The sequence below is a fragment of the Acomys minous genome (assembly GCF_964271855.1).
Source record: "Acomys minous genome assembly, chromosome: 9".
Classification (NCBI taxonomy): Eukaryota; Metazoa; Chordata; class Mammalia; order Rodentia; family Muridae; genus Acomys; species Acomys minous.
Genome location: NC_140490.1, coordinates 106,451,462 through 107,028,177, shown reverse-complemented (window position 1 = coordinate 107,028,177; position 576,716 = coordinate 106,451,462). Strand labels below are relative to the sequence as shown.

Sequence of the window (576,716 nt, the reverse complement as noted above, 5' to 3'; positions counted from 1 at the left end):
GAAAATCCTAGGCAGAAGCATGTCTGCTCAGGCACCTGCCTAGCCTGTCACAGATTGCTGGGCAGCCCGTACACACTCGTTTTAGTCCTTCCCTGTCCTCGAGATGCCTGGGCTCAGGCCTGTGACTGACTTCTCTCCTCATCCATGGGAATGGTGTCCTCATGTGGCCCGCAAGGTCCCTGTTGGGATGCTTTTTAGAAAACTTCAGACCTCTATTTCTAGCTTGGGGGAGCATAAAAAAGCTCTCCTTTCTTTATTCCTTTTTCCTTGCTTCAACCGGTTTCTTTCTCTCGTCTTTCTACCCACACTGCTTAAATGTCTTGTCTGTTAAGTTGTGACAGGTCAGGGCTGGTGAGACCAGGGACGACAAGACACTTTCCACCGCAAGCAGCTGTTGTTGGAAGCTTGCAGACCATTTGCCTGTTAATTTGGTTTCAGTTTCTACTTAGAGTCTGATTCCTCCCTGTGGCCCTGACTCTCAGCCTCTCTCTGCATGTGGCTCCCCTCACCCCTGTCCCCTCCTGCACTGGCCAGCAGGAGCCCTAAGTGCCAGCTCTTCCCCTCCATCCCTTCAGTGGGCCCATTCAAAGGCCAAACATTGGCACACCAAATCTCCAAATTCTCATCACTACAGACAAATGACTCCCAAATAGCTAAACTCTGTGCTCCCCAATCCTCTCATCTAAGACTCTACTTCCCAACTCTTTTTTTTAAAGATTTATTTTATTTATTTTATATATGTGGGTGTTCTATCTGCATGTACACCTGCATGTCAGAAGAGGGCATCAGATCATATTGTAGATGGTTGTGAGCCACTATGTGGTTGCTGGGAATTGAACTCAGGACCTCTGGAAGAGCAGACACTGATCTTAACCTCTGAGCCATCTCTCCAGCCACCCTCCCCCCACACACACACAACACTTAAATATCTTTCATCTGATTTCTTTACACTCTGCTCTCAAAAGAAAAAAGTATATTTTGAACTCTTATCTAAGAATTTATGATTTGCTCACTGGATATGATGTTTAAAATCTAAGTTCCATTCTTCTTTAGGACATATATGTATGGGTGCATTTGTGTGTGTAACTCTAATTCGATTCCATATGTGTATGTATCCATATAACTTGGGTACAAATCTCATTTAAAGATAATTTTTATCTTCTTTTAGACTAAGAAAGCAACAAGTCTCATTTTTAAATTCATAAGGATTTTTATAAATTCAAAGCTATATTTTTACAACATACTGTATTCTGTAGTTGAATCCTTGTTTAAAATATTCTTTATATTATTGTGAACTTTCAAAGTTATAAAGGTCTATTCAAATTAACAAAAGCTAATTTAAGGTGTATGTCTGATTACTTATGTCTTTGCTAGTTCTTGAATGCATGAATAAATGCTGTTTCTTTCTCCAGCTGCCTGTGCTCAGTATTCACCTCCAGGCATTTTGGTCAATGGATTGGCCATAACATAAATTCAAATATATTTTGGGATTTGTCTTATAATGTTCTACTGCATTGCCAGCTGTCAAAATGGGTTGTTGTTCATCCTTTCTCAAACCCAGACATGTTTTTAAAGTCTAGGGTCAAAAACAGGTTAAAACTCATAACTTGAGGTTAATAGTTAAAAGTTTTTGCTTAGACAGTCTTAAACCATGTGACATGCTTCCAACGATACATTTAAGTTGGGATATATTAATTTCAGAGACATCCAGTTGTTTACAGTGTTATTATGCTCGATCATCACTCTTATAAAGGTTAAAAAAAATCACTACCTCAAAAATATGTTTTCCCTTGGTTTTGCTGTTACTAATTTATAATATGGCTTTACATTTTATAAGCTCTAGACTTTTTAAAATTATTTTATTTTTGTACATATACATTTATATTATTGCACATATATACAATAGATTACCTATGGCAAGAAGAACCATGACACAATCAGGAATTATACAGATGTTACATTCTTAGTGTTTTGGCTATTTGTATTTGACAGCCTTGAAGTAGACATCTTTCCTATCTTGGTGCATCTAAATTTCTGAATGTAAATCAATCTCCATCACATATTGTCATTATCAACTTAGATCACCTATCTAGACCTAAAAACATCTTAACCCCTAAACAAGCTTCATTGTAAAACTAAGCTACCTGGTCTTCAGCTCCCTCAAAGAAGATGATGAAGCTCTAGACTTTTTATAAAATAAATCATACAGGAAATATTATGCTCTATTATACCTTCCTCACACTGCAACCCTTAATACAGCTACTCAAATGTGGTGACCCAGCCATAACAGTATTTTTGTTGCTATTTCATAATTATAATTTTGCTATTGTTTATGACTCATAATGTAAATATCTGATATTCAGGATATCTGATATGCAACCCCTGTGTAAGGGCCATATGACCCCCAAAGGAGTCAAGACCCACAGATTGAAACTGATATTTTTTTTAAAAGCAAAGAAAAATAAAACAAAAAATACATTTAGATTACTTACTATTCTTACTATGGAGCAAATACTTTTATTTTGTTCTTAGGCATGCATTGTTTATATTTGCCTGAGCACTGAACATATTGTTTTGTTTATATTCTTAGTCTTTAAATTTTTTGGTTTATTATTATCTGGAGGGACCGTCCCTCGCTGAGAGGGCAACCTTTTTTAGTTGGTTCTCTTCTTTCACTTTTTTCAGTGCTCCAGGAATCAAACTCAAGTCATCAGACTTATATCTTCCGGGTGGGTGGGATGGCTCTGTGCATCTTCGGAAGTCATTGGTGGTTGAAAACAAGATCCAAACCCTTAATAGCCTCCTGACTAGTTATTTGTACATAAAATATAGGGAACATAAAGAACAAATATATTAATGGTTTAAGAAGCAATCAATTTAGATATCTAAAGTCTTCTACATAAATGTTCCTGGGAAGTCATTTCAAATATGTTCCATGGATGCACAAATGATCACTCACTGGGTGTGTGTGTGTTGCTTTCTGTGTGACCCATCTAACTAAAAGAAAGCCCATAACAATGTATTGTAAACTGTCTTTTCATCCCAAAGAAACCACTTCTGAGCTAGAATATGCAAAAAGTATACAGTTCAACTAAAATTCTGAATGACCCAGAAGCATAATTTAAACAGCTAGCATAATAAAGATTTACTTTACTCACTTGTATATACTAATAGATGTCAAAATGGTCATCTTGACTGCAATAGAAAAATGTGTCCACTTTAGTTACAGATTTCCCAGAGCCCCTCAGAATTTCCATTTAATGGCTTCATATACAGCGCTGAGGTGTTATATAAGCCCTTCCTGGCAAGCAAGAACATGTCATTTTTTTTGACAGTTTGGAAAGTCTTTTATTCTAACTGATGTTTGCCATCCCAGTCACCATAGAAGCATATTATATGTTAACATAATCCCATAAGCAACTCTCTTTTAAGCAATCTTCTCGAATGAGCCAAGCGGTCTAAAGAATTTTAGAGGTGACTGTAATTGTAGATTTTTGTTACATACATGCATACCATTCATACACAGTGTCCTTGGCAACAACTCAATATTTAAAAGCTTTTGAATGTTCATAATGGCGTGGTGAGTTATAAGAATAGTGCCAACTACGTATTTATTGGGTGTCTCCTCTGTGATAGGTACCACTCAAAGCACTCACATTTTTTAACTTTTATGATTCTTAAAACAATTCTAAGAGGCAAAGATTATGTTATTTCTATTGTTTTTCTGAAGAGGTGGTTGAGATACACAGATGTCAAATGACTTGCTCCAAATAAATAAAGGCAGAGAAAGCTATAAAATTTTTTTTTAAATTGTGTCAACATCAAGCTTTCTCATGTGAAAAGTCTAACTATTTAACTCTTAGAGGCGTTCTCTCACTTCTTAGTTACTTGAATGCTTTCTGTGCTCTCCTTCCAACCTTTGCAATTTTCCTTGAGAAAAGTTTCCTTTGAGAGAAGTTTCACTGGACGCACAGCCCTATAGATCAAAAACAATGAATGATGGCCTTGTCTTTTATCTCTAAATAAATACAACTCATAATTTTCTAATGAGATAGAACTGCTTTTGTAGGTGAGTAGAGTATTTGATTTTATTTTTTATGCAAACCATTAAAACATCTCACTAAAAATAAAAATAAAAAGGAAGAGATACATACAACTAAAGTCACACTGTACTGGCTGGTATTATATCAACTTGACACATGCTAGAGTCACCAGAGAGGAAGGAGTCTCAGTTGAGGAAATGCCTCCATAACATTCAGAGATAAGGCATTTTAGTGATCAGCAGTTGGGAGAGGCGTTAGCCCATTGTGGGTGATTCCAGGGCTGGTGGGCCTGGGTCCTATAAGAAAGCAGACTGAGCAAGGCAGTAAGCAGCACTCCTTCATGTCCTCTGCATCAGCTCCTGCCTCCAGGTTCTTGCCCTGTTTGAGTTTCTGTCCTGACTTTCTTTGATGATGAACAGCAATGTGGCAGTGTAACCTGAATAAACCCTTTCCTCCCCAACTTGCTTTTTGGTCATGGTTATTCATTGCAGTAACAGAGACCTTAGCTAAGACACATATGTAAATGCATTTTGAATTTCTGGCATGATAAATTTTTGCTTTAATTTCAAAAAGGCTCCTAAGTGAGCTAATTGATAAAAACAGAAAATCCATTCTCATTCTCTCCTTTTATTAGCAGGATGGATTGCTACTTCTAATCTGAAAGTGCTCTCACCCGACTGCCAATCTTCCTGGTGATGGGATTTATAGATTAGGATTAAGTTTTGGATCTTCTCAGGTTCTTCATAACATCTTCAGAAGAGGATATTTTAACTTTGAATATTCCTATTACCATGTACATGCCCAAGTCCTGTGAGAAGGTCCCACAAATTCCACTTTATAGGATCAACTTCTAGTTTCTCTGCATTAAGTTTTTTCTAGCCTTCAGAAGGTAAGGAAGTCTAATGCAAACCATTGCTATGCTTCTAGTGTTCTTTGTTTGATGAGCTGTGTGTGCATCTAGTTTATTTGATGTAAAGTCATTCTAAGGCTCACTAAAAAGCAGTATTTGAAGGAGGGGACCTTCCGATAATAATTTGAATATGCTGAATTTAGCAAACTGTCTAGATATTTGAATATACTAGTCGGGAAGGATCATAGCGCGCGCACACACACACACACACACACACACACACACACACATGATAATTCCTTTCAGATTTACACACATGATAATTCCTTTCAGATTTAAAATTTATTAACATGGAAATAGAAATTGAACCAATCCATGAAGATCACTTACCCATAGGAAGTTTGAAAAAGAAGAATGAGAAAACAAGTCCTGACTGCTAAAGAACTCCAGCAGAAGAACCTACAGCGAAGGGCAAATAACAAAGAAGGCTGAGGAAGCACAAGCAGAAGGGAAGCACAAAGCCCCGCCTGTGTCATCACAGAAGACGGAAAAGACACCACTCCAAGGCCTGGGAAGTGACCAACTGGTTGAAATATCTGAGAAACCAGAACAACGGGGAAAAACATCCCTTTGAAGCTCACCACTGATACTTTTTCTTGTACTTGCAGAAGCCAGAGGAAGTGGATGAGGAGTTAAGTGTGAAAAGGAACCAGAACCATCTAGAGGGGACAGGGTAAATGTTCCGTAAGTAAAGATTAAAGCAACAGTTTCAAGAGTGAAGCTGATATATCTTGAATTCTAATTTGGTTTCTTATTAGACATGTGCTATTACTCAGGTTTCTTAACTCGATTATACCTATTTCACACCTACCAACTAGTATGAAAGGGAGAGATCTATCATTAAAAGTTCTTGCATATACAAATCTCTAAATATTACAAAAGTAAACACTAGAAGTAACCACTATATAATCATGAAACAGCGTGGCAGCAACATGGGTTTGGAAGTTTACTAATCCAGATGCTTACCGTGGCGATGAAACCAGAGAGGTTACTAAGTTCTAGAGAATAAGGCTCTTTAATGTCCTTGCTAAAGGGAGGGTTGCTTCAGGAAGTAGAGGACTAGAGTTCTAAGGCAAGCATGTTTAAGGTGGAACATTCCTGTCAATCCTACCCTCCTTCTCTTCCTCCTGTGAAAGGACATTTCCTCCCAACACAAAAATCTTTCTAGAATTCTCCCATCAAACATTAAATCAGATTCATTTTGTTTGATTCATTTCTCTTGACTGCTACTCGGTCCTAATCCCATGCTGTGTCTAAATGCAGGCGACCCCAACTACTCTTTAATGGGTTTTGGCAGCTGACTCTTAGTACTGCCTATCTACAGACATCCCACTTCCTCACATGGAAACCCCAAGGGTGCTTTTAAAATGTTAGCGTACAAAACCATTGGTTTAATTACGACATTTCTATTCTTACATAATCACTGTGATTTTCTCCCACTGATTATTCCTCCCTAAAATAGAAAACCTCCTTCATTTTGCGTTTGCATCACACACTGTGTGTGCATACATGTGTATGTGTGTTTAGATTACATAGGAGAAAGCATGACATGCTGTATCTCTTCCTTTCTCTTTCTTTTAGGTTGCATTCAGCCTCCCTCATAGTTTGTTAAACACATAAAGGAATGAAGTATACTGTGAGCATTCTGTTGCTTCAGAAAATACAAATTAACTAAGCAGTACATGCAACATAAAATTACCATCTTCACAATTATCTAAATATGGCCATGTCTGCACTCTTTTTATTTCAAAGTGAAACTTGTTAACTATAGTCCCTTCACCGGACAACATATATATCTAGTATTTCAAAATTTCGAACTGTAGAAACGTTGTGTACAAAACCATGTTTCCTCCCTAAAATGACGTAGAGGAAAAATTTGAAATTTTATCTATGAAATTATTTTGTTTCTACATAATTATCTTAAAAGAGACTGTAACTATATATCTCTGTAGAAATTCTTTCCTTTTTAACAAATACTCAAGACCTGCCTGATGTCATAAACACATCTTCCTTTCTGGATTTTTTTCCCTCTTATCTACTTGACTTTCGCAAACTCAGTACCCCTTGAGAAATGTAAGTATTTACATTTGGAGGGTTTTTATCTTTGCAGATTCTGCCTTCTGTTCTCAGGCGTTTGTTTTAACCTCTCCTGTTAACGTGCCTTTTTCCTTCCTCTTCCAGACCCTTTCCTCCCCAATAAAGTTCCACTTATGCTTTCATATCATACACATGAACAAATGGATGGGTACATAGAGAATAGATAGGTGCATGGATGGATGGATGGATAGATAGATAGATAGATAGATAGATAGATAGATAGATAGATAGACAAACAGACAGATGACCTATGATTTAAATATACTTTCTTCATATGAGAAAAATATGTGAAAGCCTTAAGTGTGACATTCATATTCCCTACAGTGTTTCCCCTGGCTACCCCACCAGCATAATCCTGCTGCCTTCTATCTAACAAGAATTTTTTTTTAACTATGCAGAAAATTTTAATCATTGCTACCTCCATCTGGATACTGTTTCCTAGTTTCTGTTCCAAAAAGGCTGACTTCCCCTTCTCTTGCTGTCAACACTTTCCCATGCTGTCCTCAGTATTTATTGTTCTGCCTCCACATTTGGATCACTTTGTTTTTATTACATCTCCACAATACTTTCCACAATGCACTTTAGTGCACTTAACTTAAAAACCTTTGCGTTAGACCCAGAAGGGCATAAAATATGTGATGTTATCTGTCCTCTGCCTAGTAGTGAAAGCATTCCAAAAGTGCTAGTGAGAAAGGGAGGGCATGAACACACTTGACACTTAGTGAAAATGAAAACTTAGCTTGTCCTCTGAAATAGAAGAATGGCAGGTAAGTTACATCATGACGTTTTATGTAAGTTTCTATTTTATTTAAATTTTAATACCCCTCGAGCCTTCTCACTGGGTATAGAAAAGGAAACATCCTGTTCCTCAGAAGCTATAATGTTCTGTCCACAGTTAGAAGCAGAAACACAAATGCAAGCTACTGGTTTGTTGTTGTTTGGTTTTTGGCTGGTTTTGGTTTTGTTTTGTTTTTTTCAGGACACCTAAGCAAAGGCTCCATGTCCTGAACTAAATAGAGACATCCTCAGCTGGGAAGACTTCCAGTCACATTCATATAAATCACACAGCGCTGGGAAATGGTCCACTAGGATTTGTTCTATTGAGACGAAGGAAAGTGGCCCTGTCACAGAGGTATGATCCCAGGTACTGCAGCAGACAGGAAGCAGAGAAGGCTGTCACAGCTTTTAACAGAGCTCAGGAGTCAAGTAGTCCTTAATTAGCTTAGGACACACCGTAGTGAGAGTTTGGGCTTCTTTAAAAACCTTATGTTTTGTCTTAATCCCGGCTGTGAGATAAGAGGCTGCTTCACAGCAGGTGAATATTTCAGTTAAGCAGGTCCATGCTCCGGCTTCTGCATCCTGAGGATTTTTTTCCTCCAGTGTGCTTTAGAGGAGGTAGGTAAAGCAATGTACCATTTCTATTTTGCCTGGGTTGATGACCCAATCCCTCCACCTGGTTGGGTCTTGCCTGGTTGTAGAAGATGGTCAGTTCAGGCTCGCTGTGCCCCATTACAAGTTTTGCTGTGGTTACTCTCATGGAATCTGCAGTTTCCATTGCACTGGGTAGCTTGGTGTTCTTTTGAGATTCCTAACAGCGAAATCCCAACCTCTTTTGCCTTCATATGGGACCCTTCTTCTCCTACTAGATTGTCTTATCAAGCCTTGATCTGATGATAAGTGCCTGGTCTTATTGTAGCTTGTTATTACATACTTGGCTGATGTCCCTGGGACACCTGCTCTTTTGTGAAGGGAGGCAGAGTAGGGGAGCGGTGGTCTTGGAGGAGAGGAGAGTTAGGGGGAGAGACTGTGGAAAGAAGAGGGAGGGGAACCTGAAGTTGGGACGCAATATGTGAGGGAAGAACTTTTTTAATTTAAAGTATGATTACATAAAAGATTCCCACTTTGATCGTTCTTTGCCCCAGTGCTTCAGGCAGGGAGTTGTTCAATGCATCCATGACTCCTCTGTGTGAAGCAGTCTTTACTTAATACCATCATAGTCTCCAGCCTAATAGACCTCAAGTCCTGTGAAAAGCCTTTCCTGATGTCCTGCTCTCACACCAACCACTCCTGAGGAGTAAGAACACCATCTATCACATTCCATGGTAGGATGGGGGTTGACTGTGGTTCACAGGTTCAAGTACCCACTATGATTGTGTCAGCAGGTGGCTGAGCCTTTAAGAAGTATAAAGTATAAAGTCTTTGGATAACTTGGAGTGTGCCCTTGCAGGATCATGGAACCCTGGTCACTGTTCATGCGTTTTGCTCTCTGGACATGCCTTGTAACTCCAAAACTGTGAGCCAAAATAACCCTTTTATCTGGATCTGTACCTTGCTTTGGTATTTTGTTCTAGCAATGAAAGCTAGTACATTTCTATATACTCATAGGCTCACATAAACAGTGACCTGTCAAGGCTCACTTTCATATCATGTTTACAACTCCAGATTCAGGCAAGGACCCTTATCCAGTTTTACACATTCATTTAACACGTATTGAGCTAAACTAAGATTAAAATAAAGCAAAACCACTTTAATTATTAAAATCACTTTAATGTATTTCCCAGAGTGGAGAACAAGCAAGGCAATTGATCTGGCACATGGGTATGCTTATGCATAGAAATACACTGTTCCTGTGCTGTGGACTTTTAAGCATATATCTGTCTTTGTACCTCTTCTCAAGCAATGTTTTACAGAATTGTGTTATATTAAATGGAAACTAAAATGTATCTAGAAGAAAATGCAAGAGAAAAAACTGAAAGCAGCTGGACATGGTGGTAAACACCTTTAATCTCAGCACTGGAAAGACAGAGGCAAGTAGAGTTTAAGGCTAAAAAGGTCTACACAGTGAGTTCAAGGCCAACCAGGGCCACATAGTGAGAACCTGTCCACACCTCCCCTCAAAAAATTAAAAATTAAAAAAACCATCGAACTTGTCTTCTCTTAAGACAAAAAAAAAAAAAAAGAAAGAAATAGGCCACAGCTTACTTTTTAAAAATAATACAGTGTGGGGCTGTTAAGATGGCTCAGTGGCTAAGAGCACTTATTACTCTTAAAGAAGACCCAGTTAAGTTCCTAACACCCACATGTTGGTTCACAACCATCTGTTACTCCAGTTCCAGGGGATCTGATGCCCTTTTCTGTCCTGTCATCATGCACATGGTACAATGCATATATGCAGGCAAAACATTCATACACAAAATAAATGAATCCAAAAAATTTAAATATTGCAAAGCACACGTGTGAGAAATTATAAGTAATATTTTGTCTCTACCCACAAAATTACTCTACCCACAAATCACCCTCAGGATTGGCTTCCCCAACCCAAATAAAAGATGTTCATATACAGTCTAAATACAGAAGGAACAGATGCACTGGCTCACTGTCTTCCAGGATTTGTGTGCTATTTAGAAATTGGATTGCTTTGAGGAGTTACTTGTTAGCCAGCAAAGGCATTAAGAGATTATTTGTCCACCGTGATTTTCAATTTCCCTAATGATAAACTCATTTTGAAATCAGAAGGCAGCCAAAGTAGTTTTATGTAGAGAGATATTATTTCATCCATGTCAGAAACACCAAAAGCATGTAAAGTGAGTACACTCCAGCTTTCAGTTTTGTTATTTAAGACTTAGGAATAACAGAACCAAACTATTTTAATCCTAAATAGTACATATTTCAGAATTCCCTTGAAATGCCTGTCATTTTAAAGACTTGCAGCCCCCTAGGGGTGTGGCTGCTGTAAGCCTCACTCTGCAGTTTGAATCTTCACTTCCCATTACAGTCTGATGCCTGCTTCAGTACTGTTTGAGAATGTTGCCAAATGGTGCTGCCCTGACTGCTGGTTTGTGTGCCCATATTTCCCAGTGCACTACGACACACTTTATTCTAAGGGGCCACTATATTATCTCAAAAGTAGATATCTTTGCAAGTAAGTGGTGTTTTCTTCAAAAATACTATGAAAGGCTTAAATCTTCAGGTAACTTTTTCATTTGTCAACAGAACCGGTGTTTATTTTCAATGAGTTTTTATGTAACTAGCAAACTGAATGAATTAACTTTTGCTTTTACAGATTTTCAAACTATTGGCATTATAATGGTTTCCATGAACTGAGGAATTTAATTAATACATATATATGCATGTGTATGTATATAGTTAAATATGTAATAAATCCATATTGCCCTAAAGACCAATAAAATGAATGTATTAGCACATAATTTTCTATTTCTCTTGGTTATATATCATTAATTACTGTTTCTTCATGGGGGTGTTCAATTGTTTATTTTGAACTCCTGATGTCCAAACATTCATTGCTGCCCATATGAGAGTATTTAAATCAATTATATTACTTAACATAGAAAATGCAGTAGCTCAGACACACTAGATAAAGCTCCTGGGCTGAGTGTCCATACAGTTCGTAGCTGTTGTGACTCTCAGCACAGATTTCAGGTTCGGGGAGAGTGCTAATGGTGTAGATTAAAGTCAAAAAACGTTTCTCGACGGACTTGATGATAATAATTAGAGTTTATAGTCCAACAGGCGAAACTGGGCCTATTACAGGATACATTTATTTCCATCTCAAAAAGAGACCCATCCAAAGATGGAAAGGCCACTGTAAGCTCGAAGCCTATGAGCAGACAGCTGACTGAGTTGGAGCTCTAGTTTGAGTAGCCCTTACATCATCCCATCATTTGTGTTCAGTGTGTCTTTACTAAGAATGACTGCCTTCCAAATGTTGCCGTAATTATTCTTTAGAGTTCCCAAGAAGAAATCATAGTCTAGTCCTCCTGAAGTTAAAAACTGAACAGAAAAGACAAGACGAAAGTTAGACCATGAAGCAACTGTAATTTCACGCATGCAGTGAGGAACTGTGCTAAGTGCTGTGAAATAGAGGTAGGAAACCTAAACTCATTTAAAAGGGGATTTGATGCTAAATATAATTTCCAACTCCCATTGCTTGAATATGTGGCCATTTCAACTTATTATTATTATTTGTAGCTGACCTATGTTTTAAAAAAACTATAAAATTTAGCATGTAGATAATGTTTCTAAGTGTGTTCATGTTCAAATACATGATTTTCTCATAAGCCATCTCAGTATTATTTATCAATAAATGTATAACTAACACTATGATTAACTAAAAATGTTCATTGATATTTTCTCATTTTCCTTTCCCTATAGGCTTTTGTAAAATATATATGTAAATTAGTTTGTAACCAGAAAAACTTGCCACCAATTATTGCTAAAATAACCCCAATTTCCTGTACAATTGCTTATGTCAAACTCCACATTCAGTAAATATTATAAATATAAACACAACTACTTAACTGACATATTCTTTTTTTAAGCCATGGCTTTTTTGTTTAATTATTATCTCAGTAGGCATAATCAGCATGGCCAAACAAAATAAAAGTGTGCCCTAATTTTTTTTTATATACGGGCAATGTACCTCAAGATTCTATTTTCTTTTCCTTTTAAAAAAAATTACTTTTAGGTGCATTGGTGTTTGGCCTGCATGTTTGTGTGAGGAAATCAGATCCACTGAACCTTGAGTTACAGACAGTTGTGAATTGTCAAATGGGTTCTGGGAATTGAACCCAGATCCTTTTCAAGAGCAGCCAGTGCTCTTAACCACTGAGCCATCTCTTCAGCCAGCTTTAATTTATTCTAAGACCTATCTTGCATGTTGCATTCATTTTACTTGTTTTTCTTCTTCTTTTTCTTCTTCTTCTTCTTCTTCTTCTTCTTCTTCTTCTTCTCCTCCTCCTCCTCCTCCTCCTCCTCCTCCTCCTCCTCCTTCTTCTTCTCCTTCTTCTTCTCCTCCTCCTCCTCCTCCTTCTTCTTCTTTTTCTTCTTCTTCTTCTTCTTCTTCTCCTCCTCCTCCTCCTCCTCCTCCTCCTTCTTCTTCTCCTTCTTCTCCTCCTCCTCCTCCTCCTCCTTCTTCTTTTTCTTCTTCTCCTTCTTCTTTTTCTTCTTCTTCTTCTTCTTCTTCTTCTTCTTCTTCTTCTTCTTCTTCTCCTCCTCCTCCTCCTCCTCCTCCTCCTTCTTCTTCTTCTTCTTCTTCTCCTTCTCCTTCTCCTTCTCCTCCTCCTCCTCCTCCTCCTCCTCCTCCTCCTCCTCCTACTACTACTACTAATACTACTACTGGTTCCAAATTTAAATAAATCTAAATGCTTGAACACCGGTCTTGTGAGATCTCACATCAGGTGACAGGTCACCAGATTGCAGCTCTTCAATGACTGTCTCATAGATCATACATCTGCTTATTCTGATAAACCCAAATTGCTTAAAATGGCTGATTATACCTTGGGATGAAGCTAGGGTAGAGAGGATGAAATGTTCCCCAAGGTCTTGACATTGGGTGTTGATACTTTAGTTTCACTAACATTGCTCCTGCTGACTCTGGCTCACTTTGCTCTTTATGATGACAAATTAAGTGTACCACGAAATTAGAATCTGACGTGCCTTTCATGGCTTCTCTGAACAATGAATCCTGGAACAGTGCCAAGAGCATGGGAGTTTAAAACCCAAGAGAGAAAAATGATGACTGATATCCCATTTCTGTGCCCCTGGTCACAGCGTTGGCTTTCTTCTCATCTGCAGAATTCACAGCCCACAGCCAGTACTGTTCGTTAATGCAGTGTTTCCTGTATACGTTAAATTTTCTGGAACCTTCGAGGCAAATGACCTCTGTTCATTTTAGTAGAGAACAGTAAAAAGTTACACTTGCCTAGTTCTGAACATTTCCTCCATAGTTAGAAGTTCTTCATGTCTCTGGAGTGGTGTTGTGAAGGATACCGGTAGCTGTGTACACTTGCCTTGTGGACCCAGGACATCTAAGCACCCAGTGTAGATCTGTGGGTGAGCTCATCCCGGGCTTCCTCCACATGACGATCCTTTCCATCCCCAGGAAGGAGTTTGTTTCTGCCATGTTCACGCAATGCCATCACCCCCTTTCTAAAAGTTTCCTGTTGTGAGAACTGGCCTTAGACATTCACACTGATGTCAAGGTAGAATGTGGACATGTCTGCTCCTGGGGTTGAGGCATTGGAGGTGCCTCAGAAATATAAATGGACATTTAAATACTGCAAAAACATACAAGAACTTAAGTTCTAAATTTTCTACTTATAACTAAGGAAATACTTGTCTTCTTAAATATAGTGTTAAGGAGAAGAATATGCATATATATAATATATTTATATATAACATGCATCATATATTCTATGTATATTTGTATAATATATTATGTACAACATATATTGCATATATAAAATATAGTTTAATATATGTAATATACCACATGTGTATTCCATACATATACACATACATATACAATAGTTATATGCTTATTATATTATATTCATTACATGTGTGTTAGATATTACATATACATTTATATTACATATACATTACAAACATGTAATATATATTTTTTGTTTTTTGTTTTGCTTGTCACAGCTTCTCATGGAGCCCAGGATGGTCTTACACTTGTTATGTACCTGAGGCTAGCCTTGATCTCTTGATCATACAACCTCAGGTTTCTGGGATCGTGGGTGAGTGCTACTGCACTGACTGAAGCTCTAAATGCTTTAAACAGAATGTTTAAATACTTGAGAACATTTAAGGACAGTCCTGCTATGGTGCAGTGTGGGCTGACCTCAGACTCACTATGCTCTTGCTCACCTTCTGAGTGCTGGAGTCACAGGCATGTATGCCTGGTTGCAAACTCATATGCCACACTTGCTTTTGTCCTTTTACATTCTGAGTGCACGGTTACCAATTGAAGAGAACATTTAGAGAAGTAAACCACATTCATACCCATAGGAGAAAAGGCACTTAATGACACGTTCACTTTAGGAGCTGGCCCTCCTGTGTTGGATGCCTTACAGGCACACATTAGGTTAAAAACATACCATCAGTGGAGGGATGGTTTTAGACTTAAGGAAAAGTTGCACAAGTTGAGCTCCCACATGTGTCTTATCTCTTTTCCTCTTACACGTCGCATTCCTTGGATGCCTTTGTCAATGCCAAGAAAGCTGCACTGGAATATTAATGTCAACTTAGCTCAAAACTTTGGTTTTCTTTCACTAGTTTCCCAATAATGTCGCTGTGTCACAGCCTAATCGAGAATCCCATGTTGTAAACAGTGTTGCAGTTTTTGAAATTTTAATTCACAGTCCTCTTTCCGCTTCCATCTGAGCATGGACTGCAGCAGTGTTCTCTGGGGAATTGCTTCTGAGTGCCAATGTGCCGTGCTCTTCACACTGCCGACTCCCAGGCTGATCTCTAAAGGCAACTTGTTCCTTATTTATGACACTATACATTAAAGAACGGAAAATATTCAATACAATGCCTACTCTGTGCAGAGTCCATGAGCCCCAACCAGAGCACATAAATGTCAAGCCTGAGTAATAAAAGTGGAATTGATTGAAAATTTCCACCCAACGTCCTAGTTTTATAAATAGATGTTCATGGGAAATATAAAATACTGTTTTTTAAAAATGCTTTTTATGAAATCTGAAATTTCTTTAGTTTTAGTTTCAAGAAGAAGCCTAAACAACTTAAATGCATTTTTAGATTGTCAGAATGATCAATTTTTTAAGAAATATTTTATTATAGTGATTTATCACTCAGGATTCCTGTCTAAACATTGTATTTTATACTTCAAATAAACAAGTGGCATTTTTCTGTTTTGTGTTTTGTTTGTTTGTTTGTTTTGGGGGTTTTTTGTTTGTTTCATTTGTTTGGTTTGGTGTGTGTATGTCTTCTGCTGTAAAATGTTTTCAAACTTTAAAAAGGTGTTTTATTCTGGGGCCACTAGTAAATGTGCATGAGCCATTATATTCAATCAACAATAATTATATGATTGAAGATCAAATAAGAAAATTGATTATAGTTCCATTAAAGACATGAAAATATTCCTGGAAAAGCTATGAAAATACGCTTTTAAGTTAAGAGAAAGCACTTATCGATGCCGGGGGTCCCAGCAAGACTGTCTGCAATAATAGAAAGCAGGTGTATTTTATAGCAAACACGAGGAGGGCATTAACCTTGGTGATACCCTAACTGTCTTCCAGGTGAGACGACTTCTAGAAGTAAATTTAGAGCTCTTGTCAACTAAGGATGATTGCAAAGCTTGGCATCAGTGATTCTGACCAAAGGTCTCCAACTGGTGAGCCATAGTAAAGGCTTGAAGTCAAGATGACTTCACCTAGAAATAAAGATACTGCAGCTCAGATTGTACCCTGGTGGCCTGTATAGTCTTTAGATGTTCTGCCAAGATAGTGAGGTTTCTTTAGTGTGTGTGTGTGTGTGTGTGTGTGTGTGTGTGTGTGTGTGTGTGTGTGTGTGTAATATTTGAATTAACTGATGAGCTCATAAGTATTTGGAGATCATACTACAAAAACAAAAATTACTTTATTTATACATGTCAATCTAAGTAGAGATGAGTCCTGCAACACCCAGTGTGCCCTGACAACCCAACCCCAGATACTCAGCATTCATTATGCAACTCCTTTCTCAGATAAAGAAGCACCATGTCCATACTCCTGTCAAAAGTAGGAAAAAAAGAGGTGGAGAGGACGGCTCAGCAAGTACAGGTGCTTACTGAAAAGCATGGCACTTCCTGATTTGATGTCAGGGTAGAAGGAAAGGATTTCTTTTTAAGTCATCTTCACAACTACCCAGCTCTGTGTCATGAATAGCAGGTTTTAGGGATTATCATCATTTGGGAATTTCTGATGAACAATGAAATGACATGGGCTCTACTGAGTACCTTGAGTGAAAATCTCTTGGGAGGAAGGGCAGTGGAATCTGTAAGTGAAATCACACGTGTACTTTCTTGGTGTGTTTCTAGGGACCACACTTTGAGAAAGACAAGAAGACCTTCAAATGTATGAGCACTTTCTGTCTCTTTTGACCGATCTAGAGGAAATGACTTATGTAGGTTAAGTAGGGTAAGCCCCAAAGTGCAAAAGTGAATTGGAGCAATTTTAACATAAATAACTTCCCTTTGATTTACACTGTCCTTTGTTGTTATCACCAAGGCTTCCTGTCCGTACAGGTCATTCATTTCTTCTCGTCTCTTGGGAGGATATGGTAGTGGTCTGAAATTACCCTAGTAGTTAAGCACTGAAGAAATCTCATCTTAAGATTTTGTAAATGTAGTAACATATCCATGTTAATTGGCATATTCTTTTTGATAATCAAAAAATTATAATAAAAGGCTGAAGCAGCTTCAGGGAATGCATCTTTACCTAAGCAACGATGCTTCTCTTGAAATACAGTGCTTGTGTGTGAACAGTGAGTGTGAGCTACAGTCCTGAGCTGGAAGGGAACTAGGCGAAGCTGACAGCAATAACAACAAAAGCAAATGCAGATTGATAGGTGTAATTGTTTTTTTTAATGGGCTGGAGACATGGCTGTTCATTTAAGAGCATTGGCTACACTTCCAAGGGACCCAAGTTCAAGTCCCAGCCCCCTCATAGTAGCATACAACTATCTACTAGTGCCAGTCCCCGGGATTCACATCTCATTCTGCCAGTTCCAGCAGTAGGCACACACATGGCTGCACACACACATACATGTAGGCAAAACTTCCATACACACAGAATGAGTAAATTAAAAATAACAACTTTAGAAAAAAGCACATGGATAATATTCATTATTTCCGAAAAGGGTGAATATGGGAGAAGAGATGATCTTTTAAAATATATTTTATTAATTTATTCATATTACATCTCAATGGTTATCCCATCCCTTGTATCCTCCCATTCCTCCCTCCCTCCCATTTCCCCCTTACTCCCCTCCCCTATGACTGTGACTGAAGAGGACTTCCTCCCCCTGTATGTGCTCATAGGGTATCAAGTCTTGAGAAGAGATGATTTAACTTTCTCTTTAAATGTATCCTCACTCTTATAGTGTGTTTGTGTGTGTCTGTGTCTGTCTGTGTCCTTTTCTGTCTTAGCTTCCATGGCTTTCAGACTCAAGAAACAGAGAGATATAACATTTTAAAGATTTTTTTTTTGCATTTAATTTATAATTATAATCCTGCTTTAAAATAACATAATAAGCATCATGTGTCTTTCCCAGCTCACATCAGCAATTCAGGAGTCTGAAGGAGAATTGCATTTCTAGAAATTGCATGTAAAGTTAGGTACAACCTTGACTGTGAACCAGGCCCTGCTTTAACAACATAAGCCAGTAAGAACTCCTTTATATGTCTGGCCCTGATTTTCAACATGAAGAGTATAATTTTAACAGGCGGGCCACTGTTTGTTTCATTACAGAAAGTTTCTGGGAAATGTAATCCATTTAAATAATTGCTAATTACACAGTTTCTGTTAGACTTCCACTTTGGCCTGCTTTTTTTTTTTTCAGCAACAGATTTTAAAAAGAATTATAGGGAATACTATTATCAAGTCTTGTCTAAATAATTCTGTCTCATTTGGGCCCAACTGTCCTTCCCATGTAATTACATTTGAACACTGGAGAACTAAATAAGAGAGAAAAATAGAATAGTCTAATAAATGCATGAAATAATCCAAAATTAGATACACTCAAGTACAAAGTGAACATTTCAAGACAAAAAGGGACTGCATTCTGCAATTGCAATTTATCCCTTTGTTCACATATCATTTATCATTTACTGTGTCAAGACCCGTGCTGGTTAATTTACATGCATAATCCCCAGTGACAGTCACCCTCTTTTTACTCACTAGAATAAGCAAGCTTCGAAAAACCATCTAACATGTATGTAGTCACTTCCTTATATCACACGAGCAATAAACTTGGGTCTAGTCAACAAATGCAATAGCCCATGAAGGTCATGAAGGTGAGGTCCTAATAATGTAAGATTAGTATTCTTATAACAAGTAATTAATAGTGTCAGGAGATGCCTCTCTTCCATGGAGTGCGTCTCAAATTGGACCAAGCCATTAGTCAGCCATTCCCTCAATCTCTGCTCCATCTTTATCCCTACACTTTTTGTAAGCAGGACAAATTTGGGGTTGAAGGTTTTATGAGTGAATTGGTATTCCCTCCCTCCACTGGAAGTCCCACCTGGCTGTAGGAGGTGGCCTTTTCAGGCACCATATCCCTGCAGGTAGAAGTCTCAGCTAGGGTCACTCCCATAGACTCCTGGAAACCTCCCACGCCCCAAAGATGCCCCCCATTAATTTTCATTCTCTCTCCCAGCCTTCCCCTTCACCACTCCCGATCTCCCTTCCCCTCTTTATCCCTTTTTTATCCTGGTCCCTCTTTCCTTCTACTTCAGATGACTATTCTATTTCCCCTTCTGAGTGATATTCAAGCATCCTCCCTTGGGCCCTCCTTGTTACTTATCTTCTTTGGATCTGTGGATTGTAGCATGATTATCCTGTACTTTATGACTAATATCCACTTATAAGTGAGTACATAACGTGCGTATTTCTGGGTCTGGGTTACCTCACTCAGGATAATATTTTCTAGTTCAATTTACCTGACAATTTCATGATGTCCTTGTTTTTAATAGCTGAGTAGTATTCCATTGTGTAAATGTATCACAGTTTTTTTATCCATTCTTTGGTTGCGGAACATCTAAGTTGTTTCCAGATTCTAGCTATTACAAATAAAGCTGCTATGAACACATTTGAGCAAATGTCCTTGTACTACTAAAGAGCATCTTTTGTATATATGCCCAAGAGTGGTATAGCTGGGTCTTGAGGTAGAACTATTCCCAATTTTCTGATAAACTACCACATAGTTATTCTTGCAGACAGGAACCTAGGATAACTGTCTTCTGAGAGGCTTCATCCTGTAGCTGATGGAAACAGAACAGAGTTACACAACCAAACCACAAATGGATACCAGGGAGTCTTGTGGAAGGGTGAGGGGAAGTATTGAGGGAGCAGGAGGGACCAAGGACACCACAAGAAGACCTAGAAAGTACATTAACCTAGGCCCATGTGGGCTCCCAGAGACTGAACCACCAACCAAACAGCATGCAGGGTTAGACCTAGGCCTCCTACGCATATGTAGCAGTTGTACAGATTTTTCTTCATGTGGGTTCCCTAACAATTAGAGTGAGGGCTGTCTCTGACTCTGTTGCCTGCCTTTGGAGCTCTTTCACATAGCTAGGATGCCTCATCTGGACTCAATGGGAAAGGATGTGGGTAGGCTTGCTGAAACTTGATGTACCAGGATGGCTTGGTACTCATGTTGGGGGCCTCCCTATCTCTGAAGATAGGGGGTGGGGTGTGGGGGAGGGGTGTGAGGGTGGGAGAGAAAGGAGAGGAAGGGGGGCCTCAATCAGACTGTAAAGTGAATCAAAAAAGTAATTAATAAAAAGAAGTCACATAGCCTGCAGAATGTTCAATCACAATTGATTTAGCACTCTCATGCGCCCTTTCCTTCAAGGCTCAGAGAATGCTGTAAAAGAGGGGATAGAAAATGGGGGGAAAAGAGGGGACATAATGTTATAAGAGCCAGAAGTTAGAAAGAATCAGACCAAAATGTTGTCTTCTGCACATGACAAGACCAGTGCATTCATGAACTCACAGTAGCCATGGTTGCCTGCATAACACCTACACAAGATCAAACTAGCCAACAAAGCAGTATGAAGTTGGGAGAGGTTACAGAGTTCCTGTCTGTAGTTTAGGAGTTGTTGTCCTTTGATGATATCTGGGGTAGGGAAAGTCAGTGTGTTGAAGGCCATATTCCCTGGTGGGTCAGTCAACACACTCCAGTGAATGGCCCCATTCTCATGAGTAAATAAATGAGTAGCACACATTAGACTTTACAGGCTATTTTTTAAAAACACATACTTGCAAGGAGGTAGAGAGTAAATCTGGGAGGAGTTAAGGGGAAAAGTAAAGAATATGATGACAATACATTGTATGCATATATGAAACACAAAAGTAATAAAATTATTGTGTTTATGAAAACATTTAAAAAAAAAGAAGTGGCATGCCACAGATCTCTTATTTGTTCTCTTTCACCCTTAAACACTGTAAGACCATGTAAGGGTCTTGTGAGTGAGATGGCAGCTATCTGCAAGCTAGGAGGCCTCAGGATGAAATCTAATGCCAGGTTGTTACTAAGTTTGTTGACCTCTTTGAGGTCAGACACTTATCCCTGAACTAATTACCATGGTCAAAGCAATGACTAATGGGGAAGCCTGCTTATCTACCCAAGGCCACAACCTGTGATCAGTCCCTGCTGAATTTGGAGGAGAGGTTGTCTGTCAAAAGAAAAATAGAACAGCACGGGGGAAAAGGGAAAGTACATCAGGCATGTACAACTAGAGGATCTGCCGTGACTCCTATGCAAGTTTTCCATGAGTTCACCACCAGTTCCAGTTGCAAGTTATGCTAGAGGAGTTTGTAAAAGTTACAAACGTCAGAGACATACTGTCAGACATGTAGTGGATGTAAACATTTTTTTTTTAATTCTAAGTGTGGGATGTGAAACAGACTTGTGAGAGAGCACGTGGTGTTTGTCTGCTAGAAGAGAAACTGCCTCATGTGAAGGGCATGGTCTTTCACAGATGATAAACTACCTATATGGACTCTGAGAGGAGATATATATGAGCCCAAAGCCAGAGACTTGCCTTTTGGTTTTTTCATTGCTTCACAACGCTTGGCTGTTATATGAGATACTCCAGAGAACTGTTTTTTTTTTAATTTTGTAATTATATTTATGTACAGAAAACTTAGCAGTGTACATTTAACCCAGTTTAATAGCAAGTTCTTTAACCTTTGCCTTTTCCAGCTTGACAATGCAAGCCACAGATTTTGGACTGGATATTGCCTCCCCAGTGGCCACGGATCTCACTGTATCTGTTGCTATAATTGGTCCTTACTAGCTTCCACCAGCTTAGCCAGAGCACCTTTGTCTTCTGAGTTAACCTGTGTGAAGGCAACAGTAGTGCAAGTCTTCCCGTGAACCAGCTGTCCCAGCCTGGCCTTTCGCTTGATGATGCAATAGGGAACCCCCGTCTTTCGACACAGGGCAGGTAGGAAGACCACCAACTCAATGGGGTCTATGTCATGGGCAATCATCACCAGCTGAGCCTTCTTGTTCTCCACCAAGGTGGTGGCTGTATTGACCCCTGCTCAAAGGACAGTTGATCTCTTAGTTGGGATGCCCCCTTTGCCAGCAGCTTTCTTCTCAGCACGGGCCAGCAGCCTTTGCTTCTTCTCCGGCTTTGTCTCTGGCCTGTACTTGTGCGCGAGCTTAAGCAACTGGGTAACTGTTTGCCGATCCAGGGCCTGGGTGAACTGGTTAATGGCAGGAGGTACTTTGAGCTGCTTATCGAGGATGGCCCTTTGCCACTGCAGCCTGATGTAGTGAGGCCATTTAAATTAAGCAAGTGAGGTCTCTTTGGGGATGGATGTCCTGCCCAGTGCTGAAGTTCTTGGGCCTTTTCTCAAACAAAGGATTGAGCACTTTCTGGCCTCCTGTTTCTTCATGATGGCAGGGGCTGGGGCCGCCTTCTTCCCCTTGGCCCTCTTACCTTTGGGCATCTTGCTGGGCTGGAGGAGAGAGAAAGAAAAGAGAACTGGATTTGTGGCTGCTACCATTGCAGTTGCTTTTGCTTAATTACTGGCTTGCTGTTTAATGATCAGGTGTGCTATAATCCTGATGGCAAAGAATGGAATCCATACAAGGAACTGAGTCTAAAAAGGTCTACTTCTCCTGTCCTCATTAACCCCTTTTCTCTCCTATGGAAGGTAGGTGGGTTGGAAGGGAAGTAGAGGCATTTAAAAACCCCAAATAAAGTAGGTTCGTAAAAGTTCAAAGCCTACACAGACACTTGGGTTGGTGTGTCTTCTTAGAACTCTTCCTAGGATACAGGAACTGGGAACTCTAATTTTAGATCCTTTTTTGTATTTGTTAAATTAATACTGGCATTCAGTCTTTATAGGAATAGGTTATGGAAATGCTAAGAGATTCCTGGTTCAATTTTCACATTTATTTATTCACTTATGGGGCCAGGCCTGGCACAGTGACTGAGTAGAGATCAGAGTACAGCTTGCAGGAGTTGGTTCTCTTCTGCTATACGGGTCCTGGGAATCCAAATCAGCTCCTAAGGCTTGGCAGTAGGTGCCTTTACTCACTGTCACTTTAACCAACTGCTGTTGAACTACTTTTTTTATATTTATAAAATGATCCTACTAAAATATATCTGTATTCCCAAAAAAATACACAATCCTTTTCTTAGAAAAAAAAAACCTCACTAGTAAGAGAAATAATGCTCTCCCCAGAGAAGCAAATGATACGCCCTGCAATCAATGGCTTAGAATAGAAACAAGCAAAGCAAATAAAAGGAACTGGGCTGCCACTCAAGGCCAACAGGACCACAAGCCTACAATGCTTACCTACTGGTTTATTTTTGTGAGTTATTGTGTATGCATTAACAGTCTTTGGTGACTTTGACTGTGTGGTTTACATGAGTTTGAAGATTGCCTCCAAGTCCTGATCACTGCTAGACAGTCAAAGAAAAGAGAGTTGCATGACAGTCCTATGAGACAATCGTCATCAGCTTGCAGGAATGCAGAAATGTCTATGAATATAGGTGTTAACAGGGTTGTGAAATCTTGCTCTGAAAGTGTTAGGGCAGAAAATAGAAATTGCAAATTAAATAGCACTAGGAAAATAGTTGTGATATTTCCCGTAAGCAACAGGGAAAGGGGGAGGCTTTGAATTTGAACAAAATGGAGTCCAATAGAAGAGTAAAAGTTAATAGGAGAAGCACCATGGGACAGGACAAGTGAACTTAGAATGGGGGTACACTTACCACACCATTCTTGCTACTAGGGGAATCTGGACCTGAGATTTGTACTTCACCCCTACAAACTGTGCCCCATTCTACATGGCTTTCTTTTGATATTCTCTGGGTAAACAGTGACTTTCAGAATAGCAACACCTTGATCTTAATTGTCACCAGAGCACTTACTTTTAACTTGTTTTTTAAAATATTCAACTTATCAATGTCTAGTACTAATGAGCCTGTTCCTGATCTCCCCCAGTTATCTCACCTGGGATGCATGCCCTGGAGATACCTCAGGATACTCAAGGACCTACATAGCCAGAGATAGCCACTGAAGAACATTCCTATTCCATCCTTTCATCTGTAGATGAAGCAAAGACTACATGTAAGAATAAAACAAACAAACAAACAAACAAACCACTAAAGTCCAGCGATAGAATACAAGACAAGGTAGCTGTCAAACATCCATCTTTCTGAATAAAAAGAGAGACTCCAAGTATGTCCAAAAGGCTTGACCCCTGGGGCAAAATGAGCAGACTAGTGTCTAATGTGTTATATTTTCTTCAGTATTTTTGGGCCCCCATCAAAAAAGCACAGGATAGAAGCGAGCTGGCTTCTGCATGGATTTCCTATGAAAATCACTGGAGGATTTGAGCTGACCACAAACTTAATAGGCATCCTACATGACAGCAGAATGAACTCTGCTCCTACATTATATCTGGGCCTGGTGTTCAGAGAAAAGAAGACGTAACTGTCTTCTACCATTAAGGGAGGAGGGAAAAAAATCTTAAAAGCATGGAATTCCGGCTAAGCATGAGCTATATTCCTCTAGGAGATAAAACATGAGCAAGTGGCTAGAAACCCCATGAATATGGATTTTGTTTAAGTTTGAGAGCTTTCTGACATCTGTAGGTTTCCAATAGTTTAATGAGCCAGTGAGTTACTGCTGGAAGTAATCAAAAAGAAACTGACAGCTTTCCTGTTACTTGCTATTGGGTGAGAGATTTTTAAATAGCTTACCATCTTCTTGATGTTCCTTTGCATTTTAAATTTTTATTTCTCTAATAAGAAAATAGACCTGAGAGTGAAGAAAGAATACTAATAGCATTGAGACCATAATATATTCAAGGTTCTTTAACTGACCTTAGTCGGAAGCCATGGGAAATGGGGGAACAGAATAGCCCCACTGAGCAGTACGAAGCGGGAAAGAGAGAGACAAAGGCAAGGTTATTTTAAAATTATATCCCTTCCTGTGTAAGTACAGGATGAAGTAGATCTGACATGAGAGGATATTTCCTATGAAAATAACTTGAGGGTTTCAGTTAATGACGAACCCAATCTGCCTGTTCTAGAATATCATGCATTATACAAAATTATTATAAAAATTACCTTATTCCTGCCTCTTCCTTCAATGCTGCTCAGTGGGGTTATCCCTTTCCTTTTTGGATGAAACTTGGCCCAACCTGTGGCTTGAACTCTGAACACTTCCATGATAGTCTATAATCACTTTAAATCGCGGTGTTATCTCATATTCACAGAAGCATCTGCTCTGTTGTTTTGGTTTGATTTTGTTGTTATTTTGGGTTTTTTACAGTGAAAAGTCTAAGCCTGGTCGAAAATGAAAATGCTTCCTGCTTCCTATTGTCTAGCTCCTGTCTTTGGACAGAGAAGGGAAACAGTAATAGAAAAACCCCAAAGCTAGAGCAGTAAGTGTAGAGATAAGGTTTTCTCCCGTGTGCTCTTCTCTAAGTTGGCAGCGGCTTCTGTGGAAGAAAGTGGGGGTCGAGTGGGTAACATTGATGGCTGTCCAATGTGAACCTTCTGACTATTGGAAACTCCTAGTTGTGAGCAAGGTCTCAGCTTTAGCTGTCCTCTTTCTGAGTTGACAATACATCTTCTCACCCACTTAGGCAGTTCTGGAGATTGAACTCAGAACCTTCCACATGCTAGGCACTCACTCTACCATGGACCCACGTCCTCCCTCCAGCCGCCAGAAGCTCGGGTTTTCTGTTTTCCTCTGGCAGGCCATGGGCTTGCACAGGATCCCTTTAGCAAACAATCCCAACTCTGGTGTGACGGTACCTGCAATTCCAACTTGGGAGGTTGAGGCAGGAGTATAAAAAGATCACACTCAACCTTGCCTGTATAGAAAGTTCATAGCCAGCCACGGCTACATAAGATTCTAACTCTGAGAGGGAGAGGAAGAGACAGACAGACAGACAGGCTGACAGAGAGAACGGAGAGAGACAAACAATAACAATAATAAACAGTTTGATGGTTGACATGACAGTAAGATTTCATGTGCATGGAGCCCTGGGACCTAGGCACCCTGACCGTGCCTATGGACAAAAAAGTAGTGGTCCCTTTCCAGGTGTGGATAGGCTCTACGGTCCTCAGCTGCCTTTTCTTTCTTAGGCATGTTTAGAGCAATCGCCCAAACCTAGGAACACCTGGCCTACCCTGAATGGTCTCAATCTCTTTTCCCCAGTCACTTCATCTAGCATGGGGGGACAGCACCTCCATATTCTCACCTCAGAGGACAGCAAGAGGGCAGCTGTCACCTGAGAGTCCTTACACACTTTTCTCATTAAGTTTTTATAACCAGTCACCAGTCTCCGGCCACGCTAACCCTATCCCTTAGATTTGCGTTTGGGGCCACACCAAACATGCGGGAAGCTGAAGCAGGGGGATTGCTGCAAGTTTGATGCCAACTTGGGGTACAGAGTGAGACCCTGTCTCCAAAAATGAAGAAGCTGCAGCTAGAAGAGTTTCTCAGTAGTTAAGTGCACTTACTGCTTTTGTAGAGGAAACCGATTCAGTTACCAGCACCCAAGAGTAGGGAAGCTCAAAACTGCCTGTAACTCTAGCTCCAGGAGAATGAACTTCCTCTTCTGTCCAAGGGCAGCCTCACCCTTTGCACATACCCTCTCACAAACACATCATTAAAATTATTAATCTGTAAACCTTCAAAGGTATACTTTGGAGCATACTATATCTTACATGTGTCTTATCTTGATGCATTGGTCAAAAATTCCAACTTAACCATCTCTGTTATACTCATTTGCCCCCTCCCCCAAAGGGACCCAGGGTGGTAGCCCATAATAGTCACATTGTATAGATGAGGAAACAGAGCCACAGGTAATTAAATAAGTTGCCCAAACTCTATCTGTGATGGCTAATCTTTGTTTTCACCTTGACGCATCTGGAAGAGGAAACCACTATTGAGGAATTGCCTCCATCATTTTGTCCTGTGGCCATGTCTGCGGAAGCATTTTCTCCATTTCTAACTGACGCAGGAGGGCCCAGCCCACTGTGGGTGGTACCATCCCTAAGCCAAGCGAGTCTGCGCTGTTTAAGAAAGTGGCTGAATGGGAGCCTGGAAGCAAGCCAGTAAGCAGACATGAGTCCAGCATGGCTCCTGCCTCTTCTATAGCTTCAGTTTCCTGCTCTGACTTCTCTCAACAATGGGCTGAAACAGGACATGTAAGTCAAATAAACCCTTTTCTTCTCGGGTTGCTTTTGGCTATAGTGTTTATCATAGCAACAGGAAAGCAAACTAAACCGATGCTCTTATAATGTGTGATCTGGGATATGATTTTGGGTCTGTTCTTTGTGCTGTCTTTGCCTTCTCTGATGTCAACATATAGCAGATTCAAATGATATATTTTCATTGGAAACCAGCAGTTGATGCATGGGTAGCATTGCTGCTGCTGTGCAGCTGAAACTGGGTGTGAAATTCCCAACATTGCAATTGGCCAATGGCTACTTTGTAGGTAATTGTCACATCTCAGGTGAGTGGAAACACAATTGCAGTGTTCTTGTGCTATTCTGTTCATTAGCTGTCACAAAACTGAAGATTACAGTTAACATGTGTTGAGCACATACTATGTCCCATATACTCTTCTGAGCACTTTACCCAGATGCTCTCGTGCTGGCCAGTCCCTGCTTTCCTGATGAAGAAAAAGAAGCCTGGGCCAAAACATCGGGAGAAATCACACTCCCCACGCCCTCAGCACACATGCACCACAAAACAAAAACAAAAAAACACAAATGCCCAGCTTGCTCTGCCATTTGCTACTGCCCAGAGTACTAATGCAGTCACATTATCCTTACAGCCATGTTTTGTTCTCTTCTATAACATGGTAAGAGCAGCAATACTAACTATCTGCTTTGCAAGACCTTTGTGAGAGTGAAATAGAAGAGCAGATGGGTAACAACTTTCAAGATTCACAAAGCACTCTCCAGAGTCAAACAATCATGGTGTCTGTGCTATTTCTGAAATGACCAATGAAGTAAAGGAGTCTGTAAGTTAATACAGCTGTAAGTTTATCCTTAGCTGAGAGACGGGATAAAGACTCGGAACAGACTGTGCAGCAGAGAACTGCTAACATGCTCTGCAGAGGGAGACATTTCCTGAAAAATCTTTAGGCAGAAGGAAAGCAGGCCTTGATTTTTTTTTTTTTTAAGAAACTAAAAAATAGTGTTGCACTGCTGACTCAGGACCAAGCTGGGAGTCCTTGGAGAAAGTTTGTTGCTCTTGAGAGCTATTAGGCTTGAAAATGAGAGCCAGGTGGAAAGAAAAGTCTATGTCCACAATAACAGGGCAGAGCGAGTGAAGAGACACAAACACGTATCCAGGGAAAGCTAGCATCCTGACCGAGGAAAGTATTTTAAAATCTACCTCAAACTGACAAGAGATGTTTAAGATGCTACATGTTTGCAAGACGTAACTACTTCAATCCACAGTCCAGGAGAGAAAGAGAAACTTTCTTTTCTCTAATGAGACATAACAAAAGTAGAGCTGATGTAATTAATGAAAAGAAGATGGTCATTTGAAATAGTGAAGGTTCTGAACAACAAAATGGAATGGCAACGAAGTTCATTCGGAGACAACTCATTGCTCTATTGTACTTTCTATGCACGCTGTACTCTGCTAATATTTCCTTCTCCGGGGAGAATATCAGGCTTGTTGGTAAGGAATACAAGCAGGAGCAGTAAGATATAAGTAAGCATGGGGCTCCTAGATTCAGTCCTTGAATATCAATTAGCATAGACCATCCAACATGAAGACTGCTACAATTGAATACTTCACCTTAATGGATCTGTTTTCAAATTCCCTTTAATGGCCCTTCTGTGACCATAAGATCTACTTTTCCAGACATCCTAAGTAGAAACCATTATGGGCAACGTATATAGAATCCCCTAAGGATGGCATATGGAGGGGAGAGTGTGGGTTGCCAAATTTAGCAGCTTGGGAGAGAGTGTTTTTGAATTAAACTTGAAATCTGTGGGGACTGTAGTCCATTTATGACTGGCAAAACACATCTTCCCAGTTCTGAAAGATAAATCCCACTGATATATATATATATATATATATATATATATATATATATATATATATATATATATATATATATATTTGAATTCCACAAGGTTTTTCTCAAAAACTATGAGAAAAACAATCTTCAGCAAAATGTGCAGTTCTGTAACATTTACAGGAAGTCATGTTATTCTGCCAATGTTCTTGCTATTAGATGGGAAATATTCTAAGGACTGTACCGGTTCAAACTTGAGGAGTCTCAGCCATGAGACATTAGGGTAAGTCTTTGAAAGAAGTGAGAAAGTAGAGATTAGGCAGAACGTGCCCACAGGCTTGAAGATTTTAGAAATAGGCAAGTTTCCTTTTTTAATATATATTTTATTAATTTATTCATATTACATCTCAATTGTTATACCATCCCTTGTATCCTCCCATTACTCCCTCCCTCCCATTTTCTCCCTACTCCCCTCCCCTATGACTGTGACTGAGGGGGACCTCCTCCTCCTGTATATGCTCATAGGGTATCAAGTCTCTTCTTGGTAGCCTGCTATCCTTCCTCTGAGTGCTACCAGGCCTCCCCATCCAGGGGATGTGATCAAATATGGGGCACTAGAGTTTGTATGAAAGTCAGTCCCCACTCTCCACTCAGCTGTGGAGAATGTCCTCTCCATTGGCTAGATCTGGGTAGGGGTTTGAAGTTTACTGCACGTATTGTCCTTGGCTGGTGCCATAGTTTGAGCAGGACCCCTGGGCCCAGATCTGCCCATCATAATATTCTTCTTGTAGGTTTCTAGGACCCTTGGGATCCTTCTATTTCTCCATTCTCCCTTGCTCCTTTCACCTAAAGTCCAATAGGAAGTCTTCCCCTCTGTCCCACTTTCCTGGTAAGTGAAGACTTTCATGGGACATGCCCCTTGGGCTAGTGTGCAGATATAAGTGAGTATATGCCATTTGACTCTTTCTGCTTCTGGATTAACTCACTCATTATGATCATTTCTAGTTCAGTCCATTTGTCCACAAATTTTAGGAATTCCTTGTTTTTAATAGCTAAGTAGTATTCCATAGTGTAAATGTACCACAGTTTCTTTATCCATTCTTCTACTGAGGGATGCTTAAGCTGTTTCCATGTTCTGGCTATTATGAATAAGGCTGCTATGAACATGGTTGAGCAAATGTTCTTATTGTGTGCTGGAGTATCTTCTGGGTATATTCCAAGGAGTGGAATAGCTAGGTCTTGAGGAAGCCTTATTCCCAGTTTTTTGAGATAGTGCCAGATAGATTTCCAAAGTAGCTGTACTAGTTTGCATTCCCACCAGCAATGAAGGAGTATTCCCCTCTCTCCACATCCCCACCAGCATGTGGTGTCGCTTGAGTGTTTGATCTTAGCCATTCTGAGGGGTGTAAGGTGGAATCTCAGAGTTGTTTTGATTTGTATTTCCCTGGTGACTAAGGAGATTGAGCATTTCTTTAAGTGTTTTTCAGCCTTTTGATATTCCTTTGTTGAGAATTCTCTTGTTTAGTCTGAGCCCCATTTCTCAATTGGATTATTTGGTTTGGTGATGTTTAATTTCTTGAGTTCTTTATATATTTTGGATATTAGACCTTTGTCAGATGTAGTATTGGTAAAGATCTTTTCCCAGTCTGTAGGCTGTTGCTTTGTTCTGTTGACAGTGTCTCCTGCCTTACAGAAGCTTCTCAGCCTCATGAGGTCCCATTTATTAATTGTTGAGCTTAAGGCCTGGGCTGTTGGTGTTCTGTTCAGGAAGTTGTCTCCTGCACCAATGTGCTCTGCTTGTCCATGGTTCCTGGTAGCATTTCAGGACCCAGACTGCTCACAGAGTCCAGGTTAGTGTCATGGGGCCCAAACTGCACACACACACTGAGTCCAGTGTTGAGTCCAGTTCGCGTCTCTGAAACCAAACGGGTCTCAGGGCCTAATCCACGCACTTAGTCCAGTTAGCACTGAGTCTAAACAGGGTCCCGGGCCCAAACCACACACTGAGCTCACTGAGTTCAGCTAGAATCTCAGGGCCCGAACTGCACGCCATACTCAACTAGAGTCTCTGGACTCAAACTGCCTGCCAAGTACAGCTAGGTTCTCTGAACCCAAACCACGTACTGAATTCAGCTACAGTCTCTGGGCCTGGACCGAGCTCAGCTAGAGTCTCAGGGGCTAAACCATGCACTGAGCTCAACCAGGGTCTCTGGGCCCAAACTGCATGCTGAATTCAGCTAGTAACTCTGGGCCCAAACTGCGCACTGCGCTCAGCTAGTGTCAGGGGCCGAAACATGCACCGAGTCCAGTTTGGGTCTCAGGACACAAGCTGTGCACTGAGCTGAGCTTGAGTCACAGGCCCCAAACCGCGCGCAGAGTTCAGCTAGGGTCGCAGGGCCCAAATCTTGCAGAGCCCCCTCTCCCGCAGCGATTCCCACTGGTTACCATGCCAAACGCCTCTGCCCGAGGGTTCCCAGCTGCAAACCTCAGCCGCCGCCGCTGCTGACGCTCTGGTCTGAGAACGTCTGCATTCCTCCCGTGTGCATGGGTACACAGGTTTTCTATATTTTGGTCCTTTCGAACTGTGGAGTACTCCCGCTGTAGTGGGGTGAGGAACTTGGTGTTCCTGGTTCCTGGAATTCCATGCAATTCCCTGAATTGTTTACTGGAGCTTCTAAACACGGTCCAAACTGCTCACCACCAGCTTGGAGCCCTCCCTAGGCAAGTTTTCAAAAGTAAAGGAAAATGGAACTTGAATGTCAGGCTTTTCTTTGGTTAAATAAGAATTGATTGAATTCTAATGTTAAAATCAACTTTAAGTCTATTTTCATTTAAATATTTTTGTTTGGCTGCACATCTGTGTGTGTGTGTATGTGTGTGTTATACATGTTTGTGCATATGTGTGTGCATCCATGCCTGTGACTTCATGTGCATGTGTGGGTATGATGAGGCCAAAGGTTGAAATCAATTACCTTCTATCTCTTGCCAGCTTAGTTTTTGCCACAGGGGTTCTCACTGAGAGCTGGCTTTTGACTAGACTGGCTGGCCAGCAAACCTTAGGGTCAGCCAGCTTAACCTTCATCTCCCAAGCTTTGGAGTTATAAAGGTGTCCCAGCATGGCCAGGATGGAATTGTGAAAGTGCACTGCCATGCCCAGAGTGGAGTTATAAAATGGCACTGTCATGTCTAGCATTTGTATAAGTGCTGGGGGTCCTAACTCTAATTCTCATGCTTATAGAGCAATTGGTTTGCAGAGTGAGCCATCTCCATAGCCCCTGTAATTGACTGTACAAACAGTATAAATTACAGGTACTTAGCTTCATAAAATAATATCTTCATTTATCTTAGTATTCTAATTACACTGTAGAGTAGTACAAATAACTCGACAAACCAGACTTTGTCTATAGAAATCATTGGCTTGCCTTGTGCTGTTCATATGAACTGTTCCTTCGCCCTGACCAACTATTAAAATTAATTTTAAAATTTTCACTCTCTAACTAGAAAGCCTTGTAACCTGAGACAAAATACATTTTTCGTGAATATTTACTTCAAAGTGGTATTTCATTCTGTGCTGAACCAATAAAATTATTTGGAATAAACATTTTTCAACCTACCTTCAAGGACTTAATAAGGCTGGAATTTTATTTGTCTCTTAACAGTTTTGTCATAAGCATCTTGAAATATTATTGAAGCTTCTAATTTGCATATTCAGATTTCCAGCTATCCAATTCTCTTCTTAAAATTTTCATACAATAGCTCCCTTATGACAAAGATGCATTTTAGCAAGTTAAATCATGCAATAAACTCCACTGACGTTCCAGGGGTCCTTGTTTTGACTGTCATCTCCTTCTGATAAATACCTATTAATCAGAGAGATGTGAGTGGAAACTGAAGAATTTTTGTAATTTAGGAATTTTAGTATTTTTTAAAGGCATATAGCCTATGGTAGAAAAATAACATATTTAAGATGGTTACATGGTTTTGCAATGAAAGACATGTCAGAAGGCATCTTTTTTTTTTTTTAAACAGGGTTTCTCTGTGTAGCCTTGACTGTCTTGGACTCTTTTTGTAGACCAAGCTAGTCTTGAACTCATAGAGATTTGCCTGCCTCTGCTAGGATTACAGGCATGCGCCAATGGGCCCAACTTGAAAGACATGTAAAAAGTCAAAGTTTTTCTATCTGCTAATTTAAAAACCTGTACTTGGGGTACCTGCATTCAGCTACACTTTGTTCTTTTCTCTGTCCATCTGGACATTTGTATTAGCTGCTGCAACACCTTTAAAAAATTCTCTAAGCTCATCAGCATGATGGCTCACACCTGTAATCTCAGTGTTAGGAAGACTGAAGCAGGAGGTTTGCCATGAGTTCAAGGCCATCCTGGGCCACAGAGTCTTGTCTGAACAAAGTAAAGCAAAACATGGACTGCTTAAGTATTGGCCTTGGCAGGAGTAGCAGACAACCTTCTAAAACATGCAGTTCTTTAAAGGAACGGAAAAAGTGTATTTCTATTTACTTAATGAATATTTTTGCTCCTTGTCTTTTTACTTTTAAATTTAATATGTGCTTACATTCTATCCACCTGAACAGAACCTAAAATCTCAAACCAAGCTATCACAACCAGGTCTGTTGGCCAATGCACCTATTCCCAGGTACTCTGCACACTGTGGCAAGAGAATCAGAGTTCAAGGCCTGGACTTGAGTGATGGTTCAGTTAGAAAAACACCAGCCTGGCAAGCCTGAGAACCTTGCTTCAATCCCTAGAATGCACACTACACTGCCAGCAGGTAATGCCCATGTGTGGTAGATGGGCCTCTACACACACACACACACACACACACACACACACACACACACACACACACACACATCTACCTAGGTGACTACAGAAGAAAGAGGGCTTGAGTATATAGCTCAGTGGACTGCTTGCCTAGTTTTCATAGGAGCCTTGGTTTAATCCCCAATACTGAAAAAAAAATTGTTTTCTTTCATTTTATGGTAAATCCGTCTTAATCCTAAAAATGTAGACTAGAGGATATGTTGGAGAGGCTTGACCTTTACTGCTTACTTATGGAGTGTTTGGTTTTTTATTTACAAGCCATCACTTTTGCAGTAAGTAAAAGTCTATCAAGCCTGACTTTCTAAGGTAAAGATACTTGTGGTGAGACCTACCTTTGTTCGGATTTGAAGGGAAGAACGTCCCTCCATCACTCTAGGCATGAGTTATGCAGAAATGCTCAAGAGCTCACTCATCTTGCAAAATTGCCGCTCCAAGTATTGCTTTTACAATTCGAAATATGTGTTTTATGAAATATTCTATAACAAATATGCATTTTATCCTCCAAAAAAAAAAAAAAAACATAAAAACAAAACCCAAAACCTAAACTAAATAAACACAAATGGGGCTAAGACCCAAAATGCATTTCTTGAACTAAAGGAATTATTTGAGCGTACAACTTAAGGCTGCATGAAAGCCAAGAAGGTTAGTTCTCTTGGGCATTTACTTCTCAGTTTTTGCTCTACAGGACAGAAAAAGCTGCTGCTTCAAATCGCCTTTGCTATACCTCTTAAGACCAGTAGAGGTCGTCATCTGCCACAGTCTAGCATTTCACAGGGGGAAAAAAAACAAGCCAAAAAGACACTGTACCTTTGATTGGCTAATAAAAATGCACAAAGGGGTCAGAAGTTTTCAATATGAAGCTTTCCTCTTGGAAGCTTTGCATAATTGAACCAATATTCAAGTCATAGAAAAAAGCATAAATAAAAATAATGAATACAAGATGTTGGTGTAATAGAACTTCAAAAACCAGAATTTCTTAGAAATTGCATAAAAATTCTTCTAGTTGACTTAGTTAATACAAATCCTTCTTTATGTCAAGATGTTGGAAACAAAACCTCAGAAATGTTATCAAGCCCCAACACAGTAACATTTGTGTATTTGTTAAATGGCTTTGTGGTCTCTTCCTACCACTACATGTTTGGATCTCTTTTAAAAAAAAAAAAGTCTCAAGTGTTTGTTTTTGTCCTGATTTATTCCAAGATTTTTGCTCTGTATTTTACTGTTTTATTTTTTTTTTAACTGCATTAGCTTTTTAACTGCACAGTGAGAGTTTAGCCAGCATAGGGCAATGTGGTTCGTAGCCACCACAGTTTACAAAGCACATTGGAGCTTTGATGCAGAGTGATTGCTGTCCACTTTCCCGAAAGGAAGTTTAAAGTTTAATTTATTTTCTCTAAAATGTGATTTAACTATGAAGAGAGAAACATAACTATATTTTGGTGGTAGAATCTCCACATTTAAAAAAAAATAGTGAAAGATGTGGTCTTTGTAAGAGGGAATAAGTTTATGCTTGGGAATTCTTGAAAGACCACTTTTAATTCTTAGGTTTTAAATTTTTGAATTGATGATATTGCTATTATCAACATGGTATTTCATTGGTGTGGTGCTTTCTAATGTGTTAAATACAAAAATAAAGAAATCTTGGGGAGGAGGGGGTAGGGTCTCTCTGTGTAGCCCAGGCTGGTCTCAAACTCATGTTTTTCCTGCCTACGCCTCCTGACTGCTGAGATTGCTGGTATGTGTTTTACCCGGATAAAGTTATTAGTGTTTTGACAAAAGTGCATTTCAAGCTCACATACTGTTCACAAGCATCATAAAGGGCTGGCAGGTAACTCTCTGTGCGGCTTCAGCGACCCAGTTTCTCCTTAGCTTATGGCACTAACATCTCCTCTGCTGATGCTCTTTGCCCCACCCAACAGGAGAAAGGTAGAAAAGAGAACGCACCTTCCCTTGAACTGTCTTTTCCTGGAAATGGTTCCTTTGTTTATCCATATACACCAGAGAGAAACCTGCCATGGCATCTCATAAATTCTGGCAGAAAAAGAGACAAACTTGGAAGCATGGCTAGCCATCTTTTGCACCATCCTGACAACAAAATATTTGTCTATATCCTTCTAATTGCATATTAAATAGACACGTTGTTTCTAGAAGGGCAAATTCATTCACCTGCAACTCCACAATCTCTTCATGATGTCCAATGCTGATATTTCCTCTGTCCTTCATCCCAAATCTTCACCATGTCTTCTCACATCCTGTGCTGTGTATCCATTCGCCAAGAAAATAAAAGTGTTGCTCTCCCAGCCTTTGACCCCAGGCTTGGCCATGTGGCTTGCTTTCACCACGGATAACGCTAGCATGTACAGTATAAACAGAAACTCATTCTGCATCCTTAACATGAGAACACGCTCATAGAGTGTCTACAGGAAGATAGGAGAGACATAGCAGAGCCAGTTGTTTCAGCCAAGGCATCTCAGATTAGCTGACAGCTAGCCAATCTCAAGATACATGAGTAAACTAAGCCAAGACAGGCTCCTGGCTAGCCCCCAGCTGATTCAAGACACATGAGCAATAAAATGCTTAATGTCCTATGACACTCTGGTTTTGTAATTGTTTATTATACAGCCTTATCAGGGTTGTAGACAACTGAAATCGGTACCAAACAAAACCATGGACTCTTAGCAGAATCTTCCTTGGTTTTGTTTTGTCTAAAGTTAGTATTCTATCTAATTCTTTACATTCCCAAATTGGAACTTTCTATATATTAGGCTAAAATATACAAACTGTATCTAGAAGAGAATTCTTTAAATACTGTAAAATATAAACATGAATTTTGGTGCTGAGGAGAAGGTTCAGTGGTTTAGAGCACAGGGCTGTTCTTCCAGAAGTCCTAGGTTCGCTTCCCAGCACCTACTTGGTAGATCACAACCACCTGTAACAAGCATACACATGGTGTACATACTTACTTGCAGGCAAAACACTCACAAATATAAAATACATTTTAAATATTTAAAAAAGAGTGGTATCTTTAAAAGATTTTTATGATGACTTTATCTTCCAGATCACATCACATACAATTTTATTCAATTTTTATAACAGGCTGAACAGATATAAAATATTGGGTTTTTTTTTTCTGATTACCAAGTCTCAATAACTGAATCATTTACTGCAACTATGAATGCCTCCTAACAGAAAAATAAGCACACTATAATCAACAATACTGACCCACGATATATTCCCATTGCTGACGAGGCCCTTGGAGAGCTCAGAACACAACCAGTCCCCATACTGTGACAAATATGGCAACAACAGTCTTCCTCATTCCTGGTTATTTTCAAGCATACATTTTAACAGAAATCCCTGATGCCAGCTTATGAATAGCCTCTTTAGAGAAGTGGTTATTTTTATACTAAAACGGGCTTTGAACTGACCTAGAAACAAAAGGTGAAGCATAATAGGTACTTTGACCTATAGCAGCATTTCGTTTTTATTTTTCTTTCTTTTTTTTAAGATTTATTTCTTGATTTTATGTAGCTGAGTGCTCTATATGCATGTGCCCCTGCAGGCCAGAAGAGGGCATCAGATCCCAGTATAGATGGTTGTGAGCCACCATATGGTTGCTGGGAATTGAATTCAGGACCTCTGCAAAAACAGATAGTGCTCTTAACCACTGAGCCATCATCTTTCCAGCGTCCTATTTTTATTTCTTAATTAAATAGAAGTCTATCCTTTTTCTCCCTCTCCTTTTCTCTCTCCGGCCTCTCCCATGTTCCCCCACCACTAACTACCTCACAGTCCCAGGGCCTCATTCTTTGTTACTGTTACATACATATAAATACATAGTTATGCAAATACAACTTGATGAGTCCAGCTAACAGTGGTCATAGGTCCGTGTTTTCAGGGCTGACCACCTGGTACTGGATAATCCATTACTGGTCTCATCACTGGGGAAGGCAGTTTCTCTTCCTTTTCTTCCTTCCACATTTCTCAGTCCCCAACCTCTACCTACCCCGACTTCCCACCCCATCAGAGTTCCGTCTTCCACATTAGCATATCTATTGGTGTTGTCACTGCTCAGGCCTTGTTTACAGAAACATATTATTTCTTTCTTTTTTTTTTTTTTCATTGTTTTAGGCTTGTTCATTTTATCTTTCATAATTTATTTACGTTACCTCCCATCCCTCCTCTCCTCTCAGTTCCCCCCCCCCCTTCCCATTTGCTACCCTCCCTTTCTCCTCAGAGAAGGGGAGAACTCCCGTGGATATCAACCTGCCCTGGCATATCAAATAGGATTGGGTGCATCTCCTTTTACTGACGCTAGACAACGGGAAAAGGAACCACAGGCATGCAAAAGACTCAGAGACAGCCCCTGTTCTTGCTGTGAGAAGTTCCACGTGAGGACCAAGTTGTACATATGTGCAAGGGGCCTAAGTCTGTTTGGTGGTTCAGACTCTGTGATCCCCTACGGGTCCAGGTTAGTTGATTCTGTAGTTTTTCCTGTGGTGTCCTTGACCTCTCTGGCTTATTCAATCCTTCCTCCCCCTGTTCCAGAAGATTCCCCTAGCTCTGCCTAATGTTTGGCTGTGGGTCTCTTCATCTGTTTTCATCAGCTGCTGAGTGAAGCCACTCAGATGACAGTTAACTAGCCTCCTGTCTGTAAGAACAGGAGGTTATTCTTAATAGTGTCAGGGGTGGGCTCTCTCTCATGGCATGGGACTCAAGTTGGGCCAGTCATTGGTTGGCCATCCTGTGACTTTCTCCTCCATCTTTACCGCTGCACCTCTTATAGTCAAGAAAAAATTGTGGGTTGAAAGTTTTGTGACTGGGTTGGCGTCCCCGTCTCTCTCTCTCTCCAATAGAAGTCTTGCCTGGTGACAGGAAATGGCCGTTAATCTATTTTATACATATGAATGTTTTGCCTGTGTGTACATATGTGTACACATGCAAGGCTGGTGCCTGTGAAGGTCAAAAGAGGGTGTCGGATCCCCTGGAACTGGAGTTTCAGATGGTTGTGATCTGCCACATGAGAGCTGGGAAACAAACCCGGCTCCTCTACAAGAATATCAACAATGACATCATTGGAGGCTCTTTGACTTACCTTATTTTTATTTTATTTTTGTTGAGAGACATCCAGGAGGAAGAGCAAAACAGCTTTAGAACGCATGGGATGAGGCCCACCTGTTAGCACAACCCACAGTGGGACTACGTGTCCTGAGGACTTTGTGCTGTTATGTAGCATTCCTCTGTTTGCTGCCCTTGTGGTCACCACATCCTTCCTAATTATGAACTGTATAAAAAACTCTAATGGTACTTCCAGCCCCTCACTGGGCAGTATCATTGCCTCTTACAATAGTAGTGCTTGCCTAATCCTTTTCAGGCATTGCTGCTGAGGAAAATTAATGATTCAATCCCTACCCTTGGAAAGAAATTAGAAATGTAGATTGCTAGCAATGACCACTACCCTTAGAAGGAATTTAGAAAAATAGATTATTTAGTAAGGTTAGGTTAAGATGTTTTTGTTAGTAACTCTGATGTAGAAGATTGTAGGCAACAATTTGAAGTTCACAAAAGTACATTCTTAATAGTTGAGCTGGGGACTTTTTGAGGTTACAGAGCAAGAACAGTACCCAATTAGCACCGGCTGACGTGATTCTCTCGCTGAAACTGGGCTGGTGATCAAGGCGGTTAATTTCTTGTACCCACTTTTGCCCTCAGCTTCCTGATAAGATTTAATAAAAATTGTTAATGAGTAAGTGTGCACCTTGAGGGTTTAAAGTAGAAAAGTGGCTGATTGTTTTCTATATAAAAGTTTAGATTTGCAATTCTTTTTAGATTTCCATAAGATTACTTTTTAAGATAATTGATTCTTTCTTTGTAACCACAAATTGTACCCTGCCAGTGAGGAGAAAGCGGCTGAGAAAATTACCTGGCTTGCTTACACTGTGTTAATATATGGGAAGCTGCTTAGTTACAAATGTGTGTGGGTTCTTGGGAAGAATTTGTTTTCCATACCTGTTTCTCACCCATAATATGTAAAACATTTGATCATGTGAGGGTACTGGGGAACATGTTTTTCTTACATATACTCATGGTAATGGTTCACTTAAGGAAAAATAGAATGTAACCACACTGTGATTTTTGCACTGCTTGAAAGAGTTTGATAAGCTATGAGAGAGAAAAAATTGTTGAGGCTCGCATTTGAAGTTTGTTCCATCCACTCAGTAAACTGCTGAAGCTGCTTGGAACTTGCCTGTTGGAGCTTGTCCTTCTTCATCCAGAGAGAGAGAGAGAGAGAGAGAGAGAGAGAGAGAGGGAGAGAGAGAGAGAGTCTATCTGTCTGTCTGTCTGTGTATATGATCTTTATTCTCCTTCTTTCCTTTCCTCTAGCTGCCAGCTACCATCAGTGTTGGCCTGTACCAGCTATTGTCAGTGGCAACCCACACCAGTTACAATCTGTCCTAGCCCAGAAAATCAAGTTTTTACCATCATAGAAAAATATGCTGGATGATCAGTCACTGACTCTGTGCCCTGCCTCAGTTCACCTTGTGGTGTTGAAGCTGGCCTTCATATCTCTCTCTCTCTCTCTCTCTCTCTCTCTCTCTCTCTCTCTCTCTCTCACACACACACACACACACACACACACACACACAAACACACACACACACACACACACACACACACCTTTGTGTCCTTGTGTACATATTATGGATTTCCATTTAGTGATTTTATGGGATTTCTGAGCATATGAATGAATGGGTCTCTGCATCTGTATCTGTTTCATGTGCCTTTTCCTGGGCTTTTTTCCTTCTGTTTGTTTTGTCCTGTTTTGAAGTGTTATTTTTGTTTTTTCTTATTATATTTTATTATTATCTCTTAAAACTTGTTTGTTTTCTAATGAGAGACAAAAAGGTATGGGTACAATGGGAGGAGCGGTAGAGAGAAACTAGGAGGAATAGAGGGAGGGGAATGTGTCATCAGGATAGATTATGTGAGGAAAAAAATCTATTTTCAATCAAAGGGGGAAAAGGAGAAATTGCTCTCCATGACCGGCCCATCTCTCCCACTTCCATCTCAATATGACAGGCATGGCCCACTAAAAACTCTTGTTATGGTGGCCTACCCTGCTCATTGGAGCCCTCTTAGCACCTCCTTGCTGCATACCCACTAAATTTCAGGAATATTGCCCTAGCTATGACAACCCCCCCCCCCTTAAAATATCTCCAGGTATTGTCATATATTACCTCTGGTGTGCTATTTTGTACACGTTACGAGCTACCAGGATTTTCTGTAAGTGTCTGATTTTTACAATACAAGAACTATAGCCTAAGGGATGAGTTTTTATAATCATTGCCTTTATTAAGAAAATAAACTGGGCTCGTACTGGCCTTCAGCCAGACTTGCACAGACTCTTCAGCAATGACACCTTCCCGGAAGTTCTTCGTTGGGGGGAGGAGCAACTGGAAGATGAACTGGAGGAAGAAGTATTTGGGTACTTGGGAGAACTCATCTGCACCCTAAATGCGGCCAAGTTACCAGCAGAAACCGAGGTGGCTTGTGCACTCAAATACACACACACACACCGCCTACATCGACTTCGCCTGGCATCAGTTAGATCCCCAAATTGCTGTGGCTGCACAAATCTGCTACAAGTGACCGATGGGGCCTTCACTGAGGAGATCAGCCCTTAGGAGCCACACGGGTAGTACTGGGGCACTCGGGAGAGAAGACACATATGTCTTCAGGGAGTCAGGTGAGTTGATTGGGCAGAAAGCGGCCCTTGCCCTAGCAGACTTGGAGTGATGGCCTGCACCTGCATCAGGGAGAAGTTGGATGAGAGGGAAGCTGGCGTCACTGAGAAGGTTGTTTTCGAGCAAACCAAGGTCATCACAGACAATGTGATGGGCGGGAACAAAGTCGTCCTGGCGTATGAGCCTATGTGGGCCATTGGCACTGGCAAGAGTGCGACAGCTCAACAGGTCCAGGAAGTACGTGAGAAGCGCAGGGGATAGCTGAAATCCAATGTCTCTGACGTGGTGCCTCAAAGCACCCGCATCATTTGTGGAGGTTCTGTGACTGGAGCAACCTGCAAAGAGCTGCCAAGCAAGCCGGGTGGACGTGGATGGCTTTCTCGTCGATGGTACTTCTCTCAAGCCTGAATTCGCAGACATCATCGTTGCCAAACACTAAGCACTGCCCATACCCCCCACCTGCCTGCTAAACCAGGACTAGGTTGCCACGAAGTGTGGTAACTGCTCCCACCAGTCAAAAGCTTCTGATGATGTCTTCAGCCCCATCTTGTGGCCTAATCCACACTGTACCTTCTTGAACCTTTCACACCTCCTTATGGTTGAGACCAGGCCATTCCCTTTACCACTTACGATGATTAGATGAAATATGTCACCCAGGTCTCTTCCTGGCTGAGGGTATAAGGGGTGGAACTGACTTAAGTCCCTTCAGTCCCCAGCAAGGGCAGGAGATTGAAATCACCTTCCTTTCTGTCCCTTTTCAGTGTACATTAAGGCCAAGATCCTCTTACCCAAGAGGCAAGTATGCTCGGCTGGCCACAGTGCCGAAGCCCTACTACTGTGTTTATGATCCATCCTACATGTAAGGGAACAAACACCTGACCAGAGAGAGGGGGGGAGGAGAGGGAGACGGAGAGGGAGAGGGAGAGGGAGAGGGAGAGGGAGAGGGAGAGAGAGAGAGAGAGAGAGAGAGAGAGAGAGAGAGAGAGAGAGAGAGAGAGAAGAAAAAAATTGTATGCAAAGAATTGTGAAGGCCATGGAACAAATGTTATTTCCCTCATAACATTTTGTTTTCTTTCTATAGGCTCCCCTTCACTCTGCAAGTGCAGTTACAGGATTTAGGCTAGAGCATGCAGCCTTGGTTCTTATTCTCCGTCCCAGAAATGACTTATGACCCTGAGCTCTGCATGACTACAGAACCCTGATCCTACCTAGACAGTGTGTCAGAGATTTTCTCCACTGGCTTCTCTTCCTGGCCTCTATAACTTGCCCATAACACTGTCAATGTTTGCCAGTATGCCTTAGGCCAGCCCCTAGGGACAGCCTTTTTTCTGCATCTGTCTGGTCTACGTATTTAACTTCAACTTTCAATTGGTACCAAGGCTGGTTTTGTTGACTTAGTCTACATTTTATCTTCTCCTTGCCCTTTTCTTATTTTAGGCTTTCTTTAAAGCATGCTCTGCCAGTCCTCAGTTTAGTGCTTTCAGCATCCACTGTCCTGAGGCAACACCTTTTCGGTACAAGATTTCTTTTCCTCCCCCAGCAGAGATATCTCATTATTTTTATGACTACCCACCCAAATCCCTCTTCAGGCATTCATGAGTCTAACCTTAAAACACAAGTAAACAAGTTTTTCCTTGGGAGTTCCCATTGCTGCTTTTAAAGTAAATAAATATGCCTCAGCACTCTGACCTCTTACCCATTCTCCACGCCAGTTTCACTAAGGTTTCTTTTGTAACCACTATTCCTCTTTGAAATATGTAAGTGAACAAAGGAAAATAGCCATTATCAAAACATGGATTAATAACGTCAGTTCTTTTGGATGGCTATTTTATGAATCTAATAAAGAATAATTATTTGATAAAAATGCTAAAGTACAATGAAAAGCTCATAATCAAAAAGCTTTCTATCATTGTGTTCAAAGGGAAAATGTTACCTATTTATATTCAGGAAATTGACTTCTTTCATTATAGCCTATCAAGAATATAATCTGTTTTAAGATGCTTATGTATGAACCTATTATAAAATTTTAATGCACTTTAGGATAAAGAGAGTAATGGAAAAAAAGAAATCCACAATATACTGAAAACATTATTTTTTTCATGAAGAGTGGTTATCCAATTGCTTGTAAATTACTTTCTAGCTCAGTGGAAGTCCACTTGCCTAAGTGCAAAGCCCAAAGTTTTAAACCGAGCATGGTGCTAAAAATTACTTTGTATTTAGAAAAGGACTAAAGTAGAAACATATAGGAAAGGAAAAGACTCCACATACCTGTTGATACAAATAAAACCATCAAAGAATAACAAATGAGAATGTAATTTGATCTTGCCATAATTACAGGTGTGCAACTTCTCTGAAGAGCTTCAAAAGAAGGGCAATTCAAGATCTATGAAAATGTGCTAGGCATGGACCAGATATTTGTAATCTCAGCACTCAGGACACAGAGACAAGAGGATGACCACAACGTCAAGAACATATTGGTCTACATAGCAAGTTCCAGGCCAGCCAGGAAAAAAGAAAACACAACTGAGAACATCTAATCCCTGAAAACGAGGCATAGCTACATAAATGTGAAGCTCTAAGTGGTCTATTTTCATCCAATATAATTATTAAGTATCACGTGAAACAATTAAAGTATGAATTCTCAGCATAGATTTCAAGTTATTTCTTTCATATATTTACTAATTTCTGTAATTTACATGACTGAGAAAATATTTGAGGGAAATCCATGCTAAAGGTAGAGCCCTGACAAGACTAGAATTCACATCAACTTCCCTGCTTCTGCCTCTCTAGGACCAGGATTACTGGTACAGGCACCACTGTACCGGATACTGAAGGCATTTTTAAAAAGACTTATATTGGTATTATCGAACATGTTCCTCTGAGCAAAACAGCTACCATCTACATGAGATCAGCTGTGTCCACTTGCAAGAATCTATCATGACTGGGCTTGTCAGGTGTTGCACATTCATTTACAGATGGGTTGAATAGACAGGACCGTTAGAAGCTCATCTGAGTTTTCAATCACTCTTTCCAGCCATTTGTATGCAGTGTTGCTCAAATTGCATGAGGGTCTCTAGGAATGCAGAGTATACAAACTGAAGCATTTAAGGAGGACCACCTCTGTATAGCTATGCAACTTGCATAATCCATGCTCAATGAAGGCTTTCCAGTGTGACTGCCTTGTGGTCATCCATACTCCTGCCAGGGATTATAAAGTAAGCCGAAAACACTGATTGGTTCCCCCAGAGTAAACTTTGGTGGAATTGTACTTTGGCTTGTTGTTGGAATCTGATGATGAGGGTGTAGTTGTCATTTATACGTCCTGTTGTTGTCTACCCAGTTCTAGACTGTATTATTGAGATAGGTATACTTAGAAGTTGCCAAGATTCCTATTTTAATTTCCTGACCTGAGAACATGGTCAGGAAGGATGGGGCTGCCTTTACCAGCAGAAATGGTGAATCAAAACCAATGTCAGATCCCTGAAGGAATCACAGAAATTAGTGCCTCCATCAAAGACTTGAAAGATGCAGGGGTGATGGTTATCATCACTTCACCTTTTAACTCTCCAATTTGGCCTATTCAGAAGACTGATGGATCTTGGAGAATGACAGTTGCCTCTCACACAAACTTGATCAAGCAGTTACTAACTCTGAGGGCAGCTATTCTTCTAGAACCTGCTATTGTTCTCAGTACCTGTCCATGAGGACCGTCAGAAGCAATTTGCTTTTATTTGGCAAGGCCCACTGTATATATACCTTTACAGTTTTGCCTCCAGGGTATATTAACTCTCTATCCCTGTGTTATAACTTAGTTTTGAGCAAACTGGTCACATACATACATACATACATACATATATACATACATACATACATACATACATACATACATACATACATACATACTTGGTTTCTCTGTGTGGCTGTCCTGGAATTTACTCTGTAGACTAGGCAGGTCTTGAGATAAAATAGCTACCTTCATCTGGCCCTGAATGCTGGGATTAAAGATGTGAGCCACCACACTCCACTTGATCCACTACACTGGTGGCATTATGATGATCTGACCAAGTGAGCAGGTGGTAGCAAGCGCTTTGAACCATTTTGCGGGGTTGACCGGCCAGTAACCTGTTGTCAGGTTGAATAAGGTGGACCAATTCCTTCCAGAGAAGAACAGTGCTTTGTACTTACTGGAATAGATGCCTATTTCAGATTTGGATTTGCTTTTCTGCATGTAGTGTTTCTGCCAAAACAACCATCTGCGAGCTTACAGGATATTGTATCCACTGTTACAATATTCTATGTAGCCTGCTTCTGACCTCAGTTCACTTACACTCATGGAATCTACTTGTCTTACCATGTTCCCCATTATCCTGAAGCAGCTTCCCTGGGAGAATGATGCTATCGCTTTCTGAAGACATAAGTACAGAGTCAATAATATGGCAGTACCCTGGAGGGCTGGAGCAGGGTTCTCCAGAACAGAGTATAGCCTTTGAATCAACATCCAATATATGGTACAATTTCTCCCAAAGCCAGGATATATGGGTCCAGGAATCAAGGGCTAGAAATGGAAATGGTTCCATTCACTCTCACTCCTAATGATCCACTAGGGAACGTTTTGCTTCCCATGTCTACAACCTTAAGTTCTGATGGCCTCAGAATTTTGCTTCCAGATGGAAGAACGCTTCCAAGTATTCCATTGAAATGGAAGCTCAGGCTTCCCCCTAGCCACTTTGGGCTTCAGATGCTGTTAAAACAACAGGCAAAAAACAATATCAGTTTTAGGAGGGGTAATTTATCCCACTAATAAGGGGAAATTAGATTGCTTCTTCACAATGGCAGCAAAGAAGATTATGTCTGGAGTGTAGGAGATTCTTTAGAGCATCTCTTGGTGTTACCATGTCCTATGACTAAAGTCAATGAAAACTACAACAACCAAATCCAAGTAGGATGTCAAAAGATCCACAAATAAAGGTATAAGTTGTTTCTTCAGGAAGATAACAAAGCCCTGCTGAGGTACTTTCTGAGAGTAAGAAATATAGAATGGGCAGTGAATGAAGGTAGTTATAAATATCAGCTAAAGCCATGTGGCCAGTTGCAGAAATATGGATTGTAGTTGACATGCGTTCTTCTGTCTTGTTTTGTTAATAATGTGTTTGTGCGTATATCGATGTTACTTAAGTGATGTTTATGTCTTCCCATTTATTTATTTATTATTCAATATAACATCAACTGTAGTAATATCAATGTTTAATCATATTTAAGCTATGGCTACTAAAATGATGTCTCTCAAAGAACATTGCCACCTATTCTGAAACCTATGGTGCATTTGTGATTTTTACATGGAGTAGTGATATCATATTGGGAGTAATTATGGCCTGGTTATTGTTTTAATTTATCAATTAACTATAGCTTGAGCAGATGTGTAGGCCCAGTGCAGGCAGACACAGGCATTTTGAAGTCATGGCTGTGTTGCCTATGCCTATGAAATGCCATGTGCAGAAGATAGCATTTCAGTCCTTCTCCATGCCCTCTAGCCTTTACACTCTTTCTGCCCCCTCTCCTGCAATAATGTTCTATTTAGGTCCAGGCACTCAACCATCACTTGTTCTCAACACCTTGGGCAGTCATGCATTGCATTCCCTGCTGCTCATTTGCAAAGAGCTTTCTCTGATTAAAGCCCAGGGTAACACTTGTCTATGAGTACAAACATAAGTATCTAGAAAGCAGTTTGGCACCATGACAATTTAGCTAAGCAACAGGAATTAAGTACCCCCCCCTCCAGGCTCTACAACATCCTCAGCCATCAGTTTAGGAATTTCTTTCTGTGCAGGAGAATAAGTTATCCCCACAACTATAATCCTGTAGTTGTACCAGCAGATGCATCTTGTCAGGCAGACTAGTGTTATAGATTGTAAGGCTCTACAATCTGGATAAGACTGTTGATGTCTTCTGACTGCAGTAGCCTATGTAGCTCTATGAAAGCTAGCCAACAGGGAAAAGCTTCCACCTCAGTTCCAACTTGACCTATCTGTATCTTGCAAACAAAGGATGCTGTGCCTTCAGGAACAGGGTTTTCTCCTCTTGTTCTGGTTAGTAACACAGTAGAGTGTCAAGAACCTGTATTGTTTTGGGGTACAATTGGAGAGTACTGTAGAACATAAAAACACCAACAACAAAAGCCAAAATAATATGACACCTCCAGAACCCAGCTATCCCAAAGCAATCAGCTCTGGAAACTCAAACACAACTGAAGCACAAGCAAATGACCTCAAATCTTCGTAATGAAGATGATAATGGAGGGAGCAAATAAAATCTATAAACAAATGCAGAAAAACACAGCCAAACAGATTGAGGACCTAAGAGAAGTCATGTCAGAGGCTTATAGAGAGGAAATGAAGAAATCACTGGAAGAAATTCAGGAAAGTGCAGTCAGGTAGGTGAAGGAACTACAGAGGTAGGCATCGCCAACATTTCTTCAGGTGTTTCTCAAGCATTTGATATTCCTCTGCTGAGAATTCTGCTTAGCTCTGAACCCCATTTCTTAATTGGGTTATTCGGTTTGGTGGTGTTTAGTTTCTTGAGTTCCTTATGTATTTTGGATACTAGCCCTCTGTCAGATGTAGGGTTGGTAAAGATGTTTTCTCAGTCTGTAGGCTGTTGTTTTGTTATGTTGACAGCGTCCTTTGCCTTACAGAAGCTTTTCAGTTTTATGAGGTCCCATTTATTAATTGTTAGAGACTGGACTGTTGGTGTTCTGTTCAGCAAGTTGTCCCCTGTGCCAATGAGTTCAAGGCTCTTCCCCCACTTTTTCTTCTAACAGATTCAGTGTCTCTGGTTTTATGTTGAGGTCTTTAATCCACTTGGACTTGAGTTTTGTGCATAATGATATATATGGATCTATTTGAATTTTTCTAAATTTAGAAATCCAGTTTAGACCAGCGCCATTTGTTGAAGATGCTATCTTTTATCCATTGTATGGATTTTGTTTTTACACGAGCCTTTAGTCATCTTGCTGTTTCTGACATTGTATGGTAGTTTCTGGTGTCTTTCACTGGGCTGTTGAGAGCAATTTGTAGGTGACCCTTTCACCTGTGGGGATCAGGAAACCCTTCCCTGGTTCAGGCAGGTGACCTGGGTTCAGCTCCATGGACTTTGCTCCACACCCTGGCCTCCCCACTGGGTGAGCAGACTCGGAAGCTGGTGCTCTGCAGCCCACTGTTCAGTCCATGAGAGTGCCAGTACAACTATTGTGCCTGTTTCTTAAGTATCCCAAAAATATCCACGATGTGAAACTGATGTAAAAGCACAAAGAATCTTTATTATGACTCAAGTGTTTCAATGCTATTCATGGAAAATACAGACTAGAAAGAATATAAAGATATGAGTAAGAAACAATAGACAATATTTAAAGGAGAAAAGGGAGAATGTTTGATAAATCATGGTGGTTTTCACAATCCACTTTGTTTTTTGTTTGTGCTTAGGTAAATTATGATGGAGTATTGTTTAAACTAATTTGATCATGGTCTCAGAATGAACTTGTGTAATGTTAGTCTTAATGAGATTACTTATGTCCATCTAGAGAATGGTAGAGCAAGAAACCATCTTGAAATAACATTGAAATCAATTTATAAGCAATACCAGAGGCTTCTTTTCTCATTTTCATATCTTAAACATATAGTCTCACCTACACAAATAAATTTCTGCATAAAGATATCTCATATCAATATTTAGAGCACACATTCTAAATATTCATTGGTGTCAAAAGTTAAATAAGTTATGATACAGTTAAATTGTGGGTTAATATAATTCTATGAAAAAGTGATGTTAATATCTACTGACATGAAGAACTCTCCCCCCCCCCCCCGCCGGGAAGGGGGTTGAAGACAGCTTTTCTTGGTGTAGTCTTGACTGTCCAGGACTCCTTTTGTAGGCCAGGCTGGCCTCAAACTCACAGAGATCTCCCTTCCTCTGTCTTCCTGAGTGCTGGGATTACAGGCATGCACCACCATGCCCGGCCATGAAGAATTCTAAGATATTACTGTGTGACAAAATAAACATAAAAAATAATATATGTTTCTATTTCTGTTTAAAGTCATCGGTAGCCTTTGGTAATGACTTCTGTTCTAAAGCCCTGCCAGGTCTATGGTAGGGCAATATTGTTGACCTTTTTGTTCAAACAGGGCCAGTTTACTAGTTCTTATAACTACATGACTAGTAATAAAAGAGTTATTTCCAAATCTTAGCAGGTAATTGTTAACCGAAGTTCCTATGTATCCCCCCTTTCCTTTGTCAGGACTCGATAATCCAGATGGCAGACAAGGCCTCAGAATAAATAAACAAACAAACAAACAAGCGAATTGAGTCCAGTTAAAGCACAATAGAGACCTACATGAGAAAAAGAAATCCTGTTTGAGCTACTGAGATTTGGGGGGTTTTATTTGCAGTGGTGTAATGAGGCTACTATCCTGACTGATATAGTCAGATTTGGGGGTACTGCAATTATTAAAACATGAGCAGTGTTGATGTATGAGTGGGCTGCTAGTCCTAAAGAGACCTTTGTATTTCCAGGAGGATGCAGAGTCACATGACAATGTTAAAGTGGTCCACAGAAAGAAAGTAGGAGGCACTCGTGCACCTTTAGGGGGAGCATTAAAGGGGCGCTGTTCATAGTAAGTGCAGGCTCTACGCCTTGTGCTTAACAAAACAAAGCAGTGCGAGAGTTTCAGACAGAATTAGCTCTTTCATTAGCAAGAATGTAGTGTGCTCCTCCAACATGGAGTCCCTTCAAGCTCTCCTGAGAGGTTCTTGTGACATGTGGGCTGCAGTTTTTGTTGTAGCCCATTACTTCAATTTTTGTCCTTAAGATGACCTAATGTTGAGTAGCATGTAAAGCAGGCTCTGTGACTTGATAATTTTTAATGCTTTATATTTTTTCTTAAATCTCTCTTAAGGCTTTCATCAATTCTCCCTGTTCATTAACTCCCTCTTTTGTCTTTCCCGGTATAGGAATTCAGAAATTATTTTCGTGACCCATTTTTTATGTTTTGTGAATTCAGATTTCAAATCTTCCTGTTATTTTCTTTCTCCTTTATTTATAGTTTGTTTGTCATTTGTTTGTAATTATCGATCATGTTGTTAAGACATTATCATAGGGCTAGAGAGATGGCTCAGAGGTTAGGAGCACCGCCTGCTCTTCCAAAGGTCCTGAGTTCAGTTCCCAGCAACCACACAGGGGCTCACAACCATCTATAATGTGGTCTGATGCCCTCTTCTGGCATGCAGGTGTACATGGAGGCAGAGCACTATATAATAAATAAATAAATCTTTTAAAAAAACATTATCATAAATCTTATTCTCTCTCTCCTTTTTTTCTTTTGTTTTTGAGATTGTGATTTAAATACAACGTACCTTTCCCTTTACTCCTTCAAAACCTTCCTGCATGTTCTTTCCCACTTTCCTTCAAGCTTGTGACCTCTTTTTCTATTAATTGTTATTACATGCATATATGCATTTGCATATATAAATACATATATTCATTCTTGAATATAACCTGTTGAATCCATAATATTACTTGAATATATCTTTTGGGGGTTAACAGTTTAGCAGTAGACAACCAATTGGTGTGCTCTTCCCTGGGGAATACCATCTCTCCTGTTCCCCTCTTTCCTCAGTTGCCTATAGTTCTGTATGTAGGGTTGAGGCCACATGGGCTTCACCCTGTGTAATTTGGCATGCTCGTTAATGTCATCCTTCTTCAGTGTATGTTTAGGCAGTTGTGTTGGTGAGCCTTTCTAGCTTCTGGTGTTACTATGAGACATAATCTCACAGAAAACTCTGTCTCTTATTAACTTTCTGGCCCCTCTTCAGCAATGACACCTGAGCCTTAGGTGTGGGAGTGTTTTGTAGATGTATCCATTAATATTGGGTTCCATAATTCTGCATTTTGTTGGGCTGTGGTTTTCTGTAGTGCTCTCCGTCTGTTGCAAAGTTCCCTTAATGATAGGTGAAGACTACAATTATCTACGGTGTAAGAGCAAATGTTTATAGATTGTTGTTAGGAATTATGCTGGTTTAGTAAATTAGTGGTTGTAGAATCTCCTCCGATAAGGGCAGTTTCCCTAATGCTGAATAGTTAGTAGGATTTGAATACCAAGCATGGTATTCCACTTCGTCAGCCAGCTTTAAGTTCAATTATAGAGCTGTTGGTCACAATTAAGCTATGTGAGCCACTACTGCACCCACAGGGTTATTGTGCCTTGCTGGTTGTTGATACGGTCTGTAGGCTTCATACCCTGTTGGTTGCTTACCTCCTTTGGAAGCTTGTATGGTATCTTCTGGTATCATTAAAGCTAGTCCTCAGGGAAAGAGCATTCAGGTCAACTCTAGCTCAGGGGTCTCTGAGTCCTGGTTCCAATGTGCATGTTGTCTTTTGCAATATCTTTTTATCTCTCCTTTTAAAAAAATGGTTACAACATTCCTTACTTTGTAGGCAACTATTATCTCAGCATACTTTTTGATAATGTTTGGTGGACATGTTAATTAGATCCTTTGATCCTTTTATTCTTTTTCATTATAAAATGTTGATTGGATTTGATCGATACCCTTTTCTGATTATAAAAATAGAATGATTTTTTCTATTGTGATAATTTGTGGAGATGATGTTTCCTATAATGATAATTATTGTGGTTGTTTTTTATTGTTGTTGTTGTTGTTTTGTTTTGTTTTGTTTTGAGACAGAATCTCACTAATTTGCCAGGCTGGTATCAAACTTCTGGTGATCCTCCTGTCTCAACATTCCGTGTTCTGGAACTACAGGTATGTACCACTATACCTAATTGATATTCTTATCTTATATTCCATTGTGTGATTGAAATAGGGGTAAAACATGATCTTTTAGAACTTTGTGGATCTATACCCCCTTCTTACTATATCTAAATCCCCTTCATCGTATATCTAGATCTCCGTTTTCTGTTATTTTCCATGTATTCAAATTCCAAGCTGGCATCTTCCTGACCTAATAACTCTCAGTTCTTCTTCCCAACATCTCTCTAGTCCAGACCTTTATTTTCCTCTGTTCATAAGTTAGACTTGTAGTATTCTGTATGCAATACAAGATTTAGTACTGAGAGGAAATTTCAGCTGGTTAATAACTAGAGATCATAATACAGTCTTTTCCTGAACAAACATGCTTCCCAACACCCCTTAACATGTCCTTTTTCAGTTCTCAGTTGCTTTGTTGCAAAGATGCTATTTATTTACAAAAGAATTTTAATATAGATGTTAAACACTAAGTGAGGGGGAGGTGTAAGGTAAAACAAGAAGAGTAGTGTATGTAAAGTAAATGTGATCTTTTCAGTAGACTCTCAGCTAAGTGTCTTAATGTGATTTGGAGTAGCTTTTAAAGCTATGTTGTTGAGTATATGTAAAAGATTGTATGTACATATGTATATATAGACATGTTTGTGTGTGTACATGTGACTGTATATTTACATGTGTTATGCATGAAAAGACCACAAGTTGAAACCAGATATCTCCCTCCACCTTCTATTTTGCAACAGCGTCTCTCACTGAACCAGGGTCTCAATCATGTAGCTAGGCTGGATGGCTATGAAGCTCCGGAAATGTATGTGTCTGTCTGCCTAGCACTGAAAATGCAGATTCATGCTACACCACCCCAGATCTAAGCAGATGACAGGAATCCAGATGAAGACCCTAATGCTTGCTTGGCAAGCACTTTACAGACTTAACCCTCTCCCCAGGTCCTAAATATACAAATCCTGAGCAAGTAACAATGTATCGTCAAGGTTGTTGGGCACTTATACACAGAATCCCACTTTAATACCAGCAACAGTTACACTTCATGCTGCAGCTATTAGGCTTGAATGTCCTCACAAGTTTACCTGTGGATACCTGCAGGTGGTGGGAATATTTGTTAACACTTCAGAAAACATCAGCATTTTTTTCTTTCAGATTATTGCCAATGCCTTGTGATTTTTAACTGGTGTCAGTATTTCATCCTTATCTGCTTGTGTATTGGGTTTGCAACTATCCTGTTATTTCAGCAGTCTATGTTGTCCGTGTGCTTTGGGCTTTGCTAGCCTCATTGCTGCCGCCATTTTCCTGCCGTTCTCTGTGGCTGAACGTTTTATATTCTACTTCTTTGACTTGTTACTTTCACATCATATTCTTACTTATATACATGGCTCATCATACATGGTCATACATTCATATAAAAGTGTGGGTGTTGAAACAGGTATCTGGCATGCTCAATGGGAGGAAATATACATTCACATCATGGATCCTAACCTTACAAATATTTTTAAGTGACTAAAATCTCACTAAGTCTTCTAGTACCTGTGTTTTCATCTCCAATCTAGACATAAGAACATATACACAAATGCACAAACACATATGCTCACATTCCCTTGTATAGACGGACAATGAATACTTGTTAAATGGTAGATAAGTTCCAATGGCAGATGGCAGAAAAAGTCAATATGGAACTGGACTATCTATTTACTACTACTTCTATTCTAGATGAAGAAGTTGAAGTACAACTTGAAAATAAGCACAAGAATGTCTTTACAAAGTGCGAGATTTTTAAAGGGAATGACTGAGGCCCATATTAGATAGATATATAAGTCATATATGAATATTAAAATGCATGATGATTATGTGACATGTACACTATTTAATTTACATATAGGTTGAACCTAAAAAAATTAAATTTTCTAATTACTTTCAAATAGGAAAAGTTTATGTGCTTACGGGGAAGAGTATATACAAAGAGTGTGCTTAATATTTTTCTGATTTGAAGATGTAAGAAATGTTTAAAAGGCATTAATTAAATCTTTCCATAAAGTTTAGGTATGCCCCTTCCTTAATCACTACAGAGACATAAGGAGGCCAAGTTATCCCAGCAAAAGTTAGCATCAGTAGAAAGAAATGGAAAGTCCAATCAGCACATCTAATTAATCAGATTCCGAGGGTGTCTACAGCTAATCCGCTTCACTGGTCACACACACTAACCAAGTAAAATGAATGTTCACAGACTGTCCTACAATGACAAATGAACCAACTCTACAAAAGAGTGGAGCTGACTATGCAGACACCATCCCTCATCTCCTAGGAGTTGGCAATTCTTGAAGGTCCATCTAATTAAAACAAAATACTAATAAGAAATATATAAGATTTTAATAGTGCCAACAAACCACGCTAATACATCAAAATGACAAGGGAACAGATAGGTAAATCTTCAAAGAATCCCTGATACCTTGGAAAGCTTCCAAGTCTCAAAAAATTAAAGACTTTATAAAGAAAAGAGTTAAAAGTTCCATTATGTAAATGATTAGAATTTTAATGTGAAACATAATTAGGTAGTCTAGAAATTATTTTAGAGGACTCAGCCAGGATCTTGTTCTGACAAAGGATTTAACTCTTTGTAACCCATATTCCAAATGTACGTAGTCAGAAATTGTTACAGCCTTAATGACTGAAGATTGATAAAGCGTCAGGCAAAGGTTTTAATGAAAATCTAGGAGAAAAAAAAAAAGAGAAACTAGAAAATAACAAAATGACATTAGGCATTTTCAAGCAAAAGCATTCCTCAGTTTTATAATCTTTGTAACAGTTAATATCTTGTCTTTTTAAAATGTGTTTAAGCACTGAGAAAAAACATAAAACACATGAATAGAAGAGGGTTTTGGGTAAGTAATATTCAAATGTTTGGAGAATTTTACTTTGCTTGTTTAATAAATCTTATATAAATGATATTAAGAACAACTTTTAAATCTTACTGTATAGTGAAATATAAGAGCAATGAATCATATCCCAATAAAGTTGAATTGTAAATTATCTCCTTGCTAAAAGCCCACCACACACTGAAAAGCTATTAATAAAAATCTAATATAGGGACAGACATATTAAAAAGAGGCAAATAAGAAAGGGAATTTCATGGCATTTGTGGAAAGCAGAGTTATGCATTAGAGCTTGGAAGATGTGCTAATTTAGATTAGTTCAGGCACAGCTTTGCTGACACCATGATGTTTGGAGTAAGACACAAAGATAAAGAGAGCATTGGTCATGCAATTTAGGAACAGGGGTCTGGCCCATAAACAAAAGAAAAGGACGAAGCTTATGCTGCGTCTTAGAAAAATAACAGCCCAATTCCAGAATGGTAGAAGAAAAGACCTATCCTGTGCAGCTTTATAAGTCACAGCAAGAGCAGGGATTTTATTCTAGATACAGAGAGCCACCAGAGGTTTGGAATCTGAGGTATCTTGAACCATTTTAATGTTTAGTAGCCACTGTACCTATTTGAGGATCAGTTATGTAGGAACCAAACATGGGAGACGGGAAGCCATCTCTCTGCCTATGTCCTGCCTCTACCTTGTCCCATGAAGCCGTCTCTCTTCCCATGGTTGGATATAATTTCCCTTATCTGCATACCTTGGTGATAATACTGTTTTGCTACTTTCTTAAGATAGTCATTGCATTTAGGCTTAGGCTTTAGAAGCCTATTGTGTTTTATTATCTTTGAGAAATCTTCTATTTGGGTATCCTACAGGTCAAGGATTGTGATATATATGATTATATATATGTATATAGATATATACATACACACACACACACACACATATGTGTTATTTTAGCTCAGCTTAATTCATTGGCTCATGCGAAATGAGTATTACCTGAAGATGTGGGACTAACAACTTATTTTTCTTTGTTACAATAGTTAGAATTTATTCAGCTTCTGCTTACATGAGTATTGAATAAATTAAGGAATAAGTGGTGATGTTATTTAATAAAATGTGAGCAAATAGGGGATAAAAAGAATCTTGAATTTTTAAGATCTAATATAATATCTCTGGGTGCAATAGACAAAACCATTGCAGAAAGGTTTTAAGATGTTAGGTAAGCTGGGCAGGAGGGGGCTATAACTGTCTGCTTGACTGACAGAGTTCCTCATGAAAACAGCAAGTAGAAGAAAGAAGCAATTAGATTCTATATATTTTGTGTATATATGTATGTTTCTCTGTGTGTCTCTTGTGTCTGTCTCTCTCTGGTGTGTGTGTGTGTGTGTGTGTGAGAGAGAGAGAGAGAGAGAGAGAGAGAGAGAGAGAGAGAGAGAGAGAGAGAGAAAGAGACAGAGACAGAGACACAGAGACACAGAGACACAGGGAGAGACAGAGGGAGACAGAGGGAGACAGACAGACAGACAGACAGACAGACAGACAGAGAGGCAGAGAGAGACAAAGAGACAGAGAAAGAGACAGAGAGAAAGACCACAGGTAACCATTGAGTGTCTTCCCTAATTTGCTCCTCACTGTTTGTTAAAACAAGGTCTTCCATGGAACGTAGAACTCACTGTTTAGACTGGCATGCCTGCGAGCCCCTGGTATCCGAGTGTCTCCCCGTCCTTAGCTCTGCTGTTACAAATAGCTGAAGACAAGGGAGCAACTCTGGTCCTTCTGTTTGAGCAGCAAGTACTTAACTGACCAATCTATCTCCATAATTTTGCTTTCATATTCCTTGTTGCAGAGAGAGAGAGAGAGAGAGAGAGAGAGAGAGGGAGAGGGAGAGGGAGAGGGAGAGGGAGAGGGAGAGGGAGAGGGAGAGGGAGAGGGAGAGGGAGAGGGAGAGAGAGAGAGAAATTTAAAAAGCACATCCCATACAGAATGTCTCTTTAAAATGTCAGTGGGAGAAAAAGGAAATGTTCCCATTCAGAAGAGAATGAACTGAATAAAGGAAGGCGATATATAAGAGTCAGTGGAGGATGGTGAACAGGGGTGAGAACATAGAACACTGCAAAGACGATCAATACCACAACTGCTGATAATTAAAAAAAATGCTTCAAAATAATTTTTTAAAAAATCTCATCATCTGTAAAATCATTAAGGTAAACATTTGTTGGTTTGGATTCAAGCTAAGAAGAATTTCCTAAAATTGGAAAGCACCATTTTGTGTAAAATCATTAAGGTAAACATTTCTTGGTTTGGATTCTAGCTAAGCAGAACTTCCTAAAGTTGGAAAGCACTATTTTGTGGAAGGAACATGCACAGAGAGGGAGGAAGGGAGGGAGGGGAGGAGGGAGGGAGGGAGAGAGGGAGGAAGAGAGGGAGGGAGAGAGGGAGAGAGGGAGGGAGGGAAAGAGGAGAGAGAGAGAGATATCACTTCCCATTCAAGCTTCTAATTTTGCGGCTGAGGAAGTTCCCATATAATAACTAAGGGAGCTCTTGCTGCAGCCGTACAGCTACATAATGAAAGACGTGAAACTTGAACCCAGCTTCTTAATCCCAGTGCGTTGCCCTTGCCAACATTCACTGCAAATTGGGTGATTATGAGCAATTTCCCCTTACTTTTGACATGGCACTCTACATGCTAGGGAAGGAATTCATCCTTGCCAATTGTCTGCTCTCCCGGGGGACCACGGTCAGGGTTTCCCCAGTGAGAAGTCCAGGATATGACAAATCGTATTCAAGTGCTAGACAAATCAGATTCACTCTCTGGGACTTTGAGTCCCCAACACATTGATTCTGGGACAGAAAAACGAATGGGACTGAACCATCCCAGTGACAGCACGCTGACAAGCCTGTCACTTAGGCTCGACTACTGGGATCCCTGGAGTCACCTCATTCTTGTGGCTGGCGAATCCTCTTCCTTCACTTTCCCTCCTGTTCTGGAATCATTCCACACTATTCACATTTAATTTTTCAAAGTTTTTCTGAGCACAGCAAAATTGATTTCATATCATCTACACCAAGTCAACCAAATTGCTGCTATGCTTCTAGGGACACAAACACATTAGGACACGAGATGGGACATTTTAAATTTAAAAATAATAATAATAATAATAAGAATAAAAGGGGACAGGAAATGGAAGAACTGAAGTTACATGGACAAGATTGAGGGGAAATTCCAGGCCGTGGGTAATCTGTCCATCGTGGATTGCTTTAATATATTTTCAATAGCTATCTCTTCTATGGGAGGTAGCAGTCAATGGGCCTAAGTAGCTAGAAGTGAGGCAATGTAGCAACAGCACATGTCAGGCATCTCAGAGGCTGGAAAGCCACAAACAGAGAAAGTGGGACTCAAGGATAAAGAATGTTAAAAAGTCATTGGGAAGGGAGAAAATGGCCCAGGAAATGTGACTGGGATTCCTGGTGTGATTTGGTGTTTAGTACCCCAAGCTAGTAAGTCGGTCTCCCCGTACAATGAAGAAACAGCTAGCTCGCTTAGCTTACCCCTGGAGTCTCGAGAAAGATTACAATAGCTTGGCGAGTTGAGAAAAAAGATCAAGGGAGAAATACTGCTTTCTCTTTGGCTTCATTTCTAGGCTCTGTTATGAACAGGCATTTTTCACCCAGGGCAGACAGAGCGCTTTGGTTTTTGCTTTGTGTTTTGTTAAACATACTAATGAAAAGGAGCTCCTGACAGCTGTTTTATGCTATGCAGTTCCCAGAAATAAGAGTAAAACAGAGGTTCTGGGAAGGATTTTGACAAAAATCATAGCACAAGAAGTGTCTACTCTGAGAATTTACCAGAATATTTGCCCATAAATATATCTGACCACTGGGACTATCCCATTTAGGTCATATTTTCACTGTTACTTCTGAATTCCATATGTCTAGCATAGGTTTATCATAGACATATGTCTTAGTTAGGGTTACTATTGCTGTGATGAAACACCATGACCAAAAGCAACTTAGGGGGGTAAAGGGTTTATTTCACGCACAGTTCCACACAACAGCTTATTATTAAGAACAGTCAGGGCAGGAACTCAAACAGGGCAGGAACCTGGAGGCAAGGACTGATTCAGAGGCCATGGAGGGGTGCTGCTGACTGCCTTGCTTTTCATGGCTTTCTCAGCCTACTGCTTGCTTGCTTGCTTTTTTTTTTCCTTCCTTCCTTCCTTTCAGTACATTTTATTCAAATTTTCTTAAAAACATTGAATTAATTTTGCCTTCTTTTCTTCTTCTTTTTTATTGATAATATTTTTCCCTCACATCACCCTGATTAAGGTTTCCCCACCCGCTCCACTCCCCCCCAATGTCTCCCCAGCTCCCTTCCCTTTCAGACTCATCTCTTTTTTGTCTCTCGTTAGAAAACAAACAGGCCTCTCACGGATAATAGTAAAATAAAATAATACAAAACAAAACTAACACATTGGAATAGGGCAAAACAAGCAAACAGAAAGAAAAGGGCCCCTCCCTTAAAGGCACATAAAATAGATGCAGAGACCCACACACTGGTACACTCAGGATTCCTACTAAAACGCTAAACCGAAAGCCATAATATATATGCAAAGGACGTGGAGAGAAATATATAATAAAATAAAAATAAAGAATAAGAGAAAAGTTCTTTAAAAAAAAGCTTGCCACAGTATTAAGAAACAAGCAACCAACAGAGATGTGGTGCTTGCTTTCCGTTGGCTGTCTACTGCTGGGCATGCAGCCTACCCCTTAAGAGTAGTTTGTTTCCCCAGTGAGACTCCTTGCAGAAAACGAAATTTTCATTTGCAAGTGTTTATCAGTTGGAGATTGCTTCTGAGTTGGCGATCAGGGCATGTGTCCACTTCTGCTTTCAGCACTAGGACCCCATCTGGTGCAGAGAGATACAGGCCCTGTGCATGCTGCTTCAGTTTCTGTGAGTTCATATGTGCATAGATCCTGTTGATTTGAAGGTTTTTGGCATCCTCCATCCCCTCCGGCTCTTGCACTCTTCAGCCTCCTCTTCTGCAGGGCTCTGTGGACTTTGAAGATAGAATCCAAGGCCACCTGCCCAGGGGCTGCCCCACCCACAATGGGCTGGACACTTCTACATCAATTACTAATTAAGAAAAGGCCCTACTGGCTTACTTACAGCCCATTCTTCTTAGCTGAGGCTTGCTTCTTCCTCATTAGCGTCTCTAGCTTGTGTCAGATTGACATAAACCTAGCCAGCATGAATAAATGAGCAAATAAGAACTCTTCTTACATTGGGCCAATTGTATTCTACTTGTGTCATCGTTTGATACAAGGACTCACTGTATATCTTAGACTGGCCTGGTACTTCCTGTGTGTGTAGTTCAGGCTGGCCCACAAACTCTTCCCAATTGCTAAGACTGAAGACAGAGACATCCTGGTTTATATTTTAATGCTAGTGTAGTGAGATGTGTAAGTCTTCGAAAGAAGCAACACTGTCATTCTGCTAGCTACCAAAGTTTGCCTATGATCGATTTAGACAGCTGTGTTTATATTTAGATGCCTTACATTGCAGAACTAAAACTATAGGACTAAGGAGCAGCTTTTTACTTAACTTATATAACTGGTTTCTTGCCTGTAAGGACGTCTTCAGAGATCCCACATGAATGACTCTACACACACACACACACACACACACACACACACACACACACACACACACACAACACACCACACACACCACATACACACCACACACACACACACACACACTACACACCACACACCACACACACACACACCACACACCACACACACACACACACACACACACACAAATACAGTAATGGAGAAACTGAGAATTATTCTGTTACTTTCCTCATGGTCTATGTCTCCCATTGTGAAGGCTGTTACACCTCATAGCACTGCTAGGTTGTCTTACACATTGCCTACCTCTTGAGGTGGTTCTAGAATTCTTGTAGGCCACAGCTGCAGCAGACACATGGCTCTATGGCCATAAGAATAAATATTTACCACTGCTAAAGCTGCAGTTAATATGATGCCAGGGAAACTGAGGCACACAGGGAAGCAGGAGTCAGTGTATAGATGGTCATAACTGTAGAAAGTGTCCCACTAAAACCTTGTTCTTTAGAAAATTACTTTAGCCGAGCAAAAGAAGAAAACAATGTGGGACAAAGGGAACAGAAAAGCCAAACAGGATCACTGAAGGCAAGAATGGCAGCTGTGCATCTAGATAGAGAGCAAGCGGTACATAATAATAGAGATGGATGGGCAGGCAAATGGTACATAATAAAGATGGACGACGGGGACTTCTATACAGATCGTTTTCATCAAAGTATAAGCACATTGACATAGATGTTAACATATGATAAAGTTACTCCAGAAAAAACAAAGGCAATTAAAACTCTAGAGAAAAAAAACAGTGAATTGAAACAAAACTGCACTGAGAAAGTTAAGGCAACATATATAAAGCAAATTAGTTATAAATAATCTTGAGTGATATGTAGGTAATGTAACAGGATACGTTCAATAAAGCAGGATAAGTTCAACTTTGAATCTAACAGTATTCTAATTTGATCAACTCAGGGAAAGTCATGGTATTGAAACTACAAATTGAACCCAATTAAAACACATTTATATAGCTATTTTAATCTATGTTGGCTAGGAATTTCATGGTTTCTCATAGATTTGTAGTGAACCTGTGAATAAAGAAAATATCTGGGTTGTACAGTGAATTATACATAGAAATAATGTGAAAAACCTGAAAGCAAAACTGTTAGGAATAGGTTGAAGATTTGTTCCAATTTTAGTGTATATGCTGCTTGATGAGAGCACAGAATAAAGATTTGAATAACGAAAAGCTCCACACAGCCGTATCTTGTGTTACTGTAGATAAAAAATGATGAGACAAATGTACACTGAGAATAAAATAGTTATCTTAAATACTTTCAAATGTAATTTTTACATTAGTATCAATTTATCCCAAGAACAAAGGGAAAACAATGAAATCACTAAATAGCAGCTTATAATGACATTTTATAATCTTAATACTGTTTTACTAAAACTAGTAAGTATGTGATATCATAGAATAAATCAAATACTGTCTTTAAGAACTAAAAGTAATAACAGATGAATATAAAATAAATGAAGTTAAGTAAATGACATAATTTCTTTGGAAAACCAACATAGTTTATAAATTCATTTTGATAAAAATACCAATTTGCTTCCTGGAGTTTACTGTCATCAGCAAACAAGCCTATCGCCCATATTTTGGTTTTTAATCGTTGCAGGATATTTGGTCCCATTGTGAAACTCTAGAATGTGAGCTGTAAAAGCCCCTTTCTAGTTGTGGAGTGTCTTAGCCCTAACACACACCTTTAATCCAAAAACTTTCTGTTTTTGTAAACAGGTGGCTATGGTGTGGCGCAGCTCTAGTACCCACCTTTAATCTAAGAGCTTTCTGTACACAGGATTTAATAAAGTTAACCCTAGGTCGAGAGGCGGAGCAAGAAATAAGCTGACAGGGAGTGAACAGAAAGGAGGGGCCTTGAGTGAAGGGTATTTAAGACAGCATGGAGAAGAAGGAGGGACTTATGGCTTTTAGCTTTTGGCTTTTGGCTCTTTCCTCTGGGGTGTAAGCTGAGTGAGAAGGTCAGCTGGGTACTTTCTCTGCATCTCTGAGCCAGCAAGTTTTCTTCCCTCCATCTGGCTCCTGAATCTTTACTGGTAATATTGAATGAATGAATGGGACTTTTTAAAATTTATAATAACATTTAATCTTTAGTATTTTCAATTAAAAAGCTCCAAGGATCCCCCTAATACTGAGTTTAGACCTGAAAAGGCAACTATACCATGGGATCCTGGGATATCTCTTTGGGCTAAGGATAAAGAAGCTATCTGAAATACTGAGTCTATGCCAAAAGACCTTAGCAGCCAACTTTTAAAAATTACATAAATGGAAAATTTGAGAGCCAAAGGAAATGACTGCACTGTACAAAGCAGATCAGATACAAAGAAAACCATAAATCCCTCCTAAAACTGGAAAAAAAATAATAGTTTTAATGGTTTGCCAAGGTACATTTTTGCTCTAAAAATTGACAAATAAGGGAAATAAATAGAACATTTACCCTATCTCTCTTATTCCAGCTGCAACTGGTAATAAATAGCTGAACCACTCAAATCCCTCTGGGGTAGTAGATCATTTGAAGACATGGTTGCATTGGGAAAGTCAGCATTTTACAATCTTCAGCAAAATGACAGATCTGGCCAATGATCTCAATGACTTCTCAACCGATTAGGTAAAATGCTGGTGAGAAACTTCCTAGAAGACAGATTGGACGAGAGTTGCATTGGATGAGAGTTATTGATTGATCTTCAAACGGCTAACAGTAAAGCAATCAGACCTGTGTCCTTTACCAAACTGATGCAATTGTAAGTACACTGCCCTATTTCATGGCATATTTATGCAACAACAAATTCTGGGTTTTCTAGAATGAATTTAAGCCTCTGAAGCTAAGTTTTTTTTAAAAGAAAAAAATTTTAAATCACACATGACACATCCAATTTAGCTCTTCTAAGGGTTCTATTTTTCCATTTCTGTGTGTGAAGAAAACCCATGTGCTTAAACTGTCAGTGAAACAACTATCCCAAAGATGGCGCATTCTGTCTTTGAAGTCCAAAACGATTTCAGAAAGAGTGTCTGGCATTCATTTGTTTATGTGCATACTTCAGCAAGGTTTTCAGCCATCCACTGTCAGTGGGTCACAGCCGTAAGTGCTCAGAATATGGAAATAAGGTATTAGGACACTGTACTGGATTTGATTACTGTTCTCATGAAGCTAGCCTCGGATCTTTAGACACTTTGGGAAGTAGTAAGAGTTGCCTGAATATCTCATAGCAGAATGAGTGGCTAGTAGGGGTAGCCTGGAGCCATAGTAACATAAATGTAATCATGTTGATGCTATAAATGAAGAGGGAAGGTGCTGAATTACATAACACGATCTATCTTCTGCTTGCCCGTGTTTTCTCTGCTCTGAAACTAAAGAATAATAGCATCGTTGGGATGTAAAGAAAACTCAGCAAACTCCTGTTCAGAGGTAAGGTTTCAGGAAACAAGAGAAATATCGGTTCGTAGATCTGTTTATAACTGTGTTTAGACAAAAAGCCAAGCAGAAGGGTGCATAATCATTCACCCATAGATTTCTAGGAAAGCCGGCCAGTTCTTAAAATGTACAAGTTTCTCTCTAAAAAGGCAGAGGACGGAAGCTCTGCTGCTTTGTTCTGTCAGAGCAGAACCCAGTGGGAATAAGGTTGCTTTATTCTTATCAACAATGTGTGCACACAGCCAGGTTTGTCATGTAATTGGAATAATACATCACCTTTGTCGAAGGAATTTAGCTGCATCGTTCTGTACTGTAAGCATTTTTCTATCATCTTGCCTGGGAAGAAAGCTCAGGAGAGTCCTTAGTTTTCATAATAATTCTGAAAAGGAACATTTCCTACTTTATAAAATGCATTTTTCAAAAAATTAACAGGAGTTATGAGAATTTGGGAAAATAGTTCTGTTAAACTTCTTGGGGTTATCAAGAGTTTAGCTTGCATTGAAGAACTATCTGTTTTAAAATATAATCTTTTCTTTTTTTCTTTTCTTTTGTTTTTTTGTTTTGTTTTTTTGTTATTCTGTTTTCTCTGGAAAGCAAAAAAAAAAAAAAAACAAAAAAAAAAAAACCTTCTACAGTTAAATCTCATTTTCAGAGGGAGAGACCAAGCTAGCCATATAAGCCTGGCAAAGAAAACTTGACTTCAAATGCATATAGTAGCTAGAAGCTAGAACAAATGGACCCCTAAATACACCCAGAAGGAAACTGATTGAGATGTCCCACACCTCTTCAGAGTATAATCTTTCATGGGAAAGCTCTGGAGAGAGGTGATTCTGGCAAATAATAGGTACTGTTGGGATTATATGAAGCTTCCGTGTCCTAGAAGTCTCCTCCTACTTCAGTCTGTTATGTCTTCCAATACAGAAGTAAACTTACTAATACTGTACTTGAGTGCCTTGATTATAAATTGTTTTTCTTAAAACTCTCAATGTCTGTGATTCGAGCTACACTTATTTTTTTTTTCCTTTTACTAAAAATATTTGTTTCTGACATTGTAACTCCCCGTTTTGATTTCCCTCCTGCTCCTCTCAGCTCCTCCTCACCTCTCTTCCATCTGGATGCAGCCACTAGAAAACAAAAAGGCTTTAAAGTACAATAATAAAATTAAAGATAAGATAAAAATAAACATAATCTGGGAAAATAGGTCAAAACAAGTAACCAGAAGGAAAAGAGCCCAAGAAAAAGCCACAAGAAACATAAAGACTCCTCTTGTTCACACATACACTTGACCTCTTGTTCACATACTCAAGAATCCCTTTAAAACACTGAACTGGAAGCCATAATATATATGCAAAGGACATGTAGGCTAAAAGGAGGGGAAAAATCAGATAAATAAAATAAAAAGTAAAAATAAAACAGAGCAACCACAACAAAATTTAAAAAAGAAAAAAGAAAAACTATGACATGACATTAAGAGACACGAAATGTCCAAAGAAGCGATTGGGCTCATTTTCTGTTGAGCATCTTTCTACTCCTGGCCATGCAACCTACCCTTAAGAATAGCTTGTTTTCCCAGTGAGACTCCCTTGGAGGAAATGAAAAATTTTACTTGCAAGTGGTTACCAGTTGGAGGTTGCTTCTGGGTTAGGGATGGGGGCCACATGTCCACTTCTCCTTTCAGCTCTAGGAACCAGATGGCACATGCTACTTCATTCTCTGAGAGTTCATGTGTGTATTGATCCACTGGATTTAGAGGCCTTTTCTCCCTGATGTCTTCTGTCCCCTTGGGCTCTTACACTCTTTCCGCCGCCTCTACCACAGGATTCCTTAAGGTTCTCCTGAGAGAAAAGATTCATGGAGAAACCCAACTCAGGACTGAATGTTCACTCACTGTCTGCACAGTGTCGGCTTGTGGGTCTCCTTACTTATTCTCATCTCCTGCAGGAGGAAACTTCTTTGATAATGGCTGAGCAAGCTACTGATTTACAAGTATAGCACCATGCCATTAGAAGATGTTTTATTGCTTTTGTTTTGTTTTATTTTTGTTTTGTTTTGTTTTAGAGCACTGCATTTTACCTTAGGTGTGTGGGTTATCTAGCCTCAGGCTCTTGGCCACCCAACTGGTGTTGGGTATGGGTTCCATCTCGCGGAGTGTACCTTAAGTTAAACCAGATATTGGTACTTTACTCCCACAAGGTTCGTGCCATCATTTCCCTAGCATAAAGGGTTTGGAGCTGTGTTGGTGTTTACATTTTTCCTTTTGTAGTATGTAGAGTATCTTCCTGTAACAAGGAAGCTAAAATGTAGGAGTGAAGGCTCTATGGAGCCACCAGCTTGACTTTTTCATGTTCAGTGAGTTGTGTAGCTGTTGTCTTCAGCATTCGGGACTTGCTGTCACTTGTTTTATTAATCTTGACCATTCTGATAGGTGTAAATTGAAATCTCACAGTAATTTCAATTTGCATTTACCTAATGACTAAGGGTGTTGAACATTTCAAGTGTTTCTCAGCCATTTGAGCTTCCCTTTTGAAAATTCACAGTTTAGTTCTGTACTCCATTTTAAAATTGTGTTATTTAGTTTCTTGATGTCAAGTTTTTGAGTTCTTTATATATTATGGATGCTAACCCTCTGTCAGATGTGTAGCTGATAAGTCTTTTTCCCCATTTTTTCCTGAACGATGGTGTCCTTTGCAATACAGATGCTTTGTAGTTTCATGAGTGTCCCTTATTACTTGGCCATTTCATTTACATTACCTTTATATGTGTACATTGTTGGTTTTAATGCCTATGCTAATGATGTTCTGTTCTGAAAGACTTTTCCCCGTTGCACTTACAAAAATAATAATAATAACAACAACGAAAAAAACATCACTCAGTGTTAGGAGTACTGAAACAGAGTGATAAAAAAAAATAGAAGGAATACAAGAATAGTAGGTAGAGTCCTGAGTAATGGTATGCTGGAAAATTTTCAAGAAATAGTTTCCTCATATCTTAGTTTTGTGTCCTGTTGCTGCGACAAAAGACGTGGAAATAAAGCAGCTTCAGTGAGAAAGGGTTTATATGGGTCATGACTCCAGAGTTCAGTCCACCATTGTGGGAAAATCAAGGCAGCAGCAGAACCTTGATCACATTGTAAGATTCTAGGAGGCCTGAACTCAGCAGTAACATTATTAGCTAAGGAAATGTAAGACTCTACGTGGCTTGGACTTAGCCATCATAACACTAGCGTTGTTAGCTGAGCAGAGCAAGTTAAGAATTGCAAGCCGATAATAAGGGCAAACAAAGTAACAGTGAACTGAGAAGAACAAGTTAAAAAAATTCTCCACTAACCTCCATCTCAACCCTGGCCCTGAAATTTAGTGCCCCTATCTCACCCTACTTAGAATTTGCTACCTTAGACCCCCTATTGTTAGCCTAGCACACAGTAACTAACTACTGTCACCAAGTTCTGCTTCTGTATATGGTACACTAATCCCCAACTCTGGCAGAACAGGGTCTTCCATCTCTTCAGAGATTGGTGGACTCCGGCACATTGGCTCAATAAAATTCCTCTGCTTTCGCATCCGACTCTGGACTCTGACTCTCAGTTGGGCTTCCAGGAATAGACTCTCATGATCTGAGTCTAGCAATGGTTGGCACATGGTTGCCAATGCACAGCTCACCATCTCCGTTTTTGTAAAATCCCAGATCCCTTGTCTAGGGAATGGGTGCATCTTCTCGCTGCAATTAACATAATGCATACAACCCCCATAGGCGTGACTTCAGGCCAGCCTTGACTTATACAGTCTCCCCCATTGTCTCAGTGAGGGATTTCCTTCTGAGATGCCCTTCTCCAGGGGTTCCAGATTGTGTCAAGTTGACCAAACGAACCATTACACTTTTCTTAAGCTTTATCATGTGTTTTGCAGATTCCTAAGGCATGAATTCTTCTACCATGGCTGATTTCAGCCTATTAACATAATGTCATTGTATAAGAATTGAGAAGTCTCTATTACCAGGGGCCTGTGACAGAAGTCAGAGTCACATAGCTTCTTACCAGCCAATCCCAGTTAGAGTCAGGAAGCTGCTGCAGATGGGATTTCCCTGGAAGCCTTTAAATGCAAAAGATCCTGTGAGCTCCAACACCCAGTGTCAAAGCATTTTGTGTAGATGGCCAACATCTGCATGCAGGGTGTTTCTGTAGAATAGATGCTCTTTGTTTTTGTATACTATTTGAGTCTGGGGTCTTTCTTCAGCAGTTACATCAGCACACAGTTGCTAATATCTCCAACATGTTAATTGAAGAAATATAGATAACTTAAAATATATACAGTGATGGTGTTAATTGCCAACTTGACACAATCTAGAGTCACATGGGAGATGGGTCCTGGGTATGTCTATGGTGGCTAATCTTGATTATATTAATTGATGTGGGAAGTTACATCTTAATTGTGGGAGAGATCACGCCCTAATTGGGAGATCCTGAACTGTAGAAAATGAAGAAAGTGAAATCATTGTTAGCTTTTCTTTATCCCTCTCTCCTGATCATGGATTTCATGTGACAAACTCCTTCAAGCTTCTGGTGCCTTGACTTTCCTACTGTGGTGGACTATACCTTCAAGTTTGAGCTGCAGTAAACCCTTTTCTCCCATAAATTGGTTGTGTTAGAATAGTTTATCACAGCAAGAGGAAAGAAAATGAAAACATACATAGCAGTAAAGTGTAAAGTAGCAAGTATGCAGGTAAACAACACAAAATAGTAATTGTGAGATCTGATTATTTAGTAACAAATGCTATTTTTATAAGGTTGTATTTTTAATAATTACGGTTTTACAACTGCTCACTAAATTCCTGAGTTTAACAACTGACTCAGCTTCTGGCCAGCCACTAATCCTGCTGTGTCATTTCCTGAGAAGCCATGAAAATTATCTCCCTTCCTGTTCCTCTCTCTCTCTTTCTCCTCCTCCTCCCCTTCTCTTTATGTTGTAAATAAACTTGAATACATGTTGGACTTTAATCATTTGTAATAGCTTTTTAAAAAACAATGTATTGGTTCTCATTACTTACTAGAGCCAAAAAATTTTAAATTTGTAAATATGTAAATTTGGTGCTTAATGTTTTGATATCAACTAACTTGTTTCTTTTCTGTGTGATTACAATTTATCTCCTAGAATCCAGTCAGCCACAGCAGCTTTGCATAAGAATGCCTTCAAGGCCAGAAAGCAAACAAAGAATCAATGTTGCTTATCTTCTGAGTTCAAATAAATGCGGTCCTGTAGTTTGTAGTGTAAGAAGTAGTCTTAAAAGCTCACTGTGGAAGCCAAGCATTTTTGAGTGATAAAAGAATGGATAGTCTACAGCTTGTGAGGTCTCACAGACCACAATGTTTATTCATAAATTAGAATGCGAGGAACAGTGTGTTGTGATGTAAAAGCAAAACCTCGAAAAGAAAAAGGATTTTAATAGCTGTGTTAATGAGAGAACATTATTAAGGGCATAGCTAGATCTAAGGTCCGTGTGACCAGCATGCCACAATACAGGAATGGTGTCAGAAATGCAGCATGAATTTGGGAATCTTCCTATATATATATATAAAAGCTTCTGAAAACTATTACTATAGCTTTACTGATGATCAATGAACACTAAGTCAGGATTTATAAAAGAGATGGGACCAGTGCCAGGAACTGAGGGTAACCTGAACCTTAAGTACATGACTTGTATTCTTACTAGCCAGAGGATATTACAGTGCTGTGATCTGGCTAGAAACACAGATGAGGGCGACCTCTGTTGCCAGATTCACCAACCGATTGCACAGTGGACTGCCCTGTTGTCTGTCCACTTGCCCAGGTGTCTTCTCTAATCTCACTTTGGATCTCCAAAGTCACCACCCTCTGTGTCTCTTCCAGAGGCCTGAAAGATGAGAGAGACAGTATAATCCATCCTGTAAAGACGTTGAGCTGGGCTGCCGGACCTGTAGGTATTAGGCATTGGGAATTTAGATGCTCTGGCTCTTTGCCAGATAGCTGAAATGTGCAAAGACAAGAGCGTGCAAATTATCAACCCAGCTCAGAACTTCTTAAGAAATGAGATAAGGAACTGACAAGGAAAATAAATGTCTCTTTGATTCAGAGCAATACTGAAAATATTTTGATAGTTTCCGTGATAAGATAAATCAATATTTACAATAGAACCCTTTTTATTTTCTAAGTCGATGATGCATTATAAAATGCTACATAATAGTAGCCTATAATATAAGCCATTCTTCAGATAATTCAAACAATTTTCCATTTTGATTTTATAAGGTGTTGATAAAACCACAGAGCTGTAAATAGACACATAATACTCATTTCTAAAACATGATCTTGCAATTCCACTATCTCTTTGGCTTCTCCTCTAGAAGTATTTTCATTGTGTAATGAGTAATGTGTAGAAAATAGTCCCTGAATATCCACAACTTGCTCCATGGTGCTGTTCATTCAGAAAATGCTTTTGTTGAAACTACAGACAATGTGTTGTTTTGCCTTTTGCTTTCCAAGTGCTTTTCTCAAGGCAAGGTCTCTCGGTATAGCTGAGGCTGCGCTGCAGTTCGCTACATAACCCAAGCTGTCTTTGAATCTTTGAAAATCCTCCACCACAGCTTGTCAAGTGCTTGGATCACACATCAGCAAACTGTATTCATTTTAATTGTTTAAATACTGTCAAAAACAATTAAACAATCCATATCAAAATATAAATTGATACATAACTCAGTATTAAAATCGAGTCCCTTTATAAATTTCATATGAAACATATATTCAGTATTTCTATTATCAAGTCACAAGTTTGTATATCTGTGTGTATGTGTGTGTGTGTTTGTGTATCTATGTGTTGATGTGTGCTCAGTGCACCTCAGAGGTCATTCCACAAGTGCTGTCCTTGCTATTTTTACGATTCACATATTTTACTTTATAGGTGTAAGTGTTTTGTCTCCGTGTATATATGTGCATTGTGTGGTGCCTGCTGTCTTCCGAGGCATGACAACGATTTCACAGTGGTGAGTGAGTGAGGAGGATGGATAAAAGCACTAGGCTGAAAAACACCTGAGATCCCAGAACTGCAGGTACAAGCAGGACGGTAGGGAATTGTAGGCTAAAGGAAGCTGCACAGGGCAAACTTCCACACTACCTGGCCTACATAGGGAAAGCCTGCCTTAGTAAAAGAGAAAAAGAGAGGAAAGAACCAGGGAAGGAAGAAAGAGAAGAAGGAAGGAAGGAAGGAAAAAGAAAAGAAAAAAAATCTGGAAATTTTTTCATGTGCTTTCTGTCATCAAAATTGTTTTTCCTCAGTGATTGGACTAAAACTGGAAGTGTTGTTTGGCATGCTCTCTTTCTACAGCTACAAGATCAGCAAACGCACTAAACAAAGCCCTAACTCATAAACTCCGTAATTTAAGTCAATTACTAAAACACTTTATGTGAAATAGCGTGAAGCTTCATTAACAATTTCAAATTGTTGAAATTTTATTATCCTGAAATGTGTTCTCTGAAAAATTTTTATCTCATTTCTGCAGATAAATGTCTTACACCCCAAAGAACCATAAATCTAGATTATAAACTATGCTCATTTTAAAAGTATTTTTTTCTTGAAGTTCTGTTAAGTAATTTATATTGAAAAAAATTCTTCTCTGTGTTTTAACCCCACAATTGACTGTGCCATATAGCACTTTCTAAGATAATTTTTAGCTGATAGAACATCCTTTGCAAAATATTATATACATTTTCAATTTTTAGGTTTTTTTTTTTTTGTGGAGTTGTTTTAAATTTCAATGTTATTTCATCGGTGCTAGCAAACATCCTCTATTTTATGAACCTTTAGTAAACCTGGGTGGCAATTGAAATGAAGCAAGGAAAATTTTGATGAGAATAGTGTGACTTTTGGCACCATTTCAAAAAGCATCCATACCCCTTACAACCCATCAAAAAAAAAAAAAGACTTTTTTCAATCACGCATATTCAGTATTTGTTTAATCTTGTATTATTTCTCATCTACCACTGAAGACACTTCATGATGTTCTGAATTTTGTGGCTATTGATTCTGGTTTAGAATTAAAAATCATCTTGATTTTGCTCAGATTTCGGGGAATTTACCTTATGAAAAGTCCAAAAACGTTGCAACAATGCCCCTTTCTCCCACTGAATGCCACACTTAGACCAGTTTCTCTGCTGAGTCACTGGCGTTACTGAACTGCTTGTGGACTGTGTGCCGGAGCAAGCTTCCTTCGAGGCACTTGGCAAGCTCACAAGAAGATGAGCTCCGGACACTCATTCCAGACCGTTCCACTCATCAGTTACGTCTCGCTGTGGAAATCTGAGCAACAGAGCGGAGAGCGCCCATATAGACTGTACTAGTAGATGTTCCTCCTCTTAGATGATGAGTACGTGAGGCCAGACACAAGGAGCATTTTCCTTACACTGTTACTCAAATCCTTTTTTTTTTTTTTTTTTTTTCCGGCCAGGAGGTGTGTTTCATTTTCATCAATCATACAAATAATTTTCTATACTATCCCAGGTCAAATCGACTAAATTTGGCAGTCCGATGGGAGGGTGGGATGGGTGGGGGGCTGCGACATCTGTAGGGACTGCGGGATCTCACAGCGCCCCTGGCTCTTGCAGGTGGCTCTTCCTCAGCATCATGAGGCGGGTTTTGGAGATGACCGGTGGGGTGGGGGTGGGGAAATCCTCCTAGACTTTTAGGAAATTTCAGTCTTCTTTTGCTGTTCAATGGTCTCTTTGATCGGCAGGGTGTTCTCCTGCGTCTCGGGTTTTCTTCAGCTTGGCCTTATCAAAGCTTGCAATTTCCCCCCATGTCTGGCTTGTCTACCATTTTCCTAACACCCGTGGTAGCGTCTCATTCCGAGCTTGCGCTGTAGGTGCTCCTACTCACGTTGCTGCCACAAGAAACCAGAATTTTATTTCTTAAACACACTTGCCTCTAACCTGCAACACACCAGAGGTTTGGCCGTTTCTCTCAGGGCAAGAATTGACTCTGTATTTCCTTCTCTTTAGCTCAAATGACCATGGTTTCACAAGCACCATTGCCTGGCAGTGCTGGTGGCTGGGGTTCACTTGGCCATTTGATGCTCTCATTTGTCTGAACAAGGAATTAAATCACTAACCTCAAGATCCTTTTCAGAGATGGAAATTCTTTTTTAACTCAATAGTCTACTCCAAATTATGTAAAACTGTGTTTTCTAACCAACTAGTCAAAGATTTGACAGAGAAATAAAAACACAGCATAGAATAAAATAGCTAATAACACAGAATTACCTGAATTTCAATATAAATCTCTCATGAGTTTTCATGGGGAGGAAATTAAATTTTAAATATTAAATCATGCTGAAAGTTATAATCTAAAAAAAAATGAGAACTCAAATTGCCTGCCCTTGTTAGCTAAATTGCCAAAATATAGAAGTTATAGAATCTACAAGTTTAAGTCCAAAGGAATTAAAATTTAAAATCAAATTTACTTGTCGTCATGACCTAAATTACAAATAGGATCCAGAATTTATCATTCACAACTTGTTTTTCTATCCTGAGACTGTCAGAGTTTTGCCTGGTGGTCACAAGAAGCTCATGCTAAGACCAGGAAGTTTGTTTAGTTTCCAGGGGAGGGTGTCCCCAAAATCAACAAGACACAAAATAGTCCAATAATTTCAGACTGTCCTTCAAAATTTAGAAAATGAGCCTAAGGCTATGTTTCCTGGAGCTCTGTAGTCCTAGTCTTACGTGTTATGAAAAAAAAAAAAAACTTAGCGGAAACCCACTCACTCCCAGAGGAAGGAGAAGAGACAGACAACACCCAGATGCTGAAGTGGTGGAGTACCCTGTCAGGCTGTCGGCATCTATCCAGATCTGTGACTCAGATTCTCAAGTTTTATTTGGGGAAAATTCTTAACAAAAGGTTACTTTTGGTCTTGTGGTGGATTGTTCCATAATTGTCAGGCAGATTCATCAGACTGCATGACTTTTTCTCCAGTAGTGCCATTTTTATGACATCACTGTCCTTTGCAGCATTTAGAAATGTCAGGTGGATGGTGGTGCTGGCCATCAGGTTGTGGCTTGGGGCGTACTTTCTGTTTACTGAGTACGTCTCACTCTACAATTCTCTGTTGCTCACTGTGTTCTTGTACTCCAATGTTGCATCAAGTACAGTTGTGCCTAGTGCCAGACACTCTACCATTTGTTATGGCTCAGCGTTTTCAGATGCCTACCGTAATCCCTCCTCTTTGGAATTTCTTAATTCGTAGACTCTGCCATTATTTCCACATTTGTTTCATCAGAAAACCCTCCTATGATAGTGTTAGCCTCTCTTCACGCTGCCTCAGTTTGCACCTGAGGGACCATGAGTGGAGAGTCATGTCTCTGCTCTGATCTTACACCAGAGTTGTCTTCCATTTTCGATGTCCAAGCCACAGACACCAGCCTTCTCATTCTACCTTTCTGACGCAACCATGTCTCAGTTCTTTCTGGAAAGTTGAGTCTTACATGGAATCATATTAAACCTGGGGCCATTTTACAAGGTCTCAAAATTCCACTCTACTCTTACTTTTGCTTTAGAGACAAACATCTAAGTACGTATGCTGTGCATGGTGGTGCACCCCTTTAGTCCCAGCACTTGGGAGGCAGAGGCAGATGGATCTCTGTGAGTTTGGGGCTAACCTGGTCTACAAAGCAAGTTCCAGGACAGCCAGGGCTGTCACACAGAGAAACCCTATCTCCAAACAAACAAAGACCACCCTCCCAAGAAACAAACAAACAAAAGCAACAACAAAAATCTATTTACTTAAAACTTTTAAAGCATTTGGCCTATTTAAGATCTTCCATGGTAAAAAGTGGGAGAAAAGTGATCTCTGAGCCAAAAACTGAAAATAAAACAACCTCCCCCCAAAAAACAAAAAACCAATCATTATAAATTGAATGTTTTATTGAGGAAGAATTTTCCCACCAAGACAGTATCAGGCTAAGACTAAATGTTGGTGGATTGCTCTCCCACCCAGGTTTCCTTTAGCTAATTGATTACAGCTCCTCTGGGAATCTGAGTTTTCTAGAGTTTGCAATCAAGTTTCAAGACGTAGGCAATTTCATTTTCTTCTCTTCACAGGAAGAGTTTCGTCTCATTCGATCCTCAGTAACGCTGTGCATATTTTGTGATTATCCCGTAGTTTTCCTCTTGGAGACCGATCCAATTTATTCAAAGATCTTTGAACAGTCTCATGATCATTAAGGGGTGATTTCGAGAACAGTCTTCCATGCATGCTGCTGAGGCAATTTCCATCTGTAATGTATTTTTCAGAGATAGCTCTAGCTCTGCTTTGAAGGGTTATCCCAGAAAGTATTCTGAGATTTACCTTCTATTTTTCTGCTACATTTCACAAGCAACTATCAGAGTCTTTATTCTGACAAGTAAAATCTTTCAGACACATTTCCAGAGCATTAACAGCTAGATCTTTCTTTAGGGTAGCATCATCTCCCTCTCGCAAGGCCTCAAAGATTATATCTTTTCAGTCTACTCCAGCTTAGGTTTTTTTGTTCCTGTTTTTCTGTTGACCCTCTGATAGACAGACTGAGAGATAGTTCTCGAACAGCTCTGGCTTCTCCTTGATTTTTCTAAGAAAAAATAAATTCCTAGAACCAAAAAAGGCCTTGACCAAGGTTGACTTTAGTCATTCCATTGAACTACTTTTGCTTTTACACAAGAAGAGGATATGACTCCCAGGGAAGTCTCAGTTCCTATTTGTTTGTTTGTTTATCTTACATTCATTCACTCAGAGACAATGAGTAACTTTGAGTCATCAAAATCTAAAGGTATAGGCAGAGGAATCCTGATCCACCGGTCCAGTGTCAACTTTACCTTGACACCTCATAAGTGATGAAATAGCTAAGAGATTGTGTGAAGAAAACAATTCAGTGTCTTGACTATAAGGAAACAGCATGTCAATTAATCTGGAGCACATACGATTTTATAGTTTTGAAGTTTTATAAGATTTTAGGAGGATCCTTTTTTTAAGAAAAATAATCCAAATTTTGGCTAGAAAATAAAGACACGTATGTAGTCAGGTAAAATGAGAAAACAAATACTAAATTAAAAGCAAAATATTGAAAATCTTGAAAAATAATACATTTTATTAACTAATTATTTGAAATATCTTTGTAAGAGTACACAATGGTCTACATATATAATCCTACCACTTGGGGAGTGAGGTGCTGAGGAAGAAAAATTGCTCTGGGAATGAGGCATTATAGTGAGTTCAGGGCTAACAAGGCAACAAAGCAAGATTTTATCTCAAAAGCACACTCTCAGTGTGACTACTTTTCTCTTCATTTCTTAGACTTCAATGTAATCTTCATGTGATAATAATGACCTAATAGGGATATATACACATATGTGTATATACATATGCTTGTCTGTGTATACTTTAATATTTCAATGCTAAATGAACTTTTGACATTCTTAGGACTCTCATGGCATGTGGTGGTTTCTACATGTAAAAATTTGAATATCATAATATTCAGGTTCTAAAAATAAAACTCTCTTTTTAATAAATCATGTGGAAAATTCTGAGTCTTCACTACAAACAGAGAGCATACAGATGCACACACATAATGACTCCAAATACTTAATATTCCTAAATGATAACAATATAACTTTATACAAGTCACTTTTAGCTATTAGGATTTTACTTTATAATTAAAGAAAGGTAATGAATACAAAAAACTTTATTTATTTATTTATTAGTTACTATCTATCTATGTCTTATTTATTTACATATCGTGAATGTGTGCATGTCACAGTGTGCATATTAAAATCAGCCAACAACATTCAGAAATCAATTCCACTCTTCTACCAGGTGGGTCCCAACCAGGAATCAAACACAGGTTGTCAGCCTCTACAGGCAAGCATCTTCACCTATTAAGAAGCCTTACCAGCCTAAGGTACATTTTTGAAGATGTTTTTATCTATTAAGAATCATTTAAAGCTTAATTATATAATAAGATTTTATACCTCTCTTGCAATGGAAAGAAAATAAAATCAAAGTTTTACAGTAACTTAGCTATCTCTAAGCAGGATATATGTTTGTTTGTCTTCAAATTTTTCATCCTATAAGAAGTCTGGCAATTGATGTTATTAAATAAAAGCAATTACATTTAAGAGTTTTAAAAGTTAAAGGGAATTGACTTTATTTTTTAATAAAGAAAAAGGTTGTTTTTAATTTATATTGTTAAGAGGGAGGTAAGAAAGCAAATTAATGTGACAACAGCCTAAGTAAAAAAGGTCCTTAGATGAACTTTTTAAAAAGTAAGTTAGAAATAAGTCCAAACTCATTATTGAAATTTGTCCCATTAAGAAGAGAAAAGTAACAGTTTATCCAATGCTGTGTCTCCAACTTCACTTCTCTGACCTGGGAACAAGCAGTCAGTCACCCAGGGACCCACATGACAAACGGTAACTAATTAAGATGTAGCTGAAGCCTCTGACCTTCTAGTTCCTTCCAGAACCCACACTTTAGCTTCCTTCTGCAAAAGGCATACAGGTTGACTAATGCCAAAGACAATCTAAGACCAATGAGGCCCTGGTCACACCTACATGTTCAGGTCCCATCATGCATTATTCCTAACATTAAAATACAGCCACATCCCATAAAGCTGACCAATATTTGCTACATCTTTGGATCCTTCCTTGACAGATGCAGTCAGAATATTTCTTACCTATATAATTGTCATGACCCCCTTTCAGGGTGACTCCAATGATTATTCACATATTCACTCATAATGAGAAAATGTTCCTAAATAGCAAACATCAGAACCAAGGCTTAAATCCAGGGCAGCACTACACAGGCACCATGAACTTACTACTCTGCTATATGAACAGGGCTGTTTTCTGTAGCCAGATATTTACTTACGTTAACTTTGTGGTTGAATTTTCATAGTTTGGAGCCTATATTATTTTCCAAGAATCGAAAAATTTTCCCATAGGCACCTCTGCAAAGGATATAGTCCCTTTGTTCTGTTCCCACAATGCCTAGCAATTTCCCAACATGTTAAATAATTTCATGTCGTACATAGAAAGACACTCAAACACTTAATGCCAGTATGAAACATAACAATAGTAAGGAGGAAAGACTTTCATTGACTTGTTTGCTAAGGCCTCTGGTGCAGTTTATCTGATGTGACTACCAGCGCTTGCTATTTGAAGGAGGAAAGTGCACGAGGGAAATGGCCAATTAGCTAATTATTCAAGGGAAGGAATGGGGTTACAGAGGTGATGACAAAAATATCATGCTTCAATATCAGATGTGCACATTCAAAGAAAGGTAGCATTTACTATTTCCCTACACAACATGTATAAAGGGAACTGGTAATCTCAAAGGATTACCAGTAAGTAAGAAGATGATTATAATGTGTCATTCAAAGGATCACTTCTCTCTAATGTATCATTGCCATGTCCTTTGAAAGTCATAGTATTTATGAAATTTTAGACTACAATTTTATTATCTCAACTCTCGGTCTTGCTAATTTCACAAAATTTAATAATAACAGCCTATTGTCTTCTCGTGCACTTCAAGCCATTTCCTATATCCGTTGAACTCAAAGGTAATGCTGGAAATAATTTGATTTCTTTGGCTCAGTAAGCAGGTCAACTCAATATACTTACTAACCCTTAACTATGTGATTACCACTCCCACCGAGACTGGGAAATTATCTCTTCCTGTTTCAGTGAGTGAAAATGTATTTATGCCACTTAGGAAAACAATGATCGTACACGATGTGCTGTCACTTCTTGTGAGAATGATTCCAAAAAAAATGCATGTCATAAAGGACTGAAGACTGGTAGAGACTAAAAGGAGCAAAGCTTTTCCTTGATGGGACGGTAGAAATTTGTGAAGCATATGAGTGTAAGTTTTTGAAACTCAACCCCAAAATTCATACCAACACCTGTCACTTACTTGCCTTTGTCACTGAAGAGTTATTTACTATCTAATGTCTTAATCTCTTCACCTAAGAAACAGAAACAATGGTCGTTAATTGAGATGTGGTGAAGAATTCAAGGAGGGAATTATGGCACAGTGCTCAGGTACAGGGCGAGGCTCACCCTAATGAGTCCATTTGTCAACCCTGTTTGCTGATGGAAGAGTATAATTCACAGTTGTGGGTGTGATCCCCACCTCCATAGTAGATTACTGATTACTCTTGGCAGTCATCTTCTTAGCTGAGGTATGAGTACCAGCAAAGAGTAAAGGAGAAATCAGTGTAGCAACACAGCACACAGAGACCAGGAAAAGATGAGGAATGTCCTACACTTAGATCAGTAAGGTGACCTAATTAAAACATGGGAAGACTGGAGAATAATGGAAAGTAAAACTGCATGAAAGGGTCCGTAATGTTTTCCTTTGCTTGTGACCAGATTAGGCAAAAAGCCAGTAAATAACGCAAATAATTTTCCATTTTCATTGTAACCTCCTTTCATGAGGCAGAGAGTAAGATATGATCTTGAACTGAAGAAATATTTGGGTATATTTTTGTTCTCTGTCACTGGTAGTCATGGGAATAAGAAATAACCTACAAAGATTGAGGATGCAGGAACACTCTCAGCCACTTGGAAGGACATTGTCAGGTATCGCCTACTTTTTTGTGTTTATCTGCCAGCCTCTTGATAATAAAGGTCTATGAAGAAAAAAATAATACATAGAAAAAATATTAATAAGAAGCTTCAACATCAGCCAGCACTGTTTGCCATGATACCAAAAGTATTTACACTTTGTGAGGTATTTGGTGCCAATGTTTTGTATCCTAGTGGAGTTAGTAGTCACTGCCCAGGGCAATGGACTGAGTCACCAAGTCCACAGGTGTTTGATCTATGAAGTTACTAGTGGCTAGGGAAAGCCCCATAGGGGGAATTTCCAGTATATAAATGCTGTTGATATAGAAGGGAAAGTAAAGGAGGCTAATGTCTTAGTTAGGGTTTTATTGCTATCAAGAGACAGCATGACCAGGGCAACTTATATAAAGGAAAGCATTTTTGTTTGGTTGTTTTAGGGATGTTGTTAAGTGAGGCTGGCTTACAGCGCAGAGGTTTAGTCCGTTACTGTCATGATGGGAAACATGACAGCACACAGGCAGACATGATACTGGAGAGGTCGCTGAGAATTCTATATCTAGATTGGCAGGCAGCAGGAAGTGTGTGAAACACACTGGGCCTGGCTTAAGCATCTGAAACCTCAAGGTCCACCCCCAGTGACACACTTCCTCCAACAAGACCACAACTACTCCAACAAGGCCACACCTCCTAACAGTGCCACTCCCTATGAGACTAAGGGGGGCATTTTCATTCAAACCACCACAGCTGGTAAGAAGGCAAGCTAGTGAGGTAACCACCGTCACTATTTGTCTGGGGCCAAGGAGTTTCCGGCAAGTGCTACTTTTCATTTTAAAATAATAACAACAGTGAACAGACTAGAGGAGCTGGTGCCACCAGTACAAACCCAGCCTTATCTGTGTAGATAATACATGGTACTGAACGCAGATGCATGATCACAGGATAGGCCCAATTGATATGCCAATGTGATGTTTAAATTGTGGTACCCCCAATGTGTAAGGTCCTCAGCAGAATTTCCTAAATCCCTTATTGCTTTCTTCAAATGAATGGAGAGATATGGAATATTTTTAAATTATAAATATTGAAGCATAATAATGAACCAAGGACATTTTTTAAAAATTTTTTATTAATTTATTCTTGTTATAACTCAGTGGTTATCCCAGCCCTTGTATCAAACAATTGTTTCTAAGTCTTGACAAAATTGCCCTCGATTACAGTCTCCCTGGTTACTGAAGGTCAGTTTTCCTTTTTCAGCTGGAGAAACTAATTTCATTAGGATAATAAAGTCAGAATGCTATCTGCTAAATTGGGAAACTGCTTTATCTGTCTGTTTGGTCCAGATCAAGCCACTGCACACATGATTCATTCATATAAGGCATCCTACTGGCAGCCTGCTTCTCCCCTCATAGAATACATGTCTAGTCTAAAGTTGTGCATGGAAGCATCTAGTTGGTATCAGGAACTCTGACCACAAGGAAGTTTAAGAAATGTGCATGCACAATTAACCCTTCAGAGACCCAAAGAATTTCCACTGAGGAAACCTCCCATGCCCACCAGCACCCTTACTTCTGTTTTCCATCGATGTACACATATGCACAAGACTGTCTGTGCTCACGTGGAATTGGAATACTCATGTTAGACTGTGCAGTCCTTAGACCACCTCAGTTCTTACGTGAAGACTCTGATGTAATCAGTCTTTTGCTCTGGGCTAGGGTGTTCCCATGAGGTGCGAGTGGTTTTAAGATTGAAGTGGTTGTAGGTTGAAATTCTTCTGTGTTATGGGTTGAGTAATTTCAATTACGATTTTCGTCCTCTACTTTTGTTTGAACTTTGTGTGCTGTTTAAGTGTAGGAACAGATCACGGAATTCTGTGAAAGTTACACATCTCCAATAACTATTTACCAAAAGTAAATGAAATGCTCGAAAAAGAGAACGTAATTATCCGTGGTTGAATTAGAAGCTACCACATCATCAAGAAAACCTTGCTACTCTTTGACCAGATAGGCCATATGTGTTTTGTATGAGTTACTTTTCTCATTAATACAATAGAATTCAAGCCATTTAGGAGAGAACGTATTTATTTTGGTTCCTGGACTAAGGATGTATCAGTCCCCATCATACTGAGGAAATCATGGAAGCTGGGGCATCTCCATCTGTGACAGTGGGAATCTATAGCATGGTTTGTTCACATGTCAGTGGCTCTAGAAGAATGCAATTGTAATCAGGCCTGGACAATACCCGTCAAGGCCCACATCAAGGTCCTTTATCCACCATCTAGGTCTTATGCTATTAACATCCCATAACCTTCTTCACCTCAAACAATGCCACCACGTAGAAACCAAATGTTCTACCACATATTTCAGATTTAAGGCACAACACCCTATAGAACATAAAAACAGAGCACATGGCATCTCCCTTTGCAGAAAAAGAAACATTAAGATCACCATGAAGAAAAGTACATTGTGATGGACAGTTTTCAGTTTGAGCAGCAGCATATGTTGAATGACATCCTAAATCATGAGTAGCTACAATAATGAAGAGGGTTAATTAAGTATCACCCATCATAGCACGCAGATTTTGAAAGTATTTTAAAGCTGTGTGTATCTTCCAGTTACTAGTCCTAAATGTAGCATTATCTATTTAACTGAGTACAAAAGCATTTTTTTTAAGTTCAAAGGACTGCAACATTTAGAAATAATGATCACAATGCAATGACTCCTGACTACATGTAAATGATATGTGATTGCTACATAAAATCTCATACCAGGTGCAAATAACAGACACAACAGGCCTGATGACGGAGAGATCTTATAAATAGTAAAAGGCAGGGGGTAATTTATTAAGCATGCCACCATCCACAGCTGTCTCCCTTCAGCTGATGTGGCTCAATTGCTTTGTTAAAAGACATCATAATACCTTCCCTGATTGTGTTACTCTGTTTCTCTGCTGCATATTTTTTGAGTATCAGGTTGATAAAGCACTGAAAAGGGACTTTAAAAGAGTCTGATGAAACCCAGAAATATGTCAAATTCACCAGCATTTGCTAGGAGCTGCGCTTTTCGCTTATGGTTGCTTTAATCTAAATAACTCTGCCTGGTGAACAGAAAAGATTCTCACATGTTCTTTCTATTTTTTACTATGGAATAGTTACATTTAAAAAAAAACCCAAGACCTACAAAGCATAGCCTTTGATTGAATTTATCAGTGGTACAGCCTTTGTTCGGGGATTTGAGTCAAATCCTTTTCATGAGACTCATTGTCTGATTTTATGACTGAAATTTATTTGGTCCATTCCCGCTTCACTATTTGATCCCATGCATGCTGATGTGTTCACCAGGAGGGTTATTCTATAGCCATAGAAACCTGGGTCAACACTAACAATAGCTGACCTCTCTGTGCATGCCTGACTGTACCAATACCGGCTGGTGCAGGCTCTTCAAGGAACTAGGGCAGCATTCAGAATAGTATGAAATGATGAATCAACTTTAGTGTTTAAAAATGGCATATATTGTCAGACATTTAGTAATAAAAACATGTAATAGAAAATGTGGACTAAAGAGAGATACAGTGAGACCTGGTGGATTCCAGTGACCATTGACTGGTGATGTGTTCTTTCTTCACTAGTTCTGTGACCACAATGCAGCCTACTATGATTAGGTCTTTGTGAGGATAAACGAAAGGGGAAAGGTCCATATAAGATGACCCCCCAACTATAGCTTTAACTTTTCAAGTTAAAAATATAGAGTTTGGAATATACTCGTGTATAAGACTACCCCTCTTCCAATGCACACTCTGTGTAGCAGACTTGGAAAGTTAACTAAAGTTAAAGTTGGGGGTCATCCTATACACTGGACACACACACACACACACACACACACACACACACACACACACACACACACACACATTCACTCCTTCCCAATAGTTATCTCAATTAATGAGATACTCAAGAAGCAAAACTTAGAACCTGGATTTCTGAAAGTGGATCCTATTTCTTCATGGCTCTCTGCTATTGTTAGAAGGCTGGCCAGGCCTGTTCTGTTCTGTTCTTTCTAGCTGATATGTGAAAGACTTTTTTTTTTTAATTCCATAATGTTGGTAGCTGGAATCACACTGACTGAAACTATGCTTATGTTGTTACCAATTTCCATATCCAAGTATGTATCAAATGTTTTTAGAATTGTGAGAAACTTTGTACCACTGGCTTGCACTAAAGCCAAGAAAGATTGACTTAGAATTAATGGTATAAGCTTAGAAACTATTTGACACTAGAGACATGGATTCCTTATAGCTATTTTCTTTAAGAAATCTATAAATGTATGACTGTTCCAGGTCAGGCTTGCTCTTAGGCGATCTACCTGCTTCAGGAACTCAACCTATTAAAGCCAAATTTATTGTCCTCCTCCCAAAAAGGCGTTCATATTCTGAGTTTTCTGGCCTAGTGAAAGCTGTCTAAATTGGAAGTCTGAATGTTATCTCCAACCTGCTTCTCAAACTCTTCCCCATTTACCAATCACCACAACATTTGTCAGTTCAACCTTTTAATGAGATTTTTTTTTTCAATGAATCAGTTTTTTGTCATCGCTCTTCAACTCAATCCTCTAAGTCTTTGCCGTCTCCATATGCTAGGCCTGAGTCATGCCTATTTAACTGATCTCTCTTTCCAAGGTAATTTTAGCCATTTCAATTTTCATAATGAAAACAGAAAAAGAAGTGTTTTAAAATTAACACGTGCTGCTGTTCTGCTTAAACCTCTTCACCACCTCCCTGTCCTCCTCAGGAGGGACTTGAATTACTATGAAATTGAAGCCTCCACCATACCCTGTTCTGCCGTGTCTTCCACTTGCCTGATGACGGCAAACTTCCACCTCCAGATTTTTGGTGCAGAGTTCTTTCTGTGCAGAGAAGTCTTCTTCCTTAGGGTAGATTCCTACTGTTCCCTCTGGGTCCTGAAGCATCTCCTTTCTTCGTTTAGGAATTCATCCCTCAAGCCCCAAGCCCGAGACAGGATGTGTGCTACCACTGTGTATATATAGCGCTCTCTGCTCCCAAGACACTTACCACACTGCGTAAGGACTGCCTGCTTTAGCTGCAGGTCTTTGGACATTTGTAATCTCTGCGAGCATAAGTCTTAGTCCTTTCTTTGTGAAACTTCAAGCCATACACCTATTTGTACATATAAGGTGTTCAGTCAGCATTTATGGAATGAATTGATGGTTTAAACACTGAGAAAGTAATATGCTGAATGAAGTGACTTTTTTCCTATTTCATAACAGATTTCACAAAATAACAAAGATAAACATGTTAATAGAAATTACAGGAGTCAAAACAGAAAGACAGTGACAATGGAGTCGACGAGAGCCTGGCTTGGAATCTTATGACTTCATTTGCTTCACGGTGCTTAAGTGAACACAGTAGCCTTGGTTGTGCCATTTTGTTCTCTACAGGGCTTTATCAGTGCTTTAATTAAATGATAAAGAGACCATTAGAAGCACTCGATTGAATAAACCTTTTGAAAACTGTCTCAGAAAAAATTATTCATATAAAATCTATTGAATATAATTTTAGTATAATGAATGCTGCAAAGAGAATAAAGGATTCAAATGCTTGGCAGCAAGAGCTCCCTTGCATTGTGCCTATAAATTCTTTTCTATTTGATAAATTATTTTACAAAGGAAGTCCACATTCATTGTAGATTGACTTATGTTGTACCTACTCCATCAGTGCTTCCGACGACCCTTCTCTTGAACGGATTCTGTTTGGACACAAAAGGTGAAGGACTTGGGCTTAGAGTCTCTTTTCCCAGGACGGATCATGTCTGTATTAAGGGACCTTCATTCTCTTAATTTATACAGAGTGACTTAATGTTCAGGACAATGAGACTGCTTCTTTGCTGCCAGATATAGTTAAAATGTGTGACCCAGGAGGAGAAGATAAAATCTTGACATTTAGGATATTCCAAGAAACTACAATGAGAGTAGAGATGCAGCACAATCTCTAAATTAAATCCTTTTAGCAAAAAAATATCTAATGCCCATATAACTTATTATGATGACATTGTGCCTACACCATCATAATTGGTGTGTGTGTGAGGGGGTAATCACTTGTCCAAAATTTCCTTCACTCAAGATCTACCCAATCAGAAAATGGAAATCGTACTTCTTGTCCTCTCATTTTAAAAAACAGAGGTTCGCCAAGTCTGTAGGAAAGTTTTAGTCTTTTCTCTTTGCCATGGCCTGCGTGCTTATGTCTGCATGTTGAAACTTAATATCTAATGTGATATGTTAAGAAAGTGGTGAGGATTGCTTCAGAAGGTGACTGATCATCAAGAAACTTGATCATCAAGCTTTAAAAGGAAAAGAACTTCATTTGCCCTCCAGCCTATGTCCTTCTGCCTCTCTATGAGGACACAGTGTTCAAGGCATCATCTTGGAAGAAGAGACCCACTCCTTATCCAGTACTGAAACCTGCTGCTCTCTTGATCATAGATTTCTCACTCTCTATTATTGCCAGATATAAATTTCTATTACCAATAAATTGTGTAATCCAGGATATTTTGTTATAGCAGCACAAACAAAACCGATACTCCATCTTGGGCCCACTGAAATGATGTGTTTCCAAATGGTTAAAGAAATCTTAGTTTTGGCTGGAGAGATGGCTCAGTGGTTGAGAGCACTGCCTGCTCTTCCAAAGGTCCTGAGCTCAATTCCCAGCAACCCACAAGGTGGCTCACAACCATTTTTAATGAGATCTGGTGCCCTCTTCTGGCCTATAGTTGTACATGCAGGTAGAACATTGTATACATAATAAATAAATCTTTAAAAAAAGAAAGAAAGAAATGTTATCCTTAAACCCATTCCTTTAAGTTTGGGTGCCAAATGCCAGAGAAACAACATGACCATGGCAACTCTTATAGAGGGAAGCATTTAATTGGGGCCGGATTATAGTTTAGAGGTATTATCTTTGTGCTGGAAAATATGGCAGCATGCAGACAGACATGGTGCTTGAGAAGGAGCTGAGAGTTCTACATCTGGATCCATAGGCAACAGGAAAAGCATGTTACATTAGGCCTTCTTGAGCATTTCAGACGTCAAGGCCTGCCCCCTTGTGACGCACTTCTTCCAAGAGAGCCACACTTCCTAACAGCCCCACTCCCTATGGAGCAATGGGGGCCATTCTTATTCAGCCAACACACTGACCCAGTTCTTCTGGGGAGCTGCCCTCTCTTCTTCCACCTTAAGGCTCTACACCTTCTGTATTTTCAAGAGAGTCTTGATATGCGATACTTCTGTGTCCCCAAATCCCAGGTGACACCCTCTAACCACTAAGGATTTGTGCCTTCTTCCAGTGCCTGTGTTACTGGCCTCCATCCAGCTGTGCTTAATTACACCAAGTGAATCTTTAAAGGACTTTAGTTCCTTTCTTTGTCTTTTTTTTTTTTTTTTACTTTTAAAGAAAGTAGCTTTTTCCCTCGAATAATATACCCAGATTGCAGTTTCCCCTTCTTCTATGCCTCCCTTCCTCCTCTTCCATCTGGATCCACCCAGTTTCTGTCACATTAGAAAAGAGACAATCTTCTAAGGAATAAGAATAAAATAAGGAAAATATATAATAAAATAAAACAAAAGCTAATACATTGGAATAGGACAAAGCAAACAGGAGGATGAGTCCAAGAAAAGCACACAAAACCAATACCCACTCATATGCAAGCTCAATAATTCCATAAAAACACTGAACTGGAATATACAAAGGACCTGTTATGTAAAAAGAGAGAAATACATTTTAAAAATGAAAAATAAGATAAAAATTGAAAGGAGAAAAAGCCCTGGCACGACATTATGAGATAAGGAACCTCCAAAGACACCACTGGGTTCATTTTCCCCTTACGATTAGTTTCTTTCCCTAGGGAGACTCCTTTGGAGAAAACTTACTTTTCATTTGCAGATGGTTATCAATTGGAGAATGTTTCTAGATTAAGGATGGGGACAGGTGTCCTTTCACCTCCAGGTCTCCATCTGGTACAGACCCACGCAGGCCCTGTACATTCTGTCTCAGCCTCTGTGAGTTCACGTGTGCATTGATCCCGTTGAGTTAGAAGGCTTGTTTTCTTGGTGCCTTCCATCCCCTCTGGCTCTTAACTCTTTCTTCCTCCTTTTATTACCGGGCTCCTTGAGGCCTGAAGGGAAGGATTTGATGAAGACTTCCCCTTTAGCCTGAGCGTTCTGACTCTACAAAATGTCTGACTTTGGGGTCTCTGTGATTGTTTTCATCTGGTGCAGGAGGAAGCCTCTCTGATGATGGCTAAACAAAGCACTGATCTATGAGTACAACACAGCGTCATTTGGAGTCATTGTAGCTAATTTTTGTTCATTTTGCTCTTAAGACCGGTCACGTTTGGTTTTTCCCCAGTTCCCTGGGCTCTATCTAGTTTCAGGATCTTTGTGGGCTTATGAATTCCGTTTTGTGGACTGGGGCCCTAAGTCAAACCAGATATCGGTTTGTTACTCGCCACGCTTCGTGCCGTTTCTCTAGCATATCTCGCAGGCAGAACACCACTGTAGATCAAAGGGCTTGTGGCTGAGATGATGTTTGTGTTTCTCCCTTAGCAGTGTGCAGAGTACCTTTCTGTACCAAATATACTAGCAAACGAGGATAAAGGCTCTCTGTGGGCACCAGCTCAATCTTTCTATGTTGAATGAGTTGCGTTAGGTGTTGCCTTCAGCCACGAAGCCTTGCTGTCAGTTTGTGAAGAGCAACTTACAGTTTTGGCAACAGCCCGGGTTGTTTAGTGGTTCCCAGGGGACCCCTCTGGCCAACAAGCCAATTAGATGTAACCCACTCCCTGTCCTGGAAACTTCATTTGGTAATAAGATGTCCAGTGTGGTCTATTTTCCCCATTACTCGGTGATTTCGTTTAAATCTTTCTCTCATATGTATATATGTTAGGAAGCTTCTCTTGTATTAGTTTTTTTAAATTTATTGTAATTTATTCAGATTACATTCCAATTGTTACCTCCTTGCTTGTATCTTCCTGTTCCCACCCTCCCTCCCTCTTCTGCCCTGTTTTCCTCCCCTAGACCTCTGACAAATGTGGACCTCCTCCCCCACCATATGACCACAGCCTATCAGGTCTCATCCATATAGCCTGCTTCCCCGTCCTTTGTGTGCCCACTGGACCTCACCACCAAGGGGAAGTGATCAAATCGGGGACAGAAGAGGTCATGCCAGAGGCCGTTCCTGCTCCCCCGCCCCCACCACAACCTTGGAGAATGAGTTGTCCATTGGCTAGATCTGAAGGGGGGGGGGTCTTGGTTCTCTGCATGCATTGTCCTCGATTGATGCAACAGTTTGTGCAGGGCCCCCTGGGTCCAGATCTTCTGTCCATGATGGTCTCGGTGTGGAGCTCCTGAACCTTCTGGGTTCCCCCCCCCCCATCCCCTATTTTTCCATACAACTCTCAGAACTCTGCCCAGAGGCCAGGAATGAGTCCCAGTATCTGTCCCAATCACCTGCTGGGTGGAGTCTCTCAGAAGACATCCATGTTGAGTTAATATGCACTTATAAGTGAGTATATACCGTGAGTGTCTTTCTGGGTCTGGGTTACCTCACTCAGGATGATCATTTCCAGTTCCATCTGTTTACTTGCAGCTTTCAAGTTTTCCTTGTTTTTAATAGCTGAGTAGTATTCCACTGTGTAAATATACCACAGGTCCTTTATCATTCTTTGGTTCAGGGACATCTAGGTTGTTTCCAGATTCTGGCTATTACAAAAAAAAGTTGCTATGAATATAGATGAGCAAATGTACTTGTATGGTGGAGCATCTTTCTGATATATATGCGCCCAGGAGTGGTATTGGTGTGTCTTGAGGTAGCACTATTCCCAATTTTCTGAGAAAGTGCCAGATTGTTTTCAAAGTGATTGTACAAGTTTGTACTCCCACCAAGCAATGGAGTGGTGTTGTCCTTTCTCCACATCCTCACCAGCAGGTGATGTCATTTGGGTTTTTGTTCTTAGCCATTCTGATGGGTGTAAGATGGAATCTCAGAGTCATTTTTTATGCTACCCTTCAAATGGCCTTTAATTTGGCTGTCTCTCTCTATACCCTCCTTTCCTTCCCATCTTGCCTTTCCTTACCCATTTGATCTCATTACAGCTCCCGCCCCCATCCATCCATAACTATCTCTTCCATTTCCCCTCCCTATGGAGAGCCATATATTTCCTTTTCCTTTATTAACAAAGGCTTTCTATTCCTCTTCTGCAGTGAATCTGCTTCAGCCTCACTTAAGTAATCACTCTCTCTCCTTGCTGCCTCCTCTCTCTTTTCATTTGGATTCTTTGGTGAACTCTCCAAAGGCAAAGACCTGACTGTTTCAGATCATGGTTGACAATCTATGTCAAGATACACAGGGAAAACATGAATGAGGGGTTTTTTTATTGCTTGTTTTCTTCCTTTAATCACCCTTATGATAAGAATAATTTTTCTATATTAATGACAAAAACATTGAAGAATATTTTATGATGCCTAGGGATGTAGTTCAGTTGCACCCTGTCTGCCTAGCATGTGTGGGGGCTTCAGTTCCATTTCCAGCACAGAAAAATAAATTTAAATATAAATTGTGACATGGAAGAAGCATAAAAATCAATTTTAAGTAACCATAGCATCTGTTAAGGTCAGCTATACTTGTTTGCGTATGTGTGATCTTTGGTTATTTTTATGCTGCAATGAGAGTTGGGGAGCAAAGGTCATATGGCTAGTAACACCTGCTATATTTACTATCCGGCTTTCTAAGGAAAATATCGTAGAATACCACTGGAAAAACCAATCTTATAATCCCATCAGAAAAACTTCACTAAATCATAGTTGATATGTTCTAAAGTCATGGTCTTATCTATAACCTGACCTTATTAATATCTACTTAAAGTCTGAAGACATATTGTTAGAATTAATATTAATAATAGATTTCAGTGATCCTTGTAGAGTAAATAACTTTGCCCACTGTAAAAATTAACTGAAGCAAGCCAGGCGTGGTGGCGCACGCCTTTAATCCCAGCACTTGGGAGGCAGAGGCAGTCGGATCGCTGTGAGTTTGAGGCCAGCCTGGTCTACAAAGTGAGTCTAGGACAGCCAAGGCTACCCAGAGAGATCCTGTCTCGAAAAACCAAAAACAAACAAACAAAAATTAACCGAAGCAGCCCTGTCTGTTTCTAGATTTTTCATAGATTTTCCAAGAAGTTAAACTTAACTGTTCCTCAAAATTGTCTTTTTCATTGTTACACCAGCTGTAACTTTTCTTATTTTTCCCATTTGACTGCCATATTTCCATTTATCTTTAAGAACCAACTTCTATCTTATACATTTTATTATTTCATTTATTATTACCTACAGGCCGTTCTTGTGGTATTAGCATCCTGTTTTGTTTTGGCCAAGCTCCTTGACATCTGTGCCAGAATGCCAGCTTCAGGCTAACCATCTGTGTTCTACTTCCTCACCCAATAACTGCTTCATGGCCAAGTATCCCCAACCAGGCAAGCATATCCAAAAAAGCAAATTCTAGAATGTTGCCCTTCTGTGGCATTAAACACTTTTGCTGAATATCTCTTCTTTAAAACAAATGTAAGCCGAAAACAGCTAAGAATGCAGGTAACTGATTGTCTTGTGATGTTATTTGAGTCTCAAATCAGGTCATGTCAGAAACCAGTGGCCTTTGAACATCTCAAATATTTCAAATAAGATTTGAGCCCCATCTCTTTTCTATGAACTGTTCGGGGTCAGGTATTCAATCACTTGTCACAGTTGGTATCTGAAATGACAACTCTCTTTCCACACAACAGTTATCACTTCATTCCTGAACATTCCTCTCTTCTGACACATGAGATGTACTAAATGACGGTTCTGAAAATAAATTAATTTTCTTCTTCTTATATTCCTTAGGAGTTAGGAGACAGACATAAATGTTCTATCCCTTGAATACCTCTCTCTCTTTGTCTCTCCATCCATGTCTACATTTTTGCTTCGAATTGAGTAACTGTCAACTCCTGGTGCTTGTTGTTAAGAGTTAGCTTAACCTAAATGACATAAGCACAAGACTATAGATTGTCAAATTCTCAAACATTGTTCTTAACTTATGACCTCACCGCTGTATCCATAACCAAACTACCAGACACTTTATGCTAATGCGTGGACTCCGGAACTTGACAACCCTAGACTGCAGCTTGATATTCATGATGCTCCTGATTTTCTTTGGAAGTGGAAGAAACTGTATTTCATAATGTACAGAGAAGCATATATGAGCATAGAGTTAGAATTATTGGTATCAAAGAAGAACTCAAGCATGTATCTTACCATAGAGAAAGCTTTCCTTCTTTATATTATAGATGCAAAAACTTTATATTGCACATTTTGGTTTTTATAAATAATGGAAACTTCTTACGAGGAAGTGAGTATTTTAATTATTAAGAATGATTCTTAAAAAGGAAAATATCACCTATGTCAATTGCTTCACATCCATTCTTTCTGGGTCATTTTGACACAGAACCCGATTGGTATGCCTATACGTGTAAATTGATTTTCAGGTACTGATAAATTTGTATAATATCAAAATCAAAATGAGTTATCAAAATACAAATATCCCAAACAGAAATAAAATTATACAGATCTGTATATAATTGATACTTATGAAACCTAAAGTTCATTGCATCAGAGACAACCACACATACTCCTCTTTTATTCCCACCTCATCCCTTACTTCTTCCTTCCTTCCTACTGAAGATTTGATGAGTCATTCCCAGAACATAGAAGATAAAGTAAACAGTAGTTAAGTCACTTATAAATAAGTATAAGAAATGGCAAGTAGGTTTACAAACAGTTAAGAAGGACTTTATAGGGCAGATTACAACAAAAGTTGACTCTCAGAAATAATTACCCAGTGGCAAGTTTACTACCGGTTTTGATGAAAAGTATGTCTTCTACTGTGGGATTTTAGAAGACCTAATCAGACACTCCACCTGTTAATAACTAGAAATTTCCATGACAGATATAGAGTTAGTAGTGTCTTACACCCATATTCAGATAGATGTAAAAGACTAACATATAAATAATTCCAGAGCAGATAATGTCTTTCATAGACATTTTATTTTAATTCTATACATATTTATTTACTGTATGTATGTATATGTATGTATATATACATATATATACATATACACACATATATACATATGGATGGATAAATGAATGCATGAGGAGATTTTCAGCAATGTATGAGAATTGCTTCTCTCCTTCCATTCCACAGGTCCCAGGGATTGAACTCAGGATTGACAGCAAATAACTTTGCCTACTGAGCCATTTTGCCTGCCCATAGACACTATTTTAAAGGAGAATGGAGACACTTGCTGTTGAGAGTAACACATTTTTTAAGCTTACCAATCTCTTAACATACACTACTGGAATATTAATTCAGTTTTTATGCAATACTCCTGCAATGTCTTTATTTGAAAACTAGATTCCTACCAGTCATTATAAGAAAGATATTTGTACAGGGCATATGCTTGTCATGGACAAAGAACTGTATAGGGACGTGGTGGCCGAGATTAGCGAAGGGGCTGCAGTGCTCTATCAGAAAGGGATCTGAGGCTGTGCACAAGGCTTCCTTCCGAACCAGACAGAAACCAGTGAAAATGAAATCGAGTTAAGGTTTAGGGTTTGAGTAATCAATAGTCACCTTGCAGTATGGAAACGCCAGTGTTGACTAAAGTCAAAGCTGAGTGCAGTGTTCCACGAGGCCGGCTGTGAAGATGATTTAGGAAACTGTGCAAATTACAGTTTGAACCCTTCATTAATCTGCACTCCTAGTTGTGTAGCATCCCAAGGCCAAATCGCATTTCTTTTCCTATTGGGCTGGTTGATGTCTAGACTCTCAATTAAGCACTGGCTTTAAAAGCCCAAATTTTAGCTTTTCAAGATAAAGGCAAAGAGATTATAGAATGCCCTCACTGTCAGGCATCCTCCAGAGTCCCTGGCAATTTTGAATCCTCCTTTATCTCAGTGATTGAATGGCCTTTTACTTTAAAATATATATATATATATATGAAATATAGATGGTTTTGGTTTTAGATGAGTCCTTGTAAATGTTCTTCTTCATGTTCAGTTGTCTTAATCCCTATTTATATTCAATGTATCCAGAGTATAAAGAATTATCAAATAAAGGAAATAGGAAGCTTAGGAAATCGACTTTGGATGCTCAGAAGATTCTGGCCTGCCCAGTTTTACTTTGGACTATACTACAGAAATCAGCGTCAGAATGACCTAAATGTTAGAATCCAGATAACCTTCATAGTGTCTGATCTCAAGTCCTTCAGTCTCTTCAAACAAACAAACAAACTTATAGTCAATTCCTTAAAAACCTCAGACTATGCAAAAAGTAAACCAACTTTCTCAGGAAACCAGAAGTGTAGAGGCTTTGGGAAAGTAAAGGCTCTGAGGACCTCACCATGATCCTGTCCCTGCCTTTTTCTTTGACACCCAGATAGATATTTCCTTCTTATCCAGCGATCTTTCTCTCACGAGCTCCCTTCCAGTGCAGGCCTTTATGCCAGCTTTGTTTCAGGAGGTTTTTCAGTGAGTACAAAAGCAAAAGTGTCTCACAGACAACCTACATTCAGGGCTGTGGTATTCTTTTTATTTTTTTTTCCCACTTTACAGCCTGATTGCAACCCCGTCTCTCCCCATCCTGTATCCCCTTGTCCTCAGAGAAAGGGAGCCCCCCCATGGGTACCCACCAACTTTAGTACATCAAGTAGCAGCGGGACAAGGTGTACCCTCTCCCACTGAGGTCAGACAAGGCAGCCCAACTATGTGAAAGGGATCCAAAGGCAGGCAACAGAGTCAGAGACAGCCCTCACTCTAATTGTCAGGGCATCCACATGAAGACCACGCTGCTGATCTGCTACATATGTGTAGAGGGCCTCGGTCCGGCCCATGCAAGCTCTTCGCTTGGCGGTTCAGTCTGTGTGAGCTCCCGTGGGCCCAGGTTAGTTTACTCTGTGGGTCTTCCTTTGGTGTCCTTGATCCCTCTGGTTCCTTCAGTCTTTCCCTCTGACTGGTCCACAAGTCTCCCCAAGCTTTGCCTGTTGTTTGGCTGTGAGTCTCTGCATCTGTTTCCATCATGTGTCGGAGGAAGTCTCTCAGAACACATTCATGCTGGGGCTCCTGTCTGCAAGCATAGCAGAGTATCATTAATAGTGACAGGGCTTGGCTCTCTCTTCCATGGGGTGGGTCTCAAGTTGGGCTAGTCACTGGTTTGCCATTATTTCAATCTCTGCTCCATCTTTATCCCTATACTACTAATAGGCAGGAAAATTTTGGGGTCAAAGGGTTTATGGGTAGGTCGGTGTCCCTCTCCCTCTACTGGAAGTCCTGCCTGGCTACAGGAGATGGCCTCTTTAGGCTTCATATCCCCTACTGGTAGAAGTCTCAGGTGAGGTCACCCCCATAGACTCCCAAAGCGCTCTCCTGTCCCAAAGACGCCTCCGTACTGATTATTGTTCTCCCAGTCTTCTCCATCCCGACTCCTGATCTCCTCTGTCCTCTCCTCCCTATCCCTCTCTAATCCAGTCCCTTCCTTCCATCTACTCCAGACATTTGTTTTATTTTTTTTTTTTTTGAGGCAGGGTGTCTCTGTGTAGCCTTGGCTGTCACTTAGCTACTCATTTTGTAGACAAGGCTGGCCTTGAACTCAGAGATATCTGCTTGCCTTTGCCTCCCTGAGTGCTGGGATTACAGGTACATCACTGTGCCAGCTCAGAAGTCTATTTTATATCCCCTTCGGAGTGAGACTTAAACATCCTCCCTTGGGCCCTCCTTGTTACTTGGCATCTTTGGGTCTTTGGATTTTTGCCTGGTTATCCTGTACTTTATGACTAATATCCATTCATAAGTGAGTATATACCATGTGTTTCTTTCTGGCTCTGGGTCACCTCATTGAGTATATTTTCTAGTTCCATCCATTTACTTGCAAATTTCATGACATCCTCTTTTTCATCTGAGTGGTATTCCATTGTGGAAATGTACCACATTTTCTTTATTCATTCTTCAGTTGAGGGACACCTATGTTGATTCCAGTTTCCAGTTATTATAAATAAAGCTGCTATGAACATAGTTAAGCAAAAGTCCTTGGGGTATGGTGGAGCAGAATTGAATCAAAGACCCAGAAATAAACCCACACACATATAGACACTTTATTTTTGACAAAGAAGCCAAAACCATACAATGGAACAAAGGAAGCATCTTCAACAAAGGGTGCTGGTCTAACTGGATGTCTACATGTAGAAAATTGCAAATAGATCCACATTTATCACCCTGTACAAAAACTCAAGTCTAAGTAGATCAAAGACCTCAACATAAAACCAGATACATTAAATCTAATAGAAGAGAAAGTGGGAAATAGCCTTGAATGCTTCCTGGTACAACTTCCTGAATGGAACACCGACAGCTCAGACACTAAGATCAACAATTAATAAATGGGAAATTGTGAAACTGAAAAGCTTCTTAAGACAAAGGACATTGACAATATAACAAAACACAGTCTACAGATTGGGAAAAGATCTCCACCAACACGACATATGACAGAGGGTTAATATCCAAAGTACATAAAGAACTCAAGAAATTAAATGCCAATAAACAAAATAATCCAATTAAAAAATGAGGTACAGACCTAAACAGAGGGTTTTCAACAAAGAATCTGTTGGATTATTATTAATATTTAATATTTAATTATTATTTTAGTAAAACCAATGGTCATTCCTTATCCAGGTATATGTCCAAATAACCAGACAGAGACTAAGATTCATTTAAGCATTAGTCTATAGCACAATGCTGTGCAATAATTACTCCATCCTAAATCTCCAAGCTAGTATAGCTTCCTTCCATTCAGATTTCCTACATTGTACTTGCGTTTTACTCATTTCCTAGGTCCTCTCCTTTCTCTTGATGATTCCTGGTCTTCTCATGGCTTCATCCTTTCCTTCCTGCTCTTTTTCCTCCCATCCCTGGACCAGGATGTCCCACCCTATTCTCTGTTATTGTTCAGCATTGGCTAGTTGGCTTTTATTGGCAATACAAAGAACAAATGGTGACATGTTTCCACAAACTTGGGACAGGAGATATTTAGAATAAACATCACAGTGCAATGTCTGGATTGAGACTAGATATTGGGGTAGAGAAATCAGCATTTGAATGAACAAGGGTAAACTGTACACAGTCCACAAGAACATTATACCAACGGGAATCTTGAATGGCTGAGAAGCCATTCTTAGTCATCAGGGAAATGCAAATCAAAAAGACTGAGTGTCCATGTTACACCCATCAAAATGGCTAAGAGCATGTGGAGCTGTGGAGGATGTGGAGAAGGGGAAACACTCCTCCATTGTTGTGGAAGTGCAAACTTGTACAACCACTGTGGAAATCAATCTGGCTCTTTCTCAGAAAACTGAGAATAGTTCTACCTCAAGACCCAGCTATACCATTCCTGGGTATATACCCAAAAGATATTCCTTTTTAAATTGAAATTACATTGTATGTGTAGTATGTATGTGAATCTCTGTGTGTGCATGTGTGAGTGTGTGAGTGTGTGAGTGTGTGTGTGTGTGTGTGTGTGTGTGTGTGTGTGTGTGTGTGTGTGTGAGAGAGAGAGAGAGAGAGAGAGAGAGAGAGAGAGAGAGAGAGAGAGAGAGAGAGAGAGAGATCTGGATAACCCCACCCATATGTAGAAGTCAATATATATATATATTCTAGGGGTTAGGTCTCTCATTCTAAACCTTTGGGATTTCCTAGATTTTGTGAATTAAACTCGGGTTGTATGGATTGTACGACAAATGCTCTTTCTAGCCTAATCATCTCCAACAGAAAAGTTTCAGAATCAAACTTGATTTTCACTGTGGGGTGTGGGGTCATTGCCCATAGGAGTCACACTCATTCCTGGTACCAGATGTGGTGGGACATGCCTATAATCCCAGCTCTCAGGAAACAGAAACAGGAGGGCGGTGTGTTCAAATGAGCCTGACTGCACAGGGAGACCCTGTCTCAGGGAAACAAGGGCTTCAGTGTAGCTCAGTGATGTAATGCTGGCTTGGCAAGCACAAGGCCCAGGTTCTGTCTATAGCGCTATATAATAAAATGTACCCACAAGACACTAAGTCCTATCTGGCGTCCAGATTTGAGAGAATCAACTATTGTGTGCCAAAAGAGACTCCAAAGATGTTTGCTCTCTCCGTCAGCAACAGCTCCAGCAATTTTATTGACAGCATTCTTTATAGTCCTAGAGCAAGCGGAGAACTTTGCTCCTTGAACAGAATAGTAAGTAAAGGATGAAGTCAGCAAGCTGTGAACCTGATATGCTCATCACCCATTCTACTATGACTCACGTGCCACAAATATTTATTGAGAAACATGCTTCTGCATATTTTCATTCATGTCATGAAACCCACACACTAAAACACAAACACTCCCTAAAGCCCCCAGGAGAATTGATTTTGATTTGGGGGCTCTTAGGTAATCTTTTTTAAAATTAGAATTTCAAAACAAAATAGGTCAGCACCAGATAGAGAAAGGAAGGACCGCAGCCGACCTGTAACTCTCTCTCTTGTCATGGTAAGCAGTAATCTCGGGATAATTTGCTTGCGTGCATGTGTGCAACCAATAAACAGAGACATGTTATGGGCATTTGTGCTCAAAATCTAGATCAGAGCTAGGGACCTGAAACGGGTATTTGTCAGCATCAGTGACAAAAAAATGTCAATGGTATTTGCTTAAACTATCTATCCAAGTTTAGACATTTCCTAGTAGATAGATGGTGTTTTTCTTTTCTTGTATAAGTTACTGTTTTCATGAGAGGAAATATATTAAAGATAGAAGAAAACGATAGAAAAGAGTGAAGCTCTCTGGGCATGGTCGTGCACACCTTTAATCCCAGCACTAGGAAGGCAGAGGCAGGCAGATCTCTATGAATTCAAGGCAGCCTGGTCCACAAAGTGAATCCAGGACAGCCACGGCTACACAGAGAAAGCCTGCCTGAAAAAAAAAAGAAAAAAAAAAGAGCGGTGCTCATTATTCTTCCAAGCTGAGCACAACCAAACACAGACTTTCCAATAATTTTAGAGTCCTTTAAATTTATATTTACATTTTATTTATGGTGTTACACTTGGTTTTTTTTTCCTTTCTACAGTTATCAGGAAATTTCATCTTATTTATGGTTTTCATCAGTTTTTATGGCTCCATAATGCTGTGTTTACTTGAGATATTACAAATCGCTCAACTATTCTCCTACTATTAATCATTTAGATTGTTCGTAGTTTTTCCACCATCAAACAAAGCTTAAATAGATATCTTTGCATGTACACATTATTTCAGATTAGGACTATTTCTTTACAGTTGTTTACCAAAGTAGAAATTATTGATTTAAAATGTGGGACCATTTGGAAACTCTTGAGTTGTATAAACAAACAAGTCTAAAAAACAAGCGAATAACAATGACAAGATAACATAACTGTCTTTGTCAGTGTTTTTCTTGCTGTAAAGAGGCACAATGACCAGGGCAACTCTTATAAAAGAAAGCATTTATTTGGAGGCTGGCTTACAGTTTCAGAGGTTTAGTTTATTATCATCATGGCGGGGAGCATGGTGGTATGTATGGGGATATACAAGCAGAGAGAGGGAGGGAGGGAGGGAGAGAGGGGGAGAGAGAGGGAGGGAGGGAGGGAGGGAAGGAGGGGGAGAGGGTGAGAGGGAGGGAGGGAGGGAAGGAGGGGGGAGAGGGAGAGAGAGGGGGGAGAGAGAGAGAGGGAGGGAAGGAGGAGAGGGAGAGAGAGAGGGAGGGAGGGAGGGGGAGAGGGAGAGAGAGGGAGGGAGGGAGGAGAGGGAGAGAGAGAGAGAGGGAGGGAGGGAGGGAGGGGGAGAGGGAGAGAGAGGGAGAGAGAGAGGGAGAGAGAGAGGGAGGAAGGGGGAAGAGAGGGGGAGAGGGGGAGGGAGGGAGGGAGGGAGAGGGAGAGAGGGAGGCATATAACTGGCAAACAATTTCTCCTACTCTGTAGTGTGTCTCTTCACTTCGTTGATGCCTTCTTCCCGGATGCTTTTGAAAACATTACAATTCCATTGGCCACTCCTTAGTATAATTTCATGAGTTCTTAGAGTCCTAGTCAGAAAGCCCTTGCCTACATCTATATCATGAAGTGTTTTCCCTATTTCTTCCTCAACTGGGTTCAGAGTTCTCGCTCTTAAGTTGAAGTCTTTGGTTCATTCTGAGTTTATATACACAGGGTAAAGGCGAGCTCTGGTTTGAATCTTTACAGGGATGTCCAGGAAAAACTTCAAATTTAACAAGTTAAAGTAACACATCATTATCTTGAATGTTTATGATCATCTGTCCAGTCTGGACCCTGTTCTTTTGAACGTTGTCTCTTTAGGTTCATTCACTATAATTCAATTATCTTATTAATTTTAATATTTTGTTAACTTTATTCATCATAGTTCCCAAAAGTATGTTCATATTTTACCTTTAACTTTAGTCTATTAACTTGCAAATTATTAGCTTATTTGTATTAACACATTATTTTCCTTATTGCCTCTTCTATTCTTTATAGTTTAGAAAAGCATTGCATTCCATACCAAGACTTGTATATACATCAATTTAAAAATAGTGAAAGAAGCTGGAAAGGTAGCTTAGTAATTAAGACCACTTGTTTCTGCTATAGAAGACCTGGGTTTGCTTCTCAGAGCTCACATGGTGGCTCACACCCATCTGATGACCTCTTCTGACCTCTGTGGTCCTGAGAAACAGGCATGTTGCACATACATACACTCAGACACAACTCATAACCATAGAGTAAAACAAGTAAGCCTAAATAGCCCACAACCCTCAAAGAAAAGAGAGCAGATGGTGATTAGAAACAAGACACACTGTGTACATATATGAAAAATTTAAAGAACAAATTCAATATATCATTTAAAAATAACAATAGAACCACCATATGACTTATTAACCTCACTATCGGGATGTGTTCAAAGGAAATAAGATTGGTGTGTCAAGTTGAGACATTTGCGCTTTATTTTAATCATACTAATACTTAAAGAGGTAAGAAATGGAAACAACATAAGTACCCATCTGATGAAGAAATAAAGAAAACATGAGGCAAAGGCACAGTGGGATACTATTCAACTATGCAGCTCACCTTTTAGATTGTTCGATCACAACTGACTGCCCCAGATTCGTATATCTCACATGTTCAGCTGTAAAAGAAAGGATTCCTACCATTTGTAAAAGCAGAGATGGAGCTGGAGATGTTAGTGAGATGAGTTAGACGTAGGGGGAAAGGCTACATGGTCTCGCATATATGTGGCTGTCAGAGAAGTTGATGGGTACTAACGGCTGTGCAGGGCAGGGGTAGGGAAAGATACAGGAAGAGTGATTCCTGGGAACATATAATTACTTCTCTCATTTCTGTGATAAAATACCAGGCAAGAGGCAGCTTGATGGAACTTGTTTTTGTCTCACAGTTTGAGGATCACAAGGCATCCTGAGGCTGCCACGGTCAGGAAGCAGAACCCTGTAAAGGCTGCTGCTCAACTTGCTCATTCCTTTCTGTTCAGTCCAAGACTCCTGTAGCATACCCATATGTAGGGTGGGGCTTCCCTCTTCAGCTAAACCTGACTGGACACCCCCTCTTAGCTGCACCTAGAAATACATTTTCACGGAGATTCTAAACTCCACAATGTTGACAGTCAAGGTTAACTCTCACAGGTCTGTTTAGTGATAGTTGGATAAAAGCAGAGTTCTCATGTGTTGTTGCAGAAGGGTGGCTCTACATAAGGTACTATATATTTCAAAAACCCGAACAACAGGAATTAGAGAATTTAAACTATGGTAAATTATAAAATTTTCATATGTACACTTAACCCTATCTTAGAATCATGCAATAGTCATATGTATTGAAATGTCATGTTATCCCATTAATGCATATAATTGAATTTTTTAGGTTGGCTAAAAACTGATAGAGTTTTTAGAATGAGTCAATTCTTGTCTCTCTCCTTTCTACCTGCCTAGTGTCTCCCTTCCACCACCACCTCACAGAAGGGAATACAAATCATTTTGGTGAGTTCTGAGACCCACAGCTGAGCTTTCAAACCTCCCAAGAGCTGCCTGCATTTCACCCAGAGACATTAGATGACTGAGTAACTCTTCTAAGTGTATAACAAATGGCTCGTTCACCCCAGCTGCAGCTCTCCTCTTAGATTGTTCGATCACAACTGACTGCCCCAGATTCGTATATCTCACATGTTCTTGTGTGTAAAATGTGCCATTAGCTTTACTCTTACTTTATCATATTTAAGATATTATAGAGGAATTTGGACATTCTTTCAATATGAGCTTTCTTATTACATTATGGTTATAAAGTGTTATCAGTTAACAGAAGCCTCCTGTCATCAGACCATTTAAATGTGATGCCCAAGGCTTTTCACTTTGTTGATTGGCGTCTTCTGATTCTTTTGTCAGTACAGTGTACCATTGGGAGCATCTTGATAATTATTCAGGACCATATCCCATTTCTACAAACAGACTAAGTGTGTAAAACTTCACTGATTTTGGACCCTTTCACATCAGGGTTAAAATTGTCGGAAAAGATGACCTGCAAGTTCAGTTCTGGGGTGGGGAATATAGAGAGCCTCAAGTGCTAAGTCTGACCTTCTATATGGACTTGTCTCTTGTCTTCTCTAACATCGTAATCATAAGATCATAACAAACATGCAAGATCCTGAACACAACCTCATGAATCAAAGTCTCTAGGGTCAAAGCTTGCCGATCTGCAGTTTTTTTTTAAATCTTTCCTTTCTTTTCTTTTCTTTTCTTCTTCTTCTTCTTCTTCTTCTTCTTCTTCTTCTTCTTCTTCTTCTTCTTCTTCTTCTTTTTGTTGTTGTTGTTTTGTTTTGTTTTGTTTTGTTTTTCGAGACAAGGTTTCTCTGTGTAGCCTTGACTGTCCTGGACTCACTTTGTAGGCCAGGCTGTCCTTGAACTCACAGCAACCCGCCTACCTCTATTTCCTGAGTGCTGGGATTAAAGGGGTGCGCCACCACACCTTGCTAAAATCTTCTAATGACACTTATGAACACAAACATTTTTTTTAAATCAATGGTAATGAATTATGAACTTAGTCTTTTAAATTTTCTTTTTTTTTTTTTAATTAATTTATTCATATTACATCTTGATTGTTAGCCCTTCCCCTGTTTCCTCCCATTCCTCCCTCCCTCCCACTTCCCCCCTTCTCCCCTCCCCTATGTCTGTGATTGAGGGAGACTTCTTCCCCCTATGTATGCTCTAAGATTATTGAGTCTCTTCTTGGTAACTTGCTATCCTTCTTCTGAGTGCCACCAGGCCTCCCCATCCAGGGGACATGGTCAGAAAAGGGGCACCAGAGTTCACGTGAGAATCAGATCTCACTCTCCACTCAACAGTGGAGAATATCGTGTTCGTCGGCTAGGTCTTGGTAGGGGTTCGAAGTTTACTGCCTATTTCTCCTTGGCTGGTGCCTTAGTTTGAGGAGGACCCCAGGACCCAGATCTGCCTGTCATAAAGTTCTTCTTGTAGGTTTCCAGGACCCTGTGGGTCCTGTTATTTCCCCATTCTTCCATGCTACTCTCGCCTAAAGTCTCAATAGGATGTCCTCTCCTCTGACCCACTTTAAATTTTCTTAATAGCTTGTGAAACAGCTTTTGGATCAAAGACGTTTGCAAATGCAAATGGCTTTATACTCAATTCATCATTAACTCATTTATTATTTTATTAATATAAAAGGCAAGAAATAATGCCATTTAACTGATATTTAGACTGATACAAAGATACAAAACATATCTTTGTATACCAAAAGGAGAAAAACTATACTATATTTCCTTCTCAGTTATGCTTTCATATATGTGATCTCATCTGGACCTCAGGCATCTTGGTGATCTATTTATCAGGAATCAAGAAGATGCCCTGTATGTTCTCCACAGTTGCTTCTGCAAACTGTTTCTACTGTGACCAGCCATATTTTGTCACACGCCTAGCTGTCTGCAAAGTCATCAATTGTGTTTTCACCTTTTTGCCTGCCTACATTAATATTTCTCCATATTTTTGTCACTTCTATACTTGTGTACATGAAAATGAAACATCTTTTTCCTTCTTTTAAGACTATTCTTTCCTGAACCCTACACTGTAAGGCCTTACTGACTTAAGAGGGAGAAGAAATGAACAAAAAAGAAGAACAGTTCTTGCTCCCATAAGGAGAGGAAGGCAGGGGGAAGATGCGGAGGAGTTTGGGGCATAACTGTAGGGTTGACTTACTGAAATGGGGGCTAGCAAATGAACAGCTGTCGGTGACACATTACCTAAAGACAAGAAAGAACCATAGGATCCATCGAATTGTAATCGGGAGACACCGAACCTGAATATGCGAGATGCTAGCAAAGTTGATGAAACTGAATTTATAGGAAAAGGGAAAGAGGTTAAAGTCAAAGATATGAACTGTTAAAAGCTTTCTCTTAAGTTTGTCATCATCACTTCAAGGATGCTGCTCTACCCTTTTGGTGTGAGTACACAGCTCTTGTTCTTCACTGGCTAAAGACTTATCTTACAAGAGCTATCCAAGTACTCTCATTCTCCTGCTATGTCCAGGACGCTACACCATAAGAACTATGGAAAATACCCTTCTATAGAGCCTGTCTTAAGTTTGCTTTTGGGGGGGCATTTCCTTCTCCCTTTCTTTTGTGAAATTTCAGACGCTTGCTGAGTGATTTGAACAAAGCTGACTTCAGTTCCCAGCTTTCAAGATGAGAGTGTAACTCAAGTCTAGGCAAAGCACCGTATCTCCTGATTTAGGGATTAATTAGGTCAGTGATGGTACACTGCTCACATTTTGACCGCTAGAGGTCATAAGGTTCTGTCTCAGGAATTGACTGAGGTTAATACAATGAAAGTAGAACTGACTTACGGAGGAGAGACACAGAGAAAGGGATGATCCAAATGGCAAGGTTTGTGCCCTGCTTCTGCATGACAACTGGCCCTGACTTTTCTGTCGCATAAGCTAATAAATTAATAAATTTGTTCCCTTCTGTTAGCATATTTTAGTTAGGTTCATTTACCATGCAACGAACTACAATCTGACTAATAGAAATAAAATGTAGCATAAAACTATCAAATAATCAGCTGTGTTTAAAGAATGACAAGAAAGAAAGATAGAAAGAAAGAAAAGCTGGCATGGTGGCGCACACCTGCACACCTTTAATCCCAGCACTCAGGAGGCAGAGGCAGGCAGATTGCTGTGAGTTCGAGGCCAGCTTGGTTTACAATGTGAGTCCAGGACAGCCAAGGCTAACCCAGAGAAACCCTGTCTCAAAAAAACAAAAAGAAAAAAAAACAGAAAGAAAGAAAGAAAAGAAAAGAAAGAAAGAAGGAAAGAAAAAAAGAGGAGTTACAACTTCATTTGGGAGTGTGGGATTTTTAAAAAATGTTCAGTGCCTCCTTGTTGAATTATTCAATTCTTATTTTTTTGTTAACTTTGAGTGGTACGCCTATGCTCCAGACTCTAGCTTTGCAGGGTATAAGTCCAGATCAGTCCAATCAGAATGTTATCTGGACTTTTGCTAGAAGTTTGTTGTTTTATTTTGTTTGTGTTTTTTGTTTTTTAAAAGGAGATCATTTCATCTTCTGGGATTTCTTTTTTTTTTTTTTAACTAATTAACTTATTCACTTTACATCCCGATCATGGCCCCCTCCCTCCTTTCCTCCTGGTCCCCTCTCCCTCCTCTTATCCCCTCCCCCGTCCCGTTTCTCAGAGAAGAGGAGTATCCCTCTACCAACCCACCCCAGCTCATCCAGTCATATCAGGACTGAGGATATCCTCTTCTCCTGTGGCCTGGCGAGGCAGCTCCACCATCGGGAAGCAATCAAAGAGCAGGCACCAGGTCCATGTCAGAGACAGGCCCCTCTCCCCTTACTAGGGGGACCCACATAAAGACCAATTTGTCCATTGCCTACATGTGAGTAGGTCCAGTCTATACATGGTTCTTGGTAGGTACTTCAGTCTCCGTAAGCCCCACTGGGTCCTGGTTAGTTGGCTCTGTTGGTCTTCTTGTGGGGTTCCTGTCCCCTCCAGATCCTTCTATGCTGTCCCCCCTCATCTCCCCCCCCCACGCAGACACACACACACACACACACACACACACACACACACACACACACGCACACACACTTTCCCACAAGACTCTCTACATAGCAGAGTATCGTTAAAAGTGTCAGGGGTTGGCTCTCTCCCATAGGGTGAGTCTCAGTTTGGGCCAAGCATTGGTTGGACATTCCCTCAATCTCTGATCCATCTTTATCCCTCCACATTTTGTAGGCATGGTAAATTTTGGGTTGAAGTTTTTGTGGGTGGGTTATTGTTCCCCTCCCTCTACCAGGAGTCCTGTCTACTGGGATTTCTAATTATGATTAAGACCAAATCCAAGGTTGCCAGTAGATATTTGGAAGACAGAGTTCAGTGCCTATGTGAGATTGAGGTCATCAAAGAAAAAAGTAAGAAGGACAAAAGCATAACCGTTTTATACATATATTGGCATGAGTCTACCAACAAAGCCATTTTCACCCCTCAGATTGTACTCATGGAAGCCACCATATTTTTTTCTCCTTGCCTTAAATTGGTGTAGATTGGGTTTTGACACACGGAACCAAACTTAGACTAAATATACCCTGGCAGTGTTCATGGGTTGTGTCAGATGTCAGTGCTTCCAAATTCCCATCTCTCAGAATTAGCTGAGAAGATATTGGTGATTGGCTGGTTTTTCTGAAAATACCTTTGGTTGCCATGGTGATGGGAAGCTGCAGATACTAGATGAGGATTTTGATGTATTTTCGTGTAAAAAAAAAACTGGCCAAGGTAGGAACCGTATTTAACCCAACTCTGAGAATGCTGCACCTGCATAAATCACCGAGGCTTTTGGGGACACAGAACCCTTAGACTGTCCATGCTGATCAAGGAATTCAGAGGGACACTGCTATTTAAAGGGAGATTTAAGTGCCGATACTCCCTCAAACCCTAAAAACCCAGTGCACTATATCTCAGACTCTTGGCACACATATACTTCAGCATACTTTATAGTCATAAAAGAAAATGCTACCTAAACAATAAGGTTAGTCTTGGCTGTGCCTGGTAGTACATACCTGCATCCCAGGATGCAGGAGGTCAAAGAAGAATTTGGAGTTCAACCCTAACCTAAGGTATGTACTAAGACCCTGCCTCAAATAGTAATGACAATGGTAAAACAACTACTAGGTGTTTTACAAAGAGATTTAACTTTTACAAAGCTAACATAAAAGATCAATGGATGAGATTTAGACTTCTCACTAGTTTCTTAAGAATTCCCAACAATAACCCTTGAAATGAACATGAAGTATGATTTGTAAAACTGGATTTCTATAGAACTTAGGTGTTGGTAACCTTGTACCAAGCCAGCAAGTCCTCTTTTGTCTCAGGTCATATTTAAAGTGTGCTTTGTGGCCATCTATCCACATCGTGGCTGGAATCTCTAATGATCAGCTCTAAAATGCCTCATATTTAAGAATAAGTCTTATACGGTTAAGATTTTGGATATTTTAACATTAACCTTTTTGACAGTGTTTTTAAAATACCACTCCACGGTGAACTGAATGATAAAGGGCCCCCTAGACTCATATGTTTGACAACTCGGTTATCAGGTGGTAGAACTCCTTGGACAGGATTGGGAGGTGTGGCCTTCCTGGAGGAAGTGTGTCACTACAGATAAGCTTTGAGGTTTCTAAATTCCACTTTATTCCTAGTTAGTTTATTCTGCCTTGCAGTTGTTTCTCCCAAAGTGAGCTCCCAGCTACTGCTCCAGCTCCATGCCCGACTGCCTACTGCCATGTTACTTACAATGATGGTCAGGAATCAATCCTCCACAACCATAAGCCCCAAATAAACTTTTTATTCTAGAAGTTGCCTTGGGTATGGTATTTTATCATAGGGATAAAAAATAACCAGGAAATACTTTATGATTTACAATACATCAGTTATACTAGGATTGAGGGTCAGGGTCTTGCTCTCATTGGGGCACAAGATAAGCTTTGTTTTGTTTTGTTTTTTTTTTTATTAATTTATTCTTGTTACATCTCAATGGTTATCCCCTCCCTTGTATCCTCCTGTTCTTCCCTCCCTCCCATTTTCCCCTTACTGCCCTCCCCTATGACTGTTCCTGAGGGGGATTACCTCCCCCTCTATATGTTCATAGGGTATCAAGTCTCCTCTTGGTAACCTGCTGTCCTTCCTCTGAGTGCCATCAGGTCTCCCCCTCCAGGGGACATGGTCAAAGGTGAGGCACCAGAGTATGTGAGAAAGTAATATCCCACTCTCCACTCTACTGTGGAGAGTGTTCCGTCCATTGGCTAGATCTGGGTAGGGGTTTAAGGTTTACCGCCTGTATTGTCCTTGGCTGGTGCCTTAGTTTGAGCGGGACCCCTGTGCCCAAATCTGCCTATCATAATGTTTTACTTGTAGGAAGATAAGCTTTGAAGAGTCACTTTACCTTTGTAAGCTGATGCTTTCATATATAAGGCATAGAAAATATCCATTAAGAGCTGCTGGGCTGGGCAGTGGTGGCGCACGCCTTTAAGCCCAGCACTCGGGAGACAGAAGCAGGTGGATTGCTCTGAGTTTGAGGCCAGCCTGGTCTACAAAGGGTGTCCAGGACAGCCAAGGCTACACAGAGAAACCTTGTCTCAAAAAAAAAAAAAAGCTGCTGGGTTTTTCCTGTTTGCAAGTATTGCTTATGTTACAGGAATTAGCAAGTGATTAAAAATCCCCCATATTCTGAAGCAAGGCAATCAAGTTACCAAATCACTTCTTTTTAGGTAATGAAAAGACATCATGCCACATAGTCTGGTCGAGGTTTTTATTCCAGGATTTTTCTTTCTGGCCATATTCTGCAAGCACAGGCATGCACGTGTGCGTGTACACACACACACACACACACACACACACACACACACACACACACACTCCAAGGCTGTCATGGATGCCTGAGCATCATCAGCAACCATGGAGAGGAGCCATGTAGTTCTCTTTCAAGAAGCAACTTGCTGCTAGACTAAGGAATTACAGCCAGTAGCCAATTTGAGGCTGCCACTCCTGTGAGGAGAACCACAGAGGCATGGAGACTCCTTGCCCATGTCACACACCTTCTATGGGAAGCTTGCATCATGTCACCAAATGGGAGCATAAAGGCCCAGGCAGCAGCATCCAAATCAGTCCCAGGGCTTCCTAACAGGTTGCTCAGGATCTTCTCTGGGTCGGCATCAAGATTGCCACCCCCCTCTGCTCAGAAATACTCTTCCCATGTCTCTTCAAATGTACTCACTCTTTTTAAATACCATCCACCCCAAACACCATCTGCTTCCAGGGACCCCAGGCTTGCGCGTATGGAATTAATTTAGAGATAATAAATTCATCTATTCGTCTCTCTGTACCACACATAAGGATACAGGAACTAATGTGCATTTCAATATTATTATTAGTTCTTTCTGGGGAGCAGAAGCTTCGTCAAATGTTGTGAAGGCTGAGGGTTGCAGCTCACTGTTAGAGTGCCTGCCTGGCATCCCCTAGGCCATTGATTCAACTCTAAGAATTGCCAGACTAACAGAAGACCTCTCCTGAAGTTTTCTGTGTGGCTTCAGTGTTTTAAAAAATTCTTAGATGTATATACTTTTCTGTCAAAAATCTCAATAACAAACAAATAAATAATGGTACTGATAATATAATGAGGGAGAGGGTAACACGGAACATTGATTTCAAAAGAGAATCGGCGGAAGGTTTTAAATCAGAGCCAGGTTACAATTTTTAGATATATTATTTATTTTAGTGCATTTGTATGGGCATTTGGGTTGCATGTATTTATGTGCACCTTGTGTGCCTGGTACCTGTGGAGGTCAGAGGAGGCCATAAGAGTCCCTGGAGCTGGAGTTACAGGTGGTTGTGAGCCACCATGAGAACTGAATCCAGGTCCTTTGCAAGCCCAACAAATGCTCTTACCTGCCGAGTCAGCCCTTCCGCCCCACATGTGCATCCTCCTCACACTCTAACAATAACTAGAAGTTATTTAAGACTGTCATGAGTTGTTTGTGACAAATTATTTTTTCCCATTGTGTTACTAAGACTGAAAGTGCTTTGAAAAATTACATATTATGGAGAGAGAGGAGACTGCTGTGGGTTTTAAAGTTTTCAAGTTTGACAAAGCACATTTTTTTCTTCCCTCTCTGTTCACAAAACAAATTTTGCCCAGGCTTTGAGAGGGCTCAGATCGGTAGCGAGGCATAGCCTACCCCACGTGCCTGTGTATGACCATTATTTTGAAGAGGAATGATTTGCACAAGAGTTGTATTTATTCCTTTGTTTTGTGGGAAATGCTTAACAAAAAATAGGTACACATATGATGCAAGAATATGTGAACACCTCACTCAGTCAAATCTCGTGTGTGAAAACTAACGGAGAGCAGGACCTGAGCCGTGATCAAAACGTCGCAACAGCCTTTTGGCAAAATTTTGCCAGATTGCTCTGGGCTCTGTGACATGACGACCCATGCTCCTCGTGATAATTTTTGCATGTCATTTGTTAAGCTAAACACTGCGAGTAGCAAATAAAATACTTGGGGTAAATAAGAGTAAGAATTAAAATGTCTCCTCAATTCTCTCCCATTTTCTGCCTCTAGTCCTCGCTGTTATATAGAAAAATATACATATATATTTATTTTCCAGGCACAATTGTAGCGATTGAAATGAAAATGGTCCCAGGTGTTTGAACACTTGATCCCAAGTTGGAAGTGCTATTTGGATAGGTTTAGGAGGCGTGGGCTTAAAGATTTCAAAGCTGTGTTCGAGTCCCGGTTCACTCTCTCTGATTTGTGGAGTTTTGTGTGAGATGTGAGCTCCAGCTGCCACATTTGCTTCTTTGCTGTGATGGCCATGGAGCCCGATCCCTCATCTAAAGTCATCTAAAGAAAAACTTCTCCAATAATGAAAACATTGGTCTAAATAAGCAACAAGAAAGCACAATGTTTGTCGTAAATAACATTTCCTAGATGGCCTATTCCCACTACAAGTAAAGAACATAAATCATTTCTCGGGTTCGTTTTTATGGGCTATTATTTTAAGATAAAAAACAGACCCAGAAAGAGAGTAAGGACGAAACTGGAGCTCGCTAATTGAAATGGATGGGCCCAGAGCAAGCATCCGTAGTCACAAACATGGTCAGTGTCTGTTCTCCCCAAGGCATCATTTGTTAATGTCCCACCGTAGCCGTGGTTACGCGCTTGCAGCATACATGGAATGGCTTCCCAAGTCAGAGCAGAGATGTGCCTGTGGGAAGAATAACAATAGCTTTGGAAAGCGGCATTCCAGAGCTCTGGAGTGCATTTGAGATTTCAATTAAAAGCCCCTACCCACAGGTGGACTCCTTCCAAGTACTGCCCTTTGGGTCCTTACTTTTCCATGAGCCAGAAAAACGACCGGCCATCCATGGGGCTTTGTTTTCTAGGAGCTGTGAGACAATAGAAAAATGAGCAGCAAAGTCAGCTGGTGCCAGCTCTCTGTCACAGGGCCTGGCATCTGGGAATCCATCCGGTCTATTTACTCAGAGCAGCTGGGGACGTTTGGAATGACATTCCAGTTCAGAAATCCATTAACCCCTAAGGGGGAGGCCACATTTTAACGTGGACGTTTCTTTTCTTTTCTTTCTTTCTTTTTTTTTTTTCACAGCACCAGTAAGTGTTGAGTCCTACTGAGCCCATGCCCAGACTGTGGTAAAGATAAAGTCCCACTAAGTAATCTTCAAAATCTCACACACTGACGTGCTTTGGGGTTCATATTTTGAGAGGTGTTGACAGCTATTATGATAATGTAGTCAGAATGCTTTCTAACTCTGCGCTTTGTCCTTTGAGATGACTGGGGACACTTGAATCATGCCCTTCATTTAGGAGGTGTCCACAGCTGACTTAAAGGAGTGGGCAGTTTTGTGGTTACTGTGCCCTATAATAGGAAGACCGTATCTTGTTGACTGTCGCACAAACACTTAACAAAGCACAAGCTGTGCCAAGCACATAATTAGGTGTGTCTGACAGAGCAGTGTCCCTGCTATCATAAAGAAGCACAAGCACCTGAAATCTTATTTTTAATTATAAGCTATAGGTGTGTGGAAAATAGGAACCGTGGCTCTAAAATATCATCTGAACTACTCAGATTTTTTTTTAAACACAATTTACTACTCAGGGTTTTTTCTTTTCTTTCAGTGTTCCAGTCAAACTACAGATTTTTTTTTTTTGAGACATGCTTTCTGTCTGTAGCTGGACTGTCCTGGACTCACTTTGTAGACCAGGCTGGCCTTGACCTTACAGAGATTTGTCTGCCTCTGCTTCCTGTAGTGCTAGGATTAAAGGCATGTGCCACTGCACCTGAGTATCTGATTTCTTTTTGTTTTTGTTTTGTTTTTTGGTTTTGGTTGTTGTTGTTGTTGTTGTTGGTTTGAGACAGGGTTTCTCTGTGTAGCCCTCACTGTCTTAGACTCACTTTGTAGACCAGGCTGGCTTTGAACTCACAGTGATCTACCTACCTCTGCCTCCCGAGTGCTGACATTAAAGGCATGCGCCACCACGCCCGGCCTGATTTCTTATAAGAAGTAAATTTCTCCTCTTCATCTCTGCCAAATACTTCTCCTTTTTACTTTTGGAATGTCATTATTCCATCTTTAAACATTCACAGTTTCATCCAGGTGTGGTGCTGCACATCTTTAATCCCAGCACTCTGGGAGGCAGAGACAGGTGAATCTCTGTGAGTTCAAGGCCAGCCTGGTCTACAAAATGCATCCAGTGTAACCACAACTATACAGAGAAACCCTGTCTCGAAAAACTAAACCAATCCAACCCAACCCAAGCCAACCAAACAAATAAAACAAAACCCCAAAACAAACAAAACGACCCCCCAAAAAAACCCATCCCAAACCAAAAACATCTCACAGTCTCATCATCCGTCAAACTCCTATTAAAAACTCCTTACTCTGTGTGTGTCACCTAGCCTCTGAGCTGAAATGCTTTCTCTTCCTCTCAGACCTTAGAGAAACGTGTTTCGCTTCATCACAGGTAACTTATCCCCATACGGTCTTACATTTGGTCTTTTACCTCATCTGCCTTTCTCAAACATCTCTACAACCTCACATGTGCATGATCAACTGCACTAATGGTTGCTCTGGGTTTGATCACCAGAGTCTTTATGCGTCACTTTGGACTCTACACTAACTAATCACATTTTAGCTAGATTAAACATTTGGTGCCATGTTTGAGCGGGAATTGGGGCTGCCCCTGATGTGTTCTTCATGGTTTTCAGGGTGGATCAGGAAGGCAGAGTCCATGTTAGACGGTTTAACAGTAGTTGTTGGAAGAGTAGAATTTCTACCGGAAATTGTGAAGCTCTTAGAAAGCAGTAGGAGCAACAAGCCCAAGAGAAGAAACACACAGTTAACAAGGACCAGGAGCCAATGCATTTGTGTGGGAACTATTACTGCAAAGAAGCGAGAATTAGGGACTGAGCCGCACTCTTGGCAGCAGGTGCCTTTAATTCCAGGGGAGCAGAGCCAGGCAGGCCTCTGTGAGTTTCAGGTCAGCTTGGTCTATGTAGTACCATCCTATCTAAAATACCAAAACAAACCCCCCCCCAAAAAAAAAACGCAAGCATGAAGGTTGCAGCTGTTGCTGAGATTGGTACTTGAAATGGGATGGAAATGAAGTGGGCTGTAGCATTAGAAACCCTCTCTCAGGAAGGCTATGACGAGATGATCTATGTATACAGTAAAACCTGTCTGAGGAAAGGAAAGAAAAAAAAAGAGAGGAGAGAGGGGAGGAAGTGGGGGAGAGAAGAGAAGGGAAGGGCGTTAGGAAACTGTGCACTCACTATGAATCCTAGGCAGCCCCTCATTCACAGTCCCCCTGCCTGAGCTTCACAGCTACTGAGTTTTCAGGCATGTGTCACCATGGGCAGCTCAACACTGTAGTCCTTCTCCCAACCAGCTTCAAACTTGGCAGGGCTTTTAAATTGATTTTTATTTTTTATCTCACATTTGAGAAAAATTGGTATCCAAGCTTTAGCCAAGATGCTCAATTTTCCGCAGCTTATAAACAGCTGATCTTGGATCCAAACCTATGTCTTCCGATCCAGTCTTTATTTTAAGTGATGGAGATTTATTTGTATATCGATATAGCAAGATGAAGACTTAGCATGAGTTGACCCTCATCACTGAGCATGTGTGTGCCTGGATGGGCCACACTTGCAGGGAAAGGAAGGAAAGAAAGCTGGTGGCTATCGTGATTTCTTCATTTTCCCCCACTCTAGTGTCCAGCCAATAACTCTAATGGGTTGAAAGCAAGGGGGCAGTAAGCCTGGGAGCCTGAGAAGTGTATTTGGCAAAGTGTTCTTACCTAAAATACAGAGCAAAGCAGTGGAAGGGTAGATGATGGGCCCGCACAGCCTCTTAATCAATAATTGATTGTACACGCCATTCAACTTTGAGCTAATTGTTTAACTTGCAAATATATTATCTTCAACAAGAATCTCGATTAGCTGGAACATCCTTGTATATCCTTGAGCTGTGTGTGAGCTAACCTATTCACCCTAACATAACGCGTATAATAGGCATGTCCTATTTGCTGCATTTTTGCTTCCTAGGTCTTCTATTGTTTTGTTTACCCTTTCCTGTGGGTTTCTTGTCCTGGGATCATCCCATACTGCAACTATCCTGCATATATCCAGGTCTGTCTTGTTTTGAGCAGATCTCATAGAACTGCCTTGTCGTTCCCCTACGAGATACTTCTCAATAAGCTAATTCGTAGGAAACTGTCGGTAGCTAAACACGCCAGCCAGTCTTCTGGATGCGCTTTAGTGATTCTCAGCTTTTGAAACTCACTCTTGGGTAGTGTCTTCTGTTTGGAGTAAAGCTCCAAAATCAAAGCGATGACCCTTCATCCCCAAAGCTAAGTTGTAGATATCAACCCAAGTTCCCCATGTTCTCTTGGAGGGGTTGCTCTGTAGGATGCTCTTGTTCTCTGAGGATACACAAGGAATTCCATGGGCCACATCTGAGTTCTGGCCCCATTGCCAAAGGCCACCATCAACTTTCTAATGTTGAGGACAAATTTGACAGGAAGTCAGCATCCCAAGTCAAGACTCAGGATTAGTGATCCTCAAGTGAAACTGGATAGCAACCAGGAGAAATCACAAAGTTACCTACAGTGGTTAATTTCTGATGTGGCTGCTGTTCTCATGACATTTTTCAAAAGGGAGTTTGTGAAGCTGATGCTTAGCAGTGAAGGTACCTCCATCTCATAGTGCTCTGCATGTTGTGCAATAAATGTCTCCAAGAACACCGCAGATGGGGGAGGGACAGAGTTCCGAGACAGGATCTTGCTATGTAGCACAAGATGGCCTGGAATTGACATTGAATCCCTGGTTGACCTCTAACCTAGAGACCTCCCATCTCAGCCTCACAACTACTTGGATCACAGGCATAGTGACATCACAACCAGTTCAGCATTGGGTTCCTTCTTCCTATAAACTTGAGAAGTGACACGGCAGGACTTTTCAATTCATTTATCTCACATTTGAGGGAATTGATATTGAGAGTTTAACCAAGATGCCTATCCTTTTCCTCAGCTGGTAAGCAGATCCCGGATCCAAACCTAGGTTTTCAATTCAATCTCTCCTATTGTAATCACTGAGGATGTTGTTTATCAATTCAGAAGTCAAGGCTGGCGCCATGGGATCATGCCTTGCCTTTGCTCCTCAGCACCTAGCATGCATGTGCCTGGGTAAAATGTGACACGCTGCTATGGAGCTGAACAACCATATATAAAGGGATGAGCCGTGCCTCTTTCGAACAGCGTACGGCACACAACTGTTCTTGTTTGTTCCTCTGTCTGGTAATACTTTCCAGATCTCTAATCTAAGCATCTTGAAAATCTAGCTGTAGTGGTTTTCTCTCTCTCTCTCTCTCTCTCTCTCTCTCTCTCTCTTTCTCTTTTTTTCTTTTACTTCCCAAGGATTTGCTCAAGATCACAGACACATGTGCTCGGAACGTCCTGGTTCTGTATTATAACGTGTTTCTCATTTGTGATTTCTCTGAAAACTTCTATTATCTAGAACAATCCTACAGACTCCAAGACACTAAAAAACAAGTCGTGTTTGATAACGTACACATTCCTAGTCTCTGACAGATGAAAACAAATGTGTACACCAAAGATTCCTTGCTAATAACTTGCAAAAAGGACAATTTTCAATCACTTTTCTGTCTTCTATTTATTCCTACCATTACATAGATAATGTCCTGATTTTTTTTCCAAACTGACCATATGGCTCAGAACTAGTTCTCCTACTATTATGGTATCCATCCCTATATCTTATTTCCTATTTTTTTTTCCTTTGTTTAACAAGCCCTGGTTGGCCTCAAACTCACAGAGATCTACCTGTCCCTGCCTCCGAAGTGCTGGGATTAAAGGTGTAAGCCACCACACCACACCTGGCCCTACTTTCTTTTCATACAAAACTCTCGACCATTTATGCACCAGGAAATCTGAGTCAGATAAACAGAAAGTGGTACTGGTCAGAAAGAAGTTATGACATGATCTTTCCAATGGGCTTTTTTTCTGGCAGCACTTTGCCGCAGGAGAATCAAGCTCCTTTCTTTGCCCCAATGTTTAAGCATCCCGCCCCTATACCAGGCTCAGACACAGACACTTTCAAGCTTCACCCAATGCCCAAAACCTTATTTCAGAGCAATAACATTAATTCAGAATTTATAAAAGGAAGTTCAGCCTTTAACATTTTCAGCACATCCCCAGATAATTCTAAGGCGATGGCTCCATAGAGATGACTTATTTTTGTCTCTCTTCTGATGCTGTGATAAAATACTCTGACTGAAGGCAACTTAGAGCAAAGGTTCATTTTAGTTTACAATTCTCTGTTACAACCCATCACTGAGTGAAATCAAGGCAGTCATGCAAAGGCAGACTTGTTTGCTATTCCTCCCATTATTATCTCCAACTTAGAAACTCCCCTCACAGCTAAAGAAATGTAGTCAAGAACTGTGGAAGAGATGGCTGGCTGGCTCCTGGCCATCCTAATGCCCAGCTACCTTTTACAGTACATTCAAGACCCTCCACCTGCCTAAGGAATGGTGTCTCCCACAATGGGATATGCTGTTCAAGATCAGCTAACAATCAAGACATTCCCTCACAGGCATGCTCACGGGCCAGCCAACTTGATCTATGCAATGTCACAATTGAGGCTGTCCTGTCAGATGACTCTAGCTGTGTCAAGTTGAGAGGAAAAACTAACCAGGCTAGCTCTTATCTAGGGTGTGCTTTCCTACTTGCTTGAAGATGACACAATCTTTTCCTTTTCTTCAGCCAACTTGCTTTTAGTCATGCTGTGCCTCTGGTAGAAACATTCGCCCCAGTACCTCATGGTAGGGCCAGTATTCAGCAAGATACTCAGGGTTTATGCTTTCCACGGAGCTCCAAGGAGGCTTTATCTTAAATATCAAATCACTCCAGATTTACTGACTTTATTTGTCTTCATCCACCTCAGCACTTGAGGGTATAATTACCCAGAGGTCACAGTATATCCTATTTAACAGGCTCAGGGCAATGACAACAGGCCTAGGCTGTGTTACTTGTAGCCACATTTTAGAGTAATTGTGTTTAATGCTGGCCCGTGTTTTAATAATAGGCAGGATATCATTGTAAATGAAGTTCATTGTTGCCCTTAAATGGCTCCCATGTGCATGCTCTTGCCCTATCCCACTTAGTTAATTCTGCCAGACACTTATATGCCCATATAGATCACTTTCGCAAGAAACTCCATGTTCTCATAAACTAGGTTCTCCTGAGAGAAAAGCTTTAGGGCCTTTTTCCTAAGCATCACATATGTCATCAAAGGGTTCGCTGATATGTCATCATCCCCTTTGAATTTAAGCTCTTGAAAATAGCGATCTGTTTTTCATAACTCTGCATTCAAGTGACTATTACAATAATCTGCTCATAATGGAAGTTTTACAGGTACATAAAATAAATGCATGCAAATGCTCTTGGCTTAATGTCGTGCTATATAAAAGCGTAGGGTTGTTTTGGTTGGTTGGGTTTTTTTTTTTTTCTTCTTCCTACACTGGAAAAAGTAAAACCTAGTTTATAGAATGTCAAGACTATGCACCAGATTCCTTTCTGCATTGTGTCGTTTCCAGAATTTAGAAGTAACGCATAGCATAAATCTTTTCACATTAAAATTACATACGCTTCAGTTTCTAAATAAGCCCCAACCCTGAGAGTGACAGAACCTGAAATATGACTGCTTTGGGAGCACTCTATTTAAATGGTGAGGAGAGTTAGTTAACCTCAGTTTGAACACCAGATTCCTTGGGCTAATTTACTATCTGTGAGTGCTGAGCCTCAGTTTGTTTTTCAACTCACAAACACTGCAGACAAAGTAAAATCAGAAATTCAGATTGGAAATAGTATTAAAGATGCATTCTTTCTTTTTTTCAAAATTACTTCTAATTTTTTTTTTCACATTCTTACTCACCCGCAAGGTTTGAAATGTTTGAGATAAATAGAAGTACAGATAAGGTCAGTGGTGATTTACTCTCTTGTTTGTGGTTTCTGTTTAATATGTTAATTGAACACTTCAGTAAACAGTACCAATTACTTTATTTACCATCCCCACGACAATCTCAGGCTAACAATTTAACAAACATAATAGAAGATAGATTTCTCAATTTTTATGAAAAATAAAGATTCATAAAAGCTAAATGCAAGCTAAACATTTTGAATGATCAGATGTGACTTGGGATCAACACTGAAAAAAAAAAAAGAACTATTGTGTATAAAGTGCTACATCTCAGTCACAGCATCACTCGATTCAATTGTGTCTTAGCATTAATTATACCATTTTAGGCTTACAATCCCAACTACAAGAAAACAACAGTAGAAAAGATGAGGGTATTTGTTCTGCCTCTTTATATGATTATTTTTCTTGACAATTATCCACTTAAAAATTTTTTGTACGGAAAAACACACATATTAAAAATGTGTCTGTGTGGAGTTTTTGTTTTCCAAAAACTGATAGAAAGAGGGCAAGCCCCTCCCCCCAATTTCTTATAATTGTATAAAATGGTAGGGGAAGGGGAGAGAGCTCAGCTATAGGAGAACACACTGCTCCTGCAGAGGACTGACCGTAGTTCATTTCCCAGTACCCATGCTTGGCAGATCGATTTCATGTAAGTTCAGCTCCAGGAGATCTGATGCTCAACTACGCCCTCCATGGGTACCTGTATTCATATGTACACACACACACACATACACACACACACTTAAAATATAATAAAAATACAGAAATGAATAGCTTTTTTTAAAACCTGGGTTATAAAAACATAGGTTATTTTTTGTTTTAAAAAGCTATATCCTCTTCTTGCTGTATGTAGTTTATTTTATATATGTGTAATAGTATAAATGTATATGTAAAGAAAGAAAGAAAGAAAAGAAACTGAAAAAAGATATCTCCTAATTTTTAATATTAATTTACTTAATTTATTCACAGAAATGTCTAGAGTCCTTACTGAACCAGAGGTTAACAACAGTCTAAATAAGTAAGGTCCTCATTCTTATACATATGTGTTCTATCTAAAGAAAACAGAAAATGGACAAGCAATTTATCAGTGAGATAATTTTGTACAACGGTAGGAATTCAAACTGAAGTGAAAACACAGCATGGCAGGGAAGAGATGGCTGTTTCAGGTGCTCTGAAATGTGCTGACACAGAAGGGCCGCATGGAAAAGAACCAGAATATTGGCACTGAGCTGGCGTGTAAAACACGAAGCAGAAGAAACTCGCTGTAAGCAAAGGGACAGCTTATATTGAGTTCCAGAAGAGAGCTGGCCAGTTCAGAGCACCAACCATTGTTCATGACGTCTCTCTAAATTCTACTTTGAGTTGAAGAGAAAATGACTGCTGTCAGCCTCAAAGCATGACTTATAGATTGAGTCAGTCAGTACCTTGCCTAGTGACCGTTGGCAATCTGCATTTATCTGCCCGCTTTAATTTTTATCATTTTAATTCCACAGACAATTTGCAATTTTGTATCCAACAACAAAAAGATCTCCCTATTAAAGGCAATATAATACACAGAGAAGGGCCACTTCTGGTTCACCGTTCAAGTCATTCTGGACCCAAATCACTAGGCTTTATTTTTTTTATTTATTTCTTTGTTTCCCAATAAAATAATATGACCAATTCACCACACTGGCTGAGGGCTTTTCAGGACCCAGTCCATCTTACAATTGCCCATTTCAACAAGATTTGGCTGCCCACCATCTGCAGTTCTAATTTTGTCATGAAAGCAATGCCAATTCCACACATCAAATAACACAACCATGACAGTCACGGAAGGGAGACCAGACCCCAACAGTCACTAACAGACCCTTTGCGACACTGTCAGAATTTTTCCTAAGAAGATCACTTTCTAACATTAGACTAAGAGACCATAATTCATTAACAAGAATAAAACCTCATTTGGTTTTGGTTAAAAATGAGATGAGATTGTGTGTGTGTGTGTGTGTGTGTGTGTGTGTGTGTGTGTGTGTGTGGTTTTTTTTTTTTTTTTTAGAGAGATATAAGTCCAAATTAGAAAAAGGAAATGCACATAGCAGCTGAAACCTGCCTTTAGGAATTTCAGGCAGGCTGTCTCTGCAGGAAAACAGAGAGGAGCAAAAACAAAAACAAACAAATAAAAAAAAAACCAAAAACAAAAAACATAAGAATCAGAAGTTTGAGTGATGTTTATGCTGTCAATTTTCCATTATCTGGACTTCTTTTTTGATGGTATTATGATTGTATTATGGCTAAAAACGTAACTATATAGGTCAGGGTCCTAAAACTAAAACATATGGTTGTGGCCAGTATATATTTTGGAATTTTAAATAAAGATTTGTTTATTTGTGTGTGTGTGTGTGTGTGTGTGTGTGTGTGTGAGAGAGAGAGAGAGAGAGAGAGAGAGAGAGAGAGAGAGAGAGAGAGAGAGAGAGAGAGAGAGAGCATGCATTGGTGCAGGTATATATGCCTGTTTGCAAGTATGGAAGCCAGAGAACCTCGGGGCCATTGGAATGCTGTTCATTTCCTACATCGTAGCAGTGTTGTGAGGCATAAATAGTGCATGATGAAATATGTCTGAGACCCTTTCCAAAGCAGGACACCTCAACAATTCAGAACAACGTTTCTGTTAATAAAGAATAACTAAAGGCTGTCTATACAGACTTTCTAATGCACTTTCTCACCTAGTGTAATGAATAACGAACTTCTGAGCAGAGGCCAAGGGACAGTTTATAATTTAGAAGTGTTTGTAATGAAGATGTTGCTTTTATTTAAAGCCTGGTAGAATATAAACACTTAACCTTCTTAAAGGCATTTAGTATGTCCCAGATCATCTTTAAACAAATTTGACTTAGCATTGGGAGATATTTACCATAGTGCATGCTCACTTCCATGAGAGTGTTAAACACCAGCAAGTAGAGAAGCCATATTTACAGAACTACAATTAGCACAAATGCAAGAGGCACAGGCACAGATTTTAGAGTTTTGGGGAGGACTTTAAACATAACTTTTTTTTTTTTTTGCTTACAGATAATTTTATTAAACACTAAAAATTGAATAATACAATAAAATAGTGTGCAAAGACATGAGCAAGCTATTTTTAATATATTTTATTAATTTATTCATATTACATCTCAATCGTTATCCCATCCCTTCTATCCTCCCATTCCTCCCTCCCTCCCATTTTCCCCTTATTCTCCTCCCCTGTGACTGTTCCTGAGGGGGATTACCTCCCCCTGTATATGCTCATAGGGTATCAAGTCTCTTCTTCATAGCCTGCTATCCTTCCTCTGAGTGCCACTAGGCCTCCCCATCTAGGAAACATGGTCAAATATGGGTCACCAGAGTTGTGTGAAAGTCAGACCCCATTCTCCACTCAATTGTGATACATTTACACTGTAGAATACTACTCAGCTATTAAAAACAAAGAATTTCCGAAATTTGTAGACAAATGGGTTGAACTAGAAATGATCATAATGAGTGAGTTAACCCAGAAGCAGAAAGAGTCAAGTGGTATATACTCACTTATATCTGGGCACTAGCCCAAGGGGCATGTCCCATGAAAGTCTTCACTTATTAGGAAAGTAGGACAGAGGTGAGGGCATCCTATTGGGACTCTACGTGAGAGAAACATGGGAGAATGGGGAAATAGAAGGATCCAGAGGGTCCTAGAAACCTACAACATAACTTTTAAGGAGAGCAGTTTTAACTTTTAAACAGGATTGCCAAGTCTCAGTACATAGGATGGACAGATGGCTCAGTGGGTAAGGATGCTCGCTGTGCCATTAAGAGGACTAGATCTTGGATCCCAGAACTCATATAACAAGCCAGTCATCCTATAAACACCTAAAATTCCATATCCAATGGCTGTGAGGCCCTGTGGCTGTCATGCATGCATAGGCAAAGTCACACAATACATACATACATACATACATACATACATACATACATACATACATACATTTTTTTTTTAATGCAAAGACACGGGACTGGTGAGATGGCTCAGAAGTTAAGAGCACTGGCTGCTCTTCCGAAGGTCCTGAGTTCAATTCCCAGCAACCCACATGGTGGCTCTCAACCATCAATAATGAGATCTGGTATCCTCTTCTGGCTTGCAGGTGTACATGCAGGCAGAACACTGTATACATAATAAACAAATCTTTAAAAAAAAGAAAAAAATTCAAAGACATATAATGACCACAGTCATATATTTTAGTTTTAGGGATTTGGCCTGTATGTCAAGGGTTTAGTGAAATCAGTGTGCCCTGTCCTAAGCTCATCTCTGCGTGGTGGCCCATGCCTTTAATCGCAGTACTGAAGAGGCAGAGGCAGGTGGATGCTGTGAGTTTGAGGCCAGCCTGGTCAACAAAGCAAGTCTAGGACAGCCAGGGCTACACAGAAAAATCCTGTCTCGAAAAAACAAAGCTCATCTCTCTATATATGCTTGATTCTTCTTAACGACAGCCTTCTGTCCTAGCTTCATCTGCCAAGTTTTCTTCACCTTCTCTCTTCAGCTGTGTGTTTGCATGTTTGTGTGTGTGTGTGTGTGTGTGCATGTATCTGTGTGTCTCTGTATGTGTATGTGTGTCTGTGTGTGTGTACATGTGTCTGTATGTCTCTGTATGTGTCTCTGTGCATGTGTCTGTGTGTGTCTCTGTGTGTGTGTGTGTGTGTGTGTGTGTGTGTGTGTGTATGTGTGTGTGTGTGTGTGTGTGTGTGTGAAAGCTTGTTTATGGAAGTAAACATGTATATACAGCTTTGTGTGCATAGGTGTGAATGTGTGTGTGGAAGCCAGGGAACAACTTCACGTTGCTATGTACCTTTTGTTTTGAGACAGGGTCTCTCACTGGACTGCATCTTGCCAGATAGACCAGGCTGTCTGGTCAATGAGCCTTCTCATCCTGCCTGGTCCTGGGTGGATAAGTAGTCTGCATCAGGCCCCAATTGCTTTGTTTTTGTTTTGTTTTAAACACATAGGTTCCGGGACTAGAATTCAGGCTATCTTGCTTCCAATATAAGTATTTTACTGCCTGAGCTCTCTCCTCAGCCCAATTTCCTTCATACTTTAAATCCCAATTTAACTAGTCCCAATTTCTGTATGTGAAAACAATATCCCACCTATCAAAGTATGACTAGGTGCAGGGTACTGAGCTAAGCAGCTTCCAGAGGTCTCTTATTTGTTATTTGTAATAATTTCTTTGCATTTTCTAGATAGAGAAACTCAAGGAGTGAATACACTGAGAAGTGGTGGTGCACGTCTTTAATCCCAACACTCGGGAGGCAGAGGCAGGCGATCTCTGTGCATTTGAGGTCAGCCTTGTCTACACAGTGAGTTCCAGTACTGTTATATAGTGAAACAGTATCTTGAAAAACAAAACAAACAACCAAAAAAAGTTAATGCAAATGCTCTATGTGATTTAAAAAAATAAAAAGACCAGTTTGTTTCTAGTTCATTATTTAGCAAAAACTTCCTAGATTTTTTAAAAAGCCAGAAACATGAAATGGAAAAAAAAACTATAAAAAATTACTCTCTTCAATTCATTTACTGTTAGATATAAAATCAGCAGTTGGCTTTAAGGGTTACACTGCTGTGCTTCTCATGGCTGACTCAGCATATGCCCACCAGGCCAGCTCTAATGGGTGGACTGTATTCTGAGATCACTGTCCCCCAACTCCTTACTAAGCAGCCAGTCAAAAGCCTTCCAATCACAATGTTTTGTTCTGAACTCAACTCTTCAACAGAGGGCGTTTCAGGCTCCAGGACACTTGCCCAAATTGCCAAAAGGCCCAAGAGAGAAATACTTTTTTTTTTTCCTCACACCACTTACTTCACATAAAGGCTTACCTCATTTCCTGTCCCGAGTCTAACCTTTCTCTGGATGACTGACAGTGGAAACGTTAATTAAGAAGCCATTACCCAAATTCTTCCCAGTAGACACGGTTCAATGGCTCAGCAGAACAAACAAGTTCAAGGTGCTCGAAGTCAAGTTATCCCATCTCAGATCATGGGGCAAATGGCTCTCTTGGCTTTCAGCAAGTTCACTCCAGAGTGAGTTTTCTGCCTGCCAGTTTTCCCAATATTCCCCATCTCAGTTTTAGAATTCCTGTAGGCAGATGCCTGAAGGACAACGCCTACTCTATGAATAAGCAATGATCTAGACCACCGGGTGGCTTTTTGAAAATTAACATTTCTCTCTGAGACCCACAAACCCACTGTGGCCAAGTTTAGCTGAAATATGTTTCCAAGCAGATCACAGACCTGAAATATCTGCAGATAAGCATTTCCCTATCTTTTTCTGGGATACTGTGGGGACTCTATCTTCATAATTCCATCCCCAGAAGACTAATTGTGGTAGTGGGGAAGCCCAAGAAAATAAATGGGTGGTTTGTCTGTGTTAGAGTAAGTAAAATTCTCATAAAATTGGATGACCAAAAATGATATGTATCTTTTTCAAATTCAGAGTCAATAAGAGTTTAATGTATCTTAAAAGTCTTGATTCACTCATTAATTATAATTTAGAATTTGATAGTGGGCTTATTTCATAGTTTAATAACTTTCTATAAATAACAAGTACTTCTTTCCATTGAAACAATCAAACCTAAAGCAAACAACAGAATGTATTTCTAATGCATTTAACAATGGCGCAAATGTTATATACTGAATACTATCAAAGGAGAAAAGGTGATTAGGTGCCCCGGAACTTGATGAGAGTCAGATGGTCTTTTGAGTCCTGAATACAAATACTTTCTCACCTGCACAGTTGTGCCTTTGAGCGTTCAGGTCTACATTTTCACCTAAGTTCATCAGTGGACTCTAACCTCCCAGCTCATAGCACCAGTGCGAGGAGAAGCTAAAGGCAACTACAGAACCTCCACACGGCCTCATGCCGGCCACAGACCCTCATGCTGGTGGTCTCTACGAGTAATACGTTTAATGTGGCAGCGTTTTGACTTTGGCCACCAACGAGAAAAGTTGAGATGTTATAGAATAATCTTCATTGTTGTTAGTTTAATTATATATTCCTCTGCCTAATTGTGCCCAAATGTTAGCACAGACTTCTGTTTTTCTTTCTTTTTCTCTAGACTGCTGCCTTGGAAAACTTGAATAATTCACTCCATTCATAAGGGGGCGTTCCTATGGGATCGGCTTTCCAGTAAGTAAATTATCTTTTCTTTTTATTTTTCTAGTTTGCTTTGTGTCATTGGCCGTTTTAGTAATGTTTGAGGAAACCTAGTGAGAAGTGAGGGAGGCAGAGCCTGAAATCTGTTCTTCCACATATTACAAACTCTTATAAAAATGACAGTTAAACCAACAGCTAGAGGAAGATTTCTCTTTCTCATGCTTTCCATATTATTAACCTAGAGAAGCAGGGGTTATCTCAATACTAACACACGCAACCAGCAGCTTAGGATTGTCCTGAGGCAAATCCTAATTTTCTGGTTCCTTTCTTTAGAAGTAACCCTCTTCTCAGTCGATCTGCTTCCTGAGTTGTTTGTCCTGCATTTTTTTCCTTCTTTGGGTGGAAAGAAGATGTTTGTCTTCTGTCACAAAGAATTTAAAAAAAAAATACTTCTTTGAAACATATATCAAGGCCCAGATATTACATGCATATTGCATTAGTTTGGACATTTAGTTTGGACAACTTGAGGTAGGTAGTTAAGGTATAAAGTAAGTTACCTGGAAGGAAACCAAAGAAATAGTTTCCCAAGATGGAAACGACCTAAAACCAACAGGGCTGCAACACGCGGTCTCTTGGTACCTCTCCCATCTTGCTTTTTCCTGGAAACTAGCCTTGCTCCTCCAGGCTTCCTCCCTAGCGAATGCTCAACATTGAAGAAATTCCGCGTCACATCTTTATTGTTCCATGACCAGAAAAAAGAAACCTTTTCTACACAGCCCATTTGAAAGCCCTTCAGAGGGACAGCTTTCTGGGTGAGGCTGGCTGAGGAATGCATTCTCAGTCCGTTACTGAAAACATCATAGTCTACTGAACAGTTTTTCCTCATGATTATTAATTAGTTGCTTTTTATTTCCCCAACATTTCTTTTTATCTTGATTGCCAATTTTGTACCTTCTCCACCCTACCTTAAATAATGGCCATGCAGTCAGGCGTGGTGGCACATGCCTTTAATTCCAGCACTTGGGAGACAGAGGCAGGTGGATTGCTGTGAGTTCGAGGCCAGTCTAGGACTGCCAAGGCTACACAGAGAAACCTTATCTGAAGAAACCAAAAAAAAAAAAAAGGTCATGTAAGTGTCACAGCAATTTTAATCATGCATTACAGTGTAGTATCAACTGTGCCAAGCGCAACAACCAGAGCATATACAGCCACTTATAATTATCACACTGCTATGTGGTGGGTCCTGGAATAAGACTAGAAACAAGCGGTGTACCTTGGTAATCTACTGTCCAACAATGGCCTCCCTGCACAATACTAGAAAGAAACTTAAACTAATCATTGAGAGATTCTTAGGGTTGATCCAAATGTACACGGAAGCAGGTTTCCCAATCGTTGTGTTAGGTATGCAGTGCAAAACTCTTGACGGTCTCCAAATTTACTTCTCTCTTCTTTGTGGGTTTGGAGGCAGCTAGACTGCATTTTCCGAGAATTTTTGTCTCGAAGAGCCGCTGTGTGAATTTGATTGAGTTTTAATTCATAAGATATACCTGTGCCTTCCAAACTTGCTCACACACCTTCTCACATGCTACTCCAAATGCTTCCATCTTTCATTGGGAAAGTGCGGACAAGCCAGAGGAGCTAGGGGGCCAAAGATGGGCAGTGTTTCAGGACGATGACTCTTTGTGACTACTTATTTTTAGTGATTTCCCTTAGAATCTCTATTAAAATAGCTTCTAGTAATAAAGAAACTTTCTTGCTTTGGCATAGGGGTAAAAGGAATCCTTATAGCCTAATACAGTAAGAAAATATTTTTAGACAGCTTTTTCTGCAAGTATCATTAAAGTGACTAGTATCAGGCAAAACAGAACACACCGATCCATCCTATCTTGCAATGGCATCTTTAGCCGTTTCTGTCACTCTAGTCCAACCTGCCCTCACTAATGACCATGCTAGGGATTTACTTTATGTTTAATATGAAATTTTATAAGAAACAAATGAACAGTTAAGTTAATCTTTGACATAATATCTTACCTAACTAATGGAACTCCAGAAATCATGTTCCATAAGCAGTGGAAAAAAATATTTTTTAACTGACATCCTTGTAATTCAGTTGGTTAGCTAGTTAGAGAAGGCGTCCACACTAGAGCTAAGGTATATTAGGCTCAATGAGTAACGCCTGGAACTCATGTATGAGAGGAAAAAACTAGTTCTTAGAAATTGTCCTCTGACTTCTGACTACATGCTCTCCCCCCACCCCTCCTCAGTCCTGTGTCTCCCTTTCCCTCTCCCTCTCACACTCTCCCCCTCTCTGAAATGTAGTTTTTTTTTTAAAAAAAATAGAATTGGTGCTTAATAATTAGTTTCCCCTGTGACCAGACTCACTCACATCTTCAGTGAGGATGATGTTGGGTAACTCAATCATATTTTCAATCCTAAGATTTTTGTCTCCATCTTACTCATAAGGAGACTGCATGTATTTTCTGTTGCTGGTGTGAAAATATTGTGCCAGGTTTAGTGGCTTAACTGATAGGCACTTAATGGTTTAGAATCAGAACAGTTCTGTCAAAGGCCAGGAATCTGATTCGGTTTCGCTGGGCTGAGTCTCACTGCCTCTGGGTTTCAGTTCTTGCCCAGGTCAGAGTATGTTACCTTTGCCTCCAGCTTCTGGAGCGTGTCCACAATCCTTGATTTGTGAAACCCTTTTATTGAGCAGCTGCAAGGTCCTTATGCGACCTCATTCGGGCCTCTCTTTCTGCCTCTCTCTTCTACTTTCAAGGACCCTTATGATTAGATTAAATGGCCTTTCTTTAGAAGGAGGTTTGATTAACAAATCCAATCCACCTGCCAGCTGAATTCCCTTTTGTCAACACCCTAGTTCATTCATAGGTGCTAGCCTATGAATTCAGACCTCTCTGCAGGACTGGCATTGTTCTGTCACAGACGATCACAGATGTCAAGTCTCTATTACCCCTGTTGCTAGTAATTCCACAACGCTGTGTTTTTGCCATCTGCTCTTGAGTTCTTCGTTGATTACCTCGATCTATTCCCCCAGCCCTCAAGAATCTTCTTCACTTAAAAGAATTTGAAGCTGCACATGGGTGACTCAGTGGTTGAGCATTTGCTTAAAGTGGGACCGTTTTCAGCTTTTACCCTCAGTACAACACAATTCAAATTGCTCTTGGTGCTTTGCCTGTGTAACTAGCCCTGCTTTTCGCTGTCGTTATTGTTGTTTTGTTTTGTTAAAGTTTTTTTTTTTTGAAAAGGACAGGTTTCCCATTGCCCAAACTGGCCATCCACTTGTAATCTAGTTGAGGCTGGCCTTGAATTCCCTTGATCCCCCTGCCTCTACTTTCCAAATGCTGGGATTACCAGAGTGTGCCATCATCACGCCTGGCTTTCAGCCCATCTTTGTAACAGAGATTTGCTTAGTATAAGGATATTATCAACCACGTTTCTCTAGGACTTCAGAGTTGTTGACACTTTACATTCCTTGCTCAGTAGTGAAGCAAAAGTGTCCATAAATGGAGATGCTTTCTCTCACGGAATAAATAGAAAAGCCATGGCTGTGTCCTCCCTTGTCTGCAGACTCATTCTCTGCCCTCATCTGTCATGCAGTGTTTGCACAGCTCGCTCTTGTGCGTTACATATTTCAGGCTCGCTCACCAGCTGCATCTAATTGGACGCAGCCAATGGGAGAAAAGGGTACAAGATAAGAGTTGGGAAGGAAAAAGCATAGCCTGTTTCTCCCTTGAACCCTGCCTACTCACATCATATTTACGTCAATCCAATTCCACAATCTTCCTCAACCATGACGTCTACGGATGACCCCTGTTCCATAGCTGAAGCTACTAAGCGCCTCCCCGACCCTTTTGGTCCTGCATAACCCTTACTCTTTTTCCTTCACTTGCCTATAGAAGCCTACAGAAGACTTTCCAGTCTTTCCATTCGGGATGAATCCTTTTTCCTGATGGAACTCTGACATAATACCCAGAAAAGTTCTTCCAGAAGGGCAGTTTTATTTTTTTTTGCTTTTTTTTTTTTTCCTTTGATTACTGGCGAAACCAGCAGATCTGGAGCACAGCAGAGCTCGGTTCTGTTTTGATGACACACGAGAATGACCGTGAAGATCAGGTGGCAGGGAGGCAATGAAGGGCCTTCTCCGTGCAGTATTGTTTCATGGCCTTTTCCTTCTTGCTCAGTCTCTCTCATGTTCTGTCGTTCCCTCACATCTATTAGAACTAGCTGCTTATTCATTCTCTGTTCAGTGTCTTTGGAATGAAGTAGGCTCTGTATGGCTGTGCAAACAGAAAAGACCGGAGATTCAAATAAACAGAAGGTTGTAGGAGACAGTGCCCAATCGTAACAATTGCGATTGCAAACAATATCAAAGTCAAGACAACTGTGAGGGTGGAAAGGAGTGGCCAGCTCACCTGAAGGGAATGTCCACAAAAGGTCCTCAGAAGGTTTGGAAAGGAGCAGCAGTTGATGGTGAGGGCAGAGCACTGAGTGCACCATACAGAACTTAGTAGATCCGAGATATCTAGAAGCCATTGTAGAATAACCATGTACTATGTTAAGTAAGAAGGTTGGTCATCCTTTTGACAGCCATTGAATGACTGAAAGTTTAATTGGAGGCCAGCCTTGGCCGAGTAATGACACCCTACCCCCAGAATAAATGCATACATGCAAACACATAGTTTAAAAGTGTCAGAACAGTGGGAGGGAACTGAACATAAATAAGAGGGTATTGAGAAGAATGGGCTCTGGAGCCTATGTCTTGGTATGCCCTCATATTGCTAGGGCAGGAAAAGTGAATGCAAGAAGAAATAGAGTTCAAAGCTAGCCAGCCATGCTGCCCTGGAAAGACTTGATTCAAAGCAGAAAGCAAAAAGGAAAATATAGATTTAAACTATCCAGCTTGGGTAACTAGATGCAGCCTTCATTGTAACCACCCTGTCTGGCAGGAATGGATGGTGTTCTAGAGGCACCTACACTCCCGTGTTAGCTGGCACACTAGTCAAAGATGTACCCCCAAGAAATTTGAATTTTCCCAGGACTTTCCTGCTTGGAGAAGAAAATCTGCAACCCCATGGGCTAATCAGAAGAGAAACTTGTCTCCTGGACAAAAATTTACAACTTGTCTGATGACCTTACAGGAGAGGGCTGGAGCTGACACAGAGGTGAATAGAGGGGGCATGCCTTGGCAAGACTGTTCACATTGGAAAAAAATATATGCTTCCACTACTTTTCACTCTTAATTTGGCTCTGTTAATTGGCTCATTGAGGATAAAGAGTCAGGTCTGGTTTGTTGGTGCATCAGTGGTGACCCAAGGTTTAGTAACATAATAGGACCTGGATCACAGACAGTCCAGGTTTTGAAGTCCACGCCTTACCCTAGGTGAATACGTGCAAAGGGCTTTAGACTAGACACGCATGTGTATCCAGCAGGAAGGGATGCCAAGTTTCTGGCTGACCATCAGAGTAAGAAGGTTGCAGATTAGGAAAACAGCAGACTGTTGTTAAGAAATGTAGGGATTGGCAGAAGCAGGCATTATGGTGCATCCAGAGTGTATGAGTGGGTGACACGTGTCAAGCCTTCACATCCATTCACTAAAGCTCAAGGCTCCTTGACTTTCTGCTCCCTTCTCCTCTGCCTAAGCGGTTACATCACCGTTTCCTAAAAGCAGGCATTCTCTCCCTTTCCTCCTGAAACAAATTAAGCTAAAACATCTTCCCTCCCGCCCGTATTTCAAATAAAATGAATGTTCCCATTTTCAAGTAACTAATTTTGTCGTAAAAGTACAAATTTCTATTTTAAAAAAAAATTGAAATGGGGAGGAATTCTTTGTCATGGGTCTAAAGCTTGATGACTTGGGCCGTCGAGAATTCATGTCTCAGAAGAGAGTCTATACACTAACACTTAAAGTTTGCGATGAAACTCGGGAGGTTCAGGGACACACATGCACCCCCTCCCCACAACAAACATTTATCATCTCTACACAGATTCCCAAAAGATGGATTATTAAGTTCTCTTTCTTAAAGGAGCACAGAGAGGGTGTGTTTGCCATTTTTCTCTTAAGTTTAATGATATGACAGACTGCTTTGATTTGGGCTACATTAGGTACTGTTTTAAGTCTTGAATTACTGATATTTTGCACATGTTGTGTTTTAGAGCTCGTGGCTTTTAACAGTTGTGTGTTTTTCCTGATGCTGAGCTTCTCCACACATGACGTGAGAACAGATCAAAGAAATTCTGTGCCAGAACAAAGAAAACCTTAATTTCACAAAAACTGTATCTCCAGAGAGGAACTTCCAACCTGATAAATTGTTCTTTTGGCCACCAAATTATTTTTCCTTGTGCACAAACATATTTATTTGATTTTTTTCCTCCCTTTTTCTCCCTGGAGGAGTTCAGCGAAACTAAGCTGAATACAAAGTAGGAGTACTCTTTTTTTAGACTTTTATCTAAAACATAACACATAGTAAACACAGTAATGTATGACATGCAAAATTAATGTCTATGCTTTTTCCATAATTTTTAATAGCTATGATTCTTGCTTCTGACAGTCCCTTATGAAGCTTGCATAGCCACTCATTTTTAATGTGGGTTTTAGTGTTTGGCATCCATCTTATAGCGACATATTGAATATATGCTTACTTTCCAGCCACAATGTTGCTAGAACTACAGAAGATAAGATACACATACATGCAGTCCAACTTGTCTTATTCAGGAAAAGTCCCCTGCTGGCTTTGGCCACTGGTCCTGGGTTCCTCAACAAGAATACAATCACCACAACCTATATAGAGCCTTCCAGATAGCAGGCTATCCCTAAGTAAATGCTGCCACTACACAAGCGACCTACAACACTGTGATGGGATAAAAATCTAACTTAGATCTCAGCAGCAGCCTGAATTTCACCCAGTAGAAAGGCAGCACTTGGAGAAGCATCGAGTTGGTGAGAGACTGGCTTGTAAACATTTCCTTGGAGAAATAGAGGCTTGTATTTGAAATGGAAATGCAAAGGGCACTCTTTCCATGCTATAGCTACAAAGAAAACGGAGAGGAGGGACCATGGCAGGCCTGCCAAGCAGAAAAAGATAACCCCAGCAGAGGTTATAGTTCAAAGGGTGAAAGACAGAACATAGCAAACAAAACACAGTGCTCTTGACCCATGTCACACATGTACCACATTTTACATTTTTTTTTAACTGAATTTGATAATCCGTTAAAAAGGAAAGGGCAGAAGGTTGTAATACAGGTTCGTGTTTCATTTTTCTTAAAGTCTGTAAGTATGGGGACAATTTAAAAGGAACACAGGGTTGCCTTGTTTTCAATAAGCCTCTGGACTCATTCTCAAGCCCCTGTGCCTTCACACAAAGAGCTGTGACAAGAATCAAGTGCAGATTCCATGACACTTCTCTCTGTAGTTAGCTCTAAGGGGTAACACACGGTGGCCTCTGAGAATCTGGATACTGGAGAGGTATTTTTAGAGGAGCACAAAGCAGACGAAAACAAATAAGCCAAGACACCGAAAGTAGACTGCTGCTCCAGCTAATGTGACTGCGGGATGGATGGGCTACCCCTAATGGGAAAATTGACTTTAATTATTTATAAGACCAGAGAAAGACCAACCTCGGATAGATGAGCAACAGCCTGCTGCTTCTAAAGAGAAGATGATGGGAGGCCATGCTAGACAAGAGGGATGCAATGTTGAGAAGGCTGTGGCTGGAGGAAGTATGGGGGACCGGAGAGACGGAAACACCAAGTAGTTGAAGCAGTTCAGGTGCAGGGATATGGAGGAAGAAGACGTTAGAGACGGCCCCTTAGACTCTTAAACCACAGGAAACCTCAAATTGCATTTATGAGAACAGGATTCTTTTTTCCCTTTTAAAATATATTTTATTAATTTATTCATATTACATCTCAATTGTTATCCCATCCTTGTATCCTCCCATTCCTCTCTCCCTCCCATTTTCCCCCTTACTCCCCTCCCCTATGACTGTGACTGAGGGGGATCTCTTCCCTCGGTATATACTCATAGGGTATCAAGTCTCTTCTTGGTAGCCTGCTATCCTTCCTCTGAGTGCCACCAGGTCTCCCCATCCAGGCGACGTGGTCAAATATGGGGCACCAGAGTACGTGTGAAAGTCAGACCCCACTCTCCACTCAACTGTGAAGAATGTCCTGTCCATTGGGTAGATCTGGGTAGGGGTTCAAAGTTTACTGCATATATTGTCCTTGGCTGGTGCCATAGTTTGAGCAGGACCCCTGGGCCCAGATCCGCCCATCATAATGTTCTTCTTGTAGTTTTCTAGGACCCTCTGGATCCTTCTATTTCCTCATTCTCCCATGCTTCTCTCATCTAAAGTCCCAATAGGATGTCCTCCCCTCTGTCCCACTTTCCTGATACGTGAAGACATTCATGGGACATGCCCCTTGGGCTAGTGTCCAGATATAAGTGAGTATATACCATTTGACTCTTTCTGCTTCTGGGTTAACTCACTCATTATGATCATTTCTAGTTCAATCTATTTGTCCACAAATTTTGGGAATTCCTTGTTTGTAATTGCTGAGCAGTATTCTATGGTGTAAATGTACCACAGTTTCTTTATCCATTCTTCTACTGAGGGACAGTTAGGCTTTTTCCATGTTCTGGCTATTATGAATAAGGCTGCGATGAATATGGTTGAGCAAATGGAGAACAGGATTCTTTTAGCCTACCCATACTGGGAAATTGTGGGAGGTCAGGTCTGAGCATAGTTTTAATACACTAGTAAGTTTACCATATGAAGAAGAAATTAGAGAATAGAAATATAGAGATAGTTAGTGGGCCATATAGTTAGCCAGATGCAAGATGCTGGTCAGAGTTTAGAAAAAAGCAGTTGAGGGTGATAAGAGAGAAGATATAATAATAATAATAAAAATGCCTCTGGGGATTCTATCTTTTTTAGTCAGAGGAATGTGGTACCATATGAAATAAGAGACCTGGCATTGAGGAAAAGGCTGATGCATTGGTTTGTGCAGTGTCTTTCTCCTGAGATGCCTTTGCAAGATCCAAATGGAACTGTCGAGTAAGCAGGTAGATGTGTTCTCTGAAAGTCAAAGGGGAGGATAAGAGGGGAAACACATTTGTGAGTTCATCTGCTTGTATTCAATGATAAAGTTACAGTGTGAGAAAGAGGACCAGCAGGGGAAGGTTCAACATCTCCCCCTCTCCCCACCCCCCCCCACCTATTTTCTGCTTTCCAAGTAGCCTTAAATGCTCCTAGGGTGTCCTGATGACAAATCAGAAGAAGCGTACATACTGGGATATCGTTTGTCTTCGTCCTTATGTTAGCTGTTTTGCATCACAGATTCAAACATAAATTCAGACAACAGCATAGATTCTCCTGATCAGCTGCACATGAGAAGGAGTGTCAAGATTGTGTGAACGAGACAATTATATCCTGTGATGTAAGTGTCTATGTTGGCATTCTGTTTCTATCTTCTTTCATGAGTATTGGGTGTGGTAAATCTGTATCTCAGAACCTCGGGGACAATCTCAAGTCTTTGTCATTTCCAAAAGACTGCGTCCAGCCCAATGACCTCCTACAGGAAAATCCCTGACAGCCCTCATGCCAATCACTTGGGCTTTTTGTTTGGTTGGCTTGGGTTTGGTTTTTTGCGACAGGATTTTGCTGTGTAGCCTTAGCTGTAGACCAGGCTGACCTTGAACTCACAGAGATCCGCCTGTCTCTGCCTTTGACTCCAGTCACTGCGACCAGCCAAACACTTGTTTTTATATTCCAACTTTTAGTCTCCATGGAACTGAAAACAAATTTGTGCTACCTACAGACTCTGGAGACACTCACACCTCAAGAAATAGACAAATGGTTTGCAATAGGCTTTTTATGAAAGTCTAGGAAATCAACATCGTAGTGTGAGACAGCTGTGTGGCAGTAAAAACCCAATGAAGGGTAGAAATTTCCAGTCTGTAGAAAACCTTTTTAGTCTGTAGAAAACCTGGACTTTGCACTTACTTCCTTAAAGGGAGGCAGACACGCTTTGTTTTCTTATCATTTACTCCAGGTGCTCCTTTATTTTTTTTTAAAGAGAGAAGCATTTCATAAACATTTAACTGTGGTTAATGTTTACAGCAGTGAGACAGATTGAGAGAACCTATTGTATTTTGTTTTACACTTTCATCATCAAAGGCCTTTTGTTTAAAATGCTTCTTCCCCAATTTCGGTTGTTAGTAAGTGAACGCGTGTTCACATCTCCATAATTATGTTCACATTTGACATATTTTCCTCCTCAGACCTTTTGTTTTGCTGTCACATAATCAAATTACGTGTTACAAGTAAAAGTATAAATAAAAGGAAATTTAGACAAGTTGCTTAGCCTCTTTCTCATCTCTCGAACAATTATATCTTCAGACGGGGTAAACAATCCTCTCAAAGCAACACACTTGTGCCTCATAATAGAAACTGCTCCCTCTTAGGAAACGGAATAAAGTGTTCTCTTTGGCTTTCTCTCCCCTCTGCCTCTGTGTTTTTCTTTCTGCCTGTCTGTCTCTGTCACTCTGTGCTCCCCATCCCTCCCCCCGCCCCAGGCCATCCTAAATATCGTTCTCATTTATTTCACTGCACGGAATGAGAACTAGTTTATGCACTTGGTGAAAAGAAGAGGTCTCGCATTCAGCAGCACTCACTTTAATCCATGCTTCTCTATTGGGCAGATGTGGTAAGCTTAGGGTTTACATAGACTATGTCAATCTTCCTCCTCTGCTTCAGTTGGAAAAGGCTAGCTGTAATCAGTACTGTTAGGTATCTGCAACGCATGATGGCTCAGTTACAATCAAGTTTCCTCCCCCCCCCCCCGCACCCCCTTGGTCATATACTACTTGAACGCAGGCATTTCTACTTGTTGGGTACATTTTCTCCAAGTGGTAATCCAGAGACACATCATCTGTCCTTCTGAAGGTCCCTGTCCTTAGAGGTACCTGCATTCCACGGTCACTGCAGAGGGACCAAACCCCTCCTCTAAATCTTGGTCCAGGAAGGCATATTTCAGGAATTATTAGTGAATAGTCAATCATTTCTCAGGTGGTTAACCTTTTCTTTACTTCATATTAGGTGGTAGTTGAGATAGACAGTGGTTTTCTGAGATTTGCTTTTAAGGCCAAGTTCACCATGTGTGGGTCCATCTGAGCCAGTGAATTCAGAGGCATATTCTGGCTTCAAGGTTAAGTGTGCTCTCCAGTGTGCCTCGGAGTATACTGGCTAAAAGCTACACTCCTTGACTTGACTTACTGCTCTGCCACTTATTGTGTGTCTTTGTTTCGTTCAGTTATCATCTAATTGCCCCTCTTTGTCCATTAGTGAAATGAATATAGTTGTAGAATTATTGCGACGCTGGTATACTACGCCTCTGAAAAGCACTTAGCGAATGCACAGTAAAAATGAACACGTCTCATTACTAACTAAAAAATGGTCTTGCTTCAGTGTCTCTCTAGCTACTGTCTGCAGTTTCTCAACTGGGCTGAAATTTAACGAAAATAGAAGCATATTTATGACTACCCTAGGACTCCAATACTTTCTCTGCCCCAGGTATATGCTGGAAATATGATTAAAAAGGAAATACTGTAGTTTACCTATTATTATCCTCACCTTGGAGCCTGACTTGGGGTTTGTATTCTGTACTGTCTGTAGTTAGAGCACAGAGTGCTGCGCTCTTCTCATTGGTAGTCTACAACTGGCTCCACCAAGATGCTTAGGTTTTTAAATCTGAATTTAATGTGCATTGATTCTTCATAGATGACTCTCTACTCAGCCTCTGTGCATTTCTAATTGATATTCAGCCATGCCTACAGATTTCCTTTTGTCTCTTTTAATAGTCTGTGAGCACAGGGCATCAATTTAGTGCTTTGCTCACTCTGTTAAGAGCCTCAGCATCCTTATTTGTTCCAGGGAAATCGGTTACTTTCTTCTTTTGCCTCCACCATTCTGATGCTCTGAACCACTTCTCCACTTTCACTCTTCTGACTGGACACTCTCTTTTGCTAATTTTCCAAGGGCAATTTAAGCATTTCATTTCCTTAAGTAATGACCAATAAATAATATCCATGTCAGATGTGTGATTTGTGAAGGCAAGCATGGCCATCAGGCTTATTTACCAAGCGATCCCACTTTCACAAAATAGCTCATCGTTCATCATATCATTTAATATCCCAAAGCTCTGTCAGCAAGTAGCTTTATTTCTGCACAAGCAAAAGTAGAGGTTGCGCAACTCCATCAAAGCCGTTGTGGGATCTAGGATGGTAACAGATTCCATACCGAACAATCTCTCACTTAACTATAAGCTCCTTGGAAAATTAAGCCAAAAGAACTTCAAGTCTGTGCTACAATACTTTAATTTCTTTGTCTGCTTTCTAGTTTCCTCAAGTCTTAAGTGATATTAATGACATTGACCTCTCCGAATCGCTATGAGGCTGACTCCTAGTGAGAATTAAATTATTATATTAACAGAAACAAAAAATAGACTAGAAAAAGCAGTGGGTTAAGTCCTCAGAGAGAAGAGAGGGGGAGGTGTATAGAAATGATTAGGAGATAGTATCTTGTGTTTTCTTTTTGGTAATTTTCCATCTTCCCTTAGATCACGCTGAGGAGTTTGCAAGGCAGCTGGTCTCTTTGGTCTTAGGAGTTTGTGGGAGTCCTGAACACAACTCCGAGATGAAAATGTGTTTGATATCTTAAAGATGTTAAATATAAACTGTGCCTGTTCTCAAACGTTTTCAGCTAACTGTCTAATAGAACCTAGAGAAAGTGGTATGATATTAGGAGAGGCTCGACAGGCTTTGGCCAGTTCAGCATTGCATTCGGTGCTTTGCGGACTCAGGAGATCCTCTGCCCCCATCGGGACAGTAGGGCTGCCAAATTGCAGAGGTTCAGAAGCGCTGGCAGAGTGACCATCACACACATGACACGCCTCCTTTTGTTTTAGTAAGCCCGTTAGACACTTGAATGGGTTAGTTTTCATTACTATAATGCAGTAACTAATAAATGACAGGATGTGAGAGAGAGAGAGAGAGAGAGAGAGAGAGAGAGAGAGAGAGAGAGAGAGAAACTCAGACAGAGATAAAGAGACTTAATGAAGCTCCCACTTTTGGATGCTGAGTGTTCAAAGGGTGATGTACAGTCTCTGTTGGGGAGGGGGTCCTCCTGATGCCTTGTCATGACAGAAGCACATGGAAAAGAAAGGGATCATGTGAATAGGAAGACAGAGAGAAATAATCAAGGGGTTCAAACTTAGGCTCTCATAAAAACTCATCCTCATAAAGTTTGTCAGGGTCCATGAGAATACTGAAACATTTACAAAGGCACACATGAGGCCTCACCTCTCATAGATCTATGCCACCCATACACAACCCTATCGAGGGCCAAGTCGATAATTCAAACCTGGCAGAAAAGCTACACTCAAATCAAAGAAATACTATATACCTAAGCAGCCTAGAGAAAGAAAGAAGCTATTTGGTAAATTATTAAATTTTTGTCTCTAAATGTCCCAGTGTGAGGGAAAAACTCCAGCTAGAGTTCCTTTAATTTACTAAAAACATTGTTTTCCACATGTTTTACTTGCACAGTCAAGATGCACATTCATCATGACAGCATTAGAAAGGCAGGCATGGGAGCACATGCCTGTCACCCCAGGACTTGGGAAGTGGACGAAGTGGAGATCACTTAGCTTGACAGTTCAAAACCACCTTACAATGAGTTCCTGTCTTGGAAAGGAAAAAAGAAAAGAGAAAGATGAAACAGGGAGCGGGGAAGTTAAAGACCTGGGAGAGGGGATCATAGCACTGTTAAAATTATTAGAAAAGGAGTGAGATGTGCTGGTGGAGGAAGTAGAGGGTGCCGCGATGCTTCCTGAGAGTAGGACGTCCAAGCATTTAAATGCCATAGGAGATGCCCTGGGAACTCACGGGCCACACCTGCCAGGGAAGCAAGTAACCTAACTACAGGTCTAGGCCTCTCCCTCTCCCAGTCTCACCCCCAGATCTACAGCAGGCAACCCGCTGCAGCCTCCCCCTCCTCTCCGCCTACATCTCCAGGGGATCAGGCAGATCTTCTCTCACCTTCCTCCCCACTCATCCTGTTATCCACACCCCCAACTCTGGCAGACTTCTCTGGGAACCCACCAGCCAAGACTGCCAGAGAAGCAAGTAGCCATCGAGACAAGCAGGCAAGCTTCAGGTCTTTACTCTCTCTCCTCTTCTCCATAGCCAACAACCCCCACCCCCCCAACCACACCCACACCCACCTCCCCACCCACCCCCCCACCCCGATTTACACCACAGACTACCTGCTGTGGCCTCCTTCCTGTTCCCAGGGCACTAAGCAGATCCTGGTTGAACACCCTCCTTTCTTACCTCCTGTGGATCCCATGTGCAGCCTCCTACTAGCCCGTATCCATTCCTAAGCATTGGCTCCCAGTACCTAAAAACACATTTTATTGGAAACCCCAGTGGCCACACCCAACAGGATCCCAAAAAAATTTCCTACCTAGCAACACTCAGCTACCACCTCCTCCCAAGTATCAGAGAAGGCAACAGAAACCAAGAAACAGAGTACCCAATCAAAAAAGACAAGACCAGATATCAACTCCTGGAATTCCAATCCTCTCAAATTCTCCCAGATTTGTAAGAACACAATCAAAAACAGTCAGGAAAATGTCTCCAGTAGAGCTCAGCAACCCTACCACAATAAGCACTGAGTATTGCAACACAGCCCAAACACAAGACAAAGATCTTAAAAGAGCATTTGTAAATGTGATAGAACTCCTTAAAGGAGAAATTAATAAAGCCCCAAAAGAAATCTATAAAGGCACAGTGTAAGGGGGAAGGAATCAGAAGTTAAAGATCTGAAAGTGGAAATAGAATCAATAAAGAAATCCCACACTGAGGGAAATCTGGAAATGGAAATTTTAAAAAGTGTAACAGGAGCGTCAGAGGTAAGCCTCCCCAACAGAATACAACACCTGGGAGAAAGAATCTCAGGCATTGAAAACACTCAACGAAGTGGTTACTTCAGTCAAAGAAAATGTTAAAACTACTGGCACAAAACATTCAGGAAATCTGGGGCACAATGAAAGATGAAATAAAAAAATAATAGAAATAGAAGACGTAGGAGAGACCCAGATCGAAAATACAAAAATATTTTCAATAAAAATCATAGAAGAAAATGTCCCTAACCAAAGGGAGATGATTCTCAAGGTACAAGAAACATACAGAACACCAAATAGACTCGACCAGAAAAGAAATTCCCCTTGGCACATAGTAGTCAAAACACTAAATATACAGAGCAACAACAACGAAAAGAATACTAAAAGCTGTAAGGGAAAAGGTCAAGGAATATATAAAGGCAGACTTAATAGAATTGCACCTTAGTTTTCAATGGAGACTAAAAGCCATAAGAGTCTGGACAGATGTTCTACAGATAAGAGACAACAGATGCCAGCCCAGACTATACACAGAAAAACTTTCAATCACAAGATGCAAAAATAAGACATTCCCTGACAAAACCCAAATTTAACAATATCCATTTACAAATCCATCCCTATAGAAGGCATGTGGAGGTTTGAATAGGTATGGCTCCCATAGACTTGGTGTGCTTGAAGGGTTGGCATTATTAGGAGGTATGTCCTTGCTGGGGTGGGCGTGGAATTGCTGGAGGAAGTGTGTCACACTGAGGGTGGGCTTTGAGGTCTCCGGTATTCAAGCTATACCAAATGTGACACACAGTCTACTTCTGCTGCTTCCATCTCCTCTAGCACCATGTCTGCCTGAATGATCCCATGCTTCCTGTCACGGTGATAGTAGACCAAACCTCTGAAACTGTAATTCAGCCCCAATTAAACATTTCCTTTATAAGAATTGATGTGGTCATGTTGTCTCTTCATAGCAATAAAACCTTAACTAAGATAACGCTGCCAACAACATCATGAGCAACAACTAACAAAAATCAACTAACACGGCTCATTGACAGCTTTCAATTCTCCAATAAAAAGACACAGGCTAACAGAATGAATAGAATAAAAAAAGGAAGCTCCAGCTCCATCCTTCTACATCCAAGAAACATACCTTAAAATCAAGGAAAGACATTACTTCAGGTTAAAAGAAAGGAAAAAGATATTCCAAGCAAAAAGAGACAGACTGTTATAACCATTTCAATATCTGAAAAACTGTAATTCAAACCAAAATTAATAGATAGAGATAGTGGAAGACACTACATACACATCAAAGAAAAAGCAAAACAAAACACTGAGCACATTCCACATCTACACCCCAACACATAGGAGCACCCAAGTTCATGATGGGTACAGCTTAAAGCACATATTGACCCCTACACTCTCACCAACAGACAGGCCATCCAAACAAAAACCCAACAGAGAAATGTTGGAGCTAACTGAAGTTATAAACCAAATGGACTTAACAGATGTTTATAGAACATTTTCACCCAAACACAAAAGAACATTCCTTCTTCTCAGCATCTCATTAAACTTTCTTTAAAACTGACCACATACTTAGACACAAAACAAACCTTAACAGATACTAGAAAATTAAAATAGCGTCTTGAATCCTATCAGACTATCATGGATTGAAGCTGGTTTATCAACAACAGAAACAACAACAACACAAAGCTTATAAACTCATGTAAACTGAAAAACAAACTCACTATTAAATTAAAAGTGGGTCAAGACATAAATTTAAAAAGAAATTAAAGACTTTTTAGAATTAAACAATAATGAATACACATATACCCAAACAATGAAAACTGTTCTAAGAGGAAGGCATATAGCACTAAATGCCTACATTTAAAAAAAAGGGGGGGGGTAATAGTGGCACATGTCTTTAATCCCAACACTCAGGAGGCAGAGGCAGACAGATCTTTGTGAGTTCAAGGCCAGCCTGGTCTACACAGTGAGTCCAGGACAGCCAAGGCTACATAGAGAAACCCTGTCTCGAAAAACCAAAATCCAAGCCAAAACAAAAACAAAAAACAAAAACTGGGGAGATCTCATACTAACAAAATAACAGCATATCTGGAAGTTGAGGTGGTGCCTACATAAAGCCTTCACCCCTATGTGTTAGTGCCTTATGGTACAGGAAGCTACTCTTCCCAGCACCAAAGGAGAAACATAAACACCAGTCTAGCGTCAGCGTCTTGATCTACAGTGGTGTCTGCCTGCATGATATGCTAGTGCCAAGGTAGCTCACAACCATCTATAATGTGATCTGATGCCCTCTTCTGGCATGCAGGAGCACGTGCAGGCAAAACCACTGTATACGTAATAAATAAACGAATCTTTAAAAACATTTATTTATTAATTAATTAAAGGAAAACAATGGGGAAATGTTTTAAGGGACAAAATGACAAATCTTCCTGACCCTTGTTGCTATGGATTGAATATTTTTCAGCCAACCCATGTTGAAATCTACAACCTAAGTTGATAGCACTAGGTAATAGAACTTTATTAGAAATAATACTCAGAAAAAAGTAATGATGTGTTGAGAATTAAGCCCCTGTAAGTCTGAGAAGTGGTAAGGCACTATCTGTGCATCAAATGGAACACCCTCACTCTGCTGGATCCATCTGCCTGGACTTCCTAGCTTCTAGAACTGTGAGAGAGCACTTTCTGTTATTTATGAACCGCCTAGCCAACAACATTGTGTTATAGCAGCATTTTTCAATCCCCCTAAAGACAATCATTGCATCTCCCCATGTAGTGTCCACCCATTAAAACACTGTTGATCAAGCACCCTTTTTTTTTTTAAGACTCTTAGTTTAAGCTGTGCCACCACAGGGTCATGCTTGTCACCTCACTTCTATGTTCCCTTAAGCATGAGGTTGATGGTATTTCTTGTTTACTTTTTATGCATGATGTGTCTTACTTGTTGCTACACAAGACACCCAACAGAAACAATGTAAGGGAGAGTGGGGGCTCTTCTGACATATGCCAGGGAGGACAGCCCATCATGTCAGGGACTGCAGGACAGCAGGAGCAGGAGACAGCTAGCCATATTGCATTTGCAGAGAAACAGAAAATGATGGGTTCTTGTGCTAAGCGAGCTTTTTTATTTTCATTACTTCTGCGGTTATAGCTTGTGGTGAGGTACCACCCATATGTAGGGCAGGTTGTCCCACCTCAGTGTACGTACTCTACGTAATTCCTCACGTACATTCCGAGGGATTTGTTTCCATGTTGATTCTGAATCTCATCACAGCGACGATGGAGATTAGCCATTACGTACACCCAGTAACAGTATTCAACACAGTTTTCTGAATATAAAGTAGACTAAGTAGTTGAGTTGATTTCACCTTACACAATACCTCTGGGATGTTTATTGACAGGCATCTCCCTATACACTGTATTAGGATTGTTGTTTCCATGAAAATTTGTTTGCGAGGATGAAATGAAACCAATCTCCAAAAGTCACTTTGTGTCTGTGAGAACCAGGTCCCTGAAGCTGTGTCACACTTGTTCTGAGTCATTACTGTTTATTAATCAAAACATAAAGAAGCAAGTGCACTTTTACTTGTTTTAAAGCAGTCAGCGGGACGTGGAGCACATGGGCGCCTTCCATCTGCTTCTTGATCTCCTATGAAATTCCGAGCGTCCTCCCTGCGAGAGAGGGTTCCATTCGAGCATCTGGCGGTAGAGAAAAGGAACGCATCGCTCTCTGGTTTATGTTTCCATTTTAGTTACTAAAAACAGAAAAGATAAAAATAGGAAGATTGTGTGTATAAATAAAGAACTAGTATATTTTTCTCCGCTGTTGGTACTCACGACTTCCTAATAGAGTTAATGATGTAACATATGCTGCTAGGTTCAAGTTTATCATCGGAGCCAAGTTTTTCTTTTCTTTTAAAGTCAGCGTTTAAATTGACAGTTTCATTTAAACTACCTCCTGTGGCAGTAAGCACCATTATTTAATACAGCAAACACCCATGATGCACCTCGTGTGTGCCAACACTACTTGTGGAATTAACCCCTGAGTGCAGCAAACATGCTTTATTCTTCTTCAGTCTGTTTGAGTATCTCCAGACTTGTTTGCGTTCTAAACAATCTTTGTATTCAGCGTGGAACTGGAGAAAACTTCCAGCAGTATGTGCAGTTCATCTCTAGGCAAAACAAGCATTCTTGTTTCTTCTCTGTCTGGCTATGAAAAAAATAGATAATAGATGGAAATAAAAAAGTCAAGTTTCGTCTGTGATCTGCATGCACGCTGGGATGCAAGAGCTTTTGGTATTCCTCTGCAAGGAGCTGTGTTTTAGGCAAAAATCTCTTTGCACTGACAAAAAAAAAAAAGGAAAAAAAAAAGGTTCAATGTGTACTGTTCTTATGCAGATAAAGAAGTAACAAAAGCAACTGGTCTTTTTGTGTTATCACCAAGAGGAGTGGATGTGGAATGTGTGAGAAATCTTAATCAGGCTGGCTCCTTCACATTCCTGGCTGAGCTGGAGCAGACGACTGATGGAGTATGTTAACGGAGAGTCGGAGCAGGTGGGGGAATCCTTCTGAGTGATGTCATTTGCTTATTTGCTGTGCGCTGAGCTTTTACTTTGGTGATGAATAGAAAAGTCACCTTGCTTTTCCTGACTGAAACCTCTGGGTACAGGCTGTCTTAAAGGGCTCATCAACACAATTGCTCCTGACAGGAAGTGTTAGGACAATGACTGTAATTGAATGGAGCAGGGTGAGGGGGGCAGGGTACCATCCTGCAACTTGGAATATGGCCAGGATACTGCAGCTCACACTTCTTTACAAAGAAAGGAATGTATCACTTCGCAATGATGCTTCTTCTTACCTGGAGGCTCCTTCTCCCCAGTCGTCATCCTCCGATTCTCCTCACAAACATCACCATGTTTTCAGTTTATTTCAGAAATCTACAGCTGGATATAAGAATGCCAATTTTTGAAAAAATGTTTTCTATAAAAGAATTTTCATTGTCCATACAACTAGATTTATATAGAATACATAAAGAGCAGACAGACGAGATAGCGGAGTTATTATATGATAAGGGGATTAAAGGGTTTTTATTTTACAGCTTAAAATTTTCAAGCAGACCTCTTGAGGACTGGAGAGCTGACAGTCCCACTTGAACAGTGTGCATATATAGAGCAGGTGTTGTGCGAAGGACTGGTTCATGAAATAAATGAAGTTGTCTTTCAGTGTTTTTTTTTTTTTATCTCAACGGAATCTTAGGGAGCCAACAGCAAAGTAACCACTTTGCCAACGGATGACAAGAGGACTTGTTTCCCGCCCACCCCCACTTCTGGAAAATATGATGATTAAAAACAGATTTCAGCTGGGTTTTCTTTTTTTTCTTTCTTTCTTTCTTTTTTTGAGTTTTTTTCTCTCTCTGGACAACAAGGCTGCCAGGAAATGTGGGTTCACAGTTTGGGGTACACATCAGCTCCCCACCTGTATCATCCCCTGCTTCACATGCAGAAGGCCGAGCCTCAAAGGCAAAGCATCTCCTCGTGCGAAATATTATATCCTACAGAAGAATGGAGAAGATGAGGGATTATTTTTGCGACCCCCTTTAGCTCTCAGCTCGAGATACCTGTTGACATCAGTGATCAGAAGCTCACATAAATATTAGCGTAGACAACAACAACAAAAAAATCCCACTTTCAAGTGAAACCAACATGGAATGTGACAAAGATTAACAGTGGCAACCCAAAACTAAGAACAAAATAGGCGTTAACTTGTCATTTTGGATATGCCTCATTTTTTTCAGCCTTTGTAATATAAAATGGAGAGTAGGCCTGGCCTCTGGCTATATTAGTGAGCTAAAGACCTGAATAGGTGTTTACATCTAAAATATAAATGTGAGCTTCCTTAGTATCTTTTCTTCCTTCCACCCTTCCCTTTTCTTACTCTCTGTCTCTCTCTCTCTGTCTCTCAGTCTTTGTCTGTCTCTCTCTGTCTCTCAGTCTCTCTCTCAGTCTCTCTCTCTGTCTCTCAGTCTCTGTCTCTGTCTCTCTGTCTCTCTGTTTCTCTCTCTCTCTCTCTCTCTCTCTCTCTCTCTCTCTCTCTCTCTCCTTCATTTCTTAGGATCTCGTGTAACCCAGGCTGGCTTGGAACTTATTATATAGTACTGAAGGAGAGCCTGGAAGATCTGGTCCTCCTGCCTCCACCTTCTGACTGCTAGGAGTACAGACTGACAGGCATGTGTCATTCTGCCCTGTTTATGCGGTGCTGAGGAACTAATTCAGGGCCTCATTTGTGCTAGGTGGGCACCATACCAACTGAAATATAGCTTCCTGAAACTCAAAATTTGAATTTATTCTCATACAAAAGTATGTAAAAGTTTAAACACTTAAATTATTTTTTAAAGCACAGTTGTATTTTTTTATTTAGGAAATAAATAATCTAAGCAATAATAAAGATAGTTACTTAACATCAAGTAAATATTATTAAATAATTTTATAACAGTAAGACAATGTAAAGAATAAGAAACTCACACTTTATTACTAGATCTTCAAGTGAAAAATTAAAAAAAAAACTTCGATTGCTGTGTATAGCAGTTGAGAAGACTATACTGAATTTGTGAATACCAACAGACGCATAAAAGGGAACATTATAAAGGGGCAAGGCTCATGGAGACCTCAGCAACATAATATTGCTGAAGATACTGAAAAAGCAGTTACCATGGAAGGAAAAACTACCTCAGCTGTTGGGTGACTTCACGAAGAGAATTTCTTGTAGTCTTACAGCATCCAAAGATTTGCAACGAACTTGGGCTCGCTTCCAGTAGTTACAGCAATCCAAGCAAATTCAATCTGCTGCGTGGGACCAGGGCCAGAGATGTCCGTAGGCATCAGGCCACACTAAAGTCAAGAGACTGGGAGAACTGTGGGTTGAAATTATATACAGCAGAACCTCTTCAAGCAGTGAGCCGTCCAGGTAACAGAGCTCAGCTGCCACAGAAAAGCCTGTCAAAACTCTGTGAGCTGTGCTGTGAAGCATCCAGGCAAGTGGGCTTGGGGGCAGAGTAAAGCTCTCTGCCCATGTGGCCATTGAATGGAGAAAGCAAAGCAGATGCCTGCCTATGTACACACACCCAGCAAATCCAGCTGGTGTGAGAGGCATGTCAGCAGGCGACACAGGAGTGACAAGAGCTTGTACACCCTGATGCTCTCTACTTGTTGATTGCCTAGCCGTGTTTACAGCACAATCAAAATTATTTCTAGTTTGTGTTAGTGGTTAATCTTTGTATGTTGCAAGGGCATTGAAGATTATAGGGGACTAGCATTCAGAGAGACACATGGCTGAACAATATTATAGCAGTGTTATGTTAGGGCAAATATTTTAAATGCCCATATGGATTTCTGGAGAAATGACTTTTTTTTCCGATCCATATATATTAAATATATGGATGAAGTTTAATTTAACTTTTACTGGGATGACATTTTGACCTGATATTTATGGGAAATTTTCACATGAAATCATTATATAAGTTTTTGTTGTGGATTTCAACTCGAAGGATATATAAGGTTAAGTTTAGATAAATGACACGTCTTCCTGTCCTTGAAACTGTGGTGCACAACGCTTCTTTCAGGTGACATGATTATTAACCAGAAACCTCAGTACCAGGAATGAGACACCGTTCTATGACTGACAGGTTAAGAATGCCCCAGAGATTCCTATGACAACACCGGGCCTTGCTGTTGCTGGTGGATGCCCGCTTCACTAGACAGTAAGATCTAAGGTCTTAAGGGAAAAGGGCTCACGAGAGGCCACACTGGGCGGAAGAGCTTTGACAGGGGTAGCTCCTGATCTGCTGCCCTTGTTCTTATATGTTCTTCCTGCGACTTCTTCTTGTTGTTTTGAATGTTTGGCCTGAATGCAGATAAGGGGTCCTTATTGTGACATTTTAATATCTATACATCGTTAGCCTTTGTTCTTCTTCACGCCTGCCCATCACAGTGCTAGCTTCACAGGCCTGTGCTTGTGATCATAGTCACCCTTCTTATCTCACTGCTTCTCTCTGACTTTTCTGGGGTGTGTGTGTGTGTGTGTGTGTGTGTGTGTGTGTGTGTGTGTGTGTGTGTGTGTGCTTGCGTATGTGTGTGTGTTTGTGCCTGTGTGAATGTAACTGTATGTGCATGTATAAGCCAAGATTCTTTCAGGTGTCCTCCCTCCCACTCTCCACTGCTAGGGTTCATTGACCGCAACATCATACCAGGCTTTTTTTTTTAAGATTTATTTATTTTATTTATTGCATAGGAGTGCTTTATCTGCAGAAGAGGGTATCAGATTACATTATAGATGGTTGTGAGCCACCATGTGGTTTCTGAGAATTGAACTCAGGACCGCTGGAAAAGGAGGCGGCGCTCTTAACCACTGAGCCATCTCTCCAGGCCCCCATACCAGGCTTAAAAAAAAAAACTATTTATTTATTTATTTATTATGTACATAATGCTCTGCCTGCATGTGTGCCTGCCTACCAGAAGAGGGCATCAGATCTCATTATAGATGGCTATGAACCACTATGTAGTTTCTGGGAATTAAACTCAGTACCTCTGGACTTTAACTTTAACTCTGGAATTAAACTTTGTACCAATGGGCACTCCTGGCCTGGCAAGTTGATATGGCAGCATGTAGGGTCCACAACTGGATGAGCGTTGGTGCCCTTTCTCTGCAGTAGCCTGCATAGCATAGCTTTATAAAGCTAAGACTATACAGCAGGAAGAAGGTTCCACCTCACTTTCAGTGTGATTTCTCTATTTTCTGCTCCCAAAGCATAGAATGTCTTTGGCAATAGGGTCTTATCATCTAGCTGTGGTAGATAAGCAATAGTACAGCAGTTCTCTAGAATTTTTGTATCTTTCCAGACTAAAATAGTATACTCATTGGACATCAGCTTCCGTTTCCTGTAATCTGAGTCTCTGGCTCCATTTCCTGTAATCTGGCAACCACTTACAATATCACATTCAGCAATAATCCTTTATTTAATATTACACCCTTTTAGAATTCTTCAAAAATTTGTATTCATTCCTCTGTGTAGTGATGCAAGCCCATAATCCCAGATATTTAGAAAGCGGAGGTAGGAATAGCTCAAGCTCAAGGTTTATCTGGGTTATAAAGTTCCAGGTTAATCTTTTTTAAATTGTATTTTTCAAATTGATCACTTTACATCTTGATTGTAGACCCCTCCCTCTTGCCTCCTGGTCCCCCGTCCCCCTTCCCCCTCCTTCCCCCTCTCCTAGTTCTCAGAAAGGGGGAGCCCTCCTCCTCTATCATCTGACCCCAGCTTATCAAGTATCATTGGGATGGCCTGTATCCTCTTCCTCTGATGCCTGGCAAGGCTACCCCACCAGGGGGAGGTGCTCCTTGTGTAGGGGCCAGATTCCATGTCTGAAGTGGTTCCTACTCCCGATATTATGGGACTCACAAGGAGACTGTGCTGCCCATGTACTACATCTAAGCAGAGGGTCTAGGTCTTCACCATGTATGGTCCTTGGTTGGTGCATCAGTCTCTGCCAGCACCCCTGCCCCCTGCCCAGATTTGTTGGCTCCATTGGTCTCCTTGTGGAGCTCCAGTTCCCTCCAGGCCCTTTTACGCTTCAACTCTTCCATAAGACTCCCTGCACTCCATCCTGAAGTTTGGCTGTGAGTCTCAGCATCTGCTTCGATCCCCAGCTGGGTGGAGCCTTTCAGAGGACCTCTATGGTAGGCTCCATCCTGTTCTCTCTCTTCAACCACTCCAGGTGTCTGTTCTAGTTGACCTTCTGAATGAGCATTAAGCATCCTCCCTAGGGTCCTCCCCATTATCCAGCTTCTTTGGGTCCCTGGATTGTAATGTGGTTATCCTGTATTATGTGGATAATTCCAGGCCAATCTTAATTGTCAACTTGTAAAAATCTAGGATTGCCTGGAAGATGGGCCTCTCAGCATGCCTGTGGGCATAGTCTTTGTTTGTTTGTTTTGTTTTGTTTTTTGTTTTTTTGAGGAAGGGTTTCTCTGTGTAGCCTTGGCTGTCCTGGACTCACTTTGCAGACCAGGCTGGCCTCCAACTACATTGATCTGCCTTCCTCTGCCTCTGGAGAACAGGGATTAAAGGCGTATGCCACTATGCCTGGCTTGGAGATATTCTTGGTTATTTTAACTAAAGTTAAAAAAAAAAAGTGCCTACTGTGGGTACAATCCTTTCCATGTTGGGATCATGGATTGTATAAACAGAGAAGATATTCATTGTTCTTTTCTTCCTTATTGCAGATATAATATGACCAATTGCTTCAAGGTCCTGCTACTTTGGCTTTCCTTCCCTGGTGAACTGCACCTTGAACTAGGGGCTAAAATAATTCTTTCCTTCCTGGAGCTACTTCTTTCCAGTTATATATATTTTTAAATCACATCAACAACAAAGAAAGAGCCCAAGACACTGAGTTGCTTTCTTCTAAAACCTAAAACCACAGAAGCTTATTTGACTAGTGCTGAGGGCTACACAAAGCTGCAGGTATAAGGATACGTATTTAGAAGGCAGTTAGAAATTACACTGGTGTAAGAAAATGGTAATAATAAGCATTGCTTTAGGGCTCATGACCTCATCAATTAGAGGCAGCTGGCTAGGTTTCAGTACCCCTATGAGCCTTAAGTCCAATCAGACAGCTACTGGTAACCGCTAGGACATAAGTGTCACTATTGCACCTTTGAGGATATCTTGCCATATTGATTATTCTTGTGGTTTATAGCTTTATAGCTTTTAGGACTTTTGAATGCTTTTATCCCTTGGCAACTTGCATAGCATCTTTGGATACCATGAGTGCCAGTACTCAGAGAGGGAGGGTCCACTTTAGTTGCATTTCAGTTTCTCTAAGTCCTGAGTATGTGCCGTCAGCAATACTCTTACCTTCAAGTTCTAGGAGGCAAGGAAGGGCAACTTCAATGTTTTCTATTATTTTTGGCAGTCTCTTTGACTCCTGTCACCCACAACTCAATGGGGGTTGTCTGGCATTGGGGCTTTCGTTAGGTAGTCTACAGCTCATGGGACGGGACCATTATTTTCCTCAGTGGCATAATTTTATTCGAGCTATGCACACATACATATGTAATATGTATTTCTAAGGAAACATTAAACATGTTTTCTTGGGGCTGGAGAGATGGCTCAGTGGTTAAAAGCAGTGACTGCTCTTCCAGAGGTCCTGAGTTCAATTCCCAGCTACCACATGGTGGCTTACAACCATCTATAATGTGACCAGATGCATACTGTATACATAATAAATAAATCTTTTTTTAAAAAAAAAACATGTTTTTTTTTTTAGGGCTTTGCAAATATCCTTACTGCCACTTACCTCTCCTTTACCCTCTGTAGTGATTGGCCTGTCTTCCCTGTTAAATATCTATCTCCCATTTTTCCTACTTTCCTTGTGCCCTACTATTCCCCTACCTAGAACCACCTCCCTAGTTCCTTCTTACTTTCCTGATTCTGCAGTTCCTCCAGGTTTTACACTCATTTCTAAAGATTTAAATCTAGGCTCTGAAATAAGAGGGAACATACAGCATTTGTCTTTCTGGGTCTTGGTTGCCTCAATTAGCACACTATTTTCTATCTCTGTATGCTTACCTGTGGATTTCATGATCTCTACAGTTCAATAGAGGGATCCCAGCGTGTATATGCACCATGCTGTCTATTCACCAATTAAAAGATCGTTACAGAAACCCACTAGTTAACAACATGGGAAACAACTGACTGTAGGGTGGCTAAACTCAGTGGATATGTCTGCAATGCAAACCCTACCCCCAAAACTGAAGGGACATCGGGGGACATAGAACAGAAATATTGTAAGAACCAGAAGACCAGAACATCTGCCATAAGGTAGTCTTCTATATATGAAAGTGAGCTGTGCACCCATAAAAATCTGAGAAATATGATCACCTAACCAAGACTTGTACAATGACAACATCGGTTACCTTGTCAATGTGGTTGTGGTAAATCTCACAAAAGCCTATCCTGGACGGAGAGGCAATTAATGGCTGCTCAGAGGGAGAGTCAGTTGTCTCTAGGGACAAGCTCCCTGATAGGCTGCCTGGTCTCACCAGCCAGTCCTACACACACACACACACACACACACACACACACACACACACACACACACCATTAAATGGACTTGGCAGGCTGTATTTGTGTGGGGAGAGGAGGAAGGGAGGGAGGGACAGAGAGAAAGAGAGAGAGCATGACAATAATTGAAGAAGAGGTCGTGGGTTTGAGAAGCAGTGGTGGGCTACACTGGAAGAGTTGGAGGGGGAAAGGGATGCAAAGGATGTAAATATGTATGCATAAAATTCTCAAATATGTATTTTTAAAACAAAAACAAAAAGTCATAAAACAAGGAGTGGAGATACAGGTCAGTGATGAAGCGTTTTTCTAACTCGTCCAAAGCCAGGTTCAATCCCCAGTTCTGGCAGCAGCAGCAGCAACAACAACCAAACTACCCCCCAGAATTAAGATTGTTGTGTTAATGTTTTGAATTAATATTACTGAGTAATTGTTTCCAGAACCTTGGCAAGCCTCCCAGGCATAGATAACCAATTTTTTGTTTCTTTGTTATCTGGTGTAACTGTTATAAAGCATATTTTAAGAGACAACCTGAATCAGGCAAACAGATAAGAAATGTAAGTGATATATCTTCATGTATACTTTTATAGTCTTTAATCTCGGTATCTGGTCTGAAGAAAAATGGCTAATTTTTCTCAATGTAACTTGGCCCATGAGGTATCCCTTGATGCTGGTCAGTGGCTAATGGCACCATCCCAGCTTGCCTCTTCATCCTAGATTGGAATAAAACTTTTTCAGCAGTGGTAGTTCATGTGCTAGCTGGATAAGAGACTCTTCATTGTCTGTGTGAATTTACTACCATTCTAGTGTCTCTGTCCTCTGAAAAAAAAATTTTAAGGTTTACACAACCCAAAGTTAACATGTCAATAATTTCTCAATTCAAAGTTTTAAATTTTTCAAGCATTTGTACATGAGTCCTGTACTTATACCATTTCCACCCTTCAGATCTCTTCTTTATTTATTGTAAAACACACACACACACACACACACATGCACGCGCGCACACACATACACATCTACATGTAACCTTGGCTCCATTTAAAGTTCTTTGTGTGTACTTATTTTTAAGGTTTGCCACTTGGGATTGAATCACCTGTCAGGGAGCTTTTGCCTGTAGAAAACTGATTCTCCACTTCTCAGCTCAGCAGCATTGCATGCCTACAGCAATTCATAAAGGTGGGATCTTGTGAAATCCCCCTATCCACCTTGTGATGTCAACTTGCGGTGTCATTATGAAGGTCTTGCTTAGACAAGATTTTATGGGCTTGGCTCCCACGATGTGTCAGGAGGATACTACCTAGCAGCAGGCTTCCTGGGATCTCGGGTTCTTTTGTTTGTTGTGTTGTGTTTTGAGACAAGGTTTCTCTGTGCCACCCTGGCTGTCCTAGACTCACTTTGTAGACCAGGCTGGCCTCAAACTCATAGCGATCTGCCTGTCTCTGCTTCTGTGTCCCACTTATCTCACCCACCTCTTCCTACCATGAGTTTTAGGTACAGGGTTTGCCTCATTGTTGTAGCACCTGGAGCTGATTACCCATACTCACTTAGCCTCTGCATTTCTACCAGCTGTTGATCTCCGAAATAGTCTCCTGTTGCCTGAATAATTAATAAGAATTAGAGACGGAAGCCACACTTATCTGTGGATATAAGAATAAACATTTAGAGCCCAGTTAGAAATTATACTGATTTAGGAAAATGTCAGTAGTGGATGTTAGCGTACAGACAATTCTACTGCCCTGTCCTCAGGTACCTAGCAACATCTTACATCATCACCTGCCACTGCCAGGTGCCACCAGGTGTGGGCTAATGGATAAAAGGGTCCCTGCTACCCCCAGCTCTCTTTCTGTTATCTTCTCCATTTTCTCCCCGCCTCTCTCTGTTCTCAGTGGCCCCTTTCTCTCCCTCTCTGCTCCCCCCCTCTACCCTCAGGGGTCTCTTACTCCCTCTTCCCTTTCTCCAAGCCCTCCTCTCCATTCCCTCAATAGAAACCTCCTTAGATCAGATCTGTTGTGTGTGGTAATTCCTCCAGGGCATACCTGGTCATGGGCCAGCATTATCATATTTCATAACAGTAGATTTTCATCTAAATTTTATGACCTCATCAGTAATAGTCTATTTATTTATAAAAAAATCAGATTATGTTATGTCAAAATTTAGCAGCTCTCTGCATTTTGCTTCCACTCATTCGAGAAGAATCTAAACAAGGCTGCATGTGTATGGTCCACAAATCTATCCTTGTCCGGCTCATTGTCTCATAAGAAAGCTCACCAGAGGCAAGAATCCAAGAAAAGGCCACGTGGTGTTGTCATAACCTGTTTCCTTGCCATACAACAAGCTTAAATAAAGAGAAAGATGCCATTGGAATCTAAAGAAGGAATTGGTCTTGTTAGAAAACGGTCCTCAGCCGGGTGCGGTGGCCCACACCTTTAATCCCAGCACTCCGGAGGCAGAGGCAGGTAGATTGCTATGAGTTTCAGGCCAGCCTAGTCTACAAAGTGAGTCCAGGAGAGCTAAGGCTACACAGAGAAACCCTGTCTATAAACAAACAAACAAACAAACAAACAAACAAAAAAGAAAACCGTCCTCAACACATTTAATAAGATGGACATTGTATAAGAATTTACACTTCAGCCGGGCGTGGTGGTGCACGCCTTTAATCCCAGCACTTGGGAGGCAGAAGCAGATGGATAGCTGTGAGTTCGAGGCCAACCTGGTCTACAAAGTGGGTCCAGGACAGCCAAGGCTACACAGAGAAACCCTGTCTCGAAAAACCAAAACCAACCAACCAACCAAACAAAACGAATTTACATTTCAGAGAAGACTTTTGAATCAAAGTATAGAACAATCATAACTTATCAACTATCTGATCTAGAAGAAGTTGCATAATATCTTTAAAATTTTTAGGAGAGTGTCTTACTATATGTATTTGAGGCATATACTTTAATATACTTAAATCCTGCAGTAATTAAGATCCCTGACCTAGGTAGGTGGCGCATACCTGCAGTACCAGTGCTATGGATTATGAGTTCATTGACAGCCTAGCTTATACAGTGAGGCTTTGTCTCAAAAATAATAACTAAAAAGATACCTTTACATTAATTTGGAAATAATTAAAATGATCACCTGGCATATTATAGGCATATGTGTGTGTGTGTGTGTGTGTGTGTGTGTGTGTGTGTGTGTGTGTGTGAATCAACAAAGATACCAAGGCAAGGCAGCTGAGAAACAGACTATTCAGCAAATTGTGCTGTAATAATTAAATATCTATACTTAAATTTTTTTTTATAAATAACATCCCATACTTTTACAAAAATGAAGTCAAAGTAGATCAAGATCTAGCTAGAAAAATTTCAAACCTCAAACTGTAAAACATCTAGAAGAAAATCCATGTGAGTTTGGATTGGCTAAATTTTCTTCCATATAATACAAGAAGCATGCTCTAAATAAAAACTACGATCACTGGAATTGATTAAACTTAGTAACGTCTGATTTTTGGAAGACTGCTACAAGAGTGAAAAGTTTGTGGGCTGAGAAAAATACTTGCAAATTATGCATATAATAAAGGCATATGTAGAATAAAGAACTCTCAAAAGTCAATATTAGGAAATCACCCAGCTCTTGAGGATGGATGCAGGATGATCAGAAGTTTACAAGCATCCTTGGCTAAATACGGATTTTGAAGCCAGTGTATACTGTATGAACAGAAAACCAAACTGTCAGAGAACTTCAAAGAATACCAAAGTATGAAAAAGCACCATCATTAAGTCCCGTACTCACAGACAGATCTCTGGATTTTGAGGCTAGCATGGTCTACATAGTGACAGCCAGGCCTATGTAGGGAGACTTGTCTCAACAAACAAAGAAACACACACACACACACACACACACACACAAATAAACAAAGGGCAACAACAATAAGAAGCAGCCGGTCACCATCATGATGACTAACAAATTAAATAAAGCATTCTTCAGTGGGTGGAGGGAATTTTGGGTATCAGTACTCTTTTGGTTTGTTTTATTATTCATTTTCTCACTATTTTATAATGTATACTATACTGTGATTTTATTCGCCTTTGTTGATCTTCTCTTATTGTTCTCCCACTCCTATATCAAAACCCTTATTTTTCACAAGTCCCCTGCTTAATGCTCTCCCACTCCTAAATCAAATCCCCTGTTTTTCACAAGCCTCCTGGTTGGTCTCATGCCTTTTCTTTGTGTGTATGCGACTCACTGAATTACATTAGGCTGGCTTGCATGGACATAGTTGAGTTATTGACTAGAGTAAGGGTAACTTACCAATGGATATATGAGAAAACATTAGCAACCATTAAATACTTAGAGTTCCTGAGGGAAGGACAGGGCCTTATGAACTCCTCTTCTCTCTTTTTTGAAAGGAATATTGATGGAACCAGTTTTGAGTAGATTATCACTACTTTTGCAAAATGTGGCATGCAACAACCATGTTATGCTCAGAAAACAGTGTTTCACAGCATTCCCCCCTCACCACTGGTGAGGTCAAAACCTTCTTTTTGCCCTGTCGTTTATGATGTTTCCTGGGCTTCGGAGGCCAGTGACACAGGTGTCCGTTTCTAGGCTAGCACTCAACAATTACTCATGCTCAGTTCTTTGGCCCATTATGAGTTACCGCCTTTACTGCCGCTTGCAACAGAAAGACGCTTCCCTACCCAAGGTTGGTAGCAACACTACTCTATGGACAAGATGTTCCTGGCTAGTTATAGCTTAAGGACCCCATCTGTCATGGCACATTTCATATGGGAATGGTCATGTGAGGACGGAGGGATGTGGGCAGCCATTAGGATCTGAGAAGCAAGGAGATGGAGCCGGCGGCCCTCCGATAACGAAAACTGAATTATGCCATCAAACCGAATGAGTTTAGAAGTGCGTTCCTCGCTAGATCTTGAGCATAGAAGCTAGGCCATCGAAACACTAACTCGAATTTAGTGAGACCTCGAGCTAAAAGCCCCGGTGAACCATGGTGTCTTTCTGATTTGGGATCAGGGAACTAATTAGTCTGGGCTGCTGTAAACAGGTGACAGAGAAACAGGAGAAAGAAGCAAATGATCTGAGTGGACATGTTGTCGAAGACTGTGTTCGGACTGACACAAGATCCCAAGCATCCTAACTATCAGGAACTGAAAACTGAAGCTATAATACAATGCCACTGCACACTTCCTAGAAAGTCTAAAATGAAATTACAGATGCTTGTGAGAAGGTAAAAATGGTCTACATAGGAAAACAGTTCAGCAGTTTCTGAAAACGTTAAACACACATTGACCGGCCATCTCACGCCTACATATTAAGAGATAAGAAACCATACGTGTGTACAAAGACTTCTATGAACATCATGGCATTTGCTGTTTATAGTAGGAGAAAGCTAGAAATTATAACGTTCAGCAGTTGGCTACATAATAGGATGCTTTTCAGAAATAAAAAGATACAGAATCCAGTGGATTCCAATTCAGAACGCTACACATGAGAATTCACTCACACACACACACACACACACACACACACACACACACACACACACAAACACACCCATAATATAGCCTTTGCTGTCTGTCTGTGGCTAATGGCATCACCTCTGTTTGCCTCTACACACTAGATTGGGAGAAAAATCATTCAACTGTGGTAATCCATGTGCTGGCTGGATCAGAGAGTCTTCATATTGTTTGAATGAACTTATTACTGTTTTTCAAGCATTTCTATCCTTGGATCTCAAAATAATTACGTAAACTGAAATAAGCCAAATGAGGGAAAAATGCATTTTGTGTTATTTTTATCTGTATACATTTCTAGAAAATGCCGTGTACTAGTTATCTTTCTATTGCTGTGACAAAACGCCATGTTTACAATATAAACCGGAGGTGACACTTGACCCAGTCTTCACTGTCAGTTGGGCTCTAAGCATCATGGCCAGCACTGGCAGGCATGAATACAGGCCATAGAAGCAAGCAAGCTCCTGGTCCCTGGCTCTGCCGTGGGGCTTAGCTTCCAAGTGACAAACTCAGCATCTTCAGAACTTGTTCCCTTCGACCCAAGGCCTGATTCTCTGCAACCCAGCTCCAAGAAAATTAAGATCGTAGCTGCGCATCTTTCATTGTACATAATTTATCTCATTAGCTTGTCTATTTTGAAATACGTCTTTATAACGTACATGAAGGTGATTTTATTTTGTAGGCTGAGTTTTAAATACTTCCAGAGTTTCAGCCGTGTGTCTGTGTGTCTGTCCGGTTAGCGCCAGTCTGGTCGGCTGCTCTATTGTGCTGTTGCTATGTTCTCAGGCAGGTCTCAGTTTGGCGCCTCCCGGAAGCCTCTCCTTGCGCATGTGTCTGCCACGATTGTGGCATGTCAGGGCAAGCCTGCTGCAGCTAAGGAGGCGTGACCCCCCTGAACGAATGAGAGGCTGAGCAACATGACTATATTGTACTGAAGATAAAAACAGAGACTGTGTGATTTACAAATGTTAGTGTCGCTACTAAATCCGTGTACGCCTTGATTTCCTTCCGTAGCTTTCTTGGATCAGTGAAATAGACATAAGCTTCTCCGGACAATGTCTAATGACCAAAATACACAGGTCCTGGATGCTATTTTATAAATAAAAGCAGGTTATGCCGGAGCCCTGCAGGTCAGAGGAAATGACGCATGAGGAAGCTTTGACCCGTGGGGGAAGGCTGGCAACTGGCTTTCATGTGAGACTCCTGGTAAGGCATGCCGACGAAGGGAAATCTACAACCTGCAGTTCCTCAGAGGTGCAGTTTTAACACTCACAGCCTACGCTGATTTGTCTATGAGTAGCTATTAGTCACTTGCTACTAAGAAGAAATACAAGAAAACTATAAATGGTAGAAGACTGGGTAGTGGCGTAAGACCACTTGTAAGTTTAAAAAATAATTCAAACTAAAAATTTAATCCCATAGTTTGTGCTATCCATGTCTTAACTGCTCCATAGCTGCAAGTAGTTGACAGTCAAATACTGTACACCACAAATGTAAACTTTCTTTGTACGAAGTGGTCTTCAAAAGCCTTCTTTTAAAAGGCCCGTAGTTGACTCACGATTACCTTTAATTTAAAATTTCTCATTCAAAAGGATTTTTCCATGTCATCTTTGTTTTTTATTTTACTGAGACCAAGACTGAAACTGCCCGCCAAGATTCTAAGCAATTTTCAAGCTGTTATTGTATTATTTATCACTGTTCATAGCAGTGCATGTGAATGCACTTGGGGAGTTTCTAGGAAGGATGTTGTGTGTCCTTGCTTTTCTTGATAAGCTTCTGAATTCTATCAGTAGCTTTAACATCTCTGTAATTTTTTCTGATCTGGGTATTAACATGTATTATACTCTTCTCCTCGCCTTCCTCCCCACTTCCACTTGCTCTGAATTGAGGCTGGGGAAAGGGTGAAATTCTTACAGTAACCATTATTTTAGGAGCAGCTGGTTCATTGGTTGGTTGGTTTTTGGAGACAGGGTTTCTCTGTGTAGCCTTGGCTGTCCTAGACTCACTTTGTAGACCAGGCTGGCCTCGAACTCACTGCCACCCTGCCCGGCTTAGCAGCTGGTTCTTAACAGCTTTGGTTTGGTGAAGGGGAGACAAGATCTGTTTCTGTGGTGGCATTGCCCTAATTATATTCCTAACAGAACACAAGTCTGAGGCTAAAGCTGGGTAGCATGCTGTCAGGTCTGCAGGACAGGGCCTTAGGATATGCTGGGAAAACATTGTACAGTAACACGTGCAGCCAGTGCCTGTACTGTTGTTAGTTACCCACCCAACCCACGGGCCTCCTTGTATTCCCTGACCCACATTTCATCCACGCTCTGCTGTTTTTCTCCTGCAGTGTTATTTCCTGGGCAAAACCCAGAGCTTCCTAGTGCCCCAGCAGAGAGCTCTCTGTTCTCACCTCCCTGAGTAGGCAGTTTCACGTGCTGGGCTAGTGTTTTTCTGCTACCTGGTCAATCTGTTAAGATTTTAGCAGGAGATTCCTGGATACCTTTGCAGAAAGCACATGGGGGTTTGTAATTACTTTGGCCTGCTGCAATTTTGAACTGAGGGAGTGAGGAAGAGGTGCAAATCGTCTGTTCATAAATAACGAAATCTGCGAGCATTTTACAAAGCATTCTCTGTAGTGCAAAGAGAATTTATGTGCCATGTTTCACCCTTGGCACACTTTCCAAATGAATTGTTCAAAGAGAAGTTATATTAGGACAAATAGAAATGACGACTAACACCAGATGTGGATTTTTAGTTAATATTTATGCAACACCCAAAGGGAAGATGGGATTGCACAATAAACTAAAAATGTCTTAGGCAAATAAGGAAATCTGTACCCCGAGGAACTGGCATCACAAAGGTATGAATTATACAACAAAGGACCGGGAATGCAGAACAAATGTAGGCTAGGTCTGGTCGGCTATAAAATGGAATTCATTGAGGAAGTGGTGAGGTAGCAGATGTGTGGGACCTACTCAGGAAAATAAGGGCTTAGCACTTTTTCAGCCAATCTTGTGTCTAAGGTAGAAAGCTTAAGCCAAACAACCTAATTTCCTTCAACAGTGGAGAGCTACAGTAGCTTTAAATAAATGATATATAAATTTAGAGCCAAGGCAGTATCCCTCATACTGGATAAATGCACCTTAGTAAACTAAAAAAAAAAAAAAAAAAAAAAAAAAAGCTATGGGATATTAAATGATTTCCTGGGGTAGTGGCGACATGTTGAATCTGTTTTTTTCCTCTGTAGTTGTTTGAGGAAGGTAGAAAATGCAAGTGCTGGGTGCTTCTCAGCCTTGGAGAGCAATCCACAGGAGCCCATGGCTTAATGCACTGAAAGGGTATACAGACCCATGTTAAAGTAAAATAGAATTGTTGTTACAAGCAACTGCATCTTTTTCAAACACAGCAAGATGTTTGACTTTCCATCTATTAGCAATTTCGGCGATGTACTATTTAATGGCGTATATCAGTTCCCGAGGCTTTCGATTCAGAGGGGTTGGGATGGTGATAGAGGAAGACACATATTTCTAAAACTACTGGAGCTTTGGAGAAATGCTCACAGGATTTTAGCACTCTGACTTGATAGACAGCCTATGACCATATAGTGGGGAAGGAGGTTCACCTCGGTCATAGACCTAGGGAAGGGGAATAGGGTGAAAGCGGGAGGGAGGGAGGATTGGGTGGATACAAGTGAGGTGAAAACAATTGGGATGTAATCTGAATAAATTAATTAAGTAATCATTTTTTTTTAATTAAGATTTTAGCACTCTGAACCCAAAGCTCTCCAGTATTTTTATGCCAATAGGCATTAGGAAAGGAGCTGTCATTGCCTGTCCTCTACCATGGGCCTTTCTGAGGAAGCGATGTACTCATAAGTATCAGCCTACTTCCACCCCTCCCCCTTGCTTTTGTGAAGCTTTTGTGGCTTCTTTAACACAGACAAGAGATTAGATTCCTCTTCCTGATGAATATTTATGGATTTTCAGTTCTTCTGTAATGTCACTTAAATACTCTTATTGTCCATTTGTTTAACATTCTATTTTGTTTGTTTGTTTGTTTTTGAGACACGGTCTCTCTGTGTAGCCTTGGCTGTCCTGGACTCACTTTGTAGACCAGGCTGGCCTTGAACTCACAGTGATCCACCTGCCTCTGCCTCCTGAGTGCTGGGTTTAAAGGCATGCGCCACCACGCCTGGCTCTTCTTGTTTAACATTCTTTAAAAATTCCTTTTATATGTTCAGATCTATAGGCTCTGGCAACCATGTGGATAAGGTTACTGGCTTCATTGAGCCCCAATTCAAGTGGTAAGCTAATAAACTTATGTGTGCTTATCACCAGGCAGTGGTGGCACACACCCTTAATCCCAGCACCATGGAGGCAGAGGCAGGTAGATCTTTGAATTGGAGCCAGTCTGGTTTACAGAGCAGTTTGAGGACAGCCAGGGCCACACAGAGAAACCCTGTCTCAATACCACCCCCCAAAACAAAACAAAAAGGGGGTACTAATGTGTACTAAGAAGGGAATTACAGGGTGATGGGAAAGAGACATGTGTACTTTATAAAATATATGAAGGAATTATTCAAGCAATTTGAAAGATACCTTATAGGAGAAAGTAGCCAAAGAATATCTGGGGAGAACACATTTCCAGGAAGGAGAGAAAAGAAAGTTCTAGAGAAGACGTATGTGTGGTACACAGACGAACACATTGTAAAGAGGGAGAGGGCCACATGAGCTAGAATTAGAATTTTAATCTGTGTGCAACAGGAAGTCACGGCACATGCTTAAGTGGAGTGACTGAATTCAAAACTGCTTGTCTGGTGCCTCAAGTAAAAAGCTTGGAGCAGGTGGTGCAGGTGTAGAAGTGAGACCTTTTACAAGACCATTAGATTAGTCCATGCAGGAGATAAGAGCTTGGGCTAGCGTTAGAGCACCACGACTGTGGTGCTACGTAGTTCAGAGGGACAATGTACAGGAAATCATAACAGTTAACTCATTACACTTTCTAGATGCTTTACATGGTAACTCATCTAACCAAAGTTGTATTTACAAAAACGAGGCATGAAGAATGTGACTGGGCCCAGCTCACTCAAATAATGAGAATCTGAGTTCACCCTCCAACATAGGTATCTGACTCAAGTATGCACGGTCCTCCTCCTGTGGAATGCAAGATCGTTGTATAAGCAGGAGAGAGACAGAGATCAGAATGGGCCAGTTAATATGATTTTAAAACTTCTCAAAAATATAGTATATAGGGGAACATGCAAAACAGGAATCACCATCTTTAATATATTGAGACTCTCCTACATGTATATAATATTTTGTTCAAATCAAAATTTTCCTGTTGTTCATAGAACACATCTTTGTCAGTGTCCGAAAGGTTTCCTTGCAAAGTGAAGAATCTTTGTCCCCCCAGACGCTCAAACTTTTCTGGTCGTTGCCACCACCCCAGGGAATCCGTTTTCCTTAGTGTCTTTGAAAAGCTTTCTGGTTAGGTGCTGCTCTTCCAGTGGTGACAAGTCAGCCCCGCAAGGACTTGTTTTCCATGCCCTGTAACTTTCCCACAGCAGGGGGCGCTGCAGTAGTGTTCATCGTGGTCCAAGTGAGCCACCAATCCTGTCAGAAAAGGGGAAGCAGGCAGGAAGGGGGTGTGGCAGACAGCCCTCGGACCTCTTTGGTCTTGCAACTTTAGTAGCCAGGAGCTCCTTCTGCCCAGACTATTCTTCTACACCGTATTTCATCATGTTGGATGCCTTCCATCCAGCTTTGCATCCGGGCGGAAAGGAAAGGGCATTAGCTTTCCGCTTTGCTGGGTTTAAGGATGGTGCTGTAGAGGGCTTCACTAGCGTGGTCTCTTCTGTGTTCTCAGCATCAGCCTGACAGTCCTGACCCACAAAGGACACCCACTCCACGCGATCTCTGAGGGGCACATGCGTGTTTCTGATCTTCTAGCTTCTCCTCTTTCATTTTCTGGATTCCCTTTCATAATCTCAACTGCGGGACGCACGCCTTTTCACTGACATTAATGTCGACGGTGGTGGCGTGGCCCGCCCCAGAGTCGAACTCTTTCTTTCTAAACGCTCCCCCCAGCTCTTCCACGGGCCCTCCCATCCCAATTCAACTCACGCAACGTGCACGCGGGCAATAGATCACTAGTGGCAACCGAGACTGCCAGCGCTCGCCAAACCTGTTTTTTTACCTCTCCATGTCCCCAGAAGTCTCTCCAGTGGACCAGACCTTTGCCTGACAGCTCTTGGCACCAAACGCTTGGCTTGCGATCTAGAGGGTGCAAGGCGCCTCCAGGCACCACTGGGCAAGCCATTGACTCCTCCTGTCGCCTTTCTCCTCCGTCTAGAATACACTCTAGCTATCGTTTTGGGCAGTCTTCCAAAAGTCATTCTTGTCCTAGGGTGCTTTCCAGAGTCAAAAACGAAGGTGAAAGAAGAGGAAGACAGGAGTTAGGCTGGAGGGGGGGAGGCTGGAGCAGCTGGGAGAGTGGGCGGGGCCTCCAGCCTGTGGGGGTAAGACGAGGTGGAGCTTGCGAGGAGGATCTGGGTGGAGAAAGGGGCCGGGCTAGTTTAGGATGGAGGGCTGGCCACGCAGGCGCGTGGGGCCGCGGCGAGAACCCCACGCGGGAGCTTTTGGAGTCCCCAGTCGCCGCTTCTCACTTCACTGGAGAGGGGGCCGGGAGGGAACCAATAAAGAGTGAATGTGCTATAGCCGCCGTGGCGGCCGAGTTGGTGCGAACGACCCCGGAGTCGTGCGCACGGAGGCTGCGAGGGGAGGCGGTTTGCCTTGTCCCTCCCACCCGCCCCTTTCTCTGTCTCTCTCTCTCTCTCTCTCTCCTTTCCTCCCGCTGGTCCCTGATCTCGTCTCGGTCCGGCCCCTTTGCCACCCCCATCTCGCACTCTTCTACCTCCTCAGACCTTTTACCTAGGGCGTCCCAAAGTGCCATGGGTTAGGGTGGGGACCGCGAGCCGCGGGAAAGGACTAGCCCCGATTCTCCGCCGGGGGGCGTGAAGCAGGATTGCCGCTTGCCTTTAGCCGGTGTCGGGCATGGGGAGCGCGGTGTGAGCCCGCAACCCCGGGAGCACGCAGGAGCAGCGGAACCCGGCGCTTGGAGGAGGCGGCGGAGAGGAGCCGGGGATCGGAAGAAGGAGCGGAGGGAGGGCGTGGAGGCGGGCGGGGAAGCCGGGGAAAAGTGCAGCCAGGAGGAGAAGGCGGCGGAAGGTGGGGATTGATGCTTCTGTTTTTTGTTGCCGCCGCTGCTGCGCTCGCGCTGGGAGCCAAGCCGGAGGGAAGGCGGTGGAGAGATGATTGCAGAGTTGGTGAGCAGCGCTCTGGGGCTCGCCTTGTATCTCAACACCCTGAGTGCGGATTTCTGCTATGATGACAGGTAAGTGAGTGAGAGAAACGGGCAATGGCTGCGGCGCGAGGGGGGTGGGGTGGGGGGCTCCTGGGTGGCTCTGGGACTGCCCGCTGTCGGGCTGAAGCGCGTCTTGTGGGGACAGGTATCTGCACCTGAAGGTCTAGGCGACGCGGAAACCGTAACACTTAAAGCAAACAGCCGGGACGCCGGCGCGCTGGGCGGGCCAAGCGAGTTTCCGCTTCTACTTTGCAGCAGGTTCTTGCTTGCTTCATGCCGGTTGGCAGACGCTTAAGTTTCTTAGCGGAAATTCAGGCAATTTGGAAAACTGTTTAATGAACCTACGTTAAACAAAACCCCAAAACAATCCTAGGTGTACCTTGCTGCAAAAAAAGCATATTAAGTGATTTTATGTGTGGGTTGGAAGGAAGCAACTCCTCACCCCTTAGCTGATCTTCCCCGCGTCGTTTCCTTTTATTGATGGGACACTGGTTTCCCGAAGTTAAACGCAGGTTTGACAGTTGCCAAAATAGTGGAAAGAGCGCGCGTACTCTGCCTCAACTTTCTCCTTGACGTGTATGGTAGTAAACTTTGAGCCAACACCATGCTTCTGACTGTCTCTCCCGCTCCCCCAGCCTCGCTCACTCATCATAGGGCAGTCCTTTAAAAAAAAAACAAAAAACAAAAAAACATGGGCTTTCAGTTCGGTTTGGCAGTTTTACATTAGACATTAGCGATTCAGTAGTGCTAATTGGGGAGAAGACGTCCCTGAAGACTGAAGTTGTCTTCTGTATTTGGGTTAGTTTAGGTGGCTAATGAGACCCGGATTGTGTTGTCAAAGACGCTGCATTGATTCCTGGAAACTATCATCCTTGTGCTAGTGACTCTACCTATTTTTAAAACGTTGTTAGTGTTTAGAAACTGATGAAAAGCTCCAATAGCCATTAGGGAAAATAACAATTGGTGCCTTTCCGGTGACTTAATCTGAGTGCAATTAAAATAGATGCATAATTAAAATATATTAGGGAGAACAGCATGCCTGGCTAAACTTATTAACCGTCCTGGGGTGTCTCATGCTCCATTGAAATTAAACCATCCAAAAAGTGAACACAGATTTACTCTGACAGCCTTTCAGCAGCCTCTCTGGGCTTAGGGGAGTGAATGGGTCCCCAGGGTTAGGGTGAGGCAGGAGTGAATTTGAGCAAAGTGGTTGGCAACAGTGAGGAAGGCAAGGATATACTCTTTTTGCAAATCAGCCATATTCTGTATTCTCTGATGGGTCCACTCTCCTGCTAAGAGTGTTTGTGGTTTTGTGTCTTAAATCAGGGTATCTTGGTCCACACCCTGATGTCTGCTATGAAATTTTCTGATAATGCTTGAAAAACTGTCTCACATACCCCTGATGTGCTTTGTACTGTGCCTGTCCGAGGCCAGCAGATAGTCTCTGGCAGACAAACTTTTACTCAACTTTTAAACAGTGTGCTGACTTCAGCAGCGACCTCGGTTGTTCTAAGAAATGGTCTAAGAGTGAGGTAAGCTGTGCTGCTTGCTTTTTTTTCTCCCTCCAGATTTCTGTGATGATGCACCTGCTATTTTAAGAGTGCTGGTGGAGAAAGCTTTGTTCTTTAAAATTAATCACTTTTCACTAAAATGAGTTCAGGGATGAGTCAGGGCAGTGGCTGGCTCTTTTGGGGGTGATCTGGAAGAGGAAGCATTGAAACCAAGAATACAGAGCTTATGAAAGAAGGAAATACCAAAATATTATCATTGGACATCATGGTAAACCAGTACTCCTCTTTAATACTATTCAAAACTGCTGTCCAGCTTTTAAAAGAGAATATACAAAAGAGGCCACTCTCTTTAAAAAAACGGAGACTAAAACTTATTTAGACAAGCATGCACCTCTTTCTGAAAGGCCTCTGCTTACCCTGAAGTGTTTGGACTCTGTGGGTCTGGGAGGTAGTTGTGGCTGTGATGATAAACGAGTTGTCCTTGATGGCTGGAGTTTGCTCTGAGTTCCTGCCCCGGCTCCAGGTCACACTGAGAGTTCCAACCCTCTCTTCTATTTTCCGTCTCTATAGGTGAATTTCATGTGATCGTTTTCCCATGTCATTGATAGCAGGTCCAATATGACATCTAGCCATGTGTTTATAGAATGCTGAGGGCCTAAAGTATGAATTATGGTTCACTGCACTGTAAAAAGTATCCTCTGTTGATTTCTCGCAAAACCTTCCAATGCAGCCACATAACGGTTGTAAGTGTGAAATCCTAAGGATGGCAGACTTCATTCCTGTGATTCATAGAAACCATAAAGTGCATATTTATGCAGAGCTGGACTTACTTGTCATGTAAGTCATGCACTGTACAGTATGGCTTTGCAAATACACTCTCTGTGTAAGCACTGTACCTCATTGCTGTGTGAAGAGGGAACGGAACAGGGGGAGCGAAGTGGAAACGGCAGGAAAAGGTTAATACGTTCGTTTCCACTACTCCATTTCAGGTTGCAAAGACTCGTGTTTAAAACATTGTGTAAATTACATATGTGCATATGATGACTCCCCCCCTCCCCCAGGAACTTCTGTGAACTACAGCTCTGGAACTGAGACCACTGCTAGTAGACACACACACACACACACACACACACACACACACACACACACACACTTATGCATGACTTGCTTAACTAAGTTAGGACCTTGCATTGCAGCCTAAAGAATCTACATTTCTTATTGCTGTAGTACTTCTCAGAGTTATGATCAGTTTACTCATCAGCTAATATATAATATACATATATAATTACTTTTTATTATGTCTTATATAGCTGGTAGGAAGTTAAGTGATAACATGAAGCTTTCTTAAAGCAAAACAGTCAATTCCCTATGGTAAAAACTTAATGTCTTGCAAGCATTTCAGTACTAAATTTAAGGAATGCGTCTATGTTGTCTTGAAGTAATCAGTGTAAGGGCAGAATTCATAGTATCTGATGAGAAAATACATGTGCTTTCAGCTTTATTCTCAACCTTTCACCTTTAGTATAATGTAATGAGTAGTTTGATCTCAAGTTGTGATATGAATGGGAAACGCTTGCCAAATTTTAGGTTCCTTGCATGCGACTCCTTGAAGAATCCTCTTCATTTTCTGGAAAAGGCGTGATGTTAATGAGAGTGCAAAATACAAATACACAAACATCTTTCGTGACCCCCCAAGCTTTTTGCTCCCTTCTGCACTTGTGGAGGCTGACCTTGCCTCATTACACACTGTCTGCTTTATAAAATATTGCCACAGGTTTCTCTCAGAGGTCACACTGAGAGGCGTCTGCTCGGTGCAGAGGCAAAGTGTAAATGTTTTGGAGTCTGATTTGATTGTGCACATACCATTTAGTGGGTGATATGCCCTTTAATGACAGACAGACAGGGGCGTCAGAAAATATTACATCTTTTTAATTTTCATTAGAGTAAAATAATTCATTGCTTTGGGGGAAAAAAACCCACGGCACCTTGAGATTTTGATATTGGAACATTTATGTGTCACTATTTGGCAGATTTATGTCCCTGATGCTTGTTTTGCATTCTCTCTGTCTCTCTGTCTCTCTCTCTCTCTCTCTCTCTGTCTCTCTCTCTGTGTGTGTGTGTGTGTGTGTGTGTGTGTGTGTGTTGGGCATACATGTGAAGACCTGAAGTGATGTCAGGTATCTTGGTATCCTTCCTCCTCTTTCTCTACACTATATTTTGAGGCAGGGTCTCTCACTGAACCTGGAGGTAACTGCGTCTCACCAGGTCCAGTAGCTAGCTTGCCTTAGGGAATCTCCCGTCTTTACTTCTCCAGTGCTATTACAAGCATGGCCACACCTCTTTGGTTTTCACATGTGCTCTGGAGGTATGCCCTCTGGGCCTTGTGCTTGTGTGCCTAGTGCTTTATCCGCCCAGATGTTGCTGCTGCCCCACAATTTGCTATCCTAAACATTATTTATCCATCTCTTAGTTATTTTATTGAGCATTTTGAGATATAGTCACTCCTTTCTTCTGCTCCTACCCTCTTGGGTCTTACCCTCACGGTCTTACTTTGTATTAGCCCAGGCTAGCCTTGCCCTTCCGATCATCCTGGCTCAGCCTCCTGAGTGCTGGAGAGCACAGTCCTGTGTGACTGCATCTGGCCGTCATCTAGCCAGAGCTCTATCGCATCCCTTGTTGCGCTTTTCATATGACTATAAATGTAAAAACACTAGTGAGGTTTTTGTTTGTAATGATTTTGATTGACAGTTTTCAAATGAAGGGGAAGATCTGCTGCTGTTCAGTGCACTGAAAGCGATTGTTCAAGACACTTGTGAGCACAGAGCAGCTGTTTACCATAGGCCAAGTGTGTTATCTTTCAAACAGGCATCTTCATAATGCTAGGAGAGGGCAGGCTAACAGTTTGTCAGCAGGTTGCCTTCGCGTCTGCTGCGGTTCAAGTATTCCTTCTGTTTGAGTTGTAAGTTTATTGTAAGTGTGACCTTTGATATGGTGTGACAGGAGTCCTGTGGGAGCTGATTGATCACGCCTTTAACTTCTCCCTAAAGAATGACTTCAGTAGATTTCCTCTGGATCAGTCCGAACTGATTATGTTTTAAATTCCAGTGTGCTTATTCTCTGATATGATGTGTGTGGTGGTGCAATGCCTTTATTTCCAGAACTCAAGAGGCAGAGGCAGGAAGGTTTCTGTGAGGTCCGGGGCAGCCTAGTCTACCAGTGAGGTACACATAAGCCAGAGCTACATAGTGAGAACCTATCTCAGAACAGAGCGAATGGTACAGGTATATACATTGAAAATGTCATCATGAAACGTATCATTTTGTATGTTGACTTAAAATAAAGGAATACATGCATATGACAAAAACAATGAACAAGGGAAATCCTTGGTGCGTGTAAGTCACTGGTTTTTCTCATCAGGTCATTATCACCAAAAATCAAACACACGAGTACTGTTTTATGTTTTATTTCCCTTCACAGTATAATTATAATACCCTGATAAAATGCAATTGGAAACAGTTTATAGTTTATGAACTATTTTATATAACGTTTTATTTTCTTGCTAAGCTTTGGTTGTTCTGTCAAATCTATTTGGAAATGGCTCATTCTGTTCTTATGAACAAGTACATTTCCTCCTGGCAAATTAAAGTTACAACTAGGTAAAGCCAGCATAGATTGCTTTCCTTCACCTCCATTGAGCATGTCACATGGCGTTTATCACAGCACATGACCCCAATACGAGGACTCAGAGGACATACACAAATGCCGAAGGAGACATTGCTTGCCAGCCATCTGTCTCTTAGTCTTTTTCAGACACACACATAAATGTGTACACACATATACTGACACAGACACAATTACGAATTTACATGGTTGTCTTATCTGACCTTAGTTTTTCAAAAGTAATGTGCCTTTGTGGTAACACTGAGCTCTCTGCTGCTGTAATTAATTCTGAAACAGATACAACCTTTGGGTTCCAGCGTGTGTTAGGAGCACACTTGTTTTCCCGATGTATGTTGCTCCTCAGTGTAGTAAAAACACTTGTTCAAGATCCAGCTGTTTATACCATAGGCCAAGAGGGCATTATCTGTAAAACAGGCACCTTCATAATATTAGGACGGGAGACAGTTTACCCTTAAGGCATTTTGAAAAATCCCTGGCTGACAAAACTGTATCTATAACCTTTATATTCTTACATGAATTAACATTAATGTTTAAAGCTTTTGGGGATTTTTTGGGGGAAGGTAAGTAACTTTGGTAAGTAACATTAGATCTTTACTTTAATGGATTCTCAAAAGTGTTGAAGCCTTGAAGAAAAGGCCACGTGGGTAACTAACTGACTGTAAAGACCTCTCCTCTATGAATAGTTGTGCTTGTTTAGCAGTTTAGCTATAACAATAATAAACCAACCAACAAACCAACAATTGAGATAGGGATGACACCATCAAAATTGCTTACCTGATACAGACGTAATATTTGGGGTCAGTGTTGGAATGGCTCCTCTGAAGATTTGGTTTGCATGTGCTTTTAAGCATAGACTGTGACATTCAGTGAGTCAGTAGTGATAAATATGTCTAGACAGCAGCTGCTTTTATTTGAGGTATATACACGAAGCATCTACCACAGCTGCTCCTCCTGGCAAGCACTGGAGCAGGTAAAAGTTCTTTGAATTTGGGGATTCCGTCTACTGTTGAAATGTTGCTACGGTGCCCTTTAATAGGTAGGATTAACTCAGATTTACTTCTTTCTAAACATTTAATGCCATGTCCATGTTTTTCAAATTTTACTACCATTAGTTAGTTAGTTAATTAATTAATTAGTTAATAGGCAGTGGCCTTGTTTTGTAGCCCAGGATGGCCTCAAAGTTGTTGACTGACTACTGTGCCCAGCAAAAAATTTTAACATCCTCTGTGTTGGTGGTGAGACATGTGGTGTTGCATTGCACTCTTCATGTTAACCAGAATTGCCTCATCTGGTCATTGGCCCAACAGACTTTTGCCTCAGAAACTTGAGGATGGCTTTTCCAGGCTATTAGTGTAAGTAATAAAAAGTATACAACACTCATATTCATCACGCCTCCTCCTGTCGACCTTTCTAGTCACTTCTGTATTTCTGTGGTACGCAAAGTTTCTAGAATAAAAGGCTTAAATACATGCCAGGGGGTGGGGCATGGGGTGTGCACTGCTAATCCCAGCACAAAACAAAAACAAAACAAAAACCGTTTTAGCCTTTTTTTTTTTAGAGAAAAAAATTGTAAAAGATTTGTTTATTCTTATATTTTTATTTTATGTGCATTGGTGTTTGGGCTGTATGCATATCTGTATGAGGGTGTCATATCTGCTGGAACTGGGGGCTATAGACAGTTGTGAGTTGCCATGTGGGTTGCTGGGAATTGAACTCGGGTCCTCTGGAAGAGCAGCCAGTGCTCTTAACCACGGAGCCATCTCTCCAGTCCCCTAAAAAAAAAGACATTTCAGGATTGTTTTTTGATATTTAACACTATGATACTATGACATTTTATATATTTACAAATAAATGGGAAACAAGGGAACCTGGCTCTACAGGCGTAGTGTGAAAGAGACAGGTACAGTGAGACAATTTGTGAAATTCAACAGTTAAGTTGCTGTCATGCGTTTAGAGAACCTTGCTTTATTTCATGATATTTTAGACATGTAATTCATTGGCACAGCTAGAAATTGTTACCTCAAAGATGAGATGTCCAGAAAATTAGGGTGGGACAGGGATGAGAACGGAAACTTCTAATTTTGGCTTTCGCTTCCATTTTTGTGGCATCACATCTGATCATATGCATGCTTGCTTGCTTCTTTGGTGGTGGAGTAGGTACCACTTTGGGTGAGGACAGAGCCTCTCAGTGCTTGGCAGAGGAAGTGCTGTCTGCCTATGATTTGCCATCGGCCTTTCTGTCTGGATTTCTCTGCTAGGACAATTTGTGGTACGGGTGTGAGATTGAGTACGAGGCATGGAATAGACCGTTGTCACAGTTGAGGCTGAAGTAACGGTTTGCTGAACGAAACACAGCTTGTATACTAGCACCTCAGGGCTAGGTGACGTGATAAGTTATTCTTCTCAGATCTCTGCTCTTGATGACTAATCTCCCTTTCTGTGGAAATTAATATGGTATATTTGCACTCTCCACAGTAGAGTGGAGAGTGGGATATTACTTTCTCATGTACTCTGGTGCTTCATCTTTGACCATGTCCCCTGGACGGGGAGACCTGGTGGCAATCAGAGGAAGGACAGCAGGTTACCAAGAAGAGACTTGATACCCTATGAGCATATATAGGGGGAGGTAATCCCCCTCAGGAACAGTCATAGGGGAGGGGAATAAGGGGAAAATGGGAGGGAGGGAAGAATGGGAGGATACAAGGGATGGGATAACCATTGAGATGTAACAAGAATAAATTAATAAAGAAAAAAAGAAGAAGCATTAAATTTTAGAAACAAAACAAACAAACAAACAAAAAACCAAAAAAACAGGATCAATATAGGTGCCTGTCGTAATTCGCTTACTCTTGCTATGATAAAACATTCTGACCAAAAGCAACTTGAAGTGGAAAGGGTTTATTTGACTTATACTTCCGTGTCACAATCCATCTTTGATGAAAAAAAGAGTCAGGGCAAGAACTCAAGGCAGGAACCTGGAGGCAGGAACTTAGGCAGGAGCTGTGGAAGGATGCTGCTCACTGGCTTACTCTTGATGGCTTGCTTAACCTGCTTTTTTACAGCACCCAGGACTATCAGCCTATGGGTAGCAGCACCTACAGTGGGCTGGACCTTCCCACATCAATTTTTAATCAAGAAACGCCTCCTACAGACTTATTTACAGGCCAGTCTGATGGGGGCATTTTTTCAGCAGAGGTTTTCTCTTCTCACATACTTTTAGCTTGTGGCTAGTTGACAAAAATAAATGAAATAAAATAAAGTAAAATAAAATCAGCCTAGTGTTCAGTCCTGCTGTATGTAGTTAGGAAACATTTTTCTTTGGGGCTGGAGAGAGGGACGGTTCAGTGCATAAAAGCACTCGGCACCGGAGCCTGAGGACCTAAATTTGAATCTTTCATAAAAACCAGATCCATACCATAACCTGAGTGTCTGTAATCCTCAAGAAGACCACTTCTCTGAGGAGATGGGAGGCAGAAACAGCAAAATCCTCGGCAGTTTGAAGGCCATCACATGTGACGGAATGACAGCAAAGAGGCCTGCTTCAAACAAGGCGGGAAGCCAAGGAGTGCCAGGAGAGAGAGGGCACAGTTCACACCTATACATAGACAGTTGTGCAGTACACACACACACACACACACACACACACACACACACACACACACACACACACGATCTTTGACTAAAGAGACGATGAAGGTTTGGAACTCCAAAATTCCAAAGTTGGCTTGGTAAACGTACTTTTCTCCTACTTGTAATTCCAGAGATAATTTCTGGTCGATTTCTTTGGAAGAAGATAAGTTTGACCGCTCCGGGTGGGGATTCTCTTGGTGTCATTTATGAGCATTTTAACTTCAAAGGATATGTTATTTGCTGAAGAGTGGCCACTGGGGCGCAATGTGACTCTTGACATTTTGAACAGTGCTAAATGATGGGACTGTAGTATTTCAAATAGCCTGTTTTCCAGCACTGTTTAAAAATCCAGTGGGAAAAATGGCAGCCCATAGAATCCCGCATACTTGAAATTCTTTAGGTATTAATTTTAAATGCACTTCACAAGTTTATTTCTTACATTTTTTCCCCCTTTAAAGATGAATAAGGCAAGGGAGACTTACAGCTGTGTCTCTAGAAATGTTTTCTTTTTGTGTTTGCTCCTCCTAAGCATTTTATAAAGAAGCCGAAGGGATACAAACCACAGCCCTGAGTTTGTTTTTCCTCCATCATGATATATGTCTCGTAAAGGACCTTGTCGTAAAGCATGCTGTTACCGCGATTATAAATGTAGTGATGGAGAGAGGCAGAGACGCGAGGAGGAGACGTTGAGTACTGTCAGCATCTTGCTTTTGTTAATTTCCAATTTGTTCCACAATGAAAGCATGCCTACTTGGCCTTTTCTGCTGTCAGTGGCAGCTCCCCGAGTTAAATACACAGTCAGAAGTTAAAGGCTTTATAGTAAGGCTCCTCTGGAGGAACAAGGCCCTGCTGATGGCAGTGCCTCAGGAAGTGACAGCCCTTGCAAATTGTACCCTCTGCAGGGGGTACCTTAGGAGGTGGCCCTGGAGGTTCCTTTCACAGGCCTGGCTGGTTCTCTCCATCTGGGGAGGTCATTGTCATTAGAGAGCCACCTGGGAGAAGGGCTTCTACAGGTAGTGCTGGCAGTGGCTGCAGGAGCGTGTATTGGCTCCTTTGGGACATTTCTGATTGTTCTGTAAACTGCTTTTTGGCTATGTGTGTCTTCCTGTCTTCAGGCTTTCACAAATAAATACTGAGCCTGCTGCTGCTTTTGATTGCAAGAGATATCTGAAGGCAAAATTCCTGGGCCCAAATGTCCTTGCATATTTGTTCCTTTTGGCGCTGGTTGCTCCTTCTCCCCCCTGGGTAATTACCTATAGGACTGCTTTCCCAAAGCCTCTGAAGAGGACTCCTTTTGACAAAGCAGGCTTCTAGAGGCAAATTTTTCAGCTACAAATTTTCAGAAGAAAAGTTCTCAGATGATGAAGAAGTTTAATCAGGAAAAAAGACATTTTTATTTGCAGAATCAGGCCCTTCAGGCGGAGGTGATTATTTATAGTGGACGTGAAAATCTGCTATACCTTGATTTATTTGGTAAACTGCATTTAAAATAGGAAGGGGCTCTTGTTACTGTATTGGAAGAAAAAACATAACACTGAATTGTTGCTGAATTTATATTAATGCAATAAGGTTTTGCATATATTTTAACCCATTCTTTTAGGGGTGTGTCTGTCCATGGTGTGTGTGTTTAATGGAAATACATGAATATGAGATTTGACACCATGTGCTAAAATGTACTTTTCTATGCTTGAGAATTTTCTTTCTTTTGAAGTAACAGTCTTCATGGATTTTATTTTCTGTTGAAGTTGCTATGTCACTGTTTTACAATGTCTTATGTGTCATCTATGAAAACAACGCCAACTCCTTCTATGAACCAGCTTTTGGTGGCTCCTTTTAAATGCACTTGCAGGATGATGCTGAAAATGCCTGTGCAGTAAGTAGGCTTTAGATCTAGTTCTCTGAAGCTTGCGTCTCCTTATTTATGGAGGCAGGTGCCTCTGTGCTAGTCGTTGTTTGGGAGATCCAGTCTCCTATGTAACCCAATCAGGGGACAACTTAAAATCCTCCTGTTTCCAACTCCCCAGTGCTGTAAATAACAGGCATGAGCCATTGTCACCAGTTAGTCAAGTCACTTGAAAAACCAAAAAAAAAAAAAAAAAAAAAAAAAAAAAAAAATCCCCTTTTCTAAGTCAACAAGGGTCTTCAGTTTCTTGTAATTAGATGGATCTCTTTGTGCCTGTCCTGCGGAGACACTGAGATGGACACTTGCTGTATGTTTCTAGACCAGCATTTCCTGAGGGTCAGTTCACCTGGGAGTCCCCTTGAGCTTTTACAGTGAGGATTCTGCCTGGTGAGGACCTGGGACTCTGCATGTCTTTGGTTTCAGCTACAGCAGGTACTATAGGCTCTGAGACCACGCTCTGGGGAATCTCATTTAAATATGTTTACAGGTTGTTATGATTAATACAGAGAAAATAAGATGATAAGAAAATAAAGTGCCAGGCAGCAGATATTATGTTGTAGAGGAGTTTATTAAATGAGCATTTGGGGAGGTGGGGGGGGGGAAGGAAATGGGGAAGGGATACCCCAGAGAGAGACAGAGACAGGAAGAGTGAGAAGAGAGAGGAAGAGGAAGAGGGGTAAGAGAGAGGGACATATGGATGGTTTGTCCTTTTATATGGCCCCGGGCAGGGCCACGCCCCCGTGGCAGGTAAGCAATGACATCACAAGTATGCGAACTGAAGCAGAATGCTAACACAGGTAAGGTCAGTATCTTTAAAGATGTTTGGGAAATCTGCCTAAATTCGTGCATGAGACCGGGCTGAGGTTAGGTATACCTAGTGTCTGTAAGCGATTAACCAATTTATTTAGTTATGTTCTGCCTCCTTCCTGCTTGTTTGTTCAATCAAGACATCTTTAATCTGATGGTATGAGTTTGGGTTCCTCTTTGGAATGTGAAAAGGTAGAGCCTGGTGAAGCGCAGGAGATGATCTCCGTGGAAACATCTGTCACCACCCGCTTATCAAACTAGTTCTTTGTAACATAACTCTAGAATCGGATATCAAATTCTAATTTTGAGAGGTACACACAGTTGTGTTGATGGAATAGGTCTGGTCCTCAATTCTTCTCAGTAAAGTCAGGGAGTCTAAGTAGAGTTTTGAGGCAAGATAGAGTAATAATCTGGTAAGTTAGCATCATGGTGTTTTTTGTTTTTTTGTTTTTGTTTTTTTATCCTAAAAGCAACATTTCTTTCTTAAGAACTGTAGATACAGGTTTCCATAGAAACCTGGCGAGGGCCTTTCTCATTTTCAGACAGATGTGTTTGGACATCAGGGTGGTCAAGAGGCTCGTTTTCTGATGGCTACTGCGGTGTCTGAAAGGGATCTGATGACGTCAGTTCTGGAATGGCCAAGAAAAGCCAAGAAGAACTCAGCTCGTACTATCCAGACAGGGAAGGAGGGCAAAGGTAACGCTGGCCAGACAACGATCTTCGCAAGGGTTAATCTGAGCTGTCAAATACAGTGGAGCTGGTGGGAAACTAACAGCAGTCAGTATCCTCTCCAAAATGAAGGTGTTTTATAGGCAGATAAAGCAAAAGATGGCGCGGGGGGTGGGTGGGTGGGTGGGGTGGGTGGTTAATGTTGATTTTCCCTCAATTACTTTGAGCTCATGACTTGAAGAGGTCTTGGTACCCAAACTGAGTCTCTAGAGCCAAAATACATTTGAGGAAAATGTAGCTTTCACTGGATGGAAACTTTATAGACTTTGCTGATGCAGCAGCAGAAGGCACAAGTAGGTAGCGGAGAGTATGAAGCGTAGAACTGTGTTTGTCATTAGCGATATTCAGGCATTAGGTGATGATGTCAGGCGCAGAGACCTACAGTGAGTTTGAAAAATTTCCATCTGGGATCCAGACAGGGCTCTGCGGTGTGGTCCTTGTGTACTATTCACCATGCAAATAGAAATAAAATGAATCGGGACTTTGGGCTTAAATGATTATATTTAATTTGGTCACTTTGGCTTTCAGGCATCTTAAAAGATTTTGGAGTGGGTCAAACAGAATTGTATAAAAGAACCCATTCTAAAGTGAGCTGGATTCCCCCCCCCCCCCCCCCCCCCCGGTTTCGTGTTATTATATAATATTTTACAATCCTGGGAACAAATATTGGATGAAGGGGGAAAAAAGAGCTTTAGACTTGCAAATACCATTTTACCACTTAAGGACTTGAGCCCCTTAGCTCTCGTGAAGTCAGTACTTTCATTGGCCAGGAAGCGAAAATAAGAACCGTTCGCTTACAACGGGGGATGGAAAGAAGCAGTATGAGGGATGTTCCGTGTGGTTTTGAAAAACTGCATCATTATGTGCTTAGATGGGGAGTGTGCTGAAGCAGGCCGTGGGATGACTCAGTTGATCACGGTCCGTGGTGTTTCTTGTTCTCATCTCTCTGAGAACACCACTAAGACTTTTCCCTGCCGTGGCGGAGGTTTGTGCTTGGCATCCTATAGTTGCACTCTGGCAGTCCAAACTTTAATGGCACGCCCTTCCCTGCACTCCTGAATCTCACTCCTCGGATCCACTCTCGAGGCCCAAGTCCCCAGGATCCTCACATCGGCAGTTCTGGCAACTTCTGTTTCTTGTCCCTGGCTTGTCCAGTGTTTCTGGTCTCTACTGAAGCAAGAGATTATTTTTCAATAGACGCCTGACCAGTCTGTGGAGTTCTTTGCTTCTGGAGGGTGAAGTGATTCATTATAGTGCCTTTTAGCTACAAAGACTCTTTCACATTTCAGTTCTTCTTGGCAGGGATTGTTGTCCCCGGGGAACTAATGGGCTTCTCCTTGACTGACACCTCTTTCACTTTTGGAGTACATGTGTGTTTGCAGGAGTTCTGGTAAGCTGGTGAGGAGAAACGCTGTACGGTTTGTATGTCAAGTAAGGTGACATGTTCTGTGCTGATGTGTTTGTGTTCTTCAGTTGGTGGGGAATGTCGGGTGAGTGTGTTGAACACATGTGCTGTATGGCACCGTATCATAGCCACGCTAGGAAGTGTATGTGTAGTATCCGTGACGTATGTCTGTGTCAGAGCTCCTAAAGCTTGGGACAGAGGAGTAAAGACTTTAAGATCTTTCAGATCAGGAAATCTAAACTTCTGATCCCAGAGCTATCGTTGTTTAAAGTTGTAATTTCAACTATGTAACAAAACTCCTGATTCTTTACACTAACATTAATATCTACCACATGGAGTTCTTGGGTGAATATAATAACGTATTATGAAAAGAGCGCTGTACAAAGCATGGCTTGAGTTACTTATGAGATATTTGTCAATCAAAATTACTCATTAATTACATTACTGATAGCTTAAAAGCACTGTATAAGAATAACTGAATGAGCTGTGTAATATTTAGAGATTCTTTTTGGAACCGTTATGTAGCTACTTGTGGTGCACAAATGTAGATTAGGAATTCAGCACCAGCCCGTGTTACCCAGCAAGAAAACTGCAGACTCAAATTTATTTCTAATTGATATTTAACTTCATGTCTCCAGTAGACGTATGGTAATTGATAAAGTCAACAAAACATAAATTTGACTTTATAAAGATGTTTTTAAGATATGTATTTTTAATCACTTGTACGTGAATATGTGCATTTGAGTGTAGGTGTCCATGGAGGAGAGGCCAGATGCACGCACACTCCTGGAGGAGTTATAGGCAGTTGTGATCTGTTGGAAGTGGTTGTTAGCAGCCAAACTCAGGGTCTCTGCAATACCACTGTGTGCCTTAACCACAGGGCATCCATCTAAGCTCGTGAAATGTAATCTTGCTTTTAAATTGGAGGAAGTGATGTAGAAACTACACCGTCAGAGACACTAGTACTCCTTTATGTGTGCAACTAACTGGCTCTCTCTTCAGTTACATCACAGGGTCTGTAAGAAGTTACGGAAAATTGATGTTCCTTTAGCATCTTACAGGAATGATTATGGTCCATGCTGTATGGTTTACCTAGTTAATGAAAATACAGACTTATTTTCAGTTTTGTTGGAAATGATGGTAAACAAAGCGTTCCCCTTTGCCCCAATGGTAGTTTTCTATGCCCTTCGGCTTTCAGTGAGCAGAACTGAATACGAAGCTTTGTCTCAAACTCTTTTTCACTAGTTTTCACCCTCATTGATATTACTCTTATATTAATTTACCTGAAAATAGTTTCTGCATCTAAGAAATGATCTATCTCTCTCCCAATCAAAACACATCCTGAACCCATTTGCGTAACCTCTTGCTAAAGTATCTCATTTGAAAGAGAGTATGCTACCATCAAACAGGAACACTTCTTGCCTTCTTTTCTTCTTCCTACTTATCTGATCCACAAAAGACACCGTCCCAAGTTTAGGAATGTTAGGAATGTTGAAAATGACAGCTTGACTCTGCTGTCTTGGAGTAGCCTTTCTCTTTAAATCTGGGGTGTGGCTTTCATACTCTGGCTTCCTTGTGAGCCTGAAATAAGTCACATTTCGGCATAATGGCTTTGAGCTCTCACTTGTCTGAGAAATATTTATTTATTTGTAATTGCCTTGGGACGTTTAATGTTTTGAGTTGAAATTGCACACATATGGTGTGTGCCTTATTGTATACTTATAATACTAAATAAAGCACTTTAATTTATTTTTAATTAGTTATCCTTTTTATGTTTAATATACAGTGATAAGATACAAGGTACCAGATGCCAGATATTATATTATATGAGGTTTATTAAGTGAACATGGGAGAGAAAGAAAGGGGGAGGGGTACCCCAGAGAGAGAGAGAGAGAGAGAGAGAGAGAGAGAGAGAGAGAGAGAGACTGAGGAAGAGTAAGAGGGAGGGGTGTCCTTATATATAGCCCTGAGCAAGGCCACGCCTCTGTGGCAGGTAGGCAGTGATATCTCTGGTAGGCTGACTGAAGCAGAATCCAGTCCTCCTCTCGCCCCTCCCCCATCTCCTCTCTCAGTCTCTGTGTCATGCTCCAGCTCTCCTTTCTTCTCTTTCTCAGTCTGTGATGCTCTCTCTCCCCTCTGTCTCTGTGTTGATGCTCTCTTCTCTTTATCTCCTTTCTCTTCTTTCTCAGTCTCTCTGTGGCACTCATATGTATGTGCCCTCCTTTTCACCTCTCTCTCTCTCTCTCTCTCTCTCTCTCTCTCTCTCCCCACTCCCTCTCCCTCCCTCCCCCTCTCAGCCTCTCTCTGTGTCTCTCTCCCTCTCTCTCTCCTCCCTCTCCCATCCCTCTCTCCTCTCAGTGTCTCTGGGTGTGCTGCTTTTTTTCTCTCTCCTTCCTCCTCTTTCTCAGTCTCTCCATCTGTGGCTCTTTCTCTCTTTTGTTCTCTGTGTGGTGTGCATGTGTGTGTGTGTCTGTGGGCACACATGGCCCATGGTATGTGTGTGGCAGTCGGGGGACAGCCTGTGGGAGTTGGTTCTCTCCACCATGTAGTTCCCAGGGGTTGAATTCAAGTCCTTTCGGCTTGGCAGCAAGTGCCCCACCCACTGAGCAGTCTTACTAACTCTAAAGAGGCACTTTTGTACCACAGTCCACATCAACAGTGAATGCTTTGCGTCAGTGTAATCTCATTCACATTTTGGGTGTTACGTTATTCTCAGTTGGAATGTTTGCTTTGTTCTTGTTGATAACTAAATTGTAACAGCAAGTGGCAAGCTTCTAGAAATGAGAGCAGTTTGGGTTCTTGTTGGCCAGCAGCCTAGTTCTCTCGAGCGCACATCTGTTCTTTGGCACACTGAAAGAATGTTCAGGTGAAAATTTACCTAGTATTTTAATAAGCCAGATTCTGATGGTTTTAAAATTTTAGTCATACTGTTTTTAAGTTGTTAAGGCAAAACTTCAGCGGTTTGTAAAATGACTTTCAATTCTGTGGAACTAGTTTAAATTGATGCATCAAACCAGCAATTCAAGACCTTAGTAAACACGTGTCTACAGTTGATTTTGAGAACTAAACAAAGACTGATGGTGTATTTCTCCAGGAGTTGAGTAGGATGGGAGAGTATGGTTATTTACAGTGAGAAGGAGTTCAAAAAAAAATGGCATCTCCACGAGTGAACTTTACCAGAATGGAGTGTAGCTGGCTTGTGGACTCCGTCTTTGCTCAGGATACCCTGCTTGCCATTTTTGACACAGAGGAGGAACAAGGCTGTGAAATTGGGGTAAATTTTTCCTGTGTGGGATTCAGGGTAGGCAGTGCGATGGAAGATACGGAGTTTGGATTGATACCACTGTGAATTGGAACCAGACAGTAAATAAGCATCAAGAGTCTTTGTCAGGGCGGAAACCCACTGAATTCAGCTGTTTGTGGAGTCACCTCTTTGCTGTGTTACAAAAGAGCTCTGGTGCATTTTGAGCACATTCTGGATTGTCGGATAGCATCGGTAGAAAATGATACTGTGTATTTTCTCTCCAGGAGTATATTATATATATATTTTAATTCAAATAAAACAACAGGTTTCCTGATGGTGTTTTTATGCACGTTAACTTCGTTGATCCGTTCTACCTTCATCTTCCTCTAGGCTTGTTCTCTTCCTTTGTCCCCTTATACTCACTCCCTGTTCATATTTTATGTTTCTATTGTCATCCACCCCTTTCCTCCTTTTTAAAGAAAAAAATGTTCAATTTTATTTTGTGTGTGTGTATGTGTATGGTTGCCTGCACATATGTATGTGTGTCCTGCATGTGCTCTGTGCCCAGAGGACCATATACCTGGACCTGGAGTTACAGATTGTTATGAGCCTCTATGTGGGTGCTAAGGACGAAACCTGGATCCTTTGTGTGAACAACAACTGCTCTTAGCTGTTCAACCATCTCTCAGATCTCCACATTGCTCCCTTAGAGACTTATTTTTCTCTCTCGTGGACCCCTTTCTGGTTTCCAGATCCCGTCCCATGCATGATTATTGTTTTAAAGGATAGCACCATAAACATCCATTTGTTCGCCCTTGTTTACTTGGAATTTGAGTTCTGAGAATGAATGAATTAATTTCACGTGTGAGGGAGGGAAGTTTATTTCTCCAATAGTAGCTCAAGACTGAATGTTAAATCAAACAATTCTTCACCGCACATTTTGGATAGTATTTAAAAGTTTAAAAATATTTTAACATAGCCTTAAATTTACATTTCAGTTTCTATTTTTCTGTTGGCATTTATAAAAACTGGTTGAAACACTTTGAAAGTATATATGAAAATAGAATAAATACTTTACACACAAGTTACCTATTTGGAGAAAGATACTGCTCATGCTTCTATGTTATTTGTGTCTGTGTTCCTAAGGAGTTTGTTAGAGAAAGTGGATGTGGTGGCAAACACCAGCATCTTAATCTTCTGTAGGTAGATGCTGGAGTTCAAGGTCAGCTTTATAGTGAGTTTAAGGCTGGTTTGCAATAGTTAAGAGTGCTACAAAACTTTTTTTGAGAATAGAGTGAAGTTGGTAGAAATTGTTAGACTATCATTGTAATTTTTTGGGGGGGAGGAGGGCAGACAGTCTATGGCTATTGCAATGGTAGTTCGTCCAAATCTTTAGTAAATGGAAATGAATCAATGCTTTTTGTTGTTGTTATTTTTTTTGGTAAAAGATTATTGGTTTCCTTGACCTGAAGAAAATATATGATTCTTAAAGATTTTTTACCACAGAAATTGTGCTAATTGTAGGTAGTTCACTGGGACTCCTCAACAGATGTCTACCCTCTGTCAATACTGGTATCAGAAAATGATAAATCAAAATTAAGAGTGCTACTAAAATGATAAGAAGGTAGCCACCTGTATATAAGCTACGACCAGAAGACTTAGTGATTTGCTCCGTGAGTGTTTCCTTCTGTAGTGTGAGCACTTGGGTTAGGGCCAAATGAGGCTCTTGTTACTAGCAATTGATGGAGCAGAAAGGATGTGTTTATCACTTTAAATAGTTGGATTTCGCAGATGATAATGTAAAAATATGATAATTCTATTCAATGTTTGGGAGAGAGGTTTGATTTTTTTTTTTTTAGTTTAATTGTAATTCAAGAAATCAGCTCAAGTAGGCATTGGCCTTTGATTTCTGTGTTTTAAATCATTCTTATCTAAAACCCTCTTGGTACCCAAGAAAGCAGCCAGATGGGATGTTTTCTACTCATGTCACTCCTTTTTCCTGTAACAAGAGACCATGTTAAGTGTGGGGCCCAGGCCCAGAGGAAGGTGTAGTGACAGCATAATCTATGTCTGGTGGGAAGAGAACACAGTAAAAGTCTAAAATGGCCATGCATATGATTCTTATTGAGCGCATGTCCGAAAGCACTTGACCCCCCCCCCCCCACCCTGAGGGAGAGGTCACGTGTGACAGGATTCTCTTGAACTGGTTCTTGAAGAAGTAAGAATAAACGTAATAAGGATGAGAGTAAAGAAAGACTATTTTGAAGGTGCTCTTCTAGAGCGAGGCACGCATCTGGCAGAGAGGATGATACTGGGGGACAGAAGGGGTCTCTTGGTAGATTCCCATGAGCAAGGTCACCTAGGATCTTGTATTCCATGGTGAAATTTGAAGATCTGGTACTCAGTAAGATTAAATAAATCTGAAACAAACAGACCAGAAAATTGCCTATTAGGGGATTATATTGACTATTCTATGGCAGCTTTGTATGCCCCGGTGGTGGTGAGCCTTAAAACAAGGTGGGAACAAGGATGAAAAAGGAAGTCAGCTGTACAGGAAATAGACAGTTGGGAGAAAATCCAACTTCACTTAGCTCTCCATCTTGGGCAACTGGACAGAACAGGAAACTCACAGGGCAAGCTGTTTTGGTCAAGGGAGATGGAAGCATACACCTCCTTTCCTTATTAAGGGGGGAGATGGGATGGGCCATAATGATGTCAGACATCAGTATTCCACACGTGCTTTGGAGCTTAGCATGCCTGGATTGAGACGATGCTTTCTCGGTATACCTTTATTTTGGCAAGCGTGCTAGTTCTGAAGGCTGAGAAGTCCAAGATCATGGCCCATGCTTTGTTTCCACTGTGTATCAGAAGGCACGAGGCAGCACTTAGAAGTGTTTGTTTTGTGTTTGTAGATAAAGTCTTTGTGCATGGCACAGGCTGGCGTCAACCCACTGATCTCAAACTCCCAGGTGTCTTGCTTCTTCCTTTGGGGTGCTGGAATTATAGGTGTTCACCGTCATGCCCTGCCATTCTTTAACTCGTGCCCTCCATCACCCCCCCCCCCTTAACTGCTGGGTATTGCAAATGCTGGGCAAGTGCTCTACTGCTGAACTACTTTCTGAGGCTTCTTATAAGCTCACTGATTGCATTAGGGAGGGCTCCGTCTCCTGATCTTATCATTTATCTTGAGCCCTGAGAGTCTTTGTTCCAGCCATCACCTTGGACTTTAGGATTTAACGTTAATTGGATGGGAACAGGGGATGTAACCATTCATTCTGCAGTCATAAGTCCAGTTCAGGACGCTTGGTGCCTCTTATTTCTCTGAACAGAGGCCTCTCTAACCAGCCATGAGGAGTTCATTGTTCATTCCCTTTTGGATTTAAAAAAAAAATATTTTTATTGAATTTATGTGCAATGGTGTGAGGGTGTCAGATCTTGGAGTTACAGACAGTTGTGAGCTTCCATGTGGATGCTGGGAATTGAACCCCGGTCCTTTGGAAGAGCAGGCAGTGCTCTTAACCACTGAACCATCTCTCCAGCCCCTCCCTTTTGGATCTTAATCTAGTCACTATAGTCACTGTGGTGACAACTGGAACTTTATCCCCAGTTCCCACAGATATTTCTGACTTAGGCCATCATCCATGAAACACGGTTGGCGGGGAGCTCTGTCTAATCTTAGTCACTGTGCATGTACCTCTCTGTAGTCCAGCATAAGAACGGAGGGTTGAGGCCAGTTGCCCTATCTGACACCATATTGAAAAGACTTGTCACAGGCAATAGTGGCTTTGACAGAAAGAAGGGCTAAGTATTCTTGGGAGAAGACCACGCAAGCTCAGGAAAGCTCTTGAAGTCTACTTCCTTCTATTCTCCTTATCAGTGACGTCATTAGTAACCCTTTTGGAGCCGGCTAGGACAGCAACATCATTTTCAGAATCCTGGAGCCAGACTCAGGTGTGAGGCGGTTACCCATATGAAGTAGAGGATGTGTGCATTTTAAATTATAATCTAAATTGAGGTAAGTGCCTCTCGGACCAGATCTACCTTGCAGTCATTCCCCTCAGCACAGCCTTTTGCATTCTTCACTTGTGTATTGGCTGTGTCTACTCTCTGTAATGGCAGAGTTTAGCAGTTGGGGCTTATGCAATGTAAAATATCTACTGTCTACCCATCGATGGGAAAAGTTTGCCAGTCCCTGCTTTTAACAGAAATACTCAGGATTTCAGAAGAGTCTGAAAACTCTTCTGGCAGATGTTCTGGTCCAAAGCCCATCTGGTCCCTTTAACCTTCCCTGACTAGCTGAGAAAACAGGTCTGTGATAATTCTTAGGAATGGAAGTTCAAAGACTTACAGTATTTTACGAACTTCTCTTCCCCTCCCTCTCCGGAAACTGCTATAGAGTTTATTCGAACATGCTAAGAGACCAGGATAGCACTGAATGAGGGCAGCTGCAAAGGCCCCCATGCACACACTACTATGGTCATGGCATGTTTTGTCCCTGTGAATGCTTTGATGTAGTGCATTTGTGAATGCGGTTTTCGTGCAATTGTAGGTCTCTGTATATTGGTTTCGTCAGCTTCCCGGTGGTCCTGGCCCCCTTAGTCTGGGCCTGCAGGAAGTGCCCCCTGTTGCCTCCAGCAGGGACCGCATGGCCTCTAGGATGCTTGAATGACTGTTGGTTAACCTGCTCCCTCTTTCCCCAGCAAGCCATGTTGGCAAGCAGTTGCTTCTCAGCTGTCTGCTGCTTTGTTAAATTGTTCTGGGCTGCCTTTCACTGTGCTCTCCAAGTGTCCTGCTTGACCTCCCCTCGGGCATCTCCTTGCCTTGCTTGTGCTCTGCTCTAAGCAGCTCTTTGATAGTCCTCTGGTATCCACTTTCTCATGTGCTCAGTCCCCTGGCCCGGTTTGTGTGTGTGTGTGTGTGTGTGTGTGTGTGTGTGTGTGTGTGTGTGTGTGTGTGTGTGTCTGTGTGTGATTGAGGTTTTGACACCTACAAAGTGACTCTGAGTCATTGCTTAGTTGACAGCCTCCTCTTGATGCTTTTTGTTCTTTGAGTTACTTGAGAGGCACCTTTGAAAAAACTCAATAATGTGATATGATGACAACCCCCCTCCCCCATTAGCAGGGGAAAAAGCCATGTGGTTTTGTTCTGATCTGGACTGAACTTTCATAACCATTTGTCACATGGTTACAGTTTGCATTTGATTGTCCTCAAGTACAAAAGTCATTGTCAGGCAAGACTTATATCTGATTCTTGTGCTTTTCCACGAATGCTGTTAGCTTACATAGCTAGAAATAGAAGGTCTGAGAAACAGCAGCAGCTGGCCTTGTAAAATCTGTAGCTCAAATGTAGGTTTGTGGCAATACATGGATTAACACTTACTGACTGGAAAATGCTGCCAGAGATAGGATTTTCTTTTTTTCTTTCTTTCTTTTTTAAAATATATTTTATTAATTTATTCATATTACATCTCAAGTGTTATCCCATCCCTTGTATCCTCCCATTCCTCTCTCCCTCATGTGACATGCCCACTTTCTCCATATCCCCTCCCCTATGACTGTGACTGAGGGGGACCTCCTCCCCCTGTATATGTTCATAGGGTATCAAGTCTCTTCTTGGTAGCCTGCTATCCTTCCTCTGAGTGCCACCAGGCCTCCCCATCCAGGAGACGTGGTCAAATATGGGGCACCAGAGTTCGTGTGAAAGTCAGACCCCACTCTCCACTCAACTGTGGAGAATGTCCTGTCCATTGGGTAGATCTGGGTAGGGGTTCGAAGTTTACTGTACATATTGTTCTTGGCTGGTGCCATAGTTTGAGCAGACCCAGATCCGCCCGTCATAATATTCTTCTTATAGGTTTCTAGGACCCTCTGGATCCTTCTATTTCCTCATTCTCCCATGCTTCTCTCACCTAAATTCCCAATAGGATGTCCTCCCCTCTCTCCCACTTTCCTGGTAAGTGAATACTTTCATGTGACATGCCCCTTGGGCTAGTGTCCATATGTAAGTGAGTATATACCATTTGACTCTTTCTGCTTCTGGGTTAATTCACTCATTATGATCATTTCTAGTTCAGTCCCAGAGATAGGATTTCACTGGTGGGTTTCAAAAATAAATGATTTTTTTTTTTTTTTTGGTTTTTTGAGACAGGGTTTCTCTGTGTAGCCTTGGCTGTGCTAGACTCACTTTGTAGACCAGGCTGGCCTCGAACTCACATCAATCCGCCTGCCTCTGCCTCCCGAGTGCTGGGATTAAAGGCATGTGCCACCATGCCCAGCTATGATTCTTAAGTATATAGACATTCAGTTTATATATAAGACCTAATGAGGAAATGCAACACATTTACCTAACAACTACCTGTATTGCTTAAGAATAAAACAAAACAAAACAAAAAACTCATTAGCTTAATTTTTAATAAGTCTATTAAAATCTTGATTTATAAGAAATAGCAAGTGATTTTTATAAAAGCGTCCTGTTAAGCAGGGAAGCTTTTGATTTAGAGGTAGTGAGTTCAATTTAAAATATTAAGCTAGAGGAGACACACTGCAAACCAACATATATCGTGCTATTTATTTAAAGGGTGCCATAATATTCTCAGTTTGTGATAGTTCAACCTTGGCATTAAATTTTATGAGCAGATACATAATATTTACATGCGTTTATAAGCAATTCTGTACTTGCCACAGCCAAAGGAGAAAAGTCATTGCTCGAATCCCACAGAGGCTGTAAAACTTGGTTCTGGTGTTTTGAGGCCTGTTGTAATTCTCTGGTTACTCACTCAGTTTGCCAGGGGTGAAGTGCTGATGTTGCTGGAAGCCAGTGATGCGAATGTCTCCAGGAGGCACTTATATTGCGGAAGGCTTGGGGGGGTACTTTGATATCAGCAAACTAGTTTATGGGAGCAGTCGGAAGGTATGCACTGTTGAAATCATATCCACAAACTCCGTGTTTATATTGAAGTCATGCTCCCAGTTTATAGGTGTTGCTTGGTACTCTTGGTTTTATGTGATAAGTTGAGACAGAGTTCTCTTCTTGCGGGAATTCATGTCTGCTCTAAAAAAAATTCTGTGAGCTTTCTGATCATAGTGACCCATTTGAGCTACTGTTGGAAATGCATGCCTTCCAACACAGGTTTAGGCTCCCTGGCCTTGCTCCCTGCTTCTGTTTGGACCTGGCTATCGCAGTGTATCTCTCCAGCTCAGTTCAGGATGCGTGGGTTGCTTCCTCTTGGAGGGCGTTGGCTCCTCATCTAGGTGGCTCAGTGTGTCTGTCTGTAGTCAGTTCCAGTTTATAGTTTATGCCTGAATCAGGATCTGAGTGAACTATAGTAACTGTGAGCATGATATGTAAAAACTGCATTAAAAAGAAAAGAAAAAGAGTAGTGTGTTGTAATTGTATAATAAAATGAGGAAAAAAATAGGTCAAATAAGGACAAAATTGATGGCTTTTGTCTCCTGGCCTCTGATGTTCGAGGGTTATGATTTTTCTAAGGATAAGTAGGTTCAGACTTTTGAGTATCATGTGAACAAGTTTAGACTGACAGAAGTTTAAGAGATTGATAAAGTTTTATGGAAATACAAGTTTAATCTTATAAAGTTCTATAAAAATATTTACATGCAAGCTGGGCTAGTACATCTTACTATGTATAGAAAATATAATTTTCAGATGTTTTCATATTTTATTTTCTATTAGTTCTCTTAACCTAATATGGTAATCATTATTCATCATTATGATTAAGAAAAGAAAATTCTAAGCTGGGCGGTGGTGGCGCATGCCATTAATCCCAGCACTTGTGAGACAGAGGCAGGCGGATTGCTATGAGTTCGAGGCCAGTCTGGTCTACAAAGTGAGTCTAGGACAGCCAAGGCTACATAGAGAAACTGTGTTTCAAAAAACCAAAAACCAAAAAAACAAAAAACAATAAAACCCAAAAAAAGAAAAGAAAAGAAAAAAAGAAAGAAAGAAAGAAAAGAAAAGAACACCACCAGACCAAGATGAATCAGACATGGACCGTGGACCAGGCCTGTCAGTTTCCGAAGCTAAAGCTTTCAGCATCACTCTATCACAGCATAAGATGGAAGTGCTTTTAGGGTATCTCAGTGGTAATGCTCTTTCCTTCCATCAAGTAACAACACGAACGCGTGTGCATTTACTCAAGCAAGTACTCATTTAGTATTGCCCAGCTTATTTTTGCAGGGTGAGCAGAAAGGAATCTGAGTGAATTCTTGCTTTCAAAGCAGCTTTTTTTGTGTCACAGATCCCTTTGGCCATCTGTTGAAATCTGAGCTTCTGCTCTAAGAAAAATGTTTTAAATGCACGAAACAAAACACATACTGAAATATTGAAATACATTTATCAAATGATTAGAACTCAGATGCACTCCCTAGTACTCTGTCTTCATTAAGCTGTGCAATAGCAGAATAAAGTGGCAGGTCCCTTAGAAGCCATCATTTTGAAGTATTCATAAGCATAAATTTTTTTTTCCGCTAGCACTATAGCACCTGTCTTGTGATGGAAGGACGTCTGTGGTTTTTAACTGGTGGTGGAATCTTTGCCATGGTTTGTTACCATCATTTTTCATTGGAAGACTGTTGGTAGAGACTAACAAAAAGAAGATACGCCTTCTTTTTTATCCAAGTGCAAAAATTCCTTGAGTTCTAGTGGAATCCAGGATGAGGACCCCTGGGAAGACCAAGAATGCATTTATTAAAAAGGCAATACCAAACACTAGGCTGTTAGGAACGTACAAGCAGATTTCTTGGGCATTCACTGTTGTAACATTGAAAAGTTTGATTGAGGGCAGTAAATATCTGAGAAAGGTACAAAAAGGTCAGCAACTATTGTCAACTTTATTAGAACCCCAAAGCTTAGAGTCACGTGGTCCACGATTACCCAGGTTGGATGCTGAGATTTTGTTGGTTTTTCTTGGATTTTGTAACTGTTTGTGTTAGCTCGTGAGTTTTGGCATTGGGGTGTATTGCATAGGTCAGAAAATATCACAGCTAGCTTTGATTTTGGTGAGTGTGAAAAACACTGTGGGGAAAAACCAGTTTGTCCAAGAAACTGTTTGAAAGCCTGGTCTTGGCTTGTGTGGCGTTTCGAGTAAATATTCTTAATGAGTCCATGGAGAAAATGTTGGAAACTGCTGATTTGGATAATCTGTAATTTCTCTTTTCACCTTGATTCTTTCGATGAAATAGCTATGATATTTAGAGCACACTGAAGTTAGTATAGTTTTCCATGTGTTTTAAAGAAGTACAAGGGGGGAAAAAAAAGAAAATAGATCAAAAACGAAAATAGATGGAAAACGTTCTAAAAAGGAATTGATGCCTTGTCTCCAGCAGATGATAGTGTGAAATTTTTACTCCGTTGTAGCCCTAGAATTACTGCGTGGTACTGCTTTGGGATCAAAAGAATAGAATTAAACATTTTTGAGGGCCAGGGATGTTGCTCAGTGGTACAGCTCATGGCTGGCCTGCCCAGTGCCCTAGGGTTAATTCTTAGCATCACAAAAAGAAAACAAAGAGATAAACACCCTGTGGCTGTCACCAAGGAAGTGAAAGAAAGGGCTCACAGTTTATTAAAACCTAATCCCAGAAGAAAGCCTCCTGTAGTCAATGGAATCCAGTTTTCTGGGTCCTGTCATCGTTTGTCCTCAACCAGACCTCTGTCTCCTCCTCTTCCTTTTCTTGTTTTCATTTCTTTCCTTTCTGCTCAACTCTTTCTCCTTCTTCCAATTTTCTCTTTGTACCTTTCTTCCCTTCCTCACCCTCTACTGACAGCTGATGCCAAACTTGGGATTGGGGATGGTGAGGGTGGCAGCCACCTCACTGTTGATGGCACTATAAGTGACGTTTTTGTAAATTATCTCAATTCTGCATAGTTAGGGATGCCCACCTTAGGTGTGCCGCCGGGACATTTGATGAATAGAGTGACTCTTGTGCTAAGACCTCGGAAGGATTAAGGCAGACTTATCCCGCTTGGCAAGAAGATTGGCGAAATTGCAAGTTACTGAGGATGACCAGAGAGAAGGGCACGTTTTAGGGAGTAGATGGTGGTAGAAATACACAGAAGCAGGCAGAAATCAGTTTGTGGTGGGCTCCTGGCGAGCCAAGGGGCTAAACTGAACGCTGTAAGGAACTCTTCAAGAAGAGGTGGATGACGGGACGTAAGTTTTCACTTTTATACTTATTTAAGTGTAAGACTGTTTACCCTTCATGTCATGTGCATACAGTACCCGAGGAGGACAGAAAGGGTATCAGATCCCTTGGAAGTGGATTTATAGATGGTTGTGAGCTGCCATGTAGGTGCTGAGAGTTGAACCTTTGCAAGAACATCTGGTACTCTTAACTGCTGAGCCATCTCTTCAGCTCCTCAGGACAAGTTTTAAGAGTCCTCAGACAGAAACAGAATAGATGGGGAAGACTGTGCTGGAGGTGAGGTGGGCAGGCAGGATGCTTTTCTGTTATATCCAGAGTTGGAACTCTAGCTGAGGAAAGACGAGAAGGGAGTTTGCCAGAGGGAGCGAAGAGGTTGACTGCCAAGTTTGCTGACTGGACCTGGGAAACGGTAGGAAAGCACTTAATGATTTGACCTAGTTTCACAATAACCTTCTAGTGGTCTGTGCTGTCTTCTTGGTGCAGACACAGTCGGGGAGTGTTGTAGAGGGGACAGATGCCTAGCTCATCTTGGGATGTGTTGGATTAGAAACTCCAATGACGCAAAACCCATAGCAGGGTTACGAACAAACGGGCAGGCAGACACGTGTGCCACATGCCTGGCCTTCCCACTGCATTTCAGCAGAGCGCGTCTGTGAGTCTGTGATAGTTCCGTTGTTGCCTTGCTTCTAACTTACACCATCCTTATTGTGTTGCTTGAGTTCTGCACTGGGAGGAGACGGAGGAGAATAGAGAGGAGGTAACGCTCTCTAGCCATATAGAACAGGCGTGAAACTTCGCCTTCATAGCATCCCAAAGGACGGAAGCTGAGAGGCTGACTGAGTCTGCCTGGGATGTTTGCTGCAAAGTAGAGTTTCTCACCTCTGCCCTGTGTGCCCATCTGCTGAAGTTCACGCAGCTGCTCAGCAGTGAGATTCTTCATCGTGCTGTGAACCTGCTCCCCAGACAGGTGTATTATGTGTTCGCTGATATTACTTAGGGGAGTAACAGGTGAAGGATAATTTATATATTGTGTACTTCGAGAGGCTTATCTTAAACATCTAAATTGAACAAAGTGTGAAAAGAGGCTCTCTGAAACGCTGGAAGCCTTCAGAGAATGCAGAACAGGAAATGAACTGCGCAGAGTGCTTGAGAAGTCTTCCAAGTACCCCTATTAATTATCTAGAGGGCATTCACCTAGGAGATTGTTTAGCACTGACAACATGTCAGGCCTTGTGATGGGTTTCTAATCATAAATTGTCATCACAGTTTTTTAACTTATCTAAAATTGAATATTATTAAGAAAAAAAAAAGAAAAGAAAAACCAAACAGAACAACAAAAATAATCTGTTATACCCAAAAAATTATTAGTAGAACTTCCTAAACATTAAGACAGCTCATTACATGATTTGTACTCCATATTTACTTCATTTTCTCCCAGTCCATGTGCGTGCCTGCTCATGTGTGGCATATGCATATGTGTGCACATTTGTGAGACTGGTAAACCATGACATGAGTATGGAGACCTGAGGTTGGCTTTTTTCTCTACCCCTCACCACCTTATTTGTTGATACCTTTTTTGTTCAGTGAGTCTGGAGCTCTTGCTTTTGGCAGGATGACTGAAGCAAGTCCAGTGTGTCTCTTCTCTGCTCAACTTGGTGCTGTGTTATAGGCATGCACTGCCACTCCTGGCTACAGGCATGCACTGCCACGCCTGGCCTTCATACGAATTCTATAGATCCACACTCAAGTACTTATGTCTGTAAGGCAAACGCATTAGGCCCTGAGCCATCTCCTCAGATCCTCTATCTTTCTTAATAAAGGGGAAAAAATTTTTTTTGTAGGAGTCTTACATGGGGGCCACTTACCAGGAGCAAAAGTAGTTGTCATTTCATTACCAGTTTTATATATGAGGCATCTTAAGGAAACAGAAATTAGTTGGCATTCCCCAAGGATGCATGCAGTTATTGTGGGATTTGATTTCCTGTTTTGTTTAATCCAATATAAAAACAAACAAATAAAATAAACAACAACAACAACAACAACAAAACCAATTTAAGCAATGGCTTTCGTGTTGTTCTATCCTGCATGGTGTTAAGTACATTGTAAAACTAAGCCAGACAGAAACTGATGATGCCTAGATGTGGAAGTACTTGAACTCTATGAAACCCAAAGCATGCTAGTAAGTGCGAACAGCATTCTTGTGATGCTAGGCCTGGGTTTTAATCCCTAGATTTCACCCAGCGAGCTACAGAAGCTTCAAATAGTTACTGATGGCCCCATCTCTATAAAATGATGTCCTTGGCCCTGGCAGAGGAACTTCCATAATATTGAGAAGCTCAAGAGCTGGCTTGCTTGTCAGTGAATTTCTGAATTCAGAAAATGTGGGTTTCCTCTGTGTAGGATGGACCTTATGACCAGTCCTTATGACCAGTGTATAGTTGGTTTGTGAGGACTGGGTAAAGAACAGCAAATAATAGGATTCACTGAGTAATTCTAAGGATGCCCGCCCCTTCTTTTTCTACATACCCACCTATTATTAGCTTTTCTGGAGAATTTAATTTTCACAGAAAAATGTAAGCTTCAATTAGCCTATGGAATTTCTGGAGTTTGGAGAAAGTTTATTATGCTCAACATAGTAACTATATCTCCAAATAAGCAGAATTGGCACATAGTCTTAGCAAGTAAAGCGGCAAGTGCTGCATCCACATCTACTGTGGCTTCTGGAGTTCAGTCCTGTTGACTATACTTAGGGAGAAGGGCTTTCTTCTTTTAGCAAGTGTATTCATGACCTTGATTGTGACTATTCTGAGATTAATCCATTTCTATAGATCTTAACTCGTTATAGTAGTAAGCTGGAGTCATAAAATGTAGGAACAGATAACGAAGGAAGATGGAGAACACCTTCATTTTACAGATCATAAAGTCTTGGGAAATAATCTGTAGTGGATGAGGGCAAACATGTCTTCCTCTTTATACTTGAGTCCCTCAAGCTTTCTATACAAATTTACCTGCAGGGCAGTTTCCTTTGGTTCTGCGCCAGATAGCGAAGGGGGGGTTCCACAGCAGTCTTCCCTTACAGCATGATGTCCTAATTCCCAGGGAAACAACTTTGGCCTGGGCTCCTCCATTAACAACCACTCATTGTTATGGAGGTGTTGCTCCACGCTGCTGCTAAAAGCCGGAGGGTCCTTGCCTTTGCCACAGAAAGGAGTTTCAGGGTCAGTCAGGGTGAAAAAGAGGTGGAGTTTATTAAAAGGCATTTTTTTTTTTTTTTTGACATAGTGGAACTAACGGAGAGCTACTCAAGGAAAGATTAGGACTTACCTATGTGTGGTCAGGAGCTTCTGAAAGGGGTCCAAGGACTGTCTTTCTGGTAGGTAGCCATAGCTGTTGTCTTTGTTGGCTTCTTAAGTTACATCTTAAATGGTTGCTAAGCAGCCTTTTTTGTTTGTTTTTTGTTTTGTTTTGTAAATGAGATCATAGGATGGTTCCTGGTGTGCTTAGGATGGGACTGCAGTTGATAATGCAAAGCCCTAGGTCAGTAGGGTTGTTTGTTTTTAGTATAAATAGAAGTTTAGTCTTGTTTTTTGTTACTCTCTGATACTATCAAGGATGACGAGGCCGTGTTTGACTGTAATATGTAAATGCAAATGAGGGCAGGACCATTCCTAGGTGTGGTTGAGGAGAAAGTTTTCTTGTAGATATGAGAGAGAGAGAACAGCCCGAGGCATTTAGAAGGCCCTTGACTGAACCCTGCAAGGAGAGGAGAAAAGAGGGGGGCAGGACTGAAAGAGGAAGTGAAGAGGGAGCGGATAAGATAGAAGATGGGCTGGAGTGGTGGCCACGCCTTTTATCCCAGCACTCTTGAGGCAGAGGCAGGTAGAGCACTGTGAGTTCGAGGCCAGCCTGGTCTACAAAGTGAATTCCAGAACAGCCAAGGCTGCACAGAGAAACCCTGTCTCGAATACAAAAAACAAAACAAAACAAAACAACAACAACAACAACAACAACAACAACCCCCCCCACCCCCCCACCCCCCGAGCTGGAAAGATGGCTCGGAGGTTAGGAGCACAGGCTGCTCTTCCAAAGGTGCTGAGTTCAATTCCCAGCAACCACATGGTGGCTCACAACCATCTATAATGTAATCTGATGCCCTCTTCTGGCCTGCAGGTGCAACACTGTATACACCCCCCCCCCAAAAAAAAAACAAAAAGAGAGAAGATGGTATGGAAACTTAGAGCCCAAGAGGGCACAGAGCCAGAAGAGCAGAGTTATATAGGGATCAGAGGCTGCAGGGAAGGCGAACTCAGCCCCTGGGTGCAGAAGTTTAGGGTAGGGCATAGGGTAAAAAGTTCTAGCAGGAGCCACAGGTACAGAGTGAGACTCGCCCTGGGTTTCTCTGAGCCCTCAGTGTGTGCTTAGACCTTGAGCACCGTTCATAGCTCTTTTTAACATTCTTCTTTATACGGAAGAGATATGGCCTCTATGTCAGTGACTTTCACAGAACATGTTAATTGTGATGGAATTCTTCTTGTTTTAGGACTTACTAGTTTTCATTGTGTGTATGTGTATGGGTCAGTGTGTGGGCATGTACACACGAGAGCAGGTGCCTATCATGTGCCCACTGAGGCCAGAGTTATATGATCCCCCAGGTAGCCGAGTTTAAGGTGGTTGTACATGGCTCTGAATGGGTGCTGGGAATCCAACTCAGGGTCTCTGGAAGAGCAGCACACATCTTAAACACTGAGCCTTTCCTGTATCCCCTGCGACAGCATTTTTGACTCTCAGCTGGGTACTGGCTGCACCTAGACTCCTTCCCTCTTTGTATATTCCCTTAGCTTTTCTTTTCTACCCTGCCTTATTTCTGTATCCTCATTCCTGCATCACTGCCAGCCCTTGTCATTTTGGACTTTTTTTTTTTTTTAAGTAGAAGTATTTATTGTGTGGTCTTTCCTGATTGTCTTTTTTTCCACATAGGAAAAATGTTTTCAGTGTGTGTACAGTAGGCATCCATCCTTCATTTCTCCTTGCGATCATATAGAATCTGTTTGTGTGCCAGATGTGGTGGCACACGCCTTTAATCTCAGTACTCAGGAGGCAGAGGCAGGTGGATTGATGTGAGTTCGAGGCCAGCCTGGTCTACAAAGTGAGTCCAGGACAGCCAATGCTACACAGAGAAACCGTCTTGAAACAAACAAACAAACAAAATCCCTTTGTGTAGACTTTCCACATCTTTATCTATTGTTAGTGACAGGCATTTAGACTGAATAAAATTGCTTAGGCTTTTGTGAACAGGGCCTTGAGAGTATTGGTGCAAACTATTTTTGAACTATTTTCAGGTTTTGGAGGGTATATGCCAAACAGTGGAATTTCTCATCATTTGGCGACTGTTTAGGCAGCTAAGACATGTTCTCCAAATTAGTCTAGGCCAGGGGACAAACACTGGGGCATCCCATGAAATTAATTTCAGGGAACCTCGTCTCTAAAACCAAACAGAAAATATACTCAATGAAAGCATCAATGAAAGCGTGAGGTTTTCCATTTTGGCTTATGTGTTGCATCTAGCTACAGTGGCTAGGCAGAAGTCGGGGGCACCAAGATTTGTTTGGGTGTAGGAAGCTCATAACAAGATGATTTAATACAATGTCTCACCTCGGCTGTGTTTTGGCTGAAAGTATATCCGGGAAGGAAGCAAGAATAGAACTAATTGCTCATCAGGAGAAGAGGAACAAATATAAGTGGTTTGGAAACGCGTTTAAATTAGATTACATTTACCGAGAGGTTTTCTAAATGAAGTTAATTTGAAAGGACACACAAGTCATTGGGTTTAATCTGTACCTTCTCAATAGCTTTAATCCTTCCTCCTCCAGTTTCTGGTAAATAAAAGTCATTCTTGAAGAGAACATTTTATCTCCTTCTTCCCAACCTGGACTGCGATGGCTGCTGCTGTGTGAGTTGGAAAGCATAGGCTATAGGCTACCCACTCCCAAGTAAGAAAGAAGAACAATTCTTAAGCATCTTTTTCCCTGATGAGCCATTCCCTAGCCTAGCTTGTCCTGAAACTGTGTAACAAGGGATGACCTTGAACTTCTCATCTTCCTGCTTTCATTTCTCAAGTACCTGGTTTATTTGCCCTCTTTGCAATCAAACCCAGGACTTCGTGCATGCTGGTATACACTCTCCCAACCGAAGTGTATCCCAGTCTGAACCTTTTCTTTCTTTTTTTTTTTTTTTAATACATCAGACAGCATGAGCATTTGTACTAAAAAGAGTGGAAAAATTGAAAAGATGTACATTTTCTCTTGCTTTCAGAAAAGTTTAAACTCGGTTTTTAAACATTTCTGTTGGTTCCTCTGAATTCATCACGTTACATTTTGATCACTTTCAACATTAACATGTATGAGGTCTTTTCTTGTGGCTTCCTGTTGAATACATTATGGGAGTAAGCCCTGGACTACCCCTCAGTATTTGAGAGGTAAGCGTTGTTAGGACAGAGTCGGGTTTGTAAAAGGGGCAGAACTTTAGAAGGCGGATCTGAACCCTAAAGCTTTATCAAGGGCACAAAGGCCTCTTTTAGAGAGAGAAAAGAAAGGGGAATATTTGGGGAACTTGCTGTGAAGTGACTTTCATCTAGGGATGAGTGTCTGTTATCTGACTAGAACACGGTACTGAACCTTAACCTCCAGAACGTGGTTCCTGCTTTAAAACTTCCTTTCACTGAGACGGGCTGCTAAATATCCCATACTAGCCAAGGCAGCCAACAATGACCTTGAGCCTCTCTCTTGCCTCTCGCCCCGGTTGAGGATCGCAGCTGTACACCTAGGGCTACCTCTCATATTTTCTTGAACTGCTTTTTTTGTGACTATAACTTTACAGTAACGGTGACTGTGTATTTATTTTGGGATGGGATCTCTCTGTCTAGACGCAGGCCAGTGCCAGACTTGCAGTCTTCTTGCCTCAGCCTCCGGACTGCTGAGATTTTTAAAGAATATTATGTCCCATTTAAGACGGGGGCTCCCCTTTAGCATTTAGAATGTTGGCTAAAGGGAGGGAGGGGCCTTAAGACTCTCGGAAGGGTCAGGGATGGAGGGACAATCTAGAGGAGGAGGAGGGAAGGAAGGAGAGGACAGCAGAGCAGTGGCCTGTGGCAGAGCGGGGCAGTGCCTACTGTCATGAAACAGGCCCGTTGTCAGCAAAAGATCCTTTGTGTCAAAGTTCCTGCGATGCAGTCCCCCAAAACAGTGGAGTAAAGGGACAACTGGGTGATTTTAGCAAACTCCTTCAAAACTATTCCCAGTGGATTCTGGGAAAAGAAGATGGAAATAAGGATTAAAGTGGGCACACTGTTTAAGCGTTTAAAGAGAAGTTCCTAAGACTTCTGTGTTCCTTTATATGAGATGTCACCTTTCTTCCCTAGTGTGTTAGCCTCCAGGCTTGGCCTTGCCTCATCACACCTATGCAGTATAAATAAGCCAAGTGGTGCCCTCCTGGGAACAAAGACATGGAAGGCCTGAGATGCCAGTGACCCACCCAGATCTGCCTTTCAGTTATTGAGAGTCTGAGATGAGACTGTGACTTCCTGATGTCCTTAGTGCCTTTTCTGATCTACTCTGTGGCCCTTCGTCTTCTGCTGGGCTGCTTCTAGAATAACCGGGGGGACTTTTTCTTTTGTGTATTTTTCAAATTGTTTGGCAACTCCCCCACTCCTGCCATGACAGAGACTCTCTTGATGAATTATGCAGCAGCATTTGACTTAAAACAGAAAAATCAAAGGCTTGGACTTAAGTAGTCATCTCACACGGAAACATACTACTACCTTCATGCTTGTCTTTTCCCCTGAAGTTGTTCGGGGAGAATGATTTAAATACCGGTGCGGCAGCTCATATAATTCTGCTGTTTAAAGAACACATGGCTCACTAAGCTGTGGACTAGAAATAGTTTTAAGGGGAAAAAAAAAATAGCTTCAAAGGGATCCAAATATGCCAGTCCCTACCACATTTCTATCGGGTGTCAGTTAAGACCATTATTAAAAACTCAGTGGATTTTGACCATCAGCCTGCTACATCGTGTGACTGTCCTTGAGTGCGTTCCACCGTAACTCATTGTAAGGCTGGAGGAGTTTTTCATGGCAAATGCTGTCTCATCGCTTCTTCCTAGGACCTACTATAGAGGTCTACACATAGTAGGTGCCCACTAAACATTCTGGATGAATAACCGAATTTTGGCGAATGGAAGTTGCGTCGTTCATCATCTGAATGATGCGAAAAAGGAACATAGCCACAGAATTGAAGAGAGAGAGAGAGAGAGAGAGAGAGAGAGAGAGAGAGAGAGAGAGAGAGAGAGAGAGAAGCGATGGTTATTATACCTTGGCTCATATAACTTGGTGCTGGTGAGGTTTGAGGCCGAGGGTAATTAGCATTGTCTGCCTGTGTTACTACCAGCGCTGTTCTACCACCAGCTTTGCAGAATAGCATTCCTATTTCTGTCAGTTCAGGACTCCAGTGTTCTCTGAGGGGCCCTCCTAGCATTGCCTATGGAAAACTTTTGGTGGCTGAATTGTTAAACGGCTACTCCTGCATAACCAGACCAAAGCACAGACAGGAGGCCGTTGCTTAGCTTCTCACGGCTTCTGACAACTTACCTGGTCTGTGGTGCACTGTAGGGCAGCTGTTTTGATGGTTGAGTGTGCCTTCCCGGCTTCATAACCCTATTAGGTCAGTTATGTGTTTTCATGTACGACTGGGTGGCCCTGGAAAAATGACTTAATCACTCCGAGGTTTGGTTTTCTATCAATGACATGAGACTTGAAGGAGCACCCGCACTTATTGTAAGAATTCAGAATGATGCTATGAAAAAAAAAATGCTTCGGGTGTAGAAAGTCTTGTTTAGCTTCAGTTTGAGCATAGGACACCGAGATGAAGCAAGCCAACTGGAATCTCAGAAATGATTATTTATTAATTTGGGGTTCTTAGGTCTGTGTGTCCCAGCGTGTATCAGGATTCCATTATTTGTACTATAGAGATGACTGCAAGGTTCAGAGCACTTGCCTCTATTGCGGAACCTGGATTCTTTTCTCAACGCCCACATGGTGGCTCACAACCATATATCATTTTTTTCCTCTTTCTGCTCCTCCTTCTACCATGGGATCTGACATAGTTTTCTGTCTTCTGTGGACACAGGTGGTTCTACATTCATGTGGACAAATACTCATATACATAAAGAATTTTAAAAATGTAAAAGAGTCCTCATATGAGGAAAAAAGGGAGAGTTTGTCTGGCCAAAGACTCATCTGTCACTTTTAAAATAGAAGGAATATAACAATTATGCTACTTGTTGTAACTGAGGAAAATAAAATTGTTGTGTGGAAAACTTGAAGAAGAGGGATAATCAATAGTCTATCCTCAATCCTTTGATATTTCACTGGTTGGACTGATAACAGGTAGCTGTTGTTGAATGATATTTTTCCTATTTTGTTTCTTGCAGGAAGCAGTATCAGTTTATAGTTTTCTTGGAAAGATAAGGAGTGACTTCATGACCCTTTCACAGTCTGTCTGAGTACAGTGAACATATCTCTGCTCCCAATGAGGTGGAGTTGAAGTATGCAAACCAGAGGCCATCAGGAAGTCATGGGATAGACAGATGGTTCTTGGCATATCTTGAGTTTTTGAGAGCTTTTCCTATTCATTATTCAAAACTTAAGAGTCCTCTTTTCCCACCATAAAAGAGCCATACATTCTAAGTTTGAATTAGAGTAAGAGGATTTTCTTTTAGCAATGTTAATAAAATTTTTTAAAATGTTCAACTATCGATAGAGAATAGTTTTGGATATTTTTTTAGGTACCCAGATTTTGATAAATCATTAGTCGTTGGGTACCACTTGTAGGCTCAATTTTCTTAACCAATATATTTTATTACAACTTATTAACTGAGTACACGTCACTTCTAACCCGACTAGCCAAAACAATAGGAAAAGAGGATTACAGCACACAGGAACAAAATCATAAGGATATCAGTTCCAAGGAGTGATTCTCCTGGCGGAATCAGCAGGATTTCTTCTGCTGGAACCTGGAGTAACCAGAACCCAGAACCTCAGCCGGAGCCAGAGCCCTAAAGCTCTCGAGTGGTTCTCTCTAGGAGCGTCTTGAAGTGCAGTGATGACCACCCAAAACTATCCGAAGTCTTCAAAAAGCCCCGCCTCCAGTTCCAGTTTTGGGCTCATTTATATATCTCCTCCCAGAGTCTGTTCATGGGATCTTTTCAGCTGATAACAATCAAGCTCCCATACGAGGTGGTTAGTCTTCTAGTGGATTAACATCACCTGTTCTCTCACAAGATTGTTCTGATCCCACATTTGGGATCCTAAAAAATAGACTTATCTCTCCTTCAATTAGTAGATGTGTGTGTGTGTGTGTGTGTGTGTGTGTGTGTGTGTATCTCTACCTGCCTATCATATCTACTTCTATCTATATTGATCTATTATACATCTCTGTCTATCAATTTATCATCTATTTCCATCTATCATCTATCTATATCTATCACGTGTTTGCCATCTGTCAACCTATCGTTTATCTATGTATCTATATATCATCTATCAGTCAATCAACCAATCTTTATATCTATCTATCATGTGCCTATTTATCTTTCTATCTATCGAGATATAGCTATGGGCATATATGTTTCTATTCTAAAGGCTTACTAATTAATATACATAATTGAATCAAACATTGTTTGCTACTCACTTTCTAGTCTTTTTATTTTTTGTTTGTTTTTTTTGTTTTGTTTTGTTTTTTTGTTTTTTGAGACAAGGTTTCTCTGTGTACCCTTGGCTGGCCTGGACTCACTTTGTAGACCAGGCTGGCCTCAAACTCACAGAGATCCTCCTGCCTCTGCCTCCCGAGTGCTGGGATTAACAGCGTGCGCCACCATCTAGTGTTAATTTTTGTGTGTTGTTTTTAGTACCTGAACTAGTATCTAGTAAATACAAATGTGCATTGTGGATGTGTGTGTGTGTGTGTGTGTGTGTGTGTGTGTGTGTGTGTGTGTACACGTGTATAAATGTGGGTACCATGACACATTTGGAGATTAGAAGACAACTTACAGGAATGGGTTCTCTCCTTCCATTGTGTGTGTTCTGGGCGTGGCATTTAGACAGTGAAGGGTCTTAACCTGTCATTTCAGAATGCCCACCGGCTCCAAAGGACACTTTATCGTGAATTACATGGTGCCTTTGAAAAGCCTCTTTTCTTTCCTAAGCCCTAGTTCCTTGGCCTTTTAAATAAGAAACACCAGACATTTTGTTTTGTTTTGTTTTTGTTCATTCCTTACCTCAGATCTTCTATATTGACTTTTGAAAAAAAAACATTTAAAAAGCAGTTTAAGAAAGGAAAACAGACCTGGAACATTGATTCTTTCCTCCTCCATGGTAGGATTCATATCAAACTATAGAAAAATAGAAGAAGTGAACAACAATTCTAACACTTTTATATATCATATCGTAACTGTGTTGTTTTTCTTAGAATCTTTTTTCTTTTCGATATTGATTTACGTCTTTATTTTTGATGTAGGTTTCTGTGTAGCATGTGTGTGCTTGTAGAGGTCACAAGGGTTTTTTTTTGTTTTGTTTTGTTTTTGTTTTTCCTTTTTTCCTGCCTTTTTGAGACAGTGTTTCTCTGTATAACATCCCTGGCTGTCCTAGACTTGCTCTATAGTAGACCAGACTGACCTTGAACTCACAGCAATCCACTTGCCTCTGTCTCTGCAATGCTGGGATTAAAGGCGTGCGCCACCACTCCCGGCTGAGGTCACAAGTTGGCTCGTTCTACCTTATATTTTGAGACAGGGTCTCCAACTAAACCCGGAACATGCCATTTGGCTATACTGGCTGGCTAGTGAGCCCCAGTGATCCTCCAGTCTCTGCCTCCTGGATGCTAGGATTATAGGTGTGGCTTTTTATGTGTGTGAGTCTTAGGACTCAAACTGTCCGCATGGTTGCTCAGCAAGCATTTCCTGGTTCAGCCACCATCCGGGCCCAGCCCTGTTAGAGTCCTCTCACTGAAGTAGAGGAATTCCTCCTAACAACTTGCTTTCCTCTTGCTGTACTTGGGATTTTCTGTGTGATCTGTTATTAGTGTGCCCGAATCTTTACCAAATGTTTTTTTTGGGGGGGCAAAAGAAAGGAAGAAAGAAAAAGAGCTGGGATCATTCCCAAGACCAGAGAACTCGTAACTGAAAACAAAACCTTTTTGTGAGTCATGCCTTTACTTCAGAACTGTAGGAGGAGAGGAAGAGATGAGTGAAGTAGACAGCTCCACGTGCAGTTGTACCACGAGTGGGGTGGGTAGTCAAGAAAGAGGAGGGCTGGGTGGGGGTGGGGGTGGGGAACCAGGGGGTGGTGGTGTTGAAGTGTAAAGCCAAGGACCCAAGAACCTTTATGTCATTTCTGTTTTCTCCCTCTTCCTTCTTCCATTTGTATGGGGGGTTTGGGGGGAGTGTAATGCTTAGTATGTATAGTTTTGAGAAGCTAAATCAAGTCCGTGAAGTCCCTCACACAGTGACAGACGCCATCATCAAGGTTACTGCCTTCCTCTCCTTGGCTGTATTGGTGGCAGCTATCTCCAGCGTTTGCAGTGCACCCATAGGATAGCTGCGAGTGCCAGACCCCACCGCTGTTCCCCTGGCTAGCCCCACCTTTTCCGGCTACATGCCTAGCTCTCTTCTGACCCTCGAGTTGTAAGAACTTTGGTAAGAGAGAAGAGATCCTGTCAGTAACAGTGAGGAGGAGGAGGCAGAGAAATAGACTTACATATGTCTGCTGCAGGATGAGCTCTTTTCGGACACCTCCATTCAGGTGAAGCTGGCATTCTTGGCTTCACCACAGAATTTCATAATGAAGGGGTGTGAAGTGGAGCCGGACAGAGTGCACTAAAAAGAAGTCTTAGTGTATATTTAAGCATGAGGTTAATAGAAAGCACAGCCCTTAGGAAAAAGATATTATGCACTCAGGTATGGGTGTAGACTTTTCAAAACACTGTTACATCTGAGTGTCTTTACCATAGCTATGTGTACACGGTTTTGGTTGCTTCTGAAGTTACATATCAGAGCATTGCTGAGGAACTTAAATAGGTAAATATTGGATAGGAGTATAGTTGAAAAGGTAAAATGACATGGCTCACAAGGGTTGCACAAGGGAGCTAAGACTGTTCTGTTGTTGTTTTGTTTTTCCAAGACAGGGTTTCTCTGTGTAGCATTAGCTTTCCTGGACTCACTTTGTAGACCAGGCTGGCCTCGAACTCATAGAGATCTGCCTGCTTCTGTCTTTTGCTTGCTTCTGCCTCCCTTAGTACTGGGATCACAAGTGTGCTGCTCCCCTGAGCCTGGCTCTAAGATTTTTTTAAAATACTTATTTATTTATTTATTTATTTATTTATTGGTTTTTTTGACATATGGTTTTTTTATGTAGCCTTGGCTGTCCTAGACTCACTTTGTAGACCAGGCTGGCCTCGAACCCACATCGCTATGCCTATATCTGCCTCCTGAGTGCTAGGATTAAAGGCGTGTGCCATCACATGCTGCTTCTAAAACTGGTTTTTAATGTAACCAAAGCTTATAGCCCTTTTTGTGAGAGTCCTAGGAAGTTACGGTTCATATCTAGGAAAAGAAGCCACAGTTGAAGGCCATGTGCAGTCAGGCCATAAGCATGGCTCATTTCTACTTTAATATTCATATTCAAAAATACTTCCACATAAAAGGAACACTGCCCCTCTTTAGGCAATCCTTACAGCAGTGGTGTTTATTGTGCTGGCTTTTTATTTTTCAATGTGTGTTTATTTTTGAGACAATGTCTCATGTAGCCCAGGCTGGTCTTATCTCAGTGTAATAGAGGGTGCCCTTGAATTTCTCATCTTCCTATCTTCTTGGCAAGTACAGAAATTACAGATCCTAGGGACTGAACCCAGAACCTTTTGAAGACTAGACAGGCCCTCTGCCAACTGAACTGTATCCACCTGACTGTGTGCTGGGGAGAAGCCTCAATCGCACACTCCCTTTCCATGTGCCCCTAAGTTTTTTTTTTTTTTTCTATCCTGCCTGCCTTAATCCTATTTTATTGTTTGTACCTCCAAAGCTTGATGAACAATAGCAATTTTATTACCTCAGATTGGCTTGGTATTATTTGGGCTTTACTTTCCTAAGGATTTTTAAGAGAGTTTTGTTTTTATCATGCCAGTCTTCCTAATTGGAAAAGTCAAAAGTACTAGAGTTGAAAGCCAGCAGACGTTCTTTAGGGCTGTCTTCTCCCTGGGCTTTTCCTCTGCTGTGGGTATCTGTACTGGTGGCCTTGGGGATACCTAGCCTTGAGCCGCTGGCTCTGCCACTTATCAGTTAATGTGTCCTTAGACAAGAAAGAGAGACATGTACAAGTCTACTTGTGTCTACATTGAAACGCACTGACTTTAACAGGGACGGATTTGGGTGGTTTGTGACCAGCAAGCATCCTCTGTAAGTGACAACTTGAGCATTTCGTTTTGTACACTCACATGTTGCCTGCGTCTTCTTTAGTAAAGGCACTGGTTTGAGAGAAAAATGGGGAAGTCATCTCAGCAGTGCACAGGGGGACATGAGGAAATAGGTTTGATGGAGCCATCATGAAAAGGAAGTGCATGGTACTTTTAGCTTATTTTTGCCTCCCTTTCTTAGGATTCTAATTTGACAGTTGTCAAGAGGTGTCTACTTAGAAAATCTGCGATAAATTTTTCTACAGAGGTAAAGTGAAAAAGTAGTGAGATGCAGATATCAAATACACCTCTTTGAATTGTACTGATTAATGTGTTTACACATGGAAAATGGTTGCTTGCATTCAGAGTGCCTAGCAGCTATTTCTAATAGCTTCTGGAGAAGCAGACATCTTCAATAAGGTAATCACTTTAAGTGTATCTGTAGGTCTGCAATGTGCACACATGTTTGTAATTACAGTTGGAGAATTTAGAATCACGTGCCAGATTCATGGGTGTTTATACATTCAACAAATGAAAAAAAGATCTAATATTGACTGCTGCCCTCACAAAGGTGCATTGTCTCAGAGTGCAAAGCGCACTATTTGATAGTTGTCACAACCTAACTTTGTGGTGTAGATGGAGCACGCAACCTTGGGCAGGGAAAACATCACAGGCTTATCACTGAACTGAGCGAATGTTGCCACGTAGGTTGCCAACATGGGGCTCCAGAGTGTCTGGCTGTGTGGTGGTAGAGTTTGGCATGTATGAGTTCAGGGTTTGTTCTTAACGTTTAAAGAAAGAAAATTATATGTTATTGAGTGCAGCAATATTTTCAGCGCACAGAAATAACATGCTGTCATGATATAATTTATGAGAAGTATTTAGTCGGCCATGTACAAATTTTAGAACGGTGGGATGGTTTTGGCGAGAATCTTAACAAAACCGAAGGCCTCAGATGCTCAACTCTAAGGATGTGCTGTTTCTCAGTTTCTTATCAATTTAGTCAAAGTTTTAGGTTTTCACTAAAGCCTTATTTCACTCAAAGAAGATCAGTGTGTGTGTGTGTGTGTGTGTGTGTGTGTGTGTGTGTGTGTCTGTGTGTAACAAGAGCTCTGCCTTACATACTCTGCCATGTTTGTCCTCTGCAATTAGATGGCTATGCAGTTATGAACTGGTAAAGCCAAGTCACTGTGCAGCTGACAGGGTTCTATTTTACCGGGAAAGGTCGGCATAATGAGCCACCACATGGCTCAGCCTTCAGTTCTTTGGTCATGCTAATATATGCAAAAACAAGATACCGCCAATTCTGATGACTAGGAAGTGTACCTAATTTGTAAGTCATGAGGACTTTCCTTTCTCTTCTTTTTTATTGACTCCCTTCCTAGCCCTGCTCATTCTCATGTCAAATGGGAGTGAAGCTTAGGTTGGGAGAGAGATGGGAGTTTATTGGCTTGATATTTTTGGAACTTAAAAAAGATCAAATATTTTACTGGTGTTAAATTTCAGAATTAGGTACTTAGGCATTTAAACATTATTCTGCATATTTTACTGAGCGTAATTTCAAGTTGTGACTGTGTAAGTTCTGAGAGTTTTGGGATTCTAGGTCTTGTGTTACTATCGGTTTTTGTACAGATTCTTCCTAGAGTATGTGTGTCAGTGGGGTTATTTCCTCCACATCATCTTTAAGTCTCAGTGAATAACTTAGGCGCAGTAGCTGTGGGCAGACAGATGAGAGTTCATTTAGATTATGATTCTGTGGAAATATTCTTTGGTCCATATAGTTTCAGCCCACACGCTTAAGTCATGTTGTAGCTGTAACTTGGGGTATTCTAGCGTCTACCTTCAGCCCTTTGAGACTGACAGACTGTGTTCTCTCCCAGTCTATCCTAGCTTTCTCTGGGCTGTCATCCAGATAGGGTTAATTGCTTTAAAAGTACCTTGCTTTAAAGAGGTGCTAAAACATGAATACTAACACCCGATATCATTGTCCGTATCTGAGAGGGTTAAACTTACATAATTGCAACAATTACAGGCACTGACGAACATGTGAGATATCTTTAAAAAGGGTTTTGATTTTAATTGTTCTTAGACAGCATCTCTTTATCTTCTCCAAAATGCATTTAATTTGTGCAGTGCTTTCTCTATTCAGTGTGTATTTGGAAATACAGACGAGAAAGCAGGTTGAATAACAGGGATGGTGCAATTAAGAAAGGATAAATATTGGAAAAAAATCAGGGATTTTAAACAAGATGAAGCATAAATAATGAACTCATTGCTCTGAGGTCAGGGTAGAGTACATGTTTAAAGAAAACAAAAATAGCGCCATATTTTAATGTATAACAACATCCATTGACTTCCTACTAAAGAACCAAGGATTGTGATTATTGTTTAGGATTCAAGGATTAATATAATCATATTAGTGCTTTTGACTTGTAGAGTTAAGGGTTATAGGGAAAGTCCATACTAAGAAACTACTTTCTATTCAGTGATTTTAAGTGTGTGTGTGTGTGTGTGTGTGTGTGTGTGTGTGTGTGTGTGTGTGTCTTTGGTCTTTGTGGGAATACATATATACCATATTCTCTCTCTCTCTCTCTCTCTCTCTCTCTCTCTCTCTCTCTCTCTCTCTCTCTCTCGTGTCTTGTGTGTGTGTTTCTCTGTGTGTGTAACTGATATGCCCTGAAGTAAATGGGATGTTTTTGGAAGGTTACTTAATTTGCTTGTTGAGATAGAGTCTCCCACTGTAACCCTGGCTTGCCTTACACTTGTAGTCTTGCCTCAGACTCTGGTATGTTTCTCCACATCAGCTTTAAGTGAAAATGTTGCATTTCTACTTTTGAGTGGAGGGGTTCTTTTGTTTTATTTATTTTGTTTAATTTTTATAAGTTATGCTTTTAATTGTTATAGAGGAATGGGGATAGGAACTTGTTGATGTTGGAGATAATTTGTCTGTTGTTTTGTGAAAGATTTGGTACTTAAGTTCGTATCATTATTTTTAAAATGAGATTAGGTATATATTTTCTTTCTTATTGATTGATTGATTGATTGATTGATTGTATATGGATGCTTTGTCTGAACTGATGCCAGAGGAGGGTATCAGATCTCACTGTAGATACTTGTGAGCCGTCCTGTGGGTACTGGGAATTGAGCTCAGGATCTCTGAGAGAACAGCCAGTGCTCTAAATCTCTGAACCATCTCCCTAGCTCCCAAGATTAACTATCTTTTATTTACATAGTGTCAGATTGGTTTTTGAAATGTGTTCCTTCAAATGTGTACCAGAATATAGAAAGAAAAAATAAAAAAAGATGGGCTAAAGAGATGGCTCAGTGGTTAAAGGTGGTTGCTGCTCTTCTTAGAGGACCAGAGTTTGTTTTCCAGAACCCAAGTGAGGTGGCTTACCGCTGCCTTTAGCTCGGTTCTGGCAGATCCAACACCCTCTTCTGGCCTCCAAGGGCACTGACATACATAGGACACACACACACACAGATACCCAAATAAAGTAAATCTAAAAACATGAAAGCATCATGCAGGCCCACAAATATAAACTGAGGCCCGTGTTGGTTTCAAGACACTTCTGTTTCATTATTGCTGTCAGGAATCTAAGGCTTTGCTCAGGGACTGATGTCTGAATTCATTCACACCAGGCTATGTGGGCAAATCCCAGAGCTGTGATGATGACATCATATGAATGTGTGTTTGTCATCTCATGATAGACTGAGATGTTGGTGTTCCCTTCCTGCTGCTATTTTAAGGAGTCCTGTGAGTCAAAGCAAGGTCCCCTCGGTTCTTGTTGGACCAAATACTTTGATGTTGTTGGTCATATCCAGTTACCTGTGATTGTGGGTCTGACATCCTGTTATGAAAGGGGGCTGTGAATCCTTTTGCTAAAATCCCACGGGTAGTACCAGAGGGTGAAGATCACAGGGTAGTGTTAAAATCCTACCTACCACAGGTGCTAGTGCGGGCAGAGGGTAGGTAAGGACTGAAGTCTTGATTCAAACATTTACAAACGGCTTCCAAGTGGAGGCAGCTCCTGAGACGCTGGGATAAAGCCTTGCGGTCTACTTGTTCTCTGTCACTAGTGTCCACCCAGTAACTAACAAGGACCTGAGTTGGTTGCAGTCTTGTTGCTACACTGTTGGAGACTCAGCCTCCTTAGTTACAGAACAGAGCTAGTCATATCTTATTTAAAGGTCCAGAGTTAGAGTTCGATATGATAAAAATAATCAAATTGATAAAGAGGGTCTTGGTGGAGCAATCCAGAGATAGCTTGCGGTATAAAGAAAGCAAATCTGACTTTAGTTTCAGGATGGATCTTGGAAAAAGGTTGGTTTGGTTTAACATATGCATTCTTTCTCTTCAACAGGTATTTGTTGACACACAGCTGTGCTGGGGCTAGAGTAGGAGGAGGGGAAACTTGTCTTCAGTTCAAAAGTTTTGGGGGGTAAGGGCTCCCAGAACATCAGTGATAAAGTCATGTAATACATGCTATTATAATTTAAAAAGGAAGTTAGTACAAACACCTACAGCAACCCAAATTATGTAATCGCATCTTAGTATCTTCCATTGAGGCACAGTAGTTGCTTGGCAAAGGGAAAAGTCAGTAACAGAGACCTTGATTTTAGTCAGTGCTTTGTCTTAGTTTTGGTTTTTAAAAATACCAATTCATTACTTTGCTGTCTGACTTTTAAATTTCACGTCCAAAGTATCTGTCTCCCTGACCTTATCCTAGGTGGGCCTTGGTCATCTGCATAAAACTTCTTCAGAGTTCAAATGTAGGAACTCTGAGCACTAGGGTGTAAGTGTGCAGAAAAGTGCTGGGTGTGATGGCACATGCCTTTAATCCTAGCACTCAGGAGGCAGAGACAGGCAGATCTCTGTGAGTTCGAGGCCAGCCTGGTCTACAGGCGAGTTCCAGGACAGCAGAGGCTATTGTGCAGAGAAACCCTGTCTCCAGAAAAACAAGAAACAAACAGACAAATGTGTGTGATCAAGGTTGGATTTCACTTGGGTAATTTTATTTAATATAAGTATGATTTCAGTTTTACATCCTGGCATTCTTTTAGTTTGTCTGCCTTTTTGTTTGTTTATTTATTTATTGTATATACAGTGCTCTGCCTGCATGTACTCCTGCAGGCCAGAAGAGAGTGTCTAATCACATTGTAGATGGCTGTGAGCCATCATGTGGTTGCTGGGAATTGAACCCAGAACCTATAGAATGCCGGTCAGTGCTCTTAACCTCTGAGCCATCTCTCCAGCCCTTAGCTTTTAATTTTCCTGTTTATTAAAATGATTTTCAACAATTGTCTAGATGATTATCTTATAAAACCATCTTGTTTAAGGAATAACCTCCTTTTTATTTTGAAGTTGCCTTCAACATCTTCCAGTCTTAATAAAGTCCTGTTACAGTGTTGTATAATAATCATTCTGTAGGCTTTGCCTATAATTCCTTTTTGATTTCAGTGGTTTCATAACAGTTTATTTCCCTAGCTATTGGCTTCTATTATGCAGGCTTTTCAGTAAGTGGTTAGGGTAATTGCAACATAATATCAGAATGACTTTTTTTTTTTTCATTTCAAATCTTTACTATATTATGTTTTCCCTCCACAGCCTTGTCAGAAAAAAGCTAGAAATTTCTATGGTCCGGGCAGCATTCCTGTGATGTGTATTTAGCAGCATGATTGCTGTATTATTGCTGGCATTTGAGCATTTCTGAGAAGTACCAATCTAGACTGCTACTTGCTATTGTGAATGTATTCCAAACAATAGATTTGACCTAAGAATAGACAGCTGGAAAAGGAAAATATTGGAAGTTTCTTTCTTGTTCGCCTGAAGTGAAATGAAGCCACCAACTCTAATAAGTGTCCTCTTTATAAAGCTTTTAGGAGGTAGGAGATGGTTCTTCTTCTTCTTCTTCTTCTTCTTCTTCTTCTTCTTCTTCTTCTTCTTCTTCTTCTTCTTCTTCTTCTTCTTCCTTTTCTTTCTTCTTTCTTCTTTCTTCTTCCAAACTGCTAAATTCCCCACATTTATAAGCTAATATACCCATGATATCAGTTATACTGTCATATAAGATACAAACAACTAAATTCTAGGTAGAATTTATAAATCTTTAAAGTAAAACATCCATGAAGGTGCTAATATTAATTGACAGGAGCCAATGCAAGTTCTATGTAGAAATTGTACTTAATGAGCATAAGCATTGAATAACAAATGGTGTTAGTGATTTTCTTAATAAAATTTTAGCCAGAATGATAAAATGACGTTTATTCTCTATTCTTTTGAGAAACTCACAGCACACTGATGTATCAATGTATTCAGAAAAATAGTTAATCATGACAGTAAAATAGTGTCCAAATAGTGACATTACCGGGTGAGTAATGGTAATAATTAAAACTATAATGTGTGGTTCTGATTAGAAAAGACTTTGAGCATATACTATAAGCTTTCCCACTATGAGACTCAACAGTTTTGTTTACTGCTTTACAGCAGCAACTCTGTAGGGAACTTTTTAATAGCCACCCATTATTAATATATTTATTCAGAATGGCAAGCAGCTCTGTCTACCTTGGGAAATGAGCAGAAATTAGATGCTACTCAAAGCAACATAATAGGCTTGTAGTTTGGTTTTATTTATATACATAATGCAAATAACACAGGAAATATGAATGACACTCTCCACCTACAGGTTTGACTGTTTACATAGACATTTGAGACCCAGTTAAGTCCATGAAGCTCAAGTTTATATATACTAAGCCACAACACCCTATTGGATTTTTTTAAATATGCTTTCTGAAAGGAGAATATTTTCTCTTTCTAAGGCCTAAATCCCAGTCCCCAAAGGTAGACATTTCCTTGATTTTCCTCTAAGGACCGGGTTTGGAAGAAAACATCTCGGGCATTGATGTGGCAGAGTAAGACGGCATGAGGAGAAGGCAGGAAACCCATTGCTGTAGAAAACAAACTTGATACTCTCACAGTCCCTGTAACTCGTTTTCTGGGTGACACTAGGTTGCTATGGTATTTTTATTTTTAATCTGCCTTAGAAATTTCTAATAGTTCAAGTTGAACAAATGAGTGCAAGTTATTTTGTCTAGGATAATTTGTCAGCGAATCGCTTTTATTCGGTTTATTTGCAGATTTGGAAAGGACAAATTACAGGGATTATTGGAAATCAGCCTTTATTACCTTATATTGTCTTAGAACAGAATAACATTAGTATTCAATACAAGCATAGTTTTTGTTTTGTTTTGTTTGTTTGTTTGTTCTGTTTTGTTTTGAGAAAGGGTGTCCTGTAGCCCAGGCTGGCCTATAGTTTCTTGAACTTGGAGCTAAGAATTTTTGAACTTCCCGCTTCCACCTTTGAGTACTGGGATTCCAGGTTCACTGCTCTATGCCTGGTTTTACATGCTGGGCCTTCAGCCCAAGCTTTGTGCATCATGGGCAGGTCCTCTAACCACTGAGCTGTGTATCTGAAGCCACAGATGCAGTTTCTGCCAAAGCTGTCCGTGGTTCTGTCTGTAATCCCAACGAATCAGAGGCTGAGGTCCGACGATCAGCTTGAGGTTCAGACCAGTCTCAGCAAAAGAGGCTATCGTGAGCTGTAAGGTGAGAACCTTGCTCAACAAAACAAAACCCAGAGTCCCTACAAACAGTGCCCTCCGCCAAGTAAATAAATAACAAGAAGAATAACAACAACAACAATGACAAACTTGTATTTGTACTGATGATGTCAGAGTGATGTCATAGGGACTAATTTGCATTCTTCATTGTTAGCTACTTGTTTATCTTTCACTTCCTTCACCTTAGTTTCTTAGGACATTTCTTGGGCTTTTGTTTTTATAGGAAGAGTGAACTGGGCTGGTGAGATGACTTAGCAAGTAACGGTTGCCAAGGCTGAAGACCTGAGTTGTGGTCACTGAGACCTAGATAGTGGAAGATCACCTCACAAGCTATCCACTGACATCCACAAGTCTGTCTGTCTGTCTGTCTGTCTGTCTTCTCTCTCCTCTCTCTTTCTTACACACACACACACACACACACACACACACACACACACACACAGAGAGAGAGAGAGAGAGAGAGAGAGAGAGAGAGAGAGAGAGAGAGAGAGAGAATGTACAAGATAAATACATGTAATAAAAAAAACCAGCACTATGTTGCCATTTATATTTTGTGGTCTCTTATTGAATGATAGACACATGTGTGCAATGTGGATGATTTGAATCTTAGTTGTCCGGTAAGTCCCCTGAGGCACAGGCTGGTGGAAGAACCTTTCTGAGGCAGGGCTTTGTTGGGGAGGGATCCTTCAGATAACAGTGTATGAAGGGGAAAGGGTCTTTCTATCTTTTGTTTCCTGTCCAGGATACTGTCCGTCTGTTTTGTTCTGGAATGTACTTTCCGTGGACTGGTGGGGCCACCTTGCTGAAGGCATAGATGCTTTCGAGCACGTAGATTACTGGTTCTGAACCTTCCTAATGCTTCATACAGTTCTTCATGTTGCGGTGACCTCCAACCAGAAAATTGGTTTTGTTGCTATTTCATAATTATAATTTTGCTGCTATTATGAATTGCCATGTAAATATCTGGTATGTATGATATTTGATATGTGACCCCTACAAGAGGGTCAACTAGAGGGGGTTGAGACACCCGCTGTCATAGACCAGGGATGAGACTCCAAACTTAAGAATTGTTAACATTTGTTTCCTCTCTCCTCTTCTTCCCGTTTCCCCCTTTACTCCCTGCTCCCACTTTCCCCTATTTTTTATTTTTCTTTTATTGATCTGGTTATATGTATTTACCAATCTTTCTTCTCAGCCTCTGGGGTGAATAATTTTCTTTCTTAAGAAGACACAGGGTAGGGTTGGGGAAATAGCTCAGACTATAACGTGCCTACCCCACAAGCATAGAGTCCTCCAAACCTGCTTAAAAGTTGGGTTCATGTCTATAACAGGAGCTGAGCAGTAGAGACAGGTGTGTTGCTGATGCTCAGAGGCCAGCTTGCCTAGCCAAATTGATGAGCCCCAGGTTCATGAGGAGAGCCTGTGTCACCACCACCACCACCACCACCAGGTGGAACACTTTTGAAGAAGATACCCTCTGTTGACCTCTGGCTTTCATTTGAATGTACTGAGAATTCCAAATTAAATACCCATTATGTGAGCATTTTAAGGCTCTATTGTATCAAGTCAAGGCCAATTATTATTAGTTGATGTTGTGATGGCTATTTTTATTAGTGATGAAAAATATCAAAGCAACAAAATAATTGTTCTAATTAATTAAAAAAAAAAAGACACATACATTGATGTTAAGTTAGGTAAATGGCCACTGCATGAATAAATAGGAGAGTGACAGTGTTGGAATGCCTAGTGTTGTAAGCAAGCCTAAATACATATTGTGCAGGAAGTTGATTGGGAAGGGCCTGTTTCTTCTTTCAAAGACCTCAGGTTCCCAAGACTCTTTGTCAGTCTGAGACCGTATGATCTTTTGGAGGGAAATGAGTCATTGACCAATGTGACGTCTTTCGTCTTTCTCTGCTTTCTGCTGCCTGGAATAGCAGTTCCCTATCTGGACCAGGTGGGACAGAGGGCAGATGTCCTGAGTTAGACAAGAGTAGAGCAGTAACCAGGTCAGAGGTCAGGCTTCCTCTTATCATGACCTGCCTTTTCCAGCACTGGCTCTGTGGTTAGGTAATAGGATAAATAGCCCACTTGTTTAAGTCCCTATTAGTCTTAGATTATTCATTTTTGTTGTTGTTGAACTTAATCCTATTCTAAAAGACGATGAGAGATTTTTATCAAGGTTGGTCAGGAAGCCAGGAAGGAGAAATGACTGAATAATACATGAAAGAGCTGTCTGGTAGGAGCCGATGGGATGGCATTATGGCCAAGGTTATCTGCCTTCATCTAGGTAGAAAACGCAGCAGACACGGATACTGGAAGAGTGACTCAGAAACATCCCTTAAAGGAAAACAAAGAGGTGGTTTTTTAGCTGCCACTTTATAAAACCAGCAGAACCAGTGTTGCTGTTTACTGCCAAAGGGGCCCTAGCTTCTTACACTGCACAAGTGTAATTGATTGTCATAAAGAAATAGTGGAAATAGTGCAGTGGCTTTGTAAGCTGTATTTCGGGAACCAACACACAGGAACACTTAAGAGATTGTGGCTGAAATCACAGTACAAATGTGTTCTGTGCTTCACCTCTCTTATGTATTCAGCAGGGAAAGCTTGTCGTCTATTAGTGAAGATTCTAGCAGTCTTTAAAATTTCTGATCCTAGCAAGGCGTCCAGTGCCTTAATGTTGAGCATCTGCCGTGTAGCAATCATAGGTAGCCACTTAGTCACAGACAGGGATCCCCGCATGTTGCAGACTGCTGTCTGAGGACTGCTGTTTTTCTCGCTAGTCCTTGGTACCCTCTCTCCTAGTTAGTAATTCGGACCACAGACTCTTTGTAAGAATATGTGCAAGGCCCATGTGGAAGGTCCGTCTTTTTGTTTTGTCCTATAGATAGAATCTGGCTTTGCATACTTAAGACCTAGTGATGGGTTATCTCCTCCAAGGAAATAAGCCAATCAAAGACAGATTAAAAGCCAGATTAAAAATATAAAAAGCAAGTTTACTTGGGAACTGAAGATCCTGGGCCAATTCAGCAGCTTCTGGCGGAGGATTTTTAAGGACTGCAGGTGCTGAGTGGCTTGGGGGGCGTGGCGTAGGGGGGGGAGGTTGGGGCGTTGTAATGTTAGTTTTGACCTTTTTGCCATCTCTCTAATCGGATTTTGCTTCAGGCTCTTGCTTTGTGGTGTTTTTTTTTTTTGTTGTTGTAGTTTTTTTTAATATGAGTCTCATCCTGTCAGTCAAGGAGATAATGTTACTTTTTTTCCCATTTTTTTATTTAAAGACTTATTTATTATTATGTATCCAGTGCCCTTTCTGGATGTCCAGATCTTATTATAGATGATTATGAGCCACCATGTGGTTGCTGGGAATTGAACTCAGGACCTCTGGGAGAGCTGCCAGTGCTCTTAACCTCTGAGCCATCTCACCAGCCCAAGATAATGTTACTTTCCTAAACATTTCATGTCCACTTTTGATCTTGATTTTCAAACTGGGCTTTTATGCTCTATTTTTTGAGTAGCCTTCCTTTCCTTTGTCAAGTTTTTTTTTTTTCAACTAAATTAATGAATTTATCTTTACTTTTGAAACAGACCATACTCTGCGGCCAGGCTAACCTAGAGCTTTGGTGTTTATTCCAAGATGCCTTCAAATTCAGGGGAGTTTTTCTGCTTCTTCCTTCATAGTGCTGGAATTACTTGGGTGAACCAACATAGCCAGCTCCTTTGCTAGAGCTTATAATTTAAATATTGTTTCGAACCCAGCGTGAACTCAGACTGTTTAACAGGTCCCATCGAATCGCATATTTTCTCCCTAGTTTGCCCTTTCTTTTAACTTCCTAGCTAAAGAGACATGGACACCCTAGACCCCAACCATTGTCATAGTGTCTTATCAACTTCAGGCGTATATGTATATTTTCCTACTTTTCTATTTTCTGTACTGCCTTCGACCACATAATATGCTCATGAATGTGTTGCAGTCCCTCTTTTTTATGTTGGACCAGTTGTTATTCAAATATGGAACTTAACTGCTGCTGACCTGTGATAGCTCTTAGAAACCCGTGCCTTTCCTAAAGCAGTGGACACCAAGTGTACTTAGTATTTATATGCTTGAAATGTTAGCATGCTTCATGGAAACCTTTTGGGGGATTTAAACCTCTAACCCCTTCCTTAAAAAGAATATGCATGAGGTGTTGTTTGAATTTGAAATACTTTAGCCTGTGAGTAACAGGAAACCTGAGTCTAGAGACTTAACAAATAAGGTCTTATTTTCCTCACATAATGAGAAGTCTGGTGGCTAGCAGTCTGGCCCTGCTCAGGCCGCACAAGAAACCAGGGCCTCTTTTGTCCCCCAGTGTCCAAAGCATATTGATTTGTGTCCTCATGCATCTTGTGTCATATTTGTATGATGAACGGCCAGGCCCGCATTCTGGATGGAAGGAAACAAACAGGCGATGCAAAGAGTAAGAAGGAAAGCTTATTAGTTATTTATCTGGTTTGTGTGTGTGTGTGTGTGTGTGTGTGTGTGTGTGTGTGTGTGTGCGCGCGCGCGCGTGCGCGCGCATGTATCTCCCCCTCTCCTTTGATAACACCGAGTCCCAGGTGTTGAACTCAGGTAGCCTGGCTTGGGAGCAGGTGCCTTTACCTGCTGAGTCAGCCGCAGGCCCCAAAACCATACTTATATTTATAGGAGCAGCACAAACTGTTTCAGAACTCAGACTAGCACCTTTCCCTCTTAACATTTTTCTTACATGGAGCAAGGTCTGGATGGTGGCTTGGCTACCTGAGGGCTGTTGTACACTACCAAAGGCAACCTCCACAAACACCAAACATAGGTTAGGTTGCTAATTTTCCTATAGAATCCCCACTTTGGAAATGCCCTCTGCCATAAACCTGCCAGAAAAGTATCTGCTTAGGCTAATGGCACTCCTAGCATAACTTCTAGGAGAAACTTGTAGACTCTGAACTTGATTCCAAAGCGTTTTGGCCTCCCTTTGTGGTCAAAAGCTATATAGAAAAGATACCCCGTGTTAAGTGTGCATCCAAGGGCTGTTCAGAGTGTAGTCCCTTGTTTCACTGCAGGAAGAAAAGAAAGAAAGAAACAACAGGCCACTGGTTAGCACCCTGAAAGACACAGCAGGATTTTTTTTTTTTTTTTTTTTCCTACGTGCTCTTTAATTCTTTTCCTTCCTTAGGCATGCATAGTCCAGGCAGCCGGAAAGTGAAGTAGTTCATACTATGAGCCTCAGGCTTCCTCTTGCCTGGCTGTTTTGGAGATGGACAGACAGCAGTTCTGGTTTCTTTTTTTAAAAATTTAATTAATTTATTCAGATTACATCTCAATTGTTATCCCATCACTTGTGTCTTCCCGTTTCTCCCTGCCACTTTCACCCAATTCCCCTCACCTAGGTCTATGACCAAGGGGGACCTCCTCCCCCTCTATGTGGTCGGAGGCTATCAAGTCTCCCCAACTATATGGTCATAGGCTGTCAAGTCTCATCTTGGTAGCCTGCCTATTCGTTCTCTGAGTGCCACCAAGCCTCTTCACCAAGAGGAAGTGGTCCAATATGGGCCGCCAGCGTTCATGTCAGAATCAGTCCCCGCTCTCCACACAGCTGTGGAGAATGTCCTGCCCATTGGCTAAATCAGAGTAGGGGTTCGATGTTTACTGCTTGTATTGTCCTTGGTTGGTGGAGAACTTTGAGCAGAGGCCCCCTGGGCCCAGATCCACCTGGCATGAAAAGCCAACCCTCTGTGATGGCTGAAAAGACACTTGTCACATGGAATGCTGTAGTTCCAGGCGGGAGGTCAACGGGAGCCGCTGAAGTCCTACACGGGCAGCGATTCTTTTAACGGCGTTTGAAATTTGTGACCTGAGAAGACTTGGAACGCCCTAGGTGAAGTCCCATTACCCACGGGAGCCTGCTGTAAATACCAGTGTTGTTGTCGCGCACGTGTAGCCCATTTCAAGTCCTCTTGAAACTGCTCCTCAAAAGCCTCAGTTGCTGATTACCAATAAACACTGTGTGGTAGAAGACCCGGGCCTAGAGAGACCATCACTTACCCTTTGGTAATGGACAACTGGATAATAGTGGAAGAAGAGAATTAATTATCTTTATGCAGATGTAACACCACTCTGCAATAGAGCCGGGTTATTTATGCTTTGGGAAAGATAACCAATTTGGTTTTATGATGCCGCAGAGCCGGCAAATAGCTGTTAAAGAAAAAGTTGTTTGAATTGCTATTAATTTGGCGACTTATTTGGAGCACATAGGATTATAGTACACATTTGTAACATATTTCTCTCCCTTTTTTGAATTAAAAAAAAAATACTACTGCAAAATGCTTGAGCCTTCTGGGCCAAGAAGTGAGGCAGAAAGAATTGCTTCTTTTGTCATGTTCTTCACGAGGGGTCTGTTTGCTGTTGATACTATTCAAGGTATAGATCCTAAATCATAACAACCTATTGATTGGCCATGGCTGGAGAAAGAGCTGTCTGCGTGTCTTACTATATAAATGAAAACATTGTGGAGTGTACTTAAGAACTCTTATGTAGGAGCCGTTGTTTGTATTAGAGGTGTGTATGTGTGTGTGGAGGGGAGGGCGGGGGTCAGGAGCTTTATATAGCTCTGAGCAAAAAGTAATAACTGAGAATTGTATATATACTTAGAAAATTCTTGCCAGGCAGTGCACACCTTTGATTCCAGCATTTGGGAGATAGATACAGTCGGATCTTTGGAGACAGCCTTATCTTGTCTGCAGAGCTTGTTCCAGGACAGCCAGGGCTACGCTAAGAAACCCTGCCTCGAAAAACAAACAAACACACAAACAAAATTCTTTCCCCTCCTTCTTTGCTTAATTAAATTTTGATTTGTACCAGGTGTGTTTTTATATTGAAATTTATCTATCAGACTAATAAACCATGTGCTTTTAAAAAAGTCTTTTATTCTTTGTTTTCCTTTTTTTGTTTTTTTTTTGTTTTTTGTTTTTTGTTTTTTCAAGACAGGGTTTCTCTGTGTAGCCTTGGTTGTCCTGGAACTCACTCTGGAGACCAGGCTGACTTTGAACTCAGAGATCCATCTGCTCCTGGCTCCCAAGTGCTGAAATTAAAGGCATGCGCCACCACCACCCGGCAAAGCATGTGCTTTGAGATGAGTGTGTTCATTTTTATCCCCTTTGAGTGGCGAGCCTCCATCAATAGTAGGAACCATGCCGTGTTTTTATCAGCTCAATAGTACTTTGTTGAATTAAACATATATTTCTGGGTACATCGTACTTCATCACATATGTGCATAAAAAGGTTACAAAATAACTTTGCCTTTGAGTTTTGTGAAGGAGCATATACTACATACTCACATGCACATATTTATTATTCAGAATATGAAGAGTGAATATGAAGAGGAAAGCACTAGCAGTGCCTTCCTCCCCAAGGATCTTGCTGTTATTCAGTCAAACAGAAACCTAAGCACAAAAAAAAAAAAAAAGATTTTGCAGATGTGATTCAAGCTCCAAGTCATTTGGCTTTAAGTCATGAATATTATCCAAATGGGCCTCCCCTTATTACTGATAGGTGAGTCTTTTAGCGCCTCCTTCACAGTGGAAGGAGAGCGAGTCAGTTTGTCAGTTTGACGCAACAAAGCCTGAGAGACACTCTGCTCACCTTGACATGTGTAAGAGAGCAGGGTTCATGTGTGTGTGTGTGGGGGGGGGACCTATGGCTTCTCAAGCCTGAGAAGGGATGCTTTTCATAACCAGCAAGGAAATGGGGACATCAGTCTTAGAGGAGCAAAAAAATGAATCTTCTTCTGTAACGTAAGCAAGCATGGAGGTGGATTTTCCCCCAGAGCCTCCAGGCATGAGCCCCGTTCAGCCATTCATTTTATGATTCCGCTAATGATAACCTAATGCTGTGTCTAATCAGAGGCGCTGTGGGCTAACCACTCAGTTATTTGCCCTGTTTTCTCTATGGCTATTTGCTGCATCCCAATAGGAAACTAATAAACATATACAGAGTGGTTGTGTTTCCGCTAAACCAGCAAATGTGGCAGACGTTGACATTTACTTTTTTTGCGAACCGAAAGAGAATACTAGGTAAAATTAAATACCATAACTGTGGATTTTCTACAGTATCTTCACGGTATGCATGAGAACACTGAAATCAAGAGAGGTGCAAGTTCCACTCAAGATCTTGGATTGCGAGGTTGTCTCCTGATGTCAGGGTTAATGTGTTCTCAGTTGGGTCTCACCACGGTGCATAATGAATGATAACTTTATGTTGGGGAAGTGTAGACTAGCTAAGTATGACTGTGTCCTAATGGCCACAAGGAAAGGAACAAGAGAAAAGGTGTGTTTCCAAGGTGCGTTTAAGTTTTTCCTTAAAGACTTTGAAGCATGAGATGTGTATTGTGTGCTACTATAAGCTGTTGGACTGTTTAAACATTAGAATACTCTGGAGTTCCCATTCGTGTTGACCCATTACCTAAATCTACTAATATCTTCTGCTGTGGTGGATTGAACCCAGGACTTCATGTATAATTGTCAAGTGCTCTACTACTGAGCTACATGCTCATGCATGGCTGATACACTAAGTAGGTGTGTGGGAGTGTGTGTGTGTGTGTGTGTGTGTGTGTGTGTGTGTGTTTTATAGATGTGTATGTCTATGTGGAGACACACACATATATATATATATTTTTAATGTCCTTAGTCTTAGCAACTATTTGATCCCTGAAGATGCACTTGCTACTGTTTGAAAGTAGCCTTAGTATAATTCTGATATCACAAATAATAAGTCAGATTTGGTGGGCTGTCTAAATAGTTTAGTAAAATTCAGTTTGTGTTATATACAAGAAAGTTGGTCTGCTTATTATAATTAAAAAAGTACTATTATCAAATATTATAAGTTTCAGTCTAATTGACCATAATGTTTTAAAAAGTTCAAAAGTCAGCCAGCCTTGGTGATGCATGCATTTAATCCCAGTATTCGGGAGGCAGAGGCAGATGGATGGTCTGAGTTCGAGGCCAGCCTGGTCTACAAAGTGAGTTCAGAACAGCCAAAGCTACACAGAGAAACCCTGTCTTGAAAAACAAAACAAAAAGTTCAAAATAAGTTGAAAATAAAATAGCATGATTGGAAAATTGGTAAAATACAACATAGATCTTTCTGCTGGGTATTTAAATGCATGAGATTTGAAGGGGACTAATATCAGATTTGACAGATTATTTATATAATCCTGAGCCAGCTGCACTAAATATAGAGACTAACAGCATTCATTTTATTTATGTTACAAGGAATTAGTGAATAAATGAACTTTGTGAATTGTTGCTGTTAATTGAAAGGTATCACCTAATAATAAACACTATTATTATTATAATTATTACAGCGATATTATCTAACTCACAGTGAATAAACACACAGACACCTGATAGACTTTAGGATAGCCTCATTTCACCCAGGCATGGCAGATATTACCTCCTAAATCCTCTTTACTTCCCAAGCCCCCATATCATGGTATCTACTCTAATAATTTCTACTTGGGTTACATCCCATGCATAATTCCAAAATGCATGCTTATTCTGGGCTGTTCTCCTCCATCCATGCTGATCCGACCATGTGTTTTTCTCCCTGTTAACCCATTGGAGCTTTCTCCTTCCTTCCTCCTCAAATACCTGTCTGCTTCCTCTTTCCCAAAGATCTTTTTCTTTCCCAAAGTCCTCGAATCTTTGCCACACCCACCTTCCTCCAGCCCTGCCCAGGTGCGGGCTTTTTGTTGGTTAAGCAGGAATAATTTCTTCTTCTTCTTTTTTTTTTTTAATTTATTTATTATGTGTATGGTGATCTGCCTGCATGTACACCTGTATGCCAGAAGAGGGCATCAGATCACATTATAGATGGTTGTGGGCCACCATGTGATTGCTGGGAACTGAATTCAGCAACTGACCTCTGGATGAGCAGCCAGTGCTCTTAAACACTGAGCCAACTTTCCAGCCCCCAGGAATAGTTTCTTAGGCAAAGTTTACACATCAAGGACAGATATATGTGAGAATGTTCTCAATTAGATGTTGGGAGCTAGACTAACCCCCAACAAATGAATTAAAAAAAAAAAAAAGACATGGTAGTGTAAGTCTCCTGTTTCCTCAAGTCCAGTGTAGTTTGTATAAAGCCTAGTTTTGTTTTTGTTTTTTAAATATAAGATGTTTTATGTAGCTAGGCAGTGGTGGCTCATTCCTTTACTCCCACCCAGCACTTGGGAGGCAGAGGCAGGCAGACCTCTTTGAATTCAAGGCCATCCTGGCCTACAGAGGGAGTTCTAGGACAGCCAGGGTTACACAGAGAAACCCTGTCTCAAAAAACTAATAGGTAAGTAAGTAAGTACATAAATAAATAAGTTTTACTTAGTGTTAGTTAAGTGTTATATTCAGATTTGATGAGTAAGGATAGTTTCTTAATTTATTTGAGCCCAGAATTTGAATTCCTCAGTTTTCATAGTGAATCTCTGTGGAGCCCGGGATGGTGGCCCAGGGTGTGTTTGCCAACAAGTGGAGGAGGTGGAGTGGGTGGCTGCACCTCTCTGTTCTTAGCTTTGTTTTCCTCCCTTGGCGACTCCTGTCACCACGGCATTACTCTGGCTTCTCTTGAATGTTTGAGCCTCTTTTAATTTGGGCTGCTTCTGCTTTAGAAAGGAACATGCAGGCATTTGTATTCACGCGGTGAGAAAACAAAATCTGTGTCTGCCGGGACTTACACTCTACAGGGGCACATGGGCAGCGACTTCTCTTTTTCCTCTTAGAGTTATTATAATGTAGTTGCATAGCCACTCTTATGTCTAAACCCTTGACCAAGTCCCACCTTACATATTTCATGTTTCAGTTTATATAGAGCTGATGTCTTGCCTGTGGGGTCCAGGTTCCAGCTCAAAGCTCAAGTGTCTCTTTGTTTCTATTGTTCCTCGTTGAGCAGATAGAAACAGTAGCAGGCCCCGTGTTTCCAGAAAGAGGCTTAGGGCTGTGCTCATAGATATAAACTGATTTGGGGGACAGTTCATACAGAAAAAAACCATGTTAGAGTCAGTTCATACATCTGTGTGATGGTTTATTGTTCCCCACTTTCCATTCCTTATTCATATTCAGTTTAAGAAGTTACAGAGTTCCTCTTTGTTTTTAAAAGAGGAAAACCATGCAAGTTAAAAACTATTGTTTTAAACAAGGAATAGCTGACTTGCAATACTTTTTAGAATGCTTACAATGGCCCCTGACATCTTTTCTTAATGTGCTTGAAAGGTGGCCTGAAGCAGCCTAGGACCTGCCATTTTCTAAAAGCAAAAATTTTCACTCTGTTCTTCCCACCCATCACCTGCAGCAAAAAAGAGATTAGAGAAATAATCAGGATGTTAATTATATTTTAATAATAGCTGATAGATACAAGGTTTTTTTTTTTTAACCTAAGGCTAAGTGCTTTGTATGAGCTAGCTTATTGAATTTTAGAATGCTGTGAGATAATAATAACTATCGTCAGTCCTACGAGATAAAAATAACTTATCAATCCTGTGACTTGGTGGCTATTGTCTACGTTTGTTTCAAACACTGCACAAAGTGTTTTATATGTGTGATTTTTTTTTCTGTTCCTCAATTCATCATCAAAATAATGTTTCAAATATAATTGCTATGTGGATTGTGAATCTGATATTTCTTTTGGGCTGAAACTTAGGGTGGCAGCTTGTGAAGCACTTTGGGGGCAGGAGAGATGGCTTAGGGTTAAGACCCCTTGTGCGTTGTATGGTCTACAGCGTCCTGTAACAGCAGCTACAGGTAATCTGGTACCCTCTCCTGGTCCTCATGGATGCTTGTGCCTATATTTGAGCAGGTGGACACATTGGCATAATATAAAAAAGATGTAGTGCTTAGTGGATAGCAGATACGCAGTGGATCATTACTAAATGAACAAATTGTTGGTATTCTTTTCTAATGGGAAAAGTGCTAAACAAAGAAAAGTACAGTAATTAGAAGTCAGGAAACTAGAGCTGGCAACCAAGCAAATATGGCCTCAGAGCCTGTTGCAATCCGTATGTGCTCTGAGAGCTAATTTTCAATAAGAAATTTATAAGACAGTGTTAACCTCTGAGGCAGACTATATACACTTTGAAAACAAAACCCAATGTAAAGTTGTCTTAGAAAATTCAGGTTTTTGGAACATGTGTGTGCGTGTGCGTGTGTGTTGGTGTTTATGTGTGTATTGGTGCTCACGGTGGCCAAAAAAAAAAAAAAAAAAAAAAAAGCGTTGGATTCCCTGGAGGTAAAATTGGAAGAGGATATGACTCGTTCTATATGGATGCTGATAATTGAACTCATATCTTCTGTGATTGGTCAAGTGCCTTAATCACTGAGCCATCTCTCCTTCCCTTGGTTCTTAAATTTTTTCTTTTTTTAAAGATCGCATCTATGTGTGCATATCTGTGTAGTTCTAGATGCTCATGAGTATAGGTCCTCAGGGTTCTGAGGCATCTGGGACTCCTGGAGCGGGTATCACAGGAAATTCTGAGTCCTTGATGTTGGCATTGGGAACTGAACTCAGGTCCCCTACAGGAGTAGTGTGAACTCTTAACCATTGTGCCATCTCTGCAACCGAGCAGCCCTTAGCTTTTTAAAGAAGGGAGAGAAAATTATTGTAGCTTTGGTAAAGATAGTCATTTGCACTATTTCACAAACTGTAATGCATAACTAAATAAGGATTTTAAGTTTATTGGCAATAGTGCTTATTACTAATTTCTGCCTTTTATTCCGTTTTAGAAAAAAATATCTGAAATTATTAATGTGTATGATCATGGGATTTTAAGTATGATTGTTTTATGGCTACTATTTCTGGTTTATCTTTTGCCCATTTTTACCTTCATTCCAGTTTGGCAATGGCGTGTTGAATGAGCTGAATGATAATAATGTTTCGCCAAAACTAGAAAGAACAGCACGTGAATTCAGCTTCTACTGTCTCTGGAACACTGAAAATATGAGCTTAGGCTAGACCAATATTACTATGTGCTTTTTTTTTCCTTCCAACCGTAACATCCATAAGGAAAAATGCTATTTCTTTGAAATTTTGGGTGAAGTCAAACATTTACCAAATGGCCATTAACTAGATATGTCTACTCCTGAGGACGTTTTGTTTTCCAGGATTGGAAGTATTTTGTTTCTTAGCTTCCTGAGTTGCTTACTAGAATTTCCCATCTGGAGGTTTCTTAGGCACTTAGAGGTAAGCTGTATTCCGCCTAGCACTCAGTGGCTTACTTACTTAGAGTGGGGGTGTATATATATTTTGTCAGAGGACAACGCGAGGGAGTCATTCTTGCCCTCCACTATATGGGTTTGAGGAGTGAGCTCAGGTTGTCAGGCTTGACAGCAAGCATCCTTATCTGCTTAGCCATCTTGCTGACCCCTCGAAAATTAATGTTAGTTTTGAGATATAAACTCCATACCATCATACAGATTTGTGGATGTTTGAAGGTATCTTGTATCTAAAACTCTGAAGACAAATCAATGTTATGAGTGTTTAGCTTTAAAATGGAGCAATGGGCTTCATAAATCATACTCTGAGATGTTTTGAAGGGATTTCGGCAATCTACCGAGGCTTTCCCATCTTCTGTTTGCCCCTGCCTGCAGCTGGGCCGCAGATTGACACTGCTCCTACAGGGACACCTACCTGCTTGCATTAGGCACTTGCATTTCTAAGATGGGCTGTTCCTTCTGTCCTGAATGACTGCTGTAGGAAGGACTGCTCGCTCCCTTCCTCCCTCCCTTCCTCCTTCCCTCCCTCCCTCCCTTCTTTCCTCCCTCCCTCCCTTCTTTCCTCCCTCCCTCCCTTCTTCCCCCCCCCCCCCTTGCTTTCATCATAATTTTGAGTCAGAGTACTGCTTTCTTGAGCCAGCTAGATTCTTCCTCCACCTTGCCCAGTAAGGCTGCTTTTGTTTGTGGTAAAGAAGCATTCAGGTAGATGCACCCTGGTGTGTGAATGGCTAGGCTACTTCTCTCTCTGTTTACCAGTCTTGCCTTCTTCCCCTCAAAGATTAATGGCATGAAATTTACTTTACAACAATGTTCAAGGACAAAGTGACTTATTCTGCAGTTCTAACATTGTCTTGCCAGTGTACTTGTTGAAAATAAAATGACATCAGTTTAAAGTTTATTTTAGGTATGTTTTGCCCGAATGCACAGTATGTGTACCATGTATGTGCAGCATCCTCAGAGGCCAGAAAAAGACATTGGAACCTCTCGAATTGGATGGTTTTGGGACTCTATGTGACTGCTGGGAACTGAACTTGGGTCCTCTCCAAGAGCGGTCAGTGCTCTTCAAGGCTTAGCCATCTCTCCATCCTCAAATGACATTTAGAAAGAAAAAGACTAATGACATATAAACATTCCGTAAATGCTTTCTTCATTGGTATTTTTAGTGTGTGGAGAGCCGGAGTTTGAAAGTACTCGTGGTGTTGTCCTAACAAGGTCTTATTGACAAATGTTTTTCTTATCTTGCCAATATTTGATATATTAGATGGTTTAATAATTTTAACTGAGGAACATAGAAGTGATTCTACCTCTATTTACCAAGTTAGGAAGAATCCATAAAAAACTAAAATTATACAAGCCCATTTCTTTTGAAGAAGGCATGAAAACTTCATAGGTAACTTGTGAACTTTAGGTCTTTCCCATGAGATAGCCAGAGGCCTCATATCTTTTGGGGGGTGGGGCGCTCAGTTGATTAATGCATAAAGTCATTTAAAGTTTCAAAGATCTGAAATGCTTTTGAGTTTCTTTTTTGTTTTGTTTTAATGGAAGAGTTAATTGATTTTAAATGGCAGCCTTTGTCTTTGGTGATAAAAGTGGGTGGGTAACCCTCCTCAGGCTATCTAGGTGGAAGGACTTGTACTGTGTTAATAGGAAATATTGATGAGAGAAGACATTGAGTGATTTCTCTAGAGAGCAGGGGTGGGTCATGTTTTGTCAAGCCTTGGGACACTCTGGGCTCTTACAGCAATGGGAACAAATGGAGATGTCACCAGAATGAAGGGACTGAGGTTTATGCCTACATGCTCACCTGCTTTTCTGGGAGATACCACAAACGCCTGGCATCTGCTTGCATTTCCATTACTTTGCCTTTTGTTTGTCAGAAATATATTGGCAGACAGATGAGAAATACATTCTTCTACAACAATCAGAGCAATGCATTTCCTTCTTTATGTCTTCTAGAGCAAATATTCCATTATTGATTTTTTTCTTTTTTTGCAGTTTAATTCAGTAAGAAAACACACACACACATACACACACACACACACACACACACACACACACACACAAAGGAGGGAAAAAGACACAAATAAGGACCCAGGTTTTTTTTGTTTTGTTCTTTTCTTATCTTTTTTTTTTTTTAACAGCGTAGACACTTGTGTTAATAAGAAGTTAACAGCCCTTAGTTAAAATAATAGAGGTGCTATGCTAGTTTATTTATAGGATAGAACTCCACAAGTTAAACATTTTGATTGTGCTAGAGGCACTTGCTTTGGACCATGCCACAGCCGGCACGTTCACTGGAAGCTCTCCCGCCTTGACATGGCCTGGAAGTTGGCTCTCTGACGTTTGATTTATCTGAAAAGCAGGCTGGAACTGCACTCACTTTCTTGTGAACAGCAATGTTTGACATCAGCTAAATGAGATATAGAGAGCATCTCAGAAAAAGGCATCGTGAGCGGCATCATTCCTTTCCAAGCGTCTATGAACAGCTTTCCCCAGTCAGATCTCTTTGGAGTAGAACTATCATCAGAGGTCATCTGGATATCACTATACTTGTGGTGCCTTCCACGAATTCTAACTGCAGCCACTGTGCAGGAGAGACCGCTTCAAATTCATCAGTGTCTTAAGCAAATGTCTTCCGAGTTGTGGTTATTGGGAACCTTGCTCAACAGGAGATGAGCAGGTACCTGGAGCCCTTAGTATATGTTTTATTGCTTAGTTGTTTGACTGTTGAATCCTTAAGCATGGAGAACAGCAACTGGCTGTGATGGATGTCTTGTTACTTGGGCCTCTCCAGCACCCATTCTCCTTGGGTTTTGTTTTATCGTTTTGCTTGTTTGTTTGTTTTTCTGGATAGTTTTTGGAAGACTTCCCCTTGGGGATTTCTTTGCTCATTGTAAATGAGGCAGCCTGGGGTGGATGGTAGCCGGCATAGTCTCATCACCGGTAAGATGAAGGCTTTGCTGCACAAGCCATTCTGAGTACCCGATGAGCTGTGCAAACTGATGAGTTCTGTCTTATGTGTGAGTTGGCCTTCTACCCCTTGGGACTGAACTAAGCTTAAATGACACGCCTAATAGGTTGGTGTTAGATTTTGCTCCAGCCAGAAAGCATCACTGCTTTCCAGCATGTGGACCACAACTAAAGACAGGAGGGCACTTTGCTGGTAGAGCAATCCGGGCTGTTTGGAGTGGATGGCGAAGAGTTGAAGCCAACGCATGCGTTTTCTTTACATGGGAAGGAACTGGAAGAGCTCACAAGCGGTTGTCTTGCCAGGAACTCAGCAGCTTGTGGGTCTCACCTTACTGATGGCGACCTTGCGGCTTTGGCAGGGACTCCTGCTTCCAGATTTGGTCACAGCGTGAGACAAAGGAGTACACAGGCCTCCTGTCTGCTTTTGAATAATTAGTGTCAGCACAGGGTCCTGAACAGTGAAGGGATGTAAACAAAGCCAGCACACAGAGACCCCTGAGGGACGGAGGACACTTGGCTTTGTGGGAGTTATGAGCGCTGATGGCGGACTCTGTTGGATGTGAGAGCGTCTGCGCCTCTGGATAGCATTTCCTGTGGCCTAGCAGCATCCTCTCACTCTGGAGGGTGCTTTCTACATAGCAGATGTATTAGCCGGGCTGGCTGTATAAACAGATGGGCAACTTACCCATCCCAACAGCTCACAGAGTTCACGCAAGTGGCTCTAACCGAGCCCTGTCCCTCCAGGCTACTTCCTTCTTGCAGGAGAAAATTTTAGCCAGTGTCCCAGGGGTAATAATAAAAATACCACTATTTCAGAAGGGCTTTAAACCTCATGTGTATTTTAGTTCAGGTTGTTTTCCTAGAAGGAAACCTTGATTTTTTTTTCAGGGATAACAAGAAAAATAACCCAACCTAAATATTTTTCAGATCCGATGTGTTTCTCAGCGCTCAGGCGGCCCTGGCTTTCTTTAACGGATACACTCTTGTGGAGTTGTAAATAAGTGAATCCCGCTTTAAATGGAATTGTAGGACTTCCACTGGGAATGCGCTAGGAGCAAATGAGAGCCTCCTGCCGTGTCCTGGGGTCATGCTCAGTGAAGCATTGCTCTCTGTCTCTCATTGTTATGCTTTGTTAAACAAGTTCAAAGTCAAAGTAAGCATTGCATTGTTTGTACAGTCAGTTTTCTTTCGTAATTTTCTTTGGAATAAAAACACCTATTTTTTAAGCGTGCTAACATTTGATTAAACATATTTGAATGTCTACTAACAGCCTCTCTCTTCCCTTCTCTCTCTTTTCCTCGCTTCTTTGTTTCTTTTCTTTTCTTTTTTTCCCCTTCATCTAGACTTACAGCAGTTTCCCCCTCCTCAGCTTTCTATATGCTGCACTGTAGACCTGAGCCCCTGTGTTGTTGTTGTTTTGTTTTATTTTTGTTTTCTCATGTAAAACCCTTGCTTGTTTCTGCAGCAACATTAGAGCAGTAATATTGTTACTTTTCTTGGCTCTGCGGATGCTGGGAAATATGCTTCATATACTTTAATACTCCAGCTTGTACAGCATTTATTGTCATCATTCACTAGTTAGGAGTTTTTCTTTGAAAATAGGAGCATATTGGCTCTTCTGATGGCTCCTTCTTTCCACTCTTCCTGTCTTTCTATTAAGTGGCACCGGTGACTCGTCACTGTGACATCTAATGTTCCTAATTCCTTTGATATTTTCTGGGAACAGCTCAAAGCCATAGTAAGACAAAAAAAAACAAAAAAACAAAAAACAACGCACGCTTTTTCTATCTCAGAAGAGACATCAAGAAGAAGTCAGTGCAAGTGGCTCCAGGAAAACTTAGTCGGCACCAAAGCTGCAGACAAAGTGCAAGTGTGACAGGAGTGGACTGTCTGGCTAGGACGATGACCAGTGACAGCTGAAGCCTCTGGAATTAGTATGACCAAAGTCTCCAAGAGTGACACCACTGTTTCTCCAAGTCATGTACCACAACTATATTGGCAGAAGTGGTGGCGCTGAGGCATTTATTCTATGTAAAGATGGGAACTAAGATGCACACAGTCCTTTAAAAATCACTGAAAAACAAAATCATCCTCTTGTGCTCTATAGCTGTCAGGTCAATGTCGCTAATGTTCTCTCAGTGCCTTCCTTCAGCTGGTACCAGGCCTCGGCTGCCTCAGCCATCCTTTGGGAGTCTAGAAAGTAGTAGTTCCTGCCCTTTGGGACTGAGTACAGTTTCCAAGTGCCCAGCATCCACACAGCCCAGGTAGCTAGGTATGTCCACGTCCTACACCCACGTCATGTCCCCAGGCTCTTGGGGACTTTGGTCGCTGCAGTGGTGGAGTCAAACTGGATCTTTGAGGCTGCTGGTGGGGAGGGAGAAGATCATACAAGCTCTCAGTGAACACCTGGCCAGTGAGTGACCTTGGCAAGTCTACTGGAACTGGCCAGTGCGGAGCTGGACGTGAAGATGTGTAACATGTGCCCGTGGTTCCAGCCCAGGCCCCTCCTGCAGCTACGGCCACTTCTACAGCACATCAAGGATTTGTGTGACAAGAGTCCACTGGGAATTCCAGGATTGTTCTGCCTGCACATGACTTCTGAAACAAGCTTGAGATGGGCGCAGGTCCTGCATTTTATTGTGGAGGCTGACATTAGCAGCTCGAGCCGACTGCTGGAGGAGTGGACTCTGATGGTACTTGCCCGGAGATGCTGAGTGAGGATGGAGAGAGCTGCTCTCCTACCTGGAGAAGGAGGAAACCCATACCCCAGTGGGTGGTTTGGTTAGCAATAGAGGTAGATTCAGCTCTGGCATTGACCTAGCCATGATCCCAAGTGACATGAGAAGCCAATGTGAGCCTACGGCGAGAAGGACAGGAAGAGTGCTCCTGTGGTTCACCACCCTGTCTGAGAAAACTCTGACCGTGCCCGGAAGCTCCAGAAGAGCAGCTTGGAGGTCAGATTCATGAGCTCTGCTTGGGGTCTTGAACTCAAGTTACAGTTGTAGCTCACATGGAAAGCTGCCCTGGAAAGACACACTGACACAGACAGAGAACAAGACTCATCAGGATAGAGCCCAGCAGGTGCTCATGGACCATGTGACTGAGCACTACCAAGGCCCAGCTGACACCGCATGGTGGACCTAGGAAGGAGTACCAGCAGCTTGCTTGTGGACATGAAGCTGGGGGCTGAGGCAGGAGATTGCCACTTGCTGCTGCCTGCTTGAGGGTGTGGACTCACCCTACAACAATCTGCCCATCCCCAAGGTTGTCTGAGTTGACAGGGTCCTGGCTCCTGTATTCCTACAGTGAAACTCCCCTGGAAGTGGTGAGCCTCAGGGAAGGACCCTTGTGCCTGGCTCTTTCTCAGATTTACCATTAAGGTTTTATCACCAAAGGTGAGAAGTTATGTCTTCCCTGCTATCACAGGCCTATAATTAAAGATATTTGAGAAACTGAGGCAGGGGGATGGGAACCCAGTGCTATAGAGTTGGATTCAAGACTAGTCCTGACAACTTCATAAACCTTGTGTCAAAAAGAAAGAAAGAAACAAACAAAAGAACCCAACCAGACAAAAATGACAGGTCTGGGTGTTTGCCTTAGGGGTAGAGGTCGTGCCCAGCATGTGTGGAGCCCTGGGTTGAATCTCTAGTACTGCCATGGGGGAAAAACACAAACAGGCAAAAATCCAGAAATAGAATTTTATGCTGTTTAAGGATATATGTAACATTAATATCTGTTACATAGATCCCACAGAACATCCTGGAGTTTTATGTTTATCTTTCTTGTCTTTTCAAATGGTACTTTTTTTTTTTTTTACCATATATGCATGTATATTTTTAGATTTATGTAGTTTTAAGCTTTGTAGGAATGAAGCTGATCTCTCAAAAATCTTCTGCCGTTTACTTAAAAAAAAAGTCAATATAGTGTTTCAAATATTCATTCTCCCCATATTACATAGCTTTGCCTTGTTTATTCTGTTATTCCATTTTATGCAATAATACATTCAGTATATTATGTAAGGACATAGATCCTTAGGGAGTCTGGTGTGAATGAGCATTGGGCTAAATTGTTGAAAGCCAACCTGGCTTTAACCAGTAGATATGTTTATGCAGTGGGCCAAGGATGAAAACATGAATTATAAATCATAAAACTGGTCACAGCAATGCACATTTCATAAATGTAAGATTTTATAGATGGTGTCTTAGTTACTGTCAGTTGCTGTGAAGAGATAGTATGGCCCAGGCAATGTACAGAAGGTAACATTTAACTGGGGGATTCTTACAGTTTCAGAGGGTTAGTCCATGACCATCATGGTGGGGAGATTGGTGGCAGGCAGACAATCATGGTGCTGAAGTGATAGCTGAGAGCTCATATCTGTGCATAAGTTACATGCAAATGGATGGATGGATGGATGGATGGATGGATGGATGGCTGGCTGGCTAGATAGATAGGTAGACAGGCAGACAGACAGACAGACAGATAGATAGACAGATACATGGATAGATACACTGACTTAGCTTGTTTGGGTCCGTGGAACCTCAATGCCCACCCACATTGACACCTACTCTAGCAGACACTGCTTAATTCTTCTTAAATAATCTTCCCAATGGGAACCAAATATTCTAACATACGAGCCTACAGGGGTCGGTCGGTGGTGAAGGTTGGGAGGGTGTTTTCATCCAAACCATACAAGTGGTTCGTAACTGTCCTCTGCTGCTCTGCAGATGAAGTTGTGGGGTCATTTGTCTCTGTTCAAATAAACAGCAAATTAAACTCAAACGATCTAATGCATCATGGTACAAAATCTCTCTCTTTTTCTCTGTCTCTCTGTCTGTCTGTCTGTCTGTCTCTCTCTCTCTCTCTGTGGTAGGATTTTATGCCATCTTGGCTGGCTTTGAATTACTGCCCCTCCACCCACCTCCCAGGTGCTGGGATTACAGATGGATGCCATCACACCTGGCTAGAATAAGACCCTAACAATAATTAAAATCTCAGTGCTATCATAAACTAATCTAAGTTGGTTTATTTATTTTTTTGGATGTCAGTATTCAGCCATTCGCTGAGTGTTTAAGGTGGCTTGAGAATTTCAAAGCAGGGTGTCAATACTCAGTTCCCCCGTAGGAAGCAACATAGCTGTGTAGACAGCAGGTAGGTTGGGTGTCAAGAGCTGGGCTCTGTACAGTGAGCGCTCCACCTCTTAAGCATCTTGCAGCTTGACCCCCGTTACACCACTTCATGGTAAAATAGAGACGCCAATATCAAATTTGCTTCCATATGTGCATGCAACAAATTAAGGGAAATAGGACATAGGGAAATTATTTTCAATTCTATAGCACTGTGCCAGAGGCTTGTTCTTATTTGACATACCCTACTTGAGTAAATCCACCTGCAGATCAACCTTTTAAATGCCTTAGGTTAGGAGAATGTGTCTTGGTGCCCTGGTACATATTGAAACATCCTTATTAAAAATGCTTGAATTATGTAAAATGATCAAAACAATAAAATTTACCCCTTTACATCTTTTGTATTAATTTTATCTTTAAGTAGATTATCTAATGTCAATTCAACATTGTTCCTTTTGTTATTTTTAAAAACAAACATTGTAGGCTTATTATTTTATGTGTATAAGTGTTTTGCTTCCACATAATTAACTGCCTGGTGCCCGTGGAGGTCAGAAGTCTGCTGTTGTATTCTCTGTGATTGAGTTGCAGACAGGTGTGAGCTGGTACACAGGCGCTGTGAATTGAACCTGGGTCCTCTGCAAGAGCAATGAGCAGTCTTAACTGACAACTTGCCAGCCCTTCTTTGGCTCTTGATTGACACATTCCCAAGAACAATGATAGTTTATTTGTGAAGAGGATACACTGTATCATTGAGGTCTTAGGTTTAGCAGATCTCATACTAAATCATTGCATAATTGTATAGTTCCATCCTTCTGTGAAATGCTTACCCTTGTTTTATGTATTGTGAACTCCAAAAAATAGTAATTTCAGTTTCCAGTTAGCCCTTTCTTTATGAAAATCTGATTATGGAAAAAGTTAAAAATAATTGACATTCCTCCCCCCCCCCCCACTTACCTCACTTACAGTTAATAGGCAGTGCACCTTTATAGATGGCAGCTCAAAAGCTAGGATGTAAACAGTAAATACTTTGCAAACATCCATTGAGTTTGCAGTTTGAATGGAGGCAGAGGTGGGTAGATCTCTGTCAATTTGAGGCCAGCCTGGCCTACAAAGTAAGCTCAAGATGGCCAGGGCTACGCAGAGAAATCCTGTACCCAAAAACAAAAAACAAAACAAAACAAAACAAAACAAAAAGATGTAAAGTGACCATGTTGTGTCAAATTGAATTACATGGTTATGTAACTAATACTGATGCTTTTGTCAGTCAGCTATAGGATTAGAATAATTAAGCATATAATTTGTGTGTAACTAATAATTTACATATGGAAAATGACTAGCCTTGCTTTCAGTGTTTAATTTTCAATTGTTTTGTCAGAATGTTGAAGGAGCTTTGTTTGTATCTAGGCATACCTTCACACCCAGCTTCCTCCTGGCAAGGCCAGCCAGTTGACCATGTCTTTGTAGATAGAGTGGCTCTTTGATACCTAGCTTAGGACAGGAAGAGCATTCATGCTGTGAAAGCCGCACTTCAGCTGGAGGCTGCAGTGGGGCGAACAGTGAAGAGGTTAGCCCATCCTGTTCTTTTTCTTGCCCTTTACCAGCTGTGTCATCCCAATCAAGTCAGGTAATATCTGAGTCTGGTTCCTTTCAATTCCAGAAGAAGAGAGGACCTTTCTGGTTGCAACGATGTATTATAGTAAACGTTAAAGTTGACGCTGACGTCAGCTGCTTATGGTTCTTCCTGTTCTGTCTAGTAGGTAGGTGTGCTAGGTAATTGTCATTATGAGGCTCAAGGATGGGCAGATGGCAGAAGTTGAGCAGCTGTGAGGGTTGGAATAGAGATTGTTCATAGGAGGACACACGTCATACGAAGCCACGGCCGCCATCCAAGTCTTCAGACTCAAGGCAGCATTAGCTCGCATGCCTGTCCACAAAGCGTGACATCCTGTGAGCCTTTCCCACCCATGTGGATTCACAGAAAGCTCACATTTTTCTTATCCACAGCTGACGAGAGATGATAAATGCGTGCCTTTCGCTCAGGTCCTGATCCTTATTACACGTTGTGTTTCCTGCTTGCGATCTTTCTCTTCCTTCCCCTGGGACTCTGCTTGCCTGAACTGACCTCTTTATTGGTAAGAGTCCCACTGATGGTAGTGCTGTTTACGCAGACGTAATGAAGCTCTGATGTCAGCTAGTGGTTAGCAGTGCAATGCGCTAACAACTTAAAGCTGACCTGCAGCCATTTTAGCTCTGCACTCAGGTAGCCGCCCTCTGCCACAAGGTTGGCCATTCTGTGTCGCCAGCTTGACTCAAAAATCCACCCCTTATTCCTTTTACTGCAAGGCTGTTCCGGCGTTTATTACCCAGCCTCCTGGGCTCCTCATGCACAACACAGGTTTTTTTTTTTTTTAACCCGCAGACAGTTCTTTGTGAGGAGTGCTGTGGCCGCTCAGACTATAACTTGAGGCATTATTTCCTTGGATGATGGTGCAGACACTTGTGCTGAGCACAGATGGCACACTCCTATTCTCCAAGCCACTTTCAACCTTGAGGCAAGAGGAGTACTCAGCAAGAGGATTCCAATGGCCAGGCCTGCTAGGCAGTTGGTCTTCAAGGTCAGATTAGGTCAACTTCCCTGGACCTGTCTCAAAAAAAAAAAAAAAAGGATTCTGGGAATGTGTGAGAGTGCTTGCCTAGCTTATGCAAAGCACTGGGTTTGTTCTCCCATACTGGAGAGATAAATAAGTAAAATACAGAAAGAGGACACATTCTAGAATCTCTACATTTGGGAACCACAAGAATAGTAGGCGCTAGATGGCAAGTGGGCTTTTTAGACTATTTTGTCATTTTTTGAGATTATCCCATAATTACATCATTTCCCCCGTCAAAGACAATTGACCTGGTGATAAGGGGGCAAAGATGTATGTATTCTGGTTCTCTGAATATTCGACCTTTTATCAGGCTAGATTTAGAATGACCATCATCCTAAGGCATGGACTGGAATGATGCAGCGGTGGGAAGTTAGATACCTGCATCCCTGTGATGTTGTGAATCCTGGTTCCTCCAAGGAGGAGGAAAGGAAGTGAGTCACTGGGCAGAAGCCAGCTCTTCCTGCCTCCTGGAAGGGTCATCTCAGGAAGAGGATTTAGTCAGCACCATCTTCTGTTGATGAAAAAAACAGGAAGCTGGAAGAAGCCGGGAAGCCTCACTGATGAGTGTGTGTCGTCGCAGATAAGAGACTGTGTATTGTGGTGTGCACCCCGAAGGGAGGAGCAGAGAGCCAGCAGTGTTTTACTCTCCGCGGGTGATACTAGAAGCAGGCAGCGTTTTAAGTATCAGCATGGAAAACCTAGCTAGAAAGAAACGGCTATGCTTTTTTTTTTTTTTTTTTTTTTTTTTTTTTTTACCCAAAGCTGTGATGGTCTTAATTCTAAATTAGTCACAGGATAGGCCAACTGAGCTGGGACAGGAACTGAAAAGTCTTTTGTTGTGTGATTGTTGTTCCTCTTTTTGTTTTGTTTTTTAACACGGACTCAAAATGGTTGTAATATTTTCTAAATCACCCTGGGGAAACTTTATATGGTGAGAGCTGAGTGACACTAAGACCCACTGTGTTCTTGAACATTTTTCTTTGTCATCATTGTCATTGTGTGTGTGTGTGTGTGTGTGTGTGTGTGTGTGTTTGTGTGTATGCGTGTGTGTACAAATGCCACAGCATGCATGTGGAGATAAGAGGACAACTTTGTGGTGTCTGTTCTTTGCTTCTATCTAACATAGGTTTCAGGGATTGAACTCTGGTCCCCGGACTGGCAAAGCAAACACCTTTACCTGCTGAGCCATCTTGCTGGCCCTTGAATACTTTTAGCTATGTTAAAAATCTTTATAAAAAAAACCCCAAAAGATAGGAAAGTGGGTGGGGACTCGGTGGGTGGATGGAAGATTGGTAGGGATAAGAGGGGGTTTAGAGAGGGTGGGGTGATATGACAAGAAGGTGTCACAGGCTGACTTCCAACTGGCTACATAGATGAGCTTGGCCTTGACTTTGTGCAGTGCTGGGATTATAGCTCTGTGCTACTAAAGTTCTGAATGCTACGTAAGCAAATCTACCAACTGAGCCACAACCTCAGCACCCTTTCTCTAGCTCTCTCCCTTCTCTGTCTCTGTCTCTCTCTGTCTCTCTGTCTCTCTCTGTCTGTCTCTGTGTCTCTGTCTCTCTCTGTCTCTCTGTCTCTCTCTGTCTGTCTCTGTGTCTCTGTCTCTCTCTGTCTCTGTTTCTCTCTGTCTCTCTGTCTCTGTCTCTGTCTCTGTCTCTCTCTCTCTCCCTCCTCTCTGTCACTCCCTTCTCTCTAGCTCTCTGTCTCTCTCCTATCCCTCTAAGACAGCATCTTTCTATGTAATCCTGTCTGTCCTGGAGCTGGCCTGTAACGTTTATCCCCTTGCCTCTGCCTCCAGAGCGCTGGGATTAAAGTATTGCACCGCTACAAAGGTGTGTGCTCTCTCTTACTAAGTAGATTTTTCTGTTTTGTTTCTTTTGTTCCAGTTTCTGCAGGGTTTTGTTTTGTTTTTTGTTTGTTTGTTCGGTGTGAATGTGTTTGTGGAAAGGGAGTGTCTGAGGAGGGGAGGTGCTGTGCAGGGATGAGACAGCCATGACCGCTATGACAAGGACTCTCTGTTTTAGGAGCAAATAATGTACTAGGAGAAAAGAGGAATTCGCAACAACCAACATGCTGTGTGATACAGACTAAATATTTGAGGTACATGTATTGAATGGCTCTAGCACTAGAAAGCTCAGTTTACTAGAAGGTACAATGAGTGCCCAGAGTTTGGGCTTTAAACCAAGTTTAATTACTTGAGCTCTTTAAAAGAATATTTTTTTTTCCTTGAATGGATTATGTGGTACACAGGAGAGATAGGAGTTGAAGGCTGATCTGGCTTGCCAGAAAAGGAGTGAATCCAGGTAAGCCAGGAGTAAGTAGTAAGTCCTTGTCTCGAGAACAAAACAAAAGTAGACAAACAGACAAAAAGCCAGCCCATCATTAATTCAGTCAGATTTTGTGGGAGAGAAGGGATAAATCTGTGCATGTACTCTTCGGCTTTCTTTTCTTTTCTTTTTTTCTTTTTTTTTTAAATTTTTTTTTTTTACTCTTCGGCTTTCTTTTCTTTCTTTCTTTCTTTGTTTTTACTCTTCTGCTTTTTTTCTTTTTCTTTCTTTTTTTTTTTTTTAACTCTTCGGCTTTCTTTTCTTTTCTTTTTTTTTTTAATTTTTTTTTTTTTTTTACTCTTCGGCTTTCTGACAACCCCACTTCTACGAAATGTGTGAAATTCATTTCGTAGCTAGCTACGAAATCTAGCTACCTATGTGCTTTTCTTCTTTCACACATTTAATGTCAAGAATTATGCTAATGATTTTCCTGTACCTCAGTGAATATTACACAAGAAAATACAACTAACATAAATACAGAATGATGTATTAACACCTTGTGGAATTTTTTTTTATGAGATTTTGGTATTTCTGTAGCTGAATTCATGAATGAAATTAGGTCTTGGTTTTCTTTTTGCCGGCTATGTTTTCTGAATTATGTTAGCATCATAAAATGATTTGGGATGCTTTTATGTTGTCTGAAACACTTTATGTGACAGAATATCTGTCCCTTGGGTTTGCATGAATTTATCTATGTATCCATGTTGGCCCACTTCTCTTCAGAAAGAGTTTCATTGACAGCGGTTTATTGCTTTTGTGGGAGTCGATCTGTTCGTTGTTATTTTATTTTTTTCCTCTAACTCATTAACTTCTTTATCTTTTTTAAAGACTCATTAATGTCTGTTGTGTTGATAATTTGTTAAGATCTAACAGTGGGTAATGTTTTATTACTTCAAAAATCTTTGTCATTTTGTTTGTTTATGTCCCTATTTGTGCTTGGTAGACCTGAGCTGAGTAAAAAACAGTATTTTCTCAAATTCCCAAACATTTATTTTTAGAGCAGATACTTGAATCACTGGCGTTGCTGGCTTTCAATGCACAGTCCTTACACTCTACCAGTGTCACGTCAGCCATTATGCCTTTATTGTCTAACCTTAGCATCCGGACCCCCACCCCCATGTGTGTGTGTGTGTGTGTGTGTGTGTGTGTGTGTGTGTGTGTGTACATTTGTGTATTTGTGTGTGTGTGTGCATTTGTGTCTGTATGTGTGTGTGTGTATACGTGTACGGGTACATTTACGTGTACATGTGGAGGTTAGAGCTCAACTTTGCAGAGTTCTAGCATTTGAGACCAGGGGATGGAACTCAGGTCATCATCAGGTGTGATGGTTAGCACCTTTACCTACTGAACCATATTTCCTGTCTATAGTGGATGGAAACATGGTTTTCTTGGGATCCCAAGTGTGGGATGGGGAACAGACTTGTGAGAGAACAGGTGATGCTTATCCACTAAAAGAGGAACCATCGCTTGCGGGGGGTGGGGGCGGGGCTTGGTCTTTGCCAGCTGAAAAACATCTTAGTACAGACGCTGAAAGTGTGTGTGTGTGTGTGTGTGTGTGTGTGTGTGTGTGTGTGTGTGTGTGTATACACACCCCAAACAAGAGGCTGGGCCTTTTGGTCTTGTTTCCTGTTGTTTGCCTGTTCATCACTCCACTTCGAGAGCTCCTAAAGAGAACCACTCCAGAGAACACGTCAAGGTTCTGGGTTCTGGCTGCTGATCCAGATTCTAGCTGCTACTGAGTTCTGGCTACAGTAGTTGCAGTTCCCTTGGTTGAATTGCTGGCTTGCTGCTTGAAGGGTCTGCTGGAATCCTGCCAACCAAGCCAGTGGAATAGCTCCCAGGAGCTGTGAGTCTAAGGATGTCGATTTCTCTTGTTATCATTAACCTCTTTTCTCTCCTGTGTAGAATAGGTGAGTTGGAAGGGAGGTATAAGCATTAAAGATGCCCAAATAAAGAAGGTTTGAAAAAGTTCAAAGCTTGTAAGTGGCCCCCAACGTGCCTCGGGCATAATGGGTAACAACTTCTTATGTTGTAGAGGAAACTACAGGTTATGAAGGTCTAAAGATACTGTTTCAGAGTGTTAGAAAATGGCAGCTTCTGCTGTAGATTTCTTTGCTACCTTATACCCAGAGATAATTTTCTGGCTTTGTTGTCTTATTTCTATATTCCGTTTTTTTGTTTGTTTGCTTTTTTTGTTTTTGTTTTTGTTTTTTTGAGACAGGATTTCTCTGTGTAGCCTTTGCTGTCCTAGACTTGCTTTGTAGACCAGGCTGGCCTCGAACTCAGTGATCCCCCTGCCTCTACTTCCCGAGTGCTGGGATTAAAGCACCACGCCTGGCTATATTCCATTTTTAAAAAGATTGGGCCAGGCGTGGTGGCACATGCCTTTAATCCCAAGCACTCAGCAGGTAGAGGCGGGGGGATCACTGTGAGTTTGAGGCCAGCTTGGACTACAAAGTGAGGGCAACACAGAAAAACTGTCTGGGAAAAAAAAATTGGAAGAAAGACTGATGAGATATGAAAATTGGAAGTGTCAGTAAATTTTATAGATCTGGAAAGGATTGCAGAGTTGTCTGTACAACTAGAGAATTGGCGAGTGGAGGCTGAAGCATTTGGAAAACAAAAAGTGCCCGTTGGTAAAGGGAAAACACCTGGTGACTGAGAGCCAGAGTTTCGCAAAATTGCCGCCCCGCCCTGCTCTCTGCACTAGGTATTCAGAGCACCAGCATTAGCAAGGGTGCAGGGGAGAAAGGAGGGCTGGCCAGGCTAAAAGGGCTTCGGAGGCAGGTGGGCTGCCAGAGGAATTCCCTAGAGCTACACAGACAACATCAGCTTTTCCAGCCTTTGTGCAACATTTCCCTGCTGCTCCTGGTTGCTGTTGATGCGGTGAGGTGAGAAGTCAGAGGTATCCTGAAACCAGGATTGGACTGGCCCCAAGAGCCTGAAGACCCTAAACAGCAGGAAACAGCTAAGGAAAACTATGCCCCCTCCTCTCTTCACTAACCTTCTTTGTCCTCTGCCTGGTGCTGAGGTGTCGGAAGGGATTGGTGGTGCTTTTGATGGAGTTCCAATATTATTTCTGGATTACTAGTTTAAAGTCAAGAGGCATGTTAAAAAAAAAACTTCTATTAATATCCACCTTGAATTTAAACAGAAAACAAGCATTTATTACCTCATTCAGGATTTGATTACTGTAAGAGCATTGATATCTTCTTTTATTACTTTTTTTTTTCAGTTTTACTTATTCTTTTTCTGTTTCTTTTTGCTATGGTATTTTAAAATTTTCATATATAAATTATATTTTAGGAATTACTTGTTCCATTTATGTTCTTCTTTCCAAAAGGACTTATAACTGTTTCTCTCTCTCTCTCTCTCTCTCTCTCTCTCTCTCTCTCTCTCTCTCTCTCTCACACACACACACACACACACACACACACACACACACACACACTCAAACTCAGTGGTCTACACAGTGAATTCCAGCCCAGTCAGACCTACATCGTGAGACCTTGCCTCAAAAAACAAAACAAAACAAAACACCAAAACAAAACAAAACAAAAACACTAAAACTAAAACAAAAAACCCAAAAGCAGAATTCCCCAAAGAACGAGCGAACATAAATGAGTTTAGGGGATTTGAACCCCGATCCTCATACTTACAGGGCAACTGTTTTTTTCATTCAATTTTCCCAAGCTCCTGCTTCTTTTCCCTTTAATCTTGACGTGGGTTCTGTACGTGTGAGGATGGATGCTGGTTTACTGTTTTTATAATTTTTCTTTGTTGAGAACATCATCCACAGGTACGACGAGATACAGCTATACCTGCCACCACTTCCACGTCTCCCCTTCAGCTCCCCCTTAGCCCACCAGCATGTCCTTTTCTCCACTTTATGACTCATTCCTTTATTTATGTTTCGAAAACTCACTAGATCCCAATAGTACTGCCAATATGTACAAGGGGGTAAGAGCCATTCCCTGGAACACGAGAAATCTACCAGCGGCCACATCCCTGGAACACGAGAAATCTACCAGCGGCTACATCCTTAAAAAAAAAAAAAGAATGGTTTTCCTTTTCATAACAGGTATCAAAGGTATTACCTCCTCACTAGTGGGTGGGGCCCGGAGAGCACCCCACCCATCTATGCTGGGATTTGGCCTTGTTTGATGTTGAGCAGGTTCTTGCGTGGATCAACACAGCTGTTGTGAGTTTGACTCCGGTAGCTTGTCACCTCCAGAAGCCGGGATTTTATAGCACCCCTCCCCACTGTTAGGCTCTTAAACTCCTTCAGACTCCTGATGGGGTCATGAGAGGCAAGTATCGCTTGATATAGATGTCTTGTTTAGGGCTGAGCAGCCTAATAGAAATGTTATTTTGCGAGGGTCTTGGCACACCTGTCCCTGGTTTCCGTTGTTGACCCCATATGAACAACGTGTGTGGTTTTGTTGTCCTTGCATTACGGTATTGCTGCTTTGATTTCTGGCAAGTCTGAAGCCGGATTAATATTTCTGAGCTCTGTAGCTTTTTAAAAGTTTTATATCCTTCCCTTAATGCTTTTAGCAGACTTAAGAATTCTTACACTTGAAAGACAAGCTGCTTTGGCCTGTCCCTGGGTGTTGTCTTTACTGCCCTCGAATCAGCAGCGGGCAAGTCCTCAGCCTGCCAAAGTGTCCTCCTCACCGAGGCTTTTTCCATGGTTTTTCTTCTGTACCTTTCTAAACGATCTGTAACCTGGCTTCTACTTAAATATCCCCCTACCCTGGTTTCACCTGTTGGTCTTGTCTGTCTTCCATACGGAGGTTTATTTCCGAGTGATCGGTTCTGTTAGGTCTCCTTACGAGCCTTACGTCCTGCTGTTGAATTTTCAGTCTCTGCATCCTAAGAGAACTCCGTTCCCAGCAGTACTTCAGATACCATGCTTCGGCTGGCGCTCTCTGTGCTGCTCTGCAAAAACCTCATTTATTCTTCCGTGCTTGTACTTGAAAATACAAAAGCGAGATTAAGCTTTTTCTTATGTAATTTCCCTTTATGTTGTCTAGGCTGCTCATGCAGTCCTTCTCCATAAGGTCTTAAGAAGCTGGACTTCTGGAAGGTTCCACCATGCCCAGCTCAGTCTTTTTAAAAAGCAGATTGTTCTTGGGCGAGTGAGCGTGTGTGTCTGTGTGTCCGTGTTTGTATATGTATGTCTGTTTATGTGTATGTCTGTGTGTATCTGTTTATGTATGTATGTGTGTGTATGTTTATGTGTGTCTGTGTGTGTTTGTACGTTTACATATATGTGTCTGTGAGCGTGTGCTGTACAGGCTTACCATTTCTTTTCCTTCACGCTTACATGGGTAGAGATCTCTTCAGATCTGAAGGTCGCTGTCTTGGGAATCTCCATGGTCGTCTCTTCGCAGAGCTGGACTTAAAGCACTAATTGACAGAAACATACTAGGTAGAAAATTCTGAAAGCAAAAGAGGAGGCAGAGTTGTGCAAGACGCAGTTGTGCAAAGTGCAGCAGGGAGATTTTTGAGCCTGCCTTTTCCCCCCATGTGTCTGTGTTGCCTGACTTCATACCCAGCATCTGTGTTTTTGCTCTGACCCTAACACCTGGTCTCTGCTGACGCAGTATTTAACTCAGGAAAAAGGCCCTAGAACACTTGATTTTCAGTGTGTGGACAGAGGTGTGTTAATAGTGAGACTTTCAGCACAGCTGTTCCGAGTTATGCTAAATTGTGTGTGTCCCATCTCCCCTGGCTTGTCCTCACTCCCAGCTCTCAATCCTGCAAACCAAGCTATATTAGTGGAATTGTGCCAAACACCCTTTATTTACTTCTCAGAATGTTGGATAGTTTTCTGATGGTGGTCCTGTGTTTTGAGGGCCTTAATGTCCCTTTTAATTAGGTTCCACATGTAATATGTCCATGAGATATTTGTCAGTTTCGGCATGTTGGTATGCATCTGTAGAACGTTTAGTGTTGGTAAAGGCTGTCCCATGCCTCTCTATTTATTGGTCATTGAAGCTGGCATTCTGAGATGCTATTGTCAAGTGAGAGATATATTTCAAATGAGAAAAAAAAAATACAAGAATGTAGGGAATCACACACTGATTTATGACAACACTATTTTGATCACAGTGTAGATCTGGTCCTTTGAGAGTCCCAGAGGGCAAGAAGGAACTGAGATATTATGCTCAGGTCAATTTCAGCAAGCTGGCTTCTCCTTTTCTAGCAGCTAGTAGGCTTCCCTTTTCCACAAAGGGCCAATTGCCGGGTCAGGAGAGCCCTGTAGTATTCCTTTCATAGTAGCCTGACATGAAGCTTAAGTCCAGTTACTGAACTGCTGTGAAATTGATAGCGACCTAGGAGTTGACTGTGCTCAAGGTAGCATCTTCCCTAAATGTATTTAGGGCATAAAAGGCAGAAGGAATGTAGAACCTCTTGTGGTTTTTTTGTTTTTGTTTTTGTTTTTGTTTTATGACTAAGTTTTGCATCTTTCTTTTTAATGTAGCAGTTTTCAAGATCTGTAGATTCAGCACATCTCTACAATATAATACATGACAACCGGGGCTTAGTTTACATGAGGACGTGAATCACATTAGGATTTAAGTACCCTTGAGTAATTTATCATTATACCCTTAATAAAATGCATAACTGCAAGTTAAACTGTGACTTTTCCTTGAGTTTGCCTAGGAAATCATAAACCCTCCAGTCTGTGAAATTTAGTATCCCATTTAATAGTCTTATGACGGCAATAAATACTTAGGCAATTAAATTTCTTAAACATATGTATTTGATGAATTGACATTCTTCTGGTGGCTCTTGGCCTATTGTTTATAAGAATGTCTCATAGGCTTTAGAGTTTTCAGATGTTTTACTCGATTTCAGAAAATTACAACTCCGTGTCTATTCAGTAGGATTTTGCCATTTGCACGGAGGGTCTGTAAACGTTTTTTTTTTTTTTTTCAGTAGCTTTGTGCTAATCCATAAAGCCTTCGTCAGCACAGCCACTAACTTCACCATTGCCACCCTGAGGTAATTTAATTTTCATTTCTAAAAGAAAAGGCATGGGAAAGATTGATTTGTCTTTAGTACTTAATGCAAGTTAGCACACTCTTAAACTTCTTTCCCTTAGTCACAAGCTTCTCGACTGTATCTTGTCACATGTTTACTGAAGAGCTATACAGTTACCATTTTATTATCATCATTATATTATTGCGCTGCGTTAGCAAGAATAACAAATGCCTTGATCACCAAATGTGAATAATTGGGTTTACTGGAGTACCGGTAAATCCACACACTGGAGCAGACCTCAGAAACTAGTGGTTTGACGTCACTGAGATGTCTCAACAGGTAAGGGTGCTTCCAGCCCAGACTGCTGACCTGAGTTCTGTATAATGTAAGGACACGACTGCTTATTATTTTATTGTAGATATGAGCGGGAGAGTATAGTTAGAGGCATTTGGAAGAGTATAGTGTAGGGAGGGAAAACAGTAGACAGAAGGAGGCCAGGAGAGGAAGAGATGAACAAAGAGGGAACAGAGGAGAGAAAAACAGACAGGGGGTGGGGCAGAACGCTAAGAGGCTCTAGACAGCAAAGAGGATCAAGAAGGCTCCTGGCTGCCATGCTAGGGCTGTATAGGAAGGAGACCCTCGGGAAGGGAAGCCCAGGAGCTCGATAAGTTCAAGGTAGGGGTTGGGTTGGGCTGAGAAGGGTGAGAGAGAAGCCAAGATGCCATCATGGACTCTGTAACAGGTACTAGCAATTCGGAGAGAGCTTGGAGGCCAGCATGCGCTTTTGGATCCTAACAGGCACTGTAGTCGGCTGTTTGTCCTGGGTTACTACTTTGGCAGAACCTGAAAACTTCAATCACTTGGCTGCCTGTTGTGGATTGGGTAATTTGTGGGGTTTTGCTTACGTCATGGTCCTCACAAAAAGACTCGCAAGTGCGTTTGGTGTGTCATTGCACAACAGTGATTTTTGTTTTGTTTTTCAAGACAGGGTTTCTCCGTGTAATAAGCTCTGGCTGTTCTGGATTGTTATGTAGAGCAGGCTGGCCTCGAACTCACAGAGATCTTCCTGCCTCTGCCTCCCAAGTGCTGGGATTAAAGGTGTAATTTGTTTTCAACCTGAGAGAAAAATTGGCCAACTTTAGAGTTACTACTTTTTATTTTAAAGAATTTCCTAGAATGATTTTGACTAGACTATCCATGTAATGTGCTGCTTCAGCCCTGCCCATCCCAACTTCTCTTATCTGCTTAAAGTGCCGCCGCAAACTAGGCTAGTGGCATTAACTCCTTGACTGAGGGAAGGGGGCCTGCTTTATAGATCGACACCCTTGAGAGGAGAGATTCCCGTAACTACGAAGTGTTGTTTGATCTAGTGTGTTAACTGTGAGTTTCCAGTGTTAATCCAACTTAGAATCAATAAAATAAGAAGTGCAGACCTCACAGTAAACAAATGTAGAGAGCTCAGTAGCTGCTCTTAGCTAGTATTTACCCTGTCAGGATACAAAGCATTCTCGTCATTGGAGAAAGTCTGGTTGTACTGTAGACAGAGGGAGTATCTCACTTCATTGCCAGAGGAAGGAAAATTCTGACTTCTGTGAGGTGAGCACTGTGTAGTTAACTTGCCATTTGCCCCATTGTGCTCTTTAAAAAGATTTTTATTTTTGTTTCTGTTTTTTCGAGACAGGGTTTCTCTGTGTAGCCTTGGCCATCCTGGACTCACTTTTTAGACCAGGCTGGTCTCGAACTCACAGCGATCTGCCTGCCTCTGCCTCCCAAGTGATGGGATCAAAGGCGTGCGCCACCACGCCCGGCGCTCTTTAAGAGTAAATGCAACTAATATTCCTATTTGAACCAAAAGTTAAACCAAAGAATGCACGCTCTCCAGAGTAGTCTAGGATTTTATGGTCTTTGCCCAGTGTTAGTGAGCTCTCTCTACCTGTTGATGCAAACTGAAAAAAGAGAGATAGCTATGAAGTATAAAGAGAAGAACAGGCTCTTTAGGAATTAGATTAAAATTCACTCCATATTTATTTGCTCTCCCTCCCCTCTTTCCCTCCTTACCTCTTTCCCTCCCTCCCTCACCCCACTCTCCCTCTGAGACAAGATCTCATATATACAAAATGACTTTGAATTTAGGAATTCCTGCCTAAATTCCTCCTGTGTCCACCTTCCATATGTTGAGGGTTCGGGCAAGTTCTTCCATCCAGGTTTTATGTGCGCTCTGCAAACCCTCTTGCCAATTGAGCTGTGGCCCTAGTAACTTACTTTTTAATTTAGGAATTCGAGGCAGGTGGGGGAAGGGGGAGGCACACAGGCAGGTGGATCTCTGAGCAGCCAGCCTGATCTACAAAGCAAATCCAGGACAGCCAGGGCTACATAGAGAAACCCTGTCTCCGAAAAACAACATCAACAACAACAATCACCAAACAAAAATTCGACGGGGGAGGATTCTGAGTGTTGATGTGTGTGTGTGTAGTCTCTAGTTTTCCTTTCCATAATTTATGCATTGTATTGTTGTTTCAGTGGGAAAATTGAGCCCAAGTGGAAATTTATGTGCTGCTTGGCAGCCTCTGAACTTTCTTCTGCCAGTCTTCTCCTCACAGTTATCCCTGAGTTAGTTATGTTGGTTGTCACCAGGGACGACCAGCTTCTATGTCTTTCTGGCAGTTTTAGAGTCTTGTTTCAAATTCTATATAGGCAGGAGCTTGACAGTGATTTGTTACTGTTCAACCCAATGTTATTTTGATTATATTGCAGTTCGTGATAAAATATCTGCTGATTTGTGATAAATAATTAATATCTTTAGGACCGTTGGAGTTTCCTAGGTAGTGGCTTTATGTCTTGAGAACTAAAGCACAGTTGTCTAGCCTGTAATTTATCCTCAGCAAAATGAGAAAGGATATTTCTTTAGCTAGGATATTAATGCTTAAGCCCTAAAGTGGCCCTAAGGGACCCCCCACTTTTTAAAAGCAGAGGTAATTTTTCTCCCCTGGCACTTTCAGAGATGAAAATTTTAGGGAAATATTTTCTGGGTCCAGATGTGAAGTGCCCATCCCCTTTTGTGTTATAAAATTTATAAATGTATATTTTAAAATATCAAATGCGGGTTAAAATTGCTGTTGCCCTGCCAAGTCTTATGTATAGTCTTCTCAACTAAGATATTTTCACTTTTCTTATTCTTTGAGGGGTGAAGGGCAATGAAGAGCTATGGAGAAAGGAAAATGTAGTCCTGTCAGTTTAGATGGCATTGGTTAAAAAGAAACAAACAAAACCCCAAACGTATAACACAGTTGGGCTGCGGCATGCTGGACGAGAGTTTCTCATGAGTGAGTCCTGGCCTGGGCTCTGAGTGCTCCCAAGGCCAGGTGTTCATCTTTCCTCTTGGATGGCTGTCCTGCCTGATGATTTCAGCTGGAAGCCTGGCCAGGGAGGGAGGGCTGACCCTAATTTTCCTTCAAAGGCAGGACCCCGGAAAGCATGTTTACTGCTTCTAAACCCTCTCACTGGCTAGATTGTGGTCATGTGGCGCTCTTGCTGGAAAAACAGCCTAGGAATAAAGGGGGGGGGGGGGAGGGTGGGCTTGCAGGGAGGGGTTTGGTTCTGCTGTGTCAAGTACTGGCTCTCCATTCAGCGCACAGAGCATGCTGAATCTCTCTACCAGTCACAGTGGCGTAAGGCAATATTACTGGGCTGGAGAGATGGCTCAGTGGTTAAGAGTACCGCCTGCTCTTCCAAAGGACCCAGGTTTGATTCCCAGCAACCACATGGCAGCTCACTACTGTCTTGTACCTCCAAGATCTGACACCCTCACACCAATGCACATAAATTAAAATTAAATAAAATATTTTTTTAAAAAAGATGATATTAGTAGACCAGAACTTATTTTCCTATTAATAGAAACAAAAGCGAACCATAAACAAAACAAGAAAGCTGGAGCTCTTTTGTGAAATAAATGAAACTAGAATTTCCATTGTCAGGAACCCACAGTAAAGGCTAATGCAGAGGACGCTGTGTGGGACCAGTGCATGGAGCAAGTGTTCAAAGAAGACGTGGAAACCAGTTCCAACTGCTTTGGGGCCTCCTGAGGTGCATGGGGGGTCTAAAGAACTAACCACCACTGACCTTTTTCATAATTTCAAAAAGAAAAAAAAATTCTTCCTAGAGAATAGAAATGCTCCACACCAAATTGGCTTTTGTGTTAAGCAGCAGTAGACTAGACGCTGGCCATCCGAAATGATGCTCACGTTTCTCCTACTTGCAGCAGCAATGCAGTCGGTCGGAGAGGAAGTGTACCAGCTTGGATTTAGCGGAAGAGAGTCAAAGTTCAGCCCGTTTTCCAGTTATCCTTGTTTTGATTTTTTTTTTTTTTTCCTGTTGCATTTAGAATCTTTCAGTTTCTTCGGTCTCTGGTTGAGAGTTTGGCAGATTTTCTCCTTTCTTTTCTTTTTTTCTTTTCTTTCTTTTTTATTTTTTTGGAGGGGTTCGTCTTTCGAGACAGGGGTTCACTATGTTATCTTGGCTGCACTCCCTTTGTAGACCAGGCTGGCCTCGAATTCACAGTGATCCAGCTGCCTCTGCCTCCCCAGTGCTGGGATTAAAGGCGTGCGTCACCACGCCCCGCGTTCTCCTTCTTTTCTTTTCTTTTTCTTCGAGAGGACTGTGTTCTTTGCTTTGGAGAGGAAACATAGTTGAGGGGTTAAAATGGGAACTGGGTTGTCTGTGTGCAGGCATAGCCCTGGATTTCTGATTTTCAATAGCAGCGCTGCCAGCGTGCAGGGCGTTCATTGCTTCTGGTGCTACCGGTATAAATGCAGGTATTGAAGAGCATGTCTTGGCCTTTTCCTGTTGGCATTTTTTTTTTTTTTTTGTTTGAGACAGGTCTTCAGACTGTAGCTTGGGTGGTCAGAGCTTCCTGCCAATTCTCCTGCTTTAGTCCCTGGTGGGTGGTGGCGGCGGGAAGGATGTTGGGATACCAGGTGCGAGCCAGTGACATCCAGCTGGCCCACATCGCCTTTTGAATGGTACCTGCTTTTAGCTCAGGTTGCTTTTGTGGGTGAAGAGAGGAGGGGCTAACTTGTGAGCTTTCCTGTCGGGGTCTTGGCTTGACCAGATCAGATATGGTGACGTAACTCTTCTCCAGGGAACGGTAGCTAAGTAAATATCTTGCCTCCTCTCGGGGTGTTGGCTGGGTTTCAGGCCACCTGTATACTCTTTGGTTTTGCATCCTGTAGGAAATTTAGTTTGGAGAATGAAACTGGATGCATAAACATTTGTTAAGTTAAGTAAGATTTAGTACCTTCCGTCGTTCCCATAGAGGGGCCCGCAAATCCACTGTGACAGCATCTTGCCCCTTACAGAAAATGCCACATTGATAGGATTTATTTGGCTTGGTGCCAGTTGGACTTGTATCAAATGAAGTCCCTGGTCATGGCTTTGAAAATCTATGTAAGTCATATTGTTTAATTAAGATGACTTTATTATTTGTCGTTGAATATGGGCCGTTTGATGGCAGGAGCGGATGTAATAACCACGTCACAACAGCATGACTGGATCTGCCTGCCTTGGGAATGTGGGCACCATGGTTCTAACATTGAAATCGGTAGGAAACCTGGTTGGCTATTGGAATCGGCTGTATACGTTTTCCTCTTTTAACTTTCCTTCGGATATTATTGGCAAGGCACTGAAACAAAGATGAAAATGAGATATGCTGAGACCCAATGCTTCTTTCCATTGTTTGTACTTTCTAAAATAAATCTTTACTAGAGGGTGCATTTTGTCTTGGTGAGACGTCTTTACGGAAGACTGGAAATGGCCCACTCTTGTTTTATTTTGCTTTTTGATTGAGAGTTTTACTGCGTAGCCCAGGCTGGCCTTGAACTGGTGGGTTATCTTGCTTCGTTTAGCTACTTGAGTGTTAAGATTTGTTCACTCTTATGTTTGTGCGTTCTGTCATGCCTTCTTGTTTTGAGTGGCCCAAGCCTGCTGCATTCACCCCGCCCAGTTTTACTGTCTCAGCCTCTCAAGTGCTGAGATCATCTGTGTGAGACTGTGTACTAGTGAGGTTGTCCCAGTGACCTGTCTGAAATATGATATAAAATTTTTTCTAGAAAATTCTTTCAATTTGTCTTGTCGTACTTGCAGACTTATCATAGCAAACTTTGATTTTCTCTTACTCCAGACGGCTCTTTGTGGCTTTCTCCTCCCTGTGCAGTGGCTTCCTCTCCCAGACTCATGCTGAGGTTTTGCCTTTGTGGGTCCACACCTTCAGTGGCTGGCGCAATGCTTTTGTTGTCCCCTCAGCATGCTGGCCTGTCCCCCTGTTCTGCCCTGCCCACCCTGATGCTCCCTTGCCTCTAAGCTTCTGACAATACCCTTTCCTTTGCTGTGTTCTCTGCCTCAGAGAAAGTGAGTTGAGACCACCTATGTATGGGACCCACCGTTAGCGCCAGTCATGTAAACATGGGATTTAATTCTGTTTTGGGGAAATGGGGGAAAAATCATTTCCCTCTCAGCATACAAGGATTGCATTTGATGATGGAGATTACTTTTTTTTTTGTTGTAAAGTAATATGCAGTTTTATCATCATGTCTCTTACTTTTGATCAGCTTTTATGTTGTTGTTGGGTTTTATTTATTTATTTATTTGTTGTTGTTGTTGTTTTGTTTTTGTTTTGAGACAGGGTCTCTTTGTGTGTAGCCTTGGCTGTCCTAGACTTACTTTGTAGACCAGGCTGGCCTCAAACTCACAGCAATCCGCCTGCCTCAGCCTCCTGAGTGCTGGGATTAAAGGCGTACGCCACCACACCCGGCTTTGATCAGGTTTTACTAGACTTTTCTGGTAATATGCAACAATAGCCTTCCTTCAATATTCCACATAACTTAATGACAGCTATTTTGTTATGTATCTTTATTCCCCAGCTTTGCAGTGATCTGAGATGGACTCTTAAGTAAATCTAAATCTAAATCCTGAGCATTTTGTTTCTCTCAGCATCTTTTCCCTTCTTCATCGTGCTAAAGGTCATTCTGGATGGTTTCTTTTTTCTGGTTGTCTGTCAATTAAAATTCGACACTCACTGACACGTAATGGTTGAGTTGTTTTCTGATCAAGCAATACAGAAAAGAAGGCCATTCTAACCAGAGTCTCAGTATGCAAAGCCGACGAATCCCAGCCTCCTGGCAGAATAGAAAGTATAAATAGGTTTACATTGATTACAGTGCTGGACAGTGATGTGCTGATAATGGGAGGCGCCAAGGAGGGAAAAGTTGAGAAGGCCAGATACCCATGCGATAGATGATGGAGAGATACTGAAGTGTTAAGGCAACTGATGCCAGTTATTCTTTTTTTTTTATTAATTTATTCTTGTTACATCTCAATGGTTATCCCATCCCTTGTATCCTCCCATTCTTCCCTCCCTCCCATTTTCCCCTTACTCCCCTCCCCTATGACTGTCCCTGAGGGGGATTACCTCCCCCTGTATATGCTCATAGGGTATCAAGTCTCTTCTTGGTAACCTGCTGTCCTTCCTCTGAGTATTCAATAGAATCATTTAAGTACCTAATGCTCATGTAGTTACTTATGTAAGGTAGCATGAGAAAGTTTTATATGGCAAGACTTTCAATGTAATGAATTTCCATTTACTGTGAAAATTTTGATATTCCAGGAACAGCTGTATAGTATAAAACCTATCACTATACATTCATAATTAATATCTATGCTTTTTCTTTTCAAAATTAAGAATTAGTGCATATAGGTTGACCTGAAGATGGGACAATAAATAGATGGGGTGCTTCAGCAAGGTTGTTCATGGTGGTTGTCTTGTTGCATGTCATAGCTGAGGCACTGAGGGGACCCCTTAGTTACATACTACTTTATTTAAGAGTTAGGCCAAGCCTTTAAGGATGACTATTTTTGTAGATTCTTTTCTGAACCATTTATTGGTAAATATTTAGATTATAGGGACAATTTTTTAAAATATATTTTGTTAATTTATTCATATTACATCTCAATTGTTATCCCATTCCTTGTATCCTCCCATTCCTCCCTCTCTCCCATTTTCCCCTTACTCCCTTCCCCTATGACTGTGACTGAGGGGGACCTCTTCCCCCTGTATATGCTCATAGGGTATCAACAATTTTTTAAGTTATATGTTCTTAATCTTTTCTCTGACTTTTCACGTCTCCCTGCCCACTACATGATTGAGTTTAATTTACACTTCATGTAGGATCTGCTTGGAATACCTTTCCATTTACCATTTAATACACAACTGCTGATTGATGGCTTCTTTGGGCAGCCTTAACTAACTCGTTTGTCTTATTTCTTCTCATTATTAAGCAAGTTTAATTGAATATTGCAACATCTAAAAATCTAGCTTTAAATGCATAATGATAAAGTCTTCTCTCTCTCTCTCTCTCTCTTCCTTCTTCTGTGTACTTTCTGTGAGAAATGTGGCGTACATAGTATTGTGTTAATTTCTGTGGAATAACTTGTGTTGCTGTTTCACAGCAGTAAGGCCCTCTTTTGTGCAGGCTACATTGTACAGAAATTCCATATCCATATGAGTGGTGTATCAAGTGAATGCCTTGTACTATGATATCCAAAGCTTAACATCATATAAGAGAAGAGTCAGCTTTTATATTTCAGACAGAGTGACAGAGAATGATTAGGAAATATGTGTAAGTTATTTTTTTGTTTTGAAGTTTAAGTGGAAAATATATTGTTCACCTCTGGGCTAACACTTTCAGTTTGTGATAAAAATGAATTCATATTCCCAGAGGCAGGTTGTAAAGACAATTTAGATCATAAATGGAACCGAGCATTTAAATAAAAGTGTTCTGTCTTCCCTTTTTACAATTTACTACAAGATTTTTAGATTTTAAAGGTAGAGTTACTAGGATTCCCAGGTGCAAACGTTGCTGGTCTCAGGTTGCAGTCCACAGAGTGGAGAACTTAATTGGCTCGTATCTTGGATTTTTGCTACAAAGACAGTTTCTCTTTTAGAAAGTAAAACTAGGATAATGAATGTGAGATTCCACTTTCGAGTACTTTAATCTGCTTTTTCTTTTTGAGTTATCTCCGAAAAGTATTGCCTTTGCAGCTTTAAGTATTTTTGACTTAAATAACTTGACTGTAAGTACAACATCATCTTTTCATCTTCAGAAAATATGAAATTTCCCAATTTGGACATGAACAAATGTGATAATATTATAAACAAATAGCAAGAACAGGACAAGGAGTTAGGTTGATGATCACATCAAAGTTAATAACTATTAAAACTCTGAAATTACTCAAATCTTTTTCCAAATCAAATTTCTGCAATTATCTTGCTGGGTGATGAAGGCAGGATTTTTATTGCTGGGAGAAAAGGAAAAACCCAACAGTCCTCGAGCCCGGTTTGAGAAAAGAGCTCTTTGTCACATTTGAATGGAGTATGTGTGTGCAGTTTGCTCTTTTATTATTTTTCTCAATGGAAAAAAATTAACAAGTTGGCAGTTGGGTGTACAGATTTCTCTTTGTGGTAGAAATACTGGGATCTGGTGGGAGAAAACCGCTGCCTATCCTAAAACAGATGCTAATTGTATTCTCTAATTCTTGTTGGTTGCCATTGCGATGTTCTTTGCTGCCTTTTGTTTGTTGCTTCCCTAGGACAAAAGTAATTACTAATTGCATATCATGGTGCACTGAAGAAGTGAGCCATTTAGTTTTCCTTTCTGCCTTTTCTTTCTTTCTCTTCTCTCTCTCTCTCTCTCTCTCTCTCTCTCTCTCTCTCTCTCTCTCTCTCTCTCTCTTTTAAGAGGGGAAAATAAATGCAAGAGAGATTGAGGGGCTTAGCCCTGCAGCCCATACCTACAAGCCTAGACTGCTTCTCTAATTTGCATGGGTACCTAGGGCATTGTACTTGTGGGCTCTGGCGGCTTGACCCCCTCCTTAGTGTGGTGACCCTTGTCATCTTGCTGTTTATTCCTGGGGCCTGTTTAATGCTAATTAGCCCTTCAACCAGTTGCTATTTACAACTGTGTGCTTTAGAAAGCAGGGCTCTCCCCAACGACCACATTGGTGGTCTTAAACTGAACTGGTATGATGGAAGACCTCCGGGGCCCTAGAGAAAAGCTTCTTAACATTTCGTTTTGTATTTAGAAATATGTAATAATCACATCATTAACATAAATAAATAAACAATGAAGGACTGAGTGTTTGACCCGGATGCTGTTCAGAGGATGCTTGAATGCGCTTGGGGATTGCTTTAGATCTTCACTTTGGAGTCCAAGAGAAACAGGTGATCTCAGGCATCCTTCCCACTGTGAATAAAGGTAATGGATGCTAAAAATAGATGGGGCGGGTCAAATGGCTCCAAGTTTAGATATAATTCATGTGGCCTTTGTTTTCTGTTTGAGTGAACTAATTGAACAATAACAGCAGTGCTATTCGGTGGTCCTCATACATAATGACCTTGGATTTTCTACCCTCTTTAATCTCCATGGAATTTTATCAACATTTTGGATGAAAGCCTTGCTGGCCTTCCTTGTTCTGGGGTAATACTGGATCAGGAGTATTTTACAGATCCTCTTACCTCCCACCATCCTAATTTGATGTTGGCCAAAGCTAGGGCAAGACTTTATTTATGACCATTCCAGAGAAGTGCTCGGGGTCGTTGCATTTAAAAAATAACAGCTCTAGGGAGTCAGTGCAGAGCGCAGTCACTGTGCCCCACAGTCTCTCTAAGGGGGCCACTGGAACGTCATCCTGCTGTTGACCTTGATCTTTATTCTTCGTAAACAAGTATAGTGTAGAGGGCTACTTGGTTGGCTAGCATGCTGATCATCACACAGTTTTCAGTCCCGAGTTATTTCTAAGCCACCTCATTTCTAATTTTGACATGTGTCACATTTATTGCAGAGAAATTAACAAAAATATTAAACTTTTTTTTTTTACATCACAGTTTATGGAGTTTATGGAGGCGGGAAATGCCTTCGTTTTGTTTTTCATGGGCATAATAAATCTTGTGGTGATAGGCTACTTTGCTTGAAACTTGTTTACGGAGTCTCTCTAACAATGAAAATGGAGTACATTAGAATTTTTGATTAGAAGTGTTTCAATTAAGATCAAATGGGCTTGAGAGCTGAACTCATTTAAATGACTTCCTGCTCTTGGGGATGAGATTAATAGATATCAGAAAACAAGTAAGGCTGGCTATTTTATAAAAGTCCTTACTTTTATAAAGTAAGCAATGCACAGTATTAGAAGATTAGCATGCATTCATTTATTTACTTATTTATTTATTTGGTTTTTTTGAGACAGGGTTTCTCTGTGTAGCCTTGGCTGTCCTGGACTCTCTTTGTAGACCAGGCTGGCCTCGAACTCACAGAGCTCTGCTGGCCTCTGCCTCCCGGAGTGTGGGATTACAGGCGTGTGCCACCACACCAGGCTTAGATGAACTATTTTTATGTTTCGGTGTTCAATTCTTTTTGTAGCTCTTCCTACAAGAAGTTTGTTGTGTTGATGTGTGTAGGCCTGTGCATGCTGAGTGTGTGGAGAGAGAGACAGAGACTGACAGATGGAGATGGACAGATTGGCTCTTAGTGATTTGAATGGTTCTCCCTTGTTTTTCTCTTGTCTCTCCCTTCCCCTCATTGTTTTCCTTTCAAACATAAACATGAAAGAGATGGATGGCGGTAACTTTCCTGTAACTATCGGAAAACTGTGTCTAGTGTATATAGCTCTGACTGACTTTAGTGGGCTACTGATTTTTCTTCACGGCTGATTGCCTGTCCCTTCAAAACAGGGGCTTTGAGGTTTTTATCTATGCTTTTGATCTGTCAGAAGAATTGCTACTGGAAATGTTAAGGGATGGAGCTCACTACCAAGTTGCCATTAACTATAGAATTTATCTTTTGCCCCCACCCCCTACTTGCAGCTACCTCAAGGGTACAGCTTGGCTTTTGTTCCACGGCCTTGCTGATACTCTTAAGTGTGCACGAGTTTAGTAAAGAGTGTTGCAGAACGCAGGGGTGATTTTTGTTTTCAGGTTTAAGATTATTCTGGAAAGGAAAGTAGAGGAGAACTGGCACAGACTAAGGGAGCTGCTAGCCTCAGGCCTTCCGCACTAGGAGTATACCTCAGCCCTTCTGCTGTGTCACCAGACTGTGACAACTGCTGCTAGCAGTGTTCTATGGTTTACGGAACAGGATGCACAAGGATGATGCAAGTTATGGTGGTGGGCAAACCGTAGTAGTCTTTTTTTTTTTTTTTTTACTACACAAAATGGAATGAAACACACAATGCTATATATACCACATAAAAGCTGTACCTCAATTGATTAACCTTGCATCAACTTTTTCTCTTTCGGGCATGAAAACTTCCTGTGAAAGGGACTCCCTAGCAACTGTAGCCTGGAGAGCTTGGACTGTGTCACAGGAGACCCTGTGCTGTTATAAGTGGTTAGGGGTACGTGAAGCTGGCACAGTTCACAAGTGGAGTGCGGTGCTAGGCGTCACGTGCCCGCTCGCTTCCCAGGGCTTGCTAGCGTTGATTCCCAACGCTGTAGGAAGCTAATAGAGGGATGCCATTCTGCACCACGGCCTCCTGTTTTATCGCTTGGAGGCTCACAGAAACAGGAGGCTCCTGCTCTCTCTTTGTCATTTAACATAAGGCTACCTCTAGCTGCCGGCCAGGGGCTGGATTGTCTTAGTAGCTTCTGTCTAGAAGTCAGAAAGTGGAGAGGAAATGTGCAGAGGTGGTTAGTGTTTGATCACAGTAATTCTGTGCTTCAGCTTTTCCTGCTTTGGTTTTTAATTTTTCCAGCCTATATTCAGTGAGAGTTAACAGCATATTAATTTCCTCAGTGGAGAATCTGCCTTGTTGCTCGAGTCTGCCCCGAGGCTTCCTGGGCATCATTGATTTTTCTTCGTTGGTTTTTTATTTTTTTATTCACTGTTCCAGCTGTTTGGAGAGTGCATTCAGAAAATAGCCTAGGTTGTAATTTTTATGTATGTAATTCTTTTTTTCCTCTTGAACATCCAGTTGGGAATACTAGTAAGAGTGCACAATTGTGGGCTATTACTTGGCACCAAGGGGAAGAAGTTTGTCCTATCTTTTTGTAGTTTTTGCTTCTTTTATGATGCAGCAATTTGGGGCGGTTTATAGGGTTTCACATCAATAGAGAGAACTGAGTTTTGTTTTTGAGGCTGTTTTTAGGGCCTGGGAGGATTTTTCAAAACATTAGCTGAGGCAGATTTTACAAAGAAAATTCCAGTTTGCTTTGATTTCATCAGAGTTGCAGAATGCTACAGAAAGGAATTTTTCCATCATCTATTTCGTCCTGAGTGTTCTTATTTCCCTTGGGATGAGCTACTTTATTTAACTTGTCTTATTGGTGGCAGTTGACTTCTCTGTTCTGAAACAGGAAAATACATAGTATCTACTTGACAGTAGGACAAGACGTTAGTATGAATTAAAGGAACCTTCTAAATAATTTTGAATTGTATTTTAGAAACCTCTTAAGAAAAAAAAAGAAAGATATCTTCCGTCTTTATTGGTATCATTTTATACATGTTTTTGCCTTCATGGAAACTGTGGAACGCTCATTGTTAACATTCGCAACAAACCTAAAGCTGTTGAAAACTTAGTACTGTTTGTTTGACAGAGACAACTGTTTATTCCGATAGGTAAGAGTTCACTCTCAGATCCTCTAAAGTTTTTATAAAGCAGTACTTGCAGCTTTGCATATAAGTGCATATGCATGTGATATACACATACATGTTACATGTATGGCCATGCATTTCTGACTGTCATACTGCAAAAGTGAAGCAGACATTTTACAACAGGGCAGTACTATAAGGCTCTGACTCACCAGTTGGGCCCACAAAATAACTAAACCTGGGATTAAAAACCTTCACTTTCCTCCTTTGTCTGCCTCGTTCTCTTGGGTCACTTGTTAACATCTGCAAGGGCACATGCTGATCTATGTGTCTGACCTATGTAATCCCTCTCCAAGGCTGAAGGCACAAAGATAATTTTCCTGTACCTTGCACTCCGCTTGGATTGTAGTAAGAACAAACGCTGAGAGGAGGCGTCGTGTCTCAGATGAGGGTGAGGCTGCCCCAGAGCATAGAGCCAGGGAATCTGGGTCCTTTTATTGTAGCCACTTTATTCATGTTCACATAGGGATGGGGTGGTATACGAATTTCCTTCAATTTCTACTTGGAAATTCTGATATTCTTTATAGGGAAAGGGAGCTTCTCTTTGTTTTGTTTTGAAATAGTTCCGGTAAGTTAGTGTTATATGTATACGTGAACTCCGCTTTCCCGGGAATTTAATTCATGGTATCACTCACTGCATCTTTTTGTCTCCAGCAAAGTCTAGGGTTGGAGGTTTTGAGCAGAGCCTCAAGCCCCTGAGAACTGCTCATGAGCATTTTTTTTTCTCCCTTAGATTCTTTCTAACAATACCTTGCAATGGAAACAGCTCCAACAGTAAGGGATATTGTTAGGGAAGCTGTTTTATTTTTCTTTGCAAGAGCATTCTTGCTCATCATTTTTGCTGTGTATGGTTTATGCATAACATTTCAACAGGAGTCTCTCCTGCATACCTGTTTTCTTACTGTGAGGTAGAGGGAATGAAACGTGTGTGTAATGTGCTGTATTTGTCCCCATCGCACTGCAGAAGATGGCGTAGCAGTGCGCTTTGCATAGCACTCCCATTGTAGTGTTTGCTCAATGAGCTTAATTAGGAAGTTTCTTCTAACAAATGGCATGTTTGCTTCGAGTGTTGGGCCTGAATGTTTTAGTTATTGTTCCCAGTAGCCACTGGTAAAACTGTTTTCATGTTTTTATATTGACTTTGTGCTCAGGTGGTTTCTGCTGTTTTCTGTAGTTTGGGCTTTTTGTTTTGTTTTGTTTTGTTTTTTTTCCCATGAGTTCATTTTGGGTGCCGTGGGTAGGGTGAAATGGGCGAGGAATCTTCTTTATGAAAGGTTATTAGACATATTTCCTGAATTGTATTTCATTCTGTGTATGAGAATGTATTTCCTGTTTTAACTGCTTCTGATTTGGAAAAGGGGGAGTTAAGGATTTGTGGGTGATAGTGCTTAGGCTTCCTTCTTCCAGGCTTTGAATACCAGAGAACCCATTTATATGGAAATGAACCCATAGGATCGCCTGTAGTGTTAATACTTGGGAAACTTTCTCAGACTGTGGTTTCACATAGATTTTAAAAAATCATCCTTTACAATTATCTCTGACCCAATTCATTTGATCACATCAGCATGGATTTGTGTTCTGTGGTTCTTCTAACTGCTTAGGAATGTTTATCACGCAGTTCAATAGCCTTAGTGTAACAGTGGGCCAAGTATTATTATTTCGTTTTTTTCTTGCTCCTTTCTGACAGTGCTCTCCCTATCCTAGTGCTAATCTGGCATCCAAAAGTGTCATTTGACAAGAAGTGGGTGCACATTCTCTCTCTAAGGATTTAAAAAAAAATTATTTAATGTGCATTGGTGTTTTACCTACTTGTATGCCTGTGCGAGGGTGTCAGATCCTCTGGAAGTGGAGTGACAGACAGCTGTGAGCTGTCATGTGGGTGCTGAGAATCGAACCCAGGTCTTTTGGAAGGGCAGCCCGGGCTCTTAACCACTTGAGTCATGAGCCATCTCTCCAGCCCAGAAGCAGACTTTTAAGTTTCTAATGTATGAATTATTATTATTATTATTTTTTTACAAAAGGTCTGTCATGAGTTTCTTTAAAGAAAGTTAGAGTTATTCTGTCTTCAATGTGCAGTGATGCAGATATTCTGCAATGTAACATTTTTGGATGTGTCTTTTGAGTAGTTGGCTCCTATTGGAGGTAGGTGGTTTTATTATAGCAACATTCTTTGAATCCAAGAATGGCAAGACAGCACTTCCGATTTTATTATTATTATTATTATTATTATTATTATTATTATTATTATTATTATTATTATATTATTTATTGCTATTGTCATTAAATAAAGGAAATAAGTATTGTTTTGTAAATTCTACGGAAGTATTTAAAAATCATATACCCTTGAATCTATATATAACTGTAAGTAAAACTGATGCTAAGTTTCATGAATTGGTTGGGTATTTATGTATGCATGGCTTAAAACTTTTACTGCCACGGTTGGTAGCCTAGGAGATTTAGTAGGCAAAGTAGGTTTGTTTGACAGGTGTGTTAATAGCTTTAGGATCGTAACTGTGTTCCTCCCAGACTCCTCTCTTTCCTGAACTATTTTGCCTATGTTGGCTTGTGACCTGTTTGGCTGTGCCCCACCGCTCCCTTTGATCTCTTCAGCTACAATCCACCCTTGTTATAATTTGCGTAGTTGCATTCTGGCTAAGCCGAGGAGAAAAATAATCACTGGCTAGCTTGCTTCCCTTTCCCTCCCAGTCTTCTCAAGCCCTGTTCATGTTCAGGAACTAATGTCCCATCCTCTCTGCTGGTGCTTCTGCGTCACTGGAGACTGTGTGTTATAATTATATCCTCACCATCTTATTGGAGCCCCTAGAAGCACTCTCCGGCTCTTAAGGTCTCAGGCTGTTCTGTGTCACTTTCCGAAGTGCTGAAACTCTCAGCTGGTTTTCTTCACTTGTGGAACCAAGAAGTTCCCAATGACTTTCAGGGAAAGCCTGCCCCAGATTTCTGTCGGCAGCTGTACCTCACTCATGTTAGCATGCTCTTTCGAGGTGTGAAAGCGTCTCTTTCTGCCAAATGGTTGAGTCTCCAGATTAAATCCTTTGCTTTTATTTAAACCCGCTAAGAAATGGAGTACGAGCAAAGCTCAGTGAGTTTTCTAGCCTTGTGACCGCCAGATGTAGGGGTGTGGCTCTGCCAAAGCAACGAGGATCATCTCGCAGAGCAAAGCTGCAAAGGGATTGTGAGCACAGATGCAGCGTCTGCTGAATTCTAGGGATCCTCATAAAGAGGGAAGAGCAAATAAGTATGAACATATAACAGTGGTCAGGAAGCTATTTCAAATGGAAAATAAGCAGACCCAGGGCCAGCGAGGATTTAGTGTGATGCATTGGCTACACGAACACTGAACAGATCTGTTTGGTAAAGTTTCCTCTTCGTGGTGTATGGGAAACATTCGCTTGAGGTGAAATGTCATGCCTGATAGGTAGCTGCTTACTAGGATAAGAAATAACATAGGCTCTTGGCCATCTGGACACTTGAGAAACATGATCTGTTAGTAGCATCCAGAGAATGCTGATGAGTGGACGTGTGGTTCCTTATTCTCTCCTTGAATGTAATTTTGAGTCTGCTGTGAGGTGTGATGGGAAGAGAGAGAAGGAATTTGTTAAGGCTGGGGAGATGGTTCAGCAGTCACGAGTTCCCACTGCTCTTCCAGATCACCCGAGTTACGTTGCCGCTAAGCAGCTTGGATGGCTTAAGAGCGAATTGTAACTCCCAAGTTCAGGAGATCCCAAACACTCTCCTCTCCCTTGCATGGCTTTTGGCACACACATGCAAGTGCGAGCATGCACACACATATACACGCGCGCGTGCGCTAAAATAATAAATCTTTTAAAAAAGTTAGTTGGCAGAAGGCAGGGTTTAGCCTAAAAGATTTGGTTTTGGTTCTCTCGTTTCCCCTGTCTTAGAATCTGAATTTGGAATTTCTCTAGTGCCAGTTGTTTGTTTTCATTTGGTGTGGGAATGTTGTTTGATTGCACTTTTAGTTTGCTTATTTGTGTTTTGTTTTTGTTTTTGTTTTTTTTTCCAGTTGGAAATTCCCTTTAAAAGAAGGGGATGGTGATTTTCCTTGTAAGAAATAAATTGCTGAACTAGCTTCTCTGTGGTTGAAAAAAAAAAGTCTCTGTCTTTTGGCTCCTTCCCCTCCTTCTAGTATATTTGGACATAGTGTAGTAATTGCTGGGTTGTAGGACTCCACATGACCAGAGTTTTCGAGAGATGGTTGAATGAGCCTCTTTCTAGCGCTGAATGGCAGGAGTGGGGTTGCGTGACCTCTGTGAGGTTGAGGGGAGGGTCAGGGACTGAGCTCTCAAGACACTCCTTGTAACTGGTAGCAGAGTTCAGGCAATGCTCTACTCCTGGTGGAGGAAGGATGCTTCAGGAAATAAGCTTCAAATACCAGTCCTTTGGCACTGGAAGCATCTGGCTCCCACCTAAGGGCTTTGGAGTCTGCCGCCTTCTACAGGCTGTAGCAGAGTTAGCAAGTCCCTTCCCTTCTGAGGTGGCATTTAACGGAAAAAAGGCTTTGGTGTCACTTTTAGTTAAAATTTTTTTTTCTTTAATGGTAAATAGCACAATGCCTACTTGGTGTTGTAGGTTGTAGGTCTGGGTTTTCATCGCGAGAGGATGTGTTGTTAACTTTTCATCCTTTGACTATGCTTTCTCTATGACTTCGTTTGATGAGTAGCTAACTAGTCACCTTTTGCAACTGTCTGTTTCCATACTATACATTTCCAGCTCTTGAGGTGTGGAATCACATTTCCAGGAGTGTTTCGTTCGCTTACTTTTCTTCTGGCCTGCAACCTGTGATCCTGCTTCCCTAGTCTCTTAAAATCCTGCGGTTACCGCTGTGTACCACCATGGCCAGCCCCAACTGTTTTCCCTGTATACTTTTTTTCTATTTCATACATCAATATTTTATAAGCTAGAATTTCTTTCTCTTCTCTTTTAAACAAGGTGTCTTGTAGCTTGTCCTGGCCTCATACTTACAATATGCTTGTTGATGGCCTTGAACTCCTGATCCTGCGGTGTCTTGGCTCTGGGTTTGCATCAGTGGGCCACAATATCCTAATTTGGAGGGCCCTGAATTACCACCGTCATCATCCCTGGCAGTTGTTGGTGATGTAGATGTTCAGGTGTTTCCTTAGACCAAATAAATAAGCTATCTGCATCAAATGAAGCCTGATTGTTAATTTGAATTTTGTGTGGGTGTGGGTGTGGGTGTGTGGACGTATATAATGGGATTGGTCTTGAACTCACAAGACCTCACAGTGTATTTAACATTTATAAAGTACTTCATGTTTTCAACATTTCTATTTACACCTCATTCTCTGTTTATCCTAGGATAAGAAAATAATTGACTCAGACTTTTAATTAAAAAGTATTATTGGTTGTACGTTTTGGTGCAGTTTTACTTTGAAACTAACAAGTTCTCCAAAGCACTATTAAATTAGTGCTGATTAAATTTCCCAATGACACAATGCAAGTGCAATTTATCCCTAATATTTTATGTGTGGAAGAATGTGCCTCCCTTCTAAATGACTCAATTAGTGTTGCTATCTCAGATGACACTTGACTTAACTTTAAAAGTATTGGTTGTAAGAAGAAATTAATAAGAGCATTTGAAAAATTTTTCCAATGTCTTCTTGCTGCGCCAGTTAGAGAAGACTTAGGGGTTAGTAATACAGTGTGGGAGTGGGAGGCGGGGCTCATGTTGGACCACTGGAGCTCATTAGCATCTTTCAAACCCTAATGCTCTTTATTTCAGATAGATTTATTACAGTGTCTTTCTCTACAATTCACTACAGTGTTTGAAGGCTCAGTTGGAACAAACAAAAGAGACCTATAACCCTTGAACCAATTAGCATAGCTTACAGTGTTCTTAATAGGCTTATCTACTGTATATGAGACTTGGGAAAATGACTTGACTTTTATGCTGCTTTGATCCCCAGGGAGGTTTTTCAATGTCAGGTCCTTTGTATCCACAAAGTAAACCTCACATATTTGATTTTCAGCTTTGAGCTAGAAAACCTTCTTTACTGTCTGATGGCTTCAGGGTCTGCTGTCATTCTTGAGGTTGTTTGTGTATTTGCATGGGGTTTTGTGGATGTGTGAGAAGAGACACATGTGATTTGGTCCTGGGGTCCTGCACTGCCTCAGCTGGTGTGTGGGACCGAACACAGGCTTACAGTGTGTTCAGCTAGTGTGTAGATTCCTGGCACATGCTCCTTTTTTTTCTAGGAACACCCCCCCCCACCCCCTACTCCCTGCCTTTGTCTTTGATTCTCTTTTTCCTACGTGCCATTGAAATTTGGTTCATCTTTTGTTCTTGAAAAGTATAAGTTGATGCTCACTTCTCAAGTCACTTAGAGAAAAGCAGCAAAATTGTTTGTGTTGGGGAAAATAAACTGAGATATATTGTTAGTGACATTCCGTACAGCCGGCAAGCCCTGCCTTGTATATGCATAGAGTGTTCATTTCACAAGTAAGTGGAGTGTACATCCTGACAGTTTAGCTGTTTTTATATCTTACGATTTTATTCCATGTCAGGTCAAAAGAGGCACTCATCATGTTAGTGTCTCTGAGGTCCTGGGTTGGGGGCGGGGCTTCCAGTCACATGTTCAAGCGATGATCTTTACCCCACTTATGCTTACTTACTTTTCCTTTTTGCCTACATTTAACTTATATGTTTTTATTCCAGTTTGTGAGGTTGGATTCAACCTAAAGAGAATTTAACCAGTTTGTTTTGAGGATGAGATTAGTATGTGAAGTCGGAATGCTATCCCCAGGGTGATTCATTTCAGAATGCTGCTCAATCACTCCGAATCTTTGCCACCTACAGAAAAGAGGCGTGGGGTCCTACCTACACAAAGCCCCATGGTAATGGTTTCTGCTTTGTAGGAAGCACTCAAGTAAAGCTTGGACAGATACTAATAAAACTTTTTGAGAGAGAAAAAAAAAATAAGCCCAGGATCCCCAGAAATAAAAAAGCATCATGGAATCATAATTTATTCATGACTCACTTGAGTCACAGAGGCTAAGGGAATTTTATGGTGTGGCAGCCTATTTAATGTACGGTGCCTACCTTCCACACACCTCCCACGCAACCCTCAGCAACATCGTAGTAGTTTTGCCTTTATTCAGGCTAGTGTTTGTTTCTGAGGGTAGAGATTGGTTCGCTGTAATTGAAGATGGTTGCTGAGGATGCCGTGCTTTGCATGCATCTCCTCAAAACTCAGGTGTCCTTTGTATAATGATATTAAGACAGTCAGGCAAGGCGGCTTCTGTGTGTATCGATACTTTGTTCTGTTCTTGGCTTGCTGACTGTTGCTTTGGATCCTTGGCTTTTCACACTCTAGAACTGTGATGAAATATTTCTATCTTCTTTATAAATCACAACGCAGAGAAAGACAACAGTTTATAGCTAGAGATTACGATAAAGTGATTTTTTTTCCTGCTTTGCTTTTTTTTTTTATGCTGTAGATTTATAGGTTATCAGCAGTCTTCCCCTTTTAGCAGTAGTGTGTGACTAAAAACACTAGAATTGATCTGGGCAGTAGACTCAGATCGGTACCAGCCACTTTGCAGGCAGTAGTGTGTGTACCAGGGATGGGTATGAGAGGCCGGCTATGGGCCTTATGAGAGGCTGGATTTTAGTGACATGAAATTCAGGAGCATTATTGGGAACAGGCTGTGTGCAATCAAAGACCTGGCCAGATCAATTCAGCCCTGTATTTCAGCAGAAGTGTTGAGAACTCTGGGGGGTGAGGGGTGGGGGGTGGCGGGAGTGAGGGTAGAGGTTGGGAGACAGAGCTGGTTACTAAGGCATCTGGAAACAAGTCTGAAGAATGATTTTATTTGCTGTAAGAGAAAAAAAAAAGTTTTATAACAGAGCCAGACACCAGCTGAAGGCTCTCATGGTAAAGTTGTGCCCTTTTGCTTCTGTTTTCAGTGATGAGAAAGTTTCAGGAGAAGCTAATGGCATTCCTCCAATATGTGTGATGGGCAGTTATTTGTCTTTTACGTATACTTTAACTAATTCAACAGCTTTCTTTACTTCTGAGGGAAAGAAAAATGCTACCCTATTCCATAGTTTACTTAAGAAGTTGCTCTAAAAAATCACCTTTTGGGGTGGTTGGTTTATGGAAAAAATATAATAGAGTCTTGATAGTGTATCTAATACAGTTGCTCTCCATGAGTGAGCTATTCAGTTCAGCATGTCGTTTTCAATATGGAATTAGGAGGGATCCTGTTTATCCTAAGGGAAAAGTAGTATTTCAAAGAAGTGATCCTTGCAAGCATTGGAGAGTGGCTTTATAAATACATGGTAAATAATTTTAGAAAACACTTCAGTACACACAGCTGATAAGGAAAACAATTTCTTTTCTTTTTTCTTTCTTTCTTTTTTTTTGGTTTTTCGAGACAAGGTTTCTCTGTGTAGCCTTGACTGTCCTGGACTTACTTTGTAGACCAGGCTGGCCTTGAACTCACAGCGATTTCCCCACCTCTGCCTCCCGAGTGCTGGGATTAAAGACGTGCGCCACCACGCCCGACTCAATTTTTTTTTTTCCTTGAGGGAGAAGTTATGCTGTTTTTTCCCTAGCATATGCTAACTCTATTTTAGCCTTGTTGCTTCTCCTTGTTTTGTTAATCCAGTACAGTTTACTAATACAGCTTCGAAAATGTGGCCTTGTCATGCGTGATGGTCCTGCTGAAGGCGACGGCTCAGCCTGAGACTTCCGGAGCCTGTTCACATCCTGGCTATTATTCCAGTCCCTTGATTGGTCAGTGTTTTAAGACAGTCAAGTGGAGCTGTGTTCAGGTCCTGCTGTGTGCTTAGCAAGTTTGTGATCTCAGGGAATTTTTTTTTTAAGTCTATTTTAAAGATTTATTTATTTATTATTATGTATACAGTGCTCTGCCTGCGTGTACACTTGTAGGCCAGAAGAGGGCATCAGATCACGTTACAGATGGCTGTGAGCCCCCATGTAGTTGGTGGGAATTGAACTCAGGACCTCTAGAAGAGCAATCAGTGCTCTTAACCTCTGAGCCATCTCTCCAGCTCTCGATCTCAGGGAATTTAAATTTACTTTGACATTGCTATTTGTAAACTGTTGAACACAACCGGCAATGAAGAACTCACTGGAAGCTATAGCCTTCCATTGGATAGTGTGCTTTAAAGCCCTGAGCACAAAAGTCAGCTTTTGGTTGGTATTTAATACATGTGTATGCATAGATGTAGTTGAATTCATTTAATCTCATAACTTTATTACCTCTTACTATCCCTGGTACAGCTAAATGCCTGTATCAATAATATTTATGCCACTTGATTTCTTAGACCACTCATGATCAGGTTTAGAATTCCTTTTAGAGAGCATTTACCTGGTGAGTGAGTGCCTTCCTTAGCAGTCCCGTGGAATCTGAGCTGAAGCCTCTCAGTCAGGTCTGTGCAGATGTAGCAAGAGTTGGATGTGTCCTGAGGTTGTCTAGGACCTAAGAGCACGTTATAACTGGCCAGGTTCAGATGGCTGACGTGGGAGTGTCATTCATCAGTAAGTCCCGGTGTCCTCAGCTGTAAAATCAGGACAAGACAGTTTCCATTTTAGGACTAATGGAAATGTACTGAAATCATCTTGAGGATCAAGGTAATTAAACCAAAAGGTAGTGTTTTAAGAAGGACACCAAGGTGCTAGGATTGTTCGGCAGGGAAAACCCTCGCTGCATAACTCTTGACTTCCTGACCTCCATCTCCAGAACCCAGGTAAAGGAGGAAGGAGTGAACCAACTTCACAAAGTTGTCTCCCAACTCTATACATATGCCCCATGTTATGCTCATATAAACACATCACACACATATCAATAAATAAAACAATTTAAAGAATGAAGACAGGTCTGTTTTTGAAGTGAGGTCTAATGATGGTCCGTGCTGTAATTTATGCCAGGATTGGAAACAATCACTCTTAGTTTTTTTCTTTAATGCAAACAATCCATTCATATATATTTAGTATTTATAATCCGTTGTTTATATTGTATACAGCATCACATTTCCATATGTTACTCATTTTTTATAGCACTGTGGCATTCTGTGAATGATCAGGGGTTTTATTTATGCCCTGGGAAACAATTTGATGAAATATTTCCCACTCAGCCTAGACACTAATGTGGAGCAGTGTGCTATTCCCAATAGCCCTACCATGCTTGTTGTCAAGTGATTTGAACTGAATTCCTCAGGAAAATGACTTCTTTGCAACCTCTTCTGTAGTGTCATGATATAATAGGTGGAATTTTTAGAAGCACCATCTTCAAGTGCCATAATAGATCTTGGTTTCTGTGTGAAATAAGTTTAAGGCAGACAAAAGAAACAGAAGCCATTTAAAAAGCATCTCTTAAAATGTTCCCTAGTATCTCCATTTTCCACATTCTGTGCTTTCTGTAGTAAATCAATTCGTAAAATAATATACTGTACTTATCCACCTTTGCATTGTCTCAAAGAGCTTTCTCGGCTCAATCATAATTTCATTCAATATTTTTGAAGTGGTTTATGTAGAAAGAACCATGGCATTATGGTGGAAGATTTGATTGTGTAATTTATGTATAGTACTATAGAACTTGTAATTGTTCGGTATCGTAGATGTCCCTAACACGTTACTGAGAGTGTCGTATGTTTTATGTTTTAGAGTCCTTGCTTTTAATGTGACTGATCCAGTTTTTCCTTCAAAGAAAGAATATCTAATGGACAGGCAGAGGAAGTAGAAAATGTACGTTTCCAAACAGGTCCAAATGATGACAACATTTGCTGGGACAGTTTTACATCATTTGAGCTGTGGCGGATACACTCAGCAAGACCTATGTTACACTCGAAACCCTGGCAAAAAGTGCTGCCTGCTTTAGAGTGTGTAATGCCGCCTCCGACCAACCCCCCCCCCCCTACTCTGCGCAGTCCGTCATCTGCCTGGTATCCTTATGGTAAAGTATTTTCATGGGAGAATCATCACAGAGAATTAAAGACACATTTTCATGTATTGTTGATTGATTGTTTTTTGTAAAGGGAATTACAGGTGAATTCCTCAGAGAGCCTCTTGGTGATACTTTCATCAGCCTGCCTGCTGGCTGCTATTCTTAATGTATTAGTCAAGAGTCCCAAGCCCCACTTGGTTTCTCTGGCCTTTTGTTACCCGTATTAGAATAACTAAGATGAATAGTAGTTAAGCATGATTTACGTGCAGGCCAACATAAAGCACGCAATTTGGAGATTTGAACTCTGACGTCTGACTTGGTTTTAAGCCTTGTCTCTAGTAACCTCATGACCCCCGCCGAGGCACTCAGATCTAAGCTCTATCTTCTTCGTTGGTCAGCCATAATACTGCCTTCTGTAGAGAACTGCTGGCGAGATAAATGAGATAATACTCTCAAAGCCTTAAAGACAGTATCTGCCCTTTTTGTCTGAGTCGCTAAATGAGTTAACAAGACAGTAAACCAAAAGATATGCTGCCCATGCCATGCTGGGAGGCAAGCATTTATCAGCGTCTCTGGGCCCATCTGGCTCCTTACCTTACAAAGCATTCTTTCATTAATGTCTGCTACAACTATGGATGGCTCTGCAATGCGCCCCTAGCCCCCACCCCTGCCCCGCCCCCTCACACTACTTGGCTTTTTTTTTTTTTTGGTCTGAGCAGTTGGTCTCAGTACTTGGCACTCAGCTGGACATCAGCAGACGGCTTTCTTCTCTCATTCAAGCTGTTTTCATTATTGCGCTTTCAGAAGACAAACTCATTTTTATCATCAAAGTAGATTATTTGAGGAAAGGGGGTGGGTAAATGTACGAATTCTTTCAGGCTCCCAAAATAATAAAAGCTAGCTAACAACCTCCAATCAAGAGAATTTGACCAGTTTTAGGGTTTTCAGACATGTGAACTTGGAAATGTATAATTTAATCTCATTGATGAAATAAATAAAAATATCCTAGGCACAGCTTGCTTGCTTGCCTGCCTGCCTTCCTTTCTTTCTTCCTTCTTTCCTTTCTTCCTTCCTTCTTTTCTTTATTCCTTTCTTTCTTTCTTTTCCCTTCAGGATGCAGAGTGAAAAAAGGGCTTTTTTTTATATCGTTTCCTAACTGGTAGAGTTGAGTCCTGTACAAACACATTTTTGTTATTGTTGTTAACATTTACTTGGGAATGTGGTATGTATTTGTGCATGCCTTAGAGCTTTCCCTGTTGGCTGTAGATCATTATTAAACAACAGAAACAGGGATAAATTAAAAACACACCCTGGCATATTCAGAAGACATGTTAGCACAAGTTTGGATACAAGGCTGTATTTCTACAACTTTTATATATTTGTTTGTCAACTATATTAAAGTTCTCTTAAAAGGTTACCAGTGTTTTTGACAGTTTAAAAATGTTAGCACCATGGTTTATTAACGATCCCTAAGTATGCCATTGTGTATTAGAGGTCCCCATGAGAGACAGAAGAAGGGTTTAGTGAAGTGAGGCATGAGGTAGTGGGCTACAGGCATTTGAAAGAAAATTCATTCTCAATTGGGAGATTCAAGGAAAATGATGATGATGATGGTGATGATGATGATGATGATGATGGTGATGATGATAAATCATCCTTCTTAATGGCTGAAACTTATTTTGACAATAGGATGGCATATCCCCAAATGAATTGCCTGGTTTGTGAGAACCAGTTGTATGAGCTACGGGGTTGCGTCCTGTGATGGAACACTAGGAGCAACTGCACTGTGCTGTAAGATCAGTCTGGGAGTTCGAAGTACCTAGGGCAAGTGATGCGGGGAGCTGGAGAACCTTTAAGGAGCTTCCTGGCATACAATCACCGGAGCCTGAGTGTTGTTATTGAAGAGTGGAATGCAGGGGTAATGGTGGGATGTTCGAGTCACAGTAAAACAGAACTCAGTGCGTACTAGCCTGTGAGAGGAAGTTAAAGGCCACCCTAGGGTCTTCACCCAGGACCTCTGCAAAGACTGGACACAGCAAATCCAAGAGTGCCGGGAGATGTTACATTTACACATGTTGATTTGGGATGGTCATTGTGGCATCATGGATATCCGTGAAGATGCAGGAGAGCCTTGGTGAGAAACATCAACATTAGGCCCTTGCTTTTTGACAGGACGCTGGCAAGACAAATGAGCTCTGTGGGGTGGATGCTATTGGGTGAAAACAATAGGTTTAGAAGCCCACTCTGAGAAGAGGAAGCAGAAGAGAGAAAGAAGCTATAGTGCATAGCATGTAGAGCGTAGCACATGCAGCCTCACAGAGCAGTAGAGGAGAGAGGACTAATGACACATGGCAGTAGTGTGCACTTCCTGTTTTCATAAGACTTAAGGCTCTGGTCACATTCAGAAGAGGTTTTCTATAGCAATCTAGTGCAAAAGCGCTTCACCGACTTTCTTTTCTTTTTCTTTCTGGCTTTGAGCATTTTGTTGGAATTTCTTAAATGGAGAAATCATGATGCGTTCTGTTTGTTACTTGAACTATTTCTGAAAGATGCCTAGACGTTTGCAACGCGATGTATGAGCTGAAATTCCCTGAAAACAACAAAAACAAACAAACAAACAAAAAACCCAACACCTCTAAGCAAGCAAGCAAACAGATAAACAACAACAACAATAAAAGAAATACTAAATTATAAGCTAAAGATAAGTCAAAAAAGCCTCATTAGTGGCCATAGTCTGATTGTCGTCATTCATTGCTTTTTCGGTGTGTTAACCAGTAGCTTCTGCTAACCTTGGATTGACTAATGTAGTCCAGTAACATCTCAGCCCATAGTAGAATTTTTCCAGCTTTGCTGGGATTTCCACCAAGGCATGTGGAAAATGCCTTGATACCTGATTTCTTTTTTCTTTTAGTTCTCTTCTCATAAAATAGCATGTGGCCACTTCCACATTGGAACGTGCCATTCTGAGCAATGTGTTTTTTTTTTTTTCTGTGCACTCATGTTAGGTTCAGCATAAACTCTCTTATTTCCTTTGAGATGAAAGCTATGTTTTGTGTCCACTGAAGGTTTCCTTTCAACTGTCCCAGGCAACTTGATGAAACAATGATGATTAAATTTTTGGTTCTAATAACAAACAACAGACTTTTGTATGGGATCCAAATGGTATTGACATATGGTAAAGCAGTGCTATCTTTTCATAAACAAGATGAAGTAACAGCTCAATATATGTTTTTTGATCAACTGATGTCAATTTAAAATTAATGTCCATTTTTTAGGAGGAGTGATTTATTCCATCAATGTATAATGCAGTGTAGGTATATTTGATATTCTAGGAATATCAAGGTAAATGATACAGTTTTTAATCCTTGAACATACACTGTGCAATGGGGAAACAGGGGTGTAAGCATGTAAAATTGAAATCCAGCCACCGCTTCAACCACCGTGCTCTGAAGTCCTGTAGAGGGAGGGTACTGGGGGTGGGGCTGCAGGGAAGCCAGGATTTCAGAGTCCCCTTTTAAGCTGCATCAGATGGCAACAATCAGAGTGGCTCAAACTGTTCCTTACTCTTTTCCCTGGCTTCTGACACACCTTGGTGTTTAAGACCCAAACAGCTCAGTCAATTATATATGTCACACTTAAGATGACATAAGTATTAAAGAATTCTGACTGCAGTTACAGTACAATTCCTTTTCAGCGTGCCCACAGGGAACAGCTAAGCAGTGAAATGCTAGCTTTTGGCATTTCAATTCATTTTGGGTCCAAGTAGCGGAATAGTGGGCCATGGCTTTAGGGACACTCTCCTTTAGAGCTTGGATCATGTGTATGTTTTATTTATTCTTAAAAAATAAAAATAAAAATAAAAACCTCATATTTCATTTCTCCTGCTACAGAATAGTGTTCAGTTCAAGAGGCCTCCTGGATACAGGCTTGTTGAATTTGGAGGGATTGCTATGCAGGTCTTCAAATTCTATATAACTGATGGAAATTCCCGGAATATTCTAGACACAATTGTGCCGCACCTCACTCATGTGATGGTTAAGTCTGTGGGGTTGACACATTGGGAAGTTTGTGTTCACTGTCAGATGAATTTTCCCTTAATAAAAGGATTCACTCAGGGTTCCTTTAATTAGGTAGCTTACCCAGGGTGCTTAAGTGTTTGTTTCTAGACCATTAACTCGTTGACAGAAGACTGGAGAGGCATAGAGCTTATTAAAACCACAGTGTTAGAAACAAGCCTCTCAATTTTATTGTTCATAATGGAGCAAAGAGAAAGGCAGCTAGTTCACTTTTTTTTTTTTTTCTCTTTTTTGGTTCTACCACTCGTTGTTGGGAAACTGCTATTTGATTTTCCTGTCAGGTGAGAATACTACCTCTATGGGAAAGTAAAATCACTAAGTTTCAGTTACATATTGGATGAATAGATGCATCCAAGGGGGAAATCCGTTGTGGAATGGCCGCGCCTGTGATTGACATGAAGAACAATTCATGAATCTGTTTCTGAATTCTAGGAAATTATGTCTCTGAATGTGTGGCAAGATTAAGTGTGAAACTGAATTTCAATCATAGAAATTATTAATAAGCATAACACGTTAGTTTAGGACAGCATAAATCAGTGGGTCTCAAGCTCTGAGTCACAAACCCTTTGGGGGCCACATTTCAGATATGTACACTATGATTCATAACGGTAGCAAAATTATAGTTATGAAGTAGCAATAACTATAATTTTATGGCTGGGGGTTGCTACAACCTGTGGAACTGTATCAAGGGGGTTGAGAACCATTGATATAATATTCTGTCGCTAACAAGTTACAGAGTATTAGTGCCTTGTAGATGACGGTGTCTCCTAGCAGAGCAATTTAAATTGAGATTGAGAATGGAAAAATAGACTATGTGAAAGAATAAGTACAAGTAAATGAAAATAAGCTGAATCTTAAATAAACTGGATGGATAATTAAGAGCAGAATTATCCAGTTCATATTTATAGCTACCTGCAAATTATTTGGCTTTTTATAGAGTACCCTTTTGAAATCTTCAAGTCTTATTTGAGGCTGTGTTCTAATGGCTTGTATGGACTTTAATTGGTTGCAGAAATTGGCATCTCTAGATTTAGGTTTTGAAAAAAATGTTTATAGTTACTTCTCTGGGGAATAAAAAGCAATAGCGAATACTCATAAAAGTTGAGCCAAAATTTCATTAAGACTCCAGATACTTCCCAGTAGAATTTATTAACTAGATTATCTAAAAACAACAGGAACTTCTTGGAAAAGTTTCAGAAGTGGAAAATATATGGTGATATTGTTAGTGCACAATACATCATTTTAAAAACTGTTTTTCTGAAAATTGTTAGGTTTGCTTGAAAAAAAAAAAAAGCCTGACAGTATAATTTTATTTCTCTATATGAGGAGACATGTTACTGGCAAATAACTTGCTTGCTTAGTGCTTTGTAGTAAAAAAAAATATCCTTTTATGTTTATAATCTTAATCTTTAAAATAACCATTTAGTAAAAATAATTATTGCTGTCAGTTTGTAGATGGGGAAGTGAAATGGAGCATTTAAAAAGTTAATCATTAAGGATCAAAGACCCTCACTTCTTCATTTTGCTCATTTATTTTTCAGACACTTATTGATCTCCTTTAGAAGCTGGAAGGCCCTCTATTGATAATGAAGCCCAAACCTATATTTATATCTTTTAATTTTTGTCTCAGGATGTTTCACCCACTATTTGTTACTCTTAAACATAGTTCAACATTTTCAGATGTATTACAGTAAGCCCATAAAAAAAGCTTAACATTAGTTTTTAGTTTATAACGGGTAAATTTAATTTTTTTTTGTCTACTAACACACAGTGTAAGTGTATCTCCCTTGCTTGTGAGTTCATTAGTTGCTCCTTATCAACCGTGTTGAGCATTGCATGGAAAATGCTAGAAGTCAATGATAAATGAGTTTTACAATCTATGCCATTCTGAGTGGTATAATGAAATGTTATTGCCATCCAAGTCTCCCAGCCCATATGTAGATCATCCATCGGTCCCACTTATTCACGGTGTCTGTGCTTTATGTCATTTTGGGGGCAGTTTTGTTTTGTTGTTCAGGTCCACTGTGGTCATGTGCAGTTCTTATGGCCATGTCACCCGACGTTGCTTAGTAACAGTCTTAGGGCACCAAAAGTAGCATTCACAAGGGTATGCATATGAAAAGTATTAAAACAGTTCTCAACCTTCCTCTAGCTGTACCCCTTTAATGCAGTCCCTCATGTTGTGGTGACCCCAACTATAAAATTACTTTTGTTGCTACTTCATGACTGTAATTTTTTCTTCTGTTATGAATCATAAGGTAAATATCTGTGCTTTCCAGGGACCTCAGATGGGTTGCCATCCACAGGGCGAGAACTGCTGTGTTAAAGCATTCCATTTAACCGAATTCACATGCATGCATAGAGCAGAACCTATATCATGCGGTGCAGCCCGTGGTTTTGGGTGTCCTGTGTGGGTTGTAGAACACGTGTGTGGATAATACAGGCTAAGGCATAGAGGTCTTTTGTAACCAGCTTATTGTTTAAAGTGCAAATTTGAATAAGCTAAGATTTTTTTCTTTGCTATATCAAATTGAAATTAGATCATTTTTACATGAGGAAGGTGTGGGGGTAAGGGAGAAGAAAATCAAAGTTTGAAAGAAATTTCAAAGTTATTTTGTAAAACTTGCTCTTGCTGATCTTATTTATGTGTATGCATGTGGTGCTGTGATGTGTGTGCATGCTGTGGTGTGATGTATGTGCATGTGGTGGTGTGATGTGTGTGCATGCGGTGGTGTGATGTGTGTGCATGCCTTTGCTGTTGTGATGTGTATGCATGCGGTGGTGTGATGTGTGTGCATGTGGTGGTGTGATGTGTGTGCATGTGGTGGTGTGATGTGTGTGCATGCCTTTGCTGCTGTGATGTGTGTACATGTGGTGCTGTGATGTGTTTGCATGTGGTGCTGTGATGTGTGTGCATGCCTTTGCTGCTGTGATGTGTGTGCATGCCTTTGCTGCTGTGATGTGTGTGCATGCCTTTGCCTGCAGGGGCCTCACGAACTAGAATCACAAGCGGCCATGAGCCCCCTGATGCAGGTGCTGGGACTCGAACTCCGTTTCTTTGGAAGAACAACACATGTGCTTTACTACTGAGCCATCCTCTGGCTTTCAAGAAAATCTTTACAAATGTGCATGTGTTTGGTACCAGTGTGTGAGTCCAGTCCATTGGTTGTAAGGAAATAAGGACATCACAACTGGTCACAGTAATTTGTACTGTGGATGCAAAGGATAAATTTCAAACCTTGATTCAGTGAGTTTCTAAGTGTTGACTTCATACTCAGTGTGGGGTTTTAGAAGCAAGAAAACTGGGGGCCTGGAGAGATGGCTCAGAGGTTAAGAGCACTGTCTACTCTTCCAGAGGTCCTGAGTTCAATTCCCAGCAACCACATGGTGGCTCACAACCATCTATAATGAGATCCGGTGCCATCTTGCGGCTTTCAGGCTTACATACAGGCAGAAAATTTTTACATAAACAAACAAACAAACAAACAAGGAAACTGACCGAAGCACATATCTGATTTTCCCTATGAATTTAACCTGCTTTGGGAAAGATGAGCACATCTGCATTATCAGGGGGATAAAAGTGAGTGAGATGGGCTTCCCATCCTTTGTGTGTAGATTTGGTAAATTAAAGGGAGACCTCCCTCTAGAGCAGTGGTTCTTCCTCTTCCTAATGCTGCTCCTCTTTAACATAGTTCCACCTGCCTTGGAGACACGCAGGACCGGAAAACCATTATTGTTGCTACTTTGTAACTATAATTTTGTTACTGTTACAAATCTCAATTTGAATATTTGTGTTTGCTGATGGTCTTAGGTGATTCCTTTGAAAAAGTTGGCCAATTTCCCATCCCACCAGAAAGGGGTCACGAACCCAGGTTGAGAATCCCTCATGTTAGAGATCTAGAAGTTTCTAAGGGAGATGCTCGTTCTCAGATGATGTGGCAAATTTTTTAAGAGAAGCGTAGAAAAATGGGGCTGTAAATATAGTTCCCAGTAGATTAAGGAACTTTTACTGCTTTGAGATATTCTCATAAATGACTAATCAGTAACTGTAGTTTGTATTAACTGTTTTTGTATTAACTGTTTTGTCTTTACTCAATCTGTGTAGAAACTACACTGGCAGGTAGCTTCACTATTAAGAATTTATGGTGCTGAGTTCCAAACACAAGAGGTTTGAAGTCCATTCTATGAGGCCCTGAGGATTATGGCTTCATGCTATCAAAGTCAAGTGGCTTATTGCACATGGATTGTGATTCTCTCTAAATCTTCTCATCTTCACTTGTGTACAGCTTCTGGTTCTACCTTCCACAGAGCTTGCATTTGCATTAGTCGTAAGAGTTAGACAAACACCAATCACAAAACTCTTGTTGGGTCCTGGAAGGGGAAAAGGATAGCTTTAGAGTGGACGGGGGTCTTCAAAGGTTCACTAAGCCCGGCCTGCTGGGAGGAACCTGTAATTTAGCTATCAGGAGTTGGAAGCAGCTGTAACTTGAGGTACAGAATCATGTCAGGACCAGCCTGAGTAAGGTTTTGGAGACCCCTCGTTTTAGATTTTGAGAGGAGATGCTGATAATCAAAGTCTGTGTGTAGTTAAGGAGGAGGAAGACTGATTTATGATCACTTGGTTATAGACATTTTCACTGACGTCGATGCTTTTCCCTCTGCTTCAGCCAACGAGGCTTACACTGATTACTGTCAAATGTTAGGTTTTTATATTGTATATTTTTAAAGTATAGTGGGTGATATTTTCACTCATCTTTCATGCAAAAACAGTGGTCCCATGAGTTCATCTTGCATTCTTTTTTTTTGTAAACATGGAAACTAATTATAATTTACATTAATGGGACGATTACAAAGGAAAACCAACATTTCACAAACAAGATATTGATTCCCAAATTGAATCTGTAGTATCTGCTTTAGCCAGAAACTTTTGTTGTTTTTAGCAGGATTTTTAATGAAATGGAAATCAATTGCTCTTCATGTATTTCATAGGAAAATTTTGTTGACCATTTATTTTGTATTAGGTATTCATTTGGGCATTATGGGTAAGGATGATGTGTGTCTTGTTCCCAGAAAGAATTATACTCATTTGAATTAGTGTTACTTTCAGCAATGTATCTTATACTTAATAAGAATCCACTGATTTTATTGTTCCCTAGACATATGTGTCATTTTGTGTAAACTATAATCCATGTTATTACAAAAGTGGAAATGTAAAATCGTACACTGTTATGAGGAATTTTCTAAGGAAAGTACGTCAAGGTTTTATTACTTTCAACAAAATGACATATTAAGCTTCATATATTGTACATTATTTTAGAAAATAAAAATATAGTTCTTTACAAGCACTTAGAGTAAAATGCGGTAAGAGCCTATGAATCAATGTACTTCTTATGATATAAAGTGAGCTTCCAGAAATAGGTGAAATGACTGTGCTTTTGACGCTCACTGGCACTTTCTCTATTACACTGTGCTTCCGGCAACATCTTACCATGAACTTCAAGAAAGACATGGAAAATGTTAGTGCTTTAGTTTTTCTTCCTCTGTTTTTACTACATTTTACTTATTGAACACTGGCAAAATCATAGCTGTCTAAGCCTAGCTGTCATTGCATGTTATTTTAACTGCTTCTCTCTGTAATAGTGATTATGTAGAGAAATTGATTCATGAATCATTAAGTTCCTTGGGAGTTAGGAAAGCTCGTATAGGAAGTAAGAATTTATTTTAATGTAACAGTCAAATTGGGACTTGGTAGGTAGTACATAGAACCCTTTCTGTTAATGCGCGGCTTTGACAGACAACTGCTTCCTGAGTAGAACAGGTATTTAAGGTGACATAGAATCAATTCGAAACATAGATTGAGCTACAACGAAATGGAATTTTATTAATGTAATCTATTGAACATTTCCTGAACCCGTGGAATAGAGATGTCAAAGACAGGTAAGACAGAATTCTTTTCTTCTTTTATATATGATAAAAGGTTGTCTTGTAGATTGATTGAAATACAAGTCAAGTAAGATGAGATATTAATTTCTGACTGGCTTGCTCTGTCCCTTGACTTTTTTTTTTCTTATCTTGGTTTCCTTTTTTATCTTCCTTATTTCTTTTCTGAAGTTCTTGAAAGCCTAAGGAAAATTATTAAGAATTACCTTTCCTTAAGCAAGTAATGTGGCAGATCTAAAGCATGGCTTATTTTGAAGAATTAAAGACACACTTCAAAAGTAGTGAGATGACTTACACCTTTTATTTCTACAATGAGCTGGTTTGATTCTCTCTCTCAGGTTTCTTCTTCTTCTTCTTCTTCTTCTTCTTCTTCTTCTTCTTCTTCTTCTTCTTCTTCTTCCTCTTCCTCTTCCTCTTCCTCTTCCTCTTCCTCCTCCTCCTCTTCCTCCTCCTCCTCCTCCCCTTCTTCTTCTTCTCCTCCTCCTCCTCCTCCTTCTTCTTCTTCTTGATACAGGGTTTCTCTTTGTAGACTTGGCTGTACTGGAACTCACTTTGTAGACCAGGCTATCCTTGAACTCAGAGATCCTCCTGCCTCTGCCTTCCAAGTTCTGAGATTAAAGCTGGTTTGATTCTTTTACTAGACTTAGTTCATGTATAAGTTTATTTGCTAGAATATTGTTGAGTCCAGATTTTAATCATTGTTTTGTGACTTTGATTTAATGTAAAAAATGTGAGGTTAATGGATTCACATATTCCCAAGTCTTGATATAATAGTATTTACAGCAAGTTGTTATTGTTTTTTTCTCTTCATATATATATATATATAATCTTAGCAATGTAATACTTGTGACATGGTGTATATTTACATTTTTCCTTACATTTCTGACCAGTGTGATCTAGTTTCTGCTTGAATGCTTATGTTTGTGGTGATTCAGCACTGTGTAGAGGTAGCCTGTATCCCCAGACTTCTTTAGGGGTCATTTTGTTGTGTTTAGTCACGGTCTCCTTCTCCTTCCTACCTTTCCTTGTGACTCCCCAGGAAAGTCAACTACTCTCTCTACACAGTGAGAGCCTCTCAGGTGTTAGGTAGCGGTCTTCCTTGCCTTAACATTAAAATGTTTCCCTTTTGGACAAATGCTCTATTTTTCTTGTTCACCTGTTTATTTGTTTCTCTAGTCTCTAGCCATCCTAGCCACGCTTATGTTGAGGCATTCCATTTCATCAGTGCCTTAAATATCTAAAACATGTCCATAACTGAGTACCAATGTGAGATTGTCCCACCACCTTTGATGCGTAAACTGCATTTCATACCTTCATAAGGCATTCTGGCAACCAGTTTACATTGCTGGGCATGGTAAACTTCTTCCTATCCTCTGTTTAAAATTTTTGTTTCTGTTATCATTTATATATACAGTCATAAGTTTTACTATAGTTTTTTTGTTTGTTTTGTTTGTTTTTTTGAGACAGGGTCTCTCTGTGTTAGCCTTGGCTGTCCTGGACTCGCTTTGTAGACCAGGCTGGCCTCGAACTCACAGTGACCCGTCTGCCTCTGGGATTAAAAGCGTGTGCCACCACGCCCAACTTTTTTACCGTAGTTTTAAGATTTGCTTTAATTTAAATCTGTTCATTGATATCATGTCAATGGAAAAATTAGCTCATAGTTTCCTTAAAGATTTACTGAGCTCTTGTTTGCCCATACCTACATCTTAGTAAGTATGGGTTAATACTCATCCGTGTGCCATACCAAAGCTTGCATTTCATGTGCTGTCATGTGACATCAATGACGCTTTCAGAGGATATGAAAAGGAAGAAAATTAGGGAGAACACTGCTGCCAGTTTTAGGGCATTGTGGCGTGCTGGCCTTTAGGCTCTCATGGTGATATGTAAGGAACTGCCACTCGCATTTACTGAGATCTTACTTAGTTTGCAGAGATAAAGTAACTTGTTCACGGGGACTGGAGCACAAACATTGTAAACTGGCTGATGTGTTCTCAAAGGCTGTTTTGTTTTGAACTTCGTTATGGCAGAGGAGGACAGGTAATATAAAGTGGGGGGGAAGAAGTTTGCTTTCTCAGCAGAGAAGAAAGGGGCATTTGACGAAGATCTTTCTACAAGGGAAATCGCCACTGTCTAGCGACTGAGGTAAAAGTCTGCAGACTGAAAACCGTTGTGTCGTTTGTCTACACAAGCCTATAGAGGAATATAAGAACAAATGCAGGCTGGAGGGATGCTGTGTTAAGTGCCATCACAGATGAGCAGGTATAATTGGCAGGTCATGTAAAATCAGGAGTGGCCTTTTGAGTAGATAGACATCACCTGTAGCTGCCTCATGTCTCACTATCATCTTGCTGTGATACTTAGGGAAGATTCTGAGAAAGGAAGGTAGGAAGCAGAGGAGGAAATGCGTTATTGGGCGAATGCTTCAAATAATCAAAGCGAAAACCACAAGAAGCAGAATCACTAGGTATTAGAATGGGGGTACAGGACAGATACAAAAGACAGCACGATGCGAATTGTTAGCCTATAAAATCAAATGAATATTGGAGCAAGTAAGAGTTGTAATTGAAAAAAAAAACTTGCTGCTTATGGAAATAGGTGCCCGTCATCTTTGGAAGATAGAGCGTTGGGGTACAGTGTGTTGTACTTGAAATGCTGTGCCTTAGAGCTCTGCAGGAAGTTGTGGACAGAGGCATAGATTTGAGTATTAGTTACAGAGATGAAAGTTCTGAAGTATGTGCTATCAAGAAGAGTCTTTTTTAAAAAAATATTTATTTATTTATTATGTATACAGTGTTCTGCCTCATGTACACCTGCAGGCCAGAGGGTACCAGATCTCATAGTTGGTTGTGAGCCACCATGTGGTTGCTGGGAATTGAACTAAGGACCTCTGGAAGAGCAGCCAGTGCTCTTAACCTCTGAGCCATCTCTCCAGCCCCAAGAAGAGTCTTGATACCCTACGATCATATAGAGGGGGAGGAGGTCCCACTCAGTCACAGACATAAAGGAGTGGAATAGGGTGAAAGCAGGAGGGAGGGAGGAATGGGAGGATACAAGGGATGGGATAACAATTGAGATGTAATATGAATAAATTAATAAAAAAGTAAAAAAAAATATTATAAAGTACACGTGGAGGCAAGCATTAGCGGCTAGAGGGGAGAGGGCAGAGTGAGTGAGGGCACAGAGGAGAGACCGGCCAGTGACTGGCGTTGCAGCTTCAGGGCTGGGTGACCACTAGGGCATTTTCTGAAGGTGCTGCATGACAGAACTTGGCTTGACTGTTCTCTGAAGAATGTGGAAGTAGTTTTAATTTAAGCTCTCTGTGCCTTTTCTGAGTGTTTAAACTATACTACACTCGTCCTGCGGGTCAACGTCAAACATTGTATTACTTAGACCAGATTCGGATTTGATTCTCTCCACCTAGGCTTTAGGTTTGCTTTCCACTGATTGATCGGTCACACTCCTGACTGTCGTGTCCGTTCCATTTAGCTTAAAATCCTCCCAGTCATTCCTCTGACCACCGCCATTTATGACCTACAGTTCCCCTGTATGCTTGAAAAGGCCCTGTTTAGTTATTTTATTTAGTTTTGCCCAGGCTTACATATGCTTCAACTAGCTGGTTCGGATACTCCCCAATTCTTGCTTTAAAGCAGTTTAAAATTGAATTTATTGGTGATTATAAGATATAGCTCAACTTAATGTACTTTGTAGTGATTTCTTTAGGAGTCTTATGTGGTCTTTACAGTCTCCAAAACCCGGGACCAAAATGCCTTTGGCATCGTATCAGGATTATTAGTGTTTGGCTTATTAGTGGCTTATTACATTTGAAGGTACTCACACACAGTCTGCTTTTAAATGCCACATTTTTAATTTTGAAAATTTTAGAGAAACAAATAAGAACTCCCGCGGGCCTTGATCTGACCTTACATTTAACATTTACAGAGTAAACACAGCTCTTCTGACATTTGGGGTCAAGAATTGAATTCTCTATTATCTTTGAATTTTAATGGGATCATAGCAGTCAGTCCCATTGTGGTTTATTCATGAAAATCTCCACTCCACGTTTTATTGATGTTGGCACCTGCTCGGCTCAAGATAAATACATTTTTGCTTACTCTGTCCCTGGAAGAAGCAGGAGTGGACATTTGTAGGCCAAAACATTTAATTAACTGCGCAGTGAAGATGTGACCCAGCAAATCTGAAGTGTCTAGACTCCTTGAGATTGACACGTGGAATCAATCTATAGGATAATACTGTTCATCCCCGGGAGAGAGCAGCAGCGTTAGCATCCCTTTCTGAGCAAGCCTGTAGGCTGAGGTGGTTGTACGAGAGATTCAGTCTTGTCTGCCCTCTTCTTATGGAGAATCACAAATCTACTTAAGCTTAACATTTTTCCCCTCCGCGAGCCTATGGTGGTCTTCTGTGTACTTGCCTAAGCTAGCACAGAACTAATAGGCGAAAAACAATTCAGATCGCTAGATATAAAACCGTAAGCAAGCATACTTATTTATTTATTTTTCCTAAAAGGAAGTTGTTCATTTATACTTTCTTGTTGAGTTAAACATGCTATTTTTCCTTGTCCTTTGTATATAAGATGTTCATAACCCAGGTCGTCAGTCGAAATTGTTCGGCGTGACCAAATATAATGGTAGCTAAACTTCATTCAGCAAAGTTAAGCTCCGGCAGTCCAGACTTCATTTAAAAAATCAAAGGTATGCATTTGATATGCGTATGCAATGCCGAGTATGGATCAGGATACTGTACATTTATGCTCATCCTTTGAGAACCTCAAGGATTTTGGATGACCTCCAGGAAATGCCCTCCAAGACACATAGATGGTGCCCTTGTAGTGTTGTTTATTTATGTTTATGCCATGTCCTCTGAATTACAGCATGAATCTGCATTAAGCTATAGCATGTGTCCAGGATCTTCTTGAGTGTGTAAGCAAGTAGATCACTATATGGAACCCCGAAGATTATGCTATTTTTGTTGCAGGAGGAGGAAAGGACTTATTTTGCTTGTACTGTCATTTAAAAATAGGAAGGGTAAGCCTGTCAGGCAGTGCTGTGCTTCCTAAGTGCTATGCTTCTAACTCGAATATTTAGTACATTTGGGGAGAATTCTAGAAGATCCTCCACTGGGAAGAAGGTGGGATCATTGTGTTTAGGAAAGGTCAGACTTCTCTTATCCTTATTCCAACCCAGAGTTTAAAAATCGCCCAGGTGGACCTGTTGAACTAGATATACCACTGTCAATAAACATAAGAACAACAACAACAACAAAATCAACAGAATCGATGTGCTTTTTATTTTGATTTCTTAACATCAACTGTTAAAGGATGCTTATCCTTGCAAGTTGTGATTATGGATTGGGCCATAAAATGATTTCAACAAGTGTATCCTGCAGACTGTTTTCTGGCCACAAAACACATTAGAAAAACCATATGTTTGTTTTGCTAATATTTTTGTAATGATCTCACATTTGCCAAGAGAAAGAGGGAAGATTAGGAGTCAATAGTGTTGATGAGACGGCTCAGAGACATCTAGAAGGATGAGTGCCCATTGCTAAAGAATCCTTAAGTCCTCTAGCAGATACTGCTTGGTGCTGTAGTGTTCCAGGATTTGATATTCCAAATCTCCCCATTATGGAAGATTATGTCATTCTAGCATCTCCTTCCTCCCCAACTTAAATATCCTGAAATACAAGCTAGTACCTTTTCTGTAGTGCATGGAAAAGTCGGCTCTAACCAAAGCCACTATCTTCCACTTGCATACTCAAAGTGCCTAACGGAAAGGAAAAGGACGATAAATCAAAGGCTTTAATTGCCACTCAATTATCTGATATGGAGGTATCAGATTTTGTGCCAATCACTTTTTTCTTGTGTTGAGAACCACTGGGTTCCTATCCAGTGGACCATACTTCTGTCCCTGAGGCTCACAGTCAGACCACATTTCGTTTTCTTTCTTTCTTTTTAAAATTATTTGTTTATTTTTATGTGCATTTGGTGTCTTACCTGCATGTATGTCTGTGTGAGGTTGTCAGATCCCCTGGAACTGCAGTTATAGACACTTGTGGGTAGCCGTATGGGTACTGGGAATTGAACCTGGGTCCTCTGGAAAGCAGTCAGTGCTCTTAACTGTTGAACCATCTCTCCAGCCACCCCCCCACCCCCCACTTGCAGGACTAGATTTCTGAATCTTTCTTGAAGTGAGATTTAGTTAAAACCAGGATCCTTAGCAGTTAAATCTGTGCACATGTGATTAAAGGTCAGTGTGGCCCATATGTGTTTTGTTTCCATTTCTCTACCAACAGACTGAATGGGGAGGAACCAAAGGTCAGGAAAATATGGAGGAACTTCTTTAGTTTTTGAGACAGTATCTCACTATGTAGCCCAGGCTGACCTGGGTTTTGTGAAATCCTCCATCTCAGCCTTCCCAGGGCTGGAATTGTAGGTTTGCATCACTTCCTCTGGCCAGGGTGACTTTCAAAAGTAAATTTCTTCTTGTATGGCATTCATTTGAGTGTATGTGTGTGTGTGTGTGTGTGTGTGTGTGGTGTTTAAACTTTGCATTGTAGAGGGTTTTCTTTTTATGTGAACAATTATTTGTCAACTAAAATAGATAAATCAATAAAACCCTCTGATATTTCTGTCCATGTAGTTTATACAATGTGTGATGTTCAAGTTAGGTACAACTACATCCTCAGGCACATCATTTCTTTGTTCAAAAGAAAAATTTTTTTTCCAGATGCCTCAGTGGCAAAGGTGCTTGCTGCCAAGCCTGGTGATCTGAGTTTGGTCCTCAGGACCACATAGTGGAAGTAGAGAACAGACTCTGACAAGTTGTCTAATGACTTTCATATATGTTCTGTGGTGTGTGTCTGTGGAGTTTGCACTTGCATACAAATAATTAAGTGTAATAAAATATTTTAAGACTTCTTTATGCTAGTTATTTGTAAGCATATGACACATTACAATTACCAATATTATCCTACTTTTCGATAGAACATAAGACAGACTGTCTGAGTCTAATGGGCAACCATTGTTCAGCAAATAAGTTTTCTGTATTATATGCAATACCATTTTGTACATTTTACTTAGTGTATAAGAAGTTATCTTCTTCCCTTCAAATCTCTTGGAGTTGATGCTAATGCTGTATTTTTGGAGGACTCCCACTCTGTGTTTAGCAATACTGTTGACTGTGGTTTTGCATATATCCTGTAATAATTTTTCAATGTGGTGTGACATAAAGCCATATGTTGTATTAAAATCCATTGCTCTCAGCAGAGGAATAGAAGCTTCACTTTGGGTATGTGTCCTGTGAATTGTGTTCCTTGTTATTACTCAATAGGTCACTTGTGTCTCCGGTCATTAAACTTTGTCCGTTTCCTTAGAGAGAGGGCACAGTGAGACCGTAAAAGAACTCCCAGCTTCCCAGTTCTCCAGAGTGAAGAGTTCTCTGCCTTACTTCCAAAGAAACCACATCATTGATTAGATGACCCCAGGAACTTAGCCATTTCAACTTTGGGTCATTGTCTTTCGCCTGTCTTTATTTTCTCACTGGCATGCCCTAGTGTGGTGCCACACACCATTTGTTCTTGAATGCCTGTGTTGACCTTTCTCATAATGGAAAATTTTTGGGCTCTATTTTCTGTTTACTCCACTGAGGTTGGTATTTCTTGTAGCCCATCACGCACTGAGTGTTTATGGTTCTACATTAAAAGAGAAAAGAAGCTGAAGTGTTGGGTTTTGGTTTGGTTGTTTGGTTTGGTCTTTCTTTCTTTCTTTCTTTCTTTCTTTCTTTCTTTCTTTCTTTCTTTTTTCACTTTTAAAAAATTAATTAAGTGATTTATTTACTTTACATCCTGATGGCAGCTTCCCCTCCCTCCTTTCCTTCCAGAACTTTCTCTTCTTTTCCCTCCCCCAACTCCTCCTCCTCTTCTCCTCAGAAAAGGGGGAGACTCCAATGGATATCAACCAGCCTTGGCATATCAGGTTTTGCTTTAAGATCGTGGCCAAGTGCCTCATTTTCTCTGCACGCACTGCTTATAAGTGCTGCACCCTAACGGATTGACGGATTGTGCCGCTGGAGCAAGTGCCTCTTTTTCTACGGATTTCTTTTCAGCATCTGTATCTCATCTTTTTTTTTTTTTTTTTAAATGAAAACACCATCACTCATCTTAGGAAAGTAATTTTAACTTTCGTACTTTCCAGCCTTGTTTTATATTTTACATTATGAACCTCAGTGGAATCACTGACTTTTTAAAATCCTTTTATGCTAATAGGCACAAGAACCACTGTCCAAAATAATTCCAGTTCATATATATTGTATTTCTAAAAAGCTTCTCTCCCCCTCCCCCCCATACTGCCTTTCCTTCACAAGGTAAGTTTGTCCATAGTTAGTCTTTCCTGTGGATAACTCAACTGTAATGTGAAACACAATTTTGCTTAACTGTTTTTATCTAATTGCCTGAGAGTGATGTAGACCTTTATTAAATGAAAAGGCCTTCCTAGGTCATTGGTGGCAATGAGTGCAGATAGGGGTGACGTATCTGTTTGTTCCTTGTCTAACTTCATTAGAGCAAGGCTTCTCCATGAACATTTTCAGTGTCCTCTGAGTTTCTAGAAATGCCGTGTCTAGCAGGTGCCAACTGATAGTTCTGGAGGCGATGGTGAGAAATTAAATAAATAGTGTTTATTATTTTCTAGCATTTTCAACAATCATTGACTTTCTCTTTCTGTGCCTTATAGAATTTTATGATGGTGTGGAGTTAGTTTGTTTAGAAAGAGATGCTAAGCTAATTATAAATTCATTTAATGTTAAAATGCTAAGCTGTTCACTTGATGTGCAATTACACAGCCTTACGCCTTACCCAGAAATCCAAAAATATGCAGTGGATAAGTTTTAGCTCAGTAGTAAAGCCATAGGTTAGGTCTACAGCCCTGGACAGGGCTGAATTTAATAGAAGGAAAGCGTTAGGTCTAACTTTTCCTAAGGATTAGGCTAATGAAAATTCTACATGGTTTAAATAGTATTTTACTTATCTTTAAGAATAGCATTTATAGATGAGGAAAATGAAGCTTAGGCAAATTGAAAAGTTTTAATTTTATGTTTATTTGTTTGATAATGTATGCATTCGATACGTTGTTTACTACACCCACGCATTGGGATAGGTATATGAAAATTAAAGAAACAGTTAGATGTTCGGATAGGGACTATAGGTGTAACTCAGTGGTTAGTACGCTTACTTGCACAGCAGGGGCAAAGCTCCACTAAAGCTGATTTCAGGTAGACAGAAACGGACAGGGTGGAGGTTGCTTTCGCCTTGTACCTCTGTCAAGCCTCCGTAGTAAAGTTCCGCCAAAGTACCCTTTAGTACAGTGGGATGTTACTCAGCGCTACAAGCAATGGTTAATCAAGCCACGAGGAGTTATGGAGGTGCTGTAGGTATATGCAACTAGGTGGAGCAGTGCCAATCTGAGGATGGTTCTTTGTGGTTGCATCGGCCTAACATACTACAAAAGGCAAAGGAGTGGGGCCTGTAAAACACCATCGTTTGCTAGTGTTAAGGAAAAGTGTGGGAGTAAGTGGAACAAAACAGGTTTGAAGGGCGGTGTAACTAAAATTGGTGTGGTACTGCTTAACGGTAGATTCATTACACATTTCCCAAACCAAGGAATCTACCAAACCAAGAGTTGCCTTGAGGGTTAGCCACATACCTTACTGTAGTGCAGGAATCTTAGTGGCATGCAGTGTTTGTGGGCGGGGCAGGTGGCAGCAGAGAACTTACAGTGCTTTCTCCGTTGTTCTGTGATTCTGAACATGCTTGAAAAATGTTCCTTATATAAAAGTCCTTTTTTTTTTTTTTTTTTGTTAAAGCCTATTTTTCTTCCTCTTTCAAAGGGAGGTGATCTACACAGATCATGGAGATTTTATGAAACCAGACTAAAACACAGCTCTAGTGGTAATAATTAATATAGGCAATAATATGTTCCATTTCTATACATATGTAACTATATCAGTCTCTGATGCTGAGGGCATTTTGGGTGATTATGCAGACAAGCTGATTTTCATGATACATACATAAATTCTGAGTAACAAATGGAGGATTTGATAGCAGGACTAAAAGGTGTCATATTCTTGAAATAGCTTTAAGCAAGTACAAGTGGCTCTCCCGTGTGTCATAATTGCTCTGTCCTTAGAGCATCTGGGCATGTTGTGGTATATGGCATTCATTGTCCGTGTGGGTGGGCTGGCCATGGTCAAGTCCATTAGCTTCCTATTGTGCAGCCTGGGAGTGCTTCCAGAGTCTAGGAGCAGGTAGGGAAGAAAATGCTTTAAAAAAGCCCAAAAAGTAAGAGTGTAGAAGGCATACAAAAAAGTCTTTTTAAAAATGGCATTAAAAAGACAGTGGAAGCTGGGTGTGGTGGCACACACTTTTAATCCCAGCACTAGGGAAGCAGAGGCAGGTGGATCGCTGTGAGTTCGAGGCCAGCCTGGTCTACAAAGCGAGTCCAGGACAGCCAAGGCTACACAGAGAAACCCTGTCTCAGGTAAACAAAGGGGGTGGGGGGAGGACAGTGGAGGTTCAGCATTCTGAGGGATTTCGGTTGGTTGTTAGTGCTTTTCTCTTATTTTTTAAAAATAATTCTGTATTTTAATTTTTTTTTTATTATTTTTTTTTGAGACAGGATTTTACTACATTAAAATTCCTGGGCCAGAACTCTACATATATCTGGCTAGTCTCTAACTTGGAGAGATCAAGGTGGGCACCACCATATTTGATGTTCTCCAGTATTCTTTGTGGGATAGAAATTATTACCATGTGAGAACATTGGATCTGGGCCTTGGGGTCCTGCTCAAACTATGGCACCAGCCACAGACATTACATGCATTAAACCTCAGACCCCCTACCTAGATCTAGATAGAGGTAGACAGGACATTCTCCACAATTGAGTGGAGAGTGGGGACTGACTTTCACACAAACTCTGGTGCTCCATATTTGACCATGTCCCCTGGATGGGGAGGCCTGGTGGAACTCAGAGGAAGGATAGCAGGCTACCAAGAAGAGACTTGATACCCTATGAGCATATACAGGGGGAAGAGTTCCCCCTTATTCATTGTCATAGGGGAGGGGAGTCGGGGGAAAGTGGGAGGGAGGGAGGGAGGAATGGGAGGGTACAAGGGATGGGATAACAATTGAGATGTAATATGAATAAATTAATAAAATTTTAAAAATTAAAAAAAAAGAAATTACTATGTGGTTTCCCAGAGATGATTATAGTATCAATTTAAAGTTTTATTTAATGATTCAGTGTGTGTGTGTGTGTGTGTGTGTGTGTGTGTGTGTGTGTGTGTGTGTATGCATGCCATGACCCATGTGTGGAAGTCAGAGGATAACATATGAGTCAATTATCTCCTTTCGCCACGTGAGAGTCTGAGATGAAACATGGGTGGTGATCTAGGCAGCAAGCCCCTTTACCTGCCGAACCTGTTCTTAGTATAATGTGATAGGAGGTAACACTTTACTTCACAAGGTAGGTAAGGACTGTTTCCAAATCTACCTATTGAAGCACCTTGGCTTTCTTTTTTCTCCTGTCTCAGTGTCATCATGGTGACGAGTATGACATTTTGCTTTGGTTTGTAGACATACCCAGGAGCTTAGTTCTGTGTTAGATTTTTTTTTTCCCCCTCTGAAAAAGGTTTTTAAAAAATCTTAAATTTTGGGTTTTCTTTATAATTAGGCTACCAGGTGTTACTTCTTGCTGTTCATATGAGTACCATGTGTGGTTTTTCTCACATTTCCTGATTTACTAAAGTGTGATTATTCACTATGGTATTAAAAAAATCAAAGTATGCAACTTAAATATACGTGTAAGTGTGAATAGATAATTATTAACACCATTTTTTTTATTTAGTGAAAGGCAGATAAAAATCTATAGTTGGAAAATATAAAAATATTATATGATTTAGATCCTTTAATAATTCTTATTCTGTGGTGGTGGCGCACACCTTTAACCCCAGCACCCAGAGGCAAAGAGGCAGGGGGATATGTGAGTTTGAGGCCAAGAAAGTTCTTAGATAGCCAGGGCTACACAGAGAAATCCTGTCTCAGGATTTTTTTTTTTTTTGAGACAGGGTTTTTCTGTGTAGCCTTGGCTATCCTAGACTTGCTTTGTAGACCAGGCTGGCCTCGAACTCACAGCGAGCCACCTGCCTCTGCCTCCCGAGTGCTGGGATTAAAGGTGTGTGCCATCACACCCAGCCCAGAAAAATGATTCTTATTCTGTTGGTTGGCGTTAATTATCTGCAAAGGGCAAACCTAGGTAGCTCTGTGGCTGAGACTGAGATAGGTAAACATTCACTGTTGGTCTTGTGCTCTGGTCTTGGATCTGTTTTTACTGCTTTCTAGTTTCTTCTCTGTTTACTACTATCCCTCCCCCCCCAAAAAAGATAATTTTATATATAATTATGAGGAACTGGTCATGTTGTTGACTCAATCTATCTAATAGAACAGTTAATTTGACAAGATCTTATAATTTATATTATCTTATCTTGAACCTTGGAAAGAATATAATGATAATTTATTCATCAGGGTGTGCCCAGAGTCATCTTTGAATTTGAAGAGATTTAGTGGTCAGGGTAGGTCAGGGTGGAGCCTTGATACTCTAATAAAAATCCATGCTCGTGATGTTAGAAAGGTGGTTCAGGGTTGTTATTATTATTATTATTTATCATTATTATTATTATTATTATTATTATTATTATTATTATTATTAGCTGGCCAACACATCAAGCATGTGGCAGACACACAATGAAAAATGTATTGAATGTTTGCAAAGCATGCTACTTATTTAGTCTGTTGAGATGAAAGTTAAATAGTGTCACCCATATCAGTGTTTGCAAAAGAAGGTATCATGTTAAAATTGTACCTAAGGAAGAACGTAAAATCAATTACCAAGAATTTAGTAAGAAAGACTGTCTGTAAATATTTAAGAAAATTAAGTGCTTGGGAAAATGGTTGTGTACTAGAAATAAATACATATTAGAAATAAAGGCTTACAAATGATTTTATTTGTAATCATCTGAACTGACATTTTGCATTTGAAATATTTAGTTAAGTGAGGGAAAACAAGTTATCCGTGGCATTATTTTTAAGAAAGCAGACATATAAGGCAGGGCAGATGGCTCTTTGGGTAAGATTATTTGCTTTACTCACATGAAGACCTACGTGTGATTCCACAGTACCCATGTTAACAGCCTGGCATGGCTGTGAACAAAGTCCTGGTCTTGCTGCCGACCAGTTCTCTTAAGGAGGGTATCTTTGGCTAGACCTTATGATTTAGAGTATATTTCATTGAATTAATTCATCTTTCATTGAACTTTGAAGAAAAGTGTAACTAGAGAATCGGATGACGGTGGAGTGAGGGGAGGCCTTCAGGACCTGGCTCCCCAGGCATCCCAGCCAAAACAGTGAGGTCCTGGATTGGCTAGATGGTGTCTAAAGGCGACAAGACAAAGAGCAACTGAGGAAATTGCTTGGAATATTTTCTGGCCTATGTTTCCCATGATTATGTCCCCCGCCCCACACACAATGAAAAGTGTAAAAAGGGATTTAGAAACAAACAAGCAAACAAACAAATCCCAGACACAGAGGCAGTCCAGAAGTGCATGCACTTGTCGCTTTGTGATTTAGTGTGTACTTTGACAACACAGGTAGGAACCCGAGAATACTTCTTTAAATGAATTTCCAAGTTGACACCAAGAGTAAGTTCTATTCAGAAGAAGGAAATTGAGCTATAAATACCAGCAGATTCAGAGAAGATTTATAATGGGACAAAGCCAGTTGGAAATGTGAGAGTGGGTGTTCGCTGCTCTTACCTCCTTGTTGAACCTGAATGCAAGGGCAGGCAGTGCTGCCAGATGCAGTCAGCCATGGGGGTAGGCGGGGGCGGTAGGCTGGGGGGGGCGGCGGGGGGGGCAGGGTAGCGACTGTGTAGAGCCAAGACACAGGCAGGAACAATGAGGCTGTTTGTAAAGTTTTCCATTCAACCAAGCGTTTTCACTTCTTCAAGGGTACTTTGCCCTGTCAGGGGAGCTTTCTTCTTCTTTGCTTCTTGTGTATTTGATACATAATTGCTTCCTTTCCTAGTTCTTTTTCTTCTGGACAGTCAGCCTATTATTTCCCCAGCCTGGCAGGAAGAGGGAAAAGTTGAGGAACCATCCCAAATGTGTATATTTCCATGTTCTGTACAGTCTAATTATTCCAGGAATCAGATGAGGTACTTTGTGGAGTACAACTTCCAAATGCACAAGTTTTTGCTTAAGGGGAAACTGTTTTCTTGTTAGAGTTTTCATAATTTTGTTGTTTTTCATTAATGTATCTTTCTGCTTAGTACATTTCACTGACACGGGAATACATACATGTATATGCAGGACACACACACACATACAATATTCCTGCCCACACATACACAGAACACACACATGTACACCGAACACACATACACGCACTCACAAGTCATTCCCCACTTGATTGCTGGAATTATCTTAGTTTCTTCAATTTCAGAGCAAAGCGATAATGAATTGAAATTTTTTTTTTTTTTACCATTGCTTCAAAACAACTTGTTTTCCAGTGGGGAGCTAGTAGTCAGTTGAGACTTGAAGAAAATAGCCCTGTATTGAGAAAAGCTTGCCCATATCAGACTCATTTTCAACGTCAAAAGGAATCTTTTAAATTTAACAGTCTTTTCCTAAGTCTACTTTAAAGTCTTTTCAGTGAGTGGAAGAGCCTGACATATGAAGGCGTTCTTCCCTGTGGGCTGAGGTTTGACATCAGTACTGTGTACCTTGTATTCATCCATGTGTATCCTTTATTCTCCCATAGATTTGAGATGAAAAGGGTGATTTTAATAGAAGTGTGTGAGCGGGCACCCAGGCATGCTGTTTTCATACATTTGAGCCTACAAGTGCTGTGCTAATGGCTCTGCTACATATGTAGACAGAGAATCCTTTGCTTTTTGACTTTCTTTTTCTTTTCATTCTGTACTTCTGAAGATTTTGCTTGTCGTAGTCTACAAAGTTTTAGCGTCCAAAGTCTAGTTTTTAATGGTGTGCTTAAAGAAAGATATTTTTAATTTTGCATTCCATTTCGAGTCATTTACTCACATAAAAGGACTTGCAGTGATGGAGAGCTTCAATTATGTTCATATGTAATTATGCGGCAACATTTGCTTCAAATCATTGCACATCTTTGGTGGGGGTAGAAAGTATTTCTTAATTACCGGCTGGACTGATTTTTCTTTTCCCCTCTGGTTGCATCTCCATGGCCTTCCTGATGAGCTATTTGAAATTCTCTGACATGACCGTGTAACTTGCACACTTGCTTAGTCAGGAGTGGAATGTTACAGTGAAGAACAGACTAAGAGAAGCTTCCCAACCCATCGTCTAGGGTATCGGGAAGTATCAAGATAGGAATTTTGGTCATTGTTCCTCTGAAAAATAACACATTTGTTCGTCATGTTACACCTGACATTTGATGCGTCCGTTTCAAATTTGAGAACATTTTCGGGAGCTCTGATTTCCCTCCCACTAATGTGGGGAGCTCAGAGATGGACTGTGCTAGTGGTTTTGCAGCAAGCAAGCCTAAAAGTTGCTGTTGTTATGACTTGAATCCAGTTCTGTATAATCTCTGATCCCTGTGATCTCTACTCACTCATGGTAATAATACACCTTTAATACAGGCTCTAAAACATAAGTTAAAAAGGGAATGGCAGTAGTGAGATTAAAAAAAAAAAATACTAAGGCTTGAGAAATCCCTGTGATTCCTGAAGTCGCTGTAGTAATCTGGTTTTGCTTTCTGTTAACTTAAAAGCTTAACAGTGTAATAGTTCCTTCTTTCCTATCTCACATTAGCACAGCAAGAGGAAGGAAAGTCACATTAGCCAAGCACGTACCTGCTATGAAGCAGTTGGAATTATAGCCACAAAAAGGAAATGGACTGAGTTCATGCCGCAGTACAGAGCCAAGCTGGGGTAGGACATGGGCTTGCTAGAATTCAAGGCTTTTATTGTTCTTTGCACCAAAGACTGTTTTCTTTTGAGATTGGGTGTAGTTTGACACTTCTACAATCTTGGCACTTGGGAGGCAGGAGTCAGAGATGGAAGCAGAAAGATCACACTTTGGAGAGTTTGAGGTCAGTCTAGGCTTCATTACAGACTCCAGGAGGCCCACCTGGGGTACACAGTGAAAGCTTGTGTCAATTGTATATATTTCAACCCAGCACTCACACACATATACACATGCACACACACACACACACACACACACACACACACACACTTGCTTTTAAATATAAGACAGAAACATCAGTGTAATTTCTGTGAAATTTGAAGATACTATTCCATTTCAACACCCCAAGTTATATTTTAGATTACTGTATTAGGCAAAATAGCTATAGAGCTTTGGGAGAATTGAAGGTATATCTTCAGGTCACCCTTAACCAGTGACCATGTTCAACATGTTCAACACAGTGCTCTCAGCTCTATGGCTTTGAACGCTCAAGGGGGAAATGTTCTATATAAATACAGAAATAAATAGTATGATCAAGAGACTTTGCTAGGCTATGGAGAGAAAAAGTAGTCATCATAAAGTATTTCTGTCCTTAAAATGTTTGTAATTTAACATTTTAATATATATATGTATATGTACATATGTATATATGTATGTATGTATTTTTTCTGCCTGTGTGTCAGTGTAATACATGTATAGTGTCTTCAGAGGCCACAGGAGGCCTCTGGGTCCCTTGGAGCTGGAGTTATTGAAGGTTGTGAGCTACGTGTATGTGCTGGGAAATGAACCAGTGTCTTCTTAAAGAACAGACAGTGCCTTTACCCACTAAATCGTCTCTCTAGCCTCGAAATGCTTGGGATTTAATTGGAGTACAGTATTACTACGTTTATAGCCCTTAGACCCAATGCATCAAACAGTTGCTAAATGGGTAATGGATACCACAGATGATGGATGTTATGAGTTAAGCAGCATAACATAGATGTTTAGACATTAAGGTAATATAATAAGCTGATAGAAGAACCAGAAGGCTCTCATTTTCAGGATCAATATCTGAGAACTGCAGTATTGTATAATATGGTGATAGACTGACTGCATGAATGTTATCACTCACTGAAATGACCATAGCATTTGCAAAACTATTAAAAAATAGAGAAATTATACACCATAATAAAATCACATAATAATATAAATACTTTAAGAAGACGTTTAGTTCATATATAAAGATATCTGGTCAGGATTTTCTTTTTCATGGTACTAGGGCGATCTACACGGACAAGTATATTAAACATATTTAATTAATAAGTTAATTAATTTTCTGATTATACTATGGTTACACAAACTAAGTTTACTTTGTGTGGTTTTGTTAACCCGCAAAGATCAGAAAGATGTACTTGAGAACAAACGTTTTTCAGGGCTTTCACCACTATTTACTGTCAGATCAAACGTGGTTCTAGTGCATGAGTCATTACCACCAGTACCCAGGAAACCAGATTTCTGACCTTCTCATGACAGATTTAAAAAATCTTTTCTATTACAGCCTGTGAGTATTAAATCTGGGGTTATCTGCTACTGTTTTTTTTTTTTTTTTTTTTTTTTTTTTTTTTTTTTTTTTTGTCTTTTGAGACAGGGTTTCTCTGCGTAGCCTTGGCTGTCCTGGACTCGCTTTGTAGACCAGGCTGGCCTCGAACTCACAGCGATCCGCCTGCCTCTGCCTCCCGAGTGCTGGGACTAAAGGCGTGCGCCACCACGCCCGGCCCTATCTGCTACTGTTTTGTCTCAATTCTGGCTTTATAGTAGCTTTCAGTTTCCATTTAAAAACATATTTATGCCATAAAGGGTTTGTATATGTGTGTGTGTGTGTGTGTGTGTGTGTGTGTGTGTGTGTGTGTGTGTGTGTGTCTTTGTCTTTGTCTTTGTCTGTATGTGTATGATTTTTTTTTTAAATAGTAAAGCAGTGTTAACTCTCTGGTAAAAATTCATAGCAATAAATATGCTATTAATCATCCCTCCTTCTATTAATTAAAAAGTAATATACCAGCCATTTAAGAGGTATATAATATAATGCTGTTCATTTTTTATCTTTTTCAGTTACCTAAGCTTTGAAAACACTTTATATGTTCATATTTGTAAAGATTTAGGGCAGTGCATGGCACATACCGTAGGCTTATAAGTATGTTTTAGTAAGTAAATAAATATTAGGCACATAATAGATAATGATGTGTATGACTGAGCTTTGTTATTCCTCAGGAACAGGAAATATGGTATGAGAAAAGTTTAAAAACAACTTTTATATTGTGAATTATCAAAATGTCATAAATCATTTATGTTTTAAGATGTAGTTGCTTTTAGCTCTTAATCTTCCTAAGAGTAGATTAATTCGACTGATGATCTTGTAAGGTGGAGTCTGCATCGGTTTCAGTGCAGATGCAGGCTGTGCACCCTTCAGGGTAAAGAGTTGCTCAGAGCAAAGACTATGAACGTGGATATTTATAACCTGGCTTGACTGTGATGATTGTCCTAATGACACAGTCATGTTCCTCAAGGTAGAAAAGACCCAAATATGTTCTGTCTCATTTTTCCTCTGTGGTGATTCAAACATATCATTTGCATTTCAAATTGTATCCTGTATGGTGATTGTTATTTAGCTGAATTTGGGAGATACCTTCTGAGGAGCAAGTTGTGTGAAATTTGCTTTGTAATTAAAAAAAATTTTTTTCCTGCAAAGTTTGTTACGTATTTAACATGCTCCAGGCTCTCTTCCAGTTTGTAGGGGTGGGGGTGGGGGATGAAAAAAAACAGTCTGGCTATTATGAATAAGGCTGCTATGAACATGGTTGAGCAAATTTTCTTGTTGTGTGCTGGAGCATCTTCTGGGTATATTCCAAGGAGTGGAATAGCTGGGTCTTGAAGAAGCCCTATTCCCATTTTTCTGAGATAGCACCAGATAGATTTCCAAAGTGGTTGTACTAGTTTGCATTCCCACCAGCAATGAAGGAGTGTTCCTCTCTCCCCACATCCTCGCCAGCATGTGGGAAACAGCCGAAATGTCCCTCAATAGAAGAATGGATAAAGAAACTGTGGTACATATACACTATGGAATACTATTCAGCTATTAAAAACAAGGACTTCCCGAAATTTGTGGATAAATGGATTGAGCTAGAAATGATCATAATGAGTGAGTTAACCCAGAAGCAGAAAGACTCAAATGGTATATACTCACTTATATCTGCATATTAGCCCAAGGGGCATGTCCCACGAAAGCCTTCACTTACCAGGAAACTGAGACAGAGGAGAGGACATTCTAGTGGGATTCTAGATGAGAGAATCATGGGAGAAAGGCAAAGTAGAAGGACCCAGAGGGTCCTAGAAGCCTACAAGTAGAACATTATGATAGGCAGATTTGGGCCCAGGGGTCCCGCTCAAACTAAGGCACCAGCCAAGGACAATACAGGCGGTAAACCTTAAACCCCTACCCAGATCTAGCCAATGGACGGAACACTCTCCACAGTAGAGTGGAGAGTGGGATATTACTTTCTCACATACTCTGGTGCCTCACCTTTGACCATGTCCCCTGGAGGGGGAGACCTGGTGGCACTCAGAGGAAGGACAGCAGGTTACCAAGAAGAGACTTGATACCCTATGATCATATAGAGGGAGAGGTAATCCCCCTCAGGAACAGTCATAGGGGAGGGGAGTAAGGGGAAAATGGGAGGGAGGGAAGAACGGGAGGATACAAGGGAAGGGATAACCATTGAGATGTAACAAGAATAAATTAATAAAAAAAAAAAAAAAAAGAAAAAAAACAGTCTGAGCTTACAGCCTACGGAGGGAAGTAAGTGTGGCACCGTTAAATGGTTCGAGTTGAGCTAGACCCTCCCACAAAGCCAAACAAGGGGGGAACTTATCCACTTAAGATGTCCAGAGGGCTTCTGAAGCCAACCAGAAGGTGGACTTTGAAGAATGAGAAGGTGTCAGCGAGGTGAGGGGGGACAGGTTGAAATGGGAGGAATCACTTTAAAGGGTTTTTACAAAGACAGCCAGAGAGGCAGCTCGGGACAGCTTCACCTTGGGGCATATGATGAGAGTTCTGTGAATGGAGGGTTGAAGTTAAAGGGGGTGTAGCCTCAGTAGTGGCCAGAAAGGTGAGCCAAGGCCATGTAATGCTGCACTGTATGGACAGTATTCAAAGATCAGTGGGGTACCGAGATCAGTGGGGTTCACTTACAAACATTTACCAGAATGGAGCTAGATGAAGAGGTTTGCCCATGTGTGGGGAGAGCACGCGGATAGGTTTTACTTTTTTTTCCTTCAGAAGGTCTGCATTTGGTTTATAAAGGATCAGAACGTAATTGGGAAATCTCCAGCAACATTTTCACATATTTTGATTGTATCAAATTGAACTCTACTGTTTTTATAATTGTATCTTTGTGCTTCTGCCCAACACTTCCGGCTTGAAGTATTTACTGATCTGGTCTCTCCTTGGCCCGCTATATATGCCTTCCCATTTGTAAGTGAGCGTGAGTTACCGTGAGACGCACTGGCATAGATTACATTTTGTCCTTTAGTGATGATAATAATACTTTATTGGTGACAGTGTCACTAAGACACAAGGAGCTGGATGTGATGCTACCAGAACTCCGAGTGTCACGGTGTTTGTCTAGGCAAGCTTTTATCTTTCTGTGGCATCTTAACCATGTCATGATAAGTCTCTGCGGCTGTGGTACAGGGACTTCTCTCCTCTTTTCCTTTTATGTTAAAGGGCACTTACTGAGAAGTGGCTTTTAATATTCTGTGTCAAAGAACATGCAACACGAAGAGCCGGGGAGATGTTCAGTTCAGCGTCTGCGTCTAGAGACATGGGTTGTGACGCTTCATTCATGGGAATCCTTGGCGATGTCAGTTGTGGAAAAGACATATGGAGATGGACAAGTATGACAGTTTCCAACAGTGTATACTGATGTTTAGTTTGTGATATATTTCAGGAAATTAGCATATGTTTTATGTGGAAAATATATCTTAGTAGGCATACATATACACAGAATAGCAGAAAATCATACTCCTTTCAAAATGGTAGTAACTTCTTCAAGGAAGGCATGGGTAGATGGATTAGAGAAAGCATATTTATTATATCTTTTATTTTGTAAATAGTTTTTTTTTTTTAAGTCAGTGCACACTGGAAATAAACACTACCCAAGTGGAACACTTTGTCAGGCCTAGATGGTGGATACTGTAAAGGAAACTAGTGTTTAAAAAGAAAATTGTTTGGGGAGTTGGCATAAAATGACAGATGATTTAAAATCATTTTAAAACTGGCAAATGATTACACAACTGTAATCCCAGCACTTGAGAGGCAAACGTGAGAAGATATCATGAATTCAAAGCAAGATAAAATAATACTATGTGTTTATTAAGTATTAACAAAAAGGTTATCGAATAGCATTCTGAGGGGTGGTTTTACAATCCGAATTCGATCTTGGGGACTCATCTGTCAGTTCTTGCCCACAAGCAGTTTCTCTCACTTATAAATTGGTTGTAGCTATAAATGTTAAGTCTTACTTAAGTCACTGTCCTGGCTAAGTTTAGGTCAACTTGACACAAACTAGAGTCATCTAAAAGGAGGGAGCCTCAATCAAGAAAGCGCCTCCATGAGATTCACTTGGGGAAGACATTTTCATAGTCAGTAATTGATGAAGGAGGACCCAGCCCACTGTGGTTGATACATCTCTGGGCCAGTGATCGTGGGGTCTATAAGAAAGCAGGCAGAGCAAGCCATGGGAAGCAAGCCAGTAAGCAGCATGCCTCCATGACCTCTGTCTGCATCAGCTCCTGCCCTCCAGGTACCCTGTCCTGTTCGGATTCATGACCTGACTTCCTTAGATAAGGAACAGTGATTTGGAAGTGTAAGGCAAATTAACCCTTTCTGCCCCAGGCTGCTTTGGTCCTGGTATTTCCTCACAGCAATAGAAACCAAAGTGGGAAGTGAAAAGGCTGGCGCTGTGACTTATCAACAAGGAAGTATTTTTCCCAGAAGCCCATTACATCTCTTTGGCCAGCACCGATAGTCAATCTGTTCAGTAAACAGCACCTGGTAGATTACAGGTGCTAACTATTTATTGAAGGTCATCCCTCCTTTTAGCACAGTCTAATAGACCAGTAATGGCTGAGCTTGGAGCTTATTAGTAATTCGCATTTTCATCCAGCATCCTACTGATGGTGTTTTTCTGAAATAGTTAATGATTAGTAAAGACATGCTTTCTGTTTTTTGTTTTGTTTTGCTTTTTCCTTTCTTGTCTGATGAAGATGTTCTCATAGTGAGTTGGTTTTGAGAACTGAGATGTCATGGACCATTTGTCTTGGCTCCATAATTTTCCCTGTGTTAGATGGTGGAGACTCACACAAGTTGTGGCTTTGCTGTGGGAACGTTGACTCTTGGCTTTTTGGTTTGGTACCGTGTTCTGTGTTCATGAGCGTTCCTTTACAGTGAGCATAAAATGCTGCTATCATTAGCACAGTGGCTTATTTGAAGGATCATGCTATGGGTTATACTAAGAACATGTGAAACTGAAAGATAGGCTAAGAGTTTAAAAGTATGGGCACTGGCCTTCTTTGCAGCTCATGGTAGTATGTCTGTGTTGTGCTCACAGGTAGGGTCCTGTTTTAATGCCTGACAGGATGTGGTGATATAGACTCTCTGTTACCTGGGGAAAAGTAGAACGCGACCACTTTGAAATAACCTGAAGACCTGGGTGAAAAACAATTTTTTTTGATACTGTTGTGAATAACCATTTTTTTTCATGGGCTATGCTTAATATCTTTGCTTACTTTTTTATATCATAGTTTTTGAAAGTCCTAAAATATAGCATTATCAAACTAAGTGGTTATGTAATACAGTTTTACACTTGCTTCTGAATTGTCCCTTCCTACCCCATACACCATAGGCAGATACTGTGTACAACTCTGTTTTGTGTTTTAAATGTAGTTGCTGCTTTTAATTATGTCTGCAGTTCTTTTATAAGAACTTAGACTATCACTTTTAAGTTTAACAAATAATATCTCATATGGACTATTTCAACAGTTATTTATATTATAAACTGTTTCTTTAGTGAGGCGCTTCAAATTTTATCTTATGTCATAATTTCTCCCACATTATGGCCTGGGATATATCTCCTATAATCCTAACACAATTTCTTTGGAAAAACAGCAGTGAAATTTTATTAAACTCTTAATAATTTATAGTGCTTAGCCAACAAAAATAAAAATGGTCACTGAAAGGCACAAGCCTTCAGTACAAATAAATCGTGTGCCAGTGGCAGCCACTAATTCGAAGCAGCTTTTGAATTTGAGCACAAAGTTTTTAAATGATCTGAATTATAGTTCTAACTTAATTTGTCATCCAAGGAAATGAAATGACTTCTTTAAAAACAGCAAAGTGGGCTGACAGAACATACAATACATCAATCCTAGGAGTACACATTAGTTCAAATTTAAATGCCCACTTTTTTTTTTTTTTTTTTTTTTTTTTTTGCTGCTCTTCCATCCCCCACCCCCACCACCACCATGGGTAGTTAATGTAAAGTTTACATTGTGTTTAAGGAAGTCACCAAGAAAGACAGGTAGTCTTCCTATTTAGGGACCATCCAAGATGGCTCTGTTCTCAGTCTGATTTGTTAGGCATGAGGCTTTGTCTCCAGTGGAGATGGTCTCCCTATGCATTTTTGTCATCTTTTCCACAATATCAATAAACTTTATGGAGCAGAACATATAAAGTTAACATATTTTCTTAAGTGTTTTAAGGGACAAAGTTGTTGGTTTTTTTAAGGTAGCAAGATGAAAAATGTTTAGTTTGACCACAGCATAATAAACCAATAAAGCCAGCTGGACAAACATTTACCCACTAAAGTGGGTGCTAAAGCCAGGCGAGAATCCCTCTATGCGGCTTGAACATGTGCTAAGTGCTTGTTGCAGTTTCTGGCAGATTATTTGCAAGATTAGTGCTGAGGCTACAAAGCAGTGTCAACTGGAAGGAAGCCAAGAAAAGCCTCCATGTTTTAAATTTTCAGTAGTTGAGGCTCTGACTGATTTCCTCTGTTCGTTGAGGCTCTTTCTCGAAGACATAGAATAAAAACAATTAGGTGCATATCCTCCCCCCCCCCCTTTTAAAATGCTTCTTTATTCAATTCAGTTGAGGTCTTCAAACAAAATGTGTGGTGTATTATTGCCAAATCTGTAAGGAGAATGAAAATCTCAAACAAATATGCCAGATATACAGCTGCTAATCTGTCAGCTAATTGGAATATTGACAAATTCAATAATTCATTCAAGATTTTTCTGTTCAACTTTTCAAGAAATTTTAATGTTGACCAGAGCTGTATCTTGACACTTAAGGCTGTTCTCCATTAAATGCGTAATTAGTTTCCAAAACGTGAGGCCAATATAGCCAAGTAGGGAGCAGGGGAAGGGATTTCCACTGTCTGCTCTTAAACAAAACAAACACAACAACAGCTCCAGAACTGTACAAACAAAATTATCCACAGGGCCTCTGTAAGGCAGCATTTCAAAGCTTAAGAGATTTAAGGAAAAATACAATTTACAGAAATTAAATTATAAATTCTTTAAGGAATGGTATAGATGTTGGTGATTTTTGGAGCATGCGCATACAAATTTTCGTATTATAAAGATGATTACAATTAGTAGGTGCATTAGCTCCTTTTCTCATTGTTGTGTCCCAAGCATTTGACTGATACAACCAAATGGTTTGTTTAGGCTCAGAGTTTATAAAGGAATAGAGTCCTGTAAGGCTGGAACGTGCAGTGGGGCACTGCGAGATGCTTGGTCTCAGTCTGTAGTTAGAACCAGAGAGGGATGAGCACCATGCTCATCTGGCTTCTGCTTTTGCCCTTTCTATTCAGTTGAGGACTCCAGCCTGTGGGGTGGTGCTGCAGTAATGATAAAGCCCCATGGAAATTCCCACAGAGAGCAGACTTGTGTCTCCTAGATGGTACTGTATCCAGTCAAGTTAGAGATGATGATTATCCATGACAGTGTGTCAGATCACCTATGGATACTAATGCTGAGAACAAAGCAACATTATACAAAAAAAAAAAAAAAATAATGAAAATGAGGGAACTTAAAGGAGCATATTAAATAATATGTAGTATAATTCTTTCTTCTTTTTAAGACTGGGATGGCCTCAAAGTCACAGTTCTATCTGCTTCTGCCTCCAGAGTGCTGAGATTAAAAGCGTGTACCACCACACTGACCATGTAATTCTAACCTGCACAGAAATGTATTATAAATCATAGTGTATCTGTTGTGTGATTAGTAGTCAGTGGGTCACTATGTGTTTTTACAAGTACTGCCCTTTAGAGACGTAGAAAGGTTGCACCTGAGGATTTTGGAGTGTCCCTAATTTTTTCTCAATGGACCTGTCTTAAGTGTCCTAGTTCTCAAACCCTGTCAGTGTTCTTCTACCTAGCTCGGTATCAATCTGTTATTCCAAGATTTCAGCCTTCCTAGCAACTATAGAATACATTGGCGTTTCCAAAGGTGTGGTGCATTTCCACTAATTTTAAGAAAATGACCCTTTTCTGAGTAATTTCTTGGTATATGAGTCAAGGTGTCTTTTGGTTGCCTTTGAATGTTTGTTGTTTCAAAGTTTTTGAAATAGCGGTTTCTGAACTTTTGTGACTTTGAATAATTGGTCATTCTGAAAATGAGGACGGTGCTTTATTTCCCAGAGCCTCCTTGGAGTGGATGATGAACATATATCCCTCCTTTTACAGAGTGTATGTTATGTGATCTGGAAAACACGAATGTTCACCATCATCTTCTTAATGGATAACAAGGGAGGAATAACACTGATAACCACTTTAGATGCACAGCAACACTTAGAAGATGTTTGGAGGTTTCATCCTTATAGTCCACTCTGTAACTTTCTTTCTTTTTTTTTATTTTTTATTTTTTATTTAAGATTTATTTATTATTATTTATACAGCGTTCTGCCTGCATATACACCTGCTGGCCAGAAGAGGGCACCAGATCACTTTATAGATGGTTGTGAGCCACCATGTGGTTGCTGGAAATTGAACTCAGGACCTCTAGAAGAGCAGTCAGTGCCCTTAACCTCTGAGCCATCTCTCCAGCCCCCTCTATAATGTTTTGACTGAAGTCTGAGTTTGCTTTTGACTGGTGGTGGCGGTGGCTGCATTGCTGAGCCATTGGCACTTTCATTCTCCTACATTTTCCTAGCAGCTTTCAGTGTCTGTGCTGCTAACTCACCTGGTCTCATTCTGTCACTTTTGAGTTTGGACCCAGTTTAATATTTGCTCTAATTCGTATTCCTGCTGAACTCAATTTTCTTTTGTTGGTCATTTTATTCCATGTTTAAGACTTCGATAAACACCACAATTTGTTTACCTCTTCTTCTTCGACGATGGTCTACCTACCCTTTAAAACAGTAGACATTCTCTGCAGGCTCACCGTTCCCCCCAACTGTAGGGAGAATCGTGCTCACTGCAACAATGAATAGTCATGTGTGTCAGTTCCACTGTGGGGCCCAATAGTTGGAATGCTCCATGAGTGTGAACATTGTACTTGGTGAATATCTACTCCTCTCCTCACTTGATCTTCTTTTGCCTTTACCCGATGTCTCACAAGCCTCCCCGTGACCCACCTACTGACCCTTCAATACTGAGCCCAACACAAGCCTGTCAAACTCTGCATCCTGTGTCCGTTCTCTTTAGACTTTGAACATCAGCTCTGGGTCTATCACTTCTATCTGTGAAATGGAATTTGCACATCTCACGCTTCATATCATGTTTTTCTTTGGAAATATAGTTGAGTTCTGGATGCGAAATTATACAGAAGAATTTGATGTTACTTTAATGGGCTGTTTTTAAAGTTGTTATTTAAAAAGCTACATGGCTTTTGGTCAATAGGAAAGTCAATAAGTGCACATCGTTCAGTGGCTAAAGCCCCTTCCGCTGCACACAGCTCTCCAGCAGGCTGTGCTAACTTAATATCATTTAGACGTTTTAGTCCGTACCAATAGTTGCAAAAGAAATGGACCAAAGGGAATTGACCAGCACTTGCACTCCTTTATTGTGCAGTATTTTACTTATAGATTAGCCTAAGTTGTCTCTTTCTTTTTTAAGAAATCATGAATTATAAATGGAAATGGTGAATGGTTTCCTCTAGGACAAGGTTCTCCTGTTTAGAGACTCTGGAATAGCAGAAAGAGCTCTAGGATAACCAGCCCAGTGATGGGATTTATCCCTGTCTTTGCCACATCTTCTGCAATCTTCTTATATTTTTGTCAGGAAAATTATGGGGAAAATGTTAGTGAGATCATCACATATATATATGCATGTGTGTGTGTATGTGTATTCTTTGAAGACCAGAAAGATCTACACCCCCACTAGTATATTATATGCTCCTCCATCAGTTTTCTACCTAGCATCTCTTTTGGGTCCAGATGGAATTTCAAGACAAAGACTGGCTGATGCAAACAGTGCTGACTTGATTGTGGGGACAGAATTGGTGTCATGTCATCAACGGCCCCGTGCCAGCTATGGCTTTGTTAGCCTGGTGCTGAATTACTTTCCCACTATCCTTTCCTCCCTCAAAAATCATAATCACTGTGAAAACAGCCCCTGTCCCCAAGTCGTCACCTGCGGACATAGTGCTGATAATGACACCCTTGTTTTGTTTGAAACTTAGGCTTTTGTTGAGTGTGCTTCCTACCAGGATGATCATTTTCAGCATGTGGAGCCCATTAGGCCGAGATGGAGCTGGCTTCACAGCTAAATTTGCTAGCACCGCATCTGTTCCTAGCCTGATGACAACACCTGGATCAGTTTAGCGCTTGTGTAGAAGTTTAAGATACGGTGTAGTTAATTTCTAAAACAACTGTTGGTTGTTAGATGTGTGAACCCCACGGTCTTCCACATTCCAGGCGAACCCATTGCCGTTTGAACACATTTATACCTGTGCGTGATTCCTGAATGTGAAATAAAAAACACGTGTCTCCTCCATCCACAGTCTTTATTTTCACTTAAACTCTCCTGCACAGTGACAATGGTGAGGCTGTTACTGTTTTCTCTCTCTCTCCCCTTTGGGTGACAAGGAAGATGCCTTTTTACGTCATTTCTGTAACCTTTAGCAAATGCTCTCTGAGATGGATGACTTTCTTTCCTGCTTTGTCAACACACATACGTACTCACTGTCCGAGCCATTTATGACACCGCTAGTAAGCCATTGATTCCTCTTGGAAGCTGTGAAATGGACATGCATTAAAAATTAAAGAAAGGCTCTTCAGTTACTAAGACTACATGCCTTATCTCTGTGGCCAGCTAAAAGCCCAGTGCCAGTTCACTGAAGCTTTGAAAAATGACCTTTCCCAATGACCTCCTTGCCTTTTAGAGACAGGAGAGGTTTAGAGTTCCTGTTTAAAGTGCTGAATGCCCTTGGGAAGTTGTAGTACAGTTTATTCTTATTAGAAACATGGACCATCACCCCAGGATGCCCTCAGAGAGGAAACCATTGGAGACCAAGACCAAGAAAGCATGCGGGAAGCCCCATTTTATGCTCCTCCACAAGGCAACTGGTAATATGGTTTTTTCCATGTTAAATAATTTTTTTTTTAAATCCATTTTCTCTGTGTAAAATGACCACAGTAGAGTCTATGACATTGTCCTCTAGGACAAAGCACTGTTTCTGATCTTCAACTCTTTTAGGTTGCAGTGTAAGCCATCAGGACCGTAACGCACATGTCGTGGTCACATGATGAATGTAAAGAAATCACTAACAAATACTATGATCTGCAGGCTTCACTTGAAAATACAGGGGAGGCTTAATGTATATTTGTCTTTTTCCCCCCCAAATGTGTTGTCTTTGAAAATGGGTGTCTTCTATGATTTGAAATGCCAGAACTAATTATTTTTCTGTTTCATGAAAGAAAATGGTAAGGTTTGAATGTATGCCTAAGAAAAATCAGTGTTCATAGAACACAATATCATGTTTCACTAGGAAAAAAAAAATTATCTTAGTCCAAAAGATAGTGTGTAACTGCCATCCTTAGCATGGGGCTGCTCCCCAGAATATCCTAATTACGCTGTAACATACAAACTCTGTGACTTTCTCTTCTTTTTTCTGTGTGTGTGTGTGTGTGTGTGTGTGTGTGTGTTTGTGTGTGTGCGCGGGTGCACGTCTTGTTGACCACATCCCTTGACTCTGCATTCACCTATTCTGTCAGAGTTATACTGCTGTGGATGTCATTTTTGGGCACCTAAATTGGCCAATGGGCTTAATTTGTGATTAATACAAGGATAATTTTTGCGTGGCTTCAGTAGGAGAGAAAAATATCAAAGGTGTTGGATAGAATATGCTAAGGTTAAGTGATGTCAGCATCTGAATCATTGACTGTAATGTCCAACTCTTCAGGAAAGTAATGCTCTTCTTTTGTTGAAGGCAGAGTCCTGCAGTGAAGCTGAAGTCTGGCCTTGGACTTGTAATTCTCATTTCTCTGCCTCCACAGTTGTTGGATTACAGGGATATGTCACTATGTCCAGCTTAAAACAAAACAAAACAAAACAAAAACAAAAACAAGAAGTACTCTTGTTTGGCAGTGAAGAAAATAAGGATAATAAATGTGTGTGTGTGTGTGTGTGTGTGTGTGTGTGTGTGTGTTTGCGTGTGTGTACACATATCTAGCACAGGACAATCATTTATTTTTCTAGAAAATGTGTATGTATGGGTGTCTTGCCTGAATGTCGGTCAGCACACCACATGTATGCCTGGTGCCCATGGAAGCCAGAAGAAAGCATTAGAGCCTCTGGAGCTGGTGGTACAGAAGGTTGTGAGCTGCCGTGTGGGCAGTGGGATCAAAACTAGGTCTTCTAGAAGAGCAGCCAGTGCTCCTTACCTGCCGAGCCATCTCTGTAGCCCTAAGACAGCCATTTCTTCTTCAATGTCCACTGTGTATTGGGCATCAGGCATTAGAATTAACCTAGGTATCTTACTTAACCTTCATCAGCAGTGGTTTCTAGATGAGAAAGGAGAACCACGGTTAAGTCCAAGAGAAATGATTTCACTCAGGACTTGGCTAACTCCGTGCTTTTAGCACCATACATGAATATTAAAAAAAAAAAGTTGCTTCAGATACAAGATGAATGTAGTTTCCCTTTTATGGATTGAGGTGAAAAAATTAGATCTGTTGTGCTTAGATTCCTCTGATCCAATACCGCCTTTCATTCTTGTACTTAGATTTTGCTTGTTCATTTCATGCCTTGTGCACTTATTTAATTAGCATGGTTACTTGTATGTGGGAAAGTTATATTGGCGATGGTGTGGGGGAGGGTGTGATAGAAATTGTGTTCACTGATGGCAGTGGGTGGTGGTCAAGTTTGAGTAAAGATGATCTCAGGTCTTGCTTGGAGAGTCCGTCTTGGTTATTGCCTTAGCAGTCAAAATGAAGGGCTAAAGAGAGGTGCTCCTTAGGCAACTGTTCAAATGTATGCAACTGATGTTAACAAAAGCATAGAGTGTACCACGCCTCTCATTCTGCTACTCTTCAAGGCGCATGTTCGTGCCCTGTAACTCGCCTGTTAGTAACCTGAGCTCTAAAGGAACCAGCTGATCATTTTCCCATCACATTTAGCACATGTATATTGAGTGCCCACAATGTGATTTATTCAAAAGGTTACAAACAAAAAAAGCGTCAGAGCTTCTTGGAATTTAATTTACTCCTTGATTATTAAAGTTTCACCAAGGACTGACAGCCCAGATCAGAAAATACTACATATTGGAACGGCAGTAAATTTTAATGGTGAAGTTAATATCTCTTTCTGTCTTTATTTGTGCATGAAATATCTCTTGCCTTGCATGACAAATTAGAGAGTTGCTGGCGGTTTGTGGACCAAATGTTTGGGTACTTTGTGTAGGCTCATCTGTGCTGCTTTTAAATGAGAGTGTTTTCCTCCCTGCCTGTTTCTCATCAGGGCTCATATATTCTTGTGTCCAAAAAGACTCTCTGATTTAGCAGTGAGGTTGATTTTATTGTAGGGATGTCTGTGTACTCTGTCATCACAAGCAGTCCTGGTGAAACTTCCCATGTTGTGCGTGTGTGTTGTGGCAATATGTTCAAGTCTGATCTGTCTCAGATGTACGTGTGAGTGTGCGCAACTATTTTATAGCTGAAAAAAGAGGTGCAGGCGGCACAGTTTCTGCCAGAATATGTTTTCTATTAGATTTTGTATGATGAAATTATAGGTTAGCGTGGGGGCTCTCATGAGGTTGCCTCTGACACCCGTCACTGGAGGACAGCTAACACCTTCCTTTGACTCACGTTTTCCAAGATTCCTTAGTGTTAAAAGATGACTTTCTTTTTGAAATGCAGAAATTAAAAGAATATGGCGCGAAGCATTTTTTTTTATAGCTTTATTGAGTCTTGAGGGCAGATATATGGATTCCAGACAAAACTCAATAACAGCAGGATTTTACTTTCAAATGGCCTTACCAACACTTCCCTGCTGGAGATTTATGTCCACGAGGAAGAACGGGGGCTGCTCAGAGAGTTAGACGGAGTCATTTGGAGAGCCGCACTCTTGTCTTTTCTTCCTCTTATTAAGTGAGGCTCTTCGCTAGTTAACTTACTCCTCCTCCTCCAGTTTCCTGGTTTGTAACCTTATTGGGAGGATGAAAATGAGATAATGCATGTATTCTGTAAAGTTTGTTAATCTCAGTGTAAATCTGAAGCGCCACTGGCATTTCATTGTTCCTGCCGCTGACATTTCATTATACCTATTTGATTAGCACTTGTGCCCTCGTGTTATTGGTCCCGTCGGTAAGACTGAAATGCTCCTTCCTAGTCAATTCTGGCATCGCTGAGGAGAAGACACCGCTTAGATACCTATTTCTATTGACAGAGATGTCAAATCTTTTAGCAAAGACGGGGTTAAAGGTACAGTGTCAGAGAAATAAGGTCTGACTAGGTATAAATATGCCAACACTGGGGAAGGCCGATTGCCCCTATGCTGTAAGGAGTACTCTGTAGTGGTCTGCAAGGGCTCCCGCTACAAAAATCACACAGACTCATAGCATGTACAAAAGTAATGTATTTTCCCACAGTTTTGGAGGCTAGAATCCAAGACTGAGGTGCCAGCAGCTTTGCCTTCTCTTGTAGGCCTTGTCTTTACTCTGTGGATGGAAGACTTATTTCTCAATGTGTCCTCACATGATCTCCGTGCACTTCACGCATCCCCCGGATCTCTCCTGGTCTCCAAATTTTCTCACTTGGACACTAATCAGATGGTGTTTGAAATGACTCTGAAGTCTCCTTTTAACTTAATAGCCATTTTTAATGTCATTATCTCTGCGTGTGTCACTCTCTGAGGTATTCAGCCCATGTTAGGGACAACAATAGAAAGGTGGGTTGCCACCTGGAATCTGGAGGCAGGTGCTAATCTTGGCTGGACCAAGTCTCAAGGGAAACTCCTCAGTTGTCACCTGCGCCGCTCTCTGTAGCCACTGGCTGCAAGCCACAGTGGGCACTGCAGTGTTGAACGTGAGCACCTTGTGAAAAGTGCAAGATGATAGAAACAGAAAATAGTTTCATAACTAGAATGCCTATGAGGATACGTTGGCAAGATTTGGAAAATGTAAAATATAAAATGCGAAGGCTCATTGCAGACACTTGGCTGAAATCATCTTTTTGTCTATTCTTTTTGGCTGAAGGAGAGACGAGGATAAAGAAAGGTGATTGGGTTAGGACTTCCTTCAAAACAGACAGTAAGAGGGTCGAAGATAAGCCGAGCATCTGGATAATTTAACATGAATGGCTTCCCTTCTGTGAGGCTGCTTTTTAAAAGGTCTTTTCATTTTTTTTTTTCTTTTAGTAACATTCTCTCCAATTTTCATGATCTGGCTGGGTTTAGGGTGGGAGTCTCTTGAGCCTGACCCTAGCCAGCAGGCATTTTTCCTCTTCCCCTGTGGTGTGAGGACCAGGAACACTTCTCAAGGATGATGACTCTTTAAAAGAAAGCAATACTATCCTTGTCAGATTGGGGCAGTTAGTATTATGTTCATATATCTATTCTCAAAATGAGCGGCACCTTAATGTGGACAAATTCAGGATTGTAAGTGGGAGGGCTTTCTCTCAGCAGTCCATGTACGCTTGCTTGGGGTGTACTTGGATGCCCCAAAACCTGTGTACAAAGACAATCTTCCTGTCTTCCTCACAGGCTCAGAGAACAAGACTGGGCTCAGAACAGAGATGCTAGAATTTGCTGGTTACACGTTCATTCCGTCTTAGAATCTAGTGCCTGAGAGAAAGCAGTAGCTATTTCTTAGGTAGTTAAACACACATCAAGACCCCTTCCCACCCTACCCATATACACAGGGATATTGAGACAGAATTTTGTTTGTGGCCTCTAACTTTTTGCTCTCTTGGCCTCCTCAGAACAGTAGAATTAAGCTTATGCTCTCATGCCCAACTATACTACTTTTAAGTTAGAAAAATTACAAGTATGGAGTTGAACTCATTTTCTTTGTTTGCTTTCTTGGTAATTATTGCAATATATTAAAAAAATTCAAAAGCCATTTGTAATGGAAACGCACTATGGTATGTAAAATCAAATAAATAAAACATACAATATTTACCACTACTCGTGCTACATAACCTGTAGACCCAGCTGCTTAGGAGGAAAAATTGAGATAATAATGAGTTCGAGGCCAGCCTGGGCTACAGAGTGGCAGGCCAGGCTGAGCTCAGACTTGTGATTCTTTTGGCAGAGGCTTTCACATACTGAAATACAGGTGGGTACCACATGCCTGGCTTCCCGTACTTTATGTAGAAGAAAATCTACTGACAAATTTATGATGGCCATAAACTTGTATACTGAAATGATTCTTTTACTTGATTTGATAATGAGAACATTCCAAAGTGCCTCTTCAAAGTAGTTATCAGTTTCTTGAAAATTAGCAGGATAATTTTAAAGCTTTTAATTGGGGACGAATCAGTTCACAACACTGGAAAAGAGATGAGTATACCTTCTCATGATAAATTAGGAAGATGTAATATGCATATAGTGACCAAGTAATTAAATAGGAAATACTCTTTATCATATAAATTTCAAAGCAGTAGGAAAATATTTCAAGATGTTCAGGAGATAATATTTGAGCTGAGGCTTCTTTAATCAGTGGGATTAAATTTCTGGAGGACAGGATTCCTGATGTCTTCCTGATGTTAGCTTTAGTTTAATTTTGTTAAATAGTTTCCATGTAAATAACATTTAGAAACATCTTTAGGTAGCTGCAGTTTCAACTTAAATGATCATCTTCCCTTTGCACGAATTATTCCATGGCAGGGACAGTTAAAACTTTTTAGATAACTATCATAGATAATTTGAAATGACACCATTGTTTTATCTGGAGAATTAAAGAGTCTTCAAAAATATTTAGTAGAGACTCTTCTCCCACCCTTTTTTTCGTCTAAGAAGAAAGAGTGTAGGGAAACTATTTTTGGGATGAGGACAGAGTTGACTTAGCTCTGGGAGGCTAATGTTTAACAACCTGGGTTTCAATTCAGTCACAGCCTGCGCCATCTTTAAATGGATTTCCTTTCCCAGTTCTGCTGGATTGTGCAGTGGGGGTAGGAGAGGCCTGTGTGTGCTTCCACCTCGTAAATGTCTCTTAATGGCTTATGACAAAAGCCCTCAAAGGAACGGAAGAAGAATTTGTTAAAAAAACTACTCCTTGGGTTGTGAGCTCTACCTTTGCGGTAAACAAACACGTGCTTTGTGCCTTTCGCCCGCCAGCCTTCCGTGTTTAACTGGGAAACAGGCTCTTTCTCACATCTTGTGACCTTTCTCCCAGACAGCAAGATGGTGAGAATTTATTAAGTGGTAGCTGCTTATGAAGTTATCATTTCTGACCTTGACAGGTTTACAGTCTAGTTGGAGGAGATGAAGAAGCAAACGAGCAGGCAGTTCCGGGCATAATGATAAATGACAGCCTGATTCTAGTGCCTCTGATTGTCCCTGGACCTCAAGACGTTGCTGCCCAGGCAGTAGAGTACCCTTCTTGAAAATGTCCTTGTTCTCTTTGATTCTGAAATACGTCACTTATCCTCAAATTGAGACAGGATCAAGACGTTATAGTATTTTTCTTCATTCCCCTACCCTATTCAGCAAGCATTTGCATATTAACTGGAGCTTTCTAAATATAATGGCTTATCCCTAAAGAGGGGCTTTAATGAAGGGATTATAGGTTAAGTGGCAAATGAGTGCCAAAGACATTTAGGTAAACCAATTAACCTGATGGTTTTTCACAGTTAATTATCATTGTGTGAGCAGGGGTTAGTGCTCAGAGTGAGTGAACCTACTTTTAGAGGAAAGTGATAATTCCCTACACACTTAAAACAATTTAGAATTTTTCTAAAAAGGTGAATGAAGCGTCCCATATTAGTCATCCCTAATTAGAATTAAGTTTTTCAGATATGTCTTGGATACCTGCTATGTGTTACCTCCTAAAATGTGAATGAGATATGTTTTCTGTTTCTCGGGAGTTAACAGGATTTTAGAGGAGATAAAGGTATCCCAAGAAGGAAAGTGAATCACACATAAAGGTTACTGGGGATCACTGGGGAGCGTGCGACCAGAGGAGGTAGTGGCAGTTACTTCTGTTGTCCCCAGTCTTCCTTGTTGCCTTTTCAAAGTTGTCACACGTTCTCCCATTATGAAGGCTTTGGAAATTCTGACTGCTGTTCTGGCAGCATGTCCTTAGCTCCCGCCACTGCTTCCTTGACCTCCTGACATGGTGGAGACTTGCCTTCCTGCTGCACATTTCCGACCTCCTGAAACGGGATTGGTTTGCTTTATGTTCTACTGTAGCTGTTAGTATTTTTTATTAGAGGAGGATTTATCACCCTGCTGTGAAACCCCTCATACATTTATTTGCTTCCTCTATTGGGCTGAATATTACTTGAAGTCAGGAATTTTTGACTATTTTGCCCAGTGTTCTACATGCTTTACCCTTTGCAGTACCTAGTCCATTACCAAGTAGATGAATAATCAGGCAGATGTATACATTCCGTGACAGAATCAATCTTTTTTTTATTGGGCAGTGATGTTCTATTGGGAATGGAAAGGGTGATATTAAACACACCTGTGTGCCACTCTCAATACACACACACATCCCTCCCTGTTCCTTCTGAAACATGTCTTATATCATCCCGTTTGAGACCCTTGGTACTTGTCATAAGAAGTCAGTATTATTGATGGGACTGCCTCAGTACCCAAAGTCAAATGCAAATGCATTCAGCCACCCACAGTAAGTAGGAAGTGCCTTCCATGTAGTTTCCAAGTTAGCGTGCTATAGTGGTGCAGTGACACATATTTGGGAAGATGTAATGATTAGAGGAAAACAATTTGTGTGACCTAGGAGACAAGAAATGATTTGAGCCAAGGAAAATATGCTGGGGACATTGATTGCTATTGGGATGTTTGTGTTGACGTAATAAGAGATTGAGTTAGGAGGTCCCCAATGCCGGCTGTGAGGGTTTGTTGTTTTTTTTTTTTTTATTACTTTTTGTAAAACAATATAGGGCGTGATAAAGGATATCTGGAGCATGAAGGTAGAGTTATTGTTATATTTCTGGAAGTTTTTTTTTTCTTTCGCTTACAGCATGTATAGTGGATCAATGTGAGAAAGCAGGCAGCAGGCATGGCTATTGAGTTCAGTCCAACAATATTTATTGCATACCTAAGATACATTAGTCACTGAAAGAAAAGACATAATTTCTTTGCTGAGGAGGCCTAGAGCCTAATGAAGGAAGAATACAAATGCTCATGCGGTTTTAGTAAGCATGCTGAACAGCGCAAGCAGGGAGTAATGTACTCCCAAATGAGGATTTTAGGAAAAGGACAAAAGGTGGCTTCAAGGGATTTTCTGGTATGGTGAAAAGCTTCAAAATATCCCTAAACCATTTAAAGAAAGCTGGAGGGGCAAAGAGAGAAGGGACCCTCGTGCAAAACTTCCAGCCAAATGGTGGTAATGGTAGTACTCTGTGTGGGGACTGAAAAGGGTGGAGATGGTTTGTGGGGAAATTCTGTCTGCATTCAGTCTTACTAAATATCAGGGACAGAAAGAGCAACCGCTCTGTTAGATGAGAAATGTGTAATGCTGACCACTATTGATCGCATGTGTTAGCCTAACATCTCGGCGAGGAAGGTGCATTTGTTAGCTTTAAGCACAGCTGGATCCAACTATGCCAGCAAGCATCCCGTTTCTGTTTGCTCTGGCTTCTGATAACATAAGTTGGCCTCACTCTCAGACCGATGCTGCCTTTAAGCAACCTTAGAATTGCATCTCATTCTTAAAAATAAGGTGCCCTTTCTCAATGGATTATCAGTACCATCTTGATTTCTGATTGGCTAGTGTATCTTTCCTTCAGTTGTCTGACCAGGGGTGGAGACAGAGAGCTACAGTACACCAAAGGACAGAATTCCAAGACCTTTCTTCAGGTCATGAGGGTAGAGTTGACCTGGTCTATAAGAACTGAAAGGAAATAGGATCTGTTCTGTAAAGGAAAAAACAAGGCACTTGTACTAGCAAAGAGAGGACCGCAAAAAACAGCAAGTGTTTCTGTTACACATCAAAGTTAAACATTCTGCTACACGTAAACGCACATCAGCACATCGCCCGATGTGGTTTTCACCAGGACCTTGCTGAGAAGAGTTGCTCTTACCTTCCGTGTGTACATCAGGAAGTAAAGGCGATGTACTTGGTGTTAGTAGAGAAGTCAGGATTCTATTTCTTATCCCTCCACATAGGCGTGGGCAGTAAGAAGTACAGCATCCTGAGGCTCCAGAGATGGCTCAGTGGGAAAAAGCCTGATGAGCTGAATTTAATCTCTGGGACCTCTGTAGCATCCATCACTAATCCCAGCGTTCATCTGGGAAAACGGGAGCGAAGACAGGCCGATTCCCGGGAAGCTTGCTGGCCAACTGGCTTGCCATATGTGGAGGAAAGCACAGACAAAAACCAGCCTTCCCAAGCCAAGCAATAATAAGAGAGACACTGTCTCAAAACCAAAATGGATCATGTGGGGGCAACTTCCCAGAATTGTCCTCTGACCTCTGTACAGTGTAAATGTGGGTACACGATGTGCATAGGTATGTTTGAATGTTATGGGGTGTTCACTTGTAGGGCAGAGTACAACATTTGGGAGGGAGGTTCTCTTCTTCTGCCATGGGATCCTGGGAGCTAGGTCAGGCAGACAGGTCTGTGCATCAAGTGCCTTTACCTGCTGAGGCATCTCACCAACTCATCAACTTGAAACACCCATCAGTATTATCCTCAAAATTTAAAGAGTCAGAATATAGTAAGTGGTGAAGGAAGCATTGTTTATATCATTACTAGGATCAGGGGTTTAATTGTTAGGATTGGTGGTGGTCGTGATGACAACAGCTAACACACAGTATATGTTCCTGCAGATGTGTATGTATATTGTATCACACACCTGTGTCACAAGTACATGCTTTACACATACATGCTGGGGTGCATGTACACCTGCCATTTGCACGTGCTATATGTAACACATTGTGGTGCACATAGTGTACAGTTTGCTCATTCCTCATGGTGACCTGACAAGGCAAGTACAGTTATCTTTAGCTTACGAAGGAGAGCACCAAGGTACCGAGAGATGAAGGTACCCTGTGCTACCCTTTTCAGTCAGTGAGTGTGCAGTCAGATCCAGAATATTCTTCTCATCTCCCCACTCCTCTCTCATCTTCATCATGGAATCTAACCCAATGCCTTATGCATGGTGTGCATGTGCTCTGCACCTGAGATGCGTCTCTGGAATCATTTTCTTCCATTTCCTATTACATTGCCTTGCTTCAGTATGGATACACGTCTGTTTGCATACCGCTAAAGCTGGCTATTTATTTCTATTCTATTCTATTCTATTCTATTCTATTCTATTCTATTCTTTCTTTTTTCCTTTGTAAGGCAATTTTAACCTGCTGCTGAGTTCTTGTCATCCCCTCCCCCCACTTCAAGACTTGGCCTTTACTTACATTTCAACAGAACAGTGGCAGAGCCTTTATACCTTTGCTGGCTGAAGCATCATTCTGCCCTGAAGGACTAATGGTCGTCACTTGTGACGGCGCTTGCCACTGAGAAGGTCAGCAGGTGAGAGAAACAGTGGTGCAAGCCCATACTCACCAACAGTTGGGTGACAACACCGTCCATCAGCTTTATAGCAGTGTCAACATTTCCTAAAGAAAAAAAATAAATTCACAAGGCGGCAAAAGCAGAGAGGCACAGATGAACAAAACTGGAAGCAGGCTAAGAGCTCTCTGCAAACCAGGGAGACTGGATGTCTTTGTTTCAAAAGGTAATCTCTTGGTCCTGTGCGCTCTTTTGGGAATTCTGCCTACAGGTGCCTCTCTTCTCCTTATGGTCCTGTGACCCTCCCGTGCCCCACCCGCTACTTTTCTGCAGATGGAAAATTTCCTGACTCTTTAATACCTTTATGAGTTTTCTAATAGCAGCTCGTGCACGCGACCTCAGGGGTCAGACCGGCATGCAATTCTGTTTTGTGTTAAGGTGCTTCATTAGCTGTGACCCAGCAGAAGCCGTTTTCAGTGTTTCTATTTTGGACTCATGGGAGAAAATGCAAATGGATCAAAATCTCTTTTGCTTAGTGTCAAATGACTGCTCCTCATCCTGCCTGAAGATCATTGAGAGTCTATTAAGGCCCCTTTGGTCTGTCTTCCTTAATGCAATGGTGGATGGTGTCATAATGCAGCCCTTATCACTGACTCGCATGCGTGACATGACTTACGTATTAAAGCCCAGTGCAGTTTTATAATATTCTATAATCTTTTGTCATATTGTTCATGGTTTAAAGAAAAGTCCTGCTTAGGCTGATAGCACACAGTAAAGAATCTGATCGCGCACGTGTCTCCCTCAATCTAGTTTGTTCTAACAAAGGTGAGGTATGTCCTTGCACTTCCGTTTTGCTTTATTGACACTGTTTGCCCTTTGCCTTTCTTTTTCATTCAAGAGTATAAATTTGCTGCCGTGCTTCAGAGATTTTTTTTTTCCCAGTGAAAGCTTAAGACTTGCTAATCTTATTTCTTGTTCTGAAATCCTTGCTTTGTGAGGGGTCGATGCAGTTTATTTCTGCTTGGTGCACGGTACGGGGTTTGTTGCTATCATGAAAAGAACTTGCAGCTGCTTTGGACATATTTTTTCAGGTTACTTGGTTTTTGTTTTTGTTTATGGTTTTTTTTTTCCTCAGAAAGGTTTTATAGTGTTCTATGGACAGTTATTCCCTGACTATAGAATAGCTGGGTCAGGGAAGACTATTTTCCATCCTTCTTGGACCATCCATCATGAGGGTGAAGCAATATCTTTAGTAATGTAGTTCCCAGCTTTCCTCACTGTGTCTGTAAAGGCCATATCCCAGGATGCTTTGCCCTGAGCTCTGAGGCTCTGACATGGACACTTCAGTGGTTCTGAACTGATACTAGAGAGAGGCCCGTTGTTGTTGAGGTTAATGTCTAGCATAAGGCAGTCGAGTTTCATTCTGAATGACTTGAAATCTGCAGTCTCTGACAACACTGTTTGGCAGTGTGTCAGTTTTTCATATTTCTTTTAAATTTTAATTATAACCCATCAAGTCTTAAGCAATTACTTCTGGGTTAGATTCTTGATGAATGTCATAGCAGGGTGTTTTAATTTAATGGATCCAGAAAAAAAACATCTGTTTCTAATATTTTAAAAGCCAATTTATATGGAAATTCATTTAATATACAGTCAATACACGGAGACTTGAAAAATCAAAATGGAAAATCAAACAACTGTGATGTCGTCGGTCTTCCATTAACAAAGGCTTTTGCTGTGTCTAGGATCAGCTGCTGCTACTAGTTAACACTCACAGAATCATAGAAGAAATAGCAATGTAGTCTTAGAGAATGGGACAGCTAACTTATGACAATAACCATCACAGCCAGTTATTGTCAGAGAAGGCTCTGACTACTTTGCTTGGCTGTGTGCAACTTCTATTCTGAGCCATGGTGTCTGCTGCAACTCAGTGGTGGTCCATATTGCAGAAGCAAGAGTTTGGGAGAGGGGAGATTAAACTCCTCCTTCTAAGATGCTTTCTGGGAGCAATAAATCAAAGTCGGTCACATGATCATACATAACATTCAAGGAAATATGCGAGAGAGACATGCTCCCAGCTCAAAACATCATATTAAAACGAAAGAGGAAAAGCGTATGGGCTGGGGGAACATGGAACTATTTCCGTTGTGCAATTTTAAGACATAGTTTCTTACGGATTGATCTTTATGCTGAGCATCTAGAAACAATAATTAGTTCTAATAGTTAGTTCTAATAGATAATATATGTAAAGGACTAGCAGTACAGTGATGGGCAGAGAGTAGATAACTATCAATAACTGATAGCCTCCTTTTTGTTGTTTTTTGTTTTCCTGACAGGGTGTCTCTGTGTAGCCTTGGCTATCCTAGACTCACTTTGTAGACCAGACTGGCCTTGAACTTACAAATGATCCACCTGCCTCTGCCTTCTGCTGGGATCACAGATGCCACTGTGTGCAAATGATAACCTTTTCTTACTCTAAAATCCACATATACCTGATTTTAGAATTCACTGGTCTATTAAGCTTTATGGTGGACTTTAAAAGAAGACTTTGCTTTGATCCTTGTGTAATAAAACAGCTAATAGTGTAGAGGTGTCACTTGTACTAGCATCCCTATCATGATCCTGTGTCTATAAAGCAATGACCTCTGCTTCTCTATGTTGAAGATAAATGAAAAATTACAAGAGATCACTAAGTGGTTTCACTGAAAAAGTATATCATAGAAACAGAAGCGCAGAGAGGTTTATTGAAGAGCCAGTTAGAGACACAGTTAAACATTAGCATTAGTCAGCCATCTCTGCCCCATGGAATGCTTACTCTTCTGTCTCTCTTAGCTGTGCTCCTCAGGATGAGATTCTTAATCTCTTTGGATATTTTTTGTGTTTTCTTTCTTTTTTTATTTGTTGTGTTTTCATGCTTTTTTAAAAAAGTTACACAGGAAATTTCAGAGTTGGGACCCAGGATCACTGCCTTTTAACCCATGGTCTTTCCAGTGTTGCCTGTTGAAATACTCATGTGAAGGGTCTTTTGAACTCACAACAGATAGAAGTGGAAAGAGTTGGAAGGTCGCGGCTTTAGGCTGGCTTCCTACCATGTGTTCTTCAGCCTCTAAGATGCCCAGACTGCCCTGATATGAGACTAATTGAGGGCTCTACAGTTTTGAAGCCTCATAGCCTTTCTGTCTTCTAACTCAGGGACCTCTGTAGTACTCTGACTGGCGAGTAGGTGCCCTGGGGTTACAAAACAACCCAAATGTCTCCTTGTCCAGCAGGAATTATAGCAGCACAGAAGAGGAAACTGCTAAGCAGAATCATTTATTTACATGCCATTTCAACATTTCAGTTTTATCCTCTTAGGGAGAATGACTATTTAATATACTTAATTTTTATTAATTAATAAATACAATGATAAATTAATAAATATTATTAACATTTAATAAAATATTAAATAATAATATTTAATATAGCAAAAATTAAAGATACATAATATTTTTTGCATCATATTCTCTTCTCCCCAGATCCTCCCAGACCCTTCCCACTAACTACCTAACTTAATGTTTTTTCTCTTTTAAAAACTAAGTCAAAACAAAATGCGCATACACAAAGACATGGACAGCTACTCCTGAGCTCAGGGCCTGCCCAGCATTCTGGTTGATATACAGTGTCGCTCCACTGAAAAAAACTGATTTTCCCCCTCTCAGCATCTCTCAGTTGAGAATTACTTCCTGGTTGTGCTCACTTCCTTTTCTCCGGCTGGAATTTTGTCCAGCTTGAACTAGTGAAGGCCTTGTGCATGCTGTCTAAGGTTCTTGGCCTCATTAGTAGTGACTGTCAGGTATGCATTTCATCTTATGGAGCAGGCCTTAATTCCAAGTAAAAGGTGGTTGGTTACTTCCATAACATTTCTGTCGCCACAGTACCAGTACGTTCATCTTGCAGGTAGATAACTATTGTAGCTGTCAGGGTTCATGGCTGGGTGAGGTTGATGGTGATTCGTTTTCTCCTTGTGTAGCATGTAAAGTATCTCCCAGCACTATGAATGCTAGTCAGTAGGGTCTGAGCCTCTGGTTGAGCGCCAGTTCTATTTCTCCAGGATTGATGCTGTCAGCATGTAGTGTCTTCAGCCACTGGGTTTTACCATCAGGTTGTGGAGGCTACCCAATAGCACTGGCAGTAGCATGTGATGTTGGGAGGGGCAGGAGAGAGCTATGGGAACCTTTTGGCCAATGACTCAGAGAGATGCAAGCCATTCCTGGTGTTTGGGCCTTCACTTAGTAGCATATAATGTCTAGTTGGGCCACTGTCTCTGCTATTTTATTAAGTCCGTTCAAGTTTCTTTTATATATGTGTATGCTTTAAGAAGCTTCTACAGTAGTAGGCCTTGATAAAGCATCCCAAAAGGCTTTTCGTGTTAGCTACCCCTCCCTATAGTCCCTCCTTTGCCCTGTCCTCCTGTCCTCCTCCTATTTAACCCTATTCTACTTTCCCATCATCCCTTTACGACATTGTAGTATATTTTCCCCTTTCTTGGAAGAGTCCTTTCTCCTCTCTGATTTTTTAACCATATACCTACCCTCTGGATATTCTGAATAAAGCACGCATTTGATTATTTAATATTTGTCTTGACATTACATCAAAAGTTTCACCAGTGTCATTCTGAACAAGGATTGCTAACACCTTCCATTGATGGGATAATTACATGTTCTTTTAAACAGACATTAAAGCAAAGATAACCATTGACATTTTTACATCTTTATAGCTACTTCAGTGTCCCTAGTGGTAGATGGGTTACATTTTGGGGAAACTCAGAATCAAGAAAAGAGCACAAACCGTGATACTTTATGCTACTATTCTGAACACCTTTGACTTTGAATCGGTTGCTAGTTTAATCTTTCTCAGCTATAATCTTTTTTTCACCTGAGAGATGTCAAGATTTTGTCAGTGTTGTTCCAAAGTTAAAAGGAGAAGATGTAGCCAAGGGGACCAAGAGTGCTTGACAGACAGCATGTCCCCAGTAAACAGTAGGTCCTTCCTTCTGACTTTCACAAGGAATTATGAGGCATATAATCCTGGCAATACACTCAAGTCAGGTGACAATGAAGTGCCATTAGGATTTTACAGACGTTAGCAGTGCCTGTGAGAGTGCAGAACTGAGAAAGGCTGTTAGTATAAACGAAGGCAGGCGGGCACACCCAGGTAGGTGGGGAGCCATCGTATCTCATCTGGTCCAGCTCTCTTGGTCGTAGCTCCTTTGTGATCTGCAGACCAGCAGTGTGGGCACAGTTATCCACCGTATCTGCGTATGGCATCTCTGCCTTCTCCCTAGTCCTGCTCCAGCACTACCATCTTTTACCCTGATGCTTAGGTGATGTGTGGGTAATGAGGACCACTAATCCAAGGCCTGGTGCCTGTCTCTTTACATTTTGAAATACATAGGTAGAGGAGTAAGCGCCAGGGCCATCTTGAGCACGCAGCCTCTCATGCAGCTTCCAACAACCAGAGTTCCACAAGGGTTTCAGAACAATTGCTTGGGAGCCACCACAGGAGGCTGAAAATACCCATAGAGCGTTTGTTCTTATTTGTTCTTCAGAGACCGCTTATCAAGAGGCAAGCCTCCCAGGATAGCAAAGCAGTCATCACAGTAGCCTTTAGCAGGCGTTAAAGGGGATGGGTCTGGGTTCAACCTCTATGTAGTACAGGGAATTTTACCATAAAGCACAATTACAAGTCTTTGAAGAAAACAGTATCCCATCCATTTCAGTTTTCTTCCTTCCTTCTTTCTTTCCTTTCGGTATTTCACATTTGCTTTTTATTGCATTTTGTTTTTCAGCCGTGCTATCAAGACTAATCAGGACCTGCTCCCAGAAACCCCATGGACACACATTTTCTACAATGATTTCTGGGGCACGCTCCTAACCCACAGTGGTAGCCACAAGTCCTACCGGCCACTCTGCACTCTTTCTTTTCGACTGAATCATGCCATCGGAGGCCTGAATCCCTGGAGCTATCACCTCGTCAATGTCCTGTTGCATGCGGCCGTCACCGGCCTCTTCACACGCTTCTCCAAGGTCCTCCTCGGCGATGGATACTGGACTTTCATGGCCGGCTTGCTGTTCGCGTCTCACCCCATTCACACGGAGGCAGTGGCGGGCATCGTGGGACGGGCAGACGTGGGTGCTAGCCTCTTCTTTCTGCTTTCCTTGCTCTGCTACATTAAGCACTGTTCTACAAGAGGCTGCTCGGCCAGAACTTGGGGCTGGTTCCTGGGCACCGGACTGTGCGCTGGATGCAGCATGCTGTGGAAGGAGCAAGGGGTGACAGTCCTGGCCGTTTCAGCCGTTTATGATGTCTTTGTCTTCCACGGGCTGAAAATGAATCAAATCTTACCTACGATTTACAAAGTAAGTGATCGTTGCCTCCGGAGCGTTGCGTTACTGGGTCGTCTACACGCTTGGTCCTTTGCCACCATTGAAAAGAACAGATTTGCTCTTCTTCAAGCAGAATTCCAAATGAGTTCTTTTTGATGTTCCCTTAAGTAGAGTGCACTTTTTGACCTTTCTTTACCAACCAAGGCTTCCATCACTGCTTGTTTTATTTCTGAGGTTTCTGAACCCTCTTCCCATGATTTCTAAGGCCGGAGGAGAATAATTGGGGCCTTGTAAAGTGCATGCATCTTTTACTGGTTTCACTTCTTTTTTTTTTTTTTTTCATCTTTTTCTGTCTTTTTGCCAAGGTCAGTATAATCCAGTAATTGGCTGTGATGCGTATTTGTAAAAATAACACAGCTGATGACTGAGCTGGATGCTGGATTCCGTGGAGTTGGGGGGGGGGTGGTGACCCTTGTTATGTGCTAACATGACTGTTCCTGACTTTTGAAAACATCCCCCTCTGTAGCACTGGGAAGTCAGATGCTTAAACAATGAGTCACGTTCACCTTTTCTTTGTTTTTAGTGTATTAGAATAGAAGAGACAAACACCGAGTGTTTATTGTCAGTTGTACCCTGAGGCCAATTAAGACCTCGGCTTCCAGCCTTAATGTTTGTGTATCCCCTTAGGGATTTCAAATATAATGTTGTTCCAAGGTTATGGCAGGCTTTTGAGATCACCATATACTTAAAGAGACCAAGCATTTTTTTTCTGGTAGAGCTTGGTTACGGGACTCTGCCTAAATAGGTACATAAATACATGTATATTTCAAACATTCACAGACCATGAACTATAAATTTGTTTACAAACAGTTCTTCAGCGTGCAGGTATTTACCATTTGTTCACGATAAGTGAGCTTGTGTAGGAAGAAGATGGATGTGCTGGTTTATTTTTATACACAGTGTAGATGGATAGAGCGCACAGCATCTTCACTGTTTTTCAGATTTGTTTGATTAGTTGAGGTCACTGTTAATGGTGAGTACACTAGTTTAGCTGGGTGTTGTGATGCATGCCTTTAGTTCTAGCACTGGGAGACAGAGGCAGACAGATCGCTGAGTTCAAGGCTAGCCTGGTCTACAGTGCAAGTTCCAGGATAGCTAGGGCTATGCAGAGAAAGCCTGTCTCAAAAACAAAGCAAAAACAAAAATACACTGCTTTATATAAATATATAGCACAAAATGAAAGAAATATGTTTAGGACCTCTTCACACATTATTAGAATCTCTTCCAACACCATGGCAAAGTTCTTACAACTTTTGTTTTTTTAAATGAAATTCCTCCTAGTAGCTCAAACAACATTTTAAAAAATCAAACATTCTAACATTATACAGTCCAAAGGTATATAAATATTAAGGGAGTATTCTGTGTGCAGAAGAATGCCTGTAGGAAAATTTTAGTAGGTTGTTTTTTTTTTCTTTTTTTCCCTTTTTTTATTAATTTATTCTTGTTACATCTCAATGGTTATCCCATCCCTTGTATCCTCCCATTCTTCCCTCCCTCCCATTTTCCCCTTATTCCCTTCCCTAAGCATGGGAGAATGGCAAAGTAGAAGGATCCAGAGGGTCCTAGAAGCCTACAAGTAGAACATTATGATAGGCAGATTTGGGCACAGGGGTCCCGCTCAAACTAAGGCACCAGCCAAGGACAATACAGGCTGTAAAACTTTAAACCCCTACCCAGATCTAGCCAATGGTCAGAACATTCTCCACAGTAGAGTGGAGAGTGGGGTATGACTTTCTCACATACTCTGGTGCCTCACCTTTGACCATGTCCCCTGGAGGAGGAGACCTGGTGGCACTCAGAGGAAGGACAGCAGGTTACCAAGAAGAGACTTGAGACCCTATGAGCATATACAGGGGGAGGTAATCCCCCTCAGGAACAAACTATTATATTTTTGAAAGAGCGATAGAGCAATAAAAACTTGGTATGTAGAATGAGCGCACTGCAATTCCACAGAGTAGTCTCGGGTTTGAGCTGAGATGTCTCTGGCAGTGTTCCTGGTATAGGGTGATATGTGTATGTTGTATACTTGAAGTCACAAGGGCCGACACTGGTGACGTGACGTAACACAGGTGAGTGGTGTCACTGTGTTTTCTCTGTGTATAAATTGGAAGTAAGTTTTGGCCGCTGTGCATCCAGAGACTTCCCTCCTGCCGAGCTTGTAGCAACCCTTACATTGTGGGTCAAATGCCACAGTCTAAGAAACTCGAAAACTGTTCCTATGGTCCATCTGTGTGGGCACCTGTGCCTGTGAGCTTGCAGAGGCCAGTAGAAGGCATAGGAGCTGGCATATACTTCCAGGCATAAGGGGAGCCTCTACTATAGTCCTCAAGATTGAGCACTAAGTAAGCCACTGAGCCATCTCCTCAGCCCTATTCTTATTTATTGAATATCATCCTTAATATATATATAATATAAATATATATAATATTATACATATAATATAAATGTATATTATATATTCTACTTAGGAGGTAATGAGTGAGGTCATTGCTTTGTTTGTGCCCTGAGGGAACCATAACTCTTTCACGTAGAACTGAAGAATGCAGGCTTTTATGGAGTTCTTTTGTGATTTCGATTAAATGTTGTCACTTAAAAAAAAAAATTCTGCATCGAGTTTGATGCTAGAAAACAACATATGGCATACAAGTTGAGCTCTCAGTTTCAAATCCCGTTTAATTCTTTCAAGGGGCGTTACAGAGACTAATTCTTTTGTGTGTGTTTTGCTTAGTTTCTAATATGATGTCATCAACAATAGCAAACCTTCTTGTTGTACTGGATTTCAAAAAGAACAAGGCATTGCATAGTGGTTGTCCTTTTATGGAGGTAGCATCCTCTTTGAGGACACAGGTTCTGTAGCTTTAGGACCTTCTGTTGCTAGCCTGGGAAGCACAGTTTCCATTTCACTAGCTCATGATTTTAATATGTTAATCCAGGACTGCTTGCTTTTAGGACCTTTAAAGTTCTCTTCAGAGAAAATTTTCAGTTTTCTTAGCATATTTTCAAGGGTAGGGTTGCTTACTGTATAGTTCCTTATTTTAAGAACATTCTAGACAATAATTGTGACATGCATAAAAAATTATTCACTTCTGTAGTATTAGACTTCACCTGAGCTTTCTCTGTTTCTTCTGGCAGGCTCATGGTATGCAACTGCTCCTTAAGAGAAATGAAATGGCCCCAACAGAGGAGTTCCTTAGAGAGTGTGGGCCCCATAGTTTGGGAAAAGACTTCATAGTTTTGATGGTGTAGGGTCTTGGGTTGTTTTTGAATTGTGTACTGTGGACACACAAAACACAGCTCCCACCTCCGGAGCCAAATTTGAAGGGGCCACATCCGGTGAACAGAGATTTAAGTTATCCCAGATTCAGTTGTGCCAGTGTGAAAGCAGTTTCATTAACTGCTTACATTATCAAAACAAATAGATCCATAAATCACGACGCTTTGTTGGTAGTTTGATTACAAACATCAGAGGTGGGTTACAGAAAGATAAGAGAGTCCCTCCTATAGGCTTCCGGTGATGTCTGATGACATTTTTAGCTCTTGGGTTGGTGGGAACTAGCAGATTCTGAATGTTTTCATCTGTTAGATAGAGGACATTAATTCCTATCTTGAGTTGGTCTGTTCAGGAGGCTAAAGCTAGCTAGGGCTACGGTCATCAGTGTCTGGGCTCTCCACATTCCCACAGCTCCACCTCATGCAGTCCTCAGCTGATCAGTGTTCGCAGACGCAGTTCCCTTCACGACTGCTCCTTGGTGATGCTCACCAGGACTGTTGGCAACCCCTGCTTCCAGGCCAAGCACCAGCAGCAGTAGGGGTGGCGGCGGCAGCAAGACCCCTTATCTGATTACAGTTACGATTTTATTTTAGGCCTTTCTGTTTAAGCTCTTTCTGTCATTGTTAGCTTTTGGGCCAGTGACTTTAATGTGGAGCTTGGGATAATGGATTCTTTTTATTTACAAGGAAGAATAGAGATAATTTTTTACCATGGCTGAGTATTTTCAGCAGAGGTGAAGGTCACTGTTAATCTCAAAGATAGGAGGGGAAATATCATAGGCTCAGATCATCATGGCCAAATTAATTAAAGCAAGCAATTAATTAAAGCAAGCTTTTTTTTTAATTCGTGTATATGGGCTGCCTCTCACTAAGGCAGGCCTTGAGAGGTCCAGCTTTGGATGCGAGGAAGACAAGGCTTTTATAGCTCATGAGTAGGCGGCTTGCAAATGGGGAATTTGGTAGGCAAAACAGGTGGGATCACAGGAACCAAACAAGCATAGCAAGGTGGACCTGTATGGTCTCTCGAAACAAAGAGATGGCGCAAGGTGGGCCAAAGACGGCAGACCTAACAAGGTAGTCAGAGATAGTCAATAACCTTATAAAACAAAGGTAAGGTTGTAAAATGTATATAAACAGCTTTTGAAACAAAGATGTGTGCCATTCCTAGAATAGGCAGTAAAAGATTACAGGCGGGGCATAGCCCCACCCTTGAGGAACAGAGATTTAATCATAAACAGGAAAGAACTTAGTTTCTCTTTACTGTCAGATGGCTTTTAAGCCTAGAATGGGTGCGGGCTGGTTCTTCAGTCACCCAGAGAGAGAATGATCAAGTCACTGGGACCAGAATGCGTGGTTTCCAGACTGTGACCTTTGCCCAGTAGTGAAAGGCAGAAGATAAGCAACCCGGTGCAAAGTCAGCAGACAGCACAGTAAAAGGGAAATGATACAGAATCTTTGCTCACAAGCAATGGATTGGTTAACCTTGGCCTTGCTCCTCGATAAGTTTCTTTCTCTGGTAGGTAAGGCAGCCACAGTTCTGTACAGCAGTTGTGATGAACACAGAGGTGCTCAGTGTGAGCTGGAGTGCCCACTTTTAGGAGGCGTCTAATACATCAGCTGCGGAGAAATAGGAAACAGTGATAGGCACTGTCATCCTCTATCTTAGCCTGTGGCTTGATGGTTGATACATGATGTTAGCAATCCACTCAGGCTAGAGTATACAGATGAAAGTCCTCACGTTCAACTGGAGTGTCGTGGCTGTGAGCTTCGCGATAGATATGAGCTATGCCCATAGATTGTATTAAGACGGCTGTGACAAATGATAACCTTGAGACACATAGATTTCTATGCTTCCTGAGAAGAGTCCCTTTGGAAGGAAATGATTGAAAAGGATTATGGGCCTGCCTAACTTTTTGACATTGAAGCACAATGTTGCCATCTATAGAAATCATGTTGTAGAACCAGGCAATCCAGTGACAAAAAAGAAATCGCACACAAAAATGTACGCTTGTAATTTTAGGTTGGACATATCCGGTAACTGTCCTGGAGAGCATACAGCCCCATGGGTCACGGGATATGCTTGCAAGATCTGTTTTATCCAGAAGAATAATCTTTTTTTATTTCTTTTTTTTTTAATTTTTATTCTTAATTTATTTACTTTACATCATGACTGTGGTCCCCTCCTGATCTCTCTCTCCCTCACTCCTCCCCTCCCCTCCCTTTCCCTAGTCCTTAGAAATAGGGAATCCTCCTCCCCTACCTTCTGACCCACTCTGTCAAGTGTCATCTGGACTGCCTGCATCCTCTTACTCTGTGGGCTGCCATGGCTGCCTCGACAGGGGGAAATGATCAGCAAGTGGGCAACAGAGTCCCTGTCAGAGGCAACCTCTACTCCCTATATTATCTGACTCACACAGAGACTGTACGGCTTATCGGCTACATCTGAGCAGGGGTTCTAGGTCTTCTCCGTGCATGGTCCTTGGTTGGTGCATCAGTTTCTGCAAGTCCCTCTGGGCCCAGATCGTTGTTCGTCTTTTGGCGATAATGGATTCTCCTGGCCGGGCACCCAGCCTAGCTTACTTGGCCAGCTCCAGGATAGGGAGAGATCCTGCCTCAAGAAATCTGGTAGAGGACTCCTGAAGAATGCTGCCTGAGGTTGTCCTCTGGCCTCAGTGTGCACACCTGTGCAGTTACCTAAGCCATCTGTTAGCTCCCTTCCCAGTGAAAAAAATTGCGTCAAACAGAGATTGTTGAGATAGCGGAGTTTAGTCAGTTTGACTCCAAAACTTACTGCAAACAAGATGATTGTAGTACATATTATGTATTTAGTTTTTGCAGTTTTGCAAAGGATTTATCACATTTAAGTGTTTGAGTTCTTGGCATTTATAGATATTTAGTGTTTAACAAATAAATACCTAAAAGTTCCACCTGCCAGGCGCTGTTCTTACTGCACTAAAAATCTTAACACATTTAAATTATTTAACAAATGCTTACTGAGAGAAGTAATGTGATTTATGAAATATTATGGTTGAAAACTATAATTTATTCAGTAGTTAGGAGGAATTGTCAGACGTTATTAAATATAAAATCTTGAGAAATATATAGGAACAAAAATTATTCTTTAGTTGTCAGCAGTGGGGTTCTATTTTGTGAACCTGCTGTGCTACCCTGTCCTCTGTCCTCTTGTGTCATACCTATCCCATAGTGGGTCCTTACCTTTTTAGTAATTTATTTATTTACTTTACATCCATATCAGAATCCTCCCTTCCCCCCCACCCCAGTCCTCCCCTCTTACTTCCTTTGTCCTCCCCTCTTACTTCCTTTGTCCTCATCCCCTTTCCCTTTCTCCTCAGAAAGGGGAGACCTCCCATGAGTATCAACCTACCTTGGCATATCAAGTTGCGGTAGGACTAGGTACCTCATCGTCTGTTGAGGCTAGACAAGGCCACCCAGTTAGGGGGAAAGGGTTCCAACGACAGGCAAGAGTCAGAGGCAGCCCTTGCTCCTGCTGGTAGAGGTCCCACATAAGGACCAAGCTGTTCATCTGTTACATTTGTGCAGGGGGCTAGGTTCGTCCATCACATGCATGTTTTCTGGTTGGTGCTTAAGTCTTCATGAGTCCCTATGGGCCCACGTTAGCCGATTCTGTAGGTATTTTTGTGGTGTCCTTGACCTATGGTTCTTTCAATCCTTCCTCCCCCTCTTCCGTAAGATTCCCCTAGCTCTACCAATTCTGGCTGTAGATCTCTGTATCTGTTTTCATCAGCTGCTGGGTAAGGCCACTCATGTGACAGTTATGCTAGCTTACTTACTAAGTATGCTGCTATACTTACTTACAAGTCTAGCAGAATATTATTAATAGTGTCAGGAATGGACTCTCTATCCTGGTATGGGACTCAGGGCCAGTCTTTGACCATTCCCTCACTGTCTGCCTCCTTTTTATCTCTGCATCTCTTATTGGCCGGAAAATTTTGGGCTGAAGGTTTAGTGGCTGGGCTGGTATCCCCCTCCCTCCATTGGAAGCCTTGCCTGGTTACAGGGGGTGACTATGTTAGGTTCTATATCCCCTAATGCTAGGAGTCTTAGCTAGGGCCACCCTCCTAGGTTCTGGGGCGTTACCAATGTTCTAGATTTCTACTTTGTCCCAGAGCTACCCACCACTGATTCCAGTTCCCTCTCCCACTGGGCTCCCTGAACTTCATCTCTCCTGTTCCCTTTCTCATCCTTCTATCACCCAGTTTCCTCCCACCACCCACCGTAGATATTTTGTTTTCCAGTCTGAGTGAGATTCAAGCATCTTCCCTTGGACTCTCCTAGTTACTTATCTTCTTTGGGTCTCTCGATTGTAGTATGGTTATCCTGTATTTTATGGCTAAAATCCACTTAGAAATGAGTACATACCATGTTTGTCTTTCTGGGTCTGGGTTACCTCATTCATGATTATCCTTTCTAGTTCCATCCATTTGCCTGCAAATTTCATGATTTCCTTGTTTTTAATAGCTGAGTTGTATTCCATTGTGTAAACGTGCCATATTTTCTTTATCCATTCTTCAGTTGAAGGGACATATAGGTTGTTTCCAGTTTCTGGAAAGCTGCTTGGACATAGTTAAGCAAGTGTCCTTGTGGTATGGTGGAGTATCTTTTGTGTATATACCCAGGAGTGGTATATCTGAGTCTTGAGGTAGTACTATTCCCAATTTTGTGAGTAACCCCAAATTGATTTCCAAAGTGGTTGTACAAGTGTGTACTCCACCAGCAATGGAGGGGGTATTCCCTGGCTCTATATCCTCATGGTCATGGGCTGTAGCTTGGGGTTTTGATCTTAGCCATTATGATGGATGTAAGACGGAATCAACCTTGGAGTTGTTTTGATTTGCATTTCCTTGATGACGAAGGGTGTTGAACATGTCTTTAAGTGCTTCTCAGCCATTCAAGATTCCCCAGTTGAGAATTCTCTGTTTAGCTCTGTACCCTATCATTTAGTTGAGTTGTTTGGTTTGTTGCTGTTTAATTTCTTGAGTTCTTTATATATTTTGGAAATCAGCTGTCTGTCAGATGCAGAGTTGGTGAAGACCTTTTTCCATTCTGTAGTAACCCATACCTTTTAAAGTATTTTGTTGAGCTGTTAACGTGAATTCGCATTAGGCGCTCACTTTTACTCATCGAGAATTCAATTCCTACATTAGTGGATATGGAATAAGAGTAGAAGCTATGCATGCCAGAAAATAAATTTTCTTGACCACTTAACTAAATGACTGTTTTAACATTCCTTGTGTTACTGTCACTTACTTTATTTTCTGTGGTCAAAAATAAAGGGCAGAGGGCCTTGGAATATACTTAAATTGGCCATGCAAATAAATGCTAGACTTTTATCTGCCCACTATTTTTTTTAAAGCCTCCCATATCCCCAGAGGTATAGTTAATAAAATTAGCAAAAGCAGCCTTTTTCTTAGCCAGCATCAGTTGTTACTTTCCCAGAGCCATTTTCTGTGCTTATTTAACATCTGTGAACTATTTTAATGTGGAAACATCCTTCACGTCATCATTAGCTTCATCATCACTTAGTTACAGGTGGAAAATATAAGAGCAATAAATAAAAGGGGGCATGTAGGATCCTAATAATAGCCCAAGATAATTTGGAAAAATAAACCAAATTCAGCTGCGTTTTAAAGAACTTCTTAAAATGTGGTGTGGGACAGCTAACTTTACGTCAAGGTGACACAGGATAGAGTATGGGAGGGAGCCCCAATTGAGAAACTGTCTCCATAAGATAGGGCTATAGGCAAGCCTGTGATGCGTTTAGTGTTTTCTCTGTTAGTGATCAATGGGGGAAGGACTAGCCTAATGTGACTGGGGTCATCCCTAGGCTGGTGGTTCCGGGTAAGCAGATTGAGCCAGCCAGGAGGAGCAAGTCAGTAAGCCACACCCCTGTAAGGTCTCCAGGTCAACTCCTAGCCTGTAGGTTCCTGTTCTCTTTGAGTTCCTGACCTGGCTTCCTTCAGTGACAGACTACAGGAAGTGTAAGCTGAATAAACCCTTCCCTCCCCAACTTGCTTTTTTTTGGTCATGGTGCTTCATCACAGAAATAGAAATCCTAACGAAGATACATGGTTAGTTCTGTTTTGTAAAAGTTGTTTCCAAAAGGGGTATCATCTTTACATTTATTTCACGTAAATAAGATAAAAGGCTAAGCTATTTATATGGGACATGGGAAATACTGACATTTGAAAAATGAGTCATTTTTAGATATAAGTTTTGTTTTTACTGCTAAAGAGCATGTGTAGGACCGAGTTTGTCCATGGTGTAGAAAGTTTACCTTTGTCTTTTTTACAACCTAAGCTCTGGATGTATGTTGAGAACAAATCTAACTAACTAACCTCATTGCCAGGAATTTAAGATTTATCATGAGATGGGAGTTTATATTCCATGAAAGGATCTGGGTTCATTACATATGAATGCTACATGTGTTACATGCTGTCTTGCACACCTGACCATTTCATTTTTGTGTACAGAAGAGTACAAGACCAGAGATGCAGAGCCTGCAGGTATTTGCATGTTGCGTGTGTGTTTGTGTGTGTGTGTGTGTGTGTGTGTGTGTGTGTGTGTGATTGATTAGATGCTGAGGATGACATCTGTAGGATCTATTATCATTGATGGTGCTGTCCCTTATATATCTATATAAGACTGTGATTTTGTTTTGCCCCTCATTTCAGTTGTACTGAGTGAAAGGTGACACGGTGGCTGCTTATTTTTCTCAGCCAACACTGTGAACTCTACTCAAAGCACCACTTCAAATGACGATTTTCTTTCCCTTATGCTTGAGTTTGTGAGAATCCAGATATAGCACGAAACCAGAGTGTAGCCCCAGTGTTTCCTAGCCTTCTTGAAGCTGCAGGGCTATTTGTCATGCACTTACAAATGAATTTGGATTTTCTCCCAGTGTACTTGTTGTTGCATTTAATATTCATGACCTGTGGTACTCGAAAACTTTAACAGCTGCCAACACTGCTAACCAGATAATGCTACAAATAAAGTCAAGGTTCAGGAATAGTTTACAATGCAGAAAGCCAAAGGTTAGAAAGGCATTTCATTGCTGCAGGTGGGTTCCCTTGCTCAGCTGACTTGAAATGATTCTGTATTCCAGATGCCATTTGGATTCAGGGTGAGTCACTTAAATTCGGGAAGTGACTACCTTTGCAACTTTCTCTGATACTTCCATTAAGTTTTTTTTTTTTTTAAATGATGGTGCACGCCTTTATTTTTTTTTTAATTTTTTTTATTATTAATTTATTCTTGTTACATCTCAATGGTTATCCCCTCCCTTGTATCCTCCCATTCTTCCCTCCCTCCCATTTTCCCCTTACTCCCCTCCCCTATGACTGTTCCTGAGGGGGATTACCTCCTCCTCTATATGTTCATAGGGTATCAAGTCTCCTCTTGGTAACCTGCTATCCTTCCTCTGAGTGCCATCAGGTCTCCCCCTCCAGGGGACATGGTCAAAGGTGAGGCACCAGAGTATGTGAGAAAGTAATATCCCACTCTCCACTCTACTGTGGAGAGTGTTCCGTCCATTGGCTAGATCTGGGTAGGGGTTTAAGGTTTACCGCCTGTATTGTCCTTGGCTGGTGCCTTAGTTTGAGCGGGACCCCTGGGCCCAAATCTGCCTATCATAATGTTCTACTTGTAGGCTTCTAGGACCCTCTGGGTCCTTCTACTTTGCCTTTCTCCCATGATTCTCTCATCTAGAATCCCACTAGAATGTCCTCTCCTCTGTCTCAGTTTCCTGGTAAGTGAAGGCTTTTGTGGGACATGCCCCTTGGGCTAATATGCAGATATAAGTGAGTATATACCATTTGAGTCTTTCTGCTTCTGGGTTAACTCACTCATTATGATCATTTCTAGCTCAATCCATTTATCCACAAATTTCGGGAAGTCCTTGTTTTTAATAGCTGAATAGTATTCCATAGTGTATATGTACCACAGTTTCTTTATCCATTCTTCTATTGAGGGACACTTAGGCTGTTTCCATGTTCTGGCTATTATGAATAAGGCTGCTATGAACATGGTTGAGCAAATTTTCTTGCTGTGTGCTGGAACATCTTCTGGGTATATTCCAAGGAGTGGAATAGCTGGGTCTTGAGGAAGCCCTATTCCCATTTTTCTGAGATAGCACCAGATAGATTTCCAAAGTGGTTGTACTAGTTTGCATTCCCACCAGCAATGAAGGAGTGTTCCTCTCTCCCCACATCCTCGCCAGCATGTGGTGTCACTTGAATTTTTGATCTTAGCCATTCTGATGGGTGTAAGACATAATATACTCGCAAATTACTTACGAAAGAGAACTTCATCTGTGTGCCAGGCCGTATGTTTGGTGATGTGGGGAATACAAAAGTGCTATGAAAGTGTTGGCCTTTAAGGACTTTAAAGAGTAGTGTGTGATAAGAAGTGGTCCATGTAAATGCTAACTGAAACTCAGGCTCGAAAGTATTGCTGGGAGTGCCAGAGAAGTATAGAAGAGGAGAAAGTTGCTTTCCAACCAAGAAATACCTCCTGGAAAGGAAATAATTTGAGCAGAAGTAAGCCAGAGAAAAGGGCTCAGTGTGAACAACTTACAGAGGGAAACTCGCAGGGCAACACTGAGTGGTGTGTTGGGAGACAGACCAAATGAAGTAGTTTCAGACCTAGTGGGTGTGATGGTGTAGGGCATTTTAAATATGCCGTGCTGCCCCAAATGTAGGAAGATGCTTTATAAGTTTTGCATGTATGTGAACTTTGCTTAGTCCACAGGAGTCTGGGATGAACAAGTTCCATTCTGCCCTTGGGCTGTGCTTTCTCTAAACTCAAGGAAGGGTTCCTTTCAGATGAGACTGAGGATTAGACTCAAGAGTTGAGGGTTTTTTTTTTTTATTCAGTGAGTGTCCCATAATAGCCTATACCTCATTCTTCAGCATTACACAGGCATTTATTTTCTGACCACTAGTATTATTTTACTTTTTACTGAGAAGTATTTGGCATATTGTTCTCCGCTCCTAATGAGAAAAACAGGGTGTCCTTAAGGGCTTTCTCCTCGCTCTGTTCTTCTAGCCCTGCCAAGCAGTGTTCAGATATGCTTATGAATGACCATGGGGCACAAAATCCCTCTTTGTTTTGGACTCTTTCAAACAGGAAGACTGGGGAAAAAAAAACACTAAAAGCATCCTTTTTACATTACAGAATAAATACTCTATCAGCGCTGAATTTCAACCAGTTAAGTCTGCAGTGAAAATGACACCCAAATTGGATCTTGTGATGAATAAATAATGAATCTCATTGAAATCCTCTTCGCTGCTCTCCTAACACTCTGTCTGGGATGCATATTACATCATTCGGCTCAGTTTTCGATAACCTGCTGCCTCAGAGGAATCCATTTGACTGACAGGGATATCATGATTATCAGGTTACTCGCACTGCCTACTGTCAGTTTCACAGAAAAAGGATTGGCTTTACACAAATTTGAAATCCATTGTCATTATCTAGGAAATGCCTGGAACAATGAAAATGCTAATTTAATGTTGATTTCTCAAGTCATATTTGAACTACGGAAAGCCAGAGTCATGAATATATAAGAGAGTCCTTAAAATATATGATGGAAAAGGAGCTGATAAAACTATTATATCGGATGCATTAATAGCTATATTCAGTATGGCTTGTGACATAGTGGAGAGCGTTACAGTTTTATCTTTTCTTTAGACATTCTGGTTTGGTACCTGTTAATCACAGTATCCTTTCTGAAGAAAGTATAATGAGAAATCAAAAGAGAGAAAGAAAATAAGAAAAAAACCAAAACCAAAACCCAGCACCTTGTAGTGCCAGTGTGTGCATTGGTGCTGTGGCAGGAAGGTCAGCGTGCCCTTGCTGCTCTCCATGTGTCTTTGCAGTGTTGCAGTGCCCAGATGGCTCCCGTATGCTCTGTTGGTCTGATTATAACTCGTGCATCTAGGAAAATAGCATGAATTCAGAATTTGATCCGTGTTTCTTCAGTAATTGTAGCTTTGATTAGTGAAGTCAGTGTTTCCGTTCCAAAGGACATTTCCCCTCCCCACTTTCTCTAGTTGCTTTTTCGTTTCATGTGAGGAAAAGAAGGTGCAACGATCTTGATCTTCTCCATGATCGCCCTTGATATGACGGCGAGTCTGGGACACCTGTGTTTTGTTACATGGTTTTCGTTCCCATATCCTTAAGTCTCAAAGGCAGGCAGGAAGAAACAGGGAGCACAGGAAGAAAATGAAGGACAGAAAATTAAAATAAATTAACGCTGAGTTAGTGTCAGTAAGTGAAGAAGGAGAAAAACAGCCAACATTTTCTTAGTCTGTGGCTACACAGAATGCACATACCAGGTACCAATTTACGGGGAGATTGTTGGGTACTTGCAGTATCAACTGTGAGAGTTAAATATACTTCTTAAAGTCTGTTTGCCTGCTGTGGCGCACGGCTATAGCCCTGCCTCTCCGCATGGTCATTGGAAGCTTGAAGCCAGCTTGGGCAGCATAGACAGACGTTGTCTCAAAACGCCAAAGAAGAAAACAAACAAATGCAACTCCCCCCAAAATAAATGTCTGTCTTCTTACGATGTAAGAACATGAAAACGCTTTAATTTTTTTTTTTAATTTGTAATAGATGACTCCCTGGTTATTAAGAACCTGGCGGTTTGAAAGCAGTTTCTTGGTTTTTACTGTATAGCTACCGGGCAGTTCCTCCGCTGTATATGTGTGAGGAAGGATGTGTTGGGTTGTGCATTCCAGGAGAAGAAACTGCACCAATGAAAGTGTCATAATGTAGTCAGCTTATATCTTGCTTGTGTATGGATGCTTTGGCCTTATTTCCATAAGTTCGATAAAATGAAAAACTCCATATTATGCGGAACGTTTACTTTTCCCAGTTTGAAGAGACAGGCTTCTCTTGCTTGTCCATTTTGTGCATAATTTCTTACCATGATCCAAGATGATAAATTTCAATCTTCAACCCAGTCTGAAAAGGTGTGTGAGCTTCTTGATGTGAGGTCTGATTGTGGAAGGTGAGACACTGGCGGGGTGAGCCTTTGAGGGTGGCCAGGCTCCTGCTTCTGTTTAGTATTTTGTTTTGTTTTTCCTTTTCCTGAGCTAAGATTTCGTGCAGCTTAGGCTCACTACATCACCTGATGTCAGTGAAGCTGGCTTGAACTCCCCAGTTTGCACCTAGCTGCCACACCTAGCTCTGTCCCTCCGCAGCTACGACGCAGTCAGCCTCCTATGGAGCCACTCTGTCTCAGTCACTGTTGTAGTGCTGGGAAGAGACATTTAGTTGGGGGCTGGCTTATGGTTTCAGAGGGTTAGACCATTATCATCACGGCAGCGGGCATGGCAGTGTGCAGGCAGACGTGGTGCTGCAGAAGGAGGCAAGCAAGCCTGGCAGGGGGGTATGGGGGAGAGAGGAGAGGGAGAGAGAGACTGTGGGCTAGCCACTGGCTTTTGAAACTTCCCCTATTGACATATTTCCTCCAAGGAGGCCATGCCTAAATCCTTCTCAAACACTTCCGTTTCCTGGTGTCACGTGCTTACTAGCCACCCAGTCTAGCTAAATCTACAAATTACAGGCTTAGTAAGACATGCTTTTCTCAGAAAAATCAGGCGATGAGCAATGGAAGAAGATGCCCAGTGTTATCTTCTGTTGTCTCCCACAAGTCCATGCATGATGAGGGAGCACACGTGCACACACATGCATATCACTAACGCACACACACACACACACACACACACGCACGCACGCACGCACGCGCACTCACGCACGCACACACTGCAATAGATGCCCTCATTTCTTCCAGCATTTATGTATTTGTGAATGTTGCATCTGTTATTTTAGGGAGCAGTTGATAAACATGGCTTCGGCCATTCTTGAACCACAGAATAGTGACTGGGATGAACACTGAACCATCAGTTAACTGGGATGTAGCACTTGGTGTCCTGGCCACCTTGGTTCATAACTGAAAATGAAAGAAAAATCTTCCTGCAAGTATCATTCTGAGCAGCATAGTTTCATAGTTGATTTCTTTTTTTCTTTTCTTCTTCCTTTTCCTTATTTGTTTTTAACTAAAATTAAGTATACATGTCTGTGTTGGAGTTTAATTTCCCTCTGTTTTTAATATCTTGTTCTTATCTCACACTTTGGAAGCCTGATTTTTTTTCCCCCATCTGGCTCAGGAGGGTGCTGTTGCATATATCTCTGAAAGGGAGCGAGCCTTTCCTATTCCTCTGCACCTGCCCCCACTACCACCACCATTATCCTGTTTCCTCTATATTTCCTTTTAGCCAGCTTTATAGGAAGGATGATTAGTTCAGAGGCTGCAGGAGCTTGTGGCCTTCACGTCTTATTCTTCTGAGGGAAAGAAGTAGTGTAATCACCTGAAGGTAAATGCTAATCTCTTTTCTGAGCTGCTTCTTCCCCAGCCTGCCAGGTGATGTTGTTGTAGCCGACTGTCTTATTATAACAAACCCTTTCACTGAAGCCTTGAAGCTGCTTTTAGTTGCTGCTGTTCAGTCCCTCACATGGTATTCCCACCTCACGGGGAGGGGGAGGGCTTGGAAGGCAGAAACTTTGGTTTATAGAGCAATGGTATTTCCTAGCTGGCAGAAAAATGTCTCAAAACGCTTTAAAAAATGTTATACTTTACGGATGAAATTTCTTTTTTACAGAAACTTTAATTTTAGTACATTGCCTTGCTGAGGCAGACCTGTGGGCAAACTTAAAGATTTCAGGAGATTCATCATGTATTTATTTTTACTTAATTGACATGATGGTGATGTGGATGATCCTGTGTCTTAGAAGAGACTTCAGGGTTCCTCATGAGTTTTCTTTGGTTGTATCAGACTTGAACAGTCACCAGCCCATTTGGTGTAAACTGTTATTATTTGGTTTGTTTGTTTGTTTGTTTTTCTGGTTTTGGTTTTTGGAGACAGGGTTTCTTTGTTTAGCCTTTGCTGTCTTGGACTCACTTTGTAGACCAGGTGGACTTCAAACTCACCCAGATCTGCCTGCCTCAGCCACCCTGGGATTACAGCTGTGGGCCAGTGGGCCCAGATGGTAAACTGTTTTAAACTAGAGATTGCAGCATCAACCTGAATGCTACTGAATAAGAAAATTTGGTCTGTTTAATTTTTTTTTTTCAAAGGAGCACTGGTAGGGATCTGATTGAAAACCTCTCAATTGGGGGCTGGAGAGATGGCTCAGAGGTTAAGAGCACTGTCTGTTCTTCCAGAGGTCCTGAGTTCGATTCCTAGCAACCACATGGTGGCTCACAATAATCCGTATTGGAATCTGATGCCCTCTTCTGGCATGTAGGTGTACATGCAGATAGAGCTCTCATCCTTAAAATAAGCAAATCACTTAAAAAAAAAAAAAAAGGAAAAGAAAACCTCAGTTATTTTTGATGAATGGCCATATTCAAAACTACTTTTGGACATTGAGGATCCCATTCAATATTTATTAAATTTAATATAATTTTCATTAAAACCAAGGTTTGATAGGGGAGGAATATTAAAATCTTTCCCTTCTACCTATCATCCCTTTCGTGGACAGTTTTTTTTTTTGGGGGGGGGGCATCTCTGGAAGGTTCATGTTTTGTGATGGAGCAGTACCTAGGTGTATCAGGGCTAAGGAAGACCTCAAAGATCATACCGCCACAGATCTCAAGCAAGAGATTTATTGGGGGTGGGAACAAGAGCGATGGAATGATGGGGCGCTTATAAGGGTATGCGACTGGTAGGGACAGAGGAAGTGTGTCCCTCTTCAGTGGCTGCTGGTGCTGGAGGCGGGCTGGGGCACCCGGTTCTGGAACATGGGCAGTTCTTTTCAGTTGGTGCTTCTGGTAGCTAAGTTTAGAGACAGTGAATAGTCTTCACCTCCCAGGCAGGTCTAGTGCTTCTGCCACTATTTCCTTTTACTATTTCAATATCCCTCTTTTCTTCTAATATTTAGAAGCTCGTTGCTATAGAAGTTTCCAGCCAGCCAGCTGAACTTTAAGTAGGTTAGAGATGAGTGAACAGATGGCCATTCAGCCAACCTTCCGGCTCACCGCAGATTGCAGTTCTTCTATTAAAAAAAAAATCAGAAAAGAAAACAAAAAAACTGTCTTGTAGGCTCCTTAACAATACAGGTGATGCCAGAGCTCCGAGCTTCTCCTTGAAGTTGAGGTGTTGCTTAAGGCTTGCCCATGTTTCCTTCTTGGCTCCTTTTTTTCCCTTCCCGAGCTTAGCTACTCAATGTGTCTCAGCTTCCTTTTCTTCACGCCGGTGCTCCAGCTTGATTTAAGGCCACTTGCAAATGGTGTGTTTACTTAGTAGCTGTCATGGGCTTCAGACAAGGACTGAAACCAGCAACCGGCTTTTCGTCCTAATTTGGTTTGCTTTGTTATTTGAACTAGTTCACCCTACAGCACAGGTTTCTTCTTTGTGATGATGCTGAGATTCTGATTGGCCCAGAAATAATTATTTGATAGCAGGCTATCTTTTTTTCTTTCTTTTTTTTTTTTTTTTTAAATTTCTATCCTTCCCAGATCTCCAGCTGAGCACTATGCAAACTCACAAAGAAAATGTAAAGTACGCTCAATATGCATTAGGGGAAGTCAATCAGTTTCATCTTGTAACTTACAACTCCAGGGATGCAGTGGGGCTTTTCAGCATGCCACTTCTTGACTCTTAAAGATTTATGAAATTTCTTTGATCACAGTATGTGACCGTTAGTTTCTTTATATCTGTAAAACGTAAAACTGACTCCAAATTAATGTGTTTTAGAGGTAAAAATAGCAAGAAAGATGAAAGCATGGATGTTCCAATTGGAAAATGGTCCTGGCTGCGGAAAGAAAGTACTGAATTTAAGTTGTCAAAGCAACAGTCTGAAGTTTCTGGTTCTTGGACAGGATAATTTGTAGTCTTGTATTCCCTTGCACTGTGCAGTATAATCTTCTCAGAGGCACTAACTTCTACATTGTTTATAAAGGAAGGGAAATAACCCCTCTGAATTCATTAGCTTTCATTTGCATATATGCCGAGCTGGCTGCAATAATAAAACCACCGTTAGGCCCATTGAGTGCTAGGGAGGTGTCTTCTGTGCTCCACTGTGTTAGCGTATATATTATTCACCTAAGGCAAAGATAAGGACAGAGATGCGAACCTGATCAGTGTGAGGTCATTCAGCCACACGTTCATAGATCTTGCCTAGTGAAGCAGGGTTTCATTCAAAAGTTTCACCCGGAAAACTCGTCGCCGTCTTTCTATTGCATTGTTTTAAATGGTATGATGAAAGAAATAATTTCTTTTTTAGGCATTGGGACCAGTGCTGTTCACTTATATTACATTTAAGTAGTATGTTCTTCCACATTCAGCAAACAGTTTTATGGGTGCTAAAAATGTAAAGGTGGGTAATACTTTATCCCAACAGCTACCTGCAGTAGAGAATAACGGTATGCGCATCTACAGCATCTGCCATTTACTAAGTGCTGAAAGAATCCCCCATAACATGCTAGAGAAACCCCACAAATGTCAGGCAAACAAATTTAGTCTGATTAGCGGAAAGCCCTAACGGCCTCTGTACATCTCATGCCAGTTTGCGGCATGGTGGTATGCATGTGCGTGTGGTTGTGGGTGTGTATGCGTGTGCATGTGTTTGTGTGTGTCAGGGCAGGGCAGACAGGATCTCCTATGTAGTCCTAGTTGGCCTTGAATTCACTATATAAACCAGCCTGGCTTCAAACTCACAATGACCCTTCTACCTTTGTCTTCTAAATGCTGGCATTAAAAGCATGTGCCAGCCAGGTGTGGTGGCCCACGCCTTTAATCCCAGCACTCGGGAGGCAGAGGCAGGTGGATCCCTGTGAATTCGAGGCCAGCCTGGTCTACAAAGCGAGTCCAGGACAGCCAAGGCAACACAAAGAAACCCTGTCTTGAAAAAACAAACAAAAAAACCTAATTAAAAGCATGTGCCATCACTTCTATCTTTATGCTTTAATTAAGACTTACTTGGTTTTGAGTCAGGTGTTCTCTCTCTCTCTCTCTCTCTCTCTCTCTCTCTCTCTCTCTCTCTCTTCCCTCCCTCCCTCATGTGACTCTTACCAGTGTGTATGTGGTATATGCATACTTGTGCACATATGTGTGCAAGTCCATGTACATGAGTGTGTGTCCCCATGTGGACGCCAGAGATCAACTTTTAATATTTGCCTCCATGCCCTCCACCTTATGTTTTGAGACATAGTCTCTCACTTAACCCGGAGTTTGTGGTTTGGGCTAGATGGCCTGGGCCATAATCTCCTTCTCTCTCTGAGGTGTCATTCGCTCATCCCTTCCCACAGTATTGTAGCAGTGTTGGGAAGCAAATATTGTGTACGCCCTGGAGGATCCTATTTAGTGTGGAGTGTAGAGGACACTTAAAAAAAAAAAAGCTACCTGTGTATGTGTGTTTCTGTCTGTGAGTGGGTTTATAAATTAGAGGCAGTTGTGATCTGTCTGAACCCAGCTTCTTTGAAATAGCAGTTTTCCCTTCCTCCTTCCCCCCTCCCTCCCTCCCTCCCTCCCTTCCTTCCTTCCTTCCCTCCTTCCTTCCTTCCTATCTTTTGATTGAAAAATTATTTTTTTCTCATGTAATACATCCTGTTTACTGTTTTCTCTCTACCTACTCCTCCAAGAACCTCCCCCCTCCCCTCCCCTCCCCTCCCCTCCAGGTCCACCCCCTTTCTGTCTCTCATTAGAAAACCAAACATGCTTCTGTGGGATAATAAAATAAAATAAATGATAAAACTAAAACTAACACATTGGAATTGGACAAAACAAACAAACAAGGAAAAGAGTCCAATAAAAGGCAGAACAGTCAGGGACCCAGTTGTTGGCACACTGAGGAATCCTGTAAAAACACTAAACTGGAAACCATAATGTATAGTTAAAGGACCTGGGTGGAAAACTATTAGATATATAGGTACATATATTTTATATACGCTAAAAATATATATTTGCTAAATATATACATGCTAAAATATATATGCTAAAAATAATATGCTAAAAATAATAATATTATTTTTAAAAAAAAAACAGAAAAGGAAGAGCCCTGGCAGTACATTATAAGCTAAGGAGACTCCAGAGGTGATGATGGGTCTGTTTTCTGCTGGCCATCTGCTGCTGGCCGTGCAGCTCACCCTTCAAACTGTTTCCCAGTGAGACTCGCTTGAAGGAAACTAAATTTTTACTTAAAAGTGGTGGTCAATTAAAGATTGCCTCTGACTTGGGCCTGAGGGAATGTGAGCACTTCTCCTTTCCGCTGCAGGACACTAACTGACACAGACCCATGCCGCCCGGTGTACGCTGCCTTAGTCGTCTCTGTGTGCGTTGATCCTGTTGGTTTAGAGGGCCTTGATTTCTTGGTGTCCTCCATCCCCCAACGATATGTGTTCTGAACTGCCAAGCCATTTCTCCTGCTCGTTTCAAGGAAACCTGGACATCTGAGACTTTCTGTATATCTATATTAAAAACACTGTATATTTTCTGACTTCCTATATAAAACTCGTGCGGCTGGATATGACTTAGTTAAAGAGTATTACTCAAATGTAATAACTGAGCAAATGAACTCCGTGTTGTGCAACTTGCTAGTAAGAAACATTTACTCTTTCCATGAGGAAGTATGCTAGTGTTTACAGTAAATGGGATGAAAAGTATAGATTGTTTCATATCGGCCCTTTTTGTTTGCTTTTGTTAGTTTTATTGGGGCATAACTCATAATACCATCAAATTGGTCCAATTAAACATCCAGTGACTGGCTTTGAGTGAGTTTCTGAGCTTTCCACTATTGCTGCAGCTTTAAGTCTAAAGGTGCAATTAAGGGCAGGGATTTTGGACTCGTAGTTCTCTCTGTTTCAAAGATGCAGGATTTTCTGTTTGTTCTTGTTTGACTTTTACATTCTAACAAGGCCTCTTCTGGGAGAAGTTTTGACCTCAAACAATGTGGGTCAGTGAACCTGGTTGCCTGTGTGCGCCCTGTTGCCTGTGATAGGCTTGGCTGTCTTATTTTCTGTTTAACAAATTCATAATGGAGTTTGAGTAATCAAAGCATCCTTTGGATCAGAATGTCTGGGCCCTTAATTTATTTTCACAGTATAATGATAAATTGTGGGCTCCTGCATAAATACCCATTTCCAGAGCAGGGATCTTATGTCAGCATTTACACTGCTTTCCTGGTGGAGTGTTTGGGGCCTGTGGCCCTTGTTTTTCCAATGAGTATCAGTGGCTTAAAGTGTAAACATGAAAAAGAGCACCTCTTGTTTTTTCCTCACATGTTTGTTTTGCACAGGTCGCGCATGTGCAGCAGTAATTAGCTTGTATTTCAAACATAAAACTGCCCTTTTCAAAGCTGTGTCTCAGTGTTCTGTTGTCGGAGCAAAGGTCTTGGAAAATCTGGGATAATACTAATTTACATCCAATTACCTGTTTGGGAAAAAGGAAAGCATATTTTAGATAAACTAAATACCTATAAAAAGGGTAGAGTGTAGGCTCTTTCTTTATGCCTTTAAAGAAATGGCCACCCTAAGACATGGCTAAGCTAACTCCCTGGACACAAATGCACCTCTGAGCAACTTTAAAAGAGCAATAACATCAAGTTAATTATGGGAGAACAATTCTATAAAAATTTAGCATGCCATTAAGATATTAGCTGATTACATCAGATTTATATAAAGGTCATTTGAACCTGTACCTCTGCATCCAGCTGGTTTCTTTTTCTAGACTAATTACGAAAAAGCCTCCGAAAAAATGTTAGACATTTGAGGGAAGTTGTGATTTCAGAGATAAAAGGATCGTGCTGGGAAAAGTATGGCCATATGGCGTAATGACGTGAACCCTGCAGTTCTAATCAGGAGCCCTGCCTCTCGCACACGCTTCGCCTCTACCTAGTTGTGTAATTTTCACAAGTCATTTGACCTCTCCAGGTGAGTATTTTCCTAATAGGAATATATCTGGGGAGGCCTAAAAAACACATGATATTATTCTATTTTTAATCACAGTTTTAAAAATAAGGTAAACATTTTTATTTATTATAATTTATTCACATTGCATCCTGATTGTTATCCCTGTACTCTTATCTTCCTTTTATCACCCTCCCTCCCTCTTCCGCCCTATTCCCCTCCTCCAGACCTCTGACAAAAGGGGACCTCCTCCCCCAGCATATGACCACATCCTATCAGGTTTCATTAGGATATCCTGCATACTTCCCTGTCCCCCCTTCCTCTGGGTGCCCACAAGGCTGCCCTGCCAAGAGGCAGTGATTAAATCTCAGGCACCCAGAGTTCATGTCAGAGGTAGTCCCTGCTCTCCCCCGTGACCCCCAATGTGGAGAATGAGCTGTCTGTTGGCTATATCTGAACAAGGGTTCTAGATTTTCTGTTTGCAGTGTCCTTGGTTGGCACATCAGGTTGTGCAGGCCCCCCTGTGTCAGGCCCCCCTTGATGGTCTCCCTGTGGAGCTCCTGACCCCTGCCGGTCCTTCCTTCCTCCCTCCACCCCGACTCTTTGATAAAACTATCAACACTCCACCCAGAGTCCAGCATGGAGCCCCAGTTATCTGTCCTGATCCCCCACTGGGTAGAGTCTCTCAGAGGACATCTATGTTGGGCTTATTAGTGAGTATATGCTATGTGTGTCTTTCTGGGTCTGGGTTACCTCACTTTAGTAGGTGTCTTTTGTAAAATTACAATTTGGTTTGTCTTTGAAGTAAACAGACTGGGAAGACATTTCTTGTGCAGATAGGACATTCCACACTCCCAAGAATAAAACGTTCAGCTTCAAAAGTATTGCAGCAGTGTGTCTTTCGTTTGTCCACCCTCACTGCCTTAACCAGTCTCCTGCATGCCAGGCTAGCCTCAGGCTTGTTACGTGGCCAGCAAAGGATGACCTTGAACTTCTGAGTCTCCTGTCTTTCCCAGTGGTGAGATTACAGGCATATGCCACTAGCCTGACCTATCTTGCACCCAGGAGCAAACCCGAGGCTTGGTGCTCTGTGAACTTGACTGTTTCCGCAGCCCTGTAGTAAACTTTTATGGGTGCCAAGTAGGAACTGTGAGCTGGAAAGCTGTGTTTCTGCACAACATATCTGTGTCTAAAACGGTACTCCCATGTGCGCATTTCATCACGATGAGGTTGTCTTTCCCATTGTCCTCAGCAGAAGTGAAGCTCAATAGGTTGTCTGAAATTGAATATCTTCCAAGATGATCTCCCTTTCTAATTCTTGATAAGTGTGCCATTTTTTCACATTAGGTGTGTTATTTATGTAACCAGAAGTTGACTTTAATCTCCTATTCTCTTCGAGTAAAGCAGTATATCCCTCTCTTAAATACTAGAATTAATTTACCATTGTCTATTGCACATTTAAAAAAAATACCCAAGGTAGTAGTATTGACAGCATAAAACTCAGCAAATGCAACTGCAGAGCCACTGATGTCTGAGCTCTCCTCTGAAGAAGCCAGTTGGTGAACGTGTTATGCTCTCATGGTCAGAGCGGTGACACTGCCAACCAGTGGGTGTGGCCATGTTCTGGGCTGCAGTTTGCAGACATCTGATCTTTCGGGTAACATAATTAATAAACAGACACGCATTTGTCATTGGCATCTACCAAGAAGTGTAAGTTCAGTGGCATGAATCATCCCGTTTTACACAGGCTGCACACATCTTACCAAGGACGCTTGCATTCACTTTTAATCACCTCTGGGTCTTTAACCTCTGGAGACGGTGTTCTTAGTTTTAAGTTTTAAAATTAATAAGTTAGGTTTTCTTTTAAAAAAACTTTAACAGTTTAGGAGACTGAGATCTAAAGCACTCTAATTGTTCTTAGCTTTAATTTTTAAATGAAAATTAGTAAGTTACATTTTGCCTTTCTCTTTTTTACCTTAACAGTTTAAGAGACTGAGATTTAAAGCACTCTGATTTGTCCAGGCTAACAATAAGCCACAAAACCTCAATTTTCTCACTCCATGTCTTCTCAGAGCTGTTACAGGATCAGTCATACTTTATATTAGAGTCTCCATCACCTGTAGTTTTGAAGTGGAGTAAACTTTTAACTGAGCATCAAGTTTCATCTGGAGATTCTGAATTTATTCAACACAAAGTAAACTTCATTAAAAACTTCCCCTTTAAAAAAGCCTAGGTGAGCAGAAGTCACTTTCCAGTGTTAGCTAGATACCAGGTAAAACTTGGAGCAGCTGTGAAATTGAACTTATGTCGAAACTTAGCTCACTATATAATATTGGATACTTTTATTCATCTTTCTTGTTTATTTTATCTTTAGGTCACACACATATATTTTATATTAAACATAAACATATATTATATATTGTATATATATTAAACACCTGAGAGTAGAATTTCCAGTGCGGGGGGGGGGTACGTTTTGATGTAAATATTATCCCAGTTTAATGCCATTTTTAATTTTCTGGCTTGGCACTGTTCCTTTCAGAGTTATCATCTCCTGCAGATACGAAGCACTGATGTTTGATTCTCTCTAAAGTCTCAGGGACAGGCACATTGGTAGCTATGACTTATTTCATCTGAGCCACAGCAGAGCCTTTAGTGGGCTTCATTCATTCTCTCACATTCTCTTTATATTTCCTGCCATTTCTCTTTGATTATGAAGTATCTCATTCTCTAAAAAAAAAGGAGCATTAAGGCAGTTGTATATCATTAGGAGTTTGGGGAGTTTGAAATTAAGTTTCAAATTAAAAATTGGAAGGAGTGAATCTATGAATCTCAACGTGAACTTGACACCTCCACGATTTGGGTTTGGTTTTGAAGCGTGCCACTGGGGAATGCTCATGGGTTGTAGGTCCCCAGCTCGGGGTGCAGTGGAGGTGTCATTGGCTTTTGAGGCCTCTGACTTTATGATGGGCTCTTCTGTTCGGTCTATAGCTGAACAGCCTATGAGGCAGAGCCGTGCTTCAGGAGCCAGGTTGCAAGGCCCTGCCTTGGAACAGGTACTTTGTTCAGACCCTCCACTCTCTCTCTTTTCTGCTTCCTGGATGTGAGCAGGTGAGCAGCGCTGCTGTGCATATGATCTTTGCCGTGATGTTGAGGTCAGGCCTATATTCTTAGGGTTTCATGACCAGGGACAAGAACCTTTGAAATCTTAAGCCCAAATAAACCTTTTCATCCTATAGGTTACTTCACTCGGATGCTTTGTTACAGGGACATATAAATAATACAATTCTCAATTTAGAGCTCGCCAAGTCAAATTTCAAATTTTTTAGTGTTCTCATCTCATAAGAATTGCTAAATTAATTCTTTTAAGCGAAATTATGTAGTCATTTTAAAATTTTCTCTTATGATCTTATAAATTGATGTTTTTCCTATCTTGTTCATGCAGCTAATTGAGTGAGGTAATGAGACACACATTACTTTAACAAAAACATACCGGAGAATCTGACTTTTTCCTCTTCTGATGTTAGTGTCTGCATCTCCAATATAGGGTATTTTCAGGATCAAATGAGTTAATACATAGAAATATTTGTGTTCCTCTCACATGGTAAGTGCCCCAAAACATAAAAGATTTTATTTTAAATTAAGATGACCATGCTGGACATCAACTATTTTAAATGTATTTGTCATATACCATATTTATATTATTCAGTTACTGAACTGATGGGAGGTTACTCAGTGAATGTACATCTGCTTAGCACATAGAATACCCCAAATAGCAGAAAACAAAAAGAAGTCAAACATTATAAAACAAAATGCATGAGTTATTACTTTCCCAAGTTTCAGCAGTATATGCTTATAATTTTTTTATTTGTCAAACTATAAGGTAGACAATTTTTCTATAGCCAACAGTTTTTTTTTTTTACAGTCAGCATCACTGTTTGAATTTGCAACAAAAGTTCTTTCTTGTTGTTATTATTACATAAAGCACTTAATGGGTTAGGGATGGATTTTTAAACAGACATATTTATAAATGACATTTTATAAAACGTTTCTTCTGTGAACCTACCTCATCAGGTCCTGGAGATATAGTCTCAGGTTGCACAGTTGCATTCAGGTCTGGCACTTTTCTTCTTCTTCTTCTTTTAAAATATTTTATTAATTTATTCATATTACATCTCAATTAGTATCATATCCCTTGTATCCTCCCATTCCTCCCTCCCTTTACTCCCCTCCCCTATGACTGTTCCTGAGGGGGATTATCTCCCCCTGTATATGCTCATAGGGTATCAAGTCTCTTCTTGGTAGCCTGCTATCCTTCCTCTGAGTGCCACCAGGCCTCTCCATCAAGGGGACGTGGTCAAATATGGGGGACCAGAGTTCTATGTCTCAAAAGAAGGAAAGTGGTGATCTAGCCAATGGACAGAGCATTCTCTACTTTTCTTCTTTGGAGACATAGTCTCATTCTGTACCGCTGGGTTGAGTCAGATTTGTTATGTAGCACAACCCAAATGTGAACTCAAGGTGCTCTTCCTCAGCCTCGCAGATGCTGCACTTAACAAATATGTACCAAAATGTGCAGGCTTCCACACTTGCTGTCCCGAGAGGATTCCTGTCTCTCATTTCAGTGTCCTCTTATCCAGTGCTGCAGACTGGCCAGTCCGCCTTAGACTTTAGCCTACCTCCTAATGACCCCCGGGCGGGGGGGGAGTGGGTACTTTAAGGTCTTTCAACTTAGAACTGATGGGTATAGAAATGAAATGGTTCAGATTTTTGTCACCACATTCAGGCCAGTTGACAGATCTAATGATTCAGCCTTGTTTTGCTATCGCATTGTTTTCTTCTCCCTCTTTCCTTCCTCCATGTTTTTCTCACTTTTCATCCTTCCTTCCCTAAGACACTTGTAGAATATAGCCCCCTATAATGTAACGGGGATTATTATCTTCATCTGCTTGCAAGAGATGCTCACAATTGGGCCTGTAGACTTTCCCTTTAAGAAGAAAGGGTAGGCAAGAATGCTTAGACTCTCACCCAACATTCTAGCCACTTCTGCTAAGGTAATTCTGCCCCAGTTGCATGCACTCTTTTGTTCTTAGGAGGTGCTATAAAATATACAGCGTATGCTATATATAGTGAACAGATAGCTTTATCTCTGTAGCTATGAGGAAGTTGTCATCCATGCAGAGGTGAGACTTTTTGGGGTCTCATTCCTCACCCAGTGCTTCTGTTGGCATGCCCAGCAAATCCGGTTGTTACCCAAGTTGCTTCTTTGGTCGAGTCATTGCCTCGGTCGGTCTGTTGTTGCTCTGTGTTGAAGGAGCAGGTGTTTGCCCATGCCTCCCCGGGGAAATTAACAGAGCAGCAAAGCCACTCTGGTCCTCTCTCCTGTGACGAGATAAGAGCCCCAAGGCTTAGGAAGTCAGTTTAGATTCACAGTTTTGGTATATTTAAAATGTATCAGAAATTATTTCTGCCCCATTGAAAGTGCTTTAAAGGGTTTCTCTGCTTTAAATCCCAAGTTAAGAGAGTATCCATTAAGGGGAACAAACTATTAAAGGAACTGCTATATAAGATGTATGTTAAGGAAACAGAGCTGTCGAGTCATCCAGCCTCAGTGACTTTTAAAAATCCTAGTGTGGAGAAGGCTCTCCCTCCAGACACCCCTGACCACAGGTGGTTAGCGCCCTCGGGTTGGCGGAAAGCACAGATGACACTAAGCTGTATATGTACTGTGGTTTCTGCACACATCCTCAAAGGGAATGCTCTGCCCACACATTTAGGAAGTGATCCTTGCTCTGTGGCCCTGGCTTTTGCCATTGTGCCTGATTGGTCACAGCAAAATTTGCAGAAATCTCATTTCTTCTCCCCAATTTCACAGGTAAAAGACTCATGCTTACTACTGATCTTAAATTGCTGTATACATTTTGTTTTCTTATCAACGCATGAATTTTTTACCTTTTTTGAAGCAGTCCTTTTATCTATTTCTTTGGCATATTTAAAAAAAACAGGCATCACTGCTGTTGCAATATATTAAGTACAATAAAATTAACTTGAGCATAAATACTGATGTTAGGAAATAGTCTAATAACCACACTGGCTCCTAAATGACTGGGGGTGGGGGGCTCAATAGTTCCAACTTATAGCTCTCAAGTTTATTACGTTTTTCATTTAATTTTTTGAGAGGCTCATAGCCAAGGAAAATAAAATAGAACAGTTAGTATATGTTGTTTTGTATAGATACACAGGCTATAGGTGTTGAGTTGGGATCTTTGACCATCGTCTTTGCATCAGCCCCTGTCCAAACTGTTTCCTTCATTATTGTTATTTGTGTGCTAACTCGTGCATTTGTGCACTCATTCATTTAATAATCGGTGCCTTCTATTGGCCAGTTCTTGCCTAGTTACTACATACAGTGTAAATCTTGACTGAAACCAAGTTCTCCTTAACAGAGCTGCTATTCTTGTGGGAGCAGTAACATTTGTTTCTACAGGAAAGTGATAATAAGATTATATGCTTAATGTCACTTTGGGCTTTATAACAACTTCAGGCTTGACCTTTACAGTATTTGGTATCTTTCCCATCAGTGGTGCACGTTTAGACTGGAAATCTTGGAGAAAGAAGGATTAATATAGACTGGAGACATGGAGTTTATTCGGGAGATGATGGCAAGTGTTCAAGAGATTGGCAGTTTAGGTCTAAATATATGAATAAGGTTGACACCTAGAAAAAAGACACAGTAGTAGTGCAGATTCTTTGAAGGTTTGAATACCAAGAAAATATGACTCAAAGTAACTTTGGAAGTACAGAGTAAAGATGGATTTTTTTTTTTTTGGTGGTTTTTCAAGATAGAGTTCCTCTGTGTTAGCCTTGGTTTGGCTGTCCTGGACTTACTTTGTAGACCGGGCTGGCCTTGAACTCACAGCCGCCTGTCTGCCTCTGCCTCCCGAGTGCTGGGATTAAAGGTGTGCGCCACCACGCCTGACTGTAAAGATGGACTTTTATGTCAGATAATACTACCTTAAAGACAGAGGAGGAGAATGTAATGGTGAAGAGCCTTTGGGAGGAGCAGAGGTGGTGAAGGTAGGGTGTGGACTTGGCGTTTTGGTGGTTAAAGCCAACTGGACTTAGAATGGTTTTAAGATCTTTTTAAAAAAATTTTATGTTTTTTGTTGTATGAGTGCTTTATATGTATAGCTGTTTGCCACATGTGTGCCTGGTCCACGCGGAGTTCTGAAGAGGGCATCAGATCCTGTACAACAGGAGTCACAGGCGGCTGTGACCCACTGTGTGAGTGCTCAAGTCGAATCTGGCCCCTCTGCAAGTGTAGCCAGTGCTCTTAGCCACTGAGCCATCTCTCCAGTTCTGGTTTTGAAATATTTCGTTCTGCTAATTAGCTGTGGGGCTTGAGAAATTTGAGTTCTTTCTGCCTTTTTAGGAAAGACCAGTTCACAAAGTTAACAAATACAAGGATTTTTTTTTTAAAGGAACAGTTAGATATTGTCCATATAAAGTTACTGTGTAAAATATTTTATAAATATTCATAATTAGTGCTGCAATTACTAATAGGTAATTGCTGCTACATTCCCCCAGTGTGATACAATTACCGAATGGAATGTTTTCTAGGCTTGCCTGTCCTTACTAGATGCCAGGACCTCATCTGGGAGGTGTAAAATGACTTAACAGGTGTTTGAATTCATTAGCCAATTATGTACAATTCTTCATTTCCTCATACTATCTGGTTTCTTCCAGAACAATATAATAGAGCTTAATTTGTATTCCCTTTACCATATCAGTTGGATGGCCTGCATTTGTTTCCATTGTTGAAAGCACGTGTTGATTTAAAATGTGGGACATAGGAACAAAAATGGATTTTGAAAATATGATCCATACTGTAAAATTTCTGGCATGTTTACTTAGTAGCTAATAGCTATCACGGAAACTGATACAAGAATAAATTCTCCTGCTAGTATTGTTTGGGTTACGAGCAGTATATCTAGTTATTTTAATGATCATAATCGGAATTTATAGCACAATGTTAATGCTTTTCATTCTTTGTTCCTGTTTGACTTGATCTTGACATGAATTGCACAAAATGTTTGTACTTCTGAATACTGTTGAAGTGAAGGTGCCCAGCAAGGCATGGCACAGAGGACCTGGAAACCAAGGGTTTCAAACAACAGTGCATTTAAATAAATAGGTTCCACCAAGGTCTTAACAATCTCATTCCTTCCACTCTGCCTTCCCCTCTGCTCAATCCAAACTAACTGCGTGTCAGTCATGTACCTGGCAACACTTCATGCTTGTCTCTCAGCAGGGTGCGAAGGGCTATGAGCCAGTCAAAAATGATTGGCAGTTCAGTCAGGGAGAGTCCATTAAACCACTATGGTTAAGGCATACAGGATTCCCATTAGACACATGCTTTCTGGACTTAGTCCAATGATAATAATCTATTAAAACAAGTTGTCCAATCTCATGAGTTAACTTGAAAAGAGAAGTAGATGTGGGGCGATTTGCAAAATGTTTGCACGTGTAAGTTCAGTTTATTTAATTTTAAATAATTAGGGCATGACAATGATTAGTGCTAATTGGAGCTGTGTCAGGCTGAAAGAATTATCCAAATATGTTTTGAGCATTAACGAGACTTACTCAGTAAATCTCATTTAACTCTGGGGCTTTTAATTGGTAATATTAAAAAAAAAAATCAAAGGTATATATATCTTAATGAAGAAATAGTATTTTAACTCAATCTGAAATCACTTGAAATCTAGTACTATAATGGGAGCTACAAAGGCGTGATTAAAAAGAAAGGGCCATTAAAACCTTTGCTATTAATCTAAGAACTATTTAATAAGTGCATAATTCTCTTTTTAGTTAATCTGAAGTAATGAAGCTTCTGGATTGCACTGAAGTCTTAGTTAAATAGTGGTCAGAGCTCCAACAGTCATAAGAATTTCGTAGTTATCAAGTTTATGGTTACTGAATCTTCCGGGTAAGTTGCCAGCGAACTTTCTGAACATTAAAATTTCCACATTAGAACTTTTGAAATGTAATGAAAACAGAATTTCACGCCGGAAAAGCGAAGGAAAAAAATTGGATGTATGGCTCTTACAGGAAGAGTCCATCCACTGAGTGACTCCCAGGAATAGGCTCCAAAACCGTGTATTGCCAGGTTGCCTCTGGTCCAAACCTACATTCCTGGAGATGCTATCGGAATGTAACTTGAATGCCAAATGCTTTATGCTTTTATTTGTATCCAAACATCTGGCTCATTGCCATGTGGTGACTTTATTAGTATTTGCTACTGCTCTGTAACATGGAATACACACCTACTTTACATGGTTAGGGCAGGTAACGTGTAGCTTGCCATGCATGCTTAGTTCTGAGTAAGGAAAGCAGACGTCGAAGTGAATGTCTGTGATGGGAGAATTTTATTTTATTTATTTATAATATGAATCTTATCCTCTAGGATGACTATTTTACTCTTTGAAAGGTTCATCTTCAGAATAACAAGACACCTAGGCCTGGAAGATACTGACCCTTTCCTGGAAATTATAGTTTATTCTTTTCCCCTATCATCCGTGCCGAGACCTAGTTTTTGTTTTTAAGGCATTTTCTGAAGCGACTAGCTAGGGAACCGTAAGTTTATATCTCAGTCCCTTGCTGCTTCCAATACATTTTTAATATCAGGAAACAAACCAAATAGTTCAACCTTTTTTTTTTTTTCCTGAACTAGTTCTGGTTACCACTAACTCCTTTTCGTCCACTGATGCACTTGAAGATTCGCCATAACCCTTGACGTTTTTCTGTATTGTCCCCCTGGGCCTGGGGAACAGGTGGCAGCCCATGCCTTGCCTCATTGCTAGCATCGCCTGTCCTCAGTAGTCTGGGGTGACTTTCAGTTATTCCCCAGTGTGCTATGAATGACTGTTGGTGACAGTGCTCCACCAAGTACCATAGCAGTGTGCGGGCAACTTCTCAGTAGGTCAAATTATCGTTGACTGGATGATAAAACAGATGCTTTCGCACGTGGAAACCTTTCAGAAACTCACATGGCCTTAGTTGCCTCAATCAAGAAAACCGGTCTTGGCCGGGCGTGGTGGCGCACGCCTTTAATCCCAGCACTTGGAAGGCAGAGGCAGGTGGATCGCTGTGAGTTCGAGGCCAGCCAGCCTGGTCTACAAAGCGAGTCCAGGACAGCCCAGGCTACACAGAGAAACCCTGTCTCAAAAAAAAAAAAAAAAAAAAAAAAAGAAAGAAAGAAAAGAAAACCTGTCTTCCATCATAAACTGACGTTTCGAGAATATACGTAAGATGCTTAAAATGTGTCCAAATGAAAGTCTGCATTTTTATCTGTAAGGAACAACAAATCTACTTGCCCATTAGATATTGAATTACTTTATCTTTAGCGGAAGACAAAATGTACTTATAGCATCATCACATGAAAAAGCAAAACAAGGAGAAGAGATGGCTCAGCGCTTAAGAGCACTGACTGCTCTTCCACAGGACCCAGGTTCAATTCCCAGCACCCACATGGCAGCTCACAACTGTCTATAACTCCAAGATCTGACACCCTCACAAAAACACCAATGCACATCAAATAAAAAATAAATTATTTAAAAAAAAAGAGCACTGATCAGGTAGCTAGGCATATTCAGTAGTATTTATATGTGTAAAATATTCTTTTGCATATGGTATCTTTTGTATTTTTATAGGAAAACTCCCACACTCATTAAGTAGCTGTCTATTATGATATCTTTGAGAGAAGAGAGCTGTATGGCAGCCTCCCCACTGAGTTAAGTCTCATTATAATTTGTCTCTTTATGTTTGCAAAATGCTAGGCTCCCATGCTTACCTCATTAATGAGACTGGAACGCATCTCATAATGGGGGTAGTTTGTGGCACGAAAGCCACACAGAGTCTTAAAAAAATGTTGCAGTTTAATTCACTTGCTCAGGAAATGCCTTTGCAAGGGGTTTCCCGGTTGAGAGGAGATAGAGGTTCCTTTCCCAAATTCAATTAACTGTCAGCTCTTTTAATTTTTTTTTTATTATTTTCCCTTTAGTTATATGTTAAATATACAGAAAGGAATTTAACACAAACCAAAAATGTTTCACGACTTTTAAAAGAGATGTCTTCGCTTTAGTTTGAAATATCTCTTTCTGTTAACGTCTCTTAGGCGACAGAGGCTATTTTCTTCATAAAAGCCGGATTGTTTCGCAGCTAACCTGATTTGACCATAGCGCACTGCCTGGTGGGAAGTCCTACATCTCTTATTTAAAGCTAAACAAGATTACTCAAGAGGCTGACATTCAGAAGCTTGCTATTCGTGCAGCGGGTTAGGGGCTGCGGCACACCCACGCACTTCCACTAATTGAACTCTTTGGGTACTTCAGCTGCAAAATAGCTCGCTGCCGAAGGGCCTCGCCATGGGTACGCAAGAAATTGCTAACCGCTTGATTTCCCCACGTTAGCCTAATGAGGAAGAATGGGTCACCATGCCAACGAAAACACCATAGCGATAGGGTTAGAAGCATCTTTCTCCCTCGATGTTTGCCTCCGATTTAGGGTCCTGTAATACACTGCAAGTCCCGTGGCAAGTTGAAATACGAATTAAAATGATCGACATCCTGTATGCTACGTGTAAAGAGCTGTGGTCATTGAGACCGAATCCCGCTTAACTCCTTCAGGAAGCAGTAAAGATGTAAGCGCAGTGTTAATTTATAGTTAATTCTTTTCCTTCGGTGTCAGCTTTTAGATGATGCTGTAACAAAGCCTACCTATATAATTTTATTTGGCTTTCAAGAGCTTTAATTTTTATAAGCACGCACACACACACACAAATATATATATATATATTTGTGTGTGTGTGTGTATGTATATATATATGTAATGTATTAGAGTAGGGCACAAGTTTTACCTCCCTCCAATAGATAAAATAGTGTTAAAATTTCTGTGATTTATTCAGCTCTCCTCTCCCCGCCTGCCACCCTTTTAAACCTACCACCCCAGAAGTGTTTCTCCACACTACATAGGAGAAAACGTTGCATTTGTTTGCCATAGCTTCATGGTCTTGGTCATGGCTGTTTTTTGTTTTGTTTTGTTTTGTTTTTTTGTTTTTTTGTTTTTTTGTTTTTTGTTTTTTTTAGTTTTTTGAGACAAGGTTTCTCTGTGTAGCCTCAGCTGTCCTAGACTCGCTTTGTAGACCAGGCTGGCCTCGAACTCACAGTGATTCGCCTGCCTCCGCCTCCCGAGTGCTGGGATTAAAGGCATGCGCTACCACGGCCGGTTTTCATGGCTGTTTTTGAAACTTTGCTTTTGGTAACGTAGCTTTGAAGATTCCTGGTTAGCTACTGTGCAGACTTTGTCATCATTTTGAGTTTGTCTTTTAAAACCAAGTTAGATTGCTTTGACTATTTAGAGGAAAAAAAATTATTCTTAAACTGACAGTTTCATTACATGTTATCAAGGACATAGGCTTCCAGCAAGATGTCACCATTAGAGCTGCCTTTGATCATCTGGGAAGAGACTGCTTTTTCAGGTTTCTCAACAGTAAAGAGTTTTCCTTCCAATACCCCAATTTTGATACTGTTCTGGGAAGGAAGTTGTTTATGCGTAGAACACATTTTAAGTTGTGGGTGAGAATTATCCCTCCCTTCTTTGGAGGTCCAGCATGCATACAGATTATGTAGAATCCCTTCACAAAGCAGATCATTGATCAAAGCACAGTGTAGACTCGTGATATTTTACACTTTGTGTTAAGTTATAACCTGAGGCCGTTTCGGGTCTTTTTGTCCAAATTCCTCCAGCTGATTTCCTTCCCACCCTTGACATCAGGTGTATGTGTTGAGCACAGGTTGCTCTGAGCTAGAATATTTGCTGTTCTAGCTCTGGAGTCAGTCCACATTTCAGAGAAGCTCTGATTCTTTTTTATTAGGAATTTATATTAGGAGGAAAGATCTGGATACAAGGTAAAAATTACTTAACGTGTGAATAAATAAAAATCTTACATGAGAGTTTAAGTAAAAAGATTAATAAGCACCCCAATCATGATGCTACATGATCCTCTCTAGTATTTTTTTTTCTCTACAATTTTTTCTATTCTAAGTGAAATAGTCATTGTTACGTCTAGTATCAAGTGTATAGATAACAGTTATGAGGGATTTCAAATGGGCTAGTAGTTTGATTATAATTGAAATAATAAAAAAAAAAAGGACTAGGGAGATGGCTCAATGGTAGAGTGTTTGCTGTGTGGGCATGAGAACCTGGCTTTGAATTCCCAGTTATAAAGTCTGCGAATGGTAACACACACCTATAATCTTTGTTCAGGATCCCAGAGGCTTACTGGCCATCTACTTTATCCAATTAGTAAGTTCCAAGATAGTGACCCACTGTCTCAAAAATAAGCTATACAGCCATAGAGGATGACACTAGATGTCCAACTTGGACCATACCATACACACATACACACACACACACACACACACACACACACACACACATACACACACACACACACACACCACACTTTACTAAGTCAAATATGTATACTGTTAGGCTTTACTTAGAAAATCATGTTCCATTAAATTAGATACCTTATGTATGCTTTGATATTTAGATTCTTATATCCACTATCTCCTTTATGAAAACTTTGTTTAGTGAATTATAATCTATGAATTGTAGTAGGCGAATTGCAATCTATAAGTGATCACACTGAGTTCTAATGTTTCGCTGATGTACTAATGACTTGTGTTCTTTGTTGAATTCAATGGGAAACATTATTGGGTGTTTAGAGCCAGAATAAACAAATGCTGTTATAATTTTTAAAAAGTGTCTTATCACCCCAATCTTCAAATTCTTTCATCACAAACTCTGAGATCAGCTTTTTACTTTCTTTACATCTTTTAGAATACCAGGCATAAAAATTATTTCATTTTATCTGTTTCTTGTTGTGTATGGAAAAAGATTCCTCAGCTTACATAGCAGTATTTATAAGGGAAACCCATTTTTTTTAAATAGTGAGACTACCTTCCCAGACCACTTGATTATATCAAAACTTTGATTAACCACAAAAAATACGTTCTATGTGGAATTCGTTCCCAATTATACTTTTGGACGTGTATTCTTTCTTGTCACATGCTCAAGCTATTGTTGGTTTATATTTATGCTTTGAGGTAAAGATCCAGCGAGAATTATTTGGGGCACGGGGAGAGCTAAGAGAAATTCTGTGTTCTTTGTCAAAGCAAAGCTGTGGCTGCAGGAGTGAGTGGTGGATAGAAAATAGATGGTGTATGGTTTGTTATGTCTGCAGCCTCTTTCCTCTGTCAGAGCTTTCAGGAACTGATTTTTATCTACTTTATTCTTAGAACCACTATCATTGCCAAGGGCTTAATTTGGAATTAAATGAGCCTTATGCTTAAGTAATTTATTCTCATTAGTTTGCCAAAAATGAGTCTCATGATGGGTGTAATACTCCAAGGCAGAATGTTTACATTTTTGTTTCATTGAGATTTACATATTTCTTTTCGTTTTATCTATGTCCCTGAAAAACCTGAGATCTGAAGACCCTATGGAATCTGGGTTCTTCTAGTACAGTTTTCCAGAAACCACAGGGGGAGCTGCATTAGATGAATAAGTTGCATCTTGCTTCTCACCCCCCTCCCCTTTTCTGAAAGAGGGTGGGAAAAACGTTACACCACAGGGCTCCACAAAGTTCCAAGCATCAATTACCATTGCAAGGTCTCCTTACTAGCTTTCCTTTGTGCTACAGGTGATAGGTGATCATTTTGATGTTTTGAGATAAGTTGCACATATGTATTAAGCTGTGGCTTTGCTTTTTAATTTATTTAGTGTGTCAGTAAAGTGGAAAAGTTGTCAACTATAAACCTTATGTTCCTGGCTTATTTCCATTGCATAATTTTTCTGTATCTTGGTGGTTTCTGGAAAATTCTTCTACAACTTTCACATTACAAGTATGGTGACTAGAGTGTTTTTTTTTCCTTGTCAATTTAGAGAATAAGTTTTCAGAGGGAACAAGAACATACTTGAACTTATTAAAGACTGAGACTCCGTGTAATAGATCTATGTCATTTTGTGAGCAAATGCATGAGTTAAAACTTGAAGAAAATCTTAGCTGGCGCAAACTGTATGTGAGTTGGCTTTGTGTAAACACCCATTGGTTTCCTCATGTTTACTTCTAACTTACAGTGGATTTGTATCAAGGGAAAAAGTGTTGCCGTGAAACATTTGAATCTGATTTACATGGAGATGGGGGAAGTGGGTAGAGGGGTAGGGGCAGATATAGACAGAGAAAGATCCAGAGGAACACAGACAGTAAGCCTGGTTACCAGGAGATGTAAGGCAACAGTTCCGTGTGTAGCGATGGTCAAAGTTTTGGATAATGGTGCCTTAATCTCAAGTGGAGATCATTTTCTTTATGAGCCTTCCTGGGAGCTAGTGTTAGTTATTTATCTGAATGCCTACAAATCTCAGGCTGTAGGATTCATAGATGTTTCAGTTTGAGCGAATCAGATGTAAAGTCTTCGAAAATGTACTTCCAAGCCTTTGTATATTGTCCTTATTTAAAGTTTTGTCAACTTAAGGGGGCTTCTGCAAAAACTCATGGTAAGCATGACAAAGTAATTATAGATATTAGTAGAACATGAAAAATTAGAGTAGACATAGTGCCTCTGCCTTTAATCTCAACAGGTATGAAGCAGAGACAGGCAGATTTGTTGTCAGTCCAAGGCTAGCCTGGTCTGTTTAGCAAGTTTGAGGCCAATCAGGACTACAGGACCCTGTGACCCCCCCCCCCCAAATTAAAAAAAAATAATAACAAAGATATTTTAATGGAGGAACAAATATAAATTAGATCTGTTTTAATAACTATAATAAACAAAGTAATAAAGTGTAGAACCTAGCATGTAAGATACCTTTTTCAATAGCCGGAGTGCAGATTGTTGGCATTGCTTAAATATTTACAAAAGGCAAGTTTTGAATCCAGTAAGCATAAATATAGGCATGCAGTTTCTGGTTAAGCCTGGTGTTACTGCCTCTGTTCTTATTGCAGTACCTTTCTCTATAGCCCAGTTCTAGAGCCAGGCTAGGTGACTACCAGCACATGAGTGGGGCTATACACACAACTTGTATTTGGCCATGAAGAATAAGGCAAATATGTCAATTGTCTAGAAAATACATGATATTAACATAATTAAGATTCAGACAAAGTTTTGAAAAAGTTTCTTTTTTTGCTTCCTGTGTGGCCTTTATATAATATTCATATTTTGCAACATGACTTTCACTAGCCATGCTGCTGTTTTATTGATTTGTTTTGTCTTCACTACCATGTAGTAATTTATATTGACTATGTTCACATATATGTTGGACATTATTTTTTTTATCTTAATTGCCACATAGCTTCAAATCATAAGGGCAGACTACCCTTTATTACTATACTGCTAAGTTCAAGTTTTAGAAATTATTAATTTTTTTTGACTTTATGAGACTTTGCAGTATTGTTGTTGTCTTTAGGGCTGTACATTTTTAATTAGTTTAGCTGTAACGAATACATATTACCAACTATAGAGGGAACAAATTATTAGTTTTTCTATATGTCTTCAAATTTTCCACCAGTGATATATAGTAACTTTTACCCAACCTGTTTCATTACCCTTCTAACATAATTTCAATGCCATTTATATCCAGTTCTTATTTTTTTTAACTTTGTTTGGAGTATACAATTTCACTGTAATTTCTTAAGTAATGGGTTTATTAGCCTTTACAATATCTTGTGATTCCAATTGGAAGCATCTTAATATTAACCTACTCATTCAGTGTCCCTTTAATAGTGTCACTTAATCCCCCATTTTCAGACCTTTACTGTTGCATTCAAATGAGTATATCAGAACATGAGGCTGTGATATCTACTCATCCTACTTCCTCTGCTGCCTCTTCTGGAATTAGCTTGTTAGATGTCACCACATGTTTTGGATTGCTTTATTTATTTTAAAGATGTATTTATGTATGTGGGTATTAGTATGTACATGTGCACATCGGAAGATATTGTTTGTGAGTTGTCATGTGGGAGCTGGAAATTGGACTCAGGACCTCTGGAAGAAAAGCCAGTGCTCTTAACCACTGAGCCATCTCTCCAGCACTATTATATTTATTTATATTTATTTTTAAGTCGTGCTGGTGACTGAGCTCAGGGCCATGTACTTGCTCAAAAAACATACTACTGCCAAAGTGCATCACCACCCTTGATGCCGCCCTGAGAGACTCTGTTTCACCCTGACTGATGTTGTATGTTATTACTGCCGGTGACCGTGTGAGTCAGCCGTTGATTGCCTACTTTATAATTTGAGCAAGGATATTTAAGATGGTGACCTTGAAACTTCCATGGATGTGGCTAAAGGCCTCAGTGCCTTTAGCCCTGAGCTTTCTCTATGAAATGTCAATTATAAAATAAAAGGAGACAGGAGTTAGGTGACCACTGCATCTCACATAGTACCAAATACTGTAGAAGGGTTCTTTCCCTTTGACCCAACACTGTCAGGTAAATACACCGGCTTCATTTTGTAGAGGGCAGTACTTGGATGTTTTGGTCATTAATATTTGGAAGGGCAAAGGGAAAAGGAAATGATATTTACCCAAAGTTATACACAAATTAGTATTTTAGTCACTTTTTTTTTTAGATGAAAGTCTCCCTATTCCCATTTAAAAAGAGATGCAAATGAAGTCGTGATTTAAGTGCCCCTTGAAAAATATATCCCAGCTCTGAATGGTAAATGAGATATGTTCCCATGTTGCAGTGATGATGACGACGTTGACTTTTCTCCCTCTCTTTCCGTTTCAGAGGAAGAACTTGTCTCTTTTTCTCAGCATTAGCTTGTTAACTCTCTGGGGGACCAGCCTTTTGGGTGTCCGGCTCTACTGGATGGGAAACAAACCGCCAAGCTTTTCCAACTCTGACAACCCGGCAGCTGACTCTGACAGCCTCCTGGCTCGAACACTCACCTTCTTCTATTTACCCACCCAGAACCTCTGGCTGCTGCTCTGCCCGGACACCCTGAGCTTTGATTGGTCCATGGATGCCGTGCCTCTTCTCAAAACAGTTTGTGATTGGAGAAACCTACACACCGTGGCCTTCTATTCTGGACTTCTCCTCCTTGCTTACTGTGGTTTGAGGAATCCAAGCTTGGAAGGGGAATGCAATGGGAAAGCTGTGACAAATGGCAAGCAGAACGCAAACGGCCACAGCTGCCACTCAGACGCGGAGTACCAGAACTTGGAAATTAAGCCCAGCTTTGCATCCAAAGTAGAGAATGGGATTAAAAATAGTGTATTGCAGAGAACTCAGCTCCCTTCCACCGAGAACATTGTTATTCTGTCCTTATCTTTGTTGATAATCCCTTTTATTCCTGCCACGAACCTGTTTTTCTATGTCGGCTTTGTCATTGCAGAACGGGTCTTATATATTCCCAGTATGGGCTTCTGCCTCTTGATCACAGTGGGTGCCAGAGCCCTTTATGTCAAAGTACAAAAGAGGTTCCTCAAGAGCTTGGTTTTTTACGCTACGGCCATGTTAATTGTCTTCTATGGACTCAAGACTGCTATCAGGAACGGAGACTGGCAGAATGAAGAAATGCTGTATAGGTCAGGAATAAAAGTAAATCCAGCCAAAGGTAATACATTATTTTTATATTTTTTACCTGGGCATGTCACACTTTCGGCCTTATTACAGCATCGTTTCTTGCCTTAAGAACACAATGCTACGGATGAGATCTTCTTATGTGAAACCTGTACCTCCATCCTTATTTTTTGCAGAGATGTGTATTAAAACCAGTTGAGACTCATAGGCAGCATTCCGTGTGTGTAATTGGAAACTTAGTCCCTTGTGTTCCTATGATACAGGAAACTTAGAACTTGTATTGCCTGGAAATAAACACCATCGTAAGAATTTAGAAGGATGCTTACTATCTGCGTTTTAAAATATGAATGATACTTACCTCTCTCCTTGTAGAATGCAGGTCAATTTATTCGCCTAAATACATGCTCTATGCGTTGTTTGTGAAGCTCTTCCTGAGGAGATACCATGAGAATTCAATTGTGACTTAGGTACAGGTGTGAGCAATGTAAGGTTTGTTAAATATGCTCAAGGCTGCCAAGCAGTTAGTCCGTTCTTAATTTCAGATTTCTTAATTAAGTGGAAATTTTTTTCTAAAGAATAAGAATATGGATTGTAATTTTTTATTGCTTTTAGTGTAGAAAAATTATTTTAGCCAATCTCAAAGTTGATAGATATAGCAGAATCCAGCTTTTGTTAAAACACAAAATAACCCAAAAGCTGTTACTACAGTTTAGACCAATTAGATAGTTGTGGAAACAAGAGAAAAATGAAATAAGGTACATTTTTAGTGCAGAAATACGTAAAAATAAATGGTGCCTGATAGTCTTCATTTTTTTTTTTTTTTTTTTTTTTTTTTTTTTTTTTTTTGTCTAAGTAATTTCTTACTTAGCCTTTTAAGGTAAAGCTATTTGTATGCATTTGAACTTGGATCTTTCTTCTCTTTCTGACATAATTTGCATCAAGATCCAAATACCAGAGGGGCAAAACTCTTCCAAATGAGCAAGAAATCGCTTGCTCATAGACTGGAATAAGTTTCCATAGATCAAGATTCTGAGAAGTGACTTTGGCACCCTTGCCCAGTTATCCCAATGCGAGGCAGGAAAGAGTTCGTTGAGTGCATGCCAGATTCTGTGTGCCGGGGAGTGAGTTCTGTTTATAATTTTTTAGTAAGTTTCAGGGATTATGTATGAAGCAGTTGTTTAGTTTGTTTGTATGTACAAATGCCTACATGTATTTATGTGCACTGTGTGCCCCTTTGGTGAGCGCAGAGGCTAGAAGTGGGCGCTGGGTTCCTTGGAATTGGAGCTATAGACAGACGTGATCTGCCTCATGTGGGCTGAACCTAGATCTTCTGCAAGTGAGTGCTCTTAGCTGTGGATCTCTCTCTCTCTCTCTCTCTCTCTCTCTCTCTCTCTCTCTCTCTCTCTGTCTCTCTCTGACTCTCTCTGTCTCTGTCTCTGTCTCTGTCTCTGTCTCTGTCTCTCTGTCTCTCTCTCTCTCTCTCCTCAACCTGCATGCAGAGGTTCTTAATGAGAATTGATGAACGAATTGAACTAGTTTATGCCACTTGATTCTTCAGTTCCCTTTGAAAAAAAAATCACGGTCATGTGGCTTTTTTGTTTTGTTTTTCAAGACAAGGTTTCCCTGTGTAGCCTTGGCTGTCCTGGAATCACTTTATAGGCCAGGATGGCCACAAACAAATAGGGACCCGCCTGCCTCTGCCTCCCCGAGTGCTGGGATTAAAGGCCTGTGCCGCCACGCCTTCCTCCTCCTGTGTTTTTTTCTAAGCAGTGGATAGTGCTTAAACCCAAGACTTGCTTAAAACATGGCGGTTTTTACAGAATGCTTTGGAGCCAGTTTTTCTTCGGTGGCCCATACAAATGTAGAGCAAGTCTACGTTGCCAGTTTAGCTTCTTGTCACTTCAGACTGATGCATGTAAGGAATTAGAACACTGACTCACAATGTTGGTTTAGGGATTTATTAAATTTTTTGGCCAAATTTCATGCTAAGCCTCTGTTACAGAGGGCTCGGATAAGAGGTGTTTCAGGAAGAAGATAGAGGCAGTATTCTTTCATGTGGCAGTCTCAATATGTGCAGCTCGGAACTGATAAGATGGCGCCATGGCTTCTCGGGATCCCAGTTGCTCATTTGTTCCCATGCCATCTCAATGGGTCGTCCTGTCCATGTGGGCCAAGATGGCTTCTTATCACATCAGCACTTCAGCTGCCAGGAAAGGGGAGAGGGGGGGCAGAATGTGGGTGTACCTATTCTCTCTGAGATATATTGGAGAAATTGTATATACTGTATTTGCCCAGAGATTGTTGGCTACATCTATCTGTCAAAAAGAAGGAAATATTATCTATGGAAGTCACATATCCAGCCAAATGTCATTACTCTGAAAGACAGGGAGGGCACTATTCAGATGCCAAGGCCAAAACAGCCATCTCTGATGCACAGAAAGAAGAAGAATTTTTAGCCACATAGATCATTTTCAGCATTAACTATTGCGATGCCTGACGGTTATGATTTCGAACGCAGTGTCTTCGTGGTGTAGCTAAAACGTCTGGTCATTTCTTCATCACTGTAGTTAACTATGTAGTAAGCAAGTCGGTTTGTAATATAACCCAATGATTTCTTCACAGCACTTGACAAGTGACTTACAATTTAGACCGTTTAACAAGAGTAGTTAAATGAATGAACGAATGACCAGACTTAGTAAAAGCATGTTAAGACTTGGCCTACCAAGTTCCAGGCAGATGCTTGACCTGTAGCCCTCATCCTGCTTGGTCCATTTTCCAAGAAGTTGGCCTGTGAATCCAGGACTTATCTGTGCCTACCCTTTTCCTTTCTCATTTCATATCCATTCGATCACTAATTCCTTCATGCTGTGCCTTGAAGACTATCTGCAGCAGCTGACTATGCTCTAACACTGCCACTGTTCACTCCCCACTGCCTAGCTCAGTGCTTCCCAACCATCCTAATGCTGTGACCCTTTAATTCAGTTCCTCATGTTGTGGTGACTCCCTGAAAATTATTTTCATTGCTCTTTCCTAACTGTGGTTTTGCTACTGTTATGAATCCTAATGTAAATATCTGACATATACGCTATCAGATATGCAACCCAAGGTGGGTCATGACATACAGGAGGAGAACCAGTGCACTGTAATATTAAAAAGTTCCACCTGAATTAATATCCTTTGTTTTCTTGCTCTTTCATCATGCCCTTCGATTTTTAAAAAAAATATATATTTAATTAATTTATTTCAGATTACATCTCAATTGTTATCCTCTCACTTGTATCTTCCTCTTCCTCCCTCCCTCCCTCTTTTACCCTATTCCCCTCCCCTAGGTCTGTGACAGAAAGGGACCTCCTTCCCCACTATATGGTCACAGCCTATCAGTTTTCATCCTGGTAGCCTGATTATCCTTTCTCTGAATGCTACTAGGCACCACCAAGGGGAGGTGATCAAATAGGGGGCACCAGAGTTCATGTCGAAGTCAGTCCCCGCTCTCCACACAACTGTGGAGAATGTTCTGTCCATTGGCTAGATCTGAATAGGGGGTCTAGGTTTACTGCATGTATCCTTGGTTGGTGCAGTAGTTTGAGCAGACCCCCCTGGATCCAGATCCACTGGTCATGATGTTCTTCTTGTGGGTTTCTAGGATGTTCTGGATCCTTCTATTTCCCAATTCTCCCATACTCCCTTCATCTAGAGTCCCAGTAGGAAGTCCCAGTATCTATCCCAGTCTCCTGGTAAGTGAAGACTTTCATGGGACATTCCTTTTGGGCTAGTATCCAGTTATAAATGAGTATACACCATGTGAGTCTTTCTGGGTCTCGGTTAACTAACTCAGGATGACCATTTCTAGTTCCATCTATTTGCACACAAATTTCAGGATTTCCTTGTTTTTAATAGCTGAATATTATTCCATAGTGTAAATGTTAATTTAGGTCAGACATGATGTATTTTATAACACAAACGGTGAGTTCAGTATGGGGTTTTATATTCATTGAGATTGGAGTTTTATTACATATAATGTTTATTACAGTCTTAGGCCCCCAGAGGAGTCAAATTTCTCTAGAATCTTTGCGCTTTGTCTCACTATCTTTGGGTCTCCCTAAAGGCTCTGCCTTTATTTTTGTGTATATTAATATTTCAGTATATTCCGTTGGGTACTTTGTACATGTCAGAAAGTTTTCTGTTATCTTATGATTGAATCTCATCTTTTATAACTATGACCTTGCCTATCTGCTTCTCCTGTCCCACTTTCTGTTGACACAAGGACATTGGAAGTGACTGCAGCCGGAGGATGGTCTGTTGCACCTGTCTGGACACGTTTGTAGCATCCTTTTACTGGAAAGTAGACTGTGCCTCAACTCCAGGTGCAGCCTTCTCTTTTGCCTTAGTTAGGGTTTCTATTGTGGTAATTAAACTCCACGATCAAAATCCACTTGGGGTTGAAGGAAGTTTTTTTCAGCTTACACATCCCGATTGAAGCCAATGGACCAGTGCTGCCAGGCATCTCCTTGTCAGTCTTGTATCTCTCAAGTCTTCTGCTCCTGGGAGGCTCACCTCTTCTGCTTAATCCGGCTTTGCTTCTTTCTGAAAATTTCAGGGTGGTGGCCAGATTTGTGATGGGAGTTAACTGATGATTCTGTGATGTTACTGATTTTTAGTTTGCTTCAGTTTTCCTGTGGTCAGCACAAGGGAGAACATTTCAGTTTCCTTAATGTCTGAGTTGACATGCTGGCTCTACTGTGATAGCCCTTGACCTTGCACTTAACCAGCATCCCCACGGCATAATGACAGGGCATGTGCAGCCTTCCATACTCTGCAGTTTTCTACCCGTTTTTCATTTCTGTCAGAGCAGAAACTGAATCACAGAGAAGGTGTGGATGGCTAGGAGCTTTGCCTTCCTGTGTTCCACTTCAGTCTTGCAAACTGCTTTGATGCCTTCTATTTGCCTGATGAGCTCTGACCACTGAGCCTTAGTCATTGCTGTTGTGTGGAAAATGGTTTCTTAGATATTCTCAGTGTGGTGTACTACACCTTCTTTAAGTCCTAGATGAAGGTACCACTGTAAATGCTTCCTATGTATTCACCAACCCTGTTAAAAATAACATCATCCCATACCTTCTTTTTTATTTTTTATTATTTATTATTATGTGTACAGTGCTCTGCCTGCATGTACATCTGAAGGCCAGAAGATGGCACCAGATCTCATTATAGATGGTTGTGAGCCACCATGTGGTTGCTGGGAATGGAACGCATGACCTCTGGAAGAGCAGACAGTGCTCTTAACCACTGAGCCATCTCTCCAGCCCCCTCCATCCCTTCTTTCTATTCCTCATGTTTCTCACAGCACCCACCATGATGTTGCTTACTGTCTGAATGCGTTGTCTGTATGTACTGTAAGATAAGAGGGAAGAGATTTGGGACTTTTGCACCGACAACTGCTATGTGGTGGGAGGAGAACGGCTAAGTCGGTGAGAGCTTGTTTCACAGTATGAGGCCATGAGTGTCAATCCCAGAACCCATGTCAAAGCATCTTAAGCCTGGTAACATATCACATTTGTAAGCCCAATGATGCTGGGGACACAGACACAGGACAGCCTCCTGGAAGGTGCTTGCCAGCCAGTGTAGCCTAGTCAGTAAGTGTCAGCTCAGTGAGAGATTGTATCCTAAAGGAGGTGGCGGCTGCTCCTGGGGATTATCCATGGAGCTGTCCTCAAGCCTCCACATGGGACTTACATGCATGCATGTACACATTCTGACACAAGCATGTACATTCACATAGACACGCATGGCAAAAATGCCAAATATACAATAGTGACTGCCTACGGGAGATAAATCATTTAGTAAAGGGTATATTGAATGGTAAGTCTTGCCACCATTGTCCTTATTGAGCTTTATATTCAGTTTAGAGGTAGATTGCATAAGCATGAGATAAGAAAAAGTGAAATAATTTTGCTATTGATGAACCAGATGCTGAGGGATACTTTAAAAAAAATGATCGCAGGAACAGTCATAGGGGAGGGGAATAAGGGGAAAATGATAGGGAGGGAAGAATGGGAGGATACAAGGGATGGGATAACCATTGAGATGTAACAAGAATAAAGTAATAAAGGAGAAGAAAAAAAGAAAAAAAATAAAAAAAATGATCGATAGGACTGGGAATACAGTTCACTTGTATTTCAGGACTGTTGTGTGTGACATGGGCTTCCTTTTTTTGTTTTTTGTTTTTGTTTTTCTGTTTTGTTTTTGTTTTTGTTTTTGTTTTTCGAGACATGGTTTCTCTGGGTAGCCTCAGTTGTCCTGTACTCCCTTTGTAGACCAGGCTGGCATCGAACTCATGGATGGTGATCCGCCTGCCTCCCTCGTGCTGGGATTAAAGGCGTGCGCCACCATGCCTGGCTAACCAGACAAAGCTCTTTTAATCCAGGTTTCTTGCTGCTTTTTCCCCACCCTATCCCCATTTGTAAAGTGCTCATAATTCCGACTTCAGTTACTTCCTCAGCAATTATGAGATGGAGAAGAATCTTCTGTAAAAAAAAGCCTTCTGCCAATTTGTCACATTACTTAAGTCTAGCAGGAGATTAGAAAACCCTTTAAAGCCAGTATTTCAGAACAATTTCTGAGTCTACACATGGAGGCTGTTTTTCTTCTTCCTTTGAAAGCTTTTGGAAATTTGCAGCCGGCCATGTGTTCTTACAGAATATGATTTTAAGCCTCACGCAGTATTATACGTTAAAACTGCTGCCTGTGTCACAGATCCTGCAGACAGCTGCCAGTCATTAGCTGACTGGATGCAAATGATGATGGGTGATGCCTGGCACAATGGCTGTGTGGCTAATTTATGCTTTAAATCTGTACGGTGGAGACGCGATACTGATTTCGACTGTGTGAACTGCAAGTCTTGTCTCAGTCTCTGGTTGATAATATCAAAAATTGCTGGGCGTGGTTGATTGTTACAGATTGTAGATTTCAGGGAGAATTTCCTATCATGGTGGCCTTAATGGACAAGACATGTTGGATTTGAAAGATTTATTTATTTATTTATTTATTTATTTATTTATTTATTGGAAAACATTTTGTACACTAGTTGATACATGTTGGCCTGCAAAAAAGAATTCTAAATTCATTGCAGAGCAGCTAAATGCATGATTTCTTCCTCTTTGGCCTCTGTTCCTGATGTTCCTTGTCCCACCTGTGTGGAACTTGGACAGCATTGGTGTCTGCCAGCTTAGCTCCCAGGGCTACACAGTGTGTGTCATTTCACACAGCTCATGCTTATTCTCTGATATGACTTTGGCTTCCCTGAATCCCATCTTTATTTTAAATATTTATTTATTTATTATTATATATACAGTGCTCTGTCTGCATGTACACCTCCATGCCAGAAGAAGGCACCAGATCCCATCATAGATGGTTGTGAGCCACCATGTGGTTGCTGGGAATTGAACTCAGGACCTTTGGAAGAGCAGTCAGTGCTCTTAACCTAACCTCTGAGCCATCTCTCCAGCCCCCAAACCCTCTCTTTAGTATCTAGAATGTCACCTGCAACGTTAGTGGGCAGAGTGGAGGTGGTGTCAGTACATATATCATTGGCTTGCTCAATGATGTCTCTGTGGCCTCTTGTCCCTAAGAGCTTTTTCTTCTGGGAGAACCTGCCAGCATCTTACACTCATCACCCCTATGTCCAGAACCCTGCGACTTACAAACTGCTTATTAGCAAAGCAATCATCACAGACTAACGTATTACAGGTAAACCTGACTATAACCATGAATGGTAACGTATGTGTGATGCTGTCTGCTAAAAGACTAGGCACATACTGAAACACGCACAAAAAAATTTTAAGTTCCTGATTCAATATTAATTCTCTGAGCTGGACAGTGTAACTTATCTTGTTGAGTGCCTGCCAGCACACACAAAGCATTACATTTGACACCCAGCATGGCATAAACTCTGCCTGGTATCTCAGGACAGCAATCACAGTATCAGGAGGCTGAAGCAGGAGGCTCAAACTTCAGGGTCACCCTCAACTGCTCAAGGCCAACCCAAGCCACATGAGATTCTGACTCAAGAAGCCAAAGCACGTATACAAGTGAGACAGAGCTCTTGGCTCCCTATAGCGAATGTATGACTAATTTATGCTTGTTTCAGAGACAGTTATTAAACTACGAGCAATTAAGCCATTTATGTTAACCTGAGGAAAACCTCACAAGCTAAAGATAGTTCTCAATTTCTTTTTTCTCATTGGAATTTAAGCATGGGAACACAACTGAAAAAGGTGGGCATACAGTGGCCCTCATATTTACAACTTTGAATGCATTTCCAGGACTCCTACACTTATTCTTCTCAAAGTGAGTGGCAGATCTTTACTGATGCCTGTACAGAAAGCTACAGACAAGAGGCTCGTTCTCAGTCCTGCATTGTGTGACAAGTTTTCTTCCTTCTTGGATTACTGTGAAAAATGACTGATCAATTTCAGTATCATGTGGTTTCAAATTAAAAAACAAGCACACACACATATAGCGTGTATACATATATAGTAGAATACCACTTTGTTCAGAAAAATAACTGGAAGTTTACCTGAAATCTAAATATCCAAGCCATGTGAAAATTGACAGTTGTGACTTTATGGTCTAAGTTCTAAGAGAGAATCCTCCTTTAACTATGGTACAGTGTAATTAAGTAGCCAGCTTTGTAAACATGGAAGAAAGAGAGTTCTATTTCTCCAGTAATTTATCATGGGAATTATAAGGAAAGATGAAAACCTTTCAAAAGAGGTTAATATTTTATAATATTAAACTTATCAATGATGCCAGGAAGGAAAACCACTGTTGTATTTCAAGGCTGACCGGCTGGAATAAAATGCTTCTAAAACAGTGACTTCAAAGTCACTTTGAACAGCTTTATTAAAGGTAGTGCCAATGAACTCACGAATTCATAGAGGTGAATGTGAGATAAATAGTCAGAAACTAAGTTGGGCTTCCATAGACTGGAGTGATTCTGTGGTCATCTTCTCAGCCCCTTGTCTATTGATTGAGGTTAAAACCCCATAATACAACAGCTTTTAGCTGGGCAGTGGTAAACACACACCTTTAATCTCAGAACTCAGGAAACAGAGGTAGGCAGATCTCTGTGTTTGAGGGCCGCCTGGTCTACAAGGCAAGTTCCATCCCACCTGGAGCAACACAGAGAAACTTTGACTCAAAACCCAATGATGATGATGATGATGATGATGATCCAGAAGAAGAAATGAAATTAAACTAATTATCTGGGATAGGCAAAACTATTAGTAAAGGACCTTTAAAAATATTTGATTCTTGATATAATCAGATGCAAGCATTTTTCTCTTGGAATTTAGTAGTCACAGAACTTCACATGCTTCTGCCTTTTGTGCCTTTAAGAATAATAATAATAAAAATACATAGACAGAGGCAAACAGAACAATATAAATTCAAGGCCAGCCTGATCTATATAGTGACTTTCAGGCAAGCCAGTTCCACAGAGAAAAAGCAGTGCCTGCATTTTCGTTCCTCGTCTAGCTCCGCTTACGCAAATAATAGCAAGTCATAACAAGTTGCAATACACATAACCCAAAGGTGTTTTATACGTGAAGTAGTTAGTTACCACTGTCTCTGTGTTTGAGATTATTCACAACAAAAATCTCATATGTTTCCTGACTTTAAAAAACATCCTCTGTCTTCAGTAAGCATTACCTTAGGCCATAATCATTTATATTCTGAAGAAACTGAGACCATTTAGCCTCTGACTAAAATAAGCACAAAAGTAAATTACTCTTATTTACATATTTTGTTTCTTCAAAATGTTGTATCATTCTTTCTTAAACATATATAGAAACGTCTTCATTAAAGATACTAGTTATAGAAAATATGTGTATATATGTTTATCTGAAGAGATAGTAGCAAGTGCTTATTTCACAGATGAGGGGAAAGACTTGTCCTAGTGTGTTTGAGGACTGTGTCCCACTGAAAGTGTTTGCTCCTCTCCCATTTTCACTTTTCTTCTTCTGTGCTAGATCCCCAAACATTTTTGAATTAACAGTTATGCAGGTAGGCACCATTACTTTCATATTCCCGCCTCAAAAGCTTTTGACATTTCACTGTTACCTATGTGTATTTTATTATTCTTTTCCCTCTGGATAGCTCCCACTTTTTCAATCAAGGGTCTTTGTGTAGCACAGGCTAGCCTGGACCTTATTATATAGCCTACGCCATCCATCTTTTTGTCCTTGTTTCCCCCGGATGCTGGGGATGAGTAGTGTGAACTATACTACAAAGCTTGTACCTAACTTTGTATGTGTGTCTTACTAAAGAGAGAACCCAGGGGTTTCGATTGTTTCAACTAAAGAAGCGTGCTACCACCGAGTTAACATCCTAACCGCGCTTTATTTTGAGATAGTCTTAAATTACTGATATAGGCATTAAACTCTCCATCTTTTAGCCTTAGGTTCCCAGGTGGGTACGGTTACAGTACCTGCTGCCACTCTGATTCACAGGTAAGTTCTGTTGTTATTGTTTTGAGATGGAGTTTAGGTATGTAGTCTAGATTGGCCTGAAACTCTGTGTAGCCGTGTAGCCCTGGCTGGTCTTAAACTCCAACAGCAATTGTCCTACATCGGGGTTCAAGGCTTCCTAAGTGTTGAATTTGAAAGTGTGATGAACCATCACAGTTGACTCTGTAGATAAGATTTATCACTAGATTTTTAAGTTCTGCTTTTTTAAAAAAATTTAATTTAAATTTTTTTATAGTTAGCATTGATGATAGTGTTCCCTGTTAGATCCACTAATTTGATGGATATTGACAGATGTATTTATGTGAAAGAAATCCTTACATCTGTTTCTCTCTCTTAGAGCTTGCTTGCCTTTCTGGATTCCTAGTCTCCTGCCATATGTGGACTTAATTGCCTCACTTTCCAACCATTTAATATATGCCTTCAAACTTTCTTTAAATTAGCATTTTCATAGATTGTATGCAAAAGATACTCTTTGGATCTTAAACTAGAGAAGCTATGGAACGAGTCATCAATTAGATTTGAAAATGATGAGGTTTTTCTTTTTGTAGTCACAGTAGTGATTTTGAAATATTTAATTTTCAAGCAAAAGAAGTTATTAGAACGAGCTAAAATTGTAGATATTATTATCATGTGTTTACTAGCTATGTTTCCTCACTGGTGAGATAAAACACCTGAGACCAGCAGCTGTAGAAAGGGAGTGTCACTTTTCACTCTCAGTTTGAGGCTAGGACCATCTATCACTGTAGGGAGGTCTTCGGACACTTGGCCTGATTTCACAGTCAGGATGGTAGAGAGGTGAACATTGATACTTACCTCAATGTTTTCTTTTTTTTTATTCAGTCCAGAAGCCAGTTATATAAAGTGGTATAGACCACCTTTAAGAGAGAGGTGTTCTCACCTTAGTTAACTCAGTGTAGAAACTACCCCACAGATATGCCTAGGTTTGTTTCCAAGGTGATTCTAAATCCTGACCGTCAATATCAGCCATCCCCCTGCCCCAAATCAAATTGCAAATATTCAACCCATGTAAAGCACAGGCGGGTAAGTACGTTCTTTCTTTCACTGTTAAGTTTGCAGATAATGTAAGACACAGAACACTTTTTCAATAGGGCAAATACCATGTGGTTTTGGAAATACAGTTTTAGCCTTTTACATATACATGGTAACCAATTGTGATTATAGATTTTAAAACTCCACTAAGTCCAAAGCAATGATGGAAAAATATGAAGTGCACAAATCATATACTTATTTAACAGGGTCTGATGCTGCAATAGACCTTCCTTATATCACTGTGCTGCTTAAAACCTGTCTTCCTTACACATTCCACTCCTGCCTTTTGGCATCAATCCTAGGTAAGATAGAAGGTGGCGTGCTTGGTTTTCATTGTTGTGACAAGCACTGGAATACTTCTAAACTTTAAATGTTTGACTTCCATATCAGAGGTTTCAGGCCATGTATGGGTTGACTGCATGCATTGCTGCAAGCCCGAGGCAGTGTAGGTGGAGCATGTGGCAGAAATAAGGTGCCTACATCTTGTCAGAAAGGAAGCAAAGAGAAACAGAGGAAGGGACCATAGTTCCAAAATACTCCAATGACCCTATCTTATTTTTTTCAACTAGGGCCCTCCCCCACTCTTTGACCGTCTCCCTGTAGTCTATTTGCATTTTAAGTCAGGTCAGAGCCCTCATGTCATTATCTCTGAAACCTTGGCAGACATACTCAGAAATGCGCTTCAGTGACATCCTGGTTTTGTCTCATTGTAATCAATCTGACCATCTGTCTTAAGTATTACCTTGAAGAATTGTTTTCCATGCTGTGGGCCAAGCCCTGGTAATGCTGTTGGCAAAGAAAGAGAACTAGTGAGTATCCTATTATACTTGTTATTGAGTAAGTTAACACACAGCCGGATGTCTAGGCAATATATTCTAGATATATAACTAGCTATGCTTGTGACTGTCCAGAGGGACACTTGTTAGCTGTGATTGAATTAAGACATGAGCACTTAATGAAAACTCCATTTATATCTATGGATATATGCCTTAAAATATTCAGTATGCCCTGGTAGCAGTTTTTCTAGTGGTTTTGTTTGGGGGTATGGCTTAGTTGCTTTTTCATTGTGAAAATTAATGTTTGCATGTATTCCCAAGAGTAAATTCAATGTAAATCTGTTTTACTCATTCTTTCTTTCGCTTTCTTTTGTTCCTTCTTTCCTTCCTTTCTTTTCTTTCCTTCCTTCCTCCTTCCCTCCTTTCCTCCCTTTCTCCATTCTTTCCTTCCTTCCTTCCTCCTTTCTTTCTTTCTTTCTTTTTTTTTTTTCTTTTTGAAACAGAGTTTTCTCTGAGTGGCCTTGGCTGTCCTGGACTCACTTTGTAGACCAGGCTGGCCTTCAACTCACAGTGATCTACCTGACTCTGCCTCCCTGAGGCTGGGATTACAACTATGCACCACCTCACATGGCTATTTCTTTTTTCTTTTTGAGCCAGTGTCTCACAGAGTACACACGCTTCTGCCTCCCTGAGTGCTGGGAGTAAAGGCGTGCACCACCATGCCCAGCTTTATTTTACTAATTCTTAATAGAAGCAGTGAGAGTGCTTTGAGACTGAGAGAGATGAAGTGGCTTGAAAGCAAGACTGAGTATTAGAAGGTTCCACAGAGCCATACTTTATTAATTTGAGAATGAGGGACACTAGGTGGGAAAAAATGTAGTGTTCTTGCCTATTAAATATGAGTACGACTTCCTGTTTTTCTGTTTTTAGTATCTATGGTCAAAGTATTAGTTCATTTAGTAATATTTTTTTAATGCTTCAGTTTTTCAGTTGAATTATAAGATTTTTCTCTGAACTCCTGATGCTGTGGAGCTTTCACAGTGTATAGGTGTGGTTTTGTGGCTAAAGGGGAACCTAGTGTGAGAATGTTAATTAGGGGATAGGGCAGACTTAGGTTAATCAGTTTGGGATCAGAATCTCTGCTTCAGTATTAACCTGGCACATTCTTCCGTGTTTCTTCGTCTGCAGAATAGGTGTCAGTTTCACATGTAGGTCTGTGTGAGAGGGTTTATGAGACGGCACATGTCAAGCATAAAGCAAGGCACGTGGCACTACTTCTTGGGAGATAATTATGGGTTCAGTGTCTTTGCCTTGCCCTAGAGGCATTTGCAGTATGACAGCTCACTTTTCTCTGTAGATAGTAAAAGGACACAAGGCACATTATATTTAGTAACTATGGTTAAATGAGGTGTGTTAGGTTACAGAAACACAGGGAAATTCGACACTAAAAAAATTCCTCATGCTCTTAATGCATAAAAATTGATACTTAAGTCATTTTTGACTCTTCCAGTATAGTCAGTAATCATACAAGTAGATATATCTCAGTGTAGACGCCTTCTCATTTCTACCTTCCTGCTTTTCAAAACCTCTACTTTCAGTGTTAATACCCCACATTTTAAAATAAATCTTGTATGATAATTGTGTTAAGAGGCATAAGATTCTACTCGTATGTCTTGACACATATTAAGGCTCTTTGTAGCTTTGGTCTTGTTTAGTTTCCTTTTGCTTTTTATCCTCAAGTGTTCTATGGCATTCACCAGTTCTTTCTTAGTTGGATGAAATCTTGATTTATTTTAAGATGATGTCTTACTGCTTCCATCCCCATATGTGTACAATAATTTCAGACCACGAAGATCCCTACGGAAACTTGAAAGGACGTGGAGCCTTTGTAGGTGACCTTAAGATAACATTGTTCTTGGCGCAGTGATGAACTATATGTGTGCATCAGCTTTGAGCCATAATGATTGCTTTAATTATTTTAGACTTAGAATATATTTAATCTCCTGGCTTGATGAAATGTTAGAGTATAAAGGAAATAAATTTTCCCCTTAAAATCTTTTATGAAGGTCTTTTTTTTTTTCTCTCTCTTCTCCCAGTGGTACTTCCTGATAGACGGATATTATGTCATGTGTAATTGGATTGACACTCGGCCTGAATACTTCTTTTTCTTCTTGCCAGCATGGGGTAACCTTGGAAATGTTCTCAAGAGTCAGAGTAAGATTTCTGAAGCTGAAAGCGCCTATAGAAACGCTCTGTTCTACCGCAGCAATATGGCCGACATGCTGTATAACTTGTGAGTATGCCTTGCTTTCTCTGCTTAGGTCTATGTTAGAAACCTGCTGGGAGGGGGACTATCGAGTTACCTAATGGGAACAGAGACGTGGAAATCTATTTTTCTGAAATAGGGTTTCTTTCTTTACTTTTTTTTTTTTTAATTAGTCCTCTGAGATCAGTAGCTGAATGGATTTGGGATTGCTCTGTTTGGGGCTACACCATCTATATTCATGAGTATTGATATGTCGTTGAATTTTTTTGAAGTACTATGTCATATAACAATAAATTAGTATAAATGCATTTTACTTAAAAAATATATGTTCTGAGCCAGGCATGGTATTGTACTCCTTTAATCCCAGCACTCTGGAGGCAGAGGCAGGTGGATCACTGTGAGTTCCAGGCCAGCTCAGTCTACAAAGCAAGTCCAGGACATCCAAGGCTACACAGAAAAACCCTATTTCAATAAACAAATGAATATATACATATATGTGTGTGTTTATGTATATATACGTGTGTATATATGTTTTTTTCTACTCAAACTTAGATGGATAAGTACAAAATTTCAAATATAAATCTTTAATGTCACTTATGTAAATAACACATTGAATATTAAGTGATACATTTTTTTCTCTCTTCTCTAAAGTCAACCAGGGGCATAGCAGAAAGATTGCAGTTGTTGGGTAGAGCCTCTTCTTGACCATCTAGAATTTCCAGTTCTTCAAAGACACTCATGATTATATCAAATTTGTATAACAACATAATTCAAAATATCCCTTGGTATCGAATTTGAAAAATTCTCAAGTGCTAAATTATCTTTGCTTTTTGCATGGAAGGTTCCAGTAGGCACTGTGAGTAAATGAAAACTGAACTTGAGTTCTTTCCTTTATATTTTCCATTTAGGAGATTTTCATATGTAATAGAAATCTAGCTCAAACCCACAGGAATATCTAGTTTATTCCTCCTGGAGCCAGGAACCTGTGAGGTTGCTAGAATACAGTTAGAACCTGGTGTTTGGTGCTGTTGGGGGAATTGATGCAGTTTTATTGTCCTGGATCTGCTCTGTTCTCATGGGACTCTGAGGCATGCAGACGATGGCTCTTGGAGTTTTATGCATGTAACACCCTGGCTCTCCTTTCATCCTTGCTAGAAAAGAATATGAATGTCACATCCTCTCCCCCTCCCCCCTGCCTCACTGTTCTCCTCTTACTTTGTTTGCGTTCACCCTGGAAAGTTTCTCGGAATCACTCAGAAACCATGTGCTTTTGTGGATGGAATTTTAGGCAGGGTTGGTAGGACTGTGTAACACCTATGAAGGCTCTTTTGGGTTTGTTATAGATTCACGGAGGACAAGTTATTAATTCTTTTTTTTTTAAGCTAAAAAACGTAAAAACTGTGTTTAATTGGCATCTGTCAATGATGGCCGAGTGGTTTTGTTTTGTTTTGTTTTTGAAGACATTTACTCCTGGGACCTATACCTTGCTTCTGGAAAGCTCTGTAGCTGACCTAAAACTATAATGAGATCCGTGCTGCAGAACTTGACCCTCTTAGTCAGAACTTGATGCCTGCTCCTTATGTTATATGAATTATGAATATTGTACAGTAGGCCATCAAAAACTCATGTGCTTGAATTTTTCTATGCCTCTATGTTCTAGTTATCTAAATCGTCTGCAAAAATATTGGTGCAAAATGTCATTAACGATAAACGTAAATAGTAAAGGAGGTAGGAACTTAAAGTAAAGCCGAGAAGCTCTGTAGAGTAGTGTGCTCAGATGCTTACACTGTGTTCAGCCTCCTGGAGTCTAGGGCCCTGGCTTTAACAATGGAGTACAAATCTGCTGCCCTCTGACAAGAATGTGTCAGTGGGAGGACTTCTGTATGGAACTGAAATTGTGTGTGATTTTTCTTCTTACTACCTAGCACTACTTTCCGTACATACAGCAAAACCTTTGTATGATCAACCCCCACCTTATTCCTACGAGCCCTGCTTCCCCGGGAATATTTTCATCTTCTTCCTTGACGTAATTGAAATGTGTATCTTTTTCCTTAATGAAATGCTGAATCGATATATGTAGGTGCTCTTCCAGAATCTCATGACTTCTTCATTTAAATGATTTCATGACTTTATTACCGATGTAAGTTTTATTTCGTGAGAAAGGGCCTTATCAGTCTTAATTTATTTGTGTATATATTCTGTCTCTATGTATGTATACATTAATATAGACAGATAGATGGATATAGATGTATTCGTCAGAGGACCTTTTGCCTCGCAATATGGGATACAGTGTTTTTCTTGTATAATAAGGGAAGTAAGTAAGCTGGCCAATTACTGCTTTTTTATTGAGCTTATTTTCTCTGTTAGCCACAGCTATAGCCTCTGGTTAGTTATTTCTCCTCAGTGCCAAATATCATTCCTGTAATATGATGTGTGCTAGGCAAGTATTCCACAGCTATACTGTATCTTCAGTCACAAAGACAAGTGACTAATAAGTCACTCATTCATTGGTGCTCCCTGTTGGGCAGGGGTATAAAGGCAATATGCTTTGTCCCAGCTTATGCTTTACTGATACTATAAAAATATTCCATTAGACAATCAACCCTGACTTAGTTACAGTTTCTATTGCTGCGATAGAACACTGTGACCAAAAAGCAAAGTGGAAAGGAAAGGGCTTATTTGGCTTAGGCTTGCACATTGTAGTCTATCATTGAAAGGAGACAGGACTGGAACTCAAACAGGGCAGCATCCTGGAGGCAGGAGCCAATGCAGAGGACATTGGTGGGGGGGGAGTGCTGCTTACTTGATAGTCCCATGGCTTGCTCAGCCCACTTTCTTATAGAACAGAGGGCTACCAGGCCAGGGCTGGCACCATTCACAGTGGGGCTGGGCTCTCCAATCAATCACTAATTAAGAAAAGGCTCTACAGGCCTTCCTAAAACTCGGTCTTTTTTTTTTTTTTTAAATTAGGTATTCAATTTGCATCACAATCATAGCCCCCTCCCGATTCTCCTCCTGGTTCCCTGCTCCCTCCCTCCTCCCCCACCCCTCCTCCCCCACTCCTCCTCCCCCTTCCTCCTCCCCTATTACTCAGAAGAAGGGAAGCCCCCACCCCACCTCATCAAGTCACATCAAGGCTATACAGCCCAGTCCTATGGAGCCATTTTCTTAGTTGGTGTACCCTCCTCTAGATGACTGCATTTGTTAAGTAGGCACAAAATTAACCAGCACACCACCTTGTATGTAATTTAAAGTGTCTATCTTATAAGGATTTGTGGGTGCCTGTATAAGCAAAGAGAGCACATGGGTAGAGTTGGCAAAGCTTTTACCAAATTGTTTTCATTGAAGAATTGGTTATTCTTTGTCTTCATTCCTAAATTAAAGAACTGAAACAACGTGTATGTGCAACACCAAGTTGGCAATGTGTTTTTTAAATGACATGTAACTGAGGAAATAAAGAAGCATGTGACCGGTGACCAGGAAATAGTTGATCATAATACTTACATAGTTGACAGGATTCAATATTAACAGTTATCTTTCAAAACAGCTAGTTTGTTATATGATTTACAGTCAAGTATATAAAAATGTATCAAGATACTTTTGTAACCTATGATGTAAATAAATGTAGTTCATATTTTAATAGCAAGTAGTAGCAACCCTTTTCCTACTTTTGGATCAAAAGGAATTTTCTTTTGATTTGTGTATCTTACTTTCACTGTATACTTTTCTCTGATTCTGATGTCCAAGGATTTCTTCTGTTTTTTGTTATTGTTATTGTTGCTAGTTTTGGTTTTTCAAGACAAGGTTTCTCTGTGTAACCTTTGCTGTCCTAGTACTCACTTTGTAGACTATGCTGACCTCTAACTCACAGAGATCCTCTTGCCTCTGCCTTCTTAGTGCTGGGATTGAAGGCATGTACCAACATCACTGGCTTGTAATTCAACTCTTAACCCAAAAGAAAATCCATATGACTTTCTTAGTCGTTTTTTATTTTTAGAAAATTTAATCTAAGAGTGCTCCTTTTTGGCACTAGAAACACACTGAGTGCTTTTCCTATCAAGCAGTCAGCAATCTTTTTATGGGTGCTTTGTAATTGTGCCATGTTAAAGAGTGTGACAACTCAAGAGTGTCGTCCTAGGTTCAGCCCCCTACAGCAAGGGTAGGGGAGAAGTTTTATGTTGAACAATTGAAATTGTTGAACATTTGTACATGAATGCAGTATCTTCTTTTCTTAATGAACTTCAGAGGATTTCGGGAATCCTACATTTCTATTAAATCCTTTTCCCACTTGCATTGTAAATTATCAGACATGTGTAACAGTTGAAATAAAAAAAACTAATATAATCTGCAGGCATTTGTAACTACACTAAACTTTAAATAGAAACCGCTGAGAAATTACCCCCCACTAGCAGGAAACAATATAATTTTAAGTGGTCAGAATTAATCTTGTCATTAATTCCTGCAATTTTATTTTTATTCTTCAATTTAAAAGTAATAACTGATGACTTTAAACAGCACAGGTGAATAGTGATTCATGGAAGAACAGAAGGGAAAAGGTGATTTGGAAAATATTACGTAAGATGAGCCTGAGTGATATGGAGTTATGTCTAAAGTTGAGCGAACATTGCCTTAAGAGATTACACAAGGGTGAGCAATTTTGGGCCGGGGCTGGGGGGGAGCAGATCAGGAATGATACCAAATCACATCAGAAAACACAAGGTTATATTCTCTGTTTATGATATGGTGTTTGAAATGTTTCCAGTGCCGTTTCTGCCATGGCAGTTGTGTGTGTGCGGTGTTTTTCCTCTTTCTCCTCCTCCCCCTCCTCCCCCTCTTCTTTGTCCTCCCCCTCCCTCTCTTTCTCTTCCTCCTCCCCCTCCCTCTCCTCCTCCCCACTCCTCCTCCTCCTTTCTTCTTCTCTCATGTAATGCATCCTAACCACAGATCCCCTCTTTCCACTCCTTCCAGTCTAGCTCCAACTCAGATAGAGTGAAGGAAGGAGGGGCTAACTCTTTTAAGGTCGTTTGAACATACACTCCTGTGACTCTGTGTCACACATTCTGTACCTGCATCCACACATTTGTTTAAATTGGCAGGTATACCAAATGAAGAGTGAGCCCACAGGAACCCTTCAATATGCACATCTTAAATTTCAGAAAGGAGCAATTCAGATCGCCCATACAAGTAGAAGTGAAATATTCTGAGTTAAATCTAATAGAATGTAGCAAGTTTTTAATCACAGTTACTAACTTTATGATTCTATGTCTGGTGTATCCACGTGGTTGGACTTGTAGTCAGATGCTATGACTCTGCCAAGATTATTTGTTTCCAGTGAGTGTTGCAGAAGGCATTGATGGATCTGTTAATTATTGCGTCCGATATGATTTCAGTTCGTTTGAAGACAGTAGCTGTGTATTGTGAAATTTAAGGCAGTGCTTCATCCTGTTCTTAACAAAGGTATCAGGTAGTGTAACTTATGGAAACCTTTTTATTCATATTTGCAAATCACTAAAGTTGCATATTTTATATGGAAAATTATTTTAAAATAATTTTAGCAGGTCTATGTTTATATGTTGGCTTTCCTTTTTTTCTTAAATATTTTTATTTTTTTACATATACATTTATATTATTACATATATACAATAAACTACTTATAGCAAGAAGAAGCATGACACAATAAGGAATTATATAAATGTTACATTCTTAGTGTTTTGGCTATTTGTGTTTGATAACTCCTGCCTTTTCTTTTAGAGTATAACTTATTTTTAGAGACAAAGTCCTTGGGTTTTGGTGATTTATATCATCATATTTCATAAACACATAGTTGACTTTCAACTGCTACACACTGACTTCTGAAATATAATATATATATATATTTTCCTGAATAGTAGTGGATGCCTTTTCATTGTTGCTATTGATTTGTGTTCAGGTAGCCTTTTCTTTTAAACAGGTAATTCAGTAAAACATTTAATTTTTCATTGTTCATTCACTTTCAGAAGGTAGATAATAAACTTAGTGCAGTATAATCAATTTTTTTATTATATTACATAGTAGAGAGATGATGGGTGAGTAGAATGGAGGTCTCCCCCTTGTTCTGTATTGCTAGAATCCAAGCATCCAATCTGTGCAGCTTGTAAGGGAGAAGGAAAACAACTTTTAGATTCAAGAGAAGTAAAAAGAACATATCAACGAACTAGAATTTGGAGAACTAACGGAAAGGGATATGAAAAGATCCGGAACTTCTGACAAGAGTGATGTAGGACAGAGCAGGAAAATCTCACATACAAATGTGAAAGACAGAAAGGTACTATTATAAACAGATATGTGAATGCTTAAAATAACACAATAGTAAACACATGAAAATTCTGCATATACTTTCCTGTATAAGCTTCTCAGTGTTTTGGCCAAAGAATAAAAAGTAATCTGAGTCAAACACCTTGGCAAGGTTCAAGAAACATATTACATTTTTTCTTAGAGCTGGCTGGTGGTGGTGCATGCCTTTAACCTCAGCGCTTAAAATGTAGAGGCAGATGGGCTTCTGTGAGTTCAAGGCCAGTTTGGTCTACAGAATAAGTTCCGAGATAGCCACAGCTACATAGAGAAATCCTGTCTCCAAAAAAGGAAAAAAAAGGTTTTTTTTTCATTAGGAAAGAACTAAGTCAAGGTGTTTTTATAAGTGGCTTCTGCCAGATCCTCAGGAAGACTCAGATTTTTTTCTTATTTTTAGGAAGCAAGATTATACTGAAAGCAAAACCTGGCAAAATTAAATACATAAATATGAAAGAATAACATGCCAGCTCCACCTTAAAATCAAAATAAGGCTCAAACAAGAAAGAATAAATCAAAACCCACAGCAGACAAGTCATACTTATGAATACAAATGCATGCATGTCTTGAAATTAATATAGTGGATGTAGGGACATATTAAAGATTAAAACACTGCAGGCAGGTGGGATTCAGGCTGGGATTAATGGTGAGATGTTTAATATTGCAATTCAATTACTACACTCTTAATTTAAAAAGTCAGGAGAAAAGAACATATAATCTTGAGAAATGTCAAAAGGGCATTTCCTCAGCCGCCACCTCAGAAAGCAAAGCTTCTCAATGAACTAAGAGTGGATTAATATTGTAACACATAATAAAGAATGCCTGTCAAGTCTGTATTTAGTGAAAAGCATGGTAGCCTTGCTTCTAATATAATATAATGAAGCAATGGCTTCATTATTGTTGTCTGCCATAGGATTTCTAACTACATTTGCTGTTTCCATAGGTAAGTCATGAAATTTTGATCAGAATAGGGGAGACATCACTAGTAGTACATACTCATAAGCACATTCTCTGAAATATGTTTAATCAGACGCTAGACCATCCTGTCTTATAAATAAACCTTCTCATTAAGTGGGATCGTGTACTACTTTAATCCTAGTGCTCGGGAGGTGGGAACAGGAGGATTAAGAGTTCTGTATCCTCTTCTCCAACTAGAGCATACCATGAGTATGCTACATGGGACCACTTCAAAACAGCCAGCTAACAAACGGGGCCTCCTGAATCAGATGTCTGCTGACATTCATTTCCTTCCACATTTATATCAGTGTTGGCTCTCGTGCTATGCACGGCTATCATGAGCAGAGCACTTAAGCTGGATCTTAAAAGTAGAGGTTTCTTGAAGCCGGCCGTGGTGGCACACACCTTTAATCCCAGCACTCGGGAGGCAGAGACGGGCAGATCAGATCGCTGTGAGTTCGAGGCCAGCCTGGTCTACAAAGTGAGTCCAGGACAGCCAAGGCTACATAGAGAAACCTTGTCTCGAAAAAACCAAAAAACCCAAAACAAACAAACAAACAAAAAATGGAGGGGTTTTTGTTCTCATTAAGTTGTCATGAGTTAGCGAGAGGAACTTATTCCTCCGAAAGCCTTGGTGGCCACCTTTTTTGCCCCTTTCTGTGGTTTGCTGGGAATACTTGGCACTAGATGCTTAACTACATTCTTGCATGGCCATCATTTTATAAAGGGCTCTGTCCTCATCCAACAAGAGCTTTCCATGTTAGCTAGTTATTGCTGTCATGACCTCATTTCCACGTAAGTTCACATGCAGGGCAAATGTGTATTAGAACTCATCAGACCCTGTAGACATATGTGTAACAATATCTCCCCACATATCTCACTATTAGGGCATTCAGTTTCATGGAAGCAACGGTGTGTAACCCAGGCAGCCAATTCTTTTTTAGAAACTAAAATACTCATAAGGGTTTTAGTGGGTTATATTTTTCATGGTGTTCAAATGCCTTAGGAGGAAGTCATTTTAGTGGAAGCGGTGATGAAGGGAGAAGGAAGTAGGTCTAGTTACTTTTCTGTTGCTGTGATAAAATATTATCATGAAGGCCATCCGTGGAAAGAAGAGTTTATTTTGACCTAAGGTTCTAGACAGATAAAACCTCATCCTTGCAGGGATTCATGGCAGCAAGTGGCAGGCATGGTGGCTGAAACCCAGAGCTGAGGACTCATCGCAGGCACATCTTCAACTGCAAGCAAAAGCAGAGAGCAAATAGGAAATAAGGTGACAGTAGCAGTGAAAGCCCGCCATTCGTGAGATGTGGCAGAGATTTACAGCATTCAAATATTTAGTTAAGTCTATCCTGTCAAAATGCCAGATATAGATTGAGGCAAGTGAATTAATATATCACGACCCAGGTGTTTGCCCAGTGGCACAGAAGTCACAGAAGAGGGAGTGAGGAAGATAGGGCTAAAAGGCATTCAGGTCAAGTTACGAATATTGCTCCATGGCAGAGTATTTGCCTAGCATGAATAAGGCTCTGGGTTCAAACTCCAGCATTGAAACACACACACACACACACACACACACACACACACACACACACACACAGAGACACACACAGACACACACATTCAGGTCGCCTTAAAAAAACAAGCAGACTATGAGAGCTTTTCTATTTCTGTAGTATTATAAACCAAGTGATCATGAGTTAAAATTAAAAATTGTGTATAGCGTGACAGTTCGTTTTGGTGAGTTCAGTGTCCTCTGAATTTCTGTGGGTGTCTGAGGAAGGAAGCCGGATGTGCCTGGTTGCTTGGTGTGACATTACCTTAAGCATCAGTCCTCAGAAGTCTTATATACCAGCAAAAAGATACAAGGTAGATAAAAATCCTTGAGTATCTGTGTTTTCATGAGTTTTCCTCATTGTATAGTTACAAGTAGCACAGAAGGTCAAAGTGAAGGCAGCTTGCATGGGAAGGACTCAGCTTTTTTGATAACCTACCTATCTGTTTTATTAGCATGCTGAAAACTAAAGTTGAGCTTATCATATTATTAAGGTAAGGAGTCCTGGATGGTAGGGTCTTAGTTTAAGGAAGCCCGACACTATAAAATATCTTTCTAGGAAGAGATGGAGTTACATTCGGGGTATTTCTCCCCGTATATCTGCTGTTGCAACCTTATTATTTTCTCTTCCATGTTAGGGCTTTTGCTCTGTTTTGGTCAGCTGAGTTGCAGTTCACACCGATGCATCTCAGACCCATCCCATTTTGCAGTTAGTTTGCACAACTTTCCTGTGACTCATTGTGAGTTGATTTTATGGTTTTAGCTGTTAAGGTGACAGCTCTTTTCCTAATGCTTAAAATCCCTGATTCTTGTAACACCTATTGCAGATCTCCTTGGTTTTCACCCAGGTGTAAGAAACCATGGCTCACTGTGATGTATTGTATTTTACTCCTCGGTAGGATCGTATCTGCAAAGTCACCCAGCAAATACCAAGTATTTCAGAGTAACAGTCATTGGATTAGAAAGTAAGAATTAGCTCACAAGGAAAGTGTACTTTCTGCCATCAAGTAGCTTGAAGTCTGGGTTTACAGTTCTGTGTTGGAGCTGGAGTGATGGTTCCCTTGCCAAAGAGTGAAAGTGGCTCAGGCCTCCATCCTAAGAACCTTCATGAATGCAGGCTGGATGTGGCAGCTCTTTGGTAATTCAAATCATGGATTGCTGAGGCAGGGGATCCCTAAAGCAAGCAAGCTAGGAAGACTAGGTATATCAGAGGATTCTTGGCAGAATCCCTGCCTTAAAGAATAAAGCGGGAGAGCAGTTGACATCAACTTCCACACAGGTAGGTCCTTTGACCCCCACACATGTAAACATTTGTACACATCTGTATATAGGAAAGCTATGAGGAAATTCCTAATCTAAGGGTGGTAGCATATGCCAGCAATCAAAGCTGGCTTTGAATTCCTGATCCTCATGGGATTCTCAGAATACACCAACTATGCCTAGCTAAGGTACCTTCAATTTCAAGCGACAGCACCCATGTGTCCTTGTAACAAGGCAGACACAGTCTTCACTGAGCCTGGAAGGAAAAAGGAGAAGGAAGATGGTGTCATAGTAGAGTAACAACTGAGAAGGGTGACGTAAGGGCAAAAATGAATTTTGACTACATGATTTTAGGTGTTTACTGGCTTACCCTGTAAGCATCCGGAATTCATTTGTATGGTGCTTGGAAGGACCTTTGGAGGTAGAGTGTGTAGGTTTTGCTGTCATACTTATGTAATTATGTGAATGAAAACTGACTTTAAATGGAATATATCTTTATAATGTATATAAACCTAAGTACAAGGGCTGTTAATGGAACTATAGGCAAAACCAATATTTAAGCATCTTGAGAGATGTATACTCTGTATTACAGGAGATGGAAAAGTAAAACCAGGATGTCAGGTGACAATGCCTGGGTCTTGATTCTTCTACATAAAGTATTCAGAGAAAACCATTTCGCCCACAGAAAGCCATAGGGAATCTCAGAACATGATTTAATCCTCAGGAATATGAGGGCACAGTGTCCAAAGCACCTACATGTTCACTAAAAGTCCTTCGGCAGCCAGAGGTATAAATTATTTATATTTTCATTTCTGGTACAGAGTGAAGTCCTTGGCACTTCTTTGGTGCTCTGAACTTGCTTCTGAACAGAACTGAATCAAACAATTTACTCCACACTCATTGTTTTTGAGGACTATGGTGAGGATACATGGTACAATCTGGATCGGAGACTCCTGGTGAACTGTCAGCCTTGCCTTCTCCAGCCAGCAGAAAACTGTAATCTTTCTATAACTCTGAAGCTGGAGAGAAAAAAACAGAGCAATCTTGCCTCTGCTTGTCTGTGTTATGTGGATCCTATTTCAGGTGCAGTTGCAAAGCAGCACCGTGTGGGCAAGGCTGTGCTGGGCAGAGACAGTTATTCATATTAACTCTGTAGACTGGTGTTAACCTAGATTCTATGCTGGGACAAATTGAATACGCGTATGGCTTTTTTTGTGTGTGTGTGAAATATTATTAAAAAATCTTTAATTTTTTAGTCATTTCCCTCTGGAGCAGTGGAGGTGAAACTGAGGACATGTACTAGAAAGCCCATAAAAGAGATTATAAGGCAGCGCAGTCACTCTCCGAGTTACTGCTTCTTGTTCACTTTAACTTTAAAACTGATTGGAAGTTGCCTAAATGGCCAGGAGCCTTTCTATGGTCATTCCTCCTACAATTACGTTCACACGGAGAGTACAGATGATGTGCGGCAGAATTTTAAGTAAATTAATTTCAGTTTTCTCAGAAGGAGGTTTTGCATTATGAAAAGGAAGTGTCTTTCTGTCTCTGCTCGTGAAGAAAAATGAACAGATGTAAATTTGTTATTTGCGTAGTTCCAATCAGTCTGCTGCAGATTTCCAATTACTGTGGCTTAAGACTTATTTTCTAGACACACCAGGAATTATAGTAATATTGCCTGACACTTAATTTATTCTCTCCATTATATAGAACCTAGCTAAGCTTTTGCTTACATGATAGTAAAGTTGCTGAAAGTGTAATTGAAGTTTGAGGGCATCTGGATATGTCGATGATAATGAATTTTAGAACTAATATTGTGTCATCTGCTACTTATTTCTTACATATTTTATTTATATGAAACAGCACATTATTTCTGTGGCTGAATTATATCTCCCAGCACCCCTTTCAATTACTTGCTTCAAGATTACCCTTTTGGAGGTAAGGCTTCCAGGCTGACCCTATTTACAGTAAAGCCAACCACTCCACTGTTCTCATACTCAGGTCCCTTTTTTAGCTCTTTATTTTTTTTTTACATTGCACTTATTGCTACGAGCTACATTAGTTATCCTATGCAACTATAAATATTTGTATTATAATTGAATATAAATTCAGACTTAATTTTCCAGAGTGTTAAAAGACCCACTGGGGATGCATTCTGGTCGTAAAATACATGTGAAAAAAAATATGTGAAAGATATCAGGTTCCATATCCAGCAAAACACATGCGCGCGCGAACACACACACACACACACACACACACACACACACACACACACACACACACACACACTCACACTCACACATCTCCTAACTAGGAAAAATGTGAAGTCCAAAAAGCATCATTTTGTTATATTTACAAAGTTTCTAGAGCAATGCTTAGTACACAGTGAGTACATGATAAATTTTTGTTGGAAGCCTGTGTATACGTACTATTGTTGATTTAGGTGCATCTATTCTCCTCAAATTTTCATGTGCAAAAGATATGTCATAGATTATTTTAGAAACTGTCCTCCGCTCCGTATCTTCCTTCCTTTCTCCCTGACCCTGGAAGGATACCAGCAGTTATACAATGATGCCCTTTTGACTTCATACACCATCTTTAGTTATGGTTCTCCCATGTTCCACTTAGCCCCTGGGGTCCTTTAAGCTGGGATGTCATGTCATAAGGCTTGGATGAGAGTGATCCCACTTCGGCTCTCTCAGTAAGGAGTGTGGCGTAAGAAAATGCCCACACACCATCTGGAGGAGACTCAAGCCGTCGGGCAAGTTTTAATGGAAAAGTCTCAGTTAAGGGACCAATCCTAAGTATCTTGAAGTCTAAAGGGACAGGCTTTATTAGTATTTGGCAGATTTATTTTTTGTTTTATTTATTTTTTTTGTCTCTATATGCCCTTGCTCTTTTACCTGTTTGTAGTAAAAACATTTAGAAAAATTTATAATCTTTAATGATCACCACTAGTGGTGGGTGCTAGCCTAGGGTGTTAGCTGTGGCCTAAAACTCAGAAGATGCAATCTTGATAGAAATTATCAACTGATCTGGGCAGAGTGTGATATGTCAGTCTGTAGGAGGATAACCAAAAGTTTGAGTCAACTGTAGGCTATATAGTGAATGCCTATCTCCTAAAAATACAAATCAAAATAAAACAGTGAAGCATCAAATGATGATGCATTAAGGGGAGAAACCAGGCCAATTCTTATACCCTGGCTTTTTTTTTTTTAATTTTTCAAATGTGAACTAGATATGACTGGAGTCACCTGAGGCAGGAGGATTACAAATTCAAAGCCTGCCTGATAGTTACAGAGACTTGGAAGATAGCTTGGGACACTTGGGAAGATCCCTCTTAAAAACGAAACGAAATAGAATGGACAGAGTTAACTGGTAATACATGGCTTGGCATGCCATAGACCATTGATTCAAACTTCAATGATCACACCTTCTCGCGCGTGCTCTATAAATATCTTCCCCTGGGCTGAGAAGTTTCTCTGTGGCAGGTCAGTTCCCTTATCAAGCATGAATAATAATAAAGACAAGAGAATAAAAGTAAGTGTCGTTGCTGGCCACTGTTTCTTTAATTGGCATCCCAGGTTGTTACTCTCAGAGAATAAAAGTAAGTGTCGTTGCTGGCCACTGTTTCTTTAATTGGTATCCCAGGTTGTTACTCTCTAGCCTTTCGTCATTTTATTGTCTCTTGGATCTACTAATTCTGCATTCTTCCTTCCCAGGAACCCAGGACCTGGAAAATGATGGTTAGGAATCCATATCTGGTCTTGGACATGTGAATTCCACTTTCCTTATACCCAAATTAACCCAAAACAATTTTAGGAATACTGTACTAATACACAAGGGCATGCTCCTAACACATGTATGTGTAATCACGCACGTGTAAACATACACTTGTACTCAAGCAAGCCACATATAGACCTAAGAAAACAAAGGAAAATACTTTGTGAAGAGGTGTTTTCACACTGTTCACTAAAGATTACTTCAGTTAGTAAATTGTGTTTAGGTTGGAAAATGAGTCCAGGCAGAAAGAGATGGGTGTGGATGTTGGTTCTGGAGCTCATCTGGCTGTTGCTTAGGTTAGAAACTTCCCATATGACCTAACACCCATTCCCGCTACTCGGTGTGATATATGATGCCTTTGGCCCTTTAGTAACTTATTGTCGTGTGCACGCGCAGTTAAAACACCACACTGAAGGAACACCCGCTTTCTTGAACTCTTGTGTTTAAAGGGAATACGTCACTCAGAATTAACTCTGTACTGCTCGAGATTTCTCTGACCCAGATTATAACCCTATCTCTGTGTTTGGACGCTTTTATGCCACTTTCTAAGGAATTCACAACTGTTAGCTTTGTTTTCTTCTTGATTCCTGAACAAACAGGTTTATGTTGGATTTCACCCTTCCAATTTTGCTCGGGTGTCTTGTTTTATCCTATTTCCCACTACCATGCTTTGCCATGGTTTTTCAAATAGTTTAGACTTTCTGCTGATTATTAATTAAAAAATGCCCACAATGACAGTTTCACAATATGGTTTTAATAAATGAGTAAATATATCAATAATCTGACTACACCATGGGTTACTGAAGAGACCCGACTTTCTCCTGTTCCTTGTGGATTCCTGTGTGGCCATGGGACACACACAACTGACCAATGTGTATCTTTCTATGATAAGTAGACATCCAGGTTGGATAGTAACCACAAATAGCAAAGAATTACAAACAAATTCCAGTATAGGCTTAAACCTTTGATGTATAGAGCCTTCAAATTGTGCCAGATGCCACTCAGTTCTTAATTTTGTTTTAAATCACAAAATGATCTTAAAGGGTAAGTAGGAAAAATATTTGTAGGAGATTTGACTGTGATCCAGTACACACACACACACACACACACACACACACACACACACACACACACACACACACACAGGCTTTGTTTTCATGGGAAACTGGGAAATAGAAGGTGGAAAGTTTCCTTTCATAAAAATTGAGTCCTCTGTCACCTTGGTGCTTTGAAGGCCGCTTAGTGAGGTTCTCAGGGCTGGGCATTGCACAGGCTTAGGCTCAGCTCTTCCACTGATGGTTCAGATGATTGGCCGTGGGAAAGTTGCTTAATCTGTCCTCTTCATCTGTAAAATTTGATTATGTTAGTGTTATTTTGGAAGGATTAAGTAAAATATGCTTAGAAACTTGATATAAGCGTATAGCAATAAAAGTTGAAAGGTTTGTTAGATGTTAATTTTATGCTGTTTCCAATTATTTCCTGGCTGTCTCCTTGTGAAGCTATGCCACCATTCACTGGCAAGTTTTTCTTTGAAAAGAAATTGATTTAGTGTGCAAGAATGACTGCCCCCCCACCAACCCTTCTGTGGGTGTATATTGGTTTGGATTCAATTTCAGACCAATTAATGGTTGTTATTGGAGGATGCAGCTTACCTGATCTTGAAGCAAACCTCAAATGTTCCTGTATTAAGAAGAACATGTAGAAAAGTAAGGAGAGAGAGAGAAGGAGGCAGAGAGAGAGAGGGAGAGAGGAGGAGAGGAGGGGAAGAAAAGGGAGAGGAGGAGAGGGGAGGGGAGGGGAGAGAGGAGGAAAAGGGAAGGATTGACTCCAGCAACTAAGAAACACAAAGGCTGAACAGAGAGGCTTGAGACAATGCAGCATAGGGAAGAAACAGCTGCATTTAAAAATCAGATAATTCCTTTTTTTAATCTTGTTTTGAGTCTGGTCAGCAGAGTTAGGAATCCCATGTTAATTTCCCTCCCCTGCGTATATGAAGGATGGAAACGAATATGGAAAATTACCTGCCACGTATCTACCCATGTCAACTCTCTTTCTGGATTTCTCCTGAGTGCTGTTATTTTATTGTTTTAACCATGGTGATATATTCATACTAATCATACCTATTATTATTATTTTACATATAAGGGAAAATTTACCCTCTGTACATTCAGAAGACTGGTGTGGAGAATACTGTGCATGTGTTAGCATACAGACGTTTCTCCGAGTTAGACATCCAACACTAATTACACCTCCAGGAATTAAAGTCCCCCAAGCACACTGGTTCGTGAGCTCCTCTTCCAAAGAGGGGATAACACCTTTATGTGTTTCCTGTGAAAATCAATTAAAATAGTAGGGGTGAAGCATCGAGGCAAAGCTACCTGAGCAGAATCTACTAGGGTAGAGTAGAAAGATATTTAGATTTCATCATCCAAACTCAACCTCAGAAATGCCTTTGTAAGAAATACTCTGTTTTGATGAGACTGCCAAGATTTTTTTTTTAAAAGACTACAGTGAGGATATGTTTGTGCTTTGCTCTTTTCCCTCTAACAGTAATTGAGAAAAGGTTTTTGCATGTTATGTCTAAACAGCTAATTTTGATTAAATGTCTCCTGCTTTATATTTGACAGGTTATGGGAAAACATCTTCCTTAGGAAATAGATGTCATAACTGTACTTTACTGAGCTGTCAACATCTAAATGAAATTCAGCTTAGAACAAATAAGCAGGTCTGTATCAAAAGAAAGAACAAGGAAGAGAAGCTATGCTATATTTTCTGGAACCTTCTTGGCAGTTATGTGACAGTTTGGAGATGGTACACTTTGACACAAGTTCCAGCTTTAGAGAACTGTAGGAGATCTGTACGCCTTTGTTCCCTCCGCTGGGATTTGGCTGTTTGTCTTTTCCTCCGTGTGTCCTTTGTATTCTTTGACACACAAGAAAAGTAGTGCACAAGGACAATTTACCCATTTTCAGTACTAGAAGAATTTAACATTTTCAAACAAAACCCATCTTTTAGTTTTGCTCACAATTCATAATGCTCAACAATCACCATGTGCAGTAACAATAGTTTAACTATCCAATTCCATCTCTAATAGCATCTATGCTAAATATTTTCTAATAAGTGAAAGGTACAGGTCTCGTGGAAAAACAATCTGTTACATGTACTTCCTCTTTTAGTACTATCCTACACAAGGAAGTCTTTGTAAAATGTCATTTTTTTTTTTGCCAGTCTTCAGAGTCATTTATTTAAGACAAAGGAAGAAAAGGGAGCATTTGATTTGGAGGAAAAGTATGAGTCAAGAGAATCCTTGTGCTTAGACATCAGATAGAACGCCTGTTGTCTAAAGATGACCTAGTGGCCACAAGGATGCTATGATGCAGAAAGCACAGGCTTGTCTGTAATGGCGTCCTCAGCTCACAGTTGATCACTTGAAGCTCATTGCATCTTTTTGTAAGTAGGAAATCCAGCCTGTTTCTCTTCCATCTGGTAATTGCTGTGAGTGTCGTTATTCTAGAATTTGAGAGGACAGTAACACTAAAAAAAATTGCAAATGCAATTGTTTCCTTGAGCAAAGAGTGACAGTTCTGTCCGTGTCTGTATCTAAAAGCTTAATTTAAGTGATCCAAATTCTCTGACCTATTTGGCTTTTAAATTATATAATTTTAATATATTTTATTATTTATTAATTTAATCTGTTAATTTAGTATTATATTATTTATATTATATTATTTATTAATTAGTAATAATAATGAATTTAATTATTAATTATTATGTTTAATATAAGCACTTTGGCCTGATTTTTTGTTATTGTCGGTTGTTGTCTAATCTGGTTGTGACTCAAGCTAGACAACTCATACTTTGTATGTATTCAAATGTAATAAGCAACTTTATTTAAAATTCCCTATACTAGTCATATTTGTTATTTTGTATGGCTTTATGTAATTTATAAAAACTCAAAAGCTAATGTATTTAGCATCTTGGTACTTGGCAAGAAGTTGATTGGTGAGTGATAAGAAGCTGAAAATAGGAAGAACTTTCTCTGTGACATAACCAGAAGTCCAGGGAAGTGTAGTTGCAGCTGGCTAGGGAGGCCGTTTGCTCAGTGTCTTGGGCTCCTTTATTATGTCTGCCACCATCCTCAGGACAGCATCCTAGGCACAGGATAGCCAGCAGGTTAATGAGGACTTGCCACATCCTCCTTAGAGGCATTGCCAAGAGCTGCATGGACAGTGCTCTTCTGTGAGTTCCTGGAAGCTTGTGGGATTTAGCCCCATAGCGGAACCTTGCTGCACATGGATTTGATCCTGCTTCCCCTCGCTTATTCACAGTACAGCACAATGGCCAAGGCACAGAAAGCGCACACCTCAGTTCTTAAAGCTTACAGACTTAAGAAGTACGGAATTTCAAGACTCAAGAACGTCTATAACAGTCTGAACTTAGAAGGACTTTGGATTTGCTGCCCCCCCTTTTTTTTTTTGAAATTTTAGTTCATTTTAATTAATTTATTTAGATTACATCTCAGTTGTTATCCCATCCCTTGTATCCATCCGTTCCCCCCTCCCTCCCGCTTTTACCCTATTCCCCTCCTCCTATGTCAGTCACCGAGGGTGACCTCCTCCCCCACTATATGATCGTAGGCTGTCAGGTCTCGTCTTGGTAGCCTGTCTATCCTTTCTCTGAATGCCACCGGGCCTCCCCACCAAGGGGAAGTTGGAACTGACTGACACAAACTCTGGATTTGATGCCTTTTAAAACCATGTCTTTACTTGGTCATTTTGCCTGCTTTTTAGTCTATGTAGGAGAATATGGGGACATTGATGTTTTATGGCTATGTGGCATGCTGTTAAGTCCTACTTCCTTTAGTAATAGAGACTAAGGATTCATATTTAAGTGTCCTGTTATACTCATTGCTTAAAAGTGAGCACAAGTTTTGAAAAATAGAGGAAATTCATCTCTACTCTCAATTCACAGTTGAACGATATAAAGCCTCACTATTAGAGGCAGCTAAATTAACGAATTTGATTACGAAGTTTGAGTTAATACAGAATTCAAACATGTTTCTGACTCATGTTAATTAATTACTGTTAGGAAATTTCACACATGTAAATAGCTTCAGGAAAAATAAATAAATCAAAGATCTAAAATTTATTTTGTATCTCGGTGGGGGTTCATCGTTAGTTTTAAAGTCCCTGTAGGTGTTAAATAATGATCAAGTGAAATAAAACTCAGAGATTACATCAGCTGCAGATCGATATAATATTTTTCTTCACAATTGAGCTTAGTGTTTCTAAAACTCTGGGTGAGCAATTGTAGGTAAATAGTGTCCTCTGACTGATTGCTAGGGAGGGCTGTGCAGATTCTCAACTGCAACCTGTTCTCAGTTGTGCAGTCTTAGTTGTCACTTGTCTTGGCTTTTCACGGTCCCAAATGCCTCCTCCTACATAGATTATGTCATTTGATCTTCACAAAGCCTGCTATTATTGCTATTGTTAGGGTTTTAAATGCCACCCTTTGTGACTCTGGCGTTTCCTAGCCATGGCTTTTCTCTCTGGAATGCTGTCTTCTGCATTCTTGGCTTTCTCCTTTGTCTCTTGTCTTCTGGAGGAACGGCACCTGACCTGCCATCTTGGGAATGTGTTCCTTCTGTGGATTCCCAAGAGGCTGGGCTTTCTCATGGCACAATTTACATACTGGTGTGATTGTTTGTCTGTTTTCATATTGAAACAATTTACTCAAAAAATTATCTATTCATTTTTTGATACTAAGCTAACTGGCCCTACTTAATATATTAACATAGTATTGGAGTGATATGGGTTTTGCATAAAATTAAAGAAATTAACAAGCAATTAATTGTCTGTACTATTTCTTCAGTGAGAATGTGCAAAGCTGTCTGTTAGCGGCAACCTGGTCCCCTGGAGTTTTCTGTGGATCCAGCACAAGACACTGAGGCACATATTACTGAATACTTGACCCTTCAGATGCTCATAAACTTTATTCACTCCAACTTTGGGATATCTCGTATTTCACATATTTTTAAAGACCCTTTTAGAATTCAAGGCAAAAGTCACATTTGAAGATTTGAGAGTTTTTTAACATTTATTTTATAATTTATTTGTGGAGGGGGTGCCCTTGGAATAGCACACCTGTGGAGATCTGAGACAGCTTGAGGGAGTCAGTTCTGTTTCAACCCTATGAGTCCCAGGGATCAAACCAAGTCCTTAAGCTTGCACTAAGTGCCTTTACCGAGCTATCTCTCTATACCATGATTTAGAATTTTTATTCATTTGTTTTATTTTGGATTTGCTATCATGACTTTGATTGATTTTCCTTAATCAAGATTCTAGAATATTGTGGTTTTAAACAGGGGTGTCTTAAAGACTTTACAGTTCAATTTATAATATGATTATAATATAATCATAACTGCATATTTCTCAATATTCCTTCTATAGATTTAGCCAACCACTGCATGAAATCATGCAGAAGTCAAAACTATACTGACCTCTTCGACTCTTTTACTCTGTGACTCATATAGATCAGGCTAGCATTGAACTTTTTAGGTAGATGAGGCTGGTTTTGAACTCCTTCTCCATCTCTTGAGTGTTGAGGTTATAAGTGTGTGCCACCATGCCCAGCACTTGTTATTCCTAGGAAATGCAGAATAGCAACTATTTGCATTGTACTAGGCATTACAAATACTATATATAAATGGGAGAATGTAAGTTAAATTCAAATATTTCATCACCATGTGTAAATGACTTGTTTTTCCATGGATTTGAGTGGCCAGGAACAATCCTGAACGAATCCCCACACTAACACCAAGGGACAACTAGGCTGCCAGTGTTTGTGGATTGAGGTGTGATATTATATGTGAATACATGTGAATGATAGACTAGGTAATCTGGCATGCATATCAGGAACTCAGAGTTATTACAGAAAGACACTTACAGTTGTTCAGATGTACTATCAGAGTCAACAAGGATGTCCTTTTTCAATTTTTAGAATAGCTTTTCTCTTCTTTATAGAAAAAAAAAAAAGCCAGAAAAGCCAATCATAGGTTTTATTTTCATTTAAAAAAGCCTTTTAGTTTCCTTTTCTTCCTAATGTTATGTTTTCTTTATAATGGTGTATATGGTGACAGGCATTCAAAGAAACATTATTAACAAAGAAATGTGTTGCATTTACTTACTCTGAAAAGTTAATCACAATTTCTCATTTTCTGTGCTGGGAAGTTTTCTTCGCGGCCTCTCCGTTTCCTGGTAGATTTACCAGCATCCCTGCCCTCTACCCAGTTGATACCAATGACCAGCATCCCTGCCCTCTACCCAGTTGATGTCAGTGACCAGCATCCCTGCTCTCTATCCAGTTGATGTCAGTGACCAGCACCCCTGCCCTCTACCCAGTTGATGTCAGTGGCCAGCATCCCTGCCCTCTACCCAGCTAATGTCAGTGACCAGCATCCCTGCTCTCTACACAGTTGATGTCAGTGATCAGCACCCCTGCCTTCTACCCAGTTGATGTCAGTGGCCAACATCCCTGCTCTCTACACAGTTGATGTCAGTGACCAGCATCCCTGCTCTCTACACAGTTGATGTCAGTGGTCAGCACCCCTGCTCTCTACACAGTTGATGTCAGTGACCAGCATCCTTGCTCTCTACACAGTTGATGTCAGTGGTCAACACCCCTGCTCTCTACACAGTTGATGTCAGTGACCAGCATCCCTGCCCTCACCCAGTTGATGTCAGTGACCAGCATCCCTGCCCTCACCCAGTTGATGTCAGTGACCAGCATCCCTGCCCTATACCCAGTTGATGTCAGTGGCCAGCATCCCTGCCCTCTACCCAGTTGATGTCAGTGTTGAGCATCCCTGCTCTCTACCCAGTTGATGTCAGTGGCACCACCCTGGCCCCTTTACCAAGGCCAGCACTCATGCATGCTAGTCTCTAGACACTGCCAAATACTCCCTGGGGTAGAAAAGTGACCCTTGGTTTAAAGGACAGTGGTAAATAAATGTTTCCCTCTGCCTCTTTCAGTGTTTAGGGCCTACTTAGGATTTGTGTTTCACTTATATTTAAATCTGCATTTAACTTTTCCCAACTCATTGTAGTTATTCTTTTGACTGGTTTTCATTAATCAAGTTGTATTGCCACTATGATTATTTTTAAGTGGTATTTTAGAAGAATGGTTGTTGGAAAGATGGATAAATTTTTCTCATGGAATAAATTCTGCACACACATTGGTAATTCTGAGAATTGTCCGTAACAGAAAAAAAAAAAGCTGATAAATTGTAAGAGAAATCATTGTATTATTGCTACTGTTTCTGCTATTCTCTATGTGTGTGCGTGTGCATGTCTGTGTATGAAATAACGTGATTTTCTAGAATGTAGGCATTGCAACTAGGAGCTCACATGTTTCTTCCTTTGCCTGGAACAGATATTGCTCTTCCTGCTTCCCCAGTTTGTGTTACTCAGTACTGACTTTAGTTTATGTGACTGTTCTAAGAGAGTAAAAAAGCATGAGAAATGTGAGAAGTAAAATATTCCTCAAGTATGCCATACTTTACAGTTCTTCACACTCAACTATATAACAATGACTCTGATGTTTATAATCTAGAAAATGGTATATTTTTTCCGCTTACTATGCATACAATATTCTAATCATGTGTTATTCCATACCAAGAGTCCATTTACTAGCTTATAAAACAACTTTTCACAATGTATATAAAACTATTTCTGACTATACTCTGGCAGAGTGATATAGTAAAACATACTCTTTTTTTAAAAAAGATTTATTTATTATGTATACAGTGTTCTGCCTGTGTATGTGACTGCCCACCAGATCTCATTATAGATGGTTGTGAGCCACCATGTGATTGCTGGAAATTGAACTAGGACCTCTGGAAGAATAGGCAGTGCTCTTAACCTCTGAGCCATCTCTCTAGCCCCCTTAAAATGTACTCTTATTTTTAATATATTTAGAAGCTAGAAGAGTTTGTTGAGATGGCCAATGTGTGAGCATGCTATGTCATCGATTTGAAAAGCCATGGAAAAGCCTTTGGTGTGAATAATCAAATATATAGTGCAAGCCTTCAATTACTTGTAGACTGCTGGGCTTATATTTGGATGTACTTGTCACTATTTGCAGTCCTTTGTATGCTTCTTAATTAATATCCGCTTATCTAGCTGGATGTGGTAGTGCTTACCATTAATACTAGCACTCAGGACGCAGAAGTAGGCAGATCTCTGAGTCCAAGGCCAGACTGGTCTAGATAGTAAGTTCCAGACCAGATGGAGCAATGTAGTAAGAACCTCTCTCAGATAGGTGGATGGATAGATAGGATAGACAGACAGACAGACAGACAGATAGATCTGCTTGCCTAAAGTTCATCATGGATGAAACAGAGCCAGGTGTAACAACCTGCCTTGTAAGATTGATGTTGCTTAACATGTAAACTGCTTGCAATGCTGTAAAATGACTGAACATAGCTACTTTTATTGTTGCAACTAATGCACTTGAGGGATTTCTATCTATCTATACTTCAGCAAATCATACAGTTTACAGCCAAGAAAACTGTAGGTTTTGTAAATGTGGCCTGCTGTTAACAATTTGGGGGGGGGGCACAGATCTAAAATCAATATGGAATTTCAAGATGATGGCTTCCCTTTCAATGTATCAAGACAAGCTAGAGTTACACAGAATTTGAGTTTTAGAGCAAAGTGGTAGATGTTCTGTCTACATGTATCTAGAAATGGATGTCTTTGTCTTTTTTCTACTTCTGTCAACAGCATGCAGGGTGTTTGCTTGGTTGGTTGGTTTTGGTGGTGATTTTTTTTTTTTTTTGACTGTTAAAATTTCATTTCACCTTCTGTCTTTCTCTTCTAACTCTTACATCTCTTCTACTCCTTCTCAACATCATGGCCTCTTACTTTTATGTATGGATCACCAGAACCTGCTGAGTTCATTCGTGTTGCTAGAATGACTACTTGGGGTGATGGAGAAGACTGAACTTCACTTTCTCAGCAGCAGTTACTAGTCTATAGCTGTTTGTCTAGTGATGGGGTCTTGGATGATTCCCCCTATCCACCCTGGCATGTCAATTGCTGCTGCCGTTGTGCTGGTCTTGTTTAGGGGCTAGACCTGTGGAAACTTTATGGGCGCAGCTTCCTTTTGGTATCTAGAAGACACTGACTTGTAGACATCCCTCCTTCCCTGGGTCTTATAATTGTTCCACTCCTTTTTCCTCCATCTTCATCCGTGTCTTGTAGATGTTTCATTTGGTCTTTGGGAATGCCATGGTCAGTTGTCTTCTGCGTCATGACCAGTTTCAGATTTACCTAATGGTCTGTGTCTGCTGCAAAAGGAAACTTTTTCAGATAAGGCATGAGAACTACACTTATCTGTGGACATAAGGATAAGTGTTTGGAATACAATTAGGACTACACTAATTTAGGACAGTAACAGTGCTGGTTGTCCACTGAGCTCCAGTGGCCTTACCACCCACAGGAAATTAGCTAGTTTTATAGTAGTAGCCATGAATCCCTTCCTGTTAAGGAGGCTTTACATCCAATAAATGAATGACTGGTGGTTATCCCTAAGATATAAGGGCCACTATTGCACTCTTGGAAATCATATCTTATGGTGATGAGCACTGTTGTGGTTCTTAGGCTTTATAGCTTTGTAGAACTATTGAACACATTTCCACCTTGGTAGCATGAAGGTTTTGTGTGTGTTATTGTTGTTGTTGTTGTTTAGTTGGTGGGTTCATTTGGCCTTTTTTTGCTTTTTTGTTTTGTTTTGTTTTATGTAGCACAGATCCTCCTCAGATTCAGTAGGCAGCCCAGGATGACATTAATCTCTTGACCCTGTTACTTTTCTCTCTAAAGTACCCAGGATAAAATGTGAGCCCCACTCTATCCAGCTTAGAGCATGGGATTTATTTTCAGAAAAACTCTGTCCAGTTCTGTCTTGGCTTCTTTTTAACTCACCCCTGACCCTCAGTTAGTTTGTTAATTCTTAGAATCTCATTTCTTCCTGTGGAACATCAGGCCGATGGTGCTATTTTAAGCCTGTTTGTGTGGGCATGCTCACTAGCCTTCCGCAGTGTTGCTTGGGATGTATATCTTGCCCTTTTCTGTTATACACGTGAGTCTTGCTTACTGCTGCGGCATGCCTCAGAAAGTGAAGCGATATTCAGGGACATCCTTACCTGTTGGAAATCATTCCCTGTAGCCATCTGTCATGAACTCACTCCTTGCTGCCTTTATGACACAGGACAGAATTTTTGAAGGATTTATTATCACACGGTGTGCTCTTCCCTGCTCTCTGTGTATTTTATGAATTGGGAAGTGACAGAATATAATGTATCAGCATAGCAGATCCCATGAGACCAAGTACATCAGTCTCCAGGCATCTAGGCTTTAGGCACAGAGTCAGATACATGCACGTCCCCAGCACGTTCATTCCAGCTATCCTAGGAGCGTATTTGCCCTTTAGAAATGTAATTATATAGAGACTAATCAGTGTGCTTTGAAGGGACTCAGATGGTAGAAAAGATAGAAAGGGGTTCTGACAGAGTTATAGAGACGAACCCTCAGGGACTAGTGAGGAGCCATAGCAGATAACAGTCAATGGCTCTGGAGTTGACCAAACATGTAACTATGAAACAATGAGGGATCAGGAATGATAACCAGTTTTCTGATTTTGGGAGCTGAGCTGATGATGCTGTCCCTCTAAGGAGAGTTCTTTGTTTTGTTTATATATATTGTTTATCTGTTTTCTGATTTATTTGTAAGCAGGAGATATCCTTCACATTTTACATGTGTTGGCTTCGGAAATTCTACTGAGTCCCTGGATTTCATGTGGCTTAGTCAGCTGATAGAAACATCTGGATGTCAGGAGAGAATAATCATCACTTTGGTGGGGAAGGCAGTTTGCTGCTATATAAGATGTGTCCACGCATGATGAATGACATACAGACTTTATGAAGAGAAGAGACAGACTATTGTGGAACACCAACTTCCCCTAAAGCAGTGTTAGAATGAATAAGGAACTGGCCAGGGTTTCTGTTCTGCCCAGGATGGTCTCACAAATGGAAGAAGGCTAGGGGGAAACAGGATGCCAAATATGGGGGAAGATGGACTCCCCGAAGGAAGGAAGACAAAGCCAGCAGTGGACAGTTTATATAAGTGGGCAGCTTCCATGGTGGGACACAAACCCAGACATGGGGATGATAGTCTTGTTTTCTTGTTCAACTGCTTGAGTATAAAATAACCAATCTCTTCAAAACTTAATTTAGGAGATTGGTGTTAGCAACTTACGAGGAAGTGGGAGGGAACTAACCTCTTTCCATCGTCAGACTCCATCTTTGAAAGGTCCCCTTACCTGCCAGTATTACTCCATTGAGGGTCCCAGATTCCTACACATGAGCCAATGGCAAAACCTCAGCCATTTCCAACCACAGCTATACTCAACAAATTCATGTTTTTGACAGTAGCTTTTTCTTATCACAGACCTCAGTTCTTACTTCTCTTACAATAGCCAAAGAAGCTGCCAAGTTGAGTCTGCAATTGGCATCATAACAGCAATTGTTGGCTTAATAGATGCACCTTCTGTCTGTAGGATACTTACTGTTTACCAGTGAAGGGGCCTACATCAAACCCTTTGGGAGAGCTTTCTAATTAATTCAGTTTCCTGACATCTTATTTTCATAGAAATGATTGTAACTTATTTTCCCTTAAGTCATAAAGGTAGAGTTTGGAATAGCTTGGCTAATACATGTGGGTACTATTTAAAGAGCCTCATAGAGAGATCCCAAGGGGCTGAGGGTCTGGGAAAGAAGACGTGTTTCTGCCTCGTAGATTGAGATTTGCCCAGTACTCTAAAATTCAAGTTTATATGAATTGCAAGCAGCAATGAAATAGACGGCCTCCCATTCTTCTCTTTGTTTCTTCACCGCATCTGACTCTGCCTTTGCCATTGAGCCAGACCACTTTTAGCCTTTTTGCCTATTGGGGGAGTTACGTATAAATACTTCCCAAGCAACTGCTAGTGAGGGAGGCATCTCATGTTTCTACGCATATATCCCAGCCTTCTACAGGTTTCCATGGTGAAGTGATGAGGAAATGTTTGGGCTCCTAACAGAGATCCAGGTGGCTAATCATTCGAGAGGGAGGGGAAGAACTCCGAGAGGGGAAAGTTTATTGGTTACAGAAGTCTGTTTGAAAATCCATCTTAATACGTTCCCGTGGAACAAGGGTACACTGATACCTGTGTAGGGTTTTTTGTTGTTTTTTTTTCCCTCCCGAGAGATCGTTTCCTCCCATTTAGAATTTAGTTTTATGATGCCAGGAGAGCATTTTTATTGGGCCGCTGACCATTTTTACCATTGGAATATAAAACGAAAATGTGTGGTTTTCTGGATAGCGGTAAATACAGACCCATCCGGTCTTTCTCGTTTCCTCACGCAGGGGGTTGCTGCTTCAGGAGAACAGCAGGTTTACAGAAGCCCTGCATTACTATAAGCTGGCCATCGGGAGCAGGCCTACGCTGGCTTGTAAGTAGTCCTGAAGTTTTGGAATCGCTGCCGTATTTCCTTTTATCTCTGTACAGAAGCCTTTCAGAGAAAGCAGGTGTGTGTGATACCCCTGTTTCTAAATACTTATTAATATTGACAGTCCCTCCTCTCTCTCCCTCAATAGCATCCTCTCATACCATTTCTAGTTTTTACAAAGTACTCCAATAGCTCAGTCTTTTATTTAACTAGCTTTTGAGCTCAGATCTTTGGAGTTCAGTCGAATGAATAGACAGTTATGCTTATACTAATACTTGGTTTTTAATCGCTACCATTATGGATAATGTACTTGCTCCCTACATATTTAATGATTTTTATTTTATTTTATTTTATTATTATTTTTAATAAATAAGAAATATACGTTGGACCAAGATGAAGCCTACATCCCTTTATCCACAGTGCCTATCTCTTTACCCTTCTGTTTCTATTTTTCCTCCCCTCAGCTGCGTATTTGAACACCGGCATTATTTTGATGAACCAAGGGAAGACAGAAGAAGCCCGGCGAACGTTCCTCAAGTGTTCTGACATTCCGGATGAGAACTTGAAGGACCCTCACGCACATAAGAGCTCAGTTACCAGCTGCCTGTACAACCTAGGGAAGCTCTATCATGAGCAAGGACACTATGAGGTGTGTCCGCACCTCCCTGCCCCATGTTCCGATGTAGTCTCACCGTATTCTCCCCTGCAGCCGCCATAGTGGGGTCACTGCGGTCTTTTGCAAAGCTAACGTGTTCACGTTTCCATTTATGTGGGGATAGGTGGTGTAGTGACTGTTGAACAGAAAAAGCACACGCGTTGCTCGCCATCTCTTTGATCTAAGATACAGTTTCTAGAATTGTTAATCCTCTACTTGGTGCTTGTTTGTTTTGTTTTTTTTTTTAAAGATATTATTTGTACTCTTGAGTATCAAGAATGTAACTTGATCTAAATGCCACCTATTTTCCTTAATTTTTTCAAGAACAGTTAAATAAAAATAATGGATCTTTAACGGTGGAGGAGGTAGTAAGCAAGGTAACTGTTTAGTAAGTTAGGCGATCCTACTTTCATCCTCTTCAATCAAGAAACTATGCCTGCATGGCATCCCTGGTCTATCTTATCTCTTCATGCCTGCATGGCATCCCTGGTCTCTCTTTATCTCTTAAACTGTCCTCTATCAAGACAGTCCACATCCTGTCCACGTTCTCTTATGCGAGGAAGAAGGTGCACCTTCTAGAACAATTTCATTTAACGGTTTCAGTAAATCTTGTCAGTAGGAAGATTTATTTGCTTGCTGGCACTTTATTTGTACCCTAGGGCTGCTTGAGTTAAAGCAACCAGAGACTTGGGATGACTAACGAGTACCTTCGAAGTATGAATGCTTTTTAGCTCTTCTTATTGAGTAATCTGTGTGAACTGGAAAATTTATATTAAGAGTATTGCCAACATTCAGCTCCTTGTTAAGCTACATTTTTATGTGGCATTCCTCACCAGGCTGTTTTCACTCGTGAAATTAAGGCAGTGCGATTTCAAAGGGCAGCTCAATTATTTTCCTCTGGTGAACCATTCAGAAACAGAAATGGGTAGTTTTAGCTTTGGAGAAATGTTATTATGTTACTTTCAGTGTCTATCCTCGTCCTGTAATGATGATTTATCTTTCTTTTTGTTCCTTAAATTAGGAGGCCCTGAGTGTATATAAGGAAGCAGTTCAGAAGATGCCAAGGCAGTTTGCCCCTCAGAGCTTATATAACATGATGGGTGAGTACAGCACTACTGCACTAATTTATTTTCAGGGATTTTGCGGAGAAGGAAGAACTATGTTTATGTGTGGTCGGTTCCTAGTATCTTATTAGTAGTCACAGAGCGATGCTCACACTCTGCATCATCCAGATTGCAGCAGAGCCCTCATTCTGACGTGAGCAAAGTGACACGATAATATGGTATGTCTATCAGATTTGCTAAGTTCCATACCTTTTTGCAAGGGACTCTCAATGCCACCTGGATACCAAGTCTAATGAGACTCTAGGGAATGAGAAAAGAATATCTTGTACTTATGTTAAATTTTGGTAAAAAAAAAAAAAATATATATATATATAATATGTGGTTATTTCAATGAATTTAACAAATTTACAACAGTTTTTAGCATATTCTCCTAATCAGAAGATTCTCAGTACTTACCCTGGAGTAATGTAGAGACTCATGAGTTTTTGTGCATGTGAAAGATGGAATTTCCGGGCCATTGCATTGCTTTCATGGATGAGGCCTTGGCTTCCTGTAGCTTTCCCCCCCCACCCCCCCCAGTGTAGTATTTGAGGCTAGAATGAGACTGGGAAATATGATAAGTATGCTACTATGATCATTTATTTTTCCTGTGTCGAATAATCTGCTTAATTCTCTTTACCAGTCAGAATGTATATAACTCTAGGACATAGATTCTCCTCACCCCCCCACCCCCAGCCCCCACCCTGCATCCCCAGATTTAAGAGGTAAATAACTAGAAATTCTAATGAAGCTCTTATCAGCTGTGATTAATCCATTACTACTCTGGGAATTGTTGCCACAGCTGTTTGATGGTAGGCACAACTACCTATGCAGCGTGAGCCTCCTGGGAAAAACGTTTATGTGGAGTAAGATGCCTTGCTGATGGGTTAGCCTAACTCTTTCCAGGAAGTGGAGAAGAACTACTTTTGTCCTCAAATCAAATTATTTTTTTTTTCTAGAGCAGAAATGCAAACTCATAACTACTATTCATTAAACCTGATTAAGGCCTTTAATATTCCTAGACTACTCCCATATATGTGAATGAGGAGGTTTACGCTGTGTAACCAACAGGCTTGTGTTCAATGTAAATCGTATGATTAGTGAAAGTTGATACTAGCTGCATGGTGTGTGTGTGTGTGTGTGTGTGTATTATGTAAAGTCCAAAATGCTCTGTGACTTGAACATGTATTTGCAAACACAAAACAAACAAACAAACAAACAACAACAAAACCCTCATACTCTTTTCTTAGATGGCAGGAAGTCTAGACATAGTCAGAGATGGGATGAGGCACAATTTAGGCTTTCAGGAAACAGAAAAGAAAAATCTCCCTTGGAAGAGGTTAGTAATGCCGTTCTATGTCTCTGGGAGACCCACCTCCAGCTGCTCTATCCAGCATTAAGGTGATTGAATGCTCACATCACAGAGGGCATTCAGTATTCCATTTTCTTCTTTGATACGGTTCCACCATGGTAAAGTTTAGCTTCATTAAATATATTTTTGCCTTTAAGCTTTTGCTGGATTAAAACAGTGCCTTTTACTCTCAAGCATTTTGCCATCTGTCCACATGAATGAAATGTCCACAGGAATGCCACATGTGCCTGTGCTGGGTGGATTCACTAGACTGTTACATTTTAATGCTGAATACCTTCTATAACTGAATAAACATTCTAAGGATTTCCTTCTCCAGCTTTATCTCAAGAGGCAGAGTGGTTTTGCTTTGATTTTATTCATAACTTTAGTGCCCAGTTCTTAATCAATTGTCAAATAAGATATCTTTGCCGAAATTGGGTTTAGATTTTAAGTGTCTTGGTGACAAGCTGCATGTGGTCTCTTTATTGGTAATGGGAAATGCTAGTATTCTCAACAGTTAGTGATTTCTGAAAATTCATTCAATTATTTTATGTAAATAAATTGGATTGAGAATTGAGCTGGTAGCTTGGGACCTCCCTCTCCTGTGGCTACACGAACACTGAGCTCTCACAAGCAGAAGATGAGTGTGTCCCTGGAGCCATTGTCTGGCTTTGTTATTTTCCATTATGGAAGGAGGACGTCTCTGCTCCGATTCTGAAAATCGCCCTGACAATTTTCTAGGGGAAGACCCTAATATAATTTCCAATAGCGGATTCTGTCTGTAATTACGGTGGCTGCCTTCTGTTGGATTTTATGTGAGGCTCTGTCAGCTGGTCAGGTTTTTATAGTTTCACTTGTTCAGGAAACTATAATTTTCTCTGAGAGTGAATTCACCTCCTAATCAAATGGGTTAAGTCCCCCGAGTGTTTGCTTTAACTCCTAATACATTTTGATTAGCCTCCATTTGACAAGGGGAGAAAAATGGCCTAGGAGATAAGCCGCCCTATCAGTTCATCAGTTTCATTAGTCTGTCAGCATGTGCTGATTATCCTATCAAGTTTATCAACAGCCTTGCCTGTGTTTTCTAATTCACACATTTACATATTATTAGTGCCCTTTAGGGATCAGTGATGGATTATAATGTCTGGCTAGATTCAGCCAGCAAGTATTCATTTTTCACATGTCTCATTCATTTACCCCTTCAGGGCCACTACCCCTAAGCACTTGTGCATGTGTGTGCCTGTATATGCGGGTGCGTGTTTTCTATTCTATTTTTTGTTTGTTTTTAGAACACAGGAGAGCCAATGCATTGCATGTAAAAGTACAACTATATTAGAATGTTGTTTTTACAAATTCACTGAGGTTGCTTTAAACCAAATTCAAGCTAGTCCTTTAAGATTTTTCCTTCCTTTGAACATTTTAGGACTTTGCGGTGCATGTCACTTCACTTGCTTTGAATACCAGACAAACACATTTTCCCCCATTTTTCTTGTAATTCAAAGCAGGGTTGATTAATTTGTCCCTCAACTTCAGCTCTCCATATTTTAAGATTCTTTACTCAGTTTTACTATGGTTATTCATAAGTAAGCACCAAGTAATCTAAAATATATTATTATTGTTCACTTTGATTCCTTAGGATCAATAGTCCTAGGGGACTATCTTCCCCGAAGAATTAGGTGAGCTGAAAATATTCAGAATTACACTAAGCAGATACTAAACATCGTTTTGTAAACAAAAGTTTTTGGTAAACAAAAGTTTTTGGAAAACAAAAGTTAAGAGATCATGTCATAAAGAGAGTGTTAAATTCACTTCTAGATAGTTACATGATTTTGATTTTGTGGAACATAGTTGCATCTTGAGACACTAAGTTGGGTTAAAGGACAGTTCAGACCTCAGTGTAGACTACTCTCTGAAGTCAGAGAGCCTGGCTTCAGATTGTCTTTGACAGTTTCTAGATAAGTATGCCCGATGAGCTCTTAATTCGATAGCTTTTGTGTTCTAGTTCATATGCTAGCTGTGATGCTAACACCCATTTGGAAATTGATTATAATAATGAGTATAAAAATATTGGCCTGGGTATCTGACCAGGTGCATGCTTTGCAAAGTTGCCCTCCATTGTAGAATTAGCATTTCTATAGGGATCGCACCTCTAAGAGTGAATAGTTATATTTATTGTCAGACCTTTCTCTACTTAGTAGACTATTACTCAGTAGATAAGATTATTGTTATAGTTAAGGGTTTCAAGTTCTGAAAACTCAAATTTTAAAAACTCACGTGATGGTTGCATTTTCATTACAGGTCCATGTCCCCATTTCTCTCAGCAAACATAATCAAAAATCTTCTCTTTACTATTGTCTGAAATAATTGAAAGTGAAATAGCACAATTATTAATTTCAGTTGACTTAATTCTATTCTCTTCCTCTCTCCCTCTCTTTCTTGTTATGACATATTTTCCCTCTACACTTAGTCAAAATTATCTTTTATTCTGTCAGCCACTGTAGGTTTTTATTGGGTCTCCATTCCTTTCCTTTTTATAAATCTGTGAAACATTAGGTGAATAACAGCATCTAGGGATGAAAGACTTGTGTCTTAAACATCCTAACAACGTAGTCTATTTTATTTCTCAAGGTAGGAAATTAGCTCCCAAAGAACCAAGGTCAACTGTTGGGATTACAATTTTTATGTCTGAGGCAGAAGCATAATTTCTTGATTTAAATTCAAAGCTTTTTTTGTGTACCCAAGTGGTATCACTGATACTAGCTATGGGATCCTCCAGTTCCCAACTCCCTACTGCTAAAATTATAACTATGCTTTTAAAAATAGGTAAAAAAATTAAGACACTTAACTATAAATAATATGACACCTACATACTTTTAGTTATTAACCCATGCGTTAAATATGCAGCATGTACGGATTTCAGTGAGCACCTTCCGGCTCCTCATCATCCTCTGAACTGTTCATCTCCTGTATGTCTGCTTCGGTTCGGCTGTTGAATGATCCTAAAGGATTACAGAAAGCTCAATTAGGTTGTAACTTCCTATTGTTCTTCTGTCAGTTTGAGCCCTTCTAATCCCAGAGGTCATTTTAAGCCTATTTACTATTGAAAATAAAATTACTGTGCATTCTCAATGCAAAGTAATTGTTTAGTTTAATTATATACAAGTGATTCAGGCCATTTCATTTTGGTAATGCAGCCTGCTGCTTGGAGTAAGAGAGAAAAACGCAGGCTTACAAGCGAGTCAGCACAGTCAATAATCACTGGTATTGAATAATTAGGATTGCTTAAAACATCACTTTACTGTGCTGCGCTGACTGGAACAAATAAAGCAAATAAGAACAACCTGCCTTGAGACTATTCACTGTGGCCCCGAGAGTCACTGTTGCCATAGATGCTCCCGATGTCCTGCTTTCTAAACACATGCATCTTAGTCATTTGCATTTATCATCAAGTGGAAACTGCATGATTGTTTCCGTCAACCTCCTGATCAGGCTCTTTCCTGTCTGATTAGCCATTGGCTTTCTCATTAATGTCTGGAACACCTTCTGTTGACTCCCAGTTTTGTTTTAAGTCTCTTATGTCTTAAGTCTCAAATGCAAAGAACATTATATATCAGGATTTCCAGTAACAAACCTCTGGCAGAGAGGAACATTTTGCTTTAACTTTTCACTCCTAAACGTAGCCCTTTAGGTATGAGACTTGTGTCTCTCAATTCTACTGGATTATTCACAGAGCATCAAGGTGCAGAACGTTTGTACAAATTTTGAAATTCTACTTTAAAGAAGGAAAAATAAGGTGAAAGAGTTAAGTGCCATAAAGGTTCTCAGTGACCTTTTAGGCTGTTATTCACATAAAATGAAACAATTCAAACAGGGGATCCTGGTACAGCTTCTGGTGTCAAAAGCCAGGCAGTGTCACTTGCGACTCATTCTACGTTTTTCCTGAGTTTGGATGCAATGTTCATTTCCCACTTAGCCTCCTGTATAGTATTTGATTTAACTCCCTTTAAAAGCTTCGTAGTTGTGGGTTAAAGCCTAACCCCTTTCTCTCTGGCTCCTTCTCTTTGCTTGTCATTTTCCTCTGTCTTCTCCTTCTCCTATCTCCCTGTTTCCCTGCCATGTTGCAGAATACACCCAGAGGACATTCAGATTGATGTTTTTGTATGAGGCTTTGCATGCTTAATGGTCTGGTACTAGGTTTTCTCAAGAGGATTGCTCAGCATGTTGGGCACGCTGCGTGTGAAGGAGCTGAGTTTTCACGGTAGGGGATTCGAACTTTCCATCTTTCGAGTGGAAGCATTAGCACTCCAGCACTGTTAAGCTGCTCTTGGCCGCCTGTTTTCCTATTTGTAATTCTGGAGATTTTTCTTACAACTGGTTCCATTGGCACTGTTGAGAATCTCTACGTCAGCCCTAAATATTTAATCAGATTATATAATATATAATTGGATTAGGTATTAATTTCTATAACTCCCTAAAGAATATTCTGATTTTTAAGAGAAATAAAGGCAAATGTAGATTGGAAAGACTTTTAAAAATTTACTCAGGAAGTTAAGTAGCCAACATAATAGAAGGAGTAATAAACTTTTGGCTCTGTGTCAATATGATAAATTTACAAAATTTATGGACACAAAACTACAGGTGTCCGTTTCTCATTTTACTGCAGGGGCTTAAGTTTTACTTTTTATTTTCTGCTGTGTATAACATTCACATTATGTATTGTGGTTTCAACCCTCAATTTGCTAGGCATTGCACTGTACACTACAAAGGGCAATATCCAGTTCAGCTGCATTAAATAGGTAATATATTTTGTTTAAAGTTTCAATTAAACACAGGACAGCAAGATATATAGTCCCTTTGGGGAGTCTGAACACTTGAATGTCAATAGTGTGTCTGCGAAAGGATCTTGCTTAGGTCTCAATATCACTTGCTTTCCTGGAAATATGATATAAGACAGTTGATTATATTTCATTGCTATTAAAACCACACAAGCCCACCTGTTACATTAATTCATACTTTTGCCAGTTTTGTGGTAAAGGGAAGGAATGAAGCTTGATTTCTTTTATTTTAAATTCAAGTTATAAGGAAATTAATATACTCAAATTAATATCTATTAATATCCTTCATATTTTCTGATTTCCAGAAGTTACATTGTATTCTGTTGGGAAAAAAGCAATTTTCTGTTGTGTCAATATAAGTAAATGATAAAAGGGTATATTTTCTTTATTATTTTTATTAATTAATTGATTTTTATATTATTATATATAATATATTATATATTTATATAATATATTATTAATTATAAAATTAATTAATTTGCTTTACATCACAGTCAGAATCTCTTCCCTCCTCTCTTCTCAATCCCACTCTCTCTCCCCCATCCTCTCCTCTATTCCTCAGAAAAAGGGAGTCCCCCTACCCACCTACCCCAGCTCATCAGGTAGCATCAGGACTGAGTTGGTCCTCTTCCCCCGTGGCCTGGCAAGGCAAGTCCAGTGAGGGGGAAGTGATTGAAAAACAGATAACAGGCAGTGTGAGAGACAGCCCCTGCTCCACTCAGTAGTGGACCCACGTGAAGCCTGAGATGCCCACTGGCTACATCTATGTAAAGGATATAGGTCCTGTCCCTGCTTGGTCCTTGGTTGGGGCTTCATACTCCACCAGCCCCTCTGGGCCTTGGTTATAGCCATGGGTTGAATTTTTGCCTATAAGTTGTGTATATTTCATAAACTGAAGAGCAAAATTCAGTACATTTTCAAGATCTGGCAAAATTTGATGCAACTTTTCTAAATAGACATAGTATGTGGAATAAATTTTTATGTGTGTGTGAAACGATGCCATTTTGAAAAGTCAGGTCAAAGAAACAAGAAGCTTGTGTTTCATGTATTTAGAATAGGCAACTCCAAAGACAAAAATGTGTGCCCTCTCTCTCTTCACTTAGAAAAGTCTGTTAAAAATATAGCAAGCCAGAAGAGTAGCATAAAATATTTTTAAAATTTAAAGAGTTTTAAAAACATTTCATGTGTATCCTTGAGCAAGTATTATAATATTTGCTTATAGTATATGATATTTTATTTATAGTATAAATTTATTTCTATTAATTGCTATAATATAGAAGACACTTAGCATTCATTCTATTTTAATTGCCTACTTGAGGATAAGATTCTATAACAAGCCTCAAAAACCTTTCCACAATTAATATGTTGACAACAACTTACTGTCTGGGAAAAACCCTTCACAGTCTTTTGCTGCCTATTTATTGTGAATACAGCAGTGGTCTCTACCCATGTCGATAAAATTAGAGCTCCAAAACAGCATCACGGGGAAAGTTAAATGAGGTGTTTATGTAGGAAACATCTTTTTCTCAATGTATTTGAGAACCAAACATAAATGTACACACAGCATACAGAGACTCAGTAAAGCAATTTATTTTAACCTCAATTTCTTTTACTTCCATTGAAGCTCACATGTGTGGATGTTTCCACAGCAGACACTGACCAGACCCCAGAAGCAAGGTCTTCCTGAAGTGCTGTCATCCATCTGTCTGTCCAGTCACATTTCTGTATGGCTGTCTCAGCTTCACCAAACTTTAGCATAAGGAGAACTTCCCTTAGGTCTACGGGCTTTTCTTTCTGGTGCTGCCTAGTCATACACAACTGATTAAATGATGAGCTTGCTCGTTTTCCTGAAACTATTTTAGCCCTGTTTCTTTGCTGATACTATGTGCGTTATTTTTTCTTGTGCTAGTGTTCATATTTTCCTTTTTTTTTTCTGATGCAAATCTTGTTGTATTTGAAAATACTAGTTAACACCTCTTTACATATCTGTCTGTCTTTCTGTCTTTCTTTTCTTTTCATTTTTTTAAATATTTCAGTAGTACATAATTCTGAAAGGAAGGATTTTCACTGACCTTAACATATACAAGAACATAAACACAGTCTCTTCCTGTCCCTCCCTCCCTCCCTCCCTGCCACTCTCTCCTTCTCTCTCTCCCTTCACAGCATTTGTGTGTGTGTGTGTGTGTGTGTGTGTGTGTGTGTGTGTGTGTGTGTGTGTGTAAGCATGCTCACTTACTCTCTAATTTTTGAAGGGTCTGAGCATTGACCAGGATTGGCCCCAAGCCAATAGGATTGATTTTTTTTTAATCTATTTCCTTGAAAGTAGAAAGGAAATTGATTAACCTGAGGAACTTCAGGAGCTTTCACTGTAAGGAGAGAAATATTGACATGGGCTCTTGGCTTCCTTCCAAGTTCAATTTTGACAGCACACCACATGTTTCCTGTATTTAACCTCATGCTACAAATTAGAACCTTTTTAAACTTTTTCTGAAGTTTAACTCCTGCCTTGATGATTAGGTAAACATAATGCAATGCACGCTCAGGTCCACGCCCCCCCCCCAACCTTCTGCACACCCCTGAGTGTTTTCTTTGGTGATGAACCATATATCAGGATTTAAAGATTCTCTTAAATGTAATGCTGTTAGGTCCATGTTTAACCTGTTCCTAACACTTCTCAGTCTAAAACCTGGGAACGTTTGATTTTGTTTCCAAGTCTTCGACTACCGTCCCAGCTGTTAAATGTATTGTTAGAGAGTAGTGAATCGATGTGGAGCCATGTGAATTTTCGTTTCCTGCTAATTGCAAAAACCATTGAGTATTTCCAGTCAGGGCTATAGTATCTGGGGCAACTAGACTATGTGCCTTTTGGTTTTCAGTGTTTGCTTGTTTTATGAATAAGATTGTGGAAAGGTTCATACATAAATAGCCACAAAAGCCAGCAAGAAAGAGTAACAGTTTGTGCCATAAATACATTAAAACTATTAACCAAATCTTCTAGACTATGCAAACACATTTGGTACATGGTACACAGATGCATCAATGCAAAACACCCACACATAAAATACAATGAAAAAAAAACCTTAAAAATTAGCAACAAATTAAGCTCATCAAGTAAATCACACTGATGGTATATGATTCTATTTCATTATAGATTCCAAAAAAATGAAGTGCTTGGTGCTTTTCCATGCTCTGACAGACTTAGCAAAAGAGAAAAATAAACAAAACAAAATATAAATCCAAATTGATACATCATAACATGCTCAATTACTCATCAGATTAGTTGGGTTCTACTTGGGAACAAAGATCTGGACTTAGGTTGGAAGACAAGATGAAGAGATGAAAGATTTTATATCTGGTGTCATTGTCTTTATTTGAGACAAGAAGGATTATAATCACTGGAGTATGAGAGAGGAGAAGAGATAAGAAGGTTATGAATCTTTCATGGGCAAGCTCAGTTTTGTTGACTCACCTTTTAACAAAACTGATTCCTAAAATTTTGTGATTGTGTGCTAGTATGTATACTGTCTTGTGTGTGGATATGTATGTACAAGCTCGCGAGCCCACCGTGTTAATTCCCGAGGCTGAATCTCTCAATAAACTCAATATTCTTGGGTTGGGTAGATCGCCTGCATCAGTTCCCGTTCCTCTAGATTGCACTGGGGTAACAGGGGAACACATGAAACCACACCTGGATTTTATTACATGGGTGCTAGAGACCCAGACTCATCGTGTCATGCTTTACTGCTTGAACCTTTTCTCCAAGCCCCAGATTCCAAGATTTTAATGTAGTAACAATAAATACTTTGAATTTGATCAAATATTTGAAAAAATTTCTAAGGATTGTTTGGCTGCAATCACCAGGAAAATGTTACATGATTTAAAGAAGAAAGTTGGATGATACAACCTACTTCATGTGGGAAGAAAAAAATAGAGTAATTGGAAAGCAATTGATATATGAACAAGATAAGGAGTCCTTGAATTATTTATGTGTGAAGGAAATGCTTACAAAAATTGATCTATGATTATTTAAATGTTTTAGATAAAAATAAAATTAAGAACATGCTCATGCCACATGCTAGAGTTTTATTTGGGTTAAGTAGCTGGTTTTAGTAATGAAACCATATAATTTAGAAGAGACTAAACACTCATATGAGATCGTGAGTGGGGGGATAGCGTAAAACACATCCAAGACTTCCATTGCTGTTTGTTTATTTCAATACCAAAATGGATTGACACATTGTTTTAAAAGATAGTTACAAAACAAGATAATTGCTCAAGTAAGTCGTGTAGGCATGTGAAAAGTTGGGAGAGTAATTTGAGTAAACAGTGAGTGAGTCATGATCACTTGAATGCGAAAAATACGATTTGGATCCAACTAGCATAGTTTTATTTCAAATAAAATGCAAATGGAGTAAAATGCTTTGAGCTAGTAAAATATGTCAGAGGATGCAGGTTTCGTTGCCAGTACCCAAACCAAGGGTCTCACAGTCCCCTATAACTCCAATTCCAAGGAGATCCCAAGCCCCCTTCTGGCTTCTGTGGACACTGTACATACATGGGGCACATATAGACCACCTCATCCTGACACACACACACACACACACACACACACACACACACACACTCCATAAGTAGATATAAAACAACAGCAAATCATTTCTGTTGTGTTGTGTGTTCCTAAATTGTAGTTTGGGAAATATCATAAATTTACTTATCACTTGATTTTAAGCTCTGTGAAGTGAGCAACAAATGCTAACCTACTATACCATGTGTATGTTTATTGTGGTTTTCATTGGGTAATATAAGTTAATGAGTAAGATAGCAAGGTTTGTAAAAGGCCTTTAACAGTTTAGTGTTGAGTAGAAGGAAATCACTTTTGTTGAAGATGACCAAAAGAGCTTTATAAGATCAGCAAGAACCTCTTCAGAGTTTTAACCGTGTGTCCAACTACTTTTTCCGAATCCTTATCTGCAAGCAGGAGCTGCCAAGAAGTCTGAAACACAAGAATCAGTGAACGCCTAGACTGTGACATCATCACTAACCCCATTTGTTTTCCTCAGTGAGTTGGCCTTCGCCTGGTTTGTTTAGACACGGGGCTTGTTAGGAGGAGTAGCACTGTTTGCTCTACATCTGAGACTGGTTGGTCCCTGTCGGAAGCCTGCCTAGAGACATCCAAATCCCTTTTGCCTGCAAGTGAATTGGAAATAAATCTGAGTGATGAACTCAATCACTACATCATCACACAGAATATCTTTTTATTCTTATGAATGTGCCTCCATTATGCCGTTGTTGTTTTCTTATTGGTACAATGAAAAGGAAAAATAGTCAGTGTTGCTTCTTTTCTCCGGGATACTATAAACATTTTTTTGTGTGTTATTGTAAGTTAAAATTTATAGTCTTAGAGAATATGACTTCACCCTCCTACGTCCATCTTGTTTCTGATCATCTGTTTGGTTTTTGTTGTTGTTGTTGTTGTTGTTGTTTTTGTTTTGTTTTGTTTTTTGAAATCACTGAATTTTCTTTCTTGTGGCCATTGCCTTTTAGAAATTTTTATAATTTTAATATTTCAATGAAGATTATGCGTGTACTTCTCTCTCTCACTATTGAAAATCCTATTTAATCTCATTTGTAATTTTTAAAATCCATTTTGTATGAAATGACATAGTGGAAAAAGCAAGGAAAAAATTTAATAGTTATTGTGTTTATGTGTGTTTGTGGTTGTTTCTGTGGGTGTGTTGCCTACATGCATGTCTATGTACCTTGCTCTTGCAGTGGATCCCCCTAAGACTAGAGGTACAGACTATTGTTAGCCACTGTTTGGGTGGCTGGGCTTGAACCCAGGGCCTTTGCATGAGCAACATGTTCTCTTACATAGTGAGCCATCTTGCCAAAGCTGTGATCATTTATTGTCCTGTCCAAGTCTCTTGCCACCCATGAGCCTTCCTGTTCCTGCATAACAATTCCTGCTCATGTGAGATGGGAACTGTAGAGCTCCAGTAGCCTAGCACGTACTTGCTTGTTGAGTAAGCCTTTACTTGTTGCTTTTTGAACACACCTAATTTATCCACCATCATTTTCTTGCATTTCAGATTTTCATTTTGACTTTTTTTTTTTAACATCTTTTGTAGACACTGTATGTGTGAGGCTGTGTGTGTGTGTTTGGGTTTACTCTAGCAACCCAAGTATGCCTTGTGTGCCGCTTAAGAATTAAATTACTTATGTGTGTGTACGAAGAAGCATTTTTAAGTCAGCCGTGGTTTATTGTTACTCTTCTTTATTTTAATTCAACAGATGAGCCTAAGGCAAGGCAGTGAACCTGCTGTCCAATGTATCTCAGCTAGAACAAAATTTTCTATGAACAAGAAAGTGTAGCTATTCTGGACTAGCTGGTGGAGGCAGTGTGCTGTTGGCAAGTAGTTCTAGGTTTAAGTCGCAACTCTTCCCAACTGTGCATCTATTTTACTTAAGTACTCTGCTTCTCAGTCCTTCTCATCTGTAAAATACTGTAGGGATATTTCTGGAAAATTATTTCCGAGATGTGTTATATTGGTTAGCATACCTGCCATGAGCATTTGGTTATGTTGAGACTCCTTGATAAGGTTAAATTAGAAAAAAAATCTGCATGCTCAGATATATAAAATTAGAAGGCAGGGTGAATATGTCAGATGTTTGCCAGCTTGCTACCCTAATTTACAATATATTCAGTATTGTTATCACTTGGTAAGATTCAATGAATGATTATATAGGATGATTTTCTAAATTATAAAGAATTATAATAAATATAGGTTACTTTATCAGTATTCTCACACGTACTGTGATTATATTATATATTGTATTTATGGATCACTACTATTTCCCTATATCTTCAAACTTGCAAAGTAATGTTATTTACAAATTCTGACAAAGGAAAATATCCATATACTAATTATTAACACTTACAAAATCACTACTTTATTTCAAGTATGATGTTTCTAATGGGAAATAGCATGTAATGTTTTCTGTATTTCTTTGCATGTGAACAAAGTTAAGTGTAATTTATATGACTTAAATCTCAAAACACTCAGGAATTGTGGTTCTTTTCCACTTTTCTGTAAGACTTATTCTACCTATTAGTGAAAGTTTTAATAAACAAAAACAGATGCTCTAACAAATGCAATGGTTGTATAGCTTTCAAGTACAGACATGAAAAATGTGAAGAGCTGAGGTTGATAGCAGATGTAACGTTAACCCATCTTCCTTCTGGCTTTATAACTCATTTTTACAGATAAATGTTCAGACATAATTTATCATTAATTACATTTAGACTTTAAATACTCTGGGCCCATTGTGTTATGTTGGTTAAATAAATCATGTCTAATATTTTTTCACTAGAAGATATTCATTTTTCCAAGAAAAATGATTTATTTTAGTTGAAAGTAAACATGCATGGTAAGGAAAGGGGGGAAAACACAAATCACAGGAGGCTGGAGAGATGGCTCAGCTATTAAGAACGCAGTCTGCTCTTCCAAAGGACCTGGGTTCAATTCCCAGCACCTACACAGCAGCTTACAACCCCTTTAACTCCAATTCTAGGGGATCCAACATCCTCGCAAAGATATACATGCAGGCAAAATACCAAGGCACATAAAATAAAATTAAGTAAATCATTTTAAAAAAATAACAGAAACAAAATAAACAAAACCCTGTCTGAAAGCATCTATTTCTTTAGATATATTAAAATGAAATCAAGAAAATTATTACCAGGAGTTATGGCACATACCTATATCCCAGCACTTGGCGGGATGGAGCTTGGAGAATTTGAGTGCCAGTCCAGGCTAGGCTGCATAGAAACAGCCTCTCCCCAAGTTAAAAAACAAGATAATTAGTTCAGAAGCTTGAGAAACTGGAAAAAAAATCTTTTATGTCCTGCCAGTACTACTAAAAGCATTTCTATGTTTTCTAATCCAGGCTCTAGTGTTGATGTTACTGTTTCTGGCATCATACCCTAACCATGTGACTTAATCTACTCAATTTCAAGTAACAGCATGTTAAAACTTCATGGCTCAGAAACCTCAAACATTTCCAAACTATCACTCTCATGATAGCTGAGTGTAAGGACTATTATTAAAACTGGAAATAAACAGGTTTGGGTAAATGCATACAGTTTCTGCATTTTGCATATTATTTGACACTTATATATATGTATTTTTTTTTCCTCACCAACCACTTACACGGCATTGAAAGGTTAAGAGCCAATTCAGTTTATGAGACATATTTATCTTGATAGCAGTGTGCAAGAAAAACCAACCAAACAACACAAAGGAAATAATATATTCATTTATTTTTTTTTAAAGGGAGTAAGTTCTTCTCTTGAACTAAAGATGCATTACCAATGTGGGTAGCATGTTTAGGAGAGCTACTGGATATGGAATAGAAATGTCATTATGACTGTGGCTAGTTATAAAAGTCTGCCTGGCAATAAAGTAAGTTATTAGTCTCGCCTGCTCTTTGAAACTGAACAGCATCTACATTTGCCATGTCAATTAAAGTTAAATTACTTATCTTAATTATATGTTATCTTAAAATGTAATTTTTCTACCAACCAAGTTTTTTTTCTATATTCTAGCATAAAGGAGATAGGGGTGATAATAAAAAAAATCTACTAATATGTTTTGGGGGTTATTTTCCATTTTTTCTTAACTGCTTGGTGGCTAGTTAGCTATAAGTTTTAGTAGCTCAAAAATGAAAGCTAATGGCTGAAAGGCCCTGGATTTGTTTTGTGTATGTAAAAATTGGCATAACTTATTAACTATTGTATTTTAATTAATTTTTCAAGTGACACCAGTAGATTTTATTTACTACTTTTATTGACATTGAAAATGCTGAAGAAAATTAATACATACCTGCATAGATTTTGTTGAGAGAAGTTCTTGCTATATTAGCTAAAATTTGTAATGATCCTGCCTCAGCCTGCCCAATGCTGAGATTGCAACGATATACCACTATTCCTGGCTTAGCAGCGATACTTAATCCAAAAATATTTTAACTATTTCATGTTCCCTTACTTCCTTTACATAGTTGAAAGATTTCAGATGGCGGGATCATAATCCTCCTTTCTTCGTCCCCACATAAGGCTAGCCGTGAAATCATTCTCTCTCTATATTTCTAAAGACTAAATGAATCTAAGTAAAAAGCGTAAGTGGTTGAAATAAATAATGAAATAATTGATCTCCAAAAACTGAATGGTGATACATGATCTACGTTTGGGAATGAAATTTCATGTTTAAAAAATCAAAGCTGTACTACATAACACTTTTTGTAAACACTTATTTTAGTGTACATATGGAAGTCAGAGGACAACTTACAGGAATCAGTTCTGGCCTTCCGCCATGTGGATGAACGAGTCACACTCAGGTTTTAGTATTCATAACAAGTGCCTTTACCTGTTGAGTCGACTCAAAACACCTCTACTCTTATTTTTCAAGACAGGGTCTCAACTGAAACTGAAGATCTACAGTTAACCTAGGCTGACCTTTCAATGAGTTTCAAGGCTGATGGGCCTGTACTGCACCCCTGGCTTGGTATACATAGGTGCTGGGAATCTAAACCCAGGTGTTCTTAATTGCCTGGCAGACCCTGATCCATCTCCCTGGAGTATCATGTGATGGTTCATTTTGTGTATACATTGCATTGCATACTGTTCAATCATGTCAGCTGTATCTTTCTGATGACTTATGATTACCTCCCGGAGAAATTCCAAGCTCTTCTGGATTTTTTTTTGGGGGGGGGGGTGTTGCCTGTCGTTATCTCCCTGTGCATTGACGCATGAGGTATTGCAGCTTCCGTGTGGCTTTAACTCACTCTTCTCTCTCCAGGTGAAGCATACATGCGGCTAAGTAAACTTCCTGAAGCTGAGCATTGGTACATGGAGTCATTGAGATCCAAGACTGACCACATCCCTGCTCATCTCACCTATGGGAAACTGCTCGCGTTAACAGTAAGTACCAATTTTTCTCATTCTTCAGAAATTGATCTTTCCCCTCCCCCCATGGGTACTAGAGATAACTGGGGTTTCAAGTACTGATTGATTCTGAAACCGGTGACCTTAGTTAATCAATGATAATGATATGGCAGAGACCAAAGCAGACAATGTAGAAAAAAAAATAAGTAAACTTTTGCATCTGGCCTATAAGATGTGAGATGTAATCTTTGACGTATCAATGAGACAGACATAAATGGAGAACCTCAACTATGTCATTAGCTATTCAGGTTGCTTAAATAGCAACATTTGTACAAATTAAATTGGCCGAGGCTAGTACTAATTTTACCAAATAACTCTCATATAAAACATTATACATTCTGTAATTCCTTATTAGAGGCAATCTATAAAAGACTTATTGACTGGCCTTATGAATCAGGGAATTCCCAGGCCTTGGAGAAATTAAGTAAAATTAACTCTACTGAAAACTTACACTGAAAGTATTCTTCAAAAGAAAGAATCACCATAAGGTACAAAAAGAATGATGGACAAAACGTGATGATTTTGGGTACAGTAGAAAAGCTTGTATTACCAAACAACGTGGGTTCTACTGTTGGTGAGCATAAAGCAAGAATGAGTTTATTGCAAGAAATAAAAACACCAAGAAAGATTTATGTATAACAGGTACAGATTTTATTTCCAAAGCATTGCTCTCCTCATGCAATGTAAGTGTTGGTGGTTGTACTGGGGTTTCTATGCATATTCATATAAGAAAGTAAGCATTTTGTGGGCAGATATTTCTGAGCATACTCATTTAAGGCCATACTCAAGAATAAAATATCAGAGATAAATTTGAGGGCAAGCTTTGCTCATAGAGCTCATGTTCAATATGTTAAAGTGACATATAGAAACTTAGGCATGTTCAACATACATCATAATGATGGTTTAAAAAAAAAAAAGAATGACTCAGGAGCCAGGCATACTGGTGCACACCTTAAACCCAGCATTTGGGAGGCAGACACAGGTGGATCTGTGTGAGTTTGAAACCAGCTTGTTCTATATAGCAAGTTCCAGGGTATCCAGAGCTGCATAATAGGGAGAGACTGTCTCAAGCAAATGAATAGAACACGAGTAAAAACCCAAACCAACAAAATACAATAACAAGAATGACTCTGGCAATTTCCATTATAAATCTTAGCTGACTGAATGAAAATGATACTTTGAAGGTACATTAATATTCATCCCTAACATTACATACATTTAGCTTACACTTATTCTGAGTACAATATTGATGAAGAATAACTACACAGTAATAATCAATAATCAGGGGGGTAAATGGATAAGGTATCTGAACTGATTTGGGGACGAAATCAGGTGCAGCAATAATTGCTTAGTCAGAAGCCCAAAGAAGTCTGTTCAGTGTAGCTAATAATGGACTATCAGTTTGTTCTCAAGTCTACCGGAGGAGACCATGAACTAGGGCATCTGGCACAGTGCAGGGCTGAGTAAAAGGCTCTGCAACAGGGTAATAATTTTCAGTGCATGACTGTAGGAGTCAGGTTTCTCCTCTGTGTACAAAAACTGCTAAGAAGCAGGCACCCGCCTTTAAAGTGAGAACAGACGCTTTCGATGATAAAGCAGATGAGTAAGAGAGACCCACGGCACGGGTATGACTCATACCGCTCAAGATGAGACAAGGGGAAAATCAGGGATTTGCTTTGCACATGGGTTGAGTGTGCCTCCCAGAGGTGCATATGCTTGAGGCTTGACCTTTCATGTGGTGACAGTAAGTGATGACCTGTCAGAGAGGGATATGGTATGTTCTGTAATTCAGTCAGGGGTAACATCACCTTCACAGGGGGAGGGGGTTAGTGAATGGTGATCTCAGAGTAAATTCTTCTGAAAATAAACAAGGCCCCTAGTTATCCCTGGCTATGTATCTTGTCGTGTGGTCTCCCCCTCTTGATCATGTTTCCACTATGATATCATTTGTCCTGCTGGGATGCACCCAGAAGACCCTTACCTGAAACAAGTTGGAACAGGGGCCCTGCTCTTAAACATACCAGAACTGTGATATCAATAGGGTTTTATTCTTTCTAAGTATTCAGCTTCGTGTATTGTGTTTGATCAACAGACAATGGACAATAGCCAGAATGAGGAGGGAAGCATGGCTTGATCCAAAGTTATCTTCAAAAAAAAAAAAAAAAAACCAAAAAAAAAAAAAAACCCTCATACAATACATTCCCAACCACAGTTCCCCCCCTCTACTCCTCCTAGTCTCTCTTCACTTCCCTTCCCCCAGATCCATTCCTTCTCCGGTTCCCTCATCTCTTGCCTTTGCTTAATTCATTGAATTGTCACCCATAGAAACATATTCTTATGGAGAAAAGATTTCCCTATATGTACATTAGGAGGTACTCCATAAATGGCCATAAGCCAGGCGCACACTAGAGTGAACCTATCTCAAGGTGGAAAGTTTCATTAGCAAACTCACAGCTATGAATGGACAACATTGGATTCTCCGTCATATGATGAGAAACAAATTGGCATGATGAAAAAATCTGAAGAAACTTATAAAAGAATAACTATCGTTGCCAGAGATGGTGACATACAACATTTAAAAGCACGATGTCATACGCAAATAATAGAAATGCTGAGGGGAAGAAGGAAACATCAAGATTTTACCGACAAGTACTATGATAATGAAACCATTTTCATTCGGAGGAAGAGAAGATTCCCCGTATACGAACATAGAAACAAAGAAATAAAATATGTACAAAATACATTGGGAGCTCCTGAGATTTTCTCATGGAGTACACACAGACATATTCGAACTTACAGTTTTCAAAGAACTCTTTTAGAAAACACAATAAAAGTTACAGCTGCCTGAATCTGATCCCTCCTACAAAGAAGAAACAGACAGAAATGGTAACATTTTTATGTGCAATGCTGAAGTGCCTAGACCCAATACTTGAATATAGAGAACAGGTACCCTGTTCTGTTAGATTTCAATTCAATTCAGAGTATATTAAACCTTCTTTTTCAAAACAGATTTTTAAAGCTGCTTTACGAGTTTTTGCTTTACAGAAACATATTGGAAAGGAAGAAAAGGCTTGTATATAACAATCTAAATTTTAAATTTTCCCTCCCGTAAGACTTTTATAGTTAGTTTCCTTCTTGATGAGTAGATGAAATGCAGACTTCTATGGAACGGCTTAGCCATAGAGCCAAACCCCACAGCCACATTTAATAGTTTTTTCTAAATTAAAAGTTTGGCAGATTCTGAGCCCAGTGTATTACATTTGACCAGTTATAGGTTTTTTTGGTCTTCTAGTATGCCACCGAATTGGCAAGGTGGAAAACGCCACACATTTTGACTTCTGAGCGCTTGTGTGTTTTACAAAGCAGAGCTGGCTACTAGTCTCAAGAGGAGTGGAAGTGAAATGATGTGTTTCCCCTTTGTGTCAAAAGCCACCAAAGGTCAACTGTGTAAAAAATGGCTGGCAGCTCTATCAGAGTTCCTACTGTATGCTAGGCTTTCATTTTAGAAGTCATCTTTTATGAGAAAATTTGATGATTACTATTCTGATTGTAGTCAGTAGAGTGATTCATTCACAAAATTTTTCCTTACACACTTTTCTTTAACAATCCCTGTAATATTTTTAGTATGTCGAAGAGTCTCCCTGACTTCCTTTGCACATCCTATAGATCATGTCAGTTTCATTTTTCTGTTTAAAAAAAAAAAAGCAAAGAAAAGAAATAGAATAGCCATTCTCTACCTGTTGAAATTGTATTTCCTTTGTGAAGTCTGGCCTGAATTTCTCAAGCAGTGTAACCCTTCACTTTCTGATCGTCATTAGCTATCTTCGCTGTATCTCTGTAACATCACTTGGTAATTGAATGCCATACACATTTGTCTATCTTTTGATATTAGACCTAGAACGGGTTCTCTTACCGATTTATTTCACGGCGTGTCAACGTGCATCCTTTTAGTTTGATACTTACTGTCTCTTAATCATTTGGTCCATACATGTACTTAGACTGCTTGATCCACACTGAGCATTGCATTAATTCTCAAGGATGTGTGCTGCAGAATTGAATGAAAGTGGCATGACTGTACAAAAAAAAAAACAAAACAAAACAAAACACATGAATAATCTCTCAGAGCTATAGAAAAGAAGATGATATTAGAAGAAGGCCCATCATCGGACTCTCTGTGCTTGGTGCTATTTCTTTTTGATTTTTGTTTTATTATAAAAACTTTTTCATAAGAATTTTGAATATATATATATGTGTGTGTGTGTGTATATATATATATATATATATATATATATATATATATATATATATATATATATAATCCTGCAATTCTTCTCAGATCTTCCCCACGTTCATATGCACCCAACTTCATACCTGAGCTCTCTGTCTGTGTCTCTAAACAAAAACAAAACAGGAAATACAGGAAAAAAACAGAAATGAAAACAGACTAACAAACAAACACAAAAAAAAAAAAAAGAAGAAGAAAATCAATAATACAACAACCAAAAATTTCCAAACAAGGGCTGAAGAGATGGCTCAGAGTTTAAGAGCACTGACTGCTCTTCCAGAGGCCCTGAGTTCAATTTCCAGCAACCACATGGTGGCTCACAGCCATCTATAATGTGATCTGATGCCCTCTTCTGGTGTGTAGGTGTACATGCAGGCAGAGCACTGTAAACATAATAAATAAATCTTAAAAAAACAAAAACAACAAAAAAAAACCAAACAAAGCAAAAGAACCCATGACCACTACTACCATAGAACAAGCACAGAGAAAAACAGTCTATTTTGTGTTGTCCCACTGCTCCTGGGCATTGGGCTCCCCTGGAGCTTGGCTGATACACCCATTAACACTCCACTGGAGAAACTTGATTTTCCCTTTTCCAGCAAGTATCGGTTGCAAATAGCTTCTTGGCTAGGGGTGGAATTTCGTGTTCACTTCCCTTTCTCCATGCTGGGATTTTGTCTGGTTTGAATTTATGCAGGTCTTGTGTGTGCTGCCACGGTCTCTTTGAGTTGATGTCAATATCAGTCCAGTTGTGTTTTGGGAGACACTTTTCCTTGGATTCTTCCAACACCATCGTTGTCTGTCTCTCACACAGTTCCCTGAGCCTAGACATGAGGGCTATGCCAAAGATAAAATCTCCTACTTAGGGCTGCGTACTGTAACGTCTCATCTTCTGCCCACTGTACAGTTACAGCTCTCGTTATTAATTACAGTCTGTGGAACAAGAAGCTCCCTGAGCGATGCTCTGTTCTTTAGCTGTAGCGATGTGCCATCAGGGGTCATTTTATTGTTCTGTTCCTTTAGGACATGCGACTTCTTGACCGTCCTTTGAGAATACAGGTTCATTTGATGAATGGAGAACCCGAGCTTCTGAGATTTAATTAATATTCCCTGGAAGTCATTCAGTAATTAAATAGTACAATTAAATTCAGTTATAAAGTTTTGTATGCTGAGTGTTATTAACTTGGATTTTTCCCATTGATATGCTTTTTTAAAAAACTGATTAGAGAGTCTCGAAAGTAAGTTTGTGTATCTTTGTACCCATTTCTTAAAATTATTTTTTTTTGTATTTGTTTTAAGTGTCAGTTTAGATTGTGTGGTTAAATATGTTTCTATTTGCAGATGTGATTGTTCATAAATAGAAGACTTAAAACTATTTGCACTTTTTGACCCACCCTAATGCTTGTAATAAAAACTTCCCAGGGTACCTTAGGGGCAGTTCTGCCTTAAGGTCACTAGAGGGGTCCATGTTTAAATATAGTAGGACCCAGCTGACATCTCTTTAAAAATATATGGAAATTTCATACCAGAGTCATGTCCAAATAAAATACAAAATGCAAGCTGAGTTTGAATTTCTCTGCTTCTTAAGAGTGTGATTTATTCCTTGGTTGAACTCTGTTGCCCAGGGCTAACTCCATGCATTTAAAGTCAGCCATGCACTGAGAAGGACACCAAGAAATACCGTTTCCGTTATTGTTTTTCAGGAGATTCTTCTAGTTGTTTCTAAATCTGTGTATGTCCTGAAGCCTTATCTTTTCCTTTTTTATTATTGTTTTTTAAAATTTTTTATATCTTTGTTCTGTTCCATTTATTTAAGCTGAACATTTTGTAGTTTTTGTGTAAGCCTGTAAAATTAATATTGATTTAAATTGTAATAAAACCTTCTTGGCTGTTAGCTTCTTTTCCAGATTTAGGTTAGTGGGAAAGAAGAAAAGATATTGGAGAATCTGACAGTAATTCTTGACATACAAAACCTTTATTTTGGCTACTGCGTGGACACACTAAGCCAGACTTCGGTGTCTAGCCAAAGTTAACTGGGCTCCATAAAGCTCTGGTTGTGAAAGTACTTGATGTTCTCCTGAAAAGCCCTGCACCCCCCACCCCCCGCTACATGGTCTGTTTATCAGAAGCGCAATGCTCTGTTCTGTGCTTCGTTCATAATTCTTATCATCACTTGGAATTGTGACTTTTCTTTTCCCCTCCATTTCGCTCTGTTCAAAGCAAAGCTCTTTCCTTTTGTGCGCAGAGCAACATCTGGCTTGCTGGACTTGTTTTTACTGTGATTTCTATTCAGCCACATTTAGATTGGAGAAGTCCTCATAAGAGGCAGGTCTTTCCTGTAATTCTGATTTGGTGATTTATATGGATGTATGCAATTCGTATGTTACCCCTATCTCTGCGACAAGGGAAAACATGATACCTGTTGCTGAAATATGAACTGTCAAAAGGCAGGGGATTTAGTTCAGAACAATGTTCAGCTACTGTTTCACATAAAATTACCTTATCTAACCTTTATGATTCAGCATTCTAGAAACAACAGTTACCATTGTAGTGTTGTTGTTGTTTTTTTTTTTTTACTGAGAACCAAAGCTGATGTGATTGTTATCTTTTTAGGGGCCCTTTCCATAATTCAAGATACACAGTTTTAACTAATAACGACATGTAAGCATCCTGCTTACTATCCTTCACTGACACAGGAATCTAAACAATTATATTCACTCTGCTTTTGTACAGTAGAAGTCAACATGAGGCACATTTCCTTTTGCTGGACATAAATAGCCCCAGGAATAATACAAATCAAAATACTGACATTCGTTAGCATTCAAAGCCATAAATAATTTTCTCCATGCGCCATTCATATTGACTTTTAATTTATGGGCATGTAAGATTATATTGTTTTAAAACGACCTGAATTTTATTATTTTGGGGGATTTTCCTTGTCTTTTTTTATTGTCTTATCATTTTCATTTCATATAATTAGGATAGCCTGTCACCTTAAGTCCCCTCCCAATCCTTCAGGTACTCTGATATCTCAGCCTTATTGGAGAGATGGAGATAAAGAAGCCATGTGGTTCTGAATGTAATACGGCCTTTCCAGAGAACTTTAAAAAGTAAGCTTTCATAAAAACCTGCAGTGGCCAGATGTTTACTGCCTCAGAGTTGGCCATGCTTCCTGCTGAACAGAAGTGATGTGAAGTTCAGGGCGTTTTCCTGGCTTCACAAAAGATGTGGTATCTTTTACTCAGGAGACACTAATGGCAAAAGCCAGTCTCCTGTACTTGTGACTGTGGGAATGGCTTTTGTTTCAGCAAGGATAACTATGTAATTTCCTAAATTGTATCCAGACTCTTCTATTGCTATTATAGGCATGTGATTCCACACCACTTTGTGAGCATTTCTTTTGTCTTTTTATAATTTCTTGAAATTGTTAATTAAGTCCCATTCATACACTATTATACTTGCTTTGACCTCACGGCCTACAGCTTGTTGCTCTTTCCCAGTGCTTTGTTTTCACTCTCCTATCACGTAACCTGCATGAAAACATGGTGATGTAAGATCAAATGTGCCTTTATTTTTACTTTATATTTCTTTTCTGCTTGAATTCCATGGCTGTAATAAAACATGTTGACCACGTATCACTTAGAGTAGGAAAAAGTTGATTTGTGTTATACTTCCAGGTTTGAGTCCATCCTGGAGAGAAGTCAGTTCAGGAACCCATCAAGCATGAACCAGAAGTAGAAACCATGGACAAATGCTATTCATTGGCTAATACACACACACACACACACACAGAGAGAGAGAGAGAGAGAGAGAGAGAGAGAGAGAGAGAGAGAGAGAGAGAGAGAGAGAGAGAGAGACAGAGACACAGAGAGAGACAGAGACACAGAGAGACACAGAGAAAGAAAGAGAGAGAGAGAGAGAGAGAGAGAGAGAGAGAGAGAGAGAGAGAGGAACTTTAAATTATGGAAAGGTTTCTTGCTGATGACCCTTTCATAAATTGAAACTACAGTGAGTTGAGCTAGGCTGGCAGTTCTGGTTACTTGAGAAGCTAAGGCAGAAAGACTACAAGATTGAGACTTGTGAGCCAATTTATTGAGGCACTTTCTCAAAAAGCTTTAAATAACAGTTACAGGTACAGCACAGTGGTAGTATACGCAAGACTTTAGGTGAAATCACTAGTACCAGAAAAAGCATTGCAGTCGAAAATACTTTTTAAAAAATTTAGTTTTATTTTATTAATTTATTCATATTACATCTCAATGGTTATGCCCTCCCTTGTATCCTCCCATTCCTCCCTCCCTCCCATTTTTCCCTTATTCCCCTCCCATATGACTGTGACTGAGGGAGACCTCCTCCCCCTGTATATGCTCATAGGGTATCAAGTCTCTTCTTGGTAGCCTGCTATCCTTCCTCTGAGTGCCACCAGGCCTCCCCATCCAGGGGACATGGTCAAATATGGGGCACCAGAGTTCATGTGAAAGTCAGTCCCCACTCTCCATTCAACTGTGAAGAATGTCCTGATGTCCTATTTATTGATTAGATCTGGGTAGGGGTTTGAAGTTTACCGCACATGTTGTCCTTGGCTGGTGCCATAGTGTTAATGTACATGCACTGTGCATAGTTTCACTTGAATTGGCAGTGTTTTAAAGAAGCAATGCAAACTCATGGGAGTAGGATAAGGAGCGGGAAGGCCAAAGAGAAGAGACCTTGACCTCCAGCTGGTAAACATTTATCTAGCAGATGACTGAGTGGAAGCCAGGGCACTTAAGCATGGCCCTCCCTAGCCATTTATTTCTTCTCCCAGTAGAAAGCATAACTCTTGTTAAAGGGACTAAAATTGCAGGCTTCTTATTTGCGAGACGTAATGGAGGCTCTTTATCAAAACTGACGGACGTGGTACATGCTTGAGCATATACTGTAATCTAGTGTCTGGTGATGACGGGGCTTTAGGTTGAAAACAGCAGTGTGCAGGAGTCCTATCTAAATAGGACCTTTAGGTAGGTTTGATAGTAGCCTTCTGCCATAGTCACTAGCTGTCATATATAAAGCTACATATTTTAATGCACTATAATGAGGAAATGGGTGGCATAGATGTAACAATCAGCCTTAGAACTTTTTTGCCCCTCAAATGAAATTGACCGTATGGTCTTTATAAGTATTTAGAGGGGCTCACTGATATGGTTTGGATATGGTTTAACTGTTTTAGGAGGTTTGAGAGGGCCCATTGTATCAGGATTAGTAGACAGCATATAGATCAATACAGTCAGTATTGTCTTCAGAACAAATGTAGTTCTAATGGAACCTTGCTTTCTTTTTTGAAAGGTTTGTTAAGAACAATACTGGGCTTCTCAGTTCTCTGGCTGTTTGTTGTATCATGTGGCCTGCCACTTTTGCTTATATTCCAGCTTGATACTTATGATGCAAGGCAGCCAAGGATGTGTTTACTACTGGTAGAACTATACAGTTTGAGCTTTTAGTCTCCAAAATTAATGAAGTACTCAGCCCCAGACACTTTTATTATAACAAGCAGACAGTGACCAACACAGTACATTTCACTTGGCTCCAAACAATTGCTTATTGTATCAAGAAACAATTGTTTATTGAGCAAACACTTGCTCAACAAGTAATGTTACATAGTATATAAGTTCCTGTGTATCACTCTGATAAAATACCTAGCATGGTACATTTATGAAATAAAGGAAAGTTTATTGACTTATGATTCAGGTCTTTGATTGGGCACGGCTGTTATGTTGGGCCAATGATGCAGGCGACAAGTCATAACAGGAACATATGTCGAAGCAAGAGATCACATCCTGCCAGGAAGAGACTAGGAGAGAAATACTGAGTCCCCTGATCCCCTTTAAGACACGGCTTGGTGAACCTAGAACACCCCAATAGCTCCTGTCTCTAACTAGTCCATAGCACTTCCCGTTAACACACCCTAGGGCCACCCTAGTAGCACATACCCATGGGCACCAAACATTTATACAGAAGTTTATGACAGATTTTCAATTATTCTTATTACATGTGTGAAATCTCCACATAGTTCTTGGGTGCCTTATGCCTGCCTTCCTTCCTTCTTTCCTTCCTTCCTTTTTTTTTCTTTCTTTCTTTTCTTCTTTTTTCTCTCCCTCTTTCCCTTTACCTCCCTTCTTCCCTTCCTTCATCCTTCCTTGCTTTCCTTCCTCTTTCTTTCTTTTACTTCCTCTTTCTTTTACTTCCATTTTCTTTCTTTTCTTTCCTTCCTTCCCTCCTTCCTTGCTTTTGTTCCTCTTTCCTTCCTTCCTTCCGCCCTTCCTTCATCCTTCCTTGCTTTCCTTCCACTTTCTTTTCTTTCCTTCCTTCTTTCCTTCCTTCCTTTATTTCTTCACTACTTCCCTTGCTTTACTTTCTCCTTCCTTCATTTCTTTTTCCCCAATGTATATGGTCTGGGAAGTTTCTCTTGATCCATCTCCCACCTTGATGATTTTTCCCTTGTTCTTGCTGAGTCTTCTGATGAACACATCCCAGGTATTCTTGATGTCTTTTGCAGTGCTTTTGATTCATAGCATTTTTTTTTTCTTGCTTGCTATGGTATCTTTATTTGGACATTACCCATTTGCTGTTGCATGCTCTCTGTTTTGGATGGAGCCATCAACCTATGAGTCCCAGTTGTTTATAGGGCCTTCACCTGATAATTCCAAAATCTGCTTCCTATTCCATCCTATTCCAACATCTGAGTCTGTTTCTGATGCTTATTCCTTTTTAGCATGTCTGGTATAACTTGTTTAATTCAGTTTTGAAAACTGAAATAGTCCCTTTTGGTAAGGATTTATGCTAATCTCACTAGGACTTGGTCCTTGTTTAGTGTTACTGGTAGCTATAGGCACCAGACACTTCACATTGCTTCAGTGGCTTCATTTTTCCTTTTAATTAATTAATTAACATCCCAGTCAGAACTTCCCCTCCCTCCCTCTCCTCTCTGTCCTTCCCTTTCCCCTCTCTTTCCCTCCTCCTGTGCCCCTCTTCTTTTCTTCTGAGAGAAGGGGAGACCTCCCATGGGTACGAACCCATCCTGGTATATCAAATAGGACTGGGAGCATTGAGGCTGGACAAGGAGGTCCAGTTAGGGAAAGGGTAGGCAATAGAGTCAGTGGCTTCATCTTTATTCTCATTTTAACTGCCCAACTTTTTTTAGTGCTTTTTTTTTTTTTCTCTTAGCTCATTCAGGTATGCTATACAGTGAAATCTCAGCCTATGGTTGGCTTGTATCTCTTTGCTGTGACCTTCATAAGTTCTTTGACCTCCATAAGTTCTTTGCTTGTTCATTAGCTCCCCTTCCCATGCCTCAGGTAAGGGAAAGAGCGTAAGGACAGGAATCCTCGTCTCCGGTCGCAGCTGAAGGTAACAATGGTAGTAACTGAACCTGCAGAGTGGGCGTTTACTACTGAGACAACTGGGGTAGATATGGGAGAGGATCGTACTCTGCCAGATTTTGTCTTTCCTTTCCCCTGCCCATCACATGGAGGAAATCACATGTTGGATTTTTACTGAGTACGTCTTGGAAGTACTGGAAGGCTGAGTATCCCACAGGCTTAACCTTCAGGCGTTTTTCTTGCCCTAACGAACTGTATATACTCAGCTTCCAGCAAGCTGTCAAAATCACTCCATGTATGGATCTGCTAGTTTTGTGGCTCGGATGTGACTGAGATGAGTGTGTCTCCACTGTAGCTTTCTATAGCTGGTTTTCCCTCATTTCAAGGCTTCTCTGCTCTTTCAAACTTAGTTCACTAATGGGCCCATGAAAAACTATTTATTGTCAGTCTGTTCAGGTGTAGGTTTTGTTGTTGTTGTGTGGGTTTTGCTTGTTTGTTTGGTGGGAGAGGGCCGAGTGTGGGGGGAGAGGGATTTGTTGTTGCTGTTCTGTAAGAATAGGTTGATAGAATTTTTATATGACCTTTTTTTAAATATAAAACTTGTATGAGAATTCTCTCTTACCCTATAGAGTATCTTTTCATTTTCTCATAGCACTCCTTATAGCCTGCATCACAGCCTTGACCTCTGTGCATGTGTGCTTTGTCTCCTGTATCACTTTGCATGTCTGTGTTGTCGACTGTATCGGATATCACAAATATTTATAGAATGTGTCATGGGTTCCCCCTTCTAGCTCACAAGGTATAATGTAGTAAGTGTACACTGTTTCTTAGTATTTCAAACGTATAACAAAAGACACTCAACAATATATTTAGTCATAGAGCTTTCTTTCTTTTTTTTTTTCTTTCTTCATAAATATTGTTATCTTGGAGGAAAAGCCCTGTATGACTGCTGCCTTCTACCTGGCTGGCTTGTCCCATACTTAGCAGACAGATCGCTGATGCTAGTTAAATGCAAGCCGTTTAAACAATACTACCCCATCCATGTTTGTCTGTAAAATGATGATTGGAAAAGGTGAATGAGTCTACACATGTGTTAATTATCTAGAGCACATGGCTACGTGGCATGGCATAGACTCAGTAGATGCTGGACATTGTGAATACAGACAAGATTATTATTATTTTTTAGCAGAAAGTATTTTTTTTTTACTATTGTTCTGTTTCTTTTTTCTTTTTTTGGCATTTTTTTCCTTTATTAATTTATTCTTGTTATATCTCAATGGTTATCCCATCCCTTGTATCCTCCCATTCTTCCCTCCCTCCCATTTTCCCCTTATCCCCTCCCCTATGACTGTTCCTGAGGGGGATTACCTCCCTCTGTATATGCTCATAGGGTATCAAGTCTCTTTTTGGTAACCTACTGTCCTTCCTCTGAGTGCCACCAGGCCTCCCCCTCCAGGGGACTTATTTTCCCTGTCATGTTTGCATGAGAAGGAACCACAATTATTTGGATGTCATGTTCCTGTAAAGCTGTAGGCTCAATTTTCTTAATGATTGTATTTTATTACGAACTTATTAACTGAGAGTACCTCATTTATAACACGACTAACCTAAACAATAGGAAAAGGGGATTTAAAAAGACAGCAATGAAACCATAAGGATATCAGTTCTGAGGAATGATTTTCCTGGCATAATCAGCAGGATTTCTTCTGCTGGAACCTGGAGCAACCAGAACCCGGAACCTCAGCCGGAGCCTGGAGCCCCGAAGCCTTCCTTCAAGCGGTTCTCTCTAGGAGCATCTTGAAGTGAAGCAATGAACAGCCAAAACTATCCCAAGTCTCCAAAGGCCCCGCCTCTTATTTTTGGCTCACATTTATACTTCCTCTCAGAATTTGTTCAAGGATATTTTTCAGCTGGTTAACAACCAATCTCCCCCACACACGATGGTTCGCCTTCTAAGGGGATAAACATCACCTGCTCTCTCACAAGTCTTTTTCTCATCCCCCCACTTGTGATCTAAACAAAAAAACATGTTTATCTCTCCTTCAATAAAAGCCATCACTTTCTACAGTGTTATACCTCTGTAAAGATACCATGTCACATCATTGACTCTGTAAAGATACCTTGGCACATCATTCTTTTTTTTTTTTTTTTTTCTTTTTCAAATATACTGCTTCCTTTTTCTAGAATATTTCACTCCTGTCTGCCCATTTGGCAAACTCCTATCCATTCGCTCATCTCCATTTCAACGATGCCTTCTACCATGGTTACTTTGGCACCTACTTCCTAAGTCCTTGTTTGATTTTTCTTCATTCCTCCCATTTTTCCTTTTAAGCCCACTGAGCCCACTTAGTTCTGGAGGATGTGCATGGGTATAGAGCCGGGTGCTGCAACCTGAGTAAGCTCTCAAGGTTCACATCACTGAAGGAAACTTACTCTTCAGCTTGGTGTGCAACCTCATGGCTCCCTTCCCGCTCCATGCTTAAACTTTTATCTGACTTCATTTTTTCCTGTGATGCTTGTTAAAGGGGTAAAGAAGAAGGAACTAAGAAGCAAAGACTGGTCCAGTCCATATATCCGTTTCCTTTTAAGATTCTGCAGTAACACACCCCCTGGGTTAATTGTTCTATAATCTGTGTATCTTGAAAGTAGAGGCATCACCTTTGACTGCCATTAACTATTTCAGATTCTCTCTCTCCCAGGAGACAGAGGTTTGCATGATATCGTGCCCTTGAAATGCCAAGCATAGGAGTTGTAGGTCAGCAATAGCTATTTATTGAATTAATAAGTTATTTTGATGTTGTGTGGTGAAAGTAAGGCATAAGCCAAGAAAAACAAACGTGAAACATTAGCAGGGATAAACGATGACGATGAAGGTATATGCAAATGATTACATAATAAGGGAGATAATGGTGCTCCAAGTTGGACACAGCAGCTGAAAAAAAAAAAAAACAAGTGAGTTTTTCCATTTATTTTGTTGACCCAGTCAGCTGGTGGAGACCCTGAGCAGTAAGAAGGGTTTGAAGAGTCAACTTCTAGGTCGGATAGGTAGACAGCAACACTTCTGGGTATGAAATAAGTTCTCCTTATTCCTGCGTTGTCTCAGTGATGTGATTGATTATGTTTTGGATGTAGAGACGATGACCAGTATTGGGAAGGAAGAGACCTTAAATTGACATATCTCTTGTTGTTTTCTACCCAATAGCGTAGCACAGTGTGATTTTTGTGGCTGACTCTTTTCCTCTGGCAGCCTTAGAGTGGACTGTCAAGAGAGCTTAGTATGAGCCATCCATTTCATAGGGTTGAATTTGTAGAATTACATGAACAGTAGTTATGATAAGGAATTTACATCTTCTGGCATGTGTGCCAGAATGCAGAGCTTTCTCTATCCTTTGATTTTCTAGAATATGAGGTGTGACATAATGCGATTTTATATAGGGATTTAAAAAATATTTTTATGTTTTAGAAAAAGAGATTGGGCTGGGCGTGGTGGTGCATGCTTTTAATCCCAGCACTTGAGAGGCAGAGGCAGGCGGATCGCTGTGAGTTTGAGGCCAGCCAGGTCTACATAGTGAGTCCAGGACAGCCCTGGCTAACCCAGAGGGAACCTGTCTCGGAAAAAAAGAAAGAGAGAGAGAGAAAAAGAGAGAGAGAAAGAAGATAAAAAGAGCTTGGCATTGATGGAGTGAGAGTTATAGAAAATGTCCTTTATATGAAGAAATTAGGTTAGTTGTGAATACATAAAAACAATGGAAGAAGCAAGTTGTTTCCCTTTGGAATGTGCTATTTTGTTGAAGTTCATGATGATATTAACAAGTAGCATTGTAGGGACTTAACAGGTGGTATTTAGGAATTTGTATGTATACATATATGCATGCAATTACAATTAGTGACAAAGGAGGCCATGGATTTGAAGGAGAAGATGGAGGAAGGCATGCGTATAGGGGAGGGTTTCTGCAGAGGAACGGGCAGTAAGAACTGTTGCAATAATATTGCAATCTCAAAAATAAAACCAAGACGCCCAGTGATAAAAAAAAAAATTTAAAGACAAAACCAAACTTCACTTTCACTTCACATAATTCTGTCTTTACTCCAGACCTGATTTTAAAGGCTATAAACGATTACTGTATAAAATGAATTTAACACATCTTTCTTTTACAAAAAAACCAAAACCAAAAACAACAACAAAAAAAACCGCCTCAAGAATATTTTACATAATATTGGACATCTCTCAGTGCTTGTCAAGTGAATGGATTTGGGGGCATTTTCAGCCATACTTTTCTAAAACTGTACACCCCAGAAGCACCAGCCCCTGGAAGAACAGTTCACTGACTTTTTATTGAGGATGATACGCTTCATAGTTCTCTAACTTGCTCTTCTCATAGTTTTATAGTTTCTTAGTCTAGTCCAATGCTGCCATCTAAAAACCTTTTGTGTTTTGCTTATCCTCGCTTCATTATAAAAGTTATGTACTTCCTTTTCTGGCTGTTTTTTTTTTTTTACAGTAATTTTCTCTTGGTTGTCTATCTAGGATTTCTTATTTTATTGTAATAGTTTCTGAAATGGCAGATGAAGAGGATGCAGGCAGTCCGGATGAGGCTTGATAGGCTGGGGTCAGATGATAGGGGAGGAGGAGGGCTCCCCCTTTCTGAGGACTAAAGGAGAAGGGAAGTGGGGATGAGGGAGAGAGGGAAAGTAGGACATGGAAGAGACGAGGGAGGGGACCAAAATCGGGATGTAAGGTGCACAAATTAAAAATTAATTTTTTTTTAAAAAAATAATACTCCTGTGTAGCTATTTGCTTTTGAGAAAAAGATTCTGGTGTTATGTGGATAAAGAGTGTTTTGGTTAACTAATATTTTCTGCGAAACAGCAAGTAATTATAATATCACTGCCAATTATAACTCTTTCCCCTGAGTGTAAAATTGGTAGCATTTTACGCCCTGCTCATGACTTCAGTGCGAGCTTGCCAAGCCTGTCAACATTTCCAGCAGAAAATGAACCCTTTGGAAAAATGTGTTTTTAGGTTTGGTTGGAGGGAGCTGAAGAATCCTTAAACTGTCACCAGTATTTATATGCATTTTCTAGTTTGATCAAGAGCAAATCTTTAGTTCTTTTATCTCCAAATTCTATTTTGAGCTTAGGTAATCTTCCTGCTTCCTCTTGGCTTCAGTTTTCTAGAACCTTACTGGCAAATGTTGCCTTCAGTCATCTAGGGCATTCCAGAACAAGAGACAGTTTGGTTGACAAAAGTATTTCTGCTCACAAAGCTCTTCATGCGGGTTTGTTACAAGAAAGCTCTTTCAACCGCAGCAAAACTAATCCGGCATATCGTTGGTTTGCCGTTGGGTAAACGGATTTGGTATGAGTGCTCTAGTTAAGAAAACTGGCATAGTCTTCGGTTGAATGCTCACAGAGTTGCTGTGCTGTGCTTTTCAAATGTCCTTTACGTCTTCATCGTCTTTAAGCGTTGCTGCAGCTTCTTATAAGGAGGTCTCAAAAGCCAGTGTTGCTTCAGCACTTGGCCATGTATCCATGCAGCTCTCTAAGAGCTCTCTGTGTGCTTTCTCAGTTACAGAACTGATCAGGAGCTATCACTATATCCCTGTAAGGACGTTAATTGCTAAAGATATTATCTGAGTCACCTAAGAAGCACAGCTGTCCAAAGGACCCTTCTTGAAGATTCTGATCCCGAAGCTAGTAACCCTTCCTTTGAACCAATGCCTCTTTTTTTATTTTTTTTATATAACACATGCACTCCTATTTGGAGACAGAAATGATTTTTAACTGACTTAGTTTAATGGCTTGGAATTTTCCACAACTCTTTAAAGCTCCACATCTGTCCATGACATGACTTCATGCACCCGATATATACAGTCTTACCCTTTGAGAAGCAGAACAGGCCAACACGTGTCTTCCCAAGCTTGCTCTGTTTGCAGCATCTGGGTAAAGAATGAGCTCATGTTTCTAAACTGCTATCCTATATACCTGAGCATATCTTATTTTCAAACAGTGATCTAGGGTTGAGAATGTGAATTCAATTCTTGCATCCCAAAGAGAAACCTGCCAACTGAATAGTGTGGTGAAGACAGTTTGGGAGGTTGATGGTTACTGAGCCTTATGACGTCCCGCATCACACATTTCCCTTAGCAAGGTCAAGAGGGTCTTAGAAGTTGACAGTGATAATTTATCCGTAAGCCAAAGTTCTGTTTTGTATCCAGAGGACAATGCTTCAAGAGTTTCTAGTCTGCATTACCCTAGTATGTTTGCACTCAATATTTTCCTATTAGTGGCCCATACTTTCTAGTGAAATTACACATTATTATCAGAGAGAAAAGATTTTATTTTGTAATAATACTAAAGCGTGTGTGTATGTTTGTGTGTTTGTGTGTGTGTGTATGTGTGTGTGTCTGTGTCTGTGTGTGTGTGCTTCTTCAAGCAGAACACTATTCTTTTTGGGCTTGGGAAGGATCCAGTCTGGCGATATGCTTGTCACATGTATTTATATACACAGCCACATTCTGCTGGCAAGTTGCCAGTCTTTGGCCATTTGTGTGTTTTCTCCCTTCCACCCAGTTTAAGGGGTCCTATCATCTTTTATGGACCATCTCTAGTCATACCATACTATAGAAGGAAAGGTAAATTAGTATTGCTTCACTGATGGTGTGTTCAATAGAGCCTCCTTTCTTTGTAAATCAGAGAGTTATTCACAGAAAATGGCACAAAAATCACTCCTAGCCAAGTAGAAATTCAGTTAGATTTAGTTGTCAAATACACTTACTTTCTCAAATAAATGTTCTGAGTTGATTGGTACCATTTACAAAAAAATTTTTTAAACAACAAGCTCTCATATAGCCCAGGCTGTCCGTAAAGTCACTGTGTAACTAAGTCTGTCCTAAAGTGATCATCCTATTTCCACTGCCCATGTGCTGGGATTAGAGAGATTTTTGTACCAGACTAATCTTTGTTGGTTGCCAATCCTCTGGGATATGCTAAACTAATAGAATTTCTAGATCGTTCTCTCTCTCTTTTTTTCCGCTACCTCATTTAATCTGTTTTTCTTTTTCTTTCTTTTCTTTTTTTTTTTATAAGATGGCAGAACAATTTTTATTACTTACTATCTAGATAAATGCACAGATATATATATGTATAATGTAGTTTTTCACTTGATTTGCAGTAAAAACATAGAACTTAGAGGTCCACTATAGCAATAAATCTTAACACATACATAGAGAACACTAATCATCTATTCAAATGAAGTAGATACTAAATTGTTCTCCTAATTTAAATTCTGTAAAGAAAGTGTTCAGTCATCCGGTTCCAGCATCACTTTGTAAGTCCATGACTTTGAGGCCTGGCCAGCTCTTCTCCCATCTGTTAGCTTATTATGCCGCCTCCTCATGAATCCTCCCCTGAGTCACTCAGACAGAATTGATGTCCTAACATCTACTGCCGTTGTCTTGTACTCACGAAACATATGTCTTATGAGAGCCCTCCTTAAGAGTTGGTTAGGCCCTACCTCCAGAATCACCGTGATGCACGAAGTGTAAAAGCAGGAATGATCTACTTTTAGCCTCATTTATTTGCATATGGTATTGGACCAGGCACACAGTTGTTATTTCCTAAGACATGATGAGTAGATGATTGGTTAGATCTATGAATTAAGCCTTATCAGGTATAGTTGTTGGTAGATCGGAGTCTATGATGTCTGTATACATGTGTTTGGCCAAGTGTATATCCAGGTACACGTGTGTACCCATGCATATGGAGGCACATATGAGGTAACCTGCGGGTGTTATTTCTCAAAATATATCCACTTTGTCTTATGAGATGGCCAATGAGGCTGGACTGGCTGGCCAGTAAACCCTAGAGATCCACCTGTACCTGCCCTGAGGGCTGGGATGACAAGTGCTTGCACCCACAATGCCTGTGGGATGGAACTCAGGTCCCCATGTTTGCAACATAAGCCCTTTATCAAGTGCTGTTCTCCCCATCTCATATGCGATGCTTTATATAACCCCACGATTCCTGGTACTGATCTATTGGAAGTTTTGTGTGATGTCATAGCACAAACTCTGTGGCCATATTGATTCTGAACCTAGTTTTGCAAGCCACATATCTATACTTTGGGCAAGGGACTTAGGTTCTTTGTGCCTCAGTTTCTTCCTCTATAGAATGGGATTTCATATGATCTCAGGTATATATTATAAGGCTGCGATGTGACAGGCAGTACGTGTAAAATGCTCAGGACTCTGCCTGGAAGAGTAGAATTGTAGTACGTTATGACAATAGACTAGTTGAAAAAAAAATGAGTTATGGCAAGTGGAGGAGATAAGTGAAAACTTAATTATTCTTGACACGTTCCCAGGTCTTGAGCTATGAAGGCTGTTTTTGCTGATGCCCTCTTAGTCAGGTGTGTCAGGCCACAGTAAGACTGCAGGGATGCTTCATGCAGTGGGATGTGATGCTGCTGCAAGACCCATTATATCATTCCCCTGATACAAGTGACTGCTTGTGAATGGTAAGAATTAGGGCGAATTATAAATGTTGTCTAAACCAGGAAGTGGTTGTATGTGTAATTCCATTGGAAAGCTCAACATAAACAGCATTTTTGGGAAAACTGGAAATTGCATGAGGATTATAATATAGGCTTTCAATACAAATATGCCATACTATTCTAAGAACTTTTCTAGAATATTCTACGTTTGAGGGGGTTAACTTTACCTTGAAATTACTTTTAGTAGAGTATAAGTAGCTTAGTTTTTAACATATTAGTTTTGTGTATTCATTTTTTAGTATACAAAAATAAATTTTGTTGATTATAGGTCTCAGCAAAGTTTCCCAACTTTACCTTCACTTGTACAGACCTGAGGAAATGGGCCAGTTTTCTCATTTATCTTGAGCTTGAAAACAAAATAATCAAAAGAAGATTAGATTTAAAAAGCTTAGGGCCTAGGGAGATGGCTCAGCGCTTAAGAATACGTGATGCTCTTGCAGAGAACCCAAGTTTGATTGCTGTACCTACAAGGCAGCTCACAACTGTCTGAAATTCCAGGCCCAGGGCCTTGACAGCCTCTTTGCCCTCTTTTGCCCTAAATGGACACCAGGTACACACATGGCAGACACACACATACATACATACATACATACATACATACATACATACATACATACATGCAGGCAGACAGGTAAAGCTCTCATACACGTCAAATAAAAATAAAAATAAATCTTTGAAATCCCAAAACAAAAAAGGTAATTTTTCATTTAAAATGTTATCTTTTCTTTAACCTGCATTTTTAACTGTTTCGTTTCTGATAAATTCTGTTTTTGTAAGGACTAGACTTAGGGAGCTCAGTTAATTAGATCTTTGACTCCCGGCCTAAGAACATGAAGCTCACTCACATCAGTGACTTCCTCTGCCTGTTTACCTTCTGCACTCTCGGGTTTCTCTTTCTGAATCCGCTGCTTTCTTTTTAGTGTCCCTGGTAAATCATCAAAGAATTGTATGTCTAAATAAATTAAGTGACCCCCGCATCCTTTTATTGCTGAAGCGTTTTACCAAAAGAAATGAAATGAATTGAAATGGGGGGAAATTATTCACATCTGGCTCCTTCCTCTTGGCGAGCCTTCGGGTTTCAGAACAAGTGGCACCCTGCCAGTGACAAATGGAGGCACTTGAGATGGCCTTGCCACCATCCCTTACCTTTTATGGTGTCAGGATTTTTTGCTCTCCTTGGTGACCCAGCTGCAAAACAGCTGTTGTTTGGGCTCTTGTCTTTCTGCTCTCACAAGACAGCTTTCCTAACCATCCCCAAGGGGCTTAAACTTCTCCACCAGCGTCAACTCTGAGCTCAGAAGAGACCCTGGGGGGGGTCCCTGCAGCAGGGAGAGGCACCCTTTGTTTTTGCTAAGCAGCTGGGCTGAAGCAGCCCAGTGATTGCTTAAGAGCTTGCTCAGAAACAGCACCCAACACGCTAGCAGGCCAACAGCCCGGCATTTGGATTTGTTGCTGTGAGCTAAGACCTGAGGCTTTCCATTTTCCCTGAGTCCTCAGAGGCAGTTCCCCCCATTTAGCCATGGAGATCTTCCAGCCGGAAGCCAGTCTCATCATGCGCCCTTGGTACCATCTTGTGGCTTACAGAACGCTGATCAAGTTTATAGCTTGCTTTTCGTTTTGAAGAGCGCCGGTAGTTGCCATTGATAATGGCATTCGGCGTTGCCGTCCTAGATATCATGCTGGCCTCTGTGCTTCCTAACACTCATCCACCACCTTTCCCAGGAACAGTATGCATTTGTGTAGCCTTTGTGGGGACTTTCCAGCCACCAGAATTAAAGAGACAGTTTTCTGTTTTTTTTTTTGTTGTTGTTGTTTTGTTTTTTTAAAGACTTGTGTTTTGAACCCTTGCTTTTGTAAGATATTTAACATTCTTGGTGCATTTTCACCACTACCATTTATCTGGTCTTTGGCTAACTGTTGATTAAACAATTCTTCTAAAGTGGTTTACAATTAGAAAGCAGATTACAAATGGCAATTAGAGTACAAATTACAGTGTCAACAAAGTAGGAATCAGGTGTCAAGGCACCTAGAAGGGAAAGACACAGCTTGAAGAATCTAGGCACTTATAGTTTGGCCATGGCCATAATTGGAAAGTTATCTAGAAATACTCAAAGTATATTTTTGGGTTATTCACCTTTTTAATTTTCATTTAAACTGAGAAAAAAAAAACTTTGGCAGTAACCTCTATGCCAGTTGTAATTTATATTGTGATTGTCTATGATCTTTGCTTTTAAACCCTCGCTGTGTCTTGTCTCCTTCTGGTGGTAGTCTTTGCACTACCCGTCATGGACACACACACACACACACACACACACACACACACACACACACACACACTTCATTATCCATTTTTCCCCTCCCTCACTTTTCTTCTTACCTCTGATTTCAAGAATTATTTAACACTAATGGTCTCTGGTCCCCCCAATCCACATGACTGCAGTTTGGAAATATATTTCACCTTGTTCTTAGCCATTTGAAACAGAGTGATTGACACAAATTTTTGACGGGTTACATACCTCAGAGATACATAGATGATAACCACCACTGATGCTATGATTGAGCTCTGAGTCTTAGCCCACAAACCTGCACTTCTTCCATTCTTTAATACCTCCCCTCTGGTGTTAATGCCTGTCCCTCTCAGGGCTGTACGTCCTCCTTATCTGCCACTTTTAGAAGATACTCAGTTATGTTGTCTGTCATGCCATGTGTCCAGTCTTCACTTCTGCATCACCTAGCAGGTCCCTTCTGCTCCACTCCACCCCACCCCACCCTCCACCCACACATATGCACCCTCCATCTTGTTAACCTCATTGTCTTTCTGTGGTCACTGTGAAGCAGCAGGCAGCATCTTCACCCCACTGTAGGCCAGGCGTGTTCTGCTCTGCTGCCTCTTCATGTGATGCCTTTCACTGCTCTCAGTCTAATTCTCATGTTGCGGTTTGTTCCTCTCACAGGTCTTTCTTGTTGTACCCTTCCTTAGGAGTATTTTGTCTCCCTTTCAAGCAATCGTACACATCTTTCAATCATCAAATATCAGTTCATTTGAGAATTTTTCCGGTGTGCTTTGGCTAGGTAAAACCAGATATTTATTGCTATGTTAGTCCATCCTAATACAGCTGCAGTTTTACACTTTACCAGAACAGGACTTATGTCTGTTATTAAAGCCACTTAGTATATAACCGTGCTGGCCACATACTGGGTGCCCAATATTTTGTAGAATGAAGGCAATTGATAAGCATATTCAGTGACTTACTAACTCTGTTTACTCAAAAGTAGATGAATAGTTCTGTTCTTTACCTATGATTTAATTACAAAGTTGATTAAAACAAAATTTCTACTTTACTGGAGCTTTGCCGGGCATTTTAATGGCATGTCTCAATACTGTTTTTTACCAACTAAGGTTATGGATAGATAAGAGTTAATGGTGAGACATTGGTATTAAAGTGATTCTGAGTTTGATTTAACAATACACAGTAATAGCAAAAGTAATTTGCACAGATGCAGTTTAAGATGTAGTTCAATCCTGTCAAATTAGTTATCTCCTCTGAAATGTTATTAACTGTATAGCATGATTCCTTTACACTTAAGGGGAAGATACACAAATGAACTAATGTAGATAGGAAATTGGAACTGTAACATAACAGGAAGTCTTAGTACATAAACACCTTATTTATAAGAGTTATAAGTGTTAGCTACTTTATTTTAATACCTTAGCAATTTTAAAGTTTTATTTACCCATGTATAAAGCATCAAACTTGAACATTTAATATTTTCAGACATTCTAAGTACATACTTCTGAAAGGCAAGATAAGGGCTGTGTGTATGTGCTTTTTTTTCCCCTTAGAGAGATACCAAATAAACTTGTGAAATAAACATTCATAACTGATTGAAAACTGACAGACCAGGAAACACTTTTGCCCAGTTCAGCGTGATGAAAGAATGAGTTTATTGGAGTTACAGGAGGATGGATGAGAGGTCACTTCCAGTATCATGAGTAGGCAGCCAAGTCACTGGAAAGTCCCACCGCTAGCCCAGATGAGGAGTCCCAGATGCTGCATCACCAGAGTCCTTACTTTATCCTGCTTCCCACCTCCTGTAGAGCCCAAAGCCCCAGACAGTTCACAGCTGTGGGCAGTTGGAATTCCAGATGAGAGACTGAGACCTCTCCCAACTCCCACAAGGGATTGTTAATAGACAGGAGCTTCTGTGATTCTCCTGCACCTGCAGTGTATGGGTCTCCTCTGGGTGATCACAACTGTTTAGATTTCAGGAAGGCACAGCAGCCACGTCATGTGTGGAGGACGTTTCAGAAAGTTTCTCAAAATTTCAAATAGTCACGTAAAATGGTCTTGAATGCTTATACTTAATGCTGTTTTCAATGTTTCTTTGTCTGTTACTGGGGATTTTACAACTCTAAGTAGGTGATTTGGTTTGCTTTTGATTTTACTGTTTTAGTTTCCTCTTGCTCGGCCTTCTTGCAAGTATTCTTTCTTTCCTCTTTTCTCATGTAAAACATCAGATCTCTGGGCTTTTTATTTCCTGTCCACTCTTGGTGTGTGGCCCTTGCTCCAGCCGGTCTTTATGACGTGGTCCTCCAGAGTCTGTGTTGCCTTGACATCTCAAACAAATAAAACTCTAATAGCCCTGTACGCATCCTTGTTCCTCCTGATGCACTCACAAATCTTCCCTATGAGAATAAAGAACTCCTTCATTGGCTCGAGTGATGCCACATAAAATTGCAGAGTCATCTTTTGAGTGTTTTTCAACGCTCTGCCCACAACCAGATCCATGGGCTACTCATTGTCACAAAGAAACCTTTCACCTACTCACTTCTCAGCATTTCTACCATGACCACGATTGTAAACTCCCCGGAAGTAAAGTGCAATGAGTTCACCACTCCAAGGCTGGGGCTATGTTTAGGTAGTCTACTTAAAATACTCCAGTGTTTTTAATTGCATTAGTTAATTAATTAATCAGTCAAATTATGTGCATGCGAGATAGAGGCCAACTTGTGGGAGTCAGTTCTGTCCTACCACACTGTGAATCCTGAGGATCAAAACGCTGCTTGTCAGGCTTTGGGAGTACGTGCCTTTATTCACTGAGCCATGTTGTTGGCTTCTCTGTTGTGTTCACATGTCATGAGAAAATATCCCTGTGCTGACTCCAGCAGCGCACGCGCGCGCGCGCACACACACACACACACATGCACACGCGCACACACACACACACACACACTAAAGCTGAAATGACCCAGAGTGGATGAGTATGGGCATTTCCAAAGTATGGCACACATGTACTGGAGGGTTTTATGTGTTAGGTCCCAAGCCTACTCAACTTTGTGTTAGTTAAGAAGATCAAGGAGATGGCAGATAACACAATGGGTTCAGGAGCCCCATAAGGAGACCATCGAGGCCAGCGGATCTGGGCACAGGGGCGGGGCGGGGGCTTGCACAACCCTTTGTACCAACCAAGGGCAATGCATGCAGTAAACATAGACCCCCTGTTCAGATCTAGCCAACGGACAGCTCATTCTCCAGGGTTGTTGGGAGAGTGGTGACTGCCTCTCATGTGAACTCTGGTGCCTCCCCTTGGGGGTGGGGGGGAGTCCCAGCAGCACACAGAGGAAGGGTAAGTAGGCAATCTGGATGAGACCTGATAGGCTGTGGTCATAAGGTCGGGGAGGAGGTCCCCTTCTATCAGAGGTCTAAGAGTGGGGAATAGGGTGAAAGAGGGAGGGTGGGGGAATGGGAAGATACAAGTAAAGGGATAGCAATAGGGATGCAATCTGAACAAGTCGTAATAATTTTTTTAAAAGAAAAAAATCCAAAGGTCATGTGGCATCCAGTTATTGTGCCTTATACAATGCTGTTCCTCTTCTAGACACTCATATGACTTTTGTGGGATTTACTCAATCCTTTGCTGCTATTTTCCTTGCAAGTTTCTAATAGTCTGTACCTGCTGCTTCTGCCTGGCCTGCTTTCTCTTTATTTACTGTGATAGTATCTCATGTGTCACTATGGGTCTTGACCACTTGATACTGCCAACTGGATATTGCTCTGCCTGTTAGCTTGCATCATTTTTTTCCCTACCAACACACACGAAGCTGTATTCTGGATGCCTGTTAACTGTTTTTCCACAACCAGACTGAGAGCTGCACATGGAAAGGTAGGGAGTGCCTTAGTGTTGACACTGCTCAAGATGCTCATTGCTTTTGAATCTATGAACCTTTTCCTTTTCCCTCCCAGTAGCTTTAGATAGACTGTGTTTATGGCCACATATCTTGACTACTAAAAAACCACTGATTTTCTTAAATAACACTCTACGTTAGATGGGTACCTCTTCCTTCATCAGTCTTGAAATAGCAATGGACCAACACTTGGATTCTATTTGCTGTTGAAGTCTCTGTTGCACAGTGACACAGTGGTAGATGTGGTTTAATCAGACACTATAATTAGGTTATAAACTACAAGTTACACCTCATCTGTAACATTTAGCAGGAAATAATCATGAACTTCACTGTATTAAGGATTTTTCCATTAAATCATTTTAATTGGAACACAGGTGGTAGACTCTGAGTTTATGTAAACACAGCCTATTAATAGAACTCATCTATTGGAACATAACTATGATTTAAAGCTTTGTGATGTCCACAAGGTTGCCTCCCAGGAAGAGTTTATTACATTTTACTAAATTTCGTGAAGTAATATATGAATGCCTATATTTTATAAACTCTCATAACAATTAGGTCTCATTTTGTAGCTTTATTGATAAATGAATAATATCACCTCAGTATTAAATTTTTTTTAAGTAAGTTGGATATCTTAAAAGTTTCACAGGTTTTTATACATATTCTGTTGGTTTTTTTTTTATTCTTGGTGTCTGCAAACTACTTATTTTCTCACCCCTCCCCTTGCCTCAAATGGTGTGACTTAATTTTTGGATTTAGCTGAATATCGATGACACGTTTTCAGTAAGTAATACTCAGTCATTTTCATGCTTTTATTCAATTTGCCTGTAATTTAACAACTATTGTTAGGACCTCCTTTTCTCTTGGGGGTTCCCAGGTCATCCACAACTCCTGTCTGACTTGACACCACACTGGTGGCTCCTATAACTCCTTTGCAGAAGCCATTTTGACAGAGTGGCTCCAGAGATCCCCGAAAATGGTTTTCTTACTGTTGCCAATTACTTAACAGACCTAAGTAAACTACCAGATAAAAGGATATGCAGGTACGGTTTGAGAGCAAACTCAAGCGTCTGTCCTCTGGCAGTGCTGGCAGCTCTGTGTGCCTGTGCTCCTAGTCAGCACAGTGATGCTCGGCATATCCTGTAGCTTAGGGTTCAAGGCTTTTCTGAATCTGAGACCTCATCACATTAGCAGCATAATAATTTGTTTTGGGGGGTTTTTGTTTGTTTGTTTGAGACAGAGTTTCTCCAGTCCTGGGAGTCCTGGACTCTCTTTGTAGACCAGGCTGGCCTCAAACTCACAGAGATCTGCCTGCCTCTGCCTCCCTAAGTATTGAGAGTACAGGTGTGTGTGCCTGTATGCCCAGCTATCATAATTGATTATTAATTCACTCTCCATCCTCCTTACCCTGCCTGGAGTATCATGGGCGGGGCTGAAATCTCCAAGCTGGAGATAATGAGTGGGTCTTTCTCCTGAGTGGCGCCCTCCTGGGAGCCCACAGTGATTAGCCTTATAGAAGCAAAAGATGGTCCCGTCACTCTAAGTTCTTTGTCGGGGTTCATATTGCCCAGAAAACTGTAAAGGTTTTTCAAGCTCTCTGCCTGGAAATACCTGAGAGAAAGTCAAATTGCAGCACAAGAGTTTAGCGTCTTGTCATCAGGGAGTTTTCAGTGTAATTGTTATTCTGAACTGTGGCATCAAGATCTATCGTAGAGGGCATCTACAGCGTCATGGCTAATTGTCACTAAAAATTAGTACAAAAATTTGGGTGTAGTTTTTATTAAAATTTTCTAAAGAGTTTTCATTGTATTTATTGTACAAAACCTTGCGATGCAAAGGGGCATTTTCTTTTTCTTTTGTTTTGTTTGAGACAAGGTTTCTCTGTGAAGCCTTCGTTGTACTATACCTGGCTCTATAGAACAAGCTGGCCTTGAACTCACCAAGATCCACCTGCCTCTGCCTCCCGAGTACTGAAATTAAAGGTGTGTACACTGCTGCAACCCATCCCATAAGGGCATTTTCATGCAGCTGTAAGTTGATGGATCCCTCCCACAACCTTGTCTGCCCCAACCTATTATTCCTTTTGGTTTCCCTAGAGCCACCTTCCTAACATTGAGACCCTTTAAGACAGCTCCTCATGTTGTGGTGACCACCTACCAAAACATTATTTTCATTGTTACTTCATAACTGTAATTTTGCTACTTTTATAAGTTGTAGTGTAAGGATCTGTTCTCTGATGGTCAGAACCCACAGGTTGAGAAACGCTGTCCTAGAGCATTTTGTTTTTACTTCCATGTTATATGCACACACACATATATGATGGATCATGTGTATCTTCATCAAGATTAGGAAGCACATATCAGAGTGACTAACTTTTCTTTAAAAAAAAATAAGTGAGTAATACTAAAGCCACATATGATAGCATCCATCGTTCTAACATTGCATGCAGTGTTCTGAGTCCTGCAGCAAAAGTTTCCACCGTTATTATGGGAGTTTCTGTAAGCCTGTATGTGAAAACGTATGTCTCTGTTATTATAGCTGCACACTTTGGAGTTGAAAAGCATCGGTTAGCCTTTGGGAGAGATGCCACTGGCTTTGCACCTACCCAGCTGGCAGCTTGTTGCTGAGCTGCAGTAGTGTCAGCACCTGTTTAATAAGAAAACAAAAATGAAGTAGCTGGAAGCTGACGCCATGCTGTGGAATATGCTGTTCAAATCTAACTCAATAATAGCTTACAACGGTTTGTTTCATTGCTAACAAACAGATGGGGGTCCGATCAGGGCAAGGTTTGGGAGCATAGGTTGCTGGGAGTTTGTTGCCTTGTTTCTTTCTCATGAATTTAAACAATACTGGTGGGTGTGTGCTCATGCACAGTTCTTTTTCCTTTATTCTTGAACAATTTGTTTGTTTGTTTGTTTGCTTACACAGAGTCTCATGTACCCCACGCTGGACTTGAACTTGCTGTGTATGTAGCCCAGGATAGTCTCAAACTCATGACCCTCCCCTTGCCTCCACCTCCTGAGTGCTGGGATTACAGGCATGCACCACCACACCTGGTTTATACGTAATCACGATTGAGCCCAAAGTCTTATGCACAACAGGCATATTATGAGACAAGCTATATCCCAAGTCTCCAAAATTTTATCTTTCTCCATATTTTAAAATTCCCATTGCCCAAACCAATAATATTGAAATAGTAAATTTGATTATATGCAATATTACTTCCCAATGACTGCAGCTTTTTTCCTATGGCTCAGTAATGTGTCTGCCTGGCAGTTGATTGATTCTTAATTTTAGATACTTCCATGAGGGTTTTCTTTTCTTATTTTTTTTTTTTTTGGCATTTCATTGAATAGTAACCAAAGCAGATAGATTTATTTTTTATTTTTGTAAAATTGTAATATCTTTCCCCTGGAAAGAGAGATCTCCATGACCACATTGTATTGGAGATCATAGGTCTGAGTTTTCTTCAATAACTGAGTCCCACCACAAACCGCTGTCCCCCGAGTACTGGTGTGTGCTTTTATAGCTTCCTACTGTTGTTTTACCAGTGATGGATACATAAGGGTTTTACTACTCAGTTTACTATGACATTGATAAATGATTGTGTTTCTTCCTTTCTGTCCTTGAAAACCTTAAGTGGAAAACAGTTCAAAGCCTTAAACAAGTATTCACATATACCATTTTTATGGGTACTTTACCACTGATAGCTTTTATTAACCTCCTCTGTAAATTCTTTGAATATTATTTTCCTGATGATCTAAAGAATCAACATGTGTTTTGAAGCTGTGTATGCAGCAAAGCACATTCTTTGTTATTCACAGCAGCATTGTATTACATGTGTGTGAGTGTGGGTGTGTCTGTGTGTATGTGTATGTGTGCATATATAAATAATGGGTAACATGTGTTACAAGTTTATAATGTACCCTGGTAATATTATCTCTTTATACATATGGTCATGGTCTAATTTTTAAAATCTCATAACATAGCTTTTTTTTTTTCAAAATTAATTTTATGTTTAGAATGGGGTAATGTTTGTAAAAAGCTACTAATCAGAAAGTGTTTCCATGATATGGAGGCTGTATTCTTCCTATGCATAGCTCTTCCTTAAAATTACCTGGCTGGCATGGGTAGTGCCCACTTGTTACAGATGGATGAGGCAGTTATTTCATAGTGTACCCTTTGGGTTGCATACTCTTTATGAGTTTGAGCAAATGGGTAACGACTACAACCATGCTACCTGTAGCATGCAGAACAGTTTCTCTGTACTGCGCTGATATCTTCCTTTCTATAATAGAGCAAAGTGCTGCTAAGAGACAGGATGGCTTTCCACGAGTGATACATGAAAAAAAAATGATGGAGTTGTTCTGCTTGTCTGCTCTCCTGTTTCAGACACCAGGATGCCTGATTCCTCCTTGTCAGCGAATGAGTGAAGGGACTGTAACATGGTATAACTGCTGTTGTTACCTTATGAAAACCCATAGACACTCAGCAATCAAAGTGTCCAGGGCTTCCTTTTCTGTTTTCAAGTTCAACTTGAGAGGCTGCTCAAGGAACGTTACAGTCTTAGTCATTGGATAGTTGGTAAGAGTGGCTGGTAGAGAGGATTTTCCCGAGCACGGTGCCATTGTCAAAATGGAAGAACAACTTCAGAAGTCAATTTTTTGAGCACTGGGTAATCACTAGTTATAGGCAGTGAGGCTAAAAGCTAAAATGTACCCATTAAGATAGTGAGGGAATGAAAAATGTAGTGACAGTGTGTTTTGCTTTGTTTTGTTGTTGTTGTTGGTTTGTTTTTGTTTTTTTTAAAGGCATGCATAAACAAAGCCCTAGAAGATGCACAGAAATTAGTCAAAGTTGCATGGACTGAGAGTAACCAGTGATTCACACACATTTCGCTTTGGGACTTTGTTTGCGATTTAAAAGATGTATATGAACGAAGACTGAGTCATTGCCTGAGGTAGTAGCAAAGAAACTAGGAGGAGCATGAAGATATTTTACTGTAGACAGTGCTGTCTGAACATAAACTGGCACCTTGTTGTCACTTAGAGTTCAAATAGATCTTCATTCCTGCCGTGCCAGACTAGGGACGACTCTGGCAAAGGTCTTCCTAGTGCTGTGTCCTAGCCTGGCCCCTCATTCGTTACTATGGTTAGTCATGGAGAAGCAATAACTAGGTAAAGATTTCATTGCTTCATAATCTTCCTGGATTGTATTAATCCAGGAAAAATACATTTATTTCATGAAAGCATTTCTCTGTCCTGTTGCTGTTTTCCTGTGCTGTCCCTCACCGTTTGCTTAAGACTAGGCCTAAAGAGGTGAGTTAGTTTCTGATCAAGTCCCGGGTTAGCAGGGCATCAGTTCTGAACCGCAGCAGCAATGAGAAGTAGTTGCTGGAGGTATCCCAAGTCAGGAGTTTGTTTCTTCGTTGGAAGTAGGTAGTGATGGCATCCACAAAGGAACATTTCAGTGGTTGGGGTTGGGTGGTGTCTAGGAGACAGCTAGTGTTGCCTTCATCGCTAGGGAACAATATCTGTTCCTTCTGCACTCCAAACAGAAGACTTGCAGTTATTTAGAGCCTTTTACTCATTTTCTTTGTGTTCTCTGGTTTAACCATGGCTCTGTTTAACATTTGCAATCACTAACCTATATGGGAAGGGACAGGGTAGGGGGCAGGGACATGGCCTAGATTGGACCATGTTTGAAACATCAGAAAAGAGAATGGCCACAGGGAAGAGCTCTTCTTCAGTACAAATCAGAACTCTGTGTTTGTCTACTTGTGTGCATGCAGGCCACTGTGTGCGTGCGTGCTTGCCCTGCCATGCAGGCTTGTGTGCCTGGGTGGACGCTTGCGCACGCACATTTGCTGCTGGTGATTGATGATGAGCCTAGAGCCTTGCAGTGGACCACTGAGCTATATCCATCCACCCCCTTTTTAACGTACTATTTCTAGGCAGAGTCTTTACAAGTTTTCTTAGCTTCAGCCTCCAGACTACAGGAGAATTGTTAGAATTAAAGGTCGGTGACCTCCAATCCAGCTTGCTGTTTTTCTAGCTTTAGCGGTTCCCTGAGATTCTAATGGTGTCCTGAATAATTGTATACAGACACAGATATGCTCCAATCTCATTGCTCCGGTGTTAGAAAGCTCAGCTAATCCCTTCTTTGGATGAGAATTTCTGTGCCGAAGCTATTCCTTGCTCCTCGGCTTCTACGTGAAATTAGCGTAAGACAAGCAGAATAGAAGATGAGGGTAGAAGCTACACAGCGTCTTGGGTCCCAGTGCCTAACTCCTAGTGGCAGTAATAGCTGTGATGTGAGCTGAGAGAATACTTTATTAAGATAAAGTAATAAAGAAAATAAAACAGAAAGAGTCTCTGCAAGTATCTGAGATCAACCCCTAGAAAGGAGGCTGGGGGCCTGGAGAGGCAGCTCAGCAAGTCAGGGCACTTGCTGCTCGTCCAGAGAATCCAGGGTCTAGCCCTAGAACATACATGGCAGCTAGCATAAGCTTCATTTCCAGGGGACTCTTGTGCCTATGGCGCTCATACATACATACATACATACATACATACATACATACATACAGGCTGCACACTCATTTGCATGAAGTAAGAGTAAACATTTAACATCTGAGATCGTCTTCTGGCCCCTCCATGTATGTTTGTATATACACATGCACTGCTCACACGCAGAAAACAGAAAATGACAGATGTTGTTGGAGACGCATTTTACCCTTTTTATTTCTATGAAACGTTAAAAAAACAAAAACAAAAACAAAAACAAAAACCCCAAAAACCTTTTACTTCTCCGTCTCTCTCTTTCATCACATTGACAGGCCCAGCATTGTCTTCTCTTCTTGATGTTTCCAGGGTCCTGATATCGGTCTTTATTCTCAACCAATTCTCCTTGGTCATCCTCATATAGTTGAAAATAAGTGTTTCCCCCCCAATGGTGTTTATCTGTAGACGTCAGTGTGTGTTTCATTTGTGCCCAGAGGGTTAAAAAAAAAAAAAAAGACCCATCATGATCTGGTGCTGAATCGTCCATTTTCTCTGTTTCTCAAGGGTCGTAAGAGTGAGGCTGAGAAGTTCTTCTTGAAGGCTATTGAGCTGGACCCCTCCAAAGGAAACTGTTACATGCACTATGGTGAGTGGCGACAGATTTTTCCATGCTGCACCCCCCACCCTGCCCCCACCCCGCGCCCCCTGACATTTGCTGTCAGTGCTGCTGGGAAGTTGCAGCTCTTTGCTGGTCAGGGACCTTTGATAAGGAGGACGGCTTCCTCTTTCCACATGTAGCCTCATGCTACATCTTTCCGTTTTCATTGAAAACATCACATCCAGGCAGTTCTGCACTATCGTTCCCTTCAGCAAGTTTCATTGCCCTTTAATGGAGAAGGCAGTCCTCCAATTGTTTCCTTCAAGTTCAGCCCAGAGTTTAAATGAGATCTCATGAGGAGAGCATCCAGCTCTTTTGTCAGATGTATAGTTTACAATAAAAATATTAGCTTCTTCTTCTTCTTCTTCTTCTTTTTTTTTCATTCTCTACAGTAATGTATTGCTTATGGGCCATGCCAACTTGATGTTTTAGGAGTTTACATTTTGGCCTCAGCGGCTTTGCTTTCTGGAAGATATGAGTGGATACCAGGCTGTAAATGCCTAAGAGTGAGGCCAAACATAAGCTGTAGCAAGTCGAAGGAATGTCTGCCTCGTGCCATTTAGCTTCAGCCTTAATCAGCCCAGGATGAGCTTATGTAACGGTCTATCATTATAGTGACTCATGTGTTTAGCCAGCAAAGTATATAGCTGGTTGGTGTGGGAAAAGATGTTCTGTGTCTACCAGATTTGTAGATGGTCTGTCTCTCAAGGGACAACGACAGCAACAAGCATTTTCTTTTGTTAAGCCCTTGGGAAATAACTCAGACTCTAAAATGATTTTAAATAATTAATTTTTAAAAAGTGATTTTTAAAAATAAATTCCGATGGTTTTACAAGTAATGACTGTTGACTTTAGTGTGTTAGGCATTATCAAGTAGTGAACGTAAACATGGACAGAAATTAAACAGGTTGCAAATATAGCTAATATGCCTGTATAGTATTAATTCCTTCTCCCAATTTTCAGTTGGAAAGGAAAAAGGAAAAAAAAAAAAAAAGCGAGAGCCAGGAGTGTAAGAGAATGGAAATAATAAAATGGAGGAAACACTGAGCCAGCCAAGTCACAAGTGCATTAATTGCAATGTCTGTTGTCATATGCATACGCTTATATGCTTATGATGCTTTGTTTCCGGCATAATGCATGATACAGAAGCATGTAGCATACTTTACCACTTCTCTGCCTTTGTATGCTTACCACTCTGATGATCTAGTTGAGTAATTGAGCTTGGCCGCAGCATTTATTTATTTATTTTTTTACTTTCACAGGTTTCCCTCTATGAAATATTTCAAATTGGGGTTTTCTCATATATGATCTCATGGGTTTCCTTACTAACATCAGATTAGCTCCATGGGAGAGGACAGTTGCCAGGGCATTGTAGGAAATAGACATTCAACTCCCCACCTTTCTGCGTACATTTTGCTTGTTTCAAACTGGTTCTGCTTCCTGTATCTTCTGAGCTGATGTCCAACATAATTATGTAGGATCTAGGAATCCTCATGATGAATTTTATTTTTTATACCCCACTATTGCTGCATTTGAATGACCGTTACTAAAACTCACTATCACGGCCAGGACTGGGGCTCAGGATTATAGTGCTTGCACAGCACAGGTGAGGCCTGATGTTCAGTCACTTGTATTGTCAAAGGAAACTGACCTTGGAGTTCACTTTCCTTGAGAATTCCTAAAAGAAAAAACAAATCACTGTTGTTTTAATAATTAAGAGTTGGCTCTGGTTTTTCAATCTGCCTCATCTTTTCTCACTACTTTTAAAAAATTAGTATTTTGTATTATGCTCCTGAGGATTTTGGTTCCAGAAATACAGATGTTATTTCTCCCACAGAATCTTATTTTGGAATTAGTCCACTGGAAAGTGCAATATGCATGCACACATCACACACACACACACACACACACACACACACACACACACACACACGTAATCTTACTTGAGAGATAGTGATAGTGCATATCTTTAGATTTTAGTGTGAAAATTGAAGTTCTATTAATCCCATTGGAACGTTTTTAACTTGGGGGCTATACAAATAATTAGAACTTATTTCCTTTCTGTGAGAAGGAAGACTGCATGATCCAACATAAATTTTTTTGCAGCTTTGTAACACTCAATATTTTTTCCTGCTCCAAAATATAATTTGGAAAGATTCACAGTTAGGCACCCAAAGAAAGACTAATTAAGGCACATAATCTGCAAATGCACCTCAAGCCTGTTGCAGAACTTGAAATGATATTAATATTTGGCCTTTAGAACTGGCAAATTGCTTTAAATTTAGTTTTAAATCAATCTTCTGTTCTGCAAACAGAGCAAAACTTAGAAAAAAAGATGATCAAACCAAATTCAGTTTAGCTAAGCAACTTCTGCATATCTTGGTTTCTCATTGTTCTTCTTTTTATAAAATATGGTCTGCTTCCTTTTGTAGCATTGGTACATAGGTAAATAGACATTTTTATCAATAGATCTTGTGCACAGAATTTAAGAGTGTTATGACTTAGTTTAAATTCCTTTTTTTTTAAAGATTTGTTTATTTATTGTACAGTGTTCTGCCTCCATGTATACCTGCACACTAGCAGAGGACATCAGATCACATTATAGATGGTTGTGAGCCACCATGTGGTTGCTGGGAATTGAACTCAGGGCCTTTGGAAGAGCAGGCAGGGGCTCCTAACCTCTGAGCCGTCTCTCCAGCCCCGTTAGTTTAAATTCTTAAAGAAGAAGGGTTTATTTTAGTTTTATAAGATGTATCTACTTCGTACAAGACCCTGTTCCTTATTCAAAAAAAAATTCTCTGGAGAATTAAGCAATATGATGTCTTCTTCAGAAGGCGAAGTGATAGAAGGCTGAGGATTTGTTAGGAAGGATGGGTATGCCGTGAATCGGGGAGCATGTGATGTTTGCAAGCTCCGAGAGCATCCCAGGTACCTGAAGAGCTAGGTGCCAACAGGAGCACTGGAAAGTTCCAGGGTGTAGCAGTAAAATCAAGCTCGTGTGACTGGGGCCGAATCAACCAGATGGAAGCATGCAAGAGCAGGCTGCAGAAGAATCAGATAGAGGCCCATGGGGGCTTTGCAAAGCAAGCTAAGGAGTGTCTCTTCTGCGATTGTTGGGATGGACCAGACTCAGAAGAAAGGACAGAGATGCTGAAGTACAAAAAGGACAAGTCTGTAGAGAAGGATTGCTGTGTATTGGGGGAAGAGATGATGATAGTTGGGATTGGGAGTTACTTAGAAAGGCAAATACGTTAAAACTATTCCTCCTTTAGGTAACTCTATACTAAGAGTGGGGAGGATTCTTTCTCCTATCTTCTGTGACATCAGTACCTAGTAAGTTGTCAAATTCCCAGTGATGTTCCATGATAGAACTGAATCTGGAACACACAACTCAGTGAAAGGATGCTCTGCTTCAACTTCCATTATTTTTTTATTCAAGAACATTTATACTTTGTTTCTCATATCAGTTCCTTGCCAACTTGCTGAAAAAAGTATATATATATATATATATATATATATATATATATATATATATATATATATATATATATATATATATTCCCCCTCAGGGTGTTTATACCCACAGATTGAATGAATAAAAATACTCTCTCAACTTGAAAATAAATATTTAAATGAAACGTATGTGTTCGGGGACATTTTAAGATGCTTTTCAATGCCAGTGAGTGGATGTTGTTTTATGAGAAATCCATTCTCTCAAACAATTATGTGCTTTTAGTTTGGTTGTTAATGATACGAGCAATTTGGAAAATATCATTCAGTTGTGACTGGGCAGACCAAATTACAGAAATTTATATCTGGTGCAGAAGTGATTTGAAGATGATGTCTGAATATACTATCAGTTCCTTCTAATTTAGACCTCCTGGTTTTGTGTCTGAAGAAAAGAGTTGTAGTAAAGATCTTTTTTCACTACAGTTCTACTAAAGTTTCATTTGAAAGTTTACAAAATTGGCTCAAAGAGATAATTAAATTTTGGCCTCTGTTACACCTGTAGTCTCTGGAAGAGCAATAGAAACTTGGAATATAGTCCTTGGCTGAAAACTTAGAGAGTTGGTGTTGCCTGTTAGATGCTTTCCAGCATTTCAGTTTTCTATCACTTTAATAATTTATAAAATACTGTTTTTTATATAGCAATTCAATGTTTTACTTCTGATAAATGTGCAGAAAGTAGGTTTCAAACTATGGTATCAACTGTACTGCAACATTTTATTCATGCATTTTCATCAAACAGTGAATTTCCAAGTCTGTGATGCAAATTATATAATCTTGGTGAAGTTGATCCATGAATCTCAGGGTGGTGTCTGTTATGGATTAAGGGATTCTCCATGGATCTGTTTGTTTCCAAGAGGAAATATCTTCCAGAAGAATCAAAGTCATGATTAGGACTCCCTCTTCAAATTTGAAAATGTTATTTTAGAAAAGCAATTTAGTAAGATAAAATACATTATAAATATTTTCTTTGGATACATAGAAACAAATTTGATGTGACTGAAATATGTTAGTATATATTTCAAGGCACCTACTAGGTATGTGTTTTAATTAATGTTCTATTCCTTAGAAAAGACAGTGTGACCAAGGCAACTCTTATAAAGAAAGTACTTAATTTGGGAGTCTGCTTATAGTTTCAGAGAATTAGTCCACAGTCATCCTGCTAAGACTCAGACAGGCATGGCTACAGGATGCCTGAGAGCTTCATATCTGGAGGCAGCAGGCCAAGAGAGCTACTTCTCTGCCTTTTCACTTTTACCTCTACTAAATGCCTATACCTATGCTTAATTTTTAAATTACTGATAAACAGGAAAGAAACCCTGTCCTACCTTAAGATACATTGACCTCTGTGCTCCATATTTGACCACCTCCCCTTGGTGGGGAGGCCTGATGGCACTCAAAGAAAAAATAAGCAGACTACTAAGATGAGACTTGATAGCCTATGACCATATAGTGGGGGAGGAGGTCCCCCTCAATCATAGACCTAGAGGAGGGGAATAGGGTGAAAGCAGGAGAGAGGAAGGAATGGGAGGATGCAAGTGATGGGATAACAGTTGAGTTGTAATCTGAATAAATTAATAAAATTAAAATTAAATTTTAAAAAGTAAAAAAAAAAAAGATACGCTTTCAAAAGAAAAAGTATTGAGGAGCGGAACTATTAGACTAGATTAAGGGGATTCATTCTAATTTACATTTCAGTTGCTTTCATGTCTAATGACATTTTATGTTTACTGTTTTCTTTTTAATTTTGAAATTATTTCTTTTATTTTTTTGAGACTATAAGATAATTACATAATTTCCCTTTCTTCCCTCCAAACCTTTTCATATACATCTTCTTGCTCTCTTTCAAACTCATGGCCTCTTTTTTTCCTTCATTGTTGTTACAATACATATGTATTAGTAAATATATAAATGCATCCTGCTAAGCTTTAACTTTTTTTAATAAGCCTATAAAATAACAGGTTTTATTCTGGCATTCATACATCTTCACGGGCTTCTCATATGGATCCTGCATCATCTCTCTCCCTCCCTCCCTCCCTCCCTCCCTCCCTCCCTCCCTCCCTTCCTCCCTCCCTCCCTCCCTCCCTCCCTCCCTCCATCTCCCATTGACATCCACTCCTTCCCCAGATGATGCTGCCTCTGCTTTCTTGCTCACATTCTAAAGCCAAGTGTGCTTCAACTTTGCAGGATTTCTGCTAACATCCATGGCTCTGCTTACTTTATTTTCTTTGTAGATTTAAAGCATCTCATGATACCTATTGATCTTTAGTTGTTCTTGTAGAACTTATTTTCTGAAAATCTACTGTCTGTACTTCTTTTTTGAAAACATACTAGTCCTTTAAGTTCTTTATTCCTTCTTTTCTGTGCTTAGAAAGTTGCTTCCCTGTTTTCTTCCACTTTAACCACAAAGAAGTTTACATTTTAAAAGGGCTTCGAAAAACTTACCACATAAGATACAAATTGAAATTTTAATATTTAACTCTTAGGAATTTTTAATAGGAAGTTTAAAAATAAACCTTAGTTGAGAAACAAAATGTTTTGCAGCCGCCTTTAGAAAATTCGAAATTAGCCGGGCGTGGTGGCGCACGCCTTTAATCCCAGCACTCGGGAGGCAGAGGTGGGTGGATCACTGTGAGTTCGAGGCCAGCCTGGTCTACAAAGTGAGTCCAGGACAGCCAAGGCTACAGAGAGACCCTGTCTCGAAAAACCAAAAAAAAAAAAAAAAAAAAAAAAAAAAAGAAAATTCCAAATTACACTTCTGTGAGTTCTGCTGTTGTTGAGACAATAATACTAAATACTATAAGGAAAGCAGTAACTTTTTCATGTTAAGCATTTATTATAATTATTATCACAAGGGAATTTTGCAAAGAACCAACCAACATATATTTTGATTCTTAATCAGGCAATACTATAACTCATTTAATTTATAAATTATTTATTTATTCTATTTATTGCATGTTATAATTATTAAATTATTTATAAATTATTTAATTTTTAAAGTTACTCTCTGAAATGGCTAAAACTGAAGTAACAGAAAAAAAGTCAACCTCATGTGATTTCAGTGTGTTTTAGATGTTAATTATGAACAGACAGAGCCTCTTCTTTCAGTGGAAAGGTCAAACACAGACTTTTTCCAAGTTTCTCCCATACTGACTTTTTAAAAACGTAACTTAAATAGTTCAATAAATCATTCTATATAAAAGCACAGTCCAAATTAAGAGCACGATTTTCTAGATCTAATACTTGAAAGGGAACTAATATGGTGGCACGGTGAGGAAACGTGCTCCTACATAAACTTGATGATTTCAGATGGGGACCCAGACCTCATGATGGAACCAGGGTCCTGACTCCTAAAGGTTGTCCTCGGGCCTCCACACATGTGATGTGGTAGGCACACCTCTGTGATCACACACCAAAATCATGCATACACATACAATAGTAAAGACAATAAGTAAATGGATCATAGTTGAAACAGTTGGACAAGCCAGGTTTTTGTTCTTGTAATTACACTGGAAATTTCAGAGTAAAGAAGTCTTTGATCTTTCTTAAGAAGTAGATGGAGGGAAAAGAAACTGTTTAACATCTAAATACTTATTCTCAGTAGCAGTTTAGGGGGTGTTTAAAATGATAGCAGGAAAATTATTACAGTATTTAGTATCTACCTCAAAAAATAAATATGATAATTCAACATATAAACTTTATGATGTAAAAATTGGGCTGACAGTAAAGTGTTTAATTAAAACCATGAGGACCCAAGTTTGATCCCAAGAAACCACACTTAAGATAAAAATTAATTTTAAAAAATTAATAGATACAATCATAGGGTAGAGAGGTAGAGATAGGTAGACCCCTGGGAGTTGATGAAGAAGGCACACAGCCGAGCTTTCTTCGTGAGCTCTGGCCCAGTGAGAATTCCTGTTTCCAATTTAAACAAAACAAAACACAGGTGCATCACCCCCAGGAAAGATATGAGTATGTTCTCTCCTTCTGTATACATATATACACACATAAAAGACACACAGGCATGTGCACAGACACATATACACATTCAAGACATAAACATTTATCAAGACAGAAAAAAAAAGCCAAACACAAAAACAGGAAAGCATTCAATGCGTTCTTTATTAAATAATAAAGAATTTTTATTTTGTGGTGAATTTCAAAGAACTTATTCTTTGAGTAAATACAAAATAATAAATAAAAACTAATTTATTTTAAGAATTTCAATATGAGTCAACCAAATACAGTTTTATTATATATTATATATTAACTCATCTTGTTTAATCCTCCAAACGTAGACACACCATGCATCTGCTTCTGTCCCTGTAACAGTTTGAGGACCTGAAGTCATAAAGCCATTGTGAAAATTTCCCCAGTTCCGCTGCCAACTAATACCAGTGACACATCACAGCATTACCTGTGCCAGCTGCAGAGCCATTGCCTCCTACATCGATATGGAAAACTTTCATAAGACCAAACTAAGAGGATAACATTTAAAGATGATGTCACTTCCAACCGACCAAGTTTTACTCTGTTTTTTCTACAGTAGACATGGGGATTTGTATAGTGGGCACTAAAATTACAAGGTGCCTGGTGGTGATCCACCCACAGAAGGCTGAGATTAGGAGTAAAGAGAAAACCGTGGGGCTCCCATTACTGTGTAATCAAGAACACCAGAGGAGATCTTATATCTTGCTGTCATCATGGTAGGGAAAAAAAAAAACCTAAGCAGTATGGAGAGAGAGAGCGGCAAAGGATATCAAGAAGAAAACAGGTTCCAGCCAGGTGCCCAACATGAATTACTTTATAACATCTCCTTCATATTTCCTAAAATAGATGTCATATTTGTGAAGGAGTGTGTAATGTAGTGAAATACTAAAATATGACCAACTTTCTCTAGTTTCCTGGTATTGTGTAGAAAAGATAACAGAGAAATTACAGCAATCAAACAGTTGTATTTTATATACTTCAACCCAAAATATGCAATAGAGATGAATTATAATTTACAATATAAAAGTAAGGAATGCAAAAAAAAGCTTTATTTTTTTACAAGAATTTTACAAGAATTTTAGTTGCTGTTTATATAATTAATTCATCAGCTATATATTTAATTAACATTGTATATATATTTAAATTTATCAAATACTTGTATAAATAAGCACAATATATTTTTTCTAAGTGGGTTGGTTAGTTTTTTGTCACCTTAAAAGAAGATAGTCACTTAATAAAACAAAAACAAAACAAAACAAAACAAAACAAAAAATTAGCTAAGAAATGCCTGTATCAGATTGTTTCTGTAGACAAGCTTGTGGGGCACTTTGTGGCAGGGAAATCTGGGTAATTTCCATAATGGTTGAATGACATCAGTACCTAATCTGTCAAGTGGACAGATGCAGCCCCATGGTGTATATATGGCTTTTGAGGCATTAAATGAGATTCTACATGGGAATTTCTTAGGACAAACTAATTCCAAAAATATTTATGTAATTACTGGAATCACCTACTGTGGCTGACATCATCCCTGGAATGGTGGTCACTGAGTATATAAGAAAGCAGGCTCAGCAAGCTATGGAAAATGAGCCACCCAGCAGCATTGCTTTGTGGACTCTGCTTTAGTTCCTGGCTTGGCTTCCTCTGATAGACTGACTTGGGATGTGTAAGCTATCCAAACCCTGCCCTCTCCAGGTTGCCTCCGGTCATGGTGTTTTTCCACAGCCATCAAACAGCAAACTAGAATGCTGGGGAATTCACAGATAGCGTCTCCCACTTTTTAACAACACAGTAAGATTATCCCTTTTTGAAAAAGGATGAAACTCTGTCTAACAAAAGAGTCTTGACCATATATCCATCCGTGTCCTAGCTCGAGATTGCAGGCCTGTCCACAGCAGCATATCTAGGGTCAATCAACAGTATCCAGCGCATGAATGAGTGAGGAAGTCTAGACTGGACTTTGGTCAGTTTGGTGTTTCTGTTTAATCATCTTTATTCCCATTGCCCCCCTTATGGTGATCCATTGTCCTTTGTGATTTTTGCATCCCTTAAAGGCTTTATGGGGTCAAGCTTTGCTAAGGGGTAGAGTTAAGCACTGTGTATGTGTATTCCTTTGGATATATCATTGTATGGTATTTAGGAAACTAGAAAAGCAAGATAGGCTTTGGATTAGGAGGCAAGAAGAGCAGTGGACTTGACAGTAAATGGAGGATTTGTGAATGAGATTTGACAGCTGTCTAAAAAACATGTTCATGGATGTAGTCCAACCAGTCCTGGACTCCGTTCTAGTGTCTTTGTTTTGTTTGCTTGTTTGTTTTTGGTTGAGTTGTTTTTTGTTTTTGTTTTTTTGAGACTAGGCTGGCCTCGAACTCAGAAACCCACCTGCCTCTGCCATGCATGTGCTGGGATTTAAGCTGCGTGCCAGCAGCGCCCAGCTCTGTTCTGATTTTTAACTTACGGTGACTGCTACTGGCTGTTTATGAAGATTCACTTCTTCTGTCATAACATGAGTAGCACGTGACTGCTCAGCAAGTCATAACCATGGATATGTATTGCTAAAGTATAAAAACTGTAATTTTCTTGAAAAGTGAACTGTACAGTCATTTTCTTAGTGACTATAGCAGGTGCCTTTGGATCTTTTTGCCCTCCTTAACTCCTACCTTCCAATCCCCCTGGCATAACACATCTATTATTGTTTAGCAAAATGATGCCACTTACCTCTGATAGCCATCAATTAAGCTAGGCCTGGTTGTCTAGTGTTGCCTTTTCCTCCATCTTCTGAAGATAAAGCATGGCAGATTGTCAAAATATTCTTCATGCACCTGTACTTTTGGGTTTGGGGTGTTGGGCTTTGGGTTTTTTGGTGGTGGTGGCAGTGACTTTTTTTTTTTCTACCCGATCTCCATTGAATCTGTTTAAACAAATTATGGAATCTCACTCTCCCTATTGCCTCATTTGTCGTTTCTCATTCTTTTCAACTCCTCTCATCTTTTTGTGCCACTCTCACCCCCACCTCCCAGCAGACAGCCATCACTACATGGCTAGATTTTTGGACATGCCACAGCCCATTTGGAAAGAGTTGTGGGAAACATTAACCCGACAGTGTCTTTGGCCTTCCTGACCTCCTTTCCACTTGAGCACAGGGCCCTGGCCTGCTGATTCTCTGATCTCTCTTGCACTGGGCACTTTCCTTGTTACCTGTCCAATTAAAGACAGATTCCTGGCCTCATGGTCACCCAGGGACAGATCCAGACAATTCTCCACATCATGACATGATGTCCAGATTGTTCTCCTGGGCATCTTTGCCTTGTTACCTGGCCCACGTCTGCTTTTGGCCAGTGACTATGGCACATTTATCACATTAGTTCTGCAAGCACAGTTTTCGTTGACTTGGGCGGCAAAGAGCACAAAACCAAAGCAAGCAGTTATTAAAGAGAAGGCGAGTACCGTTGGTTTTAGAGAGAGGCAGCATACCTAAAATGAGAGAGTAACTGGTGGCTTAGAAAGATGTTCAACCAGGCTCCAAAAGAGAAACCTCTTCATATTTTTTTATTGGCCTGGTTAATAAGCACAATTAACACTCTGTGCAGCCACTCCTCCTCTGGTCCGCTCATCTAACGTGACCACGGTGTCAGCATCAACCTTCTCTCAGTAGCACTGCACCTCTCTCTTTCCTAATAGAGACATGGTGTGCCCCCCAACCCCCCAAAGACTTACTTGCCTCACTTCCCTCTGCTCACTCATCTTATTACCACTAGATGTCAGCAACATCAGTGAACCTGAATATTTCCACCTGTTCTCCACCCTTTTTTCAATCATCTGAACCTTTAAAATAACGTCCTGAGGTGCACATGGCTGCCTGTGGAATGCTGGCCTTCTTTTGTGCCAATCTGGGTGTTGCAGGTAACACTGTTCTCTTGATGAAATCACCCAATATCATTATTTTTACCCTTTCCTCTTTGTTTACTCTTCTAAGAGGGACAGTTGAACAACAACAAAACCTAAATAAAAAAAACCTAAATAATCACCTCCATACAAAGATTATGCATTGAGCCTTTACTACTTTGCTCATACACTTATTTACATGCTAAACTGTCTTTACATTCTCCTCCCTCCTCTAGTAGATGAGAAATGTTTCAAAATGAAATATTCCTTTTTTTGAACACCCCTCCTCTCGAAGTGTTGGTGTCTCTCTTATTTTTTTAATATATTTTAGTAATTTATTCATATTACATCTCAATTGTTATCCCATCCCTTGTATCCTCCCATTCCTCCCTCCATTATTGCAATCAGCACAATGTAATTTTCTTGGATAAACAAACACACAGGAGAATCCAACTTGTGTTTTTGGATTATTTTCTTCCTATTGCCAGACTATTGAACTGTGTGCAATACAGCACTAAATGTGAGATACACTGCAGAGTTTAAACCATTTTGGATCATTAGTAACCAAGTCTGGTCTACTTTGCTATGTTCTAGAGGAAACTTCAAAGATCAAAAACCAATGACATCCCATTGTCTATGTTTAAGACATAATATCCATAGACCCATCACCATTGATTATATGCTATGCCCTCGTCTGTGGCCATTTACCATAGCCATATCTACAATACTAGCATAGAAGAAGCATTAATCACAAGGGCCTGGCATTAGTTCATTTAGTGATTTCATTGAAAACAAATTTATTTAATTGCATTGGACATATACTTATTTAAATACTCTTCATCTAGGAGATAAGGTGAGCCAAGGGGATATATATGACATAATAGGATTCTTAGTGGAGGAAATGATATAGGAAAGATTTTTGGAGCAGCAAACTGTATTCCAACGGTATGTTAAGTTAATAGTAAGGAAAGAGAGGGTAATAATGATAATAACAAAATGTGTAGGGCAATTTAAGGTTTCTTCAATCAGCTACAAAATGACACAGTTGAACTTCCATTTCATCAGTACTGCTCTGGCTGCTGTTTGAAGAAACCTCTCGATAGTCCTAGCAGAAACATGGGTACCACTTAAGAGGTTAGTGCACTAATTTTGAATGAGATCGAACTTCAATACAGTGTGGTATCAGTAAGAATTAGATGATTCTGAATATATTTCAGAAATCATATGCTATCTTCTACAAATTGGAAATGTGGTGATTTAGTTAAGTAAATAAAAATTTTGATTTCATTCTGAACATCTCTGAGGCTATATTGTTTCCCCCCCAAAAGAATTGTATCATTGTGACACCTAGTACATATTGTTTTTGGCCTTTAGTTTAGTTGAATTGATCTTAAGAGTGAATTTTTCATGGCATCTTAGCAGAAAATGCCAGATCCAATGAATTTATGGAGTCTGTATGTGAAAGTTATGCAAAGCAGCATTTGATCCTGAAACTTACAGCCAGCTTTCATTCTACTGATTTCTACTTCATAGGAGGAGTTTTTTAAATCCAGGAATTAATGAAGAATTGATCTTCATAAGCTTGTCATAGTAAAGCCTTAGTCAAAATCTACCAAGTAATTTAAATGGTTCAGCATGTGAGAGAAGTGTTCAAAGAGGAAAGTGTACAATTCCTACACTAAAAGCACTGAAACTTGGGCACTTGGTGTCTCTTTTTCATCTTTTGTTAGTGGTATTGTGACTTACACTCTGTCTCCAGATCTCTAGAAAATGTTTCTGTTCTTCAGTCCTCTTCTGTTCTCCCACCCCCCTCCCCGAACGCAATGGCTTTTTTTTTGTAATGTCTTGATTTGCTTTTTAAATTCCTTTTGTATCCTCGTCCTTTGATTTGAGACAATGATGTAAAATGAGGATAATTATCCTTGGTAAGACAACTTATAACCCTAGTATATTAAAAAAAAAAAGTGGTAGCAAGAATAAAAAAATACACATATAGGAATAACATGCATTTTCTGAAAGGTGAGAGAGAGGGGGGGAAATGTGTGTGTGTGTGTGTGTGTGTGTGTGTGTGTGTGTCTGTGTGTAAGAGAGAGAGAGATTGAATTACAATTCTATTCACTTATCAAACACAAAGCATGTGCTTTCTATTGTATGTAGATAAGATGATTTATTAGTCTCTGTCCTTGCCTTTGCCCTCATTGAAAGTAAACATAGCTTTATTGACTATGCCACTCATACATACTTACCTTTCAGTCAGCAGCTGTATGTGAGAGCTGGACAATATGTCTCATAATAGACAAATTATTTCCAGGTGTAGGTTATTTTCAGCCTAGCTCAAGCTAACTGCAAGGTAACCCAATGTATATTTGGAGTAAATAGTTTCATGAAAAATAATTTGTTTTACCATAACACAGTGATTCTCAAAGTGTGGACACACCCTAGCAACGTAAGCATCAATTATCAATTACCAACTCAGATCTCAAGCTCTGTCTCAGACCCACACATGTGAAGCTGCCACGGATGGGTGTGGTGATCATTCTGATAAGCACCAGAGAACAGGTGGAAATGTAAGAAAGATGGTGCATGATTAAGAGTGACTAGCCATCTGTGTAATCTTTCTGAGAAAACAGTGGTGAAGAATTGTGTTGTGTGAGGCTACCATTAACATTACAAACAAGTAAATTCTGAACCTCAAAACAATGGTGGTGTTTAAAAGAGAATTTTAAAATACGGAGCAGATACTTTCTGTTACCTTTTGGAGGCAACTTTGAAATGCCGTACATATTCCCAGTATGAGCTAAATTTTGTTGGAATGACTCAAAAATAAAAGAGAATACTAATGTAAAAAAAATTTTTTTCAATCTTTACAGAATTTACCATTTAGATAGACCCACTGAAATGACTACCCTCCTTATTTTGTTCATCTTCTTCAGCAGGCTGGTTCTATCTTATAGTACTCTCTGTTAGAGCTCCAGTAGCCATCTTGGTGGAGTCAAGAGAAGTCCTTCAGGGAAGAACACCTATGTCTCTCCCACTGCTACCTCTCACTCCTGTGGTAGTGATCCAGAGCAGTATTTTGCTAATGTTTCCCTTCCCAGTTGTGCTGAACATTAGAGGGTTGGGATACTCTCCCCTTGTAGATGAAGCAACCATACGGGGACAATTCTGTTGTTCACTCTCATCCCAGCATAATTAATATCAGTCCCTTATACTCTTTGAAATGCTTTGGTTTTTATGATAAAGTAGATTGTAGTAAACAGCTCCTGGCAACACCCAGCCTGCCTCAAAGAAGATGGTGAGCATCAAAGAAACTCCTTATGGAGATGGCTTCAAATGTGGCAAACAAGCCACTAGGAAAAATGTCCTGGTTTCTACCACAGACATCTTGGATGCAGGCCGAGTTGATGGCCAAACTCTGCCAAGACAGAGTAAACAAGTCCTCAATAGTCCCTGCCTCACAAATATGTCTGTCAGATACACTGGGCCAGAAGGCTGAAGTTGATGTTCCACTGTTATAGAGGGTTTTAGGTGGCTGTTCAGGCAGCAAACTGTCATCTTCTCATTTTGGAAGCTGCTAACCTGCACTCCCTGTCTACTCAGGTAATTAAGTTTAGTCCTTCTCAAGCCTCTGATGGGGTTGAAGACCAGTCTTACAATTAAGCTAAATTGTTTAGGGGTTAAGATGTTTTTAGGTCTAGATAGATGTTTTAAGTTGATAATGACAAAATATGATAAATATTGATTTACATTCAGAATTTTAGATGCACCAAGATATTAAAGATGTTTTCTTCAAGGCTGCCAAATACAAATAGCCAAAAGACTATGAATGTAACATTTATACAATTCCTGATTGTTTCCTGGTTCTTCTTGCTGTAGGTAGTTTATTATATATGTATAATAATATAAATCTAAATGTAAAAAATAAAAACAATAAAAGAAAGAAATTCTACCAACTATTGGAAACTTATCAAAGATGGCTTCAATGAGAAAAACATATTTAGGACATAAGAGTGAAATAAATTTAAGTACAATGAGTAAGCAAGACAGAAGTAGAGATTGTTGTGAGATAGCCTTGGCAGTCAAGAGAGCTTAGAGGTGGGATATTGGGGGGGGGGGGGGGGACTGGGAAGAAAGGGTGATTTCAAGCCCTGGATTGCCAGATGGGCAGCTGGAGGATTTGATGCTTCGTTTGGTAGTAGGAGTAAGCATGAAAGCTGACTGTGCAAGTAGCAACTGGTGGTGAAGGATCCCGAATCCATGCCAGGAAATTTCACTATTATGCTGGAAACACATGTCATTTGAGATTGTTTGCATAATTATTTGAAATAGCCTGCTATAACTTTATTTCATTTTTTTTTTCTTTGGTGGTGGTTCCATGTGTTTAAAGTGTTTCCTACCTGTCTTTCCATCAGTTCTGGGAAGTATCCCAAAGAAGCGATCTTTGTGTCACATAACAGATTCATTTCATTTCAGGTATTCAAATTAAGTCGAAAATCCCAATTATTCACATTTAATAATTTATGCTTTTATATTATCAGAATACTAATGGTGGACTTTTGGGATCTGTGGCCTGTGGAGAGAGGAGTGGGCAGTATTATAAAATAATAACTAATATGTTGTGCTACTGTTTTTGAATATTAATATGAGCACATTCTAGCTTAAAAAGGTTCAAGTGGAATTTTTAAACACAAGCATTTATATGGCTAAAATTATGCGTGCATTTTACTTAGTTCTTGTGCTTCATAAACAGTTTACACATCACAAATTGCAAGACAAAAGTAGTTTGAAGCTGAATATTCTTTTTTTTTTTTTTTAAAGACAGAGTTTCTCTGTGGAGCCTTAGCTGTCCTGGACTCACTTCGTAGACCAGGCTGGCCCTAAACTCACAGTGGTCCGCCTGTCTCTGCCTCCAGAGTGCTGGGATTAAAGGCATGCGCCACCACACCTGGCTAACATAACAATAAAATGCGTATTTGAGTTCACACAGTGGTATGTTGTTTTGCTCTTTGGTGGTTGTACATTTACAATGTGTGTCCATGAGGAAGCTTGAAAGGCTTTGTCTACCCATGGTTCATGAGCCCAGCCCTTCTCTTGCTGGGTCCGCTGTGTTTATCAAGTCTGACTGTGATTCCTTCTGTGTCTCTCTTTCCTTTCTCTTTTCCATGAGGGTTAATGTTTTTCCTTTCATCTCTCTCCACTTTAAGAGTAGTGAATTGTAAGAAAGTAACCTTCATTGTTTACTTAATGATTGTGTTTTCCTAACTATTAATACATGGTGCAGTTCAGAGCTGATTGACTGCAAGAGTAAAACTTAGCCATCCTCTGCCTTGCAAATTTGTTACATAAATAATTAAAATACTCGTGCATTTATTTAATTAGATATTGTATTGTGGGCAGACAACAATTAATACTTTGTCTTAATTTGAACACAAACTTAAATATGCATAACTGACTGAAAGCTATTTAGTTTGGGTTCTTTATAAACACACACATGAGGAGGTATCATCTGCAGATTATATAAACTTGTCTTATGCTTTTAAAAGTATGTTCTTTAAATCTCCTCCGCTCTTTATATAGAGTTAGTATATTCAGGAAATTTTTGAGTAATATGTTTTCTATGTATAATTTTTAGAACTGTCTCCTTGTTGTTGTTGTTGTTGTTGTTGTTGTTGTTGCTGTTGTTGTTGCTGTTGAGGTTTATTTTCAGGGAAGAGGTGAGAGAGAGAAGGTGGGAAGGGGGATAGAAACAGCAAGAGAGGTGAAGAGACTTAAGAAAGAGGACCGAGAGGATCAACTGGAACTTTCTCTTTAATGCTTTCCAAGCACAGTCTTGCCCTGTAATCTCAAATTGATCATTCTCCTGCCTCAGCCTCCCAGACACTGGGAAATTCAGATGTCCAACCACTGTAGCCAGCAACTAGACTTACCATTATACAAACTATGTTTTATTTTTAATAGTTGAACTCTAAAATACTTCAACCAAGCAATTATAAATTCTTAGAAATGGTTCCTCTTTTTAAATTTTAGGCCAGGTATTTTAGGTTAAAGGCAGTAATCACAATAAACACTCAGCAGTGGGCTTTTTCGACAGCTACCTCAGCATTTGCACTTTTAAATGTTTTCCTGTTTTTATTTGCAGTTTCTAACTTTCTAATAGTTTCTATAATTGGTATCAAAATTTTGATCTCCAAACAAACAGGAGACTCAAGAAACAAAACAAAACAAAACAAATGGTAACTAGAACAGAAGCTACAGATGTGCAGATGTGAGGATGGCTTGAATATGGCTGTGCTTTGAGTTTAATCTCTCTATAAAAGCATGCTTAAATTAGCATTGCTGTTGGCAAATTCCCACCTTTCAAATTAGTCACTTTTTGTCTCTGTTTACACATAGATAGACTTAAACTTTGACCTATCTTAACTATTATTTTTCCAGCAAAGCAAATTTGTAGGCTATCATCACATAATTCTTGAGTTGCAGTGTTCAAGAATTGTGTGACACTAGCCACAACAATCCTATCCTTGCAACGCTGACCTGAAGTATTCTCACAAATACGACCTTGTTAATATTCAGCCTTCTCTCATTGCTAAGTATCATTCAGAGTAAATTATTTCCTGGTCTTCCTTTCTATATATTTAAATAATTTCAGCAGAAAAAAAAAAGATTATCTCAGAATGGACACACCTGTTTGCCTGTATACATTGAGGAAGGGAATTAGTTTAAAATTCTAACTTGCATTTAGCTCAAAATATTCCCACATACATTAACTCTATAGAGAGAAAAAGCAGAGGAGATTTAAAGAACATACTTTAAAAAGCATAAAACATGTTTATATGACTTGCATTTGTTGTATTTCTTTAAATGTTCATTTTACTTCCTGCTTAGCACTGAGAAATTTGGAATTTTCCTGATACCCCATAATTATGCAAAAGGCATATAAAATATGACTAAATAAAGAGCTTGGCATTGGCTCACTGATTCCATCACACTTGTTTATATTGCAAATAGTTCTTACTTTTTTGAGTGAAACTCACTTACTTTACTTTGCAGGTCAGTTTCTTCTGGAAGAATCTCGCCTCACAGAAGCAGCCGAGATGGCAAAAAAAGCAGCTGAGCTGGACAGCACGGAGTTTGATGTCGTCTTCAATGCTGCCCACATGCTCAGGTCAGTTTTTGTCTCTGGATCTTTTACAAATGATGCCCTGGCTTAAAGAAAGCAATTCATTACATGAATTTCCCTACTGCACCGTCAGTGCCTGCATTTTTAAGAGAATCTTACTGCCTAACAAGCTAAAAATTAATAAGAATTACCTCAATCATTATAATCTCTGTGTCCAATGTGCAGGGACGGTGAGCTCTCCGGGTCCAGCATGTCCTTACCCATCTTTTCCACTTCCCTCCAAAGGTTATTACAAAAGGAGAATTGTAAATGTAATCTTAATAGCTGCCTAATTAAATGTCCCTCAAATACAAACATATCAATGAATCAAATAGGTCCCTGTATTTTGTGTTATTATAGTAAGCATCACTGAATGTGACATGGGGATATCTCTTAATGTGTGTGATAGTGGGAGCCGTTATCTAAGGCAAATAAATATACTTAAGACACAGGAAATCCTCAAAATGGCTCAGTGTTCAACACTATTGATATCTTGAGATGCGCTGTTAGATCATTGAGGCTTGCATTTCAGAAGAGTGGTTTCAAATGCTAATTACAAGCGTTGTGATCCGAGCAGCAAAGACTCGGATTTTTTTAAAAGTCAATTATTTTTATTGTAAATACTAAGATAAAATGGGATCAGTGCCTCCAAAAAGGCTGTTTTAGATAAAAAGGAGGAAACTCATAGAATCAAACAGATTAAAGAATGGTATGTGTCAGTCAGTGTGTGTGCTCTTTTGTCCGTACTCTCCCTGACTTTCTCCCCATTACATCTCCACCAGTGTGCTTCATTGAGTGATGTCCACAAGCAAGGAAATCTATGTGTACTTTCCTCACCTCAGATCATTATATGTACATATACAATGAGGACTGCCCCTCACCTTTAACTTCTTATTAAAAAAAAACTCATAAATTCACATGGAGCCATAAGAATGACCACAAAGAAATATTCTGTAGCATTTATCCAGTTGCTCCAATGGTGATGCCTTCCAAAACTACAGTACCTATTCAGAATCAGAATGTTGACACTGATAAAGTCCTCTAGTCACATTGTACACTTGTACCTCTGTGTGTGTATATATTGTGTGTTTGTGTGTGTGGGGGTGGGTGGGTGGGTGTGTTTCTGTCAGTTTGTCATGTGTTGGTTTGTGTGCCCATCATCAACATATTCACTCATGTGGTACATTTGTAACTGATCGATCCCCAAGAAACCAATACGTTAAAATGAATATTTTAGATAACTTCAGCTATCAATTAAGATGATGATTATGTCATTATTAAAACTATATCTTAGTGTCTTCTTCCTTGCATGTTTAATAGTGTTTACGTACCTTGGTTCAACTGGTATGTGGACATGATTGGATTTCTGTTATATAAACTCTCTCTGCATTAATGTTAGCAATTCTAATGTCCTTCTTATTTGGTGAACCAAAGAAATGTGACACCTAAGTCTGGGGGATGTGGCTCAGTTTTCAGTATGCTTGTCTAGCTTGTACAAAGACCTTGGTTCAATACCCAGTGCCTAATAAAAGCAAGGTAAATTGGTGACTGACTATAATTTCGGCATTCTGGCAGTGGAGACAGGAGGATCAAAAGTTGAATGTTGTCCTTACCCTCATTTAAAGTTCACGGCCATCTTAGGGCCTCTTCCAAAGAGTAACAGTGAAAAAATGACATGTATAGATAGGAACCAAGAGTTAATTAGTTGTCAGTATATTTCCAAAATAGACTGTTACCCAGTGTAAGTATCTTCAGTATAAGGATGACGGATGACTTTTTGTTTTTACGACATCTTAATTTGAGGGTAAAAGGAAGTGCGGATACAGTGAAGAACGTTTTGTGTTCTCCCTGGGTGAAATGCTGGGACCTTGGTTACAATAAGCAATTGTGAGGTTGGGAGAGTGAGTATATTTCTACAAGCTAATTCATCTTACCATAAATGCTTTCATTGGCAAGACATTTTGCTACATAGAAAATCACTGTCAGGAACTGAGGGTCTATCAGCAGGAACACACGTGCACAAAGACACATACTTACACACACACACACACACACACACACACACACACACACACACACATCCCCTACACTTGTAGGTTTTTCTTTGTTATATTAATGCTAGAACCAGTGAAACGTTTTCCTTACACATCACCACTGTGGAAACTTTTAAGTTTGTCATTAGAGTCTTCTCTGGAGGATTCTGCAGTCTGTACTCCTCATTAAGTTACAGTCACTCAACACCTTGAACTGGCTACAAGTGCAACTATAGCAGCCTAATCGTAACTACTCAATTGGCAGCAATATCCAAGAATATTTGATGTAGCTTTCTGCTTCTCAACTTGATGAAATGCAAGTATTTGTCTTGTGCTGTCTGTAGTATTATTTAGGATTCTCTATAGGAACAGAACTTCCACACATACATATACACATGCACACACACACACACACACACACACACACACACACACACACACACGCAAGCATACATAAATCCATGCATGGGAGACTTATTAGAATAGCTTACAGACCGTGGTCCACCTAGTCTAGCCAAAGGAAAATCACAAGAATCTAATAGTCTTTCAATACACGAGACTGGATGTCTCAGCTGGCCTTAAGTACACATCAAAATCTCAAAGAAGTAGGCTCTAATGCTGTGAAGGAATGGAATTGCTAGTCTCCATAGCAATCAGGCAAAGAGCAGGAGCTTCCTTCTTCCATACCTTTATATAGTCTGTCAGCCGAAGGTGTGGCCTAGATTAATGGTGGATCTTCCCACCTCAAAAGATCTGAATTAAAGTGGATTTTCCAAGTCAAATGATTTAATTCAGAAATAATCCCTTGTGGGTGTTCCCAGCCTCTTGGGTTTTAGTTAATTCCAGATGGAGTAAAGTTGACAACCAAGATAGCCATCACAAGTGCTTCCTGTACAAACTCATTTCAAATCTCGTTTTCAGTATCCAAGACTATTCAGGGATTTGTTGAAAGCACTCAGAAATGGTTTTGGTTTCCCCTTGAATACAATTTTTGTAAATAAATAAATAATAAACAACCAAAAAAACTGTCATAAGCTGTCAATATTGTGGTTAATGTAATTTTATATATGAAGTGTTCTAAGGGAGTTCCAAGTTCTAAGCTGATATTGGTATCAGACCTTTTGTCAGGAGCTTTGTGTTCGGTGACCACTACTCTTATGTGCCAGAAATAATACCTGATGACCCTGTCTGCCCCTAGGCTCAGAAAATTTTACCATGCAGGGCCAGTGCCACCACCACTCAGAACAGGAAGGTCATTCTCTAGGGGCATAGCTGCCTCCTATTGTGCTGAGTTTAGAATGCATTTTCTTGAGGCTGCATCTCATTGGTGAAACCTGAGTCCTGTGCTGGAAGAACGGTAGAGGATGAAAGCATGTGGGGCTCCTCCTTTGCTTGAGAATGCCAAATCCACATGGTGGCTAATTACCAAGTACATTTACAAGGATGGCGATCGCAAATGCAAAGTCTCAGCGCACATTGACAATACACGGTGACACTTTTAGGACTTCAAATAAAACTTTAAAAAAAAAACCTACTAGATGCTTCCAGATGAGACCTTTTCTTTTTGTTTTTAAGGCAGATTGATTATCATCAAAGGAAAATATCAAAGGGACTTCAGATGTTTGAACTCGGTGCACTCAAGTCTACATAGTTGTGAGAGGGAACAGTTGAATCAACTATTCTGTTAAAAGCATTCTGCAGGAAAGGATATATCCAGTTTCCCCGACAGAACTGGAAGTTGGATTGAGAGTATGAATTTATCTGGTATCCGAGAAGAAGTCGGGAGGGAAGAAAAACACATTTTACCTGGTTTCATAGGCTTTGGTATGAGAATTTTGCTGTTCTTCCCTTTACCGAACTTACTCGGTGAGGGATAAAAGCCGCGTTTCTTCTGATGTCTTCCGCCTCCTTGGCACTGTGTTTTGAATGCATACCCGACACTCCTCTCCTATTTCTGCCTACACATCTGCGAAGGGTGCATTGATATTCTCACTTTATAGCTGCAGATCCTGAGGGTCCCATCATTGCTTCTCAGAGTTGGCAAAGATAGATTCTGAACGCAGTGTCTCCTGGCTACATATAAATGTCTTTTGCATTATCGCAGGCTCCCTTCATCTCTATAGCAATGTGACGCCTCAGAAACTATGACTCTTAGTAAAGGAGTAAGACTTATAGAAGGTGACAGGCTGTCACATATGTAAATCATAAATGATAAGGGCTCTCTGGGGTCTTAAAGTGAATTCTTTATGGTCAATCTTAGTAGGTTTGTGGTTTCATTAGAGAGATTACTCCAACCTTGTATCATAGGGATGCAAAACTTATAGAAACATCATCATGGACTATGTCTGATTTCAGTCACACAACTTGGATAAATGTGTTGTTGTTTCCAGGCATAAAGGTACACACTATCACTGCTTCCCAGTGCAGAGAGAAATGCCCAACTGTGCCATGCCACCTGGTTCTGATTGCTTTCCTAATTTCTAGGACAAAATGAGCAAGAATCATTATATTGTAGTTTCCCCACTCAAGCAGCACAGTATTAAATGGTTATATGCTGTACAAACACAGAATTTCAAAGTAATAACTTCTTTATTAGTTCTAGTGGAGGTGACACAAAATTTAAATTCTTGAATGAAAAAGAAGCAGAATCAGTGCATCCTCCCCCCACCCGTGTGTATGTGTGTGTGTGTGTGTGTGTGTGTGTGTGTGTGTGTGCATATGTGTGTGCATGTGCGCACACACGCACCCATGCATGCACGTACATGCAGGAACACATACATACATGTCTGAGGTAAATGCAAACTTAACCTTTGGTTTTGCATCTGTGAACTCTACTAACTTCAGACAGAAAATATGAGAGGGACCATATGTTTTGTATGTATACTAGCTTGTTTGGAAAATAATGACCAAAAGATGCAGCAAAGTGCCTCTTGATTGCATTTATAGTATATTAGGTATTAAAGCTGATGTAGGGCTCATGGAACATATGTGGAAGATCTGAGTAGGTTCTGTGTATATTAAAAGATTAAACATCTAGAGATTTTGGCATCTGAAGGGGACTAGAGACTTCTGTAATCAACCCTCAAGACAGATAAAGCTTCAAGGCTGGATAATTTCTGTCATTTCTACTTTAAACTTTTTTGAGGGGCAAAAAACAATGGAAGGTCCATGGCTTTGTCAAATTATAGAATCATCAATTTTTTTTCTAGGTAGATCCTCTAGTAGCTGCGTGCATGAATTCACGGATAGCCTCCAATTCTCTAAGCAGCAGAAATTAACTTTGAACCCCGGACCCTATTGCATGTCCCTCCATAGGCTGAAGCAGGCATGTGCCACTGTACCATTTTTTTTTCCCAATAGAATCCTCCTTAGCCCACATTATTATGAGTTGTAAGATGGTTAAAGTACAATGGCTTGTTAATATTAGTGAGTGAAGAAATCACCCAAAGACCCTGAGAAAGCACGTGTTCTGACCTTGTGGTTTTGGCTGGTACCTGAGTGTTTGTACTTCTCGGATGTCCCAGATGATGCTTACACTGTTGGTTCATCTATCAATACAGGCAGTTTGTCATCCTTTTTATCCCTTCATTCTCCCAGTACCTTCTCTCTTGCCTGAAATCCACCTAGAACATAAGTGGTAATTTACCGTGTCTGAATGTAATGCTTCACATTAACATTCACTCCTTCCCTCTTAATTTTTCAACATAAAACATCATTTAGTCTTGCTATATACAGGCTTGACTCTGTCTCTAGCTGCCCCTGAAAGGTTTGCGACCAGGAAAAAAAAAATGAGCTCAAACATTTATGGGACATGATAACATGTGTGACCCACAGGGATTATTTCTAAAATTACACCCTTAGGGCTGGCTGGATGACTCAGCAGGCAGAGGCCCTGGAAGTTTTAGAGTTTGATGCCTGAGACCCACATTAACAAGAGAGAATTGGCTCCCTCAGTTGTCTTCTCTCTCTCTCTCTCTCTCTCTCTCTCTCTCTCTCACACACACACACACACACACACACACACACACACACACACGCAAAACAATTAAAATTGCATCTTTTTTTTTTTTTTTTTTTTTTTTGGTTTTTCGAGACAGGATTTCTCTGTGTAGCCTTGGCTGTCCTGGACTCATTTTGTAGACCAGGCTGGCCTCGAACTCACAGTGATTCACCTGCCTCTGCCTCCCGAGTGCTGGGATTAAAGGCATGCGCCACCATGTAAAGTACATATTGTCTCTTTTCATCACACATTTCTTTTTCACTGCTCCCTTCTTTGAAATGGAGACAAAGACTTATAGGCCTTATAACTATTTTTTTTTAAATAGCAAATTCTTTTTTTTCTTTTTTTTCCTCCTTTATTAATTTATTCTTGTTACATCTCAATGGTTATCCCATCCCTTGTATCCTCCCATTCTTCCCTCCCTCCCAATTTCCCCTTATTCCCCTCCCCTATGACTGTTCCTGAGGGGGATTACCTCCCCCTCTATATGATCATAGGGTATCAAGTCTCTTCTTGGTAACCTGCTGTCCTTCCTCTGATTGTAGACACAGACTAGTAACTTATAACTATTTTTAATGTCTTCACAGAGATTTCCTCTAAGGAGTTTATAAACAGTTTATTTCAGATGTTTCATTGCATGGATAATTCTTTCCCATGCACTGGTTTGCTATTTTAATATGTTCCATACATCATGTAGAAGAAATAATGAATGAAAATGACCATAAGCAGATAAGAAAAGTATGTATTTTCATCTATTTTAAAAAACAGGTGTATACTAATAGACTATGTGACTCAACACTTGTACTCCCTGCCTAACGATTTCCCTTTGGAGGGGTCTGACAGTATTTAGCAGAATCCCCAAAGCACAGAACAGAATACTGCTTATTTCTTTACTTTTCAGATGCTTATTAATGATTTAGTCATGTTTGCAATTAAGACTTGATAAGTATTCCAAGGATGTCCCTTTCAGATGGGGAGTATAAAATATAACCAACACAATAAAATGAACTTTGAATACTTCCTCGTGAGTTTTCTCTCTTGTCCAGAGAATAAATCAGGAATATAAATGACCATTTTGTGCCTAGAAATGACATATTCCTTCCCCTGGTTTTCCATGGGCTGTCATAAATACTTTCTGATTAGTAATAAAAAAAAGACTTTTTAATAATAGAAACAAAGTTTTACAGTGGAAATTAATTTTATATGTATATGGCATATATAATAAATTCTGTTTTTTTCATTTCCCTTAGAATGTTATCAGTTGTAATTCTAGCTTAAATTAACTCTTCGGAATATTTCCTTTGAGCATTAAACCACTGTATTAGTTACTTTATTTATGGCTGTGATAAAATGCCTGACGAAATGCGACTCAAAGGAGGCGAGGTTTACTTTGGCTTGCAGCTTGAGGTGTTACCATCCATCATGGTGGGAAGGCATGGGCTGGTGGGAGTTGGTGGTGATGGTCACAGTGCCTCTGTGGTGTGGAAGCAGAGAACTGGCTAGAAGTTCTTCAGTAATAAAGAAGTTCAAGGTCCTTGCCAGGACTCAGGACCTCCAGCAAAGTCCCGTCTTCTCAAGTCCCTCACCGTTCAGTACCGAGGAAGAACCAAGTATTCACACGCCTGCGCCTACGGGAAAGCAGTTCACATTTGCACACAGTTGAAGAACACACATTGAAGAAGCGAATGACTTAAAAACTCATAATCATTTTTAAATTCAGGTGCTTGATATCGTAGGAAGATTTGTTTTTTCCTACTGGAGATCTCCGTTTGTCTTTTGATTAGTATCTGCCTTAGGAATTGGAGGTCGTAAAGAGATGTTAGGAGCGGCCATATTTTCAATACTTGATATCTCCTGTTTGATCTTACTTCAAGGCAACCTACTTTGTGGTAGTATCAGGTTACCCTAATTTCCTACCTCCGTGCCTTTTATATTCGCCTGGAGAAAACCCTTCCAGGGCATGACCTAAAGAATTCTGGTTCAAATTTCCAAGTGAATCTGAACCAAAGCAAATCTGTAATTTGGTGGAGGGCACCTTCATTAAATACCCTAGTGAGGGAAGTTTTACTATTTCATACCAGACTTGAGTACTTTTCTTGACATGCTGAGGTTGAACTTTGATATTTATGAGAATATAAACTTGCAGTGACACAATGTAACATGCCACAAGTCTAGCAGGCCCTTGGCTCAGGGTTTGGCGTTATATTTTGGGTTTTTCTTTCTCCTTGACTTTCTTTATAATGTCCATTAAAAATAGCAGTGTTTCTGATTTTTTTTTCCTCCTTCAAACATTAGCAAGATATGCCTGATTCTCCAGAGAGATGTTATCTTTAGTTATTCCTATAATTTATATGTCTGCATGGGGTATGTCTTTATGCTTTTTATTTGTCTTGCCTAAAGTGCAAATTCAATTTACTAAGTAAGGCTGACTCGCCTCCTCCTTTAAAACTGAGGTTCTCTAATTGAGAGACTTGACTCACACATTGCGTTTGTTTCCACTTTCTCTGTCTGCTTCTTGCTGCCCAAGCTTATTAACATTAAAGTGGATACACTTTCTCCCTCCCCCCCTTTTTTTTTTAACCATGTATGCATGCATGTTGTATGTGTGGGGGCACATGTGTGTATGCAGGTGCACTTGTGTTCATATATGTATGAAGGCCAGAGGCTAAAGTAGGGTGTCTTCCTCAATTGATTCCTCCATATTGAAGCAAAGTATGTCATCTGAACCCAGAGCTCACTAATTTGACCAGTGCAGTTAGCCAGCCCTTTTCTGGGGGATCTCCCCCATCTTCTCCTTCCCCTGGATGAGAGATTACAAGCAGGCTGCCATGCCCACATGGCATCTGTGTAGGTTCTGGGAATCCACACTCATGTCTTCATTTCTTATACAGGAACCCTTTTACCTAATGAGCATTTCTCCTCAGAACACTACTCCCCCTTTAAAGCACACCCCAGAGCCATTTAGTGTTGTTGTCATATCATAGTTAATGCTGTAGATGTCATCTGAAATTCAACTTGGCATTTTCCCATAGCTTTTATGCTGTGGTCCTCTCATATATATTTACCAGACAGACATTCACTTATAAGATCTTATATCTTGTTATCTGCCATCTGAGAAGGTCATTTGAATCTGCATGATTAAGAAAATAAAGTAAAATTAATTAATAAATAAATGGCAAAATAAAGAAAAAAAGAATATTACATTATGCTTTGACTGCTAGATGACATTTTGAGTCATCTACTGACAAGTTGGCTGAACTTAGTCTTTAGTGATGGGCAGCACATAAGTTTCTCTCCTAGATTCAGTCTGAATTCTATTTTTGTAAGACAGCTGCACCATTCATGGGCTTGACCACAAGCAAGAAAACTGTCTCTGATTATAGAGGAGACTAAGGAATCCACTACTGGGACTAGACAGAGTTTCTGCTTAGCTTGGGGAAGGCACCCAACCCCACCCCCATGGACTGGAGGGTCTAAATTAGCACAGTATTATATAAACCCAATGGCTAAGAACTGTATAAACTATTGCAGTATTATCACTGTCTGCAGGAAAAGTCTGGCCTGCACGTAGCCTTATTTGTTGCACCATTAGAAGTGAACTCTGGCTATCCTTTCATCTTTCATTTTTTTTTCTTTATTTTCATTTTTCACCTCTTTTTCCTAAATTAAAATGTCAAGAAGAAGTATCCAGTTACGTGAGATTAGGTCACATGCCCACAGTGTTTACTAATTAGCAAGATGAGAAATATTTTGAGATGTGCATAGTGCGTGCGTGCGTGTGTGTGTGTGTGTGTGTGTGTGTGTGTGTGTGTGTGTGTGTTTATGTGCAAAAGCCTGAGGAAGACATCTTTTGTCTTCCTCAATCACTTTCCACCTTAGTGTTTGCTATAGGGCCTCTTACCAAACCCAGAGCTCACCTCTTGGCTACACTGGCAGGCCAGCAAACACCCAGGATGCTCCTGGGGGTGCATCCCAAACAAGTAATGCCAAACCATGTGAGTATGGGGGTGCTAGATACATGAATGTGGGTCCTCATGCTCTAACAGCAAGCTCCTTACTCATTGTGCCATCTCCAAACCCATTTTATTTGTCTCTAAAAATTTTTTTAATTTTTAGTCAAAGATAGATCATCCTATTTTCTCTATATTCATTTCCTGCCCTACCATCCTCATCCCCCCTCTCTCTCTGTCTCTCTGTCTGTCTCTGTCTGTCTGTCTGTCAGTCTCTCGCTCTCTCTCTCTCTCTCTCTCTCTCTCTCTCTCTCTCTCTCTCGTGTGTGTGTGTGTGTGTGTGTGTGTGTGTGTGTGTGTGTACATATGTGTGTGTATATGTGTGTGTGGTGTGTTTGTGCATGCGTGTGAGAGAGAGTAAAATGAATAAATAATTTTTAAATTTTGCCAATATTTACTATGTTTATCTTTAAAATGAAGAGTTGGTGGTCTTGACTGTTTATTGCTTTTGCAAAGGACCCAAGTTAAGGGCCTAACACCAATGTTCACAGCTCATAACTATCTTAACTCCAGTCCTAAGGGATCCTGCACCCTCTTCTGGCCTCTAGAGAACCTGCATGCACATGGCACACATAAACTCATGCGGATACACATGAATGCATGTCAATATATTTTTAAAATCATAGCTAAATATTTTGACAATTGATTTAAAAAAAATTTTTTTTTCTAGATTATCACTTTGAAACTGGGGAATCTAAATGTATTATTTGGGTTACCGTGAAAAGAAAAATACCTATGGCAAATGTCATTTAGCGATTAGCAATACCTACCCAATGGTATTATGCCTCATATTTTCATTGTCGTAGCAAGTTCATTTCAAGTTTTCTTTATGGGAACTTACTATTTAGTCAGTATGATTATAATGGTTTTAAGTTAGTGTTCTGGGAACAACTGCATGCTGTATTGGCAAAAGCAAGCAAGTAAGCTTCCTTGAGACAGCCTACTTGTTTTTACAGGGCTGATAGATAGGTCCATCCCTGGTTTAGGCAAAGCCCCAGGGACTTTGCCTCAAGACTGCTTATTGTTATTATGTTGCTTGTCCATGCTTGTCTCATACACTTGACATGGAAGAGAGACTCCCTCACTGCCCACTGCTCCATAAGAGCTACTCTCCCTCTCTCTGTTGGGCAGATTTCCTGCAGACTCTTATGAAGATGGTTTTCTAATTCCTGAACTGATTTCAAGTAACTTCTACCCTCCGGCAAATTAGCTAAAAGCTCCGTGAAGCACTTGATTTACACCAAGAAGGGAAACAAGACTGAAACAAATTAATAGTCAAGGAAGTACATTCATTCTAGGTTTAGTCCAGGGATAAGGCCCAGGTGTATACCACAATAAGAAAGACTATATGAATATAAAAACAAAGAATAAATGGTTAGTTATATGAGACAAGATAGTCACCTATTTCATAGAAAGACACTGACATAAAAAAAAAACTTCTTGCTTTGAATACATAATGTGCATTTGAAATAAAAAAAGATAAAACTTCTGCTTTGAGCTCATGATGAGCATATAGATAAACCCACTGCTTGTAATGAGCGAAAGTATCTAGTTAGATATAGTTCTAATGAAATAAACTCAGTTTTTCTTTTACATTAGTGTCATTTCTTTACATAATGCTTCAACTTGACAATACATGATATAATTTTTTTTTATTTATTTATTTTTGACAGACAAGCTAGCCTCAATGAAGCAGCTGAGACGTATTATGATCTGGCAGCAAGACTGAGACCAAACGTGAGTAATTCTGCAGTCAGCACCAATATTGAACGCGTGGTCCTAGGGCATGCAGTGATGGCTACTCATTGGCAATGCCTTGTTTCGTCTTTTCTTCCCTGATCTCTCCGTTTGAATGCCTACTGTGCACATCCTCCATTCACAATACCACCCACATAGTTCAACTTTCTTTGTCTTCTCCATAAATTCTCATTCTCCTTCATAAGCCATCATTAACTTTTATTATCCCAATATATGTTTATCATTGCTAAATAACGTTTTATTTGGGTGAATCGTCACATTCTGTGAAAGCTTTTTTTGTTTTTCTAGTGAAAATACTCACTGTGTGTCTTTTCACCACATTTAAACCTTCAGCTGTGTACCCACTACATATTCTAAAATCCTCATTTTTTAAAATAACTCAGCTTTACAAATTTATTGATAATGTTTTCATCAGAAATGTTCCCTGGGTAGTCTCACTTTCAGAAAGTATGGTGGATATAAATTGGATTGTTACTGTTGGAATAGAATTGCTATTTATAAGAGGCCAAGAGCTGCTTTAATAGCAGCCTGACAAGCAGGGTTTTGTTTTGTTTTGTTTTTCACAGCACCAAATTTCTGTACTGAACATTTATTCTCATACACACTCTGCACCACTGGACAAGAGCGGAACCTTCTCCCCTGCTCTCCAAATGTAGACTGCACATTTGAGAATTTGCACTTTTCAGATAATAATGAAAATACATGGCTGCAACACAAATGATGGGATCAGTCTCGTTTGCCCAATAGATGGGACACTCTAAACAAATATGTACACAGGGGGCGCTCTGAGAAGGAGCCAGAGAGTCCAGGCCATGGCTTGTATTAGGGAAACAATATAACCAACTAACTGATACAGTGTTATGATTCCTGCAGAGGTTTAGTCTTGTGAGAGTGGAGACCTATGAGAATTTACTGTATATGGGTTTTTTTTTCCCCTTTGTTTTCCCTGTAAGATTTAACCACGAGGTGCTTAACTGTGACTATAAATCTCAAGTGTCACTTGTTGTAATATATTATAATATAAACACAGTAAAATATGTTGAGCCCTCACCACAAAAGACAGATTAGCACAGCGAAAGCATACACGTTTACTTGTGATTTTTATGACAAAGGAATCTTCAGAAATGAAGATCCCAAAAAAGGAGAGGAAAGGTTTTTTTGTTTTTTGTTTTCTTAACGGCCATTGATGTTCAAATGCATGTGGATGGCTGAGGGGCACAGCGCAGTAGGAACAGATGAAGGAGATTCCGAAGTTACCGATGGGAGGACCGGCCACGGGCACAGACGTTATGAAGGGAGGGCACTGCAGAGGGGCCCATTACTCAGATTCTCCTGTGTCCCATGACCAGAGATAAAGATACAAATGACTGCCTCAGTACCACCGTGAGAGAGAACATGGGAAGAGGTCACGGGACCACCCTGCTTCTGTCCTGTCTCTATCCCTTTATCTCCACATACTCAGTTTTCCAACGTGCCGTGACCTACAACAGCGGCTCGGAACCACTTCACACAGTTTTGAGCTAACAGGGCTGACGACAAGAGCAAGGACAGCTGTAGTTCCTACTCTATGCCTCTGTGCCACTCACTTCGCCAGATACTTCGGGAAAATATGTTTATTGCAATTCGCAGCTGCTTTTGCGACCTCTTCGGTGGTGACGGATGGAGACGTTAATGCTTCACTTAGCAGCACAAAGTTATGGAATCACTCTGTCATTTAGCCTACCATCTGCAGGGTGTCGTGGGGGCGGGGAAGAAAGCTTAACAAAGTTTCCCCCCCCTTCCCTGGGGGGGGGGCAGGGGGGGGGACATAGTACCACAAAGGGCGTACACATCATCTATCTGGCAAGCCAGCATAATAGTCAATTTGTTTGTTCATTTTGTACGTTTACTGAATATCAGGTACTATTCTAGGCACTGGAGACAAAGCCTCCCTGTTAGGGCTGAAGACAGGGAAGAAGCAAGGAAGCTAGGTGATGTTGGGAGGAAAATGAGGCAGCATGGAGGGTCAGAAATACATGGGGAACAAACTTTGTAAATACTTTTTTTTTTTTTTGGCACTTTTGTGTAGTTTTTAAAACGTAGGAGTTTAAAAAAAAATCGTGCGAGAGAAGTTTTACTCAAGCAACAGAGGGATTTGTTTTCCCTTTACATTGATGTTGAACAATATACGATGTTCTAAACTACATGATAATTAAGATGAGCTTTTATTCATTGACAATCAGTCCCTCCAAATGTCACTTTTAATTCTGCTGTGTGATTAAACGATAGTCTTTAATCACAGTATAATGGCATAGGGAAAAACAAGTGTCTTGAGTTGTCTGGCCCCTAAAAAAATAAAAAAGTACCTAAGTACTACAGGGCGAAAGCCTAACTTAAGTTGATTTTTTTTTTTTTATGACTAGCCAAATCATAAAATCAGTATTTAATTGCCAGTGCAAAGTCTTTTTTTCCCAGAGACCCTAAAATATTTCATCCTAAATATACTAAAGATTGCTTTTGAAAATGCTTTTTTGCATACAGTAAACCTAGACCCCTTGTTCAGATCTAGCCAATGGACAGCTCATTCTCCATGCTTGAGGGAGGAGCAGAAACTGCCTCTGACATGAACTCTGGTGCCTCTGACTTGATCACTTCCCCTTGGTGTGGAGGCCTGGTTGCACACAGAGGAAGGGGAAGCAGGCTATCCAGATGAGACCTGATAGGCTGCGGCCATTGGTGAGGAAGGAGGTCCCCTTCTGTCAGAGGACTACGGGAGGGGAATAGGTGGAAGAGGCAGGGAGGGTGGGAAGGGAAGATACAAGCAAGGAGATAACAATTGGGATGGAATCTGAATAAATTTTAATAAATTAAACAGTTTTTAAAAAGAAAAGAAAATGCTTTTATTCAAATGATCCTTTCCGTGTGTGATGATGGTGCTTTTAATTGGCTTTGTTACAACGTTCATATCGAATAACAAATAGACAATGTTTAATTGATAGATCGAGAGGCATGCATTTTTCCCATTTAACTCTCTAATAGGTTGGCCTTTCAGGCAATACCTCAGTGTACATAAAGCCTCACTGAGGCCAGAATGATGGAGTCACAAACTAGGCCAATAATTGTTGTTGTTTTTTTTTCTGAAATAGAAAACTGTTTGAGTACCAGCTATAATTTATCGAGGATTCTGCATTTGTTCTAAATAAAAGCACCTGCCCAACATTTATCTTGCTGTTTTTTCCCCCTTTGCTCATAAAAGCATTTTGTTCTTGCCACACTTAATTTAACAAATGCCATTGTCAGTTGTTTGATTCTGGGCAAGGAGACCTAACAGAGACCAATTCTCCTCGTCTATTTGAATAGTTCCATTTCCTGTTCTTTGCTATTTTGCTCATCTACACAATCAGCCAGTCTTACTCTTCCTTTTCAAAAGGGTTTCTTTTCTGTTTGCTTGAACAAATCCCTTTGTCTCTGTGGCCATCAGGGTGCTGAGTATGGCTACCTCGAGTCTAACTGTGCTTACCTGAGGTCCACCTGCGCAGTGTGAAGTGGGTGGCTTGGGTGGTATCTCTTATTACCACCATAGTTAAAAAGTTAATGATAGAGCTGGAGAGATGGTTCGGTGGTTAAGGACATGAGTTTGCCTCCCAGCAGCCATTTCAGCACATCCGCCTCTAACTCCAGTACCAGGGATGCCCTCTCCTGGCATCCATGGGCACTGTGAACATGTGCACAACATCCGTTTCCACCCCTACATGCACGGACACGTAATTTAAAATAAAATCTTCTTTTTAAAAATTTTTATTTCTGAGGTATACCTATTTCCTAATAAAGTACTCATTCCATTTCTTTTACTGTGTCGTGCATTTTTTTCCTCCAAAACATATTCCTCTACTGAATTTATTTTGAAGTGAGTGACCTTTTATAATGTAGCTCCAGTGATAAAATGGCCAAATGATGAAAGTGGTCTAGATCATTAGGAACACTGTATAGTTTCCTATTTAGCTTTGTCTGCCTCAGCAGTGTTCAATGTGTTGCCTTACTGGACTGTGTAATTGGGGAGTTGTGATTGGTGTCAGCACACATCATAGATATGTTTAGATAGCGTGGCATATTCCATCATAAAATCTTATTTAGCCGCTATTGCATGAAAATTGTTCTAAAAGTAGATGTCTTGTTATATTTTTACAGTAAGAAAAAGTTTTACCAACGTACGGTTTGATAGTTTTTCTTTTTAAAAGTAAGATGAGCTTTGCGTGGTATTAACCCTGTGACAGTCCTTTCCCATTTACCTCCCCCATCCACTTAAGCACATGAAAAACTGCTGAATCCTGAGAACCGGAGGGAGCATTTAAAGGAAACCACTTTGTTCTTTGATTGGGAGTAAAGCCAAAGTCTGCATTATCTTAGAGATGAAAGAATTTAATGTGAAGGTTGGGGAATTTGCATGGTACAGAGTCACCTTTACTTGACTTCTTATTCACTCTGGAGTCCAGGGGGCAAACTTGCCAGGGCTTGGGTTTTCAGGACAGACTTGCCTTTGGTCTGCAGTTATCACAGTCGTTTTTAATTCAAGTGTCACGTTATATATGACTCTATGTCTAATGCAGTAGAGTTTCACAGTTATGAGAATGTAACTCTGACCTTGAGAAACATGCAATATAATGTAAAAAGGGGGGAGGAGGAGAAGACATGTGAATCTCAGTCCACAAATATCATAGCAGTGAATAATGCTATCTAATAAGGGATTTGTGGGGACATAAACTGGGTGGTAAATAAATGGGTAGGGGAAATACTTTCATCTGAATTGATCTAAAGGGGCCTTGAGTTGGAGTAGGAAATCTTAAAGAAGCTTGGGATGGCAGAACTTTATAGGAGACTTCAGCAACAAGAAATGGAAGAGAATTTGAGCACAGGAGTTATATTCATATATAGAGGCGGGGCAGGGAATAGGAAAAGACGGAACTGATAACTCACAAAAAACCAGGTGAAATCCATTGAGTAGCACACTTACGGATCAGAAGTCCGTATTCTGTAATATTGACAAACAGTATGACAATAGAAAATAGTAATTTAGGATGACATAAAAATGTGTGTTTTGTTCAGAGAAGTAGGATTCAAAGACTCAGCCTTGGTAGAACCAAATAAAAGATCGTTGTAAACATAAGGCAGTCACAAGAGGAAGATCAGGAACAGAGCTGGAGAGAAAAATAGCATACAAAAGTTAAGCAGTAGTTGATAAGAGTCTTAGTAGAACAATTAGTTGGTCACAATAAGGGCTCCAATATTTGAATTCAGGTAACTTGGAAACATAAGAAATACCCTACACAGAAATAAGATCATTAGAGTAATGTGTTTATTTCAATGGCATGATCTTAAGTTTGGACTTAGCACATTCTGAGTGGAATGTAAGGCTGTGTGGATTTGTGTATGTTGTACATTCACAGATAGGTGTGTGCATGTGGATGGGAGGGGCTGTTGAGGCTGTGTTTGACTTTGTATGGCTTCCCATATCAATCATCACCTTAGCTTTTGAGACACAGTCTCTCATTGAACCTGGAGCTGATAAGTGTGGTTGGGCTGGCTGGCCTGGCTGACAAGCAGTCCTCAGAGATAGATCCTCATGACTCCTGCTCCCTAGCTCTGGGATTACAGATGAGCTCAATCATGCTTAAGTTTTTACATGAGTGTCAAGGATCAAAGCTAGCTTGGCAAACACTGCATGGACTTTGCTGTCTCCCAAGCTCTACTCTAAATTTCTGTTAGATGTTTCTTTCAGGAAGCAGGCGAGAGAGAAAAGTGTAGAGTTAAGGATGAAGCTGTGGGATTCATCTACTGCAAGCAGCAGAGTACCATCAAAATGAGTAAAACAAAGAACTACCATGGAAGAAAGGGCATGAAATTAGAGGAGAGAGCCAAGTTCTAACCCTGGGAATGACTGTGGGATTTGCAAACATCAAAGGCAGTTGCCGGGTTTAGAAATCCTAGCTGATGAGCACTGAAATCTGCTCTGAACGGCAAAAAGAAGCATGTGTGTGAATGTCCACTGGTTCAGAGACCAAGATGCCACAGGTGGCCTTTAAAATTCTGTTCTCGTACTAGTGATGGGCACAGTTTTTGGGTCCTAAGGAAATGGAGGGTAGTCACGAAGCTTCTTAAACATTCTGTAAGAAAGTTCTAGAGATAAAAGAGAAAGGATATAAACTCTGAGAATCAAGATAGTTGTCAAGAAGTGCACACACTTAAATGTGATACCAAAAAATCTGTCTAAACACAAGAAAGGACGAAGAAAATATTGAAGGCTTAAAGAACTGGTTGCTCTCTGGGAAATGGGTGGGGGTGGGGTGGGGGGGGAAGACTGTGACCTGTTGAAGTATACTTAGGTCACAGAAAGAATGGGAGGGGGCTGAGCTTATGGAGCAAGGGAGGAGGTACAGAATAAATTACTACAATTGTCCTCATTTGGCTATCTGCTTATCCTAGGGAAGTGAAAACTGACTTTGAGATTATATAATCTCATGGGGTTTCTGAGAGCTTTAAGTTGCACAAGAAGTTGTATTTTTTACGGGTCTCAAATAGTCATACCAACTGTTGAGGAGTTTTTAATTTTTTTATTTTTTTTACATATACATTTAAATTATTACACATATATACAATAAGCTACCTAAGCAGTGAGTTATTTCATAGATTTCTGAGATCACTTATAGATTACACTCTTGACTCAGCCTTTTGACATATGCTACATGTTTCATCCATACTCTATATTTGCCATTGGTGTACTATTTCATAAATACTTTGCGAGTGTATTATTGTATAAAAGTTAATGGGGAAATATATCCCATGGATCATTTAACTAAAAATTTCACATCTGAGTTTTACCTTTCCCAGGCACATAAAATTTAAATTAACTCATAGATTTATAAACAAAGGCCTGTGCTGCCCTACATTCTTTCTCTTTCCCAATAATATGTCAAAAGTTCAAAATGAGATATATGGGAAAATTTTTCCCAAAAATGAGTTTACTGTCACAAACTGCATCTGGTTGAATATCATTCCTATTCTGTAATATATTACTTTTAGTTTATAATACCTTTATGTAATAAAAAAAAATGCTTATAGCAGAATTTAACACCAATACTGGAACTCAAGGAGGAAGTATTTGGGATTATTTGGGCTGTTCTGATATAAGGAGTATAAAATACCCTGAGCATATAGTTGTTTTCTGGTGGGAATTTTATTTCTCAACCATAATTAGAACAAGAGACCATGAAATTAGGTTAAGCTAGACAGATTCAGATTTGACTATATAAGGGCTTTTTTTTTTGAGAAATTTATTGAAATCATTATGTTAGAGGAAAAATGACAGGGTTAATAATCATTTGCTTGGGATGCAGTTAAACCACATTTATGCTCATAAGAATGGGAGGAACCGTCTGGCTGCTCCCAAAAATTGCTGTGATGTGGAAAAAAAATGTATATCCTGCGCCTCTGAACTTTTAGGCTGTGTGTGTGTGTGTGTGTGTGTGTGTGTGTGTGTGTGTGTGTGTGACAGACAGAAATCACAAGATCAGTTGTGTAAGTAAAAACTGTTTCAATATTGTACATAAATCAGTCACTCTCACATCTATTCCATCAGTTTCAAATACATCTATAGTTTACAGTTAGAATAGAAATGGTGTTGTAAGACAAACTGATAGGAAAAATGAAAATTACAGTCAAAGAAGAAATTATTAGTTTGCTCCCATAGTTATAGTCAGCTGATCTGGTTGTATTATTCAGTTTCTCTCATTTCTCACATTTTTTATTCTGTTCTGTTCATAAATAGTTTTCATCATATTCCTGTGCTCATACATTTTGGAAATCAACTAGTTCTTGTCTAACGTCAGCAGGAGCCGGAGAGCTCACGTCTCTGAAGGCTTTGGTTTTGCTGGCATCAAGCCTAGTCTCGCCCCACCCATATCTCCATGGAGACATTTCTCTCTGGAGGTCTCTTTTCCAAATTACACTTTGCTTTTCCTTTACTCAGCAAGTTACAGCGTCCGGCTTCTGGTGCATTCATGTCTCTCAGCTTACGTTTTAAGTTTCTTTCTGTTGTGCACCCTTTTGCAAATGTTGGCTAAACCAGAACAAAAATGTACCTCTGAAGTGGCTACAGTTTCTCCCTTGTTTATCTGATTTTTTTTTCCCAAGTCACATAATTGGAAGACACTGGTGGTGAGTCCAATCCATTTGTTTGCTGCTGCTGGTGCGGGCAAGTTTGCAGCCCACTCTGGGGCAAGATGATTAGGATGATCTAAGCTAACTTTATAGCTCAGGAGGTATTGTTGTTTTTCACAGTCCACATGAAATCAATTTTAAATACAATTTGAAAAATATGTACATATGTACTTGTGTGTGTGTGTGTGTGTGTGTGTGTGTGTGTGTGTGTGTTGTATTGTATTCACAACAGAAAAGACCCTTCAGTGGAGGTAAGGAGTGGGAAGGAGCGTAAGTAGCTCTTGGCTATAGAGACAATCAACTTGAGTATACTAGTTTAAGGAACATCAAACCTTGGGGAATTTCACTTAATTATATTCTTTAAGCATGTTTATTTTTGCTGCCATTTCTTTGAGGTGGTACCCTGTGTATGGAGTTGTTGCTATAACTGCGTGAGTCATGGGACCACACACTAAAATTACATCCAGTCCCTTCTCTGAGAAACTTGATTCTTAGTGTCTTTAAAAATTCAAATGTCCTAACCACACTGGCCAATATTCCCACCTGGGAGTATGAGAGACTTATGGCTGCCACCTGCAGATGGTCTGAACAGTCTCCACAATCCCCCTTGGTCGCCTCCACAGCTGCCTCCTCTGATTCTGATGTCATTATAGATATTTATACTTTGCATCCTTGATTGAGCACAGAGGGCCTTTCCCTTAAACCTACACCAAAACAGGAACAAAAATCTGCTATAAGTCTGAACTCCCCCTTGTAACTAGACAGAAACAGTTTACTCTGTGTTTCTGAGTCTTAAACCGTTCTTCCTTAGTTATACAAACCCTAATCTAGGAAAAAATTAGACTTCCTCCAAAACCAATAGGCTAGGCAGCTTCTAGCAAATTCATAAATTGGGAACTTCATTTCCTTTCTGTCCTATATCCTTGACAAAGGGGAAAAATGCATATATTCTAAATGTAAAGGAAGACCTTTTCAGTAACATTACTAATCATAGGAAATAATGGTTATCACTGACATTTTTGAGAATGTATCCAATGTAATTTGACTATCGTCACCCCATTACACTTTTTTTTTTTGCTCTTACTCCTCCTCTAGTTAATCCCTTTCCTCTTCCCAAGTAAACTCCCTTGTACTCTCATGCCTTTTGTCACTTAATCTAGATTCCACATAGAGAGCAAGACGTGACACTGGCTCGGGGATCTGGCTTATTTATCTCCAACACGACGGTCTTTAGTTCCGTCCATTTGCCTGCAAACAACATAATTTTGTCTTTCCCCATGACTGAGAACTATGCCATTGTGTATCTATGCCCTGTTTTCTTCATCCATGAATCCACTGGTTTCAGGCTGATTTTATACTTTAACAAGCTATTCTGAACATGCCATAATAGACACAGTCTCCACACTGCACGGTGACTTTGATGAAAGGAAGTCTTTATTTAAGACTGTTGTGATGGGTGTCAAGACTACTGTGATACAGAAGAGCGAGAGCAGGCTCAACTCAAATTCAACAAAGACATTCGGGGATTTGTTGCAGCATAGCTCGCCCCAGACGTGATTCCCTGACATAAGGCAATTTGTCATACTGAATACATTATGCTGACGGAATGTGAGAAATGGCATGTGCAGAAGGGGCTTTCCGACACTGCCCTGCGTTCATCAGGTTGTAAACTGAGGAGGAGCCTTCCCTATCAGACGATAAGTGAGCCCCCTCATCTCCAAAGAGGAAGCGATATAGGGAATCTGAGCAAAGAGTCCCTATAAAGCTCCCTCTACCCCATATTGTACTTGGTGCAAATTCACCCTTTCTGTCTTGCTTTCCACTTCTCACTCTTCCAAGTGTACCACTAAAAAGAACTGTAGTTATGATTGTCACATAAGGGTTGGGCCAAGTCGATGTATCTGGATGTTCCTGTTAATTTTTTAATTGCAAGGGTCCCTACCAGTGAGTTAAGAAAGCTAAAAAAGGAAAGATAGCCTTCTCCTCCTACAGTAGCTGTTGGAGTCGGGGGTGTGAGTGGGTGGGTGGGGCCACTAGAAAACTCCAAGGCGAGAGAATTCTTCGGTCTGACTTAGTGTGATTTTGGCAGAAAGCAGTTGCAGTGATAAGGTACCTAGCATGAGCGTGGGAAATTGAATGAGATATTGAAAGTGATCAGATGCAAGGATTGCAGGGATTGCAAGGATGCAAGGCTTGCATCTGATGCAAGCATTCCTGCTATATGGGTTTATCAATATGACAAATATATACATTTATCAACTAGAGTGGGAAGGCAGATGATAACACTGAGGGATGAGGTGTGGTCCACAGGGAACTAAGCCTGTCCAAGGTTTGGCCCGAGGCGATCTTTGTCATCCTGGATGACTCTTTTCCCCAGGCTAAGCTTGTAAAGTCCTTGCCACTTAGACAATCTCAGAGTCAAATATTGTCTTTTCTTACTTGAGTGAGGTCATAGCATGGCAGTAACATTCCCTTTGGCATCAAACCAACAAATGGTTGTTGTGGAGAACAGCTGTAGTAAGGAGATGATACTAATGACAATAATAAATGAATGATAATGATAATACATTTCCTAAACTGCAGGCACTAAGGTCTGAGTTGAAACCGCCCCCCCCCCCCAGAACACAGTCAGCTATGGTGGCGCGTACCATACCAGAGTTTGTGAAGCATGGGCAACACCAATGGGAAATCACCCAGGCTCATCAGCCACTCAGCTCTAGCTGAACATGTGCGTGCCGGGTCCAAGGGGAAGTCCTGACTCAAAACATAAAGATGGAGGTCAATTGAGAAAGATACTCGAATCTGTACACTGACTTCCACATGCTTGTACATGAGCACACGCTCACACATCCATATTTACAAGTACATATATACCAAACACTCTCTCTCTCTCTCTCTCTCTCTCTCTCTCTCTCTCTCTCTCTCTCTCTCTTTCTCTCTCTCTCTCTCTCTCACACACACACACACACACACACACACACACACACACACACACGGCCAGGAACTTGCATATATTTATATCACAAAGTTAGAACTGTAGGGAATTCAGTTTCTTTGTTGTTGAATATCTGTGTTGGAGCAGCTCCCATTATTCCTATGGGGTTTTCATCTCCAGTTTGTGTATGTGTCACTTTCTTAAGTGATCTTTTACTGAAATAGCTCCTAGGAATTCAGCTTTACCACATGTGTGCACTTCCGTTTTGAAGCATAAATGGCAAGTTGAAAAAGAGCAAATGTGGTGCCATTAAAGATCCTGTGACAAGAAAGAATTTAAAATGGTCTCCTAATCACTAAATTACTTTCATTTGAAAATAACTCGGTGAGTTTAGTAATGTGGAATTTTCGAGAAGAGAAATTTTGAAAAGATGGGTTCAAACAATTTACCAGACGATAGGCATGAACCGCTCTCAGTGATTCATAGCTATAAAACATTAATTGTTTAAGTCACATGGGGAGAAGATCAGCATCAGTCTGCAGTTGTGATGCAGCTGACCCTAGCAAGTTCTAGAATACATAGATGTAAGACAAGAATTTCCTTTCTCATAAGTTTGATACTCTGCCCTCCCTCCCTGCTAAAGTCTCAAAGCAAGTAAGAGATGGGTTTTCTTTATGAAATCTTTTTTGTTGTTGTTGTTCTAGCTTGGTTTTCCTTTCATTAATCTAACAGGAAACCTGATAAAACATATGAAAGTGAGCATCCGAAATTTTTTGCCAGAGACTAATGGCATTTACTCTGAGGAAAGTTATTTTATGTAGTAGTTCATTTAACATTGTAGATCCAGATAGAAAAGGGTATTTCTCTTTTTTAAATGATATTCAATTGTTCGCTAAGTTTAAGTTTTATCTCCTATAATTGCCTGTGCTTTTGTGTGTGTGTGTGTGTGTGTGTGTGTGTGTGTGTGTGTGTGTCCATCCATGTATCCGTCCTTTGCCCAGGCTCTTTATTTTAACCACAGGTATCAAACTGTCAGCAAATCAAATTTACAGTGGTATATAATCCCTGATAATCACTGACACTTCTTCAGTTTGATGGATATATTTTTGTATGATACCAGAAATAATAAAAATTGTATGTGAAGGGTATTATTATATGTATAGTAGAGGACCAAAGCATCTTTAAATGAATTTATATGGCTCAATCTCCTGGGCAGCAAACCTGAGCTAGATGGCTATCTTACTTTATCAGCTTTCTTATGGGAAAAGAAACTTACATTTAGAATTTCTAATTTCTCACCTGTATTGAATTGTCCTTCCCTAGCTGTTCCCTTGTTTCTTTGTATGGTTTTCTTAGGCGAGCATTGGGCACAATGGATTCTTTGGGTCTTGAAGATGGAATTGTTTTGCTACCCAAACAGCATTGTGCTCTTTAATCAGACTTGGAAATCTTTACTAGAAACATATGCGTATGCTTAGTCCTCCCTTCATCGCATAATAGGACATTATCATTTTATTTTCCAGTATGCTAATTGGCACCGTAACTCCCAAACATTTCCTATATCTAGGGAACGCTTATGAAGAACAGATGACGGACTGTAAGTGCACACAGCGACACCATATCATTGCTTTAAATGTGTTATCATTACATCTGACTTTGTGTAAACCATGAGCACCAAATGATGAAAAAGAAGGGAACGGTCACCTAAACAAGAGAAAGAATGTTGCAAGCTGAGCGTGATGGCACAGGGCTAGTGTTACAGTTCTCAGGAAGCCAATGCAGGAAAATTGTGACTTTATAGTTTGACTGTATAGCCAGACGCTGCCCTAAAAACAAAAAGGTTGTTTAATCCCAGTATTCTAAATCTATATTTCTGTGTACACTAGGATTATTGCATAGAAAAATATGAGTATGCTGGACAACAGAAAATTCCCAGTATTTTTTCATTGGTGTCAAACCCTGGGTATAATAGTACAAGCCTTTAATTCCAGTACTTGGGAGGCAGGGGAAATCTCTGGCTTCCAGGCCAGATAGAGATATGTAATGAGGTCTTATTTCAAAAACAAAAAATCAATCTAACATTATCTGTACTGATCAAAGATTAATATTTAAGTTCTCAGTCTTGTGGTATGGTGTACATCTGGAGTTCAAGGGCAATCTGAGCTATATAATGGGGAGTGAGTGTTGGGCCAGCATGGGCTACAAGCAGAATCTTGTCTTTTAAAAAATGTATATGCCCTATTTTTTTGTATATGGGAAGAACGGGCAGAGTAATTTGCCTGGGGACCCTACAGGAAATGCCAGCCTGAAAATCTAGACAATCTAGTTTCAGAACTCTAAACTCCTTCATTGTTTTTTTGGGGGGGTGGGGGAGGGGGAGGTAGGAGGAACCAGGGTTATGAGACAGGGTTTCTCTGTTTAGCCTTGGTTGCCCTTTACTCACTTTGTAGACAAGGCTGGCCTTGACCTCATGGAGATCCACCGTATAATAACAAAACCCAAGGCGTGAAGTAGTAAACCAATTCTTGTCTAAAATGTCATGATCCAAAATTTGACGATAGTTGTGTATTAAGCATTTTGGGGGGATGTGCATTTGTGCAAACTGATGGATTATTGAGTCTAATTCACAGTCGTTTTGGCATATATCTGTATCCACGTTTGTTAGACATTTTGTGACAAGTACCTGGGAATGTGGTAGTACTTACGGTGGTTCCCTTTACAAAGGTTCTATATAGTCTATGGTTGGTTGGCTTCATTGCTACAAGCCTGAAGGAGTCAGGCAGATCGCCATAGCTGCAGGACATGGAGGGGGCAGAGAAAATCTGCATATCTCACTGTAGCCAGGAAGAAGAGAAAGAGACAACCAAAGACATACCCCTAAACAACCCTCTTCTAACCAGGCCCATTTTCTAGCCCATTTTGCACCTTCATGATCCAACCATCTTTCAATATTGGCTGTGGCTGATCCTGTAGCATATTTTGAGTTGAAAACTTAACTACATGCCCTGCTCCACCCCCCCCCCCCCCCCCCCCGCTGCCCCAGCACATGTGTCATGGATCCTATTCAGATTAACACTGGAAAATGAAATGGCACAGACTTTAAAGCCAGAAAGTAGTGTCTATCGTGTCTCCTGTATGTCAGGTTCTGAAATAGACCTGGAAGATATAATGAGACAGAGGTGCCTGCACTCCTATATGTAACAACTGCATATCCGCCATCGTCATAAGGCTTAGCATTTAATTGGGTGTTTTTAGATAATTATTTTTTTTAAGCATTATATATGGAAATAGTGCATCTTTGGCAACTTGTATAGTACATAAAAACGCAAGAATGCAATCATTTCCTGCATTGCATCTTCAAAGAGCAAAGATGTCTAGAAACCTAGCAGTTAAATTATTTTGGATTACTTGAAGCATATTGCTTGTTTTCTCGTAGAATGACTCATGCGATCACAGGAAGCGTGCTTCTCACAAGAGTTCTTAGAAGGAAAATGTGTTTCCTTTTCTATGTTAAACCCTCAGAAAACTCCGCAGTTGACTGAATGGTTTAACGTAGCGTTGGTGTAGTGTTTGGAAGTGCGGGTACTTTGTACAAAGGATTTTTAAGTAGCTGTTTCTTTGTAAAGGTTGTTGCTAAATTTTTTTTTCTTTCTTGGATTGTTGTTGTTGTTGTTGTTGTTGTTTTAATGGTAGTTGTAATAAAAGGATTTGATTATGATACCACATTTTAGCCATACATTTGTTATGATAATCCAAGAGATACATTTTAGAATAAGGTCCCCTGTTAAACTTTTTGTGATTGCATATGCAGAATAAAATGTTTAAATACACAATAATCCAAATACCACTCAAATGCAGATAAAGTAGTACATATTTGCCTTTTAAAAATTGGCCTATGAAGGACAATGTCAACCTACTTAGAACTATGCCAGGGCTGTTGTTGTTGTTGTTGTGATTGTTGTTACTGGTTTTTGTTTTTCTTTTTCAGAACCTTGAGTATTTCATATAAATGCTCTACCACCAAGCTGTCAACCCACCCCTAGAATATGCTAAACTGCTTATAGGTTTTTAAATTACCTTAATGAAGTTTTGTTAGTCACTGTGTCCTAAAATTTTCACTGAGCCAGAATTGTCATGACGTGCTTCTGGTCCTTTGTCCTTAGTATGCTCTGAGTACTGAGGCTTAGTACTTATCACATAATGAGGCAGAAGCTGCAGAGCCTGCTAAAGGTGTTTATAAAGTAGGAACTTTATAGCTGTAGATAGCATGTAGATGTCAGACAGCCTCATTCTTTTCAAACTTGGTCTGAATTTTCATTTCTGTTTCAAGGGAAATGTGCTCCTCAAATGCATGCTGATCACTTAAGATGTGCTAAAAAATGTGACAGTCGATAAAAGATCCAAAGCTCTGCCAGCTGAGCATACGTGAGTGATGGCTTCGGAACAAGCCAGGGTCAGGAGTGTAAGCCAAATAAATGCCAACCATTATAATACACTCTGTCACTGAAGTTTGACCGTCAAAGAGCAATTCATCACTTCAAGTTGTCAAAACCTATTTTGGTTTTTCTCTTCGCTGTTCAGTGGGGCCCGGCCAGGGATCAGATGCATCGGAGCTATTTTGAACTAAATATTTTGACACAATAGTAATACATAAAGTGATGTGAACCTTGACATCTGTACAGATTAACTTTTAGGTACTTCAAGGAATAGTCACAGTTTACCCTGGGTATGTTATATCTCAAAAAGACAGTCTTTATTGTTTGGCATGCACAAATGGCTTCTGGTTTATGAAACATTTAAGATTGTGTTGCATTGTTTATGTATGACGGCATCATGAAAGCTGTCCACCTCCAGCATTGGATCTCACATGAAACTTATTTTTTTTTCCCTGTCTGAATGTACAGCATATTAGATTGTCTTTCTAGAGAGTGTTACTATAAATAGCACTACTCTCACTGGTTGAGAATAAGGCACAATTTAAAGTCAAATGTGAAGAAAGGTTTAATTAAATACTGTCCAAGAGATGGACCCTGGCCAGGTCACTCCTGGGTTCCCAGGAAAATGGCCATGAGTCAAGCCTTGCAGAGGCTTTAAAAGGCAACCCCACAAGAAGACCATTTCTCCCATTAGGTCCAATCAGGTGCAAGCATATGTCCTGACGTACTTCCTGCTTGCATACCAACAACCAATCAGGGGCCAGCATAGTTCCTACTCATATATCTCACATGGGTCAAGCAAACAAAGGACAAACAGGAGCTTAATTTTAACTGCAGACAGAACTCAACCTGCAAGGGTATTTTTCCTGTTTTTGTCTCACAACAGCTCACATAAATGGTATCACACTCCACCCCCCCCCCCCTTTAAGACTAGTCTGTACCATGAACTCTTCCCCCTGGGCCATAGTAGGCACTAGAGATTAGTACATGAACCTGGAATCAAAGGCTCAAGCGCCGATTAACTCTCCATCTCCCCTTAGCTTGGGGCCCTTCCAGGAGTTGCTTAGCATTCCTAGGCTTTATTTTCCCACCCTGTAAGTGTACGTAATAACTACTTGCTCAGAGATTTTGGCACAAGAATTACTGTAGTTGTATATTATATGATTATATTATATATAATAATAAATATATACTATTATTTCTGTGTATATATGTGCATATATACGTGTAATATATACATATATTACTTAGAATATTGCTGGTCCCATAGAAAGCAGTAAATCATTTACATTATAGGAATTTGTCTATATTCTCAACTCAGAATGACTTAGCTAAAGAAACGAATTGTACATGCTGAGGTCCACAGATAATAAGGAGATTGGTGTTCGCTGTCTACGGCTCAAATAAGCTCCTCCCTCTAGAGCAGCGGTTCTCAACCTTCCAAATCTGCGACCCCTTAGTAAAATTCGTCGTATTGTGGTGACCCTGGTCATAAAATTATTTTCACTGCAACTTCACAGCTGTAATTTTGATATTGATATGAATCATAATATAAATATCTGATGTGCAGGATAGCTGATATGCGACTTCTGTGAAAAAGTCTTTTGATCCCCAACGTGTGGTCTCAAGCCACAGGTTGGGTACCACTGCTCTAGACATTTAAACTCACCCTTTCCTCCAGCTGCCAGTCTTCTATCCAAGAGCTGGCTGGCTTGCCCAGACACTGTCTTCAGTGCTTGTTCAAAGAGCACCTCATACCAGTCCATCTTAGCATCCTAAAATCCCTTCTGTTTTTACGCCACCCAACACAATCACCATCTGTAGCCTTCACTGTTCCTCTTCTCTGTGTCATGAGCTCCCTATGGCTGAGACCTACTTCTCATTACAGCATCTCCTAGCGCAGACCGGGGATGCTGTAGGTCCTATGTTATCACTGCCGAGACATTCGTAGGAAGATGCTCTCCATGGTGTGAGGTTTCCTGTGCTTCCTGGTATAGACATCTTGTGTAGTGGAGTACAGATGTAACATTTTAAACATTGCTGTGCATGGCCTCTTGTCCCTCAGTAAAACCTAGCATCGGAAGTAGAAGCCAACCACAACATGGGATGCTCAGCCCCAGCATGGTGATCATTTACAGAGCTGGAAATTAAACCAAAACACAGCCAAACTGACTGCCAAGAACACACTGTGAAGATGAGCTTCAGGGGAAATTTAAGTGTTTTTTTTTTAAAGAGGATTTCACAAATGAGGTTGATTTTTAACTCTTGCTGAAAGTAGAAACTTGAAATTCTCTCTTCCTATGCATGATATGTGTCCCCGGAGTTTTCGCTTTAGTGTTTTTCACCATTAGGAGCTGTCATGGCAAATTGAATGTAGAGTCTCTGCTCATTTTAAGTGATGTTCTCACCCCTCATCTCTGCATAGCCTTAAAGTGTGATCCTCTTGCCTATGCCTCTTAAGTGCTGCAATGAGAGGAACACACCACCAAACTCAGGGAATATGAAATGAAATCATCTTCATGAGACTTAGAGCATTCATGTGTCTTAGTCTTCTGTTTGATGTTCACAAATCCAGTTTCTGGAACTCACTCAATAGTAGAAAACCTAACAAATCTAACAGAATAAACACAGAATAAAGTCTGTAGGTGTCATCTACAGGGCTGTGAAATTCATAACAGAATACACTTATATTATTACCTGGAAAAGCATGATCTGCTGGGAAACATCCTTTAGTGGGCTTCATACCGCTCTTGAGAACATAGTTTATTACAGCAGAGGTGGGTTTTGTTATTCTCATAGATGATTTTAAATTGGGCAGTGGTTTTTTTTTTTAACAATTAACTCCACAAGGGCATCTCTGCCATTCAACACACAATTTACCTTATACAAGATTTCTTTATTTTTAAAAAACACAAAAACAGTCTAGTGTAGTAGTATATTTTTTTATCTGTATGAAAATTGCCATAGGAAAATGAGCCAACTGCTTACATACTTATTAGTCAGCTTGATGACAAAGGAAAAAGTCTGGAAATTGTAGCTTACGTCCCTGTGTGAATGTCAGTGAATGACCTATTTTTGAAATTTGTAGTTACAATAAGGGATCAACTCCAGTTAAGGAGGAAATGACAATGTCGTGTGGTGTCATAAGACACAGGCTGAGAGGAAAAGTATGTTAGGGACCTAAATGCCCAGATGATAGCCCTGAATGGCAGTGTCTTTCTGGCATCCCGAGGAATGAGAGAAAATCCTTTACTCTGCAGGAGAAAATAGCCTGCGTGTTAAAAATCTGACTGTGGGCTGGGTGAGGTGTTTTACACCTCTGTCTTAGTACCTGGGAGGCTGAAACAGAAAGGACGTGCACTTGGTACTAGCCTTGGCCTTTTGGGTGAGTTTAAGGCCAACATAGGTTATACAGTAAGATAAAGGACAGAAAAAAAGCCCAGAGGGAAGACAGGGAGAGAGGGAGGGAGGCAGAAGAAGGAAAGAAAAAGGAAGTGGGAGGGAAAAGGACAGGAGGAAAGAACTATAGACATTAAAGTAGCAGACTGACTAAACATGCTTGCCTTCTGGGGAGAATGCTTGTTGTAAGCTACTGGCCATAGCCCATTGTATGGCTAGCCGGTTAAGGCATCTGCTAGGTAAGGTTTTCAGGGTCCAGGATGTTCTTTGCAGCTCCTCTATGCAGCAGGCTGATGGTGAGGTCTTGAATTACTTTGGTTGTCCTGAAACTCACAGTGGGGAGAAAGCTGACATCAAATTTGAAAAAAAAAAAAATCCTTCTGCCTCTACTTCCAGAGAGCTATGGATTACAATGCCCACTACAATGCCTGGTTGTATTCTGTGTTAGGGGTCAGAATGGAAACTAGGGTCTCTACTGAGCTGTAGCCCTATCATTTGTGCTATTCCGTTCTGGGCTTTTCCCCTCCTGATTGTTTGTTTGTTTTTTCCTTTTCTTTTTTTTAAACAGAGCCTAACCCAGCATGCTTTCATCTTCTCCATGTACCTAAGGGAAATCTAATCCTCCTTTCTCCATCCCTAAATACTAGAATGCACCACCCCAAGTTTCTTCGGGGATCTGTGCATGTTTCTTCCTCTTCCAACCCACCCTCCTCTGTCTTTTTTTGGGAAGGTTGGTTTTTTTGAGACAGGGTTTCTCTGTGTAGCCTTTGCTGTTCTCGGCTTGCCTTGGAGACCAGGCTGGCTTCAAACTGACAGACCTCTGCTTTACTCTGCCTCTCTGATTGTGGGAACACAGGATAATTCTACTGCACTCAGCACCTGCTTCCTTCTTAATTAGGGTCATTTAATCAGAGTCTTTCTTTGAGCTGTTTTAATCCCTTGCCCGATTTATGTATATAACAAGTTTTTCTGTGAGTTCCTTTGGTGGAAGAACCTTAAATAAAGATGTAGTCAGGAAATCCCAGAATATGGTGGCATTTTGTTAAACTCTGCCTTAGAGAAAACATTTTCATAAAATAGGTTTGTTCTCGCTCCTCTCAACAGATAATGTTTACCACTCATTTTTTTTTTTTAATCTACCTTGCTTTTTTTCTAATAGATTTTTATTTGCCCTCGGGAGAGCAAAGATATTTTTATTTGGCTTTTAATTTCAATTGCAGTTTCCATAGCAGTTTACAGATCATTTCATTTCCAAAGTTCCTCTGTGATTTCTTTTTCTTTTAATATTATTTTCTTTCTTAATTTAAAAAAAAAAAATCAGATTCATAAAACCATGTTGGAAATAATGACGCTGTCTACATATTTCAAGAGTAATGACTCTTATTTCTTGAAAATATTCCCTATTTGTTTATCAAAAATAAGGTTTCATGAAAAATAGGACAGAAATTAGCATTTAAGATCATTTTATTAATGTGTGTGTGCACACGGTTTGTACGTGTGGTTATGGGTTCGTGTATGGTGGGGACATGGAGGTGAGAGGGCACCTCTCGAGAGTCAGTTCTTGCCTTCTACCTTGTTGTGGCAGGGTTTCGTTTCCTCCAGCTAGCTGGCCCACAGGCACCAGAATTGATTTTCCTGTCTCTGGCCCCCATCTCGCAGTAGGAGTCCTGGGTTATAGATTTAAGCCATTGCATCTGCCTGTAGGGTCATCAGGGTTAAGAGGCAAGCACTTAGACTTGCTGAACTATTTCACAGTCCCGTAGCGCCCTCCCCTCACCCCACCCCACCCCCAACCCCCAGCAAGCAGCATTTTAGCCGTTTACCATCTCTTTTGAGCCTAGTTTTGCAAAGATCCTATAAGGCCTCTCATAGAATTCTTCAATGATTTCTAGAAACAATATGGGGCATTTACTGCCCAATTAAAACAGACATGAAAGTGGGCTTTGACATTGATTAAATAAACCCATGGTGCTACATCCTCTCTGGGACTCTTTGTTTTAAGCTATCTATAATTTTCTTGCTCACAATCAATGCTAATAAATTTTCTACCATAGGCAAAATTGGTAGCAGTAAAGCCCTGCTATTGACTGCTGATTTTCAACTCCAACTCCTGTTAGTAACCTTGAGAGTCAATGTTCTATGTGGGGAATTTAAATAGTACTTTTAGCTTCATGGGGCATGGTGTTTCTCAACCCTGGTACATGTTAGAACCAGGTGGGAACGTCTGTGCTATCCTGAGAGCTAAATTGTAACAAAACACTTTAGTTAATTTGTCACATTCAGTGGCTCAGAATTCAAGTTTTGGAAGATCCCTGGGTGATTTTAATGTATGGTTAAGCTTGAGGACCACCGGTCTTTCCCTGGCTCTGTATCCACCACCCAGTTCTGATATAACTACTTGCTATGTGACTTTGCACCTCTGGTTTTGATTTGCTCATCAGTCAATTGGACATTGATAGTGTCTGAATCAAAAGGCCATTCTATGAATCTACAGCATTAAAAGATGGATAGCCAAGACTGAATATAGTTTCTGACAGACAAATACACAGTATGTGGTAGGTTTTGACATTACTGTCTCAATGAGGTAGTAGTATAATGTCTGGCAATGGCTCTCTGTATGTGGTCCCATTTGCTGCACGCCTCTCTGATGGCTGGAGAAACATTGATCTAGGAAGGATAGCAGAATATCATTAGGAATCATTGGCTAGATCAGAGTAGGGGCTTGATGTTTACTACGTGTATTGTCCTTGGTTAGTGCCATAGTTTGAGCAGAACCTCCTGGGCCCTGATCCACTCATCATGATGTTCTTCTTGTAGGTTTCTAGGACCGTTTGGGTCCTTCTATTTCCCCATTCTCCTATATTTTTCTTACCTAGAGTCCCAGTAGTATGTCCTCACATATATCCCAATCTCAAAATGAAGACTTTTTTTTTATTATTTTATTGAGGCTTTTTTTTTTTTTAACCAGTAGTGTGTTTGGTTTTACCCTAGGTCTTTGGATGATCTAGTCTCTGGTTCTTGTTTACCCAAGCAGTGTCTGGTATAGGTTCCTTCTCATGGAGCGGGCCTTAGGTCAGGTCAGACATTGGTTGGATGCTACCAGGAGTGATATAGGAGGAGCGGACCTTGGGTTAGCAGAGGGTGTCTACTAGAGTTAGGGTCTGGGACAAAGCACCAAGTAGGGGGAGGTAACTTAGAAGGGGAGGATCTGTGGGATGGATCCACGGGAGAGGGGAGCAGGGAGAGAGGGAATGTTGCTAAGGGTGTTCTGCTGAAGAGCTGGGGATGAGACTCGAGGCGAAGCAGGAAAGGTGTGGGTAGGCCTTCAGCCTACTTGTTGCCCTGGAGAGAGTAGCCCTTGGGTTAGCCTGGGGTGCCTGCTGGGGTTGTACTCGTAGGATCCACAGAAGATAGGAGCATTGGGGAGAAGCTGCCTGCCTTGGCTGTTCTACTAGGATAGGGGACTATGTGAGGAGAGGTCTGCAGGCAGCCTGCCTGGTTTTCTGGCCAACATGGCCTATGGGTTAGGAGGTAGTACCTGCTGAGGTTTGGGGCAGGGGAAAAGCAACCAAACTGGCCTGCATTTACTCTAGGTAGATAGGGGGTGGCTCCTGCCTATGCTGTATTCACACCACACATTTTAAAGATCCAGGGCACACATGCTAAGACTGCAGATGTTGGCCCCCGCCATTTGAATTGTGATAGTGAAAAATAGCATCTTCTCATCTCCGTTCTTCATACTTTTTTTTTTCCCATCTTGACTTTCACACCATATTATATTAATAATGAAGTCAGAAAGGCGAGGAACACTCTTAATATTCCAGAAGATTGTTACTGTAGCCTGGATGTTTTAAGTGTGACACTGAGATAGCTAATATTCAGAAACATTAGAAAAGTAAAATTATATCTAGTTCTACTTTTCTAGAGGTAGTGTGTATTACAGTAATATTACTTAAATCTATGTGCTGACTGAAGGAGAAAAGAAAGGCCAATTACACGAGGAGAAATGCAATGAAATATGATCATAAAGTGCCTTATTTCTAACATCATATTCTGGTCCGATTGTCACATTCGTACCCTTCAGAGAGAAAACGCATTTGCTGTAATTTGCCATTGAAAGCGCTGTTTCTACTGCTTTGCATTTAAAGTCCTACATCTAACTTATTACAAGTCCTTTCACAAAGGTAACCTCTTTGGGTAAGAAAACCCTCTTAACTTCAACTTGCTTGTCAGAAATTCCTGGCCGGAATCCAAGTGGGCACTGGTACAGGAAGCAACCTCGGTTCCTTCAGCCTTTTGAAGGCTGTGTGCCCTTGTGTCTCAGAGCATTCTTTCCTTCTTCATCCCAGCTGCCATTGCCCTTGCCTGCCCTTTCCTACCATCCTGGTGTCACACGAGTTGTCTCTTTCTCCTATGGTCCATTTTCTGGCTTGCTGCACAGTGATACTTGAGGGGGTCATTCTCCACCGTAGCTCTGACCCAAATCAAGTTCGCATTGCTCTTGTGCCTAATATACCAAATATCGAACTTTTCATAAGTCATCAAGTACATCAGATACAAAGCAGATACCTCAAGACTTCAATACACTGTGACTGTCAGGTGTGCCTTGCTTTCATACGTCAATGTCATTGGCCAAACTCTACCATGCTTGTAACATTAGGGAGGCTTCAGGGAAAGCTGATATGTTCTACTTACTTATTTAGGTGGTTTGCTAGTCACCAAAACATACCAATGCCCAACCCACGCAATGTCCTCAAACCCAGGTGCCTTTGTTTAACTTCCCTAAGCACAGGTAACACCGTAGATCATTTTAGAGGACAGGAATGCAACTGAGGTATTGACATCATGTTGTTCAGTTCTTTTTTTCAGACTGTTTTCACAGCATTGCAGAAAGCTTCCTATAATATATTTTTACATGTTTTTTCTAAGATAAAATATTAAAAGTGCAATTGGCGAGGCTAACACATTTCATTTAAGTAGTTGCTGTGCTCCCAAGGTACTTTAAAAAATATTTAGAGCGATTCATAATCCCACCAGAATGATTACTGCATATGAATGATGTCTATCTTTTATTATCAATCCAAAGAGCAAAAACACTTGCTTCTTATTTCAAGTTTTATCTTGGGCTGCTTCTGTGATAACTTGCCTCTTTGTGTTTATGTGTTACATCTCTCCCCTCTGGGAGGCTGGCCTTTCCTGTCTCTCACTCATTCTCTTTATCCTATTTTTATTTTTGAAATGTCTTTCTTTTTCTCATTTCAACCTTTGGGAAACCTATCGTGTTTGAGAAGGCTTCATCCAAAGGATTTTGTTTTTAAATTTCAGTTCAGAATCATAATTATTATGGAATTTAAAAAATGGTTCCCCTATGGATTCCATTTAAATCATTGAGCCAACTATGTGAAAATCTTGCATATTGTTTCTAAGGTTTCACTGGAAAATACGTGGTGTTTAGTTACCAAAAACTGTAACTAAGTGATGTGTCACTTTGGTGTGATGCTAATGATGGCTTATAGGCATGTTCAGAGCCAGAGCAACAGCTATAGGATAACTACGTACATGTACATGGTGGCTAGTGCAAGCTAAGCAAATGGAAATCATTAAGCTTCTTTTCCAATTATAGGCATGTTTTTTTTTCTCTCGTGGAGTATCCCCAACTCACCTACTCTCTTCATGGTCTACAGCATGCCTTTCTACAGTGTTTCTGCTTGTGCAGAGGCCAGGCCCCACTGCTTGTACTCACAGTGGGCCAGAGTGGCCTTCCCTCTGCTCAATAGTTCTGTACTTGCTCAGGACCCCAGTGCCTTTGGCATGAACAGGGCTGACTCTAGGCATGACTTATCCTTCCAGACAAAGGTTTTCTTTATGCAAGTTATAAATGTTAATTCATCCATCTTAAGCACCCAGTTCTTTCTTGGGGAGTATGGTGGTGTGACTAAAAATGGCTCACCCAGACTCATAGTGAATGCCGTTATCGGAGGTGATACCTTGTTGGAATAGGTGTGGCCTTGATGGAGGAAGTGTGTCACTGGAGGGTGGGGTGCACTGAGGCCTTTGAAGTTTCGGAAGGTCAAGGTAGGCCTAGTGGTTCATTCTCTCTCCCTGCTACCCTCAGATCCAGATGTAGAACTTTCCGCTGCCCCTCTAGCACCATGCCTGCCTGCATGCCACCATGCTGCCCACCATGACAGTGTTGCACAAAACCTCTGAACTGTAAGCCAGCCCATAGTAAATGTTTTCTTTTATAAGATTTGCAGTGGCCATGGTATCTCTTAACAGCAGTAGTAGCCTACCATAGTAAAAAACCTAAGTACATAGCTGCTGTGATTTGGATAAGTGTGCTCCAAAAGTCCACAAGCAGAAGTTTAGTTTCCAGTCTGTCATATTGGGAAATAATGCAGGCCTTGATGAATAAGGATGCTAGTAATGACGGCACATGCCTGAACTCTCAGCACACAGGGCAGTCTTGGGGCTGTGCTGTACTGCACTAAAGTATAGTGAGACTTTGCTTTAAAATACATAAATAAATAAAGAACTTCCAAGAGTGGGGCTTTTATGGAAGGTCCTTAGGTCAAGCTGGGTGATGGAGCCACCAGATCATGAACTTGAATCTCTTACACTGAGAGTCAAAACCAACGTCTGTTAGCTTCAAAAGTAGTCTGTGTCAGGTGTTTTGTTTTACCTCCACAAAGCCAACCAATAAAATAGCCAAACCTAGCCAAAATAAATGTGGTATATAAATGGCAGGCATGTGGCCAGAAAGAAGGGGAAAAAAACCGTCCTGGATTAGGAGATCAACCAGCAGTCTCCACCACACTCCTTTGTCTGCATTGCTTACTAGGTGCAAGCATCTGTCCATAACATGAATTTGCACAGCCAAGTAGAAATAGCATCTATGTCTTTACTGTGACCAAGATTAAAACTGTGCATTTTGTCACCTAGTCCTTATCAGCCACCCCTGCATTAAACAGCATCTAATTATACTAATGGAAGATGATCAGTTATGACACTGAAGGTCATACATCTTCAAGGGCTGGAGATGTAGCTCAGTGGTAGAGTGCTGGGTTAACAAGTGTGATACCTGGGTTCTCTTCCTGGAGGAAAAAAAAAGCCACAAGCATTGTTCTCTCTATGGTTATTCAGTCAGCCATTTAAAACTGGTGTGAACAATCTTGAGGTGCATACTCAGTACTCAAGTATAGCTGTACTTAAAGGGTCTCACCAGAACCTTTCCCAGAAAGAGCTGATGTCAGCCTCAGGGAGATGTACAAGGAGCTCCACTGTCCATTCATCATGCTGGGTCTGTTCAAGGTGGTATGCATTCCAGCGTTGCTCTTTGGGGCTGTGTTCTTCCTGAAGTGCATGTGGAACAATTCAAGAAGGTAATGAACAATGAAGTACTAAAGAAAAGAATCTTTCCAAGCATAAGATGCACAGCTGAATTTCTTGTCATTACTAAATTAATACCATAAAGTGGTACTTTTCAAAAAATTGTAGTTTTATATTTTCTGCCTTTTCCCCCATGAACTTTACCAACGGGAAGACACAAGGGGGGCCAGAGCAAAGAAAAATGAGAGGAAAGTATAATGCAAGCCTCAAGATGTTTCTAGAATTTTTCAATTCTTTTGTGCCCCGGAGCTGCCAGGTTCAGTGAACCAAACAGTTTTTCTAGTGAATCCCCACATGTATCAGACAGCAATGAAAAAGAGATATGAAAAGAGTTTTATAACTCTTACTCCAAATTTTTTCTGTATTAGGTAAGTTGTCAGTTTACTGTTAGCACCTGTTTCCGGGAGAGTCTAGGAGTAGCAAAGGATCATGGTAGAAGAGTTGACGCCGAGCTCATTTGCTGCCGAGTCTCTGCAACAAAAGCTCTCATTTTATTCCCTTCACCTGAAGAGCAGAGGAGATAAAGTAAGATGCTTGAGAAGGAAGGGTGCGGAAAAATCTCCCTGAAACTCAAAAGTCTTAGAGAGGGAAAGACTTACGTCTTCTCAAAATTTAAAGACACGTGGAGCTTTCTTTCTTCCCTCTAATGAATAAATACTTTCTGCGCGTCAGTTATATGCCATATTCTCTTGCAGAAGGTCATAGTTAAAAGCTGAACGAGGAAGGAAGGCTTACTTGCTTTTGTGGAATTATGAGCCTAGTGATGGAGAAAGAAACAAAATTAATAATCCCAAAGATATGAATTATGGTGACTGCTAAAAGCATGAGCATGCTGCTCTGAGAATTATTGGATGGATGCGTTTAAAGGAAGCCCCCTTGTGTGAAACAAGACCTCTCTGAAGCCGTGATGAATTTTTCTTCTGCCTAAAGAGTAAATGTGAGTGCATTCAGTGGCTTGGAGTGGAAGAGTACATCTTAACCTTATCTGTAGATTGGAGTGTACGTGAGCAGGTTCAAATGTTTTAAGGAAGTGGCTTCTGTTTCTGAAGTTCTGTGGAAGTGTCATTTGCCAGGCATTTGGTGCAAATTGATGCCAGGGTATGGGAGTTGTAGCTCTTCTCTTCTGAGGGCATGCAGTTTGGAAGAATAAACACTTCACTACATATTCCAGTCTAACGCAGGGTGTGTGGTGCCATGCATGCTTTTCCCCATATGCCCGGAGGACTCTGGGTAGCAACAGCGTGGTGAAGGCCTCACCTGCTGACACCACGGGGCACATTCAAGGTCATGAAGGCAATAAGGCAGTTTACAGACGCTCGTCCCAGTATCACTGTGGAGATCATCCTTTCTGTAAATAGAGATGAGAGCAGAAAGTCCAGTACTGTGCCAGGTGTCCATCTTTGAAATTATGAAGATCTCCTCTAACACAGAAGCGAATAAGAGAGAGAAGAGGAATATCAGAGCAATATTTAGAAGATAAACTAGACATGTGTGGTTATTCCTTAGCAGGAAAAATAAAATGGGGAAAAGAGGAGCTTTAGCTTAAGGTGGACTCTGCTACTAGTTCAAGGTCAAAAGTGTCTCACGAGAGACAGAATGTATTAAAATTGACTGGCATCCTGGAAGCCTGTTGGGAAACTGGATGTGAGCCTAAATATTAGGAGTGATGTCAGAAAGGGAGAATGGGTTTTAAAGCCATGGGATAGAACTCAAAAGGGATAGATCATATTATCAAAACCCAGCATCCGTGTAGAGATATTAGGACATTCTTTGATACTCAAACCTTTTTTTAATTATAATTTATTTATCTTACATCTCAACTGTTATCTCCTCACTTGTATCTTCCCGTTCCCACCATCCCTCCCTCTTTCACCCTATTGCCCTTCCCTAGACCTCTGACAGAAAGGAACCTCCTCCTCCAGTACAACCACTTTGGAAATCAATCTGGTGCTTTCTTTAAAAAATTGGGAATAATGCTACCTCAAGACGCAGCTATCCACTTCTGGGCATATACCTGAAAGATGTTCCACCCTACAACCAGGCTTAGTTACATTCATAGCAGCTTTATTCATAATAGCCAGAATCTGGAAACAATCTAGGTGTCCCTCAACCAAAGAAAGGATTTAAAAAAAAAAAAGTGGTACATTTACACAATGGAATACTACTAAGCTATCAAAAAACAAGGGAAACTTGAAATCAGAAGTGATCCTCAAACTTAAAGCAAACCAAAACTGAGGTGTTAGTACAAGGAGAGGCTTATTTCTTCCAAGAAGGTAGAGGGTTGGGTGATATTTTGTGTGTTAAGGAAAAGTCATTACTGTTGGTTGAAAATGGTTTGGGCTAGAGCATGTGAGAAAAAGAGTCAAGAAGATGCCGTGTGTTGTAGCCTAGGCAACCTTGACAATGGAAAGTTAACATCTTAGATGGAGAACATTACTATGAAGCAAAGTTTCGAGTGAGCAAGTGAATGCATGCAGTTTATAAGGGAAATCTGGCTCTCTTGGCTTTGTCACAATGACTTTACAAATGCTGCCATATTTGGAAGGCTTAACAAACCATTGTAATGAACAAACAAGTTAATATTTCATATATTCTATTTGCAAGTAAAGCATGTGTTATAAAGTAGTTGGTCTTCCAAGAAGGTTAAATATGGCCTGGCAGAAACCCTTTTCATAATCTTACTGAACAAGTTCTCTCTTCTTAGTAGTAGAAATGGAACCTGGAAGAAAACTGCTTTAACATCCTTAATCAGAGCTGATTCTCTCTTACTATCACAGCAGTTTGGCATTGGCATCAATGAGACACAGAGCAACCTTGCCAGCATAAATGTGCATTACTAATTTTCAAATTATCTTACAGGCACTTCACAAACTACTCAAGTGCTGCCTTCTGCACATCTGTAAGGGAACATGTTTTCTAGTTTGAAAAGCCAAGTTCAGACTATCAATATATCTCTGCCACATTCAGGCAGTTTACCAAAGTACATGTAGTGTTATCATATAAGATATGAAGACACCATTTCAGTCATGAGGGTCTCGGCTCATTGTCTTCCTCTAAAGTGACACAAGAGATGAGACATTTCTGTGTCCTGGAGAAGATATAAATGAAACTATTTGCCTGGAATTATGAGTAATTTGTGACTTTCATAAGTACACACATGTGAACACATACATAGGCACCTCACATGTGCAGACACAAGTGTCAGTCAGACCTAGAAAATATAAATGCAGCTTCTCTTCCTTCGCACTTTATTCTCAGTTAGCTCAAAACTGCTTCCCAGACACCTCACATACTGTTCCGCACAGCACTTCAAGCACAGCATGTTTTTTTTTCCACTTAACACACTTGCGTCAAATACAAGTCAATGTGAGCACTGCCCTATGCAGTGAAAATAAGTTGTAAAAGTGATAGAGCCCATCCCGTTTACCAAAAGTGCTTTATTCTGAAATTGAGACAATAGCAAAACGTTATTAAATAATGCATACTATACAGAATATAAAATGCAAGCCATAGGTAATAAAATGTGGCTTTGGTAATGTAGCGTAGCATTTGCAAGCTTTCCTTTTGCAGGATCCCGAAGGCTAGGAGTCTCCAGCACTGCTAGTGGAGCCTAGTTCTTATCTGGGACACTGACTAGACAACACAGGAGGCAAAGTTCCAGTAGCAAGGCCAGCACCACTCTAGGCCCAAGTATTTGCTTAGCATTCCTGAAGCTCCAAATTCCACCCCCAGCACTGTTAAACTCAAGCATGGTAACATACACCTGGAACTCCAGCCCTCTGGACGTGTAGGCGGAAGGGTCAGAAGTTCAAGATCTTCCTTCACTGCATAGCAGGATCGGGGCCATCTTGTGGTATAGACTGTTTCAAAATAAGCCAATGCACACACAAATGTCCATACTGCTATTGTGCACGTACATACATACATACATACATACATACATACATACATACATACATAATTTACAATAAAGGAGGAGGTTGACTTTGGATAGACTAATCAATTTTTTTTTAGAATAATCCATTTTTGGCCTCTAAAAAATATGAGATTTAATCAGAGAAGATACCAGGTTCTAGTCATATATAAAGGAGGCCTGATAACAAGATAGAAAGCAGTTTGGAGCAGAAAGCAAGATGGTGTAGAAAAAGTATAGTAAAAAAAAATAATAATAATGAAAAATAAAAAATTAAAAAACCAGGCAGAACTGAGGGAGAGAGGTGGTGGTGGTGGTGGTGGAGGAGGAGTAGGAGGACCAGAATTGCTTTGAATATTATTGTAAGTATGTAGAGAAACTTGAGTGATTTCAACATAAGAGAAAACACTTACTTTTATAGGGAGGCCTGGGGCTCCCCTGGAAAATGGGTCAGAGTTCCAGCAGGAACATAGAAGTCAAGGAGCCACAGCAGCAGTCTCTTAGGGAGTCAGGGCGTTTGGTTTTATATGAGAAGGCGTGGACGTAGCCAGATTGAGCAGCATCATTCCCGTGCAGCAGGTACCACATGTGCCCTCCGCTCAAGTGACCACTCTCTCCAGCTTGTTCTCTGCTCGTAACTGTCCTTCCCTCTTTCCCCTCCTCAGATCCTATCTGAGAATTCAGAACACAGCATGTAGTGATGTTTGTCATATTCTGTCCTTTTATCACCTTAGTTTAATGTTGTATGGTCATTTGTACTTAAAAAAAAAACTTTTTATAGAAATCTAACTTCTGTCTGCCTCAACTGTCCGTTCTACCGTGTCACTAAAACTGCAAGTTTCTTAACTCAGTCTGTCTCTGTCTCTGTGTCTGTCTCCCCAACCACCATCCCTGACTGTCAGCCTCCACCTTCCCAGAACCACTTACTGTCCACACTGAGTACAGGATGCTCTGGCGTTTGATGCACCTGACTGTTTTTTCTAATACTTCTCCCTCTGCCCATATATTCCATCCATCAGCGTGACTTGATGGTGTCATCCCAGAGTCCCTTTGCCACTGTCTTCCTTGGGCGCATCAGCACTGCTTCTAATGGCAGGACAACAGAGGCTGCTCAGAAGACCATGGGTCTGTAAGGAGCCCCGATTCCACAGCAAAAGGAAGAGGCCATTCCCCTTACTGAGAAAAGAGAAATTCTCCTCATAACCATTGTATTTTCTTGCTGCCAATATCCTCTTATGAAGAATTGAGCTTTTCCCAGAGTTTTCTACTTTGCAAAAGAATGAAAATAAGATATTCTCCTTTCCCAGATATTTCCAAGGGAGATCCTAGTTTCTTGATTAAAAGCCCAGTTCACTTCTTTGCCTAGTGTAGCAGCTGTTATTCTTTGGCATTCACGGTAAAGATTTCGCCCACCCCTCTATGTGTATGTGTGTTTGGGGGGAAGGAAGCTATATGCCAAGCAGTGTTTATAACCCTTTCTATTTCTTCAGTGAAGAAGATAAATCAAAAGATTCCCCAAGCTTTCTTCTTCTTCTTCCATTTAAAGACTCACCAAATTGAACTATGCTTCTCATGGTTGAGTAAATGTTACGCTAGGCAGAGTGGCACATACCTGTAACCCCAGCATGTGGCAGGTGGGGAGAGAAGGCCCAGATATTCAAGATTGCTTTCAACTACGCAGCAACTTCTACACTAGCCAGAATTATATACACTTCATTTCAAACACACACACACACACACACACACACACACACACACACACACACACACACACGCATGCACTGTTGCTGGGCTTTCACAGATTCCCCCTTGAGGCTTAATAATTAAGACACAGAAGCCGGGCATGGTGGCACACGCCTTTAATCCCAGCACTCGGAAGGCAGAGGCAGACAGATCCCTGTGAGTTTTGAGACCAGCCTGGTTTACAAAGTGAGTCCTGAACAGCCAAGGCTACACAGAGAAACCCTGTCTCAAAAAAACAAACAAAACAACAACAATAGACACAGATATTCATATAGTTTAAGGCTATTGGCCTTTTGCTGGGGCAGTCCCTCAGCTCACCTCTGACTTAGCAGGACTTCTCTGCCGTTGCATCTCTCTAAGTGGTTCTCACAGCCTGCTCCGCAGCTCTGTCCTGTCATCTCCCTTCTGTCTTCCTTCTGCCTCAGTTTGCTTCTCTCTGCATCTGCCACATCTCTGCCAGCTCCACATGAATGTAAGGACTTCCTGCCCCAGAGCCAACCACCAGCTCTTCATTATTAAAAAAGCCATATCCCTCATTCAACCAGTAGGTGTTGGGGGCTAGTGACCTTCTCTGGGGCAGCTTGCATTTCTTTTTTGAGCTAGTGATGGAGTGGAATCTGCTAGTCTGATGCCTGCTCAATTAACAATTAAGAACACAGGGACACTTTCAGAGCCAGAAAATATAATCTTTGTGGATCATCCTAACAATGCACACACACTCAAGTACTTGTGAGGTAGTTCATTGTGTAAAGGTATTTTTGCCCCCAAGCCTGGTGGCCTGAGGTGAATCTCCGGAGCCCAGCATGACAGGAGAGCGCCAACTTCTAGAAGTTATTCTCTGACACTACACATTTTGCCTCCAATAAATGTTTGTGTGTGTATGTGTGTGTCTGTGTGTAATAAAATACTACATATTATATGTAATATATGTAAGTAGCATATTACATTTGGTACATATGTAATATACATACAATATATGTGTATATGTATATATTACATATAAAATAAATTGGCTTTTTTTCCAGTTTTCTACTTATCTTACCCTTACTTATATCTTTAATATTTGCATCCTCTGATTTTGTTCCAGTGAAGAAATAATCACTTGGAAGCTTATGCATCTCAGCTGACAGGGTATACCTGTTGATTTGATAATACGTATTGTAAAATGATATCTTATAGTTTGTGTCGTTTTAAAAATTATTTATATACCCATGCTGTGACTTATTCCTCAGTTCCAAAGGTGGCTTGATCATATAGCTGCCAAGGTGCTAGTGCAGGAGTGGGCCTGAAGCCCAGAGCTGCTGAGCAGAACTCTTCTGTCAAGCCAATTCTGGCTGTCTGTTCGTTGTACTGTGTCTTTGGAAACATTTTTTTTTCAATTTTCAAATAAGTTTATTAACATCTTTTACTCTGAGGCCTTTTTCTTATTTTTAACAAGAACACTGCTAGGACAATGGTAGTTAGGTATATGAAACAATCTGGAAGAAATCTTGTAGTGTTTTGAAATAATGGTGAATGTGGGAGTGTTTGTATATTTTGTATCTGAAACTTTTTCATTAAAAATATTAACAACACCGAGCTACAGTTAAAACCCGTAAGACTTAAGGTATACTGAGTTGCTACAGAAAAACTTCTGAAACCTTTCAACAGCATGCCAGTCATACTAACAGTCTTTGGGTGTCTTAAGTCACTTAACAATTTCCTAATTGTAACATTGCAATGTCTGAGCTGTACCAAGTTTCATCTTTTGTAATCACAGTTTTCTTCATAGTTCAACAGCAAACTATATAAACGACATTGGTCACATTTCAGAATGCTCTTTGTTCTGTATAACCTAATAAATAAGAAATAAAAGTTTAATGGAAGTGAAATACAAGTGTTTAACTTGATAGTTTGTGATCTTATTTTACATTTAATGAAAAAAAAATTGAATTGAGCTTTTGATAAAATTAAATATCTTTCGGTACTGTTGTCATTTTTCCCCCCCTACGTATCTAAGTACTGTGATTTTAAGGTTGCTATTGGCAAGCAGTAAGCCAACCATGAAGATTCCTTTGTGTTTCTTTCACTCACTAGACAGTGATTTGTTTTGTATTTTGGGTGCATGAAGCAGGCAAAAGAGGCTAAATTGAGATCAGTTTCATGGAGGTCAAATACTGCTTAGTCTCTTTTGAGAAAAATGACGAAAATCTTGTATAGGTACAAATTTTCACTATCTCTCAATACTCCTTCCTCATTGTTGGAATCTGAATGTTATGTGTCCCCAATGGCTCATGTGTTTAAACACTGGTCCCTAGTGGTGGTGATGTTTGGGAGGATTGTAGAATTTTTTAACCCATCAAGCCTTTCTCAACAAAGTTGGCCACTGAGGCTGAGTTTACAGTTTACAGCTGGGGCCCAATTCTTACCCCAGTCTGCTGATGCAGTGTGACCAGCTGAGGTCCCCACTCCTGCTTTCATGACTCCCCTGCCACAATGGAATGTGTGTCCTTAAGACGGAAGTGGAAACAACCCCTTTAGTCTTTAAATTACATCTTGCCAGGTATGTTGTCAAGGCCACAAGAAAACTTACCAGTTCACTCCCTCTCTTTATCTTTTTGTCAGCTTCTGCCCCCACATTATGCTTTTAAAGTATTAGAGATTCAGACAATCCAGATTCTGTGCCAGAAATTGTAAACCAGCACTGGTGCTTGTTAACATGAAGGCCATGGCTGTGTTGCTATCTTAATAAATTAGAATGTTTGTCATAGAGAGGAGGGGCAGTGAAATAGTTTGGAAGAACTGAGCAATGTATGTGGCTTCTTACAAGTTATCTTGGACAGCTTGCTTAATCCCTCTCAACGCCTGTATCTCTCTAGATCAATCCTGAGACTCAGTCATAAATCCATACGTAAGTGGACAACCTAAAAGTAACAAACAAATGTAAGATAATTGTTTAATTAATGGAAGATAACTTTGGGGCTCATTGAAAATGGACAAAAGATCTAACAGCTTTGGGTATAGTGACTGCTGGATAAATAATTGCCTGAGAAGTAAAATGATTCGCCCTGCTTAAGGCTAATGTCCTCCAAATGATGCTTTCACTAGGGAAATTAGATGCAGAAAGGATGTAACAAATTAATACTATAATGATATTTCAAGAATGTTGTAAGTGACAGGTGTGTGACTTGATTTCCTGTTGGCCATAGCTCTTTGTGCTTAGGTAAATGTTTGCAATTTCAGACCCTTGCAGTACAGAGATGTCTGGGATATGATGTGTTTATAGGAGGAAAAGTTCTTTTGGCTAGATATCAAGGAAAGTTATCACATGAGTCCCTTATCCTTCCTGTAAACATCAATATTGGCAGCATGGGAGGAAGGCTATTTTTGCTCTTCCCATTAGTGAAATAAGGCACACACACATATATATATATATTTAGTCTGTTAAATGTCAGTGTTTGGGCTCAGTAGGTCTTGCTCTATAATTTGCTGCTAAATGATAAAGGAAGAAGCTAGACAAAGGAAAGCCAATTCCTCCTCATTTTGTGAGGACGGAATTAGATTTTTTTTGTCTTATCAAAAGGTGGACTAGCTCTGCTAAAATTATAGCGTAGAATTGAAACTGCCCTGTGTTATCACAAAGCAGTCTTGTGAAAATGCTAAACAGTCATGTATAAGATAACTTTTATCTGTTGGAAAAAAATAACTTTGACTTGATACTCCTGATAATGAACTCTGAGTTTATCACGCTTCTCAGTTGTAAGCTAAACAATGCGGAGTCCTTCCAAAAGTCATTCCAGGAGGATGTCAGAGCATGTTATTAGCTGTCTGTGTGTTTTCATTAGTGTTGCTTATCTGTACTTGCTACTCCAAGTCTTCCTGAGAGTTAGAAAATGTTTTAAGACCAATTCCCTTTAAATCTCTCCTCTGTTTAGCCACAGCTCCTCCGTTGTTGTTAACTAACATTTCACTATTTTAAGGTGGCAAACACCTTAAAGTTCTCCTACAGTCAACTCTTTTAATTGTCAAAACATTATGACCTTTTCAGTTACTTTGTCAAGGTATAGATTCTCTTCCTATACCTTGGGTAGATGACAGAATAATATTCTCCTCCCTAAAAGCTTTTCTACTTTCAACACATATGTAATCAGCATACATCCAAGAGTCAGTAGATGCAAAATATCCTTATAGCTAAGAACTACAGAAACTGGAATTATCAGAAACATACAGCTGTGTGTAGCTATGTTGAAACTACCGCTCCTACAAGGTGTAAATGTTACAGCTTTGAAGAGAAAGGCATCCTGGCAACCGGAAGCCAAGGAATACCACAAAACAAACTCCACTCAAGAGATGTATTGGGAAAGACACAAGAGAGTGGCTGCTTCCACTCGGGAGAGAAGCAATGAACTGAGCTTATATAGGTTTTTTGTGTTTGTTTGTTTGTTTGTTTGTTTGTGGTTGGAGCTCTCCCAGGTGGTCTGAGATTGGTGGGATTTTACGATTGGATCTTGGGGCAAGCTCAAGGTTTGGTGAGATTCTGTGGCCTAATCTTGGGCAACTGCATGCCCTCTCTCTCCCTCTCCCCCTCCACTTCCCCCTCCTTCCCCCTTTTCTCCCTCCCTCCCTCCCTCTTCATCCCACCTCCACTCTCTTAGCTGCCTGTGTCTTGAGTGCTGGAAACAGAAATGAGTGGTCTGGGGGAAGGGCCTGAAAAGCAATGCTATCAAAGCTCTGTGGTTAGACAGCAGCTAGATACTCCTGTGAACAGCAGCAAATTTAAGGTAGTGTGAGCAAATTATCTAGGTTTCCACACAAGAAGAGAAAATCAGGATATAAAGAAAAAGTAAGAAAATTGAAGGGAAAACTGCTTGGAGTGACACAGCGATTTCCTAGCCTGTGTAAGGGTTAGGGTTTGATTCTGATCACCGGCACTGAAAATATAAAAAGAAAGAAAATGAGAACAATACAATAAGACCTAACATCTATTTAGGGACCTAAAGTATAAAGTTCGGTAGTAAACTGTTTAGAATGGTAAGATACACAGCATAATGTATTGCAGAGTGAATAGATATAAATCTACCTTCAATTACCACTATTGACATTATAGAATATCAAATACAGAAATGGGAATCTAAAAGAAGTCAGAAGGAATGAAATGTTTCTCTACAGTGTGCCAGTTAAACCAAAATCAATAATCAATAGAAATAGCAGTGAACCTCATCATACTATGGAATGTGCACTTTAAGGAATTAACAAAAGATCTGTAATAGTCTTGGCAGCTAGAGTTATCTCTCAAAATGATGGTGAAATAAAGGTTTGGATAGCCAAAAACTGAAAAGGCTTGCCATTAGTAGCCCTTTAGTGAAGAGGTCTTTAAAATACATACCTTGAACAGGATAAAAATCATTCTAGAAGGATCTACTAAGTTGGTGAGTAATCGAAACAGTAAGCATGACATAAACACAAATAAACACGGTGAAGTACATTGGCCAGTGTTGTGTGTTTGTGTTACTGAGCAAAAAGGCCTAGGGCTATTACCAGAAATGCAGTCTTCAGTGTTTCTCACAACTACCACCACTTTGACCTCAGTCAACAATATGGCCCAAGGGAACATTTTCTCTGACCAAAACTGTCTGCCATTGGGGTTCTTGTTGACAAGAAAGTCCCATAGAGTGTGATCCTAAAGAGTAATTGTAAAATCAAGTATTTGTGGTGTAAAAGATAATATTTAACTCATAAAACATACTAATATGCCTAAGCAAATGTGCTTAACAAAAAGGACACTTTCTTGTGAGCCCATCAAAAGTAACCCTTTCCTAGTTCTTCCTAGTTGTGTATTCATTAGTCTCACTTTATTTCTTCCTTTTCTGTAGTTAGTAACTGCTATCTGAATCATTGCAATAAATACTGTAGCCTATTCTTTACTGAATGCAATATCACGGATTCCCAAGTTCAGTATATACTTGTTTTACTTGATTTATAAATTTGTTGTTTATTTATTAAGTGCTATTGAGTGGCCACAAAATGAAAATGCAATCAATGTCCTTCTAAGCCAGATGCTGCACTACAAAGAAAATTAACAATATAAAACGTGGGTCACAAGGCGACTAGGGCCATCCAACAGTAACATTAAGAAACGCATTTATCTGCTGCACTCATCAATTCACAGCAGCTGTAGTTGCCTGCATGCAACCTGCAGAAGGTCGTATCAGCCAATGTTGCAACATGGGGAGGAAACAGGTCCATCATCCTCCATCCCTAACTGAGGTTCAATGGACAGTTAATGGATCCGGGCAGGGGAAGTATCAGTTTTCTTTAAGTGGATGACTTCTGGTAGGTTGACCATGCTCCAGTGGGTGTCCACACATCTAGGAGTATATGGAAAGTATAAATTGAAGTCCGTAGGTTATAACAAAATAAAACAAAGCAAGAAAAGTAGGACATGGAGTTGGGTGATGGAGGGACGTAGGGATATATTTGAGAGGAGTTGGGGTGGAAGAGATGAGGTTGAATATGATCAAAATACATTGTATGGAAGTCTGACAGAGTGAATATATTATGTATATATTTATTTTATATATCATATATAACATGTATATATTCATATATTTAAATATAAATGCATTCTTCAGTATTTAGAAGCACCTTAGAACATACTTTAGATATCATAGTATCCCTTCTAGGTGAAGATTCCTGAGACATAAGTTTCAGCTCTTTGGTACTTAAAGTTAGGGATCAACAAGTGGCCATTACCTTTAAGAAATTAACTTTACCAAAAACAAATGAAGCCTATTTGTTAATGAAATTGATGTATATTTTGTTCCATCATACTGCCAGGACTGGTTTTCCTCATGTTCTTTATTTTTCCTACAGAAATCACCCCCTGCACCCCCTCCCCATACAAAAAAACCCAACGCTCTCAGATCATTCCTTATTTCTTGTTGCCTTAGTGACTGCATCTCTCTTTTGCCTGAATCCTTTATCACTGCTCTCCCCAGTGATCAGTTGCCTGGTTGCTGCTCCCATCCTTCACTTTGCGTACCACCTAACCCAGTGCACACACCTAGGACCAACATTGCATAGGAACTGATAGTATTTCATTGCGCTTCATCACAGGCTTCCTCCTAGCCCTTCATACTAGCATTGTGTGCCAGGCTCGTTCATTTAGCATAATGCCTTGCTTGTTCTAGGGTTTTCTAGGATTCCCTCACAGTGTCTCAGATAGCCATTTGCACATTATTCTCATGCCTAGAATTTCCTTCCGGGGTATTGTCCTGATGGCATCAGGGTCACACTAGATGCTATTACTTTATTTTCTCTATTACTAGAAATTTAGAAGTCATCAGAGACCTTCCATAAATGTCTGTTACCACGTCTAACATTCATTATCATCTGTATCTTTATTGCTACTTCTCTTCTGCTGTTACGGAGAAAGTGGGCACGCTTTTAATTCAGATGAAACTCTTCATTTTGTAGGTGCCTCTGTTCTGAGTTCTAATGGACAACGCTCCCAATGCTACTGCTTTCTCTCCTCTCTTCCCTTCCCCTCTCTTCCTCTCTGTTTCTCCCATTACCATTAAAGCACATTTTCCCCTACAAACTTGTAAAAACAATAAGTAAAACCTTTAACCTCATTTCTTTAGCTAACTACACCACTTCTCATCCTCACCGTAAAACAAGACTTTACACTTTCACCTGAACCTACTCCATCACACGCTTGCCCCAACCAGCCATGTGTATGTTCTCAATTCTAAATTCTTCGTCCTGTGAATATCCTCTGACTGGTGGTTACTGCCTCCTCGTGGAATCCCGTTCTCCCATCTTTCCAGGGTATCCCAGCTCAGGTCCTTCGTGATTTTTTTGGCCCAGTGCTGCTGCTTCCCCACCTGTGGATGCAGTGCTCATGTGTCATCATGGGCTCTTCTTTTGAGTCTTTTGGAGGGAAGAGTCACAAATAATCAGAAATGATTTACAGAATAATTTATGGCCTTTTCTCTCATCCTTTTCTTGAACACATACTGTGATTCGCTTTTTAATCTTAGTCTGTATCACAGTACCAGTGATACTCACGCATATTATCTGTATATTCTATAGAGAATATAAGCTCTATCAGACCTAATTCTTGAACTGTTTTGTGCATTGTTTGGGCTTCATTGTGTACAAATTGCTCGGTGATGACGTAGACCACACAGACCTGGACCTCACAGAGATCCACTTGCTCTTAGAGATTGAAAGCATGTAGTACCACGCCCAAAAAGAAACGCTTAATTTAAAAACTCATAATTAGAACTGAAGGACACAGTTGATTTTAAATGTAGACAATCTGATTTTTTTTAGTACCTTTTTTCTTGAAATTTTCATCATCATATATTTTTCCTTCCTAATTCTTATTTATTCAATAAGAGATACCAAAATGCCTTGCTTCTTGTTTCCTGAGATGTCCTCTATGAACAAATTTTGGAGTTGAGCTGACCTACACCCACCTGTACCCTAAATGTCTGCTGGGGACCACTTATGTAACATATCAGGCTCACTTAGCATTAATCTTCTAAGAATGTTACTTTTATAATTATCATTTAATTCTTCTCTTGGGTGAACCAAGAAGTTAGCATAGTTCTTAAAGTTACATCTTTGACTAAATTAAATAGAAGTATCAAATTGCAGGCATTAGAGCATAGCTTAATTTCTATGAGTCATTTCAAGATACTAAAATTGGATTTAATTATTATACACAATGGACATTAAGCATTTATGACATAAATGGCCTACAATTTAATTAAAGAGTTAGTGGAGTATTCATAAGGTACTTTGTTTCCAGAATAACTAATATGTAGTAAGAAGAAAAGATCATTCCTCTTTTTTTTAATTAAATAACTGAAAAAATATGCCCCACAATTCTACAAAAGTGTGTTCTGTTTTGCTTGTTCAGGCAGGAATCACAGGTAGCTATGATATGTACCCTAGTGTTAGCACTGTCAAATATCAGATCTCAGGTTGTTATTCTGTGCATACAGAATTACTTCTTTGAGAGTGTGGAAATGGGTTACACACAACATATGTAACACATACCCTTATAGTCATTAAGGTTCCCTAACTTGGTATAGAATCTGAAGGAAATCAGAATTACTATAGAAAAATTGCTAGTTGAGTCTAAAACAATCTACATGGCTCTACCTTTCTTTTCAGGTTCCATATTGGTTGTTAATTGAGAGAACTGGTGAGAAAGGATCCAGTCAATGTATTTGATGCTAGCAATGTTGGGACTTTGGGCAAGTGTGGTTCCCTCATGAATAGCTAGCTCTATGCTTTCTTGTTTCCTCCTTTATATTAGCAGACTATACCAAGAAAGGGAGGCCCAGTGGAAAGAGTCATAAGGAAGAGTTAAGGAAGCTCTGAGACATTGGTAGGTTAACTATGTAGAAACATTGCAGAATCTGTATTATATAAGAACATGGAAGAAGACTATGTCATCAAGTCAGTTGTGAAAATCTTATAGATGTACAAGCAATGCTGGCTGGCCATGCCTTGTTTAGGATATGCTTAATACCGTTTAGTTAAATCTATTCCAGACAATACCTTGACAGAATATGCACAGGATCCAGAAATTCTAAGGTGGCGCCTGCATCTGTGTTGTGCACGGGAGAAGTCCTGCCACTCAGCACCCCTTGGTTTGCCCACAAGCTGCATTTATTTATCTTACATTTGTAGCAGGTGTGATAGTTTGGCAAGTGTAATGGCTCAGAATGTGGCACAGCTTCACTTCGATTGGTGTGTCCTGGTGGAATAGTTTCTGAAGTAATGTATAAAGACCTTGCATCACCGTTCTTCCAGCACATACCAACAAAGACCCTATCCTATAAAAGTAAAAATAGAATGCCATGCGTCAGACAGTGTTCACAGTTTACTTTTAACCCTGGGAGGATTTATAGTTTGGAGAGGAATTGCTTTACTACTGTTTGTTTGTTTGATCCAGTCATCTTTACTTAGCATGAGAAATACTTTCCACTTGTTGTGTGCATGAAGGCTATGGTTAGCTGGCTCAGAAAAGTGTGTGTGTGTGTGTGTGTGTGTGTGTGTGTGTGTGTGTGTGTGTGTGTGTGTGTGTACACTTGCTGTCATGTTGAAATGAGATTGTTCTGACTGAATTTCACCCCTGGCTACTCATGTGTGTTCACATCATGTCTGCTCTGAAACAGAGAACAAAAAAGTGATTTTGCCTGCCTGTTATGGGCTGAATATTTGTTTGTCTCCAGAACACATGTGCTGAAACCCTAGCCCTGATGTGATTGGAGATCGAGCCTCTGAAAGAATCGATAGGGCTTGATTGATTAGGCCTAGAGAGTAGGGCCCTTATGATGGGAGGAAATCTCTCCTAAAACAGGGGAGACATGAGGAATATAGGAAGGCCATGAGTTTGCACATCCAGGAGGGAGGACCCTCACCAATAATCTGTTGTCAGACTTCTGGAGTCTGATTACAGTGAAAAATACACTGGGCCACTGAATTAATGGTACCCCATTACAGCTGTTTAGTAAAGTTTCAGAATATGTAAGACTACCCATTTTAATCTACTGCTTTGAAGTCGTTGACATACTCACTTCCATACGTCTAAGCAGTGAACATTTACAGGAAGTCTTATTCAGGAACAAACCTGTCATTTCTGAAATACATAAACCATCGTCTCTCATCTAAGCCCCATAATATCTGGGTATTGAAAGCATAAAAGTGAATTACAGGCTCAGTCTACAAAGGCTTAAATATTTTCCCGTATTTGATTGCTTTGGCATCCGTTAAATCCTGCTCCAGCATACCTTCGATTGTGTAAACACGACGTGTCTAAACCATATGAAAAACATATACTCCCATAAGTGCATACATCTGATTGTTTTAAATATGTAAAAATAATCAATTTTCGTTTTTAAAAAAGGCTAAGAGAATGAAATTCTACTCCTGACAGTCATGATAATTGAGTTCTTAAATATTTTAGGTGTAAATATTAACTTCCAACATATCTCTGAAATATTATTTGATGATATTCTTGTGACATGTTCTAGCTTCTCTGAATGAACAGTCATTTTATCACATCTACTCAAATTCATGCTTCATACACGCACACACGCACACACACACACACACAAATACACGCACGGGGACACTGGGACAGCTGGAATTCATTCTTAGTAATATGATTATTATTGAGAATGTAAGCATAAGCTCTTTTTTCCTCTTCATGCTAAAACTATTGAACATAATGTAGAGTCCATTATATTGCTTCAATCAATAGGCAAAGAAACGTATCAAGGATTTCATGGAATATTGTGGCACCTACCTAGGTCAGTGAGGGCAGATAGAGCTTGATTTTTGTCTTTGTTTTTGACACAGGTGATGCTTGTCTGCTGTGACTATTTTCTAAACGTCCTATGTTCTTCTAATCTTTATCACTTTTCCCTTCTGCACGTAATTTTCAGTGAGGGAGAGCAAAGGTTTGGTGGTTTTGCTTCATATGATACGCATAGTTCTTGCTGCAAATCAAAATAAACATTGTACTGGTTGCATTTTTTGAATGCCACTTAGGTAGTCTCAGACCCAGGCTTTCTATGCATGACCTATGAAAGGCATCCTTATGAAACCAAGGGCATTAGGAAATGCAACTTTGAGGCAGCATCTTTTTCAGTGAAAAGTAATTTCTGAGGCCAGGTTCTTAATTCAAGGGATGCACTTTAGAGTCTATTAGAGATAACCACCACCTTGGAGATGATGCTATTACAATGACTGTTTGCTCAGCCGCCACACCACAGCTGCTGACATTTTGACTGCCATCAAAATGAATAGCACTCCACATTGTGGCAATCACACCAGTCATAAAAGTTAAATGAACGTTCCTGTTATGCCCTGTGGGATGGGGCAGATGTAGGAAGCAAGAGTTGAGTGCACAGGATAAAATGTGTCACTGACAGATTGAAACTACTCCCTTAATACAATATTGTGTCTTCCTTGTTGCCCGTGTGTGTTTTGTTTTATTCAAAAGCTATTTCACAAACACAAATACTACACTGAAACTGAGAATCACAATGAATCATTCATATAATCTGTCAGCGTCTGCCTTGACGTCACTAGATTTCAGTGCTATTTTTTTTTCTTGTTCCATCTAAGATTTGGTAAATCTTTTTTTTTTTTTTTTCTTTTTTGTAGTGATGCTTTAATCGAACTTTGACTGTTTGGAACTACTCTCTCTAAATGAAGAGCACTGTGTTGCTTGCAGATTTTTTTTTCAGGCTGTTTTGTAAAGAACCTTTTGCTCATTGCATTGTTATGTATGGCTTTCCCCCTGAACTTGGTTTGGTCACAGAAGGGTTAACACCATAGCTGTCACCGTTGCCATCTTAATTGTCAAACTAATTGAAATTCAGACTCCTATTTATTAAGATTACTGTCCACCTTCAGCTCTGCTCTCAGTGGTCTGCCAAAAATGCTTTTAAAACTTAAAAGAAAAAAAAAAGGATTTTGATGCCACCCATTAATTGCAAAAATATATATAACTCTCATTTTGGATGTATGAAGTCTTGCAGCAGCCAGATAGTACATCTTGTCTCATGGCCTCGTATCCAGAAATAAGCTCTTACTGTGTTCCATTTAGACACATTTTTCTTTACCTTCCAGGGCATGTAACTGTCACCATGAGCAGGGCTGAGAAGTGAGCCAGTGAGCCTTTCCAGTGTAGCCCTTGTTAGCACTTACTTTAATACACGGGTGGCGGTTTGAGGAACTGCACTGAGATAATACAAGTAATACCTCTTACTTGCTTGTGATAAATACCAGGGTATGCTAAAAAAAAAAAAAAAAAAAAAAGAGCTAATTCCACATCTATAGCAAAATGAAAGCTTTTTGCCCATCACTCCTCTAGCGTCTAGCAGAGAACTTGACATTACAGGTGCTTAATAAGTGCATGTCAAATCACACTGACACTGCTTTGGAACTGGCCACCAACTTGGCCAGTTTCTTCTACGCGACCATATGGAGTTTCAGCAAGCTTTCATTGAGTGTTTTATTCTTCTGCCAGTGTCTACCTCTGTCAGGACCAAGACAATTGAAATAAACTCAATGAGTTTTTCACCCTTCAGTGAAGGAAGAGAGACCGTGTATAACAAGCGGCTATAATTCACTGTGTTAAATGTTGCAGTTAATGTATGCAGGCAGCACCACCATGGGAACATTGAAAGGAAGCCATGAATAGAGATCGCTGTCCTCTCTGGCTTGGCTTTGTTTATATTAACGAGCAGTTTGTCCGGGAGAAAGGAGGAAGGCCATTGTTAGAAGAGTCCTCTATGAGGGGAATGGCTACTCTAAGGAGCACGTGACAGAAACGGAAGTCCAGGAAGCCGGGACAGAAAGCACTGGGAGGATTCGTTTTGAGTGCCAGATGTTAAAACACTGCTTAGGACCGAGGCTGAAGGTTCTAGCTTCTTTCTTATAGGTACGTCTTGAAATCTCTGAAACACTTAAGTGGGAGACATGTTGAAGTAGAGAAGAAACTGAAGGAAGGGGAAGCATACGAGGCTAGTGACAGGGTCCCATTTAGAAATGGGACAGGATGCCAGCAGAAATGTGAGCACACAGAGGAGGGAGGGAAATAGCAAGATTATTGAGCATCCTAAGCCTAAATTATTTTTTGTTATTTCTTTTTAATGGATCTGAGAGGGAAGCCTTTGAGCAAGGCATTTGGCAAAGGCCATAAGTAGAGTTGTTTTTGTTTTTGTTTGTTTGTTTGTTTGTTTTTGTTTCTGTGTGCTAGTAGATGCCATTGTTGTCCCATTATAGTGACCTAGGATTTTACATGATTACTGTGAGCTATTTGAGATATAAGCTCTCCCTGAAGTCCATCACATGGCTCTCGTCACTCAAGACCCCCTCCACACACATAAAAGGTAAATCTATTGAAAAGATTGTTCATTTCTTTCTCCCCCCTCCTTTTTTTTTTTTTTTTTTTTTTTTTTTTTTTTTTTTGAGACAGGAACCCATTCTGTAGTTCAGGCTAACTTAAAATATATTTGCCTCAACTTGATAAATGCTGGGTATACAAACTCCTGGTCACATTTTTCTGTTGAGAAAGACTGATAGCAGGATACGATGGTCTACAGTTGTAATCTAATAATTCAGAAGGTAGAAGTGAGAAAAATGTGATTTTTAGCAACAGCTATGTCTGCATAAGGAGTTCCAGGACAGCCTGGAACCTGAACAACAATGTCTCAAAAATCCAAGAAAGTAAAAATGTTGGTTCCTATGTAACCTTTTCTAAAGGTGGATAGGGCTATTTATTTATTTATTCCTCTCCCCATATTTCCTTCCTCTACTTTGTTCTCCCCAAAACCCAAATTAACCTTTCCTATTCCATTCTTCCCACTTAATCCGTGGCTCTTCACTACTTTCTTATTCTCCATGGGTATTCCAAATGGAACACATATATCTATGAAGATTCAAATCTAACATCCTCAAGTGAGAGAAACATGTAGTGTTTATTTTTCTGGGTCTAGGCTACCTCACTAAGAATGATTCTTTCTAGCTTCACCCATTTACCTGTAAATTTTATAATTTCATTTAAGAGCCTAGCAACAAAATTCCATTGTGGGAAGTGTACTACATTAGTATTGGCCACTCATTGTTTGGCCACTCATCTGGACTGTTTTCATTTCATGGCTATTGTGACTAGAGCAGAAATAAACATAGATTGCAAAGTGTCTCTACAGTAGAATATAGAGTCCTTTGGGCATCTTACTAAATATGGTGTATTGCCCGTGCTATTGGTACCTTCCAAAACTAGACAGAAAACCCTGTTGCTGAATATAGTACATAATTTTGTCATTGAAACATGGAGAGACCAAGCTGGTACTCAGCTAAATGCTTCATTCATACTGTCTAGCCTTCATGGTTCTGAAACATGCTATGTGTACTATGAGAAGAAAAATAATCAACAATCTTTCCCAACTTGGGCTCTGAGAACTACAATAACAACTGGCCTGAAAGACAAGCCTACTTGTGCAATAGTGGCATGAACATCATGGGAGTAACCAAATACTTCCTGACACAATGAGAAACATACATGGCGCCGCCATCAGGCCGTGAACCATATCTAGACAGGCCATAGGCCCTATATTAGCATCTGCTAGTAGTTTTCTAATTGCACATATTATTTAGTCAACTCCTAATGACTCATTATACCCACAAAATAGCACATCTTTCATTCGTTCATCAGAAAAGCATCTATTGGGAATAGATGATGATTACTACAGATTTTCACGATGAGACAAGGTGGAGAAAATGAATGACTAGGAAAGGTTAGGCCCTTAATGAAACATCTATGTTATATCTCCTCATTCCAAGGCTCAGAGGTCATTGAAGAATAGAGAACAAAAAGACGATAAAAGCCAGAGATGGATGACTAAAATCAAATACTGTTTTTCAGATATGTTAGCATAATTGCACATGTGGGATCCCAGCAGTTGTGAGAACGTGTGTTAAGGGCTTTGCAAGGTCACACCAGACACAAAAATCTGAGCACAGAAAATGGAAGTCTGCACAAAGTTCTACTCGTAGCTGAGGAACTATTGACAATTGATAGTTGTTGGGGGAAGGGAGAGTTAGTTTTCTTATAAGTGTAGCTCTTGAGAGATAGATCCCACTTCAGGAGTAGGACACACATCTGAGATTATATGGCCATCACAGTTTGGAGTTTTGGGTTAAAACAAACAGCCAAAAAGAAAGGACACAAAATTGTGTAGGGATGGAAGAGGAGATGGATCTGGGAGGAGCTAAAATAGGGAGACATAAATAGCAAGTTACCAAGAAGAGACTTAGAGCATATATAGGGGGTGGAAGTCTCCCTCAATCACAGACATAGGGGAGGGGAGAAGGGGGGAAGTGGGAGGGAGGGAAGAATGGGAGGAAACAGGGGAAGGGCTAACAATCAAGATGTAATATGAATAAATTAATAATAAAAAAAGTTACAATTTAAAAAAAAAAGAAAAAAGATATAAGCATTTCTTACATAACTGTCAAACAATTTCAAATTGAGGAGACAAGAATGAGGAAAGAAAGCAGGGGAAAAGGAGGCAACAGTTTACAGTGGTCAGTGTTTATCTGGTTTTCAAGCTTGGGAACCGTCAGTCAAGCAGTCCCGTTTAGGCAGTCTCTGGGTAGTTGCCATGTAGCTGAAAACTCCCTACAGACTCATTTTGTCCATCAGATAGAGGAGAACAGACAGGTCACAGAAGGCACACTCTAGAAAGATCACAAACAAATGAAAATGTTAATTTCTCTACTAATTGATGAAATTGAGCCCAGACCAGTCTATAAGTTTCTGTTTATTTTACAAAAATTACAAGGTAGCGACTACTATCATGCTATGGTATATGGACCTACTGTTACATACTGATGACCCCCTAAGAACTGACAAAGTGAGAGCTGCTCTCTGATCCAGCAACTCCACTCCTAGAGGCCCCTCCATAATGGGGTGTGTAGAGATATGCAGGGAAGTGGCGAGCGTTCTTTTAAAGAGTAGGGTTTCCACCAGGGAGAGATAGAAGGCATGCAGCACAGTGCAAGTGAAGGAACTCAACCTCAAAGACTAATCAATTCAAAAAGATCTAAGGATGGGCAAAAAGCCTCAAGCTGCAGGTATAGACATGGGAGAATGGTGTTCTATGTTAGATGATGACCAGCAGGGCTGTATAGCATACAAAAGCTTTGCCATTGTTGTGGGTGCACACACAGAAATGTATATAATGCAGCCTTGGATGAGAATTGCTCATTTCAAGATAGTGCTTTTGTTTCGGAGGTGATCAAGAATAAAACAGTGAGGCAACCAGGGCCTTCAGTTGGGTTTATAAGGTTCTATTTGTGTGGTGTGTCCATGGTACTAATTATGCCCTTTGAAACTTTTGTGTACTTAAAAGATATATATATTTTAAAAACCATATGTGTGTTGGATTGATTCATCTTTATTTAACTCTGCCGCTCATCTTTTAGGTAGCTATCCTTTTCTTTTTTTCTTTTTTTTTTATTTAATTAATTTATTCAGATTACAACTCAATTGTTATCCCATCACTTATATCCTCCCATTCCTCCCTCCCAGCTATCTTTTCCTATTAAAATAATTGTATAATATAGCAACTTAAAAGAGACTAAAGATGGGAGGAAGAGAAAAGACATAGGTAAGAGGATTTCTCTTGTTTTTCTTTGTTTTATATTTTGGCTTTTCTTTATTATTTATTTATTCATTTATTTTAAATGTTTGTTTGTCTGTTTGTTGCTAGTAGTCACTGGCATCAAATCTAAGACCTCATGTAGGGTAGGCAAAGACTCTACTATTGACCTACATCCCCAAGCTTTCAGGGAAAAGGTTTAAGAGAGGATTTTTTAAAGGCATGTTACCAAATTTTAACAATTAGATGTGATATGCTTGTGTATATAGGTGGCAGGTAGTATATCAAGGATTCTGTTTAGGGTTAGACCATTAATCACACCAGTTGGACAAAGTAGGAATAACAATAACTCCTGTACTGAAGAATCTACTATATCTGGTATTATTTTGGTCCACATTCTGCTTTTCCATAAGACCTATATTAAAAGCATCAGTATTATTTATTAAATGTCTGCTAAACATGTGTGTATATATGTATATAATTAGTCACAAATGCTCTTTTAATTGTTGTTTCTTAAAATGTTTATGCCAATAATTTTTAAGCAACATGGCACAATTATTTCTTTGGTAAATTTGTTTGAGTAAGCAATTTCAGCCACACTTGAATGGCACTCATTCAGGTATTTGATAACTATTTTTTTTAAAGAAGTGAGAATCCATTAATAATTTTTAATTATGTAAATGTATTTGTTTTCAAATTATACTTGGAAGGAGAGTTGAAGGTGGGTATCTTGGAAACACTCCTCCAGTGCATTTATGAGTTAGGAGGACATCATGCTCATGATAGTCTTTCTCTTTCAAATGGTATCTGGTTCCCGCAACAATAAACAAGTGTTAGAAATAGTTTCAGCAACATGAACAGATTCTTTGGAAAGAAATCAGTAAAAACAGATTGGAAGTAAAAAGAATTTAATAGGTAGAAGAAATATTGGGTGCTGTATTCTATTTCCATCTTCTGAAAGTTTCTCCTGCTGGAGAGGAGTAGACATGGGGTCAAATGGAATGCGTACTGCCTAGCCCTTCCCTTCCTCTTGAACTTCCAAGACCTCTCAAAGTTGTACATTTTAGCCCTGTTCCCAGGAGAATGCAGAATTCCAAACTCTGTATCCACTTACTCTTCCTTTAGATGTTTCTTCACAACATTATGAGGTATGCTAAAGATAGGAAACCAATCAGCTCCTCCTCCCAACACCCTTTGAGGTTTTGAGGGCCTCAAGGACCTCGGACCATAATCACACTTCCATAATCTTGGTGTCATCGCTCTATCCTACCCCAGTAGATGTCCATCATTTTAATTTTCTCCTCCGCCATTAGAGAATCAAGCCAAAGACCACAGTAAAGTAACAAGGCATAACTCTCCAGAGACTTGAGAAAGACGTCATATGCTGCCCCCACATGGTTGCCAGTCATCCCATTTGATGTAAAGCATCTGGAAACAAGCGGGGTCTGGGGCTCTGCTCTAGCCTTTGGAGGAGGAGGGGGCCTCATTTGTTGTATTAAGCCAGAAGCCCTATGTCACAGGGTTGTGAGCTGCTGCCTGCCATGGTTAACACGCTGAAAATTTCATCGGCTGTCTTCAATAAAGACCATGTGTGTGAGGGAAGACATTGGCACTTGTGTTTATATGTCTAATCCCAAGCCATGGGTTGCAGCTGGCAGAGAGCAAAGCCGCCAGTATGTAATAAGATGAAATGCCACCTGAAATTCTCGCAAGGCACTCCCATAGCTAAAGAGGCTTGCAGGCTGTTTAGACACCTGTCACATGCTGTTTCCACACCCTCTCTTTCTGTCTCCTAGCATTTAATCATTTACGTCACCTTTAAGAAAGTTTCACTTGAACGTTTACTACCTTAAGTAATTATATGACCAAAAGGAGAATTGTACTCTACAAGGGAATAGATAGATGATCTGGCATATTTTGTTCTACGTGCTCTACCTATTCTAAGCAATTTCTTTGTAAAAGCTGTAAGATGATAGCGTCTTTGATCTAGAAGTGAACTTGATGACATTGCTTCCAGCATGTGGATGGGAATAAAAGAGTCTGAAGATCTATTTAAAATTCACATTCTGACTCGATAGGCAGGGCTGAAAATTTGATTTTCTGTCCAGTGTTGAAGTGCTCCCTAGAGTACTCTCTGAACTCAGTTGTGTGGCTGGAAGGCCAGAAGTTCCTCAGGACGGTGGGCATGCATGAAGTCACAACCTCCACTGCTCCGGAAGGTATACATGACAGGCTTGGGAAGATAAATGACATCCAATTTTATATATATATAAATATATGTATGTTTTTAGCATAAACATATATATGTATGTTTTTAGCATAAAGACTTAAAAGTATTTAAGTCAAAATCACTTGTTGACACTTTCAAAGCAGTTAGTTTGCCTGTATCCATTACTTCAGTCATGTTTTAGCAGAACTGTTTGTAAATTTCAGTGGTTACCATTCACCCAAATAAGAAGCGATAGGGTGTCTTAAACAGTATGTTATACAGGTTTTTAAATTTCTAAAATAATTTTCCTATTAAAATAGGTATTTATATTCCGCACAAAATGTTATGATAATAGCTAAATAAGTAACCACTTAAACTATGGACATTTTAAAATATGTATATACTTAGTTTACATATACTTTTTTATTCTTTATTGAGAGCAGTTAGCAAATAGGAATTACTTCCTTTGAGACCTACCATCTCACATTAACCTCATAATATAGATTTATGGTTATGTTTACATAATGAGTAACATACTACAGAATGAAGTACAAAAATTAAATTCATTACAAAAGCACCATTGTAATTAGCATTTAAAAACCATTGATCAGACAGATTTAACTCCTTGTTTTCTTAGAATAATATTAAATACTAATATTTTATTCATCAACTGGTCATAGGAAGATAATTCCTAAGAACAAAAGAACCCTATACTTTAGAAACAATAATACAATATATGTGTATAGCTTGGTTGGTGTACTTTCCCACAGGTTTTCATTCTCATCTGTTAGACAAACAGCCTGAAAAAAAAGACTAGGAAGTCAGTACAGGTACAAGCCAACAGGAAACCCTGATGCGTGTTGTTTAGACACACTGAGAAAGAAATTTTTGGCTCGAAATTTTGAAGTGATAAGGCCAAGGTATGGGGAAGAGATTATGCTTTTGCTTTCATAATATCTCTAGTATCTGGATGAAACAAATACTTCTGTCATCAACCTTGGATGGGAGATGAGGTCCCAAGACCCTTGTACAGATGTGTATTTCTCTGTTGTAGAGCTAGCATGTAAACCTAAGCCATCTGAATGCATAATCTCTGAGTGCTTTGTATAATCTCCCTGAATTGCAGTTTGACGTATACACAATATAGGTAGAGACACGTTGGTAACACAGTAATTGAGGAAAGAGGGACTGTCCCACAGAGCTTTCTGGTTTCTCTCAGCTCAGTTCCTAAGCTACTTCTACTTCTGGTTAACAAGGAATGGCCTCCAACAGTGATTTTCCTTGCCTCTTTTATCATCTCTGGCAGTTGAGGCTGTGAATACATGCATACCAAAGTGTAGTAGCTGTTTATTGATAGCCATGCCAAGCGCTGTGAGGAGACATAATTCAGAAATATGTTCAGGCATCGAGTAGCTTGAGATAATAATAGTGGTGTGATAGCAAACTTCCCTTAGAAGATGAAGTAGGTGGTGTCATTTTGGTTTCCAGTGTAGAGTTTCACAGTGCCATTTAATTTAGAGCTGGATGTATTTGAATTGGTGTTTAAAATTAGAAACTGACCATCTGTGTTTTTCTTCATAAGCATGAAGTCATCCTGGCCAAAAGGTTGGGTGAAAGTCAGGCATGGCTTATATCTGTGATATTATTTTTGGAAATAAAAGAATGTAGAAAAGTTTGAAAATAATGGCCAGCGGTTTAGTAGACATTTGATGTGTATATGGAGACATTCTCTAGCATGTGAAGTTAAAATTATGAAAATTACCAAGCATATCTTAGACTAGGAAAACTGACCATGGCATTTTCAGAGTGTCTACTTTGTGACAGTATTCCTCCATACGGCTCTGTTTACTGTTTTTATGTATTTCTAGCAACATTAAGGAATTGAAGTACAGGGGTGTTACGCCATTTCACCAAGGTCACAATGGTTAAACAAGAACTCAAACCCAGATCTCTTCAAATTGAAATCTGATCATGGTTTTTTCCCTTTGTTTGCTCTGAGCTATTTTCCTCTCCCCAGCATTGATTTGGTTGAGAAATAATTGTTTTTACAGTAAACAGTAGGGTCAAATGAATTCAGCTTTGAAATGCATGCATTGTAAAAATATTAAATCATAAAATGGTTGGAAATTATCTTTGGCTTCTGCACAAAATGAAGGACAATTAATGGTTGACACTATCTGCCAAATGAAAGCAAAGTCATAGCATTTAAACGTTGCTTATCTGATATTTGAAATATGCATTTATGTAGCTGCCAAAATGTTTGCTTTCTATTAGCTAGAACCTCCTAAGGCCAGGACACAAAGAGGACAACAGCCACTATATTTGTAGATAGCATGCAAAAGATTCTTCTCTGTACAATATACTCTCATTAACATATATCTGAGAATTTGGAGAGAAAAATCTTTGAAGTAAACTATGTTACTATGTTCCTTATTTTTAAAAAATCCTTACCGATTTTTTTTGCATAATAAGTTTATATTTCCCTTTCCATGGTAACTAAAAAATGGTATAAGCATTATTTAAGTTTTTTTCTTATTTCTGAAGTTCTTTTCAACAAGTAATATAAAATGGATTTTTAAAGTTATATTTACCAATGCCATATGTTTAATTGGTTTTCGTATTGTTTGCCTTGATATATTTACATACACAGTCACCATTAGAAAAATCTAACAGTTTTAAGTTTTTAAATGTGAAAGCCTTGTTTTGAGAAATAGTTTAGGTTTGGGATAGATGCTAAATTTTAATTTAAAAAATTTCAGTGCTTCCACTCTGAAAATATCAGTTAAGTATCATATAGCTTATTGTTCATGCACAGCCTAGAAGAAACAAGACTCCACGGACATAGATTTTTCACTTTTCACTCAAGTTTCTATTTCTTCTTTTGAGGTATATTGTTAGTTGGTTTGCTTCACTTTTGTTTTGTGCTATTGGGGCTGGAATCCAGAGTTATGGGCATGCCAGAAAAGTACTACATTTGAGGATTTTTTTTTAAAATGATCAATTCTGTAAAAGTAACTTTTATTCACCTGATATATTTGTTGTCTTGGAGGCTCACTGCCTCCATCTGCTAACCTAGGCCTAGTCCTGGAAGCTTCTAGCCTCCATACAATCTAATCTAGACCTAGAATGTTTTCAACCTCTGAGACTTTCTGCTGAATAAGCTTGCCTTTTCTAGTTTTCTGAACTCTGGCTGGCTGATTCAACTCAGCTGTTATGGCTCAAACTCTTCTCTTAGCTGATTGATTCAAACTGGCTTCTCTCAGCTTCTGACTGAAATGCTCTACTTGGCCTCAAACTAACTCTAGCAATCTATTCTAATCTTCTGGCTCATTCTCATTCTCTGGCTTGTCCGTGTTCGCCTCTGTCTAACTTGTTCTCTCCACAACCTGCCTCTATAAAACTGTTAACAGTAAAACTGCTCCCCCCTCCCTGCTCTGCAATGTTCTCTTAAGTCGCTTTCTTCCTCTTTTCTCATGAGGAGTTGGGTGTGTCCTATCTATTTCATTCTGCCAAATGTATCTTTGATTCCTCACTTTGCCCCTCAATTAGACATCACTTGCAAACATGGGTGCTTCCTTCTAACTTCAATACAATCTAATCAAGGCCTACTTAATATTGAATAACCTGAACTTTTCTATCTGTTTCTAAACTCAGGTTGGTTGATTCAACTCAGTTGTTCTGCCTCAAACGCCTCTCCAAAATGACTGTTTCAAACTGGACTCTCTCAGCTTCTGACTGAATTGCTCTGCTTGGCCTCAAACTTGCTTTGGCCATCTGTTCTAATCTTCAGGTTTCTTCTCATTCTCTGGCTCATCTGCATAGCTTCTTCTCTTTTCAGCTTGTCTCTGCAAAACTCTTCTGGTAAAACTGTTGCCTTTGCTCTCCTCCCGAGAGTTGGGCATATACTATTCTATCAAATCGTTCCCTGATTTGTCACTGGGTCTGCCTCTCAATTAGATGTCATTTTCAAACATGGGTGCTTGCTTCTATAAACTTACTTTACCTTCTTTTGGGAGATTAAAGATGTGTACTAAGGTTATGTCTGCAGTCCTGCTGGATCACAAAGATGTAGAAGGTCTCTGAGTATGATCAAAGCAGCCATGATGCTATATTAAAATTCCTCAACACAATTTTATCTGAAATTATATTTATTTAAATGTGTTTGCTATGTTTTTAACAGAACCTTATGTGCTCCATGCTGTCCTATAACTCTCATGATGTATCTATGGATGTCCTTCAACTCCTGATCAGATTATAGGGGTGTACCACCATGACCAGATAAAGTTGAAAGGTTTTTTCCCCAAAAAGCAGTATGACTAGGTTTTTGAGTCTTTTTTATGTTACCTATGCTTTTCCATTAAAGGGGGGAAAAAGATATATTTCCTAACTACTTGTCCTACCTAAAGTACAAAGTACTTTTTTTTCTCCTTTACTAATTTATTCTTGTTACATCTCAATGGTTATCCCATCCCTTGTAAAGTACAAAGTACTTTTGAAGGTGTGTATTTGTCCTCTCTCTACTTGTATATCTGGTAAATTACTTCCACCAGATGCCTCTAGACATGGGAATCATTTTCATGAGTGGATGAGGATTTTGTCCCCCATGAAGGAGATCTTGAAATGGCCTCTTTATCACTCACCTCCTCTCTCTTGTTACAGTACCCTGCTGCTCTCATGAACCTAGGGGCCATTCTGCATCTCAATGGGCGACTCCAGAAAGCTGAGGCCAACTACCTGAGGGCTCTGCAACTCAAACCAGATGATGTCATCACCCAGTCCAATCTGCGCAAGCTGTGGAACATCATGGAAAAGCAAGGGCTGAAGACCTCCAAGACCTGACACATGGACTTACCCTCCCTCTCCTGTGGTTATCAAAGCTGGCCTGATTAACAGACAGAACTTCCCAGCAGTGCTGTGATAAAAAGCTCACTGGGGACTTCAAGCCCTGGGTAGAGGTCATCATAGTAACTGCTGCTGCTGCTGGGAGAATCCACTTTGCTATGGGCACAGCCCTTATCACCAAATAGGGGAACATTGAAAACCTCCTGGAGGGTGTGATTGTTACCCGTAGACTGTAAACCAGAGCACTTAACAGGATTTTTTTTTTTTTGGCATTCTTAAATGGTAGGGGGAATCTCAGCTGCAGACGTTGTTCACTTTTGAGAGAGAATTTTGAAAGTATATTGTTCTTTAAACACTGTGAGGGGAAGTCAGAGAGCCCATCCAGCCACAGTGAACTCTTAAGGTTGAGTGTGAACAGGGAGTGATTAAAGCGTAGTGTGAATCCCAGTGAGCCCACCGGTTGTCCTTATGCTGCTGTCTTCCCTCTTTGGGACAGCCTGCTTGTTGATTTCGGAAGCTTCTAAAACTTTGGTTTTTACCATTGTGTCGGGATCTGTCAGGCGAGTCTGTCTGCAGTTGTTTCTTGACTCCCGCCCACAAACGTTTCATGGTTCGACTGTCCTAGGCTTCCTATCATTAAACGTCGTTTGTCATGTCTCAATGAGCGTGGAGAGAAGAGCTAACCACTCGCACAGATGGTAGGAGAGGGCCTAGGAAGGCCTGGGGCGTGGGCCACAAAGGCATTTTCATTTTGTTATGATTGTCAGTATTTTCTCCAAAACTGTCCAGTCAGTCTCGTTGTGTTAGCTCATTTGAAATTACTTTTTACAGTGTCTATTCCTGGTTAGCATATGTGTTCACTAAGGCTGAAACAAAGGGTCTTTATGAGTGCTCCAGTTCCGGAAACCTATAGTGACCATAGAAGGCGAAGTTCTCGGTACTTCCTAGGTCATGGTTGATGTAATAAGCCAATGAAGCGTGGGTACTTAAGGACTGGTTTCAGTGATTGTTTTGGAAAGAGCTGGTGTGAAATGCCCATCAGTTCCTAACGTACGTAAACCGCAGTGCAAATGCATCCTTGAGGATTGTCTTATTTTGTTTTTCCTGAAAGATGTCAAAAAAAAATACATTTTTTTAAGATGCCATAGAGTAAGCACCAGCCTCATCTTCTGCCAAATGCTTATCTCAGTTGAAAGATATTTTTCCAACAGAAAACTGAGTATTTTATTTCCTTACCTGCTATTAGGTATTTCAGTGATCATTTTATAAGAAAAAAAAACTATAAATGAAACAGAAAAACATTTCTTTAACATTTTTGGCTTATACTCAAACTTTGTGACTAAAAATTAAATTCCTGGAATAGCAGTCCATTAGCAATTTCTTTGTAGAGAAATTAACTGTTCTATACCCTAAATATTTATTTATTTATTATCCAACCGTAGCAAAATAATAACAACAAAAATATTTGTTAAAACAGCTATTTGCAACTAAAATTTAGTTTTTTTCTTCCCTTTCATAGTACATGTATATATATGATTAATAATTTCATTAAAGGGAAGCTGGATGTGCAAAAAATTATCATGTTTCCCCCTATATTATACATTATGCCATGTATCTGAATACAGTGCATAAAGAATTTGAAGTAGTGTTCCTATGACATTAGTGTCTTTGTGAGAAGGGCAAGCATAGTAAGAGTTTTGATGGGAATAATAAGAAAGCCCTCCTATAATGTGTATATTATTTTGTAAACTTTTCACTCAAGGGTCAGAAGTTAAATTATAACTAAATCACTGAGTCGTCAGAATAATATTTAACATTAACAACAACCAACCCATGGTCAAACCAAAATGGTGGGTTGAAATATGTTTAACTTTCTATGCATTGGCAATTAGGACAAAAAAAAAAAAAAGAAATTTAATATAAGGCTGTAAAGATAAATTCAGTGTCTAACATTTTTTTATTTATTTAAATAGTTGTTGTTGTGGCATTCTAGTCATATGCTTTATGTCTTTATTGTTACTGTTGCTTTTTCCAACACTTGGTTCTTTAGGTTCACTGAATGCATAGTAACTACACTTCACATGACTCGGCTCCCAAGTGGTATTAATAATTGGGCCTATGTCATAAAATGCATGGATCTTTATACCTACATGTCCCTGACACTTGTCACTACAGGGCTGGACTTGGTAACTGACCAACTCTAGGGGGAGGGCTGGGGTCTTAGAACACGATCAAAATGTCTCTGCTCAGGGATTTATGGTGGATCATTGCAGACAGTGCTAAAAAATGTAGAGCACAAGACAAGTTTACTAAATTAAAATTTTATTTTTTTGAAAAACTGTTATTTGTATAAATTATCAAGATTTGTAGGCTTTCCTTTTGTAGAAATAATTGTTTTATGTGCCAGAGAATTTCAATTTTGTTTTGAACAATAAAGCATTGATAACAAATGCGTTGTGTACGCCTTCTTTAGAACTCAAGGACAGCAGCAGCGCTTCAAGTCTGGCAGTCATTTTGTTTTGCCCTGTTTGACACGTACTGAGTTCCCCAGGTTGATCTTAAACCTGCAGCAGTTCTTTTCCCTCAACTACCCAAGTGGCTTGCACCACCAAGCTTATCTCTTAAAGATGCATTTGTGTTGTATTTTGTCGGGGGGTGGGGGGTGGGGCATTTTGTGCGTGTGAGTACAGGAGTCACCTCACCTAGAGCTGTATTTAAAGGCATTAGCCACCCCACACAAGTGCTGTGACCCAAACTCAGATCATCTGAAAGTGGAGTGTATTAGTTATTTGTCTGCTGCTCTGATAAAAACACCCCACCAAGACAGCTTAAGGGAGAGAGTCTTTATTTTGACTTCTGTTTCCATGGGGATAAAAGTCACGGTGGCGAAGTTAGTGACAACAGGCAGCTGGCATGATAACAAGACTAAGAATCTTGAGAGTCTACCTTTTAAAACACAAGCAGGAAACAGAAAGAAGGGTTAGAATAAAAACTCCAAAGCCACCGCGAAATAATGTTCATCCTTTTCGAGGCTGCATCCCCCTAGACCGCCCCAAACAGCGCCATCAACTGGGCACTCGGTATTCAGATGCATAAGCCCATGGGGGACATTCTCATCTAAACCATCGTAAGCCAGGTGCACTCCTAATCACTGAGCAATCTCTCAAGCTCCTACCGTATTTGTCAGAAATTTTGGGATCTTAAGGTAATAGGAGAAAGGTTGAAAAGAGTAGACTGTAAGCCTCAAAGATACATATAACATGCGATGAATAATTTCCAGAAGCAGCAGTAGAAAGTAATAATAAATAAGGATTGCCTGTATTACCTGGCTTTTCACGTGAAGAAAAGATGTTAACTTTTTGTTTTATTTATTTTGGTCACTGAGGTATGGAGAAAAATAAATTAATTAATTAAGAACCGTTCAAAATAGAGTACAATCACCAGCTCACTGTGTCAGTTGATCACTGGGTAAAAATGTCCGTATTTGGAAGATTGGTTCTCGAGTTGTCTTTTACAAAAGTGCAACCCCATTCTGCTAAGAAATGTAGGGATAACCCACTCAGGTGTCAATGAGGAGGAGCTCAAGTTCTAGAACAAGTGGCAACGTACAGAGAGTTCTGGCCTTGTTGAACTTGCTGCATCTACAGGAACATGGTTACGTAGTACCTATTTCCTGCAATATAGGGAAAAATTGGGCTGTGAAGAATTTATTTTCTGCTAAGCATTCAATGGACATATGAGGCATTGTAGTTTTTACACACCAGGAAATGGAGTGAAAGGTGTTGATCAGCCTTCCCAGTGTCACTAACCTCAAGCAGCAAGCCTGTCCTCAAGTAGTTCTGTGTTTTTGTCTATAATTCCCAGCACTCAGGCATTGTATCAAACATGGTACTCAGGTTTTCCAACTCTTGGTATTTTCCTAGTAATTCATCACCTTTCATAAGATGCCCTCTACCTCCCTCACTGCAAATGACCGTGAAGATTAAAAGACATAATGAAAGGAGAATGTGTTGGGAACAGGTTGTGAGAATCCAATGGTCAGTAGCTTCCTCCACTTATTTTCCTCCTGATAAATAGAAGGCTCATAAGAGGTTTCACTAAGATCCCAAAACTTGTTAGGAGCTGCATCCAAATGGCTATAAAAACACTCAGTTACTAAGTGGTCTTGCCAAATGACATAACTGCATAATTGATTGTAAATCAAGATATCAGTTTAGCTGTGCTGTAAAACTACTGAAGGTGCAGTAGTTTTCTCTCCTGGCACTGTTTCCCAAGCCCAGCATATTGTTGCTGAGGAAGAAGACCATAAAACATGCCATAAATGAAAATTCCATCTAATTACTTGTAGCCTACTTGATATTTTTAAAAGCTCACCTTGTAAAGAGTTCTGATGTAGGCAGTAAATGATTCACCATTTGTATTTCACCAGAGTGATGACAGCTTTCACATAGTATATGTTTCCAGTGAAAAGAAAGGAAATACATTTAAGTCCTGATTATTCTCCTGAACACGAGTGAAGAAATAGTTTCTGTGGATAGCTAATGTGTCAGAATAGCGGCAGCTCATTTGTATGTACTTTTAGAATATGGTTTTTCACTTAAGTAGTATAGTAGTATGGCCGTATAGAATTTGCATCCTACCATTTAAAAAAATTGATGAAGGAAATTTCTAGCAACAGAAGTTATGCACGCATGGGATATGATACTTTAAGGAGAGAGAGAGAGAGAGAGCTGAATTGCAATGCAACTGTGCTAATTTATGCTTATTTTTTCCAAGGCAAAAAGAAGTTATGTGTACTGGGACTTTATCTGCTGGGTCATTTTGGGTGGTCTTGCTGCAGAATGCAGAGAGCTTTTGAGCCAGTTTTCATTCTGTCTGCCCTTTGATTCCATACTGGCCTTGGGTTCTTGTTTCTAGAGGCTGGAGCTATATCCTACCCCTACTGCCCTCCCCCAACCCCTACCCCCAGAGCAATAGTGGGATTCAAGTTCCATGTGAACTCCCTGAAATCCCTATAATGTTTTCTTTCTGGTTTCTGAGAGCTTTTCCCACCTACAGCTGATATCTGGTGTTATATGTTATTTAATTTTCTTCTAGAAAAGCACTTTTATGGGGCAGGAAAATCTTAAGTCGGAAAGCTACACACACACACACACACACACACACACACACACACACACACACACACTTGCTAGCACCTATCACAATCTAAAAACATAAGAAAATATTTAGAATACAATGTGGCAAAAGTTCCTCAGGATTTCTAAGATTGGGGACAATGGGCACCCCATGGTCGTACATTTGGCACAGAGCTGGGAAACAGCCCTAGAATGGTTTGGTTGCCCTATAGTGCACCACATCTGCATTGCTGCTGGTGGAGACAGGGTGCAGGGCAAAGATGTGGGTCAACTACACAAGTGCATCTGTTTAAATCTAGACTACAACTGTCGCTGATTATAAATAGGTTTGTCTCCTTCCTCCTGTGGATTTGACAGGCATCACTTAAGACAAAACTGTTTGCTCCCGGTACATGCAGGGAAGAGAAGTCTGTATTTCAAGTGATAGCTCAAGACTTCTCTAATAGTTACCACGGTGTCTCTTTTCCACTATAGAATTCCCAAAGTAATCTCTTTGAGACTTTTTTCTGGTAAATGTGAGCAGCAGAGAAACCAAATAACTTCACAATCTCTCTCTCTCTCTCTCTCTCTCTCTCTCTCTCTCTCTCTCTCTCTCTCTCTCTCTCTCTCTCTCTCTCTCTCTCTTCCCCACTCCAAAGCAAAAAACAAAACGAAAACAAAATGCTCAAAATAGCATAAAAGAATTAAACTTTCTTTTATCAGCTGGACACACTGCTCCTGTAATGTAACTCTGACATACAGCCAAAACTGATACAGAAACAGGCTGAGGTATGATATGTGTTGGGGCAAGAGGATGTGCAAAGTGGCTACTTTTGATTTTTTATGGCAGCCCTTTTTCCTCATTTCACAATGAAAACACTGGCTCTAATCATGATTAAGGTTTTAGTTCTTTACCATCTATGCTTGGTTGAGTAGGAATGGCCCCCATAGTTTGTGTGTCTTAATGCTCGGCCCATGGGAAACGGCACTATTAGGAGGTGTGGCCTTGTTAGAGGAAGTGTGTCACTGTGGGCATGGGCTTTGGGGTTCTTCTATGATCAAGCTGCAACCAGTGTGCCACACAGTCTGCTGCTACTTTCCGGTCAAGATGTAGAACGCAGGGCTCCTTTTCCAGCACCATGTCTATCTGTAGGGTGCCATGCTCCCTGCCAAGATGATAATGGACAAAACCTCTGAAACTTTCAGCCAGCCCCACATAATGTTTTATTTTAAATACACTGTGATACTTAACCTGTATGTGGACGTTTCGTTTTCCTTCACAACAGATTATATTCTACTTTGCCTATATTTTATAACAATGATAATTAGAAAATTTTACTAAAATTCAGTTTTGGAGTCCTGTGGGCTGGGGGAAAAGGCTGAGTTTGTGAGGTACTTGTCAAGCAAGCATTAGCACCTGTTTTTCATCCACAGAACCCAATGTGTCTTTACCAGTACCAACAAAAAAGGTGGATGGAGTGGAGTGGTCCCCTGGCTTTCATTTGCATGTGCACACATTTGCATATGCACAGAGATGAACGCATACACAGAAGTTATCCTATACTATCAGATATTTTGATGCTACATACATTATTCTGTTAATTGTTCACTCTTTGCTTTGTTAAGCTATGTTCTTTTATTGTATTAAGTTGGTCTTCTGATTACCATAATAATATGTATGAAATGTAATTTTATTAGCAAAGTCCTTATTTACCTTTTTATAACAGATTCAGAAAGTCTGTCTGTAGTAAGTTAGTTAGTTAGCTAGTTATGTATTTTTTAATTTTGTAATTAATTTTTTTAAATTTTTGATTATTTGTTCTCTTTAGTGAACCAGTTATTATTTGGGCTTGTGTTTGTTGCAAATATTTGCTCTTTAAGTTACAGTGAATGTGAGTTAATCAGACACTCTTTCTCCAGCAGCCCCAAAAGAAAACTCTGAGAACTCTGTCATGTCTTCACAGCAGGAGGCCTTGGCAGTACTCAGATGAAGACACTACTGCTTCAAGCTGTCAGATGCCTTACTAAGCTGACAAATTCACAATGGGCCCCAGGGCAGCATGTAAAGTATCGAGGGACTTAGCCGCGGTCCCGTGAAACCCAAGCCTGTGAGAGTAGGTGGAAGATCTTGAACTAGGTCAGTGGCTCCCATGTTTCCTAATGCTGCAATCCTATAATATAGTCCCTCATGTTGTAGTGACCCCCCCATCACAAAATTATTTTTTTGCTACTTCATAAATGTAATTTCGCTACTGTTATAAATTGTAATATAAATAACTAGTGTTCTAATGGCCTTAGGCAACCTCTCACCTCCCCCGAAAAGGCTCTGGACCCACAGGTTGAGAAGCACTGAACTAGAGAGAGACACACAGAGTTTTAAATAAAGTCAGTTCTTGTCTCTGCCAGAGACATAAAATATTTAATTTAGGATAAATTTATAGATTATATGTAGCCAAATACTGCTGGCTTAAGTAAAATAGAGCACAGCAGCTTTGGGGTAGGTCAAGCACTCATTAGGCTCCGTTCCCACCCTGTGATGGCAGCAGTTGGCTGTTTCTTCAGACGAGCCTGGTCCAAAGCTTAGTGGCTGCTTCCACAGACAGAGTCACTGTGTGAAATTCTAGTAACACAACCAAAAAGGGCATAATTGAGAGAAAGAAGTCACCTTTTTGCCATATTTTAGGCTATATTTTGTGAAATCAAAGATGTGAGATCATGCTGGAGAGTTAAAGCTCTCTATGGGCCGGATAAAAATGGCTGAATACAGGCAGCATATCATTTTTATACCGCAAAGTGAAAGAGGAAGATATATGTGCTATAAGTCTTCATGGTCACTAGCTAATTTCCATACCTTCCACTACCTGACCTCTCTCTCTCTCTCTCTCCTTGCTCTGCAATCACACATATTAATGTGCCTAGGAAGTCTACTGCTAAACCCCATTTCAAACGTGCGTGCACATTTGACCCACGTTCAGAGGAAACTGGAATGAAAAGAGAGACCTAATTGAAATGTGTTGATTAGCAAAGGCCATAAAGTAATAACAAAGCTTTTGTCCTTAAGTGAGATAAGTCCAGACAAGCCAAAAGGAGATGAGGCAGACCTGTTGCATAAGCTAGGACTACCTTGCTGCGTCTTTTTAATGCTTTTTGTGCCTAACACCACACGCTGCTGCTGGGAGGCACTGATCTGTGTTGCCTTGTCTTCTCCCTTCCCCCTTCCCCCTTCCCCGTTCCCCCACCCTCCTCCTCCTCCTCTTCATCCCGTTTCTTCTTTGTTCTTATTCTGTATTAAAAAAAAAAAAAAACAAAGAAAGAAGAGATGGAACAAACATAAATTTGTGTGTCGTCTTCAGTACAGAAGTAATTCCCAAGCATTTTGGTTTTAAACTCATTTTGTCTTGGGAATATCAACCAAATGTTCAAGCAATACAGCTTCTCTAACTCAGGAAGGAACACACAAAAACACTGACGAAATTGAAACCACAGAGACATTACAGTATTACCTAGCTTCCCTTTTGAGCTTTAGGTCATGGGTGGGATTTTATCCCACCCACCACAACTTCATTCAGGGTGCTTCCTGGGATTTGGGGCACAAGGGCCTTTATGGTTGGAAAATCCAAATAAGGGGACTATTAGTTTCCTTCTTTCACTCACAGGGAAATTTTTTGTTTTAAGTTTTCGCATTTGAAGTGTCTTGCATCCTTTGAAATACTCCATGTCTTTTCTATTTAACTCTAAATCAATGTGAGTACATATATAGAGCCGTTAATTATCCTTCAATTCTAGGTGAAGGTTCAGATGAACGCAACAGCTCCCTAGCTTAACCAAGACTGCATCCTGTGACTGATGGTTTCAACAAACCCAGGGCTGATGCCAAGGGGTGTGGGCGTGAGCGGTGTGCTGCAGGGGCTTGCTTCCTCTTTTTCTGAAGCAGAGATATGACTAAAAAGTGTTTGTATCTGAAAGAGTTTCACCCTAAATGAAAAACCAACTCCACGTATATTTCTTTTTTTTTTTCCCTCCAAGTATTTTTCTATGTGATTGAAAACAAAAGGAATGAGGGTCATTTCTGTGTTTTATTTTTAAAGGTGGGTACACAAAAATCCTTTTTCCCCAACTACTTTGTTAATGGGTTTAAAAAAAAAACCTATCTATCCCGAAGATTAAAAAAACCACTTGCTTCTACTTAAAAATGCAACCTTTATTGAGACTTCCCTCCCCCCCCCCCCCCGCAGTCATGAGTCAGTAGAACTTGGCCTAAATTTTTGGTCATCACATGTTTAATACGATCATACAGCTGTTCATTTTTGTGACTTCCATATTCCTGTATCCTGCAGCTCTGAGGATTTGACTTCTGCAATTCTCTCAGGACTTTTCCTTTTCTTTTTCCTAGTCCACATGCTATTATCTGATATCTCCAAGTATCACATACATAGGCCTTATTGTGTGTTTTCATATTTGTATGTCTGTTTTTGTGTGTGGTTGGGTGTCTTGTTTGTATGTATGCATTGTTACACATGAGGGTGCATGTACATGTGTGTGGAGGCCAGTAGTTTATACAGGGATGTCTTCCTCTGTATCTGACTACCTTGAGACATAGTCTATTGCTGAACCTGAAGCTTGTCAGTTCACTAGACTTCCTGTCCAAAGAGCTTTAAGGGTCCATCTGTGTCTACTCCTATGCCATGGTTCCAGACATACATCATTAAGTCCAGCTGAATATTATCTATTCAGCCACTGTAAAGGGCTATAAATATGTGGCTGATTTGAACTTTTGAGGTGGCTGTAGTTTTACTCAAATATAAATACCATAAAATTACATATTGGGTCACGTTAGTCTTATAATTCTCTTTGGTTGCCCATGTCAGGTAGAATTGGTTACCTGCTTCCATGAACATTAATCTTCTACCAAACAATGATGTTGTATATTTTTCTTTTTATTAATAATAAATGTCTACATATGATATATTATACAAATACATATATATACATATATATTTATGTATATAATGATTAAAGTACATTTTCTTAAGTACTTTCGGAGGAGACAACTTTAGCAACCCTATTTTAAGGTCCATTTCCTTTCTCAACTGTCTACTTGCCCTCTCTCTCCCTAAAATTATCTTCAGTAGGGTAAACTTGATTAATGAGCTGTTTCATTTCTTAGGATAAAGCTAACATTTTCCTTTTCCCAGCAACACTCGCAAATTACTTGATTAATATCAAAAGACTCTGATTCACACATAACCTTTGGATAAACAAGTTTTGATTCTGTTGGCAACAAACGAGGAGGTCTTCCTGTAAGTAGGCTTTAATGGAAATTGCTTTTGTAATTAATTAAATAGAGAGGGAGCCTTTTTTCCCTGCAAATCTTTTCCGCCTCCCTCTCTCGTAAGACGAGAATGTATAATGAGACGGAGCCAAAACCAACTGTAGAATATCTTCTCCTATGTCAGGCGGCCATTTATATTTCCTCACTACCCAAAACTCAGCAACAAGACTGTGAAATGTATGGAACTGGGGTAGAGTTTAGTTCATAATTTTTAAGGATTCATGTGGCAACATGAATTAATAAATGCCATGTTGCTTGAAAAATATTTATCCTCTCAAAAGCTATTCCTACTAACTCATTGTGTGAGGAAAAAAAAAAGAGTCTGGATCCCCACTGGTCTTCATAAGGCAGATATGACTTTGTAAGGAAAGATTCTAGGCTAAGTGGATAAAGGAGAATGGAATAAAATGTTCTGCCTAGATTGGCTACCAGGTGACTTACAAAAATTCTACATGCAGAGAAAAGTAAAAACTGCCTCCTTTTGCAGCCTGTTGCTTTCCTATCCAGTATTGTTTGCTCCATCACAGACAACTGTTAACACACAGACTGTATGAGGTAGTTCACCCCACCTTGTTATGGAGCCCAGCAATAGGTTACCATAACTGTAAGCCGGAGGTCCATCAATGATAGACTTTGAGTCAAATCTGGATCCCCATCTATGAGCTCAAATTGACTGAAACACTGTGAATGGTTGAAAAAACATGAAAAAATATTTTATAATAAGTGGAAGCTATATAAAATTTCAGTGTCATAAAGTTTTATAAGAACACAGCCAGACATGGCCGTGCTACCATGGCGAGACTGGACGATTACAGCTGAGACTGACTTCAGGGCTTGCAAAACTTCCAATATTTATTGTCTGCCTATTACAGAAAAAGTGTGATGACCCCTGGTCTAAGCCAACTGCGATACTCCTGTCTATTGCTTTTCCAGGCTCTGCTCCAGTTGGCACTGGATATGTGACAATAAAACACAAGCAGTGGCCCACCAGGAGGAATTCTAGAAAGGCTGGCACCTCAGCTTACCCTCTAGCCTTGAATATGAAAGTGAAATCTGTATGTGAGAGCAGCCATCTTGCAATGCAAAAGTAATAGCTAGCACCCTAGGGTCCCTGATAGAATTGTTCAGCAAAAGAATCAAGGCCAACAACAGTTTACTGCCAGATGTTATGTCATATGAGAAAGATTACCCTTTGTCTCTATCATATTCTTCCCTGGGCATTCAGTGGCTTGTGGGAAAATGCCCTTCTTACTACCTGCCTTTCTCTTCTTTTCCATTAGATGCAGAATGTATTTGGTCATAATTTTTAGAGAGAACACATTGAATCTATTTTTAAAGTACCATTTTTTCAGGCTCAGTGTGTAGCTCAGTAGAGAGCTTGTCTGGCATTCATGAAATTTTGTTTCATATCCCCAGTACCACATTCACTGTTGTGTATGTCTATAAACCTAGCATATGGAAGGTGAAGGCAGCGAATCAGAAGATCAAGTTCATTTTTGGCTGAAGAGTGAGTTTGAGGCTACTCTAGGGAAATGAGGTCCTACCTCTCAAAAAACAGACCAAACAGAAAGACATAAATATTTATTTTAGCTCATGGTTCAAGAGATTTCAGTTCACTCGTCTGGTATTGTTTCTGTGAGCCTGAAACAACAGTACATTTCAGGACTGCGGTGAGTAGTAGAGAAAACAGCCTACATGAAGATGGGCAGGAAGAAGTGAGGGAAGCAGGAACAGCAGGGGAGAGAAGAGGAAGGAGCAGGAGTCAAAGCAGAAGACAGGACATATGGAGCCAACAAGGACACACCCCCAGCGATCTTCTGCCTCCTCCTGGGCCTCACTTCCAGAATCTTTCATCACCTTCCAATAATGTCATCAAATTATGAGTTCATCAAACCCTCATAATCCAATCACACCTCAGTGATTGGAACAGAGAGTCAAGAAACACTTGTCTTTTGGAGCCATGCTGAATGTTCAAAGCATAACATATACCCATGTCTGCTTATAAAAACAAGACATTGACAAGGAAGCCCAAACCATACAATGGAAAAAAAAAAGAAAATATCTTCAACAAATGGTACTTGTCTACATGGATGTCTGCACGTAGAAATATTCAAATAGACCTATATTTATCATCCTGGACAAAACTCAAGTCCAACTGGGTTAAAGATCTCAACATAAAACCAGATACATTAAATCTAATAAGAAAGAAAGTGGGAAAGGGGCTTGACTTCATTGGAACAGGCAACAACTTCCTGAACAGAACACTAAAGCTCAAGCACTAAGATCAACTATTAATAAATAAGATCTTGTGAAACTGAAAAGCTCCTGTATGGCAAAGGACACTGTCAGTAGAGCAAAACAGCAGCAAGAAATGCAAATCAAAATGACTCTGAGAGTCCATCTTACTCTCAGAATGGCTAAGATAAAAAACTCAAGTGATAGCACATGTTGGCAAGGATGTGGAGAAAGGAGAACACTCCTCCACTATTGATAGGAGTGCAAACTTGTACAACCACTTTGAAATCAATTTAGTGTTTTCTCAGAAAATTAGAAATAGTTCTACCTCAAGACTGACCTATACTACTCTTGGGCATGTACCCAAAAGATATTAGCCATAAAGTACAGGACAGCTATGTTACAGTCCACAGACCCAAAGAGGCTAAGCAACATGGAGGGGCCAGGGAGGATGCTTAAATCTCACTCAGAAGGGGAAATAGAATAGACAGCAGAAGTGGATGGAGAGAGGGAGCTGGGTGGGAGGAAGTATGGGAAGAGGGAGCAAGGGTAGGGATCAGTTATGGGGAGATTGGGGGTAGGAGGCTAGAGATCTGGTTAAGAGAAGGGAACCAAGGAGGGGGCATCTCTGGGACAAGGTGGAGACCTGAGATAGGGCAGACTTACTGGGAGGATATGGGGGTGACTCTAGCCAAGACTCCTGGCAGAAGGGGACATGGAGACTGAAGTAGCCACCTCTTAGCCAGGCAGGACTTCCAGTGGAGGGAAAGGGACACCACCCACCCACAATCCTTCAACCCACAACTTATCCTGCATACAAGATGTGCAGGCATACATATGGAGCAGAGACTGAGGGAATGGCCAACCAATAATTGGTTCAACCTGAGACCCACCCCTTGGGAGAGAGCCAACCCCTGACACTATTAATGATACTCTGCTATGCTTGCAGACAGGAGCCTTGCAGACCTGTCTTCTGAGAGACTCCACCCGGCAGCAGATCTAAACAGATGCTGGGACTTACAGCTAAGCAATGGACAGAGTGCAAGGAGCCTTGTGGAATAGTGGGGGGTAGGGGTGGGGGAAGGATAGGAGGGGACAAGAACTCCACAAGAAAATCAACAGAATCAATTAACCTAGGCCCATTGGGGCTTACAGAGACTGAAGCATCTACCAAAGAATATGTATGGCTGGACCTAAGCCCATGACACAATGTAATGGGTGGGCAGATTGGTCTTCTCGAGAGTCCCATAGCAAATAGAGTAGAGGCTGACTCTGACATGGACTATGTTGCCTGCTTTTTGTTTGTTTGTTTGTTTTTTATCACTTTTCCCTATTGGGGCTGCTTTGTCCGGCCTTAGTGGAAGACAATGTGTTGAGTCCTAAGGCGACATGATGTGCCAGGGGCTGTTGGTATGGGGGAGCTCCCCTTTTTTGAAGAGAAGGAGCAAGGGGAAAGGGAAAGAGAGTAGGAGGGTAGTATCAGGAGAGGAGGATGAGGCTTTCCTCCAGGTGTAAAGTGAATAAATAAAAAGAAGAGACTTGATACCCTATGAGCATCTACAGGGGGAGGAAGTCCCCCTCAGTCACAGTCATAGGGGAGGGGAGTAAGGGGAAAATGAGAGGGAGGGAGGAATGGGAGGATACAAGGGATGGGATAACCATTGAGATGTAATAAGAATAAATTAATAAAATAAAATTTAAAACAAAATTAAAGCAAAACATTTATTTAACTGTTGTCAGTCCATTCATTATCCTCTGACCTTCTGTGTTTTACAGAGTTTTATATTACATGGCATTAGTATTTCTTCTATGTGGAAACCATATGATGAAGAAGAGGCAGAGATAAAACCATCATATCATGGGGGAACAGTAAAAAGGACAGGATGGATTTGGATGGTTCTTCACTGATCAGGAATTTAAGATTAGCAAAACAATGGACACTGGAGGTGGGAGCAGAAGATTCCAAGGATGTGTTTCCCTCAAGGTATAAGGAAACTAGACAATGTATTCTCCTGGACTTAACCTTATACCTACACGTGGGCACAATGGAAGCGGATTTAAAAACAAAACAAAACAAATAAGCAAACAAAAAACAGAGTTAAGGCTTCTGAATCATCCTGGGATCCCAACCACACAGTGGTGCAGTGAGTAGAAACATCAAAGCAAAGCAAGCTGTTCAATTTTGTGACAGAACCCAAAGTGACCCTGGGTTTCCCCTATAGTAACAGCCTGGGTTAACCTCTCTGGATTTTCATGAGACTGTGCAGTATTTTAAAAAGTAGAGTGCCCCAGAGGATCTGGGATTTTGCTGTGAGACTTGATCTCCTAGGAACATCAGAAGCTCACCAACATGGCTTCCCAAGCACGAACTGAACAAGAAGGCCACCAAAAACATACCAAACTCAACAGGGAAATGTCCATGAGGCTCCAATCCTATACAAAGAACTACAGGCTACTGAGAAAGCCTGAGAATGGAAGAGGCGGTCCTCCCCAGGGAGAGCACACCAACTGATTATCCAGTGCCAAATAGTCAGCCCTGAAAACATGCATACAAATAACATTATATGTACTCGACAGGTTGTACTTAGGAATACATGTGTATGGAGAAATGCATATATATATATACACATGCAATAACAATTGATAAACAAAAAGATTATGAAATTGAAGGAGAGCAATGAGGAACACATGGGAGGGCTTGATGATAGGAAAGGGAAGGGAAAATGTATTTAAATAACAATCTCAAAATTTAAAACAAAATAAAAGGCATGAGCGTGATTCTTGGATTTATATGCTAACATGCTAAGCAACAATAAGCCTGCATGTAAGTGTTACCCGCCTTTTGCCTTTCCAATAAACAAGTGAGCATTTGCATAAAAAATAAAGTGAAATATACAGTAGCGATACAAAGACTATCAGCTGATATTCAAAACACCATGCGTTTTTATGACCTCAGATTACTTCAAATTGATGGTGTTTTCTTCATTTCTCTACAGAGATGCATGTTGGGTCTTTCTTTTCTGTCTTATGAAGAACAAAGGAGATTTTAAGACCTTATATAAGACAAAGCATTTGGTTATACAATGAAAAATAGAAGTGGGTAACTTAGGAATGGAAAACATGAATACTAATGGAAAATTGAGCCCCACTGGGTTGACTTAACCCTTGAATATTAAGTGAGATGCCCAAAGTAAAACAACAACCCATTTTACAACATGGTCATGTGCCCTAAGAGCAAAATGGAGACCAAGGGGGTTTCTAGGGTTTCGTTTTCTCTGTGTGTTCTCTTCTAGCTCTGACATGTTTTAATTTACATAATTTCTTTCTTCTCATTAATTTCTTAACAGACAAAATAATGGATTTCATTCTGACATCTTAAAACGTATCATGGCACTATGTTCACATTCCCCTCTTTGTGTAGTCCTTGTATAGTCTTGTTATGTTCCTTAAACAAATTCAGCTTCAGTGTTGATTTTTCCCATAAGTTAAGATACTGTAGCTATAAAAAGCTACATACAAAAATGATCAGTCTTGGGGCTGCTTCTTCCACCCTAAGTGGAAAATTTATTAAGCTTTTGTTATTTTTAAGTTCTTCATCAGTTTAATGGAGATACTCTATATAGATACCAAACAACAGGATGTATATATAACATGAGAGTGCATACAAAATTATTCACAGTCCTGTGAAAGAGCCCTGACATGGTTACTATTTATGACCAAAGTACCAAAATAAGTGATCATTAAGGTTTCATAGAATTGATACTTACTGTTTCTTTTAATGCATTTACTTCATGGCATTTTGATAACCATTAGGCTTTTATCAGTGCTTGCTCGATGTTGTCTGTTCATCACATAGCTGAGTGTATTCTCTCTATAACCACTAAAGACCAAAGAAAAGTGCATACAAACCACAGTTAAAGCTGTAAGAGGGTGTAAACCATTAAAAAAGAATGGGCTGTAGATGAAAACCTTTGCCTTGGTTTCATATCAGTTAAAAACAAACAAACATTCTTATTTCCATCCTATTTCACAACAGAATAGGAATTCTCACAAGGGGCACCCTAGAACCCTCTTTTGACTTACAAGAGAGAATCAGAAAGATACAATTTTAAAATGAGAATTAATTATTAAAAGTCAAAGGAAGCAAACAATACTTTTGGTTGCAGAAATGGTGATGTGTGGCGTGGCTCCTGTGGAGATGACTGGATTAGCATAGGTGGACCTTGCCATGGGTGATCCTGCCTTCTTCGTGGCTACTATCTGAAAGGGCAGAAGAAATGGGATAATATAAAGACAGTAAATAACAGTTGCTAAAGCCCTGCCTAGTCCTCATTGCAGTACCTTCAGAAACATGTACATACTCACTTAGCTATTGAATATGCTGAAAGATGGTCCAGGCATTTAGTAGGAAAGAACTGTGATTTCAGCACTTACATGAACCAGCTAAATACCCAGGATTCAGTTGCAGGTATGAGCAGATGCATCATTAGAAAATAATAGTTTGAATGGCTTTTGAACTTACATTCTTCTTCTTCTGCCAGGCTCAGAGAACTCCCCTCTTTGGAAGTCAGCTAAAAATATATTTCAGCAAAATGTGGGTGCTATTTTTCTTCACTGTGGTACCTGCCGTCCTCATAAGGGAGACATACAGGCATATAGCTAACCATGCACAGGGAGAGGAGTGCATCTGTACTGTCATGTCGGCATCTCCTCAGGATGCCAAGGTGGTAATCAGTATAACAAAAGAGTCTGAAGCAGGACATAGGGATGGCTGTAAACATATCTTCCCTGCACAGAAGGGATGGGTTATTGATTAAAATATAAAGATACCTTGTATACAAGCATTATCATTAATGTAGAGCTCCCACACTATTATGTATACATGTATGTATGTTGTATGTGTACGTTAAATATATGTGTGTTTACATGGTCCTACTCACCATCCTGACAATAATTTGTGACTATGAATCAAGTACTACATCACATGGGTATAAAAGATTAGCAAGTGGCAGACAGAAAGGCAAACCCAGGATTCCTAACAGCTTTGCATTTACAGTACCAGCACTGCCTAGAAGAGGGTTGTCTCTTTTCATATAATTTTCTGTTTTTCCTATTTCAATTTTAGGTCCTCTGCTCCCTTAGAAGAAAGCTTCTGTATACAAGATATAATGGCATAATAATGAGATTTCCTGACTAAACCAACCTTCCCTGCGTAGCCTCCAACATTCTCCACCCACCCGGCACTTGCTTCCTGCTGTATCTATAGCAAAGGTCAACAGGAACAGTAGGGGGTTGGAAAAGCATAGAAATTGGAAATTCAAGAAGTTACATGGCATGTAAGTATAAGCCTTTTAAATAGTGAAATATTGGTTTAGAAAATTACTTTATTTTTTTGGCGCTCCCAAGGTAGAGAGAAGTGACCTTGTTACTTAGAGACAAACCTGGAACTTTGAACAACATCTCCCTGTTTAGTTTCCTGCGTTTTAAAATGTGTGCTGCTTCTACCACAGACAGAATTCTGCCTAAAAATGGGCAAGCTTGGATGCAGGCAGAGTTGACAGCCAAACACTGCCAAGACAGGGTAAGCAAGTCCTCAATAGTTCCTGCCGCACAAATATGTCTGTCAGATATATTGGGCCAGAAGGCTGAAGATGATGCTCTAATGTTATAGAGAGTGTTGGGTGACTATTCAGGTAGCAAACTGTCTCTGTCATCTTCTCATTTGGGAAGCTGCTAACCTGCACTCTCTGTCTACTCAGGTAATTAATTTTATTCCTTCTCAAGTCTCTGATGGGGTTGAAGACCAGATAGTTTAGTTTTACAATTAAGCTTAGTTGTTTAGGGGTTAAGATGTTGTGAGGTCTAGATAGATGTTTTAAGTTGGTAGAGATGAGATATGATAGATATTAGTTTACATTCAGAAATTTAGACTCACCAAGATAGGAAAGATCTTGATCAGGAATTATATAAACGTTACACTCATAGTCTTTTGGCTATTTGTATTAGGCAACCTTGGAGAAAACAATTTCTGATTGCTCCGTGGTTCTTCTTGCTGCAGGTGTTTTATTGTATATATGTGTAATAGTATAAATGTATGTGCAAAAAGTTATTTATTAAAAATGAAAAATAAATTAAAACACTAGTATGCATATTCACATAACAATGTATGATGCTGTATGAAATAGTCAGTGGCCATTGAACACAAAGCACAGCTGTCCTTCTGAGTAGAAAGGCGATTCAGTGAATGTTTGTCAGATGTTTTTCTCTGTTTATAACTGACTATATTCACGCCTACCACTTATATCCTGAGTGCAGTGAAAGGCATTCATTGTACATAGAACTCAGTCACACCCGTCTGATTTGAGAAATGATTTCTATCCACCCTGTACTGGCTGACAGAAGATGAGAAACAGTTTTGTGCAGATATAGGACAATCTCTTTTGGGGAATTCTGATAAATCTTGTAGCAAAAAAAAAAAAAAAAGACTTGAGTACAGCGGTTCTTTCATCTCTATTTATTTATTGAAAACATCAAACACAAAAGTCCTACAAGACTAACTCGGTCGGTCCATCCCTAATATTTAAAATCGTAGAAGTAGAAAAAAAGAATCCATTTTTTTGTCCAAGATTCTGAACTAATAGTGAAATTGAAACATTACTTGATCTCAAATTACTCTTTTTGAATCAACCTGGGAAATGACATAAGCGTGTTTAATTCCTCTGAGAAGAATTACACAGTTTCCAACCATCTGCTAAATTAAGAAGCAGTGATGATAACAAGCACTTACAACAGACCAGATACAAAGGGGGATAATAACTTTATGCACAGAGTAAAAATCCTAGGAGGCCGATGCAAACTTGAAAATGAAGTTTGAAATTTGGAGAACACATCTTTTTGTGTTCTTGGATGTGATAAGTTGCAGAGGCCAATAATACTATACTCGACTCCCTTTATTTTCTTGTTTCTTTTTAGGAGAAACTGCCACCAAATTCAATAAGTCGTCTAGTACCCCGAGCTCTTGTTTTCCACATTTCATCAGACCTCTAGTCTTATTTTTATTTTTATTTTTCTTGGAGGTCTAATAAATGGCGTGGTTTTTTTTTTTTTTAACTTTTGTTCTCCTTCTGTGCATACAAGAATAAAATTTTTCACCATATCCTCTGGTGTGAACAAACCCACAAAATTAAGATTATTTCTCTAAATACCAGTAGCCTTATGATGTGAATAATTAAGTAGTCAGTGTTCTCCTTTTTCAGTCCCTGAATAAGGAGTCAGTTCAGGATCTTTATAGTTTTCTGGTAAAGTAATAATAACATTAAGAAACAATAATGGTGGCCTTGGCCATTCTGAAATGTTTTCTATGTTCAATCCTTAACCACAGAATGCTTTCTTCAACACAGCCTTATTTGTCTAAAAATTCGCAGAGACTCATTTAAAAAATGAAATTTATGTTTATATAACAGCACTACACTAACAGAAAACAAAATGCCTTAGAAACGAAGTTCTCTTCTTTCCAAATGTCAAGCAAGCTAATACAGTATGAGCACTAAAGCATCTAACAAAACAGTCATTTACATTTTAGGTTTTCAAAGGCATGGCTCTAATTATGCTGCTTCTCCATTGATGGAGTATGAAAGTCTGATAACAGCATGACCCCTTCTGCCTTTCCTTATGTACACACACCACTGTGAAAATACTATTTATGAGTCTTTGCAATAAACTCACCCCTGAAATGCCTGTATTTTGCAGCTTATGAAATAAAGAGGGCTATCAATTGACCAAAATTGCTAATTATTAGACTGTTCTTTAGAGATGTAGGAAAATCCTAGTGAAAATTCACTGTGTTTCCTACTCTAGAAACATAGAGACTGATGATGAAAAATAAACTGCAGGACCACACATGTTTAGGCAACCCTGGTGTGTTTAATAAACATGGGCTTTTGAGTATGTCCCCTCCCTTTTACTATATAGTAAGCCTAGTGGAGTCAAAGTGATGTTTCATAGGCACAGGTTTTCTCTTTCTGGTACAGACTACATCCTTATGTGATTTTGAATAATATTGGAATTTCTTTTTCCTTTCCTTTTCTTTTTTTTTCTTTTTTCTTTTTTTTTCTTTTTCTTTCCTTTTTTTTTTTTTTTTTTTTTTTTTTTTTTTTTTTTTTTGCTTTAAGTAATATTTGGTAATCAAAGACTCTCAAGAAAGCATCTGCCTAAAATTCACCCATCAAATTATAGTGTTGCTTTTATTTTGTGGAGCTGGATCTTCTGTAGTCCAGGCTGGCTCTTAATTCTCTACTAAGCACTATCCTTGATCTATTTAGGACTAGGATGATAGGCATTATGTAACCCCGTTGGGTACCCATTAGCTGACAATTTATTTACTCAACAAATATTTCCCCCACTTAAAATGCTGGAGAGAAAACCTAGGCTGCTGTGCACAGTAGGCAAGTCTTCTATCACTAACCTACATCCCGAGTACCTCAACAAATATCTCTGAAATTATTTTCATATTCCAGAAGAGATGGGTTCCCCCTTCATGTGGCTTATAGTCAATGTGGACAAGAAAGAAAATTGAAAGAACAATTTAGTACTTTTGACAGATATTTTGTTGTTAAGGGACATGGCAAATATTTCCTTTGCCTTGACACCTTTGTAATGCATCCTTTACTCTAGCTGGACTCTTAGGCAAAAATCTCTAGGCCTGACTGACTGCCTGGGGTGATCTACTGTGCATCTTTGTTTGTTTGTTTGTTTTGTTTTGTTATAAATGGTTTCATCTTTTAGATAATGGGACAGTACTGTTAAATAGAGGGAAGTATTTGGTAGAAAAATCTGGAAGGCTTCCAAAGCCACAACAGTGAATGCTATTTGTGCTGAAAGGTATGCTGTTCCTCATGTTACAAACATTACACTGAACTCAACTTGGCTTGTTTGAATGACAGGTGCTGTGGGTTGTTGCTTTCACATTCAATAACGTTTCCATAAAGAAAAATAAATTGATGCATGTCAGCTACAAAGGAAGACATAGATCTGTTATAAAGCCTGGACCCCCTATCATCCATAGAAGGAACAGACCTTCCTTCAATTTTTGCCCTTTTTTCTTGGGGGATCGCATGAAGGACTTGAAAGTTCAGAAGATTTTTATTTCCAAGTCAGGATATTCTCTGCCTCCTGCTCTACGGTTGCAAGCACACCCCAGGAAGACAGCAATGAATTTGCCAGTGACCAGGCATTTACAATGTACTTCGATGTTTGTATACTGAAATGTGTCTGTCTGTTTCTGCTATCCCAATAGTTGGCCCATGCTAAACTAGCTTTTCAATTTTGAGGCAATATTTGAACTGTCTTGAAGAAGAACCAGATTCATGGCTGAGCAGATCTCCTGGAAATGGATGCACTCAATGAATTATTTATTGAAACTCTTGGGGATATAACTGCTGCCATGACAATAACTTTAGCTCTTGAGTGAATTATAGGGTTCAGAATATTGGCCCAAAGGAATATCTGAGGAAGGCAAGGGAAGTCATATGTTTTTTAGCAGCACTAGCGAGCATTAGTAGGCTTGACAAGATGCCTATGCTTTCACTCCTTATGGCAATCTTGCACCCAAGAAGTAATTATGGGTGTCCATGATGTAGTCCATGATGTAATTAACAGAAAAGTGAAAACAACTCACTAGCACACGTTAATTGAATCTCTTTAGTGATTTATTTTGCCAGGAAGACAAAAGTCATTTTAGTGTAGTCAGTTTCCCAGGGAGAGTCCCTAGACATGTTTGTCCAAACCTGTGCACATCCACAGCATTCGTGAGCATTTTCTAGGATGTAGATTACTTTCTAAGGTGCAGCCACCAAAAAGGATGGATTTTTACTAAAATCCATGAGTCGTTTGCAAAGCTTCTCCTCCCACCCCTACCCCACCCCCACCCCGTCTAGCTCTCTCTCTTGCCATATACCCACCCTTATTTGAATCTCTAAATTTTTCTTTTTTTTCCATTTTTTTCTCCTTTATTAATTTATTCTTGTTACATCTCAATGGTTATCCCATCCCTTGTATCCTCCCATTCTTCCCTCCCTCCCATTTTCCCCTCACTCCCCTCCCCTATGACTGTTGCTGAGGGGGACCTCCTCCCCCTGTATATGTTCATAGGGTATCAAGTCTCTTCTTGGTAGCCTGCTATCCTTCCTCTGAGTGCCACCAGGGGACATGGTCAAATTTTTCTATCTTAAATAAACTAACACTATAGATTGCTAATTGCTGCCCTGCCTCCTCACAAGGAGTTGTAGTCACATCTTGTTTCTCTAATTTTTATTTTGTGGTTTAACAGAATACTCAGATGTTTGTATAATAAGGCAGTGAGGTGACTGTAACTCTGCCTCTACTCACTGTGTCATGGGACTTACACTGCTGCTCCACAGCTTGTAAATATAAGTTCCCCAATTAAGGCTCAGCAATGTGTCATTCTGGTCTCTTCTCTGATTGCCAGAGTTGAGGCATCTGACCCTCAAAAGTCTTACATTAGATTTATCAGTTGTGGTTTGAGTATTTTATGTTCAGTCTATGTTCACCCTGTACCAGCTATGACAACAGATATTGTACTTTGACTGTATTAACCCAACATGTAATTACATGTGCTATAAGGTTTTGCTATGTCATGATCTTAGCTTCATGTGTAATGTGATTTTAATGATTTTAAAAAGTCTATGCATCCTCCCTTAGCTCTCACAGGCCTATTGGAGCTTGAGAGCAGAGCTAGAGAATGCAGCATACGCCAGGCAAAATACTCACAGATGCTTCTTTGAGCAACTTTGAATCAGGCACATTCTTAATATAAGACACAATTTGGGTGACTGTCCAGGCAGCAAATTGTCTCTGTCATCTTCTCATTTTGGAAGCAGCTAACCTCCACTTCCTGTATACTCAGGTAATTAATTTTATTCCTTCTCACGTGTCTGACGGGGTTGAAGACCAGATAGTTTAGTTTTACAATTAAGCTTAGTTGCTTAAGGGTTAAGATGTTTTTAGGTTTAGATAGATATTTTCATTTGATAGAGATAAGATATGACAGATATTGAGTTATATTCAGAAGTTTAGAAGCACTAAGATAGGAAAGGTGTTTTCTTCAAGTCTGTCAAATACAAATATCCAAAGCACTATGAATGTAACATTTATATAATTACCAATTGTTTCATGGTTCTTCTTACTGTATGTAGTTTATTATATATGTGTGTAATAACAGGAATGTATATGTAAAAAAAGAAAAATAGTAAAAAAATTTTAAAGAAGCAAGGTAAGAGGGAAAAAAGAAACAATTTGGTTTGAACTTACAAAGTTTCTACCCTTAAACAATCAAAGTCTAAAAGGATGATAGATGTAAATAGTTAATCAATCACAGAATGATTATTTAAAGGTACACATCGAACTAAATGTAAGGGTCATTGACATTTAGTGGAAGTAATGACTGTGAGCAGGCACAATGAGTGAAACTTAAAAGATTTCTGAGAAAGTAGTATTTGACATGACTTCCGAAGGTGGAAAAGGAATCAGTTAAACAAACAGTTGTGTTAAGCTGAAGAGAAGAGAGGAGCACCTGCAGCAGAAGGAGAGTATGTGGTGGGCTCTGCATCCCTAGAGACAACTGCCTTCTGGAAAGGCCATGCAACCAGATCAAAAGAATCTTGGAGTTCATGGTAAGTGGCTAGATTTTTACTTTTAGGTAATAAGAAGCCATTGGAAGTCTCAATAAAAATATTTTAAATTATTTTTTAAAAACCAACAAAGTAACGATTTTTATATATCTCTGTAGGCATTGTGGAGTCTCTTGGGTTACATTTGTTTATGGGTCATGCAGACGTTGTTCATCTAAAACTTAAAGGCAAATTCATGTTCCCCCCTCCTTTCTTTCCTCCTGGGTAGTCCCACCCTACAGCTGCCTTACTCTATTCCTATGCAATGATACAGTAGCATCTACTGAATCTCAACATGTGCACTTCCTGTGACCTCACACTTTGTCTTCTAGATATCTATCTTAAAGAAACTCTCACACATGTGCACAAGAGATATTTCCAGGCACTGTTCATGTAACAGCGCTCAGTGAAGAGATGGATAAAGAAACCTTGGTTTAGTTATATAATGAAACAGTGTCCACTAGCTCAGAAATATGCCTTGGAACACAGGAATTGATGAAGACAGCGCTAAAAAAAAAAAAAATTAGACACTAAGTTAAACAGGCTTGTTAGAAGGGAATCTTTAGTATAATCTCACATAAATGTAAAATGAATGATATCTATTATTTATGGAAGCAAATACAGGTAGTAAACATAGAAAAATATTAAAAACTCTGGAGCAAGGAAGCATTGTACTAGAAACTGCATTGTAAGAGCAAATAGGAAGCAAAAATCTTATACTATTGCAACTTTGACTAAAGAGAGTAACACACAAATCAGACAATTTTCAGAGCTCCCTATAAGGTAAAATTGTAAGAATGTGGTATTTGACTTTGAGGGAGTGGGTGACGCAAAGAAAACACGTGATGCAAGTTTCCAGCAAAGTTTGGCCACCTGGGGCATATTTGTTGATGTTAACAGGGAACAAGATAGGTGTGGGTTGTGGGTAAATGGAGGTGATCAATCTAATGCCTGGAAAATTAATGTGGCTAGCATTCCAATGCAGGAATTCAAGGATGTAAAGGAAAGGGGCTTAAAATCTACAGAAATTCAAATTTTTCGACTTGAGAGCCATAAGAATGCACGGTGGAAATCAGGCAGGGAAGGCTGGTAAAATTGTTTAGGTTGAATACACAGGATGAGAAGAAAAGATTGTCTGGGACCAAGTCGTGACTGAAGTTAAAAAGTAGTGTGGGAAGGAAGAGACAAAAGTAAGCAGACGCTTGGAGAGAAAGGCTTGAGGTGAGAGGAATTACTACTCTTCGTATTTATTTATTTTTTAAAAACTCGAGCCAGATTGAGAGGGAACTGGAAAGGAGAGAGTGTGGAAATGGGGGAGCGGGGACCAGATGTGGGAAAGTGGGGGGGGGGAGGGGGAGGGGGAGGTTTGAGGGCCTGGAGAGAAAAGGGATACCGAAGGTGAGGGTATCCCTGAGACAACCTGGAGTCCTGTGACAGGGTAGGGCTACAGGCAGGATGTAGGGATTTCTCCAGCTCAGCGGGGAATGCAAGACTGAGGAGGCCACCTTCTAGCCAGACAGGACAGGACCTTAGTGGTGGGACGGGAACACCAAATCACATACCAAACCTTCGAACCACAATTTACACTTGCCTATAAGATATGTAGAGATAAAGGCAGAGTAGAAACTGAGGGAATGTCCAATGAATGCCTGGCCCAAACTGAGACCCACCCCATGGGAAATTTCGTCCCTGACACCATTAACAATGCTATTAATGATACTCTGCTATGTTCGTAGACAGGAACCTAACTTGACTGCTCTCCGAGAGGCCTCATGAGCAGCTGATAGAATCGGATGCTAAGGCTCACAGTCAAGCATTAGGCCAAGTTCGGGGAGTCCTGTGGAAGCGTTGGAGGGGTAGATGGAAGGACCTGGAGGGGACCAAGAACACTGTAAGAAGACCAACAGAGTCACTAACGGATATGTGGGTCCCCTAGTTAAGTTGAGAGGGTGCTGACTATGACATGGACTTTGTTGCCTGCTTTTGTTCACTTTGCTCTAAGAGGGGCTGCTTTTCCTGGCCTCAGTGGATGAGGATGATGTCAGTTCTAATGCGATTTGATGGTGGAGCAGTTCCCCTTTTCTGAAGGCAAGGGGATGGAAGGTAGGGGGAAGAGGGCTGGGAGGAGAGAAGGGAGGAGGGCTATGATCTGTATGTAAAGTGAATATATGAAGTACAAATACAATTTTAAAAAAGAAAACGCTAAATACTGTGGGAAGCCGCGCCCACATTCGCCATTACAAGATGGCGCTGACACCCTGTGTCCCATGCTGACAAACGACTAATCTGCGCATGTGCGAAGGGATTTTCCACTCGTTGTGCTCTGCCTCTCCCGTGGCATCATCTCGCCCGATGAGCAACAGCCAATCAGGGACTGACACATCCTAAGCGGAGGACAGTTTCCTACATAAGGGAGGGGTTTCTGCTGTTTGCTCTCTCTGTCTCCGTTTTTCGTGTTGTAAGCTTATGCCCTTCCTCTCAAGAGGCAGTAAAGCTTTACTGCAGAAGGATCCTGTTTGTGTGTGCAGCGTCGTTCTTGCTGATGAGACGGTAACGCTGGCCACATATG

General features: G+C 40.3%; 2 protein-coding genes and 2 pseudogenes across 4 annotated transcripts; 2 read left to right on the top strand and 2 right to left on the bottom strand.

The window, feature by feature from the left end:
* Positions 1–21,863: 21,863 nt before the first annotated feature.
* Positions 21,864–23,826, bottom strand: LOC311605925 (large ribosomal subunit protein eL8-like; the record flags this gene model as incomplete). The annotated part of the gene is made up of 3 exons (XM_084796760.1): positions 21,864–22,129; positions 22,196–22,359; positions 23,819–23,826. The coding sequence occupies 3 exons, from the start codon at positions 23,824–23,826 to the stop codon at positions 21,864–21,866; spliced, it is 438 nt and encodes a 145-aa protein (XP_084652886.1).
* A 17,525-nt stretch (positions 23,827–41,351) lies between these two features.
* On the top strand, positions 41,352–42,323 carry LOC311604639 (triosephosphate isomerase-like; annotated as a pseudogene). The gene has a single exon. The product of its transcript is annotated as a triosephosphate isomerase-like (transcript).
* Positions 42,324–73,194: 30,871 nt separating this feature from the next.
* On the bottom strand, positions 73,195–73,328 carry LOC311605289 (thymosin beta-10-like; annotated as a pseudogene). The gene has a single exon. The product of its transcript is annotated as a thymosin beta-10-like (transcript).
* A 91,830-nt stretch (positions 73,329–165,158) lies between these two features.
* TMTC2 (transmembrane O-mannosyltransferase targeting cadherins 2) lies at positions 165,159–552,226 on the top strand. The gene is made up of 12 exons (XM_084795967.1): positions 165,159–165,998; positions 328,210–328,780; positions 368,878–369,706; positions 384,203–384,317; positions 411,633–411,718; positions 412,180–412,364; positions 413,392–413,470; positions 429,514–429,635; positions 463,105–463,186; positions 481,631–481,745; positions 493,456–493,519; positions 549,594–552,226. The coding sequence occupies exons 1-12, from the start codon at positions 165,916–165,918 to the stop codon at positions 549,771–549,773; spliced, it is 2,511 nt and encodes an 836-aa protein (XP_084652093.1). The 5' UTR covers positions 165,159–165,915; the 3' UTR covers positions 549,774–552,226.
* Positions 552,227–576,716: the final 24,490 nt, after the last annotated feature.

Excerpts from the sequence above, each read along its gene's own strand:
- TMTC2 (XM_084795967.1), top strand. The coding sequence starts at position 165,916 with ATGATTGCAGAGTTGGTGAGCAGCGCTCTGGGGCTCGCCTTGTATCTC. Across the intron at positions 412,365-413,391 it reads ATGAGCAAGGACACTATGAG|GAGGCCCTGAGTGTATATAA; the intron begins GTGTGTCCGCAC and ends TCCTTAAATTAG. Across the intron at positions 429,636-463,104 it reads GGAAACTGCTCGCGTTAACA|GGTCGTAAGAGTGAGGCTGA; the intron begins GTAAGTACCAAT and ends CTGTTTCTCAAG.